This window comes from Eulemur rufifrons, chromosome 7 (assembly GCF_041146395.1).
Source record: "Eulemur rufifrons isolate Redbay chromosome 7, OSU_ERuf_1, whole genome shotgun sequence".
Lineage (NCBI taxonomy): Eukaryota > Metazoa > Chordata > Mammalia > Primates > Lemuridae > Eulemur > Eulemur rufifrons.
In genome coordinates, this window is record NC_090989.1 from 255394514 (window position 1) to 255942068 (window position 547555).

The window sequence follows — 547555 nt, forward strand, 5'->3', positions numbered from 1 at the left end:
ACCAGACAGCCCCACGGCCCGGCTCCCTGAGCCCGACTAAGTGGGTAGCGGTGTGCTCTCTGGAGCCGGCCTGCCTGGGCTCTGGTGCCGGCATTGTCTCTTACCAGCTGGATGGCAAGTGACTGAAGCTCTAGAGTCTCAGTTTTCTTGACTGTAAAATGAGATTACAAAAGTATCTGTCTCACGGACTTGTCATGAGGCTTAAATTAGATATATTTAGACTCCTGGGCACTCGGCAGATATTTGATGGACAGGTGCAATCACTGCCACTATCACTGTTATCATCCAGGCCCCCTGGGCTTCCTTTGCTGCTTGTCCAGCCTCCTGTTTGTTCACTCAATATTTACCAAGAGTCACTGTGTGTCTGGGCCCTGTGCCAGGCCCTGGGGAGCTGGGGAACTGTAAAGCCACGCCCAGTCCTTACAGGAGCGGAGAGTCCTGTGGGCGAGGCTACTGGGGGAGTCTGGGAGGGCTTCCAGGAGGAAGTGACACTTAAGCTGTGATTTGAAGGACGAGCAGGAGTTGACCATGGAGGCAGGACAAAGGAGAGCTGAAGGAAGGTGTCCTGGGCAGATGGAACAGTCTGAGCAAAGGCCCTGGGAAGAAGAGAACATAGATTGGGAGCCACGTGTGGTTTGGTAAGATTAGCAGGGGGATATTAAAAAGGAAAAAAAAAGAAAAAAAAATATATAATCTCACACACACACACACACGTAAACTGGGTGACGTGAGTGAGGAGAATGCAAGCCGGAGGGGTGAGTGGGGCCAGATCATGAATGGCCTACGAGAAGGTCGAGGCCTCACTGGTGGCCAAACACATGGCAGCACAGGGCACACCTGGCTGTGTTCCTCACACCCCTGCCCCACCTCCCATCACCCTGTGACGCTCCCAGTCATCGCTGCCCTACAGGATCAAGGCCAGTCTTCAGCCTGGCATTCAAGGCCTCTGGCTGGGTCTTTCTCCGTATTCCAGGATCCATGTCTTCCTGCTCATCTACACGATACCTTCCGGTCTCCCCCGTGCCTGCTCTTGCGTCTCCAGTCCTCTGGCTCTTCGCCCCTGCCTTTCCCGCTGCTTGGCTTGCCCTTCCCACCCCCCTGCCTCCTGTTCCTGGCTCCACAAATCCAAATCCTCCCCTTCCCCAGCCCCAAAGCCACCTCCTCCAGAGAGTCCTCCTTGATACCCTGGTAGCAGAGATCTCGCTCTCCTCCCTGTCCTCAGCCCCTGACACTGGCTACCCTGATTTGGGGTCTGGCGTCAGTTCTCATCTTCTCCACCAGCTAGCAGCTTCCTTGGAGAGGCCTGGGGCTCTGCTCTGGGAGGGCCCAGCACACGTCTGTCCAGCCCAGGCCCCCAGAACTACCCATGGGAAGGCATGTTTGGCTGGGCCCCATACTGGCAAAGACAAAGAAGGTGCCTGCTCCGCCTGGGCGGCTGGCCAGTGAGGCTCTTCTCTGTGCTCAGTTCCTAGGCACAAGATCGGGCTGTGTGATCGCAGGCAGGTCACAGGATCAGGGGCCTGACCCCTAAGCCAAGCCCTGTGCACAGCACCAGGTAGTGCATCAGCCTTGCAGGGGCACATTTATCCTGTGAAACTCAGAAATTCCAACTCTCCTTTTGGGAGCTTTGCCCAAAATCCTGGTTGCGTTTGCCAGAGCTACAGGAAATAGCACAGAATGCAGGGATGGGCTGACTAATTAATGCCCATCTGATCCCACAAAAGATTTAAGAACACGTACAGAAATTGAGAGGACACAAGGTAGAAGGAAATAATGCAAAAGCCATGGCTAAAGAAATAGGGACAGAGGAAAAATGCAGGTAAAAAGAGATCACCTGATCTGAGGTGGGGGTAGGAGGAGTTAGGCTACTGAGCGTGGGCTGCCAGGTCCTCCACACAGAGGAGGTGGACCTCAGATTGGTTTCCAAGCTTCCTAGTGGCCAGTGCAACAAGGGAAATAGATCAAAGGGATTTAGTCAGTATTTGTAAGATAAAAGCCACCAGTTGCTAAGGAGCAGTACAGCTTTTCTCCATACTGGGTCCTGAGAGAAGTGGGTACTGGGGGTCCTCTTGGAAAGGAGCAGCATGGACAATGACCTCCCTAGGGTCTTGGCAAGTAGGTGGCAGCTGCCTTAGGCCCACGATGGGGGTGGGAAAGTAGGGAGCAAGTCAGCAGGCTCCGCTCCAGGCCCCCCCACCTCAACCTGAGCAGGTGAGGGGAGTGCACCTGTCCGAGACAGGTGGGGACGCTCCATGGCTTCCCTCAGGCCCAGCCCCCTTGCAGGTAGGCGGCCACAGCATTAGTTCCAGCCAGTGCACCATGGGAGGAAGCGATGTGTGTGTCACTGCTAGGCCGAAGCATGTCAGACCTGCCCGTGACCCTCCGGAACTCTCGTCCTTGGCTGAAAGGACGAGGAGGGCACACATTTCAGATGGTGCAGGCAGTGGTCCCTGAGGGACTGTGTGGAGCAGAGCACCTCCTCCAACTAACATACAGCGTGACAGAGCAGGGAGCCGCTGAGATATGGGGCTGTTTGTCACAGAGCACAGCCTGCCCATCCTGCCTAACACACTGCTCCGGGCAGGTCCGGCCCCTGCAGACAGCAAGCGGCTGCCTGTGCTGGTGTGGCCAGAGATAGGGAGGCAGGACCCAGGTCCCCTCAGGAACTTGGACTCTGAGGGCAACTGGGAGCGGCCGAGGGGTCAAGCAGGGGAGTGAGAGGATCAGACACAACTTTCAGATAGATTCCTCTGCCTGCTGAGCAGAGGAACGGTCACCTGGGGCGAAGTCGGGCAGCGACGTGGGCGGGCGCGGGGAAAGCCAGTGAAAGACAGAGGAGGTGGGATCAGCCAGGTGAGGGGCCTGAGTGCGCGCGGCGGGCTGTGGGGCGAGGGGCCAGGCACGGGGGCGGCAGTCAACATGACCTCACATATCCAGAGTCCCGGCCCCTCAGGGCCCTCCCAGCACTGTCCCTCCACAGCCTGTCTGTGCACCTGACACCCGAGGGCCAGCTCCCCGCCCAGGAGGAGTCCGGAGGCCATGGGAGGCCCAGCTCCCCGCCCAGGAGGAGTCCGGAGGCCATGGGAGGCCCAGCGACAACCCTCCCGGAGCGCACGGTCACCTCCACTGCAATAGGGACTCACGGGGTTTGAGTGCTCGCGGTGTGCCGGGCACCCTTCCGGTGCTCTCCGTGTAGGAACACAGCACGTGGGTGCTACCTTGCTCCCCACTGCAGATGCGGGGAGAAAAGGCAAGGAACTGGGTCCCACAGCTAGTCAACAGGAGGCCTAGGGCTGAGCCTCCAGCTGCGGGTTCCTTAGAGATCATCACCAGATGACAACAGCCATCACAGCCCCGGGTCTCACCTCAGCCCCTGCGGGAAGCATCATGACTATTATCACCCCCACTTTACAGGGAAGGAAAATGAGCCCCAGGAAGCTAAGTGGACCCCTCTGGAAAGGGGGTCCATGGGTGAAGCCATTTGGCCTTGGAGCAGCGCAAACATCAATGCTTTCTGCCCCACGGCAGCCCTTATCTCCCCTGCCAAGGTTCTTCCAGACCTGCTGCCAAGGGAGGAAAATTACAGAAGTGGGGGATGGGGTGGCCGTCACTCCCTGTGGGCGCAGTATGGGAGTGTGTGCGCAGATGCATGGGCGAAGCTTGTGCACGTGTGTTGGCCACTGTGTGCACTGTGTGTGCACATCTGTGTGTGCACATCTGTGTGTGAGCACTGCATCATCAGGATATTCACGAGGGCCGTGTCCCCTCGTGGGTGAGCGTGCATGTTTGGGTGTTCACCTGATGCTGCGTGTATATATGCGCATGAGCGCATGTGTGTATTGGTGCATGCATGACTTTAATGACTCAGCAATTCAGAGAACAGGAGTTTCATTTTCCCTACAGGCAAGCACTTGTCTGCAGGTCCCTCACCCAGGGGTGGGGACAGAATGTCCCTGATCCGAGCCAGGTCTATCCCAGGCCACCAGTCCCATCCTGCCCCATCCCATCTGGCTGGGCCCACATCAAAGCCACAGCTGGTCTTCTCGGTGTGGCACTCTGGGCCAGCCTGCTGGGGCACAAAGCAGGGGGTGGCACCGGTTCTGCTGCTGCGATCCCATGCATGCTTAGCGGGCCTGATGCCAGGGATTAGGCTCCGGGGACTGTCCTTTCCCCACCCCCGAAAAGGATGAAGTCATCTCTGGGTTCAGCACCACTTTGAGTTTATTTCTTAATGCCTGACAGTGGCTGCCTGTGCCTTACAACTCTCCTGCGGGGTAGGTGGGGATTACTGTCCCCATCTGATGATGGGAAAACTAAGGTGCAGGGAAGCGACTTGACCAAAATCATATTACTAATAGTACGAGCAGTGCAGGTGGGAAGGAGGGGCTGAGTCTTTTTTTTTTTTTTTTTTTTTGAGACAGAGTCTCACTCTGTTGCCCGGGCTAGAGGGCTGTGGCGTCAGCCTAGCTCACAGCAACCTCAAACTCCTGGGCTCAAGCAATCCTCCTGCCTCAGCCTCCTGAGTAGCTGGGACTACAGGCATGCGCCACCATGCCCGGCTAATTTTTTCTATATAGATTTTCAGTAGTCCATATAATTTCTTTCTATTTTTAGTAGAGACGGGGGTCTCGCTCTTGCTCAGGCTGGTCTCGAACTCCTGAGCTCAAACGATCCACCCGCCTTGGCCTCCCAGAGTGCTAGGATTACAGGCGTGAGCCACTGCGCCCGGCCTAGAGGCTGAGTCTTGACCCAAAGACCACCCTTCCTGCTATGCCACATGCTCCTCTCTGATATACGTGTGTGTTGGTGTTGTGTGTCTGTGTGTGTGTGTGCGCGTGCGTGTGTGTGTGTGCGTGCGTGCATGTGTGTGTGTGCGAGAGAGAGAGAGAGAGAGAGAGAGAGAGAGAGAGAGAGGCAGAGATTATCCTGTCTGCTCCCAAAGGTCCCTCTTCCTTGTGCAGCCCTAAAATCATTGCAGGACAAGGGTTAGCTGCTGAAACTGAACCCAAATTGGGTATGATACAAAGCACCATATAGATTATTCATTAATTGCACTGTTCGTGGCCTTGGGGAAAGAGTGAACTTACCTGATTTGGTCTTTGAACCGGGGATGGGTGGGAATTTGGCGCTGACAGCCACTGTTGTCCCTTTGCTTCCACATCTAATATTTGAAACTTTACTTTTTTCTCTCTTAAAATTTGACTTTGTGGGCACAATGAGCTGCCCCCTGTAGGTGCCTGGTGAGAGGGTCTGAACCCCCACACTGTGTTACAGCCACAGCCAGCAGAGGGAGATTAGAAGGACTGCAAGTTATCCAGTCGGTTCAGAAGATGAAAAAAGATTACTGTTAAAGAACACTCTATTTGAAGGTGATCTTCAACGACCAAGGATTAACAGGATACACACCTAATTACGGGCGTGTCCCACACCTTGACTGCAATCCTCGACCAACTATTACCGACCATAGAGTTTATTCTGATCCTGGCCTTGAACCCAAACTTGTCAGGAAAGCTCCTTTCTAATTCGTCCAAATCTAGATGGGGCCCGTGACCCAGCTCGGTCGGGTGGGGTCCGTAGTATATCTGGCTCCAGGAGCCAAGGCCGCTGCGGGGGCAGGGCTGTCCTGTGCCCGCCCAGGCCTCTGCCTAACCAGCAACTGCCCACGGAGCGTCCCTTCCTCAGCAGGCAGAAAGAGGAAACCACGGTCGTAGCCACTTCTCCGCAGTGAGGGTTTTATCCACAGCTAGACTGTTTCTCGGAGGCCAGGCCCTGGTTTAAACCACCACCTCTTGGCACAAGGTGTCTTTATTTTTACCTTCCATAGGCCGGCAACGGGTTCTGAAGCGGCATGGTGGGAGCCAGGGAGCTGGGACCTCGGGTCTCACCCCCACCCCCATGTTAGTTTTCTTCCGTCCTTCCAAGCAAGAAGAGGCCTTGCTGCTCTCCACAGAAGCAGGGTACCCAGCTGTCCTGCTTGGCCCAGGACTGTGGAAGGGTTCCAGGGATGCAGGACTTGCAGTGTTAAACGAGGGAAGTCCCCGGCAAACCAGAGACAAATTGGGGGTGGTCACTCCACCGCCACCGCCACCACTGAGGTTGAGGGGTCTGCATGTTACTGTTCTGTTGGAAGTCCCTAGTAGCCCTGACTTTGACAATTTGCCCGTAAAAGAGAAGGCTCTAGAACCAATTTCTCAAAGAGCCCAACATCCCAAACCAGAGAATAAAACAATTCAAAGCAGAAACTCCAAGAAGGTTTGTAAAGAGTAGTGATTTCATTCAAGCTCCAATCTGCATCCAGTATCGGTTAGAGCTCATTCTGCACCCTACCTCGAAAAGCAGGACTGGGGGAGGGGTTGTCTGAGATGAATAATTCATCGCAGCTCTCCACAAGCCCCACCTCTCAGGGAAACGGCCCAGGGCAGGAAGAGATGAGATGGTCTGACCTTGAGGGACTGCTAAAGCGCAGGGCAGTGGCTTGCAATTTTGCACGTTAAACTCACTTACGTCAGATTATTGGGGGCAGGGCCCAGATAACAGCACTGCTCAAGCCTGCCAGGTGATTCCAGTGCACATTGTGGGCAAGGACAACAGAAACATATAATGGATGTGTTGCAGTGGTTCATCACTAGGGAACTTGTTAGAGTTGCAAATTCTCGGGCCTCACCCAGACCTACTGAATCGGACACTCTAGGGGCGGGGCTCAGCGCTCTCTGCTCTCACCAGCCCCGCAGGCGACTGATGCACACCAAGTGTGAGACTCACTGGTGTAATGGAGGGGTCCGGTTGGCAACCCCTGAACCCACTGACCAATCTTAGCATCGCTAAATGGAGGACCAGACATTATGCACTGCCGAATATGGAGCAATAGGAAGCACTAGTTATGAAGTGGCCTTGCCAAAAGGCTGACCCCAACACTGGCCAGGTCTTTGCATGTAACTATGCACACAGGGTATGGAGAAACATGTTCAACAACCACAGGGATGCAATCAGTAACCTCCAGAACACAGGAAATTCAAAATGTCAAATATCTGGTTTCTAAAAAAAAAAATTTTTTTTTTTTGAGACAGAGTCTCACTCTGTCACTCTGGGTAGAGTGCAGTGGCATCACTGTAGCTCACTGCAACCTCAAACTCCTGGGCTCAAGCGATCCTCTCCCTCAGTTTCCCGAGTAGCTGGGACTACAGGTATGCGCCACCATGCCTGGCTAGTTTTTCTATTTTTAGTATAGACGGAGTCTCGCTCTTGCTCAGGCTGGTCTCAAACTTCTGAGCTCAAGGGACCCTCCCGCCTCGGCCTCCCAGAGTGCTAGGGTTACAGGCGTGACCAATGAAGAGTGCAACTATAGAACAGGCCCATAGCGGCAGACAGTTTGGCTGGACAGCGCTGCTCTGTTATTTGATTTCCTATCTGCGTGACTTTGGGAAAGTTACTTAATGCATCTATGTCTTTACCAGTAAAATCAGGAACAATGACAAACTGTGAATAATAGCTAACTACTTACCGTTGCTTACTGTGTGTCAGGTTCCACGTACTAAGTCACTCTCATAGCAGTCTCATAACTACTATTATCACCGTTTTTACAGATGAAGAAACAGGCACAGAGAGGCTATGTAACTTGCTTAAGATCACACAGCTAGATAGGGGCTGAGCTGGAATCTGAAGGCAAGCTGTTCAGTCCCAGACCCCCACTCGCTCACAAGGCCACCCTGACGATTAAACAAGGTACTGCACACAGCACGTGGGGTGATACCTGGTGTGCACTCAGTGCTCAACACACATTTGCCAGTAAGACTGTTGTGGTCACGTTGTTTACAGGACTCTAAGATGTGGTTTAGTACATGACAGGTAAGTGCTGAGGGCTCAGCATCTTGGGGATCTGAGTAAAAATGCCAAACCAGGCCGGGTGCGGTGGCTCACGCCTGTAATCCTAGCACTCTGGGAGGCCGAGGCGGGTGGATCGTTTGAGCTCAGGAGTTCGAGACCAGCCTGAGCAAGAGCGAGACTCCCATCTCTACTAAAAATAGAAAGAAATTATCTGGTCAACTAAAAATATATAGAAAAAATTAGCCGGGCATGGTGGCACATGCCTGTAGTCCCAGCTACTGGGGAGGCTGAGGCAGGAGGATCGCTTAAGCCCAGGAGTTTGAGGTTGCTGTGAGCTAGGCTGATGCCACGGCACTCACTCTAGCCCGGGCAACAAAGCAAGACTCTGTCTCAAAAAAAAAAAAAAAAAAAAAAACTACCAAACCAGAAAGTACAAAGCAGCCCGCCAGGTGCTGAGTGGCTCTGTCTGTTCCAAGCCCTGAGTTCGAAGCCCCGGCACTCACCACGTGGTCGGAGGAACAGACACACGTGTGAGAAGCTAACTCACAATCCCTGCTGGTCCAGAAGAATCCGAAGACGGTGTATTTGTGCATGTCTCCGGGCCGGGTGCTCCAGGGGGGAGGCCAGCCAGTCCTGCCCACCCCTGGTGCTGAGGGTCTGGGTGGGGTGGAGGGGCAGGGGCAGCCCCCTCAGCACAGCCCAGGAGGGAGGCAGGAGCGCAGCTGTCCAGGGATGCTCTGTGGGCTTCGAACCCTCAGGGAGGCAGAGGCAGCCTGCAGCCAGCAAATGAAAGCAGTCCTGTCCCCAGGCCCCGGCCTCCTACAAGTCTCCTGTCCTTCTGACCCAGGACAGATGCCTCCCCACAGGAAATACAGATCCGAGTCAGACTCAAGCCAAGAAAAGGCCTATTTCTTCCTGATGAGATTAGGCCTGAGGGAGGCCTCCTCCCACATCCGACACTGCCCTGACCCGGGCCACTGGGCGTCTCCTCTGATGCTCCGCTTCCCCCTGCCCTGCCCGCACAGCCCCTCCTGCTCGCTACCCTTCCCTCGCCCCTGCCCCACCCCTGCCCAGGCCCGGCCAGCCTTCTCTCTTGGTGATCCACCCCCAGGCCTCCTATCCTGCCCCCAACCCGGACCCTGTCATTTCCCTTCACACCTGCCCTGGGTCCCCTCTCTTCTGGCTAAAGCCCTCTGCAGACTTGGGTTTTGAGGCTCCCACGGTCCCCGGACCCCCCGAGCCCCTTCTCTTCGTCTCTACAGACCTGCTCTCTGAGCCAGACTGGTCTGTCTGCTCCCCTCAAAGCATCATGTTCTCCCGGACACCCCATTTTGCTCATGCCCCGTCCCTCTGCCTGGATCCAAGCCAGCCCAGAGAAGTCGTTGGCTGGCACTTGGGCCCTCCCAGGTCAGCCTCCCCACTCCCCAGCTGACACCTGGGGCGGCAGCCCAGGGCAGGGAGAGAGGAGGCACCAGGTTCAAGTCCTGGACCCGTATTTGTCTCTCACCTTGGCATGTCCATCTGTAAGGCAGGATCCTGCTACCTTCCTCATAGGATCTAGACAGGGATTAAAGGAGAATGTATGGAAAGGGCCTTGCACGTGCCTGGCACAGAGCAGGAGCACAGCGGACAGCCGCTCCCTTCCCCTCCTCCTTCTTCCTTCTCTTCCTTCCTCCACCCACCCAGCCAGACTGTCAACCCCAATGGCCCTCCCCTTCTGCTCTGCCCCCCAACAGACCCGCGGGCACCCAATTCTGACACCAAGTTACGCCATGACCATGGGCAAATCTCACCCCCTCTCTGGTTTTTTGTTTTTCCATCCATAAAATGGTAACGCCCAAGCCCTGCCCACGTGTTAGGATGATCCGCTGAGGGCTCTGGAGCTCGCAGGCGCCAGACACACACCGTGAGGGCGGCGTGGCAGTCCACCTGTCAGCTGCCCCAGTCCTCGGAAGGCTGGTCCCCTTCAGCCTGGACCTTCTAGAGACACAGAACAGAGCTTCTTCCTGTTTATTCCCCCAAATCAAGTCCTGACTACATCTCTGTGCAGGTTTATTGCCCCACAATCTCCTTTTCTGGGAGTTTCAAGCGACAAGGTTCACTGGAGATTTTCCAAGGGGCCTCCAGGAGGCTGACAATCTGGAGGCTCCACTTCCTGCTCCCTGTCCATCCCCTGGCACAGAGCTTCCAGATCCGTCTTTGAACAGAGAGAGACACTGAGGCCCAGAGAGGGAGAGTGCCTTGCATAGGGGGTCCTACAGTGAGCCAAGGCAGGGCTGAAGCCCTGCAACTCCTGTCCTGGGGTGGGCATCCATCCGGCCAGGGGGCTGCATTCATTTTATCTTTTTTTTTTTGAGATGGGATCTCGCTCTGTCATCCAGGCTAGAGTGCAGTGGTGCAATCATAGCTCACTGCGACCTCAAACTCCTGGGCTCTAGTGATCCTCCTACCTTGGCCTCCTGACTAGCTGGGACCATAAGCACACACCACCATGCCCAGCTAATTTTTTTTTATGTTTTGTAGAGATGGGTCTTGATATATCACCCAGGCTGGTCTCAAACTTCTGGCCTCAAGCAATCCTCCCACCTTGGCCTCCCAAAATGCTGGGATTTTAGGTGTGAGCCACCGTGCTGGGCCAGGGGTCCTACATTCTGTTATTAGCAGGTCCCTGGCAGAGACTCACAAATCAGCCCTCACCCCACCTGTTGCAGGGAACTGGGGCCCAGAGTCATTCAGCTGACATCAGCCATGCCCTCTTTGAGCCCGGTGCCATGCTGGGCGCTGTGGGGGAGAGGCAAGGACGACCCAGACAGGGTCAGTTGATAGGGAGGCCAACATGTAACCAGCAAGCTCAATTCAGGGTGAACGAGGCTAACCCAGAGCTGCAAGTTGTAGCAGAGAGACAGAAGTTGGGGGAGTCGAGAGGGCCCCCGGGAGGATGTGCTTAAAGGCTGAGTAGATAAGCCCAGCGTAGACTGCAGGGAAGGCACTGGCTGTGCGTGGTGTCCATGATGGGGGTGGGGAAGCTGGGCCTGGGCAGGGGGCCAGGTGAGGGCAGGGGAGTTGGCACTTGAAACAGCGGGGCTGTGACCAGGTCAGAGCTGAAGCAGATTTAGCCCCTGCCATTAGGAAGTTAGGACGTTCAACTAGGAATGTACCAAGAGAAAGTACTGTCTTTCCTCAACTTTGGGCTGGTATCTAAGGAAGAAACAACAAGCGGGTTTCATTTCACACCCAGCTCCCATTGGCTGGGGGGGCTGTGGAGCATAGAGGAGGATTCTGAGGCCTCCCTTGTTTGGACTCAGGGGGAAAAGTGTGACTGCCTGTGACAAGAGTCCCCTGATATGACGGGGGGGCCTGCCTGCTCCGGTGGATGCTGGGCAGCCCAACACCCCACTTCTAGCTTAGCCCACACACAGGAGGCTGATGGGAAATTCTTTCTGCTTCTCTCTCACCTGCTTATTAACACAGAGATAAATGCCACTGTTCAACCTTAATCAATTCCCCAGGTGGGGCCGGCAACAGCTGGCAGGAGAGGATGGTGAGGCCACCTTCTCCCTGTTTCTAGCCTCCCTGGGCTCCACCCAAATCGTTTGTGCAGGCTGGGCCTGCAGCCAGGGAAGGCAGGAGGCCAGACTGATTCCCATTCTCAAATTTCAAGTGCCAGCAGCCAGCGTTTATGAGGATGAAAAGAGTACAGGAAGGCTGTCAGCGCCCCGTGGGAAGAGGCACTTCTGCACCAAGACTGGCTGCTAGGACAGGTGACAGCATGGCATTTACATGTTTGCCTGATGCTCTAACCAGCCGGTCTGAGAGTGCATCAGAGTCACCTGGAGGGCAGAAAAAAAAAAAAACAAAAAAAAACCACTACCACCAAAATAAAAAACAAAAAAACACCCCTAGATTGTTGGGCCCCACCCTGGAGTTTCTGATTCAGCAGGGCTGGGTGGGGCCTGAGAATCTGCATTTCTAACAAGTTCCCAGGTGACTAGGAAGCAGCTGGCCCAGGGGCCACTCTTTGAGAACCAGTGTCCTACAGCCTGGTTCTATGACTGACGATTATTTTTCAACTTATCCCTCACAGCCTCCTTGGGGTGGGGAGAATTATCCCTGTTTCATGGATGTGGCCAGGGGCGCTCAGTGCAGAGCGGTGGGGCCACTTTTCTGAAGTTGCACAACCAGTAAGCAGCAGGGACCTGCTGTCCAAATGCTCCGTGAACATGCGGCCACTCCCTAAGCTGGGGGCCACGTGGGGCTGTGCTCCTTGGCTGTCTTTCTCTCAAATATTACTCTCAGTATAGAAACTGCGTGATCTGAGGCCAGCACTCGAGCTAAGGGTGTCTCAATCCTCCTCTTCCTCTTCATGATGCTCTGCAGCCAGAAAGGAACCCACTTGCTATTTCTTCCATCCCAGGACAGCTTTGCCATGGCAACAGCAGTGGCCCAGTGTGGATGGTGGTCAAGATACGGGCTTCAGAATCGAGAGCCCCGAACCCAGACTCACTCACCTTCTCCTTCTAGCCCTTCCTGACCCTTGACTTCAAAGCTGGTCCCTGACATGACTTCAGAGGCAGGGCGGGGGCAGGCTGGCATGTCCTGACGGCTTGCCCTTTCACTCCTGGCTGCTCAGGGGCTTCTCTGCCAGGGCCTCCAGCGGAGGGGCCCTGCGGGGTGAGGAGGCCTTGCCACTTCCCGGGTGCCTCCGAGGGCTCCGGCAGAGGCGTGGCTCTTCCCACCCACCGACTCCCCTCCTTCTGGTGAAGGAAGGGCCCCTCAAGGGACCAGGGCCCTCCTAACCCGTGCTGACTCCTACTGGGCGTCAGCTGGGAGCCCTGCTCCATGCAGGGAGGGCGCACAGATATTCCGAGGCCAGTGGCCAGGCCCTCGTCGGCTCGGCTCTGCCCCATTCCCTGTGTGACGCTGTGCAAGTCAGTGTCCCTCCCTAGGCCTGACTCCCTCCTAAGGCCGTAGGGAGGCTCTGAGGGAGGGAGGGAGGGAGGGCTCTGCAGCGGGGCCTGGTTTCCTTATTACGATCACACCGAGAGGCAGCAGAGCCATGGGCACTGAGACCAGGAGCCCGGCTGCGGGCTCAGACATCAGCCCCAGACATCAGCCCCGCCACACGCTGGCCAGGAGGCCTTGGGCCGATTACTCAACCTCTCTGGGCCTCAGGTTTTCTCATCTGTAAAATGAGGATGATAACAGTACATAAGTTAATATCTGTGAAGCCCTTAGAAACCTGCCTGGCACATGGTAAACTCAAGTATCTGTCAGATAACTAAGTTCCAAAGAAGTAAATAATGGTAACCTTTACTGACTACTCACAGTGAGCCAGGCACTGTCCTAACCTATTTACCTACATGGATAGATTGAAACGGACATTTAGCAAAAATGAATATGGGCTTTGAACAGGGCTTACAGATTAAAGTAGAACACAAAACGCTACGTTCCTTTAGTTAGCCCCAAAGCAGCAAAACCTAAAGATCTAAACATTCAGGGGAGGAGGGGTCGCCTGTGCTGGGAGGCACCAAAACCCCCTGGATGAAAACAGACAAAGCCTTGTGCCCCTCTCCTCCCCCCCACCCAGTGCTGATTTAGAATCTAAAGCTCTAATTCTTATCTAATCTAATTTTCAGCCAGACTCACTAACTCTCTCTCTCTCTCTCAAATGATCTTATTATGTCTGGGAGCAAGAAACAGATATATCACAGAATTCTGCCCGCCTTTCCACATCATTCCACCTGAATAGCTTGAGGGTTTCAGGAAACTTACCCCTTCTGGGGGAGAAGAGCTCACCCATTGGACTTCCTTCTACTGAACAGAAATCTATGATTTTCCTCACTGTCCAGTCTCTGGCCCCACCAACCACGTCCACAGCTTCTGCCCCATGACAGCCTTTCAGAAATCTGAGGCCCCTGAAGCAAGACCCTGGGATGGCTCTGCTCCAGGTTGGGGAGTTTCTTGTGTGACTCAGTTTCCCATCTTCTCCCCACTTTGGTTGCCCATAAGGCTCCAAGCTGTCCCTATCTCCTACTCAATTTGGAGCCCAGACCATACTTGAACCCTCCAGATGGGGGCTGAGAACCACTCAGTAGGTCCCCAAAAGGACCCCAGACCTCCCATCTCAGAATAGCAGCACTGGCCAGACCCTCAGAGATCATGGGGTGCAGAAGGGGAAACTGAGTCAGCACCCGGAGCTCCCACACAGTGTGGAACCAGGGACAGGATCCAGGTCCCCAGCCTCCCAACCCAAAGGAGCCCTCTAAGACACAGAACAAAGTCTCCTTTCATCCTGTGCCTGGATACGGTACCAAATATTTTGTTCCTTATCGGCACTGCTGTAAGTAACAGTGGAAACTGGTCTGTGGAAGGACAGATTCCAAAGCTGGCTGGAGAAGAAAGGCTCATAATTGTGAGGTCGGGGGCCATTCATCCTCTCGGGGGCCCCCTCGGACTCAGACCTTTGAAAGGTGAGCTGTGTTTCTCCACAGAGTGGTTCAGGCTGGGAATGACGGGGCTCTGTGGGGGTCAAGAGAGAAGACAGAGCCCAGGTCTTTTCTGTTAGCAAGGCCGGCAGAGCACCAGCAGCCCCCAAGATGCGAGGGGTAAAGCAGAGCACATCGATTCAACCCACGCATTCCAGGTCCCCAGCCAGAGAGAGCCCCTGTGCTGGTCTGGAGGTAGCCATGGGGTCTCTCCCTGGGAATGGGTAGAAACATGGAGAAATCATACCCCAAACATGGTGGTGCGTTAGAAGTGGCAGCAACATGGGACAGACCAAGAGGTTACAGCAGTGAGCTCCAAACTTTTTTGATCATTTGCTCCTTCCAAAGGAAAAAAATAATGAGCTCACCCCCCCCAATATTTTACATTATATACAAGTAACTATCATCAGAAGCCTCAAGACAAAACATGTACACAGGGTGAGATTCAGTATTAACCAGGGTGACTGTAAATCTATATTTCAATAGTGTCCCCCAAATGAAAAAAAAAAAAGTCTTGGGCTGACGTCTTGTCAGACTTGATTAGCTTGTCATTGTTTTTGTCCCCTTGTGGCTGATGAAGTGATCTTGCTGGAAACCCCACTGTTAACCCTCCCATTTTCTTGTCCCCAGGTATAGCATCATTACGATCACTAACGACCCACAGTATTTCTGTAGGAATCTTTTAAAATCACTTGTCCATTTTGTAAGGGGTAAAGTGGTAAATATAACCTGTAAATCCAATCTGGATTAATTAGTCTGGATTAACCTGAATTAACCAGCTCAATTAATCAGGACAATCCGTCAAAAACAGACCAAAGAGTAAGGGAGTCCTCGTCACCCGTTTCTCAGAGAGTTTCCCCTTGTCTCTGGACATTTCTGGACCGCGTGAGACATGAGGCTGCCTGACACCCCAACGGGGAGGGTGTCAGTGTGTCTACACCTGGCAAATCTGAGTAAGGCTGAATTCTTTTCTTATTTGTTGAGATATTTTTTCCTGCAGCTCGCTGGGCATCTTGCATAGCTCATTTTGGAGGCCACTGGAATAGAAGATGGGTAGATTCAGAGAGAATTTTTAAGCTCAAGGGATGGCAGAGATCACCTGGTCTACCCCTCATTTTGCAAGAGAGCAAATAAGAACCCAAAAAGGGTTGTGACTTTTCCAAGGTCACCTGGCCGGTCAGTGGCACATCCTGGAGAGAATGCAAATCTCTAGTTCTTGATGCTAAAACTGCCACTTTTTTTTGGCATCAAGTGCAGATGCTAAAAGCCCCTTACTAGTCCTTTTACTGGACTGTAGGCAGGTTCCAGTGCCTCTCACTCGGCTTCACTCTGAAGCCTCAGTTTCCTCATCTGTAAAATGGGACTAATCCAACCCAACTCTTGGGCTGCTGTTTGAGTGCCCATAAGGTCCTGCTGACATCTGTGGGCTGGGAAGTAACCCTTCCTTACACTCTGGAAGGTCCTGCTGAGATGTGGGGTGCCCCCACAGCCCGAGGATTCTGCCTCTGCCTGCCAACTGCAGCAGTGGACCCCCCCAGGACTCAGAGCCCCTGCTGACCAGCATTGCATCAGCCTGGGCCTGGCGGTGGGCAGCTGCAGACGTGGGTCCTGAGCCTTACAAGCAATGGCCTGCGATCCTGCTCCTGTCTCTAAAGCCCCCCACCTTCCAGGTCCTCCCTGTCTCCTCCAGGCTGTCCTAGTCTCCCATCCCCCCCTCTCCTAAGCTGAAGCCCCACCTGGGCTATTGGTAAATGGTAGCATCCCCTATTCCAAAACCTTCAACAGCTTCTTGGTCATTTAAAGCCAAGATGTGGCCCAGGAGCATAGAAAGAAGGGAGGTGGGGCGGGGGAGGAGAAGTGGGACAAGGGCAGGAGGGACGTGAGCAGTCGGCTGGGTGCAGACGATAAGGGGGTGCATTTTCTATAGAGAATTTAAACGTGATAAAACTGACCAAAAGTCTGACTTTTTATTATCATGATGTGCCTGCAACTCTAAACAATGTCAGCAATAAAATACTCCTTGCCAAGGCAGGCCGCTCCTACCTCCCAGCCTTTGGTGTCTGGCCAATACCTTAACCAGCGGTCTCCAACCTTTTTGGCACCAGGGACTGGTTTCACGGAACACGATTTTTCCATGGAAGGGTGGGGTGGGAGTAGGCGGAGCTCGGGCAGTGATGCGGGTGATGGGAAGTGGCTGTAAATACAGATTAAGCTTCTTAATGGCTCCTCCTTCGCACTCCTGCTGGGCGGCCTGGTTCCCAAGTTTCACGGAAGACAATTTTTCCACGGATGGGGTTGGCGGGGAGGAGGAGGCAGAGCTCAGGTGGCCATGCGGCCCAGGTCCTAACAGCCCATGGACCGGTACCGGTCTACAGCTGGGGTTTGGGGACCACAGCCTTATACCATTCCCCCTAGATTGAACCTATCCACTCCCCTCTAGCTGTGACTCCTTCACAGGCCTCCTAGCCCCAGCCATAGAATCAGCGGCACCATGTTTTCATCTCCAAAGGAAAATTCAGGAAAGAAACTCGAAGCACAGAAAAACATACAAGGAGAGCCACTTCCTAGCTGTGTGTCCTCAGACAAGTCCTCCAGTCTCTCTGAGCCTCAGTTTCTCCTTTGTGAAAGGACCGTCTCACTTCTAAATCCGCTCCTTTCCTTGACCTCGACCCTTCTCTTAGCCACACCATGAACTTTGTCATCATGTGAAAATGCTCCACCTGCTTCCAAAGTCACTAATTCAAGCACTCCACGCTGACCACACTCTCCTCACCTCCACCTCCAGCCTCCTGTCACCTGCCAGGTGTGACCAGCCCTTTGCCAGCACCCCGACGGATCAGTAAAACAGGTTCGGGGCCAAGGAGAGGGCCCTGGAACCCATGACCAGAGACCCCTCCCCCGATGACACAATGCATTAAGCAATGCCCAACTCCACGACCATGCCTGGCTTTCCTCTTCTGAAAGGCCAGCTCCGCGGATGGTGTCTGGGGCACGTGATATCCACATGCGGTGGATGCCCGTTTCTTGTTCCCAGTGACACGGGACATCAGCTCACTCTTATCAACACCCTAAAATCCTTCACCCTGCTGACCTTTTCCCCCATCATCTGGCAAGCCCCAACCCTGGGTGAACCAGGATATCTAAGCACCCCTGGGGGGAAAAGGTGGACAAAACCCAGACGGGGTAGGAGGCACCAACAGGGTGAAGGACTCTAGGATTACTGTCCATCTCCCCTGTGGTCTGTGAGCCCACGAGGGCAGGGTCTGCTCCGCGCTGCCCAGTATCCTTAGCCCTGAGGCTTGAGCTTCACCTGCAGAAAGTGATCAATACATAAACAAAGGTCCTACTCAAAAAATTAGGTTGAAAAGTAACTTTTTAGGGAATGAATGAACGGGCCACTCTGGGTGAGGCTCCAGGATTATCTGTGTGGGCCGGATCTCTGCGGCCTTTTTCCAGGGTGAGCCACAGGCCAAGCTACTACTGATAATGGTTCTAACAAGGATGAGGCCAATGACCCGGCCATTGAGCTCTCTGCTCTCGAAGCTCCTTCCTATTCATTATCTCCCCAACCCTCCTCCATGCCTCTCCCGATACTCAGTGCGGGGCGTGTGATGACCAGGTCACCGAAGCATTTCTGAACTGGCACATCTTTCCTCTGCAGCGTGGACATTCTGTTATTCCCAAGGGCCAGAACTCAGGAGCCTTTTCTTTGTGGGGTTGGATGAGGAAAAGGAGGTGGAACCTAAGTAGAGCGGGTTCAAACCTCAGCTTTACCTCTTGCTGGCTGAGTGACCTTGCAAATTTACTCAGCCTCTCTGGGTCCCTGTTTCCCTATCTGTAAAAAGAGGATAAGAGTATCTAGCTACGAGGTGGCTGTGAGAATCTGATGAATGAAGGCACATTAAAGGTCTACCTAATGTGGGGTCTGCCACATACCACATGATTCCAAGACACATTTTTTTACATTTTAACAGCTACGAAACTGGGATGCCACTTAGAATAATAGTTTAACTGTCTGTCACTTTTTCTTAATGGACTGTAAAATAATGGTAGATATTACAATAGATGAAGCCCTGTCTTTAATGAAATATGACAATAGCTTAGTTTCTTTATTCCTTTGCAAAGAACTGGAAGGTCTGTGGGAACCCCAGGGACCAAAGACCAAGGAAGCACATCGCTGAGGGGCAGGGGGCTACTGAGGTTGGTCATTCACCCTGAATCTCTAAAGCATCACGGAATCTGAAGGCTCGGGCCCTTCCCCAGCCTAGTGTCCTTTTGGGCTGTCTCAGCTGTCCCAGCCCTGCTCAGAGGTGGCCCAGACTCCCACAGGACCCTCACCTCTGCCTCTGGCCCTTCTCTCCTCCTGATGCTGCAGTTCCCTGGCTCTGGGCAGTTTGGTCACAATGCTGTTGGGCTCACAGCCACCTGTCCAGTCTTTGTCTAAGAAAGGAGTCCTGGGATCCACCTCCAGAGACCTCCAGAGGCCTCTCCTCCAGCGCGACTCCATCGAGCCATCCCTGGACTCTGCTCCCAGCCAGTCTGGAAGGCCAGAACTTGGGACGCCATCCAGGGCTCACCAAAGTCCTCGCCCCTCCAGGCTGGTGATGTCAGACTGGCCTGCTCATTATACTACGTACATTATCATCATAACATATATTACATGCAGTCAGCCTCCACCTCTGCAGGCTTTGCATCTGTGGATTCAACCAACCACGGATAGAAAATATTTGAAAAAATTAAAAAAAAAAAACAAAACCCAACAATGCAAAATAATACAAAATTTTTCAGATTTTGAGTTGTTGTTTTAAATAATACAAATTTTAAAAATACAGTATTACAACTATTTACATCACATTTATATTGTATTAGGTATTACAAGTAATCTAGAGATGATTTAAAGTACACAGAAGGATGTGCATAGGCTATATGAAATGCTGCACCATTTTATATCAAGGACTTGAGCATCTGTGGATTTTGGTATCCTTGGGGGTCCTAGAACCAATCCCCACCCCCCCCAGATCCTGAGGAATGTCTGTACACTTAGTGACAACTTTATAGAAATAAATCATCTATCATGTATAAAAATTTCAAAATATAGAAAAGACAAAAGAAAAAACTTCAGTTGGTAACCAGCTTGATGTCTGTCCATCTGAATATTTTATTATGTCTACATGTGTGTATGTAGACACCTTCTCATATTCAAACCCAAACAGGCTCATTCCACACATACTGCTCTTTCACTTGCTTCTCCAGCTACTGCAGTTTCGAGCCCTCTCTGCAGTCTGGTTTCTTCCTGCCCCCCCCCCCCCCCCCCCCCCCCCCCCCCCGCACATGCCCCCAGGTCCTCCATCCCTTCACCTGGCAGGTCCCCACAGCCCTTCCTCAGGTGCCTGGGGCTGGACTCCAGCACCCAGGCCTCTCTAGGTTTCCTCAGAGCAGGGCTGTGATCTGTGATTGGGCAATGGCTGCCTTCAGGCCCCCTCCAAGCAAAGCCACACCCAGGCACAGAAATACTCTCGAGCTCTTAAATCAAGGGGTATGAGGTTAATGGTGGCTGTCTGTCTCTGTCTGATCTGATTGTAGGCCTTTCAAAACCTACCGGAAGCTCTCCCAGCCCCACGTGTTGGCTTGGTATTTCCCTAACCCCCAGGGGCTCCAGAAATCACAATAAACAACAAGGAACAGGTGCTCGGCATTTTATGGTTCATAAAGCGCTTCCATACCCTTTATCCAATTTCGAGTCCTACAGCAACCCTATAAATTAGGCAGAGCAGGTACTTATTATCTCCATTTTATAGATGAATAAACTGAGGCAGGGAGAGGTGGGGTGGTTTTCCCAATATCTGCCCTTGTTTTCCTCCCCTTCATGGTCCAGCCGACTCCAAACCCCACGAACAACCCAGGTCAGGCATCATCTGCTGAACGACCTTCCCCGACCCCTCAGCCACCCCAGGCTGGGCTAGATGCCCCTCCTAGAGGGCCCAGCTCCTGGGTTCCCTACCCTAACTGCAGCTCCCCCAGCAGGCTGTGAGCCCTCCCAGGCTGTGATGCGTGTGGCTCGTCCACGTCCACACTCCCCCGAGCATAGGAAAACCTCAACAGATGGCTGCTGGGGTGAAGTTCAGTATAGCTAACAAGGCAGGAAATACGTCTCTCTTTTATCGACGAGGACACTGAGGCATAAAGAAGGGACAGGACTTGCCTAAGGAGCATGTCAGCAGTGGGGTCAGGTCTCCTTCCTTACATGCCTGGGTTCTTTTGTTCCACCGTGTCCCTTGTTGTCTGCAATCTCCGACTCCAAACCACTGCCTGAGGTTCATCTCCATCTTCTGTTTTACTGGCCGGGCCCTACCTGGTCCAGCCAGGTGTGAAGGGAGGGTTGCCAGGGGGCTCTGTCTAGGGTGAGCTGGATCCCCTGCCCCGGGCCAACACCCTGGGGCAGCCTTAGGAACAGCAACAGGAGTTGCCCATTTATTGAGCACTGCCATGGGCCACGCCCGGCACAAAACACTTGCCGGGCACTTCCCATTTCATCCTGTGGCTGGGACCATTATGATGCCGCTTTGCAGGTGGGGAGGGAGACCCTGGCCCAAGGCCACTCAGTGGCTGAGCTGGGGCTGAAAGCCAGGGCTGCATCCCTGGCAGCAGGCGGCCCCAGGAGCTCGCTGGCCTCAGAGCCAGAAATAAGTGCACAGTCAGAGTACAGGAGAAAACTCTCAGGGGCCCTGCCGCCTTGGCAAAGCCCCAAACTCTCTCTTCTCATCACCTGGCCACCTCCCACCCAGGGCCCAGGGAACACAGGCCTGCCCTGGTAGACCCCCACACTCCCTGTGGGCAGTGTCATGCCATTTGCCACCCCCTGCAAACTCCAGGCTCAAGGCCAGGCTGGGAGCAGCTGTCACATTAAACCCTGTGCAAATTCTCAGCTCCCTAATTCTTATTTGAACAAGACCTCACATTACTGCTCCTGACTGGCTGGCAGATGCTAAGCAAGGCCCCGCCTCTCACTGGGCCTCAATTTCCCAATCTGTGAAATGACGCCAGGAGTGGGGTGGCTGGGAGGAGGGGTTGGGGTTGGGACGGATGTCGTAATGGAACCCACCAACTCTGACATTCCAAGGTTTGCCTACAGGGGGCACAGCATAGTGACTAAGAGCCCGGACGGTGGGGGCAGATGGCGTGGGTTCAAATGTATGACCCTGGGCGACAGGCCCAACTTCTCTGGGCCCCAGTGTCTCATCTTTAAAATGGGGAGAATAATAGAAAAAAGACTGAAAGTAAATACACAAAAACATTTATACTGATTATCTGGGATGAGAAGACAAGATATGGGTAATTTACTTTCTGTCTATTTCCCTCTCTTTTTCTAAAATTTTCCATTATCGTCAATCATCAAGTATTTATAATAAAAAATGTATTTTCTTTGTAAATTTTCTTTGTAAATTTCTTTGTATTGATTGAGATATAATTTATGTACAACATAATATATCCATTTAAAAATGGGAACAATAAAGGTAATAGTATCAAACCCACAAGTTGATATGAGGAGTGGGTTAATAGATGTAAGATCTTAGTGCTTGGAGCAGCATACGAAGTACTAAGTAAGAGTTTGTCAAATAAATGAGCCCAGAGCCAGCCTGGCTTTCTCCTCCTGCTCACCTGGCCTGGACCTCCAGCTCTCCCCTGGCACCAGGTTCCCAGGTCCTCTGCCCCATGTTCATGGCCGGCTCCCAGCTCAGCACCCCCGGCCTGCACTATGTCCACAGTGAGCACCCCTGCCTTAGTCCATTCAGGCTGCTACAGTAAAATACCATAAACTAGCTGGCTCATAAACAACAGAAATTTATTTCTCACAGTGCTGGAGAATGGAGAGTCCAAGATGAAGACAACAGGTTTGGTATCTGGTGAGCGTCCACTTCCTGGTTCACAGCGGTGCCTTCTAGCTGCCTCCTCGCATGGTGGAAGAGGTGAGGATATCTCTGGGGCCTCTTTTATAACGGCACTAATCCCATTACGAGGGCTCCACCTTCCTGACCTAATCACCCCTCAAAGCCCCACCTCCTAACACCATCACCTTGGGGGGCGGCGTTTCAGCATATGAACTTGGGAGGATATAAACATTCAGATCATGGCAACCTCAGGGGAATCACACTAATACTCAGATCTGCCCGTGCTCCTTCCATGGCTCTCCACTGCCTTTGACGAGAAGCCCGAGCTTCTCCAAGAGACACAGTTTCAACAAGTTACTTAACTTTTCTGTGCCTTTGTTTTCTTAACTGAAAGAGAGATAAAAACTGCAGCTCCCTCACAAACACGTAGCATTCCACGCTGTACACAGTGGGGTACACAATGTAGCCCAGCGTCTCTTCAGCCTCCTCTCTGCCTCTTCTCCCTCCATCACGCTCTGTTCCAGCCCACTCTTCTCTGGACATGCCAGGCACGGTCCTACTTAGGGCTTTTTGCACTAGGTTTGTCCCTACATCTGGATGGATCTTTCCCCAGAAATCAGCACAGCTCACCCCCTCTTCTCCTTCAAGCCTTTGCCTAAAAGTCAATGAGCCCCCGAGACCACCCTAGTTAAAACTGCAACCCCTCTTCCCACCCCCTTCACACACCTCATGTTTTATTTGCTCCATGCCATTTATCGACATCTATTTTACCTGCTGTTTATTGTCTGTCTTTTCCCCTATCTGACTGTAAGCTCCTTCAGGGCAGATCTTTCTGGTCTGTTTTGTTTACTGTCAGCCCCCACTCCAAGGGAGGCTCCCAGTCCCTCCTCCTGACTACTCCAAGCTTATAATCACACCTTCGTAGTCCCCGCCGCACCCTGCCAATCTCTCAATTATAGTAAGGAGCACATTGCTCCTTAATTACCTGTGTATCTTTTTCCATTTAGATTGGACCAAATGAAATTGCCATTTATTTTTTAAGTCAAAAACAGATACTGGCTGTTCATATGGTTTAATCTACTATGTTTCCCACAGCAGCCTGCAGACCCCCAGGAGGCACCTCATGGTCTGCTACACAGCAGGCACCCAGTGTTTGCCACAGAAGTGAAGTCACCTACTCCTGGCCCTTCAGATGGGGCGTGATTACAAAGTACCTCCAATCTGTTCTGAAGGAGGCAAGCCACCAACTATAGACCTAAAATAATAGAGGATCCTGCGGAATTATTTTCTGGACCTTCTGAGATTTGATAGAGAAGATAAAAACACACCAAACTCTAAAACAATCCAGGTTCTGGCCATTTAAAAATAGCAAAAGTTTAAGGCTAAAACCCCTTGTTGGGGGCACTAACTGCCTGCCTCTAAGGGGATTCATTTAATGATGGGCAGATTCCTTCCAATAAAAGGGTCTGTTACAGAGATTTGCTAAATGCTAATATGTGGGTTGCAAGAGCTGAACACATTTAGCAACACTGAGTCTACCCCCATTTCACAGATGGAGAAAGTGAGGTCCAGGGAGGGGAAGGGACTGACCCAAGGTCACACAGTGGGGACAGAAGAGTTTGTCCTGGAATCTATGTCTGCTGACTTTAGCCTCATGGTCTTTCCTCTGGACTACACTGCTTCTACGCTGGCCAGACTCTGGTAATGTAAGGTTCAGTGTCACTATTTTTTAAGCTGCATTTTAAAAATAAAACGTTTGTTAGCCCTCAGATAAAACACTGAGAGCCTCTTCACTATACGACAACTTCTTACTAATAACAGCGCTACATATGTGTCTCTCTATAGTTACTTCCTTAGGGTAAAGTCCCCGAAGTAGGCAGCTAGGGACAAAGGGCAGGTACGATCATTTTCACAATAACAGGCTGCCAACCTGCAAAATTAAATGCCATGGGCAAATCCCTACAGCCTTGCCAGCACAGAGGTTTATCCTTTTATTTTTATTTTTGCTAATTTTATAGGAATAACTACAGACTGCTTTTTTATTTATTATATGGTATGTGTTAAAAACAAAAACAAAAATAAACACTACTCTGGTCTTAGAATCAGGATCCCTGGGCTCAGTTGCTGGTTTGCTGCCTGACCTTTGGCCAGTCATATCCCCTCTGGGGACAGGGGATGCCTATCTGTAAAATGAGGGGGTTGGATGCCATGACTTCTTAAGGCTCCATTTGGCTCATACATTCTGTAATACCATGGAGTATTTTAAAATTATTACCATTGGATGACTTTTTAATCATCTGTGACTTTATTACCATTGGATGACTTTTTAATCTGCTGTGCTCCTAAATCAGGCCAAAATGGCTTAAACTAGCCGAGCAGGAAAACGGGGCCCAGATTATACGTGTGTCAAGATGATAGGAGACTTAAGGTAGCACTTAAGTCTGTGCGTTGGAGCTGGGCTCATGGGACAGCACTACACTTATTCTGCTTTTACGAGGGGATAAAAGCAGCTGCAAGCTCTGTGCAGCTCCACCATGGCTAAAGGGCAAGGTCATAGGCACCCTACTTCAGCCCTAGAATCCCACTGACTTTCAGTCAAAGGCAGCTCATCCCCAGCATATGCTCATTCAGCCTCTGCTTGAATAACTATGATGACAGGGAGCTCACTACCTGCCCACGAGCCCCTCCCTTCTTTTGGCTGTGAGAAAGCCCCTGGGTGAGGGGCAGGTCATGAGGGGGACAAGAGAGATCAGAAGCTCAGAACTGATTCCCAGAAACTGCTCCTTCAATCAGGGCAGGCATTAGGGAAGCAGGGAAGAGAACCCATGGAACAGGATGGGCTTAGAGAGGGGGTCCGGCCCCCCTTCTCACCCCAGACCTCCCAGAAGGTGTGCGGGAGGTGCAGGAAGCTCAGGAGACAGGTTCCAGGCCTGATGCACAGGTGGGCTCTGAACAAGCCCCAGGCTGAGGAGGCCCCACAGCCTGCTCCAGGCAGATACCTCAGCTCCCTCTTCCTGACGTTGCTCCCCTCAGCTCTGGCAGGAGAAACTCCTCGGCCTGGGGCTGTTCAGCCTGGAGGGGAGCAGATTTAAGGGACCTGATCACTGCCCCAGGGGTGGGCAGGAGGGGTCAGATGCTGTCTGTGTGCCCAGAGCAGGAGCAGTGGGAGGGGCAGTAACTAGGAAGCAGATTCCAGCCTGGTTTGCAGCTAGTGACATCCTCACCATAAGGAGTGTGCAACGGAGCAGCAAGACCTTCCAGAGGGGACCTAACAGAGGGCTGGGCCAGAGGCCATAGATCTGTTTTACCCAGAGAGCCTGGAACCACAGTCCCTCAGACACGTCTGCCCCGTGCCCCAAGCCCACTCAGACCCAGCCCTCTTGGCGCTGTTGCCCCTCTGAGGTCCAGGTGTGGCTGCGAGTCAGCCTTGTCACACAGGGCTGAGACACAGAGCTAGGCACCAGCAGCTGGCCGGGGCTGGGAAGGAGATGGGGCCGTCCTACACCATTCTCTAAATCCAGGTGTCTGCATGGGTCTTCCGGTCCAGGCAGGTGTGCGGCTGAGGGTCAAGCCAGGTCCAGCCGAGGGCTCCTCCAGCCCCAGGCGACCACGAGGTCCCTCTTGGCAGGCAGAATCTGATCGCCCCACCCACACGCCTAGGTCAGCTGGGCAGGGACCTGGGGACCCCTGCCCCCAGCCACTGTTTCGCATACCGGGAAGCTAAGGCCCAGCAGGTTACCCAGCCAAGAAGGGGAGGGTCCCGACACGGGTCCCCTACGGCACCCGGGCCACAGGGGCCTGTCGGGACTGGCTGGCCGCGCCCAGGGTGAGCCGCCCTCACCCCGGGAAGGGGTGGGCGGTGCAGACAGTGCCTATCCCGGCCCGAGCCCTCGGGAGCGCGGACCTTGCGGCGGCCCCTCCCAACAATCCGGCGAAGAGGGGGCACCATTGCGCCCGCTACCCCGATGGGGAAACTGAGGCCTGGAGAGGAGCAGTGCTTCGTGCAAGGTCATGCGAAGAGGCTGGAAGCCAGGTCCCCCGAGCCCCGCCGGGTCCCCCGCGGCGTGCGGAGCCCCGCATCCCTCCCTCTCTGGGAACTGCAGCCCGGAGGCACAGCTCGCACGCCCCGCCAACGCCCCCATCGCGCAGACCCGGAAGGCACTGCCGGCGGCGCGGGGCAGCCCTACCTTGATGACGGCCACGCAGGTGGCGGCGGCGGCGGCGGCGGCGTCCGGCTCGGGCTCCAAGCTCTTCGCCGCCCGCCGACTCCCCGAGCCCAGCGCCGCCGCCTCCTCTCTCGGCGCAGCCAGGCAGGCGGGGCCGGAGGGCGGGGACGGGGACCGGCCCAGGCCCCGCCCGCTGCCCTCCCGCGGGTCCTAGCCGGCCGCCGAAGTCCCCGCCCCGCCCCCGACCGCGCTCTTAGCCCCCCGGGGCCGGCCTCGGGGCGCGCACACAGGCTCCGATCAGGCGCGCACACGTCGCGGTGATTGGGGCGGGCTACCGGGCCACCAAGCGGAGGCTGGGGACAGTCGGAGTGCCCGGCTTCACGTCCCGCAGTTCCCTCGCTGCGTGGCGTGGGACAAGGGACTCGATCTCCCGGAGCCTCAGTTTCCCCCACGGTAGAATGGGGACAGCAGCTGTGTCTGCCTTAGGGGCTGTTTGAGCCCTGGGTGTGACGATCCCGGCCGGGTAAAGCGCGCACGCAGAGGCGGCGCCGGGGCAGCGCTCTTCACACCCGCGCTGCGGGAGCGGTTGCTGCGGCTGCCGGGTCCGCGGGGAGGGCAGGGCCGCCAGGCGTCGGGGGGACGCCCTGCCTCCCCTCGGGAGCCGGGAGGGGCGCTGCTGCCGGGTCTCGCCGGCTCCGCCGCGCTGAGGACGCTAGGCAGCGGGGAGATGGGGAGGCCTTTTACCACCACCACCTAGCGCTGAGCCGGGCACTGTTTAAGCACCTTTGTGCATTTCTTCACTTTACTGTCACGCGAGCTGTGAGCTTGATACTACTTCTCACCTATTTTACACATAAGGAAGCTGAGGCCCGGAGAGGTTAAGTACCTAGCTTAAGATCACACAGCTAGTAATCAACCCCAGGCTGCGGGGCTCCCACGCCCCAGCTCAGAGCCACTCCACCACGCCGCCTCTCCTGAGAAGAGCTCTTGGTTTTGCTCTGTGGTGTATCTCGAGGGCCTAGAACAGTACCTGGCACATAGTAGGCACTCAGTATACAGTTGTTGAGTGAATAGCAGAGCATACTATGTACTACTTTACATATATTATTTCATTTAATCCTGTCAACTCTTTTATTTAGCCACTATTATTACCCCCATTTTGCAGATAAGAAAATTGAGGCTTAGGGTGGCTAAGTACTTGGTGGCCTCTTGATTATCTCCTTTCACAGTTCACTGGGCCACTCCCATGCCCAGAGCAGGATGGACTCTCTGCCTACCCCGTGTCCACCTTACAACTCTGACCCAGACCTCTCGGAGCTGGACTGCTCAGTGGGCAGACTGAGTGCATGCTTCAAGTGTCAGTGCGGAAGAGCTGGTATCTGAAGTTTCAAAAAAGCGTATGGACAAAATTAGGATGTTGTGAGAATTCCTTATTCTCATGGTTCATGGCTGCTTTTACTTGAATTATACCTCGAGGGGGGGCCCCACAACCTTTCCCAGGCTTAGGCATCTGAATGTCTTAACTCACTTGGGTGTTGGGCCAGTATCGCTGGTGCACCCCCGTAATGCCACTCGCTTGCACTCTTACACCTCGTAGCCTTTGCTCTGGGTCTGCTTGGAATTCTCTTCCCAGACCATCTCCTCCCTGTCTAAACCCACTCATCCTTCCAGCCTTCCCCGATGCCCTGTGGATGTGCCCTCCCAGGCCTGTAACTGCATCTTCCCACCCTGTGCCAAGGTGGTGGGTGGCCGGCACTCCGTCTGGGGAACAGCTGGTTTGACAGGGACCTCCCTGGGGGCTGTGGGCGTATGGACTGATGAGCCAGGGGGAGGCCTCTGTAATAGACACCACCTGGTGCCCTACCTGGGGGTGCTGTGTGTGTGTGTATGGGAGTGCATGCCTCTGTGTGAGGGGGTCCTCCTGTCCTGCCCTTCCCCTCCCCCAAATCCTGGTCCACATGCGGAAGGCTGCACAGACCATCCCCCCGAACTGCACACCTGGGGAAACTGAGGCCAGAGCGGGCACGACCTGCCCAGGCCCCCCTAGCTATTGTAGAAAACCATACAGCAGGTCTGGCTCCAAAGTTGGGCCCATCTGCCTGCACCTTCTATGGACCTTAGTGCCGGCTGGGATGGGCCAGGAAATCTCCCGCTTCCTTCGTGGTGCATCAAGGTGGTCAGCTTTGTGTACTCTTCCATTGTGGGTAAACACCTTGTGCGGGACCAGAACATGTATGTGGGGGGTGGGGCAAGATCTCCATCTATCTGCCCCACATGGAGCTTTCTGTACAACATGGACTCGTGTCCCTGGGAGATGGAGCTGAGAAAGAATGAAAAGATGGCACCTGGTGGGTGAGGGTCTGTGTTTGGGGACAGTAGCCTTGAACACGGGCAATCTGTGGAAGTGAGTATGCACCCCCACTTCGGGGGAGGTGTGTGAGTGGGGGGGGGGAGATCTTCCGAAGTGTCCTCCAGGCCCCTCCTCCTTTGATCTAACCCTTTATTCTTGGGGATGTGGCCCCAGGGAGGTTCCCTGGGTAACTCCTTTTCCCTCCCCAGTGGAGTGGGGCCTGGATCACAGCTTGCTGGGGGCCTAGGGTCGGGGGAGGGATGCTTTGAGCACGAGTTCCCGTCCCTGGGGTGGGAAGGTGGGGCTGAGAGGGATCGGATCCTCCAGGCGGGGAGGCAGCAGCCCCTGGGGAAGGGGGCAACAGCTGTGGTGCAGGCCAGGAACCCGACACCAGGGGAGGGCCCCAAACGCCCTCCAGGAAGAGCAGGGGCGGGTGGGCAGGCCCTGAGAGCTGCAGCAGCAAGCTTGGACATCCTAGGGTGGGGCCCACCAGCCCCTGCTGTAGCCTCGCTGCCTGGTTCATCTCTGGAAGGGGCTATCACTACAATCCCAGCTTGAGGCAACAGTTAGGGAGCTCTTCCTCTCATTTCCCTTTGCCTGGAGCTAAACCCATGAGTGTACCCCTGCAAGGCCACAGACCATGACTGTCCTTTCCCTGGGTCTTTGGGGGAGGTGATCCAGTTTCCAGAGAAGGTGAAGGGAGAGGCCAGGAGGAGCTGTCCCTGGCTTTGCAGTCAGGGCCCCTAGGCTTAAGCGTGGCTCAAGCGCCCAGTGGCTGTGTGACTTTGGGCAGGTTAGCTGATTCTCTGAGCCCTGTCTCCTTGTCTGTAACCTGAGCTTGGCCTGGGTGAGTAGGGGATGAAGCACAGGCAAGTCTCACTCCCAGCGCCCCCTGCTGGGCTGGAGGAGGCAGTGAGTCCTCACTGTCCCGTGGTCCCCAACCCTCCCAGTGTATCAGAACACAGGGGCCCCACAACAGGCTCTGAGCATTGGACCCCAGCACTAACATTTTAAAAAAGCTACTCAGGTGATTCTAAGGTGCAGCCAGGTGGGAAGCAGAGGTCATACAGTGCTGGGTCAAAGGCAAAGCACCCCCTCCCCCCAGGAGGGGAAGGATACAGCGCAGGCACCCAGCTCTGAGCAGAGCCTCCCCCCTGCCTGGTGGGGGTGGGGGGTGGAGGAGAGGGAGAGGGGGCAAAAGGAAGAAGAAAGAAGGGGGAGGGGGATGGGGAGGAGAAAAAGGGGGAAGAAGAGGGATGGAGGAGGGGAGGAGAGGTAGACTGAGGAGGAGGGTGTCATTACCCAGCCGCCCCGTGCCCAATGCGTGTTTCTATTTTGCTTGTGGTTGTTTGTGCCGAAGAGAGAATATGAGTTCTCTCCCAGCTCTGGAGCTTGGGCCTTCAGTACGCCTCAGGCCCCGCCCCCTGCGATGTTTCCTTCATAAGAAAGGCCGCTCCCAGTGCTCACGCCTATGATCCCAGCACCCTGGGAGGCCAAGTGGGTAGGAACTCCTTGAGATCAGCCTGGGCAACACAGCGAGACTAAAAAGATTAGCCGGGTGTGGTGGCGCACACCTGCAGTCTCAGCTACTGGGGAGAGAGGCTGAGGTGGGAGGATCTCTTGAGCCCAGGTGTTCAGGGCTGCAGAGAGCTGTGGTCATGCCACTGCACTCCAGCCTGGGTGACAGAGTGGGACCCTGTTTCTTAAAAAAAAAAAAAAAACTTAGGTGCTGCTTACTGTGCACCAGGCTCAGAACCAGCATTATCTCCTTCAACCCTCCTGAGAGCCCTATGAGGCTGGGCCCCTTGTCACTCCAATGACCAACCAACCTTAAGGTTACAGCATCCATCCTGTCCGGAGGTTGGGGAAAGACACTCTGAGGACCCCCCCCCACTAGGGCTGCGGCACAGTGTGGCACAGCTGGTTGCCTGGTGCACCCCAAATTCATACCTGTGAGTGACATGAGGGGCTAGGGACCAGGCAGGGCTGCCAAAGGGCCTGTCCCTGGTCCTCAGTGATGGGCAAGGCTTCCTCCCCAGCTCTGGACAGAAGCCTCAGATCAGAGCTAGGAGGTTCAAAGGCAGCTTCACCTAATCCTGGGTGGTTTTCCAGAGAGGAGGTTTCCACGTGAGAACCCCAAAGCTGTGCCAGCACAGTCACATGTTTGGGTGAGAAATGAGTTGCCAAAATCCCTGTGCAGCCTTGACCCCCTGCCTCAGTCTGCTGAGCAAGGACCTGGCAGAGCCTGACTCTGGGCCGGGGGCCGCAAAGCCCCGAGTTCCTGCCACGGTGAGTGTATGACGAGCCAGCCCAACTAGGGCCCCCACTCACCACCGTCTCCCCACCCTCCCAACCACCCATTTTTCAGGGGAGAGGTGGGCAGTGGGGAGTCAGAAGTGGGAGCCCTGACCCAGGCTCTCTGCCCAAGCCCACACCAAGTTCCTCATGGTGGTGGACGGCGGTTTTCCCTGGGAACCCCCCAAAATGGGCTGTGAGCACAAAGGAGGGCATAGGTGCAAGGCTCCGGACACAGAGCACACGGTGGGTGGGCCTGGAATGCAGACCCGGTCAGCACTGCAGAGCAGCTGCTACGCAGAGGGACAGAAACCCTAAACACTCAGGGCCCCAGCTCCTCAGGGAGCCAGGAAGAGCCTGGCCCTGCAGAGACACCCAGAGAAACAGCAGCCAGAGACATCCTGGGCTGGGAGGCCCCAGTGGTGGCACACCCTGGCTCCTTGGGCCCATCCAGGAAACACTGGTAACTGAGAATCATTTAAATCCCAAAGCTTGTGAGCTATTTCCAACATTTACATTGTTTATATTGATATAACCCAAAGGATGTTCAAGGTTACCCTATAAAGACAGCACTCTTCTTGCTTGTTTACATGCTAAAGTGCTCTGTGTGGAGGCCAGGAAGGGCTGGCATCCCTGGTAAGTGCCCACAAAAGGTAACCCAACCAATGGCTTCTCAGCAGACAATGTCCCAATGGGGAGACTGAGGCCTAGAGAGAAGGGACTTGTCCAGGGTCACATGGAGATAGGGCTGCCCAGGCTGGACCATGCCTGACTTCCAGGGGCCTGCCAGCCAAGGGTAAGGAAGGCTTTGGGGAGGGCAGGTGGCCAAGTCAGGCCTCCCCCTCCCCCTCATCCTCACTGGCGCAGCCCTCTGGCACTGCTCTGCCCTGGGACGCCCGCCTCTCCAAGTACTCGGCCTTGAGCCGCTCCAGCTCCCGCAGCTCAGACTCCAGCCGCTCCCGGTGGACCGTCCGCAGCTGCTGCAGCTGTTTCATGGAAAAGGGGTTCATGTCGTTGAAGGCGATGTTCATTAGCTTCCTGGGGAGAGGGCACAGATCAGTCCAGAGCACAGCGCCCACGGGGACATCCCCCCATGTGGCTGAGCCCCTGGCCCCTGCCCTCAGGGAGGAAACAGTGAATAGGAAGATGATTTCCACCTGGTGTGATCATGCAGAAGCAAGAGGAAGCTCAGGGTTACGGGAGCTCAGAAGGAGGGCACCTCACTCAGTAGGGAAAGGTTGGTCAGGGAAGGCTTCCTGGAGGAGGGGACATGTGAGCTGAGTTTTAAAGAGTGAATAAAAGTTGACCAGGCAAAGAAGATGATAGTGGTGAAGTGGCAAGAAGGCATTCTAAGTAGAAAAAACAACAAGCACAAAAGCCCACAGGTGGGGCTGTTCTAGGAACTCAAATAATTCTGCCTTCCAGGATCACAGGCCGTGAGTGTTCAGGGTAGGGGAAGGTGGGCCAGAAATGAAACTGCATGGAGGCTTCAAATGCCATGGGGAGGCGGCAGACAGAGCACTAAGACAGTAGGACTTCCCTAAAGATTTCTAGGCTGTAACGGGATGCTCAGTATCACTAATAAATCTCCACTGGGCAAACACCAGCCTCCCCTCTGCTGTGCGCTGGGGTGCATGGGTGGCGGGGGTGCGGGAGAGGACGGGGAGGGCTCTCACCGGCTGTTGCAAATGGTCTTGGTGAAGAGGCGCAGGTACTGGTAGATCTCCAGGCCGTCCTGCAGCCTCAGGATCTCCTCCTCGTTGTACTTGAAAATGGCCAAGGCATAGCGGAATACCACCTGGGGGGCAAAGTGGAGGCTCAGGTGGGGCGTCGGGGGCCAGGCAGGTAGTCTCCAGAGGGAGGAAAGCCCACAGCGCCAGGCAGTGTGGGAGTCCCTGGACTGGCTGCGGAGGTGAGGCCTGGGGCACAATGTGGGGGAGCATAGTTTGAAACGTGGGGATTTGCACTGAGCCCCAGCTCTAGCTGTCCTGTTGGACCTAATGGGGTTAATGGCATGTCTTTACAGGGGGCTCTGGCAGGGATCAAATCAAAGGACAAATTTGAAGGTATTCTGTGAACTGTGAGGTGGAAACTGGGGTGGTCGGGGGACCTGCCCCAAGCTCCAGCCCCCAATCCAGGGCTTAGTCCAACCAGGAGGAAGAGAAGGAGGGGCTGAGGTGACCAGGGGGCAATGATGGACTAGGGATGTGTCCCCCGATCACGCTCACGCCTCCTCTGCAGGGAAAGGCAATCCCAGTTTAGGACACACCTTCAGAGGCAGAACCACTAGTGCCTCTCATACGTGCAAAGCACCTCACAGGTTACAAAGCCATGCTCTCAGGAGACCTCAGCAACCCTGACAGGTGAGCACTGTCCTCCCATTCTCCAGGGGCAGAATCAAGGCCCAGAGGGGTGAAGGGACTTGCTCAGGGCCCCCCTGCCAACACCCTAGCAGCACCCTACCTTGGTCCCCTCATACAGGAAGGCATCCCAGACCCGGAAGAGGATGTCGCTGATGAGACTGTCTGCAAAGACCACGAGGAACCAGTTGAAGGTGACGAGGGAGAGGTCCACATGGTGCTGCCCCAGGTGGGCCATCAACCTGGGCAGCTTCTCCGAGCAGAGGTCCTGGAGCACCCGCTGGTCCACCTGGAGGCCGGTGAGAGGACCTGTCACTTGCAGCCTCCCTGCCCGCCCTTCCTACACGGTCAGTCCACACACAACCCCGGAGCCACTCTGAGCAGGTCCTGCCCTGCCCAGGAGGCCCCAGTACCCAGGGGAGCTAGAGCCCAGCCTGGCTGGGAGGCAGGTGCACAGCACATCACCCAGCTGCTCCCGACACAGGCGAGAGCCGGCGGGGCTGCAGCACCAGGCTTTGCAGGAGGTTGGTGTGGGCTGGCGAGTTCTCAGCCCCCTTGCCCACCTGAACCTTGAGCCAAGCAGGAGCCTGGGGGCCAGGCTGATCCACGTGGCAGCTCAGAGAAACTGGTCTCATACACAAAGGGCCTGGGGAAACAGAGCCTTGTCTCTAAGCTTGCATCCGCTGACAGCCACGGCTGTTTCTCTGTACTCATTTTGGGCTGGACACAGAAGGCGCTGGGTGGATGTTTGGGGTGAGGTCCTGGGGCGGGTGTGTGCGGGGCATAATGTCCTGCCACTCGTGGCATCAAAGAATCTTCTCAAAGCAGGACACTGCTGGCGATGGTTGCCAGTGACCTCTCCCTGTGGCCACTGTCACGCCTCCATCCTTGTTTCATTGGACCCAGTTGATTACTCCCAGCACTGGCTCCTTCCCCGGCTCCAAGACATGGTTCTTCTATGGTTCTTCTCCTACCTCTGGGATGACCCTGTCTTAGTTTCTTCTTGCTCTTCCTTCCTGGAACTGCTGGTTGCTCAGCCCTGTCCCCCAACTTAAGTTCCCTTGCAGGCGTTAGCATCGCTGTGGCAAACACCCAGCAGCTCCCCTCCCTCCTTACCCAGAACCTCGGGCAGCTGTGGAGGCCAAGTGTGCAGCTCCAAACCTGCGGTGGCTCACTGAGTCTAGGGTGCCAGCGAACCTACTGAAGGATTTATGAGCTGACTCGATATCTGAAATTTACTTCAAGATAATCAAAGCAGGAGGGGGTGGCAGTATAGATGTAACAACACTGGCCTTCCTGTGTTGACAATTACTGAAACCAGGCGATGGACACATGGAGGTTCATGACACTATTTTCTCTATTTTTTAAAATGCGGGATATTTTCCACAATAAAAAATGAAAGAAAAAAAAAAAAACCCCAAAACCCACCACATTAGACAACACACTTCAATTTCATAGGTGTTAGGATGTGAACATAAAACGTGATACACTTCCCAGCCTGCCTTGCAGCCAGGGCGGCCACGAGACACAGTTCTGGCCAGTCAGGTGCAGGTGGAAATCGCCGAGCGGGGGAGCCGGCTCCTGCTGTTCGCCCCTCTGCTTCTTCCAGCCCAGGCCACGGCCACAGTGCCAGAGGTGGTGTGGCCATCTTGTGACCACGAGGCAATGGGCATGACAATGACGGCCACATGCCAGGGATGGCAGAGAGGGGGCTGGAAGGAGCCTGAGGCCTGATGGCACTGAGGAGTGGGTCCTGCCTTGTCTTTATCTGAGAAAAATAATCCCCTACCGGAGGCACTGTTAGCGTGGGCTCCCCTTCCGTGAGGCCAAATGAATCCTTACTGATCCAACACCTCTCTGCTGGTGACTCCCAAGTCCCGATTGCTCCCCCAGCTCCACACCCGAACATCCACCATCCCCCGAGCTCCCTGCCCAGCTGGGCGTCCCAGACGGAGGAGTCAGTGTTAGGAGAAAAGGACGGTGGGTAGATAGTAGCCGATGGGTTTGCAGGTGGGGAGTGAGAAGGCCTCTCTGTAGAGCAGAAGGTGCTGATGCAGCAAGAACGCGGCAGGGGGCGGCGGGAGAGGCTGGAGAGTGGGGCTGGGGGGCCGAAACGTCTGCACATTTACGGCTCTTCACAAGCCCATGGAGAAACTTCATTCCCATTCAAAAGCAGGCCGACTTGGGGTTCAGAGAGGTGATGTCACTTGCCATGGCCACACAGCTGGTCAGTGGAGGGGTAGAGGGTATGAACCCAGCTCTGCCTGGCTGCAGGGCAGGCCTGTGCCCAGAGGACAGCCGAGGCGGTGATAGGATGGAGGCGGCCGCGCTTCTCGGTAGACAGCGATGAGCGCACGTAAGAGTCAGCGCCATCACCTCCCACCCTCCCGGCCCCATCGCTCACCCACCTGACCTCTGTCCTGAAATTCTTGACTGGTAAATAGCAAGCGACACTAGCTTTCCTTCTCCTCCCCTCCCCAGGAAACCCACTGTTTCTAATGACATGATGTCACCGCTGGAATGGCAACAGTACAGCCCAACAATTCTCAAGGCCACCAGCTCACCGGAACTTCCCAGGAGTCCCAGAGAGGGTTATCGGGCCACAGTACAGAGGGAGAAGTGGAAGCCTGGAAGATTCCCTGGCTTGTAGGAACAACTCAGGGGCACTGCCCTGCATGGCCGCCAAGTCCCCTCCCTATCCCGCTCACCTGGGACGCCATCAGTGTCTTGCTGTAGTAATCGGGGGGCATTATGGTCTCCACAATGGCCACCAGGCACCAGAAGGCGCTCTCCTCCTTGTCTAGGACCAGCAGAGCGATGGCCGCCAGCCTGGAGTGGGAGGGAAGGAGCCCTGGAGTGACCCACACAAGTCAGAGCCCTGCCAGGCAGCCCATGACGGAGGTGGCTCACTGGGTCCCACAGGGTAAGTCCTTCTACACAAGTACCAGTCCAACGCCACTCCCCACTCCCTAGCCTGGCTGGTGGTCCCGGCACCTGGAGTGAGATGAACACTCTTTTGGGGAAGATGACCCTGGTGGTTTCCAGAGCAATGGGGACCACTTCAGAGCAGGGGCTCTGGAGTTAGCCTGCCTGGGTGTGAATCTTGCTCTTGCTGCTTCCTGAATGACCTTGGGCAAGTTACTTAACCTCTCTGAGCCTCAGCCTCCTCATAATAATCACAGGACTGTTGTGAGGATAAATGGAGTTCATTTAGTGCCTAGCATATTGCCAGAAACATAGTGAGCTCTTATAAATGTTAGCTATCCTCACCTTAATAATCACAGGCTTTGAGACCTTGGCAAGCACACTAACCTCTCTGAGTCTGCAAAGTGAGACTAACAACATCTGCCCCCCGGCTGGGAGTGAGCAGAAGGACCTACAGTGCCTTGCTCACTGGCCTACACCAGGCGCTCAATGCGCACAGGTCTTTTTCTCCTCTACGTCCCCGCCCCTTAAAGCTCTCACGAGGCTCTAGTGAGAGCACAGGTGAGAAAAAGATCCCCCCCAGGGCTGAGCAGGGAAGTCTTCCTGGGAGAAGTACTGTTTTCTCTCCTTATCCCATCTTCCCTGGCAGCTCTCAGCCACGGCCAATCCAGGAACACATTTCCCAAATGCTAAGTGAACACAGGGTCCCACATTCAAAGACACGTGGGGGATGCTGCGCATTCCAGCCCCGTCTTAGAGGCTCACGATGTACACTGACCATCCTAGTAAAGCCTCTGAGACACCCCGCAGTAACGAAGCCCTGTGTCACTGACTCCAGCTAACCCAGGGTTGCCCAGCGGGCCGTGGAGGGCCTTTGTACGCTGCACCCATGGAGGCCTCGTGGATCAAGCACTCCCCAGAGCAGCCTCGGGGACACGTCACTTTACAGCATTTGATGCCTCAGACTCTGTGCACGTAAAGAGCATATTTCATTGTTCAGACATTTATGCTTCTCTGGGTTCTCACTGGATTGGATTCATGATCTCCACCCTTCTTCTGAGGTTCATGACTCTTAGAAACAGGGTCAAATCTCAAAAGACAAGAAAAGAAATCCCTTCTCTTTCTCCAGTAGATTGGGAAGGAATTTTTCCCCACTATGGGTCAAATATTTGTACAAACCTTCCTGAGTCTGAGCTGAGTGAGTGAAGAAAAGAATAGTCACAGAGCTGCGGGGAAGGGAACCTCCAGAGGTCACGGAGTTCAAGGATAGCAAATTTGAGGTATATTGGCCACCACTTTCTTTGTGCCCACAGCAGACATGACCAATTGATCATGGCAACATTCCCTTTGTCTATGCCCAGGGAAGACATAACTAATTGATCATGGCACTCTTTCCCCCTGGTCTGGAGGCAGCCTTAGAAACTCACTTAAAACAAGGCTCCAGGTAGCTGCCTCCTACTGGTTATTTCTGGGCTGGACAAATTCCTTATTGCACTGATGGGAAAACCAAGGCCCAGAAAGCAGAAGTGACTTGCTCAAGATCAAAGTCAGTTGGTGGCAGGGTGGAAACAGAACCCAGCACTCCCAAAGTCTAGCCTGGTGCTCTCCACCCTCCCCCACCCTGTTCCCCCTGAGCCTCAGGATGTCCCCAGGAGTTGGCTGCCAGCATTGGTTTAGACTTCTGCACACACTAGAAGGTCCATTATCCGAGGCTGGGTGCCAGGGCTTACTAACTGACTGCTCAGGGCCACAGCAGGACTGCAGTAGGCCTGTAGAGGAGGGAGTGTGTCAATGGGGACAAGAAAAAACTACTTTTAAAGCATTCCACTTATTTTCACAGGGAAATAGCTTTAAAATTTTTGCTGTAAATTAGCATTAGGTCATAACTATGATAACTGTCATTGTCTAAACAGGCTGGATTTGTTGCCTTAGAAGCAGGGTCTGTCATCTTGAGACACCACACATGCAGTTCTAACGGCCACCACTAGATGGCAACTAAGACAAGTGCAGGGCCTGCAGGCTTGGGTTTTGGGCCAATGTGCTGCACATCTGAACAGGCTTGCTATTACAATAAGGTTCTATTTTAAGCAATTGCATATTTACATAAATACCAATTATCTGCGCTTGCATATCAAATTTAAGTAAAAATAGCATTCAGAGAAAGATTGAAAAAACACCCTCCGGGTATTTTCTGCCTTTCTTGGTCTCAGTTGTCCCTAGATCCCCTTCTGCAGCCTGTGTGTTACCTCTTTCCACACAGGGAGAAGTTTCTCTCTTTCCATGAAGCTATTGCAAGGCCCCTTCCTGTTACAGGATGTTCCCCTACCCCTTCAGCACAGACTGAACTCCAGAGCAGGTCTCACAGAGGTTACATCTACACAGGAAAAAGGGTTTCTGGGAGGCCTTGGCACACCCTCTGCCACCGCTGCCGTCTCAGTGAGTGTGGGCTGCAGGAAGGACTGGGTTTGGGGACCAGAGTCCAAGGTTAGTAGTTGGCTCGGCCACCGTGTGTGGTGAGGCACTGGGCATGTTCCTCAGTCTCTCGGGCCCTCTAGTCTCATGTGGACAATGGGGCCACCAATGCCCACCTCACAGGGTTTTCATGAGGATTCAATGGCATCAGGTATGCTAAGCACCTGGCATCCACGAGGCCCTCATCAAGCATTACTTCCCACCTGACCGTTGCATGAGATGTAAAAATTTTTATTCATACTAATCGCATAGCTTCCAGCTCCCTTACAGCTAGTCTTAAAGAGGCTTTGCAAATTTTGTCTCTTCTGGATTTTAACATGTTCAAACCGATAAGAAGTGCACAGGCTTTTGCTTGGCTGCTGAATGAATGAAATTCCTACAGATATCACCTGTAGCAGACATTTAGAGTAGCATGAAATCCGAACACAATTTCTAAGGAGGCCTAGACTGGGAGGCATTATGGTTGGAGTTTAACTCTTAAGGCCCAGTAATTGTATATATGCATGCTCAATTTCACCTAATTTTAGGGTGGAAAAAATACCTACTCTTGAGAATCATTCAAATTTGAGTGAGAACAATTTGGATGTTTACTCTGTGTTAAATAAATGTCACACACCACCTAGTCTGAAAAGAGCAGAAAGGCTTATGTAAATTTTGCCTGAGTATATGTGTTTAAATTAAATTGAGTCAAAACTTGCTTCGGGAAATATTTGAGATGATGCAACCTCTACTGAGATACCTGGGGGCATCCAGGACGGTTCCCTGCAGTTTTGGAGGGGGCAGCCCCATGAACCAGGTGACATCATCTCTACCCCCAATCTCTTCCTCCCTCCCCTGATGGAGGAATGGACCAGAATTGGAAATTATTCCAGGCTGGGCCATTCAGATTCCTTCTTTGGGGAATTCAGGACTGGGACACGAGGGTTGAGTGTGTGAGGGATGGGGTGAGAAGATTTGCTGAAAGGCCCAAGGCTCAGGGGCTGAGGCCTCCATTCCGGCAACCTTGATGGGCCCTAAACATCCCCAAAATGAGTGGGCAGAGGCTGGTTTGCTGAGAGAGAAGGAAGCAGGCGTGTGGAGTGAGGGAGAGGCCAGAGGCCACGTAGCCGCAGAGAGGGCTGCAGACAAGTGCCTTGGTGCTGTACGTCCTCAGGGGATGGCATCTCAGGGACTAGGTATGAGGGCTGCCCCTGGGGCCGTGCAGTGCTGCGCCCCTGCTGGAGAGGGCAGTTGCCTTCCTTCCAATGACCAGCTGGTCCTCAGCTCTATTTTCTTTTCCTGGCTTCTGTGAGCTCCCTCTATAACATTTACAAATTCCCTTTTCCTTGGGCTCCTCTGAGGAGGGTTCATTTAAAGCAAACGATCCCAGCAAATGACCCCGACAGTCCTGCAATATGTGAGCCAGGCCACACACTATATACTCCAGTGGACCATTCACGACGCTTTCTACGTGAGTCGCACCTCCCTGAGCACGGATCAAAGGAGAGAGCACGGGACAGGGGGCCCTGAGCTCTGGCCTCTGGCCCATCTCTGTCTTGAACATGTCATCTCACCTGCCCGTCCCCATTTGTCCAGTGAGGACCAAGCGTCCTGGGCTCATGTCTCAGGGCTCTTGGGAGGCTCCAAAGAGACAGAGCAGGCCGGGCGCGGTGGCTCACACCTGTAATCCTAGCACTCTGGGAGGCTGAGGCGGGTGGATCGCTCGAGGTCAGGAGTTCGAGACCAGCCTGAGCAAGAGTGAGACCCCGTCTCTAATAAAAATAGAAAGAAATTATATGGACAACTAAAATATATACATACAAAAAAATTAGCCGGGCATGGTGGCGCATGTCTGTAGTCCCAGCTACTTGGGAGGCTGAGGCAGTAGGATCGCTTAAGCCCAGGAGTTTGAGGTTGCTGTGAGCTAGACTGACGCCAGGGCACTCACTCTAGCCCGGGCAACAGAGTGAGACTCTGTCTCAAAAAAAACCAAAAAAACAAAAAAACAAAGAGACAGAGCAGTGCTCTGAAAGGTAAGGGCCACGCCCTCACTCGGCTATAGCTGCTCACCTGTTCAGGCCCTGGCAGTAGCCGATGGTGGGGTTCTGCCAGGAGAAGGCCAGCAGCACCCGGCGGAGCTTGTCGGGGAAGCCGGAGGTGGGGCAGGTGAAGTGCTTGTTGTTGGGGAAGGTGCGGTTCAGGTCCAGCTCGATCTGGCGGGCAGCAGGGTGCTTGCTGGCCTGGCTCCGGCTCAGCAGCTCCTGGTAGCAGCCGGGAGTGTGTAGGTGCTGGGTGCGGCGGTGGACCAGCCACCTCCAGACGCGTGGCCGGTGTTCGTGGGGCACTCCTGCCCGCAGCAGCTGCTTCAGCTCGGCCGAGGGCACGAGCTCAGCCAGGGCAGCCCAGCGTTCCCGCAGCGGCCGCTCCACGGCCTCGAGGGACAGCAGGTGGCGGGAGCGCACCTCCAGTGCCTGGATCTTGGCCAGCAGCTTCAGGTCTTCTACCTCGTAGTCGGGCACCCTCAGGAAGCCATACTCATCATACTCACTGCCAAAGAAAAGCCCACGTTAGCAAAGCCTTGCAGAGCCCTGCCCCAGATAGGGGGGCAGTGGGGCAGGGGGAGGACCCTGGGCCAGGTTCCTGCCTGGCTTCATGGAAGGTTAGCCATGCAGCTCAGGACACGTGACTTCAGTTCTCCCAACCTCAGTTTGCTCATCTGTATAATGGGTGTAGGAACCCTGCTCTGCCTCATGAAGACCTGGTGAGATCCTCTGTTGTAAGCTGCTGGGGGCCTGGAAAGCGCCTGGTACATAGTAAGTGCTTAAGAGGTATTCGCTCACTCATTCTGTGCAAATGTAAAGGACCCTCTTATTACACACAGCCTTAGGCCCAGGGAGCCCCGCATGCTAACACAGAACCCCACTTACCACAGCCACTAAGCCCAGTGATGGATGGGGAACAGACAGCACCAAAGATAAGCAGAGGTGGGACAGCTGGGGACCCATTCCAGCTGGCCTTTCATTTATTCACCCCTACTATGTGCCCTGCATGAGCTATCTCATTTAATCCCAGTGATCCTGCAAAGCAGGGCTCTTAGCCCACATCTTATGGAGACTGAGTATGAGGCTCAGAAAGGTAAAGAGACTTGTCCACAGTCACACAGCAAGACAGCCAGGCCTGGCTTCAAAGCTCGGGCTCCTGCCACTACTGGGCCACCCAGCCTCCAGGGGCTTTCGAGGACAGCCACACTCGTTTCCGTTACGTTTAACTACTGTGTCCACTGTGCTCAGCACGGGCTTGGCACAGAGGCGGCAGCCGGCTTGGCTCCCCTCCTCCCCTCTCTGACAAACACGTTCGTGGGGCACCTGGACGAGTGGAAAAAGCGGGGCCTGCAGGCGACCCCACGTCTGCGCTGACGTGCGGTCTGAGCCTGCACTGCCTCCGCTGCAACCACACGCTCGTGGATCTGGAGATCGCAGGCGGTAACGGCTGTGCGGTGCTCGCGCACGGCCAGCAGGGACCGGCAGCCGCTGGGCTCACCTGATGGGGCTCATCTCCATGCCCTCAGAGGCCTCGCCGGCTTCCCACTGCAGCGCCTCCTGGGTGAGCTGCCTCAGCAGCTCCACGCACTCGCTGGCCCCGTCCCCCACGGCCTCCTGCAGCCTCCGCAGCCCCGCCAGGTACTTGCTCTCCACCTGGCAGTTCCTGGCTTGCAGGTAGGCGCACTGCAAGAGGGAGAGGCACGGCTGGTCAGGCCGCCTGGTTGGGCCTGGGCTGCCCCACAGCTTTAGGGTGGCACTGCCCTCACCTGCCCGGACTCCCAAATCCCACACCTTTGTACAAGGGAAGGGAGATGGGCCCTGAATCTGGTGGTTTCCAGTAAGGTAGACAAGAGGGGACCAGGCCCAGGGCTGGAGCTGGTTCAGAAGAAAGAGGAGAAGGATGCACAGGGACGATACAGGCTCTTGCATGGCCCACAGTACCATCCTGGTTCAGCCACGGATAGCTGTGTGGCCTGTGGCAAATTACTTAACCTCTCTGTGCCTTAGTTCATCCATCTGTAAAATGGGGCTAAAGAGAGTCTGCCTCAGGATTCTGGCAAAGATCAGAAGAGCTGATATATAAAAGCTCTTCCCAGGGCAGCTGGCACAGAGCGAACTCTGTGGGTAGCATGAGGGAGCACTTGCCCAGGGGACGGACACTGCCCTTTGCCCTCTGCTGCCACCATGTGGGCCACACATCACATCCCTCCCCCTTCAAAGCCTTCACGCACCCTCTTCCCTTGCCTGGGACGCTCCCCACGACATGCCCCCTTCCCGTGAACTTTTCTGTTTCTATTTACACAAGCCGGATGGTGCTAGGCAGGTCAGGCCACCTCCTTGTTTTCCATCTTTGTGAGATGGGGACAATAAAAATTTGCTTAATGACCCCTGGGCCACCCTGGCTTCCGTCTCATCCTGGGGTGGCAGGGGGTGGGGGGACCTCAGGGGCAAGGCTGCAATTCTGCTGCACCCCTGCCCAGGTCACCAACTCCAAGCTATCCTCTGTCCTGCCTGTTGTCCTACCTGTCCCGCCTGGTTCCCACCTCTCTCACCAGGGCTCTTCCTGAGTCCCGTCACCAACACCCTCCTCAGGGACTCCTGCTATAGACTCCAAACAGGCCCACCCCCTGCCGAGCAGCCACAGCAGCCTTCTCCTCCACTCTAAATCCGTCAACAAGTCCCCAGTTTCCTCGGAGTAAACTCCAAACTCCTCAGCTCCAGCCTCACCTCTCACCCTCCCCAGCCCTGCTCCCCGCCTCAGGCCGCAGGTCTTTACTACGCTGTCTCTCTTCCTGCAAGGCCTTTCTCCACAGGTTGCCTGGATAACGTTCTGAGGACTTAACTCAGAAGACACCTCCTCCAGGAAGCTGTCCCCTCCCTGGGGGCCCCCATGAATCCCGTGAGCCCTGTTCATTTTGATCATGTTCAACTTCCTCACTCGTCTGCCCGCAGGAACCAGGCTTACTGGTCTCCTAGCCCACAACTGCCCAGTGAACACTGCCCAGTGAACACTGCCGAGCAGATGGCCCAATCGGCCAGACCACAGGGCTCTGGAGAAGAACCTGACACGGGCCCTGCTCACGAGGGGCTCAGTCCAGAGGGAATGCAGACAGGTGACAAGGAGAGTGAGACGGGGGGTGCCAGTGTGCGACCAGAAGGGTGGCTGGGAACGGAGATGATCTGGACAGGGCTTCCAACTCGCACCTTCATCAGGAGGGCCTTCTCCTTCTCCGCCACCTTTCTCCAGATCTTGGTGACCTGGTGGATCTCGGAGTTCAGGAAGCGGTTCTGGGTCCGGTAGGCTTCCATGTCATCCTGGAGAAGACAGCACAGCATCTTATTAGTTATACCACAAACATGTCCCTGGTCTTGGGGGGGGTCACACCCTCAAAGGAGCTCCAAAGCCTCCTTTCTTTAGAAATTTCCAACAATGGCAACAGAAAAGGAAGTCTGAAAGAAATTGAATTACCCATGACCCCTTCTCTATTCCTGATGTGGGCATGATGTGGTGGAGAGAGTGCTAGGCCTGAGTTCAAAGAGGACTCAGGCAGGACACTGAATCACTCTGACCCTCTGTTTCCTCATCTGTAAAAGGGGGAAGTACCAAGTACCCTACTGGGCAGCTGGGAGAGTAAATGAGATAACGTGTGATAACACTAAATACAGAGACCAAAACATAACAACAGCTCAAGTCATGTTTGTTTTTAAAATCAACCTATTTTATCATATGTTTACAATCACACTGCGGACATTTTTTTACTCAGTGTCACTATGTAAATGCTCCTCTATGTTGCTATATAAGTTTCCCAATGATCTTTTCTAATGTCTGAGGATGATTCTATTGGGGTGAATTTGCCATAACTTACCTATAATCCTTTTCCTATTGCTTTTATAATTTGAGCCCTGAGTGTTTTCAGTTGGCTTTTAATTATGAATAATGCTGTGATGAACATCTCCGAGTTTCCCTTTGCAAGATGTCTGGTGCAGGGAGTGAGCTGCCTGCTGCTGGGGCATACAAGGAGAAGCTGGACAAGCACTGGGAAGGTTCACGCAGGGACCTGAGCCTCAGAGAAGGATCAGCTACAACAAGGGCTCTCAATCTTTATTCTGCTGGGTTGGATACTACAGAAGCCATTCAGTCACATGACACACGCTCACAGCTACAGCTGAGAATTCCAGAGTATCTACTGGCAGAAACGTAACCCCTTTCTCTCCCACTCTGAAAAATGTACCGGGCTGTAGGTGAGTGAAAGAGGTGCTGCAGCAGGGATGACCTTGGACAGGCCCTGATTTATCTGGAAACGCAGAACATCACACCACGCGTGCACAGCCCACAGGTGGTCCTGGCCCTCCCCGGGTGGGTCTTCACTCTGGCCGAGATGATCTCCAAGGTCCTCCCAGCCCAGAAGCTCCAACGCATGCCCGGGTCTGCTGCCCTCCACTTAGATGCTGACCTTCTGGGAGGGCCTGTTCCCAGGGCTCCTGGGGCCACAAGTGATCAGCCCAGACTGACCTCATCTCGTGGCTTCTCACCGCTCCACTGGGGCTCCCATGGTACCTGGGCTGACAGGCTGAGCTCCAGCTGAGTGTGGCTTTCACTCTCTCCTGGCTGGACCCAGGCAGTTCCAGCTCCTGGCCCTGTCTCTTTCCTCTCCAACCATGTCCCTGCCCCAGATCAAAACCCAGGCTCTCTGCCTCTCAGAAATGCTGCCCGTGTGTGCCAGCTGCTCCTCTGGGCAAGTTTCTGCCTGCTTCCGCTGGGACTCCCATTTCCTTGTGCTTATGTGGCAGGGGCGGGGAGATTGGGGAGAATCCTCACGTTGGCGGTACAAGGACCAATCTCCTGTGGTTCAGGATTCTCCAGGACCGCTTCCTGCTCCCAAGACAGACTTATATTTTATTGTCTGGAGATTTAGAAATTCATGAACACAGAGGCTGCGAGGCTTCCTGCATCACCCTGGCATGCCCCATGACACCACCACGCTGAGCACGTTATCTTGTTTAATCCTCCCAGCAACCCCAAAGGAATGCCCTTTCCTGGCTGATGAAGTTTCAGAGGCTCTGAAAGGGAAGCCACTTGCCCAAGGCCACACAGCAGTATGAGGCAGAGTGAGACCGAGCCCAGGTCTGTTTGCTTCTGAAGCCCCAACCACAGGACTTCCTGCCAGGCACCCTGCGAGCTCCCTCGCAGCTGGAACCCACCTGGATGCCAAAACTCTAGTCCCCACCCTTCAGGGGTTGCCATTTGAAACCTCCCGGCTGAATGCACGTGGGCTTGTGTGTCCTCTCCCACTCGGCAGGCGGCGTGATAACAATACATAGAAGATGCCGGCACTGCCTGCAGGTCGGGGCAGGGACGCTGGGGCAGGGACGCTGGGGCCACCCTGCCCAGATGCAAACCCCGTCTTAACCACTGAGCCTCTGGACAAGTCACTTCACCTTTCTGTGCCTCGACCCTCACCTGGAAAATGAGGATGATAACAGCACGACATCAAGGGGTTGCTGGGAGTCACTTAGTTAATATGTGCGAAAGGGTTAGAATATGTGTGTCCTCTCCCTCACTGAGCTCTCCGACAGTCTGAGAGCCCCCATTTCCCATGCTGTCCCCCCAGGTCACTTCCCCCACTGCTGCTGCGGACTCTCCCAAAGCCTGGGAAAATGCAACGAGCCCAGGGCAAGGGAGGGAAGGACCTGCCATTACCTGAGTTCCTGCTGTGAGCCAGGCCCATCACCCTGGCAGTGGTTATTTTGTTTAATCTTTACCACCGTGCTGTGGATAAGAAGTAAAGGCCTACAATTCCCATTCTACAGATGAGGAAACAAGCCCAGAGAAGGTAAGTTCCCCTCGGTCCAGACTGGCAGGGAGCCAGGGTCCAAAGCCAGGTGTGTGCAGCCCACGGCTGGTGCTCACCAAAGGCCGCTGAGCGACGGCAGCCCCGACTCCAGCAGCAGACACTGCGCCAGACACCTCTGCCCTTCCTCCTTGTTACCACCCCAGGCCTGGAAGCTGCTCTAGGGTATTGCCAGGGCTTTGGAAAGAAGGCTTTTTGTCACATAAGGTACCCTGCTCCCAGCCCCAGGGAAGGCAGACACACCAGACAGGGAGGCAGGTGTGACCGGCTTTCCCACTCAGCTCATGGCCCTACCTTGAGTGCTCTTCTTGGCTCAGAACTGTAGGGAGGAAAAAGAGAAACCTCAGAGAAGAGAAAAGTCACATGACAGTCACCAGTGGAACAAAAAAAGGAAAACACAGCCGAGAAGGGGAACAGGTGAGAGGAGAGCCTGCCTGCCTGCCTTTGCAGGGATCAGGAACCTGGAATTCTCTGGGACATGGCCGTGGATGAGGCACTGTGCTCCAGTGTGGAAAGCAGTGGCCTGGCGTGGAAGGCCGGGCTGTGGCTGCCTGGCCTGGGTCAGTCCTTCCCCTCTCCCCAGCTCAGCTGTCCCTGCCAGAAAATGAGGGGGCAGACGAGATTTCCCAGTCTTCCCAGTTTTGATATTCAAGAGGTCAATGATCCTATCTCCAAAATGACAGTCTCAATAACAAGGGGGCATTTCCCTAAAGTTGGGTATCCTCAATCGCCGGGCAAGCAAGAAACGTGAGAACTCTCTCTCCAAACTTAAAGACAATGGACGTTTGACGGGTCTTCTAAAAGCTAGAAAATAAGGAACACCAAGTACATACAACTCTTCCAAGCACAAAACACTGGGCCTCTGAGGAGCACGTGGAAATGTGTGTTTGGTTAATCTGAATCCACCCAGAGTCTCCTCGTATCTGGCTTCACTGATAAAATATTGTAAATTCCTGAACATGTAAATTCAGGGGCACACTCGGTCTCCGAGGTGACCCATGATTACAGTCAGCTCTCTGGGCAATCTGGAGCCACCCAGCTGACCTATTTCTCTGACCCCTACATCCCGCCGCTCTACTGGGTCTTGAATAGTGGATCCAGCAGGAAGGGCGGAGAGAAGAGGAAGGCTCTCGGCTGGGGCAGGACGGGGCGGGAAGCAGTGCTCACTGCCTGCAGGGAGAGGACTGGTAGCTCTCCAACAACACCTAGCTGCATCTGCGTTTGAAAGGTTTAGTTTGGTTTTAACCCAAAAGAATCTCTGATTTCAGACTACATAAGGGAAAAGATTCAGCAACTGGTTATGTGGTTTTCCAGTGTTTGCTGAAACAAAAGGAAGGGGACCTGGGTTTCACGTCCTCTTCCTTTATCCTTCTAACAACCCTGTGAGGCAGGACCAGTTGGTCCCTTTTATAAGAGGCGAGGTAACTTGGCCAGGGTCACATAGCTAGTAAGACACAAGCCTGTCTGACTTCAAAGCTTGCGCGGTGGCCACTGGTCAGTGCTGCCCACTGAGAGCTTTTCTCCCAGAAGATTCCTGATTGCTTTTTTCTTTTCTTTTTCCCCCTCCCCCCACCCAGCAGTTCCTTGATACCGCAGCACGGGAGTTCCCAAAGTTACACATATCCATGGATGGTCACGTGTGGCTCAATGACAGGGATCTGCCCTGAGAAATGCACTGTTGGCCAGTTTTGTTGTGCAAACATCGTGGAGTGGACTCACACAGACCTAGGCGGTGTAGCCCACTGCACACTTAGGCTATGTGGTGTAGCCTATGTTCCTAGGCTATCACCCTGTCCAGCATGTCACTGTCCTGAATACCGTAGGCAACTGTAACACAGTGGTATTTGTGTATCTAACATACCTAAACATAGAAAGGGCAACGTGTATGCTACAATGTTACAATGGCTACCATGTCACTAGGCGATAGGAACTTTACAGCTCCTTTGTAATCTTACGAGACTATGGTCATTGACCAAACATCATCGTGCAGCGCATGACTGCACCTATGTGGCTCTAAGTGGCAGGGTCTAGGGCAGGACTGCCCCGGTCACATGGCTCCTTTAGGCCCAGAGGGGACAGGGAGCACCCTCCCCAGCCTCGGGCCTCTGGGTGGGGCAGCTCCTGTCAGCACCGGCTAGAGAGGAGGCTGCAGCCCACAGCAGGCGACACACCTCAAATAAAGTTCCTGCCTCTGTGGTGCCACAGGTCCCTGTGAAAGAGACAGGGCAGCCTGGGGAGAGACAGGGACAGAGAAGGGGAAGGACGGGGGAGGTGGGGATGGCGGCAGAAGCTAGGAGAGGCAGCAGAGCAGGCAGACTAGTCAGCGGATATGAGCCCCCCCCAATTCCAGCTCCCAAATTTCTCAGCACATGACCCCGGGCACCATCCTTAACCTTTCCCAGCCTCAAAATGTGCATCTGTAAAGTGGGGTGCATACAAGTGACTGCCTCCTAGGGTTGGAGCAAGGACTAGAGGAGACGACACAAGTAGAGCACTGAGGACAGGGCCTGGCACACACTAAACATTCCGTAAGTTCTATAAACGGGAGCAGCGATTGTTGCCATTACCGTGCGCGAGCCCCAGCCAGCTGCAGGTCACCGGTACTGTGTGCAGGACTGCGGGGGAGGGCCGCCCTGGCCCCCTGGGGGTCATGGGGGCATCGGGATGGCAGTAAAGGAGGCTGACCAGGCCAGGCCCCAGACTCAGCTGGTCTCGGGCTCTTTCATCTCTAACTTGATAATCTAGAGACTCCTGCGCTTTTCAGCAGCCCAGGACATCAAGGTCAAACTGCACTGGGTTTTCTGGTGAAGAAAGTGAGGAAGCACAGAGCAATGCTTCCACCAACACTTAAGTCCACGTGAATCGTCCAGGATGAAGGGCCATCCTCATGCCACCGAGAGAACCTTAGGGTGGAAAGCACGCCCTCCCCGATGGCCCAGGGGAGGACTGGCACCAGGCCCCAGAGGGAGGGCCCCTACCTTCAGGTGCTCCAGCCTCTCCTGCTGGCTCAGGAAGTCCCTGTCAGCAGTGTCAGGGGGCACAGAGGGCTGGTCAAGGAGGTGTACGAAGTCCCGGGTGACCTTCTCAGAGAGCTGGCAGATGACCTGCTGCTTGGCCTGGTTCTTGTCCATGAGCAGCTGCACGTGCTGCTGCAGCTCCTGCACCTGCCGCTCCTGCAGGCCCACCGTGTGCGCCAGGCTCTCCCGCTCCTGCTCCAGGGCCTCCACCCGCCCGCTCAGCTCTGCGATCTGCCGCACTTTGTGCCGCACCAGCTCCAGCCGGTCCTTGTCCTCGGCCGCCGCCAGGTACGCGCTGGACGCCCTCTTCTCCTGCTGGGCAGCCTCCAGCGCCTTGTGCAGGATCTTCACCAGCTCCTGGGCGGGGACAGGGAAGCGTCTTGTGAGCGTGGGGAAGGCCCGTTAGACGCCGGAGGCGGGACATGTGTTATCTCCAGTTGTCCTGGCCACCCTGAGAGGTGCCCAGCGGCACCCGGGGCACCTCATCCCAACACTCACTTTCCCTTCTCTGTTCAAGGGGGTGTTAGCTGGGCCGCTGGTTCCCCAGCTCAGGACTCCATTTCCCAGCCAGGCACAGCTAGGTGTGGCCAAGTGCCCATTCTGCCTAAACGGGAAACGAAAAGTGATGGGGGCAGCTTTTAAACCACCGGACCCACACTCCCCTGGCCCAGTTCCCTTTCCTTCTGGCTGGGAAGTGGCAAGAACTAGCCTCCTTGGACCCCAAAGCAGAAGTTACATGTTGAGGAAGGCACAGTTGCCCCACCAGCTCAGAGCTGCCCACCTACCTGTGGATTCTGTAATGTGAGAGAGAAATAAACTTCTTATTTGTTTTAGGCCATGGCACTATGAGACTTCTATGTTACTGTAGCTGAGCCCATACCCCCGACGTGTACATGTCCGTTTCAGGGATGAACAAACTGAGGCCCGGCAGAATAGAGTGGAATTCAGTCCCAGTTATCCAGATTCCAAAGCCTGTGTTTGGTCAGTAATAAAACCAGGGTAGAAGCTATGTGGCATTACTCTTCCCTCTCAGCCCTGTGGCAGACGTTACTAGTTAATCTCCATACTCCCTGTGAAGCCTAGTTGAGGCCTCAGAATCCTTCTCAATATAGCATCCAAACAGTCACGACCAATCACGCTGAGGCAGCCTTAGAGAGGAAACACACTGGCAATCCCCATGCACAGCCACACACAGACAGCCTCACTCAACCTGTCTGTCCCTAGCACCCTCCGCCTGCCAAATGATGCCTGCCTTCCTCCAGTGCTGGAGGAAGGAAGCGCCAGGAAGTTCAGCAAGAAGACTTAGATTTTTCAAGGCCAGGTTCGGTGGCTCACGCCTATAATCCTAGCACTCTGGGAGGCTGAGGCAGGCGGATTGTTTGCACTCAGGAGTTCAAGACCAGCCTGAGCAAGAGCCAGACTCCGTCTCTACTAAAAATAGAAAGAAATGATCTGGACAGCTAAAAATATGCAGAAAAAATTAGCCGGGCATGGTGGCACATGCCTGTAGTCCCAGCTACTCAGAGGCTGAGGCAGGAGGATTGCTTGAGCCCAGGAGTTTGAGGTTGCTGTGAGCTAGGCTGACACCACAGCACTCCAGCCCGGGCAACAGAGCGAGACTCTGTATCAAAAAAAAAAAAAAAAAAAAAAGAAGACTTAGATTTTTCCCTTGGCAGGGGCAATTGATTCCCGTGGAAACTCCAGGTCTGCACAGCTCCCTGTGCCTTCAAGCCTCAAATCTCCCCAGAACTCAGGCCTGTCCTGCCCCAAAGCAGGGGTGTGAATTCATTCAGGGGCACGATCCAAACACCAGCAGCTCATGTGGACTTCACCCCAGACAGGTGGTGCTTTTAGGCCACCTTGCCCTGCTCTGTGCTAGTCTCATTTGGAAAAACCTGGTTTGCTAAAGACATGTTGACTGTACCACGCCAAAGCATTTGAAATGAATGCATCAGCTAGACAGGGTTATTTGCTAAGAACAATTCCATTCTGGAGAACTACCAAAAATCATGACTTTATTTGAGAAGCTAATGACAAAACCACAGTGGCATGCATCTTCTGAAAGCTGAGTACTAGTGATCGTCCCTTCCCCAGTTCTGTTTTCCACCCACTCACCCACCCATCCGTCCAAACTTTATCAAGCACCCACTCGGTGCCAGGCCCTGTGCCAGGTGCTGGGGCCCAGCGAGGAACTGGTCACAGTTCCTGCCTCCAAGGACCACAAGGACTGGTGGGAGCAAAAGTGACCCACAGCAACGGAATGATTTACTGCAAGAGAGGGGAGCAAGGGTGTTTGTGGGGGCCCACAGTGGGGGAACACGGACTTCTGCCTGGGGTGCGGGTGGGGAAGACCAGTACACTCTGCAGAAAGGCAGAGCAGTTTAGACTAAGCCATGAAGACAGAGGGCCAGAGACGGTCAAGCAGCAGGTGGGAGGTGAAGGAGGGGCCTTCCAGACTCAGCACCAACAGCCCCAGCAAAGACCTGGAAGGGATGAGCTAGTGTGGCACTGTGGGAGCCCTGGGGTGTGGCAGGCAGGTGGGGTGGGGACAGGACAGGGAGTGCAAACCAAAGGAAAATGTCTGGAATGTTTGGAATGAGCTTCCCAGGGCTCAGCTGAGAGAGATTAACATTCCTGTGGCCCCAGGATGACAAGAGCCCAGACCGTTTTCTGAGATTTGGAGATTACCTGAGTAACCGTCTGGTGAAATAACGAACAGACACCACTGTTCAGACTTGCTCTGGGAGCAGAACCCGGGGGTGTCTTTCCCCCAGGGAAGGCTCACTTCACTACCTCTTTCTCCTTCTTCCCTCCTCTGGCTCTCAAAAGCCAAGAGCAAGCAAGATGCCAGCCCAGGAGGCCCCCCACCCGCCCCCAAGCTCTGCGCCACGGGAGACAGGCCGTGGGGAGACAGCCAGGGAAGGGGACGGAGCCTCAGTGGGGCCTGAGAGAGGAGTGGGAATGGATTATGGATTCAGGAAGCCTAGAGTCTGGAAAGGCCCTAGGGGACCTTTTGGTCCAGTCTCCTTGCTGTCACACGGGGAGCCTGAAGCCCAAGGAAGGAGAAGGGTGAGGACTAAAGGGAGCCGGTGGCTCGTGTGGGAAAACTGGACTCCAACAGACGGTGTCCAACTCCTAATCCAGGATCCTTTCGCTTCCCCATGCTGTGTGGTTCGTGGATTTTCAATCTCTTTTTAAAAATGGAAATAACTTATGTTTATAGCAGCATTATTCACAATGCCAAAGAGGTGGAAACAACCCAAATGTCCACTGACCAATGAATGGATAGAAAAGATGTGGTATATACATACAACAGAACATTATTAAGCCTTACAAAGGAGCGTGGATGAACCTTGAGGACATTATGCTCCGGCTTTGGAGTCACACAGGCCTCAGGCCCTGTTCCAGATCCGCAGGGATGCATCAAAGAGGGTGGCCTCAGGCTGGTCACTTCACTGAACCTCAGATTACTCATAATTAAAAAGGATCTAAGGGTCCCTACTCCACGCAGAGAAAGTGTGCCCAGAGTCCTTCCCCAGGCTGAAAGGGCCAAGGTCCCTCCCAACCCTCCCTCCATGGTGTCAGACCCAGGGCCAGGGACACACACTCTGAAGTCTCTGGCGGGTGTTCTAGGGAAGGGAGAGGCCACACGTTGCCCCCATCAGGTTTCCCAAACAAACGACTTGCCCTTCCCCAGTAATCCTGACTGTGCTGGGGTGGCCCCAGAGGGCCCCAGGCAGGGTCCCGGGGGGTTCATCATCCCGGCAGCCAGCAGATGGCCAACAGCACCACCGACAACAGCCTTCCATCTGCCAGGGCAGACGGTCTTCAGGCTGGGTGCCACTTTGTCAACCGAGGGTCTGAGTCACCCGGCCAATCAGCCATCTGGTGCTCTCTCCTGGAGTCCAGATCCCTTGCGGGGCCAGTGCTGCAGGTACCAGGAGAGACAAGGCCTAATGGGTATCAGAATTGTCCTGTGGTTTAATGTGACAGCAGGGAGGCACAGAGAGTGGTGCACTCACTATTTTCTAAAGAGCAGGTCTGGTGCCTGTGTCTGCTACCAGCCCTCGCCGTGGGATGACGGAGGAAAGGAAACAGAGGGGACCACGGTCCCAATCCTGGCTCCTCCAGCTGTGTGCCCATGGGCAAGTCACCCCCTGGAACCATGGCTCAGCCCCTTGGAAACCCTGGGAATGCAGGAGCTCTCAGAACCTCAGTTTCTTCTTCAGGAAAGGGGGATGATAACTGCCGTAAGGACTAGAGAGAACGCACAGAAAGCCTCAGCGCAGCGCTGGGCACACTGCATCCTCGCAGTTCTCATGCTCCTATCTTCTCTTGCCCTCTAGACGGTGAGGCCCCTGAGGACGGATTCAGCCCCAGTGTGCCCTCAACAGCGTCTAACAGAGTTTGAGATACAAATTTTAAAGGGTCACTAAAGCCATTGGCAATGGAATTCCCACGTCCTCCTGAAGCTTGGGGTAGCAAGAAGGTGCCTTCTACCAAAGAGACACAGGGAGGCGTCTTACAGATGTAGCCCGAGAGTCCAGGGGCCACTCTCCCAGCAGATGACCTGGACTCTGAGGGTCTCAGATGGACAGTGGCTTCCAAGCAGCATTTCTGAGTGCCTGGGGTACCAACGGGAACCCAGAGATTGTCCTGGCTCCCTCCATCCCACGTCTGGGCCAAGAGTCTGTCTCCTTTTCTCATTCCCCTCTTTGGTTTGGGTATCTGGGCTACAAGTGAAAGCCTTGAGTTAGGGGGTTGGGGTTCCCCCCTTCCTAAGGTGGAATGGGGACCTGAGCTCCCCTGTCACTGCTATGGCCCCAGGAGTGCAGTTGCTGGAGGCACTGCCAGGCTCCCTTCCCTATTGCCTCGGAGCCCCGAGGAGGAGTGCCTCCCTCCCCGGAAGGCAGGAAGGGATGAGCATGAGGGTGGGGAAGGCCGCAGTAACAGCCACATCGCTAAAGCCTGCGCCCGGTGGGCCGCTGCTGGGTGCCAGGCACTGGGCTTTCTGAGTCCGGCACAGGCCTCTCCAGTAAACATGGCTGTGACTCCATTTGCAGAAGAGGAACCTGAGGCTTAGAGAGGCTAAGAAACTTGCTCAGGGCCAGGATTTGGGCTTGTGCTGCCTCATTTAAAGGCCTGTGCTCTGAGTCACCCTGAAGACTGAAGTGCGTTTGTGAGTGGGTCAGAGGGCATGCAAATGCACTCACACTGTCAAAGCCGTAGCCACGAGACTCATTCTCCTCTAGACCATCTGCCCCAGGACACGGAGCTGAGGTTTATTTTAAAGCAACCGGATAAAAAAAATCCAGATTCTTTAATGCTCACACAACTTTCTCCTGCCATTTTCACTCTGAATGTATGGAAGCTGCCAGCGGCCTGGGCAGCCCTTGTTAATCTCCAGGAGTCTCGCCTTCATTTACTGGAGAACGGTGCGTCCTGCAGGCGTGCGCGGCACTCAGGGGCAACCCTAAATGGGATCTAGGTCTCCCAGGAGTTTTCCACTTCATTTGACAGTTCCTAATGCCCCAGAGAGAAAGGCCAAGACAAGGGAGGCTGCCCATATGATCTAGAAAGAATGGAAGGTGAGGGGAAAGGAGGCAGTGTTTATACTGAGGATTTCTTTCCCTTTCTGGGTTTGGGTTGGGATTGAAGCTACACTAGTTCAGGGCCGGGGGGCTGCTCTGGCTCCGTTAACGCCCTGTCAGCTCTCAGGGGCGTCCAGCAGCCCCCAACAGGAACACTAAGATGCCAGAAGGAAAAGATAGCTGGGCTGCTCAGTGGCACGACAGGGACTTCACATGTAATTACACATATGGCTGTCGATTTGCTTCATGCCTGTCTCTGCTGAAAGGTAAGCGCGGTACGGGCAGGGCCTGTGCCGCTCGCTCACTGTTCTTTCCCAGCACCCAGAATGCCGTATGCACATAATACAACCTTAATAAAGACCACATAATGCAACCTCAATGAAGACCACATAGTACAACCTCAATGAAGACCACATAGTACAACCTCAATGAAGATGGGAATCCCAGAGCTCTGGGAGGCTAAGGTGGGAGCGAAAGGGGCGGCCTTGCAAAAATAACAGGAAAACACCTAGTCCTACAATTTCCCCAGTAATGGTTAAAGATCAATCCTGAGTTCTCTCACTAACAGGCACCCTGCAGGAGCTCTGTTGTGCACAACTGCTAAAAGGAGCTGAATGGACGGAAAAGAGATGTAAATCTCTCTCTTTCAAAATTGGTTTTTTGAGAATCTGCTTTTACAGGGTTCCTGAGTAAACAGGTTAAGAATGAGCTAGAGCCTCCACCCTATCTCCAGGACAGAGTCACGTCCCCTGTGATGATCCCTTCTCCGAGGAAGGTAGGAAACCATGTCCTGGACTTTGACGTCCTTGCAGTTTTAGTTATCTACCTGCTGCCACTTTGTTATCAGCTGACAGCCATCACTGTTTTTTTTTCTCTTTGTCCCCGTTAAAATCAGGGAGCCACTTGGCCTCACTGCTGGCACCCCCTTCTCTTTCTTTGGGGTGCCATGCCATCTCCCTGCTCTCTACCCCCCCTCTCTCTTTCCCCTCTCTTTCTCTTTCTCTCTCTTCTAAGAAGATAACATAAATTTTACTTTTATATCTTAATTGCCATGAGAGATCTTTCTCCACCCTCACCGTGAGCACCTACTAGCCTTTCCAACCTAACAGGGAGGATGGTTTGAGCCCGGGAGTTTGAAACTCTAGTGAGCTATGATCGTGTCACTGCACTCCAGCCTGGGTGACAGAGTGAGATCACTTCTCTAAAATAAATAAATAAAATAAATAAATAAATACTTGGTGAATAAACACACAGATTGAGAGCGTATCAATGAGTGAGCCCCCTCCTTTGAGAACTCTAATCACCAGTTGCTTCATTCAGCGCAACCCCTGACCTGGAATGAAGCCAGGAATGAAGTCTCTGCGGTTCTCCTGAGACCGGCTAACCGTGGTCAGTGCCTCCTCCGGGCAGGAAAGGCAGAGAAGGGGCAAAACTAGGTAGGGAGAGCATTGCTCTGGACTGTCTTCTCCAAAAACAGGCAGAAAGGAAAAGACATGTACAAGGAGGAGAATATTCAGGAGTAAATAGAGTACACACCCCACCTCCCTAGCCTATGACCTTTGGAGCTAGGGTCAGGAAGCAGAGCAGGACCCTGGGGAGCCAAAGTGCAAACACAATAGCTCAGGCCTTCCGCTCAGAGGAAAAGGAACCTGCCACTGGCGGCTCCCCCAGGCCACACCCTTGGGATCTATGGTAATGCACACTTAAGTGCTTTTATTACGCAAAGAGAACTGCAGCCCCTGGCATCCCTGCCTTGTGACTGTCCCTACTTCATGAAGTAGCCCCTGGATTTTAACAGGACTCACTCTCCGGGTTGTAGGGTTGTAGGAATTTTGAACGATTTTAATGTCCGTGTGTGTGAATTCTGTTTTCTACGACCATGTAGCTCTTTCTTTTCGTAACTCCAGTAATTAACTTCTTGCCATATTAAGCCCAAATCATCCTCCCTGTCACTGTTCTGTGTTGGTCCAGCTCAGCCCGGGGGCCACAGACACTGCCTGTTTTCTTTGTCCTGTGACAGTCCTTCAGATATGTGCACCCAGCTATCAGCTGCCAAGTTAAAGATCCCGCAGCTCTGTCGGCGGCCCCTCCTGTGACCCTGCCTCCAGATCACCCCTCTCAAATACAGTCCTCCTTCAGGTGTGGGCTGAGACCATGCGTGGCTCTCCAGGAGGGGTCCAAGAGACAATTATTAAAGTAGGTCTCCAGAGACACCTGCCCTTGGTGGCCTTTTGTCACCTAGTTTGACAGCATGTTTCTGAGTAATCAACAGCACACTTGCAGTGTTCTGCAGTGCGGCCTTTAAAGACCACAGACTGGCTGGTGCGCAGCCGGGCTAATGGGCTAATGCATCCTGTCTAGCTTGGTCCAAGAGGCTCCAGATCTGGACGGGTCCCGTAGCCTCCCTGGGGCCAGAGCTCACCTTCTGAGATTTTAACTCCTTGGTGAGCATCAGAACCTGTTCCTCCAAGGCCACCACTTTCTCCTGGGCAGTTCGGTTCCGCGTGAGTCCTTCGGAAAAGAGCGGGAAGGTGTTGTTCTGGCGCTTGGCTTTCTGAATGAGGTTGGTGGTCAGAGAGGGCCTGGGTGCAGGCTTTGGAGAATCCGCTGGCTCTCTTGCTGCTCAGAGGAGAAACACAGAGGTTAGGACTGATGACATCAGTTCTTAACCTTCAGCTTGCTTCAGAAGTACTTGAGGGGCTTGTTAAAATGCAGCATTATTTACACAGTGCTGGCTGAGTCATTTAACCCATCTGCTAAACCGTGCCTGTCTCCCCTCAGATGCCAAGCTGCATGGATCTGCCTCATACTACCCTGCTGGTGTTTGCCAGGTAGCTTTCTCCGTAGGCACAAGCCCTGGCAGGATGTCTTGTTTCTATGGCAAGATCCCACCTCTACCCACTGGGAGATTTTCGAAGCACATAGATCTGCCTGTTGGTAGAAACACAGAACGAAAACTCTGCATTCTTGCTCCAGAGAGCAGCTCACCCTCTTACTTTATTCTTATTCCAAGCTAAATGAGGAGACATATTTCCATAGTTGATTACCTCAAGGATGCACAGTCCTTTTATTAATATTTCTTCTAGAGCAAGGGTCAGCAACCTATGGTTCACATGTCCAATCCAGCCCACAGCCTACTTTTATAAATAAAGACATGCCATTTGTTTATGTGTTGTCTATGGCTGCTTTCACTCCTCAAAGGCAGAGGTGAGTACTTGCAACAGAGACCCTGTGACCCACAAAGCCTCAAATACTTACTATCTAGGCTCTTTACAGAAAACTTTTGCTGACCACTGTTTTCAAGTCACTAAATTTTATTCTTAAATCCAACATCAGGGAACCACTCCCTTGGGCCACCTTGTCCTACGTTGACCCCAGCCTGTGCTTTAGGGCTGTGCCATCAGCTTACATCAAGGGACATTTAGTGGCCTGATTATGTGGTCAAGGAACTTGGAGAAGCTTGTTCACGTGGGACATATACATCATGTTGTTATGAGGCCCTAGGAGAAGAAATCCTTTCAGCCCAGTGCCCAGAAAAAGCTTTGCCTCTTCTAAGAAAATATGTTTTTAGTCATATGGACACTGGAAATAATCTAACTACTTGCACTTCCTTCTTTGCCTTGGCTGCTGGGAAGCTCAAAGCCACATTTGCTGCCTACCTTCAGATATTCTGTAGGCTCTTATCTCGATTTTATCTAAATCTCCTAACTCAAATAACTCACTTATTTTCCCCCTAATTTTAGTAAACTATCACCAATCCTTTTAAGACTAAGCTGTTAAAGGTATTAAGAAGAAGGATGTGCTATGGGACTCGAAGGCTTGGGGGATTCGATGAAGGACTTAGCATGAGACCAGGCCAAGGGCCAGCCAGTCTTGAACAGATGAAGAACTACAGTAGATGACAGGAACCAGACACTCCTTGACCTTGCTGGGTGCAAGAACAGAATGGTCTTGTTCCAGACCTAAGAGAAATCTGTACAAAGCAGACTGCAGAGCTCAGAGGGATGCAAGGCCTCTTTCTCTTTCCTGTTATGGGGTCTAGGAGAGCAGGGAGACTCCCTGGATCTCTGCTGCCCTCTGATAACACTACTGTCCACCATCCCTGAGGATGGGTGAGGTAGGGATCACTGCACCCATTTTACAGCTGGAGAAAATGAGGCCTAAGACGGTGGCTTTCAGTCAGTGCCCTGGGATTTCATGGGAGTGTCTCAACGGCTGACCCAGACGGGAAGGTGGAGTGGGAGGAGCAGAGGAGGAGCCCAGACTCCCAGCCTCACCTCAACTCTGCTTTTATCTGCTTTCCATATTAGAGTTTGTTTAGGGGGACAAGGGTCTGGCAATAAAGATGTTGTTTGAAAAATCACTGACTTGGAAAATGAGGCTTCAGGCAGCAATATGGGGCCAGACTGGGGCAGCAACATAGCCCCAAATCCTGGTTCTGTCACTTACTGCGGGGCCGTAAGCAAGTCACTCCACTTTTTCATGCCTCGGTCTCCCCATTTATCAAATGAGGATAATGACAGTGTCTACAGCTCCAGCTGCTGTAAGGATTAAACAGATCAATGCAGGTAAACTGCTTAGAGGACACAGATGAAACTTGAAAAGACTCTGCTAAATGAAAGAAGCTGGTCACGAAGGACAGCAGATGTCCAGAATAGGACAGAAAGTAAGAAAGAATGTAGATTAGTGGTCGCCTAGGGCTATGGGAGGTGAGGATTCGGGGTTGATGGCTAAAGGATGCAAGTTCTCTATGGGGTAACAGAAATCTTCTAAAACTGATTACAGTAATGGTTACGTAACTCTGTGGATATACTGAAAGCCACTGACTTGCACATTTTACATTGGTAAATAATATATGTATTAGATCTTAATAAAGTTATTACCAAAAAAATGCTTAGTGCAGCCTAGCACAAAGTAACAGCTACATAAGTCTAGTTTTACTATTATCTATCCGCTACAGTACTGACCTTCTCGTGGACTGCTCATTGTGCCCTGCGGGGGCCTCCCCAGGCACTGACTGTTCCAAAGCGCTGCCTTTTCTAAAGCCATTTCTATGTAGCCCAGGAGTGCTCTCTGCCATAGGACGACCCCACAGTGCTGCCTCAGCAGTTTTCTCCCAACCGCTTTTAAGTTGAAATATGTTCTAAGGGTACCAATACCAATTCCAAAGAAGCCAACTTCCTGATGGTGTGAGTCACTCATGTGTCGCAAAAGAAACAATAAAATGCCATGTCAGCCTAAAGGCCATTTGCTCCATGTCTTCAGGCAGATCTGATCCTGATCACCCCAGAAAGGCATTTTTATACCCTTTCCATATATATATATATATTTATATATATATGTACTTTTTTTTTTAGAGTAAGAAAGAAGGAAAGAAAAAAAGTGAGAGATATTTTCTTTTATTTCTTCAAGAATCATTGCTAAGAGTTTCAGTTTGGAAAGATGAAAAAGTTCTGGAGATGGATGGTGGTGATGGTTGTACAACAGCATGAATATACTTAATGCCACTGAATTGGACAACAAAAATGGTAAAATAGTAAATTTTGTTATGTACATTTTACCACAATTAAAAAAAAAAAAATCATTGCTTCTAGACCTCTAGAAACCCAGGAGCGACCTGGAAAGTTTCATCTTGACACACTGCTGTAGACTGAATGTGTTCCCCCAAATTCATGTGTTGAAGCCCTAATCCGCAGCATGATGGTGTTAGGAGGTGGGGCCTTTGGGAGGTGATCAGATTTACATTAGGTCATGAGGCTGGAGCCCATGATGGGATTGGTACCCTCAGAAGAAGAAAAAGAGACCAGAGCTCTTTCTTTCAGCCATGTGAGCACACAGCAAGAAGGCGGCCGACTGCAAGCCCGGAAGAGAGCCCTCACTAGACACCAAACCTGCCGGCACCTTGGTCTTGGACCTTGCAGCCTCCAAACAACTATGAAAAATAAATGTCTGTTATTTAAGCCCTGCAGGCTATGGTATTTTGGTACAGCAGCCCAAGCAGACTGAGACACACACGAACACACAAATGCTGGTTCACAGGGAGGAGACAAAGCACTCATTTCAGCCCTGAGGGGCTGGTCTCTGAAGGTGGCTCAGAGTGGACATAGGCTCACCTGGGGTGCTGGGGTCAGGGGCCAAGGGTTGCTCCTCCCTCTGAGGCTCCCCGCTCTGTGGAGACCCTTCCCCTGGAGGTCCACGGCCTGTTCCTTGGGCTTGCTTGTTGCTACGGATATTGTGCATTGTGTTTCTGAAAGGACATGAGCACAGAGGAGCATGAGGCTGACAGTCCTGCCATCCTGTCCCTCTGCCCTCCCTGCTGGCACTGCTGGAGCTCAGCCTCGTCCCCACACCCCAGTCATCCGCAGTGCTGTCCCAGACTCCTGGCACCTTGCAGAATGCAGCCCCACGTACGCCACTCCCAGTCTCCCTCACCCTCCTTCTTGGCACTCATCACCTTCCACACACTATAGTGCTTATGAGCAATATAAGCTTCACTCCCTCACCCCCTAATCCCGCTGCTGGAATGTGAGCTCTACGAGGGCAGGGATGCTTGTCTGTTCTGTTCACTGATGCATCTAGAATGCCTAGAACAGAGTCCAAAATATAGAAGGCGCTTAATACAGTGTGTTGAATGAATGTTCAATAGTCTTGCTGAACTAATTTTCCTAAAACCTTCATCTGGTCTCCTAACTATCTGATTCAAAAGCCATCAGTGACTCCCAGCTTCTGCTAAGTTGCAAACATCTCCTGGCACCTTCCCCCTTGCTTTCTTTCTCCACTCAGAGCTGTCCACTCTGCAGCCTTCACTGACCTCACTGTGATCTCAGAGCCTCAAAGGAGCTTACACGCTTGCCACACCTTGGTCAAGTACTTGTCTAGCCTTAAGCTTCATGGTGTCACTTCTTTAAGAACAGGGCTCTAATCTACCTGCATGCCTGCTGGTGCCTGACACCGGGTTGCATGTGGTCAGAAACAAGGGTCAGTCCATGTTTGGTTTATAGGAAGGAACTAGGAAGCTCTAAAGGCTGGCCCGAGACTACAGACCACAGAAAAATTCATAATGAGCCAGATGAAAAAACAGCTGGATTGAGGCTATTTGTCCTTGCAAAGAGATAAAAGAAGACACATTCCAAAATTAATAACAGGGAATAGGAAATGATTAAAGGAGTTCACCAGGTCAGTGTATTTCAAACTGCAGGTTGTGACCCACTGGTGGATTGTAAAATCAGTTCAGTGTCGTGGCCAGAATTTAAACCATGAAATAGAAAGTATAAGAGTGCACCCCACTTAGCAAGCATTGATATTTTGTGAATTACTTATATGTGTAGTGAACTATATCAAAAAATTATTTTTTACTATGGCCACGGTCAGCAGTTTGAAAACACTGCCTTAGGAGGGCATTTACTTAAAGGCCAACTATCATGTGGTCAGAACAAAGGAAGGGAAAGTCTACAGACCTGTGCTGGAGACCTGGATTTGTTACGTAATCCCTATGTGTGATGTATATTTCTAACAATGGACAAATCCCTGTGAAAAACCCTCATTCCACAAATACCAACACAGACTTAAAGTTAAATATGCAATGTAAAATTTCTGAGGTAATTGTGGAATGAATAGAAATAGAATATATGATTCTCAAAACAGTAGAGGCAAAAAACTGTTCAACCTAACTGGAATCTTTGGGTGATTATTCATTGAACTTGAAAGACCTTGGTTATTAAAAGGTGCTTTTCCCTCACTGAGAAATCGAGGCTGCCTCATTCCGCAGACTGAATGAGGTAACTCAGGTAAAGTGCAGAACATGTTGGCAGCGCATAGATTCGTTCCTGCCCCTCCCCAACAGGGCCGACAAGTTCTACTCAAACTAAATTAAAAATACTTATGCAATAGTTTTATTGAAACATAATTCATATGCCATACAATTGACCTATTTAAAGTACACAATTCCGGCCGGGCGCGGTGGCTCACGCCTGTAATCCTAGCACTCTGGGAGGCCGAGGCGGGAGGATCACTTGAGGTCAGGAGTTTGAGACCATTAAGGTCTTGGCAACCTTTCTGAAAATCAACTGACATAGATGCTTTATTTTTGGACTCTTGGTTCTATTACACTGATCTATATATCTATCCTTATAGCAGCACCACGGTGTCTTGATTACCATAGCTTTGTAGTAAGTTTTGATATTGGGAAGAGGGACTCTTCAAACTTTCTTTTGGTGTTCTGGGTTTCTTGGATTTCCAGGCTTTTGAATTATAGGATCAACTTATTAATTTCTGCAAAGAAGCCACTAGAATTTTGATGGGGATTGTATTGAATCTGTAGATCAATTTGAGAAGTATTGTCATGTTAACGATATTAAGTCTTCTGATCTAAGAACATGAGATATCTTTCCAGTTATTTAGTTTTTTTTTCCCAACAGTATTTGGAGTTTTCAGAGTATATATTTTGCATTACTTTTGCCAAATTTATTCCTAAATATTTTATTCTTTTTGTGATATTGTGAATGGAATTGTTTTCTTAATTTCATTTTTGAATTGTTCATTACAGTGTACAGAAATACAATTGATATTTCTATATTGATCTTGTATCCTGCAACACTTATTTGTTTATTTATTTATTTATTTAGAGACAGAGTCTCACTCTGTCACCCCAGGTAGGGTGCAGTGGTATCATCGTAGCTCACTGCAACCTCAAACTCCTGGGCTCAAGCGATCCTCCTGGTTCAGGCTCCCTAGTAGCTGGAACTACAGGTGCATGCCACAATACCCTGCTAATTTTTCTATTTTTAGTAGAGACGGGTCTCGCTCTTGCTCAGGCTGGTCTTGAACTCCTGACAAGAGATACTCCCGCCTTGGCCTCCCAGAGTGCCAGGATTACAAGCATGAGCCACTGCGCCTGGCCTCCTGCAAACTTGCTGAACTAATTTCTTAGTTCTAATAGTTTTTCTTTAGGATTTTCTATATACAAAATGTCAACTGCAAAAAAAGAGGGTTTTGCTTTTTTCCTTTCCAATTTGGATGGCTTAAATTCATTTTCTTGCGTAAATGGCCTGGCTAGAGCCTCCAGAGCAATCTGGAATAAAAGTGGCCAGAGTGGACATCCTTGTCTTATTCCTGATCTTAGGGGGGAAATATTAAGTCTTTCATCATTAAATATGTTAGCTTTGGGTTTTTCATCAATGCCCTTTACCAGGTTGGGGAAGTTCTCTTCCAGTGCTAGTTTGTTGAGAGTTTTTTATCATGAAGGGGTATTTGAATTTTGTCAAAAGCCTTTTCAGAGTCTATTGAAATGATCATGTGGTTTTCGCCTTTATCCTGTTAATATAGTGTGTTACATAAATTAATTTTCAGATGTGAAACCAACCATGCATTGCTGGAATAAATCCCACTTTGTTATGGTGTATAATGCGTTTTGTGATAATATGCTGCTGAATTCCATTTGCTAGTATTTTGTTGATCTTTGTATCTGTCTTCATAAGGGATATTGATCTGTAGCTTTCTTGTGATGTCTTTGCTTGGTTTTGGTAGCAGGATAATATTGGCCTTATAGAATGAGTTGGGATGTGTTACCTCTTCTATTTTTTGGAAGAATTTGCATTAATTCTTGAAATATTTGGTAGAATTTACCAGTGAAGTTACCTGGTACTGAGTTTCTCTTTGTGGGATAGTATTTTGATTACTAATTCAATCTCTTTACTACTTACTAGTCTTTTCAGATTTTCTATTTGTTCTTGAATATATTTCCACAATTTGTCTTTCTAGGAATTTGTCCATTTTCATCTAAGTTATCAAATTTGTTGGCATTTAGTTGTGCCTAGTATTCTCTTATAATACTTTTTATTTCTGTAATGGTGGTAGGAATGCCCTCTTTTGTTTCTGATTTTAGTAATTTGAGTCTTCTCTTTTTCCTTGCTCTGTCTAGCTAAAGGTTTGTCAATTTCAAAGAATCACCATTTGATCTAAAGCTTAGTTTTAAAACAAGATCCAGTTTTTTGGTACATTTGGGTCCAGAATATGAAAAGAATGAGACTGAACTTTCATGGATACCATCACTGACGGATGGAAGGAAAAATTCATCAGCTGAACTAAGAGCAGAGAAGAAATTAGAACTCAGCACTCCCAATACCTGACCTTTTGCTCGGTTATTACTGAGGTCCTATAATAAGGAGCTTCTGACTCCTTGGGCCAGTCACTTTCCCTTCCTTGTTCTTACTCTCCCCATCTGAACACAAAAGTATAGTCACACTGAAAAGAATGATGATGAACATCACGGGTGATATTACTTACTGAGCATCACTTTGTGCCAGGTCCTGTGCTGGGCCCTGCCATATGGATTTCACAAACCACAAGCCACATGAGTTGGAGAGAGACCCAGGGTCACATTCCTATAGCCAGAGGCACTGGCTGGGTGGGGTGACTGTCACTGCTGCCCACACTTTGCCTTGCCCAGGAAATGCAGTCTCCCCAACACATCCCAGGGCTCACAAGCAGTCATCCTTGGGGTGTAGGAGGGCACAGAAACCCCAACTTTAGGGCAGCAAAGGGCCTTCTAAGCCCTAGCACACATCTCTGGGGATTGGGAGCTCACTACCTTCTGAAATAGTGCAGGTGGTCCCCACCCAGCCAAATCACTGTGCTTGGAGGCGGCATCTCTGTTTCATAAATTTGTCAAGTTTGCTTGGAGCAGTTCATAGACCATTTTCTGTTTAGGTTTAACTCCAGGTCTGAAAGGCCTGGCCAGCACAGGGTGGTAGTCATAAAGCCTTGTTCTGGAAAGACACCTGGGGCAAGCCAGTTCTCCTCCCTGAATCTCAGTTTCCTCAGCAATGGGATGATGAACATATCCACAACAAACACTGGCTGGGCCCCTCCACAGGCCAAATTTTAAGCTAAACACTATAACACATTTTACTTATTTAATCCTCACAACAGCCCAATGAAGTAAATATTATCATCACCCTCATTGGACAAGAGGAGAACTGAGATTCAGAGAGGATGAGCAACCAAACCCACAGAGGAGTAGGTGGTGGGGCTGAGTGTCAGCCCTGGACAACTCCAAGGTTTGAGAACTTAACCATGTCATGACACCACTTCACGGTCTGTCCAGACAACTCCGTGAGAGCTTAAAGCACCTAGCACGGTGCTCAGGAAGCTCCCTGTTCCCGTGCCCTGAGTATGACTGGGGCTCATGGCAGCACCAACCTCAAGCTCCAAGACCAGCCAGGGCAAAGGGGTGAGGACACAGAGGCAGCCCTGATCTCCAAGTTGTCTGGGGCTCTCAACAGCCCAGGGCATTTCTCTTGCAATGTTGCCTCGAATTTTCTGAGTGCCCTCACATGTGACAGGAGGGAAGTGACTGATTGATCTTCTGAAACTTCCTTCCTTTCCCGGTCTCTGCATTTTCTCTGTTCCGCTTCTGCTGCTGTGGCCTCCATCAGGCACGAACTCAGCTTTGTCTTGGTGAGACTGCCCTGGGCGCACACTGGCTGGCTGGGTGGACTTCACAGGCCTCCTCTCTGTCCTGGCTTGCTCCCAAATGCACCCAGTTCCCCTCAGCTCTTCCCGAGGGACAATCCTCTGTAGAGTGCCCTCCTTGTCCACTCACCCTCAGTCATGCCCTGTGACCCTCAAGCTTCTCTCTCCAGCTCTGATCTCTCTCCTGGGCTCCAGGCCCCTCCACCCAAATGCCTGTGGGGTAGCTCTACCTCCCGTCAGCAGGCCCCAAAGGACATGTGTCATCTTTTCCCTAAAACCTGCTTCTCTCCTGGGAAGGGCATCACCGCCCTCCTGGTCACCCAAACAAATTCAAACACTGAAGCTGGCAGAGGGAAATTCTGTGCCTGAGTCACACAGAGCAAGGGGTCCCCAAACCAAGCCCAGTGAGCAATCTGTTCTGCCTTCTAAGAGATCCCAGTTTGCCTGAAGTTCACATAGAAAATAGTGCCCAAATAGGATCAGTATTGGGTACAGTTTGACTTCCTGAAAGTTTCCATTCCTTCAACCCCCGCAAAAGCAGCAGTAGCAGCAGCTAATATTTATTACACGCTTAAGATTGCCAAGCACAATTCTAAAGCAATTTGCATGCATTTGCCCATTTAACCCACACGCTAAACTTACAAGGCGAGCACCACTCTATCTACATTTACTAATGAGGTAGGTACAGTGCAGAGAAACCAAACACCTTGGCAAGGCACACCCCATGGAGTGTGATGGAGCCAGCATCCAAACCCGGGCAGTTTGGCTCCAACACCCAGGCTATACTGCTGCCTTCTTATGCACTATTTAAAACAAAGTCTGACAATAGGAAAGTATGTGTATAATGCATTACTAAATGAAAAAAGTAGTTCAGATTTGATTGACTGCACATGTTAAAAGCGAATCATTTGATGAGTTTGACACGGGTAGATATTTGTGAAGGCATCACTACATTATATGCAATATCTCAATTATGCATGTACATATATAGAAAATATAGAGAAAAGAGATATACCAAATGCTAAGAATGTTTTTCTGGGTGATAGGATTATGGGTAATGTACAATTCATATCCATAAATTAACATTTTTCCAGATTTTCTGATTTCCTACAATGAACACATACTACTTCTCTAACCAGAACAACAAATGTAATATTTTAAAGCGATGATGTGATTAATTGAAAGTAAAGCCCCGAACCCTCTTCCCTGGCCTGCCTCCCTGCAGGGGAATCGCACCAGGTCAGGCCCTGCAGAAGGGGGCTGCTTGCAGCCTGGCCAGCCCCTCGGCCCCACTGGCACTTACTGTATTTCAGTTCCCAGGTGCTTGAGGGAAATGTTCTGAAGGGACAAGGGCATGGCAGGGACCGGCTGCAAGGCAGCTGCCGTGCCCACAAGCCCAGTGGGCGTTTTCACAGGGCACAGGAACTCCTCCAGCTCCGCCTCCTCTTGCCCTGGGAAACAAAGGAAAGGGAAATCAATCCAGCAGGGTCACTGCACTTGGAAAGACTGGACAGGTGGGACACTACGGGCACAGCCCTGATGGGGAACAGGCAGGAGCTGGGGAGCCGCACGGGCAAGCAAGCCTTCTCTGTAGGTCAACATCAGCAAAACAAGCTGCTCATCGAATGTTCTGCAGCTCGGAAAATGATGCATTTTGCTGGTACAGCCCTCCCAGAAGCCCCTTAAAAATATGCAGACCTGGCCGGGCGCGGTGGCTCACGCCTGTAATCCTAGCACTCTGGGAGGCCGAGGCGGGTGGATCGCTCAAGGTCAGGAGTTCGAGACCAGCCTGATCAAGAGCGAGACCCCGTCTCTACTAAAAATAGAAAGAAATTATCTGGCCAACTAAAATATATATAGAAAAAATTAGCCGGGCATGGTGGCACATGCCTGTCGTCCCAGCTACTCGGGAGGCTGAGGCAGGAGGATGGCTTAAGCCCAGGAGTTTGAGGTTGCTGTGAGCTAGGCTGACGCCACGGCACTCACTCTAGCCCGGGCAACAAAGCAAGACTCTGTCTCAAAAAAAAAAAAAAAAAAAAAAAATATATGCAGACCTGCAGATAATTCTACATCTGAGAATCCATCCTAAAGACGTTAGGAATGCAGAAAAAACTTTATGTGCCAAGAGGTTCATCCTGGCATTGTTTACAATAGCCTCAAATTGGAACTAACTATAAAGATCTAAATACCTGGGAATAGGTTAAGTAAATCATGATGCCTTCGTATAATGGAATATTATTCAACCATTTAAAACAATGTTAATGAAGAATGCTTAAGAACATAGGGAACATGCATGCAATAGAATATTAAGAATATTAAGTGGAAAAAGCTAGATAAAAAATTGGGTTTATAGTATGATCTCAATTGTACAGAAAAAGTTTCAAAGAAATATACCCCAAAATCTACACAGCAATTAGAGCTGCATGACGGTATTTGAAGCGAGCAGGCTACTCTCATTATATTTTACTGGTTCTCCAAATTTCCTACAGTAAGAAGGTTACTTTACAAATATACATATATATATATTCATCAAAAATAGATGGTTATAAAGAGATTTTAAAACATAGGGAAATGTTAGGGTCACACTACTGAGTGTCAAAAAGCAAAGTAGAGCCAGGTGTGGTGGCATGCACCTGTAGTTCCAGCTACTTGGGAGGCTGAGGTGGGAGGATCACTTGAGCCCAGGGGTTCAAGACCAGCCTGGGCAACATAGCGAGATTGCCTTCTAAAAAAAAAAAGTAAAGTAGGATGTTTGATATTATTATATCATCCAAAATGTTTAAATAAAAGGGGGGCAGAAGGTCACAGCATAATGTTAACACTGGCTGCCTCTCGGTTATAGGATTACAGGTACTTTTTCTTTTTTCTGTTTTCCAAACTTTCTGCTTAAACAATGATTCTTCTACAGTGAGTGACTTCAAAATGTTTAATTTAATGTTAAGGAAGGTCTCAAGGAAATATTAATTGAAGTATAAGAGAGAGAGAAGGTGAAATATTTAGAAATTAATTTTGAGGGTTATCAAAACTGGAAAAGAGCCAAGACTGCTTATGGGATGGGATGATCTTGCTTAGGCAGCTCCTAAGACCTACGAGGGCAGCAGACACTTCATTTGGAGCCCTCTTACCGAGAGGTTGAAAACTTTAGGGGTAGAGGAAATTTGTTTTTCCATTATATCTGCAAAAAGAGTGTGGGTACAAAAATATGAACTATAATGGCGGGGCCAAGTGTTCAACCTACTTGAGAAAACAAACTTTGCAATAATTGAAACAACAGACAATACATTCGTTAATTCCTAATAGGCTCTGTTGGACCTGGCAGGCTGGCCAGCACTCCTAACACTACTCACAAACCATGCTTTTGAGATCCTCCCTTCAATTCACCCTCTCCCCAAATACAGACTGCTTGTCTAACCTAAGTCTTCCAGGTGGGCCTGGAGAAAGTGAGATGAATCAAAGGGAAGCTCACAGCCTAGGAGCAGGGGAGGGGAAGAATGCACATCTTGGGAACACCAGGTGGGCAGGAGCTGGGGGGCAGTTCTGGGAGGTGGAGACAGAATCCCTCCAACTCTGGCCAGGGAAGACTTCCTGGAAGGAGGAAGCACTGCAGCAGGGCCTCGAGGACTGGAGTTGATTTGGATTTGCAGGAGGAATGAGGAAGGATCTTTCTGTGCAAAGTGCAGGTACAGGCAACAGCAAGGGGTTCCACACCCAGAGCTGAGTGTGTGGGGTGGACCCCAGGGGAGATGGGACCAGGAAGGCCGAACGGAAAAGGGTGTGGCTAAGAGGCTGGATCTCATCTGGCTGGAAACCAGAGTCCCAGGGGGTTTGAGCAGACGAGGCTGAAGTACTGAACCTGGCTTTGGTCAGAAGATTTGAAACCCAGCCCTGTTTCTGCGAGGATGGTGCTGTGACCTGGTTAGAAATAACTTTTTTTTTTTGTTTTAAAAAAACAAGGATACTCTCCATCCTGTCTCCTTTGGAGTTAAAGTACACAGAAATGTTTAGAAAACCATAAGGCCCCATACTGTGGACATCTTTCAAAGTAGTCTTTATATACAGACTTTGAGTTGATTCAAAATAAGATTTTCTTGTTTATCAAACTTTTTTTTTTTTGAGACAGAGTCTTGTTCTGTTGTCCGGGCTAGAGTGCTGTGGGGTCAACCTAGCTCACAGCAACCTCCAATTCCTGGGCTCAAGCCATCCTCCTGCCTCAGCCTCCCGAGTAACTGGGACTACAGGCGTGTGCCACCACGCCCCCCCTAATTTTTTATTTCTATTTTTAGTTGCCTGGCTAATTTTTCCTAGTTTTAGTAGAGACGGGGTCTCACTTTTGCTCAGGCTGGTCTTGAACTCCTGCCTTAGTCTTCCAGAGTGCTAGGATTACAGGCATGAGCCACCACGCCTGGCCTTGTTCGTCAATACTTTAACCACCTTTATTCTTCCTCATTCAGAGCAAAAAAAAAAAAAAAAAAAAAAATTTACAGATTTTCTAAGATCTTAATACCTTAGTAAGTACCCCCCTACCTACCATTATCTGTTTTCCTATAACCACCACTTGGGCCCTAGATCTGCTCTGAGATCACAGAGAACTAAGTCTTGGGGGTTAAGTGTTATCTCTGATTGGTTTCACCAATGAGGAAACAGTAGCTCAGAGAGGGTAAGTTTCATGGCCAAGGTCAAAGTTAGCAGGTGGCACAGTTATAGACTCAAATGCAGTTCCTCACTTTTGCTTTTATTACTAAACTATGTGGCTTATCAGAGCAGCCTTTCTGACAAGCAGACCGTTCCAGGACAGGAGGAGCTGTCCAGCAAGCCACAAGGCCCCAGTGCGAAGGGCTGTCCAAGGATGGGCAGCACATGATGGCAATGTTACAGCAGAGATTAGCATTTTCCATAGGAAACAGAGTTGATGACCCAAGGCTGTGGTCTGGGGCCTTTGGGTCCCTCTCTAGCCTGGATAAATGCCCTCCATGAGGGGACCACACAAAGAATTTTCAGTGGCATTTATCTGCAATTCTCCCTGCCTGAGCCCTAGGGGCTGCCCCATCACCAGTGGGAAGAAGTCACTGCCTAGACAAAAATGGGTCTGGCCCAGGAGGTCACTGCTTCCTGGGAGGGCCCGAGACAGACGGCTGTCCCTCAGCTTTGGAAGGGAGGTGTGAGTCTGAAGACTAGGGTTTGAATTTAAGCACTGACATTTTCTTACTATGTGATCTTGGACAGGACTTCTGCAAGCCTATTTCCTCTTCTATAAAATGTGAGTAACACTAACTACCTCGTAAGATTGTTGTGAGGATTAGACAAGATGAAGCATGTAACATGTTAGAGCAGCATTGATAAATAGTATGCACGTTTTGGTGATGATGTACATTTATAAAAGTCCTTTGTAAACTCTAGTCTACTTTGGCAACATGTTATTCTTCTTATTATAAATCTGTTGGTTTCTCTTTGATCTTTCTTGGCTCTGTAGAAACAAACCACTATTTATGTAAAGCATCAAAGTTGTAAATGCTTAAAAACTAAAGAGAATGTGCCTTACAGATTGCTCAAGGGCAGTGACAAGACACTTTTTACCAGATGGAGTCTCTGTGACTCAAAGTCAGACATGGGTCAGGAGGTTTTCGCCGTCCTGGGAACAGGCTTCTGCTTCCCCAGGAAGGGTGGTGGCTGGACAGTGGGGCAGCTTGCTCCAGACGGCTAATCCAGGGCTTGCTGGCTCGCTCGGGATTCCAGAAATGTCTTTCTGGGTGTGCTGGGGAAGGCTTTGTCCAGGCCCTTGGCCCAGGAGGGTACAGACTTGCTGTGAGGTGAGAAAGGCTTCACGAGGAGAAGCCCACATCCCTGCTTCTGGAGTCGCACGCCAGCGTCCTCCTCGGGAGACTGGCATCTGGTCATCCCGGCAACTAGCAGGGGTTAGCCCAGCAAGGCCTGCTGCGTGTGCTGAAGCGAAGCCACAGAATTAAAGAACCTGGAACAGGTTCACCGCAATGGAAGAGCCTGTGGGACCCCAGAGACATGCTATGACAATCTACTTCTTCAAATTCTAGTTCTAGACACACAAGAATTCTGTCATCGGGAGGGTTTCCTCTCGCTTCTAGTCTGAGGCTGACCTTTGGCAATTCTGTCAACTCGGCCGCAATTTTTGGTGCAGCCAGGGTTGTGTGGCTCCCTGGCAAATGGGGAGTGGGGGCTGGAGTAGAAATGCAGAAGCAAAGAAACCCTCCAAAAGAAACCCCAAAGAAACCACTGATGATGGCTGTTAACAATCCAAGGAGCAGTTATTGTAACAGTAACTGCATATATATGTGTACATGTACTATTATGACAATAATAGCACCCACACTTATGTACACACATACAACGTGATTAGTAGGACAACCACATGTATTGAGCACTCACTACGTGCGTGACATTATGCTAAGGGCTTTACATTTCTTTACTCATTTAATTATAAAGTTCAATGTATTTGCTCACACATTCACTCCACAAATAGCCAATGTGCCAGGCAGGGCACCAAGGACTGGGGGCAACAGGTGACAAAGAAATGATCTGCATCCTTAAGAGCTAGTGGCCAGAGACTGACAAGGACAGGGATGATTAGAACACTATGTGATAGGCCTCCTTAGAAATGTTTGAAGGAAGCATTGAGCGCCCACAGAAAGTCCAGTGGGCAGAGTCCGAGAAGGCTTCCAGGGGGAGGGTGGCAAGAGGAGGCGGCAACGGAGCTCGGCCCGTGAGAATAAGCGGGAATTTGCCAGGCAAAGGAGAGAGAGCGCAGAGGCTCACCTGCTGCTGCTGAAATATCGAGCCCAAGGCGGGCACTGAGAGAGCAGGCAGAGGTGAAGTCACGAGGGACAAGCATGAGTACCCCGCGCAGGAGCTGGGTGGTGGACCAGCCCCGGATGGGGTGACGGGCTCAGGTTTTCCTTTTACAAAGCTCACTTGGGGTGTGGGGAGGCATGGGGGCAGGTGCAGGCCTGGAGAGGAGGCTGCTGTAATTTTTCAACTGAGTGATGAGGTCTGACCCAGGCAATGGTGGCGAGAAATGCCTGGGTCCAACGTGTGGGTCAGAGAGCAAAAATGGTCAGCATGGTGCCTGACTGGACTCGCTGGCCGAGATTGAGGAAGGGTGGAGGACAGTATGTGGGGAGCCATCTACCAAGGGAAGGGACACTGGGGAAGGAGAAGGGTCAAGGAGGATGCACTCAGTTTTGGACACGCAAAGCATCCAGGTACAGAGGTCCAGGAGGCGATTGGTGACAACTCCTGTCCTTGCCTATTCAGCCTCGCTGTCAAATGAGGATGAGGCACTTTAGACAATCTGCAGCCTTGTGCTGGGACCTGGTTTTCCGTGTTCTTGCAGGGCCAGCTGTGAGGTGGTCTATCTCAATTCTAAAACCTGCCAATCATGTTCCTGGCTGCAGCGTGCCAGTGGGAGGATGTGATCTCCTGAGCTCATCCATGCTGGGATGTTCTAAGATTCGGGATCAAGAACCTTCATTTGTAAGCCATGAGGGTGCAAAGGAATCTGTCTTATGAGAATACCAGGTATAAAATCACTGATCTACCCAACTCTCTGTACAAAAGCATTTGCATAAGCAGCAAGCATGACACTGCATTTTCTCATTAACCCTCCTCATGAAAACTCTGTGAAACTCTCTGAGACCTTCCTATAATAGTTGTCACAATAGCAGCTAACATTTACTGGGCCCTGACTATGTGTAGGCACTGTTCTAACCATTTTAGGTGTATGGATTCATTTAATCCTATAATAACCCTATGAAGGTTACAGGGAAGGAAACTAAAGCTCAGAAAGGTTAAACGACTTGCCTAAATCATACAGAATTAGGATGTCAGCCCAGGCAGTCTGGCCTCCAAGCCCAAATTCTTGCCCTAACTAATCCTGAGCCACATCCCTGGCTCCTCCAGCTTACTCAACAGGAAAGTAAAGGCTTAATCACCAGAGCCCTGGGTGTGTGGGCAGGAGACCAGCCCGTTGGGTACCTAGCTCGAGGTGCAGGGCGGGCCCATTCCCAGCCAGGGCGGCTTCAGGTGCAGGCGGGCTGTTGTGGAACTCCCAGCGCTTCATCTGCAGCTGCTGCAGCCAGTACAGCATCACTTGCTTGGTGGCGGCCTGAGAAGCACAAGGATTAGTTGGCAAGGCCCTGTGCCTGCAGGGTGGCACTGGGTGTGGGACAGGAACTCTCTCTTTCCCAGAAAAAAAAAAAATGGTCACTGTGGGTAGGTATTCACCTTTGAAAGACCACATGCTTCTAGGCCACAGAAGATAATCAGGGTCTGGTCTCCCACTTAGAGGTAGGCTCCTTAACTGCTCAGTTTCCTCATTTGTACTATGGTGACAATAACACACATTTCCTAGGGCAGGTATGAGGATGAAATGAGATAAGGAAAGCAAAGCGTCCCACACAGTACGTGACACACAGTGGGTACTCAAAATGTGCTCACTGGATAGGGGAATTTGGAGGTGCTGTGAGAGAGGGGAAGAACTTTGGAATTCTAAATTGGGTGGGGCTTTGCCACCTTGTAGAGGAATGGAGGTGATCCCTCCTGCTTTGGGAAAGCACTGAATCATGGATATGAATGAGGACTGGACGGCCACATGCTGTGACAACATGGTGGCACCTTCCAGGTGCTCTAGCACACCAAATAAGTTAATGGTAAATGCTGGTCATCAGTCTCCCAGCACTGGATGGTCCAAACACCCACTTTCACATCCATTAATTCCCTGGCTCCTCTAGGACCAGGGCAAGGCAGGACTGATCAGTGCTTTCCACAAACGAAGAAACGAAGGCCCTGAAGCTGCCCTGGCTTGCGGTGGTAGAGCTGGTCCCAGAACCCGGTGGCCCACTTTTAGACCACAGAACTCTGCTGGGATTTATGGCTTCCATAAAGGAGGCCTGAGATCAGCTGAGGTGGGCTGCAGAAGACGGGCGGCTCGCTGGGGGTGGATGGGGAGCCCACAGACCTGCCCATGATCAAGGCTGAGAAAGAATAGCAGCAGGCTAGTGGCAACTGGGGCAAGCTCTGCCTCTCAGGGGTCCAGAGGTGTGTACTAGGCCGGGAGGCTTCATGAAAAAGACCCTCAGCCTGTTGTGCAGGTATCAGTGAGACAAAATGATGCCCATCAGTCCTCTCTTTCTGTGCACTTTCCCTGAGAGAACTCAACCCCTTTCAGGGTTTCACCATGACCTTAATGCTGATGAGCTCCAGCCAAACCCAAATATCCCATTGTATTAATTCATTTGATAAGTGGACATTGAGCCCCTATTACATGTGTCAGGGACTGTGCTAGGTGCTGGAGATACAGGGCTGAGCCAAGACACATGGTCCCTGTCCTCCTGTGGGGGCCATGTACCTAGATGTCCCGTGGGCTCCTCATCCTGAGTTCCCTCCTGTCAGTGAGTAACCAGGGAGTCAGCCAGTTACTCCAGCCACCCTGATGTTCTCTAACATTCTACTTCCCTATGACCCTGAGCCACCTCCACTGTCTCCCTGCCCATGGCCACAGCTCTGGCTCAGCCGTCACCCTCTCCTGATCACCTCTTGGTGGGCACCCTGACTACCACCCTTGCCTTCCCCTAATTTGTTCTCTACCCAATAGCCAGGCTGAGCTTCCTAAACATTCTAATCTCACAGTGCTTCCTTGCTTAAAGCTCTTTGATGATTTCCCGCAGCCTACAGGACAAAGTCCAAGCTGTCAGCCTAACTCATAAATGCCTCACCCCTGGGCCTCTGCTCTTCAACTCCATCCTTCCAGCCCCTCTGCATCCCCGGCTCCTCTGAGTTCCTGGACACTCGGGGCTGGATCACGTTTTCCTGTCTTTGCCCATGGGGCTCTCTTGACCTGGAATACCTTTCTCTTCCTTGTCTGTTCATCACACGCCTATTTCTTCTTTCAAGCCTCAGGTGTTGGTCCCTCCTCCATGATGCCTTTGTGGCTAGCCCTTCCACTCAGCGGAAATGACCCCTCCTGTCACCACACTTTTCTTGTACAGACTTATCACAGGGTCTCTATAGAATGTTTTACTGTGCATGCCAGTTTGCCTGTCAGTCTCTCACCAGAACCAGGGGGCAGGGCTGATCTGGCGCCACACCCCAGAGTCTAGAATAGAGCCAGGCCCATGCATGGAATGGCGGAAGAGTAAAGACCATGTACACGGGCCCTGTATACAGCACTCAGCCTGTGGAAGAGACCCAGGAACCACATGACCTCTAAAATGCCTCCCCTGGCCTGGAATTCCTGGTTTACAAGATTTTAACCAAGTCCCCCAGCCTGGTCACCAGCTAAGCCCCATCAGTAAAGGAGAACTGAACCTGTGGGCATTCATGCATACCCAGTTAGCTGGAGGTGGGGGGACTATCTCTTGGCACACTCTTCTCTGATGCCCACAAAACTCTTAGCGTAGGTATGTCTTTCCAATTAAATTACAGGACACCTTGTCTCGACATGAGCATTCTGACCTTGGTTCCATCATCCTATGTATGCATGTGTGTTTATTCAACATTTATTAAGTACCCACTAGGTGCCAGACTCTTCTCTAGGCTGAGATTAATTCAACAATTTGTAGGTGCCTGTGATGTGCCAGATGTTTACAATCTACCTAGGTTCTGAGTGGTTAAGTAACTCACCTGGGGTCACACAGCTATTAAGTAGCAAATGTACAATTTGAATCCAAGCCTGTCTGATTTCAAAATATGTGGTTTTTCCACTATTTGAGGCTTTCTCAGTTAAACACGATGATAAAACAAAATTTACCTATTACTGCTGACGGAAAAAAAAAAAAAAACAGGTTTAGACATGTCTAGATGAACAATCTAGGCTGATCAGTGAAACCTAACTGTTTATCTTCCTAATCCCTGCCAAAGTCTCAGCATTCACTCCCCTTGGCCAAAAGACTAAGAAAAGTGAATCAGATTCCTGGCCTTGAGAGAGGATTGCAAAGACTGTATTTGACTACACTTCAGTCCCAAGAAAGCTAAGGTAACTGTATTGTTAGGCACACCCCGAAGTAAAGTTTTGAAACAGCACCAAGAAGTAGAAAGATTCCAAGTGTGGACTATACCACTCTCTAGATGCCTGACCTCAGGCCAGTCACTTTATGTCTCTATGACTCAGTTTCTTGACTCCTAATATGGGTCCATCTTGCCTGCCTTGTGGGAACCCAATGAGGAAATGGGTGTGAATGCGCTTTGGAAAGCACAAAGTTCTGGGAACACTCCGGTGATCACTGTTCCAGTCAATTTACTGTGACCGCAGACCCGCGCCCAGCCATGCCCGGGGAACTCATCCAGGCTGGAAAGGAGAAAACCCTTCCATTTACCTTCAGGGTCATAACCCGGCTGGGAGTGTTGATTTCGAAAGTCCCCTCCTCGGCGTCAGCCTTGCAGTCAAAGATCGCACTGGAGAGGTCAATGCTGCCCAAAGGATTAGCATCCTGCGCGGTCCGCGAATAATACAAATAACATTTCCTCTCGTCGTAGAAGAACCAGCGGGATTTCCAGCCCCGGATGGGCCCTTTGCCGCCAAACTTACTTAAATACCCACAGAGTTTCTTTGGGGCCGCCTCCAGGGGCCGGGCGCAGCCCTCCGACTCCTCTGGAGGCAGCTCCTCGGGGCCCCTCGCAGAACCCGCGGGCTCTGCGGACCCGGGGGCGGACGAGCCAGACTCCGGGGCGCCCTCCATCGCTGCTAGCCGGCGACCGCAGAGAGACAAGGGGACCGCGGAGGGACAACGGGTCCACGGAGAAACAAGGGTTCGGCGGAACACCAGGGAGAAATCTTGGAGACTCAGCAGGGACCTCCCAAGAGGGAGACACCTGGGCGCGGGCGGAGCCAGTGGAGGACCCGCCCCTGGGAGGCGGCAGGGACGCGGCTGGCTGCCCGGCGTGAGCCTCGAAAACCTCAAACCCAGATTACGGAGGGTGGCCACGCCCCTGCCGACAGGCCACGCCCCAACAGCCGTCTATCCGCTCCTCCCAGCCCAGACTACTTCCGGCTTCCCCGCCCCGCCCCCCGGCCGCGCCAATCAGCCATCTTTACTGAGGGCAGCTGGGGTGCCCGGCCTCAGGTTAAAGGAGTGCCGGCACTGGCCTAGGTTAACCGTGGGGAAAGACGCTTGTCCCTGGCTACACTGCCCTGGTAGCTCGCATAGTAATATACACAGATAGTGCCTTCTTGCGCTTCATGGGCCTCCCGCCTTTTTTCTGGAGGTGCGCAAGCCACCGTCGGACGGCGCATCACGCGGCCATTGGCTGAGAGGGACGCCGGGCTCGGGGGCCCCATTTCCGGCGCCGCTCCGGGCACGCGGCTCCTGGGCGCTGCCCGCCCACCTTTTCTCGGCTATGTTTGGCACCGCAGTGGCTCTCAGCGGAGGGCCTTTTTGTCCTTCGGGTGACAGCTGCGGCCTCCCCGCCCTCTGTCCTAGCTCCCTTTCGCCTCCTAACAGCGCCGGTCGCGTTGCTGGGGTGCCCAGGCCCAGCCGCTGCGCTGCGGAAACCCAGTGCCACGCCTGGGGCGTGGTTGGGCTCAGTACGATTTGTAAATAAATCGAAGTACGTAGGGTATGACTAACTCGCTCCATTTCTGCCTTATTTTACCTCTTCTCCTTACAGTGCTCCCTTTCTTGTATAAGGCGCACTCTCTACTACAGCTGTGGAGCCCATTTCCGTCCACCTCTTCAGGGGCTTCATTCCGTTTTTCTCCTGCCCTTCTGTTCAGCTCCTGTTTAGCTGCCGCCCCTCAGCCATCCTTAACGAAGCCCTCGTGCACGCTCCGTGATGTCAGTGAGAAGCGGCGTGGGGTAAAGAGCAGGGCTCTGGAGTCCATTCGCATAATTTTCAGATTCCGACCCTGCAATGTTGAGCAATTTACTCAACCTAAGTCTGTTTTCTCATCTATAAAAATGGAACCAATAATAACACCTCTCCCCGCTGCCAGGCAGATTTAGGGTGACGCTAAGGAAATTTACGTTCCTTTGCAGGGGCCGCTGAAGTTGTAGTCTTCCAGGTGGGAAGGCTGCAAGCAGGAAGCCTTTCTCCCAAATGCTGGAAGAGAGCTCTTAAATTGTTATGGTTTATTTTCTCACTCTAAATGAACATTCATCGTTGTACCTAATTTTGTGTTCATAATTTTGTCATTTTTTTCCCTCAGAAGTCCCTCAACAATGTATAAATTCCAGTCCCCACCAAACCTGGATCCACACCTGTCTAGAGTTGTTTTGATAATTAAATAAAATAATATGTGTGACGCTCTTAGCACAAAATGTGGGACTCAATAAATGTTAGCTGCAATTAAAGACAGATAAAGTAGACCTCAAGGCAGAAATCATTAAGTCTCAAAGAAGACGGTAGATTATACGGGAGAGTTCACACCATTGAAAATTGGGAAATACTACAATTGTAGAGATTTTAACACACCACTTTTAGCCTTGTAAGCTTTGTTAGAAAATAAAAAATAAAGATACAAAGATCAGAGTGCTATAATAAGGTTGACAAGTACTAAAAAATATCTAGTCTTTTTATATTATGTCCCATGTCAAAAAGAAAGTTTTGGTTTCAAAAAGCAGCATGTATGTAAGCAAGTACTTTGGCCACAATGCATGAAAATTTGAAAATAATACCAAAAAGTCAACCAAATAATCTAATCTCTTGGAAATAAAAACAAATTTCCTACATAACTGTTGGGTAAAAGAGGAACTAGAAGTTGCCATTATAAATTATTTGATGGGGGAGCATGGAGGACAGTAAAAAGTGTACATATCAAAATTCAGTATTGAGTGATCAGTCACTCGAGTCATATGGACTCCAGTATTAGAATTCTAGCACCAATGATTATTAACTCTGTGACCTTGGGTAAGTTATTTGACTTCTCTGAGCTTTACTTTTTTCATCTGTAAAATGATGGTAATATTATAATAATGTCTGCTTCATAGGCTTGAAGTGAGGATTACATAGAACTTATAGAACGTTTATACTACCTCCCACGTTGAAATCACTCAGTAAATGTTACCTATTATGGGATATAGCCAATGTTCTCAAAGGAAATTTATTATCTTTAAATTATTTATTTATTCATTGATTTATTTTTGAGACAGGGTCTCGCTCTGTCTCCGGGGCCAGAGTGGGCTAGAGTGCAGTGGCGTCATCATAGCTCACTGCAACCTCAAATTCCTGGGCGTAAGCAATTCTCTCGACTCAGCCTTCAAAAATACTAGGATTGATTACAGGCATGAGCCATGGTGCCAGGCCTAAATGCCTGTTATTATTTAATAAGAAGATAAAAAGAAGCATTCAACAGAAATGTTATCGGGGAGGGGGAAAGGAACTCAAGAAAAGCAAGAGGAAGGAATTAAAGATAAAAATTGAAAAAAATGACTTGGATAACAGAAAATCCAGACAATTTATAAATAAATTCAAGAGGAGATACTAGGAAAGACCCATGAAATGAATTTCTGGCAAATGCAGGGAAATAAAAATGTAGAAGGCACGTGCAAACACATTAGGACAAGGCCTCTGGCAAGCACTCGTACAGCTCTTTGCTGATGAGTTTGAAAATATTGGTCACTTGGCTCAGAAAATATAAACTACCAACATCGTCTTCCAAGTAATACCTGTATATGTTATATAACAAACCTGTATATATGATATAGTAACCATAACTTAAATAAGTTGTGAAAAAAAACCACCTCAGAAAAGGTCCAATCCTGCCCTCAACCACCTTCACTGTGAGGGCTGGGGAAGGGGCAGGATGTATACGCCCCACCTGGGGCGCTGGGTGTCAAGAAACCTGGCCATTGGAATTTCTGTCAGTTACAACTTTTCCGGGCCTAGGCTTCTTCCTCTATAAAATAGGGATCATAATCCCTATTCAGGACATCCCACTGAATGTTTGTTGTTGAAGACCAAAAGGTAATGATGGCAAATTTTTGGTTTGGTGTTCTGCATTCTCACTAACACCAACGTGCTCAGGGTTGCTCTAGGGGAAAAAGAAATTGAAGAAAAAAAAATTATGCTTTACGTTTAGGGACATTAGTAGGGAACTCCTGTTGATCTAGATGCATCAACTGTTGGAGATCCTAACGGATGCACTTCTGGTTGTTACATCAAAAAATGGTCAACACTCCTCCCCGTCCTCTCTTCCTTCTGCAATGGCCGGGTTAGCTGCAGGTAAGAGGTTGTCAGAAAGCGATATCTTGTGGTCTTTGTGGGTCCTGCCCTCTGGCATACAGTACTTGGTTTTTCCACGTTCTTTTGTCAAGGCACAAAGGAACACTCCCTGCCCCACCTCCAACATAACCCAAACAGGCAGGCTACTAATTTGACACCTTAAAATCAATATATCTTAAATACTCCTTTAACCCGTTTATTTACTGAAAGCATGAGAAAACGATTTTCTACCAACAAAATTATGTTATCTGCATTCAGTATAAGTTTATTACATGCACTAATAAAACATTATACTTCAAGTTATTTAGAGCTGTTTTTCCATGTCAATTGTTTTCCTTTTCTTACTACAGAATACTTTTACTTCTTTTATTAAGAAAGGAATAACTTACATGAATATGGTTATATAGTTTTATAGAAAATACATTTAAAAAATTTTAGACTTTCTGGTCAGCAAAACATCATGTGCTTCCTAATATATCTATTTTTTGAAGAATATCATTTTCAATTGATTATAAGCCCCCCAAATTTATGTTTGACATATACGATTTTCTAATACATATGTTTTAAGGAAATTAGGTTGATTTAAACCCACAAGTCATTTGCAAGTGGGATTTCTCATTGGTAGTTCTTCCATAAATGTCAGTTTAGACAAACAGTGATTATCGGAAACTGGAGGACAGAGAAACAGTGTTTATTTTTGCATGAATACCTCATAGTATAACGTGATAGCAGAGGCCAAAATGGGCTCCCCGAGCTACATGGCAGGATCATTGTAAGGAGTGACTGCTCCATCCGTCAAATCTTGCTTGACTGAACATAATGGAAATTCGGTTCCACGTGTCAAGCACAGCGCTTAGTGATAGAACCTTGGAAGAAATTACCTGACGCTGCAGACATTGAACACTCTCCTATTTTATATTCCATTTCAAATTCTGAATGTCAAACAGATTCTGAAAAAGGAACTTTTGCTCTAGGGAAACTTCCTTTTAAAATTATTTTATCTCTTAATGAATAAAAAAACACAGGGAATATTTTTAGTTTAATTTTCACAAATTTATAAGCCAGAGAAATGAAAAACTAGACTTCACGTTTCCTGTTCTTGGTATGCTTGGCAAGAAATGTAGCAAAACCTTTTAGTGGGTGGAGAAAGGAAATTCCCATGGGAAATTAGGTATCAAATCTGGCAGTATCTTCATAAATTTTCTACCGTCTCTGGAGTTAGATTGTCTGGATTTGAGTTCCGGCTTCATCACTCACTAGATGTGGGACCTGGGACAAGTTACATAACCTCTCTGTGCCTGAGTTTCTTCATCTGTATAATTGAGCATCATTATGATACCTATCCCATGGTGTTATGTGATTATGTGACATACACTGTGTCCAGTGCTTAAGCACAGTGTCTGTCCGATAGAAAGCATTTAATAAATGTTATCTACTACTAATATTATTATGAGTGCTAGGAATCATTGTTTCTTTGGGCCAGTAGGAAACCCCCAATATTCATTTGATCCAGTTCATTGTCCAAACCCTTGTTTTCATTCCAGGCTACCAGACAAGTAGATTTTTCTGTTTCTTTCTGGTTTCATTAAGTAACGGGAGGCTCTGAGAGTTTCCTAAATAGGAGTCCACTAGATAGCAATGTTCGATCAACAAGGAATAATGTTCCTTTAAGCATGTAAAATGGACTGGGCACAATCCTAGTACTATGGGAGGCTGAGGCAGGAGGATCACTTAAGGCCAAGAGTTGGAAACCAGCCTGAGCAAACTTAATGAACCCCATCTCTACAAAAAAAATAGAAAAAAGAATTAGCTGGGCATGGTTGTGTGCGCCTGTAGTCCCAGTTACTCGGGAGGCTGAGGCAGCTACTTCTGACAAGGCCATTTCAGGAAGTGGTAAGAGGCTGTGCTCCCACGCTCTCACGTCAGCCTGCTGTGTTCTGACTCACTCCACATCCCAGCTGTGTGACCCAGGACAGCACTCACCTGCTGTGCCCTAGTGCCTTCCCTGCAAAAGGGTGATAATAATTGGTTCTGCTCCGGGGTCCCTGTGAGAGCTAAAGGAGATTATGCCCGTACAGCACTTAGCCTAGCGCTTAATGGGCCTCTGCACTCAATCACAATTCCAATTTTGTGTGCAATCTGGTGGCCCCGGGATTGTCAGTGGCAGATGAGAGCAAAAACAAAGGTGGCCTTAATAGGGAAGCGATGTGTTAGAGCTGAGTGAAGACCAGGCGTGGCGTGCTGAATAAATGCAGTTTTCACAGAAGTTTAAATAAAGAAAAGCAGTGTGCTAATTGAGTCATCACAGCAGGCTGGCTGCACGCACAGGAACGTGCCGGGAGCAGCCGGGGCTGTGCTGCGTGGCGAGCTGCTGTTCACTTGTCAGCGAAACCTCATCTGGCCCATTCCGTCAATGGTGTGAATATGATTTTTATTGGCTTCGTCATTTTGTTTTTATTTAATTTATAGATTTGTTTGGCTTTTAGATGAAAGCTCTAAGCATAAGTTTATTATCTAGTTTGAACATATTTAGGTAACTTTTTTAATAAAAATAATATTTTAAGTCAACGCTGTGGTTTAAAATGTGTGCATGTGTTTTTCAAGTTTGAGAAACATTGCTCTGCATCTTTTGCATCAAACTTTGGATAGAGGGAAAGCGAATATATATTCTCTTTGCACACAAATCCTAACTTCACATTAATTAGTGCCAGAACTGCTGTGGTGGGCAAGCGCCATCAAGAACAGCCATGACCTTGGAGATCGAAGATGGCCAAGCTAACAGCTCTTCAGCATCGCCAGAACCTCTGGGCTGGTGTCTTCTCCACCTTCATCCACTGCTCAAGCTTTGAGTGTGGAGTTTATTTTGCCATCCTGTTGACCACGGTGTTACTGGGCTTGTTTTCTAGTATTTCTACTATTGCACTCAGGAAGTTTGAAATTTATAGCTCTATGGGATAACATATTTCCTGTTGCTTATGTAACTTACATGTCAGTAAGGGTGACTCTGCCCTGTGAGATCCAGATGTGATGAATCCCAGCTTCCTAGACCTCCCACCCTTGGCTCTGGAAAAGGCCAGTGCCTCTGCTATGTTTCTGTGAATTTCTGGGGAGCTTATATGCTCATGGCCACCTCTCGCTCCACGTTCCTGTTTGTGCAGAGAGCAGAGAGCATATTTCCCATCTGCATCTTGTGGTTGTTTCTTCTTTTATCCTCACTCTGGCTTCCACCCAAATACAGACTTTGCCCTTTTCCTTTGTTTCCACCAAAACCCACAAAGCTTTTACTCATATAGTGAATGTTACCAAAGGTTTAGGGACATTTTGCAGGACCGGCTGAAATGCAGGGAAGGGAGAGGTTTCATTTTATAGCAAATGACTTAAAATCAAATGGTTGACATACTTATTCTTAGAAGTCTTTTAGCCACACCGACCTGTTACTGGACCTTCACTCCCTCCTCTCCCATCTTTCTCTCTTTCTACCCTCAGATTTCTAGTCCTTCCTTACAGAACTGTTCTGCTGTCTCTTTTAGCACTGTCTTCAGAATCTCACCTTGCCCCTCGCACAGCACAAGACACTTTCCTTGACAGTGGTCTTCCTAAGAAGCATTCTGTTTTTGACAGATTAGATGGTTGTTGACTGCCCCACTGCCCTGACTAAAGCTGTCCACTTCACATTCCTCCTGTCTGGCTGTAGCACAAGTATTAGCTCAGGGTTTACAAAGCACTTTCACCTTCATGAGCCCCTTTGGCCATCACAGCAGCCCCAGGTGAGGTCTCATGTCCATTTTACAGATGTGGGACCAGGAGCTCAGAAAGGTTGAGTGAATTGTTCAAAGCCACACAGCCAGGTAAGCGGGGGTGTAGAAGTCTGCACCCAGGCCTGGTTACATTAAGATTTGACCCATGTCATCACACAGACAGGATACATGCTGTGTGATCTTTCAGCAATCTGAGGTCACATAGATTCCATGGTAAATGATTAACACATGACAACCCAGTTGTCCTCAGATGTGGCCATAGCAACCCCAGCAGATACGTACATTCTACGGAGTTGGACCGCCTATACCTTCCCCTTCTTTCCCTCTTTTGGTGGCTAGCTCCTACTCATCTTCAAGTCTCAGTATAGGACTGGCTATGTCATTGTGGGGTCCAGTACAAAATTAAAATACTATGTCCCTTGTTCAAAAGTTATTAAGAATTTCAAAACAGTGACAGCAGAGCATTAAGCCAAGCATGGGACACTTTAAAATGATTGTACAGGTTGCAAACCCATGAAGCTAGGCCTGTTTGGAGGCTCTGTCCCCTAGGAAGCATGCCCTGATTCCCCAATTTGGGCAAGGTGCTTATCACATGCTGTCGTCATTTCTTCATTATGCTTCTGTCTCTCCATTAGTCTGTGAACTTTTTGAGACCTGTGTTCTGTTCACTGTCATTGCCTTGGTGCCCAGCCCAGGCCCTGGCAAAGAGCAAGGGCTCAGTGGATGCCCTACTGGGACTTGGGACTCCTGCCAGTGGGACCTGGAGAAACCAGGCAGTGAATTGTCATCTCCGGGCAGGACCCATTCAGGACCATGGACGGATCAGTCTGAGCAGGACCCAGTGAGCCTCTGAGATTTGCCAGGGTTTCAAGTGTGGGGAGGAAGTAGAGTAGAGATCCTTTTTCTCTTCAGGAGAGTGTGTTAATCATTTACTGCTCAGGGCCTCACAAATCCTGCTTCTCAAGGCTGAAGGAGGTGAGGTGTGATGACCTGAGGAGGTTAGGGATAGGCAGGAGACAGGGGCAGAGACAGCAGAACAGACGGGGGAGGGTGTCCCTTCCTGGGGGCACGCTGCTGGGCTCCAGCACCCCCACCCTCAGCCTAGCCCCACGACACTTCTTTAGCCTCCTGAGGCCTCTAAGGTCCGCATGCTCCCTTTCGGTGTCCTTACCCACCTCCCTGCCCAGCGACATGTGTGGGGCCAGGGAAGTATCTCCTAAGTGTCTCCTCAAAACCAGGAGGAGGGAGGAGGGCAGAATCCTCAAAAATTTTGGACAACCATGGGCCCTTATGTGGAGCCCCCTGGATCCCACAGATTTCTTTCGGTTCTAAGCAACAGAAACCCCACTCGGTGTAAGCAGAAAAGAGTACGTGTTAGTTTAAAACCTAGAACCTTAAGAGTGGATATATCTTTAGCCATTGCTGGTCCCTGAGCCTAAACAATGTGATCAGAGCTCAGTTTCTCTCTTTCCATTTTTCTCCACGTAGAAGGCAAGATCTCAAACCTTCTGAAAACAGCAGGCGGAAACCCTGGGCAGGGCTCTGATTGGCTGGGCTTGAGTAATGGGCATATCCCTGAACCAATCCCTGTGTCCAGGGGTGGGAGCAAGGGTTGGCTTCCGGAAGAGGTGCCAGAAGAGAGCTGGGTAGGCCGAAATGGTGGTGGCCATCAGCCTGCTCTCTGCAGTGTACCCAGCGCTGCTTCCTCTCCTGGCAGTGGCTTCTGGGCCTTTAGAGCCTGATCCCAGGAAGATCCTTGTGGAGAGGAAACTGCTGAGCACAAGCAACTGCCTGGAGGTCAGGCCTTGGCTGCTGTTTCCAGAAACCTCTTCCCATCCCTGCTCAGAGCAGATCCCAGAGTTGTCTCCACAGCCAGGGTGGAGAGACTGCCAGGCAGAGCTTTCTCAAAGGGCTTCACCTCCAGAATGCCTTTCTTTGAGGCTGGGAAATATTCTTTATTTATTTTACCTTAGAAACGAGCCAGTAATAACCAAAGGAAGACAAAGAGAACCCTTCGTAAAAAGAATGTAGTGCAACATTGCTCTCTGGGTCCTTTCTTTAGACTTCAGTTGCCTTTCAAGGCCGAGCAAGGGATGGAGAACTTTCGTGATGAGGAGGAGGAGGCTTTTCTTCAACATGTTGGCATTTCTTTCTTTCAGACTTGCTAAGAGTAAAGACCAAATATTTTGTTCAGCTGGCTCCATATTTAGTAAGGATATATGAAGGATTCTTGAATCAGTGGTGGCTGAGACATGGCTTCACGTGGTAGTGTCTCACTGCTACGGTTGTTCTACCTGTGGTAGCACAGGTGTGAGGAAGTGGACTTGAGAGAGAAGAGCTGATTCTTCAAGCCAGGACATCTGGGTTCCATGCCTGTCCTCTCATGACCTTCTGGTTGACCTTGGCTCCAATTACTGGGCCTCGGTTTCCCCACCTGTACGAGGATGGGTTGGACAAGATAATCTGTGATCCTTCTTAGCTCTCATTACTCTAGGTCGGGTAGAGAAGGAAGACCAATCAGGAATCTGGTTGTTCCTGTCTTTGCTACAGACTCATTAGGTGGCCTTGGGTAAGACTATGGCCATACCACCCTGAACATGCCTGATCTCATCTGATCTCAGAAGCTAAGCAGGATTGGGCCTGGTTAGTACTTGGAAGGGAGACCTTGGATAGGTCCCTTCTCCCTGTTGGGTCTGTTTCCCACCTTTGAACAACCTACATTGCATAGGAGGCTAAGAGGTTGGGTGGAGTGACAGGCATGGAGCAGGGCTGTCTTGGGCCATGATTCAGGCTGCCTGCTCCTCGCCAGTCTCCACCATTCAGGATCCCACACACTGAAGAACTCTGACCTGGGGCCAGCCCTCCAGTGAAGTCTGTGATTGCAGTCCCCCTCAGTTCTGGGGACCACACCCAGTCACATGGCCTTGGGCCTCCCCAGCCTGCTTTGGCCACCTCTGCCTTTGTTCTGACTTCCAGACCCAGCAACCAACCGGGACATATCTCAACCAAGATGTCCAATTCTGCAAAGCCTCATTGAAGTCTGTCGTGAGCCACAGGGAGGACTGCTGCCCAGTGGAACATTGAGGAAGCAGCATGACACCCATCCATCCTCAGGGAGCTTGTGACCCAGAATGGGAGGGGACAGTGTGAGCATGTACCCAGGGCCATGAGAGAAGAGCAGTGTCTTCAGCCCAGAGAATAGGAGGACAGCATTATATGTCAGGGGGGCTAGGAGGATGAGAGGAGCTGCTGGCCGAGGGCCCAGCACCATGAAGGAAGTGACAGACTGTGGGGCCACTCCATGGGGTCCAAGGGGCAGGCGGTGGAAAGGAGCATGGGGCCAAATCTGACACACCGGGTAGGCCTGGACAGGGGGCCAAGGCTGGGGAGGCAGTGAGTTTTCCACATTAGTTAAGAACCTGTGGTTGCAAGTGATGGGAACCCAGCTTGAACTAACCCAGGCAAAAGGGCAATTTATTGGAAGAACAGAGAATCTGAGGAAGGCCTGAATGCCTATGGAGCAGGTGAAGGCCCAGGGTGTCTTCTAACCTCCTGAAAACAGCTGGCAGAAATTGTGGGCAGGCTCTGATTGGCTGGACTTGGGTAATGAACGTATCCCTGAACCAATCCTTGTGTCCAGGGGTGGGAGCAAGGGCGGGCCTCCAGAGTCCCCCCAAAGCAGGGCTGTGCTTCCAGAGGAGGACGAGAAGGGACAGCTAACCAGGGACTCAGGCACCATCAGGACCCAGCTCTTGATCCTGCTTCTCTCTCTGTGGCTCCATGTCTCTCTTTCATGGCAGGCTAAATTTTCTCTACATGGAAGAATCCTGGGGAAGGGATTTATTGGCTCAGCTTGGGTCAGGTTGCTACCAGTGGCCAATCAGCTGTGGCCAAAAGTTGGGGTCCCACAGTGACAGGGCTGCCCTGTACTGTCAGCAGAGGGCCAGGGCGGTGGTTTCTGGAGGAAGGGATGGTGTGAGCAGGCAGCCCCAGAATTGTCCCTTAAGTTTCTGAGCAGAGGAATTATGGCCCTATCTGACCTGCATTTTGGGAAGAGTAGGCATTAAAGATGACAGTCTTTTTCCTTTTATTCATAAAAACAAATTTGCAACAATTTATTAAAAATCGATACCATGCAGTAGGGGTACGAGAAATTCCTCATTTACATTTGATTCTGGCAGTTCCAGTCTAATTTAAAGCAATTGTGCACTAACATCATTGGAAAATGCCTTCAGGCCGAAGCCTCTTCGGAAATGGACGGTGTGTTTGCTGCATATAAAAGAACAGAACCATTAAGTAGCTAGAGTCACTTCTGTGGGTCTTGTTATTTGCGGGGAAATTAAAAAAAAAATGCGTGAACCTACAGTATCAGTAAGACAGAGAATGTACTTTGTGGGTTAACCTAGAAGACTGTGCACGTTCGGGAGTCACAAAGGGTTACAGACGCACACACTCACCTCCGACAGTCCAATACTTTTGTTTGTTTTTTTTTTCCTGCTATGCTGGAATAATATTTCTACAGGTATTTTTGTGTGTATACATTATGTACAATTAATTGTCTCTTTCCCTTTGAAAAATTAATGTGGTCCTTTAAATTAAATTGGTTTTGGTGAAATTAAGAAAGCAAGTAAATACTGGTAATACACAGTGAGTGACAACACCGAGTTTTAGTGCCTAAACAGAGAATGACTTCAACTTGACCTGTGATGTGCTAACATTTTTTTTTTTTCCCTAAAAGCTACAGTACCTCCGTAACCTCTCTTTGGGGAGGGGAGCAGAAAGCTATGCTACGTGAAATAGGGTGTTTTGAAATGTTGGCGATGGTAAGATTCCTGTGGGCCCTTTCATCAAAGCCTGGTGGTGACAACAGTGTGTTCCTGACTGCAGTGGTTCTGGGAAGAGATTATTGCCTACCTGTTGAAGCTGCCATTAGGTTTCTTTAGGGAGTGAGCAAGCCGCTCAGTTGTGCAGACGTCCTGGACGTTGTCATTCAGGCCTTTCTTTAGCAAAGAATGAACCTGTCTAGGAATGTCAGAAAAGTCATGGGGAGCTTCCCTCCAGCCGGGTTGTTCGGGGTAGAGGGCTGTGCTGGAAGCTTCTCTGGGCCACACCCCCGGCTGTAGTAAGGGCTGAAGGTCTAGTCACGCTAATACCTCACGGGTCAGGGCCGCTTCGCTGTTTGGTACCAAGCTTTCCTGGACGAGATCACATTTCTATCCTCAGAGTGACCCTGTGAGGTAGGCAGGACGGGTGTTATTTCAACCCCGATCTGTTACTGAGGGGAAACTGAGGCTCAGAGAGACACTAGTGACTTGCCCAAGGTCACGTAGGGAGTCAGCAGGGGACTGAGGGCTTGAACCCAGGGCTGTCTGACTCCCAGGCCAGTGCTCCTTGGGGTTCACTTGAAAGGGAAGAGTGATCTCATGAGTGAGAGTCAGTCTGCCGACTGGTTGCCCCCGGAGACCCCCGGGGAGAGCTCACTGGCTTGTCTGGGTGGAAGGCTGCCTTCTGGAAGCCAAGGGAAGCCCTCAGCCAGCAACTCTCTCCCCATGGCTACCGGGATGTCTTTTAGCAGAATGCCCCCAATTCACTTTGGTCAGAAACAAAGTCAGTGGAAAAAAAAAATAAAATCCCAGCCAGCCCTTGGGCCCTGATGAGAGAGGTTAAAGTGCACAATCTTTCTTTATCGTGTTTGCTGGGAACAGACATTCCATGATTAGCTCGGGTGGTCCCCCTTATTACCGGGAACACCCGATATGAACACAAGGACATGGCCAACGTGGTGGGTGCATGACAGACTGTCGGTGAATGCTGCAGAGCGTGTCTGCAGTGACGTGCCCTAAATCCCCACGGTCCCCGGAACGGGTGTTATTGTGTTAATGTGTGGCATTTACCAGAGTAACAAACATCTCGTTTGGTGATGGAGGTCCCATCAGGAGCATGCAAGTCCGCCTGCTCCGGTACCCCAGCCCTCCGGCGCGCCTGCCCCAGGGCTCTGCCTGTCTGCGGCTCTTGCAGACTCCCTGTTCCAGGAAGGCTGGGGGTGGCTGGCCTGGCAGCTGGGGGCCTGGTGGCCCTGCCCGCCTCCTCCCCCGGAGTGGAGAAGGGCTGGCCTGAGGGGCCACAGCCAGGACGTGTGTGCAGAGTGCAGAGGCGGTTTCTCCGGAAGCCCCGTGCCTCTGCCCAAGGCTGCTTCGGGCTACTCAGTGACTTCCAGCTGGAGTTCTAGCGCCGCTCTCCTTGTCTAGATTTTTTTTTTTTTTTTTTTTTTGCAAGTTTCAAATATCCCAGCTCCTCGTTGTTTGCAGACATTAGGGAAGAAGCCGTTTCCACTCCTCTTCTTTGTGAAGGAATAAGAACTTCACAAATAAGGCTCGAGGTCAGATGCCAAGTCCCCCCTCCCTTCCTGTCCTCCTGAGTGCCATCCCAGCAGTCCTGAGAGGCCAGCCGTGGCGCCCGGCTTCTCCGCAGCCAGAGCCGACAGTGTTCCTGCCGCAGACGCCTCTGCCCAGTGTGGTTCTGTCACGGGGGAGGCCCCGGCCCCAGGCCTCCCACCCTTACAGGCCCGAGACCATGACTCGGAAGGAGGGTGGCACGTGTCTGTGGCGGGGGCTGGCGGTGGGGCTGACGCAGGGGCTGACACAGCTGGCGTCCACGCCTCCTATGGACGGGAGGTAGGCGTGGTGGAGGATGGGGAGCTGGAGGGACAGCCGGCGCTGGATGCTGGAGGGAAAGAGAGGGAGAAGAGTTAGTGCAGGCTGTCTGGCTGCTCCTTGCTTTTGCTCTGGCTAAAAAAGCTGAGGACAGGAGCGTATCCTTCTTGGAATCCGAGATCTGTCCATCCAATCATCCAACTGTTCAGCTGTGTACAGGTATTTAATGAAAGCCTACGTGTACCAGCTACTGCCCTGGGAATAACCAGGGAGACCAGAATAAACAAGGAAGATGCAGTCTTCTTGGGCCTCTGGTCTGGGATTTGGCAATTATTATAAATGTCACAGCAGAAAAGATGCTCCTTGACTTACAATGGGGCTACATGCGAGGTGAAAAAATGCATTTACTACACCTAACCTCCCGAGCAGCGTAGCTTAGCCTAGCCTGCCTTAAATGTGCTCAGAACACCTACATCAGCCTACAGTTGGGCAATGTCATCTACCACAAAGCCTATTTTATAATAAAGTATTAAATATCTCATGTAATTTATTAAATACTGTACTGAACGTGTATCATTTTCAGATCATTGTAAATTTGAAAAGTTTTAAGTTGGGACCATCTGTCTTACTAAGGATAAGGCTTTGCCCTTCTAACAGGGCTGTGCTGCAAACACAGACAGACTCTTGCACCCTTCCACGTGGACTTGGCTTTCAGCTCTATCCCTGGAAGGCTCCTCGGTGGCTCTATCCTTCCTCTGTCCCTCTCCACTGCCTTGCCCGGGACCTCATCCCTTCTTGCTGGGCCAATTCCAACACGCTCCTCCCTGGTCTTTCAGCTTCTTTGGTGACTAGTGTTATCTTTCCAACACTGGGAAGCTGGGGAAGGCAGAATAGGACATGCACTGATGTGACAGTCAGGGCGCCCTGCGATCTGTCTCGCCAAACTCTCCAGGCGAATCTTCTCCCCTCTCCCCACAAGCCCTGTCCTCTGGCAGGGATTACAGTTTCCCCTAAAATCCTGCTCCTGCATGTCCTTCCACTGTTTCCCTGTCTGGAATATTCTTTCTCCGTTTCCCAACCGGATGAGCTGTATTTTCTTCAAGATTCAGTTTAAATGTCAGAGAATGGGCCCCCTTTTTCCTCTAAATCCCCAGAACCCTTGGTAAATACCCAGAAATGAAGCCAGAAAAAAACTGGAGGTGGGGCCAAGCCAGGAGGTGGGTTTGCACGTGGCCAATGAAGGAGTAGCAAGGGAAGAGGGGGCTGTCCTGTCCTCTGACTTCCTTCTCACTGCCACGCCCTTCCAGTCTTAATGGATGTCATGTCGCCTTAACTACTGAAAAGGCTGCTTTGGGGAAGGTGCCCAGGTGATTGTTCGCCTGCTCTGCTCTGCTGCCCTCTGGAGCAGTTCTCCAGGGGCGCTCCTGTCATATTGCACTCCTGGAGGGAGGGGGCTGAATTCTTATGGCTCCTTGTGTCCCCAGTGCCTGCCCACTCAAATGCAAACAAAAACAAAAACAAAAACCCCAGATCTTAACAGACACCCAGTAGGCAAAAGAAATATTGCTATAATTTAAAGCATGAAGGATTATTTTTATATATCATTATAAAGATGAGAGATTGAGGGAAGGGTAGAGAGTTTATGTAACTTGCTCACGGAAGCAAACCGGAACCGGGGAAGTTGGGACTCTTCTGTTAACCCACGTTGCTTTGTGCTGGAGGCCAATCAATTCACACGGGTGTCTCGTCTCCACTGGTGTGCCCTTGGCGGTTACTGGGGTACTGATGGGTTCTGACCTAGATGGGTGCAGATGAAACACTGCCCCCAATGACCAGAAAGGCTTCTCCCAAGAGACACCTTATAGGTGTGCATGGGATGAAACTAGAGTGTTGCAGATCTCATTCGGAAATTTAAGTTGAACCTGTGTAATGTCAGCCATGATCTAGTCCTTAAGGCAAGGTAGTGTTGGCAAAACATCCAGGAAAAAAAGGGGAGTTGAAGATAAACTCTGACCTGGGGAAAGGGTGCCCTGTCCAAGCACCCAGGGCGGGGCTGTCTGCCTAGGGAAGGTGGGTATCTGTCCCGTGGTCGTCAGAGCCACAGCATTCTGCTGTCTCTGAGGACCCTGCTCATGTTTTCATTCATTTGACAGACGCTTGCCAAGAACCCACTCAAGGCCGGCACCTGTGTTCAGTCCAGAGGACACACGAGGGCTCGTACCTTACCTTCTAGGTGCTTACACTCTAGTGGAGGCAAACGCTGGGCAGACTCTGACAAATGCCATGTAACCATCACTAACTGTTCTGGACAGTATGCTGGCCAGCCCTTGGAGCTAACTGGGTTGATAGTCTGTTAGCTTTAACACTAATGGCCCCAAATCGTGCTACAGTTGACGATTTGGTGGCTTTTGCTGGTTCCGCTGTGTGTCACTTCCCAGAGGTCAAGTTTCAGAGTTGAAGTCTCTAACTCTGCTTTCAATCTGCTGTAAGACGGGAAGAACTAAAGTTGCCAGTGGAAACAGTTAACCGAGATGTTCAGGTCTTTCCCTCGATGTCACCTTCTCATTGAGTCTTCTCTGACAACCCTATTTAAAGTGATGCTCCCGGATCCCTTTTCCTGCTTTATTTTTCTCCAAAGCACTTGTCATTTGACATACTATGCCTTTCTTTTTTATTCGGTTATCCTTCCAGATAGAATAGGAGCATCAGGAAGGGAGACATTTGAGTCTGTTTTCTTTGCTGCTCTGTCCCCAGCACCTATACCTGACATAGTGTAAGTCCCAGAAAATCCTTATTAAGTAAATGTATCTAGAAAGGTTAGCTTTTATACATAGCAAAGACAGCGTTCTACAGTGGAGAACACAGGATTTGATGTTGAACAGACCCAAGTTCAAATCCCATCTCCTGCACTTAACAACTGGGTGAGCTTTCATAAGTCACCTCCCCTTTTTTGAATATTAGTTTTCTCATACATAAAAAGAGCATTGTAATTAGACTTGCATCATGGGATCGCTGTGGAGAGCAAATAAAACAACGGATGTGAAAACGTGGCGCAAATTGTAAACTGTTGTGTAGGAGTAACATATTGTTCAGCAATAACTCTCAAGGAGAAGGCACTTACTGTTCTGGAGAGTTTATATCTTCTATAGGATCTTTGCATGTTCGGGAGGGCTCTGTTGTGTTCCACTGTAGCTGGGGATTTTGATCGAGGTGATTTTTTAAAATGGCCTTTCCCCCATCTGAATGCAAAACAACAATATTACAACACATTCTGTTAACTTGGTTTTTAAAAATCAACAATGTAATTTTTAGTAGGATGATGCCCAAGGGGAGAGAATGCAAAAGAGCCCGTCATCCCTCTGCACTAAGTATGGTCTGTGTAGCGGGGAAGCCTCTGCCCTGGCACAGGAGCAGTGTGCTGGGGACGTGTATGGCCCGCCCCGTGCCTCCTTCTCTCCAGAATAAAAGGGGGGATGTCAAGTCCACTAACGTAGGCAGCATAACTTAGAAATGAGTGGTTCTAATATTAAGTCCCTTTTCATGGGTAGATAGGGATGTAATGGCAAAGAACAAAATCTCCAAGGAATAATTTTGATAAGGTTGGCAAAGGTTGAAAAGAATAATAATAGTAAACTGCTGGTGGAAGTACAAATTGACATAATCTTATGGAGGGGGATGCTGTCAATGTGTCAAACACCATAAAAAGTGCCTATTTTTACCCAGAATTTCTACTTCCGGGAATTGTCCTAAAGAAATAATCAAGAATATATGCAAAGTTATTTACAAGATATTCAATTCAGCATCATTTACAATATCAATGTTGCAACTAATCTGAATTTGTCCAGTAACCATAGATTAGTTACGTAAATTATGGGGCCTCCATTCAAAGGAGTGTTGTGTAGCCACCAAACATGGTGATGGAAATTCTCTCAACTCTGTGCTCCAGAACCGTCTGGGGAGATATAAAGAAATATAGAAACCTGGCTCCCACCTGGGAGATTTGGATTCATTTGGTCTGGAGAGAAGCATTGGTGATTTTGTTTGTTTTTGCTGCTGTGGGCAACCTGATATGTGTGCCATTTTGTACCCATGTGAGTACAGTCCTAATTATTCATAGACTCCATATTTGCAGACCTTGTCTTCTTGCTGAAATTTATTTGTAACCCCAAATCAATACTCGTCAAGATTTTGTGGTCATTTGCTGCCATGCACAGAGTTTTGAAAAATTTGAGTTGCTCCCAGCTGAGGTTGAACAAGGTGAGGCTCTGCCTTCTCCTTTCAGCTCTCACACTGTAAATAGGTATCTTTTTGGAGGTTATTTAGTGACATGTTTTTCATATATTTGTGCTTTCTCTTGGTGATTTTGCTGTTTAAGATGGCCCCCAAGCGTAGTGCAGAAGTGCTGTCCGGTGTTCCTAAGTAGAAGAGGGCTGTGGTGTGCCTTGCGGAGAAAATACGTGCATTAGATAAGCTTCCAGCAGGCCTGAGTTATAGTGTTGTTGGCCATGAGTGTGATGTTAATGAATCAACAATATATATTGAATAAGGTGTCTTTAAACAGAAACACACATAAAAACAAAGTTATATATTGACTGGTTGACAAAAATGTCAACCTGCAAGAGGCTTACGAGATCCTAACCCTGTATGTTCCCTAGGAGCAATGGCTAATTCACTGTTCATGTGACTTTGCAGAACATTTCTGCTATCCCAAATAACCAGAATCGACTATATACGCAAACGCTGTGGTCTGAATGTGTCCCCCAAATTCACGTGTTGAAACTTAATGGCCAATGTGATAGTATTAAGAGGTGGGGGCTTTCGGAGGTGATTAGGCTGTGAGGGTGGAGCCCTCACGGACGGGACTAGGGCCCTTATAAAAGGGCTTAAGGGAGTGGGTTCACTCCCTTCCATCCCTGCCATGCGAGGACACAGTGTTCCTCCCCTCTGGAGGACGCAGCCATCCAAGCTTCATCTCGGAAGGGGACGCTGGGCCCTCACCAGACACCTAGTCTACTGGCACCTTGATCTTGGACTTCCCGGTCTCCAAAACGGTGAGAAATAAATTTCTGTTGTTTATAAATTACCAAGTCTGTGGTATTTTGTTATAGCAGTACAAGCAGACTAAGACATACAAAATAAATTCCAGAAGTGGGATTCCTGGGTCAGAATAAGCTCTCTTCCAACCAGCATTGTTTGAGAACGCCCCTCTCCCCACCTGTTTCCTTGCACTCTTAGCAACTTTCTGATCTCTGATTTTTGCCAGTGTTAGAGGTGAAAATGATATCTCATTGCAGATTTAATTTGCATTCCTTTACTAAGGAGTGAGATTGATCATCTTTTCCTAAGTGTAAGAACCATTTCTATTTTCTTTTATGAGAACTCTCTTCTGCTCATTTTTCTTTTGGGTTGGTCTTTTTCTTATTAATTTATATATAATTATATATATTTTGTATATAATTACATATATTTTCTCTTTATATAAGGGCGTAAGCTTGTTATCGGAGTTAAAGTATTTTTTGGCTGAGTTTGTTTCTTGATTTTTTGACTCTGCTTATCATGGCTTTCACATTGTGCAAAAAATTCTCGTTGTAGCTAAATTTATGAACCTTCCCTTTTGCGGTTTTTGTTTTGCATCATACTGAGAAAAGCTTTCTCCCCTCTGAAATTGTTTTAAAAAAATTCTCCTTTGGTTTTGTCTAGTGCTTTCATGGTTTCACTTTTTATGTTTAAATCTTTATCCATCTGGAATTAATTTTTGTGTAAGTTGTGAGATAGGATCTACCTTTTTTTCTTTTTCAGATGGCCACTCATTTATCCCAATTAAATTTATTGAATAATTCAGTTTTTCATTGATTTGAAATACCTACCTTTACCAGATACTAAAATTATTAAGGGTAATTTTTATTCTTGTAATTTCCTTGTTATTATCTCAATTTAAACATTTTTGCCACCAATATCTTATGTAATATTGCTTCTATAATAGGAATACTTATTAATTTAATAAGAAAAAAGAAAAAGAAACAAAAGATTTTTCACTGATTAAAAAATAATTTTATAACAAATTAATGACTATATGCTAATGACAAAACCCAAACGATGGAGAAATACTAAAAGAAAATGTAAAAGAGTCCCTCTCATCCACCTTCTGCAACACCATTGCTTTTCACGTGGGTGAATACTGTTAACAATTTGGTGTTTGTTCTTCCAAACCTTTTAAAAAATATGCTTTTACACACACACACACAGACACACATATCATAATCACATTGCTGCCCTTCATCTTGCTCTTTTCACTTGGAGATCTTTCCATATCTATACAAATAGACCCACCTCCCTTTTTATAATAATAGCTTATTTTAAATAGCTTATAATAATAATAATAGTGCCGTGTTTGGTTGTATCTTAATTAATTAAACCACCCCAAATAATGAGCATTTAATTCCAGCTTCACTCAGCTACCAATAACATTGTGATGTACACTGTGTGTTTATATCTTTAACCACGTGGGAGCATTTGCAAGGGGCAGGTTCCTGCTAGTGGAGTTGCCAGGTCAAGTCGTCTAACATTTGGAGAGTGCCAGACTGACTTCCAAAATACTGCCAGAAGATGCCCATTTCCAAACACTTTCACAAACACTGGAAATCTTTAAGTTTTTTCCAAAAGGTAGGCAAAAAATGGTTTGTGTTATTGCAGCTGGCATTTCCTAGGTGGCTGGTGAGATTGAGCATCGTATCTCCCCGACTAGTCTTTTCTTATACATTGATGGGGTGTGTTTGAACCTGTGAAACGTTGTTCAGGGAAGTAAAGGTAAACTACTCGCTAAGGACAAAAGGGAAAACGCAATGTGCCCTGAGCCAGTACAGTGGGAATGCTGCCCACGTCCTGCATGTGGGGAACTGGAACACCAGGGGTTAGAAATAGAAGCCCCAGGCCCAGGCAGGGTGGGGTCCAAGTGGACACTGAGCTGTGGTCAGGAGGCAGGGCTTCCAGGTGCTCCAGCTCTGCGTGTGTGGCTTCAGACCAGTCCCCTGCCCTCTCTGACCCTCAGTTTCTTCATCTGTAGAATGGGAGATGGACAGCTGGTTTGAGAGCCAGGTGCCCACGTCCCAGGGCCCCACCTCCTCTCACCTGTGCTCTCAGTGAAGTTCCCCAGGCTGAGGATGTCGTTGAGCTCTTGGTAGTGGTTCTGTTTAATGTAGGTGGTCTTTTCTGGCGTGTCCTGCAGCTGCATGGTGACCTCTTCCAAGTCTTTATCCAGCTAGAAGACAAAGTCTCCAGCTGAGTCAGCATCCTCAGCACTGCCCCTGTCCCAGCCCTGGCAGCCAAACCTCACAGGGCCGGGCCTCTGCCTGGCTTTGGGCGGGGCGCTGAGAGCCAGGGTCCGCTGCATCTTGGGGAGGAGATGCAGAAGGACCTTGCCAGCTCCTGTTCAAGGAGAAGCTATGATGAGGGGGACCTGTGCTTTGCAGTTACATGTTCCATGGTGGCTTTGGCCTTGATGGAGCAGCCCAGCAAGCCCAGGGAGGTGGGGCAGGGAGAGGGGAATAGCTCCGGCTCCGGGGTTGGCCAGGCCCAGGTACAAACCCAAGGCTGCCCCTTGCTAGCTGTGTCCTGGCTTGTGAGAATAGAGTCTCAATTTCTCCATCTGTAGAATGGGATAATAACAGTACCTACCTCGAGGGGGGGTGTTGTGAAGATCAAATGAGACAATGCATGGAAAGTCTGGCCCAGTGCCTGACACCTAATAAGGGGAACCTGCTACTGTAATAATTATTACTGATACCTAACAGGACCCTCAGTGGGAAGCACCGATGTGCAGGGCTAGTCAGCTCTGAGCCTCACGCTGTCAGGGGGACTCAGACCAGCAGGGGCTCACCCAGAGTTAGTCAGGATGGGCTTCACCCCCAGGGTATAGAGAAATCAGGTACAAGTTCTGGGGCAACTGAGTCCCAGAGAAGCCTGGGAAAGGTGTGTGATGGTGGTGGTGGGGGGTGGTAGTTGGGGTGGGTGGCGGGCATCCTACTACAGAAGGCAGGAGACCTTATAAACTGTGAAGTGCTGTCCTGACGTCAGGAGCACAGCCATTCAATTAGAAATTAATTGATGAGCTTTCACACGGAGCCAGAGAGAGATACCCTTTTCTATGTGACTCAAACGGCAGGGCTAGGATCAAAGGGTGGGAGAAACAGGAGGCCAGATTGTGACTCAATTTCAACAGTGGCTTGGGTTTCCTGAGTGAGTGAACCCATCAGTGCTGGAGTGTGCAAGAAGTGAAAGGCACAGAGACATGTTATTACTAGTCACAGAGAGGTCTGACCCTAAGACAGAACCTGCAGTGGCTTTGGGGGCCAGACACCTTTCCTGCTTTGCTCTGGTGGCTGACGGCGGGCTGCCCCATCCTAAAGCAGTCGTCCTTAGGTACACAGACATCTGCGCAGTGGCTCTCTGTGGCCGACTACTGTGAGCCCCTCCAAGGGCTGCCAGATGTGGCCAATAAAAATACAGAACGCCCAGTCCAATTTGAATGTCAGATAACAATGAATCCTTTTTTAGTATAAGCATATCCCAAGTATTGTATGGAATATACTTATGTTAAAAAATATGATTGGCTGTTGATCCGAAATTCAGATTTAACTGGGTATCCTGTATCTATCTAATCTGGTGACCCTGCATCTCATTTCTTCCTCGCAGCTGTCCAGCTGGAGACTACATTTCCCAGCCTCCTCTGCGGCTAAGCCTGCTCGTGTAAGTTCTTGCCAGTGTAACTGGAGCAGAAGCAAAATGTGTGCGCTTTTCGTGTTACTTGCTTAAAAGGCAATCCCTCGAGTGGACTTCCTGCCTCTTCCCTTCCTGACACTGAGAACAGGACATGCCTTCCGCCCACCTTGTGCAGGTGGGGAAAACACCCTGGGAATGGCAGGAAGCCCGAGGGAAGGAATCGAGTCCGGCCATGACCTTGGGGAACAGAGCTGCCCAATGGGCACCTTCTCCTCAGGAACATTAGATGAGAGAGAAATAAACATATTTTTTTTCTGGGCCACTTTATTTTGGGGCCTCTTTGTTCCAGCAGCTCAGCCAGCACCCTAACCAACACACTTTCCTCTGTCACTTTCCTGTCCCTGCCCTGAATCAGAGTTCCTTTATGAAGGGAATGCACAGCCCGCAGACCATGGGTCTGGTCATACCCCCGACCCAAAGGGAGGGGTGGAGAAGAGGAAGGTAATTTGCTTTCCCCTCCCTGGTATAGAAATAAGTCCAGAATTTGAGGTGTGGCTGGGGCACAAAGGAATCTGAGTGTGGCCTCTCAGGAATATTGGAGAACCAGCTGAGAACTCTCAGGACAAAGGGCAGGTCTGCTGCAACACCTCTCCCTCCTGAAAACTTTCTTTTCATTTCCTCTTCTCTTCCTGTACATCATATACATGTGGGTGGATACTGGGTTGTGTTGGGAGAGTGAAAAACAGAGAGAGAGAGAGAGAGAGAGAGAGAGAGAGAGGGGAAGGGAGAGACGGACAGACACCGACCTAGGAAGGTACTATGACCTGGGGCCTTACATATCTCTGCGAATTCCTTTCTTTCTGAGGGTGGCTTGAGTCAGGTATTGCTGGACTCCAGGAGCCTGGGCCAGGTGGGCAACAAACTCACGTCCAGTTCTGACAAACCACCTCTATCTGTTTTATGTGTTAGCGCTAGTTCCTGTAGCCGTAACCACAGCAGATGGGACTGAGTGGCCGGAAGGTCTGGAGGAGACCGGAGGGCCCCGGCACCAGGTCAGAGGGACTCAAGTGGCAGGAAGGGGCCCCGGCTACCAGGTGCGGAGGGAGGTACCTCTGTGATCTTCATTCGCAGGCGATGGTTTTCCGACTGTAGGCCCTCCAGGCGGGATGTGCTTGCTTGGTTCACACTGGTGACAGAGGTGGATGTTTTGGAATCTTCTTTCTTCTGATTCTGAGTGAACTGGAATCGCCTGTTCTGAGTTGCTGCATCTGGGTTTGTTCTCAGAGTGATGAGCTGAGGGGACAGAGGTAGGGGTGGGATTGAAGAGAGAGCCCCGGGTCCTTCCTCCCGTCCCCCACTGTTGTCCTCCCTGCAGGTCCTGCACTGGAGGCAGCAGGGGCCCCAGGAAGGCCACGGGCTGAGAATGAGGGGACCTGGGCTCAGGCCAGGCTCTGCCACTCGCCCGTGTGTGACCTTGGGCGGGTCCCCTCCCCTCGCTGAGCCTCAGAGTCCTTCCTGGCCAGTAGAAGTCTGGTCTCCTGGCCATGATGCCACCTGCATCCCAACGGTCCTGCAGAGGCCCCCGGGGTCCCTCAGGCCTAGCTCCAGCTCAGCCTCCTCTGCTTTGATCCTCGGTCTCTGTGGCAAATGAACTCTGAGGCTGACAGTGAGAAAAACGGTGTCATAGAGGAAAGTGAAGGCTTCTGTTTGTTAGAATCACTGATGAGTTTTGGGGACAGGCTGGTAACTAGCTCTGTCACTGACAAAAGCAGGTTTTTGTTTTTATTTTATTTTTATCAGTTTAAAGCAACACACGTTTATCATCTCACAGTTTCTGTGGGTCCTGAGTCTGCACATGGCTGAGCTGAATCCAAAGACGTTTTTTATATAAGACAAAAAGCTGTCACTTGACCCTGATCTTACCCATTTATTCTAGAAACACCTCTGGATCAGGGCAGGCTGTGGGCTCAGCCGTGGAGAGCTGAGTGAGCCGCGGCCCCTGCCCACCAGGACCTCGTGGTTCAGAGGTGCAGGGTGGGGATGAAGAAAGAACTCAACCTGCGCCAGGACAGAAGGTATCGGGACAGTGTGCCCCCCACGGGGCCGTGGCCTGGGCCGGGCTCTGGGGAGGGACTGGAAGGACGGTGGGGATAAGAGAACTCACGGGGGAAGAAAGGGCACAGCAGATGCAGGGCCCAGCAGGCCCGGGGCTCAGCGCACTCATGGGGAAGGGCAGTTTGGATGGGGGACAGGATTTTCTGGGGCAACCGGAGGACACCTGAGGGTCCCGAAAGCCAGCCCGACACCAGGGATTGATCCTAGAGCCAGCAGGGCAGTGAGGAGCTACTGGAGGGAACAGAGCAGAGTGGCGTGATCGGAGCTGGGCTTGGAGAATCATCCGGCATCTTTTACAGGATGGAGAGAGTGTCAGAGTGCAGCAGAGAAGCCATGGCCTTGGCTTGGAGCCAGGCCAGGTGTGGCCAACTAGAGGAGAAGGCAGGTGTACACACCAGGGGTATCCTGGTACAGAGCTGACAGCGCCTGGGGACTGACTGGGTGCCTGGGAGGATGGAGGCACCATGGGTAACCTGTTTCCCTAAATGGACCCCTGGTAATCTCTCCTCTCCCCCTTCTCTGGGACGCCCCCCACCCCGGGTCTGTAACTCCTTCCCCACTCTGTTTCCTGACCCGTCCTTTACTCCTGAGACCCCCTGAGGCCACGCTTCCCCCTGCACAGACCATCCTACGGCAGGAGGGTCCTGGGAGGTCAAGGCCTCTGGTTCTCCTGCCTGCTGCTAGGTGAGATGATGTTTGAAAAATATCTCTTCAAGGTGGTCCTGAAGGTCAGCCTTTTGAATAAACGGAAAATGTAAGTAGCTATTAAAAATGGTTTTTTTTTTTTTTTTGACCCACTAATACTACTTCTGTGACTCTACCTTAAGGGAATATTTGAAAACAAGGAAAATATGTTAGGCAGAAAAAACTGTTCATTTATAATATATAAAAAAAACCTGCAAACAACTGTAATGCTCGCCAATAAGGGATCAAATGGATATGCAAATTATGGAACTTTCCCTCAGTGATGGTTATGAATGTGGGAAAGTACAAAGAACAAAAAGGTAAGTGAGAAACGCAAACCACAAAACCACATGCATGTGTTATAACCGTATCTTAAAAAGTATTACCTCCTAGGCATTAAAAAAAAAAAAGATTGGAAGGAAACATATCCTTATATAAATATAAAAAAAAATACCCAAACAAAACATTACTAATGATTATTTTTGAGTATTGGGACTATGGGAGATTCTGAAAAATCTGGCTTTTACTTCTCTGCATTTTTTTTTTGTTTGTTTGTTTGAGACAGAGTCTCGTTCTGTTGCCTGGGCTAGAGTGTGGTGGCATCAGCCTAGCTCACAGCAACCTCAAACTCCTGGGCTCAAGTGATCCTCCTGCCTCAGCCTCCCGAGTAGCTGGGACTATAGGTGTGCACCACCATGCCCGGCTATTTTTTTCTATTTATGGTAGAGACGGGGTCTCACTTTTGCTCAGGCTGGTCTCGAACTCCTGACCTCAAGCGATCCTCCCACCTCGGCCTCCCAGAGTGCTACAATATAGGCGTGAGCCACCGTGCTCGGCCTACTTCTCTACATTTTCTAAACCTTCTATAACATGAGTTGTCTTCATTGTAAAGAAAGAATGTGTAAAACTTTTAGAAAATGCAGAAAGCCCAGCAATGCCCTTGTGACGGAGGCAGAGGCTAGGGTGGTGCGGGCCCCGCCCGTACCTTTGGCACGAACACCAGGCAGAGGGTGATGGTGCTGCAGAAGATGATGACCAGGGCCACGATGCAGAACTGCACGTTGGGCTGGTCCCGGGTCAGGAAGGAGACGGCGGCCCCGATGATGCACATGATCCCCACATTGTAGACGCTCATCCCGATGTACTTGCTGTCGTTGAGCGCGGGGATGCTGACGTTGCGGGTCTCCCAAGCTAAGAAACAACCGAACAACTGAAACGGTGAACAGAAAGGGGAGACGGTCGTTACCAAGGGGCAGCACACGCTCGCTGCTCGGAGAAGCTGCAGAACGGGGACAGGAGTGGGAACAGAGGGTTACTCAGGGGGTGAGGCTGGGGGTGCTTTGCTCTCAGCCAGGTCTTCTGGATGTCACCATAGGTCTCCACTCCTGGTCCTGAGCTGAGTCCCACCAAGGAAACACAGACTGGGGATGTGACAGTTGCCCGGTTCTCCTTCACCCCCATGACTGGTGCGCACACAGACCCACCCAGCGGAGGCCACAGTGGGAAGGAACTTTGGATAAGATCTCAACCTCCTCCCCTTACTCTCTAGAACACTAAGGCCCAGAGGTAGGGAAGGGGCCTGCCCAAGGCCGCACAGCAGTAGGTGGCCAAAGTAGATTGTGTCTGTAGTAGTTCAGGCCAGTCTTTTTTTTCCATTAAACTAGGCAGATCTCGTGTGTCAGGAACTTCTATTATCCCCTAGAGCACACAGCCACGCAGAGTAGAGACTACATTGCCCAGCTTCCCTGGAACTAGGTGTGGTGTATTATTAGGTTTCGGGAAATGCCTGTAAGTGGAGGTGGTGTGTACAAGTTCTGGGAAGTGTCTTTAAAGGGAAGGGGTGCTGCTTTTCCTCCTTCCTGACAGCTGGAGTGGAATGTGATAGGTGGAGCTTCAGCAGCCGTCTTAGACCACAAAGGCATCTTAGACCATGATGTGGGAGCCGTGTAATGACAATGTGGGGGCCACAACATGCAAGGAGCTGAGATTCTGGGAGCCCTTACACCAGCCCAAGACTGCTCACCTCTGGACTAAGTGTATGTGAGAAGGAGATTTCCTCTCTTCAACCACTATTATTTTGGGTTTTTCTGTCACTTGCAACTCTACTCCTAACCAATAGATCTCTTAATAGAAATGGACAGGGTTGAGGCCAGCTGTGATCCGCAGCAGGGTGTTGAGGTTTAGGCCTCTTGGGTGGCAGGCTGCGGGGGCAGTGCAGTGGGCGGAGGGCAGAATGGTGGTGTGACAGGCAGGAGAAGAGCCAAGACCGTTGACTGACACAGGGACCGCTGCTTCAGTGTGGCTTCTCCAGGCTGTTTCACAAAGGCCCCTCTTCCCTTTGGCTTCGGCAGGGCAGCTCGGGGCATGTGACAGCCTCATGAACCATTTAACATCATCCTGAGGACCTTCGTTTCGGGGTGATTTAGCTTGGCAGTATGATGCTGTGTGGTAGAAGGGGGCTGGACACAAGGCCAGAAGATCTGGAATCTGCTCTGCCAACTGCTGGCTGGGTAACTTTGGACAAGTCATTTTACATCTCAGAACCTCAGTTTCAGTGTCTGTGAAATGGGAATAAGAATACCAACTCACAGGGTTTCCATGTGGATGAAATGGGATGGATGCAAAAGCACTTAGTAGACTGAAATGTTCCATATAAAGACAAGTTCAAAGCTATTTTGTGATTGATATTATTTTATACAACCATGATTGTTTTCCTCTCTTTTCTTCTTTATCCTTTGTCTAAATGTGTTGGCTCATGGCCTGATTTATTCTCTTTTTAAAATTCTCTTTAATATGGGGAACTAGAAGCCCAGAAACCAGATACTGAGCGAGGGGAGGAAACTGATGTGAAACTGTGGGAAGCCTATTTTATGCCGGTTCCTTCACACGCCACCCCTTCGATCCCACGGTGGCTGTGCCATCTTGAGGAGGAAGCAGAGGCTTGGCCAGGTGAAGTGACCTGCCTGGGGTCCCATGGCGTGAGTGCCAGGGCTGGAGGGGGGCCTGGGACTCAGGCCCCCTGACAGGGAGTTAGCGTGCCCTCCTCTCGGCCATGCTGCTGATGCGCCACCAAACCACCGGGAGAGTCTCCACCAGTCACAAAACATGGGCAAGTCCGGGGACCCGGGAGTTGGCTGCAAATCTCTGACACTCTGAAGAGTTGTCAGGAGGAAACAGTAACTTGGTTCTAGGCCTTCAAGGAGTAGAATGACAGTTCACGGGCATAAGTTACACCGAGTCAGATTTCAGGTGAAGATCAGGAAGAATTCTCTAGAAAAGCAACCCATCTGTAGTGGGTTGAATGGTGGCCCTAAAATATATGTCTACACTCTAATCCCTGAAAACTGTAAATGTGACCTTATTTGGAAAAAGGCTCTTTGCAGATATAATTAAGGATCGTGAGATGAGAACATCCTGGGTTATCTGGATGGGCCCTAAATCCAGTGACAAGTGTCTTTGTAAGGGACACGCAATGCACAGACTTGGAGAGAGGAGGAGGCCATGTGAGGGCGGAGGCAGAGATTGGAGCCATGTGGTCACAAGCCAAGGAATGCCTGGAGCCACCAGATCCTGAAAGAGGCGAAGACGGATTCTCCCTAGAGCCCTCAGAGGGAGCACAACCCTGCCCTGACTTTGGACTTCTGGCCGCCAGGGCTGTGCATGCTCTTTCCAGCCCTGAGAGTCTGCGGTTCCGGAACAGAAGGGGTAGGGGTAGGGGTGAGATTTTAGTCATAAACCCTAAGGGCCAGGAGGGCTGGGGACAGTTCCCTGCACACACTCTAAATGGCAGAGCATCTGTGCTGTCAAATATAGATTTTATTCACATGAGCTGGCTGAAGGTATTAGCTGCACTGGAAGAGATACAGTCATCTCAAACCACTTTTGGAAGTAGGTGGGAGAAGATAATGAATGATCAAAACATTACAGATAAATCCAGTTTAAAGATGTCAATATGATTCACCACAATGTGATTTCACGGAGTCTCAGAGTCAACGAACAACAGGCTGGAAGGATCCTGGAAAGAGTCTAGTTTCACTCTCTTTATTTAATAAGGGTCAGAGGGAAGCTCAGGTCATCGGCACAGTAACTTTCCCACGACAGAAGCTTGTCCTTCTCAGGGGGCTCCATGACATCTGCAGACACTGCTCCCTGTTATACAAAAATCCTTCTTTACAGGGAGTTGAGGTCTGCCTTCTGGAAACTTCTGCTGCTGCTAATGGCTCTGCCCTCACGTCTGTGCCACTCATCTCTGACAACTCTTCTGAGTTTCTGGTGACTGTGTTTCCCGAGTGTGTTCTTACCCACACCCAGGACCTTTGGGTGGCCCTCAAGTTCCCATTTCCACTCTACGCATCTCCTGTGGACACCTCCAAGGTCATTACCTTGTGGGGCCCATATTGCAGCCCAGCGGTCCTGTTGCTTGCATTGGGGGGAGGTCAGAAGATCTCTACAGAAGCCACAAGGAGGTCTCAACTGGGATGAAGTGGGGAACAATCTTTGCCTAGTGTCCTCCAACACATGCCCTTCTGGTGAGGCCCCTTGAAGGACACAGGATCAATCACTAGAAGTTCTCTGAAGCAGCAGCAGGTAAGAATGCATTTGAGCAGCACAAGAAATTCCAGGTGATTTGACTTTGGAGAGGGCTTCACACAGAAGTGGATGGTGGATTAAGTTTCCTGTGGAAAGATCCGAGGAGGGTGCAGATGCCAGCTTCGTGCCACTGGAAGGACTTAAGTGGAGCGTGGTTTACATGGGATATGGGAGAGGGGATTCAAGGATCAACCTGGGCTAAGGTAGGGTGGGGCTGACCTTTCAAGACCTTCCTACCTTTGAAATTCCACGATTGTGTCATGTAGCCTTGGTACGTGATCTTCGATTTTAACAGATGAGCAGAGTGGAAAGAGCGCTCGGTGCAGAGATCGGAGGTTACCAGGTAGCCGTTGGCAAATCATTTAACCTCTCTAAGGCTCACTTTCCTCATTCTCTAGAACAGGGGTGATTCTACTCACCCCATTATATAAATATGGATGGATTTAGAGAGGATCCAGTGAAATGCAGGAGGTGAACACACACCAGATGTCGACAGACTGCTGCTCCTGGGAGCAGTACAGTGACAGCTATGAGGCACATTCACAAGTTTTGGGGTTACTCTCTGGTTAAGGTCTTGATTCTGCCATTTACTAGCTGGGTGATCGTGGGCAAGACACCAAGCCTCAGTGTCCTCATCAGTGCAATGGGGATATTATGTGTCTACCTCACAGGGTTGCTGTGGGAACCGAGATAGCATGTGGCAGACACCGGGTCTGGCAGAGAGTAAGAGCTTAATCATGGGGGCTCTGTTTATTTTTATGCTGACAGAGGCCCCTGGGAGAGAGAAGCCTGACAGAGAAGCGTCCCCCCAGCTCTTTCTCCTGCTCTGCACCTACCATGAGAAGCCCTTTGTAGGCATAGACAATGCCAAGCCAGATGGTCATGTGGGTGTTCTCACAGTGCTCCAGGAGAGGGCGGATGGAGATGTCCCGTCCTGCTGGGTCCGGCTGTGCAAAGAGAAAACAGACACTCCAGGAATGGCATCGGGCACCTTTCCAGCAGCTGGGTCCCTATCTGAGAGCCCTTTTACCTCCCATGAGCCACAGCCAGTGCCACCACCCCGGAGGCCCTTTGGACCCCACCTCTGTGTTCCCAGGCTGTGGGGCTCAGGCTTAGCTAGCGTTGACTACCTTCTGTTTGTCGGTTGTGATTCAACCCTGCACTCCAGTTCTCTGCGTTCGTCATGCCTCTCCAACTTGGACCAGAGCTCCTGAGGGTAGGGTCACTCCTGTGCCCCTAGTACCTAGCACAAGACCTGGCTCAGGGTAGGAATCTCTAACATTTGTTGACAGAGTGCGGGTGAGAATGAGGCACAAAGTTAGGTCGGGAGCCCTTCAGGTGTCTCTGGAGTTAACTTAGGGAGCTGGAGATGCACTGGCCAGCCCAAGCCTGGGGCCTGCCACGCCCTTCTGAGGAGACTCTCTTGCCTACTGCCCCCATTACTGGAGCAGTAGAGGCAGCCATGTTATGTACCACATGACCCATCCTCGGCCAGAGCTGATTGGACAAGGGATGGGCACTTGACCCCAGGCAGCCAATCCAGAGGCTGGTCAGAGAGGTTTCCTTGTACAAAGTGCTCTTCCTAAAAAGGGGTGATGGAGAGGACCCTCCCCAAGCACGTCCTCTCTCTCAGGAATGTGAATTGGGAAACTCAGGGATAGAATCAGCCAGATGGTGGCAAGAGGAGAAAAAGACACCTAGGGAGTGAAACAATGCCTACTATACATTTATTTTTTCTGGACCATTTGAGCATAAGTAGCAGATATCCTGATCCTTCACCCCTGAATACTTCAGCATGTATTTCCCAAGAATAAGGAGATTCTCTTACACAACCACACTTACCAAATTCAGGAAATTTAACACGGATGCAGTATATTATTGAGTACACTATCCATTTTCAAATTTCACTGATTGGCCCAGTAACATCCCTTAAAGCAATTGTGGTCTTTCCAAAGCAGGATCTAATATAGGCCCATGCATTGCATTTACTTGTCATCTCTTTCTGGTTTCCTTTGATGGCAAACAATTCCTCAGTCTACTTTGGTATTTCATGTCATTGCTATTTCTGAAGACTCCAGGTCAGTTATTTTGTAGAATGTTCCTCGATCTGAGTTTGTCTGAGTGTGTTTTCATGATTAGATTCATCTTATGCATGCTTGGCATCCAGGATTGCCAAGGATGCATAAATAGGATTCATGTCAGGGGTACATGATGGCACTTTGTGACATTACCTGTGATCACTTGGTTGAGGTGATGTCTGCCAGATTCTCCACTTGAAAGGTACCATTTCCCCTTTGTAATTATTAAGTAATCTGTGGGAGCCACGTTGAGACTATGTGAGTGTCCTGTTCCCCCACAAACATTCACTCAGTGGTTTCAGCATCCATTGATGATTCTTACCTGAGTCACTTACTATTTTGGTAGCTGCAAAATGGTGATTTCTGACTCTACCGTCACATTCAAACACTTGGCATTCTCCAGCAAACAAGAGCCTTCCTTTTCTCCCCTTCATTTATGTATATCAGAATGGACTCATGGGTTCCTTTATAATTCAACATCTTATAATCCCTTGCTATCATTATTCATTTTGATGCTTAAATTTTTCCAGATTTGGCCAGTGAAAAACTTCTTAATGTTGCCTCCTGTGTTTTTCTGCCATGGAGTCAGCCATCTCTCTGAGGAGTCCTAGTTCTTTTTAGTGGATGATGGTGTTTAGAAACCAAGATCTAGGCACTTGGTGTTCTCATTGTTTCTAGGGTATCATTACTCCTAGGCTCTGTCTATTATTAGTATCAATCTACAGACAGCTATGGATAAAATCAAACACCAGAGAGTTCTTGCTTGCCTCCCCCCAGGCCAGATTCGCATCACTCTTCTCCCACAGTGAGATCCCTGGCTTCCAACATCAAAATATTTACTCACTTGCTCCATCCTACAATAGACACAAAATAGTTTCAGAATTGATATATCCATACAACTATCAACAAAAAAAGTTAGTAAAGTTGAAGATTTCTTTGCAAATCTGTTTGACTTTAGAATAGATCCCATTAAGGGTTTAGTTTAGTGTCAAAGAACTGTATTCAGAATGTTGTGTTCTGATGGGGTTGCCCTGTTGAGGCCCAGGGTGAAGCCATGCCCTGAGGGTAAGGCGTGGGCATCCCCAGGGTCAGTCACTAGGAAGAAGAGGTACTTTGATGGGACCCAGGGGTAGGAGGCAGGCCTTAGGCAGGAGGAGGTTGGAAACCCTAATTTTTTTCGCCCTGCTCTCTAGGCCTAGCCCTTGAGGCAGGCGATGGTCTGTGTTCCTGTGAGCTGGGAACAATGGTGCTCCCATAGGGAAGCAGGAAGGGCTGGGAGGGGTGGGGCCGGTGGGCTCAGGCCATTTTGTAGCCAGATCATCCAGCTGCATGTTCACTCAGGCTTAATTTCCCTGTTGCTGTCCCAAGTCACAGAAAGCCTTAGCTCGGCCTCTTTGGTTCCCTGGGCACCCAGTCCACACTTGGACTGGAGTGCTAGAGGGGACAGCAGGGTTCCCTGAGGCCTCTGCAGTGAGGGACATCCCAGGGGAAGCTGATCCTCAGAAACCAAAGTCAGAGTGGCCAAGGCCAGAGATGTCCCCCCAGTGCTACCCACCCGGGAGCTGGGCTGCACTTTACTAAGGGTAATGGGGGTTCCCTGACATCCTTTCATTGTTTAATTAAGGAGACAGAATGGGCTCGGTCCTACGGTCAACAGTGACTTAGTGGCAGAATCTGGGTTTCTCCAATGTCTAACGATCAAGCAGACATCAGAATTCAGTAGCATGGGCCTGTTACGGTCATGCGTGAATAGCAAAGCCATTAAGGATGATTGTATCTGTTGTACAGTGAAAGGCAGTGATTTATGATGGAATCTTAGATTCTCATAGTAGAGGACTGGTTCTGTCATACCCGGCTGTTTGATGGAATGAAACTCTCTTCCTGGGAACCTGAAAAGGCCTGTCTTATATATCCCAGTGAGAAGAAGCCACCCTGTCCTGTTCTTAGTGAGATGGTTGCACCATTCTTTTATTTTTATTTATTTTATTGGAGACAGGGTCTTGCTCTGCTCTGTCACCCAGGCTGGAGTGCAGTGGCACAATCATAGCTCACTGTAGCCTTGAATTCCAGGGCTCAAGGGATCCTCCTGCCTCGGTCTCCAGAATAGCTGGGACAACAGGCATGCACCACCAGCTAATTTTTCTTATTTTTTTGTAGAGATGAGGTCTCACTATGTTGCTCAGGCTGATCTTGAACTCCTGAGCTCAAATATCCTCCTGCTTCAGCCTCCCAAAGTGCTGGGATTACAGGCATGAGCCACTACACCCTGCCCATTCTTTTGTTGAACCAGAACCTTCTCTGGGACCTCCACCCATTGGGACTTGTCTTTCCTCTGGATCTCCCCAGGATGATCTCAAGCTCTGGCTTTGAGTCCGCATACCCTTCCTCAGGAGGGAAGATCAACAGAGAAGACATATCACTGTGCTTTCCTCCGAAAGGGCCCTGTCCTGCAACCCGCCGAGTGTCCCGCTGATCTGTGGGCCCAGAACCGAGCTCAGCACTGCAGGAGGTGCTGACGGAGTCTGCCCACACCCCCTGCTCCAGATCTCCTTGGCTTTCTAAATCACCGTCTCCACTGGCGATTCATATGTTGCTTAGGGTTGACCAAGATGCCATCAGGTGGTTTTCATAGACCTGCTGCTAGCACCGTCTTCCTCCTCTTGTGACATTCCAGCCTGGTTTCCTTTCTCCTTGTCAGGAGCTCCCCCTCCCCCCACCCATCCCTGCCTGCTCTGACCTCTCTGAATCCTGAAATCCTTATTCTTACCTCTGGCCTTTCAGTGCCCCACCCAGCCCAGTAGCCTTGAGCATGGCCTTGGCCTCTTGGCAGAGGTGGGAGGGCCGCTGAGAGGTCCTGAGGGTGGGCAGAGCTGCTTCCATGCCCATCTACCCTGTTTGCAGGGGCCGATCTGGAAATAAACCACAGAAATCTTCTGCTCACTAATGTCGCCCTCACACAGCCCCATGTCTGTGCCGCAGGATGCCAATCCCAGTGGCAGGGTCTGGGGCAGGTTTGAGTGACAAGGGTCCTGTACTCGTGGGGCTCGGGCTGGGGAGTCTGTGAAGGAAGCCACTGACTCCCAAAGCAAACTGTTCAAGCCATGCCTCTTGTCTGGGCTACCCTGATCCTGCCTGGGACCGGAGCTCACAGCGGTCTGTGCAGTCACACACACAGGGAGAATGCGCCTGAGCATGGCTGGGCCGACGGGGGTGGGGGTGGGGGCGGGCAGGCGGGCCACCCCTGAACGCTAACTTGGCGTTAGTGTCATACAGCAAGGCACCACTAGGGGGCACCAAAGATCCGCGTGGCGAGTCCAGCCTGGTGGCTGTGGATTACCCTCTGCTGGGGACAGGGAACTACTGTGCTCTGTGGGTCTGGAAATGGTGATGCTGTCAGCAGCATCCTCTGCTACTCTGGCAGGCACCCACTGACCTAAAACAAGGTCAGATTTCCACACATTATAAAGGACCCACCCCAGCCCCCTTCCGGGCCAGCTATTGGGGGCCACTGGGGACGAACCCAGGCCATACTTGGGCACTGGACTCAGCCTGCTCCCAGCGCGGGCCATCCACGCAGCCCACGGCCAGCGAGCGTGGGGCGCTGACCGCTGCAGAGGCCGCGCTGGGATCTCACGTCAGGCTGGGCGTACACCTGGATTTCAGCCCTCCCTACAGCTGATTACAGCATTTGCACCACCCTAAGAATGTTTCTCTTGCCCTGGATGACTGGCTTGCAAGAACTTATGACTTGCTTTTTCCTCTTTATTTTCCTTCCCTCCTTGTTGCTCACCTGGGCAATTGCCTAGCATTCGTTCACTCGTTTATTCAGAACCTAGCTACTAAGCACTACAGTTTGCCAGGTACTGTTCCGGGAGGGATGCGTCAGTCAACAGGATGGACAAGAGGCCTGTCCTCAAGGGCCTCCAGTTCCAGTCAGACCAGGACGGTCCCCATGAGACACAACCTCAGAGGGAGAGTGGCTGACCTCACCCTGTAACCTCAGCCATAAGGACACCAAGAGCTGCCTTGTCATGAGTGACAACTATGTGCTAATGGCTAGGTTGACAACTCATGTCATCTTGTTGAAGTCTCGTAAGAATCTAACAAGGGGTTATGCTCATTTTACAGATGAGGAAACTGAGGCACAGAGAGATGAAGTAACTTGCCCAAGATCTCCAGCTATTAAGTCTCAGAGCTGATACTAAACCCAGGTCTGTCTGACTCCCAAACCAGTGCTCCTCCCTCTCTCAGCGTGTGCCTCCCCCACCTGCCCTCTTCTCACAAGCATCGTGCCACATCCAAGGAGACAGCGGGCACAAACCTGCCCTGCCACCTGCGAGGCACTGCGTGTGAGGGAAGGAGGACTTCATCGGTAAACTTCAGCAGTGGCTTCCCTGGAGCCCCCGAGCTTTGTGAAGGCAGGGCTGCCGCGCTGCACGCCGGACTGAAGCTGATAAAATGCTCTTTCCCGCCTGGCGGGGCGCCGTGCCCAGCAGAGAGGCCACGCCTCTTTGCCATGGCCAGAGGACCGGAGTGCTCACACCTGACTCCTGGGCAGGCTGCAGCTCAGCGGGAGGCACGGAGATGCTGCCCGGGAAAGCCTCCCCCATCTGTGCGGCGAAAGGAGAGCAGCTGGCCCGAGAGTCCCTCTGCACAATGCAATTACTCACAATGTAGGTCAGTGGCCCCTGCAAACCTCCCGCATTGTCCGGCCGCACACACCGACAGCAGGGGGGTCAGAGCACGAGTTGAGACGTCGTGGCCCAAAAGATCAAAGGCCTTGGTCCTGCCACAGACTCGCTGGGTGACCACGAGCAAGACCCACACTTTTCTAGACCTCAGTTTCCCATTTGCAAATGGAGCCCATGGGTGAATTTACGTTATAGTTCACGTGAGCCTGAATCACTGAGGGATGACTGTGTTCGCCCTACACCTCATGACGGTGTCTGTCCGACATGCATTCACTCAAAATCGACTCCATCGTGTGCCTGCTGTGTGTCACGCCCGTGTTAGATGCTGGGGGACAGGGTGAATAAGACGACGTGGTGCTTGCCCTCTTGGAGCCTACATTCTAGTGGAGGCCACAGACATTTGACAAACCGCACAATACAGCTGTGAATACACGTGGTGACCAATATTCCTCAAGGGAACTGCAGGCCCTTTGAGGGGTGCTGACAGGGGGACCTGTTTCAGGTCAGGTAGTCTGGGAAGGCTTCTCTGAAGTGGTGACATTTAGTCTGAGACCTGGAGGATGAGAAATACCAGCCGTGTGAAACCCAGGGGAGGGGTAGCGAGCAAGGGACCAGCACGGCTTCTCCCACGACAGTGCGCACACAGACCGCCCGGCGGGCGTGCTGAGCTGCAGACGCAGGTGCGCAGGCCGGGGTGGGGCGGGACGCTGCTCTTCTGAGCAATTCTAGGCGACACTGTCGTTGCCGCTCTAGGGGCCATGCTTTGGGCAGCAGGGCTGTACAGGATTTTAGATAGTGGGGTGACATTTGGTTATCAACTTAGAAATTCTTTGGTTAAGAACGAGGGTCCTTTGTCACCTGCACCCCTCTGACATGGAGATAGTGACGGCTTAGCACAAGGGCAGACAATGCTACTCTTGTGTCTATGACCCTGGAGCAGACTCTGACAGCTGCGTGCTTCTGTGTGTCTCGGGCAGGGCTGGCCGGGGCGTCAGGGCTGGGCTGGGCGACGGCCCCAGGCAGGGAGAGTGGGGAGCCCAGAGGGTGCTTGGGAGGAGTAGCATGTGCTTCACCTCTGCCCACGGGGCTCTTGGCTCGGGTCCCTCCAACCTTTCACCTGCCACCGCTGTGGGTGGCTCTGGTTCCTGGGCCTGGCTGGGCCAGCACTGCTTTGAGGGAGGGGGTGCCATCTACTTTCCGACCCGCTCCCAGAAGCTGGCTCACAGAACTTCCTCCCTGGGCCATCGCTGCCTTTCTTTTAAATTTCAAAGTTGATTTTTAAAATATATGATAAAATCGATAGGTTTTTCCACTGGAGGTGAGTGTATGTTCATAAATGTGAGTTTGAGAGTGTGTGCGTGTGTGTGTGTATGGGAGGGGGCCGCTTGGCTTCCTGGGCTGTATTTCAGAGTCCTGAGATGCTTCTCTTTTCCTGGGAAGGCAGGTGACCCAACACTGCCTCTTTTGGGGGACATGGGGGATCCTATCAAGGAAGCCGGGCAGGGAGGGGAAGGGGCCCTGGGTCCAGATCCCAAGTCCGTCCCTTGCCAGCTATGTGACTTTGAACATATCTCTAGGCCACTCTGAGCCACGGCTTCCTCACCTGCAGCCTGCCAGGGCTGGCAAGGTGGTCGAAGGAGGTAGCCGGTGTGTTCTGCAGGCTGTGGGACGGGACAGCCTGCGCCCGGTGTGCAAACCATCACTACTATCTCCGACTGCAGAGACACGGAGCGCGGGAGCTGGGAGGAACCTTCCAGATCCCTCAGGGCTGGACTGCTTATCTGCACAGCAGCAGCCTTGCCTCTCTGAGGCAGCAAAGCTAGAAGCTGTCATGTCAAGGTAAGAATTGCTTTTTAGAATGCTTGATTACAAGTTTGGGTGATTTGTTTTTTAGAACGACAGATCTGGAAGGGCCTGTGAGATCATCCACCAGTTTCTCAACAGGGGCACTTCGGCAATTTTTCTTTGGGGGTGCAGAGTGTAATTCTTTGTTGTGAGGGCCTGTCCTGTGCTGTGCAGGGTACACGGAACCCCTGGGCCCCGAGCACCGAGTGCCACCACTGTCCTCTAGTGACTGTGACAGCCCAAATCTCCCTCCGCCGCCCCTATTTCCAAACACTAAGGGGCTTCTGCACTAATCCAGCTCTTCCTTTTATAGATGGATAAACTGAGGCCCAGAAAAGGACTTGTAGCGAGCAGGTGACTGAGTGGAGACCCAGACACACTGTCCTGGCCCCCGGCCCACACCCTGCACACGGGAGGGAACAGCCAGAGCAAAGGCGCAGAGGCTGCGCCATCTGGGAGAAGGAAGCAGTGTGGGAAGAGAGACATCAGGGGAGGCCATGGGCGGTGGCTGGACCTGGCAGGGCCAGGAGCTCAGGCTCTGCACGAGGACAGGGCAGCACGGGACCCGTGCACAGTCCTGTCTAGAGAGCGACCCTGCGTCCGACCTTGGAATCTAGTAGGACGTCCTGCGGCTGTGGACAGGTCATAGCTGGGAAAAAGGTCATCCCGGGAAGGTGAAAGGCTGACACGCCCAGTGACAGAGGTGCTAACATGTTTAGCCCTTTGCAGCCCATGACTGCTTTCATACCGTGATGTCGCTTTGATCTGGACCTCAGGACACTCTGGTGAAAGAGGCAGGGATTTTATGCCCATGTTATAGGTGAAGAGTCTGAGGCTCAGAGATGACAAGAGACTTGCTTAAGGTGACACGGTGCATCGGAGGCAAAGCAGGGGCCAGACCTCCTTCCTGCAGGTGAGGTCATCTCAATCCTTTTGTCATTCCAGTGGAGATGGGCCTTCTGCCCCTGTTCTCCCTGCCTGGCCGGTCTGAGGCCTCTGGGGCAAGTGGAACCCAAAGCCTGGAGGCGCTTGGGCCTGGGGGGCTTTCCCGAGGCACACTGGGGGCAGGCGCCAGCTTCGTGGTCTGCAGTGCCTGGCATGAGGGTGGGGACACCATGCCCTTCCCAGGGAGCCTGCCTGAGCCGGGTCATGAGAGACCAGTGCCCACACCACACTTGCCCACATGGAACAGCGGCCCAGCCACCGGGAGACGGGGGTCGGCTGCTCACACCCTCGAGAGACGGAGGGACAGCTGGCGTCGGGCGGGAGTCTCCCCTCGTGCTCCAGGGGGAAATGAACCGGCAGCCACAGGTGGCTGTGGCCCACAGATGTGTCTTACTTGGCCTCCATGGTGTTTAAAACTTCCAGACTTCATGGCCAGCATTTAAAACTCAGGTGGTTTCATAGGAAAACTCAGATTTCTGGCTTCCTTCGCAAAACGAGCCCCCCACAGCACAGGGCCTGGCTCCACTCTTGAGAAATGGGTCTCAACGCCCAGGAGGCCCCCGCTGACATGGGACATGGAACTATTCACATGGTCACCGATTTTTGTCGAAGGAGCATTGAGTGCTGCTGACCTTGAGCAAGCAGGTCCCCTCCCCTGCACGGCCCTCCCAAGTGCCAACGTTTGGTGCTTCTGTGGTCCCCCAGCCTCGGCTGCCGGAGTCTGGCCTGCACCTCCCTCAGCAGGGCTGGGATGCCCGCCTGGACCCCTCACCCCAACCTGGCCGGGCAGCAGTCAGTAGGACGGCATTTCCCAGGGGTGCACGTGGGTGCGACCTCTGTCCCGGGAGTGGAGCCATGCTTCTCCTGCGGTCCAGGGACAGGCCTGACCCCAGCGGCTGTGTGCGTGGGCAGCAGGCAGGCATGAGTAGAACCATGCAAGAGACAGAAAGACAAAAGGGGCTGAAGAGGAACCTGGGTCCCTCAGACACGGATGTGGTCCGGTAAGATCCCGAGTGTTGTAAATTAAAGCCCGAGAATAAATAAAAACAGGAGCATAATGAGCAAACAGTCATTTGGCTTGTACCTAGCAGCGACTGGGAAATGATTGAGAGAGGAAAAATCTAGCCCTTAATTGCTTCGCGCCTTCTCTCCCTGGCACTTTGCTCCTCCCCCTGCCCTGCCGGTGCCACAGCCCAGCGGCCTGACCCCTCCTGCCGCTTTCTGCCTCTCAGCCTCTCTGCCGTCTCTCTTCCCCTCCCGTTGGGCTTCTTGAAAACGGTGTCTGCAGCCCCTTCCCCAGCCATGGGCATCCCCTCCCAAACCGCTCCCCATGGCCTCCAGGGACCTCTGGTGGCCACATGCAGGGGACCCTGTTTGGTCCTCTGCTTCCAGACCCCCTGGGCTGGCTACACTCATTCTGTTTCACAGCTTCTTGTCCCCGGGCCCTGCCCTCTCCCCATTCTGTGCCCTTCTTCCTTAAACCTGCCGTAGCTCCGGGTTTGCTAGCTCAGAGAACAGCCCCCTGTCCACCCAGGTGAGACCAGAACCTGGTGTCCCTTCCGTCTTTCTCATTCCTCTGTGCCCACCCCGGCCCCCAACACCCAGCCACCTGTATGAAGTCCGCTCCGCTCGCCCCACTTCCTGCCCCCAGGCCACTACTGCTGCCCACCAGGGCCTGCTTTCCTCTCTCTCGTGTCTCCCCATCCACCTCCTCCACGCTGCCCCCAAGAGATTGTCCCCTCGATGCTAATCCCACACTCAGAGACCCTCAACAGTTCCCCACATCGCAGAAGAGATGCCCAGACCCATGATCCTGGCCTCCGTGCCCCTCTGGGATCGGACCCCACACTCCTGTGCAGCCTCGGCCCCGTCACACCCCTCCTGGTGCCTCTGCTGTGCCGTCCCCTCGTCCTGGGGGGCCCTTTCCCCACAGACACGTTCCTCAAGGCCGCCATTGTCTGGGTGACCTCCCGAGGCTCCTCCACGCCTGTGCTGCGAATATGTGGCCGCCTCTGCTTTCCTTGTGTTGGAGGCGTCCGTGCCGGACTCTTTCCTCCTCTGCTGTTACCGCCCCCACTTGTACCTCCTCTGACCCCCACACTCACCGACCGCTCACTGAGGGCCAGACTCTGTGCTAAGCGTGTCACATGCATCATCTCATTTCATCCAGACGATCGCCACAGCGTGAGCTCTAGCACAGCCCCCATCCTAGAGGACACTCACCGAGGCTCAGAAAGGCTGAGTGACGTGCTCTGGGTGACATAGGAGTTAAGAAGGGAGGCACTGGGGCCTGGACCCAGGTCTGCTTAACTCCCCACACCTTTGCTGTGAACCACGAGTCCAGGTTTCCCCAACAGTGTGCCCTGGTCAGGGTGTGCCAGGAGAGGGCTACAAGTGTCCCAAGACGGTGCTCTTCTGGGCCAGGCACCTCCAGACACAAGCAACTTCTGCGGTCACCGGGTGCTGTGCTAACATTGTTCTCTTTGTGTGCTGGGATGTGGAACAGGATGGGAGGCCCTGCCCCAAGCTAGACATGATCGTGGCCGTGAGCTGGCAAGGGCGACCCCTTCCCGTGCTTCCCAGCCTGGCCTGGGAGTGCCTGCTGCAGCGCCCCGCCTGCCACACCCGCCTCTGGGCCGGACCCTCAGGCCTGGGGGGAGATCTGTGCCCCGGAAGTGAGGGCAGCTCCCAGAGGGCCCTGTCCAAGCTGCCCAGCCTGTCCTTGGCCAGGCTGGCGTCTCTCCTACCCAGGCTCGGACCTTCCTGCCCAGACCTCACGGCAGCTGAGTGGTGTGCTCAGCCCTGGTCCGGCCATGCTGATGCCATGTCTCTCGTCACCTTCTCACAGGCGTCCGCTGATAACTCAGTGTGTGACCTGGCTGCCGCTCGTGGCGACTCCCTGCTGCGAAGTCCAAGCTCAGCTTGGCGTGAACGGGGAGGTGACAGCACTAGGGGGCAAAGACTCTCTAAATCAGGACACTATGGCATGCGGGACCCTGGACAGAGCTGTTCTGCCCCACTGCTGCTGAGCAAGAGCAAGCGCGCTCAGCGTTGCGGCTCCAACTTCCTGAGATCCGCCTGGCAACCCTGGCAGGTTCGCAGGGCCACCAGCCTCATTCCTGTTTTGCTTGGGAGAGTACTGAGCCCAGGAGTGGGCTGGAACGTTCCCAAGGTCACACATCAAGGGATCTGAGCAGCTGGCACTCGAGCGTCTTGACTCCAAGCCCAGGGCCCTTCCCGTTGTGCGTGCCCCTCCCTGGCACTCTGGCTCGTCCTAGGAGCCCAGCTCACCACGGAGAAAGGGAATCTGCTGCCTGCATGGACCTCAAGTGTCCCTTCTCCTACTCCCTGTGGCCTCCATGGATCACTGTGGAGCCCTCGAATAACGGACAGCCACTGGCCTTGCTCTTGAACCAGGCTTCTGGCCCTGGGCCGTCACATGCTCACTCGGAGCTCCAGCTCTCCTCTGAGAAATGCTGGTGTCACCCGCTTTGAGGGCTGTTCTGGGTATCAAGCAAAAGAATGGTAAGACAAAAGACTACAAATCCAAGACACACACACGCCCCACGGTAATGCATGTGAGAACAATATGCTCATTTCATTTCCTGTTGTCATTCAGGGAGCCCAGTGTATTGGGAGCCACAAAAGTGCAATGTTGCAAAGACTGTTCCAAAATAAGAGGTCGTAATTGCTGCTGCTGCCACTGCTGGTGGTGTGTGGGACTCCCTGGGCAGCAACAGGCCGCAGGAGAGGGTACACCCCCTCATTTTGGGGCCAGTCTCTTTCCTGCCTGCTAGTGCTCTCTGCTCTGCACAGATGATGACAGAGCTACCAGTGATGAACACGAGGCTTCAATTTCGTTATAACTATAAAGCTGTTCTCAACTCATTTCACACACACCCTTTGGTAATGAACATATATAAGCAAGCAAATAAACATATTTTATAGATATATATATAAAAGTCTTCTGAGGTTACACTATTTCAGAGTCACACAACTTTTGGGCTTGAAGAGACTCAAGTGTCTTCTCTCACTTCCCCTTCTTAGTGTGCAGTCCCTGCCAAGGGCTGGTCCAACCTTTCTTTGCATACCTCTGGTGATGAGATACTCACTACCTCCCCAGGAAGCCCAGTTCATTTATGGTTCGGTCGGATTTAAACGTGAACATTCTTCCTTATCCTAAGCTGAAATCTGTATTTCAGGAACTTTCCCCACTGGCCGGGGCTCTGCCCTCTGGGGCTCCTCCTTCAGCTTCTGGACAGCTCCTCTGAGGTTAGGGACAGAGACTGTGCCCTCTAAGCTTTCTCTTCTCTGGGCTTCCATAAGCCTTTCTTACATGGCATGACTTATTCTCTCCCCACCCTGCTACCCTCGATCTTGTCACTGTCTCCTTAGGGTCTGGGGCCCAGATGTGAACACGAATCTGCCAGGGAGTCTGAGTAGGGTAAGACTGTTGTTCCCTCCCTGTGTCTAGCCCCCATTTGCCCGGGGCTGTCCCCCGAGCTTGCATGAGTTACATGGCAGCCAAACCACACCCTGGAGCTTGGCCGTCTACATTGTCAATGTCCATGTTTAGGGGAATATTTGGGTCTGAAACAGTCACACTCACACACACACATGTGCACACTCACACACACGGGGCACACACCTCGCAGGTGTTCTTCAGAGACCTAAGGAGCCGTGTATCCTGTGACCCAGAACCCCTGAGATTTTTCTCTGCTGCCCAGGAGAGCTGCTCTAGTGACCTCCTTGTCATCCCTCCAGACCCATCGGGATGTGCTGCCCGGTGTGCAATTCCAAAAACAGGTCACCCAAGGCTACTGGTGAGTGACCTTAATGATCCCATGACAAATAATTTAAAAGATCCAAATGGGAGGAGGGAGTGTGTGACCCAGCGAAGAGATGAGGCTGGGGGAACAAGAACAGGAACGTAGATTTAAAAAAGGTTGAAGTTGTACATTTTTTTCCCTATGAACCAAAGAATGTGCTGTGGTTTTGGCACAGCAAAGAAGTAAGCATATAATTGCCTCTCACCTTAACTTAGCATTTTTCAAATATATGATCTCATGAGCTCCTATAACAATCCAGTGCAAGGCAGGACAGGAAATATTAGCCCTAATTTACAGATGAGGAAACTGAGGCTCAGAAGGCTCAAGGGCACTGACCAAAGGGAAGGGAAAGAGTGGCAGAGGCTGGTGCCCACTGATGCCCTGTCTGCTCATTCCCAGCTCTCAGCCCCTTTGTAGTCAGGTGGGGGTCACATGACTAAGTCTAGCCAATGGGCTGTGGGTGGAAGTACCATTTGACCCTTCTGGGCGGAAGCATGGAAGAGCCCTGCGTCGCCGTCCAGATCACCGAGTTGCTCACGGAAGATGGCTGCTCTGTACAACTACCTGGATTCACAGCTGGACTCCGTTTGAGTGAGAAATAAACCTTTGCTGCATTTAGCTGCTGAAATTTAGGGGTTCTTTATTGGCCTAATATAGAAGGGCAATTACTTTTGATTTTATGTTATCATATGTCAGGCACTGTGTTAAGTTACGCTTGCACGAGTCACCTCATTCAATCTTTGAAACTGTCCTGTGAGAAAAGGATTATTTTTCTTCTGTACTATATGGGAAACCGAGGCACAGAGAAGTGACGCCATTTGCTCAGGGACACAGAGCCACTACGGAGTGGACTGGAACCTGAATCTGGTCTATCTGATTGGAAAGCCTCGCTGAACTCGGGATCCACAGGGACAGATGGTTATTGTGTTCCAACACCCTGTTGGGCTAAGTGCTCCTTTTGAAGATGGGAGACTGCACAGATTGCTTTCTCATTCAGATTTTATGCCTGAGTAAAATCCTTGTGCTATGATTTATTATAGCAACGCTGATTTTCCAATTTTAGGTCAATAATACAGCTTGAAATAAAATGGAAAGAAAACACTGAAACATTTGAAACCTGTGGTTTAGGTTCTCAGGAACCTGTCTTGCAGGCACCATTCGGGGGCCTCATTTCCCCCTCTGCCTGCAGTCTGCCCTGCCAGAGTCGCTTTCTGAAACAGAGTCCAAGCATGCCCTCCTGCCCAAAACCCATGGAGGCTCCTCAGCCCCTCCAGCAGCACGTCCTAAATGATACTCCTTAGAATGGGTGAATGTAAATATGCTACACAGTAAAAGCGTCCTGTGGCCAAAGACGTTTTGGAAATGCTAATTAAAATTTTTTTTTTAGGATTAAAAGTTAAATTATTTATTAAAAATATTTTAAACTGCAGACCTTTTCAGAGCCTTTACCATGCTCAAAGTACATTATACATTTCCAAGAGGCAGATACATAGTTTCCAGGATTTCTTAAACTTTGGACCATGAACTCCCCTCCCCATTCCTTTTTATTTTGGGACACCTAATGGCATCAGTATTCTATGCCATATGTAATACGTTGGGAAGGCGTTGGCTTTTAGATAAAGTCTGACCTTCTCAGTTTAACATTCAGGCCTCCTAGGGTCTGGTCCCAGGTCACCCTCCAGCCCCATCCCACAAAGCCCTGTCTCCTCTACCCCAGCGTTCGGTCCTCCCTTGCCCCTCGCAGACGTCACTGTTTCTCATCTCACTCAGTGCTAGGTTATGGGGTTCTCTGAGCTGTGACCTGGCGCAGAAACAAGGATTGAGGAACAATGTCAGAAACTTAACAATGCAGCCTCTATTCGGGAGGATGTTAAAAACACTCTATCAGTGACGTGGCTGCGATGAAAATGGGAATGATGATTGCGCGACTAATTGAAAGCCATGTGTTTACCGAGGCTCAAAGAATCCCTTTTAGAAATGGGAACTGGGCCCTCGTATGCCAATGAGCAAGGCAAAATGGGTGCACGTTGGAAACAAAAAGCGCCAAGATATGCTGGGCAGAACCAAAGATATCAACGTAATTAATAAAGTAATTAACATGCACAGGAAATGCAAAAGCTGCCAGGAGGCTGATAAGAGAGAGGGTTATTAAAAAAAGAATGAGCAGTGTAGCAGGGAAGTGAAATTAAGTTTTGCATTTCTTCTTTATCACAGACCCCCAAAATACTCTACGAGAAATACATAGGCCTTGGCTTACTGCAAGACTACCGATGAGGGGGCGGCCAGCACTGGCTGTCGACCCTCTCCCTGACGAAAGAAACACATCAGTCAGTCAACCAGTCAGCCAGTCACTGAGAATGCGGGGAAGTGTGTTAGAATAGGAGACAGGAGACCCACACGTGGGGGCATGGTCTGTAGCAAGGTGATTAAGGATGCCAGCCTTGGGGCCAGACTGCCTGAGCTCTAGTCCCAATTCTGCCACTTACAAAGGACGTGACCTTGCTGCAGCCATTTAACCTCATTGTTGCCATCTGTAAAATGGGCCTAAACATAGTACCTGCCTCACAGGATGGAGGGCTAAGAGGACTGATACGTATGAAGCCCCTAGACCAGTGCCTGGCCTGAGCGAAATGCCCACATGGCAATCTACCCAAGCAAGCTCCCTGATGACATGTACGTTCACAGAACACTTCCCGTGACTCACGGAGAAAGGCAGACCAGGCCGGCACGCCCTCACGTCATCTCTCCTGGGGACGGTCACTGGGGTGCTCAAAGAAAGAGCAGGAAGGTTGCAACAGGCATCCGAGGAGTGGTTTGAGTGGGCAGCTTACTTAGTCACCTGTCTGACTCTGGGAGTCCAGACAAGGCTGTGCCTTCGTTTCCCCATCGGGAAAATGAGTGCTTTGTTTAGGTGATTTCTTGGGTCATTTCAGGCTTTAAAATTCTGTGACTCAACACTAGCCACACGGAGAAGCGGGGAGTATGAAGGCAGCAGCATGGTCTTCCTTGGGGGCTCCTCCTCCTCCTCCTCCTCTGCTGTCTTCAAGCCCTATTCCTGGCACCGAGGTCCTCTTGGGCCCTCGGGCTCGAAGCTGCAGTCACTGGGCTGTCGGACCTCCCTCATCAACTCGTCCGCCCACCCTGCGCCCGGGGCGCCGCGGCCCTGCACGTCGGGGCCGAGTCTCTCTCGCCCCTGACTGCGCCACCTCCGCAGCCTGTCCCTCTCTCAGGTCTATCACCCCACCCCCATTTCTCCTCTTCTTATATAGAAAAGCTGACTAGTATTGATACGATGAACACTCGCACACTCTCCTCCAGGCGTCGACGACCGCTCACATCTTGTCATCTGCTTCCTCTCTTTCTCCCTCCCCCTCCCTCTCTTTACACATACATGCACACCCCCCACAGACACACACACACACACACACACACGCCCCCTAACTCATTTGAAAGTCAATTGCAGACTCCGTGATGCTTCAGCATGAATGAGCACATTGTCCTACTAATCACCACATTATCATACCTAAGTAAAGTAGCAATAATTCCATACCATTATCTGATAACCAGAGTAGGCTTTATAAAGAGCTCACTGCCATGCCCCACTGCTGAGATTCCTGTACGGCTCCCCATGGCCTCCAGGTGAAGTCCGAGCTCCCTCCGGCCCTGCACCTACTTTCTACCCACGAGCTTCCAGATCCAACTGATTTTTGAACTCTTCCTCAGACATATCCTACACTTTCCTGCTCAGGGTGTTTCATCTACCTGAGCCTTCTGTTCATTGAGGTTTCAGCCGTCATTTAAAGCTTGGCTAAAGTTCTATGTTGTCCAAGAAACCTTCTAAAGGCTTTCTAGTTGAAACACATCTTTCTTTTTATAGCTCCGTAACATGTGGGAAGCTAGTGTGATGACTTATTTCATACATGGAAGAGGGCAGAAACAAAAGAATCACAGAGAAAGGGAACTAATCCCTGATCAAACTGTGCCTGGTGTCCACTTCATTTCTGCGCCCTTTCAGGGTGCCAGTACATTCCCTCTATTGTTGGTGCCACTTTGAGTTACCTGCAACCAAAAACATCTAGCAGAGTCTGTAGGGATGGGGGCTGATAGTCATTTAGCCTTTCTCTTTTTCTTTTTTCTTTCTTTCTTTTTTCTTTTCTTTTCTTTCTTTCTTTTTTGTTTTTTAGAGACTGGGTCTCGCTCTTGCTCAGGCTGGTCTTGAACTCCTGAGCTCAAGTGATCCTCCTGCCTCGGCCTCCCAGAGTGCTAGGATTACAGACGTGAGCCACTGTGCCCGGCCCCATTTAGCCCTTAAAGCTGCGAAACAACAGCAGAAAACTACAGTGCATTATGCTCCGGTATTGGACACTCGATGTTCCCCAAGAGCACGTCTCTCTCTCCCTACCCTTGCTTTGACTGTTTCTTCATCTGGACTGCCCTTGTATATCCTTGCTTGTCTTCTGTTTTTTAATTGAGATAAAATTCACCACTTTCACCATTGTCTAAGTGTACAATTCAGTAGTTTTTAATATAGTCATAGTGTTGTACAACTATCACTATTATCTCACAATTTTTATCACCCTAGTAAGAAACCCATAGCCCTTAGCAACCACTCCCAATCTCCCCTCTCCTAGCCCTGGGCAACCACTAATCTCCTTCCTGTCTATGGATTTGCCTATTCTGGACATTTCATATCAATGGACTCATACAAAATGTGGCCTTCTGTGTTTGGCTTCTTTCACTGAACACAATGTTTTCAAGGTTCGTCTACACTGTAGCATATATTAGCACTTCATTCCTTTTTGTGGCTGAATAATATTCCCCTGTATTGATATACCGCATTTTATCTATCCATTCACCAGCTGTTGGACATTTGGGTTGCTTCCACTTTTTGGCTATTATGAATGATGCTCCTGTGAACATTCATGTACGTGTTTTTGTGTGGCCGTATCTTTTCATGTCTCTTGTGTGTGTACCTGGGAGTAGAATTGCTGGGTCACTCTCTGTTTAACTTTTTGAGGAAAGGCTGAACTGTTTTGCTCAGCTCCTGTTTTCTTTATCCAAATCCTACTTGTTCTTTGAAGACTTGGGGGAAGTCCTCTCCCTGCTTTTTTCTGTGAGACATCTCTCAAGGCTGGGTGAGCAGCCTCCCCTGGGCTCCAGCACTCACCCCCTACACTGACATGTTCAGTGAGCTTATCTGTGCCCGGGACTGGGACAGTCCTGAGAACAGGGCTGTGCCTGCCCATCGCTGTGGCCCCAGTATCTGGCACACAGTGGGTGCCCAGCAAATATGGGTTTGGCAGATGAATGAATGACGCACGTCTCTCTAGCGTCCTCACAGTGCATTAATAGCTGAGCTTCACGAGGGCTCCTCCGTAACCGAGGACGGACTGTGCTGAGCGCCTCCCGGACGTGCGAGCCAGCGAGTGTGGGTGGGGCAGGGGGTGGGGATGCGTGAGAGGGCACGTGGCAGGTGGCAGCGAGGGTGTGCACGCATGGCTGCATTTTACCCGCACGTGCTCAAGTTCAGAGACTGCCTTGGAATGAGCCCAGTGAGACTGATTCACCCGGCTCATGCCTAGAAGGGGAAGTGAGGACAACAAACGTGATCAAAAAGGCAGTCTGGAGGCCTGAGCAGGTGCTGGAGATATCCACAGTGACAGGCTCAGGCCGGGGCAGAGCTCTGCGGCGTGGCAGCAATTTCCCGTCCATCATCCGTGTGCCAGTCAGCATGGAGCCTGAAGGAGGCTGGCTTTGGGGAGTGGCAGGCCTGGCTTGTCGCCTCTGAGGCTTACTTGCTACCTGTGTGACCTAGAGGCCTCCAGGTGCTCACCTTGCAAGGTGGGAACAGAAAACTGCAGCAGAGAGTCCACAGGATTAGAGTGGATGTCAACGGAAGTGCCTTGGGAGGTGTAAATCTGCCCCACACATTTGATCTCAGCAGCGTTGCTCCTCAGGACCTCCCTGGGAGGCCGGCAGGGTCATAATGTCAATCTCCTCAAGGAGTCAGGAGATTCTGGGGCAGGTGGTGGAAACAGAAGTCACACTGATGAGCTCCATCTATGTCCCAGACTCTCTGCTTGGCACTTGAATGTGTTACCTCAGTTAATGCTCATAGTAAACCTATGAGGGAGGAATGAACTTCTTATGGGCACTGGGGCTCAGAGAGGGTAATTCACTCATCCAAGGTCACACAGCTGGGAGGTGGCAGAATCTGGACCCAAACCTTCTATCATTGTGCTCATGGCTGCCCCATCATTCCTCCAAAGCCCACAGTGCAGGAGCCCAGACTGGTGAATGCATTCTCTTTCCTTGGCACGTGAATGCATTTCCAGAAGCCTGCCATATATTTTTAATAATTGGTACAAACATGCAATCTCTCGTCAGCCGGCTTCCTGTCTGCTGTGAAATGCAGATAAGAAAGAATGAGCCCGAGCGGACATGGGAAAATCCTCCACACCCGTCGGCAGAAATCACTCCGGCCCCGAGTACTTTTCTCACTCTAATTCTCCAAGCTTCTGTGTTTGAATCATGTAAGAAAATGACTTCTTGGGTGAAATATGAAAACGCTTGGGTGAAATATGAAAACGCCATGCGTGGACGTTCAGAGCCTCGCTCTGGCAGTGATGGCTTGGAGGGGCGGGCGCTGCAGCCCGGGTCTGGGAGTCAGGGACATGCTGGGCTGGGCACAGGGGCCCAGGGGCAATGAGTCAGACACAAGAACACAGCAACAGGAGGGGCCGGCTCCCGCGGGCTCTGAGAGGGTTCAGGGGCAGGTGGCCGAGAGCCGGACAATAAAGGATGCTCCACGTCACAGCTAACCTCATCAGGTGCTCTCGACGCACTGGGCGTGGGCTAAATCTTTTATAGGCACTGTCCCTTCTAATCCTCCCTGATGCCCTGGAAGGTGGGCATTATTCATTTCTAGGCCTATTTTAAGGATGAAGCCCTCAGAAATTGTCACTTACTATATTAGTTTCCTAGGGCTGTTTAAGCTACCATAAATTGGGTAGCTTAAAACAACAGATCATTTATTCTTGCATAGTTCTGGAGGCCAGAAATCTAAAACCAAGGTGTTGGTAGGTCTGTGCTCCCTCTGAAGTCTCAGGGAAGAACAACCCCGAGTCTCCTCCAGCTCCTGGGGGCTCCAGGCATTCCTAGGCCTGTGGCCACATCACTTCAACCTCTGCCTCCACCTTCTCGGGCCTTCTCCCTGTGTCTGTGTCTTCTCCTCTTGTTTCTTACAAGGACATTTGTCATTGGATTTAGGGCCCGCTTGGGTAATCCAGAATGATTTCCTTTCAAGATCCTTAATGACACCTGCAAAGACCCTTTTTCCAAATAAGGTCACATGCACAGGTTCCAGGGGTACGAATGCTGTCGTATCTTTCTTGGGGATGCAATTCAACCCACCGCTCTTACCTAACTTCATACACTAAGTGACTGAACTGGGATTTGAAGCTAAGCCTAAATCCAGAGTCCACTTGCTTAACCACTAAGGGCCACATGCTGCATGCTTACCTGCTCTGTGACCTTGGACATGTTATTTAACCCCTCTGTGCCTCAGTTTCCTCATGTGTAGACTGGGGAGAATAATGGTACTTACCACTATTTTGAGGATTAAATGAGTTGATAGAGCAAACCACTTGGAACAGTGCCTAGCACATAGTATGCACTCAACAGAAGCGGTTGCTATTATTATTTTTGCTACTATTATTGCCAAGACAATGCAGCTTTGTGGAAATCCTGGATGAAGACCCAGTAGACTTGCTGCTAAGAATGAAGCTGGACTGGAAGATGACGCTGTCAGATCTAAGTTGGCTGGGTTTGAATATCTGCTCACAAGTGCTTCTCTCTCATGAAACATCAACCAGATAATCACAGATGTGAAAGAGATTTACAAGAGAACATTATGCACAATTGGATGCTAATAATTTTGAAAGCCTCAATGAGAAAAAACAAAACAAAGTAAAACACAGGATTGATGAAAAAAGAAATAGAAGTGTGAATGGATCGATAGACCGATCCCCGGGGAAGAGATACCGAGTCATCCGGGACCGCAAGGCCTGGGCTGGGTTCCGTTTCTGATGCGTAGCAAGCAAGGTGGTCTCGGGCCAGTCTGGTCACTTATCCAGCCTCAGTTTCCTCATCTCTAAAATGGGGATGTCAAGGTGCTTTGTGAACTGTGCCATGCTATTGAAATGTGGAGCACTGTTATCATTACAGTGTAACTGCCAAGTGCTGAGGGCCTGTATCCAAGTGGCACAAGCTTGGACCTGGGACTCCAGTCCCGAGAAGGGCAAGAGTGTGTTGGGCCAGGCACCAAGAATTGGGCAGGACCAGCGATGATTGTGCTTTCTCTGGCTGCTGTCCCTTGAGCTCTTAGCGTGGTTCACACATTGTCTCAGCTTCCTTTGACATGAACTGAGCATCTTTGGGGCATGTTAAACGTTCTATCCTATGTCAAGGTCAAAACGACTCAGTATGTGAAGCTTAATCCACCATCACTTTAGGGAGAAACTTCAAGCCAAACACTGTTGGAAAAGAATGAACACCCCACCGCGTGGCTGACGGTTCCCTTCAGAGCCACCGTGGGTGCTGAGGTGCACAGACACCGCGGCTCCCTCGCTCGCTTGCCTTCCTGTTGGTTTCTGTGGTTGGTGGCTTCCTGCAATTGCAGGGCACTTTTTTTTTTTTTTAACCACCTAACGTTCTGGTCTGAAACTTGTTCACCCTCTGCCTCTCCACTGTGATGAACAATGCTGCAGAAATAGAAATTTCATAGCTTTTTCTTGTTTCCTCTTTCTTGCTCTCTCTCTTCCACTGGGGAAACAATTGTTCACATGATGACTCAAGGATTTTCAGAAAAACATGAGACTGGAGGGGCCCGTGCAGCTCTGTGGGGTCTACACACGTGAACCTCCCAGGTGGCCCTCTCTCTGCGCCTGCGCTTCCTTCGTCACCATCGCCTTCTCTAACTGCGGGTCTGGGTGGGGATTGGTAGGGACCATCTGGACTTCAGGTTTCCTGTGTTTAGACTTTTCTTCTCTTACCTTCCAGTCTTAAGTTTATTGTCCTGAGCCTATTTCTCACCTAGTATCCAAAATGCAGTCCTAGGCCCTTCCGGGAGATTTGTGAGAGGTCTGGTCCAGAGGGCCTCAACCCTGGCTACACACTGGAACTCATAGCAACTATAAAAAAAAAAAAAATCCATGCTCAGGGCTCTTTCTAAATCCATTAAACCAGAATTTCTAGGGATGTGATTTTATTTTATTTTATTTTATTTATTTATTTTTTTTTTTTGTTGAGACAAAGTCTCACTTTGTTGCCCAGGCTAGAGTGAGTGCCGTGGCGTCAGCTTAGCTCACAGCAACCTCAGACTCCTCGGCTTAAGCGATCCTACTGCCTCAGCCTCCCGAGTAGCTGGGACTACAGGCATGCACCACTATGCCCGGCTAATTTTTTCTATATATATATTTTTAGTTGTCCATATAATGTCTTTCTATTTTTAGTAGAGACGGGGTCTCGCTCTTGCTCAGGCTGGTCTCGAACTCCTGACCTTGAGCGATCCACCCGCCTCGGCCTCCCAGAGTGCTAGGATTACAGGCGTGAGCCACCGCGCCCGGCCTCTAGGGATGTGATTTTAAAAAAGGTTTTTCTGGGTGATGCAGCCAGGGTTGAGAATCACAAGACTAGCTTCTCCTTGAAATCATCAAAAAAATCTTCTTCTTCACCTTTTAAACATTACTTGTTTTTCTTTTTGGTATCAACATATTCACCCACTAGTTTAATCCAGCTGCTGCACAACTGCATCAGCCATCAGAAGCTGTCAGTGCTGACAAGAGTCATGCCAGGGGAGCTTGTTCATTGGTTCATTCATGCACGTATCTGCTCCCTCGCTCACGCATTCACGCGTCCACCCCCCCAACAGACACAGAGCTCTGAGCCTGCCTGGCCTTGTGCCAGGCCATGGGGATAAAGCTCTGAGCAAGATAGGCAGGCCCTCCCTCATGGAGCTCACATTCCCGTGGAGAAAGTGAGGAATAAACGATGTGACAGAGAAATAGGGGAGGTGAGACAGAAAGCTGGGGGGTATTTAAGGCTTGGTGGTCAGGGAGGTGGCACTGAAGCTGAGACCTGAATGACAAGAAAGAGTCAGGCATGGAAAGATCTGGAAGAAGAGCAGAGGGATCAGCAAGTGCAGAAGTTGGAGGTAAAACTGGAGTGTTGGTGTCACAGACAGAAGGCCTGTGCGGCTGCAGTGGGGTGAGCGCAGGGAAGGGAATCAGACGAAGTCAGATACGCAGCAGGGACCGGACAGTGTGGGCCCTGTAGCAAGGTAAGAAATTTGGATTTTACTCTAAATTGGAGGATTTTAAGTAGGGAAGAGTAAGATATGATGTGCATTTTACAAGATCTCTTGCAGAATGACAGATGTAAATTACATTAAATGGATTAAACACTACAATTAAAACGTAGAGATTTGTGGGATGGATTAAAGAAAACCATGATCCAACTATATTTGTTGGCTACTGAGACTCACTTTAGATCCAAAGATATAAGTAGGCTGAAAGGCTATTCAAGAACATTTTTGGCTATTCAGGAAAATAAAATAAAAGGCATACAAATTGGAATGAAAGACGTAAAACTATTCACAGATCTTATAGATAGAAAATCCTAAAGAATCCACCAAAAACTATTAGAGCTGATTAATGAGTTTAGCAAAGTTGCAGGATACTATATCAACATACAAAAATATATTGTATTTTTATACACTAGCAATGAAAAGAGAAAGTTAAGAAAATAATTCAATTTATAACAGCATCGAAAAGAATGAAATACTTAGGAATAAATTTAACCAAGTAGGAGTAAGACTTGTACACTGAAAACTACAAAATATTGCTGAAAGAAACTGTGGTGGCATGTGCCTGTAATCCCAGCCACTTGGGAGACTGAGCTGTAAGGATAGCTTTAAACCAGGAGTTTGTGACCAGCCTGGGCAACATAGCAAGACCTCATCTCAAAAAAACAAAAACAAAAACAAAACCCACAACATTGCTGAAAGAAATTAAAGAAGACCTAAATAAATAGAAAGACATCGCATATTCATAAATTGCAAGACTTAATATTGCTAAGATGGCAATACTCCCCAAATTCATCTGCAAATTCAAGGCAACCCCTATGAAAATCCCAACAGCCTCTTTTGTTGACATGGAAAAACTGATCCTATAATTCATATGGAATCTCAAAGGACTCTGAATATCCAAAACAATCTTGAAAAGAAGAACAAAATTGGAAGACTCACACTTTCCAATTTTAATTACCACAAAGCTACAGTAATTAAGACAATGTAGTGCTGGCATAACGATAGACTTATAGACTGATGGAATATAATTGAGAATCCAGAAATACAACCATACATTCTGTGGTCAATTGATTTGCAACAGGGGTTATAGGACTATTCAATTGGGAAAGAATATTCTTTTCAACAAATGGTACTTAGACAATTAGATATCCACATGCAAAAGAATTAATTTGGATCACTACCTCATATCATGTACAAAAATTAACTCAAAGTGGATCAAACACCTAAACATGAGAGCTAATACTCTAAAACTCTTAGAAGAAAATATAAATATAAATCTTCATGACCTTGTATCAGACAACGGTTTCTTAGCTATGACCCCTTAGCACAATCAAAGAAAAAAATAGATAAACTAGACTTTATCAAAATTAAAATTTTTCATGTATCACAGGACACTATTGAGAAATTACAAAGACAACTCACACAATGGGAGAAAATATTTGCAAATCATACATCTGGCAAGGGTCTAGTATCCAGAATATATAAACAACTCTTACAATTCAACAATAAAAAGACAAATAATTCAATTAAAAATGGGCAAAGGCTCTGAATAGACATTCCTCCAAAAAAGATACACAAATGGCCAATAAGCACAAGAAAAGATGTTCAGTACCATTAGTCATTTGATAGTCATTCTCATTAAAACCACAAGATACCACTTTACACCCACTAGGATGGTTATAATCAAAAAGGCAGATAAATAACAAGTATTGGCAACAATGCGGAGAAATTGGAACCCTCATATATTTCTGGTGGGAATGTAAAATGGTGCAGCTTCTGTGGAAAACTGTTTGGCAGTTCCTAAAAATGTTAAACATAGAGTTACAATAAGACTCAGATATTCCACTCCTAGGTATATACCCAAGAGAACTGAAAACATATGTTCACACAAAAACTTGTACATGAATGCTCATAGTGGCATTACTCATAATAGTCAAAAAGTAGAAGCCACCCAAATATCTAACAACTGATGAATGAACAAACAAAATGCAGCATATCCATACAAGACAATATTATTCAGCCAAAAAAAAGAAAGAAAGTAATGGAGGACCTTGAAAACATTATACTAAGGGAAAGAAGCCAGACACAAAAGATCATAGATCGTGTGATTCCACTGATGTGAAATGTCCAGAATAGGCAAATCCATAGAGGCAGAAAATAGATTAGTGGTTGCCAGGGGCTGGAGGGAGGGAAAATGAGGGGTGAGGAATAAAAACGACAGGGTTACTTTTTTGGGGTGATAAAATTTTTCTCAAATAAGATAGTGAAAATGGTTACACAACTTTACGAATATGCTAAAAACCACTGAAGTATATATTTTAAAATGGAGTTTTATGGTACGTGAATTATCTCTCCCTCCCTCCCTCTCTCTCTCTCTCTCTCTCTCACACACACACACACACACACACACACACAAAAGATCCCTCTGCCATGTCAAGAATGGCTTGGAAGGAGCCATGAGCAGGAGCTGGGAGCCTGGCTTGGAAAGCCGTGGTGACAACAATAAACAATTCAGTGGCTTAAACAATAAAGCTTCTCTACTCATCACACCACTTGTTCATTGTGCGCCAACTGAAGCTTTGCCTCATGGCATCCCCACTTTAGGATGCCAGATGACGGGAGATGAGGCTGGTTTGGACCCCAGTTGTAGAAGTGGTGATGGACAGAAGTGATGGGTTAGGATGTGACTTGGCAGGAAAGTCTGCAGAACTATTACAAAATTTCTCAGAGAATATCCCCTAGATCTCCTAACAAGATTGCGCTAAGCCTAGTTCATTCAACTAGGATGATTTATTGAGTGTGCGCTAGGTGCCAGGTACTTTTCCAGGTGTGGGATACAGCAGTACATAAAACACAACCCTCCCTCTCGCTACATTCTCATGGAGCTGCCAATCTAGTGGATGGGGTGGTGTTTGTGACAGCAATAAAAAGCTGGGTGGAATATACTATTGTTGTTACTATGGGTGGACAGCAATTCCTGGTTCTCTCCTTCTGGTACATATTAGGATGGCTCTTCCCGGCCCCGTTGAACTCAGGCATGGACATGCATATGACACATTCTGGCCAACGGCATATGAGTGGAAGTGATGTGCAATAATTTGGGGTGGAAGCTTTAAAAGCCAGGGCACACTTTGCCACACATTCTTTCCCTTTACCACAAAAACTGTCCCAATAGCTGTGTTGCAGAGTGAGGACACCATGGGGGAAGCTACAGTTGATGTCAGTGGCCAAGTGGCTGTGATGACTAGAGAACCTTTATTGCTTTACTCCACTGAGGAGAGTTTTTTGTTACCACAGCAAAACCTTGCACACCCTGACTAATGCATGTTCTCTTTTTTGCACAAATTCAGCCCTGGTTCATATATTAGAAAATGAAGCCTAATGTTTCAGCACAGCAATTCAAACTTAAAATGGAGCATTTGGAGGCGTCATCAAGCATCATCAAGAGGGTGCTGTTGTTTCCAACTTACACCGTGTGTGTGTGTGTGTGTGTGTGTGTGTGTGTCTTACAGACCTGACCACAGACCACAGAGCTGTCAGCAGCCAGCTAGTAACATGATCCCTTGTGGATGTGTCTAATCTTGCCCATGAGACCATGCAGTACGTAAGGAGCACAGCACACGATAGGCACCCCATCAACGGTGAAGGAGTACCCTGATGACTACGTGTAAAGAGGTGGGTTGGTTGGTATTACCCTGCAAAAAAGAGGGAAGGTCTTCTTGGCGGCCCCTGTGCTTCTGCCAACATGCATGTGTGGGGTTGGAGAAAAATAATCAAAATTTAAAAGCTCTCTTTGCCCAGGGACTGGAATGGCTTTAAGGAGACAAACACAGTGGTCAGAAGATGCCAGGATCTCACACAATTTTCCAATCATTCTGTTCCATGACACCTGAGAATTTCTAGTAAACAGCCCATCCCCTAGAGAGCACCCAGACAGGTAGAGACGGAGAATTTCCAATTTCAGGGATGTCCCCAGTGCTGTGCCCTGGCTCTGTGTCTTTTGTTTCGTGTCCTAAAGGGCCTCTGGCCTGCCCCAAGTGCCTCCCAAAGGCACAAGGAAAGCCACCAACAAAGATGAAATAAACTGTAATCGCTCACGTATCTAAGACGCCTTCTGACACAGGATGTTCCAGGATCGAGGCTGTGGCCGGCAGAGCCCGTCTGCCCATGCACTGGGCCCAAACACATCTGTGCCACCGTGCTGGCTGCAGAGCCGAGCCGAGCTGAGCCGGGATCCACGCCAGAAGGCGAAAGTCTGTGGATACCCTGAAAATGTCTCTCCGGTATCGTTCCAATTAAATCTCGCCTGGCATTCTGATTTTAATAACTTAATCTGGAATTCACACCTTTCCTCCTCTCCCAAAGGGCCTGAGGCAGCACACAATAAAAGCCTAAATGCAACAGGACAGTTAAAAATAAAGACAAGTGATCAGAGGTGAGATAATCCTCCAGGAACCTGAGATAAGATGGTTATTGCGGCTGAGTGTTGAATTTGGCTCCAACTTTCTGGCAGCCAAGGTTAAAAAGAAAACAGTTAGGACTAGCCGAAGGAAGGAAGAAGTAGGTACAAGTTCACGGGGAGAGCACAGCCCATTTCCTGGCACTGCCTTCTGCGAGGATCTAGCCGGTAGATCTCATCTAAGTCACAAAGCGAACAGTCCTCTGCGGAAGATGCTGAATCATTCTCCAATTGGCAGCCTCAGCCCCAGAAGTGGGCTCTTGACAAAAGGTGAGGGCGTAATATTAAATTAAATTGCAACTCGGCAAAGACATTTCTTCGAGAAGCCGGCTTAATGGGCCCAGACAGATGGGTTGCATTTGGACATATGGAGGCACGGGGAGAGTTCCAGGTGGAGGGAACAATTTAGTCAATAAATATTTACTGAGTACTTACTTTGAGCCAGGGCCTGGTGGTGGGTGCTGGGACACACAGATGGCCTCGGCCTCTGAGGAGGTCACAGACAAGAGGGGACATGCCCAGAGACAGATAATTGCCAGTGTTGTGACCAGAACGAGGGACAGACAGGTTGAGCTGGGAGCAAGGTCAGAGGCGTCCGAGGCAGCCTGCGAGGTCCAGTGGCTCCTGGAGAAGATGCTTCCAAGCTGCCTCTCAAAGGTCAAGCAGGAATTTTACATATGAAAATAGCATATCAGGGTAGGAAGGAGGGTGCTCTGGGCAGAGGGGACAAGGCACAGAGGAAGAGAGAGAGTGATGCTTAAGGAGTGGGGAAGGGGAATGTGAGAGACGAGGCTGGGAGGCGGATTATCAGAGGCCTGCTGCTCTGTGCTGAGGAGCACAGGCTTCGCCCTCTGACTCTGTGGTCCCCAACCCTCGGACCACAGCCCGCTACTGGTCCATGGCCAGTTAGGAAACGGGTACCACCGCCTGCGCTCCACCCGTGCCCAACCCCACGACACCCCCAACCCCCGGTCCATGGAAAAATTGTCTTCCATGAAACCAATCCCTGGTGCCAAAAAGGTTGGGGACTGCTGGTAGCTGATGGGGAGGATTTTCAACAGGAGAATGACCTGGTCAGCACTTCAGATGGCGCAGCCTGAGAGGAGTTAGTCAGGCTAATGGATGTGGCCCTTGAGTGACAGACAATGACCAATGAGAGGCCCTTGCTGAGTCCCACCACCCTGCCTGGGCCGTGGTCTGCATCTGGCTGGGGCCCCAGCCTGGCTGTCTGGGACATCATGGATGACTATGGGCGACCAAGACCTGTCTCACTGTCCAGGGCTGATGGCTTTGGCAGTGATGACCTGAATGTGACCCTCAGCATCAAAAGCCTTGGGCCACCGGGCTGCCTGTGAGCGAGCAGCCCCCGGAGCAGAGTGGACCCTGCTCCCTAGCACTCCCCCGGCCCTGGCCATTCTGATATCTCTTCATTTCCAAATGAATAGTGTGAGGTGGGGCTTGGACACGCATTATGAAGATAACAGCTGTTTCCTGAAAGTGCCTGCTTTAGGATTGGCTTTTTTCCCAGAGCAACTGTAGAGGGAGGTAGAAGATAAGAGTTAAAATTATTTAAAACTCTATGTATTTGCCTCTTCCAATATCTGTTTCCATGGAAACATAACCAGTATAAGCCACCAGTTTCAAAGCCAAGTGTAGTTCCATGATTCTAAGTCCCTTGTTTGCTTCCACAAGAAAAAGAATGATAAGACCATGGAATGTGGAGGGAAGTTTGAAATACCCCCTGTCCCAAACTGCCCTTAAATGGATTACTGCCCGAATGGCCAGAAAGCCACCAAAACCAGAGTGCAGAGAACTCCTGGTGCAGGTTGCTTGGCAGCCTGCGGAGACAGGCCTTCCGCCATTTCTGTCATGGCTCCCGTGGGTGACTGGACTGCACGTGACTCCCCTTCCTGTTGCAACCTGCAGCAGGTAGCAGGTTGCAACAGGAACCTGCACCTGGAAGCAGGTGGCGGAAGACTTCTGGGAGTACAAGAAGCCTCAGGATGGCGCCATGGTGGCTGCCCTGTAGCTTGCCTGGTGCTCAATGTTCAGTGACCATGGGTGCAGTCTACCATGTTGCTTCATTTAAAGACCATTTCAGGATGGTCAGGGGAGGCAGAGTTGTTGGCCTGGTGTGGAAGGCAGGCTTGGGAAAAAATTAACCACCCTCCACCTAGGATCACGGGCTGTCTTCACCTCATCAGTATGAACTGAGTTTGCTTTTGGGGGGAAATTATCCCAAATTATTTTCCTTAAAAGAAAAAAATCCCATATGGAGGCATGAGTGTGCACACACACACATACACACTGTCAGTTCTTGGTCCTAATCTTACTTGATCTAAAAGCAGCATTTGACGCAGTTCATCAAAACTTCCTCCTTGAAACACTTTCTTTGTTTGGTTTCCAAGATACCAAACTCATCTGATTTTCTTTCTATCTCTGGGCTTCCTCCACTTCTGCCTACCTCTTCAGCCTCCAATCACTGGCGGAATCCAGGGGCAGTCCCTGGTCCTCTTCTCTTGTCTGTCTCTATGGCCACCCCTGCTGCCCTCACCCAGGGCTGTCAATGTTGTCTATTTGTTGACCCACCTGGGTTCCCACCTGCAGCCCACACCTCTCCCTGAACTGCAGAGCAGTATGTCCAACACCTACTCACCATCACCACGACTAGAGTAGCTGCTCAAAAAAGAGAGTTATTTTCCTTTCTTCCAAGAATACAAATCATATTTTAAAAACCTTTTTAACATTCTTGGCAGGTTTATCCACACCTGCTATATCTGAAATGCAGAAACAGCCAATCTTCCCATCAGACTCTGTGATGCGGAGGGAGGGCTGAGATGCTCCGCAGGAGCCCTGAGCACGGGGCCAGGTCACGGGACACCTGTCAGTCCTCGCCTTGATCTAGGGCATCTGTCTCTGGCCACTTCTCCCTCCCTCTTCAAATTCTCCCCATGTGTGGATGGCTCTTTCTTGACCTTCTTCTCGGGGACAGCTCTTTCTCCTGTCCCCTGACCCATGCTGGCTCTCACTCTTGGCTACCTTACTGACCACAGAATTCTCCCTCCCTGGCTCCTCCTGTGCCCGTCACTGCTTAGTTGCTCAATGGTTCTAGGGCTCCAGTCAGGACCTCACTTCTCACTGCACCCACACTCTCGGGTCACATACTTATTCCCGTGACTCCCATCCTCAATGTGCTAACTGACCCCCTCCCCGCAAATCTCTATCTACTGGACAAACTACCCCTTGTCTCTAGGAACCTGAGTCCAATTTCTTGAGTCCCTTTGCCCAAAACGCCCCCAGGAATCTCAAACTTATGACCAGAAATGAACCTTCACGTTCCCTCCCAAGCCCACTCTCATTCTGTACCCTGCCCCAATGAAGAGGTCTGCCATCTGCCGCCCAAGCAGAAATCTGGGCATCGCCCTTGCTGCCTCCTTGTCCCCACCCCTTATAGTCAGTTAATCACCAAGTCTTGTCATGTCTGCTTCCTAAATATCTCCAAAATCCACTCACTTCTCTCTGTTCATATTGCCATTGCCCTGGTGTAGGTCACCCTCAGCTCCTGCCTGAATTACTGCAAAAACATCTAGCCGTCTCTGGGCCTCCAGCCTCACCCCTCCATCTGTTCTCACCCTGCAGCCAGGGCAGATCTGATCATGTCAATCCCCTGATGAAATATCTTTAATTTTGAAGTTTAAACTCTTCGTCTTAGCACACAAGGTCCCTAATGATCTGGGCTCTGCCGTGTCATCATTTGACTTTCCTGTCATTTCTCCAAGGGCACCCTCAGCTTTGGCCATCAGAACTATTTCATAACATTCAAAAAAAAACTTTTAAAGAAAAATAAAAATATAATAACATGTTTAATGGTAAGAAACTAGATGCTGTCCCCCCAAGATTGGGAGCAAGGTAAGGGTGTGCCCTCTCACCACTCCTATTCAACATCATACTGGAAGTCCTGGCCAATGCAGTAAGTCAAGAAGAGGAAATACAAGGAATACAGATTGGGAGGGAAGAAATAGAATTGTCTCTGTTTGCAGATGACATGACTGTCTATGTAGAAAGTCCCAAAGAATCAATGCAAAAACTCCTGGAACTAATAAGCAAGTATAGCAAGGTTGCAGGACACTGGGTTAATATACAAAAGTCAATTGTTTTCCTATATACAGGCATACCTTGAAGATATTGCATGGTAGCTTCCAGACCACCACAATAAAGTGAATATTGCAATAAAGCGAATCACATGAAAGTTTAGTTTCCCAGTGCATATAAAAGTTATATTTACACTATACTGTAGTCTATTGAGTGTGCAACAGCATTATGTGTAAAAAAAAAACTATGTATAGGCCGGGCGCGGTGGCTCACGCCTGTAATCCTAGCACTCTGGGAGGCCGAGGCGGGTGGATCGCTCGAGGTCAGGAGTTCGAGACCAGCCTGAGCAAGAGTGAGACCCCGTCTCTACTAAAAATAGAAAGAAATTATATGGACAACTAAAATATATATATACAAAAAAAAAAATTAGCTGGGCATGGTGGCACATGCCTGTAGTCCCAGCTACTCGGGAGGCTGAGGCAGTAGGATCGCTTAAGCCCAGGAGTTTGAGGTTGCTGTGAGCTAGACTGACGCCACGGCACTCACTCTAGCCCGGGCAACAGAGTGAGACTCTGTCTCAAAAACAAACAAACAAACAAAAAAAAAACTATGTATGTACTTTACTTAAAAATACTTTATTGCTAAAAAATGCTAAGAATCATCTGAGCCTGCAGAAAGTCATATCTTTTTGCTGGTGGAGGGACTTGCCTCAATGTTGATGGCTGCTGACTGATTAGAGTGGTGGTTGCTGAGGGTTGAGGTGGCTGTGGCAATTGCTTAAAATAAAACAACAATGAAGTCTGCTGCATTGATTGACTCTTCCTTTCATGAAATATTTCTTGGCAGCATGTGATGCTATTTGATAGCATTTTACCCACAGCAGAACTTCTTTCAAAATTGGAGTCAATCATCTCAAACTCTGATGCTGCTTTATCAGCTAAGTTTATGGAATATTCTAAATTCTTTGTTGTCATCTCAACACTGTTCACAGCATTTTTACCAAGAGTAGATTCCATCTTAAGAAACCATTGCTTTGCTCATCTATAAGAAGCAATTCCTCATCCGTTAGAGTTTTTTTCCCTTTTTATTTTTAGCTGACATGTAATAATTGTAGATATTTATGGGATGCTTAGTGATATTTTGATACAGATAGACAATGAGCAATAATCCAATCAGGGTAATTAGCATATCCATCACCTCAAACATTTACCATTTCTTGGTATTGTGAGCATTCAAAATCTTGTCTTCTAGCTCTTTGAAAATAAGCAATAAATTACAGTTAACCATATTCATGCTACAGTGCTGCAGAACAAACACCAGGACTCATTCCTCCCACCTAGCTGTAATTTTGCACTTGTTAATCAACCTCTCCCCTTCCCTCCACCCGACTTTCCCAGCCTCTAATATCCATAATTCTACCCCTCTACCTCCATGAGCTCAATTTTTTTAGCTCCCACATATGAGTGAGAATATGTCATATTTATCTTTCTGCGTTTGACTTATTTCACTCAACCTAATGTCCTCCAGACTCATCCACGTTGCCATGAATGACAGGATTTCATTTTTATGGCTGAACAGTATTCCCTTATCTATACATACACCACATTTTCTTTATCCTTTTTTAAATCTTTTGATGGGCATTTAGGCTGATTCCACAGCTTAGCTATTGTGAATAGTGCAATAAACACAGGAATGCAGGTATACCTTTGATATACTGACTTTTTTTTCTTTGGATAAATACCTAGTAATGGGATTGCTGGATCACATGGTAGTTCTATTTTTAGTTTTTTCAGAAACATCCACACTATTTTCCATAATGGCTTACTAATTTACATTCCTACCCGCAATGTATAGGAGTTCCCTTTTCTCCACATCCTTGTCAGCATTTGGTTTACTTTCTGTCCTTTTGGTAATAGCTGTTCTAACTGGGGTGAGATACTATTTCATTGTGGCTTTGATTTGCATTTCCCTGATGATTAATGATTTTGAGAATGTTTTTCATATATCTGTTGGCCATCTGACTGTCTTCTTTTGAGAAATGTCTAATCAGATCCTTTGTCCACTTTTTAATCAAATTATTATTATTTTTTGCTATTGAGTTGTTTTAGTTCCTTGTATATTCTGGATATTAGTCTCTTGTTGGATGAATAGTTTGCAAACATTTTCTCCCATTCTACAGGTTGTCTCTTCACTCTGTTGATTTTTTTCCTTTGAAATGATAGCTGAAAACTTTTTCCATCTCTTCACCTTCTGGAACTTCCAAAATCTGAATATTGCTTTGCTTTATAGTATCCTGTATATCACAGAGGCTTTCTTCATTCTTTTTTTGGATTGAATCTATTTGAGAAGCTTTGAGCTTACTGTATATCTGTACAGGATGTGCATATCTCATCTCTTATAAGACCTGGGAAGTTTTCATTAAATAGGTTTACTATGACTTTTTTTTTTTGGTCTGGGTTATTTCAAAAGAACTATTTTGAGTTCAGAAATTCTTTCTTCTGCTTGATCTAGCTTATTGTTGAAGCTCTCTATTGTATTTTTTTACTTAATTCATTGAATTCTTCAATTCCAGGATTTCTTTTGTTTTTTATGATATCTGTGTAGATACTGAACTGCTATTCAGATCATAAATTATTTTCCTGAAAAAATAAATTATTTCCTGATTTCTTCATATTGCCTGTATGTGTTCTCTTGTATCTCATTGAGTTTCCTTAAGATCATTATTTCAAATTTCTTTTGCAGCATTTCATAGATTGCCTTTTCTTTGGGATCTGTTACTGTAGAATTACTGTGTTCCTTTGGAGGTGTCATGTTTCCTTACTTTTTCATGTTTCTTGTGTCCTTACATTAATATCTGTGCATCTGGTGTAACAGTTGCTTCTTCCAATTTTACAGATTGGCTATCATGGGGAAAGAGTTTTTCCGGTAGATGTATCTATAGTGTTGGTTGGGTAGGGTGCTTTGGCTATGATTCAGAGTGTGCACAGTAGTATAGTCTCTATATGGTTTCTTTTTTTTACTGTAATCAACATCAGTGGTGTCTGTAAGTGTCTAAGTGGCTTAGGCTGTGGTTGTTAGTGGAGGCTGTGACAAAGCTTTGCTGAGGCTGGGGATGCAAGGCAGGCTGGTCCTTGGGCCCCTGAGTAGTGTATGTGGGCACTGGTGCTGGCAGTAGTGTACCAGGTATGTTTGTCCTCAGGTCTTTGGGTCCCAGGGTGCTGTATGTGGGCACAGTAGTGTCAGTGAGGACCCAGGCAGGATGGTCCTTGGGTCCTCAGGCAGTATGCACGGGTGCTGGTGGTGGTAGTAGTTGTGGTGGACCAGTCCCTGGGTCCCTGGGTGGTGCTCTTGGGTGGGCAGCAGCAGTGGCAGGCTTGTTGGGTCAGTCATGGGGCCTCTGTAAGGCACTCATGGGCACTAGCGGTGGTGGCAGTGGGCAGGACAGGCCAATCCTCAGGCTCCTAGATAGCCTGTGTGGGTAATGGTGGCAGTGGTGGTGGTGGGCAGGACAGACCTGTCCTCAGGTCCCTGGATGATGCCCACAGGCACTGGCAGTGGTGAGCGGGGCAGGCTGAAGCTCCCTGAAGGCTTGCACAGGTGTATGACAGCCCCGCTGCTGGGGTCGGGGGCGGGGGGAGGCAGGGTTGTTGTTAGCCGTCCTAGGCAGGCAGCTCTTGGGCTCTGGGGAGTCCATGCTTCAGCTCCCTTTGTCCCACGGGCAGCCTCCTTGGTGTACTGTACCACATGTTCTCTGGGGTATAGGACACTATGGGTTAGAGTCCTGGGGGCTTGGCCATACTGCTGCGTCCAGCTGGTGTCATGACTCTGCAGCCCTTGGGCAAACACAGCAGGGATGTCGGTGGGGCTTTAGGGATGTGGAGAAGCCAGGACTTTTGGGCCCCAGGGCAGAATGCAGTCTGATGGGGGCTGGGATCTCAAAATGGTGCCATGCTGCAGCAGCTTGGGTCTCAGGGGTCTGAGTGTGACCCACTGTGAATTTCCTCTTTGGAACAACGCAGTCATGTGGACTCCAGGCAACTCCCTATTCCAGGCTCATGGCCTGTGAGGGTTGAGGGGCTCTTCAGTGGCTAGCATTGCAGGCACCTGTGGTGGGAACGTGGCCCACTGGGGATCTCCTATTTACCTTTTCCCAACAATGGAGAGTCCCTCCTGGCTCTGAGCTGATCCTGGCCAGGCTGCCTGCTTTGCTTCCCTCTCCTTCCATGCCTCAGAGGGTCCAGGTCACTTCTCTGTTGAATTCCAGGGTTCTGTCTCAGATGCTTCCTTTGATGTGTCCTGTTAAAGTTTTATCATGTGATTGCAGCAATTCAGTCAAACCTTCAGGCTACACTTCTAGCTCTAGTTCTCTTGCTACTTCCACCATATCTGCAGTTACATCTTCCAGTGAAGTCTTGAACCCTTCAAAGTCATCCAGAGGTTGGAATCAACTTCTTCCAAACTCTTGTTCATGTTCATATTTTGACTTTATCCCAGGGATCACAATGTTCTTAATGTCATCTAGAATGGAAATCCTTTCCAGAAGGTTTTCAATTTACTTTGCCCAAATCCATCAGAGAAATCATTATCTATGGATGCTATGTCCATATAAAATGTATTTCTTAAATAATAAGAGTTGAAAGTGGAAATTACTGCTTGATCCATGGGCTGCAGAATGGATGTTGTGTTAGTAGGCATGAAGAAAACATTAATATCTCTGTATATCTCCACTAGAGCTCTTGGGTGACCAGGTGCATTGCCAGTGAGCAGTTATATTTTGAAAGGAATTTTTTTTTGAGTAGTAGGTCTCAAAGTGGGCTTAAACATTCAGTAAAGCATGCTGTAAACAGCTGTACTATCATGGAGGCTTTGCTGTTCCATTTATAGAGAACAGGCAGAGTAGAGTTAGCATAATTCTTAAAGGCCCTAGGATTTTTAGAATGGAAAATGAGCATTGGTTTTAACTTAAAACCACCATCTACATTAGCCCTTAACAAGAGAATCTGCCTGTCCTTTAAAGCTTTGAAGCTTATGAAAGTCCTAGATGGCATCTTCTTCCAACATAAGCCTGTTCTGTCTCCATTGAAAATCTGTTGTTTAGTGTAGCCACCTTCATCAATGATCTTAGGTAGGTCTTCTGCAGAACGTGCTGCAGCTTCTACATCAGCACTTGCTGCTTCACCTTGCACTTGTATATTATGGAGATGGCTTCTTTCCTTAAACCTCATGAACCAGCCTCTGCCAGCTTCAAACCTTTCTTTTGCAGCTTCCTTACCTCTCTCAGCCTTCACAGAATTGAAGAGAGTTAGGGCCTTGCTCTGGATTAGGCTTTGGCTTATGGGAATGTTGTGGCTGGTTTGATCCTCTATCCAGAGCACTTGAACTTTCTTCATATCAGCAATAGGGCTGTTTTTCTTTCTTGTCATTGGAGTAGCACTTTTAATTTCCTTCAAGAACTTTTCCTTTGCATTACAACTTGGTTAAACTGTTTGGTGCAAGAGGCCTACCTTTTGGCCTATCTTGGCTTTGGACATGTCTTCCTGACTGAATTTAATCATTTCTAGCTTTTGATTTAAAGTGGGAGATATGTGATTCTTCCTTTCACTTGAACAATAATGGGCCATTGTAGGGTAATTAATTGGCTTAATTTTAATATTGTTATGTCTCAGAGAATAGGGAGGCCTGAGGAGAGGGAGAGAGATGGGAATAGCTGGTTGGTGGAGCAGTCAGAACACACACAACATTTATTGATTAAGTTTGCCATCTTATATGGGCCTGGCACCCCAAAACAACTACAATAGGAACATGGAGGATCACTGATCACAGATCAGTATAATAGACATAATAATAATGAAATAGTTTGAAATAGCATGAGAATTACCAAAATATGACACAGAGACACAAAGCGAACATACACTTTTGGAAAAATGACACCAATAGACTTGTTTGATGAAGAGTTGCCACAAATCTTCAATTTGTAAAAAATGCCATATCTGTGAAGCACAATATAGTGAAGTGCGATAAGACTAGGCATGCCTGGACCAGATATGAGCAATTGAAATTTGAAATTAAATACACAACCCCATTTACATCAGTACCCAAACAAAAATAGATATAAATCTAACAAATTATGTACAACATCTATATGAGGAAATCTACGAAACTCTAATGAAAGATAATCAAGGAAAGATCTAAACAAATAGAGAGATAATCCATGTCCATTGATCGGAAGACTCGCTATTGTTAAGATGTCAGTACTTCCCAGCTTGATCTGTAGCTTCATTGTAATCCCCATCAAAATCCCAGCAAGTTGCTTTGTGGATATCAACAAACTAACTCTGAAGTTTATACGTGGAGACAAAAGACCCAGAAGAGCCAACACGACATTGAAGGACAAAGTTGGACTGACTTCAAGACTTACCATAAAGCTATAGTAATCACGACACTGGTATTGGTGAAACAAAAGACAAATAGATTGATATAACAGAACATGGAGCCCAGAAATAGGGCCACCCAAATATAGTCAACGGATCTATGCAGATATGCAATGGCGACCCAATGGAGAAAAGATAGTCTTTTTAGCAAATGGTGCTGGGACAACTGGACATCCATATGCACAAAAAGAAGTCCAGACATAGGTCTTACACCTTTCACAAAAATTTACTCAAAATGGATCATAGACCTAAATGTAAAATGTAAAACCATAAAACTTCTAGGATATAATAGGAGAAAATCAAGGTAACCTGGTGTTTGGCAATGAGTGTTTTGATACAACACCAAAAGCATGAGCCATGAAAGAAAAAACTGATAAGCTAGATGTTACAATTTAAAACTTCTGCTCTGTAAAAGACAATGTTAAGAGAACGAAAAGATAAGCCACAGACTAAGAGAAAATATTTACAAAACACATATCTGATAAAGAAACTGTATCTAAAATATACAAAGAACTCTTAAAACTCAACAATAAGAAAGCAAACAATCTATTTCAAAAGTGGGCAAAAGATATGAACAGACACCTCACCAAAATATATATATATATATATACAGATGGCAAATAAGCATATGAAAAGATGCTCAACATCATATGTCATTGGGGAATTGCAAATTAAAACAATTAGAGGCCGGGCGCGGTGGCTCACGCCTGTAATCCTAGCACTCTGGGAGGCCGAGGTGGGCGGATCGTTTGAGCTCAGAAGTTCGACACCAGCCTGAGCAAGAGCGAGACCCCATCTCTACTAAAAATAGAAAGAAATTATATGGACAGCTAAAAATATATATAGAAAAAAAAATTAGCCGGGCATGGTGGTGCATGCCTGTAGTCCCAGCTACTCAGGAGGCTGAGACAGGAGGATCGCTTGAGCTCAGAAGTTTGAGGTTGCTGTGAGCTAGGCTAATGCCACGGCACTTACTCTAGCCTGGGCAACAGAGTGAGACTCTGTCTCAAAAAAAAAAAAAAAAAAAAAAATAAAACAATTAGATACTACTATACATCTATTAGAATGGCTCAAATCCAAAACATTGACAATACCAAATGCTGACAAGGATGTGGAGCAACAGGAGCTCTCATTTATTACTAGTGGGAATGTGAAATATTACCAGTACAGCCACTGTGGAAGACAGTGTGGCAGTTTCTTACAAAACTAAACATACTCTCGCCATATAATCAGCACTTGCACTTCTAGGTATTTATCCAAAAGTGTTGAAGACTTATGTCCACACAGAAACCTACACACAAAGGCTTATAGCAGCCTTATTCGTGACTGCCACAACTCGGAAGCAGAAGCAACCAAGATGCCTTTCAATGGGTGAATGGATAAACAAACTGGTACCTCTAGGAAATAGAATATTACTCAATGATAAAAAGAAATGAGCTATCAAGACATGAAAATATATGGAGGAACCTTAGATGCATACTACTAAACGAGAGAAGCCAGTCTAAAAAGGCTACATACTGTATGATTCCACCTATACAACATTCTGGAAAAGGAAAAACGATGGATCAGTTGTTGCCAGGGCTTAGTAAAGCACAGGGGGTATTTGGGACAGTGAGTCCATTCTGTATGACAGAATGGTGGACACATGACATTATGCATTTGGCAAAGCTCGCAGAACTGTACAATACAAAGAGTGAACTCTCACATAAACTATGGACTTTGGTGAAGAATAATGTACTAATATTGGTCCACCATTTGAACAAATGTACCAGACAACGCAAGATTAATAATATGGGAAGCTGTGGGGGTGGGGCATGGGGAGTACATCAGAACTCTACAAAATAAAGTCTATTAAGTATAAGTAAATTTCAAAAATGATATACATCATCCTTTCCGAAGAGTAGCTGTAATGTGTATGTACAATCTGAAGAATAATTGCCAGAAACTTACAGGCCCTGTGTGCCTTTCCTGATAGTGTCTTCCTAACCCGCTCACCAAGAGGTAATCACAACCTTGAATTTTGTATTAACAATTGCCTTCTTTTTCTTTTTTTATGTTTTTACTACCTGTGTATATATTCTTAAATAGTAGTCTGTTTAGTTTCTCCAGTGCTTGAACTTTAAGTATGTGAAAACATATTCTGGGTATTCACGTGCGACTTGCTGTTTTTGCTCGTTGCCGTGCTGTTGAGCTGCGTCCAGGCTGCTGTGTCTGGCTGCGGATCATTCACTTCCACAGCTGTGCAGCCTTCCTGTGTTTGAAAATACCGTAAAGCGCGTATCCATTCTGGTCCTGTGGGGCACCTGGGATTCCCACGGTCTTTGGCTGTACGGATGGTGCTGCCATGAGCACCCACGCTTGGGTCTCCTGGGGCACCGAGTGAGACTTTCTAGGGATGCGCCCCAGTGGAACTGCTGGGCTGTGGGTGCATCTCTGACGTTACATCAAATGACTTTCTAAGTGGCTGTGCCCATGTAGCAGCTTCCCCACGGTGTGTGGTGTCCCACTGCCCCATGTCCTCCCAGCGCTTGTTAATGGGACAGGCTGCCGCTCTCCGAATACACAGCCTCTGCCTGAGCGTCCCTCCAGCTCCTGCACCTGCTCTCGCCTCCCTGGCTCTCAGCTGAGAAGCCTTCCCTGACCCCTGAGGCCAGATGGGTTCCCCTCCCCAGGCTCCACAGCGCCCTGCACTGTCCCCAGCACCCTGTGCCACATGGGGTGTGTGTTAGCCACCGACTCGTCCATCTGCCCCACTGCTCGGAAGGGCCCTTGAGGGCAGGGCCACATCTTTTTCACGGCTGCCTCTCTGGAGTCCAGCACAAGGCCTGACACATAGCTGGTTCACGCGACACATTTGGTAAATTTTGTCGAGTAAGTGAGAGTGAGGCTGCAATCCGTCTGGGGCTGGTGCGGAGGCTGGGGGTGCTGAGCCACAGCCGGAGTCCTGGCAGCAGCCGGGAGGCCGTGGTTGGGCTCCAGGGACACAGGCAAATGGTCAGCCTGCCCCGAGGGTGCTGGGTGCAGCCCCTGAAAGGGGGAAGAGGCGATAAAACCAGCACTCAGGACCCGTCATGGCTAAAAGCAGACCACCTGGGTTGGAATCCAGGCTCTGCCACCCACTGGCTGAGTGACCTGGCGAGTCACTGAAGCTCTCTGTGCCTCAGTTTCTTCATCTATAAAATGGGGACAATAATAGCTCCCACCCTGCAGGGTTACTATACAGATCAGATTAAATGAGCTCATACTTGTAAAGCATTTAGAACAGTACCTGGCACATGGCAAGTGCTATATAAATATTTATGACCCAGAAATGAGTATGGATGTGGAGCTGGGCTGCCCCAGTGGGGCTTCAAGGGATGTTCATTCCTCTGATACGCAGCAGCGCCCTCTCCCAGGAGAATCTCTTCCACCACGGGCACTTCCTGTTATCCTCCAGCCCCCTGTCCTGTTTATTTACTTCCAACTGCCATCAGAATGTATCAGGATCTGAAGTAACAGCGCTAATGTGTCTGCGTGTTTAGTCCCCTCCCTGGCTAGCCTGTAGGCACCGTGAGACCGGGGGCCATGGCTGCCACGATCACCGCTGTCATCTCATGGAAGACGCCGTGGGTGCTGGGCTGGGCACACAGGGCCCAGCTGAGACGGGGCCCAGCTGAGACGTGGCCCTGTCCCGGAGAGGCTGGCGGGCCAGCCGGAGTCGGGCAGAGCTGTGCCCAGCAGGGATGGACGGGCAGCGTGCTGCGTCCTGGTGGGTGCCGGGGAAGGAAAGGGAGCCGGGCAGAGCAGGTGCTCACCTCGGCAGAGCCAGCGAACACAGGGACACATCTCCACTTAAGTCGTTTACTTGGCAGAGAAGATTCCAGAAGGGGGTGCGGTCGGCGCAAAGGCTTGCATGTGTGACACAGAGCAAGGTCTAGGCATGGAAACCTGAGGTGCTCAGAGAGCCCAGAGCAGGGTGTCTGAGGTAGGTATGGGGGAGGAGGGGACAGGTCAGAAAGATCTTTGATCACCTCTCCCCCAAACTTAGGCTTTCTAGTGAGAAGTCCCTTGAAGGAGACCTCAGGAACCCCAGCCCCTGGGCACACGGCTCAACCACCACGCCCCATGTCTGACAGTGGCAGGTTTGCAAGAAACCAACTGACAGCTCAGCGCTGTTTGGTGGAAGAGCGACAGTAAACAGGGCCGTGGGTGGACAGATCAAAGGGTTCTGCTTCCATGGCAACGAGTGACAGGCCAACCCTAAAATAAGAAGAGAAAAGGAAGAGCCTGCCAGAAAAGGTTCAGGGAGAAATCTCAGCACACACGGAGAGAAGCACGGAGACAGCACATCTGGGCCTTGCCTGGGACAACCTGGGTGGCCCTGGGCAGGGCTCTCCACCTTTCCAGGCTCAGTTTCCTCATCTGCACAGAAAGGCACTCCTGGGCCGCAGGGCTCCTTGGTCTGGGAACCATTGCCCTAGAAGGTCTGGAACGCGTTAGGGTTCCAAGCACAGAGCCGAGGACAGCAGCAGTACTCATTACAGAACAGAAAGAAGAAAGGCAAGACCCACACTAGCAAACTGTCAGATACACAAACTGGCCTGCACAGGTTTATCTTGTTTAAACGGCCCACGGGGACAGGCTTCTCCATTTCCAGAGTCCGCTGACTCAGGCTGGCTCCACCCCTGCCCTCTCTCCCTGCCCCAGCTGGAGCCTCGGGGACCCCTTGTGCACACTCAGCCCCCACCTTCACCTGGGGGGAGGTGGCAGCCATTCAGCCTCCCAGTCTGCCCTTGGGCTCGGCACCGGCCCATCTGGGTCTGGTCTCTGTCCACCCAGTCCAGCTCCAGGCCTTCCCACGAGCTCTGCCTGACTCACCCTGCTCCCCGCGCCTGTTATCCTGGGCCCTCGGTCTGCCCATTATTCCAATTTTAGTCCTCATCTGTAGAATGTGAAAACATTTCCCTTCCCTACCCATTTCCAGATATGTGGCCAATGAACAAAGGGCCAGGAAAGGCTGGGTGAGGCCATGGGTGAGAGGGTAGCTAATGGTATTGTCACTGACCCGCCAGGTAACCTGGGGTAAGTTATACAACCTCCCTGGCTTTCTGTTTCCTCATCAGTAAAATGATAGCATCTACTTCCTGGAGTTGTTGTGAGAATTAAATGAACTAACACACAATGCCAGCTGTCATCAACATCACCACTCTTATCATCATTATTGCTTGCTATTATCACCATATCATCATTACCCCAGGCTCTCCCTAGCTCAGGGGCCCCATTAGCCAAGGATAGCTCTTCCTAGTGTTGACATCCTGTCTGGATCTCTCAATTCTGGGGGTGGGCGGGAGTTCTCTTGTGAGGGAGTGGGGAGGCAGGTGCTATGTGGCCCACGGTGCACGATGCATGGTGACTAGGGAAGCAGTCTGTCTGCTTGAGTGGACTCGGTTCCTGCCCCCTCAGCCCACGGGCACAGCCAGCGCCAGGTCCATCCTCTCTGCCAGCTCTGGTTGTGCCTGTCTGGAGTCCTGCTTCCTTCCAGGATGTACGTGGAAGGGGGTGAGATGGAAGCACAGGGTCTTAAATCTCTTTCCTAAATGGCATTTGCTGCCACTGCTCTGATTGTATAACTTCTTGCTGAGCCGAGTAAACTCTCTGTCTGTCTCGAAATAAATGAGGCTGAGCGTCTTATTTGTGAGAAAACCTTCTTGTCTAGAAGGATAAAAACTTGTCCCCAATGCATGGAATTTCCAGTTTAGTTTAAGAATTCACACTAAAGTTCACTAAAAGACTTCCCTCAGAAAGGAGTGAGAGAAATGGAGATTCTCGTTCTATCAGTAGAATTTGCTACACCATACAGAGATCCTACCTAACAGCACACTCCAGGGCAGCCTGGCTCCACCGAACAACGGCACGTCTCACTGTTCAAAGAGAAAGTCAACAAAACTACAGCTTCCACGGGGACTGGATCTTCCCTAATCTGGAGCATCCCGGGAAGACCAGTGTGAGTTCAGGGCAAGGCTGGATGCAAGACAAGTAAAATTTATATATAAACAGGACTGTTATGTACAGTTCTTTATTTTAACAAATATATGATTTAAACTCATGAAAAGAAATATATTGTTTATCACTTTGAAAATCATATAGTATCTAGAAGGAGCTATCAGAATGTTTATTCCCTAGGAGCACGTTTTAGAGGATTTACTTTGAAGGAGAGATAAAAACGCAATGTCATTTCTCAAGTGATGGATCGTATACATGGGGGCTTTTACAACGTATGAGAATAAACTTTTCAACAGCCCAACATTTCCCCTTAATCCTGCATATATTAATATTAATATTAACTTCTTTCCCGACACCTTATATTTGGCCTTCCTGAGATAATATCTGTCTCAAATGGAAGGAAATGGAACTAACGAGGTGCCCCCAGGGGGACTGGGCAGTCCCGGAGCCGCACAGCCTCCCTGTCCCCGAGTCTGGGAGCCGTGTCCTGCAGGCCCCCGTCCTGCTGGCGCCCGGGGCTTACCTCCATGCTGTACCTCTCCACCGTCCTCCGCAGGGGGTCCACGGCCTGCCAGCAGATCAGGATGCACAGGTCAATCAGCAGCATGCCCCCCACGATCACAAGCAGCTTCTGGTCCTTGATGATCTGCAGAGAGGGACGGAGCGAAGGGGAGCAGGTGTGAGGGAGAGCTTCCCGACTCTCCACCATCCACGGGATAAATCCCCCCAAGCTCCCTTGCTTGACATTCAAGGCCTTGCCCAGGCTTGGCCCGACCACTCCACAAACATACATGTGCACTTTGTTGAAGTCTGGCCACTCCTGGTCTCTGGCCGAGCTGTGATTTTCACCCTCTGGGGCTTTGTAGGTGCTGGTTCTTTTGTCTGCAACACCCTGTTCTTTCTGTTTGGCAAACTTCTAACAATCCTTAAAGACCCTGATCAATTATCACCTCCTCCATGAAGTCCCCTCTAACTCCCACAGCACAACTAATTACTCCCATAGCACTTAGTTCACGTACTTAATTACCAGGCACAACCACAGTAGTAAGAACGATGAATGAGAAGGATAGCTAACCTTTAATGAACTTTGTGTCTCTAGGTTGATTGTTTTGCATGCATTGTCCCATATAAAAGCAGGTACTGCCATTATTCCCATTTTACAGATGAAGAAACTGAGGCTTCTGGGGGCTAAGTAACTTGCTCAATGTAATAAAGCTAATCAGAGACGAAGCCCAGATTTGAACCAAGCTCCTCCTTTCTCCAGAGTTCACACCCTCAAACATTTTCAGCACCAACCAGATGCTATATTAAGTTGTCCTCGGTAAACTGGGGCGCCCCAGACAGAAGGGAAACCTGTTTTATTTATTTGTGTACGCTCAGCACCTAACGGGGCCTGGCATGCAGGAGGTACTTACAAGTTTGATAGGTTGAATCAACATGAAAGAGTATGAAAAGAGGAAACATAACTCCTGTCCCTTTTTGCAGCCTGGGATATTTTTGTTACACTGTGAGATTCTTAGCCCACTTTAAATCATTTGATAGGGATTAGCCTGGGGACAATACTGTCCCGTCAAAGCTGACCTGTGTCTCACTTATTGCCTGTCTGTGTATCCCCCCAGGTCCCCAAATGAAAGCTAATGTGATGAAGTTGTCTTGGAAAAGACTCAGGGAAAAATCAACAAAACTAAGGCAGAAGCTTAAGAAATACCATCAGGTCGGGCTTTTAACGATTAAAATAATTTTCAAAGGAGAAATAGAAACTCAAGAGGCCTCTCTGTTGCCGAATGTGAAAAGAACAAGGAGAGAGTGTTGCTGAGTTATCGCCAAAGAGATCGAATCTACCAAAACCACTGCACCTGGGGGCAGGGCACTGGCAAAGCCCTCTCTTTGAGATTTGCGAGAAGGACCCAGAGAACTGATGATGCTTTGCAGAAACCCGGCTTAAGCCTCACCCTCTGGAGAACTAGGCAAATCCCTGCTAGCCTTGAGAAACTGGGCAAAAGGCAGAAATGCCCAAGGAGCTTAGGACTGGGAGGACATGCTCAGATGCAGGCATTTGCCCAGCGGGGCCTGACCCCCAAAGGCCCTATCCCCACCTTTCAGCTGGCACACGCCTACCCTGATTTCAAGATTGAGCACAAGCTGCTTCTCCTCTGTGAATCCAGGCATGCCCTGCACGGGGCACAGATGACCTTAAAAGATGAGTACCAGAATTTCTCTCCTATAAATGAGATAAAGTAAGGCCCTTCTAATCTTAAGGCTCAAATATGAAGCTTGCAGTAGTGTGGGGCAGTGGAATTTGGAAGCATTTGGAATTAAATGGACCCCTGTTAGAATCCTGCCTCCATTCTTTGCTACCTGTGTGATCATGGACAAATCACTTCCCCTCTCATTCTGCATTTCTCATTTGTAAATGGCCAGGGGCACGGGGAGGGAGAGATCAGGGAGGCTCATGTATTAAATATTATTCTTCAACTATGGTATAAAGAAAAGGACACAGGTTTTGAAATAAGAAGAGCTCATGCTAATTCCAGTTCTTATTAAATATGATCTTGGGCAAGTTGCTTAACCTTGCTAGGCCTGTTTCCTTCTCTTTAAAGTGGGGCCAGTGATCCTTAAGTTGCAGAGTTGGTATAAGAATAAAATGGGATGATGTATGTAAAGCACCTAATATTGAGTCTGGCACAGAGAAGATGCCCAACGAATGGTAGCTGTTTGGCTACCGTCACTTTTGAGTTTGGACTATAAGTGATGTTGTGTTTATGTTAAGACAGAGTGACATCTAGGGGCAGAGTGTGATATTGCGCCTCAGCTCCACTAGACACAGGACTGCTCCTGACACAGAGGGATCTGAGGTGGGAAGATCCGGAAGATCCTAAGATGAGACCACATGGCCAGATCCTTTTTGGCACTTTCCTCACAGCTTGGCACTTGATCAGTGTTTGTGACTGAATTGTAGATTTAGGCTAAGTACTTATGAGTCACATTTCATTTATTAATTGCAAAAATGTTTATTGAGTGCCTACTCTGAGTCAGGTTCTGCTCTAGGTACTGGGGATGCAACAGCGGACAGAACATAAACATTCTGCCTTCATGGAACATGCATTTTAGTGGGAAAGGCTAATAGTGAGTAATCAAACAAATACACCCATGCATATACAAATTTAATGTCAAGAACAGGTGATTTAAAATAATCTTACACAATGAAAACTGAGGGAATGAATGACAAAACAGCATTGACCTGACCATACAATTCTACGCACCAGAGCACCCTTGCATTAGGCAAAGCCATCTATTCTCACTTTAGCCTTGCTGACCTCCTTCCTTCTCTTAAAATCTGCCTAAACTTCTCTCTGGCTTATGTCGGTGCTCATGATGCCATCACTCACAGTCCTCGCTCTGAGGCCAGGGGGTCACTAGTGCTGCCTTCTCACTTAAAGATGGGAGCAAAGGCATCCAGCAATGATTAAGCACCTGGTTCTGGAATCAGATCTGAGTTTGAAGCTAACTAACTAGTTGTGTGACATTGGGTAAGTTCCCTAAACCCTCTGAGCCAGTTTCCTCATCTACAAAATGGGGACCACAACCGCACAAGCCACACTAGATTACCAGCGCGGGGCTTACAGTAACTGCTCAGCAGATGCCAGCTATTATTACTAAATGTCACTTCTTGTTGTTGTTTAGAGCAGGTATTAGCAAACTACAGATTTGGCCCACCACCTGTTTTTATAAATAAAGTTTTATGGGAACACAGCCAGGCCCATTCATTTGCATGTTTGCGGCTGCTTTCATTCTGTAAGAGCAGAGCTGCTGTAGCTGCAGCTGAGACAGAATAGCCCGAGAACTCACATATTTACTATCTGGCTCTTTACAAAAAAACTTGGCTGACCCTTAGTTTAGAGGGAAGTGTATTTCTTTATTTCTTCAAAACACTTCAGGGTTTTTGACTGATTTAGACTGGTCTTCTATTGGGTCAATTCATTGCTTCAGGGCACACCATTCCCGGGGCGTGGAGCAAAGATGGTGCCCTGGAGTTCGGCCCTGCCCTCCTGCCCTCACGCAGATGGCTGATGTTTTGGGGAGGCTGCTAAAAGTCCCCTCTTGGCATTTCCTTAAGTTGAGCTGAGGGAGGGTCCTCAGATTATAGCTCCTGTTGTTGTTGTCACAGCACCAAGTGACATGTGTAGCAACTTCCCTTGTCCTCAAAAAACATCTGCCCCAGGACAGGTCTCATCTCTGAGTTACTGCTCGTGTCTCAACACTTTGATTTGGTCCTAGGAAGAGGCAGAATACAGACCATAACAAGGCCTCTCAATTTGAGATTTTAAGATTGGTCTTTAGGAAAAAATGGTAACATGCTATAAAAATATCAAATTTGGAAGTGTTAAGTCACCATGTGTCAATACTTTTTTTCAATAGACTTTTTTTCTTTTAATGTCTTTAGAAAAATGTGGCCATACTGGGTGAAGCTTGTGTGTGTGTGTTTGGGGAGGGCAAGCCATTGTGGGTGGAGGGAGGAGGAGGTAGGAGCTAAGGAAAGAAGAAAGGGATAAAAAGACTACATTGAAAAAAGGCATATGATTGCATCTGAAAATTTATGTAAATCTAGTATATGTGTCAGTAAAAAAAAAAAAAAAATTAAGGAGCCCACTAAAAATAGTCCAAACTTCTTCTTCCTTTTTTTTTTTTTTTTTTTTTTTTTGAGACAGGTTCTCGCTCTGTCGCCCAGGCTGGAATGCAGTGACGTGATCACTACTCACTGTAACCTTGAACTCCTGGCTCAAGGGGTCCTCTGCCTCAGTGTCCCAAGTAGCTAGGACTATAGGTGTGTGCCATCATGCTCAGTTAATTAAAAAAACTATTTTTTTTTAGAGATGGGGTCTTCTTGCTATGTTTCCCAGGCTGGTCTTGAACTCCTAGGCTCAAGCAGTCTTCCCACCCTGGCCTTCCAGAGAGTTGGGATTAGAGGCATGAGCCACTCCACCTAGCCTCAAACTTCTTTAAAAGAATCCAAATAAAACAAGTCACTCACAAAAGGTCAAATACTGTATGATTCAACTTATATGAGGTTCCTAGAGGAGTCAAATTCATAGAGACAGAGACAGAAAGGAGAATCACAGTGGCCAGGGCTGGGGGGAGGGAAGGGGGATGGAGAATTAGTGTTTAATGGGTGATTAAACACTGCGGGAAGATGAAAACATTCGGAGATGGATGGTGGTGATGGTTGCCCAGTACAAATGAACAATACGAACTGCCAAAGGCTTCGCGTACAAGATTTGGTACTAATTTTGTTTTGACAGTGACGAAGGCTGGAAGAACACACCATTCTGGTATTAGAAACTCTTTGGGGTTGCTCTAGGCTTTTGCTATTCCAGGAGGTTTGTGGCGCTGTGGCTATGCACCATTTATCAACCAAATTAGACAAGGTGGGATGGAGAAGGGAAATTTGTCCCTTACGCAGAGCAAAAACTCGATCAAGGACCCAGATTGTTTCGAAAGGGTTGTGGCCATTGCAGTTCAAAACTGGGCTCTTCTTCATGATTCCAGGGTTTTATACAACCAAGGTTGTTTTTATTGTTGTTGTTTTGTTTTATTGTGGTAAAATACACATAACATACACCATACTGTTTTAACCATTTTTACATGGACAGCTCAGTGACATTACTTGAATGGAAGTGACAGCGATCCCCCCATGAACCTTCTCACCTTCTCAATCTCATCCCACTTTCTGCCCCTGTGTCACCCTCATTGTCCTTGATGTCATCCCTGCTCCTAACGCCCTCCTCCCCAACCTAGTCGTCTTCCTCTAGTCTAGACTCCTGATGATGTAACTGCCATTCCCTGATGTCCCCCTCCTCTACCTTCTAGTCCTCTAACTGCATACCCCATTTTACCCCCCACTGACATCCTCACCCTTAAAAAAAGTAGGAAAAAGTTTTAAAAATCTAAAAAATAGTTTTAAAAAGTAAAAATAAAATATAAAAAGTTAAAAAACAAATTAGAAAAAAAGTTAAAAAAAAAAAAAAAAAAGCTAAAAAAAGGGCCTGGCATGGTGGCTCATGCCTATAATCCCGGCACTTTAGGAGGCTGAGGCAGGAGGATCACTTGAGGCCAGGAGTTCAAGATGAGCCTGAGCAACATAGTGAGACCCCATCTCTACAAAACTTAAGAAAAATTAGCTGGGCATGGTGGCGTGCATCTGTAGTCCCAGCTACTTGGGAGTCTGAGGCAGGAGGATAGTTTGAGCCCAGGGGTGGGAGGTTACAGTGAGCTATGATCATGACACTGCATTTTAGAGCTTGGGCAACAGAGCAAGACCCTGTCTCTAAAACAAAAGGGGGTGGGTGGGGTGGGGCTTGTTTCTCATACAAGCCCCTTCCCCAGATCCCTGCCTGGGTCCACCACAAGCCTGAGAGCTCAGCGTTCGCCCAGACCCTCAGGGGGAAGCATGTTCCCCCTCGGCTCAGGCAGTGCAGCGGGAAGTGAGCAGAGCTCCGTCTCTGGAGACAACATCACACCCACAAAGTCCTGAAGTTTTCCTCTGACAAGTGTCGATCGTTGCCAATCGGAGTGTTCTTGCTCAGCACTCACGTGACTAGCAGAACATAAAGGCTGGTTCTTTATTGCAGATGACAATATGGATGAATCACATACTAACACGAAGGAATCAACACTTAGATCCTTCCAGACCAGGATGTAGTTGTCATAAATGGCAGAGCAGGAGGGCCCTAGAAGTCACCTCCACCAGTGCCTCTCAACCCTGGCTTGCTTCAGCACCCCAGGATTCTGGCTCATCAGGGCCAGGGTGGGGCCCGAGAACTTGCATTTCTAACAGACCCCAGGCTGCCGCTGCTGCTGGTCGGGCCCTGATCTTGCTAGACCAGAGGCCTTCAGCTCCAGCTATATAGCAACATGAACTGGGAATGTCTACGAGCTACCGATGCTCACCTCTGGGCCCCAGAGATTTGGTTTCAACTGGCCTGAGCTGGGCTACTTTTTGTAGTTTTCAAAGGCTCCCATGGGCCTGTAATGTGCAGCCGGGGCTGAGAACCCGGCGGCCTCACGGCAAGGCGGTGTCAGCAATGCTGCTTCCCACGGGGAGGACAGGGCCCCCAGGCGAGCCCAGGGAGTGGTGGTAGAGCCCTGCTCTGTCCTCCCTCTACATGCAGCCTGCCGTTTTCCGAGGTGCTTTGGGTGTGAGGCGGGGAGCAGAGAATGCAGGACACACCCCCTCATCTGAGAGCGCAGGGGGCGGCCCTGGCAGTGGGGGGATGGGGGAGGGGTGGAGGAATGAGAGGTGCCACCAGGGCGCCAGGCAGGAGCCCACAGGATCACAACTCAGGAGACAATACCATGTCACTATGTTCCCATTCTATAAGGAATGATGAGGAAACAGAGACCCAGGAAAGAGCCTTGTCCAAGGTCACACGGCAGGTCAGTGGCCAAGCAGGGACCAGAAGCCCAGGCTTCTGTTCTGCCTGCTGGCCCCGCTGCCTCGGACGGGCTTGCTGCCTGCCTCAGGAGCCAGGTACCCAGGCGGCAAAACCAAAGTTCCAGTGAAGAACTGGAACAGCCGCCACGTTCCAAAGAGGGATGAGCCCACAGTGCGGGATCTGCAGAAGGGGTGTCTGTAAAGAGGCTGTGCCCACATCGGGGCTCTAAAAAGTGTGTCGGGGCTGGGGGTGGGCTGAATTGAAAAGAGGAGTTTTGGAAAGAGGTGTCACGTGCTATGAGATCCCTCCCCCAGGTGAGAAGAATGGATGGGAGATGGGGGTGGAGTGAATGTTTCCTCCTTGACCTCAAACCAAGGGAGAGGCCTTGGTCTCCAATGTTACCGAGACCACTGGATGGCTCCATAGGGGTCCCTGTGGACTGATGTTTGACTCCTGCCTGGGAAACCTAAAGGGGGACGATGGACTGGCCAGCGGCTCCGAGCATGGAACAAAAGAGGGGTGCTGCTGCCGTGGGACAAGCCTTCAGTCCTCGAGTCCATAGGCGCAAGGGATGCAGGGGCACTTCCTGTGCCCCAGATGGGGGCCGTGGGCGAGGCAGAGCTGGCACAGCTCTGTCCAAGAGCCTCCAGGATCTGGAGAGGTGGGGTGACCCCAGGGGTGGGGAACCAAGGGAGGCTCAGGGGTGGAGGAAGAAGCCACAAATGGCCAACTGGGAGAGCATTTCACCTGTGTCAAGGGCACTGCAGGAAAGAAATTCCCAGTAATGGGGGACCCATGGAAGTACCCCATGAGAGTCTAAAGGGCCCACTTAAACCCCTGCCAAGCCCAGAAGCCCAATGCCACCCTCCAGCAAGTAAGGTCTTTCCGGCCCAACTCCAAGTCTGCTGGGTCGATGATGGGGAAAGACCTCAGGCTGGCCAACGAGAGAGGTCGCCGGCCTGTGCCCCTCTCCCAAGGTGTGTGGCTGGCCTGCCCCAGGCCTGGGCTGGGGAGGAAGAAACTGTGCCACTGAGTGCAGTCTGAAGTCTGGAATATTATTATGGACTGCACATGTCAGTTACTGACCAGAGCATCTTCAAAGTCACGAGCCTTCCCCTGAATTTTATCCCGGAGCAAGGGAAGAACTGGCACCGTTGCAGAGTTAAGGAGGACAGTGGTGGACAAAGTTCCTCCGTGACTGCGTCCCAAGTGAGCTCACTCGACACGGTGGCTACACCCACCCACGCGGGTGGCAGGTGCTTTCCTCCCCGTGAGGGGGGTGCTCCTGCCCTCTAAGGGCCTCTTTGAAAATGGGATCATTAAATTAGCTCCTGGCTCCATTTCACTCCTCTCTTTTAAGGGCTCCCCATTGCCCACAAGTTGAAGTTCAGACTCCTGCATGTGGCTCCTGCCTTCCCTCTCAGCTTCTTCTTGCACCTGTCCCCGTGAACCCCGTGCTGTGGCCACACCCAGCCGCTGTCAGCCTGTGACCGCCCTGTTCCTATCCTCAGGCTTCTGTGCACACTGTTCCTTTGACAAGGTTCGCAGCGTCCCCATCCTGTTTGCCTGCCTAACTTCCACTCCCCCTCCAGTCCCAGCATGGGTGGCACTTCCTCCATGAAGCCTTCCTTGGGTGCTTCATACCCCAGCACCTCCTGTATGTCCCCAACTAGCCCTGACACCGTGTGTCGTGTGTCGTAAACACTTTGTTAACTGTCTGATTTCCCCAGCAGGAGGTGGGGATTGTGTTTACTTGAACGCCTGGCAAATAGCTCAGTGTCTGGCATATATTTGCTAAATAAATGCTGAGTGAACACCACCAACACCCTGAAACAGAAGGAGAGTGATTACCTTTTTCTTCATTTTCACATTCTTGAAGATGGCGTGGACCCTCCAGGTCTTTGCAAACATTGCCCCGAAGGCGGTTGTGTAGCCCACGGTGAGAATCCAGGTCCTGACCTACAAGCCACAAGAAAACAGAGGTGTTAACCCCCGTAGGTGGATGAGACCACCCCGGCAGGGGAATCTAGATGATGGGGACACACAGTCTTCTCTGCATGTCACTGAGTGTCACCGGCATTCTTCAGTCTAATTCCCATTCAACAGACGTTGGCTGTGTCAGCCGCTTGCCAGGCCCAGGGCACTGGGCACAGGGGAGTATGAGAGTCAAATCCTGCCTTCCGTAGTCCCACAGCCCCGAGACAGCCAGTGGGAACGAGGCACGCAGGGCCCCCGGACTGCGGAGGGCTCACTGAGAAGGTGATGGACCAGCCCTCTGGCCTTCCCCTTCCCCCTGCCACCCAGCCCTCTCCCGCCATGGTCAGGCCACTTGGCCATCACTACCCAGTGTGACCCTGGGAGGCCAGCCTGGCTGCAGAGCTCACACTTGGACCTTGGGTCTCCACTCAGGAAGAAAGCCCTGTCTGGCTCAAGGTGTGCCCTGGTCCCTAGCCCTGGGCTGGTGGCTCACGGGAATAGCCAGCCCTGATAGGACCCTACAGCCTGGATCCCCAAAGGCTGGGCCGGCCTTGGCCACCCTCTGTCAGGTCTTGGGGCCTCCACGGTGCCTGTTCCCCGCCTGCACAGCCATCACTCCCAGACCCCACCCTGCTGGACTGGGCACCCCCCGACCCCCAGGACATGCACACACCTCCAGGTTGGACCCCACACCATGGCCCAGCCCTGGGCTGTGCACCACTGAGTTCTGGGGTCCTCCCGGCGCACGGGGACAAAGAAGTCACGTGCCGGTGAGCTGTGGTTCTACACTTTGGTTTTTCATCTGCTCTCCCTCAGTTCTTTTCAGCTAAGTTTCCTTTGACAGGTCTCAACCTGCTTCAGCTGAACACAAGCAGGAAGGCAGATGTGGCAGGAGAAAAAGAGAGGCAGGCCCGGCCCTCTGTGTGCAGAGCACTGGGCACGGCGGGTGTGCCGGCCCCAGCAGGCCCTTTCTAGCCCAGGGCTGCCATCAGCAAGCCTAGGAGGTTTGCAGAAACGCTCCAGCCTATTCCCTTCACGGATTCATTCTGCCCCTGCCTTTCCCTCCGCCTGGCTCTCCAGCTTTTCAGAGGCAGAACATTTTCCCCTTTCCATTTTATTTGTAAAAATAGGAACTGGCTGGGTAGATTGCAAGGCCGACCCCCTGAGTCCAGGAAGGACAACAGCAACACGACACTTGTTCACCCCCTGCGAGGTGTGAACGCTGAGGTGGCACAGGTGGGGATTAGCCTTCTATTTTCTTTTCCTGAATTTCAAGAACAAGGGGAAAGCAGATGGGCAAGAATGAAGCACAGTGCTTTAGAAAGGACACAGAGGAGCCACATTATCACCTGTATTCTAATGAAAGGATACAAGCAAAGTAAACAGGAAAGGGCGGGGAAGGAGCCCCTTACTGGGAGCTCAGACTGGAGAGCGTTTATCATATGTTCGTCAGCTGTCAGAGCTGCCCTGCACCTTACAGACCCATCATTCATTCATTCATTCGTTCGTTTGTTGGTTCATTCACTCTTTCGTTCACTGTTCATTTAAGGAATATTATTAGTCCAGAGGCAAAGTTAATAATACTGAAAACAAACAGCAACAACAGAAACCGAGGTGATCTTCCAGCTGTCAGTTGAGTGAGGAAATCACTTTACACACAGAGAAATCGAGGCCCAGAGCGTGGAAGAGATTTCCCTCTACCGCCCCACACAGCTCCGGGCTGCCTCCTCCTCAAACAGAGTCTCCTTAGCCCTGATCAGCTTCATCTCCACCCAGGAGCCAGCCGTCAAGGGACAAGGACACACCCGGGGAGTGGCTCACCAGCCTCGCTACACTCTCCTGGGGCCTGCAACATACTTTAAAGACAATTTGTTGACATGACTGTTCAGACCTATGGTCTCCAAGTGCTTTTGGTCATGTTCTCTGACCAGAAGAACAATTTTAAATACGAACATATACAGAACATGGACATTTTTAAAAGGATGGACAAAGATAAACTATTATTTTTCCTCATCGCATGGCTGACAAAGATGTTTTATTTTGAGGACATGTGTCACTCTGGTGTGCTTAGCATTAGTAATACTTGCTTTGACTTATGTTTTCTTGGAAGCCGTCACTTTCAGACCACTTGTCTATTTTGTTAGGGATAAATTCATTATGACTCAACCATATAAATTAGATGAATTAGTTAAAATTCAATAATATAAATTTAACCTGGCATCTGGAAACTGCAGTATGTTGCCATAAACTAAAGCAAAGAATAGCCGAGGAGGCCCGAGCAGAAAAGAGCTAACGTAGCGGGCCTGAGACTGTGTCCTCAGAAAGGCGTGACTGCAGGGTTGGCCCTTGGCTGCCAACTGGGAACCTGGATTCGGGAGGGTTCCCACCATTCCCTCAGTAACGAGAGTGGTTCCCTGTGCCCGAACTGTTTGTGCAAACACGGTGGTTCTTGCTGACCACCTGCTCTCCTTCTGAGAGTCTGCAATGTCGGGATGTGGTAGGCAGGGGGTGCCGCCATGACCAGCCCCCAGTAAAAACCCTGGCCACGGAGTCTCTGAAGCGCTTCCCTAGACAGCATTTCACCCGTGTTGTCACTGTTTGTTGCTGGGGCAATTAAGTGCGTCCTGCGTGACTCCACCGGGAGAGGACTCTGGGGAGCTCACACCTGGTGTCCTCTGGACTTTGCTCCATGTGCCTTTCGCTTTTGCTGATGTTGTTTTGTGTCCTTTTGCTGTAATAAATCATAGTTGTGAGTACGACTGTGCGCTGAGCCCTGTGAATCCCATGTGTCACTGAACCTGGGGGTTGTCTTGGAGACCCTCGACACGGCACCCCACTGCTCTCTGCTGTAACAGAGTGACAACTGCCCTGTCCTCGGGAGAGTTCCTGCGTACAATCCTGAGACACACCCACTGAGCCAGGCCCCAGGGTCAATCCTAGTATTAAGTATCAGTACAGCTTAAGTCCCGGGGTTGAAACCTGTTTCTGCCCCCGGAGCCCTCAGGTCAAACTCTAAATTCTTAGCAGGTGCAGCCCCCTCTGCCACTCCTCAAGCAACACCACATTGCTCAGCCGTTCCCCTCACACCACGCCGGCTCATGCTGCCGCGCCGTGCACGAGCCATTTCCTCCGTCCAGAATGTCGTTCCTTGGCCTAGCTCCTTCACAAATTCTCATTTGTCCTCTGAAATCCAAATTCATGGGCCACCTCCTCTGAGAAGCCCACCTAGACCTTGAGAGAAGTAGTGACTGTTTCTTGCTCACGACTTCTGCCCCCGCGCATGTTTCTGCTCTGCCAGTCACATGGAGGTGATGTCTGTCTGAGGGCCTGTCTGTCTCTCCCACAGGATGGAGCTACTGGGAGGCACGGCCTGCTCTGCCCACCTTTGAGTCTCTGGGGCCCAGCGCAGAGGGGGTGATCAGGCTGGATGGGCCAGCTTAGGAGGCAGTGAACTTTTTGTTACCAGAAACGTGCAAGTTGAGCCTGAGAAAACACATGAAAGGAAGACCACAGAGGGAACTGGATCATTCAATAGCAAAAGAGGCTAAGTTCATGGCCTCGGTGGCTCTTTTCACCGAAATGAAATATGCCGTCAGCTAGATAGTGAGCTCCCCGTCAGTCCAAATGTTCAAGCAAAGCTTGGAGGTCCCCCCCATCAGAATGCTACCGGGTCGTTTCCTACACTGAGGGACATTTCATTTGATGACATCCCAGGTACCTCCCTTCTGTGTACTCTATGATGCCAAATAAACTAGATGGTTCTGAAGGGCTTAATGATTCTGTTTTCTGATATGTCACCTCCAATATAAGTCTCTACTGATTCACCAACACCAGATAAACAGCTGCTTCACTTTTCCTCTCCAAGCCTTAAGCATGTTTACTCTGAGGCTAATGTCTTTCCTGTTCTCCCGTCAGCCATAAAGCACTCAGCCCCTTCTGCAAACTGCCTTAAACATACTTAGCCACGGGGGGTGAAGAACGTTAGGCAGGCAATGCCCATCTCAGTCTCAGCTATGAAAAAGGGGGAAAAAATCAGAGCAGATCTCCAAATGGAAAGAAAAATCTATGCCCAGAACCGTTCTGCTCAGCTGCCTGCTCGGTTGGTTTCATGAAGGCGTGACTGGCAGCGTGGACGGCTCTCGCAGCTCTTCTGGGGACCGGCGGCAATGTGGACATACAACCTCTGCTGGCAGGTCCGTTCTGACAGACGACAGGGGCTGCTGTGCTCCGGGCCTCCTTGTCACCACAGACACTTGTGGGCCCTGGGCCATGGAGTCAGGTAGAGGAGGAAGCCCTGGTGGCCGGCTGGACACAGGGGCAAGTTGCTTTCCCATGTTCTCTGCCTTCTAGCTTATTCTGGCTGCTCGTCCCAGGCAATCAGTAGCGGGAAGGAGGAAAGGAAGCCCCAGACTGTCCAAACCCAGCCCCAGACCACCATTACGCACGAGGTGGGGGAAGGCATGGTAGCCTGGAGCGGAGAGGCCTGAGGTCCCCAGGGCCTGTCTTGTCTTCCTCGGGCAGGGGGTAGCAGGCAGACCCCGGGGTGATGACACTCAGAAGAGCACCCTCCAACAACAGCTCCAGAAGTCCCTGTGTTGCTCAGGGTTCCGTAAGTAAGGTCTGCCTGGAAAATGCCCTCTGGAGTTGAGTACAGCCAAGGCTCTCTAGGGACACGGGAGACTGTGGGCACAAGCAGGAGTACTTGGGGACCCAAGTCAGAGTCAATGGGCAATTTTAGGAGTCTTGGGGCAGATCAGAGAAAGTGCCCCTCTGGGAGGAAAACCTTCGGGGAAGTAAGCCCTCTGGGCCCTTTGTGAAGGACGCTTCTCCTCAAGGCCCTGGACTCTGAAGAACTCCAAGCACTTGGCTCAGAGAGCAGATCCTAGGCTGAAATTCAGCTCCCATCTGCCCCTGATGTCAACCCTCTTGTGCAGTGCACAAAGTGCACAACTGCACTTGGTGGCCTTAGCTCAGGCCACAGAACAACACAGAGCAAGAGAAGAGGACTTTCTTCCCCCACGATCCCAGCAAGTGCCTCAGGATTGGAGGTTCTGGAAACGCAACATTCTCAGATGGGAGGTGGATGTGTGTTGGGGAGGGGGCTGCTGTGTGCCTTCACACGGCTCTGTCAACAGAAGATACGGACGGGTGGGCACTGGAGCGAGAGAGGAAGGCCTGAGTGGCTATGCCATGGCGACTACAGTGGCTACGAAATTTGCGGGCAAGTTGGAGGCGTCGTTTAGGACTTCCAGGAATACCTGGAGCATACTTGGAGGGGTCCCCCGTTTTAAGTCTTCCCTGATTTGTCCCTCCACTTCTGGCCCTCCCTTAGGCCTGTCTCTGTCAGGGTATACAGCATAGTGAAGGGGGGTGTTTGTCTACTTGTGTCTTCTGTCTACACTGCCAGCTCCTCGAGGGCAGCAATCGGCGTGGTCCAGCTCTGTGGCCTGCAGGGCCTGGCACACAGTAGGTGCCTTGGAATGTTCTCATTGTGAGGGAATGAATTGTGGCAATGAGAGCGCTGAGTAGAGCCAGGGCTGGAGTGGCCCACGCGGGAAGGGAGGGTGTCTCCTGCCCCCTGGCTGGGGAGTCTCTGGTGTCCCCTCAGCCCCCTGCTCTGGACGGCCTTCCCAACGCAAGGGACCGGATGGCCAGGGACAGATGATATGGGCTGGGGAGGCCGCTGCTGTTAAGAGGAGATCTGCACCCCGCCCAGGACTCCAGTTGGCCCAAGCAGGCCCTGTTAGAGCCAGTCCCTGTGGCCTCCTCCCTCCGCTGGTCTGGACCTGCCAGTCAAGGCCAACACCAAACTCTGTGGGCGTCTCCTGGCCCAGCCTTCCAGCCGCCTTCTGAAACCACGAAGCACTTTGCCATAGCCAGCCACGAGAGCACGGGATCACATGCTGGGACAGCCTCTGAACCCACATTATTATGTTGTTTTACCTCTCCACTGCCTCAAAAAGAAATCCTCAGATGACAAAACTATCACAGACTTACGGCCTTTCAACTGAAAGCATTTCACTAGTTCCCACTGGACTTGAATTTGCTGCGAGGCTGAGTGGGCGTTCCTAGGCAGCTTTACTTTTTGATTTAGAGTTAGAAAATCCCAGCATCTCCAAGAGAGCTGGAAGAGGGCGTCACGCTCCCCAGTGCAGGGCCTGGGGCCCCCTCACCCTATCCCTGCCCGGACGCTGCCCAGCCTGAGCGGACCCCTGTGAGCGGCGTGCGGAGGCCGAGGCACACTGAAGGACCGGAGCCCAGCCCTGCCCGCCGTGATGGGACGGCCCTGCTTCCCAAGGTCTGAGGGTGGGGCCGCACTCCGTTGTCTTCTGGCCCACGAGCCCCTTTCCTCCCAGAGCGGGTCCCCAGGGAACTGGGCTCTGGTGCTTCCATGTCTCTTACGCCCCCGGTCCCTGAGACACAAACACAAGAATAAAACATCAGTGCTGATCTCATCCTTGCGACCCTAAGTGGGGTTGGGCATGCGGCATCCGCGTCCCCTGCGAGTGAGTCAGGAATGCTGGTTCTCAGACCCACCCGGACCCACTGAGCAAAATGTGCATTTCATCAAGACCCCCTGTTGATTCATGCCCATGTTGCTGAGCAGCAATGACCCTGAAGATGGAAGTCGGGAGGGAGTCGGGACAGCGGCTCCCCTTCGGCAGGGAAAGGCAGGGGGACAGGGGGTGGCTAGAAGGGGATAGGAAGGGCTTCTGGGATGCTGGTGATGTTCTGTTTCTTGATACGAATCCTGGATTCACAGCTGAGTCCCGTTTGTGAAAATCCATTGAGGGGTTCACTTATGATATACAGAGCTGGGATTGTCAGTGCGTGCAGGGAGCCGGGAGACCTAAAGCTGAGCTCGTCCCTCTGCGCTCCTGTCACAGCAGCCTTGGGCTGAACTGGCTTCTTACGCAGGGTTCCAATGACTGCGCAGCTGGGGCATCCTCAGAGTCCCTCTGCGTCATCCTCACCTCCCCCGCAGCCTGCCCCCAGGCCCCTCGCAGCACTCAAGGTGGCAGAGGCTTGGACTCAGGCAGGCCCCGAGTCTCTTCCTGACACAGTTCTGGCAGAGTAAAGCCACAGAAGGCCACAAGTCCCCAGGGATGTCCCTACACCAAACCCACTAGCACCAACCCCAGTTTTCCAGCCTCTTCTTCACCCCAGTTTACTCTGCTCTATCCATGTCTCTCTTAGTGGTGTCCAGAGGTGAACACAATTACCCAACATAGCCCCATCATTCATTCACAATGCTAATGACTGCCAGTTATTGGATCTTCCTATGTGGCAGGCACTGAGTGCTTTACACACGCGATCTCATTTGATCCTCACAACCCCATTATTACCCCCATTTTACAGAAGAGTAAACTAAGGCTCAGCAATGTTGAATAACGCAAACAGAATCACACTGCTAGGAAATAGTGCAGCTGGGATTTGAACACAAGCAGTCCGACCACAGAACCTTTCTCTTTTGTGCCAGACACTCTCATATACTCTGGAGATGCATCAGATGTGAAATAGTCCACGAAAACCACTAAATTGTACACCTTCGAAGGGTGAGTTTTATGGTATATGAGTTAAACCTCAATTTTAAAAATCTGAATGGACAATGGACAAGAGTTTTGGTTGGGATAAATGTTTACCAGATCCCTAAGAGTTTAGTTGATCTGTTTTTTCTGGTATAAGCCAGCTAAGAAAAAGTCAGAATACTCTTAGGAAAAAAATGAAACATCTCAGGCGTCTTTGTAGTTTAACAGAGGTAGTTTCAAACTTCAGCCCTGCCGACTCGTAACATAGGCCAAGAGTTCTGGTTTTCTGTCCTGTACGGTGGGGACTGTGAACCTGGCCTTGTCAGGCGGTCGTGGGGATTTGGGGGAGAGGCTGCACCTGGCGGAGAGCTGGCCCTGGCCAGATCGCAGCTGCTGGCGCTGCACTGGCGAGGGCACGGGCCTGGGGAGTGGGCATGAAGCTGCTGACGGCCCACGCCCGGGAGTGTTCCTGAGAGCCCACCTGGGGCCTCCGCATCCTCTCGGCAGAGCCCCTTCCTACCCCTCCCCACGCTCGAGCTGGGGGGTTTCTGCTTAAGACTCCACAGGGAAGACAAGTGCCTTTTCTCTTCCTCAAAAGCCCGGCTCCCTCTCTGGGCTGACAGGGGAGGGGATTCCTGAGCCAGGTCAGCCTGTCAGCTGCAAGGGGACACTCCCTTCCCCCGGCACTGGGGCTCTGGCCCGCGCCCAGCACCATCTCACAGGCAGCTCTGTGTCCACAGGGGCCACGTTGCTATGGTGATTCCACTACCCACATGGTGTCCAGGGAGACAGCACAGTGTAGTTGGAGCTGTCTGTAAGACTTGCTGAAACCGGCCCTGACAGGCTGGGAAGATTCTGGAAGGGTCAGAGGCATGGGGGGGTGGGAACTAGGTATAACTGCTCCCCCAGCAGGAGCACTGTGTGTGCACACGCTCACACGTGCACCCGTTCCCGTCCAAGTTACAACGGCCCTTCCGAGCGGAGGTCTGGCCTCGCGAGAGGCGCGATCTCATGGCCGTCACAGGTTTGTCCTGAGGTGGTGTTCACGGTTTATCACTGTGTTTAGTTTATATGATGAAAACTAAAAGGGAAAAAAGTGGCATTTATATGGTGGCAGAACAGAAGAAACTGTGACTTATACTGTATCACATCTGAAGCTGGCTTTGTAGTCTATCTTGTCCCTGTCCTTTAAGATTTCCTATAGAACCTAGTGTGGGACACCAGGGAATTGCACTGTGACGAGGAGGCAAGGTGACAAACTGTGATGCCCGCCCCCCACCCAGCACTTGCCCTGTGTACCAGGCGGCTGGTCTGAATCGTCATGTTTAACCCACGTCGCAATCTTGCACGGCGAGTACCATTATGCTCATTTTATAGATGACAAAACTGAGGCTCGGAGAGGCTAAGTCACTTGCCACAGCCAGGGGCTAATAAGCGTAGGAGGGGGCGGCAAACCCAGGCTGCCCTTTGGAGATCTGCGCTCACTGCACCGTGAGCCTGTTTCCCCTTCCTGCTCCTGCTAGGTGGTGGCTCACTGGGAACAGCCTTCTAGGTCCCAAGAGAACAGAATCCAAGGCACCAAGTGAAATTAAGGTGCCCACCCCCCTGGAATAGCAAGTGGAATACAACCCGCATTGTCCTTACTGGGGACTGGTGTTTAGGCTCTGAATTCGAGAGCTTTCAGTTCCTCTTCCTGGGCGATCTTGAGAATTAATAAATAAATGATCCCAGCCCTAACCCAAGTGCACATTTATGCTGACCCAGTTCAACCCAGAGTAGTTAGTCTCTGCCTTTTCCCCTCGGGCATGCATGCGGGCTCTCCCTTGCGGAGCCTGGACTTGCAGCCCTGACTGCAGATAAATTAATTCTCAGCGGTGGTGAGAGCCGGCCCTAACATCTTCTCGAGCCCTCGTGTTCAGAGCTGCTGCCGACTTGTAAAGCGCTTTATGATTTATTCATACCGTCTTCCCAGGACAACCTTCCCCTCACACAAATGAGCGTGACTCCCAGAATAGAATGTCAGGCTTCATTAAAAGAAAAAAACCCGGGTGTGGGGGATGTCCCTTTTCCTGCTCCCTAGCCTGCGTCACCCGGCGTTTGTAGAATTCAGGTCAAACTTGAGAAAGCACCTGTGCTTCAACAGCCTTTGGCTCATGAATAAAGAAAGATGTCAGGAGCTTCTTCCTGGGAGGGAGGGACTCTCCTGACTTGGGTCTCTCTGCTCCAGGACTTGAACTTGGGCCTGCTGGAGGCATTCCCAGGGGGCCAACAGCAAGTGGCGGAGGGGCCCCCAGGAGAAGGGGGCTATGGTGGAAACAGGGCAGAGTTCTGCCCCACTGATTTTTGGCTGGGGGACTGAGGCAGGCCCCTCACCTGTCAGGGATGCCACTCAGCACAGTGTAAGTTCGAAGTCGCCAAACTAGCCTCCAGTACCATTTTCACTATTGTCAGTGTCATGGTCTCCTCAAACTTGGGGAGGAGGTCTAAACACTTTGAAGAACAGATGGAAGAGGAAAATCCCACTCTCCCGTCCCCTCTTCACTGCATCAGGGACCTCAGGAACAATCCCTTGCTCAGGCCTCACCACTGCCCGGGAAGGCTGACCATAAGGGAGCTGTATGCCTACGAAATGCTGAGGCACTGCAGTGCACACGAGTCACGCCGATGCCGGAGTACCAGAGACTTAACAGGCTTCACACTTCCCCTAAGACTCCCACAGGCTGCGGTCATCATTCTAGTGCCAGAGGATCCCACGCTTTAGGGAACACACCCTGCTAAACCACACCGACCAGGACTTTTGAGCAGCTTGTTGAGAAGCTGACTCCAGGCACCCTCAAGCCAGGGACCTGCATCTCCTGAATGTACTTCCCTAACTCCCAGAAGAGCAGACTAGAGCAGGAGGGAGGCAGTGCTGAGTGTAGCATTAAAAACTCTGAGTGGGAAGAGTGGACCCCATGAGCCCTGAGCCCAGGGGTTTGACTGTCTTCAGGTCCCCCCAAGGAGAGGATGCCTGAGCACCCCAGTGACATCATGACCCCCTGGGTTGTTGGGGACTCTACCATGCATTTCTCTAGCCTCATTCCCATTTAGGATAAAGGAAGCATGAATGTAGACAACTCCTGTGCTAGGCAGCTCGCCCTGAAGTTACTGGAAACACGAACAATTTCTCGACTGCGCGAAACAGTAGCCCGATCTAATCATCTGCCGGAATCAGGGGAAGGTCTCAGGACCTCCCCTATTCCCATGTGTTGTCCCAGAGCAGAGGGACACTCCCAAGTCCTAAAAGTCCAAGGCGTGGGTGGTGACCTGTCACACGTTTTGGGGGGCCTTTACTAGTATATATCCCTTGCTGCCAACTTTTAATTCATCACGGTCCAGCAGTAGGCAACCCTGAGGGCTGAGAGCTGTGACTGCAGTCTAACAGAGACTGCTTTGCAAAACAGGACCTACACTGCCCTCAACAACTTAAAAAAACCAGCAACAACACAAGAGCTGTTTTTGGGTTAATCCATTCAACACCGATCTTTTGACCATCCCCTCTAGCTCCGGTCCTCCAGGCAGGGAACTGGACGAATTATGGCCTTTGGGACACTAGTGAGCCCCAAATGGCCCACCCAGCTTTGACAGATCATAGTAGTCAAATTCCAGAAATAAAACCCAACTAGTTACCTTATTCTTAAAAAGTAAGCTAATGACACTTTCAACTGAGAGTTCTGCATAATTGCTAATTGCAGATACATAACTTCCTTTAGAAAAACAACTAAAAGGCATTTCTTTGGGCATCAAAATTTTTAAACGTTAACTTTCAAAATCATCGTTCTAAGATGTAGCAAATAAATTATACTGTTTTGGGCTTTCTTAAATATATGCATTCTCATGGGGGCAAACGTTCATTCTTAAATGTGAAGAAACATTATTCTTTTTATGTATAAATCATAGATATAAAGTACACAAGCAGATATATAGTGTCTTTCTGGTATTAAAATTTCCTGGGGGAGATGGTTAGGAAAACATGTCTAAAAAGGCTCCTTAGGGGGAACAATAAGGGAAAAAATTGTTAAAGAAACACCACTTAAATAGAAAATAACAATTATAACTTTTCCCACACGACTCCAGGTCAGCCGTACAAACCTCTCTCATCACATTCCGGGACGGTTTTTGAGGTCGGGTGAGAGGATTTGCTCCTTCTTAAATGACCCTGACCCTGACCCTGACCTTGGGTGCTGAGGCCTTTCTGGCTGGTAATTTTTTCTCTCTCTTGTCTTTGTTTCCCTTCCTTTCCCAGGCAATGCTGACCCCCTTCTGCTCCGACAGCGACTCCACTCTTCCCCCTGGAGCAGCAGAACCGCTGGGTGGGTCGTGTCCTGCCTCCTCATGCATTTGCATGTATTTCTGGGTTTGGATCTATGTTTTTGACGACCGAGATCGCCACAAAAACTTTCTAGCATGTTCCACTGGCATATGCAGGATGACTTACAGTGCAGAGTGTTTCAAAGGTCTTTTCAGAGACAAAGGATCCATCGAGGCCAAAGAGAAATATGGACGCGTAGGAGAGCATCCCTCCAAGGATAATGAGGTTGTTCATATATGGACTGGACATCTTTATCAGCCTGACAAGAGAAAGAAAGAATAGATTTAACAGAACCGTTAATTCAGTTTTCCGTCAACAGATGTTTCCCAAGTGCCCACTGGTGTATATTGTGGCCAGGGCTAGAGGGGCAGAGAAAAATGGAAAAAAATAACGCACGCCCTGAGTGCCTCCACCCCCGTCACCACCCACTAGGGACTGGCCGCCTTCACTGAAGCCCCCAGACAACTATATATTTCTAATTGTTGATTTTCCTGCCTCCTCTGTCAAGTTCACCTATTAATTCTCTAGGGACAGCTTGTCATACCAACTTCTTCATCCATTAATTCTCTCAGTTTGCACAAACGCATTATGTTAACAGGTGTTTACAGCTGGGGTGGGAACATATGTCAAATCTAGAGAATTCTATGTTGAAGTGCAGCAACCTTCTGCAGTGTGGGGGAAGATGCCCACGCCATTCCCTGCCTCGAATGACCATGTCAAAAAGGTCTTCAGGCAAGCGTCCAGGGTGGCTTAGGAACTGTGGTTTCCAGAAGGGAGTGAGCATCCACTTTGGTTGTCTCTGAGCCCTCAGAAAGCTCACACTGTCCTGTGCACAGAGATGGCCACCCACTTGGGTAGGAACACCTCTCTCAGTCACCAGGTGACAGAGGCGGACAACAGAGTCCTCATCCCCAGCCCTACCCTCTCTTCACTAGGCTGTGGCTGGGAGCATTTTGTACACTCCCAAAGTCTACATGCTTCTCTCTCATTTCCCTGGGGAATCCTGCTGTGGCTCCCAGCTGCCCGGCAATGCAGGGCTGCGTGAAACCAGCAGTGGGCTGGAGTTTGCCTCAGAGGTACCTGGCTTCCCCAGCACCGTCAGTTCAGAATGTCTTAGGTTTCCAGGGGCCTCATGGCCTAGGTGCTCTTTTGCAGATTGCAAGTATGGATAATTGTTCCCCAAAGATTTTCGTTTGCATTCTGTGGTTCTATTAATCCTTCACATTTTAAACATGTCGTGTATAAGTGATGGCTTAGTCCCTGCCACCCTATAGAAGTGCACCCTTGGCAAGTTACTTCACCTGGCTGAGTTTCCTCACCTGTAACATGAGAGAACTGACCGTGTTGCCTAAAGCACATGTGAAGCTGAGACACACTGAGTCCCTGCAGGTCCTTTCATAAACCAGGAGGTGCTAAGCTGTCTTCATTCTCATTACCACAGCCGTGTGGGGAGGGGAGAGGTTTTCTGGAGGAGGCCCTTACAGGATGGGTAGCATTTAGGAAGACAGAAGTTGGGGGAGGAATTGGGAACCAGCGATGTTTATTTCCCGTCTCTTTGCAGATTTTTTAAAAGCCAAGCCAGTCAAAAAATTCACCTGGATGCCAGCCTCTTGGAAAGAGCAATGGTGATTTTGCCCAGGAAGGCCAAGAGGTGGTAGTTAAGCAATACAAGGATTTAGTCTTACGCTGGGGCAACTTGCTGTTCTGAGGGGAATTCTTGAGGCACGTAGGAAGGCAATCTAACATTGAGAGCTATGTAGGCAAGCCTTATGCCAAATGCTAACAGGTATGATCATCATTTAAAGTTTGTATGGAATAGACAAAAGTTGCTTCAATTTTTTTGTGGCACTATATGTGCTATTTGTGATAAATTAAACAAAACAATAGGAGAATAAAACTCCTTTTTGTTCTTAGCAAATAGGCTTGACCTAAGCAGTGGCTACCAAAAACCCAACCAAGACACACACAAACACACACACACATCTAGAGCCTCCAGGTTCTTCAACTGCAAGCAGGGAGTGGGACCCCCCCCCCCAAAAAACTGTCTCCCTTGGAATCAGGCTTGTTCCTGGCAGCCTGTGAAGTCATGCACCGTGGTTTCTGGGGACGATGGCAGGGCTGCAGTGCTGCGTGGGTGGTCGCCGAGGCTGTCCCCACGACAGCCCACGCTCTGAGCTCTGGCTCAGCCTCTTCCACAACAAGGCAGAGAGCTGGGCTCAGGGATTTGCTATGGAAACCAGAGAAGCTAGCTGCGCCTGGTAAACACCACCGCCTGGAGTGGTGGCCTGCGCTACCCACGACAGACCAGAATAACGCACCGCGGAGCCTCTCTCCTGGGGCGAGTTAAGGGCATGTGGTGGGGAAGAGAAACCAAGGCAAAAGAACAAGGGGACAGGCCGCGCTGCTGCACATGGACAGCGGCTCCGTCACTGAGCCTTGGGGCTCTCCTCTGTGACACGAGGAGGGAGGGCCTTCCTGGGCGGTAACGTGCTGTACCAATGGCAGTCCTCATCCCAGGATCCCAGGACCTCCTCCATCAGTGATTCCCACAGGTGTCTGGGGAATTCTGTCTTCTCCCTCTCCTCCTCCTGGCCCATCCCAAAGCTCTGACAAGGCCTGTGGACTCACACCCTTCAATTTTATTTAACTCAGCTTTCCCTAAACCTATTTTTATTTGACCATACTCCTGTGCAACCAGCAGTCCTACCTCCGTGTGCGTGTGCGTGTGCATGAGTGTGCGTGTGCATAAGTGTGCATGTGTGTGTGTGTTTGTGTAGCACCTGAAATATCCCAGGGACTGAGTAACACACTTTGGGAAACTCTGCCCTAAAACCTTCTGTGCCCCTGGCGAATCTGTCACGTGATGCTTGTTAACCCAGAAAGCATCGTCCCAGAGGAGGGCCTGGGTGGACTTACTTCTGATTCCGATTCTTGATGTTGAAGAAGAGGAAAGCGCTAGCCATGATCATGCCGAGGATGGTGAGGGCAGACAGGATGCTGTAGAGAGGCAGGGAGATCTTCCGCAGCTGCTCCAGGATAATCGTCTTGTCTTTTGGGGGTTCAGATCCTAGGAGGTCAAGAAGAAGACATCAGCAGAGCCTAGCACACAGTCGTTCCCCAAGAACATCTCTGCCTCGGTTTCCCTGACACCCAGCCAGGCCCCTGCACACAAGCTCTGTGCAAGGCACATTATTCACTGGGTGAGCCAGATCCGGCAGTTGGCCAGTCTGTCCAACAGGGAGGCTGAGCCAGGACTTATTTCTTTCTCTAAATAGAATCAATAAGGGATTTGTGATGCATTTAATAGCTGTTAGAAGACTAGAATTTGATTTGGTCTAATTACACTAGTGAAAAACCATCACCATTTATCCCCAAAGGTAACAATGGCTTGGAAGGTACAGGGTTGGGTGATGTGAGTAGGTTCCATTGGGTGCCATGGGGGGGTGAAAAACTTGGCTTTGACCTCGAGGACTCTGCTCCTACACAGACATGATAAGTGATCACTCTTCAACAGGGCGGACACCTTGCCTGTCAGTTCCACAGTGACACATATGTGCTCTGGCTGTGGAATTTCTGCTTCAAGGTCATTATAAAGCCTCTCTCTGGCTTTTCATTTCCATAAGAGTCACTAACTGTGGGAGGCAGAAGCTACCTTTCCGCTGCTGTGCCAGACCTGGACTGAAACTGTAGGATTCCATTTCTCCACGTGACTGCAGAGGTGCCCTACTCCTTCTTCAAGGGCACTAGGAATGTGGGGGATCCCTGGGGGTTTCAGAGCAAACACATCTTTCTATGTGGTGGCAAACGTGTCCCGGCTGGTTTGGGATGCGAGACGCAGGGTCCCCCCAGCTTCTTGAAGATCCCTTCTTTCTTAGCGGCAATTTCAGGTCAGGTTTCCGCTGGGACATTGTGAAACTTTTGGGCTTTCTCTCCAGGGGGCAAGAGACAGCAGGGGGCGGGCAGATGTGGCAGCAGGGAGGGAGAACCCCCCCAAACATCTGGGTTTAAAACACTTTGCTAGCAAGTTCAAATGTGTTTAGAAACATTCAGTGGATAAAAGGAGTTTGATCCATCTGAGAAATCTAGGGAAGCTGCCAGGTTCAAAAGCAGCTAGGAACCTGCTGGCGTGGTTCACGTAAAGCCTTAAGCAGTTCCAGGCAAAGTGACACTTACAAATGTGACGGCAAGGGCCGACAGTCAGGGCTAAAGCAGACACAAGGGGACACAGGTCACATCATTTCTTGCTTCCAGAAGTGAAAGCCCAACGTCTGGAAACTTTTTCCTCACTCCCCATGCTTCCCCCAAACTCTGGACTGCACGAGGCTGGCTCAGGTTCCTCCTTCAGGCTCCCAAATGCAAGAGCAGTCCCGGGGCGGGGTGCCCATGAGGTCTTGGCTGGAAACAAGCCCCTCTCTGGGCACTGAGGAAGGAGGGTGAGGTCTGAATCAAGGTGATATGGCCACTAGTAGGTATGGGGACCATGATATAGAAATAACTTCAGAAAACTGACATCTTTTCGGCTGGGCATAGTGGCTCACTCCTGTAATCCCGGCACTTTGGGAGGCTGAGGCAGGAGGATCACTTGAGTCCAGGAGCTTGAGGTTGCAGCAAGCTGTAATGATGCCACTGCATTTTAGCCTGGGTGACAGAGTGGGACCCTAGCGCCTCTGCCCATGCATGATACCCTTTCCCGCTTGTCCTCCTGGTCAACAGCCAACTGCTCACTCACTTTCCACGACTCGGCTCCCACATCATCTCCTTTGGCGCCTCCACAAGGTGCCTCTTCACTAAGATGTTATGGAAGTCAAATTCTAACGGTTTATCAGAGTGTTAGAAACAGCAGCAGTCCAGAGTTTTCCTTCTTGCTTTTCATCCAGCCCATTCATTCATTATTCACCATCATGAATGATGATTCTTCATCATTACTAATCACCTTCCACCGGTCAGGCCCAGGGCTGTGCACCACTGACACAAAGATGAAAAAGACTCGTCCCTTTCCTCAAGGAACGTACACACCAGCCATAGGAAAAAAGGCCATAATAGGCAAAAAAGGAAAAAAAAAAAAAAAGGGAAAAAGCCATAATAGGCAATCTCACTTATCGAGTGCTTGCCACAGGCTGAGCACTTGACAGAGATTTTCTCACTTGATCCATCCAACAGCCTCCTGGGTAGATAAGATCATTCCCATTTGACAGAGGGGGTGATAGTTCAGTGGTGTTAAATGGCAAAGCTGGCAGGATTTGAACCCAGATCTGCCTAACTCTGAAGCTTGTGCTCTGAGCACTGTGCAAACTGCCCCAGTGACAGTGGGGTGCAGGGGCCGTGGTCACCTTGGGCACAGGTAGGCCTGAGCACGGGGCAGGGAGCAGAGGGCAGTGCAGCCGGGTGGAGTCAGCAAAGGCCACGGAAAGGAGATGATGTGGGAGTCTTGGAAAGTGAGTAGAGTAGCTGGCTGTTGACCACAAGACGGCAGGAAAGGGCATCATGGGCAGAGGGAGCTGCACTAGCAAAGGCCGGGTGGTGTCTCAGCACATGGGAGGAACCGGAAGCAGTCTGGTTGGGGAGATTTGAGAGAGGAGACAGAGAGTTGGGGAGGGGTCCCTTGCTGGAGGCCTTGGGGCCACAGGGGGACCGTGCAAGGCTCTGGGCACGGTGGGCCATCTTAGGCCTGGCAGGACAGCAAAGGCACTTTGGCTGCTGAGGGCAGAATGCGCTTGACGAGGTGAAGACTAATTCTGAGAAGACCCACGTGGGCTGGTGCAGGGGTCCGGGTGAGGGAGGCTGAGAGCTGAACAGAAGACCAACCCAACCCAACCCTTTTCCAGAGGAGGATGCAGAGTTCAGTTTAGCTGGGACGCATTTGAAAAGAATTACTCCTGGCCATCAAATGGTTTAGACACCTTGGCGAGCACTTCATGCAAATTCCAGTGACCCCTCCAGAGCTGCCACCCATGTAAAGTGACTGGGGCTCCATATGCAGTGAGCGAGTGTTTGTGTTGAGGACGTCCCTTCGACCCCATGAAGCCAGGGACTCTGAGCTTGTCCCCCACACTCAGACAACGTCCAGGCTTGGAGCGACTGAGCAGGTCCCCTCCTCTGAGAAGCCCCCCTGCCTTACCTTGGAACCTGATGGTGTCGTTGATCATCTCCAGCGTGTCGGCCACGGCATTGTACTCGCCCACCTTCACCTCCCTGCTGTCTGTGGGCAGCAAGAGGCAGTGGCAAGTTAGATCAGGGTCCTGGCGTGTGTCTAGGAGCTCCTGTCCCAGCCCTTCTCCCCCACAGGCCCTGGAAATATTCTTGCAGGCCTTTTTTTTTTTCCTCCAATGCCCCTTCCAGTTGGAATCCCCAAACCCCCAGCCTGATCTGTGCTGGAACATCCTCTCACGCTGTCTCGTGAACTGGTTGTCTGTCTTTGCTGCACACCTCAAGGGTGGGAGCCCCTCCCCCTGTAGCTGGACTCTGCCTCTTACCAAGTTCTTCCTGGTCACTGAGCTGAACTGGCCCTTGTAACTTTCACCTGCTCATCTGGCTTTGCCCTCTAGGACTGCATGGACCACTTCTGCTCCCTCTACCCCCAAGGCAACCCCAGACACTCAAAGACAAAGACAGATCATCCTCCAGCACCAACCCCCAACCCCTCCTTTCAGAACATCATTTCTATGTTCCACCCCACCCAGGCCCCTCCTTGAGCCACATCCCACAGTGTCACTGTATTTCTGAGAGACTGTAGACTGAAAGACTGATCGATGCACTTCAGGTATGATTTGGTAAGCAGCAAGTAGAGCAGACTATCCCCTCCCTCATTCTGGACATTATATTCCTATTAATGCATCCTTAGGTGGGATTAGCATCTTTCAGAAGCCACGTTGCTCTGCTGCGTCACACCAAGCAGTTTCCCACTGCCCTTGGCTCCCTCATATGCACTTGTTCAGTGTGTTTTCAGACTCAAGTGTGCATTTGAATTTGCCTTCATCCTCCTGACTATTCTTGGTAGGCTTAGTTCATTGTTTCGGTCATTGTCAGGGATAAAAACAATGAGGACTGGCCCAGGGTGGTGGTAGGTGGAGTGGAGAGGGGGGTCAGATTTGAGAAAGGTTTCTTTTTTCCAGGTAAATCCAAGACAACTGGGTGATCAAATGGGAGATGAAGACCAGGGCGGCAAGCGAGTCACCTGAGATTCCGGTGGGGATGACGGGGGCTCAGGCACCTTTCCCTGGGGGAGGACCGGGGAGGGAGTCAGATATGGAGGGGAAGATGACGAGTTCTGGCTTGGATGTGCTGCGTCTGAGGAGCCTGTGGACCATCAAGGTGGAGACGCCCTTGAGTCTGGACCGAGGGGACAGGTGCAGGCTGGGGGAGAGGCTTGGTGCCATCGCAGGGAAGCTGAGAGTTGGAGCAGGGGGCAGGGATGAGACCCCCAGGGAAAGAGCCACGTGAGAGAGGAGAGGACCCAGCACAGGCTCCAGGGGGTGGACAGAACGCCAGGAGCAGGGTGCTGGGAGACAGTGGGCATCTCAGAAGCCACGGAACGGCAACTCTCACAGTGGAGCTAGCCAGCAATGCCACATGCCAGGGAGAGATGGACACGAGCTCCTTGAGCCGGGGGTCAGTGGGTTTGGCATCTGGGGGGATACTGGTGACCGCAGATGAAGCAGATTCAGGGAAAGGTAGGGGTTAGAGGCAGGGAGCAAGGGGTGGGGAGTATGAGAGCAGAGAGTGGAGCCCCTCTCCTCCCCCTCAAGAGCAGAGCAGGTTTTGACAAGGTTGGGGAGCAGGTGGGGAGGGGCCGATGGCATTTACTGAGCCCCTGTAGTGAGTCTGGATCTGTGCTGTTTTACAGACATTTTCTGGTTTAGCTCTAACAGTGTGTGGAGTCGGTAGGTGGTCTCAGTCCCACCTTAAAGACGAGGAAACGGAGGCTCGGAGAGGTTGTGGCTGTGCCCAGGGCCCCACTGGTAGGAAAAGCAGAGCCTGGATTCAAACCCGGATTTTTTCTGCTGCCCATGCTCTTCCCCAGCATGGGGCTACCTTGATGAGATCCCTGAGAGGTGACAGTTCCGTGCCGAGGTGCCCACTCCACGGGGCACCCGTGCCTCCTGAATGGGGAACTGCAGAGAGGAGGGTCCACTGTCCCCAGTGAAAGGCTCCCAAGAGGTGCAGGCAGATCCCCAGCAAAATGCCAAGAGGTTAGAAAGGAATTGCAAGCGGCACCCAGGGGAGCTGCCTCGTGGGGCCCTGGCTCTGTGGGACCTTCGCAGAAACGCAGGTGCACTGGGGGACCCTTATGAGCATTCAGGAGACGGAACAGGGAATCCTTCAGAACACATTTCCACCTATGTTACTTTGACCGAGTGTGGGGGAAACAGGGACTGTAAAAGTCACTTCCTTCTCCCGCAAGGGTCCCTGCCATTTGGGGGGCATCACACTGTGTAGGCAGCTGCCACTTGCCTGGGTCACCTGGCTCCTAAATGTCACATTAGCAGACTCTGCTGGGGGCTCCAGCATCCCTGCTCTGGCCTTTTGAAGTCCTCAGCCCCACAGATGCCCCAATCAGCTCCCGCCGCTCAGAGGAGGCGGCCCTGATTTATTTATTTGGCGTGGGGCGGCAGTGCATGAAATATGCAGGCTGATTGGAATTAATCATCAGGGGCTGGGAGCAGGGCGGCCGGCACCCTCCCGCGCCCCGGCCACACAGCCCGCCCCTCCGGCTCACACGCCCCGCTGTGGGCACAGTCCCATGGCACTGAGATAATGCTCAGCTTCCCACCGCGACCATAATCACCATAATCTCTCCCTAGGGGCAGCACTTGGAGGCTCCCAGGCGCTTCACAAGTTCCTGAGTTTAATGCTCATGCAAACCATGAGTTGGGCATAATTCACCCGTCTAAGGAGGAGGGAGGAGCCTCGACTGGGCTAAAGTCACCGCTCAGAGCCACAGGCCGGGCAGCGACGGAGCGGGCGTCTGAACTTGGGTCCCCTAGTTCTGAATGCAGCACAGTTTTACTTTCAGACTGGGCAGGGCTGTTGGTCATTCAGCCCACATTTATTGAGTGCCTACTGCATGCCAGGCCCAGCCTGAGGCATTTCATGATAAAGAATCCCTCAAAAGCCACACACTGCAGGTGGTGGCAAGTTAAAGTTATCCCCAATCCTTGACCTAGGTGGCCTTGGGCACTTGGAACGCTGAAGAGATGTTTATACCAAATCCCCTAGTTTAATCACTTCATTCATTCATTCATTCACCAAACATTATGGGACACCTGTTATGCTCCAGGCTCCATGCTAAGGACTAAAGATAAAAAATCATTTTAAAAAATCATAATCTCTGATCTTGGGTAACTGTAACTGTATACCAGGAACTTTCAGAGTTGCAATGAGGGTTAAAGAGACTATATGCAAAGTTTCTAGTCTGGGGCTTAACTCATAGTAAGTGTTTAATAAATTATAGTTATTTTATTCCTGATAAAAGTAACTGTGAGGCTGGGCACAGTGGCTCATGCCTGTAATTCTAGCCCTCTGGGAGGCTGACGCAGGAGGATCACTTGAGGTCAGTAGTTCGAGACCAGCCTGAGCAAGAGCGAGACCCTGTCTCTACTAAAAAAAATAGAAAAAAAATTAGCTGGGCAACTAAAATAGAAAAAATTAGCTGGCTGTGGTGGCGTGCACCTGTAGTTCCAGCTACTCAGGAGGCTGAGGCAGGATTGCTTGAGCCCAGGAGTTTGAGGTTGCTGTGAGCTAGGCTGATGCCACGGCACTCTAGCCCAGGCAATAGAGTGAGACTCTGTCTCAAAAAAAAGGTAACTGTGAGCTATCTGCTAGGTCCCCAAGCACACTATGTTTTCTTCCTGCCTTCTGTTCCCCACAATGGTGCCTCCAGGGGGTGGTTTTCCCCTTCCTCTACCAAATCCACATGCCCAGGCCCTACCTGCCTCTTCCAGGAAGGCTTCCCTGACTACTGCTCCTCCTCTTTGCGTGTCCTAGTTGCTGTGGGCTCAGGGCACTGGGTGACAGCTCCTGGTGTCGAAGGTCTGCCCTATGTGTGTCCAGGTCTCTTGATTCTTGCTGGCTCATCTGTTCCTGAGTGGAACCAGAAGCCTTGCTTCTTTTGTCCCAGGTAGTATAGGGTCTCGCCCCCTGCATGCTGCCCAGGGCCCCTCCCGGGTCTGCAGAGGGCAGGATCGTGCCCCCTGTTCTTCCATGATAGGCACCCACCATTCTCAACCGTTAGCTCTTGGGCTCCTTGTTAACGCCATTGTGCAAACAAGGTCGACCACTTATTTGGATACAGACTGGGCCTTGCAGACCCGGGACTATGGACCAGAGGGTTTCGAGCAGAGGGAGAGGGGTCATGGCATTGTGTCTGTCACTGGCTGGCCCCCTCCCCACAGACGCTGCTGCAGATTGCCACTGACTTGCTGGGTGACCTTTCCCTTTCTCTGGGCCTCAGTTTCTCCATCTGCAAGTTATCCTGCAGGGGTTCCAGTGGTTCTCAGCCCTGGCCAGGCATTAGAGTCACCTAGGGGCTTCTAGAAAATACAGATGCCAGGGTTCCGAACAAACCCATTATATTAGAACCCTGGGGGCTGAAGGGTGGATGGTGGGCAGTAATATTTTTTAAACTTCCGTAAGCTGACCCTAATAGCCAGGGTTGAGAACCACTTGATTGGAATGAGAGCCCTTTAGCACCGAACTTTTCTGGTTCTCAGAGGCTAAAACTACCATGAAACAAAGAACCCCTTTTCCTGCAGATTAATATTGGTTCATTCTTGCGATGCCAAAAAAAAGTGTTCTTTTTAAAAGGTGTGTTCTTTATTTCAAATTTTGAATTTGGATGGTATGTAAAGAAAATAGGTCCTATTGGTAAAAATTGGGCTGCTGAAAAGAAAGTACAGTCTGAAAATATTCACTGGCCACGGGCCTAGGGGCATCCATGAGACAGCTGGGCAGGGTCTTCAGTCCTGGACTGAGTCTGCCTCTTTCCTGGACCAAATCCCCCAAGGCAGGAGGACAAGGTGCTGGGTCCCCAGCTCCCTGCGACACGGGCTCTACTCAGCATATACCTAAATGTCTATTCTTCTCACTTGGCTCTGGCTCCAAATTGAGGGAAGTATATGTGTCTTTTAGAGTTTAACTGTTGTTAAAAACACACATACTGAGACTTAATGTGTAACTCTGGGGTGTAAAACAAAAGACGAGCTTGGCTCAACGAAACTCAAAAGATTGTATAAACTTACTCAATTCTAGGACCCCCTGGCAAAATCCCAAACTCAGGCATAGGAACGAGCTCTGAGCTGGGAGACAGGAGTCCTGGAGCTAATGTTGGCTTTGCTGTCACCTCCAGGAACAGCTCCGGGGAAGTCCCATGCCCTGCCTGGGACTTGCTAAACGACTGGGTTGCATGGGAGCTCTCTGCAACCCCCAACTCCTGGTAAACGATTCTGCAATTGCTGGGAAGGGTCCTCGTCATTCCAAGCTGAAACCTCTCCTTGCGACCTCCTCATGGTCCTGGCTGTGCCCTGGGGTCCCACGTCATTGACCGTGGGCCTCACTCTGCTCTTCTCCAGGATGAACAGCCATTCCTCAGGAAGAGGTTTTTCACTGCCACCTACCTGATCTAGTCATCGCCTCGGACAGGCTCTGGTCACCCCTCCTCCCAGCAGCAGCTCTTAGCAGCACAGAACGGAGATGGACTTTGTACTCCCTTTGGCATGGACCTTTGCATACACACTCTTCTCTATTGTCACAAACAATATGCCATTGCCACATTTTAAATGAGCTGGGTTCATTGGCCTTTCTTTGGAGACTTTTAACGGGCCAAAGTGAGGTGGACATTGGCCAAATGCTCTGGGATATAAATAACCCTGCAGGGCAGATTTGTCCATTGATTTAGGCAAACTGGCCCAGGAGTGAGCGCTAGGTCCTCGAGGGCACGCAGGTCACACACAGCAGGCTGTCCACACTTGGACCAATTTTTTCTCCTCTTCTTGGCTAACTCCATAGATTCTTCAGAATTCACCTTAGCCCTCCCTCCTTCCCAGGGATTCCGCCAGCGCCCTCCTCTGAATGCCCACGACTTCCCGTGCCGTCCCTAAGCACCAGTCACACCCTGCTGAGGTCTTGTGTCTGCTCCTCATTAGACTGGGGGCGCCCCAAGGTCAGGGGCTGCCTCTTACCCTTCTCAGCACCCCCAGTGCCCAGCCAGGACCTGGCACACAGGGTGTCACTTCCTAGGAGTGCCAGGAAACGATGGTTCAGAAACTTTAAAAGAGCAAACCATAGGACCAACAATAACAACAACAAATTTATCCACATCAAAATTAAGAGCTTCTGTTCAACAAGGACTCAACGTGTATAGACAAGCAACAGAATAGAAGATATTTGCAAAGCCTAAAGCCAATAAGGGATTGATATCTGCATTATATAAGGAACCCTTGCATGCCAATAAGAAAAAAACAGTAACCTCAAAATAAAAATGGTCAAAGGATTACAATAGACAACTAACAAATGGCTAAAAAGCACAGGAAGAAATGCCCAAACTCATCAGAGAAATGATATTTAAAGCCACAATGTGATATTACTTTGTATCTTTAGACTGTCAAAAAAAATGAGAGATCTGAGAAACACCAAATATGGGTGGGAGGCAGGGACACAGGCACCCTCCTGTGAGGAGAGGGTGGCCATGGGCGTGGCCGTTCCCAAGAGCAACCGGGCAGGTTTTTGGCATACTTAGTGTGCACACACCTTCTGACCCAACAATTCTGTTCCTGGACATTTGTCCCACAGAAATTCCCAGTTGAGTCCATAAAGGGACATGTATGAGGATATTTATTACTTGTTGTGGGGGAGGTGAAGGTGTTCTGGGAGTCTGTCGCTGGGGGGCGGGATGGGTGAAGTGGGGGGCACGCCCCAGGGAGGGAGCAGGGAGAAGCCATGGCCTAGATGCCCACCCAGAACATGGAGGCTTCTTTCAAAACCAAGTGCTGGCCGGGCGTGGTGGCTCATGCCTGTAATCCTAGCACTCTGGGAGGCCGAGGCGGGCGGATTGTTTAAGCTCAGGAGTTCCAGACCAGCCTGAGCAAGAGCGAGACCCCATCTCTACTAGAAATAGAGAGAAATTCTATGGACAGCTAAAAATATATATAGATAAATTAGCCGGGCATGGTGGTACATGCCTGTAGTTCCAGCTACTCGGGAGGCTGAGGCAGTAGGATCGCTTGAGCCCAGGAGTTTGAGGTTGCTGTGAGCCAGGTGACGCCATGGCACTCTAGCCCGGGCAACAGAGTGAGACTCTGTCTCAAAAAAACAAAAACAAAAACACAAAACCAAGTGCTGAGTGGGAAGAAGCAAAACAAAACAGAAAAGATACAGAATCCAGTTGCACTAAAGTAAACTCAAAATATATACATATGAAATAGCAACACACATTCTGCAAGAACACATACAAACACATGCATGTATTAAACACTTAGGATGTTTGCCTTTCCTGGAGAGGTGGGAGTGGGGCTTGGGAATTAGTCAGGGAAATAAGGAATAAACAAACAGGAGGGGCTTTTGTGGATCAATGACACTGACAGCCCCGTGAAATGAGGAGCGTGAAGTGCGTCCTAAGGAAGGGAGATTGCGCTTTTCTCAAGCAATTCTGGAGAAGGGTAGATCTGGGGTCATTGCTTAGAGTGCCCAGGAGAGGAGAAGAAAGTCAACAGTTGCCACGGCCCTTTTCTGTGCCACCAGCGAGCCAGGAACAGCATAGCCTCGCAACATCGAATTCTCACTGTCACTCTGCACGCAAGGAACACGATCACCTTTTATTTTATTGTATTTAAATAAATTCTGAAAGGAAGGCTCAGAGAGATGAAGCTCCATTGCCTGGCCAGCAGTGATCAGGAATATCTGCCTCAAGCCTGTATACTTTCCATGGGAGAGGAAATGAGTTCCCCGTCACTGGAGGCATTCAAGCAGAGGTAATGCCGTGTATAGGAGAGTCAGGACTCCCTTCAACATGGAGAGTCTGTGGCTCAAGGGAACACAATGTCTGCTAAATAATTCTGTCTTCTACCCCGCCTTCCTCAGCTCTCTGAAAGCCAAGCCCTGGCCGTGAGGGCTCGGGGCCGTCAAGGCTGGGCACCGGCGCCCACCAGCCCCACCGTGTCCACGGTCACGTGTGTCCTCCTGCAGGGCCACTGACCACATCTGCACTCACACTCACACCAAGCTGAGTGAGTCTGGCGAGACGGCCTTTCCAGACCCCGGCTTGGAGAAGGAAACGGCAGTGCAGCCTTGACAGAAGAGGAAGGACATTAAAAATCAGCCTCGAGAGTCTCAAACTAGGTTCACACTAGCTCTGAAAGTTTTCTAGAAGGTTCTGGGAAATTATCTTCCTGCTTTCATAAGCACTGGCATCCGGCCAGAGATTACGAGGCCCCTGGGGGGCAGGGACTGTATCTCATTCAACTTGGCTCCCCCAGAGGATGCGGTGAGCCCTGGCAGATGCTCAGGAAGTGCGTGCTGAATAGAGCCGTATCCGCCGCCCTGAGGATCAAACGGTAATTAATGTCTGCGACTGGGAAGGACAAGCCTCCATTTCACTAGGTACGTTCTGAATGACAATTATGCCATTAGAGGGAAGGAAGACCCCTTCCCTGCAAGTCAGGTGCCAAAATATAACACCCCGAAGCCGAGTCCTTTGTGTCGCGCAGGAGCAGTGCGAGATTCAGCGCATTATCCTTCCCGAGATCCTCACAAATAGGCCTAATGAAGGCAGCAATGGTGAGTTAGAGCCGCAGATGCTGAGTTTTCTCTAAGAACAGCACAAACAAGGCTCTAATCATGGCTTCGCTCAACTTCCTTCCCTGCTGCAAATTCTGAGCCATGTTTAGACCTCAGCGGTAACATGGATTCTTTTTTTCTCTTAAGGGGAAAAAAAAGCCAATTCTATAGTATTCATCCTCACCTACACTGGAAATCAGCCATGGCAGGGGGAGAAGCACAGGGTTTAGGCCCAGGGCGTGTGCCCAGCCAGGTGCCAATGCCTGCCTCACCTGCCACCACGAGTGGGCCCCTTAGAATAGTGCCTGCCTCAGACGAGGGGAAGAATGTGTGTGCCTGGGAGGAGACCCTAGGACACACTGATGGGGCGTGGGGAGGTGAGACAGGGAAGGGAGAGAGTACACGGTGCGTGATGGAGCAGGTTTCTGCGTGGGCAACGGGGAGCTCTGGGAGAAGGGTCCAACACACCTTGCAGGAGTCTCACCTGCAGGGAAAGGACGCTGCGGTATTTATCCTCCACCGCTCACCTGTCACTGACGCAGGACAGCCGCAAGCTCCTGGAGCAGGCCAAGAGTTGCAGGTGCCCTTGGTAAGGTGCTGTTTCACTTGTCCTGGAGGGGTGGGTTGCCAGGGGACACAGGAGGGCTGCTGATGGCACCCGCCACCACCCACCCTCTAGGGTGGGCCGGAGGAGAGGCGAGGGCTTTGGGGGCCCTGGAAACCTGAGTGAATGGGGGGACTGGGGATGAGCAAGACTGTCCTCAGGGCGCTGAAACCCTCCCTGGACTCAAAATACCTCAGCTTCCATGGGGACCTAGGGATAGCCTTGGTGTATTATTTTAAAACAGTTTTATTTATCCAGCACTTGTATATTATAAAGAAAAACAAAATTTCTCCAGCCTGGCACAGCAATGGCCACCATCACGACTTAGCTCCCGTTCCCACTTCCGTGGTGAGGGCTCCCTGCTGTTTGCCAGGCACTCTGCCTTCAATCAAGTCCCTGAAAACCACGGTCAATGAGAAAGTCCTTACATTTCCACAAGTCGTACATGTCAAGCTTGGGGTTGCAATGCAGTCCACACTTTCAGCAACCAGTCCAGTAAACATCCGCCAGGAGCCAGCCAGGAGCCAGGCACAGGCTAGCAATGTGACTGGGGCTTCCGGAGCTTGCGAGTTTACAGCCCATGAGCTCCTCTGGCCCTTACAACGGCCCGGGAGGCAGGCAAGGCTGGCACTGGTGTCATCTCCTTTCCCAGAGGAGGGCACTGGGGCTCAGGGAGATGAAGTGACTTGCCCACGATCACACTCTGGGGAGCTTCAGAGCAAGGACTTGAATCCAGGTCTTTGGCACCTAAATTAATTCAATAAACTTTTCCTGGGGGCCTGCTACGTGCCAGGCCCTGTGGGTATCAAGCCTACAGCCTAGAATCCAAGTGTAGAAGGATCGTGGCTTCTGGCTCCCCTTTCAATTTTCTTACCTCAAGTTGCCTCCTATTTCCAACTACTGTATGCTTTAGTTTTGCAAGGAATTAGCAGAGACTCATAAAAAAATACTTCTTCTCCAATAGATAAAAGGGTTTAGAAGGCGCCAGGACCTTAGTGCAGATGAGAAGCTGAAGAAGTTTCTCATAAGATCTTCAGAGGGAGGGTGGGGTGAGCCTACTTCCAAGGCCCAAGCATTTGCCTCCCCAGGTCCTTGCCTTCCAAGGCGAGCACTTGAGGCAGCTGGGGGCAAGCCAGGGAGCAGACCCAGGAAGGGCCCTTTACCCGGTGCTGGCCGAGAGGTTGGCTGTGAGTCAGCGCTGCCCTGAGGCTGCTGCTCCACTGTCCCCTCCAAGTGAGAGAGGCGGGCAGGAGGCAAGAGACAGGACACAGAGGGCATCAAGGGCACAGCAGAAGACAACATAGTAACCCATGCAGAGGCCTTCTGCAAGGTCAAGGTAACTGGCATGAAGCAATTTAGGAGCTGGTAAGCCCAGGGTGGGGGGCAGGCCCACCCTGTGGGTAAATTTCTGGAAGGTTCCAGAAGACAGAGTCTGCACCCAGCCCCGTTTTGAGGGGAGAGAGAAGCAGGGGCCCGGAGAAGGGAAGGAATGAACTCACGGTCCCACAGGGAGTCAAGGCCAACCCCATGCAAATTCCTTCCCCTGTCTGGGCCTCAGTTTCCCCTCTGTGAAATGAAATGATAACCAAGACCCTTCCAGTTTGCACAGCCAATTCAGTAATTCAGGGCCCTTCCATCCTGGTAGAAAAGGCACCTCTGAGACCCTTTACATTTGGAAAACTCACTGTTGAGTTGGTACACACATGCCCTTGCATTCTTGCAAGATCCCTCTGACAGGTCATCAGGATAAATGTGTGTTTTAAAAACATGTAAACAGGGTGCCTGAAGGCCCAGCTGTGACACTCAATTAAAGCCAGACATGAAGTGGGGAAGGTGAGGGGCGCACACTCAGGCATGGTGTCCACGTGACCACATGGAGGAGCAAGCTGAGACCCACTGGCCAGCTGCATGTCCCCACTGACACCTGGGGTCCCCACTGACACCTAAGGCCCTGCCCTGTATGACACCCTACAAGTCACTAAGTGTGGGAGCAGCTTTAGGGGTAGATGGCAGACAAAAAAGCACCCGGGGGTTTCAACACTCTAGGTAAATATGGATTTGCCCCAGAAAACTGGGGCATAATTTTGACAAAGTGCTAATCATAGTTGTTACTTGCTGAGCAAAACATATATTATACATATTGACATGATATCTCATTTAGTTTTTCCCACTTCCCAAGCAGGTAGGTAGGATTATATTCCCATTTTACAGATGAGGCCCAGAGAGGCCAAGTCACTTGCTTGACATTCTACAGCGAGTGACTTGAGCCTAGGTGGGCCAGACCACAGAGCCCAAGCTCTGAACAACTGTTGCTGTACTGCCTTCCTTACAAATCCGATATGCCTCAACAGTCACTGGTGTTAGTGTTCAAACCTAACATTTGGGGGAAAAAAGGCAATAAAATTGGCATACACTGGTAGCTGTGATCAGCCTATCCATATTTTACAAAGTACTCTCCTAGAATGATATAATTTGAGAACTGGAAATGAGACAACAGAATTTAGTTGCAATCATTCAAAAAAAAAGTAAGTATCTTTGCCAAGATGCTCACTTTGTTCAACCAATGAAGAAGTCTTAACAAATGGGAAAATAATTACGTTTGCCTAAAATGACATCTTTTGTGCACGCCAGCGAGCTGACATGCGTTTCAATTACCTGCCACGGGAAGACAAATGGGTAAATCTGTGAGATAGCATTATGGAGCGCCAGGGCCCCGGACCATCTCTCCTGACTGATCTGAGTCTGGTGGGATTGGTCTGAACGAGTCTGAATAACTCACTCTAATTTCTTGCTTTCCCCTGGAAAACTCTGGGATCTGCTCAAAGTGAGTGGGCACAGCAGGTGCTGCTCTTGTTTCTGGATTTTCCAGAAACACCCAAATGCTGAAGAACATTGTATTGATGAATGGTCCATCAAGCAGTTCTGGCTGACAACCTTGGTAATGACCATGCTGGTCCGCCTAAAGCAGTCACACCCCACCCTGCTCCCAAGGATGCCCTGTGAGTTGTGACAAGTCACTGCCCCTCCATCTCCTCCACATCACACAAGGAACTTGGTCTGGGTGGTTTCGGGGGCCCCTCTGACAGCAGCAGCAAAGCTCAACAAATGACCTGTTTTCTTCAAAAAATAAATGGTCTACAAAAAGTTGGGGTTATAAGAGATGACAAGAGACTAAAGAGACACACGGAGCAGATGCAGTAGATGGACTTTGTGTGGATTCTCCCACACACCATCTGCAAAGACATCTTTGAGGTGACCAGGGCATCAACACCGACCAGGAATTAACGGATATTAAGAATTGTTGCTCAACGTTTTAGGTGTGACGACAGTATTGTGGTTATGGTTTAAAAAGTCCTTATCTGGTAGAAATGCATACTGAAGTATTTATAGATTGAAATGAGATCATGTCTAGGAGCTGCTTTAAATAAAACACTGGAGCAAAAAAGGGGGGATGGCACGAGTGAAGATAAAACAAGGTTGGCAAAATACTGATAATGGTTGAAGCTGGGAGATGGGTACATGGAGGTTCATTATGCTGTTCTCTCTACTTTAGGGTCTGTTTCAACATTTCTATAATCAAAACCAAAAACAGCTGGGCATGGCAGCACGTGCTTATAGTCCCAGCCACCTGGGAGGCTGAGGTGGGAGGATGGCTTGAGCCCAGGACTTCACGGCTGCAGTGAGCTATGATTGTGCCGATGAATAGTCACTGCATTCCAGCCTGGGCAATATAGCAAGACCCTGTTTCTAAAAAAAAAAAAAAAGAAAAAAACAAAACCTCAAAACATTGAGAGGCTTCTCAGAATACTAGAACTGACTTCACCCCCACCATCTATACTTTCATACGCTTCTCAGAGTCACGTGGGAAGATGGAATAGGCCAGAGGAGTACAGTCATCCCTTGGTATCCAAGGGGGATGGGTTCTATGGCCCCTTGAGGATACCAAAATCCCTGGATGCTCAAGTCCCTGATATAAAATGGGGTAGTATTTGCAAATAAACTACACACATCCTCCCGTGTACTTTAAATAATCTCTGGATTACTCGTAATACCTAATACAATGTAAATTTGAGGTAAATAGTTGTTATACTGCATTGTTTAGGAAATAATGAGAAGAAAAAAGTCAGTACATGTTCAGTACAGATGCAACCATCTTCTTTTTTTTTTTCTTCTGAATATTTTCTATCTTCAGTTAGTCAAATCCGTGGATGCGGAACCCACAGATACGGAAGGCCGACTGTAATGCGGTTGAGAAGAAATATTCCAAATACCTTGTAACTAATGCTCTCACAGAGAGGTGTTTTCTATTGACTCTACCTTCTTTAGTCTGGAAACATCATACTTTAATTTCTTTCGATGTATTTTATTGCATAAATAACAACATCCCTGAATATGCATTTCATCAACTAGAAAGAATAACCATCAAAAAGCCTACCTTGAAACTGAGTAAACTTAATGGTGCCCATCCTCTCCCCGTTCCGGAACACAACTTGACCCTAAAAACAAAAGAAAACAAACAAACAAACAAGAACAAAAGAGAAATGCCACATTAGGCCAGACACTACTGATCTCTCTAAAATTCATTAGTTGTACAATGCGATTATTAATACTGGAGAAAAAATAGCCTCCCACTGGACCACAGATGCAAAATCAAACTAATTGTTTTTAAATTGGTTGTGACTTTATCTGGTTAATGTGAGGAGCACAAAATCCATAATGGAACTAACACATGTGAATTAAAGTGGAGATAAGCATCATCATTATGACTATTTATTAAGCACCCCCATGTCCTGTGCTATATTGGGGACAAAGTCGTCCAGGGTGTTGGAAAGATGGGGACAGAGGTGAGGCCCCTGGGGCCTGACCCTGACTCTACTCCCTGTGTTCCACCCACAAAAATGGGGGAGTTTGCTGGTGCTATTTGGTTTGAGGATCAGAAGGCTGCTAGAGGTCTGTTAATATTTCTTATTAAGGACACAGAATGTTTTTGTAAGTTTTTCCTGAATGGTGACGTCAGCCCCAATTATAACTGGGCTATGGTGCAGCACCAAATTAAGCTTCTTGAGCCAGCAAGACCTGACTAGTGTCACAGGCAGCTGAGCGTCCCTCATTAGGGACCTTGGGGGCTAAAGACAGCATCATCTTCTGCATCTGTCTCGCTGGCTTCCATATGCTTGCCTAAACAAACTAGGAATTTAAAGAGGGGGTGTTGTCTCTTCTTGCCAATTCAGGAACCACCGAAAATTCTGCTACCATGCAAGGAAATTGACACACACTGTATCACTGAATCTTTATGAAAAACTTCAGTGGTAAGGGGATGACCCCCATTTTACAGATCAAGCAACTGAGGCTCAGAAATGCTATGTGCTTTACACAAAGCCGTTGTAAGTGAGGCTGCTGAGATTCAAATGCAAATTTGATTTTAATGTTCATGCTATTTCACTATAGCATGTTGCTTCTGATACAGAAATAAATTCCTTCCTGTCTTTCCCTTATCGTGAAATTAGGGGAAAAATCATTTTAAAGGTACTCTGCTTTTCTCTCATAGTTATGCTCTGTGTCATCAGGCAGCAGCACAGACAATATTCCGGAACCCACGGAATTCTTGGGAGAAAGCTCCAGGAAGCAAGCATCTTCCCTAAGGTGCAAACCCAAAGCCCTGTGGCTTTCAGAGCAAAGGGGGCATCACTCAACCTGTTCTCAGGTGGAGAAACACCTTCCAAGGCCACTTTGACACCTTTTTGAAATCCTGAAGACAGCTGTGAGTAGTATCAGTTTGAAACTAACGCCCACTGAATTCTATATTCAGGTGACGGTAAGCAACTCCCTGGAGTGTGAAAACACTTCAATGTAAGGTGAGACAGGAGCTGTGATTTTATTTCTAGGGACGATTAAAAATCACAGAACACCTTCCAAAAGGATCACTTTTATGTAAATGAACCACTTTTCCTACATGGGAAAGATGCAAACATTGTCCACAGGAGAACATTTTTTTGTTTGACAAAGGTGGTGATCTAACTCATTCAACAATCTCCTGCCAAGCTTTGAAGAATGTCAAAGACTTCTAGATTTAAATGTGAACATTCTAAATCTGCAGCGACTTTATTAGTTAATTAAAAAGCGTAGGGAACAGCACTCAGAGCTTGGATGGTGACACTGGAGTGGAGTGTGGTGAGAAAGAACCTCCCTTCACTTTTTAAACAAAACTCTTTAGTCCATCTTTGCAGACAGACCTGTCTTATCTCCCCACCGCCTTGATTTCTCAGGGGATGCCGTGGACGGAGGCTGCGCCTCAGTTTCACCAACCTGGGCTCATGCCCCTCTCAGGCGAATTCTTGAACATCTCTTAATTATGGACCTAGCACTGTTCCTGGTACATAACAGGCACTCTGTAAATGGCAGTAGTAATTTTTATTTCAACACTCTAAATAGCAGGGAGCTGAAATGAAAACTTTTAAGCACCAGAGAGCTTTCCAGCCCTTGGGAAGAGAGTTCCAACTCTCACATGATTCTGCTGGCGAAGGGGTCACCACCCGGCCCTGCCCAGGGTGCTCGACCACGGGAGACCCTGCGTGTTCTGTCTGCCAGGGGAGAAAGCGGACAGTTTCGGTGACTGTCGTAACCAGGTACTGATGGAAACACGGACGGGTGACCAGCCAGGCTGAGGGTCTGCCCCAGAGATGAGCCACAGAGCTCTGTGAGGCCCCTCTGAGGAACAAGCATCCCGTGATTCTTTCCTGAAGGGGTTACCGCAGCGTCTGCTGGGTTTGACTCATGACACCAACCCTGCTGCCCTGACTGTGGCCGACTGGACAGGGGACCACGGTCCCAGCCAAGGCAACCTTGATGAGACTGGGCGTGAGGAAGGCCACAGGCCATGTAGGTGACCTTCAAGGAATTCTACACCACAGGTATCCCCCGTATTAGACGGCGGTCAACTCAAACAACATTCCGCAAATATTTACCCACTGTGTGCTGAATACTCTTAAGGTACCGATTCCTACCCTTGGAGAGCTTTACACTAGATTAGTGGGGATGGGCAAAACAGGTATGCCAATAGGTGAGAAATCCCAGCAGGTGCCGTGAGGAGGATGGAAGGGGTGCTGGGGGAGGGCAGCTGATGTAATGGGGTAGTCAGGGAAGACCCCACTGAGGAAGGGACTCAAGAGCTGAGACCGCCCAGCAAGAAGGAAATATTCCAGCCAAAGAGAAAAGCCAGGGCCAAGCCAGAAGGTGAGGAAGGGCTTGGCGTGTTGAAGGAACAGAAAAGGCCAGTGTGGCTGGAGCGCAGCGAGGGGCTGTAGCGGGGCGGGTGGCGGGTGGTGGGAAATGGATAGTAGACAGGGGCCAGGTCACACTCAACCTGGAGACCACGCCGAGGGCTCAGGAGGTGACTCTAAGTGCAGTGAACAGCCATGAGGGTGGGGAGGTTAAGCAAAGCAGCTCTGTGATCTGATGAAGATTCGAGAAGGACCTGGCTGTTGGATAGAGAATGCATGGTAGCGAGGCAAACACGGGAGCAGAGAATGGGTTTGGACGCTCTGGTAGCCAGCAATCCAGGTGTGAGACGATGGTGACAACGGTGGAGGTGGTGGTCAAACTCTCCCCCTCGCCAGCTCAGAGTGCGCGGCAAGTGCGGCTGAGCACTGTGGCCCGAACAGCACTGATCTTCCCTTCTGCTCCTACTACTCTGCGTCGCGGATGCCCCTCAGAGGGAGGCACTCCTCTTCCCAGCCACCGGACACCCGAGAAGCATCACAGTCACTCGGGACCAACCCACGTGATGAATTAAGTCCTGAGCCAGCGGAGTTCGGTAACCCTGGCCGGGACGGTGGCCGATGACTGTCTGGTGGCCCACAGTTCACACTCTCTCTTCCATATTCCCTCTGAATGTGGAAGGGGCTGGGAGCCCGGAAGCCACATCTCCGAGAGTCCCCTGCCAGCTGGTTTCCATTTAGGGTCTGCTAAGCTAGAGCATTCATGGCAGATTAGAAAACATGCATAAGGGAAGCTTTCTGTTTCTGCTCTGGGTGCAGCAGCAGGAGCTGCGAGTGACTGCGGCCCAGCGGCCCAGCGGCTCCTAGTCCCTGCACGGCCAGTGCGTGGGGGCCCTGGCTGCCTGGCAGTGGCCAGAGGGGAGGTCCCCAGAGCAGCAGAAACAGCAGCAGCGGGAGCTCGGAGGCCAATGTGCCAGGGCTTTACCTCTGCTGTTTTATTCGTATTCCCAACCTGCTCTGTGGTCATTTTTATAAATTCCTCGGAAATTAGAATCCATTATCAATCAGCATCCAGTCAAGAGAACAGAAACCACTTCAGGCATTTCAGAGGCAATGGCATCACCATTTTCCTTTTTGTTCTTCTAACCCAAGGGGCTTGGCAATTTTCTGTAAAAACTTATCTGCGATAAGAGCATCTACTTGTTTTGCTCCACCATCCCTTCTAACAAAGCTGTAACCAGCTCCCTGTATTAAATCTCCCTCCGAAATGCCTGAAGTGCTTTCTATTCTCTTGACTGGATGCTGATTGATAATGGATTCTAACTGAAAAGACCACAGAGCAGATTTGGAATACGAATAAAATAATGAAGGTAAAACCCCAAGTGGATAATTTATAAGGATTTTTTTTTTTCCCCTAAAAGAGAAGTTGCTAATGTCAAAGAAAGCAGTCTGTTTCAGAAAAGTCAATCCAAACTAACAGTTCAGGTTTCAGTGGGAGCAATAGAGCTGCATTTTCTTCTTCAGAGAAATCTCCAGAACATACATGGTAACATATGGGAAAAAACCCTTAAGCTTTGGCATCAGCTAGACAAGGGTAAGCATTGCCATCTACATGAGCTTGGGCACTCATGGAGCATTTCTGAGCATTAATCCTTCCATCTGAAAACCAGTAAGAACAATACCTCCTTCTCAGGACTGCCCCTGAGAATTAGGCAATTATGAAAAGGGAGTAGCCCAGGATTGGCGCACAGTAAAGGGTAATTCATCATCAGTTAATCCGAGTTAGCAAAATCCCATCTGATGCCTGTGGGGAGTAAAATGCACACTAAAGATTCCAGAAGCCAGGAGGATTCGACAGCCTCTTCTCTACAAAATTAATTCCCTGTTTTCACTGTTTAATGTTTCATTACTAAGCATGAGTAAAATTCACTCCAAAAGCAGTTTATGAGTCTTATGGGCCAACCCCTTGTGTTTGGAGCCCCCCCCCTTTTTTTTTTAAATAATCTGTCTTTAATTTCACAGTGGAGGGCGGGGATGCCCTGCCTGGAAACATGATCTGGTGTAGGGTCTGAGAGGCCAGAAGGCTGAAGCTTTGATGTCTCAGTGAGGTTCACGGGCAACGCTTGGGCTGGAGCCAGAAGCTAGTTCGGGTGAAGGCTTGCCTGGCTCAGCCCAGGAACCTGGGCTCCCAGGCCCGTTGAGGGACAGAGTTTCTGCAGATCACAGTGCATTTAGGGAAGGATTTTCTTCCTTACTATGACTCTAGATTGCACTCTGGGCTGTCTTGTTTGCTTTAAGAGGTGTGAGCTTGCACGCTCATCTGAGCGTTTGATTTGAGCTGCGGGGAAAAGGATCTTCCCTGACACGTCATGCTGGCAGGGAAGTCAATTTGAAGGGCCACGAGGGACCCTGATCAGCTCTGCTGGACGGGGCAGCACATTGCTGTGTATGTGGATGATCCAAGCCCATTCTGGACCACTCTGCTGCTGGCCTTCCACCCAGGACAGCGCTGGTCTCAAAGGAATAACGCAGACTTTAGAAAACACTGGGGTAAGATTGCTAGTCAGATATTTCATGAAGGGTAGAGATCTGCACCATGCAGCCTTGAGGAGAAGATGCCCTCTTTTCCATAGGGTCAGCAGGACTTAAAAAGACAGAAAAAGACAAAATTATTGGGTACATCCATCCACATGTTCTACAAAGGTAAAAAATATTCCTTTTTTCTGCATGGCCCCTTGAGCTATAGGAGAGGACGTATTTTGCATACTATTTAAAATATTTTCTTACACTAGAAATTCTTTTGATAGGCTCAAGCCTTCAGGAATGTTTGATGTACCCATAGAACCTTGAGCAGTAGGTTTGCAGGGAGCTTCAAGAAGGAGCAGGTGGGAGGTGTGGTCCGTCCCACTGCCACCCTTCTGCTGGTGGGCAGTAAGATGCAGGGGCATCCTTCTGAGGGACATAATCAGATGGTCCAGAGGGAGCATGCACGAAGCAAGTGGTGGCCTAAGGTAGGGCTGGGTGCAGTGCAGAGAAGTGGGGACCCAGAGGAGATAGCTGGGTGGATGCCCAGCAGAGGTGGAGCAACACCCTCTCTTTCTTTCCAGTTACTATAATACAAGAGTCAGGCTTGTTTGGAATTGCAAAATATCAGACATGAACAAAAGGCCCCCGAAATAGGGGAGTAGTGAAGTAAATTGTGATGCAGACACGTGATGAAACATTATGATACCTGCATTCAGTCAACAAAGTGCTATTAGGCACCTATGATGTGCCAGGCAGGCACCAGATTAAACAGTGAGCAAAATCAGCATGGCCCTAGATTGTATGGAGCTTACAGTCTGTTGGCAGAGACAGGCATTAAGCAATAACACATGGACAAATAGTGAATTGCAAACTGTAATCAGGGATATGAAGGAAAAGAACAGGGTGCCAAGAGAGAAAACTACAAGAAGACCCTAACTTAGACTTGGGGCTGAGGAGGGCCTTTCTGGAGAGGTGGCATTTGCACTAAGATCTGAAGGAGCTAGCTAAGAGCAAGGGGGAGAACATTCTAGGAAGATGGAATTGCATGTGCAAAGGTCCTAAGGCAGAAAAGGGACTGGGAAATGGGGAAGAACTGAAACAATGCCAGTGAAGCTGTAAGTGGCCATTACAGCTGAGCAAGGAATGTTACAGATGGGTGCAAGGTCATGCAGAACCTTTCCACATCAAGGATTCTGGGATTCATTTTGAATGCAAGGGGAGACACTGAAAGGTTTTCATCAGGGAGTGACTTGACCTTAGTTATTCTGACTTGAACGTTATATTATAAAAGTTATAAAAGATTGGAAAAAGTGACATTTTGATTGTGCCAGGCACTGGCCAGCTGTTCACCAAAGGCATTTCCTTTTCCTCCCATGCACATGGCTAGACTACACTTTCCAGCCGCCCTGATGGCTAGGTATAGCAGTGTGACAGTTCTAAGCCAATGGAATGTGGGTAGAAGTGACATGTGGTTTTCCAGGTCTGGTCCATGAATCCTTCATGCTTCTTCATTTCCCCCTTTGCCAACCAGATTCATGGGCTTTATCAGAGAACACTGAGGCCCACGGAACAGTGGGGGCGTGAGACGGAGGAGCCAGGGCTCATGAATGATCATATGGAAACGCTGTCTACCAACCAGAAGCAGCCACTTTGCATAAGAGAGAAATACATTTTTACTGTGTTCATCTACTAAGATGCTGAGATAACTTTGTTACAGCAGCTAGTGTTATTTATCCTAATTAATACAATAATGAATAACAAAAGTTAAAAAAGACAGGATAAACACTGTATCTAGCGTATGTTCACAGTTAGATAAAAATGACTCCCACAAAGTAAAAATGTTAACACTGGTTGGGCCTGGTTTGTGTGACAATGGTTTTTTCTTCTTTCTACTTTTTAATACTTTACTGATATTCTACAATGAGCAGGCATTATTTTAATAACCAGAAAACTTTATGAAAAACTTTTTTGAAAAGACATTATAAGGAGGCACATTTTTACAGGCAAAAAATAACAACAGCATCACCAACAAAATAATACTCCTCTTTAAATAGATTAATTTTTACTGACAGCTTAGAGTTTTCCTAAATAAGAGCCAGAGATCTGTGCAAACACAAGCACATGTCCCCCTCAGCTTAGAATAGTGAAACGAGCACTGAACAAGGAGTCGGAAGACATAGATTCAGGCTGAACTTGGCCATTTTCTAGGAAGAGAACCTGGGGCAAGTCCCTTTTCATCTCTGTCCTCAGGTGTCCCTCTGCAAAACATGCAGAGATAATCTTCATGTTACTTTTAGCTTTGCTGAAACATTTGTATATACTACTTATGATTTCCGCCCCCCAACCCCAGGTTCTCCTTTATTAATAAATTCTCAACAACCACCTCAATGGGATGAAGCATATATCATTATCTCCATTTTACAGATGAGGAAACTGAGGGGCTGAGAGGTCAGGAATGTGCCTAGGGTTACATAACTAGTAGGCAGTATCACTGGGATTCACTCCAGATGTGCCAACTTCAACCTCACGCTCCTAACAACATGTTTTCCTGCTTCCCCTTTGCAAGAAGCAGTCATTGATCAGAAAATGAGCTCTGCAGGGGACTAGTGTGTCCCGAGCAGCCTGGGGCTAGGGGATGGTGCAGAGGTAGGGCAGGAGTAGGCAGAGCAGGTAGTCAGGGATGTGCTGGCAAATGTTTAACAACTGCTTCTGTGGGGGAAAAACAGAGCTCTGATTTGCAGTGGCTGCCAATTTCCATGGTGTAAATACACCCACCATGGTGGATTTCAAGCTATCAACAAGTTAACAACTGGCTCACAAATTCCCGATAACTTAACAACTGGCTCTCAGCTCTCTCCGGAGCCTGCAGGAGCTGGCTGCAGCACACCGGTACCCAAGCCAGTGCTCTCTGGCTCCCATATCAGGAATGTGAATGCAAAATGCCCAGTTTTTACCTGCACAAGAAGCGGGTGAGAATCTCTTCTCAGAAACAAGGGAAGGGGGCAGCTTCAAATCAGAGTGGGAGCAGCTGGAGAGAGGGGTCTGGTGCCAGTTATTCACCTGTTGTCTCCCAGCTCCCGACCTCCCTCCCCTACTCGGAAGCCACGTCTCCCAGATTCCCTTCCTGTCAGCTCCTGCCAACAGGAGCCTCTGGGAGAGAGTAGAAGGGCAGGAGAGGGGATGGGGACTCAGGAGGGGCAGCTTTCCTGCCCCTGCCGGGGTCCAGCACCAGCCTGTGGCACCCCCTCGGGCACTGCCTCCTTGGCGTCCGGACACCAGCTGTGGGGGCTCCTCGGAGCTGCTATGTTCTGAAAGCTCACCTCTGCCCTTTCCTTCTTCAGAGCCCTGGTATCTCTGGACTGCTCCGTGTTCCTTTTACACTCCTTGCTCCTCCCAACACCTGTTCAACAATTCCCTGTATTAAACCCCCTCTGTTTGAGATGCCCAGCGTGGCTTCTGTTTTTCTGACTGGACCCCCTTCCTCTCCATTTATGACTTGGTCCTCCAAGCACAAACCTCACATGTCAGGCCCCAGCTAACGTGGCCTTCCCTGCTCATGTCCTCCTTGGCGCGGGCCCCGGCCCCGGCCTCAGGGATGCCCTTGGCTTTTTCCTCCACCCCTGAACTGCACATTGTAACTGCCTTTTGCTGGATGGAGCCCCCGAGGTCAGGAGCTTTTTTTCTTTTCTTTTGAAGGCCTGGGAAGGAGCAGGGTGCAGGACTGTTGGTTAAATCTTGTCGAGTTGAGTTGAACAGACTGGGATCCCCAGTTTTGGGGGGAACCAGAGCAAGATCCCTCAGGAAGAGCCATGAAGGAGAGAGGAGAGACGCTGGCCAAGGGCAGACGCTGTCGGTGCCACAGTGTGAGAGGGACTGAGAGAGGCACAGCGCGGCCCAGGGCAGAGGAGCTGGCTATCACTGAGGTCCAAAGGTTTTCACAGGTTGGGAGATGGAGATGCCCCCAGGAGGCTGGTGGGCACTGCGGACCTGCGTCCCATGGGCTGAGTGATGTTGCCAGAGACTGTTTCTTTACAATTAGACCAGAAAGGGCTCTGGGCTTAGAGTGGACGGTTCAGGGTTCTAGCCCCAGTTCTAGCACCAACTCCACGTGTGCCTGTAATTACGTCCCTTCCCCACTCTGGGTCTCAATTCCTCAGTGATAAAATGAGGGGCACCTGGCCACGTACTATGTGTGTTGAGTGCCTACTCCGCGACACAGTATGCTAGACCCCGGGGAGTTGCAATGACTAAGCCGAAGTCCTTGCCTTCTGGAAGCTCCCAGTCTAATGGAGGTGATAGATGTTTTTTTTTTAAAAGACTATTAGAAGGCAGTGTGGTAATCGCTAGGAGAGAGTGGGTACAGAGGCTGGAAGCACAGGGATTCTCAGGGGGCTGCAGGGAAGAACGAGCATGTTAGCCAGGCCAAGAGGATGGAGGGGGAATGTTCCAGGCAGAAGGAATAGTGCATGCAAAGCCTAGAGGCAAGACAGAGCGTGGCTCCTTGGAGGCCCAGAGAGGAGGGCATGGTCGCTGGTGGGGGCTGTGCAAGGAGTCGGGCCTTGCTGAGAGCAGGGAACGCGGGAGCCACACCAGGCAGGGCTTTGGGCCTCTTGTCCCTGATGAGGAGCTGCAGAAGGAGTAAGCCAGGAGGTAACAAGTCCACTGTGCTCTTCCAAAAGCCACTTGGGCTGCTGTGTGGGAAATGGATGGGCAAGAGGGCCAGGCTGGAAGCAAGGAAGGCCGTCAGAAGCCGCTGTGGAGACCAGGGGAGAGGAGGGTAATGTGGATGGGGAAACGTCGATGAGTCAAAAGACGGGAAGGAGGTGGGACCAGCAGGGCTTAGAGAAGGCCGGGAAGCGAGGGAGGAAGGCAGAGGAGGATGGCTCTCAGCTCGGCAGAGGGGAATAGGCCATACCAGCGACTGTTGTCTTGGCCCAGGTTGCCGACTGGGTGGCTGAGCTATGAAGCCACCCATCACCAGGCCTCCGCCCGGGCTCCTCACCACCCCCACCCCGGCTCCTTCTCTCCTGGCTGTTTGCAGATGCAAGCGGCCCCACGATTAGAAGTATTTAATTTTTGCTTTACTGTAATGTTCTATTTTTGTTAAATAGATTAGTCTCCGTCAGGAAAACCAGATTGCTGACCAGTTGACCTGTAAGTCTGAGACATGCAATTTGCAATCTGTTGGAATCTTTGTGTTGAGTCAGGGTGGGCTGCATCCTGGCCCAGGGGGTGGGGCAGGGCTCCAATGAGGCAGTTGGCGCAGTGGCAGTCCAGGCGTGAGGCGAGGGGGTCTGGGCAGAAAGAGAGAAAGGCACAGACCAGAGAATATGAAACGAAAAATGGATAAGACCTGGTGACTCAGGGGACGAGTGACTCAGGAACCACAGCGTTCCAGGAGTCAGGCCTCCAGGGTTCCATTCTGGGACCCCAGCCACTTTGGTTGCGGTCTCTCTAGTGTGTAAGTAGATAAAGTTTATAATATCTGAAAGCCAGGCTCAAAATTTCCCTTAAAGAGGGGACGATCTTGGTGTGGGAAGGAGCCTGGATCCCTCCTGGGGGAAGGTAAGAACCTCAGCGTGCACCTGGGCAGGCGGGGCCAGGGCAGCCAGCCGCTCCCCTGAGAAAACAGGCTGGCTTAGCTTCCTCCTGAGAAAGAAAGGGCCCGAGAGGAGTGGGAGGTGGAGAGAGACCACCCAAAGGTGGCTGAGGGCGACCCGGGTCAGGAGTAAGTCATGTTCAACTCAGTGTCACTCAAATTACATTCTCTGGTACAAACTCCCCTCTGCCTGGCCCCGAAATCTCCACCGAACCCCCCTGGTATGTCCTTGTCAGAGAGGGCAGTTTTGTGTTTTGTTTTGTTTTGCGTGAATGTAGGAACAGAGGAAGGGGATGCATTTCCTGCACGGATCCATGCGGCCCAGAGCTAGGGAAAGCCTGAGGGATCATGCAACGGTCCGAATCCTGAGTGGACTCCGCAGATGCCGGCCCTGAGAGCGTAAGGTGCCAAGAATTGGGAGATACCTCCACGTCAGTAGTGGGCATCCCCGAACTGAGGGCTGGAGCTTCCTGACAACCCTTCCAAACTGCCAATGGCCGGGCAGAAAGTGCTGCAAATCTTGGAGAAACTCCCTGGCTTGGGATGTCTGGGATAGAGCCAGGGAGGGAGGCTACGCAGCTCTCCACTCCCCGCAGCCCACCCCACCTCCCCCTCTGGATCTATGAATCCTCGGTGGGCTCCAGCCAGCACTGAAGCCCCCTCTGCTCTCCCGCGCCTGGCCGTGTGATCACTCTCAGCCTGACCAGAATGCCAGCCTCCCCTGGCCTCCCCCGACGCTCCAGCTTGAGGGCCAATGTCGGTGTTAATCCCCTGCTGCCCAGGCTGTTGGGAGGAGCAAAGGCAAGTGCGGGGCTTTTAGAAGAGTGGAGTGCTGGGTTCATGCAAAGAGAGTGTGGCCAGGAATTTAACACAGGTGTTTGTTTAAGCAGGTGTGTGTTGAGCACCTGCTGTGTGTCAGGCTAGGCCTGGCGCTGGAGATAAAACAGCCCCCAAGGCTCAGCGCCTGTGCTCAGGTAGCCCACAGTGTGGTGGGGGAGGGGGCCCTGGCTGGCAGAGTGTCTGGGCTGTGGGAGCATCTATCCTGGGGTCAGAGAAGGCTTCCTGGAGAAAGGCGGTCTCAGGTAAGCCCAGCAGGCCCAGGAGGAGCTAGCCAGGCAAGGAGGAGGGTTGGGGATGGTGGGAGTGTATCAGGAAGAGGGAGCTGCATACGCAAAGGCCAGGAGGTAAGACAGCAGCCGTAGAGTAGGAAGTGGAAAGAGTTCCGGGAATGGGAATCTCAGAGGAGAAATGAAGTTAGAGAGGTAGACAGGGATCAGGTCAAGAAAGGCCTATGGCAAAGTCACACCAAAACAGAACAGAAAGAGGATATATCTTGTTTTACCAGATACGGAGGCATACGAGAAAGGCACACTCATAGAAACAGATGATTTTGGTTCAAGAACAAGCAGTAAACCAGCAGAAGGGAATAGAACCATGGTTCCCAAACTGGGCACCAAGGTGCCCCAGGGTGTCACAGTGAACTCACAGGGGTGGTGTGGCATATTTTAAATTTTCATGGGAAACAGTGATATTCAATATCAATCAGACACTATGTGAATTACTAGCTTGAAGTGATTCACAGTCTCAACATTACATTGTGCTACATTTCTTCTGACATCACATCTTTGTGAAACTGGGTTTTCAGAGGTTGCTGTGATAAAAAGCAAGTACATGTGAAAATCAATGTGGGACAGGAAAAGTCCAATCTTATTCTAAGGTTTGAGAAGTTGTCCAGTTCCCAACAGACCCATATCCCATTGGTAAGTAATTATAGTTATTTAAAAATAAAATAACTTTATTTTTATTTTTATTTTGGAGACAGAGTCTCACTCTGTTGCCCAGGCTAGAGTGAGTGCCGTGGCGTCAGCCTAGCTCACAGCAACCTCAAACTTCTGAGCTCAAGCGATCCTCCTGTCTCAGCCTCCCGAGTAGCTGGGACTACAGGCATGCAAGACCATGCCCGGCTAATTTTTTCTATATATATTTTTAGCTGTCCATATAATTTCTTTCTATTTTTAGTAGAGGTGGGGTCTCGCTCATTGCTCAGGCTGGTCTCGAACTCCTGAGCTCAAACGATCCGCCCACCTCGGCCTCCCAGAGTGCTAGGATTACAGGCGTGAGCCACCGCGCCCGGCCAACTTTATTTTTTGTTTCAATTTTTGTGCATTATTTTTTGAAATGGCTAAGTTGTTAGGACTTAAATATTTACTTAGTTATTTGGACCCAACTACTTAGAAACTTCTAGTATTTCTTCTGGCCTAGAATGCTGTGAAAAAAATTACTGAGACACTAACAGTGCTGTGAACTGAGAAAGTTTGGAAACCCCTGGGATAAAGAGTTAAGAGACACATCTATTTATGGGAGGAAATTTAATTTACAAAAAAAGTACCGCCATAAATCAATGGAGTGTTTGATTGTTTAACAGATGATAGTGGGAAAACTGGCCAACTATACAAAGAAAAGCAGAACTTGATCCCTACCTAACTCCACAAACAAGAGCAGACCCTTGACTCATTGAAGGTTTAAATGTGAAAGGTAAAGTTATTGAAGAAAATGTCAGGGAATATCTTTGAAACCAAGGGACAAGGAAGAACTTCTCAAACAAAACTTCAAAAGCACAAACCATTAGGCAAAAAATTGATTAATTTAATTATATCAAAATTGGGCCTTTCTGTTAGAAAAAGGGCATTCTGGACAAAGTCAACAAACATGACAGAATGGAAGAAGATTTTTGTAAGGTCTAAAATCAACATGGCATTAATATCCAGATTACACATGGAACTCCTGAAATCAACAACAGGAAGACAGCAACCCCATCAGAAAAGTGAGCAAAGCATCCGAACAAGCAATTTACAAGAGAGAAAACCCAGAGGTCTACAGCACATGAAACCATACCATTAGATACCATTAGAAATGAGAGAAAATTAAAGTGGTGTCAGTTTATATTGAATAAATGGCAAAAATTAGAAATACAGACAATTCCAGGTGTTGGTGGGGACAGAGACATAGGGATTTCATGCACTTCTGGTGGAATGTCATAGAAGCAGCCATTCTGGACAGCATCTGGCACTAGTTAGTCCAATTAAATGTCTGCATACTCTTTGACCCAGAATTCCACTCCTGGGATATAGCCTAAGAAATTCTCATTAAGGGGGACATTTAGGAGGCTGCTCATTGCAGCTTTATTTGTGTCTGTGTGTGTGTCTGTCTGTGTGTGAGGGAGGTGACCTGGAAAGAATCATAACTGGTAGATTAGCGGTAATGGAAAGATGGATCTTATAAGCAAAGCACACTGCTTAATGAAAAAAGGAAGAAAAAAGAGGATATATGTCTAACACAATACATTTACATAAATAGAAACACACATAAAATTACACACATTTTGTTAAACTAATACAAACAAAAAGGTACAATTAGACTCATTAGAATGCCTATTGTGGAGATAGAGGAGCGGTAGTGGGAAATAGAAATAAAAAGGAATGAATGCATGAAATAGAGCCGAGCCTTTGCTGATGTGATGTTAACCGCCATGAATTTATACTACGACTAAGTCAATTCTCTGTACCTGAAGGGGGTTAAACAAAATGAAATAGAACTTAGACTTTACCTTAAGGGCAGGGAAAACCACCAGGAACCAAGGTGTTCTATGCTTTGCTCATGTGAGTGTTCACTCAATCAGTCGTTTGTGCACTCATTCATCATCACATTTTGGGAGACTCCTCTGGGCCGGGCACTATGCTGGGCTCTAACGATGGCACGGTGGGCAGATGGGCATTCCTTGGCTCTAGGCCTACCTCAAGGCCAAGTAGCTATTAGGTCTGCTCTGGTGTTCACAGGCCTGGGGGATGCTACCCCTTTCCATTTCTTGGTTGAGGAAAATGAGGCTCAGGTGAGTCAGAGTCACAAGGTCACTGCCATGACTGTGAGTGGCAGAGCTGGGATCCGAGCTCAGGTGTGCAGAACTCTGAAACCCTGTGCTTTCCTTCCAACCCGGAAGAGGAAGAGGTGGAAGCACGACAGCTGTACCCGAGGTAGGCTGTAGTCCTGGCCTCAGCTGGCTTCTCCTACTCACTCCCAGCAGGGCCAGGGAGGCTCCATGGAGGAGGCAGCACTGGGGATAGGCCCTGGAGGATGAGGTCTGCCATTTCACAATTGCATCACAAATGCTAGAACTGCACCTAGCACATAGTGGGTGCTCAATAGATAGTTGTTTGGTGCAGGAATGAATGAATAAATAAATGGAGAGGAAATACACAGGGATGTGAAGAGCTTGAGGGCTGGCACACGACGGGGTGGGGAGCCAGGCCCTGAATCCCAGGCTAAGGAGCGTGGCCACTCTGCTGTCAGCCCGACGCCCACTGGCGGGGACTGAGCCAGCACATCGCCTTTACAGGTCATGCTTGGGCAGCCAGACTCTCATGCAGCTTTGTCTACTCAGAGTCCACACAGTGTGATGCACAACTTATCCAGGACTCGGGGCACAGGGTGGTGGAAAGGGCACTAAAATAGCAATCAGGAGACCCCAGATGCAGTCCTGGCTCTGCATCTTGGTTTCTCCATATGTAGAATGATTTGTGTGTGAGTCTGCAGCTGCCAGTGTGTGTGTATGCGTATATGTGTGGTAGGGCAAGGAGTACTAGATGGGACAGTCTCCCAGGCTCCTCCCGGCTCTAATGGCCCTCAGCTCTGAGTCCGATGAGTCACCATTTGTGCCTCCAGCCTTGGAAACAGAGGGCTGGGGTGGGCAGGTGTCCTTGGCATGCCTGATTGAGAACCCATTCTCCCTTTTGGCTCGACTCCCTAACTAGAAACCCAGATGGCTGCACACGGGGGTTGGGGGACTATTCACTTGGCTTCACGGGCTAAGCCATCAACTAAAATATCTTCCATGAAGAGACAGGTGTTAGCAAAGGAGGAAAGAGGAAGGGAATGTAGGCTGCTGCGCTGATAGCCCCGGCGCTTGCCTGAGGGGGTCAGGAGGCTACTTCTAGCAGCAGAAACCAGAATGAAGGCTGTGAGATGTCACAAGCACAGTTGGTGTCTCGGGCTGTTCTCAGGGCTGGAGTGAGGCCAGTTGAAGCTGCGGGGAGATGGATCAAGGAACCCCTTTGGATTCTCTCCTCTCTCCTCCCACCCCAGGAAGGGCTTGAGGGCATCCTCATTCCTATTCACTGTCGCTCTTCCAAGACTCCTGCTCAACTTGTGGCACCTGCTGGTGAATTCAAGGGTCACATTTCATTCCATTTATAGGATTTGCACCTGGTTTATAGCTGCCAATGCACTTTTGCAGTGGACATTTTTTATTTTTTTGCTCAGCAACTGATCTCCTGGTGTTAATAGTCCCTAGTTTTAATTGAGATTACGTCAGTCAGGGTCTATGATAACCACACCGTAAGAGGGCCCCCAATGACTCTCGGCTCCTGGCAATCACAACCAGAATTCTGTAGTGCCCACTGAATAGGGTTGGGCTGTGTAGCCAGTAGGATATTATAGAAATGGCAGAGTGTGCTTTCCGAGAGTAGATCATAAAAAGACACTGCAGCCTCAGTCTTGTTTTCTTTCGGATTACTCATGCTGGTGGAAGCCATCCACCATGTTGCAAGGACACCCAAGCCGCCCTATGGAGAGGTCTATGTGCTGAGGAACTGATGAGTCCTTCACCAATAACCAGCATCACCCTGCCAGCCATGTGAGGGGGCCATCGTGGGAGCAAATCCTCCAGCTCTAGTGAGCCTTAGGATGACTGCAGCCCCAACTGACATCTTGCCTGCAGTGTATGAGACCCCAAGCCAGAAACTTCCAGCTAAGTCACTCCTGAATTTCTGACCCACAGAAACATGTGGGACAATACATGTTTATTGCTGCTTTTAGCTGCCACACTTGACATCTATGACACAAAAGATTAATACAGGGCCCTAGGAGGAAACAGAATTCACCCTAGATGGTTCAAAAGAAGAGACTCTATTAAGAACTACTCACAGAGTGAGGGGCAGATTAAAAGAGGGAGGAGGGGAGGTGATGTGCCCATAGACTGGCAATGATGGGACCTGCTGCCACATACCTAGAGCCTAATGGGCAAAGGAAGTAATAGTGTCACTGGAGCTAAGAGTGGGAGACGAGCAGAAGCCACAGCCCTGGAGGGTCACAGCTGTGTCAGAAGTGCAGTTCCAAAGCAGGCAGGGAGGAGGAGGCTGAGCCCTGACCCACCTCTCTCCTCTTGGCCTCCAATCTCCTGCCTGTATTCCAACCAGAAGCCACAGGACAATGACTGTCATCCATGGGATCAGCCTCCCAGAGCACAGAGCAGGGCAGAGAATGAGACCACGGGAGGAGAGAAGGAGAAGAGTAAAACCAAGGCAGGAATCCACCTTGCCCCACCCTCAGCTGTGAAGTTCTGTGAAACTGGCTCTATGCAGGATGGATCACATGACTGAGACTAAGCCAATCAGTGCAGCCTATCTTCTAGCTACATGATTGGTTCAGGGATGGGCACATGACCCACACCAGCCAATCAAAGCTAAGGGGACTCACTGGTAGGGATTTTGTTGGTGCTATTGGGGAAATGGGTTCCCTCTTTTGCAGGACTTGGTGCTATGATGATGGGAACCAGAAGCAACTATGCTCAGGCTGAGAATGGAGCTGACTTAGGAGAAAGGGGACCTAGAGATGGAGAGGTGGAGAAGCCTCATCCTAGCCTTTACTGTCATCTTTGCTGTAGCAGGGTTTCCTACTACTTGCACCAGAAGAGTCCTGAATGACACACTCTCATCCACAGCCTTGATCCTTGAGCCGCTGTCTGGGGTGGGCTGGCTAAGAGCATGAAAGCCATTTTACAGATGAATAAGATGAGGTTCAGTTCTCTTTATCACTTGGTAACCAGTTCATTTTAATTCATAATTAAGTTAATAATACCTCTCTAGTTTTTGGTGTATATTTTGTCCTCACATTGTATGGCTTTAGATTTTTGACTTTTGTTTCAGTGGCTTTGCTTTATCCATGCTTTTTATTGAAAGCTGCTTTGAACTCTCTTTATAAGTAGGTTATTTTGAGTCAAACAAGCAAGCAAGCCGTGGTGGTTAGGAAGATTTTCCCAGGTCACACACCTTGCAGGTGGTGGATCTGATGGGAAGACAGGACTGAGGCAGGTCCTTAGCCCTTCCTCGCCCCGGATGGGACAGGTCCTCCCTTCTGTACTTAGTTCAGCTTCCTCTTTCTTTCTCATCATTGAACTGACCCTTCTCAAGGAGCCATTAGTGGGCAGGGGTGTGGCACAGGCTAACCTACTAAGGACGGGCTGCTCAATCAGTGGTTCCCCAGGGACTTCAGATCAAAGCAGGGGGGCTTTTTAGTCTGGAGGAGGGGGCAAGAAAGTAGATACCTTCTCTTGACTTCTCCTGAGTTGGCCAAAGTCCTTTTAACTGGGTTACTGGAATGACACAATCTAGAGTTCTCTGACTTTGTCTCCAACTTCTCTCCCCCTCGCTGACACCATTCCAGCCACACTGGCCTCCAGCGTCTTTGCTTGCTTGGCAATTTTGGATTAGATATCAGATCCCTCATTGAGTGCTAGATTTTTATATTCCTTGAAATATTCTTAAGCTTTGTCTGGGACATAATTAAGTTACCTGGAAAGAGTTTGACCCTTTTGAGTCTTGCTTTTAATCTGTTAGGTGGGAGCAGAGCTATCTTCAGTCTAGGGTTCATCTTACCCCACTACTGAGACAATCCCTTTCTGAATATTCTCCCCACGTATTACCAAGTTTTTCCCACCTCAGCTGTTCAGCTCTGAGGATCCTTCTGTCTTGCCTGTTCTTTTCTTCTGGTTCTTTCCCAGGTCTCAGGCAGTTTCCTCATTACATATGTGCTGGTAAGTCCTCGGCTGAGGACCCGAGGGGACCCCTCTGCAATCCTGCTAGCTCTGCCCTCTCCACGCAGCTCTCTCTTCTCCAGCACTCTGCCTGCAGACTTTAGCCCCCTGGCTCTGTCTGAATTCTCCACTCTGTGTCCTCAACTCAGCAAGACTGCCAGGCTCTGTTTGGGTTCCCCCTTGCTGTGCCGCAGCCTGGAAACGCTCCAGGCAGCAAGCTTGGCAATCGTAAGACTCACTTCCTTGTGTTCCTTCTCTCGGGGTCACTCTCGTCTGCTGTTTGTAGTCCACTGTTTGAAAACTGTCGTTTCCCATAGTATTTTGACTGTTTTTTTAGTTAAGGCAGGAGGGTAAATCTAGTCCCTGTGACTCCTCCATCTTGCCGGGAGTGCAGGCCTCCACCCTCAAACTCCAGACATCCTCAGCTTAGGGTTTCGTACTGGCCACCCGTCTGCTTGGGTCACTCACCTACTCACGCGCCTGCCTTCCTCCCTCACCTCCTTCGACTCTTTTCTCAAACGTTACCTTCCCACGGAGGCCTCCTCTGGCCATCCTGTTTAAATCCATCTGCTCCCCTCCACCGGTGGCATTTCCAATCCTTCTTACCCACCTACATATTTCTTTCTTTCTGGATCAGCAACCATCGCCTTCTAACAAACTATGTAATTAATTTACTCATTTAATGTGTCAATTATCGCTTGTTGGCCTCTTTGCACTAGACTGTAAACTCTCTGAAGGAAGGGATTTTTGTTTGTTTTGTTCACTGCTATATCTCTAGCTCCCACTACGGTACTTGGCACAGAGTAAGTTCTCAAAAATTATTTGTTGAATGAATAAATGATTGAAAAGGTGATAAAAAAAAACCCTACACATGCACAGTTATGAAGGCTGGAAGTTCTGGTGTGTGTGGGTGGGGGAGAGTATCGCTTCTGGGTGACAGCGGCATTAGGAGAAATGGCTGGAAACACAGGTGACAGCATGGTGGTGGAGTTCCTAAAATGCCAGGCTGTGGGAAGCCAGGGAAGGTTTCTATAAGGAGTACCATGGTCAGAGATTATTTAGGAAGAATCATCTGGTGAGTGCGAGAATGAGAGCCAGAATGAATGAGTGGCAGAGGGGACAGAGAGGAAGGGGGGTGGTAGATGGGATTTCATGCAGGTGGAGTCAGCAGGGCTTGGCAGATGGAAGGGGGAAGTCGAAGATGATAGCTGTATATATTTCTCCATAGAAACAGGGCTGGTGTGATAGCACAAACTTAGGTTCCAAAGGATTCCACTGAGGTGGGTGGGAAACTGGGCGGGGGTGTGAAATGAACATGGGCATTAGAGGCGGCTGACCCCAGCCCTGAAGTCTGGACCCCCCCACTTCCCTGTGTGAACTTGGCAGGCTACATAACCTCTTGAGCTTTAGTTTCCTCTTCTGTAAAACGGTGCTAATTCCGTCACCCTCACTGGGCTTGTTCCAAGGAAATCCAGTACTTCAGGGGCTTAGTGAATGTTGGTCCCCAACTGAAAACCTTTTCTTTTTCACTGCTTCAGAGTTACAAGGGGTCAGAGAGATCCGAGGGCTCCTTCTCTGACCACACCGGGGAACATCCTCTCCATGCTATGGATGAACTGAGGCACAGAGCTGAGACCCACTGACTGTCCAACAGGGACAGCAGAGAAGTCCCATGGCCTCTGTTCTAGTGACCACTACTCATAAAGATTGGGATGGGGAGCGTGAGCCCAGAGAGAGGACCCACAGCTGGACATCTGCTCCAAATCTCATTGCTGTGGGGTGTGGGGGGCGCGTGGGGGGAAGCAGGACATGTTTCCATTACTCTGGAGTTTAGAACCTCAGGATACACAGGGGACTTTAATTCTCAGGACAGCTGTCCAGTGGCTAAGGTCATTAAGCACGGATTACTGAAGCAGCTCTTCATAAGCTAGTTGATAGAATTACTAGATTTGAGGATGAACAGGGAATTTTTTTGTACGCTGCTTAAAGCATTGCGGAGCCGCACACACTGCAGGGACCCTGCCAAATTACTGAAGGGGAATTGACAGTGGCTGTGTTAAACTTCTGCTACATATGGCTTCCTGAAGACCCTGAGTGCCTGAGAGAGAATCTAGGTCAACATGTTATCATACGCCATTGGCCTGTAAATACCTACACATATGTATGTGTGTACAGACATATAGACATATGCATATACACAGTTCCTGCATTCTCCATACATTTACACTCAGAATCTGCTAGAATCACAGCCTGCAGCTGATCAATCACAGTCTTTAACTGTACACACCCTAAGGCCTTGAACCTCCAGACTTTTTCAGTCTGGCCTCTATTCTATCTAAGGCAACATCCTACATATTTTTCTACATATTCCAGATTGAATTACGTAATATGCCCTCAGCTAATTGGATCTCAACCAGGGGGGATCCAGCTCAGTAGAGTCTTGGCGTTGAGGAGAAAGAAGACTGGACCAGCAGGTCCTCCGGGCTCAGAAAACTGAGGCCCACGTGAGGGCAGGACATGCTCAAGGCCTCTCTGCATCCCGTCAGCCTTTCCTTCCTTCCCTGCCCCATTCATTTCTGTGTGATGATTGCTGGCGCCACAGCCCCGGAGAGTGAAGATGTTTCATGTGCCGATAGGTGTGTGTTTCTGTGACAGCGTGGGGTGTATTTCTGTGACAGCATGGGGGCTAAAAGGACAATGTGGTCCTGAGCCCAGGGACGAGGTCTGAGCCGTATGGAGAGGGGGCTGTGTGGAAGCTGAAGGGACTGTGTTCCCAGGGAACCTTGCGGGGCTCAGCGCACAAGCAGCTGAGCTTGGGCCCAGCCAGTGGTGTGCTGGTATATGTTTAACAACAGCTCTTTGAAGGAGAGGAGGAGGAAACTCTGATTTGTAGTATTTACCAATTTCCACGGTGCAAATACTCCCATCATGGCCAATTTCAAGCTACTAACGTGACACCACAGAACGAGCAGTCGGGAAGAGATGTGCACAGTCGGCTCTCACCAGCGGATACACACTAACTCCAACGTACCACTGGGCCCAGCTGACCAAGTGTGACACGGCAAGGGTCCGAGCGGCCTTCTTCCCCAGTGAGGACCAAGTCAGCGCAGTCCTGTGTAGGTCCTGTGCATTTTGGGGCACTAGGGAACAAAGATCTGACCATGGGGTGGTGAGAGGCCTCCATAAGTGGCTGTGGGCACTGATGTCACCAAAGAGACTGTGGTATTGCGCCAAACAAGGGCTGCTGTGAGGACCCTGAGATGCTTCCAGAGACACAGAGGAAAGATCGGGGCAGTTGTGGCAGGTGCGGGTGGGTCTTGAGGTCACACTGTTTTGCAGGTAGGGGCAGCACACAGAGAGGTTTTCTTAATGTTGGTGCAACCTCATTGTAGACATAGGCTGGAGTGGATCTGACATTTATATCATGTCTGCCTCCGTGGACTGTGAATGCCTCGAGGACCAGACTCAGATCAGATCTATCCCTCACAGTTTGGATCCTCCGTTTTTAATCAGCATTTGCCAAACATCTTTCTGGACCCTATCTTTGCTTCTGCACAGGTGGAGTGTTTTCCTGCAGGATGAGGAAGAGTGACTGCACCATCCAGTTTTCCCTGGGCTCCCATGCAAATTTTTAGATTATCTGAATGCTTAAAGTATGCAAAATACTGTAAGGTCTATAGATACATTTCTTTAATTTACTCTAGTAATGTTCAGTGTATATAAACTTGTGAGCCACTCAGTTCAAAATGGGATGTAATTGCACCTCCTCTCTCCTGTCATAACTGGTCAAAAACCAGGCCTCCTGAAATGCGCCCTGAATCCACCTGCCCCCGCGTCCCCACTCTCACTGCTGCAGTCGGTAGCGGCATCCCTGCGGTCGTTCCTGCTGCCCTCTGATCTGTTCTTCCCTCCGCAGCCAGGGAAGCTTCTTAGTAAACAGCAATCAGGTTGCTCCCTTGCTAGACATCTTTCCAAGGGGTCCCACGTGATCTGGCCTCCCCCCATTCCTCCAGGGTCAACCCATCTGGCTCCCTCTACTCCAGCCACCCTGGCTTTCTTTCGCGTTCTCAAAGGTGCCACACTTGGCACGCTTCCTGTCACCCCTGCACCTCTGTATTTGCTCTTCCCTTTTCCAAGAATCCCTTCCACCCTTTTGCCTAGTTAGGTCCTGTTTGTTCTTCAATCTCATCTCAAGAGCACCTTCTCAGGGAGGCCTTTTCTGATCGCTGGCCTAGGTCAGGCCTCCATGTTATTTACACACCCTTGTACCTTTCTTTCAGAGCACTTTGCACATTTCTATTTAAATAGTTATTCAGGTGATCTGTTTTTGTCTGTGTCCTCCTGGGTACAGAGACTATATCTGCCCTGCCCACTGCCATACTCCCACCCTCATACTTCTCATACTGCAGGGGGCAGTAAGAAATGAGTGAGCAAAGGGAAGTAGCTGCATCTCTGTGGTTATGCCAGGTTTTTGCCTGTGGTCCCTTTACCTATAATAAAAATTCTATGGCCCAGAAAAAGTGTTTTATTAGTTCTAGGACATATAGCTAATTTTTTCATTGTAAATATCTGACTCCTGTTATTTAAGCCCCCCCAAAATATAAAGTGATGTATATGAGGTGTGGCTTTCTTCCTTCTACCACCATGGATCCCTGAGTCATGCACAACACTTTATAGTTTGTTATGCACCTTCTGTATTTCATCTTCAGAGAAGCCCAGCAAAGGGTCCCTGGTCATTGGTCCCATTTTGCAGAAGAGAATGCAAAGATGAGAGACTTCCCTGAGGTCACCAGCTGCTAAGACATTGGGGACAAAACAAACCTAGGTCTGTGGACTCCATGTCCAGTGCTCTTTCTGCCACACCAAGCTGCCTCCACCAGCAAGCTAAATGAGCCACCCAAAGGAAATGGCATCACTTCAGTTTGGCCTAGCATTTTGCTTAAATACTCTCAGAATCATTTTTGCAACTAGAACATCTCTCAAAGGAAGAAAACTAGTTCATCACAGTAATCAAGTCTGTCATAGAGGATGTGTGATGATGTTTGAAAATATAATCCTATGAACATCAGAACTGACAACTCTGAAACATCTCTAGGCTAAATCTGCTAATAACAGTCTTTAGCATTCAGGTTGGCACTCACATGGCTCGGTGTGATACATTTCACAGCAGAAATGCCCTAACAAGGAACTTTCTCAAAGAGTAACTAGGTAGAGGACAGATTTTAATGAGGCTCAATCCCTGAAAGGGTGAAGTTTGAGTGAAGTATAAAGACATGAGATGAAATGTGTATTTCCATGAGTCAGATGACAAGATGGGGCCTCACATCAGGAAGTGCAGCAAACACTTTCTAGAGGTCAGGACCTGTACAGAAAAAGAGTCAGGGCCATTGCCTCTGAAGATCCTCCTTGAGAAAATGCACTTTGATTAGAATGAAGCAGACACATGAACTGACGTTACCTCTCCTAGGCCTGCTGTTGACTCACTCAGTCCCTCAGTCCCTACCTATCCACCCCCTAACTCATCAACCCAGTCATCTATATCTATCCCCACAGGTGCCTATCTACCCAACTGCCATCATCCCATCTACCAATCTACCCAACCTTCCATCCATCTATATCCATCCACCTGCCCACACATCCATCCATCCATCCATCCACTCATCTATCCATCTATATCCATCTACCTACCCACACATCCATCCATCCATCCATCCACTCATCCATACATCCACCTACCCACCATCCATCCATCCATCCATCCATCCATCCACCCAATCCACCCATCTATCCATCCATCCATCTATCCATCTATCTACCCACACACACATCCATTCATTCATCCATCCACCCATCTATCAATCCATCCATCTATATCCAACCACCTACCTCCATATCAGCCTATGCATTCACCCATCCATTCAGCCATCCAACTATTTACTCCCCGGCCCCTTCTTCCACGCTTCCACACATCCATTCAACCAGCCAGCCAGTCTTTCCTGTATATCTACTATGTGAAAAGCCCCGAGGAGACACTGAAGAGGTAGGGTATGGGGGTGATGATAAAAATATCTCTGATGGATCTGTTCATTTGCCATCAATGAGACTCAAATATAGGTCAGGCCATGTGCTAGCAACTGAGAACAGAGCTGAATCTCGGAAGACCCCACCCTCAGGAGCCGGTAGTAGAAGCCTCCTTTGTAAAGCTGACCAATAACCTGGAGTCAAAATGATGGCAAAAGAGGGACAAATGCAAAGATTTCCTCATTGTGCTGCTGGGGTTCAAGAGCCGAGTTTCAAAGGCCACCACAGGCAGCCTCACTCAGAGCAGCTCAGCTCTTGTCTGTTCAATGAACACCTACCCCATGGCTTACCACCATTTTTTATTACAAAAACACGGGAATAAGGTGAAAGGGCATTAAACAAAAAGGCTATTAACCCTACCACAAAAACCTCATGCATAAAAGCACAGTACTGTTTGCTGCTTTGGTAACTGCACAAGCTGGCCAAGAAAATCAATGTTCTGCTGGTGGCGGCTCTCCCTCCTCATTCTTTCCCATTATTTTCTGATTCATTTCTTAACCTTTTAAGGGACAACCATAGTGGCTTTCAAGATAAAGATAAAGCAATAAGGAGGTCGCTGTTTCCCAAGCCTCGTCATATGTGTACCACCCTCATGATTTTCACAATATCCACTCGCCATCTGCGCTTTCCTTTACTAAATATCTGCCTTTAAAACTGAAAAAGAATCCTCATCTTGCTAACCTAAATGCTAGTTATGCTTTTACAGTGCACGTTAAAATAAACACGCAACTATTGAAGAGTGTAGGTCTGGGTACCAGCTACAATGGTCCCCTCTTGGCCACCTGTGGCAGAGCTGCTGCTGCTGCCAGGCTGTCCTCAGGGGCCTGTCCCAGGTGAGATGAGCTGAGGGCTCAGACACAGCCTCCCCATGAAGCCTTTGCTTCCTCTCTGTTGCTGCAGTAACTTGCTTGCTAATTTTTAAATCAAAAGGGATACTTAGCAAAGTCTTCCAAGGAGCAAATTTGAAAAAAAAAAAAAATGTAATGTTAATGCTAATGTAAGTGTTAAATTATGGACAATGATACTGGACTTCTGCATAAAATATCTTTTGAAAAACAAGTTTGAAAACCACTGGAATGCACTGATACTTAGTCGTATACATGATGAATATGAATACCCATAAATTACATATTTAGGGTTGTTTGTGTACGTGCACACCATGTAAGTGTGTTTGTGTGCATATAAATGTGAGAATGTGAATTACCAAAAATGGCAAGAATTGCAAGAATCCAACTGAAGCAGTGACATGGGGACCCACCAACCCCAGAATCTCCCGGGAAATTAATTATAGGTGTCTGAAGGTCCAGAGGATTGTGAAGCTGGTATCCAAATGCATCCTCCCTCATCATTCTTGCACTAACTTAGCACGTACTATGTCCCAGGCACTCAACATGTATAAACCCCTTTAATATTCATGGCCCTTTAAGGCAGGACCTGTTGTCATCTGTAGGGAAACTGGAGGGCTCTGCCCAGCCCCCTCTTTAGGGCCAGGGCACCATCCCCCAGCTCCTGAGAATATTGGCTACTGAGAGTCCCAGCCTGGTCCCTATGCGGCTTGGAGACCTAGACCTGCCTTGCCCAGGACACACCCCATCCCAGACCCAGCCAGGCCAGTGACTGTCTGATGAGGGGATACCAGGGCCCACCCCCTGTGCCATCGCAGCTGCAGGGCTCCCTGCAGGATCAGCTACTGTCATCTTCTTGCTCTGCCCAGGCCTGCCACCCTCACTTCCTCACAGGTGCATTTCCAGAGTACATGCTCTGACAAACCCGCATGCAACACTGTCTCAAAGTCCACGTACAGGTAGCCCGGTCTAAGGTGCTATTCCTGTTTTATAGACAGAAAACTGAGATGCAGAGAGATTAAGTTCTCACTCAAGTTCGCCCAGCTAGCAGGTGGAGCCAAGATGTGAACCTGGGAAGTCTGTCTCCAGAGTCCACACTGTCAACCATTTCACACCCCTTGGGAAGACAGAGTTGGGCACCCCCTCCAGTCCCTCTCTCACCATATCCCCCTCCCCCTGCCACAGTTTATAAGACTCCATGTCTTTACTTGCAAATTATTGGTTTAGGCAAGAATTTTAGGAAGTTTGAATTCCATTGAGAAAGAAGAAGTGGGGGCGTGTTGCAATTTCATGAGAAGGTGGATCTCCCAGGCGTCCTTCACCCCCTCACTCGGGGCTGGCCATCATGCAGGCGGGCACAGAGTGTCACTTCCAGTGTGTCTGAGTAACCTCTGCATGAGCGCACACAGGCGGGGCTGGCATCCATCAGGGCTCAAAGCCGTGCATCTTGTCAGCTGAAATTTATGTCAGCTGTCTTCCCCTGATCTTAGCAAACTTCCTTCCTGCTTAGCAAGCTCCCGGGCTAACACACCTTGACACACACGGAGGGGGTTCTGGCTTCACACCAAGAGAAATGCACATGGTGTTTAACAGAGCTCTTCAGACTTGTTTTCCAAACAGGATCTGGGTATATCTTTCAGTATTTTTGTCAATCGGGAGGATATCACCAATGTTTAATTATATTACTTAAAAATGTTTGCTTGCTATTTATATCTTCAGCATTTTAAAATGCACATTCTTGGGTTTCTGTATGCAAAGGCAACCATGCCTCTGCTGGGCTAATATCTATTTGGTTAGAGGTAGCTTGCAAACAACCATGGTTTCCCTCTAAAGTTAGCAAACTATTTATGATATCTTTAAAAATTCTTTAAAAATAAATATACAGCTGAATAAAATCAACTCTCCTATAATAAATAATAGCTTTAAAATGATCACATCCACCGGGGAGCTGTGGTTTCATGGGTGCACATTTTCAGTTTGGGATGACGAGAAGATTTTGGAGAGGGGTAGTGGTGACGGTTGCACAGCAATGCAAGTGTACTTAATGTCACTGAACTGCACACTTACAGATGGCTAAATTGGCAAATTTTATGTTATGCATATTTTATCACAATTAAAAAATGATAGGGTTAGAAAGATTGAGAACCATTGTCACAGAAAAAGCTTTACAGTGTGAGGGACCAAAATAAATGGTAAAGGAATTAAAAAAAAAAGATCACATTTAAGTACGAAGTGCCCATGGTCTGTCTGAATGATGAGGTTATTGGGTGACTAATTTCTTTATGGTACTTATCTGTACATTTTACATTTTCTGGACTGGACATGTATTACTTTTGTAATCCAAAATAGAAATGTATATGCTGCTTTAAAAGACATGAATAAATAAGAACATGGCAAGTGAGTTGTAAAATGCCCTCCCGTCCCCAATCGGGAACGGAGAGTCAGATGCAAGGTGCCCCTTCCAGCGCGGGCTGGCAGAACCGAGCAGTGGACAGGACGCACGCAGAGGGCGGAGGCCGCTCGGGAGAGGGGCTGGCCCAGAAATGAGGGGCCCTGGCTTTAGCCTTGGCTTCTGCTTAGCAGGTCCCCAAGGGCCACAGAGTCCCCGCTACCCCCGGGAAGCTGGGTGGTGGATGTGATCTTACTGGTTTATTTCTACGCTGGCCTTCTCTGGCTGGGGTTCTTTTGCCCCCTCACGGAGGAGAGCTTTCGTAGGTGTAGGATGATGGTAAAAGTGGGCATTGAAAGTTAGAGTGCTTGTGTTCAAATCCCAGCTTCTCCATTCACTGGTCCTATGACCTTGGGCAAATTATTTAACCTCTCACACAAAATGCTGATAACAACAGTCGTCCATTTGCGGGGCTGTGCTAGTTTGCTAGGGCTGCGTAACCAAGTGCCACACACTGGGCAGCTCAAACACCGGACATTTCTTATCTCAACTCTGGAGCCCAGAAGTCCGAAATCATTGTGTCAGTGTGGCTGATTCCTCCTGAGAGGGAGCATCAGTGCCACGCCTGTCTCAGCTTTTGGTGGTTGGCCGGCAATCACTGGCGTTCCCGGCTTGTACACCATCGCCTCCATCTCTGCCTCCATCTTCACATGGGGTCTCCCTGTGCGTGTGTCTGACTCCAAATTTCCGCTTTTTATAAGGCCTCTAGTTATACAGGGCTACCCTATTCCAGTATGCCCTCATCTTAACTAATTACATCTGCAACGACTCAGTTTCCAAATAAGGTCACACTTGGGGTACTGTGGGTTGGAGCTCAGCATATGGATTTTTGTGGGGGACAATTCAACCCATAGCAGAGGTTAGTGTTACAATTAAGTGAAATAATATATTTAAGAGCTTGGCATAGTACCCAGCATATACTGAGGACTCGAAACTGTGAGCCATTCCTAGTATCAGTACCTCTGTCATTGTACTAACTGTCACTACAGCCACCATGTCACCAGCTCCCTCGGGGGAGCCTCCTCTTTGTCTCTTTCTTTCAGGGACCCAGACAGAGCCTGCACACAGGGCTTCTGCTGAAACTCTCATAAGATGATACACTCCCCCACACTGCTTTTCTTAAGGAAATAGCTATTTTTTTCCTGACTTGACGAAGTCAAACTTGCAAGCTTTGGAAGGCTAGGCATCAATTCAAACAAATTGCTAAACCACATTATTTTGATCTTTCAAATTTATCTGACAGCAGAAGGAGTAGGTTTCTTTCCTGCGCTGTACATTGTCTGCAGTCATTTGTAATTGTATTTAAATAAACAGGAGAAGGGCAGCCAAGCAACACCTAAGAACACACGATTTTGAGACGCTGCATTTAGAATCAGAAGACTGAGGATGTAGTTCTGAACCAGGTTCATCAATAACGCATCGTGAGACCCCAACATAGCTACTTTGCCTCCCTAAGCTGTAATTTTCTTATTCATTCAATCGACAAACATATTTCATGGACAAAGAGCCGGATTTTACAGAAACCAGGGTACAGAGAGACTTACAGGCCTCACTGGCAAGGGGCTCACAGGCTCCCTGTCCAGCAGGAGGAGGCAGATGGACACACGATTGGCCCAGTGCAGAGGGGGAACCACAACATCCTCCACGATTAATGTGGGGATAGTGGCACCTACTTCCACCCTGCCCCCCATCTCACCTGGTTGTTTCCACCGTGAGTTCCTTGGAGGCAAAACTTTATGTCTTACCCATCCTGCCTGGCCCTGGCCTGGCTTGCTAGAGGTGTTACGGATGCCGATTTAATTAATTGAATATCTAAATGGTTAAGAATATGGACTTTGGGTTAGCCAGATTTGGTAGCCTTGAATAAACTCTGTCACTTACTACCTGTAGGATATTGGGTAAGTCTTTTTTTTTTTTTTTAGACAGAGTCTCACTCTGTTGTCCAGGCAAGTACTATGGTGTCAGCCTAGCTCACAGCAACCTCAAACTCCTGGGTTCAAATGATCCTTCTGCCTCAGCCTCCCAAGTAGCTGGGACTACAGGTATGCGCCACCATGCCTGGCTAATACTTTCCGAGTTTTAGTAGAGATGGAGTATTGCTCTTGCTCAGGCTGGTTTCAAACTCCTGAGCTCAAGTGATCCTCCCGCCTTGGCCTCCCAGAGTGCTAGGATTACAGGCATGAGCCACTGCGTCCGGCCTTGGGTAAGTCATTTTATCTCTGCTGAACCTCTTTCTTTAATCTGTATCATGGTCGTTAATTATTTAAATCATTCATTCATTAAACCAATATTTATCAGGCACCTACCATGTCCCAGGCACCCGGTTCTAAGTCTTGCAGATACAGCAGAAAACAAAACAGACAATAAATAAGTGAAGTATATAAGTATGTCAGATGGGGGCAACTACTGTGAAGAAGAACGAATCGGAGGGGCAGAGGGTGTGGGTGGATGGGGAGAGGGTTGCCATTTGAAACAGGTGGTCAGGGAAGGCCTCACCGAGAAGGGGAAGCGAGGGCAGAGATGCGGCAGGGGTGAGCCGGCCAGATGCAGCGCGCTGGGCGCGGCGTCGCAGGCACTCGGCATCACACAGCCCCCAGCACCAGGCTCTTCTGAGCATCACATTCGAGAATGTGTGAAAAGTGCTTAGAATGCTTCCTGGGATACAGGAGGAGCTCATTAATTGATAGCTATTATTAGCATTACGTGAATAAGCGTAATTGCGTTCAGGAAGGAAGATGAGAGAGACTATAAATGCACTCTGTAAACAGGGCAGGCACACAGCAAGGATTATTATTATTATCGTTGTTGTTTATTACTAGCAATTACCTCTCAAAAATGTTCCTGACAATCTGAAGTCACAGAGGCCCCATCAGCAACTCCCTCTCCCCCTCAGGCCCCGGGATTGATTTGAGCCCCAGAGATGCTGATGGGGAGATGAGAGAGTGGGGAGGGGCAGGTAAAGGATGGGTTTCTCTGCTGCCTCAGGAAGGAATCAGGAAGAGACACCCACCCCTCCACCCCCAACACACACACACACACACACACACACACACGCACGTGCACACTAGGCAGATTGCACGCCTTGTGTGAGTTACCCATGCCAAGTATCACAGGAAGAATTTGGGTGTTACTATTAGCAGATTAAAGAACTCTAAGTCCTGTTAATACTTCTGTTGCCAGTTCTGATTATTTATTGGGTTGAAAAAGCGTTTTTAGTTTGTAGAAGCCTAGAAGGCAACAGAGTAGGAGAATGTGACTGAATTTCTCAATCCTGTGAATTTAATCCAACTGCATTAACTAGAGGTTACCAGTGGTTACTGAGCTTCTAACACGTGTAAGGCACAAGGTAAGGTACGTGGGGATCAGAGCGAGGACAAGCTGTGGTGCCTGCAAACCTGGGAGATGCTAATTCATCGGAGGAGATGAATATGGCTCTCCCGTGGGCCGACGGCAGCAGGCAGAGGTGCAAGCAAAATGCACCAGAGTATGAGGGAGGAGAATCCAGAACCCTCTTACGGGTGTCAGGGGAGGCAGTGGGGGAGGGTTTGTTCTAAAGTTAACACATACAATAACAATTAGGTTACAGTAAAAATTTCCTCTTGAAAATGCTTAAATTTCCTACAAAAACACAAGGGTGTCTTAGACTGGGTCCCTCAGAAGCAAAGCCCAGGACAGGGAGTCACGTGTCAGTGACGTGTTGAGGATGTGTTTTCAGGAGAAACCTGGAGAGGGGAGAGGGAAAATGCAGAGGCTGAGCTCCGATGTGGTTTCTGGGAAGGGTAGCCTCAGCCTCAGCCTCAGCCCTCGGGAGCCCTGGAGAGCCAATTGCACCTGGTGTGGTAATAGTACATCAGTCACCGCCGCAGGCCGTGGGGTGGGTGTAATTCTCAGGCACCGCCAGGCCGGGAGGCACCCATGGCCCAGTTCTGCAGGGAAGGCTGCAGGTGTGAGCTGTTGCAGGGGCACCTGCCGCAACTGGCCGGTGGGCAAACCTAAGCAAACCCCTGAAAGGGGTCCCAGGAGATGTGGGTGGGGCACCAACGGCATCAGCTGCCGTTAGCTTTTGTGTATGATTCGGAGTGGTCATTCTCAGGGCCGCTGGAGCTTGGGTGGCTCTGAGCTAGTCTGCAGGGAAACAGGAAGGAGCTTTGGGAGCAGACGTCTTCCACCTTAAGGTGACTTTCCAGTCCCTAGAGTGAATGGCAGCAGGAAAGAACTCGAAAGTGTGCCTGCGTACAGGCAGGATTTACTTGGTTCTGTTTTGATATTAAACACCTACAACTTTCATACAAGTTAATAGAGTTGTTCATTGTTGAGAGAATTAAACAAGATCATATATGTGCAACAGACAGGCACCTAGTATGTATTCAACGATCGTTTGCTGGATTCAATACTGCATATTGCTTGATAAGACCCACATAAACTGTTCTTTGGAAAGAACTGTCATAATAGCAGTAGTAATAATAATAGCAATGATGACAGTGTAGTTATTGGGCGCCAAACACTATTGTGACAATAACGCTTTGGAAGAGGATCTATTTCCCTCCACTATACAGAAGAGAAAACTGAGGCACAGAGGTAGATAACTTCCCCGAGGTCACACGGCTCTAAGAGGTACATACACTGTGGCCTCTTTTGGCCTGACTTTTCAAATTTTCAATTCCTGCTATAGCTCATCATTGCCACGCCCTGGACAATGGTATATTCTATCTTAGTTTGAGGGTGGGCTGGTTACCCAGAGAATGGAGGGAGAGAGATTAGGTTCTCAAATCGGCTGCCACATTAACTTTGTGTATGGTGCAATTCTGCTGGAACCACCTGGATCTGGGGTATGGTGGGGACAAGTGGGGTGGAAGTTCTGGAAGGGTTTGCTGCTAATTCTTGGCAGCAGACCAGAAAGGCTCATGAAAGAGGGGGCCTTGGAACAGGAAACAGGGAGTGGTATCGGGAGCTAGCACAGGGTCACTGGGACAAGCCGCATTTTCTGGGCCATCCGGTACACACTAAGACAATTTCAGAGCTTCTGACAAGTTCTCTAGTGACAGCCTTGAGTACAAAATCGAGAAACAGGCATAATCATGGTAGTCTGGAAGATGGAGTCACAACTGGCAGAATGGGCCCAAAAGCTGTCAAATCCTGGATTGGTAGAGTTTTCCCTATTTCCGGGTGGAGTTCCTAGAGCTCTGTTTGCACTCAAATTCAACCAAAAAAAAAGTCTATGGGCCAAAGGATGATATCAAATATAAGACACAATTGTGTGGCTGATGGGAAGTCTGAAGTTTAGCTTCTATATTGGAAAATAAAACCAGTACCCCAAAAGATCAGATGGGCAGTAAAGATGGACCAACTCTCGGCCGGGCGCGGTGGCTCACGCCTGTAATCCTAGCACTCTGGGAGGCCGAGGCGGGTGGATCGCTCAAGGTCAGGAGTTCGAGACCAGCCTGAGCAAGAGCGAGACCCCGTCTCTACTAAAAATAGAAAGAAATTATATGGACAACTAAAATATATATAGAAAAAATTAGCCGGGCATGGTGGCGCGTGCCTGTAGTCCCAGCTACTCGGGAGGCTGAGGCAGGAGGATCGCTCGAGCCCAGGAGTTTGAGGTTGCTGTGAGCTAGGCTGACGCCATGGCACTCACTCTAGCCCGGGCAACAAAGTGAGACTCTGTCTCAAAAAAAAAAAAAAAAAAAAAAGATGGACCAACTCTAATAAGATATTCAAGTCGTGTGTGTGTGTGTGTGTGTGTGTGAGAGAGAGAGAGAAAGAGAGAGAGAAGTTCTTTGTTTGGATAGAAGATCAGCTACACAACTTCAGGATCACAGTAGGGCTAGGCAACACTGGATATGAAATAAACAAGCTCTGAACCAATATTGTGGATTCCCCTGGGATGAGGAACCTATTGGCCTTCTTTCACTACCTCATTGGACCTTACTTGGAGCACCTGGAATTACAGCCAAACTGAGTTTGCTCTGCGATATCCTCTTTTTAGGTAAAAAGTTGTTGGTGAGGGGGGAGTGTTGAATTGATGGGGGTAGGGGGAGAGGCAATACTTGAATCTTAGTGGAGATAATTTTTTTACAATCTTACATAAAAACTTTCAGTTTAAGGGACACACTGGCTAAGGCTGGATTCTTCTTCAGCAACAAAAGCAAACAGATCAATAAACTGCAAATCGTCATCTGCTGTTCTTCGTCACCTTGGTGAGATCAGTTAGAAGACAACGGCCATCAGAGGGGCAACGCCCACGCCCAGGGGTGCCAGCCTCTGCTGACAGGTGCCACACTGGTGTGTCCAGACGGGCAGCTGACCGCGACAGGCTGGGCAGAGGATGAAGGATGGTTCTATTACATGGAGGAACTTATGGGTCACCCCTTTCCAGCTGTGATCACTTCTACATTGGGTCCATCAAGGGGAATGAGGGGCGATCACAGGAGACAGTGTAGCAAGAATGGAGCCCTCTTCTCATGGTCAGAGATATTCCCTAGGAGGTTCTTTCCATTTCTCTATGGCCAAAAGCTCTCAGAAGCCTCAAAGCCCCCATTCTTACACTGAAGAACTCTCTGGGGAAAACATGAACTATATTTTCACAGGGTAAAATGAGATTCTATTAATTTAGCCTGTCACAGGCACCACAAACTCAATGCGGTGTCCTTTTCAAAGACAAATCAGAAGAAACATTTACCAAAGGAGGTACGCTGCTGGCCAGAGCCGTCGTATCATGGTCTAACATACCCAAAGGGTTTGCCCACTTTGAGATCTGGGAGGTCATCCCTGTATTAAGAGGCTGGAAACTGGGAAGAATTTAAAAATGATCACCAGAGAAAAATTAAGGCTTTGATTTTCACCTAACAGTTTCAATGCTTAGTAAATGCTCCCAGGCATGGTTTGAAAGGTTATGGTCGCCTGTCGATGAATTTCAGCGTATCTTTGTCAGGGAAGCCAAATTAGAGGAGTCTGTTAAGCGACAGTGCACTGACATGTTGAGTGTTGGGGCTGGGGGGCCGGGGGGCCTGGTATTGCATCCTTGCTTCCAGTACATGGCACAGAAGGAGCACCCATGGTATGGGCACCTTGCAATTATTTATATGAATTTTGCTTACTGGACAGCAGGAATTTGAGGACAGCTTCTGGGTCTTTACTGCCCTATGTAAAACATAGTCTCCCCTTTGGGGACATTGGGCAGACCTTGGATACTGCCCAGCAATTATTCATCTGCCCCACTGGCTGGGGGGCTCTTGAGGGCAGGGACCATACATTATTCCTCACTATACTCCACACACCTAGCACAGGGTTTGCAAAAGGAGTGAACGAATGTAGGAATAAATACATCGCAAACAGGTTTAAATCCAGAGAGAGAGAGTGTGTGTGTGTGTGTGTGTGTGTGTTTAATCTTGAGCAGTTCGCATGGTTGCTATTTAAGAATCACCCAGACTGCTTGCTAACAGGTGAATTCCTGGGCTTTACTGAAAGACCACTGCCTGAATCAGAAATTACAGGGTGGGGCCAGGGAATCTGAATTTTTCATGAAGTTCCCAAGGAGATTCTCGTGCATACAGAAGTTTAGGAATCATTGCCCTAAATGAATCCTGCTGAGCTGCATTCCAACCCTTATCACTTTCAGAAAAGGGGATTCTCAGAATGTTCTGGCCTTTTGAGACCTCATAGTCAATTCTAGCCCGAGTTTCTTAGTAGCATGTTTGGCAGAAGAGGGCATTCCAGGTGGGGAAGCATCCTGAGACTTTTTTAGACCACGAAGCTGACCACTAGCCCTTTGGGAATCAGAGCTGGGCAGCACCCCCAGTCATCCGTGCGCAGCTGGGTACATGGAACCCTATTTTCAGTGTGCTCCCTGAGAAGGGGAGCTGGGGTGCAGCTCCTAAGAAGGTACAACAGAGCTGGGCCCGATGCTGAGCTGGGCCTCCAACCCGGGATGCGTGGAAGAAATTTCTTTATCAACATGCCAACTGGGAACCACAGGCCAGGCTCCCAGCAGAGAGTGTGCACACTGAATCAATTGAAATTGAGTCACAGATGTAATTAATTTAATGTGTTCAAACGATTTTCCATATAGTAAACATACTGAATGAGGGGCACCCAGAATGAAGCGTCTGCCTGAAAGAGGAAGAATGGATGCCGTGTGTGCCGTATAATGAAAACCCTTCAGCAAATGGAAACTGCTTCCATTTATTTCCACCTCCCACGTTCCTTTCCTTTCTAACTCTTTCTTTACAGCTCAGCTTGGCCTTCTGTGGTCTCCTTGGACTACAGAGACACTTTGTATTTTGTCAGAGGATGTCCTTTTCTCTGTGACCGGAAGACAATTTTAATGAAACCTGCCTACATCCCAGTGACAAGCTCATACTAATATGTGACAAAGGGGATAAGGAAGAAGGTAAAACACAGTGCAGCACTGTTTCGCTGTTGCGATCTTTCTCACAAGAGAAGGGAGATGGTTCAGAGGGGGTGGAAGCCGGCCCAGTCTGGCTGCTGTCCCGGCTCTGCCAAACTGTCCCGCCGGGTGCTTTGAAGGGGTCATTTTCCCTCTCTGGACCTCAGACACTCATCTGCACCACGAGATCTTTAAGACCACTTTCCGTTCACATAGTCACTGAGTTATGAGTGACAAACTGGAGCAGGCATAAGTAGGCATCAAGGAATTTCCCGTTAAGAAGAAACTCATCCTCAGGCCATGGAAGGCGTTTCATCTAACTGTGCACCAAGTAGGGATTATGCATTATTCGGCTTAGAGCAAAGGAGCACTTAGAAGGGGTTATAAACGATCTCCAGTGAGATATATTGGGCATCCAGGCAAAATGCCGAGTTCTGGGATTATGAGAGATGGCAAAATGCCTCCTAGACTCTGTAGCTCTCTATTCATCCATTTCAACTTCGGATACTATGAATTCATTCTACTAAACAAGACAAAAAGCGTGAAAAGATGACCCGAATTAGCATGTCCAGGTTTTGAAACAGCCCTGCCACAACGGGGCCCACAGGACCCTGGGCAAATCCTACTCCTCTCTGGGCCTCAGCCTGTGAACTTGTGCAATGAGGAGAAAGGACTTCGGAGGTGTTTTGGGGGGTGCTCTGTCCAGCCTTTCTGAGGGAGGGGTCTCAGGGGCTGCTGCTGGGGAGGGGGCTGCTGGAAGAGGGCACTGAGTAGGCAGGGCTCTGGGTTCCTCCTCTAACCGAGAAGCTTCTCTTTAATCTGTTTTATAATACCAGGTTCCATGTGAGATTTTATAACAAGGAGTTCTGAGGATAAAAAAGAAAAATTTTTTAAAGCTGCTGGTCTGAGGAAAGCTGTTAAAGTTTCCAGCCTGAATCTAGGCTATGCTGTAAAAACGGACTTTGCCAACAACTATATAGAGCCTTTGCTTCTGAGCTGTGGGAGTAGGTGCCCACAGCTTTCAGGCCCAGAGTGGCTCTACTCGGGAATTTCAGAAATCTACTTTTTAGCAAACTCAGCACTTCCCCAGCCCAGAGCAGTGGTGGAGTATGAGTAGAACCCCCTGGAGGGTTTGTTAAAACACACAGGGCAGATGGCTGGGCCCCACCCCAGGAGAATCTGATTCAACGGGCTTGGGGTAGGGCCTGAGAATATGCACCCCTAACAAGCTCCCAGGGCATGCTGACCACACTTTGAGAATGGCTGGCCCAGAAGACAGCAGCCAGTCTCCTTAGCTCCAGAATCGGGCCCCAACCTCCCTTCCCAGCCTCATCATTCCCCTCCCCATTGTCCCAGCCCACTAATTGTTGTCCCCTCACTCTCTGTGCTCCTGCTGTGCTCCTCCTCCCTCACTCACCATACCCCAGCTGGCCAGACGCCAGCCCCCCTCTGCTTGTCCTACCTGCTCAAGGCACAGCCCAAATGCCACCTCTTCCCAAAAGCCTTCCCTGACTTTCTGTGAAAGATCACAGAAACCTTTCCCGGCTCATACAGTTTCTCCCACAGCGCTGAGCACTTTTAACCATCATCATTGTCATTTTTGTCCAGGTCTTGCCCCTGCATCTGGGCCACGGGCTCCAGGACAGGAAGCCCATCCTCCCTTGGCATCCACACCATTGCATACCCTTGGCACCTGCACAGGCCCCGGCCTGCCGGACCAATAGTACAAGCCTGGGCACACTCACATGCGGATCTGCACAGTCAAGAAAGGCGCAGTCAGCTCATCTTGTCCACTCCTCTCAATTCCCCAGGACAGGCTGACTCTGCTCTGACTCTTTGGAACACAGCACAGTGCATTAGCCCACTCAGCCTATCTTCAGACAAATTCCCCATATTTTCTGGGAGTGGAGTCGGTAACAGATACATCATGAGACGTAACTAACGACCACGTGGGGTCCATTACCAGGCAGTAGTGTAGTACGCCGATTAAGAGCTGGACCCAGGTTCATATCTCACTCGCCTCTGATTAGCTAGTCTTAAGGGCTCTGAGCTCCAGGCTCCTCTCCTTTTAGGAGGATAATAACAGCACCTACTTCCAATAGCATTTACTGAGTGCCTACTGTGTGCCTAGCACTGGGCATACATTATTGAGTCTAATCTATATAAAGTACTTAGCACAGTACCTCGCACATAATAAGCACTCAAGAAATATCAGCCATTATTATCATTGCTTATTTTCCCAACTTCCACGCAAGACATGTGTTATTATCCTCATTTCCCAGATGAGAAACTCGAGGCTCAGAACAAGTAGCTTGCTCAAGGAATATTAGCAAGTTGTACTGTGTAATGGGTCATCTTTATAAGTAGCTTGCAAGGTAGGTATTATACCATTTTGTAAATGAATTCTGCAGTTCAAAGAAGGTAACTTGTAAGTGAAAGCCTAGGATTTGAACCTGACTTTGGGTCCAGAGCTCCTGCTGCCCCCCCCCCCCACCTGGGAAATTGTACCTGCCCTGTGTGTGCAGTTAACGTTCTATGCCCTTTCCTGCCCACGAGTCATAGAGGAGCATTTCCCCGGTGTGTCCGAGCACACACGCTGCCTGCCCCTTACTTGAACGGCACTGCAATCCTATGGCCCAGCAGAAGTTATTTCAGTAGTTCAGGAGAACAGATTGCACATCAGAAGCCATGTAACTACCCCTCTTCTTGCCTTGTACATCTCCAAGGGACACTAAGAAAAACAGCCCGGAGGCGTGGGACTGACCGTGACCCCAAAGAAGTTGGTCTCGTTCATGGCGTTGAGAATGATCCTGCCCAGTGTGTGGTCCGTGTAGTTGAAGTCCTGGATGCGCTGGTGCCGGCTGCTGGCGTGCAGGGTCTCCATGGCCCTCTGCAGGGTCTTGGCGATGACCCAGATGCCATCGTAGGCGTACCCGTGGAACTTGCTGGGCCCCACGCCTGACCTCTTGTTGTTGTACTCTCTCTCATACTGCTGTGGAGTCTGGAAAACAAGGGGGTCGGGGGAAACCAAGTTACAGCCGGTAGAACATGAGGTCCCAATGAGGAAACTGATTCAGAGAGGTCGACCTGCTTACAGTCACACAGCTAGTGAGTGGCAGGGCTGAGAGCTGAACCCTGCCTGTTTGGCAGGGCCAGGGAGAAGGGAGAATGCACCCTAACCAGGCCTCCCCAATATTTGCAGGGCCTGGGGCTATATACCCACAGAGGCCCACATGCCATATGTCTAAATATTTAAATTATAAACAAGTGAACAAACTGTTCAATAAAATATTTTCTAGCACCTCGCCATAATAAATATACCTTCCTAATGATCTTGAAGTCCAAGTTTGAATTCTGAATTCTGGGGCTCCTCAGAGCTTCAGCCCGGACACAGCAGCACAGGGGAAGCTGGCCTTGCACTGTGGCCCATGCCCTGCCCAGCCCTCCCCACCCTACTCCACCCTGCAGCCCGGCCAGGCTCAGTCCGCGCCTCCTTCCCCTTCCAGCATCCACGGCCCCCTGACCACTCCAGAGACATGGTTCAGTCTCAAGAGCTGGCGCTGACCTGGGCAAGAGGTTCCCTGGGCCCTGGAGCAGCTCCAGCCATACGGGCAGGGAATTCCAGGCATGACCTAGAAGCTGGAGGGGGTGCAGGCTCCAGGGGACTGGTCCCCATGGCCTTGTGGGTTCTGATCCCTGTGGGGCGTGAGTGATGCCCTCGTAGAGCACAAGGCCCAGGGCAGGTCCCAGCTGCTCAGGTGTAAGGCAGCATCCATCCCTCCTGTCTTTCCTCTTATTTTCCATAATATAATGGTGCCTGAGAATAGCTCGGCACGGAAAAAAGAATTTTTTCTCCCATTGGGCTGAATTTCATAAAAGAATTTCACTGGCGATATTAACATTCTGATTGTGGCCACAAAGTAATGAAACTGCCTTTTTATTCCAGCCCTTGGAACTTGCACTTCTAAATGAATGCCGCCCCTGGGGCACCCATTACCCTCTGCTCCTCCCTGGGCCTTTGTTCAAATCACTTCTGAACTCCTATGCCAGCAACGTCATCAGAGCCCACAGCTTAGTCTTTGGAACTCTCCTTGGGGACAAATCTCACATAGAAACTATAGGCTCATTGTTAGTGAACACCAGAAAGGGCCCTTAGAGACAGTCACAGACGCCTCATCAGTCTACTGCCTAAGGCACAGAGAGGTCCAGAGACTTGCCCAAAGTCACACAGCTTATGTGTATATGTATAGCCAGACTAGCCTCCCATTCCATCTCTGCTACTTCTTTCATCTTTGACTTCTGAGTGTATAATTTCATTTTGAAAACCTCCCACAAGGTGTGTGGGGCCAGGTCTAGCACTCAAGCAAGGTGGGGGAGCGGTGCCATCAAAGGCTGGGTCTTCCCATGGCTAGAGCCCACCAGAGCCAAGAAGCGGAGTCTCTCGTGGGATCACCCACACAGGTGCCTGGGGGGTGAATGCCAAGTGCCTCCAACTGGGGCCCCTGCAGGCAATGAACTCTGCCTGACTGAATGTGAGGGGTGTTCCGGCACTGAATCCATCTCCTCCTTTCTTGTTTCAGGGCCCTACTGGAAGGCTCAGGTTTTATCCTTATTTTCAATTTTCCTTAGAAATGCATCATCTCTAGCCATCACTATGCTGTTCATCGCTCAAACAGAAACTCTTCAAATCTGAGGGCTCTTCAAGGGGACCAGCAGGTCTCTGGCCCAGCTCAGTTCCCTGAGTGTGACTTCAGAGTTAATCCCACCTGTCCCTGCATAGCACGCTCTGCCCACTGGCTTTGGAAACTCTGCGGTCCCCCCCCGGCCATGCTCACTCCTCCTGGGGGAGGAGGAAAGAGTCTGTGACGAGGCTCTCTCACCTTCTTAAACATTGTGGGTCCCTCGATCACATCAAGGCTGCCTGCACCTCAGGGCTTATGCACGAGCTATTTCCTCTGCCAGAAAGCGCTTGGCATGCTACTCTCAGCATTCAAATGTCACCGCCTGTCACGTTTCAGAGAAGGCTTCCTTGACCCCACCCATTCTAAAACCTGGTGGCATTCTTTGTCCACCGGTTTCATCTTCTTTATTGCACTTGTCACTCCCTGCAATTTTTCCACTTGCTTCTTGTCTGTTTCCACCCCCTTCCTCACCACCCCATTAGCATTAAACTCCATGAGATCAGGGATGTGATCGATCTTGATCACCAGAACCCCAAACAATGCCTGCACAGACCTTTTCTAGGCCTCAGTTTCTCTGTAAAACAAAGGAACATACCTATTTGTACGTTGCAGGGCCAAATTATTCTCCTCAAATATAAAAAGTTATAATCCCACTGTGTATGAAAGTACTTATTTCCCTGCATCCTTAACAATAGGTATTTTAATGTTTAACATTAATGCCAGTTTAAGAAAAAAGCATATTTTGTTTTAATTTTAATTGGCATTTTCTGACTAATGATTAGAAGGACCAGCAATCTTTATTTTTTTATACCATATTGCTATGGTGATAGTCATATCTTTTAATGTTTTGTTTAGTGTATCGTTGTTATTTTTCCATCATTTACTACTTGGCTATATTTTCTTTGATTTTTAAATGTGATTTGGGTCTACCTCTCGTTGTTAATCCAGCTATTGGTCATTTTAAAAGGATTAAAAATTACTTGGACGTATATTTCTCTAGTTAATTGCTTTAAGCATAAAAGGGATGAAGCTCCTCTCTCTTCCCCCTCCTGGATTTTGCTCCTATGAGCTTTCTCTGATGCACACGAGCATCTGAAGGCTGGTGGGGTCCCCCTCTTTGAATCTCATTTCTTCAACCTAATGATTACCTTTACATCCCTCTCTCCAGCCTCTCTGAGCAGAACACGATACTGGGGCATCCTTCAAGGTCTCCGTGATTCTCTTAAAGTAGGGGGTGCAGACCTGAGGTGAATATTCCCAGGGAGATCTCAGCAGGAGGTAACTGAGTGCAATTTTTTAACTTCCTTGATATAGTTTTTGTTCTGCTTTGTGGGGACAGTAAGGGGACCAAGATCAAGATCATATTGTTTATTTGATTTGGCCTTGAGTCTAACAAAAGCCCCTATATGTACTTTCCACATGTGCCACTTGTAAATCCATTCCTTTTCTATCTAATAAAACTGTTCTTCCCAGGAATGAGGAGCAGGAGGGGGCTGAGGACACTGGAAATATGGCAATTACCAAATTCCTGAGGGTAGAGTCCTTGGAATGGGACACAGGTGTCACTAAGCCCTGAAAGGTGACCTCATTCTCACTATTTTGGTAAGCATTGAGTTGAAGTCATTGCTACCACATTCTATCCCAGGCCATTCATCACTGTTACCAGGTGACACCAGCACCAGTCTCCCTTGGGCAAAACAATGACAGCAGGAAGAAACATTCTCCCAATTATTGGAGAAAAAGAAATAGTTATTCTTAAAGCCAGCCTCCAATTATTCAGGGCAGAAGAATCTTCCATTGTAAAGCTGACACTGAATGCTGATTAATTACTCATCCTCTGAGGTCAAGTTTATTGTGAGATGCTAAAAGTTTCTGAGAAAATAACTTATATAGATAGTACCAATTGCTGACAGGTTGTGCTCCAGCATATTTTTGAAAGGCAGTTGTTGGAACTTGGAACATATTTTCCCACAGAAACCATGTTATAAATAGTGGTTAGGCTCCCAGGCTAGCCCACACAAGCTTGCTAACCTACAATGTGACTAAACTTTTGGGTTTGTCATTCTGACAGAACCAAGCGGAGTCCTGCTTTCTGGGAGAGGAGAAGGACAATACTCTTCCATATCTCCAGCTGTTCCCCACAGGGGCAAAACTGGCCGAATTTCTCTCTAGCATCCTTTGTGCAATGTTCAAATCGCAGAGTCTCACTTGGAAGGTACACTAGGGGATAGTTTGCTGGTTCCTATGCTCCAGTTTGTAGATCCCTTGGGTAGCTTGGTAAAAATGTAGATGCCAGGGCTACTCTTTGTTTTAGTATGTCAATAAAAATGAGTTAAGTATCTGTGTTTTAAAAAATCTTCTCAGATTTCAAGCATACACAAATTGGTAACCATTGATTAAGTCCCTCTTACCATCTGATTATTGGATCTTCTCAATAGCAACTTCCAGGTGTTTGCTGAAGTCCTTCTTAGACTCCTCCAGTGTTGGGAAGCTCACTATCTATTCAGGCAGAGCCTTCTACTTGGGGAATGTCTGATGTTGAGACAATTCTTCCAGATGCGGAGTTTACATCTCTCTCCCTGTAACTTGTATTTAGCCTGCTACATCTTCTGTGGAGCAGCAATAAACATGTCTGCTCCCTTTTGTGCATGAGAGCCCATGAAGACAGGGACATGCTTCCCCTTTCCCAATGTGGCATTCTCATACTTTTAAGCTAAATAATAATCTCAGTTCAGACTTCCACTCTGACTAAAATGAAAGAGCTTATATCAGACCAAAGCTCCCATGAAGAACATTTAGAAAAGCAGAATAAAATATAAAAATAGCTATTCAAAGGCATCAGAAAGCAACCAGGACAGCCAGAACTGAAGAGCCAACATTCTGGCAAGGAGAGAAATGCTTGAGATGGGCCCAACATTCTTTGCTGTTTTCTCCTTCAGCATTTTCTGATTTGGAAGTAAGAAGGCTAGTTGCAGAAACTGGAAGCACAGGATCAGAGCTTTCAGCAGTCCCTCAGGGGTGGGAAGCCAAAAATTGTAGTTCAGGGCTACAAGGGTAGCAAGACTTGCATGGCCAAGGTCTCAGAGGAGAGAGGACCATACCAAAGTGAGCCTAGTAGTAAGATTGGCATTTTCACTTGAAATATTTGATAAACTGCACAAAGCAAGGGGCTGAAAAGCCAACCAAAAGGGCCAAGAAAACAAATAGAACTGTTTGGAGTTTCACAGTATTAGAAAGACAAAAATTTGAGTCCAGAGCCAATAAACACTCCAGGATTTCAGTTGAGAACACTGAAGGGTCAAACACTAGAAATAAGGGCAAACCAAAATACACTAGGCCTTATAAAAACTAAAACCAAACCTGGAATGATCTCAAGTCTTGATTGGATTAACTGATCTACCATCCTAACTACCTGCTTTAAGAGAAATAAATCTTTTCTGGAGAAAGATAACACTATCTGCAGGCTCTAAAATTTTTCATATACAATGAATTTAATAAAAATGTATTAGGTACATCAGTAATAGATAAATTTTTTTTAAAGAAAGTAAGAAAGAAAAAAGAAAAAGTCGGTAATAGAAACAGACTCATAGGTGATCCAAATCTTGAAGTTATTAGACAAGGACTTTAAAATTTCAAGGTTTATATGCTCAAGAAAATAGATTTAAAAATGCAGAATATCACCAGAGAACTGAAAGCTACAAAAGAAAAAAAAAAAAAAAAGAGAGAAGATGGTGGAAATTCTAAAGATAAAAAAATACAACAACTGAAATTAAGAACTCAATAGATGGGTGAAGCAGCATATTAGACATAGTAGAAAGTAGATTAGTGAATTAAATACAGGTTAGTAGTCAATATTGAGACTAAAGAGCAAAGAGTAAAAAAAATAATAGAAAATAAGAAATGAGCATAAGAGATATATGGGATATGTTCAAAATGTATAATATATGTATAATTGGTGTCCTGGAAGGTGAGGGAAGAGAAAATAAACAGAAGCAATATTTCAAGGGATACTATCCTAGAATTTCCTCAAAGACACATCAATCCACAGATTCACGAAGTCCTATGAAGCTCTGTGAACTCCAATCAAGATAAACACAAAGAAATCTAACTTCAGCATAACATAGTTATGCTGCCAAAGACCAAAAGCAAAAACAAAATCTTAAAAGTAGTAGAGGCAAAAAAGAAAAAAAAAAAAATGCATTACCTTCAAATGAGAAATAATAAGTCTGACAGCTGACATAATAGAAACAATGGAAGCCAGAAGACAATGGAATGACATCTTAATGTGCTGAAAGAAAATTATGGACAATCTAGAGTTCTATACCTAGTTAGTAAACCCCTCAAAATTAAAGGTAAAATAAAGAATATTCAGAAGACCAGAAACTGAGAGAATTTTTCTCCAGCAAAGCCACAGTAAAAGAAAGACCAAGAGAAAGATCTTCAGGTGGAAAGATAATGATCATAAGCAGAAAAAATAGAAATGGAGGAAGGTAGGAAAAGTAAGGGACAGTGTAAATATCTTCATAGATCTAAATGAAAAATGACATCAGGGCCAAAAACATCCAAGAAAATCATCAACAGGAAGAATAAAGATTAAGGACTTATTCTACCAGCTAGCAAATCTTATTATGAAACTTCAGTAATCAAGGTAGTGTGATATTGATTATAAGATAGGCAAACAGACCAATGGAAGATAACTGAAAGTCCAGAAACATGCCCACACTATATGCAGTCATGTGTTTTATGACAAAAGTAGCATGGGTGGTGGGGTGGTAGATTATGGCCTTTTCAATAAATGGTCCTGACTCAATTGGTTATCCATAAAGAAAAAAATGAATCTTCATCTTACTTCATACCAAACATAAAATCAATTTCACGTAGCTTCTGATCTAAAAGTGAAATGTATAACAAAACTTCTAAAAGAAAAATAGCAAAATATCTTCATGAGCTAGGGTGGGCAAAAATCCTTATATAGTACATAAATACACTAATCATAAAGAAGACTAATAAATTGGACTACATTAAAATTAAGAATAGCTGCTCATCAAAATATATCAAGAGAGTGAAAAGTTAAGCCATAGAATGGGAGAAGATTTAAGTAATCCCTATAACCATTAAAGGAGTCATAGCCACAATTTAAAAAATACTTCAACAAATCAGTAAGAAACAGGTAGAGAAACCAATAGGAAAAATGCGCAAAAGACTTGAATAGGCAATTCACAAAAGATGGTATCAAAATGGCCAATAAAGATATGAAAAAAGTTCCCAACTTCATTAGTCATCAGAGAAATGCATATTAAAATGAAAACAAGATACCACTACACACCCACTAGATTGACTAAAATTAAAAAGCTAACGATACCCAAAATTGGTGAGCATGTGAACCAACTGGAACTCTCAATCACTGCTGGTGAATGTGCAAATAGGTATAACCACTTTGGAAAGCTGTTTGGCAGTGTCTACTAAAGCTGAACATATGGCTACCCTATGACTCACAAATTCCACCTCTAAGTATGCACCTAATAGTCATGTGAACAGATATTCACCAAAATACATCCAATACCTAGAAATAAATCAAACAAAATATGTGCAATAATTCTACACATAAACTTATGAAACATTTCTGAGAGAAATTAAAGAAGACCTAAGTAAATGCAAGGATATACAAAATTCGTGAATTGAAACAGTCTATATTATTAGGATGTCAGTTTTCCCTAAATTGATCTACAGAATCAATTTAATTTGAATAAAATCCCAATTAAAATCAGAGAAGGTTTGTGTGTATGCATGTTTATATCGACAACCTGACTCAAAAATGTATATAGAAATGCAAAGAGACAAGAACAGCCAAGATGATCTTGAAGAAGAACTAAGATGGAGGACTTATATTAGTAATTATCAAGACTTATTATGAAGCTATAGAAATTAACACATTTTGGTGAAAAAAAGCTTGATAAATATAAGAGAAAACAAAGTTTAGAAACAGAACCAAATATATGGAGCCATTTGATTTATGACAAAGCACAGTGGGATTAAAGATGGACTTTTCAATAAATGATGATGATTCAATCAGATATCCATATGGAAAAAAAAGAAGAAAAGGAATCTTGATCCTTACCTCACACCATACACAAAATCAATTCCAGGCTGATTATAGATCTAAATGTGAAAGGCAAAACATTAAAGCTTCCAAAAGCCAAGATAGGAAAAGACCTTCATCACCTTGGTGCAGATTCTGTTAAAGGAAAGAATTTCTGTTCATTAAAACACACCATTTAGAGCACTTCCAGGCAGCCAAAGACAATGAAGGCTGTATATAAATTAACTTCCCCAAATCTCCAGAAGCTATACTGAATAGCTTTGTAGCTACAAAAGTTCTCTACAAAATCATACCCTCGTCAATAACTAAAGACAGAGAACATCAAAACGGTAAAATAACTGTGAGTAAAAAAGAGAAAAATTAACAAGTTGCACCTGTGCTTTTGCCCCAACCATGCCCTGGTGCAAGGTATTGCAGCAGAGGCAGACTGAGGACACGGTGACAAAGACAGAAGATGGGAGCTAATTAAGGGTGAACTGGAATAACTATCAGAAGGACTAATCTACCCTAAATCTGAAGATGCTAAAAAAGCATCTGTATTCAGAAGCTGGAGGTCAGACATTCACAAATAGGCAACTGTATGGTGAAGGAAGTGAGAAGAATGGTGACCTCCAGGTGGGTACTCACGGGTACAGCACATGAAGGCAGCTCTGAATCACTACTGATAGTCTTTTTCTTGATCTGCGTGGTGGTTACCTGGGTGGTGTTCTCCTTAAATAATAATAGTTAACCAAAAATTCAAGAGTAATACCAATTCCTTCAGCTGCTTCTTGGGCTATAAACTCTTCATCAGTCTCAGGACTCCTTTCTCCTATCCCCAAGGCTCCTGTCTTGATAAAAGAACTAAAATTTGTTGAGCACCTAGAGTGTGTTTGGCGCTTGGTAAGATACTTTCTGTTGCATAACCTCATCTAATCCTTACAAGTCTGTGAGAGATAATGCCCCAGTTTTACAGATGAGAAACAAACGGAAAGGTGAAATGACTTGCCCAACATCACTGTATCTCTATTAGCTTAAGCTGCAAGTAACAGAAGAAACAAATTATCACTGACTGAAAGATAGTTTCTTTCTTTCTCATATAAAAGATGTCCATGGGAGGTAGTGCAGTGAAGCTATGACAGCTCCACGGTGTAATCAGGGACCCAAGTTCCTATCTTTATGCTCCACAATCCTAGAATGATGTTTCCTTCTCAAGGTCACCTAATGGCCCAAGATGGCTGCTAGAACTCCAGCCGTCCCATCCACATTCCAGCCAACACAAAAGAGAAAGAAGGGCAAGATCCCCCTTTAAAGCAGCCTTTCTAGAAGTCCCATTTAACACTTCTACTTATATCTCTTTGTCCAGACTTAGAATCGTGGCCATATGTAGCACAGGAGGCTGGGAAATGTACATTTTCAGTGGAGTGGCAACACACCCAGTTAAAAATCAGAGTTTTGTTACTGAACTCTGATTTGTTGTGTTACTGAACTTGGAAGGGGGGAGGGAGGAGTGGTATGGATGTTGGTATAGACTACCAGCCATCTGCCAGAGACACCCAGTTGGGAAATGATGGGGCCAAGATTCAGATCTAGCCAGTGGCCTCTCCATGGGTTACCCAGCCCTTCCTTCTGAGCCATGTCCCTCTGCCACCTCTCCCCAGTGACGTGAATGCCCGGGGGAGGAGGAGGACAGGAGCGCTGCGGGAGGGTGGGGGCAGAGGCAGCAGGGCTGTGAAGCTGGACTCCCTGGGGAGCTCTCCTATTTTTCCATGGCCTTCCGTTCCCCCACTCTAGAGCCCAGGGCTTCCCTAAAACTCCAGGTTCTTTGTCACAGAGCTCACAGCACAGCGGTGACGAGATGGGTGCATCTTTTCATGGGTCATTGGCTGTAAGTCGAAGATCAGAAACACACTAGATTTGTGTTTCCTTCAGTTTTGCCATGTTAAAAAAACAATCACATGCAGTCGCAGAAGTTTCTTTCCAGAAAACATTACAGAATCTTCCAAAGGATAGGCCTGTGCCTTTGATGGAGGGCTGGGGCCATCCCTGAGGTCCCCGCTGATTCCAGGGCTCTCAGCGGCTCCAGCTGGGGTCTTGGCCCAGCACGGGGTTTCAGCAGGGGAACAGCAACAGCGGAAGAAGGTCCTTAGCAGAGAGGCCGAGCCGTCACCAGAGAAATCAGGCCAGAATTGTAAATGCTCACAGTGGAAACAAACCTAACGGGACTTGAAAAATGGAAGTTGACATTTGAAATCACCAATGTCAACAGTCATTTTGCAGGAGAAGAACAGTGATGGGGAACCTCAACGAAGAGAAAGAGCTGGACGTCAGAGCCCAAAGCAAGTGCCCAGGGGCATCTTCGTGCGGTTCCGGAAGACTGGACTCCAAACGTGCTCAGGGAAGCCTGAAGCTCTGCACTTGCGCCAGCGCGGGAAGCTCCAACAGCAAAGGACTGAAGACTGTGCTTCGGGAGGGAGTCCCTGGCCTTGTCACCCCTCCTACCAGCAAACTCCCGGCACCCACGAGTGGGCTGGGGACAACTTGACGCTAGAGACAGGTGTATAAAGGAGGGAACCTCCTAGAATACATCCAGCCGGGGCCACTATGCTGCCCGTTTCCGTGACTTTGTCTACCAGGAGTCACCTGTATCCTGAGAGATCCCGGGGTTTCAGATGATAGCCACGCCACACAGTGTGCTGTAATATAATAATCCTTACTGTGTTGACACAGAGTCAGAGAACTGGGCTGCGAGAGGACCCTAGGAGTTACCTGGTCCAAATCTCTCTTTTTCAGTGGGGGCAACTGAGGCCCAGGGAGCCAGAGTGACCTGCTGAGGTAGCAGACTAATCGGTGTGAACGCAGGGTCAGCACCAGATCCCCTGGTCACCACACCGTGTGCTCCTGCGTGCCACTTACAACAGGGGCCTGCCGAGACGTCACAGCAGAGCTGCGGGTGCCTTCCTAATCATGTCCCAGGCTAGAGGAGCAGAGGGGAAGGGCCAGAGTGGGATGAGGAGTCCTGGCCTCAAGTCCTGGGTCTGCCCTGACCTGCTGGGTGACTGCGTTCGATTCCTAGGGCGGCCAAGAACTTTCCACAAACGGGGTGGCTTAAAACAACGGAAATTTAGTCTTTCACAGTTCTGGAGGCCAGACATCTGAAGTCAAAGCGTCGCCAGGGCTGGCTCCTTCTGGAAGCTCTGAGGGAGACTCCTCCATGCCATGCCTCTCTCCCAGCCTCTGGTGGCTGCCGGCAATCCTTGGCATTCCTTGTTTTGTAGACACATCACTCCAATCGCCGCCTCCTCACACGGCCTCCTCCTCTGTCTGTCAAATCTCTCTCTGTCTTAGAAAGGAACCTGTCACTGGATGTAGGGCCTGCCCAGGGAAGCCAGGAAAATCTCATCATGAGAGCCTGAAGCTAATTGCATCCGCAAAAACCCCTTTCCCAAATAAGGTCACGTTCACAGGTTCCAAGGGTTAAAACACGGACGTGTCTTTTTAGGAGCCACTGTTCAACCCACTGCAGTGATCTTGGGATGTCCCTTCCCCTCTCTGGCCCTTAGTTTCCCCATTTGTGAAATGGTGAGGAAGGCAAGAGCCCGTCTACTTGCTGTGGTTTTACAAGTGTTTGTCTTCATGGACACTGGTGGGTCCCAACATCCAGGCAGCAGCCAGTGCCACACTGACCATGGCCCCGAGAAGTTAGGCACAGAGCAAATTCAAACTTAAGAAACATTTCTGGACTCTCTAGAACTTCCTTTGGCCAGAGACTTCTGAAAGCTCTTGGGGGAAGTTGGCTTGTGGTCAGACCACCATAGGAATGCTTTACTCAACTCTGAGCCCTACTCCTCCAGGAGAGAATGTTCAACAAGAGCAAGTACAACAAGAGGACAGGCTGAGTGTGGGGAGGGGTTTGACAAATACGGCTGGGCTAGTGCTGGGGTGAGGCAAATAAAGCACTAACTTCAGGTGCAAAAATTAAGGAGGAGCCAAAATACCTCAGTAATCAAGATAAAACATATTTTAGTGCCATATTTAAAAAAAATCAAAACTAACGCAAAAAAATTCATCATGAACAAAATATCAAAATTTTAAATAAAGATAGAATCCAACCCTACACTTGCATGACTCACCTCACTCTAATCCCGGTCCTGTGGTTCCTGTCTTTATTTAAAATTTTGATAATTTGTTCATCGTGGATTTTTTTTTTGCATTAAATTTGATTTTTTAAAAAAATCACATTAACATAGTTTGTTTAATCTTGATTACTGAGGTTTTGGGCACTCCTTCCATTTGGTACTTAGCCCTGGGCTCGTGAGTTATAGCTGGAGGGATGGGGGCTATTTAGCCTGGAGAAGGGATGCCTCTGAGGATGCGGTCACTGCCCCCAAATCTCTGAATGACTGTGTGGGTCAGCGGGGCCAATAGGACTGAGTGGCCCCAGACGAACCTGAGGGGGTGGAAATTAAGGGACAAACAGTGAGCTCTCTGCTACTGAGACTGTGATGGGAGGCCAGACTAGATAATTTCTTGGAGCAACCCTAATACCCTCTGATTCCAACGGGCAGAGAAGCTGCAGATGTCCCTGTGTAACCCCAATCACCTTGTAACCACGGGGGAACATAAGAAATGTTGCCTCTTGCTTCAAAGACCGCGGGCACAGGAATTGGGTCTTCTGGCTCGGAAGCCACTGTGATTGAGGGCCCTGCCCCATCTTGGGGGACTCATGCATGGGTTTCACACAACTGTGGGGTGAAGAGAACAGCATCAAGATGTCCCATGCATGGGACAGCAGTGGGGGACAGGCCAGCCTCCTCACCAGCCCCAAGTTAAAAAAAAAAAAAATCAGATAAAGGAAGCAGTGATCCGTTGTTGTTATAAATATCAAAACATTGCCTCTAAAATACACCATGAAAAATGATCTATCTAAAATGCATTCCTGTGTCCTGCTTGCAGCCCTGCATGGTTCCCCCCAAATAAAATTAATGCTTCTTAGAGCAGCGTTCAAGGGGGCCCTTCTCCCTGCTCTCATCCCCACGTGGCTTGACAGATCTGTGCGATCATTTCAGTCTTTGGACTTTAAGCCTCTCTAGTTATTGTACCATCTGCTTTCATGGATTTTTCTCCTTCGTTTTTGTGTTTTCCTCAAATTTTATACTATTTTCAGATGAAAATATTGAGTATTCCTGGACCTAAGTCTCTTAATAAATTGCAAACTTTGACACCTTTAAAAATAACACTTACTGAAATAAATGAGTTATTTCTGCTCATTATTCAAGATCTTGAAAAATTTTTATATATGCATTGATTTTGGTATGAAAATACTTCTTTCGACAGTTTCTAACCAGGTGCCAGCATGATGTAAAGAGTTGTTTACAAAATGTGTCCTAATGATTTGCCATTTCTTGACAAATCAATAAATCATCTGTGCAGAGTTGGCTCTGACTGAGATTAAATAATGAATAAAAATTATATATATATAAATTTTCTTTATTATGAAGCTTATTCTTAGAATGAAATTGGGTCGGTAAGAACCCTGGAGTTGGGTGGGATTTATCTGAACACAGAGAAGACAGAAAAGAATTACATGCGCTGCCGTATAGAATTTCGGCGGGTGTTCAGAATGGAGAAATGGATGTTACCACCCTCACCAGGGCTGGCATCACCCGATGTTTCATAATACGGTGACAGAGAATGGTGTACTTTTAAAATACTTTTACACATGCCATATTACAGGGTGCTTGCAATAGCCCTACGAGATAAGCAGGGCAGGGGGTGGTAACCCCAGTGGGAGCACACAGAGGCCCCAAGGACTGAAGCCCTCTGCCCACAGGTCTGCTCCCAGCCACGACAGCACGAAGGTGCCAGGCACCGAGCTAGCTGCTTTGCACAAGCTGCTGTCAATCTTCCGGATAATCCCTTAGGGGTGTTTTTACTACTGTCCTACAGATATGGCAACAGAGGCTCAGAGAACTCCAGTTCAAGGTCACAGAGCTGGGTAAGTGGCAAAACTGGGGTTTGAACTAGTCCGTTTCCCAAAGTCTACTTGAAAAGTTTTTTTCTCTCCTCCAGGAGAGCATCGATGAGACTGAGAAATGACACTCCGGGTGAGAGGAGCACGGAATGAAGCTTTGGCAGAGTCTAAAGGGCCCTGTCACTGGCGCCAGGACTGCACCTCTTCCACACATATTTGTTCTGTGCCTACAGAGTACCCTTGCCTCATTTGGTTCTCACAGTTCCCTAGAGGAACACGCAGCAGAGGGCTGGCTACCCCCACTTTATAGGTATGTGAGGCTCAGAGAGGTCAAGTGACTTGCTCAAAGTCACACAGGACAATAAATCAGACAACATCATCAGACGAGATGATCAAAGGAGGTGGGCCTGGGGGCCAAAATGGGCAGACCAAGGCACTGACCTTTCCTGAGATGGTCTTGATCTGCTTAGAGCTCAGGGGCTCGAAGTCCACGCCGATGTAGCCCTCCATGGCAGCAAGCAGATTCTTCCGGAGGCAGCGGGATGAGTTGGCTTCCGTGCGCACCTGCTCCCACCAGGAAGGCTCGTACCAGCCTGGGATGATCCACTGGTACTTACTCCCGTACATGTTCTCCTCGTAGGCCTGCAACAGACGGGGCGACTGTGAAGCACCAAGAGACAAACACTGTTCAGGGTTCTGTGCCCTGTGAGAAAGGTGGAGTGAAGTCAGGCTTCCTCTTACTGAGGATTTATTACATTTTTATTACTTTTTTGACTTCCTCCTTGTTATTTCTCAGAGGATCCAAGGTATTTTATGGACAACATGTATAATAAAATAATAAACACTGAATAAAAATTAAAACATAGGGGCCTTGGAAAATATAAATTTTAATATGTTTACAGGACGTAAAGTGAACCGAATAGAGATAAGCAAATCAAAGCTTCCAACAGTCTACATAATCGAGCTGCAAATTTCACTATGAACTTCCTGGAAGCCCAGGAGAAAAGGACAATAAGATTATTTACATAATTTACCTTATCAATAAGGAGAAAACATACCAGCTCTCTGGAGAAACACAGTGTTTTCTAGTCTTTAACCCTCAAAAAATGCCTCCTATGGAGGATACTGTCAAATTAGCCAGCATGGTACCAGCACCGCCCCTACAACAGATTCATAAAGCTGTTTTTTTGTATAGATCTTTACTAAAAGTTAAGGTCATGCCTCAAAACACAATCCAGGGGGAGCAATTTTCAAGGAGCCAAGACAATTGAATCTAAGGGTGCAGCTCATATAAGATGCCCCTTGGCAAACTGAGAAGTCTCTGAATCTTTATTCAGATCCTAAGAAAAATGTCCTACATTTGTGTGCTTTACGTGTGTCTTATTTGGTTGTCACCCACATTCACCCAAATAACAAAACTGAAAATCAGAGAGGGAAAGTAACTTTTCCAAGGTCACACAGCCAGGGAGAAAAGCCAGGCCTGGATCTAGGTCTGTTGACTTTAAGGCTACAAAGCCACACTGCCTGCCTCCCATTCAAACAAAATAGTCACCAGAATGTTCTAATGTACCTCTATTTGGCTTTGATTCTTATTATAATTATCTTATATAAGGAAAAACATGCTTTTTGATAGCTTTCTGGTGAGTGGACATTACTGGACGTGAGTGGACATTAGTGGAAAGTTCCTGGAGGGTGGGGCCATGCCAGCTCTCTCCTGGGTCCCTAGTGCTTACCACAGTGCCTGGTATACAGAGGGGACTCGTGGTTACAGAGTGACTAAATGAAGGTATTTCTTTTTTTTTTTTTGAGACAGAGTCTCACTTTGTTGCCCAGGCTAGAGTGAGTGCCGTGGCGTCAGCCTAGCTCACAGCAACCTCAAACTAAATGAAGGTATTTCTGGTTTCCTTGGTTGCCTGGGCTTTCATTTTCTCTGCCTCTGGTAGAACTACGGTCCCAGAACCTGTGGCCACCAAACGGGTCCTACTGCGGGCTGGTGGGTGGTCCTGGGCTCACGTTCTTCAGCCCCACAAACTGCTTTGGTTCTTATTAGTTGTAGACATGTAACCATGATATGAATTTAAAAAAAAATCCAATCTCCTCTTTTTATTAAGTTTCTTTTTGCATTCTCCTCTCCCCATGCAAGAAGGACATTTCCTTTCATATTAAGGGTCACAATAACAATTGTGATAAAACCTAATGTCCGTGAAGCAGTTAACACTTGGGACAACGCTCCCTCTTTGGTGGCCTCATTTAAGCCTCTCAACAACCCTGTGAGGCACATAAGGCAGAGATCATTGCTTCCATTTTAGAGATGAGGCAGCTGGGGACCAGAGATGTGAAGTGACCTGCCTGGGGTCACACAGCCGGCAGAGCTAAAACCAGAACCCACATCAGAGTTCTTGAGAATTTAGAATAGATCACCGAGGATGGAGGAGAAGACAAAAGCTACATGCCACGCTCATACTGTGCTAGAGCCAAAATGAACATTTTGCCACAGGGCTATAAATAGGCCTTGCATTTGCTGGAGTCTGCTCTCCCATTGGGTGGCAGTGCCAATCTCAAGAACGCAGCGACACGCTGTAAAGTTTGCACTGCAGCATGTGCATGGCAAACACGCGGTTGCTTCCATCTGGCCTGTGCTCTGACCCTCACAGGGGCAGGAAGGCTCTCCCAGGTGGTCCCTGCCCTGAGCAGCCCCTCCCTCTGTCACACCCCAGTCTTGATGCAGCGCGAACACATTGAGCAGAGACTCCTCGGAACCTTCTGGACCCGCCAGAAGAACTCCTTCCCAACCAGGCAAGACCGTACGTCCTCAAAAGCAGATTCCATGCAAGGGTTTGGCACATGGACCCAACACACAACCAAAAACCTCACAGAGACTCCTTAATGGGTGAAGCAGCCAGCAAAGGGTCTCAGAGAAACCCCATCTCAAAATACTGTAAGTCTGACAAGAGGGAGGAGGAAAGCGGGAGGGGAAGGGGCGGCGTCCCTATGCCATGTGGAAGGCAGGCCGCCTGGGGCTTTGGGTCAAAAGGAAGACAGCCATGCCATCTGTTCTCAAGTGGAAACCACGGCTGGAAAAGTCACTCGGAAAATCGTCCCAGCGCCTGGCACAGAGTGAAGTCACAGCCATGCCTGGGCTTTGCTTTGGCTTGGATCAGAACATGAGGTCTGTCTGCATTTCTTGCAAATGGGAGGTGGCCAGGGCTTAGTGTGGCATCTTTGAGGATCATTTTCATTAATTTATTTTCCCTGGAGTTATTTGTTTTCTTCATTTGGTCAACATCAACCACCCACCGTGCACCAGCTCCTCGCAAGGCCCTGGGAATACGGAGGGAAAAACCCAGTTTCTTCCCTACAAGAAAGCTTGTTCTCCAGTTTGGGGCATCATTTTCCTTCTTAAAACGGGCTATTTCTGGACCGTAGGTAGTAAGGAGCAAGGTTTGTAAGTTTTTAGAGTAAAATTATTAAATCTACCCGCTCCACATTTTCAATTTTTCTTACGTTCCTCCTTCGATTTTAATGTGGAAAGACCTCTTGCTACTCTTCACTAAGACGCAGAATGCTCATCACAGTTTTGTGAGATCCACCAGTAAACTCGCCAGCCTGACAGTGGCTCCTTCCATCTCCAGACACCTGAGAGCTCATATAAACAAACAAAAAAAGATCGCTGACATTTACCGAGGTCTCGCGGTACCCGTCCATCAGGTATGTGCAAAGGGTTTCTGCTCATTGAATCTTCACAGCAATCCTGTGAGACAGGTGTTATCATCCCCATTTTACAGATGAGAAAGCTGAGGTCCAGAGGGTATAACTAGCATGCCCAGCTTCAGTACCAAGCAGCACAGCAGGGATTCAAGCCCAAGCTGACTGGCTCCTGAGTGCCAAGCTCTATCCAAGGTCTCCTGCAATGTCAGCCTCGTAGCCTCTCCCTCCTCCCGGCTGAGTCAGGAGATGATCAGACCATTCTTATCTTGCTCCTGAGCCTTCAGATGAAACAATCCCGTGAGACTGTGGCTTTCAGCCACTGCTCTGTCCTCGCTCCTGGTCTCTTTTCAGTTCCTGCACCTGTCCTGGAACAGGGCACCAGGAGCCGGGCAGGGCACCCCAAGTGGGATTCCCCCAGCAGAGAGCAAAGGGACCACCCTGCCCCGGGTGTGGACATGTAGTCTGAGGTCACTCTCTGCTGCTGTGCTAACGCTGGTGACCTCAGTGACCAGACTCTGTAGTAAACTGGGGGTCGACCGAGACACTCAAAGTCACTTCTCAACACGCTTCTCCCCAGCTGTGCCTCTGCCACCTTGGACTTAGGTAGCTGGATTTGTTCTAATATAACCTTATGTTAGAATCATTAATCTCCTTGGATTTCATCAAATCTTCCAACCTGTTAAAGTTCTTTGAACCCTGGCTCTGTCATCTAACATATTTCATGACTTCTAAAATTCCTACAAACCTATTTATAACTTCATCCAGGTTATACTGACAAAAAGATCAAAGAGGACAGAGATCTGTGGCCCATCACTGGAGAATACACCTAGAATGACCTCAGTCTGAAGAGCAGCTCATTGGGTAGACAATGACTCACCTAACGGGGCTCTCATTCTGCTGATTTTCTCCTGAGTGGGGTGGAGGCTTAGGAGCCGGGGCATCAAAATGGAAACAGATTTAGTTCCTGTGTCAGAGTCCTTATATATAACTTAAGTGAGAAATCATGCGGAGAAAACCTCTTTGTTTTTAAGATTAAATTGCAGTCAGGTGAATGAGAATTGAGCCTGGGCTCTGCCATGAATGGGCTGGGGGCCACCGGACAAGCCCCTTTGCCTCTCTGGCCTCTGTTTCCTCATCTGTAAAACTGCGTGATCATAGTTGCTCATGGTCATTGAAAAGATGAAATGAGATAAGGTATAAAGAAGTACTGTGTCACCTACCACATACTAGACAACTGTAAAGGATTCAGGGTTAGATACTGGACAGTTGACAGTTGTCCTAAACCTAAGACTCTGAGCCCTCCCTGCAGGCCCAGAGGGGAACCGAGTCACTTCAGTCTCGCCCTGATCTCTGGATGCTGTCTCTGCGCAGTGCTCACAGCGGGGCTCTGTCACGCATGACTGAATCGGGGGATGTAGAATGTGCTGATCAGGCTGAGACAATAGGTCAGACGGGGGTCTGGTGAATCGAGGTCCCTGGCTCCCCCTGTGTCTGTACTGTTCTGAGCCCTGGGATTTTAGCTCCTTGGACAGAAGAAAGAAGAGTGAGCACAACACCTCTGCCTCCAGGAATGCAGGCCCCAGTCCTAGGATCCCGCTCTCGGACCAAGCAGCGAGAATGAGTCTGAGACAAAGCTTCGTGAACCTCCCCAAAGATAGAACTGATACGACGGTTTTACTTACACAACAGAACACTTTTGCTGCCATATGCTGGTCAAACTGGCCAAGGATGATCCGCACGTCATTCCCCTGCGGACAGAAGGACACGTATGTGAAGGTGAGCGGATGATCAGCACACCACGCGGGGTTCAAGGCCACGGGCAGAGAACACTCCTGTGCCCCAGGCTCCCAGGTGAGAGCTGCCTGGGCAGGTGGGCAGGGCAGAACCTCACCCCCAGCCCAGCCCAGCCTGGATTCTCTGGCCCTCTCTGGGGCCAGCTTCCCCTCGGCTCCTGCAGTTGGGCCTCCCTGGTCTCACGGGCAAGCCGTGGGGCAAGCCTGCACAGGCCCCAGGCTGAAGCTGACTGCGCTAAGGAGCCTTGGACTCCCCCCTGTTCTCTTCCAACAAGGGCAGGCAAACCCTGCAGTGCACGGAGACATCATCTAATCTTATTCCTCACTTTACATACAGGCAAACTGAGGCCAGAGGAGGGAAAAGGAGCTTCTAATGTCCCCTGGGGAGTTGGGGGCAGAGATAAGAGCCCAGCCAAACATACTGTCCCCACAGTGTTCTAGACTTTTCTACTTCTTGACAATCGACCCCTCAAGGCATTCCTGGAGCCCACAGAGCCTCCCAATTAAAAGGTTTCAGAGTTTCAAGCTTTGAGCTTTGGTCAAATTTCAGCTCCACCAACAACCCTCAGGTGGCCACTTTTCCATCTCAGCCTCAATTGCCTCACCTGTAAAATGGGGAGAATGGTAGTACTTACCTTATAGGATTGTTGGGAGGACAAATTGAAATAATCCTTGTAAAGTTCTTAACATGGCCTAGCCCATAGTGAGTGTACCACTTTATTTCTAAGGAAAATCTATATTTGAAAGTCCTGGAAATGGGGCTACATTCATGATCTCAGTGTGGTTAAAAGGTGTCGACTGTACAACAGCCCCTGTGACTCATTCATTCATTCAACAAACATTTACTGAGCACCTGCCTGAGGCTCTCCTGGGTCAGGGTAACAGGCCCTTGGTCACTTTCTGGGGCGCTGGGATCCACAGAGAGGAACAGGCCAAAGAAGGCTGCAGGGCAGCTGCCAGGAGACCAGCCGGACCCTGGGCCACACAGCTGCTCCCCACGCCAGTGGCTTCCCGCCCTCCAGAGTGAGGCCCAGCCTCGCAGGTGGTGCCACCTTCCTGCTGCTCAGCCACCCCCTCCAGCAGGCCTCAAGGCCCTTTGATACACAGAGAAGAAAAACATGCCTTTACAGATCAGTTTTTAGCATCTTTTAAAATTGGAAAGTGCTGACTGCGAGGCCATTTTACTCATCATGTACTTTAGCAAAATAAAGAAGGCCTGGATTCTAAAATCATCCTTCGTTTGCAAGCAAGAATGGAAAGAAGAAGAAAAAAAGCCCCACTTGCTCTGAAAGGACTTTGAAAGATCGTTAACAGAGCAGTTGCAGGAAGGCAAGCCTTTGTCATCACAGTCTGCAATGCTATAAAAAGTTCTAAGCTGCTTCCGTTCTGTGGACATGCTCCTAGGCATGCTCCTGGGTCTTTCTGCTTGTTTGTTGAAATCTTTTAGCATTTCTTGCTGCTAACAGCATCCATCTATCCACCCAGGCAGCCTGTAAACACTTACTGAGCATCTACTTTGTGCCAAGCCCTGCATTGCTAAACACGATACAAACAGCTTATTGGATACTGGAGTCAAAGAATCCTGGGTTCAAATTCCAGCTCCACCTCTGACTACCTGAAAACCCTGGGTCTTAACCTCCTGGAGTGGCCTTAATTTCTTCATCTCCGAAATAGGGATAATCCTACCTACCTTGCCCAGTGGTTGTTGGATTCATCCCAGTGAAACCCATCAGATGCTCTCTCCGGGCCTCCCACCTCCCTGGTCGCCCCTGCTCAGCCTGCTCTGCACCAGCCCCTCATCTCCTGCCCGCCCCTAAATGCTGGTGCTCTGCCCTCAGCCTTTGCTCCCCCTACTCTGTGGGCAGCCTCACTCCAGCCACAACTGCCCTCTGTGTGCTGTGGACTGCAAACCTCTTTCCCCAGCCCAGAATTTTCTCTGGTTGCCCACTGGACTCCTCCAGTTGGATTCTGTCTGGCACCTCCAGCGCAACACGTCCCCAGCTGAAGTCATCAGCTGTCCCGGCGAGCCCCCTCCTCCTCCTGTGTTTCCCGTACTAAGAATGGTATCGCCAGCCTCCACTCACCACATCGGAAACTTGGGAATCATTGTAGATCCACTCGTCTCCTTCACCCCACCAGGCCCAGGGATGGCTTCGTCTGCTCACAAGCTCCCGAACCATCCCCGTCTCTCCAGCCCCCGGCCCTGGGCTTAGTCACCATCATTCCCTGCTCAGTGAACAGCACAGCCGCCCAAATGGACCCTTTAATCCTGCCCCATCCACCCATCTCCACAGAGCAGACATTCCAAGGGATCCTTCCAAGATTCAAGTCTGATTGTGTGAAATCTTTCCACGGCACTCCGAGGTTGACAGATCAAACTCTTATTCGTTACCACTGACTCCTGCACGATTCTCTACCACATTTCCCACTATTGCTCCATGGCAGTGAGAATGAACTACCTGCAGTTCCCTGAAACAGGACTTCTGTCCACCCGTTCATTCATTCATGCTTTTGCCTGTATTGACTATAGTCTGGACTCGCCTCTGCAGGGGGCCACCTGGAGTGGAACTAGACGACACAATGTGGCACAAATGAGAAGTCAAAGTCTAGAGTTGGAGACCCGTGTTCACACCCTCAAGAGGCCACTCCCCTAGGAAAGGGACAAACATGGAAGGAAACAGCCATGGGGGTGGGAGGAGGACAAGGAGGGGTGCTTAGCCCAAACCCTCCAAACAGCCACAGGACGTGTGAGGCAGAAGACCCCCTAAACTCTCTCTGGAGAGGAGCCCGGTGCTCCCCACACCCTGGGTAGATTTCCTTCCTCCTTCTTGACCCCCTCTCATGCATTGTCTAGAACCACCTTGCTTCTTTGTCTCTGGACTTCTTAAAAGGAGCTGAAATCACACACACATTCATGCGTGTGCACGAGGGATGACCTGATTCAAAGAACTAGTGTGTAACTTCTAGTTTGCAAGTGATCCTAACACAGTATGATAAAAATAAAGAATGATTCTTGAGCTCTTTCTAGCTGTTATGCTAAGCTGTGCATCAGCTGCCCGCCCCCCCAGGAGGTGGCCCTATTATTGTGCCCACTTTGGAAAGATTCATGAGCAAATCAAGCCCAAAGAATTAAGCAACTTTCCCAGGTGCAGTGGACGCCCTTGGTCCTGCCGGACCCTCTCCTGGGGCAGGTGCACCCTCCCCAGCTGCGGTGCGAGCAGGCTCCCGGCAGTTCAGTCCCTTCTCTGGAGGACTGCCCTCTGCTAAGGGGAGCTTCCTGGCTGTGGGGGCCAGGCCATGCCCCACACCCCACAGACAGCAGCCAGTGACTGAGTCACATGGGTATCAAACTCCAGCCTGGCTGCCGAAAGGTGGGACCAGCTCCGTGGTATCATGTATGCTCCAGAGAACCCCATGGGGCCTGGCTAAACTGGTCTCCAGCCAGCTTTCTGGCCTAGTTCTCTGCATCCCTGCCTTACCCTGCTTCCCTCCCCTGCTCCTGAGAGCACTCCCTCAGTAAATCCCTTTCACAAGCATCTCAGGCTCTGTTTCTAGGGAATTCAACCTGAGACACAGGTCACACAGGTGGGAAATGGTAGTGCCAGCCCCGACCCCAGGTTGGTGTGGCCCCGGAGCCTGAGTGCTTGTCCACTCACCCCTATCTCTTGCCTCCCAGCTGAGAAAGCAAACCCCGCCAGGGCTGCGCTGCTGGAGCTCGGCACCCAGTCTGCAGCAACAACTCCTCGAGAAAAGTCGGGCAGATTTTGAAGTGAAAAGATATAAATGGCAAATGCAATCCTGAGCCATTAGAATAGCTGGCGTGCACTTAAAGAGCGGGACAGCAGAAGCAAGGAAGATCAGGGACCATCCTGGCTGGCCGGCCCTCCCTGCCACAGGAGTGTGGGATCCTATGAGGAAGGTCAAGGTCATGCCTGACCTTGACTTTGACCTCTGGGTTGTCTGGAGTCCCCTGCCACCCATGCACCAGTCTCAGCCCACTTGATTGCATCCTGGTTTCTCAGACCCACTCCACCTACTGCGCTGGGCTGCTGAAAAATCAGATAAAACCATGCACAGTGCTGCAGAAAGGGCCGAGATGCTATGAGCCCTAAGGCGGCCGAGCTATTAGAGGCTGGCCATGATGTGGGCTGGGCGGTGGCCTCACCAGGGGCAGCGGGCACTGGCCCAAGTGTAGGTGGCCAGGCCAGTCACACCCCGCACTTCTGGCTGTAAACCTGGGCTGAGCCCTAGAGGGTTAGCCCAGATGTTCTCCAAAGTCCCTCCTGTGTCTGACAGACTGATTCCACACCCAGAATGAGTCTTCTGTTTTATTTAGCTAAAATGAATCTTTCTTAGACTCCCCTCCAGCCCACCAGAAATGTCCCTAAAGGCAGAGAAATGGGAAACATGTACTTACTCTCAAGACGGGGAGTGGGGAGGGAATAGCCCACAGCAGCCCACTGGCAAAGCTTGGCATTTCTTTAAAGTTTGTTAATGTATCTTGAAAATTCATGCATATTTAGCATTCCAATAATATATCTATGTCATAAGATAAAAATAATGCCTTTTCCTCTCCATGTCTGAGCAAAACTGGCCCCTGGGAAGATGCTCCATGTTTATCCTGCAGCTTTGCCTGCCCTCGGGCTGTGCAGGCCGTCGGGGTGGGCTCCCAGCTGCGGGGTGGCAGTTCCCATCGGGGCTCTCCTATCCGGTTGGGGAAAAGGGGGATGATTCCCTCCAGGACTTTTCTGGCCGGTGGGGCAGGGAGAGCACAGTTCCCACTAGCACACTCCGTGAAGCACAGGCGAGGACAGTCCTCCTCAAGGCTGACCTCTGCATCTTCCTATGACGGGGGAACAGTGGCCACATCCAAACCCCCAGAACCCCTGAGCGTGTATGTTATGTGGCAAGCAGGGACTCACACTGCAGATGGAATTAAGGTTGCTTAGCAGCTGATCTTAAAATAGGGAGAGTTTCATGGATTACGCAGGTGGGCCCAATGTAAGCACAAGGGTACTTAAAAGTGGAGGAGCCAGAGATAGTGACACAATGTGAGAAAGACCCAACTGACTATTGCTGGCTTTGAGGAAGGGGCTACCAGCCAAGGAGTGTAGGCAGCCTCCAGACGCTGGGAAAGGCAAGAAATGGATTCTTCCCCAGAGCCTCTGGAAGAATGCAGTCCCGTTGACACCTTCATTTTAGCCTGTGGAGACCCTTTTTGGACTTCCAGCCTCCAGAACAGTAAGATAAATTTGCATTGTTTAAGCCACTCGTATTCGTTGCAGCAGCAACGAGAAATTGACGCACTTCCCTCTGTGGCAGGTCCTGACCCTAGACTGCCTCTGCCTCCCTCCCCTCTCTGCTGGGGTTCTAGGAGCCTCTCTGTCATTGCTGGCCAGCTGGGTGGCTTTTCTGGTCAAAGCTGTCCCCTTAATGTGCCAATTGAGGCATAAGAATGCCCAGAAATATTGGTAGAGAATTGAGCTATATTTGTGAATCATTCGAAAAAGAAAGCTAAACATGGCTCTGAGCAGAAGCAGCATATTTTTTTTCTTTTTTCTTTTAGAGTAGAAAGCCTGGCTCAATTTAGGGGGTCTCCATGATGGCTCACTGAAGCCCAAACATTGCTCTGATATAAAAAAGGAAGATGAGAGCTTTCCATTTACCCGTCTTTCTGTCTGTCATCCCCTTCTTTTTACTACCTCTCCACTCACGGTCAGTAGCTACGTTGCAAAGCCACTTCATTCCTGTTTTACTGTGCAGAAGGCCTAGGGGAGACAGGTCATTTTAAAATTTTGGGTGTTTGAGTAACCCCTGGACTATCAAGAGGCCACAAAGCAACCATCCTGCTCACCGCAATGTGCGGGTGGGCACCACGCTGGGAGGCTTGCCGTGGGGGCTCAGAGCCAGGCTGCAGGGGGGCTGCTGGACTAGACTCAGCTCAGTTACTCATCAGCTGCAGGGCCTGGAGCAAGTTATTAAACTCCCTGAGCTTCAGGTTCTCTACCTGTATGACGACAGCAATAGCACCTGCCTCCCGAGCAGGTGGTGGCTAACAGTTTCCATAAAGACGCAGGTAGTAAATATTTTAGGTTTCACAGGCCGTACAGTGTCTGTCGCAATTAATTGTGCTGCTGCGGCACAAAGGCAACCAAAGACGCTATGGCAAATGAATATGTCCCAATAAAACTTTATTTACAAAAACAGATGGTGGGCCGGATTTGGCCTGCGGGCCGTAGTTTGCTGACTGCTATCATAGAGTCATTGCGAGGATTAAATGAATTTATGAATTCGCGGGCAAGAAGTGAGTGCTAAAAAGTGTCCTCCGTTGCTATTGAAGCAGGAGCGTGGGGCGAGGGCAGAAGAAGAGGCTGTGATGAGATGGGGAAGAGAGAAAAGTGGCCTCTGCAAAGAGTCACCTGCTGTCACAGCACCGTGGGGGCAAGCAAGGCTCCTCCTTCCTCTGGCGAATCCACCTGCAGAGGGGCAGCTCTGTGGGCCCAGACTGCAAGCTGCTCACAGTCTTTCAGCTTTGCGCAGTGTCCCCAGGTTTGGGCGTTATCAAGCCCTTTGTTATTATTTTAAGATACGCACCCAAAGATGAGAATTGCATGGCTTTTTTCCCTTAAGTTCTATAATTTTATTATTTAGTGTTTTCTCTACTCTAGTGTTTCTCAGCTTTCCAACATAACATCAACTACTAATTATTCAGCCCCCATGAGACCCCACACTCTGTACATGGTGACTGTCACACAACATTTGGGACATCTCAGTGTCCTCTCTGTACAGGAGGACACGGGAGCAGGCACAGGAGTCCAGCCCAGGGTCCTCTCCATTCAAAGCCCCTGCTCTGAGTTTCTGCTTGGGACGGTGAAAAAGTTCCGGAAATGGGTAATGGGACGGTTGTACAACACTGTCAATGTACTTAATGCCACTGAACTGAACCCTTAAAAATGGTTAAAATGGTAAATCTTATGTTATACATATTTTACTACAATAAAAAAATAGAGGGTCACAGCTAGAAACAGCATTCCCTACGCTTCCTGAATTCTGAGAAGAAAGAAAGAAAGAGAAAGGAAGGGAGGGAGGAAGGAAGGAAGGAAGGAAGGAAAGAAAGTAAGGAAGGAAGGCAGGCAAGCAAGCAAAGAAAAGAACATTAGCGATTACTATGAAAGCAGGGCATACGGTCCCTCATTGGTGGCAGGTAGGGGGTTGCACCTGGGAGTGGGTGGATGGAAGGGACTTTTGGGGTATCTGACAAAGTTCTCTGGCCTGGGTGGTGTTTCCCTTACGATTCATGAAGACATCCATGTGATTCGTGTGGTTTTTGAATCTTTATTTTATTTTATAATGAAAGATTTTTAAAAATTCCTGTTATTTTCATAAAAGTATCTGGTCTTCACAGCTGGATTGAAGTGGGGCAATTGCCTCTTACATCTCAATTCCAGAAGGGTCTGTGGATGCCCCATGGTTGAAATAATGCACACACCAACTCTACCAAAAAATGGAAATACGAATACGGGGCTGGGGCCACTTCAGGGAAGGTGGAGGAAGCGACTGAAGTGGACAAGAGGGGAGTCTGAGGCCTGCACTTCTCCCCAACATGCCCAGCGCGGGGTCTCTACGGAGTAGCTTCCCGCCCAGCCTGGAAACAGCTCACCTTTAAAGTCCCCTGTTCAGAATGGGCTTGGAACGAGCTTACACAGCCTCAGGTCTTCATCACACAGAAATGGTTTTATTTCCTGACTTTTTTTTTTTTTTTTTTTGAGACAGAGTCTCACTTTGTTGCCCGGGCTAGAGTGAGTGCCGTGGCGTCAGCCTAGCTCACAGCAACCTCAAACTCCTCGGCTTAAGTGATCCTCCTGCCTCAGCCTCCCGAGTAGCTGGGACTACAGGCATGCGCCACTATGCCCGGCTAATTTTTTGTATATATATATTTTAGTTGTCCATATAATTTCTTTCTATTTTTAGTAGAGACGGGGTCTCACTCTTGCTCAGGCTAGTCTCGAACTCCTGACCTGGAGCGATCCACCCGCCTCGGCCTCCCAGAGTGCTAGGATTACAGGTGTGAGCCACCGCGCCTGGCCTCCTGACTTTCTTGATACAAATTTTGGTACATACCTGCCAAATCAGCCTTATTAATTTCATTACTCACTTCCTCTGTGTTCCTGCTTTTTCTTTGCCTGGACTGAGAAAGAGATGTTATGTCTCCCAACACTATCGTGTTACTACCAATTCCCCTTCGTATTTTTAGCAGGCTTTTCTTTATTTATTTCAGTGAGATGTAATTTAAAGCAATAGTAGTCCACAAATGTGTTATTCTCATGGTGGATTGTATCTTTATCTACAGAAAACGACTATCCTTAATCCCGTTTGACGCCTGTACCTTGAATTCTCTTTGGTCTGAGACAAATACTGGGATTTTTGCTGCAGTTTGGTTTGCTTGGTAGAAATTTGTCCAATCTTTTCTACCTTTAACCTTTCTGCATCACTTTGTTTGTCTGACGTAAATCGCTAGAGTTCATTTTTCAAAACACAATCGGAGTCTTTGCCTTTTAATAATGAGTTTGACCTATTTGAATTTCTGATCATTACCATTATATTTGGTCTGCAATTATCTGTTTTGTGCTTTCCGGTTTGCATGTTTGCTTTCTGTTTCAGTATGTGGACTAGATTTCCTATGCTTTTACCTTCCGTGTTTCTGCAGCTTCAGGTTCTGTTTGCACTACGGTATATTTACCACTGAGTTTTTCCAAGCATTCTTTAGCTTATTATGTCTCTAATTATGAAACTCATGAGCACAGTGGTCTCTTTTGGGTCCCTGTCCTAGTTAAGACAAAGACTTTAGCACCCATTTTTTTTATTCACTCACTTCTCAGGCCCTGTGAAGGTAATTTGGATTTTTATATTTCAATTATTGCTATTACAGAATCTGGTTTTTTGCATTATGTATAAAATTATATGTAATTTTTGCACCTGTATATACTTTTATAAGAATTATCTAGACTTAGCTCTCCATCTACAGGTTCCAGTGGTCCCTGCTCAGCCATTTCGATCATGACCTCGGCTATAAAGTATGCATCTCTCTCAGCTGGCTGACGTAGGGCTTCGGGACTAACTTCAAGAGGGGCAAGAGGCTGGTACATCGCGTGAGCCTCACATAGCAGACAATGTCTCCCAGTTGCTCCATTGTTTCTGAGATTTAATGCTGCAGAGGAGTCGGAGGGTGGCCTGGTTTTGCACCTTGTTATTTTCTGGCCTAGATATTTGCAAGATTTTCCCCTTTAAGTTTGAAAGTCAAAACTTTTGCCAAAATGGGTCTGAGCATGACACTTCTTTCACCAGTTCTGCTAGACTGCAGATAGGTGGGCTAGTCTGCACATGCAGTCTGTATATTTCCATATGAAATTGTTGATTTTGTAGTTCAAAAATGGTAGAATATTGGCAATTTTGTACTAGGTCTGTCTTGAAGTTTATTTCCTATTTTTTAAAATAAACATTTGAGAATAGTTTTATATTTATAGAATAATTAGCAAAGATAGTCTAGGGAGTTCCCATACATCCTCCCTCCAGTTTTCCCTATTATTAACATCTTATGTTAGCATGGTACATTTGTCACAATTAATGAACCAATATTGATACATCATTATTAGCTTTATTCATTATCAGGACATTATAAATGTTCTTTTTCTATTCTTGGATCCCGTCTAGGAGACAACATCATACTTAGTGGTCATGTCTCCTTAGTCTTCTCTTGGCTCAGACAGTCCCTATTTTTGATGACCTAGACAGTTTCGAGGAGTATTGCTCAGGTATGTTGCAGAATGGCCTTCAAGTGGAATTCATCTGATGTCTTTCCCATGGTTAGACTGAGGTGATGGGACTTGGCGAGGAAGACCACAGAGGTATAGTGCCATTTTCATCACATTGTGTCAAGGGAGCTATCGACATGACTTCTCACTGCTGATGTCAACCTTGACCACCTGGCTGAGGCAGGGTTCATCAGGTTTCTCCACTTTCAAGTTATTCTTTTGCAAGTTATTGTATTCTTTGGAAGAATGTAACTTAGGTAGTGGAGAGTTATGTCCCACCTCCTTGGAGCATGAAGTATCTACATAAGTTATTGGGAATTCAACATAGGAGAATTGCCTATCCACTCCCATTTATTTATTCAATCATTTATATAAGTATGGACTTGTGGGTATTTATTTTATGCTTTGGGTTATATTCTAATACTACGTTTATTTAATTGCTCAAATTGTTCCAGCTTTGGCCATTGGGAGTTCTTGCAATAGGCTGCTGTACATCTTTGACATTCCCCCAGGGTGCAGTGGTGGTGGTGGTGGTGGTGGTGTTCTGTGCACTTCCTCACCCTCGGGCACTACAGGATGCTCCGGGATCATCTTGTCCATTCCTGCCCCATAGAATCAGCCATTTCTCCAAGGAGCCCTGGCTCCTTTTGTTGGAGGATGCTATTAGAAACCAAAATCTGAGTGCTAGGCACGCTTGTTGCTACTGGGGTACTCATTTGTCTTCGATTTTTGGTTCTGTTTCATTTGTCCTGGTTTTTCTTTAAAATCTCTCTTCTCCAGTATCCATAACTATTATCTTTTCTCTTATTGGATTGATCTCTTTGGCCATTTCCTCTGAATTCTGGAAAAGCGTCTCAAGTTTGCCCTCCACATGATCGATTTTTATTTTTCTTGGCATTAACTCTGCTCTCCGCACTACCTCCAGTGCAGATTCTACTTCTGCTATCTGATATTTGGTTTCCTTCCCCGTCCTCTGAACCTCCTTCTGCACCTTATCCCACAACACATCAGAGACTTGCTTTTCCTTCGAGCTTTCCAAAAGTTACTACCTTTTCTTTGTTCCGGAGTATTTTTGCCCTTGTAGCCTCTGTTGGCTCTGTCTATTCAGACTCGGTATTTTATTCACACACTCAACAAATTGTTGAGGAGACTATTATCCCAAGTGAAATATCTCAGGAATGGAAAAGCAAATACCACATGTTCTCACTTATAAGCAGGAGGTAAGCAAGGGATATATATGATCACAAAGAGCAGTAATGAACATTGGAAACTAAGAAGGGTGGGAGGGGGTGAGGGATAAAAACCCACCTATCGAGTGCAATGTACATTATTCTGGTGATGGGTACACGGAAAGCCCTGACTTCAGCAGGATACAATTTATCCATGTAACAAAAAACACTTATACCCACGATATTTGTTGAAATTAAAAAAAAAAAGCATAGAAAACACACACACACAAAAAAAACCCTACCAAATTGTTGAGCAAATTATTACAGGTTGGGTTTCAGGTGATGGGAAACAAGAGTGATGGAGACAGAAATTTCTGTGTCCTGGAGCTTACATTCTGATGGGAGGGGACTGATGATGAAACAATTAGGTAAAATTAATAGAATGTCAAATGTTGTTAGGAGTTGAATTGTGTCTCCCAAAAAGACACATTGAAGTCCTGATCTCTGATGCCTCAGAATGTGACCTTACTTGAAGACAGGGTCATTGCAGATGCAGTTGGTTCGGATGAGATCACCCTGGAGTAGGGTAGGCTCTTAATCCAGCATGACTAGTGTCCCACTAAGAAGACGACGTGAAGGGAGGGGGTGAAATGCCATGTGAGGTAAGGATTGGAGCTATGCGGCTGCAAGCCAAGGACTGCTGGTGACACCAGCAGCCAAGAGAAGGGTGTTGGGGGCTCAGAAGCCCACACCCCAAAGACAGCATTTGGACATGCTGGATTGAAGAAGCTTCAATGTCCCCTGGACCTCCCTCCATCCGCGCTGACTCTCCCAAAGCACAGGACTCTCTGAAGTTCCCTTAGCTGCCTAAAGTCTGGACCTACCAAAGAAGGAAACAACCATTGTCCGCTCCACGGGCCCAGCAGATTTTGCCCGGTACCACTGTATGTTCCTCAAGCTCATTGAATTCTCCCCAGTAACCATTCACTGCCCCTCAGCCCAACTCCCTTTCTCCCTGCTTCCCACCTGCTGTTTTGCCAGGATCCCTCTGTAACCTCAAGATGATGTATAAGCGTCTGCATCCCATTGCAGGGTGGGTCTTATACAGGCTAGATTAATTCATATGTCTCTTCTCCAATTAATCTGCCTCTTGCAAGTTGATTTCTCAGCGAACCACAAAGGTGGGGCAGAGCCCCGGAGCCTTTGAGAGAGCATGGTGCTGCCCACACACTGGTCTCAGACTCCTGGCCTCCAGAATGTGAAAGAATAAATTGTTGTTGTTTTAAGCCATCTAGTTTGCAGTACTTGGTTATGGCAGTCAAGGGAAACAAAAACAGATGTCAGTAAGTGACACGGAGAAAACTGGCAGAAAGGGGCAAGTGGGACTGCAGTGGCAGGGAGTTCAATTTTAAATGCAGTGTTCAGGGACGGCCTCTGGGCAAAGGGGACGACTGAGCAAAGGCTCCAAGAAGGCAGAGCCGAGCAGGTGTCTGGGCCAGGGACCCTTGTCCTCAGCCTGCTGTCTCCTGGATCTGTGAAGTTGGAGTCCTTTCTCAGAAGCGCAGTCATGTGGGGCAGTGGAGAAAGCTGGGCCATGGCATCGCCCGGACGTGGGTTCAATCCCAACCCACCACTTGTCAGCTGGGTGTCTTGGGGTAGTTCTTTACCCTCTTTGAGCCTCAAGCCCCATGTGTGAACGGGGGATAGAAAAATTCCCTCCGCCCTAGGGCTTTGGGGAGGACTAAATGAGCACATGAAGGTCAAGGGCTCTGCTTGGGGGCCTGGCCCTTGGTCCACGCACTGGGAAGGCAGCTATTGTCACCATTGTGACTGTCACTCCTACTTCTGTAAGAGCTGGCTGCTTGATGAGCACAGAGCCCAGTCCTGTCCTCAGTGTCTTGCAGACTTTCAACTAGTACCTCTGCCCTGCACATAAAAGCTCTTTAAACTTTAAAGCCCACAGACGCTGGGCATCTGGGCCACAGGAAGCTACCTCAAGTGCCCGCCCTGGAGAGATGCCTCTGCGTGTGGCAGGAGAATGTCAGTGCAGCTCCAGGTCCCCCCTCCTCCCCAACTCTCCCCCCCACCGGCAGGTGTTCCCCGCAGAGCAGCCACCCCATCCTGAGTCCTCCAGGCCCCACACAGCCTGTGGCGCCGCAGGTGGAGAAGCTTGGGCGGATATGGTTCCAGCCGCCTGGGCTGCCAGCAGGCCCTCCCCAGACTAAGGCCTCTCATCGACAGAGGCTCCCAGGGCTGAAATGTGACCCCCGGGCTCCATGTCTAGATGAGGTGCTAAACAACTGGCATGTTGCTTCCCTTGTTCCCCCATCTCTGGGCTTTGAGGTCCTCATCTGTGAACTGTGGGATTTAGAAGGCAAAAGCTCTGAACTGCCACCTGCTCTGAATGGTGTAACCTGGGACCCACACAAGACAGATGGGATCTCTCAGCAGTTGGCATCTGGGGTCTCCATGCCAACGACTTTAAATGTGGGCATGAGGGAATGGAAGAGAGCAAAAGAAGAAGTCCATGGCTCTGACGACACCTGCCCCTGCTTACAAACCTCCAGCAGCTCCCCACTGCCCTCAGGATAAAAGACCAAACTTCTCAGCTTGGCATTCAAGGCCCCCTGGGAACTGACTTCTGTTTCCAGCCTCAGCATCGTCCCTCCCACCCCTGCCCCAGGCACATCAGGCTCTGTGGAACTCCTGCCGGTCCTGCACTCAGGAGGGGTGTGCCTGCCCGGCCCTCTCCCCTTTATCCCTCCTTCCCAGCCAGGCTCCTGCAGGTCGGGTCCTGCTCATCCTCCACAGCCTGAATGCTGTCTCTTCTTTGGAGCCTTGTCTGAACCCTCTCCCCAGGTGGCATGAGTCACTTCCTCCCTTTGTTCCCAGGCCCTTTTGTTCCTGTCTCCCCTGAGAGGTGTCTGTCTTCCTGACCACGCTGTGAGCAAGCTGAGGACAAGGACAGGTCTGGCGATGCCGGTGAGCCCAGGACAGGGTCTGGCACAGAAAAGGTGTTTGAGAGAGTTTGTGGCGTGAACGGACTAATGAAAGTTAGAGACAAATCGAGTCACTGGATGGGGGCCAGGAGCCTGGGCTTCCAGTCCCAACAGCAATGCCCCCTTGCTGTGGGCTTTCGGCAACACAGTTCCTCTCCCTTCAACATAGACATGACAATGACTTGTGCCCTGCTTGCCCCACAGGCTGGGTTGAGAGGTGTAAAATCACCAGGAAAGCTCTGAATGGCTGAGCACCTGGCAACCAGCACCTTTGGCCAGCGCTGGACAGCGAGCAAGGGGAAGGCGAGGGGAAGCTGGACCCTGGGAGCATCTCCGAAGTCTGAGATGCCAAGGTGGAAATGAACTTGAGGCCCAGATGAAAACAGGCTCTTCTGTAGTCTGGGGATTTGGGCACCCAGGAGCTTCGAGGTCAGTCTGTCATTCAGGCTGTGGCTAGCCATGCCTACCTTAAGCTTTTTGACACTGGTGCACGGATCGTTGGAGAAACTCTCGGTGTCCGAAATCTCAATGTCCTCGCCATACAGAACCCCGGTCAGGTCATTCCTCACCTGTCAGCAAAGAGAAAGCAGAGGGTGGGTGTGCTGGCCACCAGGGGAAGTGGCTTGAGTGGGCAAAGCCATTTTCTCCACTCCACCAACAATGGGAAGGGGAGGTTTTTTCCTACATTATAAACCAGGGCGCCCCATGGGAACTTGAAGACCCCCCAGTCCCACCCTGCAATTGGCACACAAGCACAAGGAGGCCAGGCAGGGAAGGGGCTTGGTCGGATTGCCCAGAGAGCTCCCGTGACAGTCAAGGCTAGCACCCTTGCTGGCGTTTCTCCACTACATCACACATCTCCAAATCAGGCTCTCCAACAGTGTCTTGCTTTATATTTTGCATTATGTATGTGCAATATTATTTCACTTTTATGGTGAAGAAATAGCCAAGACTCTCAGAAAAATGATGCAGAATAAAGAGGTTTGGAACCAGCCTGTGATGTGAAACACAACTGTCTGCTCTGACACAGAGTGACTAGCGCCTATGAACCTGGAGAGCAAAGGGCTGCAAACTCCAGTGTCACTAGGGCCAGCCACTGTGGGAAGCAGCCTGTGTGGAAGATACTAGGTGGTGGTGGGGATTGTGGCAAATTGGTGGCCGAATGCCCCATCTAAAGACAGTAGTCGCTTCTCGGTTGCCAAGTTAGAACGTGGGTCCAGGGTCACCAGACCTTCTGATTTGGGGGGAAGAAATCAGAAATATAGATTTTTAAAACATAAAATACCCTACATTTAAAGAATTTTGATACTGTTTTGCTTTTAAAAAGTCCAAAGTAAGGATCGAACTATATAAATCTGAAGTCTGCATCTGGCCTTTGGCCGTGGCTGTGCACCCTCTGCCGTGCAGCGATGGAAACTGGACTGCGTGTTTTACTGGAAAGAATTAGGTGGGGGTCGGGACCCAGCTTCCAGGTCCTGCTCTGTCACTGACTTGCGTGTGACCTTGGCCTCTCTGTGTGACCCTCCCCTTCACCGGGACTCAGTTTCTTCCTCTCTAAGAGAAGATGATGCTTAAAAATGCTTCTTGTTAATACCCATCAGGGTGATTATTATCCAAAACCAGAAAACAACAAGTGTTAGCAAGGATGTGGAGAAACTGGAACGCTTGTGCAGTGCTGGTGGGAATGTAAAATGGAACAGCCACTGTGCGAAACAGTATGGTAGACCCTCAAAAAATTAAACATAGAATGACCATACAATCCACCAATTCCAGGCATATACTCAAATTAATTGAAAGCAGGGGCTTGAATAGATATTTTTATACCCCTGTTCATAGCAGCAGCATTTACAGCAGACAAAAGGTGGAAGCAACCCCAATGTTCATTGGCAGATGGATGGATAAAGAAATTGTGGTACGTACATACATACAACAGAGTATTATCCTGCCTCAAAAAGGAATGAAATTCTGATACATGCTACAACATGGATGAACCTTGAAGACATCGTGTTATGTGCAGTAAGCCAGACACAAGAGGGCAAATATTGTATGATTCCACTTATATGAGATACTTCAGGGTGGTTGAATTCGTAGAGACAAAGTACAACGGTGGTTACCAGAAACTGAGGGGAGCAGGAGACAGGAGTTACTGCTTAATGGGCACAGAGTCTCAGTAAGGGATGATGAAAAAGTTGTGGCGATGGGTAGTGGTAATAGTCGCACAAAAATGTGAATGTACTTAATGCGTGGATTGTACACTTAAAAATGGTTAAAATGGTAAATTTTATGTCAGTGTATTTTACCACAATAAAAAAGCTCTTTTTATTTCAGTACATGGTGGAGGCTTGTAATGTATCTCTCAAAATGTTCCGAATAATCTGGCCCTAAATGTCACAGGATAGTTCCTGGGAAGTCACCACCAAGGAAGAGGAACAAAGGAGACTGCAATGGGAGCTGCCATCTTTTATTTCTTGGAAAGAAATACGAAGCCAATGGAGCAAAACGTGAACATTGATTCATTCTGGCTAGCAAGTCCATGGGTGTGTATTTTATTCTGTGCTTTTCTGAATGCTTGAGATATTTTGTAATAAATGTTTTGTAAAAAGAAAGAAACTGCTGTAGTCAGGGTGAACCTTGTCCAATCTTCATTTTTACCTTGATTTGATGAAAGATTGGGAACAAGTTGATTGAAAAAAAAAGTTAATTTTGCCATAGGAATTTATTTCTGCTGCCTCAAATCCTTTTTGGATGCAGGTGGGGTCCCATTGCCAGTTTTGTGTGTCACGAGCATGTTGTGAAGCAACAGCAATTGCTAGTTGGAAAATGCGCACACTTGTCCCTGCTGGAAGGCAGTGTCGCCCAGGGCACCAGCTCCTGGGTGTGCACAGTCATGCCTGGCTCCCAAATTTAAGGACACAACTCAACCTCTCTTGAGTCAGTCTTTCCACCTGTAAAATGCGGGCAATATAGCAAGTAGCCCACAGGGTTGACTCAAGGCCCAGCAAAAAACACTGATGAAACTCTAAAGTTCTACACGCTGCTTAAAAGTTGCAATGATCATTCCCAGGCATAAGGCATCAAGGCAGTCAGTGGTTTGGGGTTTCGATGTGTGTGTTCGTGTGTGCATGAAAGCTGTATATCAATATGGCAGAATAAAATATTTTATAAGTGGCCAGAACTCAAAACAAACAAACAAAAAACGCCCTAGAGGTTGTCTCATTCCACCCCTAATTTCACAGATGAGGAAACTGAGGTGCGATTCTGGTTCAGGCTGGCTCTTCTGGAATCCACCAGATGTGGACAGTTCCGGAGGCCCGATTGACCAGAACAGGGCAGAGCAGATGGTCACTGAGATCAGCCACTCACTGCCCGTAATTTCAGCACCAAAGTATCTGTCTCACCTCGAGTGTTTATTCTAATGGACATTTTTAGGGAAAGCAAATGGAGGAAATCAGTAATAAACGGCATTTTAAAATAACCAAGGCATGGAAAAGAAATAGTATAACTGATCGTGCTCATGAGGAAAAAAATCCACACCGTCATATGTGCATAGAAGGATCCTTGAATGTACTGATGAAATATTTACGAAGTAAATTTGTAAACACCTATGTTTCGTTCTGGAACCGCAGGTATCCTCTGTACCTGCAGTCTCATACACAGTTTGCTATAAACTGTGTTTCTGTAAAGTGAATACTGTTTTTTTTTTATTCACCTCCCTTATAAACACAGAAATATGTTCCTCTAGGAAAGGAGTAACCCTTAATTCCCAAGAAAATGAAATACACTCACATACACACACACTCGACTTAGGTATAGCTGGGGGTTCCCTGGGGACCTAATCTGCATGTTGGGCCCAGGGAGGCAGCCATCAAGTCTGACTTGCTGATAGGCCCCTGGACCACCCGGCAGGGATGCGGGGAGACGGGTGCTGATGGGCAGGGGAGAGCCAGGAGGGCAGGAGACAGACGAGGGAGGGAGGAGGGCCCTGAGCAGGTACCCAAAGGAAGGGCTGGGCTGCTTCAAGGCCAGGGCCTCAGGGGCCAGCCTAAGGGAAAAACTCTCCTGCTTTTGGAGCAGTGAATCCAGGACCCCCCCCCCCCCACCAGGAACAAATCCACAAGGAGCCGAAGTCATTTGGCACCACGGAGAAGAACAGGTGGGCCAGAGCCCCAGGAATATGTTGTCTGCGGTAGGAGGCTTGGAGGCAATAGCTGCTGATTTTTTCCCCCAGGAACTGGTATGGACTGAGGATACGAGGTCTTACCAGAAAGCACATCCCTGAAGCAGTGGTTCTCAAAGTGTGGCCCCTGGGAACTTGCTAGAAAAGCAGATTCTCAAGCCCCATCCCAGATCTACTGAATCAGACACTCAGGGCCAGAAACCTGTGTTTCAACAAGTTCTCTGGGTGACTCTGATACGTGCTCCTGAAGGAAGCATGATAAGTTTTAAGTAAATGATTAATAATGGTATGAAAAAAAAATTTTAATGACTTGGATTTCTTCCCCTCGGTTAGGAGATCAGAATGTATTAACTGAGTAAGGCAATTGCCAAAGGAGTGAATAAGACTGGGAACGACATTGACAAAGGTATCACATCTAGAATGAAGGAGGGGATAGTCCCTCTCTGGGCCATCTCAGACCACACCTGGAGTGCTGGACTCCGTTCTGCTTGCCTCTATGAGGGTAGTGACGACGTGGCTTGTGCTCAGAGGAGAGAGGTGTGGGCAGGAACCAAGGACCCTTAGGGATGCCCTGGCCACGGGCGGTTGGAGAGAGTAAAGGTCACAAAGGCTGAGACCAGTGACGACTCAGGCTCCCGTGAAGCTTTGGGAACCAAAGATCCAAATGCAAGAACATTAATATTTGAACTCAGACTTCAAGCTGTAGAAAGGCCAACAGTTTTTAATAAGGTTAGAGCCAGGAGGAATCCATGGCTTTAGGGGACAGCTCTGCTCAGGCTGAGCAGAGAGAAAATGCCGCCAGGTCAGAGCAGCCGTCTGGACGGCAGAGACCAGCGTGTCTGCACACAACTCCCTCCCAGCTGGTTCTCGGGGCTGTGGGTGAAGAGGGTGACAGGGCCTTGTCACTCCAATGAAGCCATCACAACGGCCTCGTTCCTGCAACTGACTGAGCGCACAACCCCCATCCGCACGCTAGGCAGCGAGAGCACACGCCGGGCTGTGTCCATGCGACATGTGGGGCAGAAGCGGGAGAGGGGAGGGAGACCAGGGAGAGAGGTGGAAGGAAAATGGAATCGGGAAGGGACTGGAAGTGAGTGGACTACTTGGAAAATTTTCTCGCTCAGCATAACTGAGTCCACGTGACTCATTTTAAGCCTAATGTGGGTCCAGCCTGTCCCATCAAGGGGGCTGGTCCCCATCCCTGGGAAGGCCACAGTGCTGGACTGAACCCTCTCTCTGGAAGTCACCCAGTCTTGGGCTTATCCAATGACTGCACTGCCTGCCCCCTCACTGCCGTGTGGGTCAGTCTGTTCTCTCCACCCACGCTGTCTCTGCTGTAGGGTCCCCAGACTGGAGCTGCAGGCCCTGCCAGGCTCCTGTCCCCTGCCACTCTCTGCTACCCACAGGCAGGGCCAACGAACTCCCTGCCCCTACAGATCCCTCATCTCAGCCCTGGACACCCCCATCCTCCATCAAGGACCCTAAGGTCAGGAGCGGAGGGGTCCAACTCCCAGTTGGCCTGGCAAGGGGCCATCGCAGACCTCAGGTTCTCAGTCTGGGCTCTTGCTTCTTTCCTGGGGCTGAAATTCCATCTCATGCCCGGTCACTGCCTGGCTTCTGGGCTTGAGTACCTTCCTGGACAGTCGGTCAGTGCCTTGGGTTTCCCCAAACGGGGTCTGTTTGTTCCTACCAGTCTTCACTCATTCATTCACTCACTCATTCATTCATGATATTGACACCTCTTCTGTTGCAGGGCCGTGCAAGGTAGCACTGGGCCTCTGATGAGGGGCAAAACCATTCACCACCCTGGATCTCTGTCCAGTCGGGGTGAGAGACATTAACCAGATGATTGTCCTGGTGAACGTGTGAATATCCACTGAGACAAGGGCTCTCAAGTTCAGGGGCTGCTTCTGGGAGAGGCTGTAACAAAGGAGTCAGACCTAGGCCAGGAGGTAGGAAAGGGAGGAGTCCAGGCTGAGGAGCAACATGTGCAAAGGTCCCGTGGTGGAGGGAGCTAGGAGAGAAACTGGAAGAATGTCCCAGCTGGGCTTAAAGGAGAACATAACGTAGGGGTGGGGCGTGTTGTGGGAATGAAATGAGAAAGAGAGGTGGCAGGGAAAAGACACGCCGGCCTCACAACTCAGGTGAAAGGCTCTGGTCTCGGTCCTATGCACAATATGAGCTATTAGGAGGTTTCAAGTAAGGGGATGATGTGATTAGAACTGTGTTTTGAGACAGTAACTCCAGCTGCTGTGGGACCACTGGGGGACAGGGGCATGGGAGGAACAGGAAGGCCAGGGAGGGGCTCCAGCGATAGTCCAGGGAGGGATTGTGGAGGCTGGATAAGGAGATGATGGTGGAGGTGGCAAGAAGTGACCTGACTGGGGGTACACTCACAACAACTAATAATCTGTGTTAGTCATCTATTGCTGTGTAACAAATTACCCCAACACTTAGCAGTTTAAAATAATAAACACTGATGGTCTCACACAGTTTCCATGGTGAGGAATGGCGGAGTGACTTAGCTGGTGATTCTGGCTCAGGGTCTTTCATACGGTTGAGAGGATATTGGCTGGGGCTGCAGTCACTTAAAAACTTCTGGACTGCATGTTAGAGTCACCTAGGGAATTTTAGAAACTACTGATGCCCTAGCTGCCTCCTAAGCCAATCAGAACCTCTGGAATAGGACCCAGGCATCAGGATTTTTAGTGCTGTCCAGGTGACTCCAGTGTGCAGCTCAAGGTGCAAACCCCTGATTGCAGGGCTAAGAGCAACAGAACCGCCACACTCACGGCTGGGTTGCCAGCCTGCCCCAAAGCCCCAAGTCACCTGTCCTCACCTTCTCCAGATCCAGGGCACCAGGATTCCTCCTCTGCCCCTTCCTGCCCCATCCAATAGTTACATCTTGCCTTTAACACATTAACTCCCCTGTGAGTTGTATTTAAGTCATGCTAGTTTGAGCCCGGGGCCTCGCGAAGCATGCGTAACTCACACATCTCTTCACCTTGGGAGCCACGAGAGCTATTTTTCAAGTTGCATATAACTCATGCACAGAAAACAATAAAAAATAACACATTTTTCATTAAATTAGAAAGGATCGTTTTGTTTTTGAAATTTTAGTTCTATTTTGATAATAAAATACCGTGGCCCCAGGGAAAAAAAAAATCTTTTTTCTAGTGTGGCAGTCAGTGTGTTAATTCCCAGGCCCTCTGCTCCTGGCCTTTCGTGCGTGTGCGGATCCTGGCTCCGTCAGAAGGGACAGTGAAGAGAAGGAAGGGAAGGAGGACACGAGAGAGGGAGCGTGACACGGGGAAGAGAGAAGCAGGACAGCATCACAGCCACACTCTGCTGCCTTCGGGCCACAGGTCCCAAGCTGGGAAGGCTCCGGCAAGCGAAATCCGCAGCCAGTGGCCGGGAGGCCACAGGGACCGTCAGAGACTCGAAGACTCTTGGCTTCTGTGGCCAGTTATTCCCTTGCAAGGCCACTGCACCAGCTGAGGAATCATCCAGAAAGGCAAAGGTGAAGCTGGGGAGAACCAGGGCTGTGCCACACACGTACTTTACAACTCTTTGCAGATTCTAATTAGGTTACGAAATGAACTTGAGAGCAAGGCAAATTCCCAGCTCCCCTACGGAAGCCGAGGTAACCTACTTTGTCATTCAAATGCACTCACTATATATAGCCCTGGATTGTGCCGAAATGTCACTCCTCTTACCTGACTAAAGTGTATAATTATAGATTTACTTCTATTCATTCATGAAATGTGTCTTCACTTGATTAAACAGTTCATTCAAGTAAAATCCATTAAAATATGGAACATGTTAAAATGTGGCTCGTTAGAGGCAGAGGGCACTGCTGTAGTTAAGATGCTAATTAGGATAAACAGGCATTTGAAACACTCAAATCTTTGAATAATTCGGGTCACTTTTACTGGGGCTGGAGCTCCCCAGGAACCGCCATTAATTTGAGCTAATTAAAAAATTAGCCTGGAGAGGCGTAGACCGAGCAGGAAGGGATGGCTGACTTCAAATACTGAAGAGCTGTCATGCGGGAGAGAGGGCGCCTGGTTCTGGGCACCCCGTGGTGGTGGAGAACCAACAGGTAGACGGTTCGGGAAATTAGATTTTGGCCCAAAGCCAAGAAACCCTTTCTAATTAATGATGGAGAAGGTGGCTTTGGTAGGTAGTGAGGTTTCCCAAAGATTTGGGGCATGTACATAAATTCTTATAGAAACTTGTCCGTGTGGTTGTAGTTCCACCTTTCCAAATCTGATGGGCGTTCACTGAAGAAAGCATTCCTTTAAAAAAATGGAGCCACCTAGTTTTCAGATTTCTGCAAATAAGTTAACTCTTAATAATCTATAACCAGAGTTGAACATACGTGAAAAAATTTGTAAGGGGCAAGCATGTAAGTGAGAATGTATTAGATCTACTCCATGTGGGAATACCCGCACACGAGTAACACTTGTGGGTATACATCCAGCTGTGTCCATGTGAAGTCTGCAAGTGTGTGTCAGAGATGCCTGTATGTACGTTCACAGGGCAGAGGATCTAGGGGTAGAATGGTGATCCCTCCAAAAGATGTCCACGTTCTAACCTTAAGCACCTGTGGATGTGACCTTATTTGGGAAAAAGGTCTTTGCAGCTGTAATTAACTTAAGGATCTCAAGATGAGATCATCCTGGATAAGTCCAATATTAAGTGTCCTTATAAGAGAAAGACAAAGGGAGATTTGGGACACAGAGATACAAGGAGAAGGCCACATGGAGGCAGAGGCAGAGATGGGAGTGATGCAGCTACCAGCCAACGAACAGCTGGAGCCACCAGAAGCTGGAAGATGCAGGAAAGATTCTCTCCTAGAGACTTCAGCGTGGACCTACTGACACCTTGATTTAGGACTTCTGGCCTCCAGAACTGCCAGAGAATAAATTTGTTTTAAGCCACCTAGTTTGCAGTGATTTGTTATATGGCAGCCACAGGAAACTAACACACCTGGGGCCGCCTGAGACCTGGCTGCTCATTGATTCAAACCACACTCCCACCGGAAGAGCCCGGGCTCCCTGTCCAGTCTAGATGCTGGCACCAACGACCCTTGGGCTCAGGGTCGTTAAGAGCAGTGGCTTCAAGCCTGCGTGTGCACCTGCATCTCCCCAGGAGCTTTGCAGAAATGCAGATGCCTGGGCCTCAACAGAGAGACTCTGACCCCAGTATGGGGAGGCCAGCAATCTGTGTTTGCAGCGCACCCTGGGAACTCGGTTACCAGCCAGATTTGGGAAACGCTGGTTGAGAGACACCTTTTAGCATGCCCCAGGCTGAGTGGCCCTTTACCTTCAACTCCTCACTCCTTAGAGCCTGGTAATGGATGCTGCAGTGTGGTGTGCTGCCAGAACCTTCCAGTGGACAGAAGCTCTCGTTTCCCAGCTGCCAGGATTTGCCCTTAACTAAAGGAGGCAGCCTTCCCCCAAGGCCACACCCCTTCCCCAAGGCCACACCCCTTCTCCAGGCCAGCCTGCACCCAATGACTGGCCCAGCCTTCTTGCCTCAATTCCGGACATCCCAGCTCCAGAGCTCCCTGTGGGCGAGCCTGGCTGAGGCCTCTGTCGTGACTTTGTTGTGTGTCAGCTTCTCCCTCTGCCCAGTCCTGCCTTCCCCACCAGCTTCTGCGGGCACTGTCCAATATATCCCCTGCACGCACATCTCAGAATTCCTTTCCTGGAACCTGACCTAGCACAGGCTCACCCTCCTCCGCTATGAGTGTCAACTTGGCCCAAACCATTTCGTTGCCCCCCAGTTCTCAGATGACAACGTCTCCTGCTGAGAGCCTGAAATGCAGCTCTTCTTGGGCCCCTCGCAGACTCAGATCATTTATAGGAGTGACTCAGACCATGTATATTTCTTTTGACTGAAAGACTTTAAACTTATCAAAGTAATTTCTATACTTCATTGAAAGTCTAAGGAAAGGAGGAAAGTGATAAAACTGCCATATGCCCAGTACACTAACCCAACTAGTATAATATCTCATGTTGATTATTCTCCATTTGCCCTCACGCACACCCTCTGGCCTGCCCTGCCCTGCCCTGCTCTGTTCCTGGAATTTGATTTCAACAATGAGCATCACTTGAGTTGCCTTGTCCTCTGATTGCCAATCAGTGTGGGCCAATAGGAGCCCAGTGGGAGTCAGAGGGTGGGAAGAGAGAGAGTTCAGGATCTCTCTCCTCCAGGCTCCTCCCTGGCTTGGTTAGAGTCAAGTGGTCCCACCTCCCGGCTCCAGTAGCACCGATTCCTCCCCTTGTCCTCTAAGGCATATGATGGTCCTGACTCCCACCACTGTGGTCCTGGAGCTGTGGTCCTGGTCCTTAGCCCTGGCTGGTTCCCTTTGTCCTGCACAAAGTACTCCTCTAAAGCAAACGTTCTTTCTATCCATCTGTTCCTGCAGGATCTTAATTGATACCACAGATATAAGTCTTTTGGGTAGCAAACAATTGCATATCCTGACTTTGTGACCTATAACTCATTTTCACCACCAACCACACGTGCACTAATCCCCTTAAGTGAGTTCCTGACCTCTGCTCTCCTCTGTCCATGTCCTGCTCACCCTTTGAGCCCCATCGCAAACAGCTCCCCCCCACCACGTGAAGTCCTTCCGGATTCTCCAATGGGCTGCACTTGCGGCCCCTGAACACCTGCAGCCTCTGCTTCCCCTCCCAGGCCCACACTTTCCTGGTCCTGTTCTGGAGTAACTGGAAGTTCCTGGGCTCATCACAGCTGAGAGAATCCGCTGCAGCAGCACACGCGTGAGGCCTCTTCAGCCCCACTGCAGGGGGCTGGGGGAGAGTGTTTGGGCTGCTCTGGACAGAGAAGACCTAAGCTCTCCACAGCTCCCCCAAGGTCAGGAGAGACAGTCTGCCCTTCCCTCGCCTGGAGCCGTGGAGCCAGCCCCATCCTGTAGAGGTGCTGAGTGTGTGTCCTGGGAGGGGCCGGCGGGCCAGGTGAGCCAACCACGTCCTGGGGTGGACACTGCACCAAAGTGCTGAGCAGGCTGATGGCCGGGCAGCGGGGTTTGGAGCTGTGCTGTGCTAAGCAGTTTTCACAATGATCTTCCTAGGAGCAGTACCCAGAGGCTCCGGGAACAGGTATTTTCTCTGCGGAGTCCAAGTGGAATTTTCCAAAGGGGACCCACATCTGGGGGCACTGAGGTTACTGCTTTTTCATGGCTTGTTTACTGTCCATCTGCCTCTGGGCTGCGAGCACCTGTCTGAGTCCCTGTCAGATTGCAGCACAGTGGCCTGGCTCGGACAACACTGGCTGAACGAGTGAATGAAACCAAAGGACACCCCATTCATCTGCCCGAGGGAAATGTCACTAATGCCTGGTACCCAGCGTTTCCGGGGGAGGCGTGAGAAGTGTCTGTGCTTCATCTGTGCTCCAGGTACCAGAGAAGAGGAAGGGCTCTTAGGCATAAATGCTGGAATGATCCAGAAAGGAAGCCAGAGAGAAAAACTGGAGAAGGTGGCACAATGGGACCTCACACTTACTGAGCACCCTTCACACGCCAGCCCCTCAAATGTGTCATAACACTCCTCATGGCCGTTGGTATAAACCCAACACGTACAATTATGACCAGTTTGTGGGTAAGTAAAATGAGATTCAGGACTGTTGAGTTGCTGCCCAAGGTCACACAGGGAGGAGGCAGTGAGCCTGGGATTTAATTTCAGGTCTGTCTCTTTCTATAGCTCATGCTATAAACCAGGGGTCCGCAAGCTTTTTCTGTAAAGGGCCAGACAGTAAATATTTTAGGCTTTGAGGACCTCACAGGTCCTGTCCCGACTGCATTGCAAAAGCAGCCATAGACAATGTGCAAATGAGTGTGCATGGCTGTGTTCCAATAAAACTTTATTTATAAAAACAAAGGGTTAGATTTGGCCCATGGGCCACGGTTTGCAAAACCCTGTTCTAGACACATGATAACAAGTTTGTGAGTCTATTTCCCCCCTAGGAGGGCTGTGGGAGAGAGGCAAGAGCTCAAACTCTGGAGTCAGGTGGCTCCAGATTGGAATGCCGGCTATGCCCGCACAGGCTGGGCCACCTTGGGTGAGCAAGGAACCTCTCTGAGCCCTTTTCTCATCTGTAAAAGGGGCATAACCACAACTTATCTCAGGTTGCTGGAAAGGTTAAAAAACCTAATACACGCGAAGTGCCTACCATGGCTGAGATTCAGTAACGGCGGTGTTCATTATCAGGGGCTGCGCAGGCAAGGAGGGGAGGCAGAGCAAACATGACGTGGGGGAGGGGAAGGGAAGGAAATGGTGGTGGTGCCGCTGGTACCAAACCCTGACTGTGTGTCTTCTCACTAGGGCTGGCTGTGGACTTCTTGCGGGACAATTCTATTCCACGGCCCATGAAACTACGAAGGGGATTCATAGGCACCTGTTGGGGGAGGAATCTTTACAGCATCCCCGGAAGGAGCAGATGGGTGGAGCTTGGTGACTCTCCACAGAGGCAGCTGTTCACAGACTTGATATGGCAAATTGTGTGATCCACTGTCTTCCTGGGGCGGGCAGCCAAGCGGTGACAGGGGAGCCTCTGCAACCCTGTCCCCAATGCTTGCTGCCCACGTCCGCTGACTCACATGGAGGGTCTGGCCATGCCAGAAGGAATCGAAATGGTTCTCTAGAGAAACTCGAGGGGATGGAGACTTGGAGGCAGGGGAATGGTGTTTTCTGTTTCCACCCGAAGGTCATAACTTTGGCAGAGAAGGGAGGATGTGGGGAAATGCCATCGATATTGCTGACGGCCAGGATGTGGCTTAGGATGCCAGACGATGGGTCCCTGGCAAGGGACGGAACTCACTGCCCCAAGCCTGGCAACAGCATGTTTGGCAGGAGAATTACTCATCTGATCAAGAGGATGCTACGCTGAGATTTAAGGAGAGGAAAAGTGCCCAGGAAAAACTATAAAACCAGATATGAGGAAGGCCAATATAGACGAGGGATTTTAAACGGGGGCCACAGAACAGGAGATGCTCAGGAACTCTCGTCTATCTGTATACCGAAGTACAAAGTACGGGAAACAATGTTAACTATGAAACTTTTGAGAAAGATGGGAAAGCTAAGCACAGATGTCCAACTCCCACCTAAGCTACCTCCTTCTGAAAGTGACAGAAAGGACCAAGGGAGTATAAAAATAGGGGGGAATCTGCTTCAGCATTGGAAAGTAGGAAAGAGTGCCATCAATATGCCACCAACTTTGAGGAATTTCTGCTAGGTACAGTGCCAAGGGAGCCAGATTGAAGGCTGACTCACGGCTCTCCTTCCTGAGAAAGTGGCATGGTGCCGCAGGGAGGGCGGATGTGCTGACCGACCAAGCTCGCGGCCTCTCCTGGGCAAGGGGCTGACAGAGGGGAGGCTGCGCTGCAGGAGGGGTGCAGAGCCCACTGCCAGGAGCCCACCTCTCGCTGTGCAGCCCGACAGCCTTCAGGAATGGCTGGGCCATTAGATCCAAGAACAAGAAAAGCCTGTCCAAGCCCGGTCTCCCTGCGATAGGCCTGGGCATTTCCCAGACAGCAGGCAGGGGAACAAGGGAGGAGGCCAGGAGGAACCTGCACATCTGGAGCAGCTGTTCAGCAGACTCGGTGAAGAAATGCCCACAGCACCAGAAGGCTCCCTAATCCCTCAGCTGCTTGGCCCCAGGCAGGTAATATTAAAACTCCATCATCGAGTCTTCCAGATGAATATCCAAGGTGAAGAATCTAATAGCTTCTAGATAGAACAATGAGGGGCCCCAAGGAGAATTCACCTGTGCTACAAGCAAATACCAGGTCAGGGAAGGCCTAAAATGTACATGGAACCTGTGACAACTTTCTGAAATATCAACGAAACAAACAAGGAATACAAGCACAGAAAGAACATCATCTCTAAAAAGATTTGCTATAGGTCATAAAAGTAATTTGTAGTGTTCGTTTTAAAGAAAACCTGTTCTCTAAACTATAAGAAATAGAATGTACAATAAAAGAAACTGAAATTTAAAGAAACCAGGCAGCATTAAAATAATAATGACAGGAAATGAATAATGTTATAAGACTTTTAAGAAGCATTAGAAGCAGTAAAGAGCAGAATTTAATTGTAGAAAACTGATGAATGTTGTGGAGGACAACCTTGAGATGTGTTCTCAGAATGTAGAGAACAAAGCCTGAGATAAAAATACCATAGAGAAAATAATAATATGGAGAATAAACTACAGAGACTCGCTCATGAATTATTGATATTTCTAAAAAAGATACCAGAACAAAAGAATAATAATTAAAGATATAACAAAAGAAAACTTGTACAATCTGAAAAAAAAATCCAGATTCTTCAAATAAAAATGTTAAGCATATTTTAGACAAAACAAACATCAGATATGTGCTATTTTTTCCTCTCTTAATTTCAAAAATAAAGAAAGAATCCTATGAGCATCTAGCACGGGGTGGGGGAAAAAACCTGTCTATAAAGGAACCAAATCAGATTGCATCAGACTTCATTACAACATTGACGTAATGTCTAGCGAGGTTTGAGGAAGAATATCATGATCATAGAAATGTATACTTAGATAACTTGTCATTCACAGGCGAAGCAACAGAGAGAAACTGTGATTTATGCAAGGGCAGAGTATTAATAGCTATAAAGCGCATATGGCCTTCCTAAAAAACAAAAGATGAACTCATGCGACAGAGAGATAGATCAAAAGACACAACTCATGAAAGATATGTCAATAGAAATTGACTCCATGTAAATATGGATTTGAATCTTAAAATCACAGTTATTGTGATATAGTTTCAAAATAAAATCAATACCTTAAATAATAACTGAAAAAGAACATCTACAATGTAAAGAATAACATCAAATAAAAACTCAAATTATAAGCTATCAGGCAAGAGAGCAGAATCAAGGGAGTCCAAATAGGGAAGGAAGAGATCAAACTCTCACTTTTTGCTGATGATATGATGTTATATCTGGAAAACCCCCAAGATTCAACCAAGAGACTCCTGGAATTGATTAACGAATACAGCAAAGTCTCAGGCTACAAAATTAATATACACAAATCAGAGGCATTTATATATGCCAATAACAGTCAATTGGAAAACCAAATTAAAGACTCAATACCCTTCAAAATAGCAACAAAGAAAATAAAATATCTAGGTATATATCTAACTAAAGAGGTAAAGGACCTCTATAAGGAAAACTATGAAACACTGAGAAAAGAAATAGCAGAACTTGCAAATAGATGGAAAAATATACCATGCTCGTGGATCGGAAGAATCAACATTGTTAAAATGTCTATACTACCCAAAGTGATCTACAGATTCAATGCAATCCCTATTAAATTACCAACATCATTCTTTACAGACATAGAGAAAATAATTATACACTTTGTATGGAATCAAAGAAGACCCCGTATAGCAAAAGCAATTTTAAGCAACAAAAACAAAATGGGAGGTATTAATTTGCCAGACCTCAAACTATACTACAAGGCCGTGGTTCTTAAAACAGCCTGGTATTGGCACAAGTGCAGGGACACAGACCAGTGGAACACAACAGAAAATCCAAATATAGAACCATCCTCATATAGTCACCTAATTTTCGACAAAGCGGGAAAGAATATACTCTGGGGACAAGAATCCCTATTCAACAAATGGTGCTGGGAGAATTGGTTAGCCACTTGTAGAAGACTGAAACAGGACCCACAGCTTTCACCTCTCACAAAAATCAAATCACGGTGGATAACAGACTTAAACCTTAGGCGTGATACAATCAGAATTCTGGAAGAAAATGTAGGAAAGACTCTTACAGACATTGGCCTAGGCAAAGAATTTATGAAGAAGACCCCCAAGGCAATCACAGCAGCAACAAAAATAAATGAATGGGACATGATTAAATTAAAAAGCTTCTGCACAGCCAAAGAAACAGTCCAGAGAATAAACAGACCACCTACAGAATGGGAAAAAATTTTTGCATACTACACATCAGATAAAGGACTGATAACAAGAATCTATTTAGAACTCAGGAAAATCAGCAAGAAAAAATCAAGCAACCCTATCAAAAAGTGGGCAAAGGACATGAATAGAAATTTTTCAAAAGAAGATATAAAAATGGCTAACAAACATATGAAAAAGTGTTCAACATCTCTAATCATCAGGGAAATGCAAATCAAAACCACAATGAGATATCACTTAACCCCAGTGAGAATGGCCTTTATCAAAAAAACCCAAAACAACACATGTTGGCGTGGGTGTGGAGAGACAGGAACACTAATACACTGCTGGTGGGACTGCAAACTAGTGCAACCTCTGTGGAAAGCATTATGGAGGTATCTTAAACAGATTCAAGTAGACCTGCCATTTGACCCAGCAATCCCATTACTGGGCATATACCCAAAGGAAAAAAGGTCATTCTGTAACAAAGACACGTGTACCCAAATGTTTATAGCAGCACAATTCACAATAGCAAAGATGTGGAAACAACCCAAATGCCCATCAATACATGATTGGATTAGTAAACTGTGGTATATGTATACCATGGAATACTACTCAGCTATAAGGAATGATGAAGATACAACATCTCTATGGTTCTCCTGGAGAGAGTTGGAACCCATTATATTAAGTGAAGTATCCCAAGAATGGAAAAACAAGCATCACATGTACTCACCAGAAAATTGGTTTCCTTGATCATCACCTAAATACAAATCTGGAAACGACACCAATTGGACATCAGACTGAGGTGGGGGGTGGGGGAGGGGATGGGGGTATGCCTACACAATGAGTGCATTGCGCACCGTTTGGGGAGTGGTAACACTTGAAGGTGCTGACTCGGGAAAGGGGGGGGGTGGGGAAAAAAATATGAAACTATTGTTTTTAACTTGCACTGTTCACTTAATAATTTATCATGAAAAAAAAAACTATTATTTCTTATAAACAATATTTACATATTTTATTAGATAAAAAAACATAAAAATTCAACTGGTTGACAATGTTGACCTGTTTGGGGGGGAAGAAACTGGGCGTGTTTTTTTCTTTTTTTACCAGTTTTATCTGAATTTTTCTTGAAACGTGAGATTGAAAATCTAATAGTTTCTGTTCCTTTCTTTTCCTGTATGATTGTCTCTATTTTTCAAGTGTATGAAAAGTTAATAATGCAAAGTCATATGTTTTGAGTAAAAATTAAAATTATTTTACAACTTCAAAAAAAAAAAAAAAAACTCAAATTATAAAGTAAAAAATTAGAGGTGATGAGGCATAGGGAATAAATAAGTGCTACTTTCTGTAGCTTACAATATAGTATTGCATTTTTATGTTAGTACTTAGAGAAGTAGAAGCCTAATATTTTAAACTTAAAGTGCAATTATAGAATAGTTTTATTATAATGAAGATGAGATATTATTTAGCTAAAAGTGTAAGATTTGGCCAAAGCTATAATCAAAGAAATTTATATGTTTAAATACATTTAATAGCAATAAAAAAGAGTAAAAATAAGTATGCAAATCAAGAAGTTAGAAAAAGAATGCTAAAATAGACATAAATAAAAAAGAAAGGTATTAATAAAGAGAAAAGCAGAAGCAAATAAATTAAGTAGATAAATAGAAGCAGAGCCAATAAAAAATCCAAGAGCTGGTTCTTCCCTTAAAAACCAAGATAATGGGATGCTTCACTGAAGATTTAACTTGTGTTTTTTGCTTTGCTAAGAACTATATGTTCTTTAGCAAGAGTAATGTCTGAAAAACTTATCCATCCCTGGGAAGGTGAGTAATATTTTAAAGGAGAGGCAAATAGGCCTCCACTCCCCCAAGCAATCAAGGTGGCTGCCTTAATAAAGAGGATGAGCAGATAGCTCTATTATGTAGCAAAATGGAATAATAGCGCCATTTAGGGGCAGGACTCTAAAGAAATCCTCTCTGACCCTCGGGGATGTGACTATCTGAGAAGAAAAAGCCAACAGAGGTTCTGAATCCATAGGAGGAGCTTGAGGGTGCCGGAAGTGTGTCTAGGGACCTGGATCAGTGGGTGGCAGGAAACAGACCAGTGTCAGCAACACACCGAAGAGGCAGCAGTGGACAAGGGCTGCAGCATGCGGGCTCTCCCAGCTCCGTGTTGGAAAGACCACGAGAGTCACTGGTCATTTCAGAGGAGGGTGATGCTTCGAGAGAGACACTAACCCTAGCAAATCTGGCAGGGGGAGCGCATGACCCAGGTTTAATTTAATTGGAAAATATAATTTAAAATGTGACCATTTTTATCTGCTGAATTTAAGATGTTAATACCAGCTACATTAATAAAAGAAGCAAACTAGCTAAGGAAAAAAGGAGGAAGAACACATCTATAGTAATAAGAAAGAGCATATAACAAAAGACAGAGACTTAAATATTGTACTCTAATGTATGCTAATGAATTTGACAATCTCAAGGAAATGGACTATTTTCTGGAAAATACGTGACTAAATCCATACAAGAAGTATAAAACTAAAGTGACCAATAAGCATGGAATAAGCTGCAAAGATAACTTGTAAGAAAGGCAGGATGGGGGATGCAAAATCCTGGAGGCTTTCATAGACTTATCTTTTTATTTCCAAAGAGCAGCTAATTTGCATATTCTATAAACTATACAGGGCACCTAAAAACATGGAAAGCTTTCTAATTCTTGTTGTAAAAGTAGAATCTCCCTAACAACTGAACTGATGGCACAAGCACAGCAAAATATAAGTTATAATCATATGTACTTACAGAAAAAATAGATAAACTGATTAAAAGAATAACACAACATAACAAAAAATGGAATGCCAATATGGTTTAATGTAAACCAATCCAGATCCATTTATCCAACTACCTATTCAATCTCTTGGTCCAGATATCCAATAGGCATATCTAAACCACTGATTTCCCTCCCTAAAACTTTCCCTCTGCATCCTCCCTCAAGTTAATACATGATAACTCATTCCATCCACTTGCTCAGATCAAAAACTTTCGTGCCATCTTTGATGCCACACCTTTTTTCACTCACACACCTGTTCATTCCATCAGGAAATCTTGTCAGTGTCACTGTAAAAAAAAATCTAGAATATCATTGATTTTCACCATCTAGTCCAAGTAACACCCTCCACTCAGTGGCCAGGGTGATACTCTTAAAACCTAAGTCAGATAAAATCTCTCTTTTTTTGGTTGAGGGGACAGAGTCTCACTCTGTTGCCCAGGTTAGATTGCAGTGGCATCATCATAGCTTACTGCAACCTCAAACTCTTGGGCTCAAGAGATCCAATCCTCCTGCCTCAGCCTCTCGAGTAGCTGGGACTACAGATGTGCACCACTATGCCTGACTAATTTTTCTAATTTTTTGTGGAGACGGGGTCTCGCTCTTGCTCAGGCTGGTCTCAAACTCCTAGCCTCAAGCGATCCTCCCACCTCAGCCCCTAAAAGTGCTAGAATTACAGGCTGAGCCACTGTGCCCAGCCAATCCCTCTTCTTTTTTTAAAAAAAAACTCTCCAGTAATCCAGAAATAAATCCATACTGCTATAGTCAGTTGATTTTCAACAAGGTTGCCAAGACCATTTAATGGAGAAATAATAATCTTTTCAACCAATGATCCTGGGACAACTGGATAGCTTGATGCAAAAGAATGAAGTTGGAACCTTACCTCTCATCATATACAAAAATTAACTCCAAAGGGACCAAAGACTTAAATGTAAGAGCTAAAACTATAAAACTCTTAGAAGGAAACACAGCATTAAGTCTTCATGACCTTGGATTAGAAAATGGTCTCTTAAATATGACACCTGAAATAAAAGCAACAAAGAAAAAAAAAAGACTTTATTTCACCAAAATTAAACTTTAATGCAAAAAACACCATGAAGAAAATGAAAAGACAACCCACAGAATGGGAGAAAATATTTGCAAATCATATATCTGATATGGGTCTAATCCAGAAGAACACTTACAACTCAATAAAATAGAGGCAACCCAATTAAAAGTTGGACAAAGGATTTGAACAGGCATATGTCCAAAGAAAATATATGATAATATACAAATAATAAGCTAATAAGCACATGAACAGATGTTCAAAATCATTATTCATTAGGGAAATGAACTTCAAAACCGCAAGAAGACACCACTTCACACCCACTAAAATGGCTATAATTTTTTTAAATGGAAAATAACAAGTGTTGGCACGGATGTGGAGAAATTGGAACCTTCATACATTGCTGGAGGGAATGTAAAATGGTACAGCCATTGACGTAAACCAGAGAATGGTTTGGCAGTTTCTCAAAATATTAAATGTAGAGTTACCATGTGACCCAGCAATCCCACTTCTAGGTATATACTCAAGATAACTTAAAACATATGTTCACACAAAAACTTGCACACTGATGTTCATGGCAGCATTATTCAATATAGCCAAAAGTGGAAACAACTGAAATGTCCATCATTACCTTAGTGAATGGGTAAACAAAATGTGTTATATCCACATAATGAAACATTATTTGGCCATAAGAAAGAAAGGAAGAACTGATACATTACTGATACATGCTACAACATGGATGAAGCTTGAAAACATTATGTTAAGTGAATAGCCCAGATACAAAATGCCACATATTTTCTCATTCCATTGATATGAAATATCTACTATAGGAAAATCCGTAGAGACACAAAGTAGATTAATGGTTCTCAGGGGCTGAGGGATAGGGGGAAATGAGTGACTGCTAATGGATATGGAATTTCTTTTGGGGGTAACGAAAGTGTTCTGGAATTAGATAATGGTGATAGTCACACATCATTGTGTGTATCCTGAAAGCCATTTAATTATATGCTTCAAAATGGTTAAAATGGCGAATTTTATGTGATGTGAATTTTTTTCTCAATTAAAAACAAAAACGGAGACAGTCTCCAGTAGGGTCTCAACTAACTCGAAGTATAAACCAAAGTCCTCGCAAATGTCTTCTAAGGGCCTAAATTTCTTCTCCACCCCACCCCTACCCCACCATGCCACTTTCCCCTCCCCTGAACTGTCCCAGCTATAGTGGCCTCCCTGGCGCTCCCCAGTTCCTGCCGAACCCCTCCCACATCAGGACCTTCGCTCATCTGTTCTCCTCCACATACCCCTGACTTGCCCCTTTCTGCCCTCAGGTGTCTGCCCAAACGTCACCTTCTCTTTGAAACTCTCCTGGACATTACCCCACTCGGCATGGTGTATCCTACTCCCCTTACCTACTTTATTTTTCTCCCTAGGACTTATTATCATCTGGCATATTTTAAATTTATTTGCTCATTGTTTTTTATCATCTTCCTCCCCACCCTCCACCCCCACCCCCACCCCCACCCCCACCAGAATGCAAGCTCCTTGAGGGCAGGGACTTTGTTTTACTCACTGATATGTCCATCGTGCCTAGAACGGAGACCCACACATGCTAGGCACTCAATAAATATGTGTTGAATGAATGAATACAAGGAAATTGATGACTATAATTTGTCATACTGATAGATCAAAGAAAAAATACACAGCTGTCAGTTTGGACTCTAAAAAAGCATCTGACTTTCTGGCATGCATATCTGGTATATACACTGAGTGAATAAAAACAGAATATTCCTCAACACGATGAGGGATATCTGCTCTTCCAATGGACATCAAATCTTACCAACAGTCAAGAAGAAGACAGGAATACCCACTGTTAATCATTGTTTTTCAATATAATTCTAAAACATCCAGTGAATGAAGCAATAATGATAACATATTATTAATATGCAATAGCATATATTAACATATTAATAATATGTAATGTTATTATATATTACATACATATATAATGGGGAGCCCCTGCAATATATATAATGGGTACTACTTTGGACACTATTCTAAGCCCTAAATGCTTTACATGTATTAGCTATTTTAATACTCACAGCACTTGAGGTAATGTATGTCCCCATTATCAGGGATAAAGGAAAATTAAATAACTTACCCAAGGACACCAGCAAGTAACTGAGCTGGAATTAGAACCCAGACAGTCATTCTGCTCTTAACCACTATACAGTACTGTCTCAATGAAAAATGATGAAGATAAAGATGCTATAGTGCTGGAAAACAGAAAGCAAATTTATCCTTGCTCCAGATGTTATTGTATCTACCTAGAAGACCCAAGGGAATTAAGAGAGGGAAAACTACCAGAAGTAATGGGAGTTCAATATGGGCAGTCACAAGGTGTATACACACAGATCAATAGCTTTCCCATATGCCAGCAATGACTACTTAAAAAACATCCAGGAAAGTACATCCCATTCTGCAAAGCAATAATAGATATAGAAGACCTGAAAATAAACCTAACAGTTAATGGAAAGGACCTATCTGAAGAAAATGACAAACTTTTCTGCAGACTCAGCAAAAAACTTTGAATGGAGAGATGTCCCACATTCGCAAACGGGTAGACACAGTATTACAAAGATGTTGAATCTTCTCCAAATTAATTGTAATTACTGAAATTCAAATAAAACCATCAAGGGCATTTTTGGAACCTTGCAAAAATTAAATTGGTAAAAATAAAAATAATTGGCAGAAAGAAGGGAGGATTGCACATTATTAAACTATATTATAAAGGAAAGCTAGAGTGCCAATTCCAGAGCAGACAGACCCTTAGAATGGAATCTAGAAACTCAGGAACAGTCTACAGCTGCGTTGTCCACTGTGGCGGCCACTAGCCACATGTCATGACTGAGCACTTGAAATGCTACTCACATATGTTGAAATGATAGTATTTTGGATATATTGCATTAAATAAAATATATTATTAAGATTACTTTTGCCTATTCCTTTTTACTTTTTAAAATGTGGCTACTAGAAAATTTAAAATCACATATGTGGCCCTCATTATATTTCTATCATACCGAACTGGTCTAAGGCATACATAAAATGTAATATATTATTTTCTAAAGATAAAATTTAGCATAGGTATTTTAAATTAGTCAGGGAAAGATATATCAATTAAGAGCTGAAAGAAAAATCAAGTAACTATGGGGGCAGGAGAAGAAAGGTTTGATATTCATACCATATACTGAAATTCCAGATAAATTGAAAATTGAAGTAATACATACACTAGACAAAAATGTAGGTGAGTATTTACAAAAATTCTTGGGATGGGAAGAGCTTGCCAAGCATAACAGAAAGGTAAAAAAAAAAAAATGATCTTGATAAATTCTACCATATAAAACATTAAAAATTTCAATATATTGAGTGACATCAAAAACAAAATTAAATGTCACTTGAAACATGGGGGAATATCTCAACAAATGTGACAAGGGCTGATATCCTTACTTTATAAAGAGCTCTTATAAATCAGTAAGAAAAAAAGAGAACACTCCAACAGGAAAAAGTGCCAACAACATGAACAGCCAATTTACAAAAGGAGAAACAGAAATGAGAAAGAGTCTTAGTAAAATAAAATCCAATCTCAATAGTAATCAAAGAAATGCAAATTAAAATAGCAATTGCCAAAGATCAGAACAGAATAATACACAATGTTGGCAGGGAATGCTCTCATATACTGCTATGAAACTCTAAATTGGTATGATCTTTCTGGAGGACAATTTGGCAATATGTACAAAAGGTTCAAAAATATGCATATGCTATTTCTAGGAATTTATCCTTGGAAAATAATCAGAATGTTCACACAAAAATACAAGTATGAGTTTATGGCACCGTTGATTATAATCAGTAAAAGCTGGCAACTACCTCCATGTTCAATAACAGGGGCCTTCTTGAGTAATTTATGGCAAACACATAGGGTAGAATTTTTTGAACAGAGACTGGATAAAAATGGTGACAGCAAAAACACTTCTAGCTCCTGTCCTACCCGAAAGTCCTTAAAATGGCAGACAAAGAATTTTTTAAGAAACAAGCCCCTAAAGGTTCTAGAAAACAATTAAGAAGACCACTAATGGACAGAATATTTACAGAATTACAGGAATATAGGAAGGAAGGCAACAGATTGTACCATAAGTAAGACTTGAGGCAAACCCAGCCCAGAGGGCTCAGAGAGGGCACAGGTTGGGGCAGTTCACGGAGACCGCCAGGGCCAAGTCAGCAAGCGCTGAGCAGCTATCATGAGTCACGGTGGTGGGTGACTTTTGCTGACCTGGGAAAACATGTCCCTGCATTGCCAAGTTAAAGAAGCCATTTCCATGGCCTGGGAATGTATTTGTTTATTCATGTTCATGTTCATTTATGTGCATTGAAAAAATGGTAAAGACATCAGCCTAGATGTTAACAATGACCTTTCAGTGGGCCAATTTTTAATTTTCCTTTTTGCTCTTCTGTGTTTTCCAAGCTTTCCGCATTGAGTGCATATCAACATTACAGTTAGAAAATAATAATTAGTATTTTTAAATTAAAAAAAGCAAAAAATAACAACAAAGAGAACTTGACATTTTTATGTAAGACGGTAACTGCAAACTTATTTTTCTTTGGAATTACTGCAATAACTTCCTGGCTGCTTTCCCAGCCTCTGTTCTGCTCGTCCCAATCTGCCCTCAAGACTGCTACTACCTCACCCCTTCTTTAAAAACCTTCCGTGACTCCCTACTGCTGACAGGTAAAGTCCAAACTCAGGGGCCTTCCCCATCCTTCTCATCTCCCAGCCCATTCTCCCACTTCTGCCCCCATACTTTGGGCTTTCCAGCTCCAACAGACTCTTCCCCATTTCCTGAGAGTTCCACACAGCTTCCCAACTCCGCTCCTTTGCTCATGTGGCTCTGGCACTACCCAGGCCCGGCAGATGGGCCTTGGTGGAGAAACTGCAGCCAGCATGTATCAGAATAGCTCTGGGGAACCTACACGCTGCAAGATTCACTGCCCAGTCAGCCGAGAGGCCCGACTGAAACCAAGAGTCCCGGGAGGTGCGGTAGGAGCAGCTGTGGGGGGACGGCACTGGGCTCTGAGATTCCAGATCTGGGGAGACAATGAAAATTAAGTGCAAAATGCCACCGCAAAAATACAAGGGACTGTGAACGCATTGGCTGGTCTATTTATTTATCTCCTTGCTTCTGGGGCAGGGTGGGCTGCAGGTGCTGTGTGGGTACTGGCCCCAGACCCCGCCTCCTTCTTTCCACAAGGGCAGGTACAAATCTGGTTTCCTGTCTACACTGGCCACCTCTTGGCAGTGAGACCTCGGCGGTTACTTAACCGTCCCCGGGGCAGTCTGCTCTCTGAAACAGAGGCACTCTGCTGGATGATTGAATGTAATCACCCAGCACACAGTAGGTCCTCCATAAACAGCAGGGGATGACGTCATAATTACATTCTGCTACCCCAGAGGTCATGACGCAGCAGTTGCTTCACAGGGCTGGAGTCGTGCCCTGGGAACCTGGCCCGAGGCTGCACAGGAGATGCCAGGAAGCGTCCTGGTGAGGGTGTTGAGGTCGCCGTGCATGGCCAGTTCCCCTAGAGACCTACGGGATCTCCCATGGGCTCTCTCAGAGAAGGCGTACTCACTTACTCATCCCCGTGTTGCAGGGTCCACGCAGCCTGGGTGGAGGATATATTTATCTAATGCTGCACACCCTCTCAAGTAGACAGTGTTGCACTCACCCAGCCCCCCGACCACAGGCCACAGCCAGACACCCAGTCTCTCCGGGGCAGCCCCTTTCTTTTAAGAGCTGGTGTGTTGTGTGTGTGTGGGCGGGGCGGGGGGTGCGGGGGTGGAGTGTTAGGGAGGACCATTCACCAGGTCCCAAGGTCTTCCTTTTGCACTGCGGATGGGCCAGCCATCTCCTCCCTGTTCTGGAGCGAAGGGATGAGGAGCCTAGAGGGCCATCTGTCCCAAGGCAGGAGCTCTGAGCCATGGCAGCCACCCCTGGACAAAAAACTCCTAGACGTGCTCCCAGATATGCACACACTGCCACCAAGATGGCAGGAGCACTGGAAACTAGAGACCTGATGGGCAATGGCTGTCACCCAGGAGGGACCTTCCACTCTGCAAGGATGGGCAGGACAGAGAACATGCCGGTGGACTGCGCTTTCCCCGAGGGCACTCACAGGAAGGAACAAGCGTGGCTGGCACCCCCAGGTCTGCCCCCAGGGAACCTCGGCACAAGGCTGAAGGCTTGGGAGGCCAATTCTTGACCCCACTGGACTTGGCAAGTCCCTCCCATCTAGTGTGCTTTAGATCAGGGCTTCAAGGAGAAGCCTGTTGGCAGTACCATTCCCACCCTCATGAGTTAATTGAACAGGTGGCCAAGTGGTCTTCATTCATCCCAGTGGTCCCCAAATTCCAGTCACCCCCCGTACTCCTCAGAGGCCATTTCACCATGTCTGCACCACCTATGTAAGCACTAACTTAGTATTTTCCTTTAAACCATCTTGCTTTTTAAACAGGGGTTCCATCCTAAGCAATAACATCCATGAAGTGCAGTTTTGATGGGCTGATTGTAATTTTTTCTAGGATATAATAACATAAATACAGAACTATTAAAATTGTACAAAAATCATGTCACATATTTATACCGCACTCTGGGAAATAAAGGACCTACCCCTCCAAAAACAGCCAAAGAGGATGCCACAAACTGCCACCTTGGCACAGGCAGGACAGATCGGGAGCTGTTTCTGCTGGCTGACCACGGGCCTGGTCCCCACAGAGCATGAGGCAAGAGCACAGAGAAGGAGAGGATGCTTGCTGGGCGGGCAGCCAAGTCACCTAAAAGCATTAGCAAGTTCTTCAGATAAAAGTTGGGGCAAGAGGTGGGGCGCTAGTACCATTAGGATTAGAATCTGATCCATCGAGAGCCCCCTCCTGTCTCCTAATGATAAAAGATCTGTGGATATGTTGGCAGCCCAGGTGATCCTGCAGCCAGGAGGGAAGCCAAGGACAGAGACTGGAGGTGGCTCAGCCCTCCCAGCGTGGTGGCCCTTTTCTCTGATAAAGCCGGCTCAGGAGCACAGTGGTCTCGCCCGAAGGCTGCCCATTCCTCCAGTGCAGTGGTTCTCAAACTCTAGCCTGCATCAAAATCAGACTGCTGAGCCCCACCCAGAGTGGCTGATTCCCTGGGTCTGGGATGGAGCCCAGGTGATGCGGCTGGTGATGGTCCAGGGACCACACTTTGAGAACCGCTGCTCTAGAAGACAGGATCGCCTGATCCTGAACACAGAGGATGCGGAAGTGTGAACAACTCTGAATGAAACTCCCAGGATGACCAGTCAGGAAAAATAACTTAGACAAACCACACTGTGTACACTCCTGATGCCTAACAATGATGTCGTCCATAAGCAACCATGTGGCAGGTTCCTGGGCACTGCTGGTTCCAGTGGCTGGCTCAGAACTTTCCACTGAGATCTTTAGGAAAATTCCCACAACAAACAATGTCACATGCAAAAAAGACTTCAACTTAAGAAATGATGGCATCATCTACGCTGAGTTCTGTGGGAGACAGACCTGCTGACTTTGCCGCCCCTTCCTTCTTCCTGAGGGCCCCGGTGGCTCAGGGAGGAGGCAGGCAGGAGAGGACAAGGGCCAGCACCAGCCCGGCACCCCTCCACCCTCATCTCACCATCCCAGGTGCAGGCAGACTCAGGGCAACAGAGGGGAAATAACTGCATTTGCCCCTAAGCATCTGCCTTAACAGGGAGAGAATCGTTTACCGAGATCCTCATTGAACACGCATGCACCAGGCAGCAGGCGGGGTGAGGAACACAGAGATCAGCCGTGCCTCTTGTCCACAGGGGCTCCCCCATCCAGGGGCAGTGAAAGAGATGAGGAAGCAGATGGTGTCTGGTGCTGCATCATTCAGAGAGCTGGCACAGGGAGCCCGAGGGGACGGAGCACAGAGGTGGCCCACCTGAGCCAGCTGGAGAGGAGGGCCAAGCCAGGTGTGTGGGCTGGATGTTCCTGCTGAAAAAGAAGCCAGCATGGAGGTGTGGCTGGACCATAGGGGCAAAGGGGACAGTGACTGGAGGTGGGACAGAGAAGGAGGACTGTGCAGGGTCTCTTGAGCCACATTGCCAGCTCATTCCTGGTAAGAGTGGCAGGAAATGACTGATCCATCTAGCTAGGGTGGCTTCTGGATCAGGTGCAAGCTTGGGGCCCCCCGGTCCTCTGATGCAGGAGTGTCTCCCAGGCTACTCCTCCAGAATAGTAGGCAGTAACTTCAGAGGAGTTGACCAGAGACCCCTTTGGTGGGGCAGATGGCAACTTGGCAAGAGGAAAAGGTTTCAAAGAGCCAGGCAGGGCCTGGAGGGCCTGAAAGGGCAGGTGCTTTGAAGAGGAAGCTTTGCAGATGGTGACCTTTCGGTCTTGGGCAGATCAAGGGCCCCAGTGGGTCCTGCCACTTGAGGGAGGCTACCGGTATGGAAAGGTCAGCCCCAGAAGCCTCAAGACCACTGAGGACCAGCGACTAGGTAGGGAGTCTTAGAGCCTGTTTGGTGGGAGGGCAGAGGAGGGGAGGGGAGGGTAGCGATGCTTATGGCGGGCACAGAAACTCACCCACACGGCAGAGCTCCTGGATGGCAGCCAGCCATGGGCTAAGCGACCAGATTCTAGATGGTAATAAAAATAGCAGCTACCCCTTGCATGGTGCTTATGATGAGCCAAGCACTTTCTTAGCCCTTTAAGTATCCTGTTAGGACACATCTAATCTTCCCTATCAACCCTAAGAGGTAGGTACTCTCGTTATCCTCATACCTAAAATGAGAAAATAAGATGGGAGACGAGCATATGAAAAGATGCTCCGCATCATACGTCATCAAGGAAAAGCAAATTAAACAACAAGACACCACTACACATCATCAGAATAGCCAAACTCCAGAGCACTGGCAACACCAAATGCTGGCAAGGATGGGGAGTAACTGGAACTCTCATCCGTTGCCGGTGGGAATGCAAAATGGCACAGCCACTTTGGAAGACAGTTTGGCATTTTCTTACAAAATTAAACATACTCTCACCATATGATCCAGGATTCAAGCTCCTCGGTATTTACCCAAAGGAGTTGCAATCTATGTCCACACAAAAACCTGCACACCCATGTTTAGAGGAGCTTTATTCGTAATTGCCAGAACTTGGAAGTCCCAAGATGTCCTTCGGTAGGTGAATGGATAAATAAACTGAGGCATATCCAGTCAATGGAATACAGTTGGCCCTCCGCATCTGCGGGTTCCTCATCCTCGGAGTCTACCAACCGCAGATCAAAAATATTTAGACAAAAAAATAAAAATAACAATACAATAATAAAAAATACAAATAAAAATACAGTATGACAATAATTTACATATCACTTAGATTATATTAGGTATTGCAAATAACCTAGAGATGAATGAAGTGTATGGGAGGATGTACATAGGTTATATGCAAATACTATGCCATTTTCATTCAATGGACTGTAGCATCCATGGATTTTGGTATCCTCGGGGGGTCCTGGAACAAATTCCCCATGGATACCAAGGGATGACTGTATTACTCTGTGCTAAAAGGAAATAAGCTATCAAGCCATGAAAGGACATGGAGGAAAGTTAAATGCATATGAACTAAGTGAAAGAAGCCAATCTGAAAAGGCTACATTCAGGTATGATTCCAACTATATGACATTATGGAAAAGGCAAAACTATGGACACAAGTAAAAAGACGGGATGTTCAGGGCAGTGCAAATACTCTGTAAGATGCTATAATGATGAACACATGTCATTATGCATTTGTCCAAAACCACAGGATGTACACCACCGAGAATGAATTCCAGTGTCAGCTACGGACTCTGGGCACTTGGTGATGTGTCAGTGCGGGTCCATCAGCTGTAACACACACCCCCTCGCCTGGGGATGTGGGTAATGGGGGAGGCTGTGCACGTGTGGGGCAGGAGGTATATGGGAAATCTCTGTGCCTTCCTCTCAACGTTGCTATGAATCTAAAACTCCTCTGAAAAATTAAGTCTCTTAAAAAACCAAAGCAAAATGGAGGCACAAATAAGCTAAGTAAATCTCATGGCCACGTCCTAGGAACGGCAGGGCCAGGGTCAACGGCCAGATGCCCGCAGGCTCTCATCCTAGAATCCAACATTCCTTGACCTTGGAGGGGCCCTAGGGGTCAACTGGCTCAACTCCCTTAACTTACATAAGGGGAAACTGAGGCCCAGAGAGAGTGAATGATTTGTCTAAGGGCACTTACACACTTAGCTGGTTAGCTGCATCCAAAATAACAACCCGGTGAGGACAGTTGAGTAGATCACGCGACCTGGAACTAGGGAGAGGCCAAACAGCCTTGCCGCCCTCTGCCATGCTCCTGGGTGCTCCCTGCTCGCTGCCTTCATCTCCTCCCCAGCCCTGCCTCCCTCCTGGGCCCGCATGCCCACGTGAGAGCGCTCAGGGTGGCCTCTCATTTCCTTGCTCTGAACCCCAGTGACCTGCACCTCTATGCCATGTCAGCTCTTGGCACACAGCCAGGGCCTGGCCCCTCGGTCCTTTACCTCCCGCCTCTGGCTCTGGCCACAGCCTCCCTTCCCTCCAGCCCCCCAGCCCAACCCCTCAACCTTCACAGAGACTTCCAGATACACACATACTTCTCCAGGCCACAGGCCACCTGCCTGCCCATCCCTCTCCATCCCAGACCCCGGGGGCCACCTGCCTGCCCATCCCTCTCCATCCCAGACCCCGGGGGCCACCTGCCTGCCCATCCCTCTCCATCCCAGACCCCGGGGACCACCCTCTCAGCAGTAGCCTCCACTCCTCATCAGCACCCGCACCGCTGTCTTATACCTGGTGGGGCCCAGTACTGGCTTGAGACCTCTCTCCCCCTTCTCCATCCTGCCCCCTCAGTCCCCAGGCCAGCTGAGGGCCGCCAGGTAGATCCCCCGCCAGGTGGAACAGCCACCAGGTGGAACAGCCACCAGGTAGACAAGGGCTACTATAAGCTCAAGGGCTCCCACCACAAGAGGGCGTCATTTCCACCCCAAACTCCACTCTGAGCCAGTGACGCAGGACAGGCATTCTCAACATCATCGTGTGTTGAAGCCACCCGGAGGGCTTGGAAGGGCTTTAATGCAGGGGTCCTTGAATGTGATTGTCCTGAGCGTGGCCCGGGCATCAGGATTTTTAAAGCTCCGCAGGTGACGCTAAAAGGCATGCTATCCACGAGGGGAGTACTGCTCAGCAGGACAGAGACACGAACTGCTCCTACCTGCCACACCACCATGAACCGCAAAAGCACTGGCTGAGTGAAGGAGCTAGGCACAAAAGATGACGCGTTATATATTAACAATTCCATTTGTATGAAATTTCCAGAAAAGGCAAAACTATACCTGGGGCCGGGGGGCTGGACCGACTACAGATGGACACGAGGGAGTTTTCGGAGTCTTGGGCGGGTGCTAAACTGGACTGTGGCGATGGCTGCACAGCCGTGTGAATTCGTTAACGATAACTGGGCTGTATACTGACAGTGTATGAACTGTATGGTATGTATTTCAATAAAGCTGTTAAAAGTAAAGAAAAGGGAAAGGAAAAAAAAAATCCAGCTTAGGACATTTAAATTTTATTTTGTATTAAAACAAAACAAAACCAAAATTCCCTGGTGCTCTACTGAGCAGCCAGAGCTGAGGACCCCCTGCAGGAAGCCTGGCCCTGCCTCACTCCAAGGCCAGGACAGCGGATCTCTGTCCTGCCGCAGCACAGGGCCCGGCACAGCCTGTGGCACACAGGAGGCCACCGCATTGCTTTCCGAGCGGATGGATGGCACACAGTGAGCACCTACCACGCAGAGGCCTTGGCTCATGTTTTCTCCTCTAACCACCTCATCTCCCAGTGCCTGCAAAGAGGGATACATATCCCCACTTTACCAAAGGGAAAACCAGACCTTTGTGAGACCTAAAGTCACACAGCCATGGATTAGCAAAGGCGGGCTTAGGCATCAGTCCACCTGGTACCGAGTTCTTCCTTCTTCTTTCATCTCATTTTAAATCTTTGATTTCGAGAGGGCATGGCCGCAGCAAGCTCAGTCTTTTCAGCCATCGATTCTCTCCATGGATCCCTCATTGTCCTAGCAGCTGCTCTAGGTCTGATACGGCCCAGAGTCAGCAAAGTAAAGTGAATTGCCTGTGGTCACACAGCCATCGCTTGGCCAAACTGGGCCTAGAGATCGGCTCATCTGATCCAAGTCCTGAGCAGCCTGTGGGTCCAGTGTGTGCTAACCTTCAATCTCAGAGGTTGGGAGTTTGAAGGAGCAGCTGGTCCCAAGGTGGGGTGGCCTTCAGCCCTCTACCCCTTCCAAAGTCCTAACGTCACAGTAATAAATGCTGTGGGATTATGGCACCTCCACCACCACTTCCAACTTCAGGATTGCTTTCACTTGACATTCCTTCCAGCGCACCAGTCCGGAACAGAAGTGCTTGACGCTGCTGATCGACCAGTTTCATAAAAGGAATCCAGTTTCCCTTGCACTCACGAAAAGCTGTTAGCCCCTGGCGAGTTTCCAGGGCCTGCACTCCAGCGCTGCAGTCCAGACATCGGGAGAGGGATGCCAAAGCCCTTGGGCACAGAGAGGAGTCAGCTGGGCTGAGAGATTTAAATCAGGAGGGGTCCTCGCCAGCAACACCACCAAGCAACATCCTGTCCTCGGGAAAAGAGGTTTCCCGCTGAGATGCCCTGAAACCCCGGCTGAGGGCCCCACCACAGCTGCGCAGGGATGCAGATATGGCACCACACTGTCCACACCTGATCCCAGCGAGGACGGTGTAGCAGAGAAAACACTGACCGACAGTCCAGTGTCCTGGGGCATGAAGCCATCCACCCTCGGCAAGCCTCAGTTTCCTCATCTGCAAAATGGGAACCATCACCCCTCCCAACAGGGCGGCTGGCTGGCTGTGAGAGTGTTTGGGAACGTAGAGAGCACTCAGCCAATGTCGGGGCTGATAAACTGTCCTCTTTAGACCACGTCTGGGGGGAATTTCAGAGGCTACATGCAGGTAGCTCCCATGTGACTCCAGGAAGTTATGGATGGAAAGAAGGAGTGAGGGGAAGTCTGAACTGGGGGTCAGGGCCCCAGAATTCAGTCCTGACTTTTCTGTGAACAATGTTTCATGACTTCAGAGGTGCTCTGAAACCCTGAACTTTGTCCTTTCCCTTCTCTTGGCCTCAGTTTCCCCTTCTACAAAATGAGGAGGTCGGGGGAGGTGTTTCTAAGGCCCTTCAGGCTCCGACAGCCAGAGATGCTATTAGAAAAAAGCAGTTCCCTCCACATTGCTGCAGGGTCTGGTGTTAATGGGGCCACGGGACTGGCCCTCCCCATCCTCCACCATCAACCTGTTTCACACTCATTTCAGAACATTTATCACTGCTCTCTAAAGGGCAGGCTTCCAGCAAAAGCCTCTTCAGTGCTGGCAATGAGTCACTCCCACTGGAGGTCAAGTTCCCTTTGTGCCTCCTCCGAGGGGCTGAGAAACAGAGAGGCGGGAACATGAGGAGCAGCCTTGCCTGGGAAAAGTTTGCCTTGTTTGGATAACCACAGACTGTGGGGCCAAACACTTCCGCTCTCCAAGCACCTCCAAAAACAGCCCTCTCTGCGCATGAGCTTCATGGTTTACAAAGCTCTTTCAAATTCATTACTCATTGGATTTTGGCAAAACACCCTGCAGGGAGGACTGCAAAAGGTTATTGGATTTTACAGGGAAGGAAACTGAAGCTCAGAGAAGTGAGGTGACTTCTCCAACGTCACACAGCCAATGCATGAAGTGGTCTCTCCCTCCCTTGGGAGACACGGGGACAAGAGCCTCGGAAAGCTAAGTGCAGAGCTGGAGGGGAAACCAAGTCTGTTGATTCCCTGCCCTGCTCTGCCCCCACCTTTCTCGCCACCCCTGCTTGGCCTGGCAGAGGGTGTGTGTCCTCCCCCACCTCTCCCGGGAGGTTTGCCCGCATATCCGATGCACACATGGAAACTCCCCACACAGCCAGCAGTGTGTTGCTCCGGGCTACTAAGCACACCTGACTTGTCTTGTATTTTTGGAAGCTACAAGTATCGAGAGCACAGAGGCGCGCAGGAGACACAAAGCAAATGGGCAAAAAAGGCAGGAGACCATTTTGCACCCATCTGAGTGGGGATAAATTTTAAAAACTTGTTGGTAAGAATGTGTGGAAATAGGAATTGTCAAAAGCCATTGGTGGGACTAGAAATTGAAACAGACTCTTTGGAAGTCAGTTCCTCTCAAAATTTTAAATGGTCCAGTAATTCCACTTCTAGAAATCTATCACCAGGATGCATATTTAGGCATGAAAGTGCTGGCTGTGACATCAAAAAGCTGTGACCATCCAGAGTAAATCACGACACACCCATTTGACAGAGCACCACGTTCCACTAAAACATGGAGTCAGTCAAGGTCTCTAAGGTCTGTTGCAAAGTAAAAAAAGCAAAATATATAGTATGAAGTCATTTGGGATTAACACAAATACACTGAAAAAGCTCCAGGCAGAAGAACACCCCACTGCAAGCGTTACCTTTCAGAGAGAAAGTGGGAGTTAGGGGGACTGGGACAAAGCAACACTTTTACTTTTTTACTATATATATTTTGACTTTTTCTTTTCTTTCTTTCTTTTTTTTTTTTTTTGCAAAAAGCACACAACAAAACCACCGCACCATGTGTATCAGTGTATGCTTGTAAGCCAAGCCAGGTCCTCCCCGAAACGTTCCTCACGGGAGAACACCTCTTGGCAGTACTGTATGAGTTTAGATGCTCACTACAGGGTCAGTAACAAGAACAACAAACCGACAGGGGCATTCGGGGAGTAAGCCACACGAGGCAGCCGAAAGGAACAATGAGAGAAGGGAAGGTTCACTCCTGAGCCGTTTAGAATGAAGTTTGCACCAATCCCCACACAAATTCCTCAGCTGCCAGTTCTATTTTGTCAATGGCGAAACAGCTCTGATCTTGCGCAGAAACACGTGCTTAAAAGCCCCGTGATATCACCCACCCCCGATCACGCCATATTGCCCCTTGCTAGGAGATGACAGCGGCCAGCAGTAAGCGAGACCGTGTCCATGCGGGCGGAGCGTACCTCGGAGAACCTCTGCACGTCTTGCGTCAGCGTGCCCACGCGCTTCCACTGGTAGTGCTTGAGCAACTTGAGGATGGCTGGGTTCACCGCATTATCTGATGGGACAGTCCGAAAGAAATAAGGGTATTTTTTCTTATCGGCTAGCACAGGCGTGGTTGCAGCAAAGGAAAGCTGAAAGACACAAGAGAGACAACGCTTTCTGAGTGAGCCTCGCAGCTGTGACCCGGCGCCTTGCTTAACCGAACAGAGGAACACAAACACGTGGGGCAAGACAGTCTTTAACCCTTTTTATTGTAAAAGTAACACATCATTAATTGAGGAGAAGGTTAAAATGCAAAATAAGGAGACAGAAGGAAAAACTTAACCAATGACCCACCCCTTCCCAAAGAACCACCATTAACATTCTATGATAGTCTATCTCCTTGCAGTGTTTTTCTATGTACTGACTGGATTTTTTAAAAAAGAGTCTTGATATCATTTTACATACACAATTGAACTGTTTATTCCCCACAATTCCCCTACAAGCATTTATCCTGTTAAAAACTCCTCGTAAACATTTGAATAGCTGCATAAAATTCCAGCATATGAACATACCACAATTTACTGGGTCATCTCTAACTTGGGGACATTTAGATTGTTTCTAATTTGTCATTATTGTCATATTATTAATATTCTATAGGCATCTTTGTGCATAGCATTTTCCCCTATATTTCCATAGGAAAGAGTCTGTGATATAAAATTTCTCAGATAATGAATCTAAGCCTTTAAAGACTTGATACTTATTTCCAGAAAGGACATTTATCAGTTTGTACATCTCCTCGCCAGGTATAACTAGAGGGCCAATTTCACCACATTCCCATCAATAGAGGGAATAAAATATCTTTTCTCATTTTATAATGATTTGTCATTAAAAAACAAACAAACAAGGAATCGTACTGCATTCATGGTTATATACAATGTTGCATCTTTTTCCATGTGGTCATGGTTATGTAATAGTATGTCCAATTTTAGGACTCAGTTTTTCATGTTCTTTATTTTTTGAGGAGTATTCTAATTCATGTTCTTTGTTTATTTTTTCAGGAGTATTCCAATGCTTTTCTTATTGAATTTAATGAATATTTCTTACATGTATAGCATTCAAACTCAGGCTATTATAGTTGCCACAAATATCTTACTGTGTTTGCCTTTATATTTTGTACATGTGTATTTTAATTTATACTCAGTAGTCAAATCTGTCCGTCTTTCTCTTTATTACTTCTTCTTTTTCTTTTAAGTGCCAGTAAGTTGTTAAATTGGATTTTAATTATCTGTCCTACAAGGCCCAGCTTAAATGTCACCTCCTCCACAATTTCCTCTGATCTCCGCTCTCCTTTCCCTCAGCCTCACCCACAGAAAGTGGTTATCAAATTTTTTTATCTTTGCAGTGTGAGGGGAAAAAATGGTATCTTGCTGTAGTTCTAATTTGCATTTATCTTACTTCGAATGAAGTGGAGTATCTTCTTCTAAGTTTAAGAGCAATTGGTAGCTCCTTTCTGGACGCTGTCCACATCTTTGTCCGTTTGCCAGTTTGACTCTTAGTCTTCTTTATAAGTTCGCAAAAGTGACCTTTCATATTAAGGAAATAAGCCCTTCGTGATAGGAGTTGCTAATTATTCCCCCAGTTTGTACTTTGTTTATGGTGACCTTTGCCATGTAGAGGTGTGTGTTTTAAATGTGGTTGAATTTATCAATTTTTTCTTTTATAACTTCAGGTTTTGAGTTGTATTTAGAAAGGCCTTTTTTACACTGAGATTGTAAAAGAATTCCTCCATTGTTTCTTCTCGTCTGTGTGTCCTTTTTTTCTCCCTCCCTCCCTCCCATCTTCCATCTGTCCCTTCTTTGGTGTCATTTAAATCTTTGATCCAGAAAGGGTGTGGCTGAAGCAAGCCACACCCCCTGTCTCCCAACCCTTGCTGCCACCAGCTGTCTCCCCAAACCCTTGCTTGTCCCAGCAGCAGCTCTAGATTTGATGTATCCCAGGGTTCGATTGAAGCCTCCAGAGAAATAACATCCTGGCTCCCTCAGGCCCCAGCTGAAGATGCCTTACTGATTCTTCTGTCACCCTAGGAAGCACTTTTCCCACCAGGACTTGAAGAGGGCAGTAGGAATTTGTCCTTTTCCCTGGTCTGGTTCAGAGAGTAGACAGCCACTACCTAGGATCCCTGATCCCCTGTTAGAGCTGACCACCAGCAGCCCACCAGCTGTTACCTGGGGCTAGAGAGCACCTGTAGAAACCAATTTCTAAGATCCCCACAGAGACAACGACACACCAAGTCTGGTAAGGGTCAAGGGTGGAATAATTGTTCTTAAGATTCTTGGGAGAACAGAACCAATGGAAAGAATCCTCAGAGAGGAAAATTTCAGCTGGACACATTGAGAACATTCACATTCAGAGGTGTCCAGCAATGGAAAGCCTGGCATTAGAAGCAGTGAGATCCCTGTGTCTGGAGGAGTGCAAATGGAGGCTAGGCCAAAACCTAGTGAGAAGAGAGGGGCTTCAGGGTATCTATGAACCCCCTGAAAACTGTAGAAAAAGGTTTGCATGGGCATGTATGTGCATACAGGCATGCATATTTTTCTGAAAAAAGAATCCGTGGCTTCCATCAGATTCACAAGGAGGGTCCTACCATCCAAACAAGGCTGCACACCCGCCTGCAGGTGATACTTGGTCTCGCAGTAAGTGCAAGAAATGGAAGTTTCCAATAGTCCCCTCAGACCCAGTGTCCACGATTCTTCGCTCAAGATTAAAACAACAGTGCTAGGCTCATCAGTGTAAGAAAGAACTATTAGAAAAATCTGGGAGCAACTATTTCAGGACCTGGGACATTATATATGCCATCACATCCCCAAAAATGCTTATCTAATACAATTTAGAAAATATTGGTTTTCTGATGTGATTTCTGAATCACACTCCAGTTGCTACTTTACCGTTATTGTTCCATTAGTTCCAGGTCCACAATTAATTGTTGCTCGAACAACCTCATATGTTTGCCCTGTAGGTAATTACAGTGGTTACTGTTCAGTGAATAAATGGCCCATTGTGTTTACAGTGGGCTTGGAGTACGATATATGCCCCAGGTCTAAATCATGTTGGGTACAAAATATTAACTGGCACTGACATTTTCTGCACCATTTGAGATAATGCACACTTTGATTAGATTGCTTTGCATCACTGTTTCCCTGGCCTTAGCCTCCTAAAACTTTTTCCATGGGCAAAGACTGCAGGTGCCCAGTAGTACTGCTGAACTTCAGAACTGGGGGGGATCAGAAAACATCTAGCTCTGGGGTGCTCTACCCTGGCTGCACACTGGGATCATTTGGGGAGATTTTTAAAAATACCGATGACTTGGTCCCACTCCAAAGCAACTGAATCAGAATCTCAGGGCATAAAGCCCAAGCACCAGCATTATTTAAAAACTTTCCAAGTGGTTGTGGTGCTCGGTGAAGTTTGAAAACCACTGACACAGCTCAACATCCCTGGTTTTCAATAAGCAGACTGAAGCCCAGAAATGCGGAGATATGGAGATACCCACCATCGCTAAAGGACTCTAATCCCAATGCTCCTTCTCCCCTTGATGGCTGCCCACCTGCCTCCTGTGTGCTCCCCAGTCCCTCCCCGCCCAGCATAGGCACCCAGCATCTGGCCACACTGGGGCTGCTGGCCACACTGGGGCTGCTAGCCGCAGGGCCCTAACTTGAACAGCAAGCTTTCTGGGCTCTCTTGCCTTTCACACAACCACATTTGTTTCTGAACAGACTGTGATTTGAGGCTTCCAGTCAATTCCTAACCAAGGATTTATTTCAGAGGGTAATTTAAAATTTAATTTATAGCTTTGTTATTATTTCTAGTTTTAGCGCATTATTTTGAGCATTTGGTGTATATGGTGTCTGCTTTTGGAATTTATTGAGACTTTCTTTGTGGCCTGTGATTCAATCAACTTTTGTGAAAGGTCCACAGTGGCTGGGGAAAAAAAATGAAATTTCTAGTTGTAAGCTATAGAGTTCTTTACTAGCCTACTCATACATAATAGATAAATCAAATGAATTATATGATTATGATATGCTTCATATTTTCATTTACTTTGCCTATCAAAGGCTGAAAGGTTGGTGAAATTGTTCCCTATCATGTATGACCACTTCTCCATGTGTTTCGACAGTTTTTGCTTTATATGATTTGAGTTTATGTTTTAAGCATAAATGTTCATCACAATTACATCTTTATTTTTCAGCAATGTATACCTTTGCCTAGTGCAAATACCAAGCACTTAATAGATATTCATTGAGTGAATTGAGGATTGAAATATTTATCAAGGTAAAATAAATCTCTTTGTCATTTTATTGCTTTTTGTTTTAGACTTTATCTTGCTTGATATTAATAATGCAACCTCGACTTTATTTTTGCCTGTGTTTGCCTGGCATAGCTTTGATCCTCTTTTATTTGTATTCTATTAAAATTGTTTAAAATATATTTCTTGAAAAGAGCATATGGGCAGATTTTAAAATGTGTATGTTTACTGCTGTAACAAGTATTAATGCTTAGTCTTGCATCTGTCTTCTTCTTGGCCATCTTACTGTTTTTTTATGCTTCCTTTGTGTTTCCTTTTGTTCCCATTGGTCCTCGACTTCGCAGCTACCTTTCTCTGCTCTGGCTGTGTGAGTTCATCTTGCTTCAGGTATCAGCTTGCTGGAGAACCTTTGAATATTCTGAAGAGGAGTAAGGGGTTGCCGACTTGCTGAGGATGGCTCTGTGCTGCCTTGAATTGTGGCAGAATTTGGCTGGGTATAAAATTCTTGGGCTACCACTTCTCCCCTCTGAAACCACAAAATGATGCAGAGGAGAAATCCAGGGCTAGCTTGATTGTTGTTCATTTGTAGATACCTGCTTTCCTCTGCCTCGATGCCTGAAGGATTTTTTTTTTCTTTATTCTTGGAGTAAAAAAAATTGCCAGGATAGATCTGGGTGTGGCACTCTTGCTTTTATCTGAGATACAGGGAATCCTATACACTCCTTATATGTGATCTATACACTCAAGTCTTCCAAATCAGAAAAATGTATATATAATACATATAAAATATACTATATACTATATAATATATGTTAAATGTTATTGTATAAGTAATTACATAATATATTATTTATATTTACAATATATTAATATATTTATTATATATGCCATATTTATTATATTGCATATGTTATACATAATAAATATATATAGTAAATTTATTATGTATAATATGTTTACATCATATATTCTTCTCTCTCCTCTGGAACACCTGTTCATCTATATGTTGTCTCTTCATTCTCCAAATCCATATCTGTCACATTTTCTTTCAAGATTTCATCTCTTGGTCCTTGTCTTCATTCTAGAAGAGCATCTTATTTTAGTCTATCTATTCTATTGCAGGGTGTGTGCATTTTTACTGGAACTATTTTCTACATCATCCACAGTCTTAGCAGTAGGGGATAAGTGTTCTCATTTTTTCACATCCTGGCTAATATTTGGTATTATTCAACTTCCTAATTTTTGTGAGTCTTTCAGAGATAAAGTGGCACTACATTATTATTTGGCTTTGCAGCTCTTTGGCCGTCGTGTGGTTACGTAGCTGTGCACACATGTTAGCCATTCAGGGTCCTTGTGCTGAGAGTCTCCTGACTTGCTTTCCAACACCCTTGGTTTTGTCTTTAACAGATTTTTATCGTGTTGTTGACATGTTTAGTTTCCTAATAGTTCTTTATGATCACATCCCTTTTCACTCCCCCCATCTCGGGCTGTCTATTTCATGGAGCCTATGTTATATGGTGTATGAATGAGGATGCCAAACATCTTTCTCAAGTTTTCTTCTTTATCCTATGATAGATCATTTTCAGAGGTGGACTCTTCCTCCCCTTCTTCTGAGTATTGTGCTCCTTTGATTATGTTTGAGGCACTTTTTCAAAGGTGTTTTCCGGGTACTCGCCCTCAAAAGCAAGGCAGTTGTTTCAGACTTGGCTTATCAAAGACACAACATGTGGATTGCCCTTGGCCTTGTTTTCTATTTACATTTTAATTGAGTACGCTTCTCAGAAAACTGGAGAATAAGTATTTGAGCACAGATTTGGGTGTCTAGTGGGCTCCACCTTATGCTGATCTACATTAATGAGGTGACATCATTGTTTTGCCCGACTTCCTAACACTCTGGATCAGCATAGCACATTAATTCCCAGCATGCACCACTGCGAGGGCTTTTCCCTCCTGCCTACAGAACCTTACTCGGGAGGTCTCTGCCTCCCAGGAAGCAGTGAGTGTCTAGTGCCCTCCTGTCCTCTTCCTGTCCCGTTTTTTTTTTTTTTTTTTTTAGGAATTTACAGCTCTCTCTGAATTTAGAAAGATAGGTGAGAATGAAGAGAAAAAAAGTACTTTGGTTGCCTGAGATATCAGCAACTGTGAGGTAGGGGCGTCATCGTCTGATTTTCTGATTGGTGTAACTCCTGAGTCTCTAACTCAGATCGCAGTGGGGAGAGGAAAAGGTCTGTCTGTTAGTTTTCAGGACAATTATTTTATGCAGCAAGGTTTGGAGTAGCAGGAGGCGAAGTTCAGGATTTTGTCAATTCAGATCCATCTACTTTATAATTAATGAAGCTTCCAAACATCTAGAATGTCAGTGAGTATTGGGGTCTCTTTGTTCTCTCTCTGTGTGTGTGTGTGTGTGTGTGTGTGTGTGTTTTCTTTTCCATGTCTTAATAGTTTCAAAGGAAAGCTGGAAAATGTTTTATTGAGTATTGCTAGAGGTTGGGCGTGGTGGCTCATGCCTGTAATCCTAGGCCGAGGTGGGAGGATCCCTTGAGCTCAGGAGTTTGAGACCAGCTGAGCAAGAGTGAGACCCCATCTCTACTAAAAATAGAAAAAATTAGCCAGGCGTGGTAGCATGTGCCTGTAGTCCCAGCTCCTCAGGAGGCTGAGGCAGGAGGATCTCTTGAGCCCAGGAGTTTGAGGTTGCTGTGAGCTAGGCTGATGCCATGGCACTCTAGCCCGGGTGACAGAGTGAGACTCTGTCTCAAAAAAAAAAAAAAAAAAAAGAATATTGCTAGAAAAATCGCAAATAAATTTAGTCTGAATTAATCAAGCAAATTATGTGGCAGAGTCTATAACTCTCTTTTGTATTGTTTAGGCACCGTTGAAACCACAGGTTGAAGGTTTTTAAGGTTTGTGGTATGTACCATCAAACTGCTGTCTGCTGGGGTGTGTCAGCTGCCATGCCCCTGGGGGGTGGCCCATAAGACTGCCCATCTCATCCCATCCTGGCCAGCTCTGGGCACTGATTGGGGTTTGGAGCCCACACCTCTCCCTGCCCCAGTCTGCAGCCAGGCTGAACCTGGATCATGGTGTTCTCTTTGTCTTGAGTAGTTGCCCACTACTGTAGTTGCCCACTACAAGTAGTTGAGTACTGCTTGGCCCACAGAATGCCCTTAAGTACATCTTGTTCTTCCACTCCCACCCCAGGAACTGGTTTGAATCCTTCTGATAATGACGGTGTCCAGGTACTGCCCAACCCATGAGCAGGACATAGGACCCAATGGCTCCCCTACACTATGCATGGCCACCTGGCCTGGGGAGTGGCAAAATCTTCCAGAATCTCAGTGTCAAGAGCCCAGTTCAGAAAGAATTATGCACTATGAGGGGTCACCTTGAAGCCAGGATGTAGGCAAGGTAGCCCAGACAGTCTTACCGGAAATCCCACAACACAGTCACAGTACACATTTACTCTACCGCCCCTTCCATGTATGTCAAGTGTTTCTGGTTATTGTCCCATCTAATCCTCACAACAACCGGAGGAAGTAGGTGCTGCTATTATTCTCATCTGACAGGTAAGAAAACTGAGGCTTTAAGGTTAAGAAACTTGCCCAAGAAAGCAGATTAGTGGTTATGGGGAGTGGGGAGATTTGCGGGAGGAGGGTCAGGGTAGTGACTGCTTAATTGGTACAGGGCTTTCTTTTGGGGTGCTCAGAATGTTCTAGATAGTGGTGATGGTTGGACAACACTGGGAATGTACCCAATGACACTGACTTGTTCTCTTTATTTTTTTTTTTTATTTATTTATTTTTTTTTGAGACAGAGTCTCACTCTGTTGCCCTGGCTAGAGTGAGTGCCGTGGCGTCAGCCTAGCTCACAGCAACCTCAAACTCCTGGGCTTAAGCGATCCTACTGCCTCAGCCTCCCGAGTAGCTGGGACTACAGGCATGTGCCACCATGCCCGGCTAATTTTTTGTATATATATATTTTAGTTGTCCATATAATTTCTTTCTATTTTTAGTAGAGACGGGGTCTCGCTCTTGCTCAGGCTGGTCTCGAACTCCTGACCTCCAGCGATCCACCCGTCTCGGCCTCCCAGAGTGCTAGGATTACAGGCGTGAGCCACCGCGCCCGGCCGACTTGTTCACTTTAAATTGGTTAAATGGTGAGCTTTATGCTATGTGCATTTTACCAGAATAGAAGAAAAAAGAAACTTGCCTAAGACCACACAACTTATAAAGGATGGAGAAGAATCCCTACAGTTAGCCCATACTGTGTCCATCTTCATAACCATGGCCCCTCGGAAATGATACATGCCCCTCGACATGAACCCCAGTGATGCCCTGGCAAAGACCAGCAGAGGCTGAGAGCCACTCACACCCTGGACCCCAGACACCTTGGGTTTGAACCTCAGCTCTGCCTCTTGCTAGCCATGCAACCTTGGACAAGTCACTGAACCTCCTCTCATCCATAAAATTAAAATCATAAGTTCTGTCCTGCCTGCTTTGGAGGGGTGAAGCTAGGATGTGAATGAATTTTATAGACTCTGAAGCTCTACAGATACAAAAAGGCCACTGCACTCACTCCGATTATGATTCCTAGAGTTGGTAGATGCTGGCTTTGTGGAGAGTCTGTCAGCACTGAGGGGTTCTCTGTGATCTTTCTGGGGGGCAAGATTATTTTTATTCCCTCCTTCTACACTCAGGCAAATCCATTCTCTAAAATGCCTGAGAGCAAAACCTGCTTGACAGTGGATGGCTTGATGAATGGATGGAGAACTATACCAGCTACCTGATTGGCCAACCACAGTGTGAACCATTCAAAGGAAGCTTTCATGAGAACATCTGACTTGGTGATCGATACCTTCAGACAGGTGATCTGAGCCGGGAATTATCATCCATTTTACAATGGGTGAAACTGTGGCCCAGAAAGGTGACCTCAAGTGTGCAAGGTTAGTCCGGGAGATGAGGGGCTGGTCTTTGTGACTTTATATTATCTTCCTGGGCCTCAAGCGAGGTGGGGGGATGGTCTAGGGCCTGCTCCTTCTGAGATCCAGTAGACCAGGAAGGAGACAACTTACTCCAGGCTTCCAGGGTCTCTCAAACACAGCAAGTTTCCACCGTTTCCATCCCGGGAGATTCCCGGGAATCCACACTTAACCAACAGAGTGGAATGGGAAGAGAGCCAACACCATTTCTCCCCCGTGGGAGGCTCTGACCTGCCGTGAAATGGCTCGTGAGAGACATATTGAACCGTGAGGTGCTTTAACAGTAAGCACGCGAATGCAGAGAGGAGCGGGGAGCTCACACAGCTCCGAGGCCACTTTAGGGAGCTGGGACACCTGGGCATAACCCTGTCTATATGACTGAGAGAACAAGGCCAAACCGTGCCCATTTCCTAGGTGTCTGCTTTTCTCATCTCTGAAAGTGATGCATTGGACTGAAAATTCCAAAGTTCTTTGCAACCACAGAACTCTATGCTTCTCTCTCCAGCAACTGAAGAAAATTATTAAGGAATTTGTTGGTTTCATGTGGGTGTGTGTTTTATTTGATCTGATTTATTCAGATAATTGCCGATGTGCTTCACTTCTCTCTGCAGATATAAACCTAGACAAAAAATATAAATACGTCTCCCACCTTCGGGATCTTTATTACATTGCAAGCCACTGATGAATTCTTGCCTAAATGCAATTCTTTACCTGGTTTGGGGCATCTGAGTTTAACTTTTCTGCAGAAATAAACCATTTTTCAGGTGGCAGGTATAAGCAAGGGTGGCCGTAGTTGCTAAGTCCTAGGTAAGGAACTCGGGCCAGATGCGCAGGGATGAGAAAATGATTGAGGTTTGCTCTTTTCTCTGCGGGTTTAATCTTTTTCCATGGGTTTGCTGACCGTTTCTGTAATTAAATGAAGGCGGTATTTGTCATCGAGGGTTCCTTTCAGCCGAGATGAATGGAATGCAACTTTCTCAGGAAGCTTCTGACAAAACACTGTTTGTGGCCAGTGCCAGGATGTATACAAAGGCACCAGGCTGTGTGCGTTGGGAACTTGGGTCCACTTCAGGTCTGCGCCAGGTCGCCGCTGTGCCCAAGCCCTGGCAGAAAAACTGTTTGGACACAAAGTGCCTCAACGTAGATGCCCGTGAAATTAATGTGATGCAGAGCGGCTGCAAAATGTTTCCCGAGTTAACAAGGGAAAATGAATGCCTGGCGTTCGGGTGAGTTCTGGAAGCCTCACTCCAACAAAAGGCCTTCTGGGGCATCGTGCATAGACTTGCTGTAAGGTTTTAAATCTCTTTAGTCAGAGGGAGCCTGGGCTGGGACCGCTTGGGGAACAGTTCTTTCTCCTTCCTGTTGATGAGGTTTAGCTTTTCATCACTCAGAGATGCGCAGCAGTTCAGCTTTTACCACCCCCTCCCACAGCCATAGTCTTACTGGGAACTTGCAACAATTTTCAAGGGAGGTAGGGGAGGCGTTACTGTCTTTGTTTCCTCTTGGGGAAACTGAGGCCTGAGGAGGAATAGTGACTTGCCTGGGGCCCCACAGTTGGTAAGAGGCAAAGCTGGGATTTGAACTCAGATATTTTGACTCCCTGAAGTTACAGTGAGCACCTACGGTGGAGCAACACTGCATGAGGTGCCCAGCATTCACTGTTTCATTTAACGTGCAAACGACCCTAGGAGGTAGGCATGATTATGATCTGCATTTCTCAGGTGAGGAGACTGAGGCCCAGAGAGGGTCAGTCGTGTGCACATGGTCACACAGCTCGCAGCTGGCAGAGCAGGGAGACTAACTTCACACCACTGTTCATTCCACACACTGCCGGGGTTCTTCTCTGTGATGTCACAATTTCCAAAACACATTTACTCCGTCAAGTCTAATTTTTTATAATCACAAAACCCTGGCAGAGTTAGGTGGACTAGACCTTATTACCCCTCATTTTACGGATGAGAAAACTGAAGTTCGAGAGGTTAAGTGACCTGCTCAAAGTCACATATGAGCAAGTGGCAAGGCTAGGGCTTGGGGCTTCTGTTCTTAGAACGCAGTTCTCTCTCCAGCATACCAGGCTGCTTCTTAGGGGCACCTGGGTATCAGACTAGAAAGCAAATGGGACAATTTAAAACAAGGGAGAAGAAAAAAATGAGATTTGTTTAAAAGAAAAAGCCATAATCACTGCATAAATGGCTTATTATGTTTTTGCTTCCCTAAGATGGTCCAATTCAATGATATGAATCAAAAATCATATGTGTATTTTATTTTTTAAGAGAAAATTCTTCAAATTTTTCTTTTTAAACTTTTATTGTCGACCAGAAACTACTTATTTAAATATATTAAATATGTATGTTTGGTTTAAAGAATACCAATGAAACCAATATTCGACAGCCTATCACCCAGTGGAAGAAATATCTTTTAATTATTTGTAAATGGTAAATTGTAAAGTCATTTAATTCTTTGCTCTTTAACAATTGTTTTGCTACATGGCACTCTGTGATTTGCCTATTTCCTTCTTTACTCCCTTATTTAACATTTCTACCATTATTTTATGGAAAGCAGATAGGACAACAAATATTCATTCCTCAAATCCTTTTTTTTTTAAGTCACAAACGGGAGTGCGATAGAGAAACAGCAAAGCCGAGTCGGTGCCGGGGAAGCAGTGTGGCACACACAGGTGAGAATTCTGACTTTCCGTTTGCACAGTTTGATGTGAATGCCACCTCCACCCCTCCCTATGCAACTTCGGAAAACTATGTCACCTTTGGGACCTCAGTCTCCTCCCCTGTAAACCCAAGGGGGCGAGAGGGGCGTACCCCCATCCCAGAGCTGACGTGAACATCCGAATAGCACGGGCGCCCGATTAATGATTGCTAACAGTAGATACAACTTCTAGACTTAGAAGTTACAAGAATCAAGTTAGGAAAATTAGATGGTATGTCTTACAATTATAAAAGTCCTGTTAATTTACAAAGCCCTTTCCCTCAGTGTTCCTCCTCGCCGAGGAAGGCAGGATGGAGGTGAACATACCCATCCTCCAGACGAGAAGCCTCGGTGAATGAAAGTGTTTGCTCGCAGGGACGCGGCTGCCACCAAGCAGAGGCATCATTCTAAGCTGGGCTTCCCAGATCCTAATCTACTGATTTTAAAATGGCTTGTTAATTAACAAATAATAATGATTATATTGCTTGTCTAATTGTGTACAATTAGAATGTATGTCTTTAATTTTCTCTTAAACTTCTGGTAAAATGTTCCATTTTCCCCTCACAGCTGTGCAGGTGACAAATGTAGGAAATTAACAAATTACGTTAGAAGCCTCTTTGGTTTCCTCGGCTCGTTTGCACTTGGCTTTCAGCTGACATCTTTAGGGGTAAGAAGCATTCTCGTGTGATCACAGCTGTGAAGCCAACTGCCTTTTAATTACCTCACCGCAGAAATCATGTCTCCTCATGTCAATTTGGCACCTCTAATTAGTCCATAGGTTGAAATCACATCTGTGGGGGGAAAGGTGTGCTGGGGCCCCAGCTCGATTCTTGCAGTGGGAGGGGATGTAGGGTTTCCAACTGCCAAGAACGCACCTCCTACTCATCTGTCCTGGCCCACTCAGACACCTCCTCCAGGGAGCCTTCCCTGCTCTCCCTCGGTTCTCCCAGCACTGCTGCTTCCCCCTGTGGTGGGGCACCCAGAAGTGATTGGTAGCCACGCCCAGTCCACTGACTGGTCTGGGAGCTCTTTGAGGGCTATCTCTGCATCTGCTCTGTAGCCGAGAGAGAAAAGGGGGGCAGCAGGGTCACAAAATGCATCCATACTTTGCCCTGTGGACAAGACCTCACTTGGTTCTCACATAGAACAGAGCAGCAGAGCAAGAGAAGTGCTGGTTTCCCCAGCTGAGGAAAACAGGGTGTGGGCCTGTCCCTTTGAGTCTCCGGGTCCAGGCAAAGCTCCAAGCAGCAGACTCATATCAAGGAATCGCTCAAGCAGATAGGCCAAGGTTGCCGAGGGGGCCCGAGAGCCTCCTGCCCACTGACACACAGCCCCAGAGCCCGTGGGAGGGCCTGGAGGGTGGAGGTCACTGGGCACCTCACAGCCCAGATGCCAGGGACGCCAGGCTCCAGAAGAAAGTGTCATCTTAGGCTCAGTTTACCCTGTGAACCAACGCCTTCCACAAGCAAGGAAGGGAGCAGGGAACACCAGACTCCAGAACTCGGAAATTTGCTTCATGGTCAGTCCTGAGGAAATTAAGTAAATTGAATCAAGATAAAAGATTCAAAGATGTTTTCCAAGAATGTGAAGTTTTCTTCCACGGGGCAGGGTGTCATCCAGGACCAGGGGGGCCGGGGCTGCACATGCGTGAGGCACGGGAAATGAGCACTGCCGTGCACCTGTGCGATATAAAGACCCGGCTCCCCTGGGTGTCAGCTACAAGCCCACCAGCAATCTGCTAGGCCTCAGTTTTCTTCCCTGCGAAATGGGGAGAATAAGTCCTGCCCCGACTAACTCCCCAGGGCTCTGCTAAAAATGAACTGAGAACGTGGGTACGAAAATGTTTTACAGGAAGTAAGTCCCGGTGCTAGAACGGAAGACGAGGGTTACGAGGCCCCCCTCGTCCACCCCTTTCCCACATTTTTGACCACTCCAGCCTCCTCCCTCACCCCCTCACTTCAGCCATCTCTTTCCCAAGCACACCAGGCTCTCCTGGTCCCCGTGAAGCAGCCTTTCTCAACACCTCCCCCACCTCCAGCCCCGCCGTCCCCCATCAGACCCCATCACACGTGCTGTAATTGCATCCTTACTTCCCTCAAAAAGACTGAGATAATAAGCACTCAAGCTGTCTCATAATAAGCACTCAAATATCTGCAGAATAAGTGAGTACATGAACGAATGCAGAGGGAGCAAACTTACTGTGTGGGGTCCCGGAGGGAAAACTAGGATCAATGTGTAACTGTTACACGGAGGCTGATAGGGATCAATATGAAGATTAAATATCGAGCAATAAGGCATTCAAGGATGAATCAAAACCTGGCAGAGTACTGAGTTCCTCATCATTGGAGGTATTCAAGGAGATCCTCAGGGGTCATCTACCAGGGCCACAGAGGGGGTTCCCAAACCGGCAAGGAGTTGAATTGGTCAGTGTTGTGTTCTATGATTTCAGGTGAGTCCAGGGTCCCCTTTCAAATCTTAATAGATGTGTTTTCCCTTTGTTTTAGTAAATGATACTGATTTTTCATGCATGGTATTAAAATAATGAGTCAATTTAAAGGAACATCGTAAAGAGGCTAATAATACAAGTGGTATATGGGTTGGCAAAATCAACAAAGGGACGTGCACATGATATCTGGGAAACAGGATGACAGTTTCATTAAGGAGTTTTACCAGAAGATATGGTCCTCAGAAATAAAAACCTTCCACTCGAATCCCCATCACCTTCAATTAAATTGTCATAATATGAATTTAAACAATTATAGAATGAGCTAGACTTTTATCTAGGCACTGGGGAATGGGCGCTGTCAGAAGTGCCAAGGAGAGAGGATAGATCTCTCAAATTAGAGAGGTAGATTATATAGAAAAAAAAGAGAAATAACTGAAGTGGCCTAAATAATACAGTTGCCAGATTTAGCAGTATTCAGGACATTCTTACACTTCAGAAAAACTTCTTCCTTTATCTGAAAGTCAAATTCAAATTTAACTGGGTGTCCTGCATTCTGCCTACCAACCCTAAGTAACCATCTAAGCTGGCCATGGTGAAAGGCTTGAGCCTGTGCAGTATCACCAGTGGGCTGCCAGGGGCTGCCAGGAGAAGTGGGCTAAGGAGTGATGAGTGAGTGTGTAGGGATCCATTAGTTATGTCTGCAATCAGCATAGAAGGAGAAGATAATGCCAGGGTGCCATTCATTTATGTGCCATTCTGGGCTTGTCCAACTCCTTTTACACACAGAGGACCAGAAAGAAGGGACTTGCCCAGGTTCACCCCCAAAGTTCATGGCTGGGCTGGGCTAAACCCATTTGCTTCTCCATGCTGCCTGCTCAAAATTCAAGCAGAATGCTACTAACGCAGCGATTATGTAATTTCAGACTATCCTCAGCAAACATGACCACTCACGTCATCAGCCAGAATGCCCACAGCCAGTGAAACCCTCCACCTGATCCAATATGTCATCATGACTACATCAGAATGTCCTAGAATAACACAGAAGATGTGAAATAAAATCCATTTACACTAAGAGAGTCCTGCTGAAGATGTCACTGTGACAGCAAAGCACTCAGGCTTCTGAACTGCTGATAGAAGACCTCGGGGCTCTCGGTGGTACAGTTTTACGTTTGACTCTTGGTGGAAACTAAAACCCAGTGTCATGACTTATAACACAGCAGCTATTTCCCTTACTGCTTATTTCATTGTACGGAATTAAACTGAATTTGGATTTTGTTCTTATTCTTTCTGTCCAACCCCCTCCTCTTTCTGGGCCTCAGTTTCTCTAGTGTTAAAATACGGAGACTGTTCTAGGTGGTTTTTATTTCAGCTCTAAAATGTCATGATTTATGTTTAATTTACAAACCAAAGAGAAATTCTTTTTTCTTTAGGTGAGAAAATGAAAATTGCTGGACTAGAGGCAACACCAGAAGGGTTTAAAGCCAGCCTCTTTCACAAAGAGATGTATATATTGGAATTGTTTTATGTCCCCATTTAGATGTTAGCCTTTAATTTTCTGCTTTTCTTAATCAGGTTCATTCATTAGTTTTCTCGTTTTTTTTCAACAAAGATTTATTTTCTAGAAAAATTATAGATGCGTTTTCCTTTGACCCAGAAATTCCACTTCCAGGAATTCCTCCCCAGTTTACACTGGCACAAATATGACATGTGGCCAAGGTTATTGCAAAAGATTGGAAACAATCCAAATGTCCATCAGTAGGGGACTGGCTGTACAAACTGTGGTATATCCACCCAAAACAGTGCTGTGCATCTTTAAGAAGAATAAGGAATGTCTTTCTACAGTGGTAAAACAGTGAGCTCAGGGAAAATTAAGTGAAAAAAGCAAGGAACAGTACAGTGTATATATTACAGTATGCTCACTCCCTTTTGCATAAAACGGAGGAAAGAGGAACACACACACACACACACACACACACACGCTCATATTTGCAATAAGAAACACTGGAAGGATAAATTAAAAACTAATAAAAATGGTCATATATTAGGATGGCATGGAACAGAATGGAGGGGACTTGGGTCAGAGCCCAGAACTCTCTCCTGTACCTTGCTTTATAGTTTTGAGTATGGAATCATGTAAAATTTGTATAATTTTTTTAAAAAATAAAATTAACCAACAAGAAGAAAAAAATCAATCCCTAAAAACTGAAAACAAACCAGAACAAAGGAACCTAAGAGTCTATTGAGTTGCTAATATAATCACATGGAGAAAACCCTGTAAAGCGACTTTCAGACACATTTTCACAGTCCAACTAAGGAGAACATATTCCCCCCTCCCACCATATCCCCCACCTAGCACACACAGACACACATGCACACACATTCATAGCTTTTTATTGTGAAAATACTTAAACCTACAAAAAAGTTGAAAGAACAGTACAAAGAATACTATATACCTTTCATTTAGATTCATAATTTTGCACATCTACTTTCTTCTCTCTTTCTCTTTAAATATATATGTATCTACGTATATACACATAGGTACACATATACATACATGCACACACATATACATAGGCATAATATTTTGTTTTTGAAGCATTTGAAATTAGCTTACAGACATCATGACACTTTACTCCTAAATAGTTCAGAATGGATCTCCTAAGAATGACATTCTCCTATATCATTGCAATGTCATTATCACACTTAGGAACAGGAACAATAATTCAGTATCATCTAACGCACAGTCACATTCAAATTTTTTCAATTTCTTAAAATTGTCCTTTACGTTTTTAAAATTCAGAATCCAATCAACATTCGTGCCTTACATTTGGCTGGTATTTTTTTTAGTCTCTTTTCATCTAGAACAGTCTTAGGCTGTCTTTTTGTGGTTGTTCTTGTTTTCCACACATGACGTTTTTTGAAGAATTCAGGCCAGGTGATTTACAGAATGTCCCATATTTGATTGCCTCCTCATGGTCAGATTAAATTTTAAACACTTCTGTTTAAAATATTAAAAATTATACTTTCAAGTTCAGTCCACTGAAAAAACTTACAAGGAGTGAACCCCAGTAGCAACAACTATACCCAGCACCCAAATGTTGGTTTCTCAATACAATTTCCCACCAGAAGGAATCAGAGCTCCTTGGAGAAATGGCTGATTCCAAGACTAGGGCAGGTAAAATATTAAGTGTTCAAATTAGTCAGGGAGGAGAGAGAGAGAGGGGCAGGAAGAGGGGAAGAAAGGGTCAAAGAAGGGAAAGCTACCATGTTGAGAAGAATGCCGGCTTAAATGTATAAGGAATAACAGAATTAGAGGATGACCATTTTGCAACACCCTGTGTTAGTGAGGCAGGCACTGATGTGGTGGGGAAACAGGATAGTCACATGGTCTCAGAGTTTCACCCCATACATTACTTCATATTTGCAGAGGGAAAAAGGTGTCTTTACAATAAATCTGGAAGATAACCACCTTCACCAAGTGATTAATTTAGCATCATCGATAATAGTTCGAACTGACATCATGGGCCTCCTGACTCTATGTACTGGGAAAAACACAGTCTAAAAAATGTAGCATTCTTGCTAAAACTCATGAATCTAATCATGAAGAAACAAATAAATACAGATTGTGGGACATTTTATGAAACAGCTGGCTTGAGTTTTCAAAAAAAAAAAAAAAAAAAAAAAAATCAATGTCCTGAAAGCCAAAAAAAAAAAGTAGGAGGACTTAGTCTAGATTAAAAAAGACTAAGCACAGGACGGCAAACACAATGCACGCTCCTTGCTTGGATCCTTGATCCCCTCCTCACCTCCAAATAAGGCCATTTTGGGGACAACTGGAAAAATCTAAATATGGACCATAGGTAATACTATTATATTACTGTTAAATTTTTTAGATGTGATAATTATATTATGGTTATGTAAGAGAATATAATTTCTTAGGAGATTCGTGCTAACATATTGGGGTGAAGTATCATTATGTCCACAAATTATTGTCAAGTGTTTCAAAAAAACATGAGGGAGTGTGTGTGTCTGTGTCTGTGTGTGTGTGTGTGTGTGTGTGTGTGTGTGTAGGCGAGGGGGAAAGAGAGAGGGAGAGGAAGAACAAAAGAACAAATGTGGCAAAATATAAACAACTGGTGGGTGAATCTAGGTAAAGGGTAGAGGATGTTCATTGTACTTTCTTATAACTTACTTCTGCAGTTTTAAAAATTTTCAAAATAAAAAGTTGGAAAAAAATTAGGGGGAAAGGTAGAAACATGAATAGAGCAGCTAAAATACTGTTTGCATTAAAAATAATGTCCACAACTAACTGAAATACAGTGCTTTCAATATATTTTTAAAAATCCATGAGTTCATGATGCTACTTACACAAAAGAGAGAGATTGAGAGAGTACCCAAAACAAAACAAAACCCAAAGTTTCTAGGAGGTTCTCCTAGATTCTAGGCCATGTGCTGGGCTGGAGGGTTCCAAGTGCAAACAGAGCAGACACTGTCCCATCACAGAGGGGCCCTGCCACCATCAGGCAAGACTGGCAATGAAGGAGGGACTGAGAGTGCTGTAAGGCAGGCAGTGTTTAGGGACGTGTCTACAGGAGGCATACTCTGGAAAAGCTTCCCCAAAAATGGTGTTGAAGCTGAGAATTGGGTAAAAATGCCTTTTTGTTAGTGTGGCCTGGAGGCTTGGGCCAGAACTGCTTTGCTGTGCCAAAGGTCCACGAACCCAGACCTGCTCCTAAGGATGTGCCCGGAGTTTCAGGAGACACCCACAGTGGGAAGGGAGCCGTTCCTCGATATGTGCAAAGCCAACACGCCATCTTAGAAGTAGCCAGGAGAGTGCTAGGTAATAGTGTGTGGGGGACCCTGGGAAAAATCGAGAAAGTTATGCTTATATAAGCATTTGGGCATAATGCCTAAATAGTTATCCAACCTAGGATTGTTTTTCTCAAGTTGAGCCCTTACCACTGTAGAAGGCTCAATCTCTGCATCATGGAAATAATAAATAATTTAATCTTCTTAGTAAATAGATTCAAACAAAAGCCTTCATATAATTCAAAACTAATGTAGACTATGTTCTATTTTAAAAAAAATCAACTTATTCATGATAAAACTACCCAGAGTAGAGCTGTATATACTATACTTGAAATACTTAGCCTAGTTATTGATTTCCACCAACAATTAGTCCATCCATTTTCTGGGTTCAAAGGGTCCATTTATTTTTTACATGCAAGTTACTGGATGAGTAATAGGTTTCCAAGCCGGGGGGGTGGGGTGCGTGTGTGCGTGTGCATAGGTGCATGCATGGGTGTGTGCGTGTCATGAATGATTTACAGGGAGAACGCGGCCTGTGTCAGAACACAGCCACGCACCACCTGGGTCCTCTGTGGACAGGCAGGGAGCTCCTGGCCAACACGGGCTGGGGAGAGGCCGCAGAGGCCTGGGGTCTGGAACCTGCAGGCTGCCCTCCAGAAAGCCCCCTCCTAGAGGCCTTCGCTAGACCTCACCCTGTGGCCTGCTCACAGCAGGAGGCAGCGCCAGACACTTCCCTCTGTGAATCTTATTTTCCTTGCTCTGAAAACGAGCCTAACCGGGACGATGCCTGTTCCTCCCTTCCCTGAGTGTTGCTGTGAGGGTTACACGGGATCATGCGACGGGCAGTGTAGCCTAGTGGTTGTGAGCAGGGGCTCTGGAGCCACTTAAGACTGGCAATTCCCTGGCAAGACATGCCACCTCTCTATACCTCAGTTTCCTCTCTGTGAAATGAGGAGAGTGATAGTGTCTACCTCACAGGGCTGGCGGTGGAGTAAATGAGTTCATTTATGCACAGTGTTTAGGACCAGGCCTGGCCCATGGCAAAGGCCATGGAAATGTAGGCCAGTAGTGTCACAAACTGGTTTTGTGACAGGCCCTCCAGGAGTGTCTATTCACAGTTTCTGAGTACCCACACAGTGCCAGGTCCCCTGCAAGGCCCTTGGGGTATAGCTAATGCTCAGATGGGCAAAGACTGTCCTGGTCATGATGAAGTTCAGTTGGGTGGGTGACAATGGAACCTCATCAGAGACGGCAATATACTGAAGAATAAGCAAAACAAAGGAAGTGAGGAAAATGCAAAGGGAGATGGTGGGTAGGGCCTCCAGCTGGGGACCAGAGTGGGGGGAGATTAGGAAGGTGTCCTGGAGGACGAGGTGACATCTGAATATCAGAAAATTCAGAGGACTCAGCGAGGTGAGAGGGCAGGGGCAGAGAGGGCATCGGGCAGCAGGAACAGCATGGGCAAAGGCTCCTGAGCTGTGCAGGGAGCAGGCTCTGTCCCTGAGCATGAGGGGAAGGGACTGGGGGGGAGCCTGCCAGAAAGGCTGGCACCACAGCTCTGCTCCTCCTTGCAGTGTGACCTTACGCAGGCTGTCTAACCTCTCTGGGCCTCACTTCCTGTAGAAGAAGGTGTCCTGTACCTGGAGGGCTCTGTGGATCAAGAGACACCCAAGCTGATGGCTTGGCACAGCTGCTGTATTCTACATGGCGTTACATGCACAAGTGGCCTTGGCCGCTCACCACCTGCTTGGCTGCTCTCACAGCATGTAGGAATGGAGCAGGAGCCAGGGGAAATCTCATGCAGGGGCCCAAGAGGGAAGATGGCCAGTTTAAGGACTGGCACTGGTGGTTCTGAGCCGCAGGGGATAGTGACATGACATTACCAAAATTATTGAGCTCTTTACAATAGAAGGCCCCCAAGACCACACAGCTAGTCCCAGGGAGCTGCCCCCAGATCCCAGGGCTCTGCCTCTGCCTGGGGAGGTAGACCAGGAGGCCAGCTGGGTGCCCGTGTCCTTGAGTGGAAGCCCCCAGGAGGGAGAAGGAGTGCAACGGACGGTCGCCCCGGCGTCAGTATGATGCCACTGCCAGGTCACAGGTGAGGAGCTGAGGCTGGGAGAGACTAGGGAACCTGCCTGCAGGCACCAGCTGATAAGGGCCAGAGCCTGGATGTGAACCTCAGCCCCACGCCCGAGAAGTGCACGTGGTGTTACCGGTACGTCAGCCTCTCTGCACCTCCACTTCCTCCTGCACGCGTGAGCGCACCGCCACCATCCAGACAGAACGCAGCCTGGACATCAGCGCTGAGGTGCCACACGCACCTTGTGCTTTTGTCCCTGGAGCACCTGCTCAGTGGCTCACCCGGTGCCCGCCTGGGCTCTGCCTCACCAGAGCCTCACAACAGTCCTGGGGGAAAGCAGGACAGTCGCGGGGGAAGATGTCCAGGCTCCCGTGAGGGTATGTGGTGTGTGTAAAGCTGCCCAGTGGCAATTGGCAGGGCCGGGGTAGGAAGCCAGGTCTCCCCCGCTAAGCCCAGTGCCCTGCCCATTGCTTCTTATTTGGAGTCACAGGTCCCCCGTGTGTGTGCCTGGCCAGTACAGGGTGGGGGGTCTTGTTGGCTGACAGAGACTCCCAGGTCAGTATGTGGCACACATTCCACACTGCAGTGTGATGAGCATCCGTGATGCCGACTGCAGGGAGGTCCGGTGTCAGTGAAGACAGGACTGCACCTGCATTTTCACGCTGACGTTCCGAAAGTGGACCCTTGAGGCTGAATCCGTAGGCATTTCCCTCAAGCCAACTCCAGAGTCTGAACCTGTCTCAAAACCCTTCCCCAGCCGACACACCTGGCTTCCCTTCAGAGACCCCAGGTGATCCCGAGGGAGAGGCACCTTACAGCAAGAACCACCTACAGGATGTTGGTAAAATTCAGACGCGGAGCCAGGAAGTCTGGGGTGGAGCCTGGGAGTCTGCATTCCTGTTGCACCATGAACAACACGGCTTTGCAGGATCTCTAGATCGGTTTTACCCAAATTTCCCTGGCCATGAGAACTTTCCAGGGGTCCTGTTAAAAATCCGCCTCCCAGGCTCTTTCCCTGGAGATGCTAATCAGTGGACCTGGGGCTCTGATTTGTAACTGGTCAACCTGACCCTCCCCCTCTGTCCCACCCGACAGTCCCGGCCATCAGACATGTCTGGGAAGTGTCGCCTGGGCCACCCCTGCATACGGAGCCTGAATCCCCTCTTAGCATCCCCACTGTGAGCCCCTCAGTCTGCACCTGGGGCGGGTCCTCTCCCTGAGGCAGGGGTTCCCATGGCTACCGTGTACTAGAATCACCCAGGGTGCCAATGAGCAGCACAGGGGACTGGGCTCCTACAGCTCGGACCGGAGCTGGGGAGGGTGACCAACTCGTCCTGGTTTGCCCAGGACTTGCCTGGTTTGAATACTGATCCAGGGACACTTTCAGTCCCAGGCAAACAGTGTGGTTGGTCACCCTACGCCTGGCAGGCTTTTGTGTTTTACCAAGTTCCCAGGTGATCGTGACAGCCACCGAAGCTCGAGAGCCGCAACTACAGGGAAGTCCATTGCAGAGACACTGCCTCAAGAGGTGAGTCACCTTCACTCATGAATTACAGGAACAATGTTTGCAGAATAATATTGAGCGCCTGCTGGGAGCCCAGTGCCGCGTCCCACACTTATTACTTCTCCCCCTCACCACGACCCCGCAAGGTTGGTATTATCCCCTTTCTCCTGCTTGTCACCTGGAGGGAGCTCGTTTTATAATTCCCTCTCCAGTTCTTTCCAGACCCAACCTGTAATTCCAGACTCTACTCCACGTAACCCGCGGTTGTGCCGCCGACGAGCAGCGTCAGCCGTACCGTAAGTAGCGCGCGTGATTTATTTATTCAGAATGAATTATTTACATCCCGCATATTCCCAGAAAGGGGTTGAGGCAGCTGCTGGTGAAAGACGCATAAACAATGAGGCCGTTGGAGTTACACACTGGGAACGGATGTTACTTTAGAGACCGTGGTCTTGAATTAAAAATGGGGGTCAGAACCTTGGATTGACTCTTTCACCAGATGGACAGGAAAGATATGGGGTGGGTCCTCGGCAGGAATGGATTGGGAGCCGCCACGCCCTGGGGAGCGTCCTGCCCCTCCTTCACCCGCCTCTGCTTCTCTCAACACAGCAGAAAAAGAGCCTGTGCGCCTTCTGACAGCTGCCAGGGGCTAATCTCGCCTCTCCTGCAGGTTCTCTGCTTCAATCTTACTGAATCACCTTCGTGGTCTGTGATGTCAATTTCATCCACACAGCTTTGGATCTGGAGACAAATGGAGTCGGATAAATCTCCAAGGAGCTCCCTGGCGTCTCGGATCCCAAAGGCATCCGCCACAGTAACGTCACCACCTGCTGTCTGGAGGGGCTGACAGCCTGCACAGTGCTTCCAGGTGCTCCACCTTCCTGGACCCATCTGACTCTGTCAATAGCCACAGAAGGGCAGGCAGGATTAGCTCCATTGCACAGATGGATTCAGTGAGGCTCCGAGGGGGTTGCTGGTTTGCCCAAGTTCACTGTCAGTGACAGACATTAGTGACCATTACCCAGAGCTCCTGAACTCCAGTCCTCTGTCTGGCTCCTGCATCTGTGTCACGTGTCACGTCTCTCAGGGCAACAGTGTTGAATGGTGGATTTGCACCGGTGGGAGGGCCTGGGGCATACACAGCAGGTGCTGCACTTGTTGAGTGAGAGAACGAGTGAATGCATAGGAGCGTGAGTCAGCGAATCAATGAGTGAGTGCATGAATGGGTGAATGAGTGAGAAGAGAACCCCCCCTTCCCTCGGAGATCAGCGGGTACTGCCGGGATCCACGCAAGCCACATTGGAAGCGGAACCGCGTCTCCACCCTCCCACCGAAGGAGGGGGTTGGGCTCATGAAGGGTATTGAGTCCCCCAGCTCAGCACAAAGCTGTGGAGTGAATTTGCTCCCCCATCCCTGACACACATTACTGGGTCCCTGTCCTGCACCAGGCCCTGGGGGGGACCAGGCTCGAAGAGACAAATCAGACAGGGTCAGCATCCTTAGAGTGCCACAGTCTAATGAGGGAGGCAGAAATGGAGGGAATTGTGACACTCGGGGATAGAGACGGGGCTTGAAGGGGGTTGCAGCACACATAACATGCCCGGAAGCTCAGGGAAGCCAGGAATTCACCAACTAACTCGGGAGAAATCAGGGAAGTTTCTGCAGAAGGAATTGTATTTGAGGCCAGTTCTTAAGGTGAAAGGAGAGGACTGTCTGCAGGCATGGGAACTGCTCAGGGGATGCTAGAGGCTTCAGAGAACGCCATGCAGCTCAGCAGCCTCAAGGAAGTCGGGGTGGCTGGAGCCAATGGTTTGGGGCAAACGAGGTGGGAGGGGCCAGCGCCAGCACTGTCTTGTTCCACTACGCCTCTCCGGCCCGGTGGCCCTGTGTCCCTGGAATGAGCTGGGCAAGCACCTCTGTTGCCATGGCCACCACTGGTCCTGCCTCAAGCCAACTCCTGACTCCTTTGTGGTGAAAACCCTTCCAAGGGCTCCTACTTCCTTCTACCTATTGTATCCAAACAAGAAGCTGCTAAGCTTCTCCTCGCCTCATGCAGGGCATTCCGCCTGCAGCATCCAACAACACAGCCAGGAAGGACGACCCAAAGGCCCCTGGTTTTGGGGTCTCTCTCGCCCCCTCTGCTTGGCCCACAGTGCACGGCCTTAATATCGCTGCTGCTTCTTCCCCCCTTTATTTATTAATGAATCCAGAAGGTGGAAGCATCTCATAGATTATTAATGTGCTAAATGGCCCCTCTGGAGACCAGCACCAAGAACCGACTCCCATCGCCCTGGATTCATGGCCTCTATTCATTCTTAGACAGCAGCAAAGTGTCCAGCTGTGTCTAATCACACGGCCGCCCCTAAATGGTTTCCAGTCAAGGCTGCAGACTCCCTCGTACGCCATGGCAAGGGCGTGGCAGCCACGTGGGCTGGGTTGTGGTGGGATTGTGGCCCAGTGGGTTTTGATACCTGGGGGCTGAGAGGCAGACCTTGTGTGTGCTTTGAGCGTCTTGCTGAAGAGCCCCAATTCCACCCCTGCACCCTTAGTTTCAGGGTTTGTGGTGCCACAGTTAACAACCCGTCATGTCCACGCAAAGCATTAAACTCCCACAGCCATCATCAGAGGTCTGTTCCTAGCTAAGGAGTCCCGGTCATTGTAACAGCACCTACTGTATTATGGTTTATAAAAGTGCTTTCACTTAAAGAAAAAAGAAAAGTCTTCATTGATTCGCACATCACCTGCACAAAACATAGAAGGCAGGCTTGCTGTTCCCATTTCACATCACAGAAAGCGAGGCTAAGAGAGAGAAAATAAGACCACAGCACGTATTGCGAAGCACTGGAGTGTGAGCCGTGGGACCCAGTGCTGCAGACACTGTAAGAACTTGGGCAAGGCCCTACCCCCTGGGCCTCTGTTTCCCACTCTGCACAACGGGGACACTGGACGCAGTGACTGCTGAGACGCTACCAGCTCTGCCACGCAATGAATCTACCTCAAATTCTACAACCCACAGCTAAGTAAGAAGCAATCTTTTGATTTCTCAGGCAACCTACAGTTTAATAATCACTCCAGAAAATCAAGTCAGATCACAAAATTTCTGTTCCCATGAGGCAAAATGGCACGGACCGACAGTTTAGAGCAATGCTGGAATTCAGTAAATAGCAAAGGGCCTGATTTGGGGGTTTTCACTGATTTGTTTTTTAAATGTCAAAACCAGGCATGATTTAGAGTTTGCAGAAATCAAGTCCTAAATGTACTGGGGCTCCGTTGCCAACACGTCTACAAACAGAGTCGACATCCTCCTGCCTGAATGTCCTCCTTGCCTCCACGCCCTCGCACGAGCTTCTCCAAGGAGACAGCCCCGTTACACAAGCCGAAATGTTCCTTCCCAGGAAGGTCCTCGGGGGAGTGCCAAGGCAGGCCAGAAGGCAGGGTGGGCTGCCGAGGGGAGGCTGGGATGGCGCCAGGAGAAATGCATCTACAATTTAATAATCTGCTGCGGCTGCTTTTAAAGGACAGGCTCTGCGGGATGCAGTTCTTGAGGATGGAGTGTTTGCGTTTTCCTATGAGCAGCCCTTTATCCCTTCAGGAATCCGACTTTATTTTCATCAGCTAGACTATTTCTGTCTGCAAGCTGAGGCAGCGATCATCTCACTCCCAAGAAGGAAGGAGTTTGGTCCTGGTCTCTGAGGATGTCAACCCCCCTCTCGCCAGCATCTCTTGGACCTTCCCTGGGCTCTGCTTCCACCTCTTGTACAAGTTACCCTGTCTCCATCTTTCCCACCCAGCTCCAAACTCCCCTGCTTTTTCCCCAGGCCCCATGCTTTCAGAAGGACAAACTAAGCTCGTGGGAGATCTGTAAGACTGCTCCCCAAAGCGCAAGGTAGAGGCAGAGCAATCCACCCTCAGATCTCTGAGGATGGGATTCTGAGTGGGTCTGAGAAAATTGCAAAAGAAATGTATTAGTTAGAAAACGGGGGGTCCAGAGATGGGAGATGTGGGCTGAGGCTGAGCTAAACGCCATGTCAGGTCTCCCTTCGCATCCACCTGCCAAGGGGCTGCCTCTGGAGAGCCCTTGGGTGCTTTCAGGCCTGGCAGGCTCTGAGATCCACCCTCAGTCCTCGGGAGGTGAGCCCAGGCCCAGAAGGCAGGCATCTGGCTTTGTGTCAGCAAACGCTCCCCGAGCACTGCTGCACACTGGTGCCAGGCCTGCTCCAGGCCCGGGCCAGGGGTGGATGAGACAGGGCTCCAACCACAGGCAGCTCCAGGCCTGGGTAGGGCAGATGCAGGGCCACCAATGCCGTGGGGGGTGGGGTGCAGGTGAGGCAGCACACGGGAGGCAATGGGGGCTTCATGGAGAAAGGGGCATCCAAGCTATGCCACAAAGGGTGAGCACAGCCCTGCCAAGTGGAGAGACCACGGAGGCAGAGGAGTAGCTATGCTGAGGCCAGCAGCAGGAAGGGGCAGGAGGTGGGCTGGGGAAGGTGCGGGAGCCCCCTTTGCCAAACTGCAGACTGTGGGTTTTGTCCTGGCAACACTGGGATGTTCGTCACGGCAGTAACTCCCTGCAACCTCCTCCATGTCTTCTTTCCCACATGTGCAGCATAAATGAAAGTTCTGTGGACCAGCAGCATCTGGTGAAAGAGCCCAGGTGTCTGGGAGCTGAACGGGCCTCAGAGAGCACCTGGCCTGGCACGTCTCCGGGGGCCCAGCGCATCTCAGTCACCCGGGCCGCTGGTACTGACACGGCTGAGGTTGTGATGAGTGGGGTGTACAGTCCGCGAGGGATTTGATGAATCCCCTAACCTAGACCTGCTCAGAGTGGAGCCCCAGCATTTGCACTGTTACCATGAGGATATCCCCAGCCCCCATAAGTGACACTTCCAGTGTAGTCTGAGAGCCACCAACCTGGTCTATGCCCACTCTACTTATTGAACCTCCCCAGCAGCAGGCCTGGCCGAAACTAGATGGTTCAGGGAGCCTTGGGCCACAGGGAACCCAGGACTTCACAGCCAGGCAGCCTGCTGCAGGCTGGAGGCCCCCAGGGGCAGGGCTTGCTGCTGCGGCTGGAAACCCTCCCCCTCTAACTTCAACCATGGCTCCCACTTCTCCCTGCCTGCATCACAGAGAACCAGCCAGTCTCTCAAAGACAGCAACGAGCTCTGGGGGTGCAGACGCCCCCCTCCTCCCCAGTGCCCTGTGTGTTCTCCAGCTGAATATGCTCCATTCTCCAACGTGCAGACCCTGGCCCTTCCCTGATGCCTTCCCGGGTCATGCCCTGGTGCCTCCCAGTGTGAGGCCCAGAGCTGAGCCCTGCACCCTGGGCAGGGGTCTGACCTGGCCGGAGAGGGACAGAGCCACCCTCACCTGCAGGTCAGACTCCGGACTCTATGAAAGTCCTTGCCTCTAGACGGAGGGTCTGAGGTTCCCAGTGGCTTAGTGACTCACATCATGACTAAAACAATATCAGCCTCTTTATGCAGCAACCATGAATCAAGAAGGCCAGTAAAAGGCAAAAGTTAAATTTAACCCATTTCAGTACCAGGGTGAATTTTCGCCCCTTGGGGGTACGAATCCCTATTTTGACGGCACCAAGAAACAGAAACAACTGATTGCACATTCCAAGCCGTCTCTGTCCAGCACACATTGCTCCCCCGAAGGGCAGTCAGAGCTCCTTTTCAATTACACAAATTACATGCATTTTCCCATTTGTGAAACTCTGTCTTATAGGCCAGTTTTGAATAAGTTAAGGGATTCATCAAATCCCTTGAGCACCTGCAGACCCACCCACCCACCCCTCCACCCCTCCACCCCTCCACCGCCTCTGGAGGCGAACTCAGCCTCCCTGAGTTGGGGGCTGGGGGTGGCTTGAGAGGTCCACAGAGTCTGGCCCACAACAAATGGGGCTGTATTCCCAGAGAGTGGGAGGGGGGCAGAAATCCAGGCTCCCAGGCTACGCCCCCATCAGGATGCGGGTCCTTGTTCCTACATCCTCCTGGCCTGGCCGCACAAGGCTGGGAGAAATCTGCTGTCCTGGGCTCATCCACCACTCTGCCTCCCACGCCCTCAGAGTGCTCCAAACCGTTGAGCACCGCCAATCCCAGCCCCGCAGCATCCCCCATCCGCGTCCTGCTGGAGCCCTTGATCCGGCCCTGGGTCTAGTAGCAAATGCTAGGGCAGCAGAGCATGAGTGTCACCCCCCAAGGGCCTGTCAAAGTGCAGAGGGGTTCTGTGGAGGTGGAGGCCGAGCACAGGCATGTCCGTGGCCACCTACCTCATGTGGTTGGGCCCAGGTGGGGTTCAGGCCCTCAGACTGTCCTCTGCCTTTGCACAGCGCAGTACTCAGTGAGCACCTACTGTGACCCAGGCCCTGCGCTAGGCACCGGGAACCAGGAGGTGCAGAAAGCGGGGGGCCCTGGCCCCCAAGAAGCTCACAATCTAGTTGGAAAGACAAGGATATAGGACGAATTATTTTTCACAGCATATAATTTATTTAATAACAGAACACTGTACTCAATATAGAAGTGATGGAAAACCGTATTATATTTCTCAACCTTCTTTTCACCATTGGTCTCCTAAGAAGCCTTTCTGGATATTTTTTCCTAATCCTGCCCCCTCATGACACTGCAACACCACAGACACACATATATCTGTTTATGTACTGTCTGTATGTCTACGCTTTATACCAAGATTTTTTTCTCCTGCCCAAGAAACAGTTTTCACCCTGTTGGCAGGGATATCACCCCTTGTAGAAGAGGAAGGAACAAGCCATTTACTTCTTGGGTGGGGGAGGGAGGCACAGAAGGAAAGGGGGTGAAGGAAGGAGACCAGGGAAGGCCTCACAGAGGAAGTGGGGCCTATCTGGGGTTTTGAAGGATGAGCAGGAGTTCTATAAAACAGGGAAGGGCGTCAGTGTCAAGGCCCCCTTGCTAGGCAACGTGTGATTCTGCCTTCCTCTGAGACGTTAGTCACTGTGACAGCCAGCCTCCAGGATGGCCCTGGTCACCTTGGCACTCCTCTCTTACACTAAGTAAGGGCCGATTTGTGTCATCAGGAGAAGACAGTAAAAGTAATGGTATGTGACTTCCAGAGCCAGGTCCTAAATGGCTTCGCCACCTCTGCCCTGGTTTTCTGGGTGACTCCCTTTGGGGGAAGCCAGCTGCCATGTCATGAGGACACTCAAGCAGCCCTGTGTACAGACCCACATGGAGAGGAGCCGCGGGGAGGCAGGACCTCCAGCCCCAGTCAAGCCTTCAGATCCTCCAGCTGGGCCTCAAACACCATGGAGCAGACACAGCTGTTCTATGGGCCTACATGCCTGACCCATAAAAATAATGAAATAATAAGTTTAAGCCACTATCTTAAGCTGCTAAACTTGGGGGGTAATTTGTTACCCGGTAATAACTAACTAATACGATCCGCAGTTCCCTGTCTTGTCAGATCCTCTAGCTGGAGGCCTGTCTTGCTCATGCTGAAGTCGGGACTTCCCAAGGCTGTGCCTGTCCCTGCAGCTTCTCAGAGAATTCCGAGGGGCAGGCAGTGCCGAGTGAGGCTGAGAAGCGGGAAGCTCTTTGGATTCCCCTCTGGATGGGGAGTTTCCCAGGGAGCTTGGCCTCTCCTGTCTGGGCAAAATGTCCATCTGCAGATCCTTCTGTCCTCCTATCCCCTCCTGCCTCCTTCCCTCCCTCTGATCATCCAGCTGACATCTAATGAAGTCTGTGAAATATTAGGCACAGGGAAAAGCAGATGTCACACAGGCCCAGGTTCTGTCCTCAAGGAGCTCGCAGCCCAGCACGAGAGACAAACATTTGCAAACATGCCCCCACATCTGCAAAACCCTGAGAGAAGACAGGCAAAGCCAGAATAGGACCCACTGAGTACCGCTCTGCCAGAAATAAACAGCGGGAAGTGATAAAAAGACTTTCTAGGGGCCCTACTTTAGTAGCCCCCTCGTAGCAGTCCAGAAAGGCTTCCTGGAGGAGCTGGCATTTAAGTTGAGTCTCAAAGAATGGGTAGCACTTGATACACTGGCTATAGGGAGAACAGGATGTTTCAAGTGGTGAGAACAGTGTAAGAAGGTGGGAATGCACGAAAGACCAGGAATGCCAAGTAATCAGGGTATTCAACTCAAGGAGTGAGAGGAGACAGGGCAGGGCTAACAACAAGTAACGCTTAGTTGGCGCTCACTGTGTGCCAGGCACAGTTCTAACCTTTCGATCGCATGAGAACCCTATAAATGCAGTCCTGTTAACACCTCGATCGTGTAGATGAGGGAATGAGGCTCAGGGTGGCAGCGCCTGGTTCTTACGAGCCAGGAGGGTGCTCTTTGGTATTCAAGAGAGAGGCTCAAGCCCAGAGAAGCTAAGTGACTTGTCCAAGTTCTCACTGCTGTTTGGGGCTCCACGAGGGCCTGAGGCCAGGATCCTGCAGCACGCTGAGCCATGCTGGCTCCCAGGTACATAGTTAGGTTTGCACTGTAGCACGCTGAGCTGCTATTCTGGCCTCCTCTCCCATTGCATCCACCCACAATCAGTGTGGCCTGCTCCGGCCACAATGAGTGACTCACCGCTCCCCAAGCCCACACGCTTTCCCACCTACCGCTTCTGCTCACCCGGCTTCCTCTGCAGCCGTGCGCTCCCCCACGTCCCGGCTGTCCAACGCCCTCTCCTCCTGCAACACCTGCCCCGGGAAGCCTTCCGTGACCTGGGGCTGAGTGGGGGGCCCTCCTCTGGGCCCCCACCCCTCCCTCATCACACCTCTGTCATCACACCTGTGCCCCTGCCCCTCTTGGCTGTAAGCTTGGGCTCCACCCTTGGCACCCCATGCTTGCAGGACCCGACTCAGAGGAGGGCCTCAGTCTACGCAGGTGGAGTGAAAACTGACCCCCTGCATGGGCTGGCTCCTGCCGCCTCTTCACTCTTACTCTCTGCACCCTGACTCCAGCCCCCCATGTTCCAGTCCCACCTCCCCATTTTCTGTCCCATGGACATGCCAGGTTGCTTCCATCACAAGCTGCCTGCCTGCCTTTACTATTCCATTCACCAGCGTGGAATGCTCTTCACCCAGTGGGCTCCTTCACACCCTTCAGGTCTCAGCTCAATTGTCACCTCTTCCAGGAGGCCTTTCCTGACCGCCCCAGGGAAGTCACTATGCATCCCATCACCCTGTTTATTTCTATCAGAGCCCAGTTTCCTTTCCATAGTCTAATTTCAAGAGCCGGACTACCTGGATTAAAATCTTGGCCGTGCTACTTATTAGCTGTGAGTCCTTGGGCAAGTTACTTAGTTTCTCTGTGCCTCGGTGTCCTTATCTATACAATGGGGATGATAATAGTACCTACAGCAAAGAGTAGTTACAAGGATTAAATGAGTTAATGCATATAAATGCTCAGAACAGCGTCTGCACATAGTAGGCCCTACATATACAACCATTAGAATGATGGATGGATGGATTGGCAGAGAGTAGATAATGGTCATCTGGTTAAAGGAACAGTGAGAGCAGGGCTCTGAGACCTGAGGTCTGGGGGGCACATAGGGAAAGGTGGGGTGTCTGGCAGGGCTGTGTTGTGGAGTGACAGGTAGCTACAGAAGCTAACACTGGACAGGCAGGTCGGCCTGGGCTAGGAAGTCAATGGTGAGCATTGAGGGTTTCTAATACACAATGGTGGTATCAGGACTGCCCTTTGGAGACCCACTGTGGGGCCATGCCAGGTGGGGTCCAGCAGTGAGGGCAGATCATCTAGGAGCTAGTCCAGGAGGCCTGGCCCAGGCAACTTAGGAACCACATTGTGCAAGGAGCCATTTCTGCAAAAGACTGGTGGCCAGTCAAAGACAGCCCCCCAACGTAAGGTGGATCAGGACTTACCTGCACCAGATTCCAGCCTTGGAGGGACTCTGCAATGATAGACGTGACGGATGGACAGACACCTCCAAACACCATCAAGTGGTTGGGCCCGTATTTTATTGCATCGTAGAAGGCTTTCAACCCTTTCGCATTATCGCACTGGGAAGAAACACACAGAAGGAAAGGTCCAAATTAGAAACAGCTTTCCCCAGGGGCAAGAGCCCAACAGTAGACTCACACAAACAAGTCTTCCTTCATGGACTCCTTCTGGGCTTCAGTGCTGCCACAGTGGGGCTTCTATTTAAGCCAGCCCCGAATCCATGCTGTGAGCTCAGTGAGAGTGGTCTTGGCACCCCCTCTCCTGGCTCTCCTCCCCTATGCATCCTCCAGACTAGGAGCTCTCTCCAGCCCCCAGCTGTCTCCTTTCAGGGTACACAGAGGAAAGGCCCCCAAAATGCCTCCCCCTGGGATCTCCCCTTTCCATGACCACTTATATTTTAAAATATGATTTCACACTCACTAAAATGGTGATTATCAAAAAAAAAAAAACAAAAAATAACAAGTGTTGTCAAGGGTGTGCAGAAACTGGAACCCTTGTGCACTGTTAGTGGGAATGTAGAAAACAGTATGGTGGCCCTTAAAAAGTTAAGCATAGAATTACCATACAATCCAGCAATTCCAATGCTAGATCTATACCCAAGGGAGCTGAAGCAGGGACTTGAAGAGATTATTTGTATACCTAGCAGTAGCATTCACAGTAGCCAAAAGGTGGAAGCAAAACAAATGTCCATCAACAGATGAATGGATTAACAAATCACGGTGTATACAGATTATGGAATATTATTCATCTTGAAAAGAGAAGGAAATGCTGATACATGCTACAAGATGGATGAAACTTGAAGACATTACACTAAGTGAAATAAGCCACCCCAAAGAACACACATGTTATGATTCCACTCATAGGAGGTACCTAGAGTAATCAAATTTATAGAGACAGAAGGTAGAATGGTGGTTGCCAGGGACTGGGGGGAAGGGGAGAATGGGGGTTATTGTTTAATGGGTTCAGAGTTTCAGTTTGGGATGATGGAAATGTTTTGAAGGTAGATGGTGGTGATGGTGGCACAATAGTGTGAATGTACTTAGTGACACTGAACTGACACTTAAAGATGGTTAATAAGGTAAATTTTATGTTACATATATTTTACCACAATAGAAAAAAAAAAGGCCATGATAATGAACCTAAAGGGAAGAATTCATTCAGCAAACACTTGCCAAACACCACTCCATGTTCAGCCCAGGGGTGGATGCAGAGGAAACAAAAAGTTGGACACAGCCCCTGCCAAGGAGCTCCCACATTAGAGAGGAAAACGACCAGTCAAGTAGATCATGGCAATCCAACGTGGAAACAGGAAGAGCACAAATGCCCACAAATGTCAGAGTCTGTTGTGGCTCACTCCCCACCTCTCTGCCTCGACCTCCCTCACTCAAGCCACGTGGCCATCTCTCCCCTGGACAGAGGTGCTGGCTCCTAACTGGGCATCTCACTTCCCGTGGGGGCCTGTTAAGCTCATCTGCCACCCAGCAGTCTGAGCGTCCTTTGTCAAACATAAATTAATTCTTCTCATCGCCTGCTTTCCATGCATTTAAAACCCAATTCCTATCAGAATATAATTCTCAAAAGGTTAAAAACATAATTCACATGAAAATCGGTAGTGAGCACATGTCAAAGTTTTATTCAACTCATTAATAATGGGATCTGTGGGGTGACAAAGTGGATTTGAAAGAGAATTTGAGGAACAGGGATTTTTACGGTGAATGAGAAAAGTAAGGAATAAGATAAGACTTGCTACATTAGGTACAAAACTGGTTAATGTCCTACAGGGCAATAAAACCATCAGCTTTGGGGACAGAAAAGAAAATCACTGAAAACCAACATAACTTATCAGTTGCAGAGAATTGTGAAATGTCTGGGTCTTAATTGATTGGGCAAAGTTCCATTCCCCAGTCAGATGACCCTCAGGCAGGGCTGAAAATGCTCTAAGTATAAGGGTAAATGGTCACATTATGGCATCTTTCTATCATTTACAAGTTTGGGATAATTTTTGTAACGTTCCTTATCACAGTGGAAGCCACGTAATGCAGGCCCTGCCTCCCACTCTGGCCTGATTTCCCTTTACTCTCACTCTTCCTCATCAAGCACAGCCTCACCGGCCTTCTTCTTGTTCCCTGAAACCAAAAGCAATTTCCTTCCTCCCTCTGGGGCTTTGCACTTGCTGTTTTATTAGCTGGGAACACAATTCCCTGAGTTCTCGACATGGCTCACCTCTTCTCATCCTTCAGGTCTCCCCACCCTAAATATTTTCCATCCTGCCACTCTCTGACATGCCACCCTGTCTAACGCCCTAACATAGCTCCTAAAATTTTCTGAACCCATCTTGTCTACCATTTGTTTGTATATTGACCGACTTCCTCAACCAGAATGGAAGCCCCATGAGGACAAGGGTTTTGTCACTGCTTTCCCTGCTGTCTCCCCAGAGCTTGGACAAGGGCCCCCCTAAGGATTCCGTAAGTACCTGTCCATGCCTGAGGAGCCCCCTGACACTCCTCTTTCTTGTCTTTCTCTCCATTCTGTATCCTCCTCTTTCTTTCTCCTTGTCCTCCACCTTCCCCTAAGCGATCATACTACGGGATCACAGTGGGTTAGTATTTCTCGGAGATATTCCTGTGGACTGTGCCCCGTGGTGGGTGTTGATGGGGACAGAGAAATGAGCCCAACGCAGTCCTGGCCAAAGAGAGCTCACTGTCTGGTGGAGGCAAGGAGCCGGCACGGTGGCCACCTCACGCGGTGGACAGCGCTCAGTGCCGCGGGAGAGGCGGAGCCAGGCTGTGGGGCAGGCGGGGAGAGCCGGGGGGTGGTTTGGGAGAGGCAATGCTGGAGATGTGAATCGTAGGCGGAGGAGCAGCACGAACACAGGCAAGGAGGTGGGAAACCGAGACAGGAACGGCAACAGCTGGCCCACTTCGATGGTGAGTGATAAGGACAAGGTGGCCTGGGTGAAGGCTTAGGGCTCTGAACACCAGGCTAGGGAGTTTGGGTTGTACACTGTAGATATTCAATAAATAAAGCAATTTTTAAATTTTAATTTAATTTTAAAGCTGGCCAAGTTAATGTATTTTGCCAAGGAAGAAAGAGAGAAAGAGAAAAGGATAAAAAGAGAGAAAGGAGAGAAGGAAGGGAAGGAGGAAAGAAAGATTAAGTTCTTACTGCTTTTGGGGACCTCTGTTAATTATCCCCGGCCCTTGATTGAAAGCAACACTTCTCACCCTCAGCAGAGCATGCACGGATATTGCAGAGCAATTCATGTTTTAATTGTTTCTACCATGATTTACTCAATCATTTTTAGTTTTAATACATCTCTGTAATGATTTTGGCTTGTTTTCTAATCTGTAGCTAATGACAATGATAATACAGTACCACAAGATTTATAATCAAAGTCACATTAAAATAATATTGGCAACAATGAACTTATTAATACTTGTTTGCTCAGCAAACATTTCCTGAGTACCTAGTCCATGCAAGATTCTGTATTCTCACAAATACACAATGCTGGGATATGTCAACTTAAAAATCTGAGACTATTTGACAACCAGTCTTGGAGCTGCAGAATCCTCCAGTGTTTCCAAATGTTTATCTGACCCAACCTTCACCAGACCAGGGGAGGCAGGCAGTTAGTTTTGGCCCCAGTGACCTCAGCCCTTTGATGTTACTCCCATGAATATGTTATGATAGATGGCAAAAGGGACATTGCAGATGTAATTAAGGTTACTAATCAGCTCACCTTAAATTATTGTACATGTAGACCCAGGGTAGTCAGACAAGCCCCTAAAACAGAGACCTTTCTTTGCCTAATAGCAGAGGGGAAATCAGAGACTCGAAGCATGAGATAGATTCAATCTGCCATTGTTGGTTTCAAGATGAAGAAGGTCCACATGCCAAGAAAACAGGGATCCCCATCCTACAATTGCAAGGAACGGAATTCTGCCAATAACCTGAATGAGCATAGAACGGAATTTTCCCCGGTTGAGCCTCCATATAAGAACCCATCCCAGGTGACACCTTGATTTTGGCCTTGTGAAGCCCTGAGCAGAGGACTCGGTGGGGCCCCACGGTGTCCAGACTTCTGGCATGGAACTGGCAGACAATAAATGGGCACGGTTTAGACCACCAAATTTGTGGTAGTCTGTTATAGCAGCAATAGAAAACTGATACGCTCAAACAAAATAAGACAAATGAGAATGACATAGTGAGGTTTTCCTTAAAGCTAAATTTATTCCATTTAAGGAACTATCCTTAATTTATAGATAAGGTCCTTTGTAGCCTATATGGTATTGAAATGTTTTTCTGTTATAAAATGATAGATAGCTTTGTTTTTAATGTCCTGATGTGGTGAGATAAAAAGTTTTCCACCTTCTGTAAGTTTCTGGTCCATGGGCTTCCCTGTCTTGGTGTGTGAAATCCAAATGTCTGGGCATTGCTAATTCCACCCTCATTTTCAGAGACTGAGGACTAGAAAGGAGAAGGGATTTGTCCACTGTCTTACCAGGATTAGGAGAGGGATTTCTGGATTCCCAGTTGAGAGCTTTCTAATAATCTAAAGAACTCATCTCAATGGGCAAAAGGTAGGTTAAAGCTAATGGCGTTCTGTATGAGACCAACTTCCCCCAGGATAATGCTGCAAGCCCAGGCCTCCTCCTGATAAAAGCTCTTGGCCTGAGGTGGGAGAAACAACCTACTGAGCACCTGGCACAGCCCCCCTGACTTCCCTAAAGCTACAGTCCCCAAACCCCAGGGCGCACAGCAGGAGGTGAGCAGCAGGTGAGCAAGTGAAACTTCAACTGCATTTACAGCCGCTCCCCATCACTTGCATCAACGCCTGACTCCGCCTCCCCCATCCGTGGAAAAATTGTCTTCCATGAAACTGGTCCCTGATGCCAAAAAGTTGGGGACTGCTGCCCTAAAGAGAGCACCTTTGCAGTGAATAACAAAACGAAACTCACAAAGACATGTCTATCCCATTTTCAATGCTGTTCTTTATCCTCATCTCTCATATTTTATCTTCTTACCTGACATGACTTGTGTCCCCCACAAATATACTTTCCAGCTGACCTAAGCTGAGTTTTGGGGGCTGGATCAGCTTGCAGATTTTCAAACTCAGCCCCTCGGGTGCCTAGAGCCCAGCAGAGAGGTTTGGGGGCTGGTGAGAGGTGCTCCGGGCTCCGCACCTTCCCTTCCCAGACAGGAACTCCTCTTCTGCTGTTTTATGTACGGCATCAGCGTTCCACAGAGCACTTACTGTGAAAAGGGGGTTCATTGCCAGTAGCAAAAATGTTTGAAAACCACCAAGGAGATGGCCCTGGAGGTCCTTGCCCAAGTGTGATTTTGTCTCTGGTCTCGGGAAGGGCGGTCGAGGGTCGAGTGTCACGTACACGAGGTGGCTGAGCACACATGCTACAAGTTGCTCCCTGGAAGTTAATGAATTTGCCTGGCGATCAATACACCACATCTTTGGGGAACTTCCCTAAGTTTTCGTTTCCTGAGGGATTCTTTGCAGACACCTTGCCACGGCCATTTCACAGGATTTGTCCTTCCAGCTCAGGTGAAAGTCAATTTCACATGTATTTCACATTTCCCCCTGCCCAGCTGCTGCACTTGGAGATGTTCCCCCAAGGGCTGTTCATTACTGTCCCTTTCTTGTGGGCCCGCCCCTTCCTAAGCCAGGTAGCTTCTCCATACCCCACTTAAGGTGTGTGTCTGACAGCTTTTAGTGAGCTGTTCATTGGGGCAAAGTGATCGTTCTGAGAAGTTATTTACGCCAAGTTGTCTTTCAGTGATTTGGCTTTTGATGGATTGCTCAGAGCCACTGTCGGGGGGGCTCCGCGCCCTGGCAGAAAGCTATGGGCTTTATCATGCTCTCCCATCCCCCCACCTCCTCCACCAGAAACTCCCCACTCCCCTATAGAGGGCATGGCCACAACTGGCCGGCAGACGGGGTAATTCATCCCGGCTCATATTCTCATGCAATAGCTCAAAGCTTAATGATTGGCCAAAGCCTCTGATCTGCAGTCTTGCCACTTGGAGACTGGCTATGGCACATAGTAGGCCCTCAAGGACAGCTGCCTTCCCCCGCTCCCTCTTCTCTCCAGGATTTTTTTTTTTTTTTTTTTTTTTGAGACAGAGTCTCACTCTGTTGCCCAGGCTAGAGTGCCGTGGCATCAGCCTAGCTCATAGCAACCTCCAACTCCTGGGCTCAAGCGATCCTCCTGCCTCAGCCATGCCCGGCTAATTTTTCTACATATATTTTTAGCTGTCCATATAATTTCTTTCTATTTTTAGTAGAGACGGGGTCTCACTCTTGCTCAGGCTGGTCTCGAACTCCTTAGCTCAAATGATCCATCCGCCTCGGCCTCCCAGAGTGCTAGGATTACAGGCGTCAGCCACCGCGCCCGGCCTCTCCAGGACTTTTCATCATTGCCTTCCTCTAACTCCATGTCTACTGTTGCACAAGGTCACTGCCCCCAAACTCCTGTCTATTGTTTCACTGCCAACGGCTGCTCCTTCCCTGTAAGGATTTGTCACAGAGAAGTCATCATTGGCCCATATAGGCTCTTAAAATTCAGCACTTATAAATGGGAACGGATCCAAAAGCCATGAAAATCAATTTTTTTTTAATGAAAAAGTGAGACTCTAGAATGAAATCCATTTTCATTTAAATCTCATTTTTAAAGAATTAAAATACTTTTCTGATTTAAAAATTTCAAAGAAAATGTTGCTGAGAGTTAAAATGTAAAAATGCCAAGAAAATGTCAGAGTTAATAACGACCCATTTGAAACTGGGAATTGCTCCACGCAGAATCTCAGAATGGAAGAAGAATTGAAAAGCTAACGTGTCCAGCCTGCCCCCGTTAGAAAGTCCCCCTCTGCACCTCCTGCCCGAGGAGCAGTCAGCATCTGCACACGCCTGGCCCTCCAGCGGCGGGGGTCTCACTCCCTCACCGGGGAGCTAATTTGTCCTTGGCCAGCTCTGCTTGTTAGAAAGTTCTTCCTTTCTTGGCCTGGAAATCAGATATCTAAGCTCAACCTGTGTGACTCCAAGAGATGTCCTTAGGCTAAACTACTCTTAGCTCTTCTAATTATCTGCATACAAGATGGTCTCACAGCCTTCCCATCTAGGGGTCATGCCTGGAAAGCCTTCAGAGGACAGATGTTTTGGGGATGCAGCACCTAGGATGGTCCCCAAATACCTCCATCTTGCTTGCCCTGCACCGAAAATAACACCAACTACCGTGTATTGTGCCCTCAATGTGTGTTAGGCACAGTACTAAGAACTTTATGTAAATGATCTTATTCATTCCTCACAATATTGTTATATGCAATATTGAGAATATTGCATATTTCCAAAATGCTCCAAAGTCCAAAACGTTTTGAGCACAGACATGACATTCAATGGAAATGCTCATTGAAGCATTTCAGATTTTGGATTTTCGGATTTGAGATCCTCAACCAGTAAGTATAATGCAAATATTTCAAAATCAAAAACAATTCCAAAATCTAGAACACTTCTGGTCCCAAGCATTTTGGATAAGGAATGCTCAACCTGTACTATTATTATTTCCATTTTACAGATAAGGAAACTGAGGCAGAAATAATTGCCCAAGGTCACGTAAATGGCAAGGATTCAATTTCAAGTAGTGTAACTTCAGAGCACTCTTTTATTTTAAATAAGAATTGATTATTATGAAAAATTGTCACTCAGAGAAAAGAATAGATCATATATATATATGTTACATAAGGTATGAAAATAGTAATATGAATATGCAGAACACTCAACATCAGGCTGATGTTGAAAACCCTGTGTGCCCACACCTGCACACATGCCTCCTTCTGAACCCCAAGTCTGAATTTTGCATTTATTCTTCCTTGCTCTTCTTTACAGTTTTATATGTATCATTTAATTTTACTTGTTTGTGAACATATATATAAGTGGAATCATATGGTATGTTTCACCTGAAACTTGCTCTCATGGCTCTATATGACGTTTGTGAGATTTTTGTTGCCAAATATAGCTGTAGTTCATTAATTTTCATAGCTGTGTAGTATGCCATTGTGTGACTACACCACCGTTTGTATGTTCATTCCTCTGTCAGTGGACAGTGGGCTGTTTCCAGTGTTCTGTGTGGTTACAGCTGTGAGCAAGATGGCTGAACATTTCCATACACGTCTCTTGGCGCACACACATGCAGAGTTTCTCTAGGGTATAAACCTGGAAATGGGTCTGCCCCATGTTCTCAAAGTGGTTTGATCCATTTACACACTGCCCAGCGTGTTTGAGAGATCTCACTGCTCCACATCTTTGCCAACTTTAATTTTTGCCAGTCTTGTGGGTATTGGATATCTCATTTCAATTTGTATGTGTCTGATTACTAAAGAGGTTAAGCCTTCTTTACATATGTTTATAGGCTGTTTCTGTTTCTTCTTTTGGACTGGTGACTTTGCCCATTATTCGCTGGGGTTGTTTGTCTTTTCCTTATTGATTTGTTCGGCGCGCTCCTGGCCACAATGCCGAGCTGAATGAAATGATCACCTCCCACATTCTGAGTATCGACTTCTGTTAATATGGCTCCAGACTGCGGCCCTTCTGCTGGACACCTACATCAGACAGCGCTGACTGTCAGCAAAAACTACTAAATCAGCATGCATCGTCTTGGTAGCAGAACACCTATGAGCCTTTCTTGGTGGCGGTGGGGGCGGGATAGAGAAAGAGACTACTTTGATAAAATCCAGCCAACAAAAAGATGAATCACAATATAGATCTGAGGAATGGAGGGCTGGGATAAAAGGAGACAGTGAGAGCTGGACCCATCTAACATGAAACAACTGGCAATGTGGAGATGATAGTGGAACATAAACTTCAGAAGGCGGAGGAGGGAAAAGGACTTGCAAGATTGCTAATTTCCTCTTCTTCCATAGAAGGGCTAATCGATACCATCTAAAATTGAAAAGTGGAGTTTAAAAGCCAGGATTCCAACCTCACTGCTTTTCATAATCTTTTATTACCCTTAGAGAGATGTTTTAGAAACAAATATTTTCTGTAGTGAAGGCAAAATTGTTTAATGTTGAGCTATTCTTTCTATTTTACTTTTCCTCATTTTCTTCTGTTACATGCAAATAAATAAAATTTAATACTGATTTTAAAATAGGATGTAATAATGATCTCCTTTTATAAAATTATTTCTATCTCTCTACTTACAATATATGCATAGAAGATGTCTGGAATGAGAGTTATCTAATGTTAAAAATGATGACATTTGATTTTTTTTTTTACTTTCTTCCTTATACCTTTTTATTTTACTTGAATTTTTTAAAAAGGTACATATTACTTTTATAAAGACAGAAATAATTTTTAAACTGGTAAGCTTTTCACACGCAGGACGCTTTCGCAATCATTTAGGTCTCCTTCCGTTCATCTGTGGGTGACTTTCTGAACCCAAGAACTAGACTTTACATTTATTATGGCTAAATCATGTTAAAAATTAGTCCCGCACCATGGCCAACTGAATTAAACACAGCTATATTGTTCTGCCATTACAACTAATTCATTTAAACGTGTTCAGACCATCTAGTAAGTACTAGGAGCTATTCAGGAAACATGTGACCTATAAAAATTCCTTGAACAGAATAGGTATTCAACAAACATTTATTGATGTGTTAAATTTGGAAATAAGAATAGCAATAATAACAACACAGAGAGCCCTTATAGAACATTTATTTGTGCCAGGCATTATTCTAATTGTTTTATATATATTAACTCACTTAATCCTCCCCAAAACCCTGTGAACCGTGTCCGATTATTGTCCATGTTTTAGTAGATGAAGAAACTGAGGGTCAGAGAGTAATTTGCTCAAAGTTGTACACAATGAGTAAGGGGCAGAACTGGGAGTCAAATCCATGGAGTCGGGTTCCAGAGTTCATGCCCCATGACATCCGTGTTCTGTTCTTCTCCCTGGGCATGCAGCACTACACTCCCCAGCCTCCCTTGCAAGTAGGCGTGACCACCGAGTTTGGTGTGATGGAATATGAACAAAGGTGATGTGTACCATGCCCAAGTTGGCCTATAAAACCATTCCACTGGTGCTCTGTGCTCTCTTTTCCATCCATAGTGTGAGTGGGGAAGAATCCCAGGACCTAGAAGGGGGAGGAGCCCCCCACACCCCACATCCCTGTGGCAGCCATGGAGAGGGACACCACCATGTCAACAGAGAAACCATCTCCAAGAGGGCAGCCTCACAAGCTGACAGCCTTCAGGTGCAGGGCCTTTGGGGTGTGCCTCGACTTTTGAGAGGAGGCCACCCTCCTCTCAGGCACCCCCAACCATTGACGGAGCATGGCCACATCTCTGGCCAGTGCAAGACTGGACTATGGGCAATCTCTGAGCCCAGTTCGTCTGGCTGGGACTTTCTCAGAGCTGCCTCAGACTCTTCCCACCCGAGCCTCCTTCCTTCCCCACTCCCTCACCAGTGTCAGACCCACCCCACAGTCTGAGGGCTCCCCTGCCCATCTCTCTTCTTTTCCTATCACAGATATTTCCCCAGGGTCCCTCTAACTCTGTCTGGGCATCTGCTTCCCAGAGGACCCAACCAACACAGCCCTCCAAGCTGCACTTGATGATGACATGAGCAAGAAATAACCTTCACACGTGAAACCCCTGGACCATAGGGCTGTTCTTACTGCAAAGAGCCTGCCTTGGCTAACAAACATCCTTAACCACCTGCTGTAAGTATTTTGAAACATAAGGAATCAACATACCTGGGAAACTATTAGAGAAAGGTGAAAAGAGTTTAAAGAGAGACAAGAAAAGATTATGGGAAGGGCTAGAAAGTAAGCCTCATATTTACAAAAAATTTCCCCTACCATTCAGGATACTGATGTCAAACCAGAATTTAAGGGACATAACCAGGTATAACTCAGGTGTGCTGAACGACGCTGTCCTCTTCTCTGTCCCCTGTTGACTAGCAAAGGGATTGGCCCCAAACAGGTGTTTAATATATACTGGCTGGACTAAATTACCGCTGCCTGGCAGATACAATCCCTGCTGGTGGATACAGTCTGAAAGAAAAGTGGTCGTCTCCATAGCTCTGTCCCTAAGAGCTTATTAACTTCAGCCATCTTGAGTTTTTCACACCCCTTCCCTGGGGTGATGGACAGACCATCTGCTTCTAAAAGTCTCCAGAGAGCCAGGCAGTCCATCCTGAATGCTGAGAAAAACTGGCATTTCTGTATTCTCCCTGAAGCTGTCACTCTGAATTCCTGGCTGGCTGTAGACTGTGTTATCTGAGGATGATGGAGCCCACAGCACACATCTCTCCTCTGCACTGTTAAAGCCAATTACCCAATTTACAAAATGTTTTTCAAAGACAGGTAGATACAAACTGCGTTTCCTAATTAGCTGTCAGTAAGTCTCCTTGCACATGCAGGTGTGACATTTTTAAAAGTCAGGGTCACCAACGCAAAGCGCGTGCGGGCTGCCTGTCAGGAGCGGGGTGCTCTTTTCCGCAGGTTTGCGCAAATATCACAAGTTGTCAGCCCTTCTCCTGGGGGTGGGGGCTGGGTCACCCTACGGAGCCATCGCCACTCCATATCTGAGGGGCACCTGGGTTCAGCATCGGCTGGGGGTCTGGGCAAGGTACGAGGGAGATGGGATGGGTAAGATATGGTCCCTGCCCTCAGGGGACTCGTAACCTGGAAGGGGTGAGAGGTATGGACATGATTTAGTGAAAGGCAGGAAGTGGTGTGGAGGATTGGATCTGGAGTTGTGGAAGATTGATTCGCTCCATGAACACCCGCTGGGTGATGATGGAGAGCCAGGCCCTGGGGTGGGGACATATAAAGGTTACATGTAGTCTTGGACATCAGGGAGCTTTCCATTCAGTGGGGAAGAGAAGATGCAAACAAAATGCCATAACACAAAGCGGGACAAAAGTGGGGACTGCAGCGAAGACACAAGTCATGCACAAAGGAAGGAATATTCAAATCACACTGAGCTATTCTGCCAAGACTTCTTGGAGGAGGTGGCACTTGAGCTGAGCCTTGAAAGATGAGCAAAAGACGGAGGTGGAGGGAGGGCTCACCAGGCCGAGTTCCCAGCACGAGCAAAGGCTTGGAGGTGGCAACGTGCAGGGCATGAGGGAGAAACGGCGTATCCCGTTCCATGGCAGGAGCACAGTGTGGGGAAGGGATGTGGCAGGAGAGGGATGGGTGGGGTCAGACTGGCTTGAATCAGTGCCCTGGGGAACCCTAAACACCTGGCAGGTGTGTGCTTTCCTCTCCCCCAGGCAGCGAGGAGTTACTGCAGAACTTTCACCGAGGAAGTGCCGAGGGGGAAGCAGGCTCGCTCTGCACAGATGCCCAGGGCAGCAGGAGTAGAGGAGGAAGGCCCGACGGGGGAGGAAGGAGGCCAGGGCAAGGCGGGCTCGTTGGTCCTGGAGGGCTGGTGGATGGCTTGGTGAGCAATCCGGCCCCACACCCTGGGAAGCACATGTGTCCACAGGGGAGCTCGTTAACTAAGGGCCTCTGGGGCGTGGGTGTGACCAGCTCATGACACCAATGGGACCCATTCGGATGGGTCAATCTCAGGACCCTCTTTCCTGGGAGGTCAGTGATGGGGAGGATGAATGGGGAAAGAGACCAAAGAGAGAGTAAACCAGCTATGTCAGGCACAGCATGTGAGGGCCCAGACCTGCCACTGCCACACCGCGACCCTCCTCACCTGTGTTTCACTTAAAACACGGGAAGGTTGAGTTAGTGGATTTATTGTCACGAGAGGCTACACTACACAGGGGCAACAAACAGCCCCTAAATCTCAGTGGGGCACTGCAGGAAAAGTCAATTTCTCTCTCAGCAAGGGCACTCGACTCATCACAGACACACAGGGGCCCAAGCTGATGGGACGGCCGCCATTAGTGCCAGGGGAGGAGGGGAAAGAAGACCCTGGAGAGGCTCAGCCAGCAACGAGGGAACTCACTGGCCAGACGTGGCCCAGGAGACGGGCAAGACCCCGCCCAAGGGCAAGGGTCACAGAGTGCAGCCTGCTATGTGGCCAGCAGGTGAGGACAGCCGGTGTCCGGGAGCCTGGCCATCTCTCAGATCCCTTCCAGCCCCTCCAGCCTGTGATTTTGTTTGTGCTCAAGGCCAGGGCTTGGTTCAATTTATACATATCCAGCTCATATTTATCTAACACTGGCCTATGTGCCAGGCACTATGCTAAACTCTTTACATGCATTGTTTCATTTATTCATAATAGATCTCATTGAATATTTGCAATGAACCTATGGGGTGGGCACCATTTTGGGCCCTCATTTAATAGAGGAGGAAAGACAGCTCTGGGGAGCTTCACCGACAGGCTCAAGGTCACGCGACTGGTAAGTCATAAAGCCTGCACTCAAGCCCAGGCCATCACACTCCAAACCTGTGCTCTTAGGGATAACACCGTCTGTGAGGCGCTGTCCAGAGACAGGGCAAGCCCTGTAGAACAGCGAGAAGCCCGTAGGAGGGAATTGTAGAAACAATTATTTCACAAGTAGAGGAACAGACTCTAGCCGCGAAAGTCCACGAGGAAAGGCAAAGAGCCAGGAAAAGCGAGGGTACGTGTTGGAACAGCAAGTCGTGCTCTGGGCAGGAGCACGAGATGGGTGAATGGGACAAGTGGGAGGTGAGTCGGGGAAGGGAGGTCAAGGTGGCCTCCAGCAGGCCCTGAGGACCAGGATGAGGGGTTGTACCTTGTTCTGGAGGTTCTGAGGAGTTTTGTTTTGGTCTGTCTTACTATTTTGATCATTTTTAAGTGTACAATTCGGTGGCAGTAAGTACACTCACAGAGTTGTGTGACCATCACCACTATCTATTTCCAGAAGTTTTTCACCATCCCAAACAGAAAAGCTCTGTACCCATAAAAACCTGGAACTTCTTAAAAGTGCCTCAACCTGGTAGTGACATCACCAGCGCTGAGGACGGGGAGGACGACCCTGGCAGCTACTTGAAGGACATTATTAGAGGGAAGAGAGGCAGGGCAAGGGGGTGGGCTCGGCGACCAGGGCAGGGGTCCAGAGGAGAGATGGCAGAAGCCAGGGGCAGGGACGCAAGAGGGGCAGAGGGAAGTGGTCAGATCTGGAACGAGAGGAAGGGAAACCTCAGGGGAGAGTTTCCTCCGGGGGCCATGGGAGTCCTGGGCCACCAGGAACTGGGTGGAAAAGCCAGCGGGGCACACTGGGCCCTGCAGATGCCGCCAAGTCCAGCACTGGACAGGTGAGACCTGGCCGGCCGCCCACTCTACCGCCTCTCCCCGGGGAGCCACATCCCCAAACCCAACAGTCCTCCCGGGACACGGGCCAGAGCCATCCCCACGGCTCACCCGGAGGCTCAAATGCCCACTGGGCACCTGCTCGGAGATGAGAGGTGGATCCTCAACCCCTCGACGTGGCCACGCTCACTCCTCAGGTGTCTGCCCTCGGTCAGCAGCAGCTTAGCTGAGTTAATTACATGCCTTGCTTGTCCTCCAACTGGGGACACGATGGTCACTCCCCTACCTGACAGACGAGGGCTGGGCTGCTGTCACACATCACTGTGACCAGGGTACTCTACTTGAGGGAGCTTCCAATTTCCAAGGCCTGTCATGAATCCTTCCGCCTCTCTGCAGCACGAGCTGCTGCCGCACCAGATTTCAGAGGAAAACCCAAGAGGCAATTTCCTCAACACCCCAACATCCCAGGCCTGATCCCACACCCCAGTGCTGACCTCACTTGGGGGTTGTAAGAGGTTTTGGGGTTCTGGGCTGCACAGGCAGCCTTGGGCCTAACTGTGGTCCCCATCTCAACATCCTGCTCCCAGATGCCAGCTCTTCCATGTCTGAGGTCCCAATGCACCTTCCCAGTCTCGGTCCTGGCCCACTCTCCACCCCATGGCTGAGATCCTGCTAAATAAGTGGTCCCAAGCCCAGACTTCAGCACCTGGGGCTGCCCCTGGACTCACTGAAGAATGTGACGCTTCCCCCGGCCTAGAAAAGGGGGCAGAGAGGTCTCAGCTGCGAGCCTTGCTAGACAGACAGACCAGCAAGCAGGTACCGCCAAGAGCTGGGAAGGGAAGGGAGAGGCTCCAGGATGCAGAACTCACGTGCAGGGCGGGGCCCAGGGAAGGCTCCCCTGTGGTTCTTCATGCAACCGTTTGGGACCAGTGCATTTAAGTGTATGACCCACTCTGGGGAAGCCCCTTGGCAGGACCCCTTGACCAGGTAGCCAGCAAAACGTCAAGAGAAGCAGCCTTTGGAAGGCCAGAGGGAGATATGCAGGCCCTCAGAGGGTGGCCCATCCCAACTCGGCGGGGGTGGTGGTGGGGGCTGGGGTGTCTCCCATCCCTGGTCCTAGGGAAGGCTCCTCTGTCTCCCTTTGTGAAACAGAGAAGTAGTTAATGCTGGGAAGGTCTGACTACTCAGCACTTGACCAGGTCAAATAGGGCAGATGCCCAAGCCCTTGGTTCCCCCGAACGCTGAGTTTATTCGGTTTGCTGTGTTAGGCGTTTACTGAGGACCTCCTCTGAGCCAAGCTCTGCCAGGCACTGGGCAGACAGGAGGAAACAGGTCGCAGTCCCATCCCCAACGAGCTCACAAGCTGGTGGGGATGAGAGAGAAGCCAATAAGCCATCGCAGCACAGGATGGCGACTTATTCCGTTCAGGCTGCTGTAACAAAATACCATGAACTGGGTAGTTTACAAACGACAGAAATTTATCTCCCACAATTGTGGCTCCTGGGAAGTCCAAGATCGAGGTGCCAGCAGATCTGGTGTCTAGTGAGGGCCCATTTCCTGCTTCAGAGCCGGTGCCTTCTCACGCATCCTCACAAGCTCCCCTGGGCCTCTTTCATGAGGCATAATTCCATGCATGCGGCCACCCCCCATGACCTAATCACCTCCCAAAGGCCCCACCTCCTAACACCATCACCTTGGCGATTAGGATTCTACATATGACTCTGGGGGGTCCATATCACTGAGATCACAGCAGAGAGGGGAGCACACCATGAAAGGGACCGCAGAGTGTGGGGCCCAGAGGAGGCCACCACACACAGTGGCAGGAAGCAGGGAAGGCCTCCCGCAGCAGAAGGCACTTGGCACTTATGCTGAGTCTTTCTTTTTGAGACAGGGTCTCTGTCACCCAGGCTGAAGTGCAGTGGCATCATAGCTCACTGTGGCCTCGACCTCCTGGGCTCAAGTGATCCCCCTGCCTCAGCCTCCCGAGTAGCTGGGACTACAGGTGCATACCACCACGTCTGGCTAATTTTTTAATTTTTTTTTTTTTTTACTTTTTGTAGAGACGGGGTCTCGCTATGTTACTCAAACTGGTTTTGAACTGCAGGCCTCAAGCGATCCTCCCCCCTCAGCCTCCCAAAGTGCAGGGAGTGTAGGTGTGAGCCACCGTGCCTAGACTTGTGCTGAGTCTTGATGAACAAGGAAAAGTCAGCCAGATGGAGGGGGGAGAGGTGGCCCACAGTGAGAAGGGTGTTCATTCCTTCATTCACCCACTCTGCAAGAATTTACTGAGCACTTACTATGTGTCAGGCAGTGCACTAGGTGTCAGGGACACAGCAGGGAACAGAATCCTCGCCCGTGGAGAGTTGTTATTCCAGTAGGAGAGAGAGAATAACTAAGTGTATAGTAAAATGTTAGATCATAAAAGATTAGTAAAATGTATGTACTGTGATGATGAGTGCGAAAGGAACAACAAAAGCAGGGGACAGGCTGCTGGGGCAATGCTGGGAGGGGTGGACTAGGTGCCCTAAATTCCCTGTCAGCATTCTGATCAACACCCAGAAGACATCACGGGGGATGTGGTGAACGGCAAGAGGCTGTGCAAGGGTGCGAGGGGCTGCACGGGAGGGCGTCCTGGGGGAGGAGGCAGTGGAGGACAGACCCTGGGAGCACTTGGGGATCCGGAATAGCAGTCATAATTATCACTAAACCACTGCAGCTGCTAGCATTCCTCATGTTCTACTGAAGGTCAAAGCAACTAAAAACTGTAGTCATTTGGGGAAAGCTCCCCTCCAATTCCGGAAGCATCCAAGCCTTGCCAATGAAAACAGCCGCTCAGAATCTCCTGCTCAGAGGGAGTGAGAATCCCCTAGATGGCCTTGTCCCAGGCTGGTGTGACCTGCCAGGTGCAGAACAGCACAGGAGGCGGACGTGAACCCGGGTGGGAGAACTGCTGAGCTAGAGGAAGGTCTTGGAGCCCCTGGACCCAGGACCAGGCTACGGGAAACAGCGACTCTGCCTAGACCAGAAGTCACCGCCCTGCCCACCGCCCTACTTCTGCCAACTCCTAGCTGGTGACCTCTGAGCAGGTTGTAACCCTCTGTAGCTTCTTGCAAAATAAGGTCTAATGAGCTTCCCTCCCTCACACGGCAGATGGCAGATCAGGTGGGACTGGATAACACACTTGGTCCTTGGAAGTACATGTATGTACAGGGAGGGTCATTCCTTGCTATCTCATACCCAGACCTAAAGGCAGAGCCCACCTTGGGAGTTGGGACTAATTTGTTTGTCGTTTGCTGGGTGGCCTTGGGCAGGGACCCTTCTGTCTCTGGGCCTCAGGATCCTGGTCTCAGATAGCCTCAGGGGCTCTCCAAGCTCTCAGAATTCTGGAAGTTTCCCTACATGTGGTAGTTTGGTGCCTCTAGAGCCAGTTCTGTCAGAACCAGCCCCCAAACTAGGTGCATATACCAAGCAAAAGGGGCTCCCTGCTCAGACACAGAGGAAAGCAAGGCTGCGTGTAATTCCACACCACCTCCTTCCCAGGACTCTGCTCCCTAAACACCTGCCACAGCCTCCCAGGCCCTTTCCCAGGTCCGGGAGAAACCACTACCTTCATAAATCCCGCAAACAGGACAGGAGGCCTTTTCAGGGTTTATTCACTTTCGTGCATAAAAAAAACTAGGATTGTTTTTTTTCGCTGAGTAGCAACCTTGCTGTGAAATTGTTACTTGGTTTTCCTTTTCAGTTTAAAATACCCTTTCTAAGCCTCAAACTATTTGAACATAGTTTTTCTTACAATTAAAAAAAATTAGCAGGAAATAAAATAAGGCAGACACCAAAAGACAAATACTGTATGATTCTACTTATATGAGGTACCTAAGGCAGTCAAATCCATAGAGACAGAAAGAACGGTAGTTACCAGGGGCAGGGGAAGGGAGTGGGGAGTTAGTGTGTGATGAGTACGAAGTGTGAGTTTAGGATGATCAGAAAGTTCTGGAGAAGGATGATGGTGATGGTTGCACAATAATGTTAATGTACTTAATGCCACTGACCTGTATACTAAAAATATGGTTAAAATGATAAGTGTATGTTACGCATGTTTTACCACAATTAATAAAAAATTATCAGAAAGGTAATACTTTCCCCAGGTCGAGTCTAATGGCCTGCTGGGGCCTCAGCTTCCTAATCTGTAGAATGGGAGAGAAATCCATTCCTCCCTATTCTCTGAGTCTGGATATGGGTAGAAGATCCACACCTTTGCTCTCTGCCAGGTCGAGAAAGCACTTTTCAAATAATACTTTACAAAGAAACAGAAATCAAAATGGAACTCAATAATGAAGACACAGAAGCACAACATGGCCTCGTGTCTGGAGGGCAGCTTCCCGGGCAGTCAGGAGGCTGGAGGCTCTATTCATGAGGACACTGGGGTTGAGAGAGAGAAGGAAGTTGCCCAGAGAACACAGCAAGTCACCGAGGGAGCTGGGCAGACCCGGGGCTCTTGACTCCAGCAGAGCCTCCCCCAGACCCCGGGCCTCCTCCCCAGTACAGGCGAGAACTAAGAGGACGTGTGGCTTCTGCCATGACAGCCGTGTCCCGCCCTCTTTGCCTGGCCAAGTCCAGCGCATCTTGCTCTCTCCTGGAAGTCTTTACTGGGTGAGATGCCCTTTCCGAGGGCTAAGCCAGCACCCTCTGAGGGGAGTGGTCCCAGGCAGCCCCTGGAGTGTGGCTTCCTCAGGGCAGGGCTCTATCCTCTATCTCCGTAGCATCATGGTCAAGGGGCCGGCTCTGCAGCCAGGTGCCTGGGTTCAAATCTCCCACTTACTAGCTGAACGACCTTGGGCAGGCTCTGTAGCCTCTCTGCACCTGTCTCCTCCCCCATAAACAGGGATAATAATGGTGTCTACCTCACACAGTTGTGGCGAGGGTTAAATGAGTTCATTCATTCAAAGTGCCAGGAAGAGCGCCGGTGCCTCCAGAGCGCCTGTCTGCACTGCCCCAGGCCCCCTGCACCTGCACCGCCCCTGCTCAGGAAGTGCTTGCCGGGGGCAGTGAAGTCAGTCACAGCACAGCCTTGGGGGTGGGGTCTCTGGTTTGGGGATTCCCCCTCAGGCTTCACATGTACACAGCTACGAAGAAGCCAAGACAGCGCCCGCCCTGTCTGGTCCCTCCCGAGGAAATGAGAGGGGGATTTCCTCAAAGCCCCCCAGCCCATTGTGTTCCCATAAAAGCCTGGTGCAGCCCCAGCCCCGTCATGAAAGGAGCAGGTGGCGTGGTCTCGACAGGACCATATGGGGACCTGCCCCTCACTATCTCTCACTATTTTGGGCCAATGTGTTGACATGACAACCAGGCTTTCAGACCCTGCCGCCCTCGTGCTTGCCTCCGTCCACCGACCGGAGGGGCGTGTCACAGACCCTGCCAAGGCTCCCTCCCCTTAGCACACAGGGCCAGCAGGACACGAGACCATCACCGGCATCACCGCTGCCGATGTGAGTGAGGGCTGCCAGCTCCGCTCCCCGAGGCCTAAAAATGGGGCTTAGGCCAGCACAGAGGGAGGCGGGGACCCAACTCCCAGCTTCCCACAAAACCCCAGTGCTGATGCACCTTCCCCAACCAGGAGCTGAAGAGGCCCCCTCATTCTCTGCTGTCTCCGGATACTCACGTTGTAGGACACGTAGGTCAAGAAGGTTCACAGGGGTTGTCTAGGCCAAGCTCTGCATTGTACTTTTGGGGAACCCAAGGGATGTGGCTTGTCTGAGATCACACAGCTCCCCACCTCTGTCGGCCCAGGATTCGGGACACCCCAAGATTCCATTCATGTTGCATGGTAAAGAATGTGCTGGATTCTCCCGCACAACAGAGCTCACAGAATTTTATTTTTGCACTGGGAACTTTGCAATCACAAACAACATGCCAGGGACAACAGGCATGGGCTGAGTGCCCGCTAGGGTGGCAAGAACGGCAACAGTAATAATAATAATAGCGCTCAGCTCCTGAGGCTTGCTATGCGGCAGGCAAAAATCCTACACGCTTCCCAAGCAGCGTCCCATGCAGCTGCATGTCCACAGCATCCCCCATTTTACTGAGTTGGAAACAGGAGCTCAGAGAGTTTACGTAACCAACTTGAGGACGCAAAGACGGCAGAAGGGGAGGTGGGCAGGGGCCAGCCTGGCTATGCACTCGCCCACGACCTCAGGAGACCACGGGGTCTGGAGGCATTAAGGATGAAGTGGCAGCAAGCATCCCTGCCCTCCCAGAACCCTTAGGGGCGAGGGCACAGACAAGGAAACTTCCAGCAATGTGCTCAGAGAAATGAGTAAGAATGGAACCGTGCTGGGGGAGGGGAGGGGCGATGACTAGGGAGAGCAGGAAGAGCATTCACTTACAGGGAAGTTCTAAGAGCTGTGCACTGAGCAAGGCTCTTTCGATGACAGCATCCACCTCAAGGGTTTCTTAGAACAGGCCAGTGACTAGGACTGAGGAGGCCAGACAGGCTTCTTGGAGGAGGAGGCTTTTGAATAGGAAGGCGGACAGGATTGTCTCCATTTTCCATGGCTGGGGAAGTGCAGCCCCTTCTCTCCAGGTAGGAAGCACGGGATACTCAATCCCGACGCCACACCCACACTACAACCTCCGCACTCTCAAGAAACAGAGCGAACACAAAACCACACAGGGAGACCTATTGTTCATATAGTGCGTAAAATAAGAAAACAAAGGAATTTCAGGAGGAGGCTGGCTGATGTAGTCAGCTGAAATAACGAAATTAAAAGGTGCCATTGTTGTCTCTTTGTGCACATTTGTTTTAATTACTGTTTACTGAAAAATTAAAACTTCACACAGGAAGGAAGAAAAACATCCCCAAACTTGCACATAACCAGTGTCTGTGCAACAGATCTGCCTTGGGGCGGGGTGGGTGGGACCTTTGTCAGCTGTCACAGGAAGGCCCAGCCAGGGACTGAGACACAGCAGATCAAATGCCTAGAATGTATTTCCACATGGCTGGCAGAAGCGTGGATCTAAACGGTCAACCAGCCCTTGTGAACCTGGTGACCTGGGGGTGGTATCACACGACAACTCAGCATCGGAGCTGCCCACCGGCCACATGGGATGGACGGAATTTTCTCCATTCCAGCCTAGTACACCAGCGTCCTCTGTGTGAGTTTCAGTCTGTCTCTCTCTCTTTTTTTTTTTTTAACTTTTTTTAATTTCAGCATATTTTGGGGGTACAAATGTTTAGGTTATGTATATTGCCCTTGCCCACCCCCCCTAGTCAGAACTTCAAGCGTGTCCATCCCCCAGACGGTGAGCATTGCACTCATTATGTATGTATATACCCATCCCCTCCTCCCCCCTCCCATCCCATAACACCGATGAATGTTATTCCTATACGTGCACTTAGGTGTTGATCAGTTAAAACCAATTGGATGGTGAGTACATGTGGTGCTTATTTTTCCATTCTTGGGATACTTCACTTAGTAGAATGGGCTCCAGCTCTATCCAGGATAATACAAGAGGTGCTATATCACCATTGTTTCTTGTAGCTGAGTAGAACTCCATGGTATACATATACCGCATTTTATTAACCCATTCATGTATTGATGGGCACTTGGGTTGTATACAGCAGTCTGTCTCTTATCAACAAGCTGTTGTTGGCCTGGACGGCTCCCCACCCCCTACTTCCCGGCCCTGGAGTGGACCTGCCTGAGGGCAAGAACCTCTCCTGAGCCGTCTCTCCTGGGCCCGGCACTGTGTTTGGGCTCTGCGCCATTTTGCCAAACTGAATATAAGACCGGAGCTCTCAACTGCTGCTTCAGTGGGGAGAGATGTGGAGGGCCCCTGGGTGGGGCCTTTGGTGGCCTTGGGGGTGGGGACTCCAACCTAGAAATCAACCTCAGTGCCTTAGGAGAACCCTCGAAGGGAGACTGACATGACGTGGTCCTCCTGGGCAGGGCTCTGGGTCCCCACCACCATTTAACCAGGGGAATTTCCTTCTGGAAATTTTACACATGGGCTTCTAGAAAATTTTTGTTCAGAGTGTCCTACAGCCAAGCAGAAGAGTGGATGCCCGGAGACAAGACAGCCCACTGGTGTCCCTGCGATGGCAGCCGGGCCTCCCTCCATCAGCTGGGGTCCTCTCAACCCAGGACCTGCAATGGTCACAGAGGAAGCTCTGGCCTAAGAGGTCCGGTTGGCTTGGCAAATGGACAACAGGAAAAACAACAAAACGAAACAAAATAAAACCTCCCAAGAAACAAGTGTAATCTCGGAGTTTCAACACAGAGTGAGGGGCCAGGGTTTTCTCTTGAAGTGCAAATGTTCTTGAATGCTAGGCTGAGGGGTGCCACCTCTGTCCTGTGGAGCATGTGGCCCTCAGGCTCCTACCACACAGTTTACAGTGGTGCTGACGGGCTCTGAGTCGGGCGTACAGATATACAGTGACCAGACCAAGGAGGTTCAGGACAAAACCGGACCTTAGGACCCCCTCCCAGGTGGCACCAGGAGGCTTTTCCTAAGTGAGGAAGGAGAGGGACTGTGTTCCGGGTTAGCAGGACTGCCAGGGAGGGATGGGGTAAGCACGAGGCAGCCCAGTCTGGCAGAAGCAAGCAGTAGGATAACCGGACAGAGCTGGGGCTCCAGGGTGGGAACTGTCTGGCTGCGGAGGGTTGGAATGTGAGGAGGTCGTGTAAGAAAGGGGTGGGCACGTGCTTGATAACGGCTGCAGCTGGGCGAGGGGGTCACGAGGCTGTTCAACCCACTCCTCCTACTATAGTATATATCTGAAATCATCCACAGTAAAAAGCCCAAGAAAAAATAAAAAGAAAGAAAGGAAAAAGAAAGGGCCAGGCAGCCCCCAAATCTCCCCTTTCCTCAGCTCAGTGATTCCAGGCACACTTGTAGGGAAAACACAACCAGAGGCCCGAACCGCGCCTGCAGAGGCGGGACAGTCCCAGTTCTCTGCTGGGCAAAGCACGTCCTCCCAGGCAGCGTTTCCAGGATGCAACCTCACCCCCCTCCCCCACAGGCTGATGCCCCAAATCCCAGCCTCCCTCCCCACCACCTCCTGAAGCTCCAGACCACAGCCTCCACCTGGGCCACCCACAGGTCCAAACCTGTACTCGCCATCTTCCTCTAAAACCCAGCCAGTGTTCCCGAGGGCAGAATGCTGATGTGACTGGGTCAGGGAGAGACTCCCAGAAAACGGCTTTCTTTGCCTAAGCCTTCACCGAGGTGTGGGGTTCAGCAAGTGCTTGCTGAGAATAAAAGCTCAGTCAACGTCAGCTGTCACTGTCACTGTCATTATTTGCATTCATATTACTATTAAAGGTCCCCCAAGGCAGAAAATCAGGAGCCATCTATGACTCCAGTGTGGCACAACCCCTCACACCCAGCTGGCCTCAGGTCCTGTCAGTTCCACACGCTGAGCACCCTGGGACCGTGCCGGCCTCTCCACCCCACGGCCACGGGCTTGTGTCTGGCCTTGCCGCCTCTCCCCGGCACTGAGGCAGGTGCCTCTGCTTCCAGGCCTGCCACCTCCCCTCTGCTGTTCACCTTCCCTCCAGAGTGATCTCCCTAAAATGAAAAACTGATCATGTCTCTCACCAACCAAAGGCTTTCACGGCCCTCCCACCCATGGTGAGCACCCTCTCACTTCACCTTCCAAGGCTCAGCTCAGATGTCACTTTCTGCTCCAAATCCTCCTGATCCCAGTAAACAGGACTGACTGCGTCCACCCTGTGCCCCACTGACCTCCTAGGGACTTCTACGACATCACCAACAACAGCGGTGCCCACGCTCCAAGCTTTCACACAACACACAATCACCACCCCCCAGAACAATCAGAATACCAATGTAGGTTGTCAAATTTTAGTTTCTCAAGGTAAGGACATTGGAAAACAAAACAAAATTAAAAAACAAATCCTAACATCTCCTATCACCACAATTTAATTTGTAAAAGGGCATGATAAGAAGCAAGGAGGAGAGAAGGAAGGACACCATCTCAACAGGAAGGTTGTTCTTTAAAACAACAAAGTTAGCTCTATGGAAAACTCATCTTTGTTTTTCTCATGTCACCCTAGAATGTCAAAGCTCTGTCAAGGCCAGTAGCACCAAGGGCTGGTCATGCTGAACATCTCCCCGGTGGTCTCCGTCTCCCACGGGAGCACCGGCAGGCCGAGCTGGGTCTCAGGTGCGGTCCCTGGCACAGCCCCAGCCGCCTGGGAAGGTGCTGTCAAATCCAGGGCAGCGCCAGTGGCTCGGCCACAGGGAAGGCCCTGGGCTGAGCTGCTGAGCTGGTTTTAGAAAAATTTTACTTGAACAACTGTTCTTTCTAATATCACTCAGGAAACACACCCTCCAATAGTAATGATAATAATACTCATAAAACCAACCTGCCCAAGCACTAGGGAACAATTGGAAATTGTTAATTGATTCGATGGGAGAGGGAAAAACTGGAGGAAAGGGAACTGACGCTCTCAGAGAGATGCTCACTTTCTCTTTTTAGCAAACTACCTTGTACCTGTCACAGTGTTCCCTTAAACACCCGAACAGGCGCTGGATTCCACAAAGTGGGGACCACAGTCTGCAGCGGGGAGTCCAGTATGCTCCAGTCAGAAGCAGGCATGGCCTGGGTGCAGCTGGGTGGCCTCAGGCAGGTCACTCTGCCTCTCTGAGCCTCAATGGTCCTCAGTTATAAAGTGCAGTGACTCCTTTTCTCCCTGGCTTATCGAGACAGGGACAGCAGAGACAGGAAGGGACAGCAGAGACAGGACGACACAGGATCTGGAAACGCCAGGACTGTGCAAACCCAAGGGACCATTGCCAGTATTACTGCTGCTGCTAATAAGACTGAATGCTCAGCAAGTGTGGACTAGGAGAGGAAAAAAATGGGTTGCATGTCAATAAATACCCCGCTCTCTCTGCCCTGTCTCCTGCAGAGCACCTCGTTTCACTTGCCATGGCATTCCCTGTTTCAGAGAGATAAACAGGATCCCCAAAGGCTCTAAATAATTCTTCCAGCAACTTCCTCATTGCCTACTGCAACCAAGATCTGAGTGGACATTCTCAGGCAAAGGATTTGGTCTGGAACTTTTCCACTGTGTTTCCTCAATGGCCAAGGTTCATTCATGCTAGAGAGAGGAGGAAGTTAATATTCCTAATTACTTTTTAGGGAGCAGTTTCATCCTGGAAATTTTTTAATTGATTTTTTTAATTCAGTCTCTCCTTGGTTAATATTACTCTCTCAAGGCCCTCATTGGACCTTCCAACACTTCTTTCGTACTCCCTCATGTCAGGTGTACCTTTGCTTTTTTTGTTTTCCCTCAAGGGCAAGGATCATGTCTCCAATTTTTGCATCCCACCCCTGTGTCTGGCACTGGTGGGGTTCAACCAATGCCCTGGGAACAAAGGCAAGAAGAAATTACTCTCCCTACGCATGCTTTCTCTAACTGTAGCTCAGAAATCTCCAACGGTTCAAGATAAGAAACTGACCCAAAGCTGATTAATTTTGCAAAACAGACCTTCCAGGCTAGTGCACAAGATCTTCAGAAAGAATATTCTGGCCTTCACTTCCCACTGAGAGCTTCAGGGACCATAATTAGAGCAGCACAGAGCAACAGACTCCACTCTGGTTCACTGAACCCCAAGAACCTTCCTGCCAACGTGGACAAAAATAACGTCCTGTTCCATATGAAAGTATCACCTAGAATTCAGATGTGTGCTCTCCCATCGTGTTCTGTGCATTTTTAAGTAGCTCTGTTTGGCTGGGTTTTGACAACTGCAAGCTGGGGCTCAGGGACCTGCCCCAGGCATAGGGTGGTGCTTTTCACAGACAAGGACCACTGCATCAGAACCACCCCAGGGCTTGTTAAAATGCCGCTTCCCAAGCTCTATTGCAGACCTACCATATCGGAATCTCAAGGGCTGCTCCATTTTTAATACACACACATCCCTGATGATCCGGGTGTGCACTAAAGTTTGAGATGCCAGCTCATTTTCCTGCCAAGGAGCTTTGCTCACCACCACCACCACCACCTCCCACACACCCTCATTTTGCCACCTTTACCGAGCAACTGTTTCTGCAGGACAGGACATCCCTGCAGCTCTGCGCAGCCACACACTGCAGGCTCTCCACGGTTCTCAGGGACCTGGTCTGCGCTCCAACGTTCCCCTCTCCCTGGCCGAAATGGCCACCAGCCACCCTTTAGGCTCCTAATGTTTGCTTTTGTTCCAGAAGATCGTGGTTTTTGTGCTTTGCCCTTCCACCCGCTGTGTGCAGAAGGCCAGGCGCAGAGCAGGCCCTCAGACATTGCTTACTGATTGGCCAACATCAAGAAACACTGTCGTGAATCAGAATGCTCACTAAAGAATGCTCCTTAAATATGCATTTTTAAAATGCTAACTGGATGCTAGTGCTAACAACAACAGTAATATAATGCCTATAACTGTCTTTACATAGAGGCCTTTCCAGCTTACAAAGACACGTCATGCATTTTCCCTTTGCCTCTGACCGTCATCTGTAACACTCAGAAGAAACATCATCATATCTACTTTACAAATGCCAAACTGAGGCTCAGAGAGGTTAAGTGCCTTTCCTGAGGCCCAACAGTAGTTGGTCGCAGGGTTGGTGCCCCGGTCCAGACCTCCTGACCCCTGGGAGTCAGTCATCCTTTCCCTGATCGATAGATAATGGCCAAGCACCCACTGCGTGCCATTCTCCACTCTGCAGCTGAAGACGGACAGCCAAGGCTGACATGGCCCTGCCCTCCTGGTCCTCTGCCTCATCTCCCCAAACTACCTAGAAGCCACGGTCAGCATGGACACAAGACCTGGACGTGGCAAGGCACCGAGGAATCCCAGAACAAGGGAGGGTGCGCCGATGAGACAGCACCAGGGCAGCAGTGTCCCTCTCCTCCCTGGAGGCCTCAGCAGGGAGGTGCAGTGCAATGGAGCTACTAGACGGCTGTCCCTGCTCAGGCATCTACCAGCACCTGCTCTGCCAGCCTCAGGTGCTGTGAGCCCCAGAAGTCAGAGGCACCAGGGGAAGCACAGCTCTTAGCTGATTTTCCACAAGGGTAGAGCCCAGGGGTGCTGGTCCAAGCTGCCATTCCCCGGGCTGTGCTGCAGATGTGCAGCGAGCCAGTCGCCACTCAGGCTCAGATTCCATCTGGATCTCAGGCTCCAGACCCTCACCTGCCTTACGGAGCTGCTGTGATGCCCATGTGAGCGTGATGGGGACACTCACAAGCCCAGCCTGAGTGTCAGCAATGGCCGTGGTTCCTCAGGGAGCCAAATGTCTTCTGTGTTTCTTATTTGATCTTTTAGGGGTCTAGAGATGCTGCTGCCAAGTGGGTCTATGGCAAGGAGGGCCCCCAGGATGCCCTACCACTTTCAAACCTTCCTGGAACTTAGTGAGACCTGGGTGCATCACTCAACCTCACAGCACAACCCATTTCTTCACCTGTAAATGGGGATAATGGACCCACCCTCCTAGATTTGATGTGAGAGTGAAAAGAGTCAAAGTCATGTCAACTGCTTGGAATAATGCCCTGCATGTCACAAGCACCATGGGGCCAACTACCATTATTGTTTGTATCATCACTTTCCTTAAAAAAAAAAAAAAAAAAAAAAAAAAAAAAAAGGTGCAAACATGCATGAGCAGAAAATCTCTGCAACTGACACAGAATCTTGTCTCATAAAATGCCTGTCCTGTCCATTCCAGACTGGTTTCCCAGACACCCTGGAGTTTGGACCCCTTCCCTCTCAGACCCTCCACCACCTGCCTCAAGTACCTTATATCACAGTCATACTGCAACTGGTATTTCCCAAACATATTCCATCTTTTCCTACTTCTGTGCCTTTGCTCCCTGCCTCGTCGCAATTTCTTACACCTAGAAAGCCCTTTCCTTCCATCTATGCAGTCCAAAACCCGCCATATTTCAAGTGAGTGAAGGGGAAGGACAGGAATAGTCCCCTGATATTTCATTGGGAGATTGTCCCACAAACCTACCCCCTCCCAGATATAACCACCTGGGTGGGCTGAGCCCTAAGCCCTAAGCAGGGAGGGGCAAGAGCAGGTTGAAGGGCAGAGTTCCGAGGTGGGAGTGTGGCAGTAAGCAGAGTGTGGTGTGGGGAGATGGTGCCGAGGGCAGGTGGGCAGCAGCTCCTGTCCCCAGCCCCTCAGGAGGGTGAAGTTGCAGGGAGTAGCCAGGGGCAATGTTGGGATCCAGCTCCTCGGGTGCTAGTAGCAGGGCCCTTCCATCCTCAAAGTCACTCTCATGCCCCCTCAGCTACCCGACAGGTCTGTGTGGGCACTAGGGACCCCAAAGCCAGTCCTCAAGGCCAGGAGACTGGACTGGGGCTGGCGGCTCTGAAGCCGGGTGGCCAGTCCAGGGCTGGCAGACTATTTCCAAATGCTAAAGGAGCAGGGGAGCTGAGGGGAAGGGCAGAAACCCGCACGTGGAGGCTGCACTTGGCAACACACGGGGCAGAGAAGGGTGTGGACATCCAGGCCTGTGGCTCACCATGTGCAAAGCTGAGCTCCTGTCCTCCCCTCTGCCCTGGCCTCTCCCCAGATGCCTGGTTTCAGTGAACAGCCCCCAGCCCCATCCGCCTAGCCCAGCGAGGCAGTGCGGCCTGCTGGTTAGGAGCAAGGGCTCTGGAGCCGGCTTCCTGGGCTAAAATCCCAGCTCTGTGATTTCCTGGTGGCAAGACAGTGGGCACGTTTGACCTCTCTGAGCCTCAGTTTCCCCATCTATAAGGAGGGATGACAGTAGTGCCTACCCCACAAGGTTGCCCTGGGTTTAAGTGAGTCAATACAGCTGGAGCAGTTAGGACATAGAGCCTGGCCCAGGGCCAGCACTGTGTGAGCATAGCTTACAGTCATTGTCCTTAACACTGCCCTGGCTGAATGGTGGCCCACAAAAAGATGCATCCATGACCTAATTCCTGCAACTGCGAATGTTACTTTATATGGTAAAAGAGAGGCTATTGCCTTATATGGGAAAAATGTGATTCAGCGAAGGCTTTTGAGAGGAGGAGCTAATCCTGGAATATCCAGGGGGGCTATAAATCTCATGAGTGAAGCAGGGAGAGATCAGACAGACAGAGAAGAGGAGCAAACATGACCGCAGAGCAGACACAAGGCAGGGAATGCCACAGCCACCAAACGCCAGAAGAAGCAAGGAAAGATTCTCCCCTGGGGCCTTTAGAGAGAGCCTGGCCCTGCCAACACCCGGATTTTGGACTTCTGGCGTCCAAAAATGTGTGTTGTTTTCAGCCACCAGGTTTGTGGGGATTTGTTACAGCAGCCACAGGAAACAAATGCGAGATGCCCCCTTGACATCACTGTCCCCCACCTTCCACTCTGTTCTCAAGTCTCTCTGTCCAGCCATTCCTCCGACATCACCATCCTGCCACTCCCCGCAAGGCTACTTTCACACAGTGGCCAGCCCGACCTTTCTCACACCCCTCACTACACCAGCCTAGGATGAAGATCAAAATCCTTCCCACGGCCCACACTTCCCTGCACTGTGTGGCTGCGGCCACCTCCAATGCCCACTTTGTCCTACGCTCGCCCTGATGCCTCAGGCTCCAGCCACATCCCCTCATATGAGCCCTCTCCCTCCAGCCACGGAGCTGCCACACCACTGACACTCCCCTCCAATCCCTGCCCCAAGTAATTCCTGCTTAGGGTTCTCCAACAACAAAGATTGCTGTGAATTCCTCCATCACATTCCCAGTACACCCAAGGAATGAATGAATGAATGAATGAATGAATGGAATATAAAGACTCTGTATATCTCAGGCACAGCTAATTAGACAGGGTATGTAAATGCAAGCCATAGGCTAGTTGCTGACCTTTAACCTTGCACGTCAAGGACCAATGAGCTGGCAGGGCAGAGATTTCCTCTCCTGAGAATCTGGATTCAGCAATGTGAAGAAAATGAGGCCGAGCACAGGCCACTTTCTTAGGGAAGCCTCCCCAGATCTGGTTAGGTCCCCCTGCTACGTACACTCCCACCACCATGCCTCTCCCTCATGGCTGTGGTGACACTACACCTGTCTGCCTCACCGGCCCCCGAGTTCCATGATAGGCTTGTTCACCGCTGCAGCCCTGGTGCACTCAAGGAGTGAACAAACGAAGGAAGGAATGGTGGTTGACCAAGGAGCCATGTGAGTTCATCTCGCTATGTAGCTGGTGGCTGCACCAACAGGAGAATGGAGGAGGTGGGGGACAGGCCTGCTCGGTCTCTGGTTGCTCTACCCAAACTCATCTTCGAGGCTCCACCCAGGCCCTGCCCAGGGAGAGCCAGAGGGCAATCTGCAGCGTGTCCACGGAGGCAGCCAGTACGGAGAGAGGACGGCCGATTACGTCCCACGAGTTCTGGCTGCAGAACCTGGAGCTGTGCAGCCAGGGGAAGGACCCACTCAGGCCCAGGCATGGCCTCCACAGTGCTGCTAAGCTCTTGGAAGCAGAGAGCAGAGATGTGGTCTGCTTGGTTCTGAACCAGAACTAGGACGCGGGGGCCGGAGCAGAGAAGCTACAGGGAGGCCGACACCAGCTGAAGAAGAACAACAGTAACAGCTTTTCCAGAACCAGAGCTGTGCAGAGATGGCAGGTCACCCGTCCCTGAGGCTGTCCACGTGTCAGACGGACATGTTTAGGAAGGATTCAAGCACTGGAGGGCCCCTTCTAACCCTGAGAGTGCGCACTTTTGTTCTCACTATCACAATCATGTACATTCTAATGTGGCTGGCACAGCCTCATGTGTTTCCTGGAGAATGTGACAAGCGCTGTTTTATGAAGAAAGTAAACAAAAGAATCTCAGCCAAGGTGGTATTGCAAATTAAATCCACATTTTGAGGTCTCCTCCCTGCTGTAACAAACACATAGCAATGATAGCTGACATACGAAAATAGAAAATTGAAAGACATAATATTACTCAAAAATAAGATAAAATTCTCAAGAGAAAAAAAACCCCACAACGTGGTAAGTGGAGATGAGGCTGCAGGCTTGATGGGCTGTGGGTGCAAAACAGACAGATGTGCCTGGTGGTGAAAATTCTCTGGGGTGACAGAGACTCTAGCACCCCCAGTAAGACAGGGGCCAGAGCCACGTTCAAAGCAAAGGGGACTATTTGAAGCAAGGAGTTGGAGCAGAGCAGGTAAGGAACAGCATCCTCTACTCTTGCAAAAAGCTGGAGCAAAGTTCTACCAACTTTGGTGCAGTCCCCAACTGCTGTCCGCCGCTGCAGCCATGCCAAATTGCACACTCACGGTGTTAGGACGGGGAGGCCAAACAGAGTGAGAGATGGAATGCAAAAATGGCCCTAATTATTCACCCCTTCCTACATCCATGGCCTTTGTCATGACTTTGTGGCTCCCCCCATCAAAAGGTGGAGTCTGCTTCCCCACCTCTTGACTCTGGGCTGGCCTTGTGACTTGATGTGGCCCAGGGAACACCGTGGGAGTGAGAGGAAGCTCCTTCCAGACAGAAGCTTCAAGAGCGACCAGAAAAAGACAATTTATAACAAATCAATAACTGGAGGGACGGCAGACTTGCCATCAGCAACAAGAGAGCCCAAAGACCAACTTCTGAAGGCAAATAACTGTACGCCTAGAATTCAGAAACCTGCTGAACTATTACTCAAGAGAGAGCAGAAAACAGATACATTTTATGACATCAAAATATCAAGAGTCAACCACCCTTGATACTCACCCTGTGCACAGAGTGCACCTTGAAAACGAGCCCCCAAGAAGGGATGGGGTGCAACAGACAGTGGTGAGCAGGGACTTGAGCAAAACGTGTTGACAAGACTAATAATAACTAAAATGTTTGGTGCCCAAATTCCAGGAAACAAGAAGAGATATAAAGCAGGTATTAGTGGCGTGTTAGGCAGTGTTACAACTCTCATCAGATTCAGTCGAGGAGAAAAATCCTGAATAGTTTCAGATTTTAGCGAAAAAAAAAGAAATGTAATTTAGAATGTACGCTAAAATGTTAAGGGTTTAACCACGTCAGCAGAGGAAAAAAAGGGAGTGGCAGGAGGAACACCCAAAATAAGATGGTAGAAATACGTCAGTAATCACAATAAACACAAACCAATTTAAACCACCTATTAAAAGACAAACTAAAATGAGTAAAACGAAACGGGCTGCAGAGTGTTATATACAGCACAATGTTTATACGAAGCTTTAAATACTATAGATTGTTTATGGCCGTGTACATCTGCAGTAATATATAAAAATAGGGATGGGAAAAATACAACCGACTTCCAGATAGTTATTTCTGTGGTGGGGAAAGGGAGGACATAGGAGTGGAGGAGGTGAAAAGGTGGTTTGGGCTGCATCTGCAATGCACTTGTTCTTTGAAAAATGTGGTCTGGTGGGAAAATATTCACATTTGCAAACCTGAGTTGCAGGTATAAGCTACGTTGTAGCTGCATTGAGGTTTTTTTGAAAATCCAGTATTCCCTCAGTATCTGTGGGAGACTGGTTCCAGGACCCCTGTTGGATACCCAAATCCACAGATGCTTACGTTGCTTATATAAAAAGGTGCAGTATTTGCATATGACCTATGCACACCCTCACATATACTTTAAGTCATTTTTAGATTACTTATAATACCTAATGCAATGTAAATAGTTGTTACACTGTATTTTTTAAAATTTGTATTATTTTTATCGTTGCAATTTTTTTTGTAATATTTTCAGTCTGCGCTATTTTGTGATACAGAAGGAAGGAAGAATGAAAAGAAGGAAGCTGAGAAGGGGTGGAGGGAAGGCGAGTAGGGAGGGAGGGAGGAAGGATTAACCACATCTCTTACTTTCTGTATTCTGATGCTTTGACATCCTGGGGCCTTACTGACCCTGGAGGGACTGCCCCCACCCCCAGGTTAGCCACTCCTTGACATATAACAGTAAACAACTGTCCCCAACCATGAGCCTGTCATATGCAAACCAACCAGTCCAAATCCCATACCCCCAACTATCTCATTTAGGGGGCTCTCACTCTCTGGGCCACTACCCACCTGCTCTAATCACCCCCAGGCCAGGTACCAGACAAGCAGAAACAGCCCTTCTGCCTGAGAGCCCCCTGAGCTTATTCAGACTGCAGCAGTGACTCCTAAACCTGCTTCCCTGCGTCTCCCATTCCCTCCTGTGGAAACCACACTAAAGGGTCTGGCCCACATTTCCCCTCACCCCCCTGCCCCCACCAACCTGGCGCTTCCCGCACACCTGCATGGCCTGCAAGGGGTGCCATTCTTCCTGTTTCCAGGGGTCTCTGAGTAAGAACTCCTTCCTTCGTGACAGGCATTTCTGTGTCTGTGTGTCCTACTTTACCTGATGAAAGCAAATCCGGGGTACCCTAAGAATGGGGGAAGGAAAGGAGGAAGGAAGGAAGGGAGGGAGGGAGGGAAGGCAGGGAGGGAGAAAAGAGGGAAGGAGAGAAAGAAGGAAGGGAGGGAGGAGGGAGGGAAGCAGGGAAAGCAGGCAGGCAAACATGAAGATCAGCCTTAAGGAGCCTGCCCGTAAACTGAGAGTGTAAACTCAGTTCATCCAGGGACTGACTCTTTTTAATACAGGTCTCAGTGATCTCATTGCCCAGAAATAGACTTTCAGGGTAAATAAAACTTCTCTCTGCCTGTGTTGTTCTCTCAGCCCGGAACAGCTTCTCTGTCCTGCAGTCTTTTCTATCAAAATCCTTCTCCTTCTAGGCTCAACTGACACACCACTTCCCTGATCCCTCACCAGAATGAATCACGCTCCCAGGCTCGTCCTGCAGGGCACCCTCTGCCCCCTGACCTGAGGGGCCCCTGAGGCAGGGGTGCCATCCAATCCCCCTCCGGATCGCCCACCCCTAGCAGGGGGAGGGACACACCAGAGGGCACCACCAGCATTCACGCAGCCGATCTGGACACCCCAGCAGGAGACTGAGAGGCACAGAGTCACCCCCCGGAGGAAAGGAGCCCATGTCTGCATGGTAACAGGCAATGCCCACAGGGGACCCGAGAAATGGCATCGACTGTTCCACGGAAGTGAAGGTCTAGATAATTGAGGGTCTATCTTTAAGTGCCCCAAGTAGTGTTTGATAGACTCATTTCTAAAATGCGATCCACATTGAGACATGTCTTTGGGTTTTAGACATGTCCTTATTGTTTACAATTTTTCTTTTTTCCTCCCAAGAACAATTTTTTAAATTGCGAGGTAACACATACTTGTAGAAAATTCCAACAGTACAATGGATAAAGCGGGAAATGCCAAGTTCTCGTTTCCCTCCAATCTCACCTTCCAGAAATAATCGCTGTCGACGCCCTGCTTTCCTAGACAAATGGCACTGCCCACAGCCCTCATCCTTTCGTTCAGACCACTGGGTGCACCTGGAACTGCGCTGGGCCCCTTCTTACATGTTTCATTGAACCCTTGAACCAGCTCTGTGAGGGCGGGACAGGACTGCTCCCAGAGTGAAAGCCGAGGTGAGGAACGTGACCCCGAGCCTGGCTGCCTCTGAATCCTAGTTCTGTCACTGGCGAATTAGGTGAACTTGGGCAGCTGCTTTGTGCCTCCGCTCCTTAGTGTCACCAACTCAGCTTCCTTCATGGCGAATTGTAAGAATCAAATAAATCCACACATGTAAAGATCTGAGAACAGTGCCTGGCACATAGCAACCCAATCAATTGCTAATCCCATTTCACAGATAAGGAAACCGAGATTCAGAGAGGTTAGTGATGGACCGAATCCAACAGATGATTATGGAAATCAAGCCACAGACCTGCCAGGAATACCTGAAGGCTCCCCAGAAGGTACAGAGTATGGGGTGTTATTCTGTCCCTCTGTCCTAATGTCCCCAAATGCTGCTTTAATCCTCAGGCCTTGACTTGACTTTTTTTTCCTCTCTCACTCTTGGGGTCGAGTGGTCACTGTCACTTCCTGCTGGTGGCTACCTGACTCCATCCACCCCACACCTGCTCCTAGCTCGTTGACTTGCTGTAGACTGGGAGGCAAAGGTAACACTGCTGGCGAGGACAGCTGTTCTCAGGACAAGCACAGCTAGGCTCTGAGAGCAGCCCTGAGCAGAGCTCCCGGATGTGAACCGAATGCATCTTAGGAAAAGTCTTCTGCTTCCGCTGTTCAGAGACCTGCTGATTCCAGGCTGGGTTCAGGAGAGACGAGCTGTCTGGATCCATGTGCTCTGGGCACGTGACGTATTGAAGTATGAATATACTGTTCACATGTTAAAACTAAAGTCTCTGATTTAGGCATTTTTAAATTTCCCTGCCCTCCAACTGCAGACCCAGGCGTCACCGCCCCTCTGACAGCGCATTTCACTCTAAATACCTGCATTCCAGGCTTCCTCAGGTACGGCACGGCACGTCAGTTCAGAGCCCTCTCCACCATTCACATTCCAGAGGCATAAATGAGACCTAGAATTTTCCCGCGGTGCCGCATTGCATTTAAACAACTTCCCAACTCACCACGATAAATCCTCCTTATGATGGATGATCGCGAGTTCCTGTCAGACGTGTGTATGTCTGAATACTAAACCATGTCACAAACCAAACGCGCATCAGGTGACAGCTCTGGGTTGGGCCCTTGGGGGCACCAAGGGAAGCGAGACCCAGGCTGCTCCCCGAGGGAGGGGAGGCTCCAGAGAACGAGGTGAAACGGCACCGGGAAATAAAAGGCAGCATGAGAAACTAAGTGGGAGAATCGGAAAAGGAGTGAGGACGTCCAGAAGAGGGGGTACAAATGCAGCTTGGGACAGCGGGGGACACTGGTTGATTGCGGACCCCAGGAGCCGCTAGGATTTCTGATTTTTGTTTCATAGTCACAGTTTTGTGCTCGCTGGAGTCATGGTGAAAGCATACACATCAGATACGTTGCTGCAGACCACACAAAAACACCACGATTCAGCAGGAGGAATAACAAGGGAGACAGCACTTTCTGCACAATCAGAGAACTCGGGTCCCTAAATAAATTTCTTTGGCTTTGATTCTCTGATTAGATCACCTCGATATCACTGAAATCCTTACCTCTCCTCTGTGAATATGGGAGACCAGTAAACCCAACACCAAAGTCACAGCAGGGATAGGGTCACCACAGAACCCGAACGGGGCCAAGGGCAGCGATGGCGGGGCATGCCAGAGCTGCACTTACAGCCGGACAGACCCACATCCAGTTTCGGCCCCACCAGCTACAGGCTGTGTCACCTTGAGCAAGCCCCTCACCCGTCTGAGCCCGGGTGTCCTCATCGGTTAAAATGGGATGATAATTATCCTATTGTCCATGAGGTCCAAAAGAAAAAAGAGACACAAAAAACTCAGCCCCGTGCCTGGTGTATATGAAGTGCTCAAAAGAGTAACTGTTATTCTGATGCTTGGCATCATTAAGGAATGTGACTTTTACCCAAGTCAGAGGCCTGGGTCCCCACGACCATGGGGCCTTGGGGCTGAGTGAGCTTGTGACTCCAGTTCTCTGGTGTCAGAGCTCGGGGAGGGCATGCACCTTCACTCCACAACATCCCTCTAAATGGCTTAATAACAGGGGCCTTCGAAAGGGGAGCCACATTTGGCATAATTACTAGTCTTGTGCCCTTTTTGTAATCTTGACTTTGTGGGGATTGTTTGATCACAATAGTTGGGGGTTTGTGCGTAGTATTTAATTAGGCAGATGAAAGCACGTTAGGATGAAACAATAGTATCTCTAATTTAATGACGTGTTCTGCATCTCATCCTGAAACAATGATAAAAGATGCTTCCATCCAAAGGAAACAATGTCTGCTGCGTCTGTCTGTCTGTCTCTGCCTGACTCTCCCTGCCTCTATCTCTATGTGTGTTTTTCTCTGCGTATCTCTGTCTCTCTGTTTCTGTCTTCCTGTCTCTGTCTCTCTCCCGAGTGTGTCTGTCTCTCTCTCTTCCCAGCCCCCCAATCCCCTCTCTCCAGTTGACATCTGCTTAACATGGTTCCCACCTGGCCACCAGGTTGTGGTGAACCAGCCATCCCTGACAGCTCCTTGTTCCTTGGCATGAGATCGTGACTGAAGGACTCTGGGAAAGAAAGGCCATCAGGAGGAAGTGAGGCACAGTGTGACTGTCCCAGGCATCCAATCCCAGCGTGGACCCCAGCCTGTGACATCAGGCAAGTCACTCCCCTCCTCGTGACAGTGTCCTCCTCTATAAAGTGACAGCTTTGTGTAAGCCTAGTCTGGCTCTTTTAAAAAATAAAATATTTATTAGACCTTGTGCCCACAGAACAAAGATAAAAAAGGGAATTAAACATAATAAAAACAACATCATTAAGTAGAGCCCAGAAAGAGATATTAGCAGGTAACAGGATGATCTCAGTGGTCTTATCTAGCTCTAAAATTCTATTATTTTAATTCTGGGCTGTAAAATGCCAACATTTACCCAAGTCAATAAACATCAAGAGACTGATATTTCATCGGAATCCAAGTCTGATTTTTCAATATTGATTTTTGTGAAGTCAATTTTGGTTTAAAGTGCCTTTTTAAATTGGTGCTCCTGTGGTGTCAAATGTCAACATTTGTTTTTCCAGAACTCTCCTTCCTGTGGGGACTCTGGGCAGCGCAGGAAGCTTTTGATACTTGGAATTCCTTGTTTTTCTTGCTTCTGATTGAAGGCCCTGAGTAATAGTGTATGGTGTTTTCTACTGAGCCTTTAGGGTTCCCGTTGGGGTATGAAAAGTAATTTCCGCACGCGTCTCCACCGTGAAAAAGCCTGGAGAGGAAGGGTCACAGTGTGGGTGAGAGACGAGAGCTGACTTGTGGGCTGGCTGAAAGCTCCACAAGCTTCACACAGACCTGCCTAGAAACCCCAGCTCGCCATTCTGCTGTGTGACCTTGTGTGGGACACTTACCCTCTCTGTGCTTTGTTGGGTCATTTGCAAAATGAAGGTAACAACACCTACCTTAAAGAGGGGCTGGGAGAAACCAGTGAGATAGTATTAATACCTTGTGAACGCCTGGCTCACAAAAGGTGGTCAGCAAATGCCAATTTTTTCCAACCTTGATTCATTTTCCCTCCACTGCTACATTTTACTTTATTTTTTTCAAAATGAAAGAAAAGCTGAAAGAATAGTACAATTCATACTCATATACCTCTTATCTATTCACCAATCATTAATATTTCCCCACATCTACTTCTCACTCTCTCTCTCTCTCTCCCCCACTTCCTCTGAATTATTTGAATGCAGTTTGTAAACACAAGACCACTTTACCCCTAATACTCTGAGCTGTATCTCCTAAGAATAAGAACACTCTCCTACATACATTCCTACTATATACTTTTAAAAAGTAATATTTTAAAATAATTTATTTAAAATAAAATCCATATTTAAAATTTCCCAATTGTTCCAAAAATATATTTTATATATTTAAAAAAAAAAATCACGTATTACATTTGGTTGCCAATGTTTCTTTGCCAATACACCCCTTGATTTTTAAATGGAATGGAAAAAAGACATTCCTCTGGGGCAAGCAGGGACAAAAAAGTAGATGATAATTTGGTAGCAGAGGAGGCAAGAAGGAACTCTCAGAATTAGGTTGGAATCTTCCCTGAGCCCTTGGGTGTTGGTAACCTTGGGCCTCATGCTTCATTCCTGCAGGTACGTGCATCCTCTGTGACCAAGGGCTTGCGCTAGTTCGTCTCAGCACCCACGATCACTCTGATGGGGGCAGTTTGAGGGTCACAGGCTTTTGGAGTCACACAGATTCCAGTTTGAATTCCACTTTACTAGCTGTATGGCTCTCAGAAAATTACCTTATGTCTCTGAGCTTTAGTTTCCTTGTCTGCAAAATGGGTGTGCTAATATCGGTGCCTGACTCCCAGGGCCATAATGAGAATGAAATGTAACAATCCATGGGAAACTCTGGGCACAACAGCAGGCACAGTAATGGCTCAGTGTTTTTTTTTTTTTTTTTAAAGCTATTATTGCTATTAATGTTGCAGAAATTATAGACTCTACAGTCAAAGCTCTTATCTGTGCAACAATTACCCTTAGCTTATAAAGAGCCCTTCACAATTTATGAAGCACTTTCTCCATTATCTCCTGTTGAATGCACGCAGTCCAGGGAGGTGAGCAGCATGGGGACAATTATCCTCACTTTAGAGAGGGGACTCGAGGCTCAGAGAGGTTGAACAGGTTGGCTGAGGTTATCCAGCTGGCTACAGAAGGAACCAGGACTCGAGGGGCCGCCACTGTCATTCCCCCCCACCCCCCGCACCCAATTCCAAGCTCTTATTCTGTAACCATGGCATCAGCATCGTGCGGTTCTCCACCCGTTCCTGCCTTGAGAACACTCGTCTTGCCTAGTTAAATCCACTGAATGTCCAATCAAATCTGGAGAGACTTGTGTCCTACTGTGTGACTCTGCTTCTCAGAGCCTCTGTCCCCCTACTGTGCGATGGAATACAAGCCCTCTGCCTCATTAGGCTGTTCATCTTCATGACACGCGAAACGGAGAAGCATGCTGTGACCTGACAAGCACTTTGCAGAATGACCGAGGCCACTGTTATCATCAGACTCCGTGGGCCTACTAAGGGCTTCTTCGATAGAAACATGCTCCTTTCCAATGGGAGCCAAATAATTAGCACAGAAAATTAAGGTCCCTTCTCCCAGGTCTCATTTTTGAATCATAAACTACAAGAATCAAAGTCACTTTGAAAAATGGCTTTTCATTTGTCATGATTTTCATTTCCTCAAAGAGAAGGCATATTGTACTAGGCGAAAATCAATGCTTCCCCGTAATAACGTGCCTACAGATATCCGGTGCTGAAAGCCTCATGCAGAAGGAATGCAAGTGTATCTATACGATACATCAGTCACATCAAGAATTTGCAAATCAATTCCCTATGGGCTTGCATGAAAAATGCACAATTTTTAAATCAAAATACCTGACTATAAGACAAAAAAGCATGTCTTGCCACCCAAAAGAGAAGTCTGCAGTGATCCCAAGTAAAAAATGCATTTTTTAACAACCTAAATATTATAATTATCGCAGTATCTTCTGTGTTTCAAGAACTTGATCATTCTTCCTTCATCCCATCTGCAACTCACATATTTTATAACCACCAAACCAGAGTCCCCAGTTGTGACAGGAAGGAAGGAAAGAACAAATGAGTGTTCAGCGCCAGCTACATGCCGCAGTCTGGGCAAGTTGCAAGAGAAGCAAGGCTGCTTAAGACCCATGCCTGTCTTCAGGACGCTCACAGTCAGACCCCGTGTCCACCACGTCAGTCCTCGGCTCAAAGCCTTCCCACGGCGCCCATCTCATTTGGAGTCAAAGCCAAAGTCTTGCAGTGGCCCCCAACACCATATGACCTGCCCTGCTGAGGTACTCCCTGACGTCACCTCTTTTACTCTTCATGGTGGTAAGGTAGGGTCTTGCATTAGTGTCCTATGGCTGCTGTAAAAATCACTGCACACTTAGTGGCTCAAAACAACACAGACACAAACACAGCAGATTTTGAGAGCAATGATAACACTCTGAATAGTACTGCAATGGTGGGTGCATGTCATTATACATTTGTCCAAACCTGTAGAATGTACACCACCAAGAGTGAACCCAGATATAAACTTTGGACTTCGGGTGATAGTGATGTGTCAATGCAGGTTCATCAGCTGTAACAAGTGTATCACCCTGGCGGGGGATGCTGGTAATGGGGGAGGCTGGGCATGTGTGGGAGCAAGGAGTGGATGGGAAATCTTTTTACTATTCTCTCAATTTTTCCGTGAACCTAAAACTACTCTAAAAATTGTCTTTAAAATAAATCAAGTCCTTTTTATCATTTCTGGTTTTTTAGAGATGGGGTCTCATTCCTTCGTTTGAACTCCTAGGCTCAAGTGATGCTCCAGCCTCAGCCACCGGAGTAGCTGGGACTACAGGAATGTGCCACCATGGCCAGCTAATTTTTTTTTCTTTTTTTAAGAGAAAAACATAAGGACATAGGTTCTCACTATGTTGCCCAGACTGGTCTCAAACTCCTGGCCTCAAGTGATCCTCCAGCCCCATCCTCCCTAAGTTCTGGGATTACAGGTGTGAGCCACCATGTCCAGCCCTAAAATAAATAAAATCTTTTTTTAAAAAACGTATAAAGATGCATAATTATCTTACAGTTCTGGAAGTCAGAAGACCAAAAGCGCTCTCAATGGGCTGGAATCAAGGTGCCAGCAGGCTGCTTTCCTTCTGCAGGCCCTGGGGGAGATCCATCCCTCGCCGTTCCCACCTTCTGGAGGCTGCCTGTGAGCCTTGGCTCGTGGCCCCTTCCTCCAACCACCTTCAAAGCCAGCAGTGCAGCCTGCTCTGCCTCTCCTGCCTCCCTCTAAGCACCCCTGTGATTCCTCGGGCCCACTGGATAACCCCAGCTGGTCTCCCGTCCCTAGGTCCTTCACCTAACCCCCTCCGCCAGGCCCTCTCCCCACATGAGGCGACACATTCACAGGTTCTTCAATGAGGACATGGATGCCTTTGGGGGCCGTTACGCTGCTGATCACCGCCCCCTTCTTACCTACTTTTCAGATGGGGAACCTGAGGCGCGGAGCAGCTCTGTAACTCCCAGGCTGCATGCGGGCGAAGGGCTGAGCCAGGATTCAAGGGCATCACAGCACTGTGGAGGCCAGGCCCCCTCTGCCCTGGGAGGTAGCCTGGCAGGTGCGGACATGTGAGAGCAGAGGGAGGGAGGCAGGGGCTGAGGCAGGGAGGCAGGGGAGGCAGGGAGGCAGGCAAGGCAGGGGAGGCAGGGAGGCAGGGGCTGAGGCAGGGAGGCGGGGGAGGCAGGGAGGCAGGGGCTGAGGCAGGGAGGCAGGGGAGGCAGGGAGGCAGGGGCTGAGGCAGGGAGGCAGGGGCTGAGGCAGGGAGGTGGGTGAGGCAGGGAGGCAGGGGAGGCAGGGGCTGAGGCAGGGAGGCAGGGGAGGCAGGGAGGCAGGGGCTGAGGCAGGGAGGCAGGGGCTGAGGCAGGGAGGTGGGTGAGGCAGGGAGGCAGGGGAGGCAGGGGCTGAGGCAGGGAGGCAGGGGAGGCAGGGAGGCAGGGGCTGAGGCAGGGAGGCAGGGGCTGAGGCAGGGAGGTGGGTGAGGCAGGGAGGCAGGGGAGGCAGGGGCTGAGGCAGGGAGGCAGGGGCTGAGGCAGGGAAGCAGGGGAGGCAGGGAGGCAGGGGCTGAGGCAGGGAGGTGGGGGAGGCAGGCAGGCAGGGGCTGAGGCAGGGAGGCAGGGAGGCAGGGAGGCAGGGGCTGAGGCAGGGAGGTGGGGGAGGCAGGGAGGCAGGGGCTGAGGCAGGGAGGCAGGGGAGGCAGGGGCTGAGGCAGGGAGGTGGGGGAGGCAGGGAAGCAGGGGCTGAGGTAGGGAGGCGGGGGAAGCAGGGAAGCAGGGGCTGAGGCAGGCAAGGCAGGGGAGGTGGGAGGTGGCCCCGGGTGCTGTGGAGGGGCTGGGCGGGATCCCAGTGAAGCACCAGGGCAGCCCCCCCAGGGTGGCCTCCCCTTGGAATCTCACAGGCGGCACATGCAGGACTGCAGTGGGGATGTGGCAGGCAGGGCGGGAGCCCACGGCTCTCAGCCCAAGGGTTCAGGCTGAGCCACGACGCCTGGACCCTACAGCCTGCAGTGGTCCCTGTGGGCCAACATAGAGAACCTGGTCCCCACCAGGACACTGGTGTCTCGCTCCAGTTCCATGAACAGTGGATATATTTTGGCCAGAATTGCAGGAGAGAAAAACTTCAATTATTCTAATTGTTCAAATACTGTCTTCTAGTAGAAAAGAAATGAGATGTTAAACAAAAGGTGGGTGGTGGTTGTAACAAAGACAGAGAGACTGGGGGGGGGCAGGGAAGGGAGGAAGAGAGTCGCTGGGGAGGGGAAGGACGAGGAGGCCGCGAGGAGCCGCTGGAGCAGCAGAGGAAGGCGCGAGCACGGGTTGCCCAGGCTGGCCGGGGCTGGTGAGTGAGAATGAACAGAGGAGGGCACGGTGGGGAGCCCCGAACCAAGTGCAGGCCGGAAGGCAGCTTGCACTGACTGGCTGTGGGGCACTGAGCAAGGGCTGTTCTCTCTCTGGGCCTCAGTTTCCCCGTGTGTTTTGCTGGGGGAAAGAACAGAGGAGAGACAAGTCTGTTGTTCCACGGGGTTTTCTGCGATGCACAACCTCTCCTCCATCACCTGGCCTGGCGTCACTGCCAGGAAGCCCCCCTCCTCCCAGCTTCCTGAGGCTTTGCGGGCTGCTCCACCCAGGAAGCACTGCCCGTGCCAAGCCAGGACACTATCTGGGAACCTGGAACCAGGGCCAGCACATACTGGATGACATATAAAGGCCCCCAGCAGGGGGCCCCACAGGGGCGACTGAAACCTAGCCCACACCCCAGGTACCACACGGCATACCCCCAAAGGTCGCCACCTCTCCCTGCCCCACCTCCACCCCCACATTCATCTCTGCTCCCACACTCAGGGCAAGGACACCCCCAGCCCTCAGTGCCCAGCTCCGGGCTCCAGACTAGCCACACTGCCCTTCTGTGGACAATGCCACACTGCCCGGCCCTGCCCTGCCCTGAGGGAGACTTGGGGCAGAGAGAATTCGAGATTGGGAAGGAACCACATCTGCTACTTCCTCCTGGGAGGGTCTTGATGAAGATCCTGAGCCTCTTCTCTGGGGCAGCTGTGACGCCCCCTTACCAGGCTGCTGAGAGTGTCAAATGGGATAACAGGGTGACCCCCTCTGCAAACCGGAAGGCTCTACACAGAGGCGGTATGGTTAGGATCACTCCTTGTCAACAATTCACACACAGCAATGATGTCAGAGGTTCCTCTGAATTTTTAGGACAGGCCTAAGATGAATTGAGTCCATATTCTACTGGCCCAATCTCTAATTCTCAGAGCAACCTCAAGAAACAGGGGCTAGTTTATGCCCATTTCACAGATGAAGAAACTGAGGCTCAGAGAGGTTAAGGGCTTACCAAAGAGCATGCAGTACGCAGTGATCTGGATTCACACCAAGTCTGTTTTCCTCCAAAGCCTGAGCAGGGGACAGGCCTTAGACAGGGTGGCCAGGGTTGAGAGCTTGTAGCGGCCATGGGAGAACAGAAGGAGGAGTGTTCCCTGCCAGCTGGGAGAAGGGACATTGCAGGCAGTGGGACCAGCGTGGGCAAAGATTCAGAAATGAACCCTGAAAACCTCATGCTAAAAAGAAGTGAAAGAAGCCAGTCACAAAGGACCATATATTGTATAATTCCATTTCTACGAAACATCCAGAATAGGCTGATCCAAAGAGACAGAAAGCAGACTGGAGGCTGCCAGGGGCCGGGTGGATTGGGGAAAGCGAGGAGTGACTGCTAATGGCCTCGGGGTTTCTTTTGGGGGTGATTAAATTGTTCTTAAACTGATCGTGGTGATGGCTGCACAACTCTGAATATACCAAAATCCTTAGATTATAAACTACAAATGGGTAAATTGTAGGATATGCAAATGACATCTCAAAAAAAGCTATTATTTTTTAAAAAGGATATGAAAATGGGTTTGACCTCCTGGTTAACTAAAGGTGAAGTCTAGGCCGGGCGTGGTGGCTCACGCCTGTAATCCTAGCACTCTGGGAGGCCGAGGTGGGCGGATCGTTTGAGCTCAGGAGTTCGAGACCAGCCTGAGCAAGAGCGAGACCCCATCTCTACTACAAATAGAAAGAATTTATATGGACAGCTAAAAATATATAGAAAAAATTAGCCGGGCATGGTGGCACATGCCTATAGTCCCAGCTACTCGGGAGGCTGAGACAGGAGGATTGCTTGAGCCCAGGAGTTTGAGGTTGCTGTGAGCTAGGCTGACGCCACGGCACTCACTCTAGCCTGGGCAACAGAGCGAGATTCTGTCTCAAAAAAAAAAAATAAATAAAAAAATAAAATAAAATAAAGGTGAAGTCTAGGTGAGGTAGTTAAGAGCCTGGGTTCAAATCCTGCTCTATTACTTGCTATCTGTGTCATCTTAGGCAAGTTACTTAACTCTGTGCCTCAGTTTCCCTATCTGTACAATGAGGATAACAATGTTTGTCTCTTACGATTATGAGATTTGAGTTAGATGATGTCCATACCTGTACTTAAAAAGGCTTGGCTCATTAAAAGTTCCAAACAAGTACTTGCTGTTATTTTTATTATTTGAAGAAACACCACACTTTTGCATGTTGTTTGTATAAAGTTGTATACTGTGCTCCATCATGTACCATGGCCTAACATGCTTTCCCTGTAGAGGAAGGATTCGTTCAGTCCACAAGCATTCGTTTTTGCCTCTGCTTTGAACTTCTCGTCTGCATTCTCCTGGAGAGCTGAGCCAGCAGAGAAGTTACAAGGAAGTGAGTTCTGAGACACCACTGAGATCACCTTGCCTTAGAATAAGAGGTACCCGGGTTTGAAACTCCCTTTCTTGAGTGAGGACCTTGGACCCTTCTCAGACGCTTCCTTTGTTTCATGGTCTCTGAGATTCGCTTCCATAAGAAGATGAGGCAGCTGAGCTATAAGGATGTGGGACTGGGTAGTCAGCCCCAGCCACGGATGGGCCAATTTGGAGGGGTGACCCCAACTTCAAATGTCCAAATGATGCTCTGAGCCCACCTTGACGGCTGAACTTCCTCCACAAATAAGCTACTGAGTCGGCAAGCTGTGACCTGCCCCGACACCTCCCTTGGCAGCCACATCCCTTCTGAGCAAGGATGCCTGCACCACCAGGATCCTGCCTTCAGGACCCAGTGTGGGGGACGGGGAAGAATGGTCACCATGTGCCCAAGAAACAGGATGCTGCTTCAGGGCCTGGGGTGCTGTGAATGAGATCGAGAGAGTTGAGACAAGCTATTCCCAACCTCTTGTTCATTCTTCTGGCTAATGCCGTAATCACCTGGAATGCTCACGTGGATACTACATTCCAGAGGGCTTTGTTAGCTGTCCCCCTCATGGCTCTGCTAGTTTCATTATGAACACGTGACCAACAATTTAAGTGGCTGAACAGGGAAAGGCCATTTCATGAAGTAGCAACTGCTCTGTCACACAGAAGTGTCCACACAGGGCAGGTGACAGATGAACACCTATCAAGGGTGTTTTGAAAAAGATTCATGCCCTGACTGATGATCTGTGAAATCCCACAGCCATTCTCCTTGATTCCTGTCCCCCAACCCGATGCTCGGCCAACTGCGAAAATCACAAACCGAATGAGCTGGAAGGGACCCCAGAGACCATCTAGTCTAGCCCCTCTATTTTACCAGGAAAAAACTGATTTTACAGATGAAAAGTTAACTTGCCCAAGGTCATGGAGCTATTCATGGCAGAGCCAGGAGTCTTAAATCAGCGTGTTCAATTGGGCCTAAAGTTGGACACTGGCAGCCAGACATTCTGCTGAAAAAAAAAAAAAACTATTTGAAGACTTTCTGTTTTTAATTGTAGCCAAATGCCTTTTAATCAGATAAGGATGCATCTCAAACAGAGAATTTTAGAAAAATGTAATTTTCCTTAAGCACCATCACAAGTTGCAGTCAGAATAGACTCTTTGAAAAGTTACAAGATGTAAGATACAACAATTTACATGTGTTTAAAAGTATCCCACCTGGACCAACAATAAATTGTTTTAATTTTAGCACTCTTTTACAGATGAGGAAGGGGAAGACTAGGGAGGTTTCAGAGAAGCAGTAACTGGAAACCTGGGCCGACCCCAAACCTGCTGCTCCAAACTACTAGGGTTTTTGCTGCCACCCCAGGTATCCTAAAGTCACGTGGTATAGAGTAATACATAAATAAATTGCAAAAGAAAGGGTAGCTAATTATCTAAGCAGCTCACTGGCTACAAACTTCCCTTGAATTTCACTTCTTGACGTGAGAAGCTTCTCTGGGCATTTGCTGGAGTTTTACCAGCTCCAGGGCACCATTTGGCTGCAAAACACTTGAGCTTGCTGTGAAATTGCCCACTTTAGGTGGCAACACCTTTTTCTTTCTCCTTGATATAAAAAGTACATTCATTGCTTTTTCAAAGCTTTTCTATTAGCTCCACCGCTATACTTGACTTTTCCTCAGAGCGATCACACTTTGCTCTCTGCTCTGTGTGTGATCCAAACCACACCTGAAAATGGATCTTATCTCTCGCCCTTTGCACACCGCCCTGCCTCCAACACCTTCTGCCAACTAATTCTCGAGATATTTTTCCCTAGGAGGACAGGGCAAGGGCTCGCAGTATGACAGTGTGGGTCCCCCACCGGCCAACTTCTTCCTCTCAGCTGCAGGTCTCCCAGCCTCCTCCTGTGCAGCTGAAAAGGCCACATGCACACGTGCACGCACACGCACGCACACACACGCACACACACGCACACCCCTGCAGGGGCTGCAGCTGCACAACCACTTTGCTCTTACCCCCAACTGTGTCCTTATAGACCTTGCTCTTGTAAAAGACGGGCTCACTCTCTCAATCAATGTTAAATCTGCTACCAAATTTGAAACTGAGTCTAAGTCAGAATCAAGGGTAAAATCCCATGGGCTTCAGATTCTAAGAAACCACTCTGAGTATGGAAAGGTAAAATTCCTATCCACACCTGGTTCTAAACACTAAGGTGCATCTAAACAGAGACCAAAAAGTCGAGGTACAATGAGTGACAGGATTCATTTGTATTTTATATGCATATATTTTTGAATGTACTCCAAAATAATGTGCCCTTTTATTTATAAAGAGAAAATAGAGATTGTTCAGCTTTATGTTATTATTTTAATAAAGAATAATAATTTTCACAGAAAAGACCAAAAGTGATCAGATGACGACCTTAAAATTTCTTCTTGCTCTTATTTATACCTAAGGTAATTCTAATCATTTAGCCTGAGCAAGCACATTTACTGCTGGGAGCTCCTTAAATTATAAGCCATTTTCTTTTCCTCCACACTAGATTATAGAAACCAAACCTAAAAGGAGTGGCTGTCCTTTTGTGCATACCCTGGATAGCGTCAAATTCTCTGCCCACTGACATATTTAACTATATGTAGTGGACACAGGTGGTCTCCTACACAGCATTCGCCTTCCTTTCTTTAAGTTTGTGAGAGTCTCTGATTTTCATCTGGGGTCACCCCCCCCCCCGCCCCCGCCACTGTACAGATGCCATGCGTATGGAATACTGGTGCACTAGTCCAGACGAATTCTGGTTCAGCCCATTTTCCTGGATTGTGATTAGTTCAGGAGAGAGCCAATGAGAACACACAATTCCCTGAAGGATGTGCTTGGAAAATTTGGGCCAATGAACTATGCAGAAAAGGTCGCTGGAGTCGGGAAGGAGGCTGCCTGATTGATGGCTTGAGTGGGTCTAGGAAGTTTTGCCTTTCTGAGCCCCTTGTTTCATTTTAATACTGCATTGGTATTAAGATGAGTATATTAATATTTTATCAGAACATTTTTCCAACCTACAAGTTCTTTTCTTTTCTTCTTATTTTAAAATAAATGAAAACTTTTTTGTGGGCTTTAAAAGAATCCATGTGCCTCCTGGGTAAGTTAGCCCTATTACAGGATCAAGCTGACCCTGAACCCTACTCTACCTCTGGACCTCTCATTGTGAGTCCATGAATTTGTTATGGTGTACACCACTCTGCATGGCTTCCGTACCTATGACTGGCAGCCAGGAGTGTCCAGATACCCTGGAACAACAGACATAAATGATCACTGGGTGAGAACCATCCAGAGAAGGCAGATAAGCCCAAATCTGCAGTCAGATCTTGACTTCAATCCCCATAATACTAATATTTCTGGGTCTTAATTTTTGCATCTGCAAAGCGAGGATCACACCACCTAATAGGCAAAACCACTCAAAGAGAGATGAGCCTGGCAGGGAGGTGGTGTTCACTCCGTGGTGCTTACTACCACGACCCTGCTTTCATCATGACCAAGGTGTGGCTGTGGATACCTGGAGACAGGTAGCTGGGTAGCTGACACCAGCATCATGGGGGCTGTAGGGGCCTGAGCAGTAGCCCAAAGACCTACCAAGGGAGGGGATATCTAATTTTTACTTCCTTTCATATTTTTTTCTTTGGTTCAACAGCAAGAAGGTCAGAGAAATGATCAAAACCCAGCCAAAAGAGAAAAGAAAAACAAAGGAAATTTGTTTGGAAAATTGGAAGACTGCTGGTAATCAGGAAACTAAACTTTCAAGCCATCAAAGACCACCCGTAAAGGGAAAGAGCCAAGGTGGGAAGCAGGACCAGGGGACCCTAGCCTGTGTCTGCTATTGATTTACAGCAAGCCCCTGGGAAGTCTCTTTTCTGCTTGGTCCTCAAGTCTCTGTTTTTGTTTTTGTTTTTTTTTTAAAAAGCATTGAATAAAATGAATAAAATTAGTAGGGACCACCAACCTACTAATACTTTTAAACTATAGAGCTGCACTGTCCAACATTGGTAGCCACTCGCCACATGTGGCTATTATTTAAACTTAAATTAATTCAAATTAAATTTAATTTAAAAATTCAGTTTCTTGGTTGCACTAGCCCCATTCATTTCAAGTAGGTACCATTGGAGACAGTGCAAATACAGAACAGTTCCACCATCATAGAAAGTTCTATTGTATAGAACTACTGGAGAGTAAATAAAACATCATGAAATGCTACATTAATATAAAAACTATCAATGATACCCATTAAAATCAGACTGAGTGGATTCTCAACTCAGAAATGCCCCATAAACTTCAGTGGTGTGTCTATATACTTAAGAAAAAAGCACAGGGCAAGGAGTCCCAAAATCTGGATTTGAGCCTTGACTACCACATTTCCTGGTTGTGTGAGCCTGCAAAAGACAACTAATCTTCCTAAGCCTCAGTTTCCCCATCTGTAAAAATGATAATAAAAGTTTCTATCTTTCAGAGTTGCTGTTATGATCACATTAGCTAACGGATGCCTTCAACTAATATTTATCGAGTGTCTACTATGTGCCAATAACTACTTATTCTACACATTGGGGATAAAACAGGTGATGGAACAGTCCCCCTGTTCTCATAGAGCTTACATGCTAAAAAACTTTAGCAAATGTTAGCTATTAATCCTGATCATAATATTAATAGTCATGGCAGTACTATGAGTCATATTTGTCATTAATAGAGACCAGGTCCATCTCTCAATTAGTAAGAACATAATTTAAATTTCAAAATAGTTGAGTCCTCTAACTCATTTCCCTCCCAAATACAAATCTCAGCTAAGAATTCTTTAAACGTTTGCACTGCTTTAGGTTACATCATAAAACCAAATACTTCCCTATGACATTTGAATCTAATTCAAGAAAAAGATCTGATTTCAGCAGCTTTTAGTCCAGACATTAGAAAAAAATTAATTATGCATGCATTCAACTAGCAATGAGCAAACTTGATAATTTAGGCAGTTTAGCAATTGGATTGAAATTTTACAGCTAATTTAAAGTACTCCACACTACTGACTTCAGACTTGAGGTTATAAAGCCGAATCAGCCTGGACAAGAGCAAGTGCTCAGCACTTTCAGCACAAATTGCCTTGACTGACTTTTAGGAACAGTGAAGTGGTTGCTCACACCCAACCCCAGCTGGCTGGATGCTAAGATACCCCGGGGGTGTGTCTATGCCAGGCTGCGTTTGTTCTGTGCTCTGTGAAGCAAGACTGGGTCTCATCTATCCTTGTGTCCTCCAGCGCCCTCCACTAATGAACGAAATAAGTCCTGGTGGAGGGTCACAATTATGGCTGTGTGACTGTAGGCAAGCTCCTGAACCTCTCTAAGCCTCAGTTTCCTAATCTGCAAAATGCAAATAATAATACCTTAAGTAGAGGTAATGTATGTAAAGTATCTGGCATGTAGTAGGTGCTCAATAAATGTTTTTTGGCTTATTCAGTGTGGCGGTTTTAAAACATGACACCAAAACGCTTAGACATTCCTCCCTTTGAGAGGCAGGGTCTGTGTCCCCTCCTCCTGGGCCCGAGCCAACTTGTGACTGTTCTGATCGATAGAGTTTGGTGAGAGTGACGCCATGGCACCTCCAAGACAAGGTTTCATGAAGGCTGTGCAGCTGCTATTTAGCTCTCAATGTCCCTCTCAAACCCCAGCCACCATGCTGGAGAAGCCAAAACCGCATGGAAAGGCTGTGTGCAGGTCTTTTGGTCAGCAGTCTCAGCTAAGCTCAGCCTTGAGTTAAACCAGCCCAACAAGTCTTCCTAACTGAGGTCCCAGTTACCATGGAGCAGGATAAACCATCCCTGCTGTGTCCTGTCCGAATTCCTGATCTGCGGAACCCATGAGCACAATACAATGGGAGTTTTCACCACTAAGTTTGGGATGGTTTGTTACACAGCAATAAGCAACTGGAACACTCAGTAGGCACCATTCATTCATTCAACATTTACTGGGGTCTTCCACGAGCAAAGCAGCGCAAGGAGCTCTGGAGAGCCTCGAAGTGCAGGCTGGTGGAGAAACGCACACATACACAGCTAGCATGTGCTGGTGATGGTTCACAACCAGCTGCGGTGGGGGGTGTGGTTTGTAGTGTTTGCAGATACCCACGGTGTGAATACTCCCATCATTACCAATTCTAAGCAACCAAAGTGACGTCAGCCAATTTGAAAAATTCCTGAGAACGTAACATCAGCTCTCATGAGCCAGCACAAGCCGGCTCCAGAACGCTAGGGTCAGAGGTCCACAGCCTGGTGTGGGAAGGGCTATGACAAAGGCAGCCAAACTGCCAGGGGCCCGGGAGTGCTGGCAGTCAAGGAAATGACAGCCATTTAAGTCCCAAACTCCCAACGTCTTCTCCACAAAACAATAAAGAATAAGAACACATAAAACGCACACCCTCAATGCCACTACAAGACAGAAATCCTCCAAACCTCAAATTACCTAGAAGTAGAAAAATAAACTCTAAATCTCAGTGAGCACAAGTGCAGAGAACAAGGCAGTTTGAGGAAAACCGTGCAAAGGAGAGAGCTAGAGGCAGGGGTAAAGCCCACAGAAAACCAAAAAGGAACTTCACTTTAAGTAAGAAAACACTGGAGGAAAATACAAGTGGAGCAGATCACCCACCAAGGGGTGGGGAGCGTCTTAGGGAATTTTTGGGGGTGGTGGAGGGGAGGAACTCACACAGTGATAGGGGTGGGGGGAGAAAGAGGGAAAATCTAGAATCCTGCAAGACAAAAGGAAATTAAAAAATCAGACGACACGCCACCCCCTTCCCCCTCAAAAGAATAAATGTCAAGGACAATGTCTGAGTCTCCCCAGGGCCAATGTTTTCCCATCTGGAAAATGAGGCTGGGTCTTGGTCTAAAATTTCTATGATTCTGTAATTTAAATACAGGAGAATGTAGAGGAAATCTAGGGTTCCCCCAAACATGTAGCTCCTGTGTTTCCTTGGATTTCCCTACAAGCAGAGGCTGCTGGAGGGCAGAGAGGGGACCCAGGAAGCAGCAGGGAGAGGACAGGGAGAGAAGGAAAGTGAATATGAGTATGATGTCCTGCTGGCTACTGCTGCGGGCAGCTGAGGAGCCATCTAGAACACTTCTCAGAACTCTGAAGGGTGAGAGGCTAGGCACTGATCCCTAGGTTAGCCGGGTTCCTCTGAGAGGCTGATGCCAGGACAGGGTTAGATGTGCTGGAGATGTAACAGGGGAATGGGCTGGGAGAGCCTGGGCCGCAATGCAGGTCTGACCTGAGCGCAGGAGCCGGGCCAATGGGAAGGGAGGGAGGTGGAGGAGTTTTACACCACAGTGCAGTCCTGGGGTGCTCAGAAAGGCCGATGGGGAGTCCTCGAGCCAAAGGCGTCCGTGAGAGGAGGCCTGCGTCTCCCAGGGGTGGGCCTGCCCTCGTGGCCCCGCTCAGCTGCGGACTGGCTCAAGCTGTCCTCTGCAAACACGCCTCAGCACCTATGTGGTAACGGGCTTCGGCCTGCAGCCGCTGAGCTGCGGTCAGTGACACCCGCCACTCCTGGGACAGCAGAGGTGCACTTCTGCAGCTGTCACCTGGGGCAGAGTGGCCTACAGGTAGAGACCCAGAGAAGTGCAGCAGGGCTGTGAGGTGGGACCCCGACCCAGGCACGAAGTTGCAACTGACCACAGAGGGAGAAAGTGTGTCTGCTCACTTCCCAGCTGGGGCCCCGACTTTGGGCCTTAGATAGAAGCATTACATTACACTACACAGTCTAGAGACACACGAGGAGGCCTGACCAAGAAGAATGTGGAAATTCCACATGTGAGCCTGCTGCCCTGGCAGAAATTTTTATACCTATTGGTAGTGGATTGACTAGGGTCCCCCCAAAATTCATGTCCACATGGAACCTCACAGTATGATCTTATTTGGAAATAGGGTCTTCCCTGATGTAATGAGTAAAGGATCTTGAGATGAAATCATCCTGAAGTAGGGCAGGCCCTAAACCCAGTGACTGATGTCCCTACAAGAAGAGAATAGGTCACAGAGACACAAGAGGAAGGAGGTGATGTGCAGATGTGCAGACAAAGGCAGAGATTGGAGTGATGGTGTCACAAGCCAAAGGACACCAGGAGCCACCAGAAGCTGGAAGAAGCAAGGAAGGACCCTCCTCTGGAGCCTTCAGAGGAAACAGGGCCTTGCAACACCTTCGTTTCAGACTTCCAACCTCCAGATCTGTGAGCCAATACATTTATGTTATTTTACAAGCCACCCAGTTTGTGGTCATTTTTTATGGCAGCCCTAGGAAATCACAGACTATCCTATGCCCATCAAAAGCGTAGGCATCACAGGGTTTGAAGGAAGGAAGTATCAGCCCAAGAATGAGTGACTTCTGGAATTGGAATGTGTGAGACCCACCCTCTCACCCTCCTCACTTGGCTTCTGCTTGCACATCTCCAGGGCCGGGACCTACCCACCTCCAGGGCAGGCGGCTCCTGGACCTACCCACCTCCAGGGCGGCCGCTCCTGTTCCCCGCAGCTCTGACAGTCAACACACTTCCTTATACTGACCTAAAATATCTGCCTCCCCAGCCTGGCTTTGTTTTCTGGGACCCAGCCTGCTCTTGACACCCTGGTCCTGCTAAATCTTCCTGAAGGCTACTCGGCCCCAGTTCCTTTAAAGAATAATGTAACTTACTCGAAATGCAACAATGAACCAGAATATGCAAATGATCTTATCAGCTGTACTCTATAAAGACAATCTTTCCCTGATTAGCATACTGCTGTCTCTATTTTCATCAGGGATTCACAGAACTGGCACACCCAGAGCTTCTAGCAACCATAGGGCATTTGGGGACAGCCACCCAGGCTGGGTGGGCACACAAGACCCAAGTTCCGGAAGAGCGGTTCCTTCCTTCCACAGACCTCTCGAGTGACCCCTAGGTGCCCGAGTGTGGGCTGGCCACGGGGGTAGGGTGGGCTTGATGGAGGTAGGGGAGGGGCTAGGAGGGCTGCAGAGAGAATGAGAGTAACTGCCATCGAGTTACTCCCAGAACAACAGTGAGAGAGACAAAGCCAGAAATACTACCTAGAACTCTCAGCGTGACTCAATTAACTGTCATACTCCAACTTAAACAAAGAGAAAGACACATACGGAGGCAAGAAGTATGACAGCCTCTGGGGGAAGGGAATCAGAGTGGGCTTCTAGGAGGTGTCTGTAGGCTGAGCCTTTAAGTCAGATGTGACAATATCAGTGTCTAGAAGGAAGTGTCTAAGCAAAGACAAGGCATTGTGACTCTTCAGAACGTGTTCAAGGCATGAGGACAAGTTCCGTGTGCTGGGGTAGGAGGGACATGTGCTTATTTGCAAGAGGAAGAGATGAGAGTAGAAGGTGAAGTCAAAGATAGTCTTAGGCTGGGTAAAAGTATCCCCTCTTTAGCTGGTTTTTCCCATGAGACTGAGCATTTATGGTGGGTCTCAGACTTGAGTGTGCATTAGAAATCACCTGTAGAGCCTGCTTCACATGCCGACCCCGACCTTGCCACGCTTTGCCCCAGCACTCCAACTCCCTTGCACACCTACCACGCCCACATCCCGATTCCCTGCATCAGAGCGGGGCCTGGGCTGCAGCATCCACAGGCTCCCACAATGATGCCAAGGCGGGGGTGTGCAAACCTCACCTGGGAAGTAGTCTCAGGCTTCGCACCTGTCTCCACTGTGAAAAACAGTGTGGGTGGCATGGCAACATATTAGGTTATGCCAGAAAGACCGGCAATTTAAGTTCATATGAAAAAATGCACTGGGGAAAGAAAAACCAATTTCAAGTCTCCATCAAGGTACTTGGCAAAAATGAAAGGCCAAGAATTTATTAAAAATTACCTCTGTGGGCAGAGCAGTGGCTTCTGGGACTGCCCGCCGCCTCCCCTCACTGACCCTCAGAGTCCGCCTACACTTTACAAGGGGAGAAGCCCTCAGGTCATTTCAGGATGAGCACACTCGGGGTTCAGCCCCAAGATCTCACAGGAAAGTCAATCACGCCCTTGGAGAGAGGTCATTCCCTCATGAAGGAACTGCAAGGACTGAAACAGACGTTTCATTTCATTTTTGAAAAGCAAAATGGATTTTAGAAGCAAGAGTTTCAGGGGCAAAGCATCTCAGAGGTAAGAGGTCCTTTGGGCCAATCCCCCAACCCATGCTAAAATGTCTCCAAATACTTAGCTCAGAGTTGCCCATAAATGCAGAGTTCCAGGCCCTCCACCGGAGACTCTGGTCCAGTGGGTCTGTAGCAAAGCCCAGGGATTCTTCTGGGGAGGAACATTTGGAGACACTTAGCTCCCCTGGCCTCTTCTTACACACCTCCAAGAACAGGGAGCTCCTTCCTTGCCAGGGCAACCCAACCTAACTCTGAAGAGCTGTGACCCTTACAAACTTTAATCTGATATTGGACTGAAGATTTCCTCCCGGGTCGATGTGCTCCAAGTTCCCAGCCTCTGCAGTGACTGGGCGTGAAGTCCAAGCCTTCTGCGGCAGGTAGCCTTGGTAGGAAGGTGAAATCTACACACAGGACTTCATTATTGACTCTGAGTATGCTGAATGTGGAAAGGGAAGACAACACATATTTGGCTGCTGCAAGAACCTTTGCTCCTCTACCTCCTTTTTCCTGTGTTCCTTATATTGTTTATGGAGCGCTTACTGTGGTAGGCAGAGCAACGAACTCCCCAAGGATGCCTGCATGTTGATCCCCAGCACCTGTGATTATGTCAGGTCACATGACAAAGGGGAATCACGCTGCAGATGAAATTAAGGTTGCTGATCAGCTGGCTTCCAGGTAGGGAGGGATCCTGGATTATTCAGGTGGCCCAGTGCAGTTAATTACAAGGATCCCTAAGAGTGGAAGAGAAGGGCAGGAGGGTGAGCACAGAGGATTTCCCTGTGAAAAAGACTCAACCAACCTTGCTGCCTCGGAAGGTAAAAGAGGGCCAAAAGCCAAGAAATGTAGGCAACTTCTAGAAGCTGGGAAAGACAAGAAAACAGATTCTGCCCGGGAGCCCCCAGGAGGAATGCAGCTCTGCTGACACCTTGGTTTCAGCCCACTGAGACCCACGCTGGGCTTCTAACCTCTAGAACTATCAGATGATACATGTGTGTTTGTGTAAGCCACTGAGTTTGTGGTCATTTGTTCCAGCTGCAGGAGAAATCTAATACACTTCCCCTATGCCAGATGATGTACTGGATAGTGTACATGTAGCATCTCATTTAGTAACTTAATAATTGAAGGATAAATATTAATTTTATTCTTGTTTGACATATAAGAAAACCCGAGGCTTAGATAAGCTAAATAACCTGCCCAGGGTCACACAGAGTGGTGGAGCCTGGGTCCAAATCCAGGTCTGTTTGTCTCCAAAATCCTTCATGAAGAAGGGTAGGGAGGAAAATGAGGAGCAAAATGAAGAGTACAAAATGGGAACAAGAGGTGAAAAGATCTGGAAAAGAAGACCCAGAACAAAATATTAATACATAATCGCTATACAGAGTTACTCCAAGGTTGTTCTAGGATTCCTAAGAAATGCTTCTGGTCCAACTGTAAAGTCACAGAATCAAACTGTCAGAGCTGTAAGCTTGCTTGGAGACGGCCAAGTTCAAACCCAACAAGTCAAAGTTGGGGAGAATAAGACCCAGAGAGAGGAAGTGACATGCCCAAGGGAACAGAGAAGCAGGCGGAGATGGGGCCGGAGCCCAGGGCCTGGAGCCCCTCGAGGGGTGGTTCCTCCATACCCCTCGCCCTCACATACGCCTTCTTTCCTCCTTCCAGAAGAGTCCGTGATGGCCCATGTGCAGCTGAGTTGGTCACTCCATCCAGGGCACACTGACAGAGACCCTGGCAGCCCTGCACCTGTGATGTCTCAAAGCAGTGTCCTCACCCCACAGAGCCTCTTGTTCCTCGACAGTCCAGCAGTCGTGACAGAAACAGGCCACAGTCACCCAATCATCCACTGTGTGTGCTGCACGTTTGGGCTGACCTGTGCCATCAAGCCCATGAAGATGGCAGCTGCCAGAGGCTGGCATGGCCCTGGAAATGGACTTCACGGACCCAGTGGCTTCCCTACCGCCCTGGAAGAAGAGAAACAGCACACCTTGCAGCGACACACTTTTCCTACAAATACACCTTAATTAACCTGGCATAAATTTCAGCTGCATATCTCATCATCAACCACCACTTTCACACCTGCGTATGCAGAGAAAAAAATTCAAATACAAAGCCCACTCAGGATGGTTCAAGAGAATTCTGGTTTCCCACACTCTGCTTTGGAAAGCACCTCCTACGTGCCCCTCCCCCGACCCACGAGCCCGTTCCCAGAGATCTAGCTGCCAATGCTCTACCTGTGGTGTCAGCATCTCCGCTGCCAGCTGCCGGCTCGAGGGTCCTGGCGGTCACAGCCTTGCCTCAGGAGGCGCTGTCTGCTGATTCCAGGTCAGCCTGGGAGAAAACCCACTGTGCACTTGCTCCCTCCTAGCCAGAGAAAGAGCTACCCCGGTGGCAGCTGGGATAGGCAGTCTTCCTGCACCTGGAACTGGCTCTGAAGCTCTCTCAGTTCTCACCTCTTTACCTGGCAATCACCTCATTTGCATTTAAAAGGGATTCTTGGCTTAATTCCACTAATTTTGACATTTAAGACCTCCATTTTACTTGAATAGTTTTTGAAGTTTTGAGCCTTTGAAAATACAACCAAGTGTATAAAAAACGTTTAAACAATTTGATAGTAATTTTCTCAAAACAGCTGAGAAGTCGCTTGCTAAGGGCCTTATTCACCTTTGGATCACTGCACCTACAGCACCCAGTAGGTGCCCAAGTAAGGCTCAGTGTTGAACTGAATTCAATCCCCCAACCTTACCCGAGCCTGGGGACAGACTCACAAACTCTGCTAGTCATGGACATTCTGACTCTTGCCCTGCTTTCTACACTCAGCTGCTAACTACCGAAGCCGGGGTAAACCTGCTGGCAGCATGCAGGGGTGGATTGCCTCGTTTTCTCCTCATCCTGCAAGGCTCAGCGCACACACCCGCTCCTCCATGAAACTGCTCCAATGCCCCTCTTCCCGCCAGTCAGAAACTGTCACTCCTTGAGCGAGGCGGAAGGACCGCAGACAGAACAGTCCTACCAGGTGCCAGATATGGGCATACATGGGGTGTACAAGGTGCTCTCTGCTGGGAAAGGTGCCACAAACAGACAAGGATCATCCTAGTTAAGCTGTGCTTTGGGAATCCAGAGCAGGGAGAAGTCTGACCCCCTGGAGAAGGGGAGGGTGGGAAGGCATCCTGGAAGGCTTCATGGAGGAGGTTCCCTCTGAGCGGAGTGGGTGATAGGCAGCCTATGCAAGGCACAAGGAACCACACCGCAGAGGCTCAGAGGTTCTGAGACAGGGCAGGGTGCCTGAGCAGATCTGTGGGTCTGACGCATGGGATTTGGAGTAAGATATTAACAGATTGAGCTTGGCTGGGTTCCTAAAACTTTTGGAGCCTCAGTTTCCTCATTTGCAAAATGCAGATAACAAGATCCACCTCCTCAGTGATTCTCATACTTTAGCACACACAAGAATAGCCTATAGGCCTTGTTAAAATGCAGACTCCTGGGCTTCCCCCTTCTCGCCTCCACCCCTACTCAAGCACATACAGAGTCTGATTCCATAGGTCTGATGTAAGACCCAAGAATCTGTGTTTTAATGCACCCTCCCTGTGCCCCCACGTCATTCTAATGGGGGTCCATGGACCCATAAAACACCGATTCAATTATTTTAAGACATAAGCTATCCAAGGCACATAAAGCAACTATTAATAGCATGCACATAGTTGCCGCTCATGAAGTCACTTCCCTTTCCTCCCTCTATCTTTGCTCCTGAAATTCATCGATTGCACAAGTTGCAACAGAGCAGAGAATCCATCCAGCCTTTATTTCAGTTGGAGCCCCCTTTTTACGTTTCTGTTTGGTTTTTGTCTGCTTCCCCCAACAAGACCGTGAGCTCTTAAGGGGAGGGACAAAATTAGCATCCTCAGCATCCAGCGGGGCCCCTGGCCAGGTAAGTGTTTTTGGAATGAAAGGAGAGAAGGCCGCACCACCCGGCAGCCCTCAGCCCGGCTCGACATTCATCGGACAGTAAGTAGGTCGATGAGCTAGGGGGACCCCGACGGCCTCACCCAGGGGAAGAACCGGGGCGCTTCGAGGAGTCATTAAGAATGAAATCCATCAAAAAGCAAGGCTTCTTCAGCACGGCTACGTCCCACTTACGGCAGCCCTGGGAACAGTTCTGCTTGCAGCACGCATTAAGTACAAGCTGCTTGACCACTCAACAAGTCCTTTATGACATTTCCGGACTCTCAGACCAGAATAATATTAATGAAAGTTTCATGCCCTGATAAATAGTTCATCAAGAACCGAGGAAGGCGATGGCCCCACCCTCCTCCCAGAGAGCTCGCCGGAACCGAGGCTTCTTTCTCTCCTCCCTCCGTCTTCCCTGAGGTCCACCCGCTCCCAGGCTGCTCCGGCCTCTCCAGCGCCGCCCCAGTGCCCAGGGAGACCCCACAGCTTCTCAGCTGGACCATAGGGATAGGCTCCCCAGGGTCTCTGTGCCTCCTCCAGCCCATCCCCCACACTGTCCTAAGAATCTGCCTGAAGCTCAGCTAGGAACGCATCATGCCCTTGCTCAAAAGCCTGCAACGGCTCCCCATGGCTCCAGAGCCAAGTGCAATACTTCAGCTGGACCATCAAGCTCCTCTGAGGTCTGCTCCAACCTAGCTTTCTCCCTCATCTTCCACTCCTCCCATCCCTACACCCTTCCCTCTGACCCAGTGTTTTCCAAACTACAAATCCCTTCCTATTAGTGAGAGATCAAATGAATTTAGCAGGTCTTCAGTGGAACTTTTCATGAAATAGAATACAATAGGAGTGCGCTGTACATGGGAAGTTTTCATTTCCTGAAAATTCTGTCGTAGATGTGTGTGTGTGAGTGTGTGTGTGTGTAGGTGTGAACGCACTGCATAACATTAAAAAATGCACATCTTGCTGTGGATCAGTCAAAAAGACCTGAAAAGGGCCTGTTTGGACCAGGCTGAATTCCCTGTTCCTCTTCTTGCTCTGTGGTCCCTGTTCCGTCTCCACACTTCTCACACGATCCCTCCTTCTGCGTGGTTTCCCCGTCTCTCCCCGAGCTACCTCCATCTATCTGGATCTGTCCAGGCTGCCTTAGCTGGTTTCTCCCAGAAGCAGACTCGGGATGAGGAAGTTTATTTGGGAGGTGACCCCAAGAAGCCCGGGTAAGGACACGGAGAAGCGAAAGAAAAGGACCTGGAGCCAGTGCAGACGGCACTGCTGAGCGCCTCCTGCTGTGAGCACCTGCAGCTCTGGCGGCGGCTGGGCAGCGAGGGAGCCCAGATGCTCATCCGCCCACCCAGCCAGTCATTGCAGCCGGGTGCTGGCAGATGGACATTGCCAGGGCAGCATGGAAGGGCACAGTGAGTGACCAAGGGACATGGGTGGGGCAGCCTCAGGACAAAAGTCATTTCTACATGGAATCTGTCCTCACACTCCACCATCCTCAACACGGGTCCACACACACGCGCGCGCGCACACACACCAGGCATCGAGATTCCACTGGTGTAGTGGAATCCTCCCTCCTCTCTATTCCTGAAGTTCACTGATAGAAAGATTTAAACAGCACAGAGACTCCATTGTACCTTTACTTTAATTGGAGCCACTTCTTATGTTTCTGTCTGTTTCTGTGTCTGCTTCCCCAACAAGACTGTGAGCTCCTTAAGGGGAGAGACCGAATTAGCTCAATATCCGTACCCTCTTCTTCCTGGAAGGAGAACCCACATCTTCCGTGGCGAACAACCCTTCTGCCATTCTCGGTCCATGAGAGCCAACTGTATCCCTGTGGCCACAGTGACCGGGCGGGCAGAGGTGGGCACTGACCCCAGTAGGTCCACGGAAGCTCATCTGGGGACTTTTGTTTACTCTGTTAGGAAAAAGAATCACTTTTTTGCTGGTGTTGCTGAAAGTTGCTGGCTGCCAAGTTGCCACCAAAAGGAGCTGCAAGAGCCAACACACAGCCAACACAGAGGAAGGGAGGGAGAGGGGGCCATGTCATGGTAACGTTGTCTAAGCCTCCGGGGCCAGCCTTCCCCAAAGCCTGAATACGTCCATTCTGATCCAATCAATTCCTTTTTGCCTCCGGAAGTTTGTCTGAACTGAGTTTCTATCATTTGCAACCCAGCATCCCACCCAGTGCAGCCTGCCTTGTCTCCCTCACTGCACTGTCATCTGGACAGCAGATCCCGTCACGCATCTGGACCTCTACCTTCCCTGGCACATCGTGGGGAAAAGACGGGTCTGGAGCGATAGTCATGGTGCGGAGGCCCCCCAACCACATTTTCCAGGACAGTGCCGTTCCTGGCCACGGGTAGACATAGACACATGGTCACTGACCCTGTCATAACTGCAACCTCCAAAGCAGAGATGGTGACCGTTACATACACAGAGTGTGGGCAGCAAAGAGCAGAAAGGACAAGACTGTGGAAAAGGGGTCAGGAACTGAAGCACGTCCAGGTTGCCTGGGTCAGTCTAAAAGGAAACCTGGGTTCTAACATGGGGACCTCGGAACTTGCCGGTATATTAACCCAGATTCCACTCCAGAGAGGCCCCTGGTGCAGGACAGTTCTCCAGGTGGCCTTGGACTGACCCAGATGCACCTCCTTTCTCACTCGTGGTTCTCAAGAATAACCGTAGCATGAGCTAGGAAAGTGACATCCTGAGATAGGGAGGAACTGGCCAGAACTGCCCAGGCTCTGGTCCTGTCTCCCCTAGAAACAGGATGTCCATCTTTAGCCCAGCAATACACATTGCCCCCAGGGGATAAAACCCAGGGCCGGCTGCTTTCTGGGGTGGCTCAGCTGCCGGGCAAGTGGAGCATGTGCAGACAGGACTCCATCCATCCCGGACAGCTTTCCTGAGCCTTGAGAGACTGGCTTGTCATGAATCCTTGGCTTCTGTGTCCCTTGCTGTTTATCTTTGGTAATGAACCCACTTCGTGTAACTTGTGTAGGAGTGTTCTGTCTCACTGGGCCTGGGCAGTAGTAAAAGTACAGCCCAAGATGCAGCAGGCTGAAGTGGTAACCAGTGTACTGTGAACCCATCTCACACCTAGAAGCACAGTTTGTCACAGTGAGGGGACTAGGAACACCTTGTCCACCCCTGGGGAGTGACAGGGCTGGCCCAAGGTCACTTAGCAAGCTGGCAGCATCCCTGGAACCAGAAGCTGGGCTGGTTGAACCGGGAAGGAGGCAGAAGAAGGCTGTCTGGTTCACTCTGTTACTGTCGTCAGACGGAGTTGGATGGCACCTTCAAACCTCCCCCCTCAGTCAACCACCCTCATCAGCACTTTTTTCCAGGTGAATTCTCCAGTGCTTGGGACACCATCAATAACTGAGTCCCCACCCCACCCCTAAGGTTCTCAGTGTTCCTGTGTACGTAAAAGCCACATTCCCCAGCCCTGCCTTGGACCAGGCACAGTGCTGGCAGGATATTTCTTGTTAACGGGAGTACAATTCCTTTGGGAAGTGCCCTTACTACAACCATGTATGTATATTTAGCACTACTGAACTTTGAATAACAACAACAATAGGAATAATACTAGCAGCTAAGCTAGTAAGTGTTACTTAGTGCTTCCTGTATGCTAGGTACTGACTGTTACGTGCTTTACATAGACTGACTCATGTAATCCTCACACCAGCTCTATGAGGTGGGTACCATTATCATCCTCTTTGTATAGATGAAGAAATGGAGGCACAGAGAGGTTATATAACTGCCCACAATTACCTCCCTAGCAAATGGCAGGCCAGGGTGTAAACCCAGGCAGGCTGGCTCCAGGGTCATCGTGGACGGCCACTGTGCAAAACCGCCTCTGTGCCGAAAAGGGTTAACACAGCAGGTCTGAGACTGTGCCCCGGAAAGGCCTGCTGTAGACGTTGGCCTTGGCTGGCATCTGGGAACTTGGATTTCAAGAGAGTTCCCACCACTCCCTGACAAGAGTGGCTCACTCTGCCTAAATTGTATAAACCATGCAAACAATACGGTTTATACTAAACACCTGCTTTGCTTGTGGGACTGTGGGCTTTGGGTGTGCTAGGTAGAGGGTGCCTACTGGCCAGTGCCCAGTAGAAACCTCGCACACTGAGACTCTGCTGAGCTTTCCTGGTAGAAGACATTTCACAGCACTGTCACGATTCATTGCCAGGGGAATTAAGCACGCGGTGTGTGGCTCCACTGGAAGAGGGCTCTTGGAAGGTTGCACCTGGTCTCCTCTGGAACTTCCCCCCAGCCTTTACCTGTGCTGATTTGGCTTTGTGTCCTTTTGCTGTAATAAATCACAGCCGTGAGTACAACTAGATGCTCCGTTCTGTGAGTCCTTCTGGCAAATTATCGAACCTGGAGGTGGTCTTGGGGACTCCGACACATCCTCAAAATCCCTAAAGCTATCATCTGAAAAACATCATAGGAAGTCTTGGCTCAGCCGGTCTTGGGTGACATTTTTCTCAGGCCCCTACCTATACGTTACGTAAGATTATCTTTCTTGTATTACAATGTGCCTTAAGTAGGTTGGCCAGCACTGGGCTGGCAAAGGGTCCCAAGGTTAGCAGGGTTCTCAGAGGACTATGTCCAAGAGGGCCCTCCCATACCCATTCTGGCCTCAGGCAGGCTCAAAAAGCAGGCCTTCAGGGCAGGTGCAATGGCTCACACCAGTGATCCTGGCACTTTGGGAGGCCAAGTCGGGAGGATTGCTTGAGGCCAGGAGTTCAAGACCAGCCTGGACAACATAGCAAGACCCCATCTCTAAAAAAAAAAACTAATTTAAAAAAATGTAGGCTTTCAGTGATCAATAATATCAACAATGTTTTTTTATCTACAGGGAAACTGAGGCTGAGAACAGTTGTGTGACCTTCTCAAGGACTAGAGCCTAGGTCTCTTGAGTTCCCATCCAGGGATCACCCTTGATCTGTCCCAGAGTGCAGAGCCAGGCACAATGAGGAGAAGGAGTAGGGAGGACATTTTGTGGGATATAAGGAATAATAAAGACCCTTTCTGTAATCAGCTATGCTCCCAAATGAATCGAATGAACATAGGTAATGAGCTGGGGACTAGAAGACCTAGACACCATCTCTGTTCTACAGTGCTCACCTCTAGGAGGAGGGCTTATTTAAGGGACTGGGCTGCCCGTCACTGGGAATGACCAAGTAGGAGTGGGGTGGCTATCTGTTGGGAATCCCTGCCTTCTAGCATCTGACACTGGGATTCAGTAATTTTATATGTACCTGATAATGCCAGACCGGCATCCACTCATGCCTGCTCTATTCTTTCTCCAACGCTTCCTCTCTCCTCATTCTCCTCCAGAGAAAGCCCAGCCCAGGAAATGTGTCGGTGGCCGGTGGAGAAGACATGGTAGGCTTTGGAGACAGGTGTCTTCCAGTTTGATCTCAGCTCTAGCACACACTGGCTCTGGGATTCTGGCAAGTTCTGTAAGCCTCTGACTCTCGGCTTCCTTATCTGTGAATAACGGGGGCCTGGGAGATTGCGTGAAATCTGAACCTGGCCCGAGGCCTGGCACCTCGTGCCTATCCCCGCCGGATGCGGAGTGCTGGATGTACCAGTTTTATGAATAGGCCACCTACTTTCCTTCCTCACTCCACCAACAGGAGGGAGAATTAGGTTAATTACATTGAGAAGAAACACAAGAGGGTAACAAGGTCTCCAATCCCATCTTTTGTTCACAAGTTAAATAAATGTAAAAGTTCCTACCCAAATGATGTTAAAATATTTGACCTCATTAGGTTCAGGGCTGGCCATGGGATGGGGGTTAGTCACTGAAAAGATCCCAGAAGTATGACTTCTCATATGTAAAAGTGAATGTCATTCTTACCTTAACTGAAATGTTAATTATTTGTTAAATGTTTGGGTTTTTTCTCCAAGCAAGTTCACAGCAACAGGAAAGAAAACTGCCAACAGTCATGGTACCCAAAGAGAGGACTTTTCTCTAAGTTGCTTTCCCCATTCGATCATTCGGTATACTTATTTACACATTTACAATCATGCAGGATATACTTCTACCACCTAACAGCATTTTAAAGATGCATCTAGGTGTTTTGACACCATCTTCATATTTGCCACTTTCAGGGGAATATGACAAAGGTGAGTACCTGAGAGCACCTCTCTGGGCCCAGTCCTGCCAGTGGGTAACTCCTGCTCCCGCTCCCTCCCTGGCTTTCAGATTCCTCCCCTGTGCTATGATGAGTTTGGACTAGATCAGGGGTTACCAAAGCCAACTTAGTTGCCATGATAATCAACGGAAGAGCTTTCAAATATCTAGATTCCCAGGCCTCATCTGGCCCTGCGAAATGAACCTCCTGAGAATGGGGCCTGGGGACCTGAATTTTTAGCAAGATTCTACCCTCTAGGGAACCCAGTCTGGTGTCCAGCCACAGACCAGCTGGACTAGACTGCCTTTAAGTTCCTTCCAGAGCTGATATTCTACCTTTAGGATGACCTCATAGAACTAATACTAGGTGAGAGTTTTAATCATTCCCCAATTTCTAGGCATCTGAGTTATTTTCCATTTTCCTAAACATGACTCTTTTTAAATGGGTCATGCTGGCTATTATTTTTCTTCATTCACGGGCATCAACAGAAAACACAGAGCCCAAAGGAAAGTCCACATGCTGAAGGTCCACTAAAAAGTGATGGATGTTTCTGAATCCAGGTCACTTTCAAAGGTAGATTTCTCCTGATTCATCTCCCAGTGATGAAAGGGCAGGGCTGGGTGAATTTGATTTAAATCTAACTAATTTAACTCACCAGGCAGGAAGACTCAATTTGACCAATTTTTCTCCTACAAAAAATGTATTCTTTTTTCAGAAATATAACCTTAAAGCCTCTTTTACAGAGAAGAGACAAATGTGGTTTTCTTCTTTGTTAAAAAAAAAAAAAATCACTATTCTATTAGAATCTAAGCATCCCAGAATGTCAAAGCTGAAAAGACCTAGTGGTCACCCAATTTCACCCCTTAAGGCCCCAGAGAGGTAGTGGGTGACCTTCCGAGGTCACCCTAAGAGTCTGTGACAAGACAGGAGGAGAACAGCTCTCTGGACTCCAGGAGGCATTCTCTGCCACATCCTACTGCCTCCAGCTTGAGTCTCCTTCCCAGGGATCCCACGGCTGCACAAGAACCCTCAACGCCTTCATCGTCCTTTTACCCAAAACTGACTAGAGCAGGGGGATACAGACTGCAGCAAAAGAAGGAGAAAGATTTCCTCCATTCGCAAGCCCAGGCACTAAGGTTTCAGTCACTTAGAAACAAGACTCTCAGTTTTAAGGCACTACAACAGCTAAAAACTATGTCTTGTTTATGTCTACAGGAAAAACAGGCTGAGAAAAATAGACATGATGAGTGGTAGGATTAATGATTTTCTTCTCCATTTTGCAAAATAGTGTTGTGTTGTTTCAAAAACATGCACAAACTTTACAGCTACAAAAAACATATGAAGCTCTCTCGGAAAAGGGGTATCGGAGAACTATCAGGAAGACAGAGGTGGCCATTTACCTTGCTTTATTTCCACTATATGACACGACCATCTATTTTGGGTATTTTCTCCAACAATAAGCATTCACAGCTATGTTAGCAAAATACCCTGAGATGATCCATATGTCTGGACTTTTACTGACTTCAGCGAGAGGTCTGAAGACATTTCTCCTTCCATTCCCCTTCCCTGACATTCACAGGCTATGTTACTCATTTGGAAACCAATCAGGTGTGGTCTTGTACCATTTCCTCTAATTTGAATGTCAATCTCCATTATTTATTTTTAATTTTTTGTGTTTGGTCCCGTCTCCCCAGGAAGCAAGATTATCATCTTCTGTTAACTGAATAACACCCTAGCTTGAGTAACAGTGTAGCATAATCAAGCTAGATGCCTGGGACAGAATCCTGCCTCTGCCGCTAGCTGCTTGCTAGCTGGGTGATGGAGGGTGAGTTGTTTAACCTCTGCTTAATGGCAGTTTCCCTGTCTCGTGGAGGTTAAAAGAATAGTACTCACCTCATGGGTTAACTCCGTTTATATTTTTTAAATACTTAGAATTATGCCTGGCACAGAATAAGTACAATGAAATTGACAAATTTTAAAATACCTTTGCCAGCCCAAAAGTTAATGAGGTCATCGGCAAAATCCCAGATAGTGGGGAACACTACAGGACAAATGACCCAGTTTCGTCAACAAATAAATTGCAAGGAGAAAAAAAGACACGAGGAGGAGGGAGATGAAGGAAGAACTTTTAGATTAAAAGATGCTTAAGAGATACTCGTACACCCATGTTCACAGCAGCATTATTCACAAAAGCCAAAAGAGGGAAACAATCTAAGTACCCATGGACAGATGAATAAACAGATTGTGGTACTTATATACAATGGAATATCATCAAGCCTTAAAAAGCAATGAGGCAGGGTGCAGTGGCTCATGCCTATAATCCTAGCAGTTTGGGAGAACTGCTTGAGGCCAGGAGTTCGAGACCAGCTTGAGGAACATATCAAGACCCCATCTCTACAAAAAATAGAAAAATTAGCTGGGTGTGGTGGTACACACCTGTAGTCCCAGCTACTCTGGAGGCTGAGGAAGGAGGATTATTTGAGTCCAGAAGTCTGAGGTTGTAGTAAGCTATGATGATGCCACTGTACTCTAGCCTGGGCCGCAGAGCAAGACCCTGTCTCAAAAGAAAAAGAAATGAAATTCCAATGCTATAACATAGATGAATCCTGAAGACATTATGTTAAATAAGCCAGTAACAAAAAAAAACAACAACTGTCTGATTCCACTTATAAAAGGTACCTAAAGCATTCAAATTCATAGAGACAGAAAGTAGAACAGTTGTTGTCAGGGGATGGGGGGAAGGGAAAGTGGAAGTTATTGTTGAATGGGTGCAGAGTTTCAGTTAGGGATGATGAAGAAGTTCTAGAGATGGATGGTGGTGATGATTGCACAACAATGTGACTATACTTAATGTCACCGTACACTTAAAATGGCTAAAATGATAAATTTAATGTTATGTATATTCTACCACAACTTTTTAATAAGTGCTTAAGAGATATATCAACCACTCACAATTCGTGGACCTGATTCAAAAGCAAACTTAAAAAGTCATGACATTTACGAGACAATTGGAAATTTGAACCCTGACTGGATGTTTTATGATATTAAAAAATTAATGTTGATTTTTTTAGGTGTGATCATGGTTTTTAAGAGTCATTATCTTTTAGAGATATAAATGGAAATATTTACAAACAAAACTATATAATATATGAGATCAGCTTTAAAATAATGAGGGAGTGAAGGAAATGGATTAGAATAATCTTAGAGCAAGACTGGCCATGAGTTGATAACTGTTGCAGCTGGGTGATGGGTAAATGGGGGTTCCTTATATTATTCCGTCTACTGTATGTTTGTAAGTTTCTCTAATAAAATAAGGTCAAACATTTTATTATCACTAGAGAAAGAGTTGTTACATTATGTGTATTCTCTCTGTCCTCACGGGCTTGGCACGGTTCCTGGCACACCACTGCGTTTGATTACTACCTTTTAGTCAGGCTAATTCCAGTGAATTGCAGTCCTAAGGAGTACGGAAGCCATGGGTCTTCCCTCCCGTCTCATCTCTGCACTCTCAGGTCCAACACGGACTCCCTTCCTATTGCTCATCCATTTAAGGTATTGAAGTAGCCAACAACCTCCCAGGCGTAGAGCACTTTTCAGCAGAAATTAACCTTATTTTATAGATGAGGACCCTGAGTCCCCAAGAGTTTAGTGACTCATTCAAGCCAATAGGGAGCAGAATCAGGACTTAAAGCTGGAGCTGTGACTATAGATCTCTCCTTCACCACCCTGTGCAGCCTCCTCTCTCTGGCTCCCAGCCTCCTTATGTTCTTGAAAAAGCTTTGCCTTCTCTTACACCACCGCTTCCCAGCTCTCCCTCAAAGTGAGTCTAGAGCCCCTTTCCTATAACTCTTTCTTGAGTAGGCTAAAGGCTTTCGCCCCAGGGTTTCCCAGTTGAATGGAATTCGCTCAGTTCCCAGCCTCACGTGTTGAGGTTGTTGGTCCTTTCCCAGGGCACTGCAGGTTAGAAGAGCTGCCACCAGGTGGCCTTACTAGGCAGCCACCAGAGAACTCTGAGGTCTGCACAACCAGGCTCTATAGTCATGGTTCCCAGGATCAGTGGCTCTCCACCCTGGCTGCACAGTGAAATCACCAGGGAAGCTTTGAAAGATACCAGTGCCAGGCCCCATCTCCAAAGACACTGACCCAATTGGTGTGGGTGGCCTGGGGCATGCACATGCTGTTAAACTCCTCAGCTATTTCCAAAGCGCAGCAGGGCTGTGGACCTCAGCCTCAGACGACAGGATCTTTTTTCTCTAATCAGTTAGTCTCCTTTACCTACAAAAGGGAACTCTTTTTTTTTTCTTTTAAATAAATGGCTGAAAAAAATAATATTGGTATAAATATGACACTTAAATAGAATGCACAATAAATATTGGTTATAAAGAGGTTAAATTAGAGCAAGATTTAAAGAAATGCAACCTCCATGGTTCCTAGGCAGAATTAAGTCTCTTCAACTGTCCTCCCTTTTTCTATCACAGCTCTAAAAAAGGGAAATTTCTAACTTATCTTTCTGTGTATCAATTCAAAGACCAGCAGGATATGGTAGCATCCCTCTGTCCCTGGTGGCTGTTAGCACAGCCTCTTTTCTACATGCCTAAAGGGACTCCCCGGAGGTTTTCAGTGTGGAGGCAGGTGCACACACACATACCCCTCAAATCTCCACGTCTTCTTGATAGCCTGGCGGAAGCCATGGAAAATATTGGTCTTGGCATCATAAATAGCTAAAACTATCTTTTTATCTCTTTTGCAGGGAGGAGAATCTGCACACAGTGCTACCCTTTAGCTAATGGAGAAACTGAATCCTAACATTTGTTGAATGCATGCAGTGTGCCAGGTACAGTCTAAGCACTCTGTGCTTTATTTCTCTGCCCTGCAACAACACAGTGAGTCACCGTCTTTATTCCTGTTTCCCCCATGAGGAAATTGAGGCTCAGAGAGATTAAGCGCTTATTCAAGGTCACAAAACTTATGAGGAATATCCCAAGACTTCCATTCAGGTTTTCAGATGCTAATTCCATAGCCTTTCCATCTTACATAACCGTCTCTCTCACATGCCCACACCAAACGAGTCCAGACTCAGAGCCCTGCTGGTGGAGGAAAGCAGACCCACAGCACGCTGGCCAGGGGCTCATGGATATCAACACGCAATTGTCACTGCCCACTCTTCACCAGGCACCATGGCGGGTCCCATGGAAACAAAGCTGAGCACTGTTTAAGTTGCCTCTTTCTGGGCCCCTCGCACCTGGGGCGCAGCTCCATGGCGGCCCGTCTCACCCCCGCATGTTGTCTGTTCACAGGCCAGTCTCACATGTGAGTTCCACTGAGGGCCCAGGATGAGGAGGAAGAATAAGCATTCTCCTTATCATCATTCATTCACTAGACAAGTATTTACTGAGTGCCTTCCATGGACCAGGCAGTGGGCACTCGGCACTACTGCTCTGGGGCTCACACGCTAGTGGGGAAGACGGATATGAGTCAAGTCGTCAAACGAGCTGGTGAGAGCTATGGAAAAGTACAGAAGGTTAGAGAACATATAACAACATGAGGAGGGACTGGCCTGAGGGGTTGAGGGAGACATCCTTGAGAAACTGAGGTCTGAGCTGAGCTCTGAAGGATGAGATGAGGGGTCATGGGGAGTGGTCCAGGAAGAGAGAACTACAGAGTGTGTATGAAAACACAGAAGAGGTACAGAGCTCCTTGGTTATATACCTGAAGGAGCTGAAAATTTATGTCCACTCAAAAACCTGCACATGGCTATGTAGAGCAGCTTTATTCATAATTGCCAAAACTTGGAAGCCACCAGGATGTCCTTCAGTAGGTGAATAGATAAATAAACCATGGTACATCCAGACAGTGGAATATTATTCATTGTTGAAAAGAAATGTTATCAGGCCATGAAAAGACATGGAGGAACTTTAAATGAATATTACTAAGTGAAAGAACCCAATCTGAAAGGCTACAAAGGATATGATTCCAACTATATGACCTTCTAGAAAAGGCAAAACTATGGAGACAGTAAAACTATCAGTGATTGCCAGGGGTTGGGAGGGATGAATAGGTGGAGCATAGAGGGTTTTCAGGACAGTGAAGCTATTCTGTAGGATACAGCAGTGGTGGACACATGTCATTGCACATTTGTCCAGACCCACAGAATGCACAACACAGGTAATGAACCCTGATATAAACTATAGATTTATGGGGTGATAATCAAGCACCAGTGTAGGTTCAACAACTGTCACAATGTAGCACTCTGATGGGAGATACTGGTAATGGGGGAGGCTGTGCATTTCTGTGAACCTAAAACTGCTCTTAAAAAAATTAAGTCTTTAAAAGAAGAAAAAAAGAAGCTAGAGGCAAGAGCACAAGGGGACCAGAGTAGGAGATAAGAGGGGTGATGTCCATGCGGGACCTTAAGAGCGATGTTAAGGATTTTGGTCTTTATCCTAGGTAACATGAAGCCACTGGGAGGCCAAAGCAAAGGAGTGAAAGAAGATTGCAGTTAGGAAAATCTGGCTGCAGTGTAGGGACAGAAGTGAAAGGTCAAAGTGGATTCAGGGAGACAATTATCTGCCAGTGAAGTCGCCAAAGAGTTGGAGGATGGTGGCCTCGGCCAGGGTGTGGCAGAGGGGAGGAGAAGCCAATGGATCCAGGAGACATTTAGGATGGATGTGGTGGGGTGTAGACAATGACCTCTAGGCCTCTGGCTTGCAGAATTGAGTGGATGGTGAGGCCATCCCTGAAGAAATGCAGGACCAAAGGTGCCGCTGTCACATCTGACAGGCTTCATCACTGGGCTAAACCCAGCCTCATGTTGCCGTCTTATTATAAAAAAGAAAAGAAAAAAAAAAAAAAAACAGTTGAGCTGATATTTTCAGTAATAAGTGGGCAAGTACTTCAACATTTAATTTATATGTCACTAGTTTCAAAACTCATTTTAAAACCTTCCTATAATCTTACCAGGTTTACGTACACTGACATTATAACACCCAAATTATTTCTGATCTAAAAATAATTACCCCGTATGTTGCTTTGCCTGAAAAAGTGTTGAGAGAAATTATTGGCAAGGAATATTTTTCCATTGCCAACAAAGAGTGAGCCAATTACCAGTTATGCCTTAACTCATCCATTCTTAAGAAAACCTATCAGAGGAAAGCCACGATTCCAGAACACATTTAGGAATGAGGGTGTCCCAGCAGGAGGGCAGAGCACTGCAAAGTGATTATGGAAACGTGAAATACGGAGAAATACAGGCAAGAACGGGTTGACAGTAGGGAGTCTGGTAACAGGCACCTGGGTAGGGGAGCAAGTGCAAACAGGTCCTAGATTCTGATCAGAGCTTGCAAACCGGTGCAACTCTTAGACCATATTGAACCTTAAAATATGTTTTGTTTGACGCACACAATGCTATTTTTTAAAACTGAGCCAACATTTAAAAAATCCAAACTTTGGGCTTCTTTTGAAAAATCAGATCTGGCTAAACTGGGCCACATCCCCTGCAGTAATGACCCCCTGGAACTGAGCAGCCACTGCACCTCCAGATGGGGAGGGCTGTCCCACCCACCACGTCCCCATGACTCCCATCTTTACAGCTTTACCCAACTTTAAGCTGACGTTTATCACTGCCGTTGCAGTGTTGTATTTCTTACAGTGCAGAAATATTTCTCTGTACCCATGTCTCTATTAAAAAGTAAAAAAATGAAACACAACCCAAGAAGACTATATGCTTCCGAGAAAAACGAAGAGAGCGTATTTCTTGTCAGATTTAAAAACTATTCCTACAGGCGTAATGCACCAAGTGTGTCCGTGTCCATTTCCCCGACACCTGCCCTCTTCATTTGTTTACAGTGTCTCCCTGGCCCCTGTGGGCCCCTGCACATTCTCGAGCTTGCAACCTCTCAAGCCACGAAAGCCCCTGGACAGGGATTCAGGTATAAGGAAGGGACCCAGTTTTAGGGGAAAGGGTATGAAAAAGACACGGCCACACAAAAGACCAACATTCAGCTATTAGAACCAGGATCCAAGGTGAAGGCCAACTCGTAATCATAATGATTCTGACAATGATAGTCACCAAGAGCCTTTACTAGGCACTGACTGCATGCTAAGCAACATGCCAGGTACTTTATATATTTTCCTTTTAACCCATTTTTACAAATTAAAAAATCTGAGGCCCAGAGCGGTTAAGTATCTACTACCCATAGTCATGTGACTGATAAGTGAAGAAATCAGAATTCAAACACCAAAACCCAAGATCCTAGTGGTTTCCACTGAAGATGCACATCAGAATCGCCAAGGGAGATATTTAGAAATACATATGCCTGGAGCTCCACCTCCAGAAGATTCTGACTCACTGAGTCTGGGGTAGAGCATAGGCATCTATATTTATTTACAAAGCTCCCCAGGTGCTCCACAGCCACAGCCTCAGTGGAGAACTGCTGCGTTGCGCATCACTGCTGAATGAATGAATGAACGCTGGCGTGAACTGGCTAACTCAAGTAAAACTGGCTCCATTACATGGGTCCCATTACTGGGACCTGCCCTATAGCAGTCTCTCCACATGCAGACAGGTGCCTGTTCCAATCCATCACTCTGTCAACCCTCCAGAGGTCGAACCAGCATCTGTCACACAAAGACCAGTCCTTATTCGATGTGGCATCCTAAAAACAGGCTCTTCCAAGGAACCACTGAGAGTATCCCTCAGGAGTGGGTTTTCTCCCTAGGATTAGGCGTGCAGAGCACTTTGTTGAAGTAATGCAGAAGGGAGCCCTGACTTGGAGTGGAGGTTGGTGGGGAGCAGAGTAGGCATGTGGCCTCACAAATGTGTGGTAACCATTGTGACTCATAGTGATCCCAAGCCACGCCAGCATTAGTTAGGGGACCTCAATTCACCCAGAAGACCCTTATATGGAACCAACAAGAAACAGAAGGAAGGTAGACAGAGCTCTGGGCAGCATAAGAGATGTCATGCCCTGAAATTTAAGACTTTTTTCCATGAAAACTGTTCTTCCACGTACTCAAAGCCAAATTATTCTCCTACTGGGCAAAAAATTCCAAGTCTAATCACATGAAAAATTCACTTTATAAAGTTGCAGTGCTATTATCTCAGCCAAGAAAAACTATTATACTTCTCTTGAGCAGCTGAGGTGTTTTAGATATTATGGATCATGAAATGGATCCTATATATGTTCTTGCTTTGGCCACTGGGAAGCTCAGGGCCAAATTTCTCATTCACTTTTAGCAACTGTGCAAGACCTTTCGCATACATTTCTCTGTACTCAGTCATTCCTCTCTTCATTTTATGATTCTCCCTTTTTAAATTCTCCAAGTGAGCTATTTATTTTAAAGCACTATATTATGAAAATTTTAAAAAATCTTTAAAGTTTGTTTTATATTTTTAATATTGCTTTATTCACTGTAGATAGATGTGAATAAAGATAGAGATCAGAAGTCAGCAAACTTTTTCCGTAAAGGCCCAGATAGTAAATATTTTAGTCTTTTCAGACCATATAGTCTCTGTCATATATTCTTTCTTTTTCTTCAAACAGCCCTCTAGAAATGTAAGAACCATTATTAACTTGCAGGCTTTAAAAAAAAGAAACAACAGGTGCTATAATTTGATGACCTATGATATAGATTTTAAAAATTACATTAAACTGTAACTTACCAGAAATGACCACTATTAAAATTATGGTACACATATATAAATATCCTTTAAGACATTTTATATGAATATTTTAATAAAATCTGGATTATATTAGACACACTATTTTTTTACCTGCCTTTTTCATTTAACAGTAATTCATTCATATTTGTCTATGTCAAAATTGGATACAGAAAGTATTATATAAATATTGTATAGATATATCAGTATTTATTCAACCAATTCTTTCTCCTTGAACATTTGGGATGTTTTCACTTTTCACTATTATAGATAATACTCTAAGTATTACCTTAGGATAATATCCTAGAAATGAATTTTCTGGATCAGAGAAGATACATATTTTAAAGTCATTTGGTAAATATTCTAATATCACCCTCCAGAAAAGTTCTACCAACTTACACAACGCTTCCATCCCCAGTATGAGAATACATCTTTCCTTAATCCTCACCAACAGTGGGAATTATCATCTTTGATTTTTACCAATCTGATAGGTAAAATGGTATCTTACTGCTTTAATTTTAGTTTCTTTGATAGCTAGCTAGCATATATATTTGTAACTACATTATATATTTTTAACTGCACTTATTGGCCAATTATATTTATTCTTTGGTAAATTCCTGTTTGGGTTTGAATTCATTTCCTATTGCTGCTGTAACATATCACTACAAATTTAGCAGCTTATCACAACACAAATTTTTTATCTTATAGTTCTGGAAATCAGGAGTCCAGAATGAGTGAGTCCTACAGAGCTAGAGTCAAAGTATTGGCAGGGCTAGTCCTTTCTGAAGCCTCTGAGGGGAAATTCCTTGCCTTTTTCAGCTTCTAGAGGTCACCTACATCCCTTGGCTCATGGCCTCTTCCTTGTATCAACTCAAATTTCTTGATTCTGTGCACATATCTCCTGCTACTCACTCTGATCTCCTGCCTGCCTCTTATAAGGATCCCGTGGTTACATTGAACCTATCTGGATAATCCAGGATAATCTCCCCATCTCAAGATCCTTCACTTACTACATCCTCAAAGTCCTTTTTGCCATGTAAGATCCAGGAATTAGGCTGTGGACGTCTTGCGGGGGCACTGTTAAGCCTACACCATGGGTCCTTTGCCCACTGCTCCTTGGAGTGTTCATGTCTCTCTTATTTTTCCTTTTGTGTGTTAAAGATCTTTTGACTATCATAGTGGATAGTCAAGCTTCAGTACACCTCCCAGATCACCCCTCCAGGACCAGGGCACCCATTCCCCTAGCTGCCGAGTGGCTCACAGATAAGTCTCTCTCCAGAAGTTGCCCTGGGCTGATGGGAGCTGTCTGCTCCAGAGGATGTGCGTTCCCTAGGAGCAGCCTGCACCCCGTGTGGGAGCAGAAAGGCCTGATTCTTGCCTCGACTCCTCGCTGAGGCTCCTACTGCCAAGCGCACGGCAGTTCGACTTCTCCCTCTGCCCAGTCTTGCTTCCTTCTCTCTGTTACAGATGTTGTTCCCGGTAGCACTTGCCGAGAAAGAATTCCTGCACACAAATCTCAGAGTCTCAGTTTCTGGGAATCCAACTGAAGAGGCTGGCTTCAGAAAGGCTTCAGAAAGAAGTAGTTTTCAGAGGCAGAATCTAATCTGAGATTGTGGAGCTGGCACTGAGAACTCCACCATTGGTGGCAGGTGGGACACTCATGGCCATGGCATACTGAAGCGCTGAAACTGTCAAAACTCTCACCATGGCCAGCTGGAATAGGATATGGGCAGGGACAATACCGCAGACACCCGAGAGGTTTGAGGGAAGCAGAACTATAAGGAACTGAGAATCAGATGGCTGCTGCTGGGTGCAACTGTGCTGGGGAAAGACAAAGAGAGGCTGAGTGGGATTAATCACCAATTTAAGAGAAGTGTGGAAATCAGAGACCTTCCTTGGTAGCATAGAGAGAAACTTGCATCTCACGTAGAGGAAAGGCAGAAAAGTCAGGAGTTGAGAGGGTGAATTCCCAGCCCTGGCAAATCTGCTATGCTGAAGTCAGGGCTCTGACAGGGAATGGACTGTAAGACTCCGAATGGGGACATCAGGTTGATGCACTGGAAAACCTCGAGTCCCCAGCTTCTCCTGAGCCCCCTGGGCCTGCGGTAGTAACCCACTCCTCCCTCATACAGGCCAGTGCATCCCCTTGGTTAAAGATGTGGCAAAGATGATACTATACGTGCCCACCCCAGGATTTATGCCCCTGTCTGTTCTCCCAACCACCAGACCAAAACCTAGAGTCAAATCACAACACAGCCCCAACATGGAAGCCCAGACGAGGCCAGCTGGGTAATGCACACCAGAGCTGCGGGACCCAGCCAGTATGTACCGCAGGAGCCAAGAGGTGACACGTGGGGTGGATTCTCAGTGGTGGATTATGGGGAGATGAGACATAAAGTTGGTTGAGGGTGAGTTTGTCATTATGGGAGGATCCTGCCATGATCCAGGATATGATCCCTGGTAAGTAAGTATCCTACACACCGGCTCTTACAAGGCTGGCCCACACTAAGCGAAGCAGAAATACCAGAACTGTCACAAAGAAGGTGGAGGAAGGATCACAAAGCTCATGGTGCTGAGCACGGTAGAGGGGAAATGCTACCAAGGCCAAGAGATCACAGGGGGCTCAGGCGGGAGTGGGTGGGACCCCTGGAGGAGGGGCACCAGTGCCATGCAGGTACCCAGTGCTGGCTCTCCTCTGTAGACCAGGGCTGACGGCAGAAGACACTGCGACAGAACTGGCCTCCCCGGCAGCCATGGAGATGACAGGATCCCAAACAATAAGAGGCCAGACAGCAGCACTCAACCATCAGAAGCAGGGTGGGTGCAATTATCATGAGTGGCAAGGTCAGAGTGGCAGCCAGGGGTCTGGCCCAGGAGATCTAGGAAGGTGGTTAACAGAACACAGTGTTCCTCGGGGAAAGACAGGTGGGCAGCCGGTCAGAGTTTTCCTTAATTTATACAGCCAAAAAATAAAATATCAAGAATGGGTGATCAGGAGGCTAAAGACAGCTGCCCCTCTAAAAAAAAAATCATGATCCCTTGCCCAGTTTGTGGACTTGAGACATTTTGCAGAAGGACAGCCTAGGTTCCCATGAGGAAGGACCCTGTGACACCACACCAAGCATATACAATAATGATTCCCTCTGTCTTTCCCCAGGGGGACCCACAGCATTTGTACAAGTGGCCATAAACTTAGGAAAGAGAAAGACCGAGGCGTTTTGAGGATTGTTAAATACAGGATCTGAGTCTATACTGATACCTGGGGACACAAACCATCACCATGGCCACACTGCTAGAATGGAATTATATGGGGCACAGCTAATAAAAGGCTGTCCAGGTCTGGATCATAATGAGTCTACTGGGTCCACAGACCCACCCGGTTGTATGTCCCCAGTTCTCAAATGTAGGATTGGCAAGGCCACACCTGAGAGTTGGCAGGACCCCACACTGGTTCCTTGGCCTGTGGGGTAAGAGCCACCATAGTGAGAAAGGCCAAGAGGAAGCTTCTGAAACTATTTCTCCCACTTTCCTAGACAAGATAGTAAGCCATAAACAATATGGCATCCTGCTGTAGGTGGGCAGAGAATGCAGAAAGACCTAAGAATAGAGGACTGGTGATGCCATATTCCCATCTAATCCACCAGTCTGACCCCTTTGAAACCCAGATGGATCGTGGAAGATGACAGTGGATGACTGCAAAGCCAACCGAGTAGCACCCCAATGACGCTGCTGTGCCGGAGCACTGCCTCTGCTAGGTCGGATTAACACAGCCTCGACTACGTGGTACGTGGCCACCAAGCTGGCAAATCCACTCTCGTCCTTCCCATGAGGAAGAAAGATCAGAAGCTATTCGCATTCACACAGAACAAATGGCAGTGTACATTTATGGGTTTTGTCCAGGGCTTGGTTAATTCTCCCATCCTCTGTCACAGTCTGAAGGGACCAGGACTACACACACATTGTGCAGAATACAACATTGGTCTTTTATCTCAATGACATAGCATTAATTTAGCCATCTGAGCAAGAAGGGACAGGTAGGCTGGACACCTGGTAAGACACATGTACTCCAGAAGGAACCAGACGAACCCTCCAAACACTCAGGATCCCCTACAGCAGTGAAGTGTTTGGGGATCCAGTGGTCTGAGACATGCTGAGATGTTCTCTCCAAAATAAGGAATTAATTATTGCATCTCGCACCTCCCAACACTAAGAAGGCCTCTTCGGGTTCCAGAAGAAGCATATTTCACACTTGAGAATACTGTTCTGACCCATTTACTGATTGACATAGAACGCTGCCAACTTTGAGTAGCTCCCAGGGCAGAAAAGGTCTCTGCAGCAGGCCCAGGCTGCGACACAAGCAGCCCTGACAACTCAGCCATATGACCCAGCAGACCCTATAGTACTAGAGGAATCTGGTGGTAAAAAACACCATGTGGAGTTTGCGTCGAGCCTGAAGAGGAGAATCACAACACAGACCCTAGGGTTCTGGAACAAGGCCATGCCATCTGCAGCAGAGAACTATATGCCACTCGAAAGGCAGCACTTAATGTGCTACTGAGCCCTGGTGGAGACGAAGTGTGGACTCCCACTCACCAGGGCTGGGCTAACTTCTCACATTGCTGAATATCCAACCTGCCAGCCACAGAGACCGAAGCTGAGTCCCCATATGGCACCGCCCCTTGAGGAATGCAACCCGCCACTTGGAGACAAGTTGATTACAGTGGACACCTTAAACCCCAGAAAAAGGAGTGATTTTTCTTGACTGTAATCTACACATATTCTGGGTACGGTGTACCTGTCCTGCCCACAGAGCCTTGGCCAGCACCACTGTGCGAGTATTTTCAGACGGTCTGATCCACTGGCATGGGATCCTGCGTAACATCACCTCAACATGATGGCAGAGGAGGTGTAGCAGTGGCCACATGACCGTGGAGTCCACTGGTCCTATCACAGACTGAATCACCCAGAAGCCACGAGCCTGCTTGAGCAACGGAATGGCCCTTCAAAGACTCAGGCAAGGGGCCAGCTTGGAGATGACCCCCCTGCAGGACAGGGTACCTTGTTCTAGGATGGAACCTAAGGAATCTAAAGGAAGAATCTAAATGAACTGTCATTGTAGGGTGCTATGTCCCCCAACAGGCAGAATACATGGGTCCAGGAGCCCAGGGCTAGAGGTGGGAATGGCCCCACTCAGCACCACTCCCAGGAACCCGCTTGGGGAATCCATGCTTCTCATCCTGGCAGCTTCGGGTGTTGTGGGTGTAGAGATGCTTTGTCCCAAGAAAACTTACTGTGATAATGGCCCTGTTCTACCCTGCACTGCCACAGCCACATGTGGCTACTGAGCACTTGAAATGTGGCCAGTGTGAGTGGCTAACTGAATTTTTACTTTATTTAAACATAAATACTTAACCATGGCTAGTGGCTACTGTATTGGACAGCACAGGTCTAGAGGGCCTGAGCCCCAGAGGCGGAATAAGGATAATGGTAAGAGTCTCGTTAAACTTAGTACAGTGACCCCCTGGTTACTTCAGGCCCTTGTGCCAAGAACCCAGCAGACCAGGAGTGGAGCCATCCCTGGCAGGGGTGCCTGACCCTGGTCTCCAGGAGGGGTAGGGCTGCTCTGCTGCTCTTAGGTGGTGGGAGAGTGTGTTTGGTGCCCGGGGGACCCGCTGGGAGAGCTCTTAGTGGTCCTTTGGCCAGTTCTGACAGTAAATGCACCTGGCAGCAGTCACGGTCTGGGAGGAGTGTAGGACCAGGGCTCAGACCCTCAGGGCTGGGAACCTGGGTCAGCTCACCCAGTAAGGCGCCTGGAGTAGCAGAGATGGGAGGGAATGTGGAACCGAGAGCAAAGGTGAGGGGTGTTGGCTGTCCCTCAAGAGCAGCTGTAGTGGTCAGGGCTATGGTTTGTGCCAGTAGCTTCCTCTTGTAAGTTTCCTAGGAAAAGTGACCATAGAGTTTTGGGGAGGATTCTGGAGGGGGTAAACTTACTATTCAAAGAACGTGGATGCCAGCGGCAGAAATACCACGTGGGGTGGGTGCTCCTGTGCACTGCCCGGGTCCTCCCTCAGGAGCCGGGCACCTGCTCCCCCGGCTGCAGAGAGAGCTGGCTGCTCACCGCCAGCTGCTCTCTCCCGGAACTGCCCTTGGCCAAGCGAGCTGCCTTACCCAAGTTCACATGCCCTCCCCAGGGCCAGAGCTCATCTAGTAACTGTTCCACATAAACACCTTTGCCTCGATACAGGACACCCTTGCCTTTACACAGGACAAATCTGAAGGGCTCTCCCAGCTCCATAGCTGCCTGTGGCATCCGCAGAGGCCTCTGCTGCAACTGGGTGCGTGGGGTGGTCCAACCGCTCCGTGCCCCCATTTCTGCTTTTCCCCTCCCTTACAGGTGTAGCTCTGGAGAATACCCCTGCAGCAACATAAACCTCCCAGGTGCACATCTCTGCTTGGAGCCAGTGTCCCAAGAAATCTGACCCAAGACATCTGTGTTGTACATATCTGCCCTAGTCGTTCATAGCTACAGTGGATCCTGTGGGGCTCCACCCCCTCCTCTTGGCTGGGCGGATACTCCCGTCCCCCAGCTGCTGGGCTGAGTCCCTTACTGGAACTTGCCCTCATCCCAGGGGGTAGCCAGCAGCCAGTGTCTGGCTGAGGCAGGGAAACAAAGGCCCAGTCCCATGGCTTCAATTTGGGACGGCGCTGAAGTGTTACTCCAGCTGCGGGGCTGCCCCTGGGATCAGCGCTGGCGTCAGTGGAAACCGCAACGCTGGCCCGTCTCTGCCTCTGCCCATCCCTGCCGTCCTCTCTTGCTGATAACACTTGACTCTCCCAGTCACTCCCCAGTAAACCTTTGTGTGGAATTCTCCATTTCAGAGTCTTTTTCCTGGGAGCCCAACTTAACATAACAGTGATTTTCACTTTCAGACATTCCTAAATTTTGTGTTCAAATTTACCGTCTTTGTTTCATGGTCACTGCCCCTTGGTACCATGCCTGGCAAGTCCCACAGCAGCCCCGCGATCGCATCAGCAGCCACCTCTACTACTTTTATGGTTTTTTCACATTTAAATCTTAAATCTGCAAATCATTTTGCAGTAAAAAGGGGAGGTTTGTAGTAGAAAGCTAACATTTTAATTTCTTTAATTCTCTTTTTATTGCGGTAAAATGCACACAGCACAAAATTTACCACTTTGACCATTTTTAAGTATATGATTCAGTGGCATTAAGTATTATACATTCACATAGTTGTGCAACCATCATCACCATCCATGTCCAGAACTTTGTCATCATCCCAAACTGAAACTCTGTAGACATAAACACTAACTCCCCACTCCCTTGTCCCCCCAGCACCTGGCAACCACCGTTCCACTTTCTCTCTCTGTGAATTTGACTCCTCCAGGAACTGCATATAACTGGAATCAAATAATATTTGTCGTTTTCTGTCTGCCTTATTTCACTTAGCAAAATGTCCTCAAGGTTCATCCATGTTGTAGCATGTGTCAAAATTTCCTTCTTTTTGTGCACATGGGCATACAGAGCAGAATAGACAGAAAAGACTTCAAAGGTGGGGGGGTGAGGGGGCTTGAGGGATGAAAAATTACGTATTGGGTACAAGGTACAGTATTCAGGCGATGAGCACACTAAATGCCCAGCCCTCACTGCTATACCATATATCCATGTAACAAATCTGCACTTGCACCCCTGAAATATATTCAAAAAGAAAGAAAGAAAGGAAGAGAGGAGGAAGAAAGGAAGGAAGGGAGGGAGGGAGGAAAGAAGGGACGGACAAGCTGGGCGAGGTGGCTCAGGCTTCTAATCCTAGCACTCTGGGAGGCCAAGGTGGGAGGATGCCTTGAGCTCAGGAGTTCGAAACAGCCTGAGCAAGAGTGAGACCCTGTCTCTACTAAAATAGAAAAATTAGCCAGGCACAATGGCACACACCTGTAGTCCCAGCTACTTGGGAGGCTGAGGCAGGAGGATCTCTTGAACCAAGACTGCAGTGAGCTATGATGACACCACTGCATTCTACTCAGGACAAGAGCGAGACTCTGTCTAAAAAAAAAAAAAAAAAAAAAAAAGATAATTTCCTTCTTTTTTAAGGTTGAATTATATTCCATTGTGTGTTTATATTTATGCCACATTTTGTTTAGCCATTCATCTGTTGACTAACATTTGGGGTGTTTCCACCCTTTGGCTACCGTGAATAATGCTGCTGTGAACATTGGTGTACATCTAAGTCCCTGCTTTCAATTCTTCTGAGTGCATATCCAGAAGTGGAACTGATAGATCATACGGTAATTCTATGTTTTAATGTTTGAGGCACTGCCATATTGTTTTCCATAATGGCTACACCATTTTACCACCAGCAATGCAGAAGAGTTCCAATTTCTCCATATCCTCACCAATACTTATCTTGTTTGCTTTTGTGTGTGTGTTTTGTAAACAATAGCCCTCCTAATGGGTGTGAAGTGGTAACTCTTGTGGTTTTGATTTTCATTTCCCTAATGATTAGTGACTCTGACCATCTTTTCATGAGCTTACTGGTCATTTATGTATCTTCTTTGGAGAAATGTCTATGCAAGTCCTTTGTTCCTTTTTTGAATTGAGCTGTTTTAACATTTTAATTTTTTAAATGTAACCAGCCATCCTCAATGCAGTTTTTCTCAATTATTTGAAATACTACATTTATTATATATCAAATTATTGTATTTATTTGGGCATGCTTCTGGAGTTTCTATTCTGTCCCACCGATCAGTCTGTTTCTGGTTATAGAGCACACTGTTTTAATTAATACAGCTTTGTAGGTAATCTTATTAGCTGCTATTTTGTTTTGTGTTTAAGCTGCCTTGAATCATTTTAGGAATAAGGCAGAACATTAACACCATGAGTCTTAATACCTAAGATGTTACTGAGTCATCATTTCACAAATACACACGGAGCGCTATTGCTGGGACTTGAAGATACAGAACAGACTGGGGGAGGAGGGAGGGGGGTGGCACACACAGTTGGTGAAGCACACAGGTACAGGGAACCATAAGTGCACATCATGGGAACCTAGTCTGAGAAGTCAGGAAGGCCTCTTTGAGGAGGAGATGTTGGAGCTGGAATCTCAACTTGGTAGAAGCAAGAGAACCCAACTAGGAGAACTGAGCAAGTGACCGGGGTGGGGGTGGGGGAGGCATCCATGCAAAGACCAGCACGCCAGCAAGCCTGGGCTGCATCCTTCCCTAGGGAAGGATCAGGCCAGGCAAGCAACACCCCAAGGGCCAACTGAAGGATTGTGGACTTTCTCCTAAGAGTAAGAGCAGGCCATTGAAGGCTTTTAAAAATAAACAGTTGTACTGAGATATAATTCACATACCACACAATTCACCCATTTAAAATGTACTATTCAATAATTTTTCACACATATGTGCAACATTTTCATCACTTCAAAAAGAAACCTCAGATACTACTTCATATCCATTAGGATGGCTACTAACAACAACAACAAAAAATAAAACCAGAAGATAACAAGCGTTGGTGAGGATGTGGAGAAATTAGAACCCTTGTGCACTGTTGGTTGGGATGTAAAATGGTACAGCTGGTATAGAAAACAGTGTGGCAGTTCCTCAAAAAATTAAACATAAAATTAATATATGATCCAGCAATTCCACCTCTGGGTATATACCTAAAAGAATTGAAAGCAAGGTCTCAAAGAGGTATTTGTACATCCATATTCATAGCAGCACTATTCACAATAGCTAAAATGTGGAAACAACTCAAGTGTCCATCGACAGATAAGTGGATAGCAAAATGTTGTATATACATACAAGGGGATATTATTCATCCCTAAAAAGGAAGGAAATTCTGACACTTGCTACGACATTATGAACCTTGAGGACATTCTGCTAAATGAACTAAACCACAAAAAAGGACAAATATTGTATGATTCCACTCATATGGGTACCTAGAGTAGTCAAAATCATGGAGACAGAAAGTAGGATGGTGGTTGTCAGGGGGTGAGGGGAGGGAGAATGGGGAGTTAGTGATTAATGGGTACAGAGTTTCAGTTTTACAAGATGGAGAGAGTTATGGCAATGGATGGTGGTGATGGTTATAAAGCATTATGAATGTACTTATTAATAATACCACTTAGCTATATGCTTAAATGGTTAAGATTATAAATTTTGTTACATATATTTTACCACAATAAAAAAATTGGGGAAAAAAGAGAAACCCCATACTTTTAACAACCACTCCCTACTTCCCTATTTCCCCTCCCAGCTCTAACCAACCATTAATCTACTTTCTATCTATGGATTTGCCTATTCTGGACATTTCACATGAATGGAATCATATAATATATGATCTTTTGTGACTGGCTTCTTTTTTCACTTATCATAATGTTGTCAAGGTTCATCCAGGTAGTAGCATGTATCAGTACCTCATTCCTTTTCATGGGCAAGTAATATTCCATTTTATGGATCTACCACATTTTGTTTATCCATTTGTCAATTGATGGACATTTAGGTTCTTTCTTTTTTTGAGACAGAGTCTCACTCTGTTGCCTGGGTTAGAGTGCCATGGCAGCAGCCTAGCTCACAGCAACCTCAAACTCCTGGGCTCAAGCTTTCCTCCGGCCTCAGCCTCCCGAGTAGCTGGGACTACAAGCATGCGCCACCATGCCTGGCTAACTTTTTCTATACGTTTTTAGTTGTCCAGCTAATTTCCTTCTATTTTTAGTAGAGACAGGGCCTCGCTCTTGCTCAGGCTGGTCTCGAACTCCTGAACTGAAACAATCCGCCTGCCTCGGCCTCCCAGAGTGCTAGGATTACAGGCGTGAGCCACCGCACCCTGCCGGGGTTCTTTCTTACTGGCAATTCTAAATGATGCTGCTATATAGACAAATGGCCAATAAACATATGAAAAAATGCTCAATGTCACTAGTCATCAGGGAAATACAAATCAAAACCACAATGAGATATCACCTTATCCCAGTCAGAATGGCTTTTATTAAAAAGTCCAAAAACAATAGATGCTGATGTGGATGCAGAGAGAAAGAAACACTTAACTGTTGGTGGGACTGCAAACTAGTACAACCTCTATGGAAAACAGTGTGGAGATTACTCAAAGAACTAAAAGACAAATCATCATTTGATACAGCAATCCCACTACTGAGTATTTACTCAAAGGAAAAGAAGTCATTTTATCAAAAAGACACCTGCAGACAAATGTTTATTGCAGCACATTTCACAATTGCAAAGATGTGGAATCAAACCAAGTGGTCATCAATTCAGGAGTGGATTAACAAAATGTGGTGTATGTATACCATGGAGCACTATTCAGCCATGAGGAAGGATGACTTAATGCCTTTTGCAACAATTTGGATGGAACTGAAGGCCATTCTCCTAGGTGAAGTATCTAAAGAATAGAAAAACAAACACGACACTTACCCACTATTAAATTGTAACTAACTGATGAGCATACATTTGCATACAGGGAAGTAAATCTCAAAGGAAATCAAGCCAGGGGGAGGTAGTGGAACGGATGGGCAAAAACCTACCTAACTGGTACAATGAACACTACCTGGGTGACAGGCATGCTTTTAACCCTGACTGGAGCATTACTCAAGGAATCCATGTAACCAAAAACATTTGTACCCCCATAATAGTTTGAAATAATAAATAAATAAATAAATCTACTATAAATGTAAATGTGTCAATTTTTGTATAGACATATGTTTTCATTTCTCTTGGGTACATACCTAGGAGTGGAATTGCTGGGTCACGTGGTAACTCTATGTTTAATCATTTAAGAAACTGCCAAACTGTTTTCCAAAGTGGCTGCACCACTTTACATTCCCACCAGCAATGTGTGAGGGTGCCAATCTCTATCCTCATCCAACACTTGTTATCTGACTCTTGATTGTAGCCATCCTCACAGTGTGACGTGATAAGTCACTGTGGTTTTGATCTGCATTTCTCTGATCTCTGAAGCCTTTTAAATGGGGGCCTAATACAATCAGACTTTTGAACAGTTGCTTAGGAGAAAAGATTTGAGGTCAGTAAGAAGTTCGGAGGCCATCGCTGTTGTCTTGAGAAGATGATGGTGGCGTGGCCCGTGATGGAAGAGATGTTAAGAACAGGAGAGTTGGGGAACTAGGAGATAAAAGCTACAAGGTCTGGACATCACTGACGGGCGTGTGAGGGCTGTCTCAAACGTTTCTGGTTTGCAGAACTGGGCGAACAGTGGTGCTCTCACCAAGAGAACACAGAAATTTATTTTTTAGTTGTGATGAAAAGCGCATAACATAAAATTTATCATCTTAAGCTTTTTAAAAAGTACAGTTCAGCAGTTTCACGTATTTCACAATGTTGTGCCACCAACTTCCGGAATTTTCATCTTTGCAAAACTGAAACTTTACACTCATTAAACAGCTCCCCATCTCCCACTCCCTCCAGCCCCGGAAACCAGCATCCTACTTTCTGTCTCTATAAATTTTACTACCCCAGTAGCTCATATAAGTGGCGTGATTACAGTATTTGTCTTTTTGTGACTGGCGTATTTCACTGAGCATAATGTCCTCCAGGATCATCCACCTTGCAACACATGTCAGAACTTCCTTCCTTTGTAAGTGAGAACACAGAAATATTTTTTGACTGACCAGCAAAAAAGCATAGGTTTATCCAAACCACTTTCTTCTTCAATACCATCCTCAAAATTTTAGTCTGAGCTTTCTTCAGATTCCGATTCTCAAGGTCCTTCTGAGTCAGTAATCTGTCTTGGCCGTCTTGGCTGGAGGAGTATAGCATTATGCTGACACGCTGCTGTTCGTGACCCCATGACCTTGACCCCTTCAGCATCTTTCATACGGACAGCATAATTCTCAGGCAAACTGAAGGATGAGGGAGATAGGGGTTTTCATCTCTGGTTATTTGCTGTTTCGTTTTTCTTTAATTAAATTATCTATTGATGGGAACGAGACAGTTTCTCTTGAAAGTCAATCCAAAGCTTTTAATAATTTGGAGCATTTAATATTCCTTCATGACACAAAAGTTGATCACATCTACCACCCTTAAGTCTGGAAATTCTATGATCTATTCTGAGAGATCTGGCAATTTCTACTGCCTTTAATCATCCCACCCGGCACATGACAAGCAAGCTTCTGCATTCACGATAATTTTATTACTTCGCTATAGTGTCATCTTTTAGAACACGTAATAAGCAATCACTTAGGAATCCAAATGTAAGTTAAAATTCAAGTATGTGTAAGGGCTCTAACGAAATTAAGTGACCATAGCAACTGAGGTGGAAAACAGACGAGATCCCATCAACAGAGATGAGGATAATGTTCATCAGAACTTATCCCTTCGCCTGCGGGTGAGACACATCCTGGGGTTTCAGAAACGTGAAAATGTCCAGGGAAGATGAGCGTCTTAGAATCAAGAAGACACAGTGCACGTAGGGAAACAAAAGGAATATACGGACGGTTTGTGTACAGCCGCAGAAAGTGCCAGCAGGCACCAAGAGAATAAAAAACCAAACTAGATAACAACCACACCCTGCACTTTTACCCTCAAGGATCATAGTGCAGGGGCAAAAAATTCTGCATGGTTGTAGAAGACAACTAACAAGGATTGAGATGAAGATCTTGAATCATCAATAAAAGATCTTGACTCATCAATAAAAGATTGAATTAAAAGCACCATATCTCAGAAGGTAGATTGTCAAGTCCTTATCTCCGAGAGGAGCAGATGAAGGGAGAAAATTCTTATTGCTTTACAAGTAGTTTCCTGGGGTTTTTTTCCTACGATGAATACAGATATGAATACATTTTATAAGTTAAAAAAACAAGGAATAAAAACATTTTAGAAAGAAATACAAAATGGCCAATATTTAAAAAGAAAACACTTTTAGTATTTAAATGTGGAAACCAGTGCCCTGAAAATAAGAGCCTTAGTGCAATTCACACCCTGAAGATCCTAAATAAACGGGGCATAACTGAACACGGAAAACCTTGCATAATTGCCGATGTCACTTTGGTTTTGCTATAAAGCACTGCTCAATGAACAAGCCCTTGTCGGACCCACGCTCACTGCTAATACTTCAGCCGCTATCACTGAAGGTCGCGAGGAGCCCTGTTGAGGAGGAGATAAATGATAATGGTTTTTTTAAGGACAAAGCCTCATCTGGGGCCCATCAGTCACTGTGAATCCCATCCACAGGCCCCACATCAATCCTCTAGGGAAGGAGCGGGGGTTTATAAACTTTGCTAACAGTTAGGCACTCCCTACTGCAGCCTTGCACAGTTCAGGCTGATTGGTTCTGTCTCTCTTGTCCTCCAGGAAGGGAACAGGGAGGTTTTATCAACATCCCTTAGCAGCTGTCCCCTCTGTTGCCCAGGATGGTGCCTGGCACATAAAATGAGCCGAACGCATTGCTGCTGAATGGCGTGAAAGTCAGGCTTCCATAGGACGCCCGAGTGCAGATTCTCAGTTAAGTTGCCTGTTCTTACGAGTTGGTTAACCCCATCAGCACAGCCCAGAAATCAGTGACATCACCAACATTCTTCTGAGGGGACAGACCCTACCAAATCACGGAAGCCACAAGTGCCACCTCAATGTCTGGTGGTATCATAGGATCCTCTACTTTGCCCATTTCCACTTCTGTCACAAACACAGGCTCCCAGCCTAGGAGCCCTGAGCACTGGGTGCCTGTGTGGGCGGGTGTGGTGGGGCTGAGGAAGTGGCAGAAAGGGGTAAGAGAAGGTCCCCACTGCAGGAGTCCAGTCTAGCAGAGGGCACGGCAGCGGTTTGCACGCCCCACACCTTCAGTACAGGACTCAGGTGTGACAGATGGAAGGGATGAGATGCCTACGCACCAGAGTCAATGACAGACGAGACAAGAAGAGAGGCTAGATGTTGGCAGCACAGCAGAGACTTGCTGACTCCTCCACCCAGTGGAGCACTGGGTGGCCAGCCCTGAGCTGGTTTTGGAGGCGGAGAGAGATGTCAGCATGCCTGCTGTGAGCAGAGCTCACCGAGGACCTGGGAGACCCGAGTCCGGAGGGCTCAGGTCCAGGCAGAGGCTATACGTGTGAGCCATCCACGGGCACTATGTGGAGGGGACAGCAATGGAGCCTGCCTCATTTCTCTCTGTTCCCTCCTCCCTTTGTGCTTCCCTGGGCTTCAGTGGCAGGAGTCCTGGGACACTAGGCTGGAAGGAATCCCCAAATCTCAGAAGGAAAGTTCAGATGGCCAGGCTCTCCCATCTGGCAAAGGAGGAAACTGAGGTTTGGAGGAAGGATATGTCTTCCTCCAGGCCTCCCAGCAGGTCCAGGGCAGAGGACGAGACCCGCAGTCTCCAACTCTGAGGGCAGGGCCTTTTCTAGTTTCCACGCCTGGTCAAACCACAGAGACTGAACACAGGTGGGTTTTCACCTGATAGGAGCTGGGAACCAGGTAGAGATTTCAGCAGGAAGGCAAGGGTTCTTTTGTCAGTTACCAAAGCAGGGGCTGCCATGGATGCAAGAGGCTTGAAAGAGGAGGCACCAGAGGAAGGACGGCCAGTTAGATGGCTGTGGCAGGTGTGCTAACCACAGTGACGCGAGCCCAGGCCAGTTCCATTAGCAGCAAAGCTACAAAGAAAGGCTCTATGAATACCATGAGATCTGGAAATGTGCAAGGAGCTGGCTGAGATGCGGGTCAAGGAAAGGGAGTGGTCAGCGATGATGCCAGGCTCTCAGCTGTGTGACCAGGAGCAGGACAGAACCAGGAAACTAGGAGAATGAGCCACATGTGTGGCCTCAGGTAATGGGCTCAGTGTTAGCTCTGTAAGGTTACGTGTTTGCACAAGGAGACACCTGGTCCAAATGTCCACCATCCCGAAGGTGGGAGTGGGAAAGTGGACTCCAGGAAGGATGCGGAATCGAACAGTAACAGGTGGGACAGCTAATCTGCCCTCAGCTTCCTCCCAAGTTCTCTTGCTCCAAACTTAGAGTATATACACCTAAGGATCAGCACGGGATACCTGGAAACTTTGCTTTCTATGAGGAGATATTGGTTGAGCCAATGGATTTCAGGGTGGTGAGGAGGAGGGGCAGGCAATACCCCACCAAATGTTCCCTTCTTCAACATTTACTGGGCATCTACTGTGTGATGGGTGTTAAGCACACAGTAGATATCCTTTCTCCTTTTCCTTTTTTAATAATAAAACCACTTCCCACCTGTGATAGAATAACACTGCCCCCAAATATATCCCTGTCCTAATCCCAGAAACCTGTGAATATGTTACTTTACAGGCAAAAGGGACCTTGCACATGTGATTAAGTAAGAATTTTGCGATGGGGAGATTATCCCGGACCCAGATGGGTCAGATGTAATCACAAGGGCCTTGTGAGAGGGAGGTAGGAGAGCAGAGTGAGCAGGAGGAGATGTGTGCATGGAATCAAGACGTTTGAGTTGATGCAAGGAAAGGGCCAGGTGCCAAGGAACACAGGTGGCCTCTAGAAGCTGAAAAAGGCAAGGAAACACATTCTCCCCTCAGAGGCTCCAGAAGGAACCAGGCCTGCCAACATTTTGACTTTAGCATGACTCATTTCGAACTCCTGACCTCCAGGAGATAAGTGCATGTTGTTTTACGCCACTAAGTTTGTGGTGATTTTTTTTCAGCAGCAATGGAAAACTAATGTACCTCACCATTAAATGTAAGCTGGGCACTTGACCACCTAGCTGAAATCAAATGTAACTAGCCTCTCTTGCAGCTAAGTGTGACTGTGTGACTAATTTCTAACAATGGGATTGAACAGAACTGATATGTACATACGATTTCTGGGCCATCTTCAGCTTTAGGATAAGTTGCTCACTCTAGACATCTGCACTTTCTTTTCCCACTTTTCCCCTTCTTTGGCAGTGACCCTGCTGCTACCACACCAATGAGGACAAATCCTACAGCATGATGGGACAACAAGAGTTAAGGAACTTGGATCCCTGAATGACCCTGTGGAGCAGAGATGCCCCACCAGCCTGGAGCAGCCGAGGTTGATTGAGGGAGAAATAAATGTTTAACTTATTGAAGCCACTGTATTTTCAGGTCATAGCAGCTTACCTGTAACCCAGACACACCAGCCTAAAGGAAGTCCCAATTTATCTGGGCAAACACAGAAACAGATCTTTGCACAACTATGGGATGGATACTATGGTACAAAGGTAGGCAAGGTGGCCTGGGAGCACAGGTGGGCCCTGTGATGCAAGGGAAAGGATTCCAGATTTGGACCTGGGACCTCAGGTGGCTGTTCACGCAGCACATACCCTCAGTCCCAACCTCCCCTGTCTTACAGGCCTAGAAAACAACAGTGGGAGAACCAAAGATGAAACAATCTTCTCACATGGTCCAGAAGACCGTGGCAGTATCTGAAGCCCAACTGCACTAACATTGCCCAAGTCCGACCATCTGCAGCAGTTATTTTCAGCTCAAGAAGATGGGCCTGAGCCACTTGCACGCCTCCAGACCCAGGCTCTTGACCAAAGGGAGGTGTTTGGCAAACTGCACACTGTCCAGCCCCCAGACAGCTGATGGCTCGATCCAGACAATAATCAGGTCAGAAATGAAGAGTCCTAGTCACCGGTTTCTCACATGTGAATAACTTGAGGGCACCTGAGACAGGTTTGCGGTATCTTATAGGCCTTCAAGCAGTTGTGCCAACGTTTCAGATTTTTTTTTTCTGGTTTTTGTGGTTGGCTGTGTTTTCTCATTTTAGATTTCATTCATTTTCAGGCAATTACGCCTGCTCTGCCAAAAAAAATTTTTTGAGAAATGAACAAAAAATACCTAAAAACAGAGTTTGGAAAATGGCCCTAAAACACAAATCAAATCACATCATTTCCCTGCTCAAAATCCTCAAACGTCGCATGGCCATAAAGCCCTCTGAAATCAGCCCCTCCCCGTATCTCCGACTGCACCCTGTGTCACCACTCAGCTCCAGTCCAAAGGCCCCTTTACTGTTTTCAGACTCCCCGGGCACCCTGGCCTCAGGGCTCTGGAACAGCTCCCCCTCCAGCCTCACCCTCCAGCGCTCCCTCCCTCCCTCCCTCCAAGCTCTGCTCCAACACCGCCCTCTCCGAGACGCCTAGCCCGAACACCTGCCCCTGAACCATGACCTCTCATCCCCTGACTCTCCTTTGTTTTCCTTCTCTAGTGCCATCACCCCCTGCCGTGTTCCCAAGCCAGCTCGCCATGGTGCTGTATTTCTTTCTGCATTGTTAATCTTTCTCCTTGCCTAGCCTGCAAGCTCTCTGTGGACAGGGCCTTTGTTTTGTTCACTGATGGTCCCTCCCCCATCTCCTGCTGCCTACAACATATAGCAGATGGTTAATATTTGCTGAATAAATGAAGAATGCACCAAAATTACCAATACATGGAAATCCAGTAATAGGCAGTATTCTTCTTCTTCTTCTTCTTTTTTTTTTTTTTCCTGCCAAATCATCATTTTGTACCTAATTTTCACCTGGATCATATTGTTTTCAATCTGCATTAGAACAATGTGTTTTCAACGAAAACAACTGGTACAGTACCAGCACGGGGGCACTTCCAGCCACTGGCCGACTCTAACCACTGGCGTTCTAGCCACTTAGTTACTTAGAAAGCAAGTCTGATTTCCCAGACAAATAACAGGCACCCCGTCGCAGCCGCACCTTGAGGTGCTTGGCTGGAAAGCCTGCACACCGCACAGCACCGCTGGCAGCTGGCGGAATCACAAGGTTAGTAATGCGGGAGTTTGGCAAGGCTGCAATTAGCACTTGACAAGTACTTTATGGCCCGCAATTTAAATGTCTATGGCCTTGTAATTCGGTTCCTCCTTGAGGCAAACACGGTACTAACCTCATCTGGAAAACGGGGATGAAATGCCTCCTCACCTTCCAGGCCTCCAATTAGTGCACCTGGGGAGGTGAAACTCCCCAGCTATCCCACCTCCACATTGTCACACTGTTCTCTTTCGTGTCCTCCTAAAATTCATGCCACCAACTGACTGTGCATCCACGGGGCCCCAATACACATTGACCGAGCACCTCCTGGGGGCAAACTAGTACCCTTTTAGGTTGTTCCTCCACAGGGTCTCTATACGGCTGGGAATGAATGACTCTGTGATCTCGAGGATGGTCCCCGCCCTCTGGGTGTTTACGGTCCAGCTGCCTGCAGAAATAACTCTTAGAAATGAAAATTATTCATAGGGAAGAGGCTGAAAAAGCATTTAATAAAATTCAGCACTCATTCCTGATTTAGACAAAAACAAGACAAAACTCTTAGCCAAGGAGAAAGAGGATACCTCCAGGACACAGCAAAGTCTGCTGCAAACCACCAGTACCCAAGCAACAGGCCAACAGCATTACTCCATCAAACTCAGGATGCAGACAGGAATGCTGATGCTCATGACTTCTGCCCCGTCCAGTCCCCAAAGGTGATGACAATTCAATCCATGGACAAAGAGGCAAGATAAAAATATTGGAAAGGAAGAGGCAGATGTATTGCTACTTGCATATAATATGACTGTCTACATAGAAAACCCCAGGAAATCCACGAGAAACTATCAAGACCAATGAGAATGCTCAATTAGGCAGTGGGTTAGGAAAGAAATATTCACAAATCAACATTTTCTGTATACCAACAATGATTAGTTAAAACACTAGTGGAGAAGAGAAACCCCTATAATAGTATTAACAAAAGAATATCATTCACAATAGTAACAGATATATAAAATACTGAGTAACTAAGTGAAACAAGTAGAATTTATACTAAAAAGGCCATAGGATCTGGACCTGTTCGAGGAATATTGTTGAACGAATATGATGGGAGTTCAGGACAAACTACCCCAAATATGGCACCGTGGCATTTGAGAAAACAGCACAATCTGGAAGGCCACTCTCACCTTCCCCTCACTTTTCTCCCCTGAAGCAGGTCACACAAAACCCAGGAAGGTCATCTCTGACCGTCTTCTACCCTTCTCTCTTGAGTCAGGTCCTGAGACCTTCGTTCGAAAGGTGCCCTCCCTATACCCAAAGGAAAGGAACATTCTTATCTCTGAAGACATAGGGACACAGAAGAATCTGAACAGGCCTTAGTAAGTCCCCCTAGTTTATTACCATTAGATCACACCCCTTTGTCCAATCAGATTTCTCCACAACTATCCACTTCTTCATCAAACTTAAGCATTAAAATATATGTGCTTCCCTGTTTCTTTGGGTTTTCATTTCTTTATGAAGGCTCCTGTGTCATGTAAAATCTCATATTAAATAAATTTGTATGCTTTTCTCTTATAAATATATCTTTTGTTATAGGGGTCTCAGCCATGAACCTAGCAATGAGTGAGATAAAAAAATCTTTTCTTCCCTTACAAGTGAATAACTACCATTTTCCCCAAAGAGATAAAAAGAGGTAAGAATAAAAGATATACTCTGCTTCGGAATGTGAAGACTCAATGCTGTAAAAAATTTTGCTCTCCCCAAATCAATCTCTAAGTTCACCAAATTCCAACCAAAAATTCCAACTTTATTATTATTATTATGAGAACTAAACAAAATGACACTAAAGTTCTAGTGTAGGGACAAACAGGTGAGGACAATTAAGAAAATCCTTGCAAAGAGAAGTTCCATCACAGAGGAGCCTTCCCTTATCAGACATTAAAGTATAATGTAAAGCTAAAGTGATTTAAATAGTAGGGTGCTGACCCAGAAAAGCATCAGAAATATCTATAGAACAGACCAGAACGTTCAGAAACAGACCAACTATATATTTGATATAAGGCATCATTTCAAATAAGTGGAGAAATAGGTTATTCAACAAATAGTATTGGGGCACTGGATTAACCATTTGGAAATATATATATTATTAGAAGTTTACTTTACAAAAAAGTAGATTCTAAATGTATTAAAGAGTTAAATATTAAAAAATTAAACCACCAGTGTAACCAAAAGAAAATCGAAGTGAGTTATTTATAAAGCCATGGATTATTTGCAGGACTTTCTAAGCAGGACACCAAAAGCAGAAACCACAAGGATACAACTCTAGATATGTGAAGTTTTTATAAAAAGCCCCTATGTTGAAAAACAGCATAAAATTAAAAGGCAAGTGGAAAGCTGGAAAAATATTTACCACATACATGGGATGGTGGGGGAGATATTTTGTCCTTCTTACCACATAAAGCAGTTTCACAAATCAGTAGGAAAGAGTTATACATATTAATAAAAATAGGCAAGAGATATATCAAGTCAATTCATTAAAACAACTGAATGTATTTAAACATTTAAATACATTCAACCTTTCTGATAAACAAAGAAATGCAAAATAAAATCTTATCAACTGCCCAATTGGCGGAGCTTTTGATTTTGTTTTTTATGTAATAATAATAATTCCCAGTTATGTGACCCTTCCAGGAAAGGGTCTGCCCATCCACTGCCGTCTGTGGACAGCTCAGCAGAAGTACAGGGTCGGATTCCAGTGCAGGGCCTACAAGTGGGTTCAGTGGGCTTCATCCTCTCTGTTCCACTTCCTGGCTCCGCGGTCTTGCACAAGTTATTAAAACTCTCTAAGTCTGTGATACTTTATCTTGAAAGAGGAATAGTAATAGCCCCTACCTCTGTTATGAAAATTAAACAAGATGATGCATATATTCATAGAAGCCCATACTAAGCTCTCCGTAAATGGTAGAGAAAAATACCTACTAAAATACTTACATTTTGTATCCCCTTTGGCCCCAGCCAATGCTAGATTCTAGGATATAAAATCATGGAGAAGCGCACATATTTTGTTCAAGGCTGTGTACTACAGCACTGTTTAGAATTAAAAAAAAAAACAACTAGAAACAACAGACATGCTCAACAACAGATTATCCAAATAAATTATGGCCCAGTGGAATATGGGGAAGCCACTTAAAATACGGAGCAGAGACTCTGACAGGACCAAGATAACTCTTCATGACATGGAGTTAAAGAAAAACAAAAGAGTATATTTTATCATAAAAAAAAAAATTGGGGGTGGTAGAGAGCAGGAAATAAGCAGCAGATGATACGAAGTTTATTTTTTTTAAGTTTAATGATATCACCATGATATCAACAGTGATTATGTTAGATAGGCGGGTTATGAGTGATTTGAATTTTCTTCTTTTTATTTGCATTTTCCAAATTTCCTACAATAAACATAAATTACTTCTATAATAAGATAAAAAAACACTACAAGTTATCTTTTTTTAAAATGCAGACTCTCCAAATATGAAAATACAAGTTTATTGTTAGGGTGGTTTTTCAAAAGATGCAAATGTTCATGTAAGTATGCATTTCCCTTCCCAGCTGGGAAACGTCCAACCCACAGTGGAGACTGACTCCACTGTCATGATATTGGCGAAAGTCCCCCAACAGAATATGCTTGTGATACGCGGTGTTATCTATCTGTTCCTTGGCACATTTGCCCTCATTCTGGAAAATGGGGCTTGTGATTCCAAGATAATGTATCTATCCCAAAAGGTCAAAACCAAATATCGTGCAACACTCTACAATAACATTTTTTAAAATCAGAGCAAAAGCAACATCTATGCAAGAGATAAGCCTCGTCCCATCCAAAGCTTCTCGCACTGTGACTTTGTATTTTGTTCATGCAATGGCCTCTGAGAGAGGTCCCTGCCCTAAGGGTGGAACTCTGGGCTTTCCTCAAGGTCAGCTTCTACATCCCCACCCCCTCCCCAAACTGCCCGACAAAGGCAGAATGAAGCATTCTGCAGAACAGCCATTCCTGACCCATGTAGTCACTTGGCAAATACTTGTTGAATGAATAAGGGAAGAAATGATGCTTGAAGCCCTCGGTGCACACCTTCCATTTGAAGGTATAGATATTTCTTTCAGGTGTTCAAGTGTCTGTCTCCCCACCAGAATATGAGCTCCTTTGCGGCAGGTCTTCCATTTTGGCATTCTTGGATCTGTCCCATGTCAGAGTCTCTTCAGGATTAAACTTCAGTCAGGCTCCTCTGAGCTGCTTCCCAACTAGGCCTTGACCTTTGGGCTTCCATGTTTGTCTTGCACCACCCAATTTTAGCAAGAATCCTGTTAAGTTGCTTTAGTGGGAATTCCCCACCCTCCATATCTGGTCACCCTTGACATCTGATCAAATTCTTCCGCCCCACCAGCCTGATCTCCCTGGCCTGCCTCCCCCAGGAATCCTGCGTGTGCAGTTGGTTTAGCCAGAATCCTCCTCACCTCTGATGTTTCCTCTTAGTAATTTTCCATCTCCCACCCTCCAACCTGCTCCTGGGCTGCGTCCCCACAGTCCATGCTATATTCAGTATTGAGCCCAGTTCCATGTGAACCAAAGTCTCTTTCCCCTACTGCAATACTCCCTGAATGAAATCCACTTTTACCTCTGTAACTACTGTGTGGCCCTAGTTTTCTTTAACAGCCACAAAACCCGCCCTCGTCCAGGGCTCCCAGCATGGGCAGTGAAGGATCCGCCATCCACAGAGCTGTGTTCCCTTCCTGTCACCTCCACAGCCCATGACCAAACACGGGGGTGTCCACTACAGCTCTCGAAGCGCTGCCCCTCTGCAGCCCTCAGCAGGGCCTGGCACATCCTCCCCCGGCAGAGTCAGAGCTTCCAAACCAGAGGAAGAGCCTCCCTCCACACGCGTCCGACCTCGTCCTTCCTCCTCCCCCGCCTCAGCGCAGACACCCTTGTCCTCCTGGCCCTCACCTGCCGAGGGCTGTCAAAGAAGGCCAGAGCTAGACAGTAGTGAAAGCAGGAAAAATGGATTTTATTTGGGATTTTACTGCAATAGGGGAAAAGAGACCTCAGTACAGAACCGGGCTCAATTCTGAATAGAACCAGGACAAGTGGGGATTTATAGCCAAGGAGCAGGTTGGGGGTCAGCGGACAGAAAATTACTAAGGGGAAACATTGGGGGTGAGGGGGGTCCTGGCTAAACCAACTGCACGGGGTTCCTGCTGGAGGCAGGCCGGGGAGATCAGACATCACCTGGGGCTGGTGGGGTCGAGGGCTCTGATCAGATGTCAAGGGTGACGAGATATCAAGGGTGGGGGTCCTTGCTACACTGAGTTAGCAGGGTTCCTGCCAAAACTGGGCAATGAAAAGACAGACACATAACCCAAAGGTCAAGGGCTAGTTGGGAAGAGCATTCAGAGAAGGCTGATTAAAGTTTGGTCAAGGAGAGGCACTTTGTCAGGCCCACAGAGCTCATCACGGGGCCTGCTCTGGGGTCCACTCCCCACCACCGCTCCTGTCTCTCCAGCACCTGACGCCAGGGCTGCCCAGCTCGGGAAGACTGGATTTCCCCAATACCCAGGCTGGCACCATCCCATAGATCCCTGGCACCACCCACACACATGATGCAGAAAGGCACGGGCTCACAGGATAGGGACTGTGTTTGGCACTGCCCACAGCGCCCGCCGCAGAGCCTGGCACACAGAGGGGAATGGGGAGGGACTCGACACGAATGCAAGGTCGCCAATGAAAGTCTTTAATCTTTGGACTTCTTCCATGGTCATTCTCGGCAGACCCAGGTAACCTGAATTCACATGAACACACACACCGAGCAGCCGGCCCCAGGCGCTCCGCCCTCTAGAGGTCAACAAGCGCCTCGGTCTCTTTAAGCCTCATTGACTTTGTCCTGTCCGGAAGCAGTTGGTTTTCTGAAACCAAGTGCCAGACGATGCAGTGAATCTTGAAAAAAAGAATCTTGGGATGCTGGAGCAATGGGGTGAATGTAACAGGAGGAAATTTGTTTTCTGGCTCTGTCATCTCAAATACTTGCTAATCATCCTAGCCCGGCATCATCAGCAAAATTTGACCAGTATGACTTTTATGACCTTTTTCAAATCATTGATTAAAGAAAGAATATATTAAATATATCTTCTTTTAAAGATACCCAGGCAAAGAACAGAGTCCTGTGGATAGCCACCACAGACTACTTGCATATTAACATCTTTTGGGTTTGGGGTTCCAACCAGTAACAGGTGCACCTAAACAGACCATCTTCTTTATCTGGTTGAGAAGTTATGAGATTTTGTTAAATGCCTTCATGAAGTTCATGTTTGCTAGGCCCCACCTCTCCTGATCTAACCAGTCTAGTAACTTTCTCAACAAAGTAAGCAAGGTCAGTCCTGCAGGTCTTGCTCTTGGTGAACTCAGGGTGCTCCCAGCGATCATAACTTCCTTTCTTAATTGTTCAAACCCCCCTCTGAGCACCCACATTGGAATCACAGCTGGTTAAGGTTCCTACCAACCTGCATGCACCACTCGCGCAGCCCTCTGTGGACCGCTGGGAGGGGCATACCAGGGAAAGGTCCAGCAGCCAGGTGAGCCAATCAAAGAGAGGAGCACCTGCTGGTTCTAGAAGGGGAGGGTTCAAAGCATGATGGAGATGAGAAAGAAGAGCTCAGTCTGGGCCAGATGTTGTTGCCCTCACCCTGTAAGAAAGGGAAAGCAGGTGCAGGACGGACAAACAAAAGGATAGACAAAAGCAAAGACTTCTGGATGAAGTCACTATTGTCATGAAGACTTAGATTCTAGTTCCAGTTCTCCTGCGACCCCACTGTGTGGCTTTAGCAAGTCAAGCCTCCCTCCTTCTCTGGACCTCAGTTTTCCCATCTGTAAAATGGGGATTATGATCAGATTATTTGTGGGAAGGCAGGCAACTGTACCACTTGATCTCTCGAGGTCCCTTTGAAAGCCAGACACAAGGACAGTGGTGCATAATGGTCAGGGATGTGAGCCCTGGATTCAATCCCAGCTTAGTCAATTCCTAGCCATGTAACCTTAGGCAGGTTATTGAACCTCTCTGAGCCTCAGTTTTCTCATCTGAAAAACATGGGCAACAAGAATGCTTACCTCACAGGGCCTTGGTAAGAAGTAGATGATTTACAACCTGTACGGTGCTCAGAACAGAGGCTAAGACTGTGGAATGTGTCTGCTCTGACGATGCTGGTGGTGCTTACGCACGTTCGTGCCTGTGCGTAGTGCATGGGGACAACATGCCAGGATTCCCACCTCCCAGGTTTCTGGAGGGTCCTGTACAGCCCCAAGCACGAACTGCACTGGAGAAAACAGCTGCTGCAGCCCACAGAGGGACCAGTGCTGTCCTCCAAAATATTCTGTCCCAGACGTCACATCACCTGGCTTTTCTTCAAAAGAGTCAAAATGATAGAGTTTGTGGCACTGTTGTATTCTCCCTAACTCTATTATGGCAATTACGATTATATACACCATACAACGATCTGAAAGCTTTTAAAGTGACTTCTTAGAAACATCTAAACCACACAAGAAACTCTTTTCAGGATATATTTACTTGTTTGTTCGGGTGGGCCTTAAATCTCCTCTGACAGTCTGACTTCTGGCTTATACAGGATGAAAGAATCCACCTGCCCATTCTCTTCCCTGAAAAGTAAATTCCAACTTAGAAACAAGAATAGATAGTTCAATCTTTCCATCTACTGACCTATTTCTTTCTAAAACCCACATGAGACCTACTTTAGTGCCCATTATCGTCACAACACTGCTTCTTCTGTAGCTTCCGCGATTTCCTTCCTCACACGTTCAGACACCTGTCACAGCAGGGCTCTCAGGGAAATGCTTAACAATCCCAGATGTGCCTTTCTGGACTTTGGTCAGGGGCTTGCCGGCATCGTCATCTGATTTAAGCATAAAATCACCTTGAGAGGGGTTAGGGCCGGTGCCTTTCCACATTTTACAAGTAAGGAAACTGAGTCTCAGGCTGGATAGCTCATTCCTATAATCCCAGCACTTTGGGAAGCCAAGACGGGATGATCACTAGAGGCCAGGAGTTCGAGACCAGCCTGGGCAACATAGCCAGACCCTGTCTCTACAAAAAAAATTTTTAAATTAGCTGCATATGGTGGCACACACTTGTAGTTCCAGCTACTTAGGAGGCTGAGGCAGGAGGATCACTTGAGCCCAGGAGTTTGAGGTTACAGTGAGCTATGATCATGCCATTGCACTCCAGCCAGGGCAACAGAGAGAGACCCTATGAAAAGACTGAACAGAACAGAACAGAAAAGAAAAGAGGAGAGGAGAGGAGAGGAGAAGAGAGGAAAGAAAAGAAAAGGAAAAAGAAACCGAGTCTTAGCCCAAATTTCCATAAAAAGACCAGGACCAAGCCCTCCAAGATCCAAGCCCATATTCCGAACACATTCCTCCCCTGGGGCTCCCCCAAAGCCATTACAACTCTCTCTCACTAAATACCCAGAACTGAGTCTGTCTTGGAAAAAATCCAATATAGTCTTTATACATCAACTTCTTTATCGGAGGCCGTGAGAAAACCTCTGCACTGCTCTGCTCAGGATCTCTTCCATCCAAACGTGCTATGAAAATGGCCTGTCATTCTCCGCCCAGAGAAGTCATCTGTGGCAGGCTGTAAAAGGGCTGGGACCTGGCAGGTCTCGAAAGAAAAGCCATTCGGTGTCCCAGCTGGGAACTAAGAACTCGATATTCTCAAGACAGTCTGATTAATTCCCAGAATCCAGAACGGCGGCAGCCCCCAGGAGCTCTGCTGTCTCCCAACCCAGAACTTGCTTCATCAGGGAATGGAAGACAGCCCGATCCTGGCCAGATATCCTGCCACACTCCAACAGAGACAGGTCCTGGGACCAACACAGTGTGTGTCACCCATGTCAAAAAGGGTGACAGTCTCCTCTGCAGGCAGACTGGCCACCCACCAGCCCAAGGTTCAGGCCTGGGACAGTCGGCACCGGCCTTCCACCCCCAGATCTCACCGCCAACCTGGCTGCTTGCTGCTGAGGTTCTACGACAGTCACGCCAGCCAGCTCGCGCTGTTCTCTGCTTCCCCTCTTCCTCAAGAAAGCCGTTAAGAGAAACGTAAAAGCTGATTGCATCTATTACGTCCACCTACAGACCCAACTTCGAGTAAGCTTGAAAATCACTCCCGGGCCCTCTTCAACACCCTGAGTCATTTTTGATTGTTAAAATTAGAATGGTCTCCTGGCAGGCTCACTCCCAAATCTAAGTGATGTCAAACAAGTCTGGGTCCTATTCCCATTCAACGTTATCAGGCAGGTGTCTGTGGTGTGCCTAGCTCCAGCCGGGGCTTTCTGGGATACTTACTGTCACCTAGCCTCACGGACACCCTGCAAGGCGAGTGAGGCCAGTGCCCTGATATGCTGAGGGAAAAGCCTGAGTTTAGGACTGTCCGGGGCCACACCTGTAGGAAGTGAAAAGGCCGGGAATTAGCTCCAAGTCTGGCTAATCCTCCTTTCCCCTGTGCCGTAGTCTTTGTGGCGTCCCTGGAGGTGACCTTGCCCAGCTCCCAGGTGACTTGGGGGTGTGTCCTCCAGCTTTGGCCAACAAGAAGGTTCTTCACTGACAACAAGGCTGGGAGCCAGGACCTTGAGGAGGCCTGGTGAGAACCGATTGATTATAAAAATATGCTTTCAGATGCTGCGGGCCCAAAGGTGAGTGCTTTGCAGGCCTTTCAGCTCTCTCTCCACAATGTCTCTTGTGGTCAGTCACCTGTGTGCCGGCCACATCTGAATGGCTCAGCACCGTCCCCGCACAGTCCTACCTCCCGACCTTTGCTGGCGCGGGGCCCACGTCTTCTACCTACTGTCCTTTGAGGCCCGCTCAAAGGTCACCTGCTGTGGGAGCCCTCCCAGGTTTCACTAGTGAGAATTCCTCACGTCCCCTTTGTGCTCCCATAGCCCTTGCTGGTGCCTCTGCCAAGAGGACAGTCAAATCTGCTTCACATCATTTACTTTGTTTGACAAACACTTTTATGGCGCTTACTATGTATCGGGGCAGTGGTCGAAATCTTCAGCAGAGTCACTGATTTTGTTTTCATAGCTATCCGACAAAGTAGGTACTATTATTGTCAACCCATTGTACAGACAAGACCACTGGGCCACAGGGAGATGAAGGGGCTTCCCTAAAATTGACACAGCTGGGAAGTGTTCTTACCAGGGTCACTTGCCCGTGTGTGAGTTGCCCGTGTTGTCCTGTGAACTCCCTCAGGGCAGGGGTCACACCTAAGTCACGTTTGGACGCCCAGAGCTTGGCATGAGGCAGGCACTCTGTGCTTGCTCCTGAATGGAGCTCAGTGCCCAGCACAGGGTCACCTCCCCCGTGTGGCCGGCTGTGGTGGCCTGCAATACGGATGCTACCCGGCCATACTTCCGACCGCTCCGAGCGCCTGCCTCTGCTACCTTTGGCAGTCTTTCCTGAGGTGCTTAGGAGGATGAAATAGGAAGCACTTTTTTGTCCATGACACCGACAGCCTCTATATATGCATGTCACCATCTATAACCATGCCACCCTCTCTGGGGTTGGCTGAGGGGCCTTTGGGAACAGCCATGATGGGTGACTCCCCAGACAAGAGAGCAGGACCACAGACATCCCCACCCCCGGCCAGCCCAGAGCGTGACAGGCAGCTCTGCGTAGTGCAAAGGGCGCTGGGCTCGGAGTCAGGCAGACTAAGACTTACTGCCCCACCGTGGGCCCAGCACGCAGAGCCTCAGTTTCCCCAGCTATAAATGGGGCTAAAGGCAAGAATTCCTCTCTTGTTGTTTAATTTTTGAAATAATAGCAACAATTAAACAACAAAGATTACAAATTTTGTGCAGTGCTAGAGTTGACTACTGCTTCCAAATGCATCACTCAGTAACAGCCTGGTAAGAGAAGTGCCATTTATAAGAACTAAATGAAAAAGAACCAGCTGCACTTCACACGTTACCAGATCGATACAAATAAGGACAGTCTCCTCTGAATGCTCAAGGAAGAGATGGGGAGGGCAGTCTGGGCTTTCTCTTGGCAAAGCCTGGCCCAGTTGTCCTGTGAGCCCAGAGTGGCCTGTGCTGATAGATGGTGAGTCTTCCTCGCCTGTCCACCTCGAGGTACCCCGAGCCCAGCTCTGAGCCAGGCTGGCCTCGGTTCCCTCCAGCTCCGTCCTGCTGCCAGACCTGGGACACAGGCCTCCCAGGGCCACCCGCTCAGGGCTCAGAAACTGAAGAGTTACAGTTCTCAGCACTGAGCACTTTCAGTTTGCGTTGATGCACACAGCCACCACCCCCAGAGGCCCCCATGGCGTCAGGAGTGAGCAGAAGGCTCCAACATCAGCGACAATCTCCAGAGCAGCCTTGCCCTCAATACCCCACGCCCTGCGCCCCCACTCCAATCAATGTCCTCCTCTCCCGCTCTTGGTGCCCTTCCTGCCGGGAGGCCCCACTCAGGGCCATGTCTCTCCGCAGAAACAACCTAACAATTGGAATCAGAATCTCATTCCTTTCCCTCTGAGAGCACCCCCTGTTCTTTGGACAGTGTGGCCACCACTGATCCTCAGTGACCCCAAAGCTTCCTGACAGTAAAGAGAGGGGCTTCTAGAATGTCATCTGAATTGAAGAGCCCGAACAGAGCTCAGGGCTGTGTTCCAGCTATATCCGCCTCCCAGAACTATAAGCACCTGGCTTTACATTTGTGCAGGGAAAGAGCTGCTCACGTGACTCACACTAAAGCACAACAGAGGTCCTCATACTTGGAAACCAGAACACACTAACAATTCTCAGAGGCCAGTTCTGCAACTTTCTGCCCCCAAAACGCACCAAAACACAAATGTGTCTTATCCCCACTGAGCAGCCCACTCGGTAGCGTCTGCTGAATGCCCACTCTGCACCAGGTCCACACACTTTTATTCAGTCCACTCTGGTTGCCTGCGAGCAAACCTTTGACGCAGCAGGTTAGGGCGGCTCCGAGAGAAGAGCCCGCCCAAGGTCACCTCGCAGGGTTGAGTGGAACCTGGGCCTCTCCAGCTCACAAGACCAAGCTCTTTCCTCTACACCTTGCAGCATCTCAGGTGCACACATGAAAGCACCCACACAGTGCTCAGCACACAGTAGGGACTTAATAAGGACCTGTCACTTAGTTTTCTTTACTGTGGAACCACAAGGCTGGAATTAGGGCCTGTCAGGCCACAGTGTGCAGAGAATTCTGAGCAACTAGGACAAAGCCAATCTGATGATCTAAAAACCCAGTGTCCACAGGAGCCTGGCTGGCCTTCCTCTGAGGATGTGGCAGCCGGCTGGCAGCTGGTGCCCCCAAACCTCACAAGCCAGACTCATCATTTCCACACTGCCTGGCCCAGAACGCTCAGGTCTCCACCAAATAAATACTTGCGCATCTGCTAGGGAAGAGTCAAAGTACTTTCTGGAGAAAATAAAAAACTATTAACCCAGCACACAGGCACTCCAGCCACCCACTCTTGGGCTGCAGTGGACTGGCATGGTCTGGGCAGTTCATATTTCAAGCTGGTGTGCCAGGCTCTGCCCCAGCCACCAAACCCAGAAACCCTTCATGATTTGGGGGCTGGGCCCCCACTGCTGGCCCACATCCCCAGTCACTGCCTACAGCAGACAGCCCTCACCAACTCCCATGCCCTCAAGTTTCTGCCCTGATACTCCCGATCAACGGTCTGGCTGTGGACGACCTTGGGCCTGACCCCTGCCAAAGACAGATGGCTGGCTTCTGAAGACATCTGACAGTTGAGAGGAAGACACGTTAACTACGTCTTGTTCTAGATGCTTCAGTAAGACAGCCTGCTGGGGTCACAAAACCTCAGTCCCCTGCAGAACTGCTTTCAGAGTGTTATAACCTAATACTGTGTCCTCCTTTATCAGGAAGCTAAATGAATCACACACATGAACGACATTGCTGTGTCTTTTATAAAGATGTTATTGGAAACATCCAATGGTCCTGAGAGAATGACCCAGAATTAATTACTCTCTGTGTTTAGTTTCAGGCATATCTTATATCTGTACCTCTTTACAGCTTCTTAAAACCCTTTCACATTAATCTTTTTTTTCTCTCTCTCTCTCTCATCTCTACAATAACTGCATGAAAAAGCAGGGCAGGCATTCTTATTTTAATTTTATAGATGATAAAACTAAGGTGCAGAGAAGTTAAATGACCAGGTCAAGGTCATCCGTTAGTGTCCGAGTCAGGTCCCCCATGTCAAGTCCAGAGCTCCTTCCACTGAACCGTCCTGCCTCAAACCTAAAAGATTTGTCCCTGGAGCCTAAAGGGAAATGTGTCCCCCTCACACAGGAACACCAGAACATCCCTCTCCTGCCTTCAAATCCAGGGCTCAATTGAAGCAACGTGTTCCTCGCAGATGCCTGATAACATCTTCTCCCTCTGCTCCATTTAGAGGCTCAGTTGTGATTTTATCCAAAATTGATATTTTACCTTGTGTTTACCGCCACTCATGCAAAACACATTTGCTAAGGATTTACAATGTGCCAGGGTGCTCCAGACACAGAGGCCTCCATCGACTCGCAGACACCCCAAGTACCTGCAGGCTCTGTCCTGTGCACTCGGGCAGGTGATGTGCCTGTTCCCGTGGGCTGCCCCAGCTTGCGGCCAGGCAAGACAGCAGACAATAACTGAATTATAAGGACTCCACTGGGGACAGCAGCCCAGCCACAAGGGCCAGAGTGGCGGTGTTCCCACTGAGCTCTCAGTGAACCTCAAATCCTTCCAGAAATGGAGGGACCTTAACTTCACTTAGAAAATTCATTCAACGAAGCTCAGACACAGATCACAATTTCTTCACTGGCCTCAAATACACAATCCCCCACTGAAATGTCAACCAGTTTTTATGCGACTACATAACATTTTACATTTTCACATGCATTATAATGAAATGATGACAGTAAAATTTAGTGGATGCCTACTAAATGCAGGCCCCTGTGCTCAATGCTTTCCATGAATGGTCCATGTCAATCCTCTGAACGATTCTGAGAGAGTATCTTCCCCATTTCATAGATGAGGACACTGAGACTCGGGGGCAAGGAGTGCCAGCATAACACACGGGACGTCTGACTCCAAATATCCTTCCACAGGGTCCAGCTGTCTCCCTCACACCCCAAAGACATCGAAAAACAAACTAGCAAGCCATTATAAACGTCCAGACCTGCCTCAGAATCCTTCAGCCTTCACTCTTTCAGTCTACAAATATTTATTGAGCACCTACTATATGCTAGAGCATGTGCTGGACACTATGGCGAGCTGAAATGACCATTTCTTGCACTCTTGGGGTCACAATCCCATGGAGGAACAGGGGGAGACCAACATGGATCAACTAATCCAACGAATGTCAAACTGCAACTGTGACAACCACTAGAAAGGAAAGGTTCACAGTTCTTAGAGGAAACATGACAGGGGATTTTTCCTAATCAAAGAGAACAGAGAAGGCATGCTTGAGCTGGTATCTAAAGGATGAATAAAGGTGGCAAAAACATTCCAGGCCATGGGAACAGCTTGTGCAAAGGCCTGTGCAGGGAGCATGCTCACCCAAGAGGCAGAAAGGACCATGTGGCTTGGCCCAGAGGAAGAGGGGAGAGTGACACTGGGGAGTGGTCAGGGAAGACCCCAGAGGGCCTCCAAGGCTGTGGGAGAAGTTGTGTTCCCATCCCCAGAACAATGGTGAGTCCCTGCAGGGTACCAAGCAGAGAGGCTACCAGACCAGAGTACTGACCGGAGTGCTGGGACAGTACCTGGGGGTGCAGAGGACAGTTAGGGACAGCCCCTGCACCCACCCCAGGCCCACCATCACACTTCTCATACTGCATGGTAATGACCCCTGGCCTCCTCTCCCATGTGACTTTGAGGGCACAGCTATTTTGGGTGCACCTTTGTATGTCCCGTAACACACCCAGGGCCTGGCACCAAGTAGGTGCTTGGCAGGCACGGCCTCAATGCATAAAGGAAGCACAGCCACTGCCCTTGAGATTATCTAACAGGAGACACACACAGACACAAACGCCACCACCCCACACAAACACAACAAGAGGTAACAAGTCTGCAAGAGACAAGTCTCCAGGTGCAAGGGGATAGGGAGCGGATCTGTGCGAGCCAGGTGTGTAGACAGACACGCTTAAAGTGACTAGAGAGAACAGGGTTGGCTGTGTGTGACTGAGTGGGTGGACAGGGAAATGGGAGCGGGGTGGGGGGGGCTGAATCAGAGGGAGAGGCAGGCAGTTGGGGGAAATTTGCAAGAATAAAAAGAGACATCAACTACTGACAAAACTTGCCACTTGCTTTTAAAGGAGGAAGATAACTATATGAAGATGCTGGTTCACTCAGCGCTTAAGCTGCAGAGATCAAAGTCAGACCATCCAGATTCAAATCCCAGCTCAACACTTGGTTGTGATCTTAGCTAAGTCACTTAACCTCTCTAAGCCTCATCTGTAAAATGCAGACAATAATAGTACCCGCCTCATCGGATTGCAGTTAAGACCAAACCAATGAAGGATGCAAAGCATCTGACATCGGTCCTACCTCATGGTAAGCACTGGATAAAGGTGTGGTGTTGTTCTATTCTCTTTTCCTTCATCTACTCACTTGCAACTAAATGTCTCCATTTGCTTTTCCTTTGTTTATGACAATGAGATTAGATGCTTTTCAATGGCTTCCCGAAGTTTCTAGAATTCCCAGAGTCCAGCAAGAAGCTTGGAAGGGTCAGGGGGGCTGCAGAGTCCGCGTTGGGGAGTAATGGTGGAGCTGTCCTCCCTTTCATCAAAGCCACGGCACTCTTGGAGCAGGGCTGGGCAGGGATGGAGAGGGGGACATTAGCTTGGGCTCTGGTCATATGCCCCAGAGTGAGCATCCGGGTCCCTGTCTGCTAGTTACATTCTTGAACAATTCTGAGCATTTTCAGTGAATGGGTAGTTCTAGAAACAAAGTGATTTGAATAATATAGTGATGATTATTATAAGTATGGCTGTTGCTTTCAAAATCAGTTCCCTGTGAACAAAGTCAAGTGGATCATAAGAAGAGTGTGAAAATATCATTTTCTCAGTGCCACCTCCTGACCCCGCGCCATGAGAGCAGCAATAATGCATCACTCCACAAAGTCCTTCTCCGGCTAGATTTGATCTGAACAGTGACTGATGATGTCCTTGCCAAATGGCAGGAGAAGGGGTCTGCTTCGGCCAGCAGCTGCGGAACGTGGGCATTGATGAAGACAGATGAGTCCATTTACTCAACACTTTGGATCTACCACTAATTTTCTACATGACAAAGACACTTCATCCTTCCAGCAACATAGACTATTCAAAAAAGACTGGAAATGTAGAAAATTGGCAAAGGAACGCCCCAATCAGCCCAAAAAGGGGTCACAACGTTCATGCCCCTCACTCAGGCACAAAAAAACTCCAGCTCATAACCAATTTACTCTTACTTTATACATGATTCTAACACATTTGGTTATCTGGTTTGGGGCTCAGAACTATTCTGCCACCATCACGAAGATGGTCACCTTCAAGCTGAGCACACCAAATTTCTGAGTCAGTACAGGCCATGGAAGGATAAAGAAGAGAAGCTTCCAGCCCAGGAGCAGGAAGCCCGGAAGAAGTCTCGCTACTCAGGGGATTCCAGGGCAAATCTTTATTCACTATGCCCCGACCTGCCACTAGATCATCTGACTCACCCAGGCTGATGACTTGGCTTCATTCCTACAATTTCTACAAGGACCAGAGTCCAGTCCAGCCTCTGTTGCTCTCATGTTCCCTGGAGGTGGGAACTAGTAGGCAATCAGAACCCAATTCCTAAGTCTTCCATCTACTAGTTTACAGCGTTGCTCCAATAAACTGACCTAAACCATTACAACTCTCAGACACTGCAAAGTATTTCTTTCCTAGATTTTGATGTACCTTGGAGGATGCTATGTATGTTTGTCAGGGAAGAAGAAAATGACATCAGCTTTGCACATAATCTTTTATTGGAACATCCAAGAAGTACCCGTCCCCCTTTCACACCACAACTGCAGAGCCCCTGAAAGCACCAAATAATAAGAACCCAAAAGAATGAATAAAGAGCAAGCAGGAAGCTCACCCCCATATGGCCTGGCAAACAAAGCACTTCCTCCATTTGTTAAAACTGTGCCCATTAATCCTCTTAGAACCGGAGAGCTGGAATCCAGGCTTTTAGATCTATTTGTTCGATAAATATTTATCGAGCTCCTGCTCTGGGCCTGGCCCTGGGATAGCGCCTGGGGGGACCACAAAGGAGCCAGACACACCCTGTGCCTGCTCTCTTGGTGATAACAATGGAGCGGAGATCTTCAATCCATGCTGCGATTCAGAGAGCAGTAAAGACCTCCCCGTGGTCTCAGCAAGTAACCCAGCACCAGAACCCAGATGCCGACCCTCTCTGGGGCTCACGCCCACATGGTTTCAGCCTGGCTCACCTGTTCATCCCTGGAAAGCCAGGTGCAGAGAGGAAGGCATTTCACCAGCCTCACTGCACATTCTTACGTAACCATAGGGAAGAAGAAAAGAAAGTAGCAGATGTAAGGCAGCTGCTCATTGGGCAAACTATGCCATTTAATTTTCTCACCTTCCTAAAACCAAAATAATTAACCAAAAAAGTGAGAGATAAGAAGTCACTTACATTTCACTCCCAAGCAACATGGGGATGGACCAAGCAGGTGCCTCAAGGACAGGAATGCCTGCCTCAGCGCTATGCCATCCCTGTCATGGCTGGACCACTCCACATGTGATTGTTGTTGTCTGTCTTGACCACCTGCTAGACGGTGAGCTCTGTGAGGGTGAGATCTGGGTCTCATCCATCTCTATCTCAGAGCCTAGGACAGGGTCTGGTAGTCAATGGGTATAGGACTAGGGCTCTGTGTCTGTGGCAGCCAGCCTGGCGGGACCCTCAGACCTCCTTTGAAGAGAGAACCTATAGGAGGAGATGCAGTCAGCTGACGGTCATCAGCTGTAGCACGTTCAAGACCCGCCACAGCATTCAAGCTAAGACACAGTCTCCCAGGGCAGACCTCAGCCAATGACTGAATTGAGCAGGGATTCTAGAGCCTGACTCTTTGGGTCCAATAGGAGACTCCCGGGCAATCCTTGTTCCGGAGCTCACCTTGGGCTGGCCAAGACTTTCTGAGCACTGCACCCTGGCCTGAGACTCTTCCTACCCAACTCTGCTTCCCTCCCCCGCTCCTTTCACAGGTATCAGGATGGCATCATGGTCTGAGCATTTCCCTACCTATTCTTTTATCTTCCACAGGTAAATCCACACTTGTAAGTCCATCTTGGCATCTCCTTCCTGAAGGACCCAAAATGACAAGTGTCCATGACATTTACATGCTCCTCAACATTTCCCAGCCTCCTTTGAAGTTTAGGTTAGCCAGTGACTGTTTCTGGTCAATGAAATATGAGTAGAAATATGACATGTCATTTCCAAGTAAATGTGGTTAAAAATCCAGTGTGCCTTCCCCATGGCTTCCTCTCTACCTCCATCTTCATGAAGTCTCAAGATAGGAGAGTCACAGTGCAAAGACAGCTTGGATCCCTGTGTCACTGCTTGGAGGAGAGCCACCCAGGAGGCCCTCTGACATACACTGGACTTTGTGTGAGCAATCTATACATTTTACTGTGTTAAGCAACAGGGATTACAGAATTTGTTTGTTAATGCAGCATAGCCTAGTCCATCCTAACTAACAAAAGGCATACATCCCATATATGTATTTGTTTTGCACCTCTCTTTGCACTGTTATCTTAGACTTCCAGCTTGCTAATTACCCTGCCAAGATCTCAGATCTCGGTATGCAGAAGTTGATGTTACTCTGTGCCCACAGGAGGGAAGGCCAAACACATGAAGAATGCCCCTTTGAAGATAAAGTTAGCATGCCACAGCCCAATACCAAGTACTAAACAGGCCCTTAGTGTGTTAGTTCCACCCCCATCCCCATTCATCCTCTTTGAAAAGGAACTTGGGGACAGAGAAGGTGTGCCCATGGGTGCCTGGCTAGGTCTGAGGAATTGGAGAGGGGCTGGCACGGCCAAGGCTCTGCCTTCATCTTGGGAAGCTCAGGGACTGGCACTGGTGGGAACACACAGAGGGCAGCTATAGCTGGGCAGTCAACTTAATCCTGATATGCAGAGCCACCTAAGTCCTGAAACAAGGGAGGAAGAAGACCTTGGGGAAGTGACAAGACCAGCCATCCTGGGGGATGCTGCCTCAGAAAGCAGACTGTAATTTGCCCACTCACGGTTCAGTTCAGCAGCCATGTGCTCATGCCACAGCTTGGAAGGCCCTGGGCATGGGACGGGCCCTGCCCTCACAGGGCTACAGGCCAGGCGGGGATAAAGAGCCAAACACAGCTATGACACAGGCAGAATGACAGACATGCTGGGGGACACAAGTGAGTACAGGCCTCAGTATGTGCTCCCTCTGTCACCAGCGCCCTTTCTCTGCAACGCAGCACCAGAAAACAAGATGACCGATAACAGCGCCACGCATTTGCATCATGTTTTGAGCTTCCACATCCATTACATGTATTCCTTGTAGCAGCCCTGTGAGGTCAGCATAATTACGCCCGTATTGGGCAGAAATGATAGCGACGGTAACAGCGCAGCAAGTGTTTACTGAGTGCGCATAGTGTACCGGGTATTGATTTGATTACATTACCTGGATCCTCTCATCTGATCCTCCTGCACCAATAAGGCAGTTAGTATATTAGCCCAATTTTATAGAGTAAGAAACTGAGGCAAACTGACCTGCCCAAGGTCACCAAGATGGTGAGTGGTACCCAAACGAGGAGACAACCCTGGATCTCCTGACCCTGAGGCCAGGGCTCACTTGCCACATGCTCAGAGCTCACCAGCCTCTTGCCCACAGGAGACGCTCTCTTCTGTTCCCTTATGGTGCATTTAATTCCAGTGACAGCTCTGCTGGGGACACACTCCCCAGCCATTGGTTCCCTCTCTGTTGCCCTCCTCCCCTGTGGGTCTCGATGCGGCCCCTTCTCTATAACCTTGTGCTGCTTCCCCACCTCCGTTCAGGCCCCATCGTCTCTCCCTTCAAAGACTTCCATAGCTTCCTGGCTCTGGGACTCCAGGCCCATTCTGTCTGCAGTCGAGCCTTGATCAGATCACACCCATGTTCAAAAACCTGTGGCTCCTCGAAACTCGATAATAAAGTCCAACCTTCTTCACAACAACACCCAAGGCCATCCACACCCCGCACCGGGCTCTCTCCCTCTACAAACCCTGCACTCAAGTAAAAACAAGTCAGTGACCCCCACACATCTCACCCTTTGTTGCCTCCATCCTTTGCTCCTGGGGACCCTTCTTAGCATCCAACCTCCATTTCCCAGAGCCCCCGCCTCTCTGTGTCAACATTATATTCACCCTGTCCAGGCCCAGTCTGCACTTCTCCTCCTCCAGGGGGCCTCTCTTGACCTAGATATGGTCTTCCCTTTCTCTTACTGCCCGTGGCATCTACTGTTTTTTCTTCAGTTTAGCACTTGCCAACTTCCTGCCTTTGTGCACATTGTGATCACCTGGCGTTCACACCCTTAACAGCCTCTGATTTCCATGGAAGAATTGAGGCTTCTCCACCTTGTATTCACGTGGCTGGGTGGAGTGGACCTCACCTCCCTCCCAGTCAGGAAAGGCTGGCAGATGTCCCAGGCCTGGCCCATCAGTGTCATGTGATTTGTTTGGTAATAAACACATGACCCAATTGAACCCAATGAGATCTAAGCTGGGAACTTTTGCTAAAACAGTTGGGAAAGAAACACTCTTCTTACTGGAGTTTCTAAACTGGAAGTGTTTGTAAGCCTGCAGCTTCTAGAGGCCATCTGTGCCACCACATGGGGAGAGCCTGCCCAAGAGTGAAGCAAACACAGTGGAAATCAAAGGCAGGAGACAGGGAGGAAGATATTTTTAAAGATATCATTGAGCACCTGGATTTGGCCATACTTTAATACAGCCCACCCCAGGTTTTCTCAGTCATATGAACCAGTTAAAGTTGGGTTTCTGTCACTTTCAACAAGAGTACTAAGCAATGCACTTACTAAGGGCTGGGTATCATGCTGAGCAGTGGGGGTACAACCGCAGAGAAGATGTGAGCCTGACCCTAAAGGATCTCATGTGCTATCTTTTTGTTTTTCATAACGGCTGTATGAGGTATAATTCAAATACTATAACATTCACCCTCTAAAGTGTAAAATTCCATGGTTTTCAGCATACTCACAGAATCATACAACCGCCTTCACTATCATTTTCTGCCCTGCGTTGAAAATGGTGACCATGTTCACTAGTCCTGGTTGCCCCTCTCAAGCCCTGGGCTGTGTTTCACACCTTTCTGCAGCACCAGCAACTCCAGCAAGTGCTCAATAAACATCTGCTGAGCTACACTCAGACTTTTTTAGGAAGTGTAGCCTCAATCCAACAGTTCCTTGGATCCTTTCTAAAGCACTACGAATAAGAAAACAGATATTTGGCAAAGCCACTCAAGCAAAAGACATGCTCACCAGTCCTTGGGCTTTCTCTGAATTTTCTACACTAGATGTCTACAGCAGGATGGTCTTCCTGAGGGTTGCACATCTGGACTGTGCTCCTTTGGCTCCCTGAACTTTCCCAAAGTTTATTATAGAATGATTTAAAATAGTAACAAGTGGGAAAACATATAAGTCCAACAATAGTAGAATGATTAAATACTTTGGTGCACCCATAGGATAGAAGAGTATACAGTCACCCAAAATCATCTTTACTAAAGGGATTCGAAAACATAGGGAAATCCCCATAATATAATGTTAACTAAATGAAACAAAATATAAATGAGCACATAGAGTATGATCTCAAGTACATAATAATAATCAATGGCAACTGGGGAAGGGAATAATGCTAATTATTAGATATAATTATTTTTGTATAGATGAATTATGTGAAATTTTTTTATGCTTCTCTGTAATTTTTAATTTTTCTATAATGACTATTAATCAAATCAGGAAAGCCAACATTATTTCTAACTCATTTTTTGGTTGTTATTTTATTAATGTGGCTACCAAAGAATACAAAACAACCACACGGGGAACGGAACATTTCTTAATCTCCTGCAAAACTTTTTTAAAAAAGACATTGTTAAAAAACAAAAGAAAGAAAGACATTGTCCCTCAGATTCTTTTCATCAAACATGTAAGTAATATAACCAATCTACCATGTTTGCCTTTTTACCTTGACTGCTGGGAAGCTCAGAGCTAAAATTTACAATAACTATTTTGGTTCAAGTTCTTGGAATAGTAACTGCCATGCATTTACATAGTTTCTGGTGCTTCCTTTTATCTGTATTTTCAGTTGTCTTGCTTGTCCTAATCTTTCTTGAAATATATAAACAAGTATTTGCTGAAATGATTTGATATGACACCAGAGAAGCAGAGTTTCTTACAGACAGGTGTTCTGTTGGGATGTTTCATTTTTACAAACACATGGCATTGAGTGGGGCTTTGAAGATTCTACTGCTATTCTAATTACAGTAGAGAGTCGATCTGGATGTAGGAGGCTTTTTATTGAGACAGGTTGTCCTCAATGACTAGATTAACCCATTCCTTGCTAAATCTCCATCTCCTTGTGACAAAGGCCATCCTGGCTGCCCAAATCACTGGCCATTGAGGCCACTGGCTGACAGCAAATGTCAGCAAAGCCAGCCAAAATCCATTTACCACATCCATCCTGCGTTCAAGTCCACAGTCGATGTGACACAGCCGACAAATAATTAGGCAGGGCACACAATCCACAAAGACAGCCAACCTGAATGAACGAGGCCTCAAACACTCTTCAGAGCAATCTGGATTTTGCTGCAAATTAACCAAACTGATCCTACCCTCACTCTGGCTCAGGGAAAAAGCACCTCACCTCTACTTTAAAGATGAGATCACTTGAAAAAATTAAGTAATTATATCAGGTAGGCACTCTCCCAAATGTGATACTTCATGGCAGGAGATAACACATTTGATTGTTAAATAGAATTCTTTTTTTCTGGTGACAACTTCACTGACTTGCCATGAGATTTCAAAAGCAAGAAAAAGAAATAAGCAGGCTTAATATTTTAGATGTATCCATTTTTATCACATCTAAAGCCACAATGTCTTACTTGTGAATCCACACCAAATGAAAATTAAGGAAGAGAGGCAGGAACATTTATTTAGTGCTTACAGCATGCCAGACAGAGCACTGGCCACTGAGCCTGTCAGCTCCCTTAAGCCCCATGTCACCATCCCACAGAGTACATATAATATTCCCACTTTTTTAAATGGAGAACTCTAGGCTTAGAGAGATTAAATACCTAGCTCAAGGTCACGCAGCAGGGAAGGTGACCAGTTTCTGACTAAAACACAGGTCCCACCTACCCCAAAGCCCTTGGTCTGGGCCCCTTCAAAAGGCTAGAGACAATTCCCTGTTTGCAGGAGGCTGAAATTATCCTCTGTCTTCCTTCTCGCTATTTCCTAAATATTCACATGAACTGAAGAGCCTCTGACTGCCTCACCCTCTTGACTTTGGGCCCTCTCACTCAGCAAGTCATCAAGACACACTTGAAAAATAAAAAAAAAAAAAAAAGCTTCAACCCACACCCTGAAACCAAGCTCCCATCTCTTTGCTGCCACAACCAGGCCAATACGAAATCTCTTTCAGGGAAGCTTTCTAAAGGAAAGAAACTGATGATGAAAACATTGTGTAGCTGACAATACTTGCTGATGATGCAAGCAGGGCTGCCCTGTCTACAAATGTTTTGTCCCGGAAGAACCGGCTCCCTAGTGTCTCTTCCAGAAGAATATGTACGGAAGCGACAGAGGAACAGTGCCAAGAAGACATGCTGCCGTGTAATTGCATTGCTCTCTCCATTTATGTGTGCCGGACAAGTATCCCAGAGAACTTAAAATGCTCGGGCAAAGAGGAGGGCGATAGAAATGTCATTGGGAAATGATCTCACACCCGGGTTAGCCCTGCACAACCACCCAGCTTGCATCCTCTTGGGCAGAGGACACCTCTCCGCCTGCAGCAGCCTGCGCGCACCGCCGCCAACTGCCACCGTTTCCTTCACCTTTTATTTACAGCGCAGAGCAGGCTGGTTCGTCAGTGAAGCGGGGGAGGCGGGGAATAAGACAAAATCCAGATTCTGCTCTTTCTCCGGGGACATAAAAAGGGTCAGACAGAGGAGGGAGTGAAGCCCAGGTTGCACCAGCAGTGCAGTAGAGCGACCCTCCTCCCCAGAGGGCTCTGCAGCCGGGCTCCAGCAGAGGCGCCCGGGGAGTCCCGGCAAGCCGGGGTCAAGTCCAGCGCCTCGGCCCGGCTCGGCGCGGTGGCAGAGGCGCCAACAGAGCCTACTGCACAGCAAATCACTGCCCCCTTCAGGCCGCGTCGCGGACGCTGCGGCCAGAGCGTAGGGGCTCCCTCGGTCCAGAAAAACTCGCAAACCCGACCTTGCGCAGCCAGCGATGGCTTCTCCAGGGCCCCTCCGCGCGCCCCAGCTCCCGGGCTGGCGGCGAAAGTCCGCGCTGGGGCTTCAGGTGGAACCCAAACCGAGGGGTGGGGAGGAGTCCTTGGATGGGAAGCCCTAGGCTCTCTGGCTCTGCTCAGAGAAGAAGGCCGAGATGGGAAGGCTGCCACTGCGCTCCAAGTCCGTGCTCCGGATACTAGGACGCTTCAAATCTGCGCCCGGAAAAAACAGTGCCTGCAGCCGCTGGGCCAACAGTAGCGGCGCAGCCGGATACCACCGTGCGTTGGGAGCGAGACCTGCCAGGGCATCTCTGAGCAACTAACCCTATCGGGGGCGGGGCGGGGGGTCTCTTCATAGAACAGCTCTGGCTACAAGTAGCGTCCGGCAGGCACATCCAGGCAGAAGCGCCGCAGAGCCGGCGGGCTCTGAGCTGCTGGCGCGCACTATGCGCCCAGCCCCGCTGCGCCCCCGAGCCCCCGGGGTCCCGGAGCTCTCTGGACCTCAAAGCGCGGGTCGGCTTTCCTGGGGGCCTGTGAGCAGGCCCGCAGCCCCTCCGGCCCTGGGCGGCCCAGTTTGCAGTCAACGCGCCTGTTTCTCCCACCCGACACCTCACAGCCCCACGAACGGGACCTGGGCAGGAGCAACCATTGCAGGCCTTTGGGGGTCCAGCCTCAGCTTCTCGACTCCTTTTTCTCTGGTGAAAATAGACCCTAGTCTTCTATCTCACTCTCTATACACACACACGCACACACACACACACACAATCCCAGAGGAGGTGGGTGCTTGGCAAATATTGGTATCAGCTGTGCCAGCCAAGCCCAGCAGGACCCTGGGGTGAGTGAGCACTGAGCACCAGACCGAGGTGCCCTCGACAGGCGCGGGCGGGTCAATCAACGTTCTGGCCAAGAGCCGGAGCTAGCCTCTGTCCAACACTCTCCACCCTGGAGCCCCGACGGCATGGGCAGCCGGTCACTCACCTCGGTATCGTAGAGCCGCAGGTCGAGGAAGTAGGGGCGCAAGAGTGACTCGTTGCGGATCTGCTCGATGGCCAGCTCCACGGCGGGGAGCACGCCGCGCCCGATGCTGCCCTTGGCCACCTCCTTGGTGAGCGGCATGAGGCCCATGATGGAGAGCGGCGGGCTGCTGGGCGGCGGCCGGGGGGCGCCCCGCGCCCAGCCCCAGGCCCCGGGCGCCAGCGGCAGCAGCAGCGGCAGCAGCAGGAGCAGCAGCAGGCGCGCAGGCGGCCGTGGCGGCGGCGGCGGCGGCCCGGGCTGCCCAGAGCTCCGCGGGGAAGCCATGCCGCTCCGCGGGCTGCGGGCGCCGGCTCACTCGGCCCGCATGGCCTGCCCCGGCCCGCCGCCCCGCGCCAAGCTCTCCCCTCGGCGCCCGCGCAATGGCGCCGGCCGGGGCCCCGGCTCCGGCTCGGGATCGGGCTCCTGCTCGGCTCAGAACGGCCCCGGCGGCGGCGGCGGCAGTGGCGGCGCCCGTGACGGATCAATCACGCCGGGAAGGGGTGGGAGCCAGCGGAGTGCAGGAGGCGGGGAGCAAGCGAGCAAACGCGGAGAGGGGGGCCGGCGTCTCCGCGCGCGCCTCTCTCCAGCGCGGCCGCCTCGCACCGGGCCGCCTCCGCCCGCCCCCGTGCGCTCTCTGAGCCGCTCTCCCGCCGGGAGCTGCTAGGCGGCAGCCCCTGGAGCCCGGCCGGGGGAGGGCGGGCGACAGGAAACGCGGGAGGCGAAGGCGAGGCTGCTCAGCGGCGGCTCGGGCCGCCTCCAGGGACGGGGACGAACCGTGCGCGCCAGGGGAGGGGGAGGTGCTGGCGCTGCGGCGGCCGTGGGGAGGGCCACCTTCCCAGCACACGCACACGGGCGCCCCCGGCCCGCCGACCGCCGGGAACCAGAGCGCCCGGAGACAGCGATCGGGGAACCAGGACCGCGCTCTGGCACACGCAGCGGCCGCCGCTGCTTCGCTGAGCGCTTCCTGTAGCACCTGCACGGTGGTTTGGAACTGCCTCTGGGAGGTCTGGCCGAGAAGGTCTGGGCGGGCGAACGTTCCACGAAGGCGTCCTAGAGATATCTATCTGCAGGCTACGCTCTCCTGTTCTGCTCTGGCACCCACGGGTCCTGACCGAGGCCGGAGGGTCGTGGAGGACGCCTGCTGGAGCTCGAACGACCCTTGGTGCTAGGCGGTCCGGCCTTTAGGGCCTTGGCTGAGGACACTCCTCCCCTCCCCACCAGACGGAGCAGCCTCCCTTTGCCAACCCCAGGCGAAGCTGGGGTCCGAACCTTGCGTGCACTACCGCCCCCTCCAGGCATTTGACCTCCCCGCGTCCGCACTCCTGACGGGCCCCGCCCTAGAATTCTCCCTCAGGTGGGAGCACTACAGGCCAGACCCCCGAGCACCCCTGGACTTGGCCCTCTCTCTGCCAGGTCGCACTGGCCATGCTGGCCAATCCTAGGCAAAGCAGTCCCAGACCAGATGTGCCCGAATGAGGTGACCTAAGACCTTGGTCCCGTGTGCCTCTTCATGCTTGAAGAATGGGAATCATGGTCATTAATTTATAAAATCCCAGGGGCTGACTAATGCTGGGGACACAGTAGGACATCAAATCACAATACATCCTTGAGCCTGAGCCAGGCATTGTGAGCCATATCGACGACCTGGTAACAAGGATGGGAGTTTAACCTTCCCTGAGCTAATACATGCCTCATAATGTAACCCTCACAACAGCCCTCTGAACTAAGCGTTCTGCGTTAATCACCCTCACTTTACAGGTGAATGCACTGAGGCTCAGGGAGGTTCTGTAGCTAGTCAAAGCACACAGAGCTACGGAGGGAAGAGGGAACCCAGGGCCGACAGGACATCTGTACACAGTGCAGTGAGAGCCAGGATGCCCTGATGCTCTATTGCTCTGGACCTCGGTTCCCTCGGGCACCTGGTGAGGGATGTGCTCCAGATAGTGTCCACAGACCCACTCTTATGGAGCGAGGCGGGGGCAGCCCTGAGTCAGGGCCGGGTTATCAGCAGGAAACAGAAGACCTGAGCAGAGGTTGAGCAGAACCACTGGGAAGTACCTTGGACAGCGCCAGGGAAACCAGGCCAAATTCTCCCAGCGCGGAATTCTCTTTCTAGGCTTCTGTAGACACTCGCAGCTCCACTCAGCCTTTCCTCCTCCCCAAGCTGGACAGTTTGCATGAGCAGAGCTCACCTGAGCATCTCCATAAATATATATTTACATACACACACGGTTAAAGGACAGTGTGACCCCAGACATTTGCTCAGCTGCTCTCTCACTTGACATCACAAACGCCCTCTAATCATAGGCTTGTGGCACTTACCATTCCTCAACTCCTCAGTTCGGGTTTCTGAATGAGCATTTTCAGAGTTTTTTTCTTCTTTTTCTCCTTAGTCATTTGTGTTTTCCTTGTAAACTGTGCCAATATAGGGTATCCACTGACACCTACATCTGGAAATAAGTCGAACACTGAGGTAACTCTGCCTGACATTCACTAACGGACTAAAGGCCCTGCCTGGCATCTTGCCCTCCAGTCTCTCTGTTTCCACTTATGGGGTGACCAGGCCCCCCATGGCCTGGGACCAACCAGCCCTGAGCAGAGGAGCAAGGCCAAGCTCTGATCTCACACCCTATCTCTGATGCCCGGGTTATGAGATCCTAGCCTGGCCTTGTGTTCTAGTTTGGGTAACTGGGTGCCTGGGAGCCTTCCTGAGCGTGAGCTCCTGCCTCAGTCACCAGCCTAGAGTCCATGTTTCTGTAGAGCTGGGGTCCAGCCTCTTACTTTATAATAATCACTCATTCCTTCAAGCAATGTTTCAGAAGCCCTATTACCTGCCGGACAGTGTCCTAGTTGCTGAGGATACAGGAGAGAACCACCAGCCCCAAATCCCTGCCCTTGTAGAAGTGACATTCTAGTGGATAAAGAGAAGCAATAAGTGGGCATAAGAAGATATTTTAGGATGTCAGTTTATGAAAAGTGCTGTGGCGAACAATAAAGCAGGAAAGAAGATGGAGACTGGCAGGGTGGGGCTGCAATTTGAAACAGGGAGGTTAGGGAAGGACACACTAAGGTGACTTCTCAGCAAAGACTTAAAAAGGGTAAGTAAGAAAAACATGCTAATAGTATTCCATGCACAGGAACAACAAAGATAGAGGCTCCGCGACAGAAATGCGCCTGGCATGTTCAAGCAATAGTCTGGAAGCCAATGTGGCAGGAGCAAGGGGCAAAGCAGTAGGGCCCAAGGCCACAAGCAGGTGGGATCGTGTGGGGCCTGGGCCCTGTGAGGGCCTTGGTCTGTACACATGGCACAGGAACCGTGGGAGGGTATTGTGGGGTCAGTGACAGGGCCACTCTGGCTGCCAAGTGGAGAATTAGCGGTTCAAAGGCTGGGAACAGGAATACCAGTTAAGAAGCCATTACAATAAGCCACATCTGGAGCCAGACCAGGGTATAAGCAGAGGAGAGGATGAGAAGCGTCTAGAGTAATAACTGTTCTTATTAATGGGAATAAAATGTGTTGGCCAAGTCCCAGGATTATGGGAAACACTTGATTCCCATGAGCTCATCTACCTTACAACAGAGTTAAGAGAGACTTAGAAAGCAACGTGTTCAGAGTGCACCTCCAGAAAGTGATAAAATGTCAATGTCAGCTCAGGTTTGAATGGCTTAAATTCTTGTCTTCTTCCCATCAACCTGCCTCCTTAGCAATCCTTTCTCCCACACCCTCACCCTACACACAGAAATCAGTCTCCAAACCCCAGCTCAGTGGTTGAGACTTGGTGCCTGCTCCCTTTCTGGGAAGTCTGGGGCTTCATGGCCTATCTGGGTGCCTGTCAGCAGGACACTACATCCCCTTAACCAGGATCCCAACAGTGGGAAGCTAACAGGCCTTCCTCTGCTGCCTGCTCTCCTTCCCTGTGGGGCCGGTCACCCCTGCACCCAGGGCTGCTCGGATCTGCCCTCCACAGCTGCTGCTTCCAGGAACTGGCTCCAGTTTCCAATACCCTCTTCCCAGTTTGACCCAGTCATCCATGCCACCCTCTACTCTAATTCCCAGCAGCAGCAAGGTCTTCTCTTACTTTCTTCTTAAATATATATACATCTTTGCAAACATCTCCCATGTATTTCTCATTCATGTTTACACTGAAATGTTTCTTTCAATCAAATGGCTCAGCCCTTTTTTTTTTTTGAAGTACTTTATTTTTTTTTCATCTCCCCTTTTTTTACATGGTAAGTTACAAATGATGGCTCTAAAAAAGAGTAACTGAATGAATCTAAGTTGCTTTTCCCTTTCCACAAGCCATGTTTTTTAAACTGTAAAATTGGGTTTCAGGCATCCAATGTGATCTGGTGACACAGTTCGAGTAATAATAATAGCTACCATTTATTAAACACCTACCTACTCTGTGCCAGACACCTTGGGATGCACCATCTTAATCTTAACGACTGCCTGAAAAATAAGTGCTAGGATCCCAGTTTTGCAAATTAAGAGACCAAGGCCCAGATTGATTAAATAGTGTGCCTGATGATGCTAGACAGTGGTAGTGACGGGGCCCAGACCCAGTATGTCTGACCCCAATTCCTGCTCCACTTACCTCTCCTTGAAGATGCCCTTGTAGGACTGAGGAGGAAAGTCTTAAAGAGGTAAAGAACCTTGCTGAAGGCCAGCACCAAAGAGAAGTGAAATGAGTTGGCCAGAGTCCCCCAGTGAATTAAAGATGAATCTGGGTCTTCTGGGTGATTAGGGAGGAGAGCATCTGTCCTGGAGAGTCCGTGACTAAATCCTGCAGGAATCATTGCCACGCCTGGGGCAGAACAGCAGAGCCTGGAGCCTCCTCTGGTTTGAGAACTGTGGAAGGTTGCTCCACGTCAGCAGGACAGGTCCTGAAGGGACAGAGGTGGGAAACTGGGTGGTCTCCAGAGGCTGGCAAAAGGGCCAAAGGCCCTCTCATTTAGAGGTTACAGAACCAATAAGATCTTTGACAAAGGGGACCATGGATGGACAAGATGCACATTTCTGGAACAGAGCCTTAGATGGAGAAGAGGCCTATAAAGTCTCTGGTCTCACACGTGTCAAATATATGAATCCCTCTTTACCCCTTAGGGACAGTGATGAGTTTTGGAGCCAGACAGCCCTGGGTTCAGATCCTGGCTTACTAATTATTAGTGATATAGGTTTGAGTAAGTCACTTAACCTCCTGAGCTTCAGTTTCCTCATCTGTAAAATGGGGATAATAATGGTTCGTCTTTCATAGGGTTATGGAGAGGATTAAATATTAACAATAACAGCTAATATGTGTTAAGCACTCACATGTGCCAGCCACTGTTTCAAGCACTTTACATGTAATGAACTCTCTTATTAAGTAAGATAATGCATGTAAAGTACCCAGCACAGTACTAGGTACTTATTAGGCATACAATAAATAACAATAATAATACCACTAAAACTGGCAAGATCAGTGCCTGCAGATCACTCGATCACTTGATTCATGAGGTTTTCACACATGTTTTTCAAAGTCAGCGTTCCTGTAGCTTTTACCCTGGATTCTAATCTCTTGCTGAAGTCCACACCCCACCCCTCCCGGCCCCATTGGCCCTTCACCATCTTGCACTCCAGAACATCATGGGAACTCTGGCTGAAGCCCTCGCTGAAGAGCTGATACATGCTGTTTCCTAATTTCTCTGACCTGCCAGACTAATATTAATAACCCCACAAATAAAGGTGATGGTGACTGGGCTTGTTCTTGGTGAACACACACCCACTACTAGGGGGCACTCCAGTTCTACGTGATCACATATCATTTGTACAATCAGGTCTCCAATGTGGCTGAGGGTCAACACCCAAATCCCCGTTGCCGAAGTCACCCTTTTAGGTCCTCAGGAAACCCGAGCCCTGCTGCAACCCCTGCCCCCTAACCCTTCCTTTCACTCATCTCCCCAAGACCCTTACACGCTCTCTCTGGATCCCTCTACAATGTCCTGCTCTGTCTTGACAGGTAGTTCATCTGGACCGGGGGGACACAGGCTCATTGAAAGCATCTAGGTGCCCTCTGAGAATCTCTTCCTTTTTCATTTTATGCTTGCTCCACTATTTGCTGTGTGCTGGTCATTATCCACCAAAACATCTGGTGTGTCTCGGCTACAGGTCTGGAAATGAGAAAGTTCTGCTTTGTTTTTGACACCTACCCATGCTTGCTCCCCATGCACCACACGAAGCCCCTTTGGTGGTCTGTGACGTTCTTCCAAAGCCTCAACTCATTCTGGGACTGAGTGCCCATGTGTTCCAACAGGTTCCTGCTGCTCCTCCATTCTGAAACCATACTTCCAGTTTCTCTCCATGGTCCTAATTTTTTTTTTTTTTTGGTAAATTTTATTGAAATATAACATATACAGAACAATGAACAAATCTTAAGTGCATGGCTCAGTGAATTTTCACGAAGTGAACACATCCATGTAACCAGCACCAAGAACCTGAACATGAGCAGCACCCAGAGGTGGGTCCCTGGCCAGTCACTACCCTTCCCAAGGGTAACCACCAAGCTAACTGCTAACACTATAGATTAGTTTTTGCTTCTTCTTGGGCTTGATATAAATGGAATTGCCATCTGTCCTCCTTTGTGTCTGCCTCCTTTCACTTAATATTGTGTTTGGGAGATTCATCCACGTTGTTGTATATGGTTGCAGATCTTTTCTTCTCATTGCCGTATGGTCGCCTGAGGCTTTTAAAATCTGACGTCATCACATAGATCCATGTGTATGGTTTTCTCTCCACCCACCTCCAACCTGGCTAGTTGCAACAGAATAACTTGTATCTCTGCCTCTATTCTTATACTTCTCCAACCTAGTCTTCGTTTACCCTACCAAACTGACCTTTCCACATCATGTCACTCCCCAGCTCAAAACATTCTGTGGCTCCCTATTACTTCTAGGATACAAACTCCTAAGCCTGGTGTTATAGGCTATTTGCAATGTGGCTCTGATATTTCTAGCTTTAGCAAGCAGCTCCCTCTCCCTACACCTTTTATATTCTAACTACTTAGAATACATGAGCTGGCCCATAAACATGGACTCCTTTTCTGCCTCCACACATTTGCTAATGCTATTCCTTCAACGTGGAATGCTCTTCCCACTCCTTCTCCCACTGGCAAAATCCTTCAAGACCCAGATCAACTGTCAGCTCCTCTGTGATACCCTCTCCAGTCACTCCAGCAGAAATAATTGCTACCTTTTCTCAGCTCTCAGAGTAAGGCTTGGTTCATGCTGAGAAATAACACTTATCACTTCTTTAAAAGTTAATTACCACATTTCACCATTCTAAGACACACATTCTTATTCATCTCTGGAATTAGGATGCACTTTGCCATTGATGGCATCTTATAGTTGGAAGTATTTTTTTTCTTTCTTGTTAATACATAAAATAATGGTGTCTTAGATTCAGTGAAATACAGTATTTTTTCTTTATCTCAACATATTCTAGAAAAGCTTTTTAGTATCACACTGCATTGTATAGTTAGTCATCCACAAGTCTGGGTCCCTTTCCACGTGTGAGACCATAAGCACATACAAAGCAAGCAATCCGTGTCATTGAATGAAGAGGTGTGCACTGTTCGCTGTACCTGGACGCCTGCACATTTCTACAGTTGGGGGCAGGGGAGGCAAGGACAGCCCCTGAGTGTGGTTCTTCATGAGGTTCCTCACAAGGGCGAAAGGATTACCCTTTTCCTCCTGAGCTGCTGAGGGCCAGGAGACAGTAGCGGAGGGCTGGAGTCAGCCACAGAAGTCTCTCTCCCCTGTGGCTGGCTGTCATGTCAGCTTGCAAGGGGAGCAGGGAGTTACATGGGATTAATTTAATGCCCAATTCTTGATCAGCAAAGCAATCTTCAATTATAACATCATTCCTATTGGGTAAATATGATTTGCTTTCCAAGGATCTGATTTATGGCCTGGTTTTCAGGAGCACGCTGGGATAGAAAGCAGTAGCATCCTATCGTGCCAATCTTCTTCCAAGTCTCTCTTTTTGAATAACAACAGTGAGTCCTTTAATTTGCTTTTTGCTAATGAAATCAGTTTTTCCTCCTGCCCCCCACCACCACTCTATATTATATTAAATAACAAAGAACAAAGATAGGCAGACGTCTGAGTTTAGTGGTATTTTAGTTACGCTTTGCTCATTTCTTAATATTCCAAGCATTCGAATTGCATAGGTGATTTAGGTGAAGTCCAACATATTCGTTTTAATGCATTTGGGCTGCTATAACAAAATAACTTAGACTGGGTAATCTGCTGTTTGTAAAACAAGATTCAGTGTCTGGTGAGGCCCCGTCCCTCATAGATGGTGCCTTCTGCGTCCTCGCATGGCAGCAGGGGAAGAAGACTCTCTCAAACCTCTTCCCTAAGGGCACTGATCTCATTCGTGAAGGTGGAGCCTTCATGACATCATCACTTCCTAAAGGCGCTACCTCTGAATACCAACATGGGGATTAGGTTTCAACATGAATTTCAGAGGGACACAAACATTCAGACCATAGCAATGTCCTACTGTTTATTCACATGCTTCTAAAATTTGGAGCTACAACATAGTCAAACAGTCTGAGATGACACACTTTATGTGATGAATGATACTCTCATTTCCTGATATCGCACCACCCTGCACAAGACCCCCTGCAGCGCATAGATCCGCGGCTGTTTAAAGGATCGGTTTGGAGGAAAATTTGTTCCCATGTTCATTAGGTATACTGCACAAAGGAACAAGTTTACAGGGTTTTCTCCAGTTTTAGGTCGGTTTTATAAGGAGCTCGCTATAGGTATCAGGTGTTGCCTTCTGCTGCATGGTTTTCCTGGGCATTTCAAGGGCATGGGGATTGCCAGGCCGATGAGCATGATAAAGTTCAATTGCATGGCCATCTGGACTTCCTTTGGGGAGTTTCTTTGATTGATATCTTTATTTTGTCAAGATCTAGGAAAACACTTAATTCTTTCATACGATGTTCATTATCTTTTAGCAAATGAGATGCCTCTGGGAATTTTCTGAATTCCATCTTCTCCTTCAAAAAAATGGATACCATTACTTGCAATGTGAAAACAAATAAAAAGTTCCTTGCTTCTGAGAGTAGTGAACTCTGGCTAATAGGACCAGGGATAAGGGATAACCGGAGGGGTAAAAACAGATTTATTTTCTACCTTATACTGTTTGAATTATCTTTCACCATAAGCATGTATTCCTTTTATTAAAAAAAGTTTCTTGTTATCACTTTGCAGTTTTGTTATTGCTTTTGGTTCTATTCTTTTCCCTTTTATGTTCATTTTGTAAAGTTTGTCCAGAGGATGACAAGTTCAGTTCATTAAAAATCTCGAACACCACCACCACAACAAAAAGATTTTTTAAAAAAACCAAAACCCACTGCATTTGATATTTATTGTTTACTATTGCTTCTCCTGTTTCAATTCTTTTTATCTCTTTGATTTTTTTCAATATTAGATTTTATCTTAGAAACAAAGAGAAGTCATCAGTGTCTCTCAATTTGGGGAGAGGGTGGTTAGGAACCCTCTGGAGAATCTTGGGGAGGTGCAGATTCCCTCTGCAGAGCAAGGCACAGACAGCTCAGGGTCGTGCCCCATCCCCACTCGGGCCTTGTATCTGTCCAGTGTCATCTAGATGCACACATCACCTCACTGAATTATCATTAATGATGCTGTGAGGCATTTGAATGCCCATTTTTCAGAAGAGGAAATGGGTTCTTAGAGAGTTTGGATGATTTGCCCAAGACAGTACAGGGAAGGTGAAAAATTTTGCATGGCAATTCTGGACTTAAGGAGCCATCCAGTCTTTTCCACCACACCACAGCTTCAAGGTTAAGTACATGTTTGATTTTGTAACTTTTCATATTATTTTATTTCCCTTTGTCAAAGGTGGGCATTTAGTGTCTCATACCGTTCCTTTGCCATTTCTTTTGGCAAAGTCCCCTGCTGCTTGCATGTTCTTCTCTGGACATGGTTCGATGCTGGCTATGAGTCTCCAAGGGCATCAGTTGCTTTACTGGCACCTTGGAGGTCCTTATAAAGCAACCCAGATGGGAGTCTGAGGGCCTGCAGTTCAATCCTCACTTCAGCACTCTGGCAGGTGACAGCACAACCTCTAGGGGCAGGGAAGAGGGGGGTGCAGGGAGGAGAGACGGCGGAGCCAAAGGAGGAGACATGGGGACTGTGTCCTTTCCCCAACATGTCGACACTTGGGAGCTCTTTGGCTTCAGCTTCTTCTTTTTAAAATGGGGTGAAAAACGATCATGAGCAAGTTTAGCAACAAAAACTGTATTGAGCATTTACCATGTACCTGACCCTGTGCTTAGTTAGCACTTTACAGCTCTCAGAATTCTCTGGGTCAGATTCATTTTCACTCCCTCTGGTCTACCACATACTCTGTGCTTCTCAACTTTTTTCCCAATCTTCACTTTGTTTATTTGTACAAATTTATGGGGTATATGTGTAGTTATGTTACATGCATAGATTGGTAGTGGTCAAGTTAGGGCTTTTAGGGTACTTATCATCCAAATTACATTGTACCTATTAACCAATTTCTCATCATCTTCCCCCTCAAGCACACACTCTCACCCTTCCGAGTCTCCATTAGCTATCAATTCACACTCTACATCCATGTGAATGCATTGCTTTTAGTATTCATGTAAGAGTGAGAACGTTATACTGTACATTTTTGTAATCTACTGCTGGTGTAACAAACTACCCCCAAAATTTGTGGCTTAGAATAACAACTACTTTTTTGTGTGTGCCTGTAATCTGGGCTGGGCTCAGCTTGGAAGTTCTTCTGCTGGTCTTCAAAAAGGCATGAACACTGGGAGACCATCTCAGCACACACTGGGCTGTCTGACTCTATCCATCCCCTCCCACGAGTGGAGCTACTTCAGATCAGGAGTTGTGTCCCCTGAGCCAGCACAGTTCTCAGCACAGAGTTGGGGGCTTAGAGAAGAGGAGAGAAGAGGCAATTCCCTAAACAGGAGTCGGGAAACCTGGGCTCTGGACCCGTTTTGCCACAGCGTGATGTTCGGGCCAATCCCTTGCCCCTCTCTGGACCTCAGTTTCCCCATCTACCCATAAGAGGCTGAACAGATCTTTCAGACCTTTTGTATGCAGCTGGCATTCTGTGATTGCACAGGCAGAGTCCAGCATCCTTGATAAGGCTCAAAGGCCCCAAGGGCCTCCCCCAACCCGCTTTGCCAACCACAGACCCCAGGGCCCAGCCATACCCCACTTCTTGCTGTTCCCTGGATAAACTGCTCCTAGGCCTCTGTTCCCTTGCTTGTGTTATTCCCTCTGCCTGGATGATCATACTCTTCCCCACTCATCCTTTGAGGGCACAATGCACATTTTTTTAAACCTCATTTGCAGAGGTTGAGTTGGAGTCACACATTCATCATCCATTCTACACAAGGCTCTTCTCCCGCTTTGCTTTTTCCCTTCGTCCCTAATTCCCACTTCTCTCCCAACCTTCGACATGGTCACTCCTCCAGTGTGCCCCACAGATGTCACATATTTATCTATCCTTATTAAACATTCATTCCTCTAGCAGTGGTGCCTAGGCTACCTCCCACTCTCCGTTTTCACAAGCAGCACTGTAAATGTCCTTGCACGTCTTTCCTTAGGGACCGACAGGAGAGTTTCTCTGCAGCACATACACTTAGGATTGGGACTGCTGGATCACAGGTATAGTAATTGGTCTAACCAGAAAACAGAAACTACCTGAGTATTTAACACAGAGGAACTTGGAATGCAGGGGATTAGTTACTTGGGGAATGGAGAGTACAAAACTGCTTGGGGATGGGGAGGCAGTCCAGAAACTAGTAACAGCAGGAAACGGCCACCTTCCCTAGGCTGGAGGGACAGGCAGGGGAGAGGTTAGCTGGTAAAGCTGGCATCACAGCTGAGCCACTGGGACAGAGCTGGCCCTTTGGAAGAGATGCAGCCACTGCTTGGAGATGCCACCTAAGGCCAAGAGGGAGAACACTCTGGCTTCTCCCTTCCTCTGACAGTCTGCAGCAAGATGGCAGAACAGGAAGTCCCAGATGCACATGTCAGTCATCACCCCAAACTGCCACAGCTCAGTGCTGAGTGGGATCCCATTGGCCATGATATCTCTCTCCGGGTGAAAGAGCAGAGCCTGTCAGGGTCTCTCAGTGGAAGGCAGCTGACAAGGAGCCTGGGAAATGACACCTGCAGGGACCAAATCCCCATGACAACTGGACAGCAGGAGGATGAGAAACCCATCTCAGGGCACACAAGCCTGGGGCTGGCACTTCAGGCAGCACATACCACTTCCCTAAAATATGCCAGGCTGCTGTCTGGATGGCTGTGCCAGGGAACATGACCCACATCCTTGCCAACACTTTTGTAATCCACTCTTCTAATGTTTGAAGTTGATGGGTATAAAATGGAGTCTTCTTGTAATTTGCATTTCTCTCAGTTACGGGTGAGGTTGAGCCTCTCTTCATATACTTGTCAGCTAGTCAAGGTTCTGCTTCTGCGAACTACCTTTTCTTGGTTTGCAAATATTTCTTGTAGAATCTAGCTATGAATCCCTTGTTACAACCTTGTCATATTGAGACACTCCAAATACCTTCTCCCTATGTCCTCTGTTTAAACAGAAATCTTAATTTTTATGTAGTCTAATCTATGATTATGATTTGCCTTAAGACTGTGCTTTTGTCTCTTGTTAAGAAGTCTATTCCCACTTACCAGCTCTCTGACCCTGTCAGGTCACGCCCTCAGTTTCCCGTATTGCAGTTCCACAAGCCTCTAACCGCAGAGGGAGGAAGAACCTTGGTTGTTTATCCAGATTTTCTACAAAGCCCAATTTCGAGCTATTGTCTCAGGGAGATGTTCTCTGTCTCTGCTTCCAGGCTGAGTGTTCATCACTAAAGAAGATTTTGTTTTCTGGGGTGTTAACTTCCCAGAGAACATACTAGACATCGTCATCACAAATAACACCGCAGTTGGAAATAGCAAGGCAGAATATGAAGGAAAGATGCACGTAACAAAACTGGCTTCCAAACCACATCCCTCTCAGGGAACTGCAAGAAAAGAAAGTAAATAAAAAGTTGAAAGTTAGCATTTCTCATGTCTTAAGGGAATATACATGCTTTAAATTCATTTTTATTCCCTTCATGTTCTTAAAGGGTTCCGAAAGCAACACATTTCATGGTTGTGCAGAGACGGATAGAGGCTTGGACTCAGATGGCAGATGGATGCCAGTCTGACACGCAGCTGATCTGTGATCTTCCACAACTCGCTCCACCTGTCTGAGCTGCAGTTTCACCCCAGCTTGCAAAACGGGATTTACCACGTATACTTTTCCTTAAGAAGCTTCAACTGGAGAGTGGAAATGGAATTGCTTTGCAACTTTTACAAATTTTTTAAGCACTTATTGTGTGCTAGGCACTGGGGGTACTTTTTCTCATTTAATCCTCATGAACACTACAGAAGGAGGGATTTATTATCCCCATTTTACAGGTGGGAAAACCGAGAGATTCAGAGGTACAGAGAGATTAAGGAACTCCTTCAGGCTCACACAGTTGGGATTGCTATGCCCCTGTCCTTAGTTGGACTGGAAACATGGAGCTTTTTAATTTGGGGACCTCAGCTCTCTTTAGTATCTCTCAAGTTCTTCCAGACTAAAACACGCCATCTTCCTCCCCTGGGAACGAGGTTAGAAACAAATCGCAGACAGTGCTTTCTCGGTCTTCCCTCCCCCACAGCTTAGGCAGCTCTTGAAGCCCTGGCAACCCCAGGGATCCCCAAACCTGGCTGCGGAGGCTTGGGAAGTCCTCCGAGACAGCCATGAGGTGGTTTCCATAGCTCCAAGCAAGTGGAAAAGGGATGGGAGGACCTCATCTATCCCAAGGAGCAGAAGGCGAGTGAGGGCCCCAGAGGTGCAGCTTCCCATGAACACAACAGGACTCAGACACAGCCCTCGGTGACAATGTGGGGAGGGGCTTCATCCAAGGGTGAGACTTCCCCAAGCTCTGCAGGGCCAGGAGATTGTCCAGCTCCACAGTCCCTGCCTCCACTCCCAGGAGATGAAGCTGCCTGTACCCCCGTGGGTGAACAGAGGACGAAGGTGCTGGAGGGCACAGCCTTAGTGTCAGAGGGTGTGGTGCGGTGGCTTGGAGTAAACACAGCCATGGATGAGTGCTCTGGAGCCACCCCTGGGTGCCACTTGCCAGCTTAGGCTAAGGGTCCTGGGGCTATGGCTTGGGGTAGTGCTCTCAGATGCCCCCCTCCCCTTGAGGCTGGATGGAGACCATTTCCCTCCAAGCCCCATTCACAGGAAACTCCCAGGTCCCAGCCAGCAGGGAGCCGAAGGGCCCAGCCTGTCAATTCAGGCTCATGTCAGCTGATGAACAAGGAGCAATGGGTCTCCTTTCCTTTCTTCGAAAATGGTTATCAAGTCACAGCATGTCAGAGCTGGAAGGAACCTCAGAGATGCTCACATTGAACTGCCTTACGGTGCATGTGGGAAAACAGGCTCAGAGAGGGCAAGCAAAGCTGCACAGCACAGCGGCTGCCACTCTGGGCCTACATTCCCAGCAATGCTCTGCTTAAATGATTCCTAGCAGCCCCGTGATAAAAGTCCTCACCCCCACGAGACCTCTGCTGGATTTGGGGGCTGCAATGAAACCAGGATAGTCCTCCAGAATTTGAAAACTTAAAGGCATAGCCCTTTTGATTTTAAAATTTCATCCTGATTTGTTTTGGTTCATATGGTTTACAGAAATATTGTTTCTCCCCAAAAAACAAAGAAATGATGGCTTCCCCGTGAAATCCTTGGGAGGTGTGGGACTGAGGACATGTTCTGCTTCCCGCCTCGCAGAGCCCATGGGGAAGCAGAGAAATCCCAAGCCCAGGGCTTCCCAGGGAGAGACACTACGATGCTGGAACAAACATCAAAGGAAGGTGTGATTGGCGAAGTGGAAAACAGTGAATTGAGAGTTGAGAGACTTAAGTGCAAGTTGCAGTTTTGTCATTGGTCTCTTGTGTGACCTTGGGCAGGCACCATCCCATTCTGGGCCTATTTAACCACCCATAACTTGGGGCAAAGGAGACCGGATGCTCTCTAAGTGCCCTTCCAGCTTCAGCACCAACAGGGACCCAGGTTTCCCTTCTGTCCCTGGGCACCATCTCTACCTTTCCGCCGTGCTTGCAAAGCCTGGGAAGGGGGAGGGGTGGGTGTTTTTCTTCCATTTTAGCTCAGATTTATTAAGTGACTTGTCCACGTTTCTCTGGAAGTGACAGCTGATGAACAAGGAGTTCCTGAGGTGCTTTGTCCAGATCCAGCCATGGAAATCGGGGGAAAGACAAAAAATTTCCAGCTTGCTCTGGGTTGACGTAGTTGCTAGAGGATGATGTTAATTCTGCTGTTTACAGAAATAAGTCCAGTGTGAGTCGAAGCTTTTTGGTGTTTAAAACCAGATGGTATTTCCTGCCTTGATCAGCCTCAGAGCTTTGGTTCCCATGGCAACCCTGAAGTTCCACCTACTGCAACTTCCCAGTTCTCCAAGCTTCTTCCTCTTCCACCATCGTGCCAGGGTCCCTGGAGAATAAAGCCACTAACTAGCATGTGCATCGCCCTTTACAGTTTACAGCACACTCCAGCATCTATTGCCTTGTTTACTCGTCACCACAGCCTTGCCAGATTTTACAGATGGGAAAACTGAGGCCTCGGAGATGAAGTGATCTGCCCTCTTATCCCTCAGTGGTATCAGTAGGACTCAAACCCAAGTTTTCTGACGCTGGACCTGACCTGGGGTCCCCTAAGCCAGGATGAATATGAATACCCTGCCCTGCAGACCTGCTTTGCTTATGAATCCTAAATGGTCAATTCCATAAATGAGGCAGGTCTCGATCAAGGTATGTCATCTTCAGGCAAGTTACTTAACTTCTCTGTTTGCCTCACTTTGCTCATCTGTAAACCGGGTAGTAATAACGGTACCTCTGGATGGAAGAGAGGAGTAAATGTGCATGTGAAAGTGCTGACTGGAGTTGAAGGAGAAGCCTGGGGGAGTCTCGGTTCTTCCCCAACCATCCATGTGACATTGCTTGCAGAAGCTGTTTCCCATTTCCCCCTCTGTGTAAGAGGTAACAGCATCAGAGTGCTCACATGATGTTGTGCCTAAGATTAATGTACCACCGCTTTGCACACTGCAGTGTGTATATGCATCCCCTGGGGACTGTGCAGGGCCTGCATTTCTTATAAGCATCCAGGGAACGCCAAAGCTATTGGTCCATGGACCCCACTTTGTCTTTGTTTAGAGACAGGGTCTTGGCTCTCTCACCTAGCTAGGCTGGAGTGCAGTGGCGCCATCATAGCTCACTGCAGCCTTCGAATGCTGGGCTCAAGTGATTTTCCCACCTCAGTCTCCCTGGTAGCTGGGACTATAGTCACCACACCTCGCTAATCTGTTTTGTAGAGATGCGGGGAGAAGGGGAGAGGGCAGGGGACGGCGGGTTTTGCTATGTTGCTCGGGCTGGTCGTGAACTCCTGGCCTCAGCAATTCTTCCACCTCAGCCTCCCAAAGTGCTGGGATTACAGGTGTGAGCCACTATGCCCAGCCCACAGATCACATTTTGAGAGGCAAGACTGTAGCTAGAAAAGCACTACTCAAGTGTCATGAATGATTAATTATGCAGAGAGCCATGCCCACATCAGCAGGAAGCTCAAGGAGTTTGGAGAGCTCACTGGGAGTGTGAGCAGGAGCCCATTTGGAGTTTTCCCCAGGTGTGAAACCCTGACAGAGTGCTCCTTAGGCCCCAGCCCTGGAATCTGCACATCCTGGAACCCCATGGGCTTCTGCTGACACCTACACTTGATTTGGGGGCTCTCAACAGAGGACAGAAAAACAACGTGTTATATCTTGCACAACAGAATAGACTCATTGATAATGACTTGCACAATTCTTTAAAAATAAAAATGAACTTTCTAAAATTAAAAAAGGTGACACAGGAATACTAAGTGACCTGTGTTTCAGTGCATGACAGAAAGGGGACTGACGTAGACCTACTACACAGCTCTAAAAGCCTGCACCTTCTGCTTTCTTTCCCCCTAATTTTCTTTGCTCTGTCTTCTTCCTTATATGATTATGGTTTATAAACTGAATTATGTGTATTGCTACCCAATTAACAAATATTTTCCAATCATTCTCACCATAAATCTGGCCAGTGCCTTCCTGGCCCTTGTCACAGGTCCACAACCTAGCTCTGTGGCTGTTGACAAGGAGGTCATACGTCCTGACCTCCTTTGGGGCATCTACCTAGGAAATGAGAAGAAATGAATCGTTAAAAGCTTCAGATGCTGAGGACACCTGCCCTGTGCCAGGCACCGTGCTGGGCACTCGGACTGCCTGTCCTCACACCAGCCCTCGGAGCCAGGACTGTTACTGGTCCAGTGGGTCACCAGCTCCGCACAGGCAGGGACCTTGCTGTACTCCCCTGGCACTTCCCCAGTGCCCACCATGGTGTGCCACCAGTGCCTGCCTGCCTGGGAAGGGCTGTGGGCCCCCCACACTGCCCCTGGCATGCCTGAGGCTCCAGGTGGGCGATGGAAGTTCCCCTGGAAGATCCGGTCTGACGCAGGCTCTTGACTGTTGCCCCTTGTGAGGATGTGTCCAGGCAGCTTTCCCTGTGGCCACCTCATTCTATAGAAGCCACCATGACTTTGATGGACAGCTGAAGCTCTAGCACCTTCTCTGTGGCTGAGGCTCCCCTCCGAGCGTGCACAGCCTGATCACTTAGGAAGCCCCTGTCACAGCTCGGCTCCCTGGGAGGCACACTCTGAGATCAGCCTCAGCTGTTGCCTAGGGTCTGGTCTCTGGATGGGCACCTGTGGAGGTGGGTGGGGGGCAGGACTGGGCGGGAGGAGGGGCTGTGGGCTGTGGCTGAGGTGGGCGAGCAGGTGGGAGGGGTGGGAGGCCACAGGCTGGGGCCCCCTGAAGGCATCGACACTTGAACAGGTCCCTTGGAGTGGGCATCCACGCCAGTGCCTCTGCACTTCTGAGAACACTCATCCGGGGGCTCAAAGGGAGTGTTTTTGATTGTGCTGAAAGTGGAGACAATTGTTCCACTAAAGAGCTGTGAGCAAGAGAAGCGGAGACGCTTAAGAGAGGAAATGTGAACTAGAGAAGTGGCAAGAGGGCCCCAGCACAGGAGGTGACTTCCCCAGGGTCAGACCAGCCCCACCCCATTCGGGGTGCATTTGTGAAGCATTTTCTGTGCTGGGCCCTGGGAACGCTGGCGTGAAACCCTCGGTGCCTCTACATCCCCAACCAAGGGGTACGTGTATGGGAGAGAGAGGGAGGAAGACCCTAGAATGGCCATGTGTCCCTCAGACTGAAGGGCAAGGTAGAGAAGGTGCAGGTCAGCCAGGTCACTAGCCCTCCACTTTTTTATGGTAATATAAATGGAATCATATTATGCAATCTGTGGCCTTCTGTGTCTGGTTTCTCCCACTTGGCCTGATGTTTTCAGGGTTCACCAGGCTGTAGCATGAATCAGTACTTCCTTTCCATGGCTGAATAATATTCCATGGTGTGGATACACCACGTTTTGTGTGTCCACTCCTCAGCTGACGGATATCTGGGCTGTCTCCACCTCTTGCCTATTGTGCACAGTGCTGCTATGAATATCTGTGTACACGTTTTTGTCTGAGTATCTACTTTCAGTTCTTTGGGGCATCTACCTAGGAGTGGAATTGCTAGGTTGTCTGGTCATTCTATGTTTAACTTATGGAGGAAACACTCTCCCTTCTTTCTATAGCTTTTCATAGAACCACAGGGCTGGAAGGGACCTCAAAAGTGACCAGAACAGTGCTGCTCAGACTTCTGGATTCCACACACCAGTAAAACTAAAACTACCATCACCACACCCCGCCTCCCAAAGTAGGAGGGACTTGTTAAAATCAAGCCCTGTAAAAAATGAACATACTCAGTGTCAGGCAAACGTGTTGCCTTGTGCTGGTTACTCTCATATCACCTCCACCTGGTCCTGGCACCTGGGAGCCACTCCCCGGGTCCAATCCCCTCTCTAGCTCCCTGGCACAGGCTTCCCCCTTCCCAAAGCTCTGATCCCTGGAACACTCCTCATCTTTCTCATGGGGCACTGGCCCCATGCCCACGGCCTCCCCAGCACCCTTCCCTGCCCTCTGGGGCCCCAGGGCCTCACTCCTCCTTCCGCCTCCCCAAGGCTCCCTAGGGCTGAGCAGCCAGTGTGAGGCAGTGAAACTGGGGTGCCCCCAGCACTCCCCCGACCTGTGGGAATTCTTAAAAGCGGCAGAGAGAATCACCACGCTATTTATAGTATTTCACAAGTGTCCCCCTCCCCCATTGCGAACAAGCAGCAGAGACTAAATGACATTTCATTTATTTGTGGTGCCGTTGGCTGGGCTGTGCCAATTCACTGTTACCCTCTGTGCTGACAGGCAGCAAGACATCGCGACGAGAATCTGTGCTCTGAGGTGAGACCTGCACTCAAACCCAACTGTTCCGTGTTGGCCATGTGACCTTGGTAAAATAGGTTAACATCTGTGTGCCACAGTCACCAAACTGATTGAAAGGGAATGAATGTTCAGGCTGCCTCTCAGGGTTATTGTGAAGATGAGGCAGGTTGACTTCTAGAAGCTTCTGGCACACCCCAGGGGCTTGCTACATGACAGCCATCATTAGAAGAAATCTGAGCATTTTATGCCTTTGATGAGCACAAAGTGGGAAGACAAATTCACCGTTATTTAGTATGTGTAGTTTGACAAACAAAAATATTTCAAAGAATCAAGTCCCTGCCTGAAAATAACAATAAAATAGTGTTTGATGGTGAGGATGAAACCCACTCTCTAGGGCTGAAATGGTGTCCCGGTCTCTTACCAATGGATACCGTGGCCTTGGTAAGGACTTAGGGTATGGCCAAATCCTGACACAGACACCAGGAAAGTGAGGACGAGTCTCCTTGACAAGGATGGCCATGCCTGTGTCTACCAGCCCTGGAGAGGAGGTTCCAGCAGGGCCCAGGAAGCTGGGAGGGACCCTCCACTCCACTCCCCTGGGCTGGGAGATGTGGTCTGCATGGGGAGGAAGCCGGGGCGCAGGGGGTGCTGAGACAGGTGAACTGGGCCAGCTTTGTGCTCTATGCGCTACCGTGACCCTTCGTGTTTGCCTCCCTTCTGTCATTCCCAAGCCTTGGTGAACCTCTGTCTATTTGAGATTGGCTCCTCGGCCGAGGGGCTGAAATTAAGGCAGGGTCTAAATCTATACTTACGGTGCATGTTAAGGAGGCGCAGAGCCCCCCAAGACCTTTGGGGAGCCTGGCAAGCCCTCAGGAAATATGTGACTAGTGAGAAACTCCCAAGGGGAGGTGACTCACCACCCACCTTCCCCGGGGGATTTTCCCTTGCAGCCCAGTCCTGCAGAATTTGGTAGCAACTTTATTAGGGAAAACATCAGGTCTCTTTACACATTGAACAGGTCCTACTGGATAACAAGACATGATTAACTTGCTTGGAACGGACAAGGACAGACAAGGGATGGCACTTTCATTGTGGGCAGCAGAATCTTCTTGGGCAGGGTCCCAGGCCCTTCGGGAGGCACTTACTTGGAAGCACAGGTCAGTGTGGATGTCCACAGCCATCCAGCCTCAGGCCTGGCTGACGTAAGTGTCTTCAGACAGCTCCATGGCAAGAGCAAATGAGAGAGTTCCCTGCCCCTCTCTGCCTGCTGCGTCCGCGCCTACAGTTTGGCTGGACTGTCTCCTTTCTTTCTGTCCACCTTGCTGGGAAGCCCAGAGGCAGGCACTGATGGAGGGCGGGATCCGAAGGTCGACCCTCTTGCTGTCCCGGTCTGGCTCTGACGCCAGCAGAGCCATCTCAGCTGCCGCTACCTCTTGCTGGAGGTGGCTTCTTCTGGCCTCACCCACCCTGCCATAGCTTCATTAGGGTGGGGGAGAGAAGAGGGGAGAGGAGAGAGAGAGAGAATTTAAAAATGTGCAACTATCTCTGAGATTTCTCACATCTGTACAGCTCCCAGTGTGAAAAGGGCTTTCTCACTTGCATCTGATCTTCAGCACCTTGGGAATTCTTATCCCCTTGTAACCAAAAGGGAAACTGAGGCTCACAGAGATGAAGAAACATATCCAACATTACCCAGTGAGAAGTGGCTGAGCCAAAACCCAGTGCTAGGTCTGACTCTAGACCCAGTACTCTTTCTAGGATAACAGATTGCTCCAACACATTCCAAAGGACCAAAAATCAAAAAAACATGTATCCAACTTACTCAACAATGTATCACCCACAAATGTTACATACTGCTTTTGCACATGCTGTCCCCAGTCTGGGTTCCCTTCTCTTCCCTGCCTGCCAGCCATGCCCAGACCCGCCCTCCAGGACCTAGTTCCGGTTCTTTCCTCAGAGCCCTGCCTGGGCTGGGCTGGAGCCGTCACTGATGACTTTCCCTGTGCCGTGCACCAAGCACACACCTCTACCACTGCACCATTTTTCTATGTGCTTGTCTCCTTTAAGGTACCAAGGTTCCCCTGAGGGCAGAGATGAGTCTTTTTCGTCATGGGTTTAGACCACAAGCATGGGGCTGGTGCAGGGTGGATGCTCAGTAAATGCTCAGTGAACCAAAGATGAAAAAGTAAATGTTCTCTTTGCAAAACCAGCTGGCCTCCATATAATGGCCTGGCACTGCAGCAACGAGGTGGGAACCCTGCCCTGGCCAGTGGAGGCTAGCACACCCAGCACACACCAGCAGGACACTGCATGGATGCTGGGAAACCATGCCCGCCACCCAGCAGGAGTCCCGCAGGATGGAGAGCCTCATGAGCAGGGTCCCCACCATCTCAAAGTCAGGGGAGTCCCCCACCCTCATGTCCCACTGCCAAGCAGGCCACCTCTGCAGCGGGGGAGGGTGCTACCAAGGACCCTGAGCCAGCTGCGGTGCTCCAGCACCCCATGCCCCACCCCCAGAGCTGGGAGGGCTCATGGCTGCTACTGTCCCAGTCAAGCGGGGCTTCCCCAATGGTGTCTTGCAAGAGCACCCCGGAGAAGTGTTCTGTGATCAGATGAGTGTGTGAAATGCTACAAGCTCCATGGCCCCACGAAGAGGCCCTACACACCCCTGCATGCTGAAGGTCATGAGACGCCTACAGCAAAGATGACCATGCAGCTCGGCTTTAACCCAGTGTCTGCCAAACCCACTTGATCACGGAACCTCACCCCACTTTCACATACACACCCCCTTAATTTTCTTTATGAAAAACCTATTAATATCCTGTGGAACTAGTGTTCCAAGGAGCACACGTTAGGAAATGCTGGTGAAGAGTCACCAAGCAAAGGAGATACTTCTTGTGGAGGGGACAGCCTCTTGGAGACGGCTGGGGACACACGTAGGGTGAGAAGGGTCCCCAGGAGGGAGTGAGCAAGGCCCAGAAAGGGTGCCAGGAACCGCTCACCAACCAGCGCACAAGTGCCTGGAGAAAAAAAACATCGATATTTGAGTCCAGTAAAAAAGACAAGAAGAGGCATCATCTGGAGTCTCAGTCTTCCTGTCTGCAAAATGGGAATAATAAGCCCTGCTCTGTCCAGGGTCATCCAACGAGATCATGGAGGTGTGCATTTGTGGAAAGTGACCCGCAGCACAGCGCCTGTGTGTTACAGGTGCTCAATCAAACTTACCTGGGTGAAAGCTACATCAATACACGGGTCACCAAAACACAGGACTGCAGCAAAAAGCAGCCACAAAACTGCAAAGCATCTAACACCGGGGGCCATGTATTTCAAGGGCAGACAATTCTAGGCCTATGGACAGCCCCTGAAGATATCAGTACGTTAAAACAATGGGAATCCCCAGTGCTTCTAGAATCTCCAGGAACTGGTGGAAAAGGAACAGGCTTGGAGGCCAGCAGGCCTAGTTAACCCCAGATCTGCTCCTTCTGAGCTGTGGAACTGGCGTGCAGCTTCCTTTCCCAAAGCAGCTGTTTCCTTGAGGTGCAGGAGGCAGCTGAGCAGTGCTACCTCCAGGGGGGCAGTGAGGGTGAAATGACAATGCGGTAAAGCTGCTGGCACATAGTAGGTGATCAAGAAATGTGTCTCCTTAAAGAAGGATGGGACCCAAGGAAGCTTTACAAAGATGTGTGTCAGTGATGGCCCGACTGAAATGCTTTATCTTCAGTCATGTGGAAAGCTGACTTCTGTGGGTGGAAGGTTGGGAGGATGAAGAAGGAACAACACCCACTGGGCCTCAGGCAGAGGGAGGAAACCACGAGGCTCTGGGCAGTACAGTAACGATCGCCTCTGAAAGCCGGCATAGCGGGATGGGCTTTCATGGCTGGGGGAAGGACAGATGGGAGATCTCGCCTCCCAAGGAGACCAACACGTGGCCCAGCACAGCTCGTGGTAAAGATTGGAATTCTGTGAAGGCCACCATCTATTGGGTACTGCTTGCAGATCAAGCACTTCATGCACACTGGCTCCAAGATCCAATTAAGATACTGAAAGCCAGATCTGAACCTTGAACCTGAGTCCAGAGCGCAAGCTCTTTCCACTCTACTGTGTTGCCTCTCCACGTCGGGTCCCTGGCCCGTCCAGATGCTCAAGGGTGGAGACCAGCCCTGGCTTGTCCCTGCACACTCAGCACCCAGCATGTAACAGAAATGCAGCAAGCACTGGCCGCGTGAATTACTCACTGGAAAACACTTTGGAAGGCAACTGGCTTTTAAAAGTCAGAGCCCCTCTAATACAACATGATATAGTCAGACACTACACAGGCCAATTCACTTTTGAGGAATGTAGCATTAACGGGATCTAGGAAAAAACTCCAAATTCTACACCTCTTTGCCTAGAAAACTTGAGCACCACAGTCCTTTCTCAGTGTGACACATTGGTCTTCGGATCCCCCTTGCAGTGCAGAAAGCCCAGAGTGATACGGGGTGAGGAGTGTGGATGGAGTATCAGAGCATCGTCTCCCTCCACCCTCTGTCTCGCAGATGAGGAAACTAAAAGCAGAAAGAAGAAGGGTCCACACAGCAGGCCTCCTCTATTTTTCCTACATAAAAGGCTGTTGTTGCAATAAAGAAAAATGCACTCAACATACACATCCCCAACACCTGTTGTATGATGTATGCAGCAGGTGCTATAAAGTGCTAGAGCAGAGTCACATACAAAGTGCTAAGGGACCCCAGTGGCTAGATGGGAGTCAAGAAAGGCTTCACCTGATAGGTGACGTGGACCAAGAGGGACAAGCTGGAAGTTTTAAGGGAAGTTGTGGCAGGGCGGACTAATCTCCACCAAAATATGCGCTCCCCACCTAAGTTTAAAGTTGTTGCTGGGAAGCCGCTAGCTGAATGGAGACTACACTTCCCAGCCTCCTTTGCATCGCAGTGGCCAAGGGAGGGTGAACGGGAGTGTGTCAGTTAAGGACAAGGTAGTTAAGAAGTGGCTGGGCCTTCTCTACCATCCCCTTCCCTTGCTGCCACCCAGAAGCAAAGACTCTGGGGCTCCTGGAGCACAAGATGAAAGGAGCTAGGTCCCCGAATCACGACGTGAAACCACCTGCAAGCAGCAGCAGCCCTACTGGACTGTGATGTGAGACTCAATCTCTGTGTGTTGTAGGTCGTTCTAGCAACAAGCACTACCGACCAACGCAGCAGCGGGACGCAGGGTGTTCCAGGCAGAGAGAGCAACGCGACTGAGCCACAGCGGTGTGACAGAGCGGGTGTGTGTCCGGGAGCAGGGGCTGGGCCCTGGCTATGTGAAGGTGGAGGTGGGGTTCAGAGAGCTCACGCTGGTGGCCACAGAAAGGAGGTCACGTACAGGGGCTGCTGCCAGGAGCCCTGGTGTTGCTGGCACTGCTCTCAAAGGAAGAGTGGAAGTTGTGAATGGTTTCCTGTAAAATTTGTCTCTCTCGTCCCTGCGGAGGAAATTGAAAACAGACACAGAAAGTCTTGTTAAATCTTTTAACCATTAATTCAATTGACACAGTGTTGTTAATGTTCAACTCATACTCGAAAAACCCATGGGTGTCTTGGGGAAAATAAATTACCTAATTGAAAGAGCACCAAGCTTAATAAAAACACACTGAGTCAGGCTCTCCCCAGCACGGCCATCGCAGCCTGTCAGCGCTGGAGAGGCCGCGGGGACACGGGAGTCCGATCCCCTGGACCAGGACAGGAGGCAGAGCCCAGAGGCCAGGACCGGCTTGTCCCAGGCACGTGGCCTGGAAGGAAGGTCTCCTCCCTGCCCGGCTCCATATGTCCTTCCAGCCTTCAGATTTCCAGAGGATTCAATGGGAGCCACCTATCCTCCTGCTACACAGGGAGAGGCTGAACTGCCTTCACTCCCCGTTGCCCAAAAGGTGTCAGATTCCTCTTCACAGAGATTCCCTTCTCACTCCATCCCTACAACACCCCCAGCCCCCACACACACATTCTGACATGGGAAAAGAGTGGACGTGGATGTTTCTCTGAGCCCAGAAAACATCTTCACTGAGGACATGGCTGGGAGACAGCGATATATAGAGGCTAAGAACAGAGGCTGGGCTGTGCAAGGTGGCGCCTGTTGTCCCAGCTACTCGGGAGGCTGCGGTGGGAGGAGTGTTTGAGCCCAGAAGTTTGAGGCCAGCCTGGTGAGACTCTGTTATCTCTTGAAAAAAAATACAAAGAACAAAGACTGGAACCAAACAGCCTGGGTTCAAAGCCCATCTCTCCCATTTAGTGGTTGCGTCACCCTGAGCAAGAAACGTAACCGCTCTGGGCCTTGGTTTCCTTATCTATATAATGGGGATAAGAATAGCAGCTCACACGATGGCTGCTGACATCAGACCCTGTGTAAGACGCAGCCAGGTCCTGCCCTCAGCGGGCAGCAGTGTGGATTAAACATATATTTTTAAAATTAACAAATAAATGTGGTCAAAATGTTAAGTAAATTAGAAATGTACAACGTCTGGCAGATTGTTCTCTGCTAAGAGTGAAAACGGGGAAAAAGTCGACGGAATAAGCCCCGACTTCAAACTTTCTTTCCCGTCATTTCACTCTGGGTGGTGGTGGGGGTCTTCTCCAGACCCCCAAGTGGACATCTGTGCTGACAAGGCCTCCCGGACCCCCGAGAGGACAGTGAGACTCTCCTTCACGTCAGTCCTTCCAGGCAAACAAGGTGGAAGGGCGCCCTCGGCATTCTACCAGCACAAATCTCGGGGCTGCAGGGCAGACGGACAGAGCATGGCATGTGGGGTCCGAGGCCTTGGAGTCCCTCCTCCAGCACTGACCAGTGGTGGCCTCCCAGGCACGTCCCCATTCCATATCTGTAAAACGGGGATAATGTCACCCACCGGGGCTGCCATCAAGCTCACCCTGAGATAATGAACGGGGCGGCACCGGGCACACTGCAGAGGGCTAAGAAGTAACAGAAGGGGTGACAAGCGGTTTCATTACTGAGCACCACCTTGGCCTTAACTGCCTGAGGAACGAGGCCAGGGTGACACAGGGTCCCGGCACTTGCTGCCTCCTAACCTTAGGAGGGAGCTATAGATGATTAAAATTGTAATCGTTTCCTGCATCCACAGTGAATTGAAGATGAAAATAATTGTCCTTTAAAAACTCCTGAGCTTCAAAGGACCTGCTTGGTAATTCTCAAAAGCAAAAAAACAAAACAAAACAAAACAAAAAAAAAACAAATGGCCATTAAATGTAGAAAAAAAGGTTCAATCTACCCAGTATTTCAAAAAATGCACATTAAAACAAGACACATTTTTTTGCCTATCAAATTAATACAGATTAAAAAACAAACTGGTAGTACGCAATGCTGGCAAGGCTGCAGGGAAGCTGGAACTCATACACCCCAGCTGGCGGGAGTGACTACTGGCTCTCACTGGAAAGTCATCCAGATGTACATACACCTTGACTCTGACTCTCCAACTCAGTAATTCCACTTTCAGACATCTATCCTGAGAGAATAATTAGAAAGCCTTATATACAAAGTTGTCCACTGTAGCACTATTTATATAAAGTTTGGATATCTACATATTCAACAAGTAGGGATTTTTAAAAAATTAATTTTAGCACATCTATACAAATTTCTTATATGAAAAGAGAGTTCTTAGTGACATGGGTAGCTGCATATATTTAATGTTAAAGAAAGCAGGATGTAAAATTGTAGATCCAAATTTATCTTAGCCATGTTTAAAAAAAAATTGGACATAAAACACTGCAGACTTATCTGCCCAAAAGTGAAAGGCATTGGCCTCTGGGTGATTGGATCGCGATTCGTGACTTCTTAAAGAAAATTCTTTTCACAATTTTGGTAATATGTAAATTTAGTAAAATGAATATGCAGTGCTTTGATAACGACAAAAAGGGTACCAGAAAGAAACAGTGGCTTAGGACCAACTAACTCATCATTTCTAGTGAACCTTCTCCAATACATAACTCATGTGAAATTAACACACTAATAAGCAGACTCCCAACTGAAATACCAGCACATGTTCACCTAGAACTTACCTGGCTCACAGGCTGAGGGTCCACAATGCTTTGCTGATGCTATGCCTGATAATGTTTGCTGCCACTATTATGTTATTATGAGTCAGGTTTTTGGTTAATACTCACTTAAAAAAATTTTAGGCTAAAATGCTCAAACTTTTTTTGACTGTGTAAGAAACGCATTGTATATCACAACCCTGTTTCATGCAATCATATATAACAGAAGCAAGTTCTGTACCTTCTACCTGCAAAGCTATTTTCTATTCTCTGTTTTTTAAAATGCTGCTTACGAACCATTACATGGACCCCACAACCCACCAGCATGCTGCGGACCACTGCAAGACAGACGTGGGGGCAAGGAAAGCCGGGCCTCCCTCGCACACGTCCCTGGCTGGGCTCCACAGCGTGTATGGAGCATTCAAGCCACAGTGGGTACCCAATGGGCCTAGCTTGCATTGCAAAATAAAAAGTATGAAGGTTAGAAGGCGAAGCTCATATGCTGCAGCAATCGCAGAGGCAGGAGCCCCTGCATGCAGGGCCAGGGAAGTCTGGTCCAGAACAGCCGAGGCCCAGGGCATCTCACGGGCATCAGCAGTGTTCTTGGAAGCCACCTTTGGCCTGAGGAGTTCTTTGCTAATTTTAAGAACCAGCACAGAGTTGCAGCAGTAACTTGGAATAGTGCAGCAGAAGTTAAATTTGTTTTTGTAATATTAAACTTCGTCCTAATCTTGCCTTTTCTCTGTGACACACTAGGCCCCCAAGGAGGACACCAACAGCCATCCCTCTGCCTCTCCTAATGAGGACCTGCTCAGTACAGGATCAGACTATTAGAGAACAGGGAATGGGGGCAATGAATTTGAGAGAAAACTAGAAAAAGGTTCTAGTCTGTATAAACTTTAAGAAAAACGTCCTCCTTTGGGGTGGGCTCAAGATGTCACATTGTCCATTCTGGTGATGCCAGTTAAGTTTCTGAAGGTTTGCAAACCAGCCAAGTCTGTCTTCTTTTTGTGATCCTGGGCCAAGAAGGCCATGGCCACAGAGAGCAAAGGGGATTAGCAGTTGCCATCTGGCCTGTCCTCTCATTGTCCCGGCATCCAGAACCTTTTTTGTCTTTCTCCTTCCTTACCTGGCTGACACATGGCATCCTCCCACCTCCATTCTCTCTGGGGCTCACACACCTGTCCTCTGGAGGCCGGGAGGAGGAAGGGTCCTCTAACTCCTGGGCCACAGCCCCTACCATCACTCAACCCCCTCCCCCTCAAAGCCCTTGCCCTTACTTGATTGGGTCACCTTTGACCACCCTGAGGGCCTTCATCTGTCCCCTGGGACCTCCCACATGCCATGGCTCTTGCTCTGTGTTGCAGTCATTTCTTTAGTTCTTTAAATGTGTGACACATCTTCACACCACAGGGCCTTTGCACATGTGCTTCCCTCTGCCTGGTCTGCATTTTTCTTCTACCCCTTTATGCAGTGGTTCCCACTCTTCCTTTAGATCTCAGCCACCCCTGCCACTTGCTCAGGAGTGTCTTCCCATCCCTTCCCTTCCGGCCCCACTCTAAGCCAGGAGCTTTCATGGCACCACCTGCCTCTCCTTTACGTGTGCTGTGGGTGAGTTACACTGAGGCAGTACAGCACGTGGCCAGGACACAAACCCTGGCCCTGTCACGTACTGGCTGTGTGACCTTGGGCAAACTCTTTAACCTCTCTGTGTCTTGGTTTCCTCATCTATAAAGTGGAACCGACCTTGGCGGCTTTTGCACAGATTAAATGAATGACTACAGTATGTGACATGCTCAGACACAGTGCTAGGCACGGAGTGATTCTGAAGCTCAGCACCCACAGTGCCTGGGACAAAGCAGATTTGCAAAGCGCCCTTTTTCATGAATAAATCAATGCCCCAAAGACTTTAGTGATTGTTTTGGTTAATCCACCCACTGTGAGCCACCCTGGGGTTTCTGTTTCCTGGATGATGCTCTTCTAACAGCCAAGACCTGCCCACCTCTGCAATCTCCATGCCTGCCTCGCCTACCTCTCCTCCCCCTGCACATCTAACAGCAGAGCAGAAGCAGTGCTGGTCTGGAAGTCAGGGGTCACTGTTCGTCTCTGAGCCTGGGCTTCCCTATCTGTAAATTGAGGAGTCCAGGCCCAGGGAATAGGCGAGAAATGCATAGAAACAGGCCATTTACAGAGGACAAAGAACAAATAGTAAAGTCTTGAAGAAAAACACTCGGCCTTGCAAATGCCTGCAGCAATGCTAACTAAATCACTTTGAAGGATCAACTCATAGCCTATAGACCGGTAATAATAATGAAGGAGCTAGGCCTAGTTGCTCACACCTGTAATCCCAGCACTTTGGGAGGCCAAGGCAGGAGGATTGCTTGAGGCCAGGAGTTTGAGACCAGCCTGGACAACAAAGCAAGATGCTGTCTCCACAAAGAAATAATAATTAAAAATTTAGCTGAGTGTGGTGGTGTGCACCTATAGTCTCAGCTACTCAGGAGCTGAGGTAGGAGGAGTGCTTGAGCCCAAGAATTTGAGGCTATAGTGAGCTATGATTACGCCACTGCACTCCAGCCTAGGTGACAGGGCAAGACGCTGTCTCAAAAAATAATAATGACATGACAACAATAAAACAACCACCTCCCACCCTGGCAGGGCTGGGAGGAGCCGCCTCCACACACTGTGGGGCAGCAGAAAGGTTAAGATGAAGAGGCCAGAAGACCTGGGTGTAGCTTCTGTCTCCTCTGCCCACCACCCTGTGACTTGTGCATGGTCCCCCCCTCCCCATTCTGCTCACTTGCCACCCAGACAAGGTAAGTGTAAGGACAGCAGCCTCCGGGCTGTCTTGAGGACTGATGTGGAAATGTATGCCAAGTGATTTGTAAATGATAAAGTGCTACATAAATATTTATTTGCTGCTGGCACTATACGTCTGTTCAATATTTCTGTGTATAATCCAGCAATATACAGAAAGAACCATAAAAATGGCCATGCTGTCTGACATAATCTTGTATCATAGAACATAGCCCAAGGAATAACAACAAACAAAAAAAAAAAAAAAGAAGAAGAAGAAAGAAAAAGGCAAAAGGGAGAGATTCCATTATGGTAACATTTATAATTGTAAAATCCCCGACACGACACTATTGTCCAACAAGTGGGAAGCTGCTAGGCAAAGTGTGAACAAGCAACAGGTAAGCAGGTATTATACATTGTTGCTGGAATGAGAAACAGAAAAATTCATCCTATATTTGGAAAAAAAGCAGAAGGCAAAATGAATAGCCCAATAGCAACTATAATTAACGTTTGCAAAGTGAGTGATGAGTTTTTTGGTGTGTGTGCACCTTTGGGGGGATGGGAGGCACTGTTAATCTTTAGCTTTAAAGCTGATGAAACAGAAATTTAACATTAGACAAAAACTTGGGATGCCAACAATAACAACAGTGATTGACGGGTCTCTGTGTGCCAGGTGCTCTGCTAAGCATTTTTAGTCCTTGCAACCACTTCATCACCCTCACTCTGCAGGGAGGCTCAGAGAGGTGTATGCGTTGCCCCAGGCAACACAGCAAGTATGTGGAGGAACCAGGATTCAAACCCAGGTCAGCCTGACTCCAGGGCTTCTCTGAACAAAGGGCTCTGTGTCCATGGTGCTCCCGTGGGCAATACCTGGCTCTGTGGGGTGAAATTACCCAAGGGAACGTTTTGGCTGAGTCTGGGGAGAAACAACGTTATGGGGAGAGAGGTCCCAAGAGGGAACAGACAAGGCCGGGAGGCAGTCAGTGCTGGGCCACGAGCAGTGTGCACGAGAGGCCGGCTCTGTCGGATATGCCAGGGGAGATGAAGTTAGACTCCCCTAGACCCTAGGACCCCCGCAAGGCTCTCAGCTGCCTGAAACAAGGAAAGAAAAAAGGCTGAGACAATACCTTGCCTGCGTTCAGTTCGGAAATGGCGGCCAAAATCTGCTGCCTGGACCCATCTGTCTTGATGCCCAGCTCCTTCAAGTCGCCGTCAGTCAGCGTGAGGAAGGCTTCCATGTCCACCTGGGAAGAGAGGGGGGCTCGCCACCATCTGCCCGATGCCACGCTCTTTCATCCCAACCGCAACAGACATACCGTGATTATAAGCTATGGGTGCTCATTAGGAGTGAACTAATTATGATTCGCTACTTCCAATTCCTGACTTTATGCTTAAAATGTAGTTGAAAATATCATTAAACGCCAACTTTCCTCAGCTCTAGCCCTTAGATTTTCCAAACAGATGCATTTTGGCAAGACCCTTAAATAAAACAAATAAGGAAAATCTTCAAGAGAGCAGTCTCGGTGGCTAGAAGGGTAGAAACGCAAGCCCTGCTAGCAGAAAGGTGTGCCCGTGTTGCTGCACTTCTAACAACGCTGGATACTGCCACAGAAACGTGGGTACATGGCGGTACTCACCTCGCCTCCCCCTCAGAGGACAAGAGAGGAGCAGACTGTGGAAAGACAGAGGGAAGAGATAAGCAGAAGCAACAAAGCAGAGAAGGGCTGAGAATGAGGGCGTCTCAAAACCGTGCAACCCTGGGTTTCTACGGGTGAGATCCTAACAGCTCTGCCAGCCGTGCTGGGCCCTGGACGTGAACTCAGGGCCTCTGTTCCTCTAAGGCAGGATGAAGGGATGGTCGAAAGTGTGTCGGACGAAGCAAGCACACCCACTCCCTGCGTGCTGGACGACAACAGCCCCAGACAGAGGGGGACAGAGAACAAGCCTCCGCACCGGCCAGAACCCAATCTCGGTCCACCGGAGGCCAGTCTCACTGTCAGAGTATGAGAGGGTGAGAGCAGCTAAGACCATGTCGTGCAAAGCACTTCCTAAGCATTTTACATAGACTGAGTCACTTAACTCTCACAGCATGAGAGAGGTACATCACTATCCCCACTTTGGAGAGAGGGAAACTGAGGCATGGAGAGCTTTAGCACCCAGAGCCGGGACCCAGACAGCGGACCCCAGCGTCCCGGCCCCTCTCCACGGTGCCATGTGGCCTTCCGATGCCGCAGCTGCACGTTCGCCGGTTTTCCCCACGGAGTCTCCCTGATGGCAGCAGCCGCCCTGCTAACATGACTTTCCCTAAGAATTACGGGATTCTGTCACCTGTCTGGGCCCTTGCCCTGGGGCGTCACCCTTACAGACAATGCTACAGCCTCACAAATCAGACTCCAACAACAGTGCTCATCTAAGAGATGGGACAAAGAGCTGGCTGCCCACAGCTCCCTCGGCAGCCGGCTCTCGGGAGGCGGAGGCAGAGTGGCCCCGGAGACAGACAGACAGACAGACAGACGGGGTGCCAATTCCCACTAGGCCGGGGACCCGGGCAGGTGCCTTACCTCAGTTCCCCACCATGTAAGTTACAGGGTGGTTGCAGGCTCTACAAAGAGCGTTTATAAAAAGCTTTAGAAACTGTATTTACAAACTGTAAAAGAGACTACTATACTTTTATATGACACTGGTGTCATTTAAAATAAAACTCTCATAACTTATTGAAAATCCTTAGTTTTTCACTTTATAAGTAGGCTTTATTCTATATTCCCTCTCATAGAACCAGATTTTTAAAAGTTTTCTTCAAAACATTTATGTCCAGAGAGATTGTTTTCTGAAATCCCGATTGCCCCTCCCCCCATCCTTCCCTCTCTCTTTTAACAGTCACTTTGCTTTTCTGGATTAAAACCAACCAACCACCCAACCGTGAACCGGGTTTGAGTCAGTGGGGCAGTCTGTGCCCGCAGCCAATCCTCAGCGTGTCTGAGACGCAGGCATTTGCCACCTCTCTGATGGTAACACGCTCCTGACGTCTCTCTGGGACTTCACAGCCCACGACATGCCGAGGGGCGGAATGACCAGGTGATGCAATTTTGATGGAAACCTCCTGTCCCTGCCCAGCTGGACACTAGTCTCTCCCCACCACCCCAGGCCTGCAGCAGGGACCCCACACCCAGCCTGGCACCACCTCACTTCTGAGGTCCCCACGCCTGCCCTCCACCTCCTAAGCGGTTCCTCCCTCCCACTGGTGCCGCCTCACGGGCTCCTCCAACCCGTCTGCCTCACACCAGAGGCCACAGATCTCCCCGGCCCGCATCTGCCTCAAGCCCGTGGCCGGGAGAGGCAAGTCCACACGTCCAGGCCCCACTCTCTCCTCCAGACGTGCTGGCCTTGGCCCAGTCCCAACCGGGCCAAAGTGCCTGTGGCTCTCTGAACGAGTCCTACCCCTTTTCTCGGATGTCCTTCCAGTCACATTCTCCTTTCGCCAAAGCTCAGCTTAACTCTCAGCTCAGGTCTCCTTGGTTCTTCACTTTGTAGACCCCTTACACGGGCTCCCAGAGTGTCCTGGGCACTTGTACATTTCCCAGTACCAGGCTCTGGCAGAGGGCCTGATAGCGGGGCAATGACTCAAGTAGTAAGCGTTTGCTGACTGACTGAATGATCGCACCAACCAACCAGTCTTCTCCTGCCTCTCCATCTGCATTGACCTTCTCAGTCTCTGACCTCTATCAACCCTGGGGAATGGCAAACCCCCATGGCTCATTTTAGGTGGAGTGTACCAGAGACTGAATTCCCCTCCAGTGAGTACTTGTGAAGGGTTAGCAGGGACAGGGTAAAAACATCCCAGTGTCCTTTCAATATTCGTATCTCTCTCTCTTTTTTTTTTTTTTAAGTAATAGAATCTCAATTTTCAGCTGGGCACATTTCCATACAGCTAAAACATTGTATTTCTAAGTTTCCCTTGCACATAAGTACGTGTCAGGTGACAAAGTTCTGGCCAATGAGATATATACTAATAAGGCTGTGTGGCACTTTTGGGGAGTCTCCTTAAAAAGGAGTGGATGTGTCCTTTCGCAATCTCCTCTTATCCTGCTGCCTGGAATGTGGATGTAATGGCTGGTGTCCTAGTAGCCATATTGAACTCTGAGGATGTAGGACACATACTCTAGTGTTGGTGAAGAAGAGAGCTGGAAAAGCCTCCAAACTTTCTACAGGAGAAATAACCTTATATTTTGTTTAAGACACCATTATTTTGCTTTTCTTCAATACACGTAGCCAAATCAAATCCATCCTAATATAGGTAGAAAGATAAAAATTATTAGTCTGTCTTCAGTTTCAATATGGCAAGATGAGAGCGTGTATTAACCTCATTCCTCTTCCAAATTCCACTGATGACTAAAAGTATTAATTATTATTAAAAGGGAGAAATTTTTACCAGTGCTGGAAACCAGGGAAAAGTGCTATCCACATTCTAGATACTTCAAGGAGTTTCTGCAAGGGACCAAGAAGTACCGCTGTAGCTGTGAGGACTGGGTCTGAGGCCAGGGCAGGGGCAATCAGTGGGGTTAAAACCCCAGTCCCACTGAAGTCTCCAGGGGGAACGATGGATGGTGGGTCCATACTGATGGTGAATCCCCTGCAGTGCTACCCAGCTTACCTGCTACCCAGAGAAAAACCGAGTAAAAGGAGGAGATAGCTGAGCTTGGCTCCCAACAAGGTAGGGCCCAGGGCACTGTCTCAGCTAACCTCAAGCTACCATAACGCACAGACAAATCCTCCAGCCCTCCCCCTGGCACTGCCTCAGGCCCCCCTCCCTCCCTGACCCCAGAGCCGCGGAGACTTCCAGGTGAGTGGGTTAAAACTACAGCAAATGTGCCTGGTTTGCCTTCCCCCTTTCCTTTAAAATTCTCAAAGATTTCTATACTATCCGAGCTGGGACATACCTCAGTTCCCTACGCTGGGCAACTGTAGCAACCTCTGACCCATGAAGGACGGGTAAACTCCCAGACAGGCCGGCTCAAAAAAAGGAGATAAAGCCAAGAAATCAGAACAAGTGTCCTCTTATGAACTAGAGACAAAGATACTGCAAGGACCAGAAGTACACTTTGAGATGTGTTCTCTGTACACTCAGAGAGGACACGGGGCATACCAAACAAAGGCAGGCAGCAGTCAGCAATCTGGAAAGATTTCTTAGAGATGAGAAAAATCACTGCTGACGTTTCAAACCCCAGGGAGGCAAGAATGACAGACTGGACATGGCAGAAAAGCAGAGGAAGAAAGCCACTGCACCCCCACTTATTCCCTGAACTGAAACACAAACTCCCCAATTGCGTCTCAAGCTTGGTGGGGACGATGAGTGAGTCTCATGATTGCTACTGCAGTGAGGACAGTTTTCATGTACTAAGCTGGTCACTAGACTGTTCTAATCCAGTAATTATACCCTAGTGCATGGCTGGTGGGCCTGTGGAAGAGTTTTGTTTGGCTAAAACAATAAATTTTTAACAGCTTACTGAGATATAATTCATCTACCATACAATCCACCTAAATAAAGTACACAAGTCAATGATTTTTTAGTATATTCACAGAGTTGTGCAACCATCACCACACTCAATTTTGGAACATATTCGTCTCCCCAAAAAGAAACCCCATACCCATTAATAGTCACTCCTCATCCTCCCCTCTCCCCATTCCCCGGCAACCAAGAATCCACCTTCTGCCTCTATGGATTTGCCTATTCTGGACATTTCATATAAATGGAGTCAAACCATACATGGCCTTTGGTGACTGGTTTCTTTTACTTAGCACAACATTTTCAAGATTCATCCATGGTGCCTTGCGTATAAGTACTTCATTATTTTCATGGTTGAGTAATATTCCATTGTACAGAAGTACCTTATTTTATTTACCCCTTCAGCAGTTGATGGAATTTTGGTTGTTTCCCCTTTTTGGCCATTATGAACAATGCTGCTATGAGCATTTGTTTACAAGCTTTTACGTGGACATATGTCTTCATTTCTCTTGGGGATATACCTAGGAGTAGAATTGCTAGGTCATATGATAACTCTGTGTTTAACATGTTGAGGAAGAGCCAGATTGCAGAACAGCAATCTTTATAAAAATGTGAATTTGAATGCTTTTAAGCAAATGGGAACTCTGTCGGATTACCATAGACCCTACATCCAGACACATAACACAGATTCCTTAGGATTTGCTTTGGCCTACTTTAAACCTATATGTCTGCCAGTCAATCCCACGCAACAAAAATATTGTCAGGACAGACACAAACTTTTCTAGAGAGAGCAGTGCTCAAAATGACAAAATTCTACTATAACAAAGTAAGCCATAAGGTCCCCAGGATTTCACTGCAATGAACTGAACTAAATGTGCTGAACACAAATTCTATTTCCTCAGCTGTCTCAGTGAAAAAGATCAATCCAGGCTTGCAGAATGAAAACCCACGTATTTAGACAAAGTTTTTTTTAATAGTAAGATTTAAATTGACATTCAAAAGGAACATCCTTACCTCTTGTTCCTCAAAAATAGGCTGATATTTCTCAAGTGATAATTTCTTAAGGATTCCAGTCAGTTCATCTTCAAGAGGGAAAGATGTAGGAGAAAAAAAAATTTTAGAATTTAGTAAAATGTATCAAAAAAGTGATCTTCAAATTTCCATACAGTAGTGATAATCTTACTTCAAATGATATTCTACAAGAAACCCCAACACAGAAGGATCTAAGCTGCGCTCCTGGGTCCCGAGTCCCTGCCAGCCACAGCCGCCCCTCGGGGAAGGCCTCCACATCTCCCCACACCCACACCAGGCTGCGGAGACAGGGAGAGTGGAGGCTAGGGCTGACTCTCTCAAGCCTGCAACCATCAAGTTCTTGGGAGTTCCAGATGCTGGGACTAAACCTCTGCCTTCTTCTGGGCAAGAATGCACAGTAAATGTCAATGCCAAGTCCTCAGCTAGTCTGAGAAAGAACTTAAGAGCAGGCAGGTTGGCTTCAGACCAGAGCCCGGGTTTGGCTCAAGTGTGCAGAGGCTGTGGCCTTCCCAGAGGAAGGAAGCACCTGGCTGGAACAGCAGAGCCGGAGGGGTGCAGGTCAGGGGAAGATTTTGGCTATCAGAGCAGGGAAGATAAAGAAAAGAGACAAGGCCAGTATCTGGGGGGCCTGGAGAAATATTGATTCACACAGTCAATAGGGATTTACCAGACTAGGCAGTGGGGACTCGACAGGTACCAAACAGACAAGAAGGTGGCTGAGAATCCAAAGACAGCAAGGAGGAAGAGAATAGGGTGGGCGCAGAGGACAGCATGTGCCCTGTTTTATAAAAGTTGCTTTACAGAGGATGGTCACAGAAGACCTCTCTTATAAGGTGACAACTGAGCAGTAAATGAGGAGTGAGCTAGGCAGATGCCTGGGAGAAGAGCATCTATCCATCGATCCATCCATGCAGCAGTGACCACCAACGTGCCCACTACATGCTGGGAGTGCAAGGATGGAGAGGGCCCCATCCCTCAAGATACAATGATGAGGGTGACCGTTAATGCACAGTGCTCACGACCAGGCACCCTGTACACGGATGGTCCATTTGCTGTTTACAGCCCCATGAAGTAGACCCCATTACTGCCCCTGTTTACAGATGAGGAAGTGAGGCCTCAATCTTGAGTGACGTCACACTGCTAGTCATGGCAGATCAGGGACTCAAATTCAGTGGTCTCGTGACCAGGCCTGTGCTCAGCACCCTGCTCTCCACTTGCCTCACTGGTGCTGAGTGCTACAGTGAAGGGCATGAACCGAGGACATTGGGACAGAGAGGACAGTGGACCCAGCCCAAGCGACCTGGGAAAGCTGCACAGAAGAGAGGCTACTGAGTGAGGATGGGTGAGATCACTGGATTCCCAATCCACATACAATCCGCTGTACGTTCATGACACTTTGCTTCTGCTGTGCCCTCCACATGCAGGTTCTGCCCACAGTGGTGTGCTGGTAAAGGTTAACAACCGGCTCTTGGGGGCGGGGGGGGGGTGGAGGAATGTGTGCATGTTACAGGTACATAAGTCTATTGCAGATTTTACTGACATAAAGGATTTATAGCACAAAATTTACAAATAATAAAAGTATAATATTCTTTATTATAAATTTCATGTAGCCAATTGATTCCCACCAAATGCTTTCACTGATTTTTGCCCTACTCTTGTATCCAGAGCCAAGAAGTACAGTTCCAACATGAATGAATGTTGGGTGATAGTTTTGTTTACATGAACAAAGAAGATAGAATGAAACCACAAAGATGTATGTTGGAACTTCATGTGCAAACAGGTTGGCTGAATCAGATAATGGTTTTCAAATACTGAAAGAATATATTCTCAATTTTTTGTGCTATTCAAAACATAATGGCTCAGATAAAACATACTTTTAAGTTTAATCTTCATTATTAACATTTTCCCTCACTGTCTAGACACTGTCCAGACAATCTATAAAACAACAAATTAGGCCCTATTTGGTGGCATTTGCTGATTTCCATGGTGGTAAATACCCTCCTCGTGGCCAGTTGCAACCTACTAACACAATGTCTGTGAAAGTAGAGCTGGGAAGAGATGCACGGTGGTTATACACCATTATACAGTACTCACGTCACACAGATATGAGAGATGGAAATCACCTCAAGAGCACAAATAGTCAAATGCACTAAAAAATTAGTAAATAATACATTTTGTTTATATTTATATAATTTACTTAATTATAAGTTCACGCAACTTTTTGATAACAGCTGTGTTTACTAACCAGCTTGGACGTTTCCTGTATATTTAACAATCGGCTTGGGCACACGACATGCTCGTCTCTTCTCAGCCTTGTGGTCCAGCCAGGAAAACCCACTTTCCGGTGGAGCCTTCCAAGGTGCACTGCACTTTGCTGATAACTCAGGTTTGAACTCTTGTTTGTGTTACAACAGCCTAATGTCATCAGGTTGACTATGTCTATCTCCTGGTAAGTTATCTCAACACCCAGCAGGGGTTTCGGCACCTTGTGACTGCCCAGGAAGCCTTCCTGGAACAAACGGGAGGCTGAGAAGGTGACGTTATCACAGGCCTCACCGTTTCCAGTGAGGAGAAGAGGACGCAGGTGTCAAAATGGGAGAGGGCAAGAGCCTGCGTGCCATCCTCATCTGGGGCCACACGTTTCCCAGAAGAAAACCATAAAGAACAGCTGTTTGGGACAGATCGCAGCCCACGTCCTGTAACAATCTTATGCCCATAGGACAAAGGTCTTGCTGTCTCAGGACTCAGGAACGCTGGAAGGGAAAACCAGTCTTTCTAAACCAGAGAAATCTATCTTAAAGGAAACCACTATAAGTCTTCTTTTTTCATACCATTTAGGGCTTTGCAAACCATTTTCTATAGTGAACGAGAGGGAAAGAGAGTGGGCCTGGGCCATCCATTCACAAGTCCACTGTCTCAACTGTTCTGGAAAATGATGGAGCACAAATACCCAACTGAACCCCTAGGAGCTTAGACTTCTGCCAACCCCCAAGGGGGGTAGAATTCACGAGTAGGGAACTCAAGACCCCACGAAGAAAACATGGCTGGGGAGGAATGAGACTGCTGGCGAATCTCTGAAGCCTTTACAAATGATCACACTGGGTATCACAAAACAATAAAAGCAGCCCCCAATAAAGAGGATACCAATGGCAGCATACATTTGTCAACTTAGCGCAGACTGGAGCCCGGGCAGATGATTCTCACTTATCTTGCTTGACAGAACCCACTCAGCACCCTCCTCCCCAGTGGCTGCAATGAGCTGCCTGCAAACGTGTTGTGAGGACCTTACACACCGTATGATTGTCCTCGTCTCTGATTTATACTCCTCGATTTGCCACTGCCTGGGCCCCTTCTATCACCAAAGCTCCCTCCCTCCTTCCCCACTCACAGCTCCCAGGAGCCACCAGAGTGCAGTTTTAAAGGATAGGATTCTTTTCTGCACCTTCCTTTATCTTTCCTGGGGCCTGCCTGCAAATCCTCCACTCCTGCCCGGCCGTCCACTCTGTCTTCCCTCCCTCATGATCCCTGTGGGAGGGGCCTGTGAGTCACGCAGGCAGGTTCCAGGGTTCTCCTGGCTGCACTGGACATCTATTGCTTTTGCTTGCCCAGTATCCATCCCTGCCCTCCTGAAAACAGAACTTCAGTTCTCCTTTGAGGAGCCACTTCTCTCCCACTTCTAATCCACACATCATTGGCAGGTCAGACCCCGGCTCCAGCTCCAAAGGCAGACAAGGTCTGGCCAATCAATGCATTCCCTCCCCGCGGACACAGAGATAGTGAAGGATGGTCAAGGATGGGCAAATGACCCAAGTCATTATAGATTTTGCCAAACCAAGCCAATGACCTTTACTCCTGGGATTTTGCTGGACCTACTGAGAAAGTAACAATCTTTCTGCTGGGGTTGCAAAATTAGTAGGAAGATAAAGTAAGGCTGGAACTGCTCACCACCACTTGGGAGACAGCCTGCTTGAGACACGGAGAAAAACACTCCCAAAGCACGCGGATCCAGACATGCCTGAAACACACCCTAGACACTCCCATCATGAGCCAATGAATTATCAGGGTTTTTTTTCCTTGTATCAGTTTGAGTGGAGGGTCCCTCACTTGCAACTACAAGAATCCTGATTTGTACAGGGTTCAGGGAAAGTAAGTAACTAAGTGTTGGAGAAGCATTCCTATGGGTCTATGTTTGTGCATATAAATAAAACTCACCTATACTCAAAAGCCACTCGAGGGAACTTAACTATACCTTTAGCACAGTAAAGACAAAAATACAAGTCAGGGAAGGAGAGGGACATGATTGTTTGTTTAAATTAAAACAAAACAAAACAAAACAAAAAAACCTGACCTAGGATGGTTATAGCAACTAAGGGCACCTTGGGGCTCTGCACCACCAGGTCAGCACGGTGAGAGGAACAGGCTTCAGGAGCTCAGGGGACTCACCCTCGTCCGTGATGGTGCCACTGCTGGAGCCCCCGCTGCTCTTGGACTGCCGATGGGACGAGGAGGAGGACACTGAGGACTCGGCTGTGTGCCCTTTGGGTGACGGGGAGGGTGTGAGGGTGGGGGAGGTGCTTTTGGAGGTAGTGGAAGTTCCGGACGGAGGCCTTGTACTGGTCTCCGGTTTCTGCTGTGAAGAGTAAGGCAAATACATAAGCCGTCACCTGGAGGGTAGAGATGATGAAAGAGACACCCACAACAGGAACATGGGCGGTATTTGACTCAACACAATGTTTAACCAGGACTAGGAAATCTACTTTTAAAAACATGCAAAGCAGAAACAGCATTATTAAAACAGTTTTAGGAAAATCCTCCCCTGGAGCAAAGAGACGGGGGTGAGATGCAAAAAGCGGCACATTATGAGTCAGAAAACCCAGGTCTAGTCCCACCCCCACAGCTACTAGCACTGTGTCCTCTGCCATGTCCCCTTACCTGTCAGGGCCTCAGTTAACCAGCTCTAAAGTGAAAGTGCTGCTTATAGAAGCACGAAGGCCCTTTCCACTCTCAATGTTATGTGTTACACCAGTCACTTCCAAACTTCTCACCAAAGAACACTTCTTATTTTTCCCTTTTGTTTGGTCATGTAGCTTTTTAACAAATGCTTTTAATATTGAAATAATTCTAGACACATAAAAGAGTTGCAGATAGAACAGTTCTCATATACTGCTCACTCAGCTTCTTCAGACGTTAACATCTTACATAACCACAGGACAATTATCAAAACCAAGAGGTTAACATCAGTGCGACACTGTTAACTAGACTAGAGCTTTGGCTCAGTTTCACCAGTTGCTCCACTGATGTCCTGATTCTGGTCCGGGCTCTGATCCAGGACCCCACGTTGCACAGAGCTGTCCTACCTCCTTCGCCTCCTCTGATCTGGGACAGCTCCTCAGTCTCCCCTTGTCGTTCGTGACCTTGATACTTTGAAAGGTCCTGGTCAGGTATTTTGAAGAATGCTCCTCAATCTGGGTTTGCCTTATGCTTTCCCATAATTAGATTTGCTTATGGATGTGTGTGACAACTGCCGCAGAGGTCACATGGCCTTCTCAGGGCATCATACCTGCGGTGCATGGAACACGGAATCTGATTTCGGGTGATATTAACTTTCATCACTTAGTTAAGGGGGTGTCTGCCAGGTTTCTCCATTGTAAAGTTACTATTTTCCCATTTATAATTAATAAATATTTGGGAGGAAATGTTTTAGGGTAAATATCTTTTTTTATTCTTAAGGTTTGGTCCACTAATTTTAGCCCTCCTTGGTGGCTCTCATATGCAGCGATTATGACCGGTGGTTTCCAATGGGTGATTCTCGATTTTGCTCATTCCTTCCGCCTTTATTATTTGGAATGCTTCTGTATGGAAGAGTTGCTCCTTCTCTCCCATTTATTTACTGAATCATTTATTCATATCAGTACAGGCTCAGGATATTTCTTATTCCCTGGGCTATAATCCAATACTATTGTTATTTACGTTGTTGCTCATTGTTCCAGCTTTGGCCACTGGGAGACTTGCAGGTTGGCTCCTGTGTCCTTACAATGTGACTCTTCTTCTTTTGTTTTTTCCTTTCTTTTTAAAAGCATTTCCCTACTTTCTGACGCCACAAAATACTTTAGGCTCATCTTGCATTTTCATTGACCCAGTAGAACAAATCGCTTCTCCAAGGCCCTCCAAGGTCTCTTTTATCAGAAAATGACATTCAGAAATGAAAATGTGGCTACCAGGTTGCCCACTGCTACTGAGATGTCACTGTTTCTAGGCCCTCTCAGTGGAAAGAGCAAGGAAATAGAGGAATGTATATTAACCCATGTATACACACACAGCCACACTTACTCTTATATCTATCGACTCTGGGTATGTATTTCTTAAAGCATGCATTCATACTGATTCACACAGATAACTCTGACTTTCATCCACCATCCACAGGGTTCGTTCTAGCACTCTTCCTTTGATTCTATCTGACAGTAAAGAACTTGGCTCACAACTATATTTACTTATTTGTTCAACCCTAGTAAATATGTAAAGTGTACATGTATGTAAAAAAATTATACATATGTAAAGTGGTCTCAGAATTACTAAACCATATTCTGGTAAGAAAAAAAAAAATTGATCAACTAGAGTACAGTGCTTGTGTGCAGTACTTTTTGTCTTCATTTTATAGTATCCACTTAACATACAGTTTTCCCCTCCACCACCTACAGTGCAGTTACGTCATTCATTTGTAACACGGTTAGAGCCTTTGTCATCACCTGCATGCAATCTTTGGTTACTGGGTGATTTTGTTTTTTTAATTTTCTTATAATAAAAATAGCTATATACAATTCTATGGGATTTTATACAATTCTATGCGATTTGACAAACACATAGTGTTGTGTAGCCACCAACAGAGTACCACATAGAACAGTTCCGTCATCCCCAAATTCCCACATGCCAGCCTTTTCTAGTTAATACCTCCCCTAATCCCAAACCATACCAATAACTGATCTATTTTCCATCCTATAGATATAGAAGAAAAAAACAAACTGTTTTTCCTATGTTCTCACCCCACAATAATCAACAGAGAAGGCTTCTATGACCAAACATGTGGGGATTTTAACCTGCACACCAAGCAGGCAACCAATTCTGCAGTGGACACTAGCTGGGTGTCCTCCAATTCCATTCTGCCACTATCTACCTGGAGACAGTGTCAGATCCCAGAGGTTTAGGGCTCAGTCCCACAAGACTGCACCCCATTTCAGATGCCAACCAAAAGCCCCAAGTTGTTTTGCCTGTGCTGCTCACTGGCTATAAAGTAGGACTCCCCTAACTCTCTCCTTGGGTTTTATTAATTTGCTAGAGCAGCTCACAGAACTCAGTTTATATGGAATACTATTCAGCCATAAAACAGAATGAAATCCTGTCATTCATTCCTGGCAACATGGATGGAACTGGAAGACATTATGTTAAATGAAATATGCCAGGAATAGAAAGTTAAATACTGCATGTTCTCACTCATATGTGGAAGCTAAAAAAAAAAAAAAAAAGTTGATCTCATGGAAGTAAAAAAGTAGAACAGAAGATACTAGAGGCTGGGAACGGTAGGAGAAAGGGAAGGGTAGGGAGAGATTTGGTAAAGGATACAAATTTACATCTGGATAGGAGGAGTAAGTTCTAGTGTTCTATACCACTGTAGGATGACTATAGTTAATGATAATATGCACTTTCCAACAGCTATTAATAGAAGGATAGTGAATATTCCCAACACAAAGAAATGATAAATGTTTGAGATGATGTATCCAATCTAATTACCCTGATCTGATCACTATACATTACATGTATCACAACATCACTACATACCCCATAAATATGTATAATTATTATGTGTCAATTAAAAACATAAAAGTACAAAAAAGATATTACAAAGGATACAGATGAAGAAATGCATAGGGCAAGGTATGGAGGAAGGAGCATGGAGCTTCCGCGTCCTCTCTGGGAGCACCACCCCCCAGGAGTCTCCAGGTGTTCAGCTATCGGAAGCTCTCTGAACCCAGTCCTTTTGTGCTTTTATGGACGCTTCATCACACAGGCATGATGGACTAAACCACTGGCCATTGAAGATCAACTTAACCTTCAGCCCCTCTTCCACTCCCTGGAGGTGACCAGCGACCATCCCACAGCTGCCTAGAGGCTGCCAGCCACCTGCCAACTCATTAGCATACGAAAAGACATCACTTTGGAGATTCCAAGCATTTCGGGAGTAGTTTACCAGGAAATGGGGATGAAGACCAAATACACACTTCAGAATGCCACATATCCCTATGGTTTTGTCTTTTCCACAATGTCATGTGAATGGAACCATATGATACGTAGACTTTTGGGTCTGGCTTCTTTCACTCAGCATAATGCCTTTAGGATTTACTCAAGCAATTGCACATATCAATATTCCACTGCCTGAATATACTACAATTCATTTATCCATTCACCTGCTGAAGAAATTTGGGATGTTTCCAGTTTGGGGTGCTTACGAAAAAAACTACTATAAACATTCACAGATTTTTGTGTGAACAGAAGTTTTGTAAAAATTCACTTGGGTAAATAGGAGTAAGATAGCTGGGTCATATGGTAAGTAAATCTTTAGTTTTATGAGAAACTGCCAATCTTTTCAAGGTGGCTGTACTATTTTACCTTCCTACCAGTAATGAATGGGAGTTCTAGTAGTTCCACATTCTCATCAGCAACTATATGTTTTTTTCTTAAACCAGTCTAATAGGTGTATAGTAGTATCTCAATTATGCATTTAATTTGCATTTTCCTAATAACTAATGATGTTGAACCTTTCTTCACATGCTTATTAGACATCTATATGACTTAAGTATCTGCTGAGATATTTTACCCATTTTAAATTCGTTGTTTGTGATCTTTTGCTGAGTTTTGAGAATTCTTTATTTATTCTCGATAAAAGACCATTATCAGATATATGATTCTCAGATATTTTCTCCTTGTCTGTGACTTGTCTTTGCATTTTCTTAACAGTGTCTTTTGAAAGGCAAAAGATTTGAGCTTTGATGAAGTCCAATTTGCCAATTTTTTCTTTTAAGGATCATGCTTTTGGTATATATTCTTTAGCAAATGCAAGGGCAAGGCCTTGTACACTACAAGGCCAGGTATGCAAGACCAGCTTAGGCAACACAGCAAGACCCTATCTCTAAAAATAAAAAAAAAAAAAAAAAAAAAAAAAAAAATTAGGCCGGGCGCGGTGGCTCACGCCTGTAATCCTAGCACTCTGGGAGGCCGAGGTGGGCGGATCGTTTGAGCTCAGGAGTTCGAGACCAGCCTGAGCAAGAGCGAGACCCCATCTCTACTAAAAATAGAAAGAAATTATATAGACAGCTAAAAATATATATAGAAAAAATTAGCCAGGCATGGTGGCACATGCCTGTAGTCCCAGCTACTCGGGAGGCTGAGACAGGAGGATTCCTTGAGCTCAGGAGTTTGAGGTTGCTGTGAGCTAGGCTGACGCCACGGCACTCACTCTAGCCTGGGCAACAGAGTGAGACTCTGTCTCAAAAAAAAAAAAAAAAATTAGCCAGGCGTAAACTACACCTGTAGTCCTAGGTACTTAGGAGGTTGAGGTGGGAGGATTGCTTGAGCCCAGAAGTTCGAGGTGACAGAGAGCTGTGATCTCACCACTGCACTCCAGCAGGGTGATAAAGCAAGACCCTATCTCAAAAAAAAAAAAAAAAAAAAATTATAATAATTCAACAACTTAGATAAAAGGGAATAATTCCTTGAAAGATACAAAATGCAAAACTCACTCCAATAGAAATAAACTGAATAGTCCTATATACATTATTTTGTACAATTAAAAACCTTCCAAAAGAGAAAATGACAGGCCCAGACGGTTTCACTGGCAAATTTTATCAAACCTCTAGGGAAAAGGTAATACCAACTCTATACAGTATAATCTCTTCCAGAAAATTAGAAGAGGAGATAATAGTTACCAACTCATTTTATGAGCCAACACAACTGTTTTTTTCTTTCAGCACTTTAAAGATGTCTTGACACTCACTGTCTTTGATTTGCATGTTTTTTGAAAAGAAGTCTGCTGTAATTCTTATTTTTGTGTCTCTGTAATTTCTATTTTTCTCTAGCTGCCCTTCAAGATTTTCTTTGTCTTGTTTTTAGTAGTTTAAATATAAGACCAGGTATGCTCCTTTTGATACTTATCCTACTTAGTCTTCTCTGAACTTCCTGGATCAGGAGTTTGGCATCTATCATTAAATTGGGGAAATTTTCAGCCATTATTTCTTCAAATTCTGCCCTACCACTGTCTCTCTCTCTCTTTTCCTTCAGGATTCCAACTACCTATATGCTACAGCATTTGATATTATCCACAACTTCTGGATGCTCTGTTTTGCTTTGTTTTTGTTAACTTCTCTTTTCAGTTGGGATAATTTCTATTGACCTATCTTTAAGTTCACTGATTCTTTCCTTGGCCACATCAAGTCTACTGAGGAGCCTGTCAAAGACATTCTTCATCCTTGATACTGTGTTTTTTATTATATTTCTAGCATTTCCATTGGAATCCCTCTTATAGTTTCCATCTCTCTGCTGAAATAGTTATTCATATGATGTTGCCTGTTGTTCATATTTTTCATTAGTACCTTTAGCATTATTAATCATAGTTATTTTAAATTTCCCATCTAACACTTGTGTCATATCTAAGTCTGATTCTAATGATTGCTTTGTTTCTTGGGAGTATGGTTTTCTTGTCTTTTTGTACATTTTATAATTTTTGCTAAAAATTGGACATCTTGTATAGTATAGTAGAGAATAAGATAAATAGTTTTTATGCCTGGAAATGGGTACACCTTTCCTTCTACTAAGCTTCTAATGCTCCCTCTAGTTAACTATATCCCAGTGTGGAAAAAGAAGTCCCTCTCTTAGGTTTTGAAAGATTTTGTCAAAAAGCTGCCTATATTACTAATAAATTCTTCTCTCTTCCCTCTGCTCTTTCTATAAAGAAGGGCTTTCCCAAACAGAATTTCTGATTAAGCAGGAGATAATCAGTATACTCCTACAAAACAGATCTTTGCCAAAAGCAAAGAAATATGATGCTCTGGACCACATGGGTAGCATAACTGGGGAAGGGTTGGGTAAATATAAGATTATTTGGGATTCTCTGAAATATGTGAACTGTTCTCTCTATCCCTGGGGTGGCAGACTAACTGTGTTAAGGATGTCATCACCGGCCCTCCCTGGATCCAAACCCTTTGCTATGTATCTCTGTGCACTCTCCCATGGTGGGCATGTTGACCTGCTTGAACTACTTGATTGATTTTCAACCCACACCTTCAGCCGTTGCCAGGAGAACATGCCCATGCTTGCTGTGGACACACATGGCCCAGTTGTCCTGGCCACTCCAGTCAACAGCCAGACATATCAGTGATTCCCCCCAGATCAGAAGAACTTGTCACTAAGTCCAGACTAAACCTCTGACGCACAGGCGCATAAGCTAAGCAAACGTTTTTTGGTTAAAACACTGAGTTTTGGGGGTGGGAATACAAAGCTGCTCTATCTAGTGGGCCTTCTGGGCCCCCAAAGATCTGGGAAGTGTTGGTGCACATTCTAACTCCACCCATTCGGTGTCTCCTAAGGCTCACTTCACACTAAAGCACGATCATTCTAGACACCATGCCTTGTGAATATTCCACCACTACAGTGAGCTGCTTGTTTTAAGCAAAGTACAAAAACCAGATTCAGGAGGCTTATATTCTGAATACTAATTCCTAATTCTTAGGAATTAGGGAGTCTTTGAAAAGCACTTCATGGCTCTATTTTGCTGCTGGAACAAAAAGCCCACTTGTGTCCTTTGATTTAGGGGCAGTGGTTTCTAACAGCCCTGGGCTAGGCTGGCTGCAATAGACTCTCTGGGGGAAAAACAGATTCCTCAAGATCCTATCCTGAGAGTCTCATTAAGTTATGTTGGGGTGGAACCCAGAAATCTGAATTTTAAATAGCTCTCCAAGGTTACAGCATATTATTATGTTAATAATATCAGGTGATCATTGAAATGGATGGTTTCCTCAGTTTATGGTTTCCTAAATGCATCTTTTGACATAATTTCTTTTCATCAGATTATGATTATATATGGATTATATATGACGGATACATCCAAGTAAGATAATAGTTAATATAATTTATAACTTAGATGCTTGCCTATTTGCAACACCAATTTAAGGACACTAATAATACCTAACACATCTAATAAAAATCATCAGAATAAAACAGAAAAGTTTAGACAACAAAGAAGAAAAAAACTATATCAAAGCCTCAGACTGGCAGACTTAATGAGTAGCTCTGAGTTTCCTAGAAGCAAAGGCAAAAAGAGAAATACAATAATTATATAAATTCTTACCATCTGATAAAAAATATATCAAAATATCAGTAGTGTCTTTTTTTTCTACAGCTAAGTTCTAAAAGTAAATTAATTACATGGGGGCTTCACACAAATAACTTTGTGTAACATAATGGAAAATAAGCTAATGTGTAGGGAGAGAAAAGCTGTTTTTGGACCTGAATTGTAAAAGGAACCTAATTATGTAGGTCCTATTGCATAAGGAACTCTGAATAACAAAAGAGTTATGTAACCAATGATGGTTGGGCAGAAAATAAAGATTCTTTCTCATACATGCATTAAGACATAGATCCCTGAAGGTAATTCTTTGACGGGCAAAGGCCCAGGGATGAGGCTGACTGTGGCCTGACTTCTCTCAGGGAGAAATCTGAAGACATCTAGGAAATATGATGAAGGTTGTGCTTGGACTTGGGTCCTCTCAGAGGAGGAACTGTGCTAGGCTGAACAACTAGGGGGGCCTGGGGGCCACTGGGTAGAGAAGCCAGTTCCCACTCACAACGGGGAACCCACACTTTGGGGGCTCGCTCCATAAACCAACCAAGGCAAAGAGGTTCAGGAAGCAGAGGGGCAGAGTCCAGAGACACTAAAAGACTCCCCACTCCAGAGAGGCATTTAGCGTTTCTCACTCAGTGCATACTCCAGAGACGCTAACGAGGGAGTAACCACTCACTGGCTGCATTAAAGGAGGAATGGCGCCAAGAAGCTGGGAGGTGAGGCTCTGGCTCTGTCCTGCCCATGACCTCCCACCCCATGCCACGCTCTCGCCCCTGGAGCACTACACAAGCTGCTCCCTCACCTGGGACAGTCTCACCAACATCCCTGGCCCACCCCAGCCCTTTCATCTGGCTCCTCATTTGTCCTTCAGACGCCCACTCAGATGGTACTCAGCCTGGGTAGGGGCCTCCACCTGTGCCCCCACAGCATCCCCATTTCCCCACGACAGCCCCTGTGACACTAAGGTGTGATGCTCGTGTTCTTTATAACACCCTGAGTGGTCACCAAATCCCCCAGTTTGCAGTGGGATGCTCGCTGCTGGCAGTGCCAGGCACAGAGCAGATGCTCCAACGAGGCACAGGATGGGTGAGAGAGGTGGAGTACGACGGAGACTACTAACGTGCCACCAACAGCAGCAGCTGACACCGACACAGGCTTACCCCGTGCCAGGCCCCATGCAAAGTATGGGGCTGAGACTGGAACCCAGGCAGTTGCTGCTGAACCCATGCTCTTAACTCTTTCACTCTCATCAATGAACAAATGTGTGCCAAGTGAGGCTGGATGACCCCCGGGGCTGCAGGAAGCGGGTGTGCATCCTGGCAGTCCATGGCACCTCAGTGCCTCATCCTCCCACCTGGAGATGCCCTGGAGGCACGGCAGGAGCTGAACACAAGCAGCAGACTGATCCAGCCCTCTCAGGAAGCCCAGGTATGGCCGGCTGGAAGGGGCCTGCCTTTCGTCCTGTCCCACGACTAAGGCACCGCCTGGCATGTGGCCACGTTAGGACAGAATCTGTGAGTGTACTAGGTGGAGTTGATGCAGAACACGCACCTTGCCACTGGGAATGCTGCCGCCTGCAGGGGGGACTGGAAGCTCAGATGGGCTGGACCCCGGTGCTGGCCCCACAGGACTTGACCGATGGCTGGACTTCTGCTCAGATAATCTGGCTGCTTTTTTCCTCTGGGCAGCGATTTGGGACAAGACGCTGTCTATGCTGCCACCTGAGGAGACAGAAACAGGGATGAGCTCCATGGGCAAAGAGTGCTCACTCCTACACGGGGGTGGAGGGCTGCCCTGTGCTGGCTGGGCTGAGACCACGTCTCCCAGACCCCCTTCCCCGAGAGGCTCCAGGCCAGGGTTGACCACACGAGAACTCTGCTTGAGAACTGGAAGGTGGACGTCAGGCAGCAACTACCATGGTGCGAAGACATCGTAGTAAGAGGCAGGGAAGACCCAGTGTGGGCAAGACCCAGTCCACCCTCGCTTTCCCCGTGCCATGCCGGCTCGTGCCAGCCCCCGCCAGGCACAGAGCGACACCCTGCCCCAGACTCCCACAGCAGCCCCTCTGCAGTGCTGGCTGGTGGCTGCTTGGGCTGACTCGTCCGGCCACACCACGGTTTCAGGAGGGCTAGTCAGTGACTGTCCCTCACTGTCTGACTCTCCCTTTGGGACCTTTATGTCCCCAGCTACTCCCATGATTGAGTCAATAAATTTCCTAACTCCATAAGACTCAGAGTCTTTGAATCCCGATTGCTACCTTCCCGCTCCCTACTTTCCCAAATCTACTGGTAACCTTGAATTATGATAAAAGGGAGGAAGAAAGTGGCAATACCCAGGGCTGGGGGGTGCTCGAGGGAGGACACTAACAACTAATATTTACAGAGGATTTACTATGTGCCAGGCACTGCTATAAATATTTCACACACATAAACAGAGCCCTTCTGGAGGGCAAAACGTATCAAAAGCCTCAAAAATAGGCAAACCTACAAACTGCTGTCCTGACTCGAGGGAACTCATGTATGGAAATCACTGAACAAGGAGGCAAATCTGAAGGCATGAAGGTATTACTTAGGCAGGCGCTGCCTACAAGAGCAAAAATCTAGGAACAGCCTTGGTGTTCAACAACAGGGAATTGGTTAAAGAAACTGTGAAGACTCATATAAATGGAATACTGCTTGGTTATTAAAAAGATGCTGTGGATATATGCACATTGACATAAAAAGATGCTTGCAATCTAGCAATGTGTGGAAAGAGGAAAATCAAGTTACAGAGCAGTTTACAGCTTAGTAAGGCTCTGAACTCAGGCTGGATTCAAGTCCTGGCTCTGCTATTTAACAGCTGTGAGACCCAGGGTGAGTTAACTGTCCTGAGCCCTGGCTCCCCCATCTGTAAAGGGAAGACGATAACCTCAGAGGCTGTCAGGGAACTGAAGGAGATAATTCATTTAAAGGGCTTGGCATTGTACTTGGCATATACTAAGTGCTCAATAAATTATTATTCCTTCCAGTTTCCTTCATGCATAAAAAAAGAGAAAAAAAGGCCGGGCGCGGTGGCTCACGCCTGTAATCCTAGCACTCTGGGAGGCCGAGGCGGGTGGATCGCTCGAGGTCAGGAGTTCGAGACCAGCCTGAGCAAGAGTGAGACCCCGTCTCTACTAAAAATAGAAAGAAATTATATGGACAACTAAAATATATATATACAAAAAATTAGCCGGGCATGGTGGCGCATGCCTGTAGTCCCAGCTACTCGGGAGGCTGAGGCAGTAGGATCGCTTAAGCCCAGGAGTTTGAGGTTGCTGTGAGCTAGACTGACGCCACGGCACTCACTCTAGCCCGGGCAACAGAGTGAGACTCTGTCTCAAAAAAATAAAAAAATAAAAAAATAAAAAAAAGAGAAAAAAAAACAAATTATTATTCCTTTTTATAAATATTTATAGTATACATAAAGACACTTTGCAATCCACCAAAATATACCAAAATGTTAATACTGATCCCCAGTAGGTGAGATTATACCTTGTTTTAGTCTTCTGGCTTGTCTGGTCTTACAGCTTTTTCCACAGCAAACTGGGTGGCCTTCCTGAAAAGCTGGCTTTGGTTAATCCTGGATGAACTTGGGGAGGACTAGAAAGCATGCTCTAAGCTCAGGATAACTCTGTTGTGAGACCTAATTGCCACCACCTTGCTGTGTGACCCTAAGCAAATCTCTTGCCTACTCCGAGCTTCAGTTTCCTCATCTGTTCAATAAAAGGGCAGAATGAGAAGCTCTCTAAGGTTTAACCTCAAGGGATTTTATTATTTTTTATTTTAATTTTTTTAAAAAATAGAGACAGGGTCTTACTACGTTGCTCAGGCTGATCTCAAACTCCTGGCCACCAGTGACACTCCTGTCTTGGCCTCCCAAAGTGCTGCGATTATAGGCATGAGCCACCACACCCAGCCCCTTCAGGGATTTTAAACACCACGCATTTTTCTTAATTTCTTGTAAAACTTCAAAAGAAAAAAGGCACTGTGGACTTTATTTCCTCCCTCTCCATCCACCTGCACCCCCAAGAAAATGCATAAAAGAAACTCTGAAATGTGAACTCACTGCAAAGTCCCTTAGCCACATCAAGGAGAAAGCCCCTGTGTGCCTGTCATTTCTGGGACTATCTGTAGACTGATATGGGGGCAGCTCGCCCCTTAGCCCCAAGGGGTCGTCCCACCTCCCACGGGCAACGCCCAGCGACCCACCTGAGCGGCTGTGCAGCTCCCCACCGTGCCTGCTTACACCCCCTACCCCGCTGGAGCCGCCTGAGGAATGGGGCGAGTGGTTCAAGTTTCCAGAGCTGGCGGGAGAGGCTGGGCTTCTAGAGAGACTTGGAAACTTAACGGGCCTGACGGGAGCCTGCAAGAATAAGGTAAGTGTGGTGGTTAGGGTCGTGCTCCTCCCTGCGGCTGTGCAGGATGGCAGGGGGAGGACCCTGTGCTCCTCCGGTGCACCCCCACCTGAAGTGCACCCCGACCAGCGCATCCCTGCGCAGTGCTCAGCCTGCCTGGAGTCCCTGAGGCACAGAGCTGTGTCCACCTGCTGACCACCCGCCCATTAGCTCGGGCGAGCCCCTCACGTCGTTTCCCGCGGGTCACCCTGCTGTTGGTCTCACTCAGCTCCAGTGCCTTCCAGGAAAGAAACCTGACTGTGTCATTTACTGACAAACCCTGGAAGCCTTACCCCATTCAGGACAGAGTCCAGCCCCCTCAGCACAGCCTGGCCAGTGACCACATCCCGCACCTGCTTCTGCAATGCTCCTCTGCCGTCCCTGCGCCTGGACTGTGTCTTCTCCTCCCCACATCCTCTGCAGCCTTTCCCAGCGCCTCTGGCCCTGCACGAGGCCCCTGCGCCCGTCCTCCTGACCAGACCTCGCCACCCTGCCCCGCACTTGTGCCGCTTCTGTCACAGTCGCACTGACCTCCTCTGGGTTTCCTGGCCACGCCCACCCCTGTGCAGTCAGGGCCGGCTCCTCCCACCTGCCTGCTCCTCCCAGCACCCAGTCCGTCCACATTGCAACCCTGGTCACAACTCGAGAGTGCACGTTTGCTGTGTGTCTGATTCCCCTGAGGACTGTCATCTCCACAGGGACTTTGTTCTCTGCCATATGTATCCTCCATCCCCGGCTCTGGCCTCAGCACAGAGAAGGCACCCAGTAGGTGTGACCAAAGATTGTAGCGGGCTGAATGGCGGCCCCCAAAAGATAAGTCTGTGTCCTGATCCCAGAATCTTTGAATATCAGCTCACAAGGCAAGAGAGTGACTATCATCTTACATACACTTGCCCAAGATGTGCTTAAGTTCAGCATTTTGAGAGAAGGAGCTTGTTCTGGATTTTCCCGGCAGGCCCTATACGCAATCGCACGCATCTTTAGAAAAGGGAATTTCCACAAAAAGGAGGCAACGTGACCATAGAAGCAGAGACTAGAGTGACACAGCCACTAGCCAAGGAAAGCCGAGAGCCGGGAGCTACAAGAGACAAGAAACAGATCCTCTCCGGGATTCCCTGCAGAGAGTGTGGCCCTGCCAACACCGTGATTTCAGTCTGTGGCCTGCGGAACTGTTAGAGAATAAATTTCTGTTGTTTCAGGCTCCTAGTCTATGGCGATGTGTTACAGCAGCCACAGGAAACTAAAGCAAAGGTTCACTTGTCAGAACCCCACTGTGGGCACCGCTGAGAGGGACAGTGGCAGATCCCCAGGGCCCAGAATGAGGCCTGTTTGCTGAGTGAGTAAGACAGAGCAACTCAGCAAAGGCCTTGCACACACGTCCTTGCTCCTCTGCTTGGGATGCCACTGCCCATTCTGCACTGGGGAGAAAGCTCTTCCACAGCCTGTGAATCCCAGCTCAGATGTCACCTCTTCTTGGAGGCCTCCCCTGATTGCAGCACCACGCACAATCAACTCTCTGGTGCCCCCAGGACACTCCTTACACTGCTCTCTGCCTCATGTTCTGTGCCTGTGTCTTTGCCGTGGCCGCCTCTGGGACAGGGTCGGCTGACTGGGCTACACGGAGGTGGGATTCAGTGAGTGTTCACTGAGTGAACGCAGCAGGTGGTGATCTGTCCCTCTGGGGTTAGCTGAATTCTCAAGACAATGCAGCCATGGAAGAAATCTCAGGGGTGGTTCCGTGACCCCTTCACATTCCTACCTGACCGAGTAGTGGACTAAATGCAAGCCCGTCCTTGTTTCAAGAGCGTCTCTAGTGCCAGGCTCTGGGTCTCCCACCATCGATTTGACAGTATGACAGCTCTGGAGGCAGCAGCGAGTGCAGGGGTCAGCCCCATCCTACAGACGGTCACCCAGCACAGCAGGGCCTTGGGTTCACTGCATCTGCTGTATAGACACAGGCTACACCTACAGAGATAATCTGCCCCACTGACAGGACTGCCCCCACCTTCCGCCCCCCCACACCAATGGCCACGGAATTAGAAACCTCTGTGGTCAGAAGGACAGAAGTCACGCTCTCTGTGGGTGTAAGAAAACACCGGTAGTGCACACAGTTGCTTCCTAGTGTTTGCTGTTGGTCATAGATTAAAAGCCAAGAACCTGATTTCTGGTCCCAGGCTCACCCCTGCCTGCCTGGTGATCGTCAGCAAATTACTTCCCCTTTCTGGGTCCCAGTGTCCTCATCTACTAAAGAGAAGTTTGGATTAGATAGATTGGGTCTTCAAACTGGGTTCCTTGGAGCTCCAGGGTTCCAGAGGGGACAGATGTTCCCCCCACCCCAACATTTTAAGTTGCTTTGTAGGACTTCATTAGACAAGAGGATATCACTCGTTCAAAAGACAAAATAAGCTGCAACTCCTCTGGATTAGTCGGTCTGAAGTTCCTCTGTCTGAAAAACACTGATCTCTGGGCGTGGTGAGCGATGTGTGAAAACGTGTCGGGGGGACCACTTACGGTGTCTGTGCTCCCGCCGCCCACAGGGTGGCCCCTGCTGGCTCTCTGGGGCAGCACAGTCTTCATGGCGTCTGCCTTCCCGTTGTGGCAGGTCCGGGACCGATCGGAGCTCCACAGCTCAAAACTGGAAGGGGGTAAGAAGGGGGGGATGACTGCCTTCAGCTTGTCACTCGGGAGTCTGGTGAAGGGGGCTCCGTTTCGAAGCTGAAAAAGACAGGCTGGGGGTTAGACGAGCCCAAGAGGGCTCCCGGCTCTGGGGAAAGACTCCAGGCTTTTCCTGCTTCTTGGGTGAGGCACCACCACCCGCCCCTCAGGGCCAGGAGCCCTGGGCGTTCTCGGCTCTCCTCCCAGCAACTGAGCAATGCCACGTCTGCTGTGCTCCAGCTCGGGTTCCTGCTGGAACTATCAGAGTGGCAAGACCAGGACGGGGCAGAGGGGACTGAGAGCCCAGGAGAGCAGGTGACGCTAGTGTGCCACTGGGCGAGGGTGAGGCAGGGGAGCTGGGAGAGCACAGAGGAGAGCACCCTGCCACAGGTGGGGCACACCTGGCGGGCACCAAGCTCAGCCAGAAGCTGGCCCAGTGAGGATGGGGAGTGGCATTCCAGACCAGTGAGGGGACAGAATGCAGGGCAGAATGCAGAGGCCTGGGGCAGAGACAGGGTGCAGAGCTGCCAGGAGACCAGCCAGAGTGGCCTCGGGGCTGGGGAAGGAGGAGCAGGGATGAGGGCTGGGCCTGGTGATGCTCCTTCTCCAGCCCACCACATCCCAGCCCACTCCAGCCACGCCTCCTGCTGACAGTTCCAACTGTAATCTAATTTTGAACTTTGAAAATGTGATTTGGGGGTCAGCATAAAACCCACAGTGATGACTGCTGGATCATCAAAGAAAAGCATCCACAGTCTATGCTCACCTTAATTAAGAAAAGACAGTGAATATGGTGCCAGATGGTGCTTTGTGGGGACGGGCATCCCACAGCTAAACCTGCCTCGGGAGCCAGGCGGGTGGGGATGTCCGCACCGATGGCTGCACATGCCCATCAGCGGGTGGACGGGGCCCCGGCGCCCTCTAGAGGACACGAGCAGGTAGGGCGCGCGGGGGCGGGAGGCCGGCATCCTGGGCTGTCACCCGGCTCAGTCCTGCTTTCCAAGACAAGGGTGTTCCCTCTGGACCTCCACAACCTTACCCGGCAAATGAGGGGCTGGATTGACTCAGCTGCAAACGTAGCACGGATGGGCATTTGCAGTCCCTGGGGTACGAGCCTAATGCACTGTGATGAGTTGATACATGTAAAGTGCTGTGAATAGTGCCTGGTACTTAGTAAGGGCTGTAATATTTGCTATTATTATACATAACATGATATATTCATAGATGCTAAAAAAAATTGCTCAAGAAACATACCAAAAAGATATATACCACAAAATGCAAACCATGATTATCCCTGGGTGTGTGATCAAGGGTGAATTTATTTTCCTTCTTTATATTTTACTGCGCCTTCCAAAATTTCTATAATAGCATTTCTGTCTTCACACTGAAATAATTACTGCTATTTAATAACATGCTCAAATGCTGGGCAGCACAAGCTCCCGCAGTTGGTGTTAGAACTACCGGCTTACACCTGTTGGCGTGGCAGGGTGCGGCGGGCAGATCCGTGAGGACCCGGGCAGGGCTCGCAGCGCCTGCCCCTGCTGCCGCCTTCCAGGGAGCACCTCTGCTCCCTTGTCCTCGCCAATACTGCCCCCTGCTGGCCAGTGTTGGGTCTTCACGCTAAAGGGCCTCAAGTCCAACTTTAACCATTAGGCCCTCATTTCAGAGGAGAGGACCAAGAAGCCCAGAGAAGTGAGGTAACACATCCAAGGTCATACAGCAGAGCTTATTTGGGGCCAGACATGCTAAAAAACTTCCTCGGAATGATCTCATTAAAAAGCCATAACCATGAAGGATATCGTTCCCCAAGTCAGAGCCTGCCAACTGTCCCCCAGTATCTACCTTCCACATCTTCCTTAGAAATGACACCTCTGATGTTTGGATGGACACACAACCACCTGGAACAAAGACTTTATTTTCCACCTTGCTGTACAGCATAATGTAGCCACATGGCTGAATTCTGGCCGCTTTGATATAACTAGAAGTAATATGCAGCAGTTCCCGGGAAACGTCTTTAAAGATAGCTGGCATGCGCCCATGGCTACCTCTTCTCCTATCCTCTTCCCTGTGGGCTGGAATGGGGCAGTAATGGCCAGACCTCTGGCAGCCATTTTGGACCAAGACGTAACCTGAGGAACAGAAACCACATATGGGGACCAACAGGTGGAAGGAACCTAGGTCCCTAACTTCATGGAACCTTACACTAATCCTGAACTTTATTCACTCGAGAGAAATAAGCTGCTATCTTATTTATACCACCGTTATTTGGGGAAGTTCTGTTACTCATAGCTGAACCTAATCCTGATACACATCTAGTTTACAGATGAGGAAACCGAGGCCTCTCCTGGGCTGGAAATATGCCCTCCTCTTTGAATCCTCTCCTTCTGGCTCTCCAGACCCCAAAGGGTGAGTCTCCACGTCTGATGCTGCCCCTCAATTCCTCCCTCACTGCCCCTGCCTCCCTGAGAACAGGACCAGGGCTGGCACCTGGCTGCCAGGCACCAGCACAGCCCTACCCACAGTTTAGGGCTGGCATCTGTTCCCAGTCCTCGGTGCCAGAGCCGAACCCACTGTTACACATTCTGAGCATCAACCCCATCTGTGACCACCACAAAGACAGACAAACGCTCACATCCCTCCTTGTAAATCAATCAACTAATGATTGGCAGGGACCTAAAATGCTCTTAGAAAAGACCCACAACTCACCATGGTTGTCAATAACGCATCCTCCTTTTCGCCTCTCGCACTCCCAGGACCTGAGAGACAAATGGAATTTTCCTGAAATGAACCTCCCACCCCCAGCATGTCCATGACATGAGGATGAGGGACTGCGGCAGCCTTCATCCTGGAAAACCAACTCTCCTGGGTGATTAAATATTTAATAATAATTGATATTCAATATTTTAATAGAAAGAAATCATTTAAAAGGTAACTCAGAGCGTGTTTTCAGCTTTTCCATAAACCACTGCCGTGCTGGGTCAGACAGTGCCACACCCAGCTCGATAGTCTGTCTCAGACAGTGGTGCCAGAGGAGCTCATCCGGACATGGGGAATCTGACTGGTAGAAGAATCTTATCTAATCAATTTTCCAATCAGTACAGGAATCTCCTTCAGCAAACTGGCAAAGTCATCCAATCTGTTGAATACCTCTAGTGGTGGGGAGCTCAGTACCTATGCCCCCCACCCCCAGGTAACTCATTTTATTTTCAAGATCCTTTCAGTGCCGCAGACCAGTCACATTTGACAGGTGGGGAAAACCTGTCAAAGGCAACAGAGAGGCACTGGCTGGCCTGGGGTCCCTTGGCAAGGAGTGTGGCACAGGAACCTGAGCCTTCGCCCCTGGCCAGTGCCTCCCATCCCATCACGCTCAGTGCAGGTGTGTCCTTGCCTACGTCTCCTCTCCACCAGACCACTCTGCTTCAGTGTCACGTTCCAACATCATCTCGCTCCCGTCATCAGCCCAGCAGGTAGGATAAACGACAGAGGGTGCAGATGCATACCATTCTGGAAATTCTACCACACAAGCAGCCTTTTCTTACCATTGTCTTTGCTCATGGGGGCTGCATCAGGGAGCCCGGAGCGGCTTGTCTTGTCCTGGGGGGCTGCCCTCATTGTGGAGTCCAGAGCTGGCTCGGGCTCATCAAAGAAAGGCAAAGGCTGGTTGCTAGACAGCCCGCGTGGCAGCGTCTGCATCAGTTTGAGCTTTCGGAACCGATTGGACATTCTATTCCACCAGGACTGCCAAGGGAACACAGAGCAGAGGTCATGCTCCAGGACCTGCCCACCCCAGGGATAGTGAATATACTTCACACCTGCCTGCCCTCCTCTTGCCTTGGCCCCAGGCAGGCATTACCAATCAACCACAGCACCTGTTCCCAATAAGCCATGGGTGCTCACTAAATCCTTCCTGACCCGGCCCTCCAGTGGTCATTTCCAAATAGACTGAAGGTGGCACTGAACCCTATTTGCTGTCCCTCCTCTAATCAATCTCCTCATTGCACAGATTGAGAAACAGAGATCCAGATAAGGAGTGCTAACTTATCTCAGGTCTCACAGTGAGACAGGACAGACAGATGGACACAGAGGCAGCTCCAAACTCCTTAACATCTACCACTGCATAACTTCCTTCCTCCCACTCCAGTGACATGAGAAGTTGTCCAGGTGTCTATACCACGGTCTGGGCCATCTGCTCCTGTAGCTGATTCCCTCCCCACCTAGACAGACGACAGCAGGTGCCCCTGGGGGATCCTTATAACCCATGACCGCTCAGAGTTACTGCACAGCCATGAGGAGAGTCCGTGAGGACTTGGCCTGCAGAAACAGCAGTAAGAGCAGAATGAAGGGATCTGCATGAACAATTCTGTGAGAAGGGACCCAGAGGCTTGAGCTAGCAACAGCCACGGAAGGAATGCCAAGGCCGCAGATCGCAGAAGGTGCTGCCACCCCGTGCAGAATGGGGAGGTCAGCAGACAAGGCCAGTGTCGTGTTTTGTTTTCTTGGGAATAAAATAAGTTTGATTTCGAATAAGTAGAGCAGGATGTGGAAGATGAGAAATACAAACAGAAAGTCCCAGCTTGCAGTTAGAATCAGCAACCAGAGCTTGTTGTTAGTGTTTCCAGGAAGCTGGTGGGGCCTGCGGACCGCAGGGAGACCCCAGAGCAGTGCAATCAGCAAATATCCTGCACGCCGTAAAGCAGAGGCTGCAAACAGATTCCTCGGGGAAAGACGTGTTTGGTTTGGTCAGCTCCGTGCTACGGCACACAATTTTTTTTAAATTCCCCTATACTTATAAATAGAGATTCCACAATAAAATCCAGATTTCTGGATTTACCTGAAAAAAAATGGGAGATCTGGCAACAGGGACATTCTTATAAAGCAGCCACCGCTGCCTTGTCCCATCATCTCCTATTGCTCATATGCCACCCCCCCTGCTGGGCCCCCAGCCTGAATCAGCCTGGGTGAACAGGAAGCAGCAGGTTCCCCATCCCCTTGGCCCTCTGAACCCCGTTAAGACAGGAAAGGCAAACCTTCAGCCCGCCCTTGTCATCGGGCAGCACTGGGATGCTCCAGGGCTGTCGGACCTTCGAGAGGGGCGGGGGCGGCTGGTGGCTGAGCCGGCCTTTGTCTTTATTCACCTGCATGCAGACAGATGCCAGCAGTCGAACAAGTTCCGTGTCTATGGACACAAAAGGCAGCATTTTACTTGAAAATATGTCTGTTGGGCCACAGGGAGAGGACTCAAGATGATCCTAGCAAAGGCCCTGTCATAGCCAAAGGGAAACAGCAGGTGCTAGTCAGGGACCAAGGGGTGGGGGCTAATGATGGCCACAGCCCCAGGACAGCCCGACCCTGCAGCCTCCACCTACACAATTAAGCTGGGGGAGGGTCATCACGCCATCTCCCATTCTGCTTATCAAAGGCCTGTATATGTTTCCTCCTGAGTCATTCAGGGTTTCTAACTGCAAAGCACAGATACCACTCTAGGATTTGTGTGGACCGCAAAGCCAGACATGTGCCTGTGTGCCTTTCCTCTTTGGGGACTCCTAGAAGGCTGGTGCTGGAGGAAGCCTCAGAGACTACCTGGTCCAAGCCCAGTGCTTCACTGGGAGGGCAGTGACTTGCCTAAGGTCACGTGGTGAGTTCTTGACACTTGAGACTGGCTTTGCCCCATGAATCAGCAAGTGCTTAAAACACAGTTCACAGAGAAGGTGGTTATCCTGCTTCTCAGCCAGAGAGAGGCTGGGTGCATTTACAACCCTTTTCTTGGAATCACCCACCAGGATCATTCAGCAGCATCACTAGGTCAAAGGCCGTGTACCCATTTTTTGCACGAAGGGTGACATCAGCCCCTTGGTTTAGCAGGTACTTGACAATCTCCTTATTCCTGGAGAGAAAAGAAAATGCCAGAGTCACACTCACTGAAAGCAAAAGCATGGCTTTGCTCCTGGGCAACAAGACTGACAACATTTACTACAGTCTCTGAGCATTTAAGAGGGGCATGGAAAACTGCAAACAGACTCACACTCCGCCACTCCCTACCCCTCAGGCAGGTCAGAAGCAAATGTGATTTAAATCACAGTCTAAATGTTCCTTCCGTAAACAAAATGAAAACGTAGGGCTCTTCCCAAAAAACACTTGGCCACCACCCCCCTCTGCTGGCCCACCTTGGACCCTGCCACTCCCTCTGTAAATCAGGGCCTCTCCCCTGGGAAAGCCTTGTACGTGCCAAGACGCTTGAGATGGAAGTTTGAGACTCATGAAATACGAAAACAAATTGCTTTCAGAGGACACAGGGAAGAGATATGATCACCTGAAACAGGGCAAGGGAAGGAGTCCCTAATGTGGAGTCAGACCACTTAGTAGCGACAAGGTGCCCACCCCAAAGAGGAGGCCTCCAGGGGGTGAAAACCCCACCCTTCTAGGACGATCAGATGAGAAGGGATTCCTAAGCACCCAGGACGTGCTGAGGCCTATTCAAAAGGAGAGGGTGAGGACGTATCTCCCCACCAAACCTCATGAGAAGCCATCTCCCGTGCTCCTTTCACACAGGGGTGACCTGAAGAGCTCACTGTATCTCAGTGTGAAAACTCCAAATGAACCAATCCCTCTGCTCAACTGAAACCAACCCACAAAACTTATCCTTCTGCATAAAATGCTCCTGCTGCAAGGTTTCCATGGTCACTGTGAAATTCTGTCACGGGGCAATAGGAAATCTGGATACAGAAGGGTGCAAGATGAAAGAAGCCTGTGTCACTTTAATCTTTTTTGCATGTCTCGATGTCTTCACAGCCCTGGCATTTGTATGTGCCATCTCAGGACCAGAAAACCCATCAGATCCGGAAGCCCCATCTGAGGCCGGAGCACTCGAGGTTTAGCCCCGTTGCTGAGGGGGTGCAGCTGGCACTGACCCGTGGTAGGTGGCCTGCATGAGGGCCGTCCAGCCGTGCACGCTGTCCTGCTTATCAACGTCCGCGTGCCTCTCCACCAGCAGCTGCACCAGAGGCAGCTGCCCCATGACGGCCGCCAGCATCAGGGGCGTCGCGCCGTCCCCGTTGACCAGGTTCACGTGGTTGGGGTCTTCGTCGGCAATCTCTTTGACCAGCTGGAAGTTTCCTGCCAACATGAGCAGGAGTCCGGGTGACCACGGGCCTGGCACCACAGACTTACTTATCCAGTCGGTTCACGTAACAAACGTGCACTGACCCTGCCTCTGCGATGGGCTGTGGGCATCGCAGGGATGCTAAGCTGGGTCAGAGACGGCTCCCACTCTCAAGTCCCTCGGTCTGTGAGGGACAGAGACAAGCACACAAATGGATAGAAGTGTTCACTAAAAGACAGAGGTGTTGTTAGTGTCTTAACAGAACAGGTGAAGGAGACATATGAGGGCAATGAGCATGCAAAAGGAGCAATCAGGTCTCACTGGCGGCTGAAGATCAGGGAGGGCTTCCTGGAGGTGGGGTCTATTTGTCACAAAGAGACTGGAGTGGATGGGCATGCAGAGAGGCATTTCAGAAGTAGGGATAGTTAGGGCACAGCCACAGTGTTTGGCTGGAGGTGGGGTGGGGCCTGGGAGGGTAGTCCGGAACCTGTGTGCAGAGCTCCATAGTAAATATGGGCCCACCAAACACCAAAATGCCCGTTTCTTTCTCAAATACTCTGGGTGGCCTTGGAAAGGACTACAAATATTAGGTTGGGAGAATGTGGCCCTGTATTCTTAAATATCCAAAAAGATTTTCTAAAGCACTTACCCATTTTCAATGCATGGAAAATATCAGGTCGCCTTTTCTCCTCATCTGAGTAAACAAAGATTTTAAAAGTTAACCACGGAAAGGTTTACTATAACAACAGAGTCACAAGGGTGTAACGACAGCCCAGCTTTAAGAAGGATCTACTTTTCAAAAGCAATCTAATCGGAGGCCTGTGTAACGGGCGAAGCCAGCAGCCCTCTGGAAGGTTTATTACCAAAGAATGTCTAAAATCGCCTCAGACACAGACCTCGGCAGGTCATCTGGCCAAAAAGCACAGAGGAGCAGCAGACCACTGCCCTGATCCCACACACACAAGGCGATCATTTTTAGGTATTCCAAACTTTGGGGTATTATCCTGTCTTAGCTATACTGAAAAGCATGGTCTTGGAAAAATCTGGATTCCTGGGGAAATTTTAAAAAGAAGCAATGATTTTTTTCATCTAAAAACTAAATGTACAACCATAATTCCAAAGCAGAAGATTCCTGAAATACTGAGCAACTGAGCTCAAAGGAAGGTCACAGCCGTAGGCAGCAGCAGAGCCGATGTGAACGTCTGCCCTCTCCTGCCCCAGACCTGCAGACACAGCTATCCACCTGGATGTCTTCACGCAGGACCCCCAGGCCTCCCGCGTAGCTGAGCCTTGCTGCACCCACCCAGTGCCCGCCCCGCTCTCACGTGCTCATCCCACACCCTCCTCCAAGCTCGGGCCCCCAGGTACCCTGCTCCCGTCAGAGAGCAGACATCTTCACGGCCAGTCTGCTTATGGGGATGCTGAACGCAGTCTTCCTATAGCCTTTAACTGACCCCGAGGGATGGAGCAGCTGCCAGAGGGCACCTGTGACTATGGGCTGACTTTGGCCCAGAGCAGCCCTCTTGGGCAATGGGAAGGATCCACATCCAGGCCAGGAGCACTGAGTGTGGAGTCGGTGCATCTGAACTTGAACACACACTTCTAGAGAGAGCTCTCTCCTCACCATTAATGCAGGAATAGCATCTAGCTCACCTGGTTGCTGCAGGTATCACATGATAGCATATATAAAAGTGGGAAAATGCTTCAGAAATGTTAAGACCCCATCCAAAGAGCAATTCTTTTCTTTACTAGCAACTAGCAGCCACCCCAGCAAGGTTAGCTACTTAATTCCAGAACTCTTAATGGGAAATATAAACACTGCCATGGAACCAGGCGTCTCATTCTGCCTATGAAATACTATCAAGAAATCGTCCTGGGCCAGGCACAGTGGCTCACTCCTATAATCCCAGCACTCTGGGAGGCTGAGGTGGGAGGATCTCTTGAGGCCAGGAGTTCGAGACCAGCCTGGGCAACATAGTGAGACCCCATGTCTACAAAACAATTCTAAAAAAATTAGCCAGGCCATGGTGGTGCGTACCTATGATCCCATCTACTTGGGAGGCTGAGGTGGGAGGAGCATTTGCGCCCAGGAGTTCGAGGTTACGGTGAGCTATGATAGAGGCACTATTCTCCAGCCTGAGTGAGAGTCAGACTCTCTCTTTAAAAAAAAAAAAAGAAAAGAAAAAATTCTGCACTGTAGTTTAAAAAAATATTTCATGTTCCTTTAAGTATTTAAGAGCCAAATTTGCTGTGGGCCAGGGTCTTCTCACGCCAAGACCCTGTGACAGAAGAGAGTGTCACCTGGTCTAAGGGTTGACTGCTAAGCAACCATCTGGTACAAGTTAATCACTGGCAGTCTAGCCTGACCCCGGGAGGCTGAGGCAGCTAGGCCCTGACGCCAAGTGACCCTGGCTGGACCCTTCCTCGCTCTGGCCTTCAAGTTTCTCGTCTATATCAGAGCAGCCCCAGGGACCCTGCCCCACGCCAAGAAGAAGCCTGCTCTGACCTCCGCACCATAACCAGGCAGGGAGTGGGGGGTCGTCACAATGACAGTTACAGCATCGAGAGTACCTGTCCTGCTGTTAAAGCAAGGGAGGGACCAGGGCACCTCCAAGGCCCCGCTGGGGCTGTGGGTTTCCCAGCATCTCACAGGAAGAGCTAGGGACCATTATTATTTACTAATAATCTTTGTCACTATTCACACACAGCCTTGGCCGTGCTGCTGTCCCACCAGGGGCCCTCCCAGGCGGCCCACACGGCCTGCACACGGGTCTGCCGCGATCCCGCCTTCTCAGGGAGGCCGCCCAACCGCCCTCTTTCGTATGGCAGCCTGCAACGCCCCAACTCCGCCACACCTAATCCCTTCACCTGGCCCTTGCTTTTGTTTGTTTGTTTTTAACCCCGTGGCATTTACCACCTACCTTACCATATAATTAATTTACTCAGTATATTTCTTTCCTTTTTGTGGCCTGTGTCCCCCCATAGAGGCCACGGCCCTCAAGGGCAGGGATTTGGGCCTCCTTTGTTCACAGATGTATCCCAGGTGCCTAGAATGGTGCCTGGTACATAGTAGGCACTAAGTAGATATTTGTAAAATAACTGAATATATGATCAACAAAAACATAGGATAATAATTTCCATACTGGATGCTGTCCACGTGGCAGGCACTGGGACAAACATTTTATACACATGATCTTACTATTCCTCACAAAACCCCTACAAGTGAACAGTCTTTATCATGACTATTTTATGAAACAGAACACTGAAGTCCTGAAGGAGCAGTTGCTGTGCCCAAGACCACCCAGCCACAGAGTGGGAGAACTGGGCCTCAAACGGGGTCTGTTCGATGGGGACCATGACCCGAGCCTGCTGGAAGACTTGAGTTCTGATCCTGTCAGACACGCCCACCACAGTAATGATAACAGGTAGTGGCGGCTGCCGACATCTCTCACGCACTCTCTCTGGGTGGGGTGATCTCACACCACCCCCACTCGCGGTCCCGCCACCCATCTGCAGACAAGGAAACAGCAGCTTGGTGGCCCAGGCAACTGGCTCAAGGCACCTCTGAGCCGACCGAATCACAGAGTGACCTCAGCCACATTCACCAAAGTGTCTGAGCTTGCGTGTCTTGGGGAAACGAGGACATCACAATCCCAAGGTGCCAGGGCAATCCCTAAAACAAGGCCTGTTGGGAGCTAAGCCCACACCTGGCACTCAGTAAAGACTCAGAGGCCGAGGGGGGCTGAGGAAGAATCGCATGTAGCAGCAGAGGCACCACGTGCTGGTCACAGGTGGGGCCACATTCTGCACTGTCCACTCTGGGCCTGAGCCCCCTCACCTGTAAAATGGGTGAACACCCCCGAGAGGGTCCCTGTGGGAGTGAAGGAAGATTCAGCAAAGATCCCTTCTCTACCACAGCCGCAGAAACAAGCCAGCCAAAACCTTTAAAGGACAGCGACAGCCTTGTGCCAAGAACAAAGCCCTGTTCTTGGAGACCGGAGCCTTAATTTCTAACTGCAACCCTTCTGAGGACGTAACACTCTGCAGCTGCGTTCTGGCCCTGGGCTCAGGGCCGCACACACCAGAGGACAACACATCTCGTGCTAGTGACCACCCTGCAGTGGCCGTCATCACATCCATCTCACGGACAAGGCAGAGGCTCAGAAGAGTCCAGGCTGGCCCGGCTCCTGGAGCCAGGCAAGTGCTGCCGCTGGGCGGTCACCTCAAGGTGCCCTTCCCATGGGATCCCAGCCTCCTGGGTGTCACCCACGCAGCTTCCCATGGGTGTGTGACCTCTGACTAGTTTTTCTCCCTCTCTGGCCCTCAGTTTCCCAATAGGTACAAGGTTAAGAGGTCTCTTGGCTTCAGACAGGTCTTCCTAAACTTCACTTCTGAGAAAAGAAAAGAAATTTTAACTGAGGAATGTGAGTCCTTTTAAATTATCAGGCCCAGAGAGACATTAAAATGAGACAGCAATCACATCCCTTTTGAGCTATGTATTCATCTCTTGAAATTGCGTGCTATTGCCACAAGTAGCTATAAACTACCTAATAATGCCACACCTGACACTACAGCCCATACCCTATAGCTTAATAATGTATACCCAATCACTAATCAATGTTATTTCTATAAACCAATGAGAATTCCTGACAAATAACTCTGTATCAGCCCACACCCTGTACCCCTTTTTGCCTTTAAAAACCCACCTGTAACTGCCGCTGGTCAGAGTGCATATTCAGGGCAACTGGAACCTATGCTCCTGGGGTGCCATCCTCAAGTCTGGCCTGAATAAACTGTTTGCTTATGTTAATTTTGCCTCAGCTTCCTGTTGAGACTTCCAGTTGACACGTTTTTCCTTTCTGTTTGGTGTCCTCATTTTTGCCACCTGTCATTAAAGGCTTTTTTTTTTTTTTGCGGACAGGGTCTTGCTCTGTCACCCAGGCTGCAGTGGCATGATCACAGTTCACTGAAGCCTCCAACTCCTGGGCTCAAGTGATCCTCCTGCCTCAGCCTCCCAAGTATCTGAGACAACAGGCGCATGCCACCACTCATGGCTAATTTTTGTTTTTATTTTTTTAGAGATGGGGTCTCACTATGTTGCTCAGGCTGGTCTCAAACTCTTGGCCTCATGTGATCCTCACACTTTGGCCTCTCAAAGTGCTGGGATTACAGGCGTGAGCCACTGTACCCGGCCAGGCTTTCAAAACATCATCTATGTCAGACTTGGTCTGATTGAATGGTGCATTTCTAATAAGCATTTACCAAATTTTCAGCATCTTTTGATTGATGGGACTATTGTATAGTCTTTGGATGGTACCAAACTTAACACTTTCAGGTCCTTTTAGCTAATTTTTCTGAAGACATTTTCTTCAATTCTTTACCTTTCAGCCCCAGATGCTGACACTGCAGCCCGTTGTTACACCCCAGGCTGCCTCAGTCCCGTCGCTGAAGTCAGACCCATTACAGATAGAGGGTACCAAGGCTGTGTGTTGTGGTCCTACTGCTCAATGAACTAGGGCTTTTGAAACGCAGTATGTCCTGTGGCAGATTTGATAAAGATTGTTTAGACAACCCTTTAAATGCCACAAAGATGGCAAAAAGAAAAAAAAATACAGGACACACTGACAGGTGTTTTTAAAGTAATGAAACTTAAAAGGGGGCTAATTTTCACTAATTTTATGTGAATTCGTCTTTGGGAAATGATAATTGGCAAAATAGGTTAGGCAAATTGTTCTACAACAGGGGTTGGCAAACTACAGCCCAAAGGTCAAGTCTGCCCTGCTGCCTGTTTTTGTAATTATAATTTATTGGAACATAGCACAACCACTCATTTACACATTACACAGGGCTACTTTCACTCTGGCAGAATTGAGTACCGTAGTTCCAACAGAGACCGTATAGCCGACAAAGCCTAAAATATTTACCATGTGGCCCTATACAGAAAGAGTTTGCTGGCCCTTGTTCTAGAAGGATCCTAGAACCACCTGCACCAAAATTATCTGGTTAGGGAGAGTGGCCTTGCTCTGTAGGTTTCCAGGCTCTCTCCCAGAGCTACCACATCAGACTCTCTGGAGGGTGGGCCAGGAACCTGCATATGACAGGCACCCCCATCTGATTCTGACGCACACCACGTCCTAAGTCTCACTGTCTGCGGGGCTGGACTCTGATTTCCGCGTGCCCTTCCTGTTCGGCAGTCCTCAGCTTCAGCCATGTAAACACAATTTGGGGGCCTCTGTGAAGCCATGGGGGTGGGGGATGCAGCCTGACCTGTTCTGGGCCTGACGGTGGTCAGCGGGTCCAGGTAGTCTACGAGGTCCCTGTGCTTGTGGTCAAGTGCGACCTCGAAGGCGGTCTTCTCCAGCACGCTGAGGTGGTCGGCGTTGGCTCCCTTCTCTATCAGCAGCTGGGCCACACCGAGCCTCCCAGTGAGCGCGGCCAGCATCAGCGGGCTCCAGCCCACAGTCCGGGCCGCATAGTTGGGGTCTGCACCCCACTCCATCAGCAGGCGCACCACGGCCTCATGCCCATGCTGGGTGGCGGCCATCAGGGCTGTGATGTCCAGCGGCTCATCCCCGCTGCCCCCCATCCCCAGCGGCTCGCCCGAGTGGTTGTGACGGTCCACGGAGGCACCAGCTTCCAGGAGCAGCTTCACCACACCCAGATGGCCACCCCGGGAAGCCACAGTGAGCACACTGGCCCCCAGCCGGTTCTGGGCATTGACATCGGCCCCGTGATCCAAAAGGAGGTGTGCCACGTTCACGTGCCCAAATCTGCCAGGAAGATGGAGAATGAGTGATACTAGACATGGAGCACTGAGGACACAGCTTATGTAATCTGCATCTTATGAGTGATGAAAGTCACAACAGCTGCTCATAAGACAAGGCCTGATTCTGGTGTCGGGCACTATATGGGCCCTGCAGATGGACCATCACAAAGGGGAGCAACTGCCCTGCCTAGGTTTGAATCCAGCTCTCCCATCCACTAGCTGCAGGACCTTGAGAAAGAATTTCAGCTTCGGGAAATGTGCCTTCATTTCCCGATCTGTAAAATGGGGTGTAATTGTACCTATTCTGAGGATTGTTGAGGATGAAATGAGCCAAGTATATAAAGCACCTGGATCCGTGCTGACCAAAGGAAGCACCACATCAGTGTTAGCTATTACATGACACTTGTTGCTCAACTTACCTTACACAGCGTGCCAAGGTAACCCGGCTGGCAAGGGGCAGCGGCAGGGTCCGAGCCAGGTCTGTCTGAGTCCTGTTGCCCTCACTTTATCCCCTATACCGCCCTGCCTCTCACATCTCAGAGTTTATAGCCTGGGAATCTGACTCTCTGCTTGTGCTCTGATTGCCCCATGGGCAGGGCCCATGTCTGATTCATTTCTACCCTCCCCGGTGCCAAACACACGCCCCCCTTGCCAAGAGGTGTGGTATGGCTGCGGTCAGCAGGGAGGGTCGGGCACCTCGGCGCAGAGGCCTGCTGCCACCTGCTGGCAGGAACGTTCGCTGCAGGCGGCTGAGCGCAGCCTGGGCCAGACCTTCTCGGGTGAAGTTTGAGCTAAGGCCCCTGGGGAGGCAGACATGCGTCCACCAACTCTCTGACACCAGGAAGCGGAAAACAGGTGCCTCTTCCCAGCAAAATCTCTTCCTTCTTTCAACAGCAGAGGGAAGAAAAGTTCTGTTTTGCTGTGTTTCTGGTAGACTCAGAGGTGGAAGCAGCCCTGGACCAACAGGGAAGCAATGACCAAAGAGGGGCTGCCTGTGCCAGGTTTTGAGAAACTGCAATGTCGCTGCTGTGTCTGCGTCTGTGAGGTGGCTTTCTGAGTTTCTCCTCGCTCAGCCCTCCTTCCCGGGAGCAGGTTTTGTACCTCATCTAAACCCAGGGCCTCCCTCGTCCCCGCGGAGGCAGGGCCAGTGCTGAACTCTGGTCTGAGGCTCCAGCTGAACTTACAAATTCCTTCTGGGACGTGAACCTTAACAGCACCGGGTGGCCTCAGCCCGCAGAGTGAGAGCCTGGTGAACTAGCTCCAGCAGCTCAGGGGGCTGGGCTTTCGGGCCTCCCCTCCCAGAGCAGAGAGGGGGCAAGTCAAACTGAAATCAACTCCCCTCCTGCCCATCCTCCATGCAGCCCCCAAATGATATTCCCCAACCCTAAATCTGACTCCCCAGCTTCCTATGGCTAAGCTCACTTCCTCCCCACTCCCATGCCAGGCCCTTCTCCCATACTCGCCCATTAGAGCCCCCCTCCAACCTTTGCCATCCTGCCCCCCAACTAGAGCACCCTCCTGTCCTCATCTACTCAGCACACCCCTTGTCCTGCTTCAGGATTCAGCTTGGGCAGCTTCCAGACCACCCTCCAGGCTAGGTCAGGCGCCCCTCTCCTGAGCACCCACAGTTCTGCAGTCTCCTCTGGTGGCACCTGAGCCCTCCTATAATTGCCTGTCTCCTACTCGACCATGGGCGCTCCAAGGACAGGATGGGGTTTCACACATTCTTGTGCCCCCAGCCCCTAACATAGTGGCTGACACATACTGGAGCTTAGTAAATTCCATCAAAGGAACAAGTGAGTAAGTGAAAGCATAAATGGCATAACCATGTAGGGGAAGGTCCAGAGACAGGCAGTGGAAATGACTGAAGAACCAGTCTATCCTCACTGGAGCAGAGATTTTAAAAAGATTACACTGTTTAGTTATCAGGCGTGAGATTAACTCTAGCACAATCCCTAACAGCAGACTACAAGGTGCTGTCACATTTTTATCTCATTTGATCTTAATAAACCCTGAGATAAACTCATTAATTCCCATTTCACAGATGAGGAAACTGAAGATTAGAGTAAAAAGCAATCAACCCAAAGCCTCTCAATTTGAACGTGACAGTCAACACATGATCCTGGACCCTAGAACTCCAAATCTCAGCTCTTTTGGTATACCCAATTTTTACAGTGGAAGAAAAGGGCTAAATTAGAACAAAAATACTGAAATTTGGAATGTCTTCTGAACTCAGATAGCCCAAGAGAGCATTCAAGTATGCTGAAAATATAAAAGGATTCAACAAGGCTGGGATAATTTTGTGGATGCTCAGTTTCTAATAGGTAATTACTGGAGATGGGGATGCTAGGGCTTTCTGAATAGATGCTATCATTACCAATTAATTTCAGCAATTAACACCTGTATTTAAAGAGCTGGCACACATTCCCCCTACTCAAAGTACCAGTGGGCTGAGTCCAGCTCTGCTCCCCGGCAGGAGGAGTAATGAAGGGCAGGGAAGGAAGGTAAAGAGACCAGGGGTGAAGTTACAGCCAAAGTAAACACCATGCAACCATGTCCCTTGGACAGAAGTTGCTGGCAAATTTGGCAAGTCACTTCCTTGTTGCCAACACCAAGAGCGAAGCTATCAGGCTCTGGAACCACCTGCCTGGGTGTGAATCTGACTCCCTGCCACTTACTAGCTGTGTGGCCTTGGGCAAGTTACCTAACTTCTCTGTGCCACAATTCCTAATCTGTAAAATGAAGATGACAATATTACCTACCTCCTAAGGTTTTGTGTCAATTGAATGAGTTAACTCATTTAAAGCACGTAGCACAGTATGTGACACAAAGTGCTCAATAAAGTTTATCTATTATTTTAAGAATAGGAAAAAGCATCAGTGCAACCAATTTTGCTACTAAAACATATACAAGAGACCAAAGGCACAGGGGCTCTGATGGCCTGGCCTGATCCAGGGATAAGCTTTGGAACAAAGAGCTGGGATGATAAACCAGTGCTCACTCAGACCGAACATTGTGGCTGCCAGGAGCACGGTTTGAGGAGGAGTCTGAGGCACATGCAGATTCAGGCAAGGAGCGCACGAGCCTGGGGAGCGCTGACACAGGGCCATGCATGCACCCATTCTGATCTGAGGGACAGACACCACACGTCCTTCAGCAAGTCTCCCACACATACTATTCCTCAACTTGAGCTTCTGAAATGGATTAGGCAGCGGAAAGCTCAAGCACAACTCAACATGGGCAGAGCTGGAACTGAGTACAGACAGCAGGTGTCACCAACTGAGGAACAACGCATTTTGAAGTACCCAGGCCTTGCCTGGGCTCAGCTAAAGGACAAGAGTCAATTCTAATCCTCTCATGGGAGTGTCTTATTCTACCCCATTCTCATAGAAATAAATAAGAGAGTCCATCACCTTAATACTCCCAAAATAGCATCTGTAAGGTAAACTGAGGAATAAAGAGGCACATAAGCAGTCCAAAGCCTCTCGATTTGAAAGTGACAAAGTCAGGACACTTGGATCACAACTCTAAGTTCTATTTACAATACCAAATTTTAGAGGAGGAGGAAAGTCCTCTAAAAATGTTAAATTGTCATTAGTTAACAATCAGGGGTTAAGTTAATTCTGAGTCTCCTGCCCCATCAAGGTTCACAAATTAAACAGCCGTAATTAATCAGGAGATGACTGTGATCATCCTGCAAAACTTGGTGAAAGGCAAACACTGGTGATCAGGGGTCTCTGGGACCCTCTGAGGCATGCCAGTGCTGCAGTCACAAACCTCACTAAGTAACATGGGGCTCACCAGGCCCCAACCTTCTTGGCACCAGGACAGGCTTCATGGAAGAAAATTTTTCCACAGACCTGGGTGGGAGGGATGGCTTCAGGATGAGTCAAGTGCATTACATGTATTGTGCAGTCAAACCTCTCTGCTAATAATCTGTATTTGCAGCCGCTCCCCAGCACTAGCATCACCACCTCAGCTCCACCCCAGCCTTCAGGCATTAGATTCTCACCAGGAGCGCACAACCTAGATCCCTCGCATGCGCAGTTTACCGGTAGGGTTCCCACTCCTATGAGAATCTAGTGCTGCCACTCATCTGACAGGAGGCGGAGCTTATGCAGTGATGGGCACAATGGGGAGCGGAGCAGCTGTAAATACAGATAAAGCTTCACTTGGTCACCGGCCACCCACCTCCTGCTGTGCAGCCCAGTTCCTAACAGGCCACGGACCGGTACTGGCCTGCGGGGTTGAGGACTGCAGGTCTAGACTATCCAGGTGGGCCCAAAGCAATCACAAGGGTGCTTTAAATGTGGACAAGGAAAGTGGAAGACTTAGAGTCAGAGGTGGGAGTGATGTGATCGCTGCTGGCTTTGAAGACGGAAGGCGACCACGAGCCATGGAATGCGGGCAGCCTCTCGCAGCCAGAAAAGGCAAGAAAACAAATTTTCTTCTAGAAGGAATACAGCCCTGCCGGCACCTTGATTTCAGCCAGAGAGGCCAATTTCATACTTCTGGCCTCCAGAACTGTAAGGTAATAAGTTTGTGTTGTTTTTAACCACTAAATTGGTGGTAATTTGTGCCAGCAGCCACAGGAAGCGAATACACTCATATGGAGAACCATTTGGCAATACCTAAATTACAAACAGCCTGTATTCCTGTGTTAGGGAATTGCCTATGATATACTTTCTCAGGTGTGAACTGACATATGTATCAGACATATGCACAGGTTAGGGCATGCCTGTAACAGCAAGTGACTGGAAACAACCTAAACGACCATCAGCAGGCTACTGGTTAAATAAATTATCATACAATGAAATACTGTGAGACTACTGAAAAAATACTGAAAGATTGCCAAAGAACATTAAGTGAAAAAAGCAAAGTAGAGAACAGTGTGTAGCATGTAAGGTGGGGGATGAAGAGAAAATCAACCATCAGACTTGCTCATACATGTGTAAAGCAGTGGCTTTCAATTGGGGGTTGCTGTGCCCCTCCAGGGGACATGTGGCAATGTGTGGAGACATTTTTGATTATCATGACTGGGAGCAGGGAGGTTACTGGCATCTAATGAGGAGAGACCAAGGATGTTACTAAATATCCTACAAAAAAGAATGAAACTGTCCAAAATGTCAGTGGTACTAAGGTAGAGAAATTCTGGTATAAACTCTGGAAGGTCATGCAAGAAACTGAGGAATGGGTGGTGCCTAAGCAGATGATGGACAGGGTGAGAGACTTCACTGTTATACCCTTATATGTACCTGTGTGTATGTAGTTTTGTGTCTGAACCTTATGAATATATTATCTATTCAAAACTTACATTTAAAATGCCCTTAAAGGTTATTATAACCTTGCTTTAATTATATGCCTTCTTTAAAAAAAAAAAAAAGACTGGAATTCAGAACATATTTTTCTATAAAGAGCAATGTTAACTCACCTTAAAGTGGAGAACTCCTCTCCCCTTCTTACCTGAAGGCTCCCTATTATCCCATCAGCAGGTAAGATTGCTCAAATCTCTCCCACTCTAAAAACCGTCTTTAGACCCTGAGCAAGCATCCTCCTTCCCAGAGTCAAGCTCAGTGAAAGGGCTGTCTGCACTTGCTGTGTTCAAATCCCACTCACCCCTCCACCACTGCTATCCGTTTTGGATGCTCATAATCCGCAGAACTCTCCTGCCCAAGCTTCTGAGCTGCTAACCTGCTGCTGCTAAATCAGTCCTTGTCTTCCTTTTCCCTCTCTTTAGCGACACTGTCGCTAGTACTTGAAATCTTTCCTAAATCCCCAACTAACTTCCTTTTGCTACCCAATCTTGACATGCCAGTGGGTTCTGCCCTCTAGAGTTTCCTTTTCTGTAAAATGGTGGCAATAATGCCTAGTGTATAGGGCTGTCGTGAAGGTAAAATGGGTTAACGTTAACCTGTGCAAAGCTCTTAGAACAAGGCTTGCATATAGGTGTTCAATTAATATTAATGTAGCAGATAATCTGCAAAAATGATAGAACTTATTCCCCTCTCTGTATCCGGGCCCTGAGACTTTGCAACACCTCCCCATCAAGTGGTAGAGCCTATATCTCACCCTTTGAATCTGGGCCTTGTGACTTGCTTTGGCCAACACAATGGGACAGAAGTGATGAATACACTTCCAATCCTAGGGACCCTGAGGCTGAGCTGTGAATGGGCCCAGGCTAGCCTGCTGGGCGATGAAAGAGAAATAGTCCAGTCACCCCTGTGGCCACAGTGGCCATCCATCCAGTCCTCAGAAGCAAGGCCACCTAGCTCACTTACACAGATGTGAGTATGGTGTTGCCCACAGATGTATGAGGAAGCCAGATGAGACCAGAGTGGCAAAACTGTGTGCTACATAAATGGTGTTGCTTTAATAAGGCCACCAGGTTTACGGTGGTTGTCTTGCAGCAATGCTAATTGGTATAGCCAGCTACCATTATTCGGCATCATTCTTACATTACACATTCACTTTGGACAATTTCCTTCTACCCCAAAGTTCCAGTTGTCATCAACATGCTAACTGCCTGTCTCCTTAGACCCATATTTTCCTTTGCCCTCCAGACTCCCACCTCCAGCTCCCTGCTGGACACTTCTTGGGGGATCCTCCACAAAGACCCCCACCTGATGTGTGCCTGAAGGCCAGGCTCATTCCCAAATCTGACTTTCTGTGTTCTCTAGCTCAGTGCATTTGCTGCCACCATGCCCCGTCATCCAAGCCAGGTATATACATGCCATCCTCGCTATCTCCCTCTCCCTCACCAGCTGCCAGCCAATCACCAAGTCCCGCTGATCTACTCCTTGAATATACCTCAAACTCATCTCTCTGCCCTCCCTCCACTATCTCCATGCTGGTCCAGGCCACCAATACCTCTTACCCAGACTGCCAGAATTCACTCCTAAACAGCCTACCCCTCCACATTCTCACACTTCAGTTAATTTTCCAAAACATAAATCTGATCCTGTCACTCACCATGCCTGGAACTTTCCATGACTCCCCAGTGCCCCAGGGTAATTGGCCTTTCTCAGCCCCCTGGCACCTGCCTCCTTCTCTCCAGGGAGGGCTCATCTCCCACTGCTTCCAGCCCTTTCCCAGTCATAATGTCACTCTCTACCAGTCCTCCCTGCTCTTGCTCCCAAGCATCTGAGTGGGCCTCCCATCATACCGTTCCCACATCCTGCTTCTTCTGCCCTGGTTAATTCTCAGCATCTTCAGGTCTTGACGTGGATGTATGCAGGATTTCTACCAGAAACCTTCCCCCACCTCCCCAAAAGGGTCAGCGGCCTCCAAAGCCACCCAAACCTTCCTGGTCACGCCCCTGGCCTGCCCACCACCGACATGAGAGCTGTCCCGAGTGGAGACTCTACCTGGGTCCCACAGTATCCCCAACGCCAAGCCAGGGTGGGCAGGTAGGTTCTTAGGAAACCCTTGGTGCAACAAGTAATGAATGAACACCTCTAAGATTGAGCCTCTAAGATTCTATTCGCAGTCTCCAGATTCTGTTGTGAAAGGCCAAAGTTTCTAAAATTCTGGGTTTATGTTCATTAAAAAGCGCTTCCACTTCTCAGAGTTTACCATTCCAGCTCCAACGAGGCCTTGACTCTTTACCTCCCGGGGCGTCAGTGGGGGGCCGCCTGGCAGTTCGGGACGCCTGAGCCCCGTCCTCGCCCCCCGGCCGCGTCCCGGCCCGCGCTGGGCACCCTCCCTCCCGGGACCCCGGCCCCTCACCTGGCCGCCTGCATGAGCGCGCTCCAGCCGTAGTGGTTGCGGCTGTTGACCGAGGCTCCGCGGCGCAGCAGGAAGCGCACCAGCGGCTCGTGGCCCCCGGCCGCGGCGAACTGCAGCGCCGTGTTGCCCGCCTCGTCGGAGCAGTCCACTGGCACCGGCGCTCCGGCCGCCGCCGCCCCGGGCCCGGTTGCCTCGGCCCCCGCCGGCTCCGCGCCCGCTTCAGGCTCCGCTCTGCGCTCGGCCGGTTCTGCCGTCCCCGGCTCCAACAGCCGCCGCGCCGTCTCCGTGTCGCCCTGGTCGCAGGCGCGCAGCAGCAGCTGGAAGGCCGGGGGCAGCCCGCCCTCGCCCATCGCCGCCGCGCCCGACCGCCCTGCCGGCCGTGCCGGCTCCGCCCCCGGATACCGCGCGCCGCCGCCCCCTTCCGCCCGCCCGCGCGGCGCGCCTACTGTGTGCGGGCGCGCGCCGGGCCGGGGCCGCGCCTACTGAGGCAGGTCCCGGGAAGCTCTGAGGAACCTTCGGCGCCTGGCCCACCTCTGCCTTTCCGCCGCCAGCTCGCGGCTCTGTCGCGGCTCCGGGGACTTCCTGCCGGGGCGGCGACCCCAGCGCCTCCACACGCTGCGGCCCGGGACTTCTGGGCCGGGGTCCGAGTCCACAGCCGCGCGAGCCTTGACTCGACCGGCGTGCTCCGCCGACCACCCCGCTCCCCGAGCCCCCGGCACTGAACTGGCGCTTCCTAAATAGTTGTGGGCCGAAATAAGAAACGGACGGGTCCATTCTCTTCTCCCGCAAGGTCCCGCGGGCCCTTAGTGCCGGCCCTTCATCTAGGCCGGGCCGCTGGGTGCAAGCCCTTCTGTACTCACCTGTCTTTATCAGCGGTCCTTGAAGTGTGGCCCACTCACCGCGGCATCAGCACCAACTGCAACTCTGTACAAATGCAGATTTTCAGGCCGCACCCCAGACCTCCTGAGTCAGAAACTCTGGGTGTGGGGCCGGCAACCTGTATTTTAACAAGCGCTCTACGTGAATCTGATGCCCGCTGAAGTGGGAGACCCGCTGTGGGCTCCTCACACCAGACCTGCCGGCCACCAGCGAGGGCCCGGATGATCTTCCCCAAGTCACAGAGGAGGCCACTGAGGCTTAAAGAGGTCGTGTCTTGCCAAAGACTACACAACTATGCTGCAGGAGAGATGCTGCAAGAAACAAAATAAAATCTCTGTGAAAATGAAATCTCAGTGGAAAGAGGCAGGCTGTAAATACACAAACAAGTAAGTAACCTGTATGTCACGTGGTGATGAGTGCTATTAAAACAATAAATAGAACATAACGTAAATCCAGGTAAATGGGATAGAGGGTGAGATGTCATAATAGGGTCGGCACTGAAAACGTGACATTTGCAGAGACCTGAAGGAGCTGAGAAAGCAAGCCGTGCTGATGTGGGAGCAGAGCAATCCAGGCAGAGGGACAGAGGAAGGCTCTCACAAGAGCAGCCCTGCCTGTGTATGGCTCACGTTGTGCCACCTGCCCATTGTGGTAACATTGACAGTCTGGTACGGGGTAATTGGTTTCCATAGACTCTGAGCTGTGACCCCAAAGTCTAATAAAATCCTAGACATAGAGTAGGTGCTCAATACGTGATTGTTAAATGACTAAGTTTCATGTATATAGAATTATAATGCACAGCAAAACTTGATGAGGGTGTGAGGAAGGGATAAGAGTCTTGGCTTTGGCAGATCAGAGATGTTGTAACCATGTCCTTAGGATCTGGGCCAGCAGGCCTGGAAGAAAAGGCCTTCTAGGCAAAGTGTAAAAAATGAGAGTCTCGAAAGTACAAGGCGCTCAGACTGCAAAGGGCTTCAGTGCCAGGAGGAAGACTGTGGGATTTACTCTGTGAGCAATGGGGAGCCATGGAGAATATTTGAGCAGGTGAGGTACAGGGCTAGAGCTAGTCACTCAGGGCCAATGCTTGAGGTGCTACACTCTCACTCACTTCCAGATTTGGTCCCGTTCCCCACCATGGAGGTGAGGATGACTTTCTTTTGAAGGTCTAATGAAGACATTAGTTTCCATGAAAATCCTGAATAATTGCACCTTTGTCTTGGTCTCGTCACTCAAGTATCTTTTCATGTAGTTTTACTAACTAGTTTAATTATAAAAGTAATATAAAAGCAAAAACTAAATTCCAACAGTACGAAAGGGCATAAGCAAAAGTAAAACCCCCACTCTCCCAGTCCTACTTCCCGTAGGTAACCCATATTCACATTTATTTTAGCTTTCCAAAAATATTCCACACATATACAAGCATGCACACATACATATGGGCATTATTCAGACTACTTGATTGCAAACAGCAGAAAACTCTCCGAATAATCTAAGCAGAAAGAGGATTTAGTACAAGGTTCTTTCATAGTTCACAGATCCCATCAGGGCCAGAGAATCAGTTCTGAAGGCCCGGCAGCCAGGAACAATGCCCCAAATCATGCCACAGCTGCACTCTTTCCCTGCATGGAGTTGGCTCAGGCCCTTATTGGTGTCACTGGCTCCAGATTCAGAGAGTGGGGTGGGAGTGTCTGATTGGCCCAACCTGGGTCATGTGCTCTGCCTGACAAAAAGGGATGCTGGGAAAGTGAGTTGCTGGCATTTTCAGCATCTGGAACATCGGGAGCTAGGCTCTGCCCCAGAAAGTAGGGGAATGCCCACTGTAGGAAGGGGTTCAGATGCTGGGCAGTCAAAAAGGATAACAAACGTCTACTACAAAATATTCCCTCTAGACACCGTCTTTCTTTGGGAGAGCATTTCTCCCCCATCCACAGTCCTTGTGGTTCGGTGGGTAGTGCATGGCCAAGACTTCAGCCGGGATTTTTGCTGAAGCAATTAGGAACAAGGTCCTGTCTGCTGATGTTGTCAGCTGTCAGAATATCAGGATGTTGCAAACCATATTGGTGCTCACTCTGTCACCACTTAAAGACAGCCTGCCTGAAAGTGAAGCCACAGCAAAGGAAAGCAGCACCAAGTGATGGGAAAGAGATGGAGTCGGAAAATCTGCCTGTCCCCATTCTTTTTGGTTAGGTTTACTTTGAGCTGGGTTGTCATCACTTGCAACCCAAGCCTTAACAAATGCATAATTTACTTTTTTAAATGAATGGGTTCATACTATGCATACTATTCTGAATCATGATTTTTTTCCTTTTCTTTTTTTCTATTTAACAAATGTCTCAGGCATCTTTCCATGTAGGTGACTATAAATTGCCACATTTTTTTAATGGTTGCATGTAACACCATTCAGCTGATATAATGTAATTTGTTTAATCATTTTAAAATAAGGCACATTTAGCTTCTTTCCAGTTTTCTGCTATTGTAAAAAATCCTAGGCTGGGTGAGGTAGCTCATACCCATAATCCTAGCACTTTGGGAGGCCGAGGCAAAAGGATCGCTTGAGGCCAGGAGTTCGAGACTATCCTGGGCAACATAGCAAGAGCCTGTCTCTACAAAAAATTTAAAAATTAGCCGGGTGTGGTGGCACCCACCAGTAATCCCAGCTACTCAGAATGCTGAAGCAGAAGGACCACTTGAGCCCAGTGTTAGGCTTACTTAGGGTGGGAACCTGAAAAGCATGTATAGGACAAAATGCCGTTAATGGAAAACTTAGATAGTGATCATAAAGCCTGTAAAACAATAGCCGCAGGAGTCTGGAGGTTGTAAATCTAACTCTGACCACAGACAGTTGTGGTGATGCCGGCATTCCTATTCCCCCTGATAAGGACTAAGCTACCCCTGCCCCATCTCTGCAGGATGAGACCGATGCAGGGGTCCCAGAAATTGGTTGTTTAAAAAGAATTTATTACAGCGGCTGTTCTGGCCCAGTTGCTCACTCCCCCCCGGAAAAACCCTGTATAAAAACCCAAGGCTGGCCAGGCGCAGTGGCTCACGCCTGTAATCCTACCACTCTGGGGGGCCGAGGCGGGAGGATCACTAGAGGTCAGGAGTTCGAGACCAGCCTGAGCAAGAGTGAGACCCCGTCTCTACTAAAAATAGAAAGAAATGATTTGGACAGCTAAAAAATATATATATAGAAAAAAATTAGCCGGGCATGGTGGCACATGCCTGTAGTCCCAGCTACTCCGGAGACTGAGGCAGAAGGATTGCTTAAGCCCAGGAGTTTGAGGTTGCTGTGAGCTAGGCTGATGACGCCACGGCACTCTAGCCGGGGTGACAGAGCGAGACTCTGTCTCAAAAAAAAATAAAATAAATAAAATAAAATAAAAATTAAAAAAAATCAAGGCTTTACCCTCCCTCAGCATGGATGCTCTTTTTGGCCTCTACCCATCTGCACCAGATGCTCAAATAAATAGTGTTTTGCTACACCTGAGGCTTGGTGTGTCTCCCTCTCAGCTCCAGACCTAACACCGAGGAATTTGAGAATTCGAGGTTACAGTGAGCTGTGATGTGATCACACCAACTGCACTCCAGCCTGGGCGATAGAGTGAGACCCTGTCTCGAAAAAGAAAAAGAAAAGAAAAAAAAGCCCCACATTGGACAGTACTTGTAGCAGCCAGGATCCTGGCAGGGAACAGATGGCACACTTGGCTGAAGAACTCAGGAATGTTTACCAAAGAGCTATTTATAGAAGTGTGGACAGGATTTACTAAGAGCCACAAGGAGTGGTACAGTACTCCAGGGCTGGTAACAGTAGAAGCTATTAGCACCCCAGGCCTGAAGGAGAGAAAGGGAAGAGCAGGTACTGGAAGTCTGCAAGAGAAAAAACAGCGAAGTTACTAGACAGGAGCCATAGCCTTTAATAGAGAGACACAGCTCAGTAGGGAGCTATCCCCAGAGGAATATAAACCTCTGACTTCACCCTCCTCCTCTCCTCTGACCTCCTGTCAGAGCTCCTCATTGGCAAACCCAACTGGAAGCCAGAGGCTTGGAGCCTGCTGATGGAGTCCACTGAGTCGGTCTCCCAGGGTGTGGAACAGCGTGAAAAGACACAGTGGTGCAGTGGAAAATGTCTTGCACCTGGTTGCTCAACGTGTGGTCCTTGGACCAGCAACATTGTATCACCTGGGAACTTCTTAGATCTATAGCATCTGGGGCCCACCCTAGACCTATTAAACCAGAATCTGCATTTCAACAGGATTCCCAGGTGACTCGTGCACATTGAAGTTTGTGAGGCATGGATCCAGCACATCTTTGTACATATATCTCTTATGCAAATATATCTATAGTCTTTTTATTTATGAATTCTCTTCCAGCATTTTTCTTTCGTTGATCCCTGGGTTGGTTTGGGTCCCCTGAGAATCAGATGCCTAGATGTTGTTGTTTTTGTTTTTTTCTGGGAAAAATGCCTGCAAAGGATAAAGAGGAAAGGTGGAAGAAAAGGGAAGGGGAGCCCTCAGACCATGATGCAGGTCGGACACCTGAGGAAGGGGTGTGGGAAATGAGGAGGCTTGGGTGGGAGGAGCTTCAGACTGCAGTGCTGTTTCAGCCAGGCCCATGGGGAGTCCCCAAGCAAAGGTTGCTTGCTAAGATGTCCTGCATCAGGCAGAAATGGCCAGGTTCTTGTACCCCCACCATGCTCGGTCACTGACTGGGAGAAGCCAGAGGATACCACAGGGGACCTAAAGGCATAGCAGCTGGAAGCTCTCAGTCAACTGTGTTTTCCCCAGCACGTTCTCATGAAGGGTGATCTGGGTGGTGCACTTCCGTTGCCAACACAATCTTTATTCAACCAGCATTTATTGAGTACCTTCTGAGTGCCAAGTATTATGTGTATCAAGTGGCAGGAACACAGCCTCTGGCGCCCAGGGAATCCCACATGTGTCAGTCCATTTTGTGTTGCTCTAAAGGAAATGCCTGAGGCTAGGTAATTTATAAAAAGGTTTATTTCGCTCACGGTTGTGCAGGCTGTACAAGAAGCATGGTGTCAGCATCTGCTTCTGGTGAAGGCTTCAGGGAGCTTCCAATCCAGGAGGAAGGTGAAGTGGGAGCAGGTGTGTCACACGGTGAGAGAGAGAGAGAGGATACCGTGCCAGGTTCCTTTAAACAACCAGCACTTTCGTGAACTAACAAAGTGAGAACTCGCTCATTATAGCATGGGCATCAAGCCATTCCTGAGGGATCTGCCCCCATGATCCACACACCTCCCACCAGGCACCCCCTTTAACACTGGGGATTGAATTTCAACATGAAATTTGGAGGGGCCAAATATCCAAACCATATCACCACATGATTGGAGAACAGGGTGGTTTCCTCTCTAGGAAAAGAGAGGAAACACACTGGAGTGAGATAATGTAGGGATGAGGCAGAAAAGGAAGGTCGAGAAAGCCCAAGTGCAGCCATTTTGGCCGATACCAGACCCTAATCACCCTGAACAGGGAAGTCACCAGCATGTCACCGGCCTGGGACCATCCGAGGATGGATGAATTACTAAGCCAGATGCCTTACAAACTGTTTGTGCTTACCTTTCTGTGACAGCAGTTTATGATTAACCTTTATGGCCTGACCGCAAGACAATGCCCGTCACATACAGCTGTTTCCTAACAGGGTTTTTGAACATGTGAAAACATTACCATTGCCCCATAAGGGGTCCCCCTCCTGCTCAGGAGAGGACCTCTATTCTGTCTGTGGAGTAGGATCTATTGTCTGTCTCTCTCTCAATAAACTTTCTGTCGCTGATTGGCTTGCTCTCAAATTCTTCCCTGTGTTTCCTGTGCAAAGCCAAGAACCCACTTAGTGAGTTCTTTCCTCCCTTCACGGGAGCACTCCCCTGCATTAGAGAGAGCAGGGGGACAGGGAGACCAGACAATGGATTAGGCGGGAGGTAAAGAAGGCTTAGAAGTAAAATAATCTCTGAAGAGTACAGAATTTTCTTTTAAACGTCTAACTTTTTTGCCTAAGAAGGTAGTGATGTTTGTTGTAAAGAATTCTGATGTTGTAGGAATATAGAATGCAAGCTCCTTGAAATCAATGGCTTTGGACGTTGTTTACCATTATATCCCCAGCATCTAGCACACTGCCTGCCATATGGTAGGTGATCAGTAAATATTTGTTGAAGAAATGGATAAATTGAATGAAAGTGAAAGGACTATAGAATCTCACTCAACAGAAATAAATATAATACAATTAATTGTTTGATAAATATCCCTTTAGGTTTTTCCCTTTGCATATGTTAACATATATTATTTTACCAAAGTAGTATCGTACTATCTATACAGCTCTATGACTTGCCTTTCTTGACTTTACAATGCATCTTAAACACATTTGTATGTTAAACACCTAGAATTAGCTCATGCTTGTTAATGGAACTGTGGTATATTATATTATTGTATGGGTGTGCAATACTCTATTTATAATTTTCTGTTAATGGACATTTGGGTTGTTTCCAGCCTTTTGCTTTTATATACAGTACTGCAGTAAGCTTCTTTGTGTGCATGTTTTTTGAGCACTTGTGAGTCTGTTTTTGTTGGATAAATTCCTAGAGGCGGAACTACAGAATCAAAAGGATGTTAATATTAACATTGTTAATAAATGTTGCCTAATTGCTTTCCAAAAGGTTATACCAGTTTGCCTTCCTACCAACAGTGTGTGAGAGTGCATTTACCCATACATCCTTGCCAACACTGGGATCAATAACCTTCTTAATCTTTGCCAATCTGATAGGTGAAAAAATATTTCAGAGTAAGTTTAAATTTGCATACATTTTAGAGAAATTGAGTATATTTTCATACATTTGTAGACCATTTATATCCTTTTTGGAGAGAACTATGTATTCAGATTCTTTGACCATTTCTATTTCTGTTTGTTCTTTTTATTTCCCTATTGATTCATATCCTGGGTAAATGTCATTTGCAAATATCTCTTTCTGATTTGTCTTTTAACTTTGTATTATTTTTGGAAGTCTTACAGAATTAAAAAATTTTTAAATAGTCAAATTTACAAATATTTTTCATAGTGGCCTCTGGGTTTTTTCATCCAATACTTTCAGTGTTGGATTCCTTCCTTCCTTCCTTCTTCCTTTCCTTCCTTCCTTCTCTCTCTCTCTCTTTTTACTTTGGCATCTTTAGATCATTTGGATTCTATTTTGGTGTAAGTTGTGAGGTTGGGATTTAATTTTATTTTTTCCAAATGGTTTTCAAGTTGTGCCAATTATTGCTTGAATCAGCCCTCTTTTCCCCACTAATGTTTGAAATACCACGTCTACCATATATCATATTAAACTCTAAAAGGAATGTAATGACCCCCATAAAGAGAGTTAATATGAAAAATCAGAAAACCTTCTAGAGAAATCTACCTTGTTGGTTGAACAGCCAATGATATGAGATTGTAAGTCAGTGAACAGCTAAGCCTCCTAAAACTAGCAACAACCCAAGGAAAGGACCAGGTACACAGTTTGAGAAGAGATGCAAAAACAATTAAGGTTCCAGCTAAACTCGCCCTCTAAGGATGTCAGCTCATCATCATTAGTAACACTTAAATAGTGCTTACTCTGGGCAGTGACCATTCTTAGTGTGTTGCCTCTATTGAAAAGATGCTGAAGTTCTAACAAGCTCCCAGGTATTACCAATGCTTCTGGTCTAAGTGCCACATCTCAAGAATCAAGGTGCTGGACATCTTCCATTTGCCTTTCCACTCTGTTTTGTGCCCAGAAAGGCCGACTGTGTGGATTATATCATTCAATTCTCCCAACAACCCTACTCAGTCAGTACTATTATTATCATCACCATTTTATAAATGAGCAAATTGAGTCCAGAGAAGTTAAATAACTTGCCCAAGGCCACACAGTAATTTATGCTGAGGTTGGGGTTTGAACTCCGGCAAGTAGGCTCCAAGGTTGTGCTCCTACCCGCTAAGCTAAGTTGCCTTTTGATCTCATAGCAGCCTGCACACAGTGAACGGTGAGGTGGGAAATCCTGGACTGGGGATCAGGAGACCCAGATACAAATCCTTGCTCTACACTTGCATGTTGTGTAACCTTGGATACAACATGCAAGAAATGTAAGCTTTACTTCCCTGAACCTAAGTTTTCTTATCTGTCTACCTTGCAAGGTTGTCAAAAGGGTGAAATGAGATAGTGTGTGAAAATTAAGTCTAGCAGTTTACAGCATACAGTTGGTGCTCAATAAACAATAGCTTTTATCTATTACCTGGGGCTTGAACCCATGTCTTTTAAGGCCTAATTCCATTGCTGTTTTTTCTGCAACTGAAGCATTACAACCCGGCAAGCCAATCCAAGACATTGTGAATTGTAATCCTTGTCTGTTTTCTAATCTGACCACAGATCTTAAATGTGTTGGTGTCTGGACAGAGGCCAAAGGCTTAACGCCAGGCCTTTCTATCATACCTGCCTTCCGACTCTGTTCTGCCAGGGAAGCAGGTGGGGCCCTGAGCACTGTGGGTGGAACTACCTCCCTTGAGTGTAATAGCAGCAGCAGGTTGTCCTGGGTGGGAGCTGCTTTGCGTGGTTCACCCAAACCCACTCCCCTCCTGAAGCTTGGGGGAGATTTCCTCCAGGGATGCCAATAACCTGAAGTTGTATGTTTAGATTCTAACTCTACCTGGGCCATCAAGTTGTTCAAGATCCTCCCCCCCGGCCTATATATCAGACTCCCCATCTGTAAAGTGAGAGAGTTGGACCAGATTTGTGCTTCTTGAACTTTTTTTACTTTTAAATTTTTGTTTATTCATTTATTTATTTATTTTGAGACAGGGTCTTCCTCTGTCACCTGGGCTAGAGGGCAGTGGCATCATTATAACTCACTGCAACCTCAAACTCCTGGACTGAAGCAATCCTCCTACCTCAGCTTCCTGAGTAGCTGGGACTACAGGTGTGCACCACCATGCCCAGCTAATTTTTCTAGTTTTTGTAGAGACAGGATCTTACTATGTTGCCCAGGCTGGCCTCAAACTCCTGGCCTTAAGTGATCCTTCTGACTCGGCTTCCCAAAGAGCTAGGCTTACAGGTGTGAGCCACTGCACCCAGCCTTCCTAAACTTTTTGACCTGTGGTCTCTTTGAGAATATTTGATAAAAAGCTTCAGACCGACTTCCCATGGTAAAACAAACAACAACAAAAAATATGGCTTATACTCTGTCCTTCTACAGAGAATGCAAAATGATTCTTTTCCCTTTCCTAGGCACCAGCAGAGGGAGTTCCAGATTAACCTAAGATATGATTTCAAATCTCTGACACCACTTTAGCATTCAGGCATCGGTGTAAACACTACTTCCTTAGAGAAGTTTTGCAAAACCCCTAAACTAAATCAGGTTCTACTATTCTAAGCACTGTTAGCACCCTGTAATTCTTCTTCAGAACACTTATCACAACTCTAATAAGTTATCTTTTTAATATTTGTCTACTCCATTAGACTCTAAGCACCATGATGTCAAAAATATGTCTTGTGACAAAGGCTCTCTCCTTGTCTAAATTCTAGCCGGGCTCCTCTGAGCCCTCTTCTTGACTAGGCCTCAACCTCTACCTGTCATCACAAATGACTCTGCCCAGGCTCCTCTCCTGACATTGAAAGACTTAAACAAACACTAACATAGTTTCTAACAGCTCAAAGCCACATCCCTAGGATGACCCTAAACTAGCCCTTCTTAAAGTGCCTGCCTGGGAAGCTCAGGCTGCCAAAAGAACCTACTGTTTCAGCTGACACCTGACCGCAGGCCCCAACCACCCTTTCTTAGAGCACTTACCAAAAAGGGCTTTCAATTGTGAATCCCTCCTGTGTCCCTTTGAAATGCCCGTGCATCTCCTACCACTCAGGAGTGTCCTTCTTAAGGACTTGAAAACCATTCATTTAAAATGTAATTGTCAGAAAGGGTAGGGCCTCTGTCTCCCAGTCTCTCTGGGAGGATGAAATCTTAACTTTGATAATTGCCAGCCAACAGACACACCTGGCCTAATTAGCATTTACACTGACCAACCCTTCGTAATTTTTCACTTCCCTAATTCTACTGAGTCCCCCCAATGCCCTCCCTACTCCTTCATTCTCCCTTTAAAGTGCCCAGTCACTTCTGTACAAATGGAAATTGAGTTCAGTTCACACTGGACCCTCTTCCCTATTGCAATAGTACATTACTGATTAAAATCTGTCGCTACCACTTTAGTGCCTAACTTTGTGTATCTTTTACACTTGCTCAATATAGTGTTTGTCATATAGTAGATGCTCAGTAAGTATTTCCTGAATGAGAAAATGTTGATGAAAGTTATGCATTTGTTCCAGTTATCCACTGCTGCATAACAAGCTATTCCAAAACTTCATGGTGTAAAACCACCACCATCTTGTTTTGCTTATGTCAGGAATTAGAAAAGAGCATCTCTCTTCTCTGTTCCATGTTGTCGAGGGCCACAGCTGAGATGACTTCAATAGCTGGTGGTGACACGAATGGCTAGGAAAAGAGCCACTTCCAAGATGGCTTCTTCACTCACCTGTCTGATGCCGGGGTTGGCTGGGCTGGCTGGGCTCTGCTGGCACTGTTGACTGGGTGACTACCTGTGGCCTCTCCAACATGATAGTTCCAGGATAGTCAGATTTGTTCCCTGGCAGCTCAAAGCTCCAAGAACAAAGTAGCAGCTTCATGGCCTTTTATACCTAGCCTCTGAAGTCACAGAGCTTTGCTTCTGGTATATTCTATTGATCAAATACTCCCTGCCTGATTCAAAGGCGGGAGTATTGAAGAATTTGCAGCTTGGTTTTAAAACCACACACTCTCAGAGCCAGATTTTGGGAGAATTCTCTTGCAATTAGTCCTTTTTATCCGGTAGGATTAGATTTGGTTATATAGGGTAGAAAACATACAGAGACAGTGACTTAAATGAGATAGAAGTTTATTTCTCTTTCACATAATTGGAGCCTGGAAGGAGGCAGTCAGGACGGGTTCAGTGTCCACAGTATTAGGTACCTAGGCTTCTTCTGCCTTGTGGTCTCACCATTGTCAGAGGGTGACTTTTACCTCATTACTCAAGGTAGGTGCTTGAGCTCCAGTCTTCACATCCACAATCCAGCCAGTAGGCAGAAGGCAGAGTAAAGAAGTTTCCTCTAAGGATGTTACTCAGAAGTCCCACCTGATACCACAATTTGTAGCCCACAGGCAGCATACTTAGTCACATGGCTGTGCCTAGCTGCAAGGGAGGCTGAGAAATCTAGTCTTTGGAGGGGTGGGGAAATAAAAAAAAAGAAAGAAAAAAAAAAAAAGACAAATCTAGTCTTTATTCTGCCCAGAGAAACAAACAAACAAGCAAATAAATTAAGGGTTCTACTGTTAAGGAAGAAGAGGAGAACGGATATTGGCAGACATCCAGCAGTTTCTGCCACACCTTCTTACTCCTTTCCATTTCCTGTTCTGCCACTGACAAGCTATGGCTCTGGACAATGCACTTCTCTGGCCTTGTCACCAGTTCCTCTGGTATATTGGGGGAGGGTGCTGCAGTCTAACAGGGAAGCTCGAAGTATTAAACAGATAAGCATGTCTACATTCTGCTTTCAGGGAGAACTGGAACCCCACCCAGTTAGCCTCCTTTTTTCTTTTCTGGATGGTTTCCTCGGGTTTTGGGAGCAGATTTTGAAAACTTCCAGATTAGATTAGCACGGAGGCCCTTCCAGCAAGTCCTGAGGAATTTCTGTGTGTTATGTTCTGGGAGTAACCTCTCCCTGCACTTAACCAGGCTGTGCCTCAGATAGCTCCCAGGGAGTTTGAACAGATACCTAAGGAAGTCGAGTGTGAGATATGGAATCAGCCATTAAGTGAGCACTTACTGTGTGTTTGACACTGTACCCAGCTCTGGGATCATTAAGTGACTGCACCTCATTCTGTAAGTCCCTTTACATTCTTTTTGTTACCAGGCCAGGGTGTACATTAAACACAGTTTGATGTATTCCGTACTGTGACAAAGTGTGATGGCAGTATGGATTTAATTGTGTCCCGCCCCCCCAGCAAAGGACATGTTGAAGTCCTAACCCCCAATACCTGTGACTGTGACCTTATTTGGAAATAGGGTCTTTAGAGATGTAAACAAGTTAAAATGAGGTTATAAAATTCAGCCCTAATCCAATATGACTGTTGTCCTTAGAAAAATGGTAGAAGAGACATGGAGACAGACACATGGGCGGGGGGAGCCATATGACGCTGGAGGCAGAGACTGAGAGATGCATCTACAGGCCAAGGAACGCCCAGGATTGCCCGCAACACCAGAAACTGAGAGAAAGGTTTTAAACGGTTCTCCCCTAGAGCCTTCAGAGGGAGTAGGGCCCTGCTGACACCTTAATATCAGAATTCTAGTCTCCAAAACCGTGGGAGAACAGATTTCTATTGTTTTAAGGAGCCCAGTTTGTGGTATGTTGTTATGACAGCTCTAGGAAACTAACAGAGATGATCAGTTTGATGTGTCGATTTGGCTGGGCTATAATCATTTTATTCAAACACTAATCTTGGTGTCGCTGTGAAAGTATTTTGTACATGTCTATAATCAGTTGACTTTAAGAAAAGGAGATTATCAGGGCAGGCCCAATTCAATCAATTGAAAGGCCTTAAGAGTAGAACTGAGGTTGTCCTGAAAAATCAGAAATTCTGCTTATGGACCGCAGCTCCAGCTGGTGTGAAGGAGGTCCCGCCTGCCCTTCCCTACGGCCTCTCCGTGGATGTCAGACTCACCTAAGCAGCCCCCACAACTGTGTGAGCTAATTCCTTGCAATAAATCTCTGAATATATGGTTTACTGGTCTGTTTCTCTGGTGGGACCCTGACTAATACACAAAAGAATGATGTATTCTTGAAATACATTTCCCTAAAAGGCTTTGGAGCCACTGAAGGCTTCTGAGGAGGTGGCTTTTTGGTAGGGTGTAGAAGGATGGCTAAAGGTTTGCCAGATGAGA

At 48.7% G+C, this 547555-nt stretch overlaps 3 protein-coding genes across 4 annotated transcripts; all 3 read right to left on the reverse strand.

The window, feature by feature from the left end:
• Positions 1–31473: 31473 nt before the first annotated feature.
• TBC1D2 (TBC1 domain family member 2) lies at positions 31474–78424 on the reverse strand. Of its 2 annotated transcripts, XM_069474470.1 has the most exons (13): positions 78062–78424; positions 74724–74853; positions 68023–68170; positions 61361–61494; positions 57670–57866; positions 49618–50013; positions 43992–44102; positions 42286–42470; positions 40816–41292; positions 36078–36198; positions 33473–33658; positions 32686–32807; positions 31624–32047 (listed from the first exon to the last, which is right to left on the reverse strand). In XM_069474470.1, exons 1-13 carry the CDS (start codon positions 78422–78424, stop codon positions 31840–31842), a joined length of 2778 nt encoding a protein of 925 aa, XP_069330571.1. In that variant the 3' UTR covers positions 31624–31839. The 2 variants fall into 2 exon arrangements, with proteins under 2 accessions (XP_069330572.1, XP_069330571.1); XM_069474471.1 differs by lacking the exons at positions 49618–50013; positions 57670–57866; positions 61361–61494; ... (1 more) ...; positions 74724–74853; positions 78062–78424 and having other exon boundaries at positions 31474–32047; positions 43992–44413.
• Positions 78425–89753: 11329 nt separating this feature from the next.
• Positions 89754–456278, reverse strand: GABBR2 (gamma-aminobutyric acid type B receptor subunit 2). The gene is made up of 19 exons (XM_069474472.1): positions 455760–456278; positions 335902–336039; positions 303193–303363; positions 268461–268562; positions 253903–253968; positions 248954–249154; positions 234542–234778; positions 195240–195300; positions 181550–181630; positions 178348–178498; positions 175558–175690; positions 163426–163533; positions 154665–154787; positions 109260–109370; positions 104819–105043; positions 102145–102327; positions 99445–99574; positions 95438–95555; positions 89754–92386 (listed from the first exon to the last, which is right to left on the reverse strand). The coding sequence occupies exons 1-19, from the start codon at positions 456078–456080 to the stop codon at positions 92221–92223; spliced, it is 2826 nt and encodes a 941-aa protein (XP_069330573.1). The 5' UTR covers positions 456081–456278; the 3' UTR covers positions 89754–92220.
• A 20438-nt stretch (positions 456279–476716) lies between these two features.
• ANKS6 (ankyrin repeat and sterile alpha motif domain containing 6) lies at positions 476717–534036 on the reverse strand. Its single transcript, XM_069474473.1, has 16 exons — positions 533687–534036; positions 525463–525965; positions 519845–519889; positions 519005–519209; positions 517874–517980; positions 517124–517272; positions 515636–515834; positions 514803–514852; positions 511953–512156; positions 509257–509410; positions 506579–506748; positions 497083–497266; positions 492622–492689; positions 487232–487348; positions 480652–480748; positions 476717–476766 (listed from the first exon to the last, which is right to left on the reverse strand). The coding sequence occupies exons 1-16, from the start codon at positions 534034–534036 to the stop codon at positions 476717–476719; spliced, it is 2652 nt and encodes an 883-aa protein (XP_069330574.1).
• Between the last annotated feature and the right edge of the window lie 13519 nt (positions 534037–547555).

Bases quoted from the DNA above. Each gene is read 5' to 3' on its own strand.
- TBC1D2 (XM_069474470.1), bottom strand. From the start codon at position 78,424: ATGGAGGGCGCCCCGGAGTCTGGCTCGTCCGCCCCCGGGTCCGCAGAG. The intron at 74,854-78,061 runs GTAAATGGAAGG...TGTGCTTCTCAG, and splicing joins GCCGGGTTATGACCCTGAAG to GCCGCCACCAAGCAAGTGAT. The intron at 41,293-42,285 runs GTGAGCCCAGCG...TTTCTTTGGCAG, and splicing joins ATGGAGATGAGCCCCATCAG to TGAGTATGATGAGTATGGCT.
- ANKS6 (XM_069474473.1), bottom strand. From the start codon at position 534,036: ATGGGCGAGGGCGGGCTGCCCCCGGCCTTCCAGCTGCTGCTGCGCGCC. The intron at 525,966-533,686 runs GTGAGGGGCCGG...TCTTCCTGGCAG, and splicing joins GCGCTCATGCAGGCGGCCAG to ATTTGGGCACGTGAACGTGG. The intron at 492,690-497,082 runs GTGAGTCCCCTG...TCCCTCTTGAAG, and splicing joins TGGCACCATCACGGACGAGG to ATGAACTGACTGGAATCCTT.
- GABBR2 (XM_069474472.1), bottom strand. From the start codon at position 456,080: ATGGCTTCCCCGCGGAGCTCTGGGCAGCCCGGGCCGCCGCCGCCGCCG. The intron at 163,534-175,557 runs GTAAGTCATCCT...TGTGGCTTGTAG, and splicing joins CCTTTGAAACACTCTGCACT to GTCAGGACCTGGATTCTCAC. The intron at 102,328-104,818 runs GTACGGGCGGGG...CTGTCCCCTCAG, and splicing joins GCCTGGTGTTCGTGCCAAAG to CTCATCACTCTGAGAACAAA.